This window comes from Mastigoproctus giganteus, chromosome 2 (genome assembly GCF_048544385.1).
Source record: "Mastigoproctus giganteus isolate SK-2022 chromosome 2, ASM4854438v1, whole genome shotgun sequence".
Classification (NCBI taxonomy): domain Eukaryota; kingdom Metazoa; phylum Arthropoda; class Arachnida; order Uropygi; family Thelyphonidae; genus Mastigoproctus; species Mastigoproctus giganteus.
The window spans coordinates 10389226-10965941 of record NC_143576.1 but is presented as its reverse complement, the minus strand read 5'-3'; the positions used below and the strand labels follow the sequence as shown (position 1 = coordinate 10965941).

Here is a 576716-nt window from a genome sequence, read left to right as displayed (position 1 = left end):
TTATAGAAACAAAATAAATGTTTCCTTCTTCGTTTCTTAAATATATTTTTCAGGTTATTTGATGTCCTGTCCATACAGCAGTCAAGCCTAAAAGTCCTTGTTGTGACATTAATGACCTTAAGTAATTTTTTATTAGTTTAACTTTGAATAATGTTTCTTTGGTTGCAACAGAGTATAAACTATTCTTATAGTAACTCTAGTATTGGGGAAGAGTGCTGCAGGTTCCAATAATCTTGGATGTTTCAGTAACCATAAAGAAACTTCAAAATGAAATAAATAAAGAATGGACAAGTTTGAATATCCTTGACAGAAACCGCCATGGGTTGTTGTATCAGCTTGTGTAAAAATTTACTACTACACTGAAAACCCTGCAATAGTAAACGTGGATGAGCTTTTTATAGCACGTTTTTGTTGAATAATGGCTTGTGGTGATTGGACATTGATGCAGGATCAAAGCGATAACATTTTAAAACGCTTGAATGTTAAAAACGGGAACACGCAAAGAAAATCTTTGGTGTAGCTTTTCATCCAGCGTGCTTGTTTGAAGAACCAAACCGTCCATTCGAAATTAATGTAGGTAGCGATGCCCCACCCGTAATCGCACACCACAGGGAGGGGTTGTTCGGCACACTACTGGGGCGTTTTCTCTACTTTTGATTTCTAACCTAACCTAGCCTAGTGACCTGAAATTACGACATAAAGAATCGGATCAGATTCACCAAAAAACAAATTCTTGTTTTTCAGCCACAGTTATATAAGACGCATTCCTGGAAAGGGACTGGTCAATGATTCAACACATGCACAACGTGACCAGGATACAGATTTGTGTCCATATATTACATTGGCATTTAATTTGAAAGTGTCAGCGTATTTGGGGAGGGAGAAATTAATAAGACTTAACTAGTCTCTCTTTTTTCAGTGTAAACGAAAAGCAGCCTTGAATGAATAAAGCGATCAGGATTCTTTAGTTCCAAGATTAGTGCGGCTTTATTACACAATTTTCGTAAAGATTATGGAGTTAGTAAGAATGATGGCATTTAGACTTTTTCGGTGACAACACATGACCTTCGTTAGATGTACTGTCGTCTCACCTCGGCTGTGCCTGGCTACATTTATAGGGGAATAAATACACTGTAGTAAATCTTAATACGTATTTGAACCTTTGATCTCTACAGCTTCACGATAATTTGTGAGTGGCAGGAATATTAATAAGTTACTGGTTTAACTCTGTCGATTTAAGTCATATCCGCGCAACATTCATGGAAGGTGGGCCAGTCATTTAATTTCTTCTCTGATAGAAAAAAACGTTGGTGTATGGATGCAAATTTGGGACATCTCTTCAGGAACGTAGTCTTCTATAACTAGGGTTTCTTCACTTAATTTCTCTTTCAGCTAGATGGTACGTTGTAGCAGCTATTTCCACATATCTTAAAGAGTAAAAGTAATCTTAAATTAACAGAACGTGACTTTTAAAGGCCACTTTTGCTTTGATAATGCAGGAAGTACAAGGGTGGACAAAATAATGGAAACAACTGTAATAAGAGCTACAGATATTAGCATTAGCATTAGTAGAGGCATATGATGCAAGAAAGCAAGCTTATTCAGCATCAGCCAAAAAAAAAAAAAAAAAAAACCACTTCCACTTCACCACTCCGTTCGTTCGAAATATCTGTCCAGCTGAGCCTTAAATTTATTTAAGCTATCAACTTCCACAACAAGGGATGGAAGTCTGTTCCACCAACCAACTACCTGCTGGCTAAAGGCAAATTTCCACACATCTATCCTACATCTGTCTTTCCTCAATCTGAATTTGTGCCCTCTCAGGTGATTATTCTGAGCAAGAAGATGAATCCCATCGGCATTGAGCATGCTCAAACCATTCAAGGTTTTATACATCTCTATCAGAACACCTCGCTGCTGCCTAGTCTCCAGACACTGTAATTTGCAAACCTTAAGCCTTTCTTCGTAAGAGCAACCCTTTGTTCCATTCACTAATCTTGTTTCCCTTCTCTGTACTCGTTCCAGCAGCTCTACATCCTTCTTGAAATGAGGCCTCCAGACTTGTATACAGCACTCAAGGTGTGGCCTGACCATTGCCTTATAATCATTGCCTTATGAGGGAATAATCACCTCCTTATCCCTGCTAGAAAAATTCCTGTATATCATTGACAAGACACCATGAGCTACTCTTGCAGCCTGTCTGCACTTCTCAAAGAACTTCATATCTGCCTGCACAATTACCCCCATGTCCTTTTCATTCTCTACCACTGTCAGTGTAGTACCACAGAGTTAATACGTTGCTCTGGGTTTGCTGTTTCCCATATGTAGTACTTTACATTTGTCAATGTTAAACTTCATTTGCCACTTCTCAGCCCATCTGCTCAACCTTTCCAGATCCTGTTGCAGCATCATAGCATCAGTAGTGTCCTTAACAACTCTGCCAACCTTTGTATCGTCTGCAAACCTGGACATTAAGCTTGATATACCATCATCAATATCATTTATAAATACAGAAAACAACAATGGACTCAACACTGAACCCTGAGGGACTCCACTAATAACATTAGTCCACGATGAGCAGTGTCCATTGATTACCACTCTGTCTTCTCCCCCTCAACCACCCCTTTATCCATAGCAGCAGTTTGCCTCCAATGCCACACTGCTCCAATTTGTGCAGCAGTCTTCCATGTGCAACAGTATCAAAAGCCTTTCTAAGATCCAAATATATAATATCAAAGTTATTCCTTGCATCCAGTTCTTTTGTGACTGCATCATAGTATCCAATCAAATTGGCCAGGCTAGACTTTCCCTTAACAAGGGAAAGTCTTGAGACAAGGGAAGAGTTAGCATTAGCATTAGCATTAGCATTAGCAGAGGCATATGATGCAAGAAAGCAAGCTTATTCAGCATCAGCCAAAAAAAAAAAAAACCCACTCCCATTTCACCCCTCCGTTCGTTCTAAATACCTGTCCAGTTGAGCTTTAAATTTGTTTAGGCTATCAACTTCAACAACAAGTGATGGAAGTCGGTTCCACCAACCAACCACCCGCTGGCCAAAGGCAAATTTTCGCACATCTATCCGACATCCGTCCTTCCTCAATTTGAATTTATGCCCTCTGAGGTGATTATTCTGAGAAAGATGAAGAATCCCATTGGCATTGAGCATGCTCAAACCATTCAAAGCCTTATACACCTCTATCAGATCACCTCGCCGGTGCCTAGTCTCCAAACTCTGTAATTTGCAAAACTTAAGCCTTTCTTCGTAAGAGCAACCCTTTGTTCCATTTACTAATCTTGTTGCCCTTCTCTGTACCCGTTCCAGCAGCTCTACATCCTTCTTGAAATGAGGCCTCCAGACCTGTACACAGTACTCAAGATGTGGCCTAACCATTGCCTTATACAAGGGAATAATCACCTCCTTATCCCTGCTAGAAAAATTCCTGTATATCATTGACAAGACACCATGAGCTACTCTTGCAGCTCGTCTGCACTGCTCAGAGAACTTCATATCTGCCTGCACAATTACCCCCAGGTCCTTTTCATTCTCCACCACTGTCAGTGTAGTGCCGCAGAGTTGATACGTTGCTCTGGGGTTACTGTTTCCCATATGCAGCACTTTACATTTGTCGATGTTAAACCTCATTTGCCACCTCTCAGCCCATCTGTTCAACCTTTCCAGATCCTGTTGCAGCAGCATAGCGTCAGTATTGTCCTTAACGACCCTGCCAACCTTTGTATCATCTGCAAACTTGGACATTAAACTTGATATCCCATCATCAATATCATTCATAAACACCGAAAACAACAACGGACCCAACACTGAACCTTGAGGAACTCCACTAATAACATTAGTCCACGTTGAGCAGTGTCCATTGATTACCACTCTCTGTCTTCTGCCACTCAACCATCCCCTTATCCATAGCAGCAATTTGCCTCCAATGCCACACTGCTCCAATTTGTGCAGCAGTCTTCCATGTGCAACAGTATCAAAAGCCTTTCTAAGATCCAAATATATAATATCAAAGTTATTCCCTGCATCCAGTTCTTTTGTGACTACATCATAGTATCCAATCAAATTGGTCAGGCAAGACCTGCCCTTAACAAAACCATGCTGCGTCTGAGCTATAACTGAATTCTTGTCTAGATGATCCTGCAGTGCTTCTTTAACCAGTGCCTCCATTAATTTACCTGGAACAGAAGTTAAACTAACAGGTCTATAATTACTTGTGTCAGCCTTTGATCCTCCTTTGTGAATTGGGGTTACATTTGCACATCTCCAGTCTATGGGTACCTCCCCTGAGTCCAAAGAAGCTCTCATAAGTATGGCTAGGGGTTTGCATACTTCCTTTGCTGCCTCCTTTAATATAACTGGATAGATCCCATCCACCCCAGGTGCCTTTTTTATGTTTATCCTCAACAATCTCTCCTCCACTTTCCTCTCAGTTATTACAAAATCATCCAGCTCACTGCCAATGTTTACTTTACCTACATCATTCTCCTTCCTGAATAACTCCTCATGCGTGAATGTAGATGCAAAATACTCGTTTAGATTGTTAGCCACCTGAGCAGGATCCTCAACTGTTGAACCATCAATATCCAGTGGACCAATCTGATTCATCCCTTTCCTTTTCGAGTTCAAGTATGTAAAGAACTCTTTTCTGTTTTTCTTTGCATCCTTTGCCAAGGATTTTTCATAGTCTGCCTTTGCCTGCCTAATCTCCTTTGTGACTTGGTTACAGACCAACTTATATCTATCATAGGCTTCCATGTCACCCATTAATTTGTATGTATCCCATGCATTTTTCTTCTCTGCCACATGTCTCATTAGTCCATCTGACAACCATTTAGGCCTAAACCTTGAACAATATTTCTTAGTTGGTATGTAAAGCCTGGTAGCCTCCAAGATTAGTTCCTTGAATGCTTCCCATTTTGAGTTTGCTGTTGGTAACATCATCAGTTGGTCCCACTGTATAGAATTTAAATACTGTCTCAGACCATCACAGTCGCCTTTACGAAAACAAAAACCCTTCCCTTTACCTCTGATGGTAGTTACCTCCTTGAGTAAATCCCACTTCAACACACTGTGATCACTGCCACCTAGTGGTTCATTTATCTGCAGGTTCTTAATGCATGAAGAATCACTACTGATAATCAGATCAAGAGTATTGCTCCCTCTTGTTGCCTCACGAACATGCTGATGTAGAAAACAATCATCCAATAAATCCACAAAAGCCTTGCTAGTGTGCGAGTGACCAACCCACAAATTCCAGTCAATATCTGGGAAATTAAAGTCCCCCATTATAAGACTCTCTGATTTACTGGCCCACTCTATTTCCCTGTACAATATCTTATTATACTCATCAGAGTCATTAGGCCTATAGCACACTCCTACTCTCAATTTTGATCTCCCAATGCTTATGTCACACCAAACTGACTCGACACTGCCCTGTCCATCGATGTCGACTGGCTTCACTTCCTTGGACTTTATGTGTTTCTTAATTAATAGCATAACCCCTCCTCCCCTCCTGTCCTGTCTATCCTTTCTATACACATTGTATTCCCCAAATTCCAGTTCCGCATTACTTATATCTGTGTGACACCACGTCTCTGATATCCCAACAATATCTGCCTTTGATGTTTTGAGCAATACCTCAAATTCATCAAATTTATTTACCAAACTCCTAGCATTGGTGTACACGCAGGTATACATGCACCTGTTTCTATTCTTAGCTACCCTAACACAACCCATGTGTTTACTTGTACCGCAATGACTACCAGCAGTCTCTGAAATATCCTGCATCTTGTTTTTCAGACTTCTGCTCATTTCAATAGAAGCAGTGCAAGAATCACTTCCACCTCTGCCACTGGCTACTGTTAATCTATTAGTCCTTGTATCCCCCCCCCCAACTAGCAGTTTTCCGACCCACCTAACACTGCCTCGACAGCATCAGCAAAAATTCTTGCACCCTTTCTATTTAAGAGTATCCCATCCCTGTAGAAGCAATCTCTCCTGTTAACAAGTACAGTCCAGGCTGAAAAAAATTCTACCCCTTGAGCCTTGCACAATCCCTCCAGGGCCGAATTGATCGACAAGGCTCTCATCATATACTCCCTCCTATCGTGTCTGGGCAGAATTGCAGACACTTTCAAGTTCAACCCTAATTCACGGCTTTTTTTCAACAGTGACCTGTACTTGCTAAGTAATTCCGCCGGTCTCCTACTCTTAATATCATTAGTGCCAACGTGTACAACTATATGCACTAATATGGTGTTGGGCCACATTCCTTTTAAGACAGCTTGAATTCTACATGTAATAGATTCAAACCCCTGGAGTGATGAAGGTGTAGAAAATCTGCTTCTCATCCTCCTCTCCAAATATGTCCACTTTGACTCAATAACGTTTAAATCCGATGATTGTGCAGGCTGTGGGCGATGCTTAATCTCAGTTTAGGCATTTAAACCAAGATTAGGCACATCTGGCTGTCGGTATTGGAACAGCATCATCTTGAAACATGGAATGCTCTGTAGAGAACATTGTTTGCACTATGGGATGAACTTGGTCACTCAGAAGATTAAGGATATCAGTGGCAGTAATTCACTGCTACTGATATCTTTAATCACACGGTGATGATACATATATTTTCACACGAATCATCATTCACACTTTTTCCGACATCAGGGAGACTACATTTTCGAATGTCAAAGGAAGCGCATCATCCTGATTGTCTTCTGCCAGCAGTAAAACATGAAGGAGGAGTTGTAGTGCTCCTTATACCACTACATCCTCTTTCTGGAATTACCATCAGTAACGAGTAGCTTGGCAAAAGAAGCTTCATGAAGTTCTTGCTGAGCTGTTTATCTAGAAACCGAGTTGCTGAGACTCACATTAAGTTCTGCAATTATTTTTGAGGCAGTAGTTTTATGTTTTTGGGCTACATCCTTTCAGTGTGTGGTGGTCTCTTTTGGTCAGCTTCGATTTTCTGTTACAATTCGTCTTATCAGATTTTGTTTTTCCATATTTGGTGAATACAGTCATCATTTTAGATTCAGTTTCTTTGGATACATTAACCAAATCAGAAGTTTTAGTCAATGATGTCTCTGCTAAGCGTGCGCCAACAATTTGGCCTTTGGAATTCAGACCTCTTTCCAAAAATTACTACTTTCATATCATGTGTTTCCATTATTTTTCCATCCCCCTGTATATGCCATTATAAGCTGCGTCATATTTATTTTACTTTGTATTAGCACCCATTAACAGATGACTGTGGTCACCATAACCATTATTAATGGATTTCCCATTAAAAGACGTTTGATGAATTTCAATTTGTTTCCACAGTTTGTTGCTATATTTAGAGCCATTTTATGTATGGATTATCTTCTTCTTTTCGATTTATCGACATGTCTTTAAAGGCGTTGTCATGAATCATCAGAATACCCTTGTCTGTAAATTCCGTGTATTCTGTGGTTAATTTAACTATTTTAGAGGATGAAAAACCCGCGTCTCCGGAATGGGGGGGAAGAATTGTATCTCCTTGTTTGAGCCCGACTAGTTCTAACACAGTGTAAAAAAAAAAAAATAATAAATAAAATAAAAAAAAGCCCATCAAAACCGGCCTGTCTTAAAGGGAATTTTTCTTACCCCGGAAACTCTGTTTCCAAGCAAAACAAAAACAGGCAAATCGAGTAGAGAACACAATTTATGGACAGATAAAAGTGTTCTCTGTGGACCTAATACGACAGTTTTTTCCTCATGGGAAGTAATTTGAACTTTGGCCTACAGCAGGGATCGAATTCAAGCCCTTTCACTTAACCGTTATTGATTTTTAGGCGAAACAGCAATTTAGGCCATAAATCTCTATTATGTCTACGTAAATGTGTTCACGGACTGATTTTTACGATGTGGGGGGAACCTTAATTCTTCTGCCTCAGATCAGCTAACTGCAGTCTGTATTTGGAAGTCCCAAAGGTTTTGTTTTTTATTTTTTTCCCGTACGAGATAATATCAGTTTCAAGAATGCGTTGAAAGATTTGTAATAGAAGGTCTGCTATATATACGGAACAAATTTGCACTGCAAAGAGGGTGAAGCCATCAGGTCCTACTACAGATTATAACTTTTATCAGATGATTCTTTGTGGTGATGATGATGTCATCCATCTTTGATTTAGTTGTTAGGGTTCCATTAGGAAGAACTGGAGATGCGAGGACTGTCCTGTTGGTTAAAGGACATATCGGTCCATTGTAGAAAAACCTTCTTATCCATGTCAAAATGATGGTTTCGGTTGTTGAGTATTCTCTGAGATATTCTATCCACCAGTTCATGTGTTGTACTTTTCTTTCAAAGTCTGTTATCTTTCCGGATTCCTCCCCATTCTTATATAATTTCTGTTTCAGCTTGAAAGCTTCTTTTATTTTTCCGGTTGAAACGAATGTTAGGTTCTGCTGGCAATCCTAAGTTTCTTGGAGCTCCAACTATGGCGGTGTGTCTTGGTTAATGAACAAGAGTTGCCTCCTCAATTCTTTTTGAGATAAAACTTTCTCAATTATAAGTTGAGGGGTGACGGATCACAATTCCTGGCTTGAGGAATTTAATAGAGAACATGGGGAGGGTGATTGAGAAGAAGGGAGGGAACCTCCTGATTTTTATTTTGCGTATACGCTTGGAAGGCAGGAATAATGAATATATGATTGGCGATTGATCAGAAGAGATAGAAAATGAGTTTGGTAGAGTTTATACATCCGACAGATTGTAAAAAAAGATCTAAAGATTGATTCTCTCTGTTTGGTGTCTTTTGAAATCAAGGGAACTCAAAGTTAAGGTCAAATCCAAAAGGGTCGCTCTTGGACAGGCATAGTAATATCTGCATCATTGAGAAGTTCGGTGTTGGGACCAATTGCTAACCACTTCTGGAGCTCCAGTCGTGTAGCATGATCCGGAGATAAGTATATTAAACAGAGTTTTATGCTAGCATATTGATAATTTATGATCACAGTGGTGTCTTTAAACCCAACCTGCTGACTCATTGTCACTTGGTTGGCTGCCGGTGATTAACCACAAACATTTGCGTTCTTCCACCTCTCTTACTGACCCTTGTACTTCCCATACTGTTTTTAGGTGAATTTTGTAGTAATAGACACACTTGCCTCTCATCTGTCTGTCAAAACTGAATGAGACAAAAAAAGTCGAATTCCTTTAGAAACATCACAATCTGGAGTAGATAAATTTTATTATATAGAATGCGCACATTGAGAAAAATATAGTGTATTTAGGCAGTGTTCCCGTTCTGGGCATGGGGTGCAGATTGTTGACTGAAAGACCTCCAGGTATTACGAGCGCTCCTAGGGCCCAGTATTTCAAATAAAAAACTATCAGGATATGTTTTGTCGACCTCCCACCGCTGATACCGGTGGAAGGTCGAATCTCATCAAGGGAGTACCTGAATTTTGTACCAGATCTACTGCACTCTGCAATGTTACACTTTTATCGCGAAGGCAATGGCCAGTTTATGGATGATAATGCAACAGCACATCCTGCTGGAATCGTGCAAGAATGATTCGGAGAACATGACACGGATTTTCGCCATCTTCCTTGGCCCCCACATTCAACTGATCTCAGTCCTATTGAGAATGTGTAGGATAAGCTGGAAAGAGTTATTCCTTCAACTTTTACGCAACTATACGATATATTTATCGTATAGTTGCGTAACTATACGATATATTTTGTCTTATATCGTAACTATACGATATAAGACTAAAAAGCCTTATGGAATCGATGCCTCGTCGCACATTTGCTGTTATTCAAAACAAAGGTGGCCCGATTCGATACTGAATAAAGGTTCGTATTTTTTCTGGCTACTGTGCGTATAGATTTGCGTATAAACATTAGATTTGTAGATTGGAATTTCTGTAGATTGTAATTTTCGGAAATACGTGTGAATGGAGGTTGTTCCATAAAACGTAAGTTGAAGGAAAAAACGAGGAAGAAGAAAAGTTGATTCAGCGAATTTGAAGTTGAACAGCAATTGGTTGACTGGTGTTGGGACTGGTTCGGGAGAGAGAGAGAGAGAGAGAGAGAGAGAGAGAGAGAGAGAGAGAGAGAGAGAGAGAGAGAGAGGCAATTATAGTAGACAATTCAGAAGAACAGTGCCCAATGGAAGTATCTGTAGAAAAAGCATGCAGCAAAAATGGAATGTCTATGAAACAGAAAGTAGAAAGGCTTTCTATAGAATGATCAATAATTAACCAAATTGCCCTCTTTTGAATGTAGTGTAGAAGACTTCAAATTCATAAAATTTATTTACTAAGCATTAGTATACAAGCAAGTGTACGTGTGTCTGTTTTTGCTCTCAAAAATCCTAACACAGCCGATATACTCGTACCTGCTTGTTTCATGAGGACCTCCAGTAGGGTTTGTAATTCCCTACAACTTTCTTTTCAGACTGCTGCATGTATCAGTAGAAGCAGAGAGAATCAATTTCGCCTCTACTTGTGGCTGCCGTTAAACTATTAGTCTGTGTACTTCCCAAACTGGCAGTTTCCGGCACCACCCCCCACAACACTCACTCGAAAGCATCAGCAAATATCCTTGCACTCCTTCCATTTAAACGTATCCCATCCCTGTGAAAAACAGTTTAAATTTCAGCAGTATAACGCCGCTTGCAACTGAGAAGAGCACTAGTATCATAAGCAAAACAAGGGTAAAAAATGAGGTTATCCCTAATGATGAGGGCCGTCGAATTGGACAGCTAGTAAATTAATATTTATCAATGAAGTTGAATAGGAGAAACTAAAGCGCTCGTCAGCAAGTTTTAACTTTCGTTCGTGCTGAAAAAACCTGCCCCGTTAGTCAACGAGACCTGGATAAAGAGTAGTTTCCCATTTGAAGTGCTAACGTTGACACTAATGAGAGACCGACTTCAGTCTTCGCCAAAGCCTTTACATTTACCATACAAAGAGTCGATTTGTACTGGCTGTGGGCTGCTTTTGATCTGTGAATAGCAAATAGATCACGGTGACATCTACAGTTCACTTACAAAGACAAGCGAGGACCATAAAATAACACTTCTAATTAAATCTGAAGGGCCTGTCCGGATCTTAGAAAAGGATAACGTAGATAAGTTTGTAAACCGGAGAATGATCCTCGTTTCTCTTCTCTGTTTAGAGGCAGGTCTTCAGTGACAGTTGCGTAATTCGCACGAAGCTGATGAAATAGCGAGACTTGACCCAATTTTCGCCAAATAGCCAACGCACGGGCGGACATCGTTATCTGCAGAATGTCCTCGCATCAATCACCGCTTCATTGTTGTTGGGGATGTTTGCACACCCCTGAACCTGAAGGGAGGTAAATGATTTCGCAATTATAATTATCCGTTAATAAATTTAGCGAATGAGAGCAAAAGGTAATGAATGAGGAGGTCAACTGGTTATTGTCTGGAGCAAGGCCGCACAACGTCGCGTGATAATGAATGAATGGACCGATGAGGTAACTAGGAAAATGGGAAGGCTAAGGAGATATACACAAAGGGACGAAGGAGGAGTCCAGATTGTTCCGATTACCAAAACACGATTGTGTCCTGCAACAAACTTATGTAATTTCTGTGGTTTTTAACGCTGATTTCACGCTAATGACCCTGAATTTTGATTGTCACGTGAGATGTTTGATAAATTCCAATTTATGGTCTTGAACATCAGTTTCTTGAAAAATTCAAAGTGTGCAGCACTAATCTCGAAATTTGGTTAAAAGAGTTCGAGAGAACTAACTTTCTTATTTGCAATATCATTATCACTATGAATCACGAGAGAATATGGCAATAGAAGAATCAAAGACATCGTAAGAAGTCGATTCTGCAACCTTTCATCTCTGTAGCAATGGGCAACACTGTGATCAGTTTCATCAATATTATTTTATTCGAGAGAAAAAAAGTAATATTGATGAAAACGTTCGACAAGACACGGAAGATTATGAAGACAACTGAAATGGTCGTGACCAAACAAATAATTCCCCTCCTCACCAAAAGGACACTAATGCGAATTCAAGAACGCAACCCATACAGATATTTTAAATCAAGTTTTGCTCTCTGTCCAAAGTACTTTCAAAATGTTGATCGTCCCGGTTGAGTACAGGCAGATCCCCATAATTCTGTGGATGAACACACAGACAGTTCATATCTCAGCGAGCTGAACAATGTGCTTAAAAGTGTAACAGCCGAGATTCGCCAGACTGCTCAAACCAGTTGCCTTGCAGGCTGAAGAATATGCAGAATTTAGTGAAAATTCTGCATATTCTTCACAGAATTATGACACAGAACGAGGAAAGAAAAAACGAAGTCAGTTTATTGAAAAACCAGGTGATGAACATCTTATGTTATGGGTGGAACCACTTACCAATCAATGATGTGCGTGCCTCCTCAGATCTCAAAACCGGTAGAAGGCAAACTTATTGACATTGTACTGAGAAGAAGATATTGACACTCGTGTACCCCTCTCGGCAATTTAGTTCTCAAAATGAAGAGAGCAACAGACAAAAACAGATTGGCAACCAGCAGCTAGTGACCAAAAACATCCCAAAATGTTTCCTTCCTTACATGCCTCGGCTATTTGGTCTTCTTTGCCCCAAAACCTATTTGACGAAGTTGCTGGACATAGAATCATATTCATGCACTGGTAATGGATGTTCCAGTGCATTAATATGATTTCTGGGAACTCTTTTACAATGTAATATAATGGAGTATTTTTGAGTACGTTTTCTCTCGAATCTACATTCGACTTTCTATTTTATGCCGCAACCTCAGAGACCCTTAAAATTCTGAGATTTACCGGATGAGGGAAATCTCAGATTTTAGTCTGAGTTTTACCTAATCTGAAAGTCGGATGAAGCTTTAATAAGATTGTTTAACCAATTTTTAGGGATATTGATACCCTACATATAATGTAGATACTTCACAAGAAATATCTGCAATAAAACATTAAAAAGACTGCTATTTAACACACTTGTTTGTTTCAGAAACGCTTGTAAAACACATTATCGTTGCAAGGACTATTTGTCACTCCAATGAACACTAGAATGAAATAACTTCATCGATTTTCTTCTGTTATTCAACTGATGTTCTCTTGAACTGAAGGCTTCCGACGAGCTTCCACATTCACTACTTAGAAAATTGAATTATTCTTGAAGGTTTGACATCTGTATAGTATATAGCGAAGGTATCCTCAGGTGAGATGGAGATGTTGTCATCAGGCAAAAGAGGGGGAGGGGGAGGGGAAGGGGAACAGAAGTGACAGTACAAGGGAGCACTGCGTAGGTCGGATAATGTAGATACGAATATTCTACCCGCCATTTGGCGGGTAGAATATTCGTTCCTTCTGTAGGTCAAGTCCGGGTTATTTTTCTTTGAGTCAAGTCCAGGTAATGTTTAAATTTTCAGATCCAGTGATCGATCGATTGTTAAATGGTTATGTTCTAAGGAAGGTTTTCCGCTTCTCAGACAGGTTCTGAGCGAAGCGGGTGAATGCAGTATAGTCTTCTTTGTTTTCCAGTACATGGTGCTCAAGGTTTTTTGGAAGATAGTGTATTCTTGTGAGTAGAATGCATCTTATATCCTCGTAGATTTCACAATCGTACATAAGATGGTCCCAGTTTTCAGGGGAGCCGCAACGGCACAGGGGTCATCAATGATACTCAGCGCTTCCAATTTTCCTTTGACTGATCCATAGCCAGTAACTAGGAATGAGACATACAAGCCAGGGGAGAACCACGAATGTGACCCTGGGTAGGTTCTGGAAATTTCAGGGATGAATTTTTTAGTGATATTTCCTTTAGTAGAATTAGTAATTTCAGGGATGAATTTTTTTAGTGATATTTCTTTTAGTAGAATTAGTCCATCTTGACTACCAATCTGCATTAAGTGTTGTGTCAGCCTCTTTTTCTCTGCCTTGGTATTGTTGGCAGAATCAGTTGTGAATCCAAGGCACGTGGTGGATCTCCCCTTGGAAAGACTGTACAGCAGCCCACATCTGACAACTTCGAAGTCCATCGGAAGTGCACCAGCCAGCATCTGCAGGGCATGGGTGCTGACGGTGCAACAGGCCCTTGTAATGTTAAGGTAAGAAAGATGGAACGTTGTAACAGGCCCTTGTAATGGTAAGAAAGATGGAACGTTGCATTGTTTCTAGTTTTCGCCGATTTACAGTCGTAATAGCTTTGTGAAACCAGACCCCGGATCCATAGCTGATAATGGGCACAAGGGCAGCTCCATAGAAATGAGAGAGGGCACGCTTTTTCAGGCCCCAATCTCGTGGTGAAATTTTATTTACTAGTGCAGCGTAGTTGCGAATTTTCTTTGTGAGGTAGGTCAGGTGCGGAATGAAGGAAAGATTTCTTTCCAGAATAATTCCGAGATATTTAAGTTCCGAGGACAGTCGGATAGTCCTGTTCTGTATCTTTATTTGTGGCTATCTTGTGGGATGGAGCGTCCCTTTCAGTAGTAGGCAGTTTGTTTTTCAGATGAGATCTGTAGGTGGTTATGATTAACCCATTCCTGCAAGGTGACCAGAGCCCGGTTTGCTATGTTTTCTAATTATTGTCTGGAGTCTGCTACCAGGGTAAGGACCAAATCATCTGCATATGCTTGGGAAGTAACATCTTGCATCTATATGGAGTTTTTCGTAACAATAGATGAAACTTAATCACTGTTCTAACATTTGTATGACATTCTTGGGTAGAACGGTGGCTACGATCGCTGTCCTTCCATATCGTTCGGAAAAGGCCTGGATTCGACTCCTAAGAAGAGGGACGTTCCAGCAGGGAGTTGATGTCCTGGATTAGTTTTATATTTCAAGCAGTTTGGTGTAGAATCCCAGATAATATTTCCCTTTTTTCTTATGGGAAAAGATACATGAGAATTTACTCTAAAATCCGTGTTAAAAATAAACGATTCTCTCTAAGTAAATGTTGAGTAAAATTCTTCGTTTATTGGTTAGCAATTCAATTAACTGTGCGCAATTTTGAAAACATTTTGAATCGGCTCCGGAATTCGTTTCCAAGTCAATGGAAAAGAAGAGAGAGATACTGTAATCAGATTGTGCAAGTAACATACTCGTAGACATGTTCTAACATTTGTATGACATTATATTAAAGGTAAAGGGTTCCTATTTTACATCTGTAACCCATCCATCCGCTGTGGTATCTGAAAAAGATCAGAAAGTTGTTTACCTTAACTCATTAACGTCCAATTTTTTGTTTTCAAAAACTTTTACTGCACATTTATGCTAATCGTATGTGTATAATGAAAGGAAAAAATAATATATTCTTTTTCGTTTCATTCAAAAAAATTATAAATCTTGTGGTTGAGGCAACTTTTTTCCCAGCAGAATAATGTGTTGGAGATCCATCTTGGAAAAAAAAAAACACTTCTGTCCCGGCAGTCTCTCTCGATGGGCAGTATTTGTGCAGTATCGGAGTATGTGCAGTACACTGACGTTCATCGATAATGGTACACGCTTCGGGACCACGTACTTCAGCCATAAGTGTTCCAAGGTCAAATGTCATTCGCCTCCATCCTAGCCAAACAACGTAAAGCGAAGTCGGAGCGTTGAGAATCATGAGGCATCAACGTGCAGCACGTGGATCTTGTAATGAAACCATTGTAAGAGGGATCGAAGCACTTTTCACACTGTTGTGACACCATCTTGGTACTAGCAGAAGAGCACACATTTCCTGTGGTTCCATCAGCAAGAGCAGTTTAGTTTGGAGGAAACAACAGACAGAGCACCTTTTCTTTTTTTCCCTTCATTTTCAGCAGTCCATTTGGAGAAAGAATAGAGGCTCTTAAGTTCGCAGTACTCCTGACTGGCTTGGTAAAAGAGTTTTACCAGCAGAGCGCGATCTTTAATTTTCGCTACAGTCTTGACTTTTGTTTGCCACTGTGTTTCGCATCTAAGACGTGTGTCGCTTGTCAAGTCATGAGATTTACTAGAGCACGCTGACTATATGCCAGCCAAGTGAACCCTTGTGTTACTTTTTTGGAACTGCTTTTGTGTCTTTTGTCTGTAGAAAGTTAAGATTTCAATCCAGTCAATCAATCCATATTTACAATTTCATAATGGAAATTTGGCATTTACATTTGCAATGATTATTTACATTTTGGTTTTGAACAAAAAATCTTATGAGTTTTCTGCTACATACATTATTAATGCTCATTTTCCCCTAAATTATACGTTGTTGTTGGATTTTAGGAGCATTAGCGACTAAGGCCATATTGCTCCTTGCATATTGTCAATAAATTGCTTGTGTTTTGTGGTCGATTTTCTGTTTGCTGGATGAAAAACGTGACGAGTTTATTGTCCAGAAAATTAGTCGAGTTTCCGTGAGAAAAATCCCCATTACCCACGTCTGACACCGACTAACTCAGTCACACTGTGAAAAAGGCCCATAAAAATTCCTTATGTGATCGACAGGACTGGAACTGAGGTCTTCTCCACCCGGTGTTGGAAGGATGACAGTTGTACCAATTGCGCTACCCACTAGGTCTAATTATACAGATTTGTATATGGGATTTCATATGGTTATTGCAGGCTATTGTTTGGTTAGTGAAAAGATTAACTGCTTTTTATTAATTAGGATGTATGAGTTAAAAGAATATTCGACAGCTCTCTTTTTTGGGGAGAGTTCATTTAAGTTGTAGCTGTCATGCATTATTAATGGAGTTGATGAGTGCGCTTCCCCATTTAACCAGGTGATTGCTTCTGCTACAGGAGAGGACTATTGCCGTGTAAGATTTTTAATACTTTCCCCACTTTAATAACAGATAAAATTACATAAGAATCGCCTTTTTTGCACGGCACACGGGAGACAATCATCATACTTACTCCGTTATCTCCCGCGGCCAACCCAATTAAATGTTATTCGTCTGAATGACATTATCATCGAAGACAAAGATCGCTTACACTCTAACAAAACCCGGGTCAAAGACAGATCATCCCCTTGGGGGTAACCGTTGCAACAGAGCCTTCCTCGCCCCCTACTTGGAAAATGACCGCAGACACGTTTGACATCGGAAACCACACCTCGCAGACAAGCTCTCCACCCCCTTATACCAGTCTGACCAGCTACTCCCTACACTGACCAGCCCTAGTTTGAAATCGCTGATTTTGGCAGTTAGGTGCCATCTGTACGGATAATAACGGTTGGGTGTGTCTTCACACTGACCGACATCCAGGTATGACCCGCTCGAAGGGGAAAGGTCGTATTACGAAAATATGAATTGTCCTAAATCCGCCAGAAACCCTGAGCGTTATCAAACAAAACGACACGAAGGGACTCCTGTTCGCCACACAGTGGATTCTATAGGAATTTTTTCGAGGAGACGCCCTTCTGTTGTGTAAATTGGAGCTAAAGGACAAGCAGCACCACCTGCAGGCGTAATGAGCAGCACAGGTGTATAAAAGCTGGCTCAGACTGGGTTCCCAACATCAGTTTGGAGTCTGCAGTCTATTCACCAATCAGCCAAAGATGAAAGTGGTAAGTAAGCTAGAGGGAGGGGAAGGTATGCTATGTTTTAGTCTTTGAGTAACGTGTAAGAATAATGGACCGCGTTAACCAAGTTGGGGAGGAGAATCGTTAAGATAAAGGTCCCGAATCCGAACTATTTGTCACAGAACTCAAATACCGGTAGTCATTTTAAAGCATCCTGTGCTTGCAAAGTACGTAGAATCGTGTTTTTTATTGAATATTATTTAAAATAATAATAAATTATATTTATTATGAATTACTGCACTCCTTTTTTTTATTTAGCTTTTCATATACCAACAGGGCTAATTATCACTTGCCCGGTGGCTTCCCCTGCATTCACCTCTGTGAACTTGTTAATCGGCCCGCTAGTTCTTTTTCTCTTATTTTCTAAGAGGGTGTTATATAGTTAGGGAGGGATGTTACGTGGTTGTGTTTCCGTTCAGATTGTTACTAAATATAATAACACTCTTATACCACGTGAAATTAATAATATAGTTTATTAAGCTATTCGCCTAAACTACTATACATTAAGGTAACGTTTCAGGTATCTTACCAGTACGCATCATCAGACCGTGCTGTTGGGGAAACAAAAATAGAAAGGGTTACAAATTTGAATACAATTACCAGTATTATGAATATTACAATTACGATTTGCAAATAAACAATTCTAAGTTTGTATTATTGTTACAATAGAACCAAAACCTAATTTAATATCTGGTTTTATTGTAGCAATAATACAAACTTAGAATTGTTTATTTGCTAATTGTAATCGTAATATTGATAATTGTAATTGTGTTCAAATTTGTAACCCTTTCTATTTTTCCCCCCAACAGCATGGTCTGATGATGGGTATTGATAAGATGCCTGAAACGTCATCTTCAATTGTATAGCAGTTTATGGTATTATAAACAAATATGATCTCGAAAATTGGACAAAATTTTCCTAACAACAAAAGGGGAACAATATTTTAAGAGAAAATTGAAAGGGGTGCGTCTACAAAAAAAGTTGAATGAACAATAAATGTTTTCTATTTCTCCTTTCAGTTCGTTGTGAGTTTCCTTTTCCTGGTGGCCAGCGTTCTGGCCGCTGAAGACCAGAAGGACGAAACCCTCCAGGAAAGCGAAAGTTACGTTCAGCCCGTCTACGCCCACGGAGCAGCGTACGGAAGTGGCTACGGAGCTTATGGCCAGCATAATCGGGGTTACGGAGCCGCTGGTTACGGAGCATATGGGGATCACGGTCGCTACGGGGACAAAGCCTACGGAGGATATGGACTTTACGATCAAGGAGGTTACAGGAAACGCGACGCTTACGGAGCCCATGGAGACTATTACGGACGTTATCGCAACTCGGGCGCCTACGCTCAGGACAAAGGAGCCGGCTACGAGAAGGCCTACGCCTACGACAAGCAGGCTGGACAACACGCCATCGCTGCCGACAAGGGAGCGTACGGAGCTCAGTATGGCACCAGAGGACAGCAGGCTTATTATAATCTCGGTGGACACGGCAGCTACGGACGGGATCGTTACGGTGCACATGACCGTTATGGAGGATATGGCTACGGACTCGGAGGCTACGATAAGGGTGCTTACGGAAGTTACGGAGCATCCCAAGGAGCAATGGCTGGTTTCTACGGTCCCAAGTACTAAGACCAGAGTGGCGAACTGTACAGAAAGGTGAGTTAACTTTTGCGCGTGTGTGTATATAAGCGAGTGTGGGAGAGAAAGAGAAAAATGCTTTAAGTAAAATTATTTAAATTTAAGTAGAATAGTTTATGATTTAAAAAATAAATCAGTGGGAGCGAATTTTTCTTAAAATCCATAGCTTAATTTTACTTAAGTCCATTCTATTAGATCAAGATTAGAGAGTTGGAGCCCATCTGAATTCTCATATTACTTCACAAAAAGAATGAGACTTTTAGAGAAATTTATTTAATGGACGCGCAGCGTGGAGAAATATAAAATAAATTAACGTTGAAATCATGAATTTTAATTATGGGGATGTTAACCATGAAATTAGTGGGTGATTAATAATCTATTACATAAATATGGCCCTGGGCCGATATTTAAATAAATGAATTTTCCGTTTATGGTTCACGTGGTCTAAGGCGTTCACAAATAGAAAGAATACAAGAACATCACCTTATTTAACAGACATGTTAACTGCTGCTAACTGAAATGCGTGTATTTCAGTACTCTCGCGTTTGATCACTCGACTGAAAAAATATCTACGGTTAATTTAGCGACTCTGTGGTCTAAATTGCGTGTATTCTATGATCAGTTCGCTTTTAGCTGGATGAAAAACTACACTTTTCGAAGAAAACATTCTGCGCCCCCTTGATTCGTCCTCAAGACAGAAGAACTAGGCGCCAATGTTAAGAAAGCCCAAAAAATTACTTACTGTATGGATGGAATTCAAACCCAAATCGACCTTGTGGATAGCCTATTTCAGATAATCGCTGTCCTCTCCACACTAGGTGGGTTCGAGTCCAGTTGATGACGCGAGGAATCTTTATGGGCATTTTCACAACGTGGCTGAGTTATTCGGTCTCGGGCAAGGGTAGCATGGTTTTTACTCCCGGAAACTTTGGTTTTTCGTCCAGAAAACAGACCATTGAGCACATCCAATTTACAAATAGTACATACGGAGCAATATGGCCTTAGTTGCTCTTTTTCCATTGCGAGGGCCATAATTCTTGGTGTTATTTCTTATAAGATTGCTATATTCTGCGTAGTGTCTTAAGTTCAAAGAAATTTCAAAGTATTTCCACGCTAAAATAGACCCAAAGACTTAATAATCATGTCCTTTAGTCTAAATGTTTTATCTTGCAGGTGAAGTCTTCGTGTTTTATTGTCACGATCCGGAAAAGTGTGCCTACCGTCCAATAAAGCGTACCTGTCTTCATGGACTTGTTTTGTCTCACATGTCTTTCGCTGTTATTTATTTTCATGAAAAATAAAATATTTGAAGGATAGAAGTATTTTTTATCTTTTCACATCTTATTCCTTAGATTTAGCAAAAATTATTCACGCATAATTAACGGGTATAAAAAAATGTAGTACTGAAATAAGCAGTGAACGAGTTTAAAATGTAGACTTATTTTCTGTTCAACAGATGATATTCTCAAGTGATAATCAGATCGCTGAAATAACTGATAACTTGTTTTGCTTAACGTCCACTTATTCATATAATGGAGGGTTTGCCAGCAATGTTGCTCAATCAAGATGAGGAAAATCGTAAATTTCTATAAAGCCTTCCACAAACTGCAAGGGCATCGTTAGCACCACAGATTAGGCGCCCAAAGCAACGACAAAAAAAAAAACATTTCACCCATCTATTGACTCCAAACGTTTGTCAAGTTCGACCTTGAATTTATTTAAGCTGTCAACCTCCACAACGACAGATGGAAGTTTATCAACCACCCGCCGGCTAAAGGAAAATTTCCGCACATTTATTCTACAACAGTCTTTCTTCAATTTGAATTTATTTTCCCTCAGGCGATTAATCTGGGCCAGAGGAAGAATCCCATGAACAATGAGCTTGCTCAAACCGTACAAGACCTGATACACCTCAATCAGATCACCTCACAGGTGCCTATTATCTAGACACTGCAATTTGCAAAACTTAAACCTTTCTTCGTAAGAGTAACCCTTTGTTCTCCTCAAGTCTTGTTGCCCTTCTCTGTACTCGCTCAAGCAACTCTACATCCTTCTTAAAATGAGGCCTCCAAACCTGTATGCAGTACTCAAGATGTGACCTGACCATTGCCTTATACAAGGGCATAATCACCTCCTTATCCCTGCTAGAGAAATTCCTGTATATCATTGTCACGCCACCATGAGCTACTCTTGCAGACCGTTTGCACTGCCCACAAAACTTCATATCTGACTGCAGAATTACTCCCAGGTCTTTCATTCTCCACTACCCGGAGTGTAGCACCACACAGTTGATACGTTACTCTAGGGTTACTGCCACCCATGTGCTACCTTATTTGCTACATAAGGGAGAACTATATATGCTTACTGCTTAGTTTTACAATTTATAAGAGTATTAAAGGGTCATAAGGCAAACTTTTAAACGAAATGGCACATACTGTAACTGAATTAAAGGCAGGTAGTGACTCTTAATAGATTTTACTGTAATACTCCATTACGAGACTGTGAAAGATGAAGGCAGGAAAAGGGAACTCATGCATATTGACAGTAAATTTTTAAATTACGAATGGCATCGATCATGACTCCAAGCAACATACACCTAATAGAGAAAAAAAACTATCAGAACGTTCTTAAGTATGAAACTCGCTAGCGTTTTTTCATGATCGACAGCTGAAATCACTGAGAACAAAATTTCATGAGTGCGTTTTATAGACTGTATTAACGAGATTCGACTGTACTGTGGGCAGTTGATACTAGCTGCATCTAAGGGGAGTTCGCTCAGACAAACCCCTATACGCTGGCTACCATACGAGACATTTCCAAAGGACGTGCGAAATTAGTCTCGCTGCTGCATTCTTTTCATTTTTTATAATTGTCTATTCGTGGTTATTGAAGATAAACCTGACTTAGCAGCATCTTACTTTTTTTGTAACTCTCATATCGACTACTGTACTGGTAAACAATTTTATTAAATGCTACTAATCACCACACCAACTAGACTCAATGCCTCTCGTCGTCTTCCGACAGGATATTAGAAATCTAAACGCTCTCGCTTCCAAGAGACAAGTCTTCACATTTATACTCTTGTCTGCACCAGTATTTTTCGTTTAGTTCAAAATTTTGCTCCTATCCAGTCAGTTCCTAAAAAAAAGGGTGACAAATTCCTCCCTTCTTGGTATCGGTCAGTTTTATTTCGTCTACTTTTTCCAAAGTAGTAGAGAAATCCATCGGCCACCAACTCAAACTGTCTACAAATCTTGTTGGTTAACTGTTGATACATTGGCTTATGTTACTCATCTTCAGAAAATTTTGATGAAACTCAAGTAGGTGCTCTTGACCTTTTTAAGACTTGATTGCGTTTGTCATAAAGGCCTTCTACAAAGCCTTCCGCTTAATATTATGAAATGCAGATTTTTTTCCTTCTCGCAATAGGGTAACCTCTTTTCCTTCTGCACGGGGAGTCATTAAATATGGGGGAGTCATTAAAATTGTTCAATGTGTTCCGGCTACTTTCTTTTGATGTCAGAAGAACAAATTTTTTTAAGCGTCACTGTTATAAATTCGACCTTTCAGTTGAAATAATTTTCTTGCTACGAGTTAAATATTGATAATCGACTTCTACGAAATCCATCTTAGTTTACAGGGAGTTACTTGTAAACATCTAGCTACCGAGTAGCTGTTGTCATGTTGTAGACGTCATAGATATCAAGCAAATGAAACAGGGAGGGGGAAGGTAAAAGTCGTAAGCATACCTTCTTTCGAGCTTGCTTGTTTTTTTATTTAAAATTGTAATGGTTTAAATCAATTACATGGATTCACAAGGGGAGTTTGGGAAGTAGGATTCACAAAACTTGTCTTCACTTATTGACCAGTGACACAACAGGACGCGTAATATTTGTTTCCTTATTCTAAACAGCTACAGAATCTGAGCAATTATATTCCTAAGCGCTCAGTTGTGCACCGCCTTCCTTCTGCTGATTCTGAATATCATATTAGTATTGGGAGCGATGGAGCTCCAAATATTTCGTCACTTGGTCGTTCCTATTGTATAAGGTGAGTAAGAACTAACCTCCCTTCGTAATAGTTCTTGTTTGTATTTTCTGCCATGCTTTTTACTGAGAGGGATTTATAGGCATAAATTTAAAATATGCAGCAAATCCAACATTGACCGAATATGAGTTGGTAAAGTGTTGGGTCATCTTGTAATCAATTCAGCAACTACTATATTCAGCAGTTACTGAATTTATTTCCTTAGTGAGCATTAAGTATCGTATTTGAATGAAAATTATCGTAGGGAACCATCGAATAATCCAGCTTTCCGCAAAGATTAGAATAGATGTCGTTTGCTTATTAGTTCTTACTAGCGTTAGTAATTGCGATTGGAATCTTTGAGCTTTGAAAAATATCAACTTAAGTAACATTATTCAACGCACAATTGAGACAGTAACGTCCTTTATAGTTCAAATTTCATCTGCCTGTTTTACATCGGATCATTCAACATGTACAAGTTTCTGTTAAGCCTCATGCTAATGAATAAGAAATTGTGGTTCGAGTAAAGCGAATAATTGCAAATCGAAGCACTAACCACATTTATTCACTCGCTCTCTAATTGTGAGAAGGACACGACTTGCGTGGAGTCCATTTAACCCGCCTGCTTTGTTTCAGTTATAAAAGTAATTTTTAGCTGTTTCATCGAATTAAAAACATTGTTTTGTTAAACCCAATTAAAAATATCAAACGAAAATAAGAGAAACCAATAAAAGTTTCATTTCTGTTTTTAGAATTTAAGGTCACTGACTAAGATTGAAACACAGACGCTCGCGTGGAGTCTGGTAAACTCAATGTGAACGTCTATTTTTTGTCAGCTGTTCGTGCTTAGCCAACTAAGTCAAAGCATTACGGCAAAATTAGACGCTGTTGCCTCACGGACTCGAGAATTCTCTGCTTAGAAGAAAGGTATTGTATTCTATTTAGTCTAATTACAGTCTACCATCGTTTGTTTACCAGCTATTTGTATTTTCTTTATTGGAGGCTATTCGTTCAGCAGCAACTTCTCCAGCGTTGTTCTAGAACTGACTACTGACCGTGAAGGGTCGTTTGTTGCTCGATTCATTGCCACTATAATATACAACTCTGGTTATTTTGTTATGTAAGCGTCACCATAATTGATCCACTTTGTTCCACCGGTGGACGAACCCCTGCTGGGCAGCAATTTCAATTTCATTCAAGAGTATAATTCACGCCCTCACCACCTGTAACTTTCTTTTCTGGCAGCTGCCATTTGCGGTAGCTCCAGCTTTTTTTTTTTGATACAAAAAAAAAAGCTGAACAGCACCGCAAAGAGCCACTTGAAGGCAGTCAGTGTGGTTATACATATTTACATAGAGCGAGACTGTATGTAATAAAGTAAAGAATGTTTACCGTATTACGTGTAGTAAAGTTTACTGGTTGTAGTAAGCACACTAGCTAACTTAAGATATTAATTGTTAGTTATTAATAATAATGAAACCAAGCTTACTTATAAAGCATAAGCAAAACTTCACATATCACCTGTCCTACCCCTCCAAATATTTGTCAAGTTCTTTGAATTTATTCAAATTACGTACGCCACAAAAACAGAAGTTTGTTCTAGCAATCAACCACTCGCTCACAGCAAGTTTCTCCACTCCTATCCTACAGCCATCTATTTTCAATTGGAGTTTGTCCCCTTGGGCGCATTGTTTCAGGAACAGTTAGAATACCATCATTAAATGTACTCAATCCATTTAAAGCCTTAATCACTTCAATAAAGTCCCCTAGCAAGTGTCCGATTTCCAAGTGATGCAATTTGCAGAACCCAATGCTTTTATGGTAAGAGCAACCCTTTGAGTTCTTGACTAATCTTACTCTTCTCTGCAAACGTTCTTAAAATGACATTTTCAAGCTCTAGCGAAACTACAATTCAAGACTCTCCTGAAAAACTGAAGGCTGCCACGTAATCATTAAGAGTCATGCAAAAAAAGAAAGAGCTACACAGCCTCCCAAGCGGTGGTGGACCTAAGCAGTACCCAAGGTGCAGCCTAAACATTGCTTTATATAAATAGTTTGCCGACAATTCCCGTTTTGCAAAAATCCCACTGTAATGAATAATTAAGATTTCAATATAATGGAAATATTTTTCAAGTGCCTTCCGACTTCCTATATTATAGGTGTTTTGTATAGCTTTTCAAATTTATTTCGTAAAATTCAGTAGATTATTTTTAAAGTCCATATGCTTAAATAATGAGAACTTAAGCCAGTCTAAACCCACTTACGAATAGTAAATCAATTCATTATTACATCCTTTTCTACGTCTTCCACATTCTTGAATTGTTTTTACCCTTGCTGTGTCCAAACTTGATTGTACGAAGGTTTAATTTCTCTATTAATGCGGAGAAAAGTTAAACAAAATTGGGCACTAATGTGAAAATTAATTAGTGCCTACTGTACCGTATTCTTGAATGTGTCATTTCTAATCAAAAGGAGATTCATTCTAAATGATACTATCTGATCATATATCTTCACTTTTTTGGCACACATACTGTCTTTCAACATGTTTTTTATTATGAAAATTGATATTAAACTAAAAACAGAAATTTACTTTAGAAAAGTGCAGCATGAATTATACAAACGATTCTTTTGCGATGTTCATTAGAATGAAATTTCTATACAACGCAATGATGTGCACCCCTCCTCCAAGAAGTTTGTTGCGACTGGATTTCACTATTAGTTGTTTTATTATCTGCACTGTTTTTAGAGAACTTCATGTTCGTCTACGATTATCCTTGGATTTTTATTACTCCACTACTTTGGGTGAGGCACCACCCAAATGGTATGCTATTAGCGCTATCAAGCGCAGCACGTTGCATTTATCAATGTTAAACCTCGATCGCTTGCTTCTCAGCCATTCTACCCAGATCTTGTTGGAGTAGCATACTGATTACCGTGATTAACCACATGCCAACCTTTGTATCATCAGCAAATGAACAAATTCGATGTACCTTCCTAGATATCGTTAGTAAACATTTAGCCTTTAAGTGGGCCAGCACAGAGCGCGCCAAAGGATTACAATAAATTAGTACACGAAGATTGAGGGCAGTTAATCATTGTCTCCTGCCACTCATTCATCCTTTAATCCATAGCAGTAAGTTGACACTAATGCCACATTGCACCAAGTTGTACATCAGTCCTTCCTATAGTAGAAGATCAATCAACTATTATAGGAAGCATAGATCTCATTTCAGAGGCACTTCAAATTGCCATGGTATTGCATTTTCCACAAGGCGTCAAAGAGCAGAAACTGGTTATGTCATCCTGTCTTCAATAAATGATAGTACAGTATATTTCTTTACAGCAGTGACTTGTATTTAAAGTGTATAGTGCAATACCAAGGTAACTCTTGATGTTCCTACAGCAAGATCTATTCACTTAGTAACAAACACACTTAATGTCACTTTTTTGGTCGATGCTATGTAAGTTCACTTCCTTATGCAACTGATTTCTATCATAAAGAGACTTCCTGAAGACAGTCACAGCAGAAAAGTACGTTAAGGCAAGCCATACTTACACTTTTTGGCTGTTCACGTAAACAAAATGCATTATAAAAACAGATAATTTAGTCTGAAGGAATGTCGTATATTTACATGGAACATATGTTTGATCTAGGAAATGACCAATCTCGCTGCACATTCTACAGCCTGCCGTGGAGGGTATAATAGCCTCCTACTGGATTGTAGTGTGATGGTATTTGCGCCATTAAATTTGGAAGGTGGGGTTATGTTGTGGGGCTGTTTCTCCTTTTACATATGGTCCAGGTCCTTTTGTTGTTGGGCGGGGAACCACGAATGCCGATACCCATCTTAATATTCCTGATAGTTCTCTACCCCTTACAAGGAGGCACAAATTTTGGTATACACCAATGTTTTTTAATTTAGGATTGTGGAAATGTTAGCGCAGAAATTAGATATTGATTTTAAAGCGAAATGCTGCGTTAGGTATATGATCACGGGGAACGCTCTTTTCCTTTGAAGGCATGGTCTTATGTCTAAGAGAAAATAACGCTGTCCACGGTTCAGTCCAAGCTACTTGATTTTTAAATATAGAGGATTTGTCAATTGGGTGATGCTATGCTATTTAAGAGGAAATTAAATTCGGTCGAATTTGGATAACGGTATTTGTCTCGCAGTTGAACATAAGACCAAGCTTAATCGTCGATATTTGGAGGGAATAGAAATTTTGTGTTGTACATAACACAGTAACGCTTTAAAATCAAACCCATGTTTATCAGGACAATAAAAACTGTTCCATACCACCGGTGTGGTCTGAGAATGGTTCTGGGATGTTAATGTATAAAAGTTTGAAATGCCGATGCAAAGTCCAGACATGAAATGCATGGAACGCCTGTTGGATCAACCTTAATATCGGTTGAGAAGTGGCCCTAGTACTGCTCCCTGAAGAACTCCACTTGCTTCACTGGTCCTTGAGGAATGTTCATTTATGAACATGAATCTTTTAGTCAACCCTTGATCCAACAGAACCTTATAAATAACCAGAATTTGCACCATTTTATAATAGCCTTTCATATGGAAAGTTACCAAAAGCATTGCCGATGTCTAAGTTTTCTTGCATCCAAATGTTCTAGGGCTTTGTCATTACTGGCCAGTCAAGACTTTCCCTTCACGAATCCATGCTGTGACCCATTAAGAATACCACTGCTATCAGCAATATCGTAAAAGAAGCATAATTTTACTTTGGAGAATTGTCACGAACCTAGGTCTCTTTATAAGAAAACTCAATTACGGTATTGACGCGATTTATTCTCATCTGTCCCGGACTCCTGTATCCGTTAATCATGAATTATCGAATGGTACTATTATGGTATTTTGGAGCCTTATTCTACTGGCTGATTAAGTTTGAAAAGAAATCAAGGGCGGGCCTAATGAAGCTGTTGGTGAACATTTTATTCGTAGCTTGCACCCGGGCGTTTTTTTTTTGGCGGGGGGCGCATCTATTTTAGAGATTTATATATTTTTATTCAGTAAAAGACCATAATACATCCAACTTGCCCTATATTTCAGTGCCTTGAGTCTTCTCTAAAAAAAACTGATAAGGTTGCGTATATTCTCTATCACCTGAATATTATAGTGCAGCTAAGAAGAAACTAGAAAATTTTAAAATCATTTTAAATACAACAATCAATGTTTATCTCCTTCAGAGCAGTGCCCATGCGGCGCGCCATTCGAGATTTCCATAATCTAAAATAGCAGCGTAAGTCTTCTGAAGATACCAAAGATTATTAATAAGACTTTTCTGAAATCAATGTTCCAAAATTCTACCTTAGATTAAAAAACGGTTCAAGTTATTTCCTTTGTTTTAGATACTCAAATCTGACCGTTCAATAATTAACAGATTATTGCATTTATTTCTATTTCTGCTTTAAATTTTGGTGGTTTAATTATCCGCTTTTTACTCGCATATTAGTTGTTTGTTAAATATAAAAAATTGTAAACTATTTCATAGGTGAAAGAGAAAAGAACCGAGGGAGGAGAGGCACAATTTTTGGGAGTAACACAAGCTGGATCTCTTGAAGTTTGCTTTCAGTCAACATGCTGCGGATCACCGCAATGACTGCCTCAGTTCTTGCTGCGAAGAGGTTGGTAAAGTTAAAAGAATTAGAGAGGAACTTTCTGCAATGGGAAGGGTACGAATGGATTTTTTTTGGCAGATGCAGAAGAGCCCTTCTTTTGGATTTTAGCCACACACAACGGATACTTATATAACGTATTAAGTTGAAGTTTCACAACTTCAAAGACATTGGGTAAATTTATTTTGTAAAGTCCCTTAGTTTCTTTATGTTGCTGTTATTTGTGTTGATTTTATTTACTAAGAAAAGTGAGATTGAATTCGGACGCCAGATTCAGAGTTCACCGTCGAGAAACTGTTTTAAACAACCTTGCAGTAAGATGGTTTGAATTTCTGATAATTATTTCAAAAGCAAAAAGTTGGTGGTGACTGGTGTAGTTCACATGTTTTAAGAAATAGGCAAGTATTTTTCATGACTGTGGCTATTTATTTGTTCAAGTAGAGAAGCTTACAAATTTCATAAAAAACTGTTCATCATAGAATTTGACACTTTCACTGGCTTGCAGCTTCGAATGGAGTAATAGCAAGAAATATTCAGATGGATATGAAAAACCTATCAAAGCATTGAAAAAACTTTTATACACTGCTAAAAAACATTGTATTAAAATAGCTCAATCTGCAAAATAAACTTTACCTTCAAGGTAAGTAAAAACGGAGTACCCAGTTCTTTACAAAACTGCACAGATATGTTCTCAGTACAAAAGTAAGCGTAAAAATTTGTTAGAAAAGGAACTATTTTCAACTAACCATTCTCACATGTTTCCATATTTCATTCTCTGTCGAGCAACATTAAAGCACAAGACCACAGTACAATTCACTAACATTAAACATCTTAAAGGCTTTCCTAACACGTATTACAATTAAATTAACGCACTACGGCCATGAAATTGGTAGACGTTAAGGCAGCAATTTTACCGTTAATTTTTGAAACCAACTGTGGAATTATGTCCAACTTCTGACAAATTCAATTACTATCAAAGAAATACCGCACGTTACTAATAAGCCAGGAACATTGCTGCCAATTCGTCTATTTTAATACTGAATTAAAGTATTTCTTACTGACAAAGAACGCTTGAAAAATTAAAGTTCACAACTAACCAAGCATTTCACATAAGTGCTGAAAGCAGTACGGTTAACTACAAGTTCAGGAACTTAATGCAAAATATCAACTCAGTGGAAATACAGATATTGGATGAGTGCTAAGAAATGCCGCTTTGCTCTATTCTTTGGTGTTACTTGACTGCCTAGACACACAGCAAGTTGCCATTTCTTATGAGTTTACCACGTTCTTCCAGAAAACGGAGTTTAACCAGTCAACGGAGAGAAGTGTTAGAGGAGCCACCAAGAAATGAATTTAACAAAATTCGTGTTCGATGCCATGACTTTGGCATAGAAAAAAACCATGATGAGCAAGGAGGCCTTTAACCTCCCATAATGGAGTAAAATACTGATAATGTGGATAAGATGTGATCTAGGCACAGGTCTTCTCCTGGTCAATAACTGAAAGAAAAAAAAAAAATAAGATTCAGTAAATTAAGTGCGCATAGCGTGAAAACAACCACGGGTGTCAACTTACACATACAAGGTCCAGAAGCGTTTCATTGGATGTTGCCAACAGCAATTAAATTGAAGTCAAAGTTTAATCTTGAAATTTCTCTCGTTACTTTAAACTAACGCAATCGCTGACACTTTCGAACCTTGAGTAGTATGTTCGACACCAGTGGTATAAAAAAAAAGAACACTAAAGCAAGGCAAAGATTCACTTTACAAGGGGAGGATACATAGGAACAATAAAATACGAGGGGGCGGTTTAAAAAAAAAAAAAGATTTGTTTTCATCTAGTAGTTGACAGAAAAAAGTTTAATACCTTGAAATCTCTATAGTAGCCACACAATTTTTGGGTTTCTGACGATTAATTTTTTTGTTGCGCTGACTGAAATGAAGTGTCACAATGGATAAAGTGGAATACAGATCGGTACGGTGGTTCAGCTCCTCTTTCTGAAAGGCCAATTCGCCAAGAAATGGTCGCTGTTTTTGGTGAAAAATTACAACACAGTAGGCTTCTGGTGAGGGTACTGTGCGAGATAGTGTTTACATCTTTCCTTCTCCTACAGGAGGCGAATGGAGGGGGACCCTGGAGCCCGCAACAAAGATACTAGATATCTCGTACAGGAGATGGTAATTCTAATTTATACCTAGTCTCTGGAGTCAAGGAAAATGAATCTGTTACATTGTCAGATGTCGTGATTGTCTTAAGAATCCCGATGTATTCTTATCTGGACAAAAAACCGGTGGATTTAAGAAAAATCTGGGGGAGGGAGGAAGTGTTGCAGTGGTTTGCACAGAAAGATCTGTTGTTAAACTAAAGGACGACAACAGTTGAACTCGGAGATTCAGCATATTGAATTTATTTTCATGGATAGTCCTTATCATTTCTTTCAATTAAATTCCTTCAGAGGGAGATTATTCTATGGATGGAGTGGCTAGCCATAGCTACGAAACATTACAATTGCTGGTGTCAGATACTTCAGGGAGAGTTTAACCTCTCCCTTCCAGAAGTATTTCCGCAGTAATACTTGCTTTTGTAGAAGAGTGGGACTTGTTAATGCAAGGCCTTAACTACCTGCATAAAACGTTGATTTATGCAGAGATTACATTTTGTATGAAATGCATCAAGTATGAAAGGACTGCTCTGTCAAGTAGTATTATGATCAATGCGCGAAGAGGAATTTGTTTTAAAACATTATAGCAAGCTTACAGTAACTCATTTTGAGAGAATACTCGAGTAAGTAGGCTATCAGATTTAATGGTGGTAACAACTTGACGGATAATAACTGTTTGAGTTTGATTCAATTTTAATGAAATTATTTGTTGCAGATTTTATATTATCTCACTTGTGAAAGAAACAGATGAACCAACCTTATTAATCTGATATGTAATCAGAAAACCGTCTAACAAATTTACAAAAAGGCAGTTTATTTGCATTCTTCGGCATTTCCTTAAGAATTTGGGTATGACGATTCCGAATAAGACTGGAATTTTTCTATATCAATGATCTGTACAAAAATTAAGTTAAATATGTAATACTGTAGATTTAACTTTTAATCTGTGTACATACTACAATGTTAATCTTTGTTACAAGTAAGACAAATCAAGTTAAGTAGAAACCCTTCTTCGGTTAATCAAATTTTTCTTACCAAAATGTATTTTTTAAAATTTTTTTTGGAGAGTGATCATGCAAATCAAGAATCAGATGTAGTCAAATTAATCCCACCTCCCTTAAAACTTATCTATTGATCGTGTCCTGGCGAAATCTCTCCATTAAAAAACCCCGCAGATTTGATGTGGAAAGAGCCATGTGAAGATGTAAGTGAAGTATATAGTAGCTTGACATTCTGCATCCAATTGTTCTTTTTCAAATTAGTTTGTCAACTAGTTTATCTGAATGTGTTACCAAAAACTATTTCGAGGGCGAAACGACTGTCAGGCTTTTCACTCAGCATCGATCATTGTCTGCCAGTTCTTGTACACCGAGCATCTGCTGAACTTTGACCAATTAATGAGCTTTCACTTTTGCATTGCAGATTACATATGCTTAAAAAGGTAACCTTTAGGATGATGCTTTAAATTGACCAGTGACTTGATATGTAGGTGAGTAACCAAGGGATTGTTTACTACAAAATCACTTTTTATGCGTTTATACTTATATTTTTGGGTGGCTAAAATAGGTTCTCAAAAATCGGTCCCCTACTATTAAAAAGCTTGGAAATTGTGCTTTACCAAATTGTATGCGTCGGGCTGAAAGTTTATACTAGTGATATCCTATATTTTCTCTAAGCGCTTCAGATTTCTGTAGCACTGTAATATGAACAGTGTATGAGAAGAAAGAGGAAGAAGAATAAGATTGGGAAGCAGCACAGCTTTCAAAGCTTTACATGAACTGCCTTTGGAAATATTTCACCCTTCTGGAATGGGGAAAAAAAAGAAAAAAAAAGTGGAATCATCAATACTAAATTCTTAAAGAAATTGAAATAAAGGATTCTGCAACATTTTACAAACGTGCATAATTTACTTCTCTTTCTGTATCTACCATTCTTGCAGCTGGGAATCGGTAAATTCTACTCTTACATAAGATGTAAGCAGCTGTGCACTGGATTTAGATCCAATTCCCCTCACTAAATCATTCAGTTCTTGTTCAGTGAAGTGTGGCTCTTTAACTTCAATGGGTTTCTGAGGGGTGATCCAACTACTGTTCTCCAGATTCAACCAATTTTTCTTAAGATTGGTTGATTGGCAGAATCTTGTCAATAAAGTTATTTCAAAAAGTATAGTTGGATGCTAAAAGTTTCTTAAAGATTAGTATTAACACTTGTTTCAAAAGTAGTTTTATTTGAATATTGAATGAAAGTGTTGTATAGGTACGTTCAAGGGCAATTATGCAGTATTGGGGGGGGGGGGGAAGAGAATTAACTGGACTGCTGGTAACTTTTACCACGAATTTACTTCCTGTCAGTTTTTTTTTTTGCTCGGACGAAGTGAGCGTGGGAGACAAATTTCTTTCATATGCTTAAGTAATTTTGAAAAGGATTCAAGTGATGAATTATTCAGGGTTTAAACACGGGGTCAATTATTTCCAACCAAACTTTTTTGTTGGGAATTAAATAGCTGCGCAATCATTTAAGATTGTATTGTAATTTGGATAGGATTAAATTTACCGCATTTCTGAGAACGATCCTTACCTTCTTGCGTTGGAAGGGAATTTTTTTCATTAGTCTCGGTAGGCTTTAACTGAGATGGATCGAATGATTCAATTCCTTGAAGCAACTGCTGCTGCTTTTCTTGTTCGATGGCTATAAAAAACGAAATCAGGATTAAGTTATGATTTAGAGAGAAAATCGAAAGCTGTTATTGTTAAACCAAAATATTTCAAAGTTAACCTCTTCAAAAAATATTAGTAATAGTAGTATACACATACAATCACTTCCTGATTCACTATACATTTAAATATGAAGGGCATAATCACCAGAGTTAAATACATAAGATTAGTTTGGATATTGTTTTTCTTAGGGAACGCGGGTTAAGTTATTCATGCACAGTTTTAAATTACGTGTTCCAGCTGTATTTATAGATTTATATATAAATAGTTTGCAATAATTGTTTTCTGTTCATTCTGTATAGCAATTATATTAAACCGTATTATCCTGAGGGTCGAAGGTTCATTCGGGAATCGCAGTTATAGAATGTTGTTAAGCGTGTTCCACCTAGATGTTATTCACACCATGCAGAATACAACACACTCAAGGCCCAAACCTTCTTTAGTAGGGATGCTGTTTTTCACCACTGTCTTCGTTGGCCGCAGTTTGTGCCTCTGGAATTCTGAAACTCCTTGTAGAAGTTGTTGGTGTAGCTTTTCTTGACTGACCACTGTTGTAGTTAAACATCTATATTACAAACATGCTACTTTACAGAAACTTCCTTAGAACTAGACATTCTTAAACCTACTTTACTACAAGTACGTTAATTTTATTTTTAAAAAACAATAGCTTCTTCGAAATTTATAGGCAAATTAAGTTATATTTCAGCTGGTCGCAACTAGCAAACGTTACTTGATAGGAAGTGACCCAACCTTTACATTTTAAGATATCCAAACGAGGTTAAAAGTCACTGCTCTTTAAAGCAGCACGATTAGTGCTGGCTATTGACAACTTATTCTTCCAAATAAAGGAAGATTAAAAACAGGATGTATGCGAAACCCAGTATTAGATTATTTGTGGATTAAAGTTGTTGCTTTCCACTGTATTTTTCTAATTATATTTTCTATAGCGAGATCAAAGACTAAATTTAACCATTACTAATGCTCACGTCAGGATTCAAAGCAAACTTATCTGACGAGTAAAAACAGCGTTGGAAAGACTCGTTTCCTCGATGAAAAAAAATTGTTGCATGGAAATCATGATTTGCCTGAGGTGACACATTTGCAAACGCAGGTCTAGAACAAAGTAGAAAAAAAAATTCGTTTTTTCTACTTTGAAAACGGTAATTTCGCTTTTAGCAGTTAGAATGAGCGATTATAAATCATTAATCAGGTAGCAGTAGTACTGTATTTTTGAAATATGCAGAAATACCCACGCACGATTAGTATTTATTCAGACTGTCTTTAATTTTTAAATTAATCATAAAGGCTATATATAAAAGAGCAGGATTACATTCAGTCATAAAAAAGCTCAAGAGCCATTACTTTCTTTGTGATCCAAGGCCAGTCTTTCTAGTTGAAGGAAAGGTTATTCTACGCATGGCTCAGGTTTTTGATGTTCCAAGAATAAGAATTCGAATTTCGTTCTCTTATTTTATCTCCATAGTGGATTGAAGTACAGTAAGCAGAATGCACTGCTTATCCACGATTACGACTGAAATCGCTTTCCCACGAGTTAAATAATCGAAAACTAATAAACCCAACGTAATAATAGAAAAGATAAATTATCTTCTTTCAGATAATTTAACCATGTCTTAAAATGGTTTGCTAGTTACGACTTATTCGAGATAAACAAATCTAACTTTTGTTTCAGTAAATTGTTTATTTTGATTGATATTAGCTGTATTTGAATATCTTTGTGTAAGGTACTCATTTCTGGAAAATATTAGTTTTTGTATAAATAGCTACTTTATAGATTAGATGATTTCCCCAGAAAGATGTCGAAAATTGCAAGTTTACCGCCGTTCATTAGTTACGACCAGCAATCTCTGCATTTAAATAAAAAATGCCTTTAGTAGTACAAGAATTAACAGTTAAGTTTCTGAACTGCTCTTAATCCAAGTAACTTGAGTTTAATATAAAAATTTACTACTACTTTTTAAAAGTGAAAGTATAAGTAAAGCGTATTGTAAAATTAGCTACTTTTAGAGTGCCCATCTAGAAGTATCTAATTGTCATGGTAAATACTAAAAGTAAGTTGGACATAGATCCGAACACTCGTTCAAACTTGTGTATCAGCAACGTAATCAGGTGCAACACAGAACAATGGATCCTTTAAAGCGAATTACCTACTAATTTTTAATTCACGTGGGCGTATGAATCCTGGGCTTTGGCAGCGATTCTTCTCAGTAATTGCACGCCTGATGAAGCTGTAAACCATTTATCCACTTCGTACTCGCATCGATTCATGGATATGCTAGTCTGACATTTCTCAATATTGAGCGAAAAGCAGACTGGGTTGATTTTCACATTAAAACTTCCATTTGAAAGAAATCTCAATGTCCTGTTATGCAATACGATCTCGTCATTCTAAGAGTATTGCTCAATTGACACGAGCCATATGAGCTCTTGCTATAATCAAAAAGATTACATTTTGAACAACTTTCAGTTTGGTTGTTTCATCACACTTGAATTCAAGCAGCAAGCCATTCATTTCAGCGAGACAGAATGATACCAAAGTACGGTTCTTTTCTATGTCCAAGATAAAAACACTAATACTAATTAGTAAAGTATTATTAGCTGAAACAGTCATCATGCAATAGTATTTTACCTACTCGTCAGTAGTGCTTCTGCCACTAAGGGTTACAGTTCATGATTAATTAGCGTGATCAAATACAATACAGCATTCCTCCAACCTATTAAAATATTGACGTAATATATCATAGATAGGAGGGGTACTGTAGAAATGCATTAGACCGTGATAATCCGCAGCGTGCATACTATTCTACAGCCATGGGAGATGTCCGTTTAGCTTCAATTTAATTAATTATCTTTCAATAAGTTATTTTAATCATTCTGTATTACATTGGTTTCATAGACTGAAAGAACAAACATTTGTTGACCAACGCGGATGCTCAGATTTAGTATTTAAATGAATAATTACAATATACATTGCAAGCACTAATTAATGCTGGTTTTCAGCAAAGGCAAAAGTTTCTCGAAATTAGATTTGTTCAAAATTAACCAGTTAACGTTTAATGATTGTTCAAGTTCCTAGCGCCTTCATACATTATTACTAATGTAATGTTTGGTCAATTATAGGATAGTCGAAGCTTTTTTTGGGGGAGAAGATGTCTCCCCATTATGCTTACGCAAGCAGATGAGTTTTCAGGACTGCCCCATTTGTTACACAAGGAGTAGCTTATGCAATAAATAGAACATCATGAGCTGCTCCAGTTTTTGGCAGCAGATTATGAGTATCTTTTCGCTCCTAAAAGTCCATGTCTAATATTGTTCAGATCAAGAAAAACCTAGACCGCAAAAACAGGGAAACTGCTTCATTTTACTGCCCTGTCAATCTTTTGGATTCAGTTACCCATGAAAAATAAGTTACTCATATGGCCTCACTTTCAGAGAAGCATTTATTCAGAACGTTCCTAGATTCAGGAAAGTGATATTCTCCCAATAATGTTAGTTTGGCATATTTTGCCTTCGGACCGCTAATTCTTTAGATTATTGTAATTCAAGGAGTTCAACAGTGGAAAGAAGAAACTTAGAAAACTGAAGAGGCTCCTCTCGTGTATTTTGCAGAATCCTCAACAAGGTACGAAATCGAGAAGTTAGTTTCTTAGAAAGCTGCAGACACTGATCACCCGGAGAAAGAATAAACAAATGACTTTTTCATCGTTTTAGAACGATTCCTACTATTTTGGAATTATTTCAGGCTTAAACTGCTGTGACCAATACGACCTTCTCATAAAATTGGCGAATATGGCTAACATATTATATTGAACGGATAGCTATTTTTAATATCCTTATAGTAAATCTTTATTGTATCTTAAAATTTAAGAATAAGAAAAATACCCTGATATGGCGTCCAGGGAACTAGGGAATTAATAGAAACTGAAATATTTTAAAAAGGTCACCCGTTCATTTGTAATTGAGAAGGAATATTGAAAAATATTCCAAATAAACTAAACTAGTCAGTGAAAATAAATCGCGTACTAAGTTTTTACCATGACTTCATTAAAGCAGGCTCAAAAATTAGAATGGCGCCCTTGGTTTCACTCAAATTTGCTCTTTCAGTTTTTGGAAACCAGTAATTTTTTCAAGCGAAAAAGTTATTTTCGGTATTCCCTTTGCTGCATGCTTTCTGTAACAAACATACTCCAATCTCTTACAGATTGGAAGTACATTTTTAATCAAATAGCATCAGGTACGTTAATGGAAGGCCGGTAGAGGAATTTGCTTGTGTAGCTACTTATTTTTTAGTCTGTTGTGTGAAGCAATAAGTCGAAACACCAACCCTATCGATAACCAATGGAGATTTTCTCCTGGCAATGATTTAAAGATCAAATCAAGGAAGTCTTGCTCTAATCCTTAGATCAATGATGTACCGACTCAGTTTTAAAACTTGTTACATGTAACATTTTTAACTCCTTGTGTGTAATTGACACAAGCATTTCCGAATTTACCCTCAGAGAAAGATTTTTCCCGAAAACAAACAACATTTTAATCTTAATTACTTCTTCCGACAAAATGTTAAGATGGTGTCCAGAAACCTCCCATTAAGCACATACAGCAGCAGTATTTAGATCTGGGTTCTTGAGATGCAAAGCTTTACAGTGACAAAACATTGCTTGAAGCGACTGCATACCACTATGTCTAAGCAAATATTAAGTTCTCTACTTAAAACTTACGAGTTAGAGAATTAATTTTGATTCTGTAGATCATCGAAAGGAATTCAAAGTTATTAAAAGATTCTTCCCTTCGAGGGTGAGGTGTTTGCTAAGTTAAAAGCCATCAGAACAAAAGCATTGCGAACTAAAAACAAAGATTGACTATGGTAGAGATCATGCTCTATTTCTAAATAGTTGTTTTCGTGCACATTTCCTTCTTATACGTTAGTATTTCTCCAACTGCTTGTTTTAAGAAGCAACTACTAGCCACGGTGACGTTAGGTTAGTCTTCCGAGTGGCTACAAATATTAAAGTAATCGAACCTTCTTTTGTGGGCAATTCATTTTTCTCCACTGTGTTAGAACGTTTTAGTTTGGACCTCTGGAACTTTGTCACTCCTTCCATGAGCTGCTGGTGTTGCTTTTCCTGCTTTACATCTGTGATTTAACAGTGTAACGTTTCACATTTGGAATAAGTATTAAAAAAGGTATATGCTATTGTCACAGTTAACTATAAATACAACTATTACTAACAATTTCAAAATGCAGGCGATTGTATATCAATGGTTGTCCATTAATATTTTTGGAAAGAAATAAGTACAGCAAAGTGAACAAATTAAGAAAATTTCCTTTAACAAAATAGAATCAGGAAGAAAAGATTATAAATTTAAGTGTGTGTACAACAAGGAAGATTCACAAACATTGATATACAATGAAAACAAAATATCCTTTGGCAGAATGTTATATTTGCTTTAATTTTAGATATTACTAAAAATTCAGATTAAGGTAAAAAGCGAAGACCTAACTGACAACTTATTGCTTTACTGTACAAAGTGCCACTTTGAATGGGTAATATGTTAAAATAGCTCTTTACTGTATGAGGGTTTATTTACAGTTTTCCCAAGCTATTTGTACATAGTCTTCGTCTATATCATCAGATTCATATTATAAATAGTTAAGTTTCTTTACTAAAATTTATAGCAAATTCTATTACGAATTTTTATCATAATTTCAGCATTTTGAATTCATTAAAATCTTGACATCCAAAGAAGTTCCGCTTCATCCAAATATCAATTATTGCGTAGAACCTAGAAGAGATGTGTGAGAAAGTTTGTGTTGGATCAACATGAAATCAGATTGCAATCCTGATAAACTCAGATCTGATGACATCGTACATTACAATGAAGTAATGTCCTCACTGCGCGGTATAATTAGTTTATCAGATTGAAAGAATTTCTTCGTTGAGAATTTATTGGTTTGTTTGAGGCTGGGAAATAAAATTGGCTTTGGCCACTGGAGAGGAGTAATTAGACACTTCTAGTAGGTTCCACGTTTGGATAATACAAAACACTTGTGTTGTTACTGTAAGTACCACTTGATAGGGCATGCAAAATTAGCTACAGTTCAACTCATGATCTAGCAGCTTTACTGTTCGTAGCTTAATTTCTCCTGATGCACGTTAGAATATTATGTTGACACATCACTAAATACCAGCCTGACTAGACGAGTCAAGATGAAGCTAATTAATTGATTAAACCAAGAAATTAAGTCCACAGGCATTTTCAATGCAAGACCTAAAATCGCTTAGTATTATCATTCGAATCAGATGTTGAAGATCCTGGTCTCGACCAAGCTGCTATAATTTGACTAAGATAAATTAGTTATTAGCATTGAAAGGCTACTGCTGTTCTCCCACTGAGAAGCAGTTACCTAGAGCTCATTTTACATGAAGCAACATTGTTTTAGCTGATAGCACACTTGTTAGAATATAAGGCAATCGTAATTAGCTGACAGTGCCAAGATGAATTTAATGGCTTCGAAACATTGTAATATACAAATAGGGGATGCAGTTTTATCAAAAAATTAAGACATGCTTTATTCAGTTTAATATTGAACAGCGTGTTGCCAGCAGCAATGGATTTATATCAACTAAAAATCTGTTAACTTATAAAATTTCTCAGCAAAAGAATTAGCTTCGACACATGATGGTTGATATCCTAAGTTAGGTGTTATTGAAGTTAAACTTCAAATTTTTTATTAGGAAATGAAATTAATGATGAGATGTTAAAGCTTGCACTACATGATTTTCTACCCTAATTCTTGCTGAACGATTAAGCTTTTTCAGCCGAAGCACCATGGGACATACAAATTAATAACGGATAATATTACCTTCAGCTTTTGGCAAAACCAGTTTCTCTATGGTTTTGGTAGGGGACAAGCAGCCTCTGTCAAATGATTCCACACCGGCAACAAGGTTCAGATGTAGTTTTTCTTGCATTATATCTGTTCAAGAAGTGACAGGTATGAATGGAACAGTAAAAACAGCATAAATACTCTTCTCGAAATGCAATAATCTATACGAAATGTTTGCTTCACTTAGCAGATAACGGAATAATTTGTTAGGAATGCAATTCGTGCATTAAACGTGATAATTCATTAAGTGCTGTACTGTGCGTCGAACTAAGTATTTTGTGGCACTTCTTGGGAACAATTTAAGCTTCGTTCCATCGCTGTTAGGAAATGGTAGTATTAAGCAATAGAAACGTTGTGGGCCAGTGGCAACAAATGAGAAACTTACCAATAACTAATCGTTCAAAAGCGGATTTTATTACATGCTTTTAAAAATTGACAGAATAAACAAAATGCATTTCTGTCTCACTAACGCACCATTTATATCAAAATTCGTTAGGTACGCATAGGTTCAGTCAGGTCAGTCATCTTGAACCAAAGTGGCGGTGGGAAGAAATATCGGTTGATCTTACTATTTTGCTTTCAATGACTTGATGGTAATACTCGTGAAACTTCACTATAGTAAACAAAAGTTTTTCTAAATTACTGCAGTTACGCATCAACTGAATTATTCATTTAAAGAGATTTGTCGATTTTCGTCTAATTTTCTAATTAGTCAGATATTCCCTTTAGAGTTAGTCAGTTGCACTACTGATAGAGAACAGGCTCTAGGTAGTTCCTTTAAAATAAAGTTTTAAATCTAAGTAGTCTGTGTGAGTAATCCTGTTACTCGATCTTGCAATTCAAGTAAACAAATTAAGGCGATGGACATTTGTAATGTGTACTAGATGGAACGTTTCGGAGATTCTCCTCTCTAAATTTGAGAGGAACTCTGAAACACGTCAATCCCCTTAGCATTTCATTGAGGAAATGCTTTCTCACCGGGTTGTCATCTTTTGTACCAGTGGTGTCTAGTTTTTTTTTTTTTTTTTTTTTTATGAAAACCCCAAACACGAAAGGTATCAAAACCTATAGTACTTAGTACCGTGCATGGGTTGAAGGAGAAATATGGGGAGAGGGGGATGCCGGAAACTTTGCTCTAGAGACTAAACATGGGTTTCACCACTTCAAGCCTCCAATAAGCAAAGTGGTGGTATTTCACCGGTTGATGAAAGTCATCTACCACCTGAAATTACTCGCTGATCAGGAGAATCATTGAAGCGATCCTCTGGATACTGTTTATTTGATGTGCTAGACAGACTCATGGAGACATGCTTCACGGCAATATTGCACAATATGCAAGCAGTTTGTACTTAGCTACTGTATGTAACTTAGGCTTCTACCAACTCGCATTATAACTGTCTGAAGATTTGAACCAAATTTGAGATAGTCTCAGTAACATAGCTTTGCTCTTTAAAATCTACTACCAGTAACGTAACGAACTTTGTTACAGTAGGAAGGCTTTCCGAGAAATTGCCTTAGTTTTCACAAGTTAATTCGAACGATATTTGTTAAGGTTAGATTAATTAATCCTGTCCTTAAATTCTCCAAGAGTCATTTATGTGAAAATACGGTAAATTAAACTATTCAAGGTAAAGCATGCTGCATCAAATTATACGAATGTTTACATTTGAAAATTCAATTCAAAATACAGTGCTCAAGTTAGATTTATTATAGGACATCTTCATTCAGTATTTAGAATCTAGCTTGTTATAATATATAGGTACGAGATAATCTGATAAAAAAAAAGTTTAAGTTTTGGGAAGTCATTCTGTAATTTCGTAGTCAGGTGGACAATTTTACTTCAGCAGATAGTTGAAAATGAGTAGTAAAAAAACAGGTTTACAACTGTAGGAAACACTATTTGACATGCGTTCTTTTAAATAACATTTGTCACCTGTTCAAAATCTTATTCAATTATAAAAATAAGCCACTGGCGAAAATTGATATTAAATCTGTACTAGATTTATTCAGCAATATTATTTCAACAATATTTTACTTTCACTTGGAAGAAAAAAAAGAAATAACTTTTGGTAAAAATTAGACCAAATTCATTAATGCGTACCGGTGAAAAATTTCATCGGTCAAAAAGTCATGGCAAGCAACTTCGCTGCTCTATCAGTTTCCATCGAATCTTGTTCTATCTTTGTCCATGATATTAAGCCCTTTCTGAAGTAGCAAGCTTAACCGAAGGTTTTTAAAAATTACTTCCATAAAATTCAACCCCTTCCACTATATATAAAAATGCACAATATTTTAAAAGGTTTAACCATCAACATTCGATTTATTAATTCGCTTAAAATATTCTCATATATATAGGAGGATAAACGATATCGTGAAACACCATTGCTCCTGCATCTTTAGAAATCATTCATTCAAAAACAAGTGGAATGGAAATGTTATGGTTTAATTATGTCAGATTAAAGTCTTTTCGTTCTGTCACCGTTTGACAGTCATTTGAATGTGCAATTAGTGGTAATTGCACTCCTCTCAGATTTGCAAACAGCGCATATCTGTTTAGAAACAAGATGTTAAAATGCGAATCCAAAGCGCATTTAAACTGCGAAATTACGAAAGCTGAACTGAATCTTTGAAAAATTCTCTGGCAGAATGTTGCCATGTACTTTCCTAGTCTGGAGACTAGACAACCTGCTGAGAAGCGCAGTTATTTCCGCATCAGCCTTTCACTCCTACACATCACACCAAAATAGCAACGGCACAGATAAGATTTAACTTTGTAGGCTTGGTTAGCGTCCAAGAGGTGGGAAGACTGCGTCACTGATTGCACTATGCTTGAGACACTTTCCAGAGGTCTATTGTGGCTATTCCAGAAAGAAACGAAATTTACTCATATTTCAAGTGCATTGCTCGAAGCCAGCTTCTTAGCTATTTAATATTAAAGATTACGTCATTTGCGATTTCCATCCTTTCGAGAGAACATGCTTTGTTATTTTTGATTTCAGAAGTTTCCTAAAGCGTTAGCCTTAGACAGAAGTTCAGAAATTACAGGATTAATTTTTATTTTCAGGAATATTAAATCTGCTTGTTTATTATATTTTCAAAGTAACATCGCTTTCACATCCCTAAGGTTCTGTAGGCTACGTTTATTAACTTGGATATTAAAGTTCAGATTTTTGAACTTTTAGGAACATGCTAAGATGTTAGACTGAAGCTAAAATAGTTTGCTTTAGAAACTTTCGAATCGTTGCTTAACTTAGCGTGTACACGTTAAACCACAAGTCAGTGAGATCACAGCTATAACTGGTGATAGCGTAATTTGACTTGCTAGTCTGAAAAATTTGTGGTCTGGTCTTGCAAAAAAAAAAAAAAAAACTGATGAAAAAGGCTTGCATTAAAAGAGTTAAAATCAGTAACTAAGTTATCAATGAAAGCATAAAATTGGCCAAGTCTGATATGTTTGTTGTATACAAAAATGGCCGTAAGTGAATGAATAAAACATAGAATTTATCAATGGGCGTTATTATGAACATGTAATTGGCTAAATGTGACCTAAGTGACCATTTAGGTATTACTAAATGTAATGGCTGTGTCCACTGACCCTTCAAAAAAGTAATTGTTTCTATAAACTGTACTTTGTACCTACCTCTCAGTGCTGTGATCGACGAAGGAAAAGCTCTAAGTTTACTTATTTCGAATATAACTAAAGATAAATGTTCTGATAAATCATCAGAACATTATCGTTAGAGATAAGTGTTCTAAAGGATAAAAAGGGGGAACTTCGAAGCTTTTTGAGGTACAGTATCTCAAAATACTGATTATAGCAAAAGTTTTTGCAAGTGAGGACGATTGATCTAAGTGAAAAGGAAGAGAAATACTGAATTTAGTCAATGTTGAAGGGCCACTTCATTTTCTATCCTAATATATGGGATTTAGCTAATTGCTTTAAGTTGTCATTTTAATGAGTTATATTCTGTCCTTTTACTTTACAGTGTAGGTAATACAACTTCTGCCCTTCCAACCATTGAAAGATTGATCTACATGTAAAAGACATTCGCTTCGAAAACAATGCACCAGTCGCATATTTTAAGTGCTAATTTCAAACGCTAAAGTATTCTGATCATGCGATATGAATAATATATTAGAGGCACAAAATAAAATACACCATGTACTTAGATAAGTGTCTAGTATCCTTTTTGGAGCATGACCACGAATACCTGATTTTAATTATGTAGCTCAATATTGAAGAAATTCAATTCCAAAACAGTTGAACTTTTTAGGATCAAGCACTCCTTGAGAAAGCTATCTAATTTTGGAACTCCACTCTCTGAAGCTGTGTTACATATCTTAGCAATATTTGGACGAAAGCCAAAATGCTTTCCAGTAGTGCTCTAGACTTAAGACACCAGTGAATTTTTTTTAAAAAAGAGGCAACTATTACCTTTTGTTATTACATAGGTTGAAATGCCACATTTTTCCAAGTTTAAAATCTAATTATCAATATTTATTCATTTTAAAGTAGTAAAAAATGAAACTTATTCCTACGGAATCTCTCCTACATTCATCCTACTGAAAAAAAATAATGTCAGTAAGTAGGCAGTTATTTAAAACAGACTGGAACGATGAAAGCAGAACTTATTCTTTAAGGATTTGAAAAAAGAGCAAAGTGGAAAAGTACTGCAAAAAATAAATGCATTTTTCAGTTAGCAGCGATAGTTAGATTCAGCACAATCTCCTGAAGTACCATCGTAATTCACGCTAACTTAAATAGAACCCCCCTAGTAATATTGTCCCTATGGAATTTTCTGAAAGTTATCTAAATAACTTCTTATATACGGCTAAATAAACCAATGTGACATGCGAGTGGTTATTTAGAGAACTTAATGGAAAATCACCACGTAAAGTCATTTCGGTAGTTTCCTTCTGGCCACAGGGCACATCTGGTAGGTATAGGTAGCAGTGAATAATTGTCCTAGATCATGGTAGTAGTGAATAAGTGTCCTAGATCACAGTATGAACCACAAACTATTAGTGCCAAGCTCACTAAGACCAGTTAACCCTGCCAGTGCCTGGGCCCAAGGCTCATCTGGTAGGTATAGGAAGTAGTGAATATTTGTCCCAGATCACAGTAGCACTGCAAGAACAAGAAGGAATGATTGAGGCATAGAAGACAACAAGAAGGGAGGAAAGGGAAGGAAAGAGAGTAGAAGGAATAGGGGAAGAAGAGAGACAATAAAATCAAGGGGCAGGTCACTGAATCACATTCCCAGTGCCCATGCCTCAGACATCTCACCCTGCAAGCAGTTAAGTGCCAATGAGAACAAAGCAGGTTGACTGCAACACTGACATCACAAATTACACCAAGGGCCAAAAACTTTGTACCTCACATCAACAGTTCCAGGCACAATAAGGCCAGTTAACCCTAACATTGCCAAAGCCAAAGGCACATCAAGTGAGCAGAGGTAATGGGGTGAAATTCCCAGGTCACAATAGTATGACATGGACAACAAGCAAAGATTGAGACATGAACAACAACAAAGAAGGGAAGGGGAAGAGAAGGAGAAAAGAGGAAGAAGGGAAGAGAAGGAAGAAGGGGAAAGGGAAAGAAGAAGAACAAGAGGAAAAGGGAAAGAAAAGACTAATACCAAGGGGCATAACACTGAACAACATACCCAGTGCCCATGCTTAAGACTTCATAGTATACTCACCCTACAAGCAATTAAGAGTCATTGGGAACAAAGCAGGTAGACTACAGTGCAGTTATCACAGATAATCATACCAAAGGCCATAAATTTTGCATGTGCCATAAATTAACAGCTGTTTGTTTGTTTGTTATTTGGTTTTTAGGAGCATTAGCAACTAGGGCCATATTGCTCCGTAAATTAACAGCCTTGGGCACAATAAGACCAACTAACCCTGACATTGCCTAAGCCTAAGGCACAACAAGTGAGTACAGGTAATGGTGTGTACCTATTAGATCACAACAGTAAAACATGAACCAGAAATATTGATCGTGATATGGAAGACAACAAAAATAAAATCAAGGGGCATGGTATTGAACCACACTCCCAGTGTACGTGTTCCAGGCAACAGTGCTTTTACTATAAGTAGTTAAGTAATATAAAGACACACAAAGGCCAGTTAACCCGGTCTTTACTAAGCCTAAGGCACAACAAGAAAGTATAGGTAATGGTGAGTACCTATCCTAGATCATAATAATATTGCTTAAACAAAAGGAATGATAGTAACATCAAAAATAATAAAAATGAAGTCAAGGGGCATGGTACTGAGTTAAACTCTCAGTGCCCATGTTACAGACATCACAGTACTCTCACCATACAAGAAGTTAAGTGTCATTAAAGAACTACATGTTGACCTCAGCCCAATCCTCTCAGAGTACCACTCCAATGGGCATAAACCATGGATGTACTATTATTTAACAGTGCCGGGCCCACCAAGAACAATTACCCTGTCATTGCCTAAGCCCAAGACACATCTAGTAGATATAGGTAGTGGTAAGTAACTATCCTGGACCATAGTAGTTCTGAATGAACAAAAGGAATGATGTGACAATGAAACAAAGATAATACTGAGGGACAAGATACAGACCCAAACTCTCAATGACCAGATCCCAGACATCACAGTATGCATACCTTGCAAACAATATGAGCCATAAGAAGAAGATGAAGGAGAGGAAGAGAAAGCGAAGTGAGCAGAAGAAGGAAGAAAGAGAAAAAGGAAAGAAAGAGGAGGAAAACCACCGATGAACGTGGCCAAACTACTGCACCTGTGCCAGCACACTACGGAAAAACAATGGGTGTTGGGTCACACAAGATTATGCCCAAGAGGAAGGAAGAGAAGAAAGATGGAACATGGAAGAGTGGGGAGAAGGAAGTAAAGAAGAAATGGACAATGCCGTATCCTGATAGAACAATACCGTCCAGACTCCAGCCTTCCCACTCTTGGACAGGATTAAGCCCTGTGAGTTTTTTTTTTTAGGAAAGAAAACAATGCTAATGTGTGGCCTGGTGATTCCCCGGGGGATCTTCCCCGGGGAATTGCCCGGCAACACAGAGTCTACCAATAGGACTGACAGGCCTAGTCCGCGTCCTCATAAGTTTATAAATAGAAAGTAGATCCTGGCTGCCTCCACGTGGCTAGGGATGGGAGTGGGGGGCTGGGACACAACTCTGCCCGCAGCCCCTTACTGCTAAATGCCAGGTGCCGGCTAACACACAACGCAAACACAACACTACTGCACACCTAACTCAAAATTTCATCTATTAGATGCAAAATTTTTTTTTTTCCTTCAAAATTCAAAAATTTAAAATTAATTTTTTTTTTTTCCCAAAATTCAATTTGAACCGACTTTTTTTTTTTCAGCCGGCAATTGGCGAAAAAGCCTAACAAACGGCGGATATAGGGGACACCCTGGAAGCCGCCATTAACTTACAAATACACTTTGAAACTTTGGTCCACAGTTTTATGTTAATGTTATTTACTGTTATGCCGAATATTTCTTTACTTATTTACTTCATGTACAGTTTTATACAAAGGCATGGTGTAATTCAGAAAAAATTCTGGCTTTTTTTGCATCTACGAAGGGTGGTCAATAAGTCAAGGGCCTAAAGTGAAAAATAATTGAATGACGAAGTTTATTAAGAATTAATTTTAATAGTTAGATAGGGATCCTGACTCCTCTTTGTTACTATGGAGGAAGACTGGTTCATGTCTGTTCTGAGGTGGCGGGAGGGAGGAATGAGAACATGCATATCCTCCAAAGAAGTTTCATTTGGTGGGATTCGAGATCTTCGATCATCCACTGCATTCATTATATCTGGGCTGCTAGTGACTTGTTTCGTCGATTAAGTACACAAATTCAAAACAAAAAAATGATACTGTTTTGGCGCAACCCGTAAATGAGTGGTTTCAGGGCTTTGAGAAGTTGTCTGTAAGGAAGAAATTTTGCAGCATCGTGGAGGAAAAAATGCGCTGAAATTTGTTTGTTAGCTGATTCTAGATTGGAATTAAAAGCTCGATCACCCCCAACACTTTTGTAATTTAGATTTAAAACACTTATGTCAACACATTTAATCGCATGAACAGCAGAAGTGTGAATATGATAATAATGTGGCCTAAAGTAGGAAAAAATTCTGGAAACACTTCATAACCAAGGAAAGTTTCCGATGACATCTTTCAGCAAGTACAATTTTCTATTTTTTAGTAAATGTTAATATAAGTATTAACGCGTGTTGGTTGGGGGGGGGGGGATTTCTAAATAAAAACTAAATTCAACTAAGTCGAATAATATACCTGTTGAAAAGTGGAGTGTATGGACACGTGCAAATGAGACTTGTGCTATATGCTAATTGGAAGTTGACTTTCGCATTATCACTTCAGCAAGACTTGGATAAGTATCAAGTCCTGACCTTGAGTACGACATTCGAAACGAGCTTAAGTCTAGTTAATAGAACACATTGAACCTGAGTTTTCTGCAGACTAAATTTTCACAATATACAGAGGAAAGTTGTTACAGAACAGTATAAGAAGTAAATTAATTCGTGTTTGGAGTTAGCCCTGATTGGACGCAGACTGCAGCCACTGAGCAGGATGTGCTTATATTGCAGGTAAGTTAAAATGTTAAACGCTCTTGGTAAATACTAATAGTGTTTTAGACGAATTAATCAGAATGAAAATACTTGCAGTTAATGATTTTGGTAGACATGAGTCTTTTTGTCATTTGGATTTTTAAACTCTTTCGAGCTTGAGTAAAAGTGGAATTTCAGGAATAATAAAGAGAAGCGATAAGTCTACAAAAAAGATGAATTCTGAGTTAGATTTAATTTATGAATCAAGTTTAAAATATAAATAACTGCAACCTCACAATTAAGAATTTTTCATTTGGGAAGGTTTAGAAGCTTATGGAATAGATATGGAATCAAATACTTTGGAAATAATTAAGTTTCTAAATCTGCTTAACCAAATTCTGTAGAAGGGAATTTGCCATAGGAATCGAAAAAGGTTCTTAATTCTTATAAGAAAGAGGAGATAAACAAGATCTACAGAGAAATCAAATGGTTACAATTTTTAAAGAATATCAATAGAAATTTAAAAAAATTATAGAAATCAAGCTTTACCTGAACGTCGAGGATTTTGGAAAAGAAATTAGCGTATTGATCATCTATTTGTGTTAAAACTTAATTGAGAGTAGATAAGTTCAAAAATACAGTTTACAGATTATGTGAAAGCATTCGATAAAGTTAATAGGAATAATGACCGTTCTACAAGACAAGAAGATTTATACACAGAATCCAATTATTTCAACTGAAGAAATAGCGAAGTAAGTGAAACTGGATGAAGAGATTAGACCGGAAACTAGTTTGAAGCAGAATGCAAAAGATGCAGTTTATCCATCTTTAATGTTTGTATAAAGGAAATACGGTAGTTAAGGAACGGAAAAGAATTTGGAATAGACAATGAACAAACAAATATAGAAACAATTTGCTGATGATCAGGGAAGATCTTTAAACATTTTAAAGGCGGAAACAAATTTTAGATGAATATCTTAAAGAAAAAAAATTAAATGGAATTTAAAGGTGAAGTTAGAAGTAAATCTGTATAAAAATAAAACATTAGAACGAGTGAATTGATTCTTGGCTGCACACTTTCTTGAAGATGAGGGCATTAAAATATACACGTACTTCTCAAATCTGTAGTGTTATATGGAATTGACACATGGACAATCAAAAGATACGAGAATAGGATTCCGAGGGTAGAAAAAAAAAAAGCGAAAGCCAATATCACAGTTTAAGAATATAGAAAAAATTTATGCATAGATGGAGAGATAAGTTACCAAAGCTGATAAGAGAAACAAAGAACCAGAGAGGAGATGGCATGAGACCGGAACAGACAACTTGCCTTGATCCTGGGAAGGAAGTAGTAAAAATAGAAACTGGAGTTCGTGATGAAAGCTAGTTTACCTGCGTCATGATTGTCCGAAACAAACAGTGCGTTTGTTGGAAAACTCAAGCTTCAGATAAAGAACGCAAGTTTAAAGTAACATTTTGAAAAATTGTCGTTTCACCTTAATTTTATCTCAAACCCTAAAAAACACTTATTACAGAAAATGTCTGTTGGCATTTCGAACGAATACCACAAAATGACAATCTCATATTACTGCTAAAAATCTGTCTTTGACTATCCACGATTACACATCACCACAGCTTATTTCTTAAAGAAAGCTAAGAGTTACTTCGGAGAATGATAATTACTTAGTTTACATCGATGTTACTACAGTGTCTTCAATAAACACTGCAGCATATTTCTTGATGGATTAGCTTGTAATGCTGTATACATAACCCAAAGGTCGACAACCTTTCAAACGTGAAGTGCCAGATTTTCTCTGGTGAGAGTCGTGAGCCAGTGACGAATTAAGTCTAGGATTCTATGTATTGGGGGGCATGCTTGCTGTTCTCCAAGAGTGAGTATACACAGGGAAAGCAGTAAGTTTTGGGGGTTCATTTGAGGGACTTCAGAGTAAATTAAAACGTGGCACGCCTGTCTTTGCTATTACTTTCGTATATTGAGATGGATGATGTCATGGTGGTGCTGCTCGAAGTTCTCGTGTGGCATTTTGGCACGAGTATTATCCTTTACTGACCCTTGCCCTTAACGGCTTTATAATTATAAAAAAAAAACATTTAAATATCAGACTGTACATAAGCACTAAAAAATAAGTTGTGGATGGCAGACCAAGTCAGGACAGCCCTATTTAGTTACAATATTAACATTCCAAGCTTGAATAATCTCGAAGTTCGTTTATCCAAGGGAAGTCAGGTAGAGTATCTGTTTCTTAAGTCATAAAAGTTTTACCTTCTTTGGACGGAAGAGGGTTCTTTTCTTGCACCTCTGTGTGTTTCATTTTAGAAGCGTCAAAAGAAGTCAACTCATTTTTCATGGCTGCAGGCACTTTGGGAAGTTCCTCCTTTGTTGGGCTGGACATTGTGGCTGGAATCTAGAAGAGAAAGATCGATAAGAAATCGTGAAAATTTATAACGTAAACAAGATTTTCAGATATTCATAGTTGAACGATTGGCTAGATCGACTCACTTTGAATACTCTTACATTAAATCGATTTTCATGAATTTATCGAAAGCGGATTGATTTTATAGTATGACTTTACAGTATAGGATAGTTTTCATTAAGTTGTTAATCAAAAAGTACTTCCGTCTGATACGGTGAAGCAGTTTTATGCCAAGATTGAAGAAAAGAAATATAGAATGAATTGTGCTAATTTATGCAATCAATACAAAGTAAACTGATGATCAAAATAAGTTGGTAAGATTAGATGTTGAATGTTCGAGATGGAACATTGGTAGTTTTGATAGCTACCCAAAGGATGCAGAAGTCATCTTCTGCTCGCTACGTGACTGATATAACGCATATATTTACAATACCACAGAACGACTTGAAATTGATGTATCGGCTTCCATCACAGTGTACACTTGGAACTATGCACTACAGTTTACCACGACAGGCAGTATTTAAAGAAGATTCTTAACTAAGGCGCCATCGTGTAAGAAAACGAGAGAATCAAATAATGATGATCGATGCCTATCCAATAACTTGGTTTAAATGGCATACAAGAATATCGCAAAATCTTTGCCATAGCGCATTTCCCCATTCTCTGCTGATCGCGAAGATCACTCAGACAACATTGAAATGGGCACTGAATTGATAGGTTATCCACCATTCAAATTAGATTCCTTCTAACTTCTACCAACCACTTTGGGTGGAATATTGAGCTGAATTCCTAATTATGGACGTTCTCTTTGTTGATCCCTAACTGGAGTCTAATCTGTCGTTGAAGATTATGTTAGATATTGGAATGGTGTTGCCAGTGAGTACTGTGAAGCTTATAAAGCTTTGTTTATGAAAGGAAGCTTTGCTAAACTGGAAAGATTTTATTATTTAGCAAAATTATTCGGCAAGATGGTTACTAAGCTATATGCCTCCGTAGCCGAGTGGTCAAGCGCGTGAATGCAGTAGCACACGCTCTTTGAGTAGACCGGGGTTCATGTCCCTGACTGCTGAATACGGTCGATCTGCCAACCCAAACTGGACCAGCGTGGCAGATTATGGTCCATTTCCCTCAACAATTCATGTTGAGGACTCTTCCATCCTGTAGTGGGTTGATATAATGGCTGCAGTTATACCTTTTATGTAAAACTGGGGTTTCGCTAAATTTTTACATAAATAAAAAAAAAAAAAAATTACATACCAGTTAAAGATTTTTTAGAAAAAGAACAGCAGAGACGAATTATAGGTTCTCTAATTCGTTCATGGCCGCGTTTACCAATTGACTAATAGATAAAAGTTGCTTTGTGTCCCTGTCTGAGGTATCAAGGCCATTAGCACTAATTTTATGCATATCGAATTCTTTTAAACAGAAGAAAAAGAATTAATGAATTCTTATTCTTCTATTCTATGTAAGAATATCATTTTACTTTCACATGATTGTTTTCCGTGAAGATTAACCATTAAACTTCATATAATTGAGAAAATAAGTTTCTAAATTTGAATCAAGATACTAGAATTACAAAATGCATACCCTCCTAGCTTTGAGGTGTTCAGTGAGTGAATCCCGATTTTCTTATGAAACTGATAGGAAATTCAAATATCAGTTGTAATCGGTTCAGTAATTTTATCTGTGCATAAACAGCAGTTCCCCTTAAGGTTGGACAATACTTTAGGATAATAACAATTTGTTTATTCAAAAAAAGTATCGTGTTTTAAGATTATAGAATTAAAATCTTAAAGGATTATGAACTCGCAATTCATACTAACCAATCGGTAAGAAAGTTTTCTGATCGTCTCATCTATGGTTATTTTAATGACAGTTAAAATCTTGGTTTGTTGGTCAAATAAACTGCACATTCGAAAGAAAAAGGGTTCATATGACTCAGTACCCTCACATTTCATGGAATTAAGGCATACCACTATTAAAGTTACGTGCAATATAATAATATTGATGCATTCGCACTATACTTATACATAGTTACGTGCAATTAAAACAGCATGTTTTCACTTTGGCGAAGTAAAAGTCCAGCGATTAATTTTCCAGTAAGTTGACTGTTTGGCAATTAAAATGATAATTAGGAGAAACATGCAAAAAAGACGCCATGCAAGGCTTGTCCAAGATTAACTCGGTTGTTGTGAGAAAAGTCCATACGTTCCTTTGGTCAAGGTGATTTGAACTTGGGCTTTTAGACGTGGCGTGGAAGGTTAGCGATTATAACCGTGTTAGCAGCGAGGGACCAAGTTTTAATGAAAAAGTTTGTTTTGTGGTGGTTAGAGTAACAAGATGCCGATCTAATCTACGCTAAGCGAATATCTGATTAAAGAGCGGAATGCTAATTAGTATTTAATTGCCTAATAAAGTAGGTTATGCGAAACATTGCGTATTCATCTACTGCAATAAAAATATGAGAAGCTCTGCATGTGTTTTTGATAAGCAGGCGCTAATGGTACTCAACTTCAAGTGGAATCCTTCCTACATGCTCTTTATTCCAGCTTTGCTTTCTAAATATTACGTTTTGGGGAACCGATTGTAAGCCACACGAATATCTCTCAAAGCAACACGAATGTCAGTAAGAAAACTCAGTACTTCGACAGAATATTTACATGTCAAAGGACAAAAGAAGTCACTGAAAAATGGTTAATTTCCTTCTATTGTATTTTATCGAGATATGCCACCAATTTGTGTGATGCTCCCCTGCAAAACAACGGGGAAATGGAAGCCGATTATTTTTTATCACCTTGAACTAAGGCTGGTCACTGACAGCTTCATAATGAGTTCGTTGTGCGTTTAGTAACACGTTCATCTACACATCTAAAAACGGCATGGTGAAAAAAAGCACGCGATTCCTGGTGACGATGTATCGCATGCTTAAGTTTTCGAAGTACGACTTGTGGTGTTAAGTGTCTTAGCAGTATCTCTATGGACGCTACCATTTGCAGGGTCAAGTCGGTTCGTGAGAATTTGTGAATCCGAGTATCAAGTGATTGCAGCTATGGACGAATACTTAGCAAGAAAGGCACCCTTCCAAGAATAATCATTGGCCAACAATTCAGTTAACTGAACTGCAATATCCTCGTCTGGTTTATGTTTAGGCCTTTTGAAAGATAAGTTAAGGTCATATTTATGGAACCTTCGGGAAGGTCTGCTTTGTGTCGTTTATTCTTCATAATATATTGAAAAATTGTTATATTCTAGTAAAGAGGAAGGTGTCGAGCTAGCGGCAAGCTTCCAAAGAGGAAGCTATGTGATACTGTGATTGTACGCGCACCTCGGGTTCTGCAAGTAGTTCGAAGAACAAAGGAACCTTTACATCCTTAGGAAAATATCTGTTACGCTTCTACTTATTCATGTCAGCCGCTGTAGGCACGTCATTAATTACTTGTGAGAAACAGTACTCGAGTTGGAAAAAAGCGACCAACACCGAAGTGTTGAATCTGAGAAACAAAAGTATTACTAATTGAAATGCTCCCTTTCCTATGAGTATCTTTGCCTATCTTAGGTTTTTGGCGAACGATAATTAGTTTAGGTTTTCTAATTGAGTCAGGCACAAGCTTAATGAGCTCTTAGATAATGTTTTTTTCTCGATTCAAATAGAGTGGAACCTAACATCCATAACGTGTTTATGTTCTCGAATTAACAGGGCAAGCGATCAAAACTTAGACAAAACAGAATGGGTCGAAACTAATTCAAGAGAATTTCTTGGTGTAAAGAAGAGATGAAGATTACAAACAATTGGGAGAAATTTAAGGATGACATTCGTTTCAGAAAAATACTAAAGCAGACTTCCAAGCTTAGCACATCTGTTTACAATTGCAAATAAGGGCTGCAAATGAACAGGTGATCGTTTTCTGTACTATACTGGATCCTTCACTCATGTCAGGTAATTAGGGTGTAAAGTATATGAAGTTGTAGGAGGGGAACGAACTATTAGGAAAAAATTCAGTTGAGTAAAACAATACTTTTGTTTATTTACGCTATTCCTGAACTAGAGATAGAAATTATTTCTTTAGTTTAATTTAGAACAATCAAAGCGCATGAAACCTATTTAATTTATGGGACTTTATGATAAGTTTTGGAAATGAAATAGGAGGCAGACCAAATACAACTAAATTTGGTAGCATTATGGGCAGATTTCTTTTTAGGGTAAAATATTTTAGTTTTCCGCTTCCAATTTGGATTTATAACGCTTAAATTTCAGTTTTGCTTTTTTTTTTGTGGCAGTTTTACGATTTTTTTATTGGTTCCGTTGAAATACTTTGGAAGGGCAAAGTTAATTTTCTTAGAGTAAGGTTTATTTTACTTTGGATCCTCAAATTTCCTTCAACTTGTTCATATAAGAATTAACAAAAACGGCACAAATTTAATTTAAACAAACTTGCTTTCATTTGCCATCCTAAGATGGCCACAAAGCATATCGACTTGTGCACCTCTAGCTACGGGTGCACTTCACTAAGGAATTTCGTGTGTACAGAACTGCAGTTAAGCTATCCATACAGATTGATACCAATTGTAGTATTGGTGTTAATGATTGCAATATAAATTTTACCTTCCATGATTGCCATACAAATTTCCATAGCTACTCGAGTACAAGTGGACCCCTCGTTTTAGGCTTCGGGAAGTCAAATGTATTGACCCGTGTATAAGTGACCCGTGCAAACTGATTGATCCAAAACCTTTTGACAGTAAATGAATGGAATATTTATATAAGTGTATTTCATAAAATCAAGATAGTTTAGCACTGAACTTAATATTAGATGAGCAAGTCGCTTTTGTTTTGGAAAGTGATTTTATCGGCAAAAAACCAGTATCTGAAATTCATTAGTTATTCAACTTGTTATCCATAAAAAGCGTGTTGTCATTTATCCATACTCCGCCATTCTGTAACCCGCACATCCGATTCCAGTTTAAGACTACAGCAGCGATGACGAACATTGGCATTAACAGAAGTTTTTGTTGGCACCAGTAGATAGTTGATTACAAGAGTGGTGCTTATAGTTAGGCTGAGTAAACACTAATTGGATGGCACAGTTGGAGAGCACTGCAAGATGGAGTTCCACAAACGAAAGTAGTTCCACGTAAAAAAGAAAGAATATACAAGCAAGGAATTGCTGTTTAAAATGATACAGCAGCTTGTCTCATTTTAACTGTTGAAAAGAGAATTAAGTTTTTCTCCCTCTCCAAAAAGCATTGTGCGCATGATATGTGAAAACTCCCCACTGAACATTTTCTAGATTCTTCACTGGTTGGCACCTCTTCGCACTGGTAAGAGAAGATATTAATTTGGCACCCGGCAGCAAAAGGTTCGTTAACCCTGCTCTACAATGTTCTGGCTGAAGCACAACTTTGGTATCTAGCAAGTAAACCCAGTTAGCAGTGTTTGTACACCTTTCTTCATCCTAATCTTCAGAGTACGTAATTGAGACCTCAATGTCATCCTACGCTGTGTCCACTGAATGCGTGATCTTGTGAGATTGCTGACCGATTTCATTGTGGCCACTGTTGATTTGATCCCCAACACTTGCGGGTTGTCAAATAAAAAAGTAACCTCTAATTTTGGATAAGGTTAGGTGGGTTACATGGGTCGAGATCAGTAATGGAGCTGGGGAGAGAGCTATTAGGAACAAATAAACTTAGCCCAATATTAATTCAGTAATTAAATTAGACTACATCGCTGTCACGATGATGCAGTAACTTATGATAAATACCAGAAGATTCCTGTCAAACAGTCTTTGCTTTCGATTATAATCTTTACTCAAAAATAGTATATTAAACCTCAGTGCCTGTAATCATGGAAAAAGGACAGTACGGTAACCAAATTGAGTCCACGGTATGAATGGCAGATACTCTTCGCACTGTCTATTACAATTCAAAATAATGTAGCCGAGTGCCCAAACGTGAGGGTACAGTAGTATTAGTAAGGTCAAATGTAAGGAAGATAACTGTTTTCCGCATCAACCAAAAATAAATTAATAAAAATTAAAATAAAATTGAATATTCAGAATAAACTGAACATTCATACAAGGTAAAACCATCCAGTCCTTTGAATTTAGCCGGACTAACTGCATCTACCACGTTGAGGATAAACTTACTGCAGTGTTCTACTACTCGCAAGTGAATTAACCTATTGAATCTTAAGTTTGTCCCCTTGTCCTGTCTGAGCTAAGGGAGAGCAGACCCTCATTTCAATTTACTCAACTATACATCAGATCTCGCCTTAGATGTTTGTCAAACTTTGCAGTGCACACCTAAACCATTCCTCCTATGTGCATCGCTTTGCGCTCATTACTAATTTGCTTTCCTTTCTCTGAACCCTCGCATGAAATCTTATTTTTAGGTAAGCTCTCCAGATTTGAGTACAATGTTTCAAATGCCGTCTAACCATCGTCTTGCATAGAGGAATAATGATGTCCCTCTCCTACTAGCAAAAGGTACTATAAATCATGGAAGGGACACATGAGCTTTCCTATCCGCCTGTTTACAGTCCATTGTCAGACTGAATCATAACACACCTAAGTATTTCGTCTTGAACCACTTTTAGCTCCTCTCCCCGTGCGTATACGTCACTCCAGGATTCCTGTACCCTAAATGCATAACCTTATGTTTGAAGGTTATGCATTAAAATGCACCAGTTGCAATTTTCGGACCACATATGCAACAGATCCAAGTGGTTTTTAAGCATCATGGCCTTTCTCGAATTGTTAATCACCCTTCTGTTTTCAAATTAACATCAAACTTTGACAGCTTCCTTTGGTTACTCTCGTCAATAATTTATGAAAGAATTAGTTTTGTTAACTTGAGTAAGATTTTGGGTAATTAACCTAGAGTTTGTTTTCGATATCTGGTACAATTTCTGCTTTAATTGAAAAGCTGTGTTCACCTTCAGATTTCTCCAGGCCTTGAGTAAAATCTGCCTTCTTTGAGGAGGCATATTGCACAGTGGCGTTCACCATGCCTGCTAGTAGCGTTAGTTAAACTTCACAAGGTTCCGTCCTGGAACCTTGTGAAGTTTAGCTAAAATTGGGGTTGATGACAGAAGCTAACGGTGTTTGAAAGAAATGGGCTTTGTGTAGGAATGATTAATATGGCATATTGGCGCGTGGCATGACTCAAAATGAGCCTTGAGCGCGAGTTTTCAATGATGTCGTGCGGGGGGAAACCAGTAGGCCTACATGGTTTGCTCTTCTGGCAGGCGACCATTGAATCAGACTTGAGTTTGTCAGCAAGAACTTTGTAGGCTATAAACTGGAATAGGATTGAAATCTCAGATGAAAATATGGTGGGCTAGAGGGTGCAGATGATTTTTCGCTCATTTATGGCACCAATATCGAGTATAGAAAGTGTACATAAAGCAGAAAGATTATCTGCTCATTGAGATGGCTAGGACTTCAACACGAAGAACCATTCGATTAGGTGTCCAGTTAATTGCTGCCGCCTCTTCTTTTCTGGAGGCCGCCTGCGTCGTATTGTGAAATGGGAGCTGTCATGGAATTCTGCTGATTCTCCTCAAGCCATGTTTCTGATATTTACAGGATATCACTATGGGTTGCTGATAATGACAAACGTTTTTGCCTGGTGCACTCTTCGGTAGCAGAGTTAGAATAATAACCGTCCTTCCAACACCCGTGAAAGAGGCCAGAGTTCGAATCCCATCAATGACGTGAGGAGTTATGGGCTTTTTCACAAGATGGCCGAGTTAGTCGGTAGCAGGAAAGGATAGCATAGTTTTATCCTCCCAAAGCCGAGTTTTACCTCCATGAAACCAACCACAGAACGCAATTTACAGGCATAATACATAAGGCGCAATATGGCTTAAGTTACTGATTCGCCTAAAACGCTAAGTCGGGATTTGGCCTACAACTTATTTGCTATTGGTCAGTAAAGTAGTGTTGCAAAGCGTATGAGTCCTGGCCTGAGGTCATTTACTTGGGAATCTGGTAAGAACCCCATAGTTTCTGCTTCAAGCTTTGGATATATAGAATTCAGATTTATCAGATAATTACACCAACTGGCCAGAAAGACGGATGACTGATCTTTTCGACAGATCAGTTTCCTATGTCACCTTAAACGAGGCATAATGTTTGCTCTGTACGTCGCTTTGTAACCTCCTCATTAAGTTTTTCATGGAGGATGGCGGCGACTTCATTAGACATCTGCAGCCTACATATAATTTTTAGGTGTCAGGAGGCAGTCATGGCTATGAGAATAGACGAAACGGTTGTGCAAGTGGGAAGTTTAATCCTCCTTCGTGCAGCTGTGGATGAATGATCGTGGCCGAGGCGAGAGGCTTTCTTTGCAAAAATGGCAGACCAGGTGGAATTTAAGATGTTCAGAAGGCGACATAAGAGCCTCGACCATCCTACATCAAAAAGACGAGTTCAGTTATTAATGATCTTAAAGGAAAATACATTGTCTTCTCTTTTGAAGTAGGAGAAAACAACGAATGAGAAAGTACTGCATAATTACTTCGATATTACCATTTGACACGAATGAGGAAGCTTGAAAAGCTGGGTCACTGCCTTATAAGGTGGCTATTAATTTTGAGAAATCTTTAATGACTGAATCTGTTCGAAGGATTTTCTTTTGGAATGTAATTTTAAAGACCACTGTTGATTTGTAGTGGTTAAGATTCTCTTGTATTTGTCCTTGAAGTGAATCAATGATCATTATTGAAGTTGAAGAGTAAAATTGTAACTGTCCAGCATTCAAGTGGATAAAGTTGTTGCATGAAATCAATACCAAAACTATCCCTCTCCAATGCGTAATGCATTGTCAGTGACAAATGTCTCCCCAGGGTTCGGTGTTGGGACCATTGTTTTATATTTAGCAATGATATTGATGAAAGTATATCAAGCTTAATATCCAAGTTTGCGGACGATAGGAAGATTGACAGGGTTTTTAATGACAGTAAGCTACTGCAACAGGATCTAGAAAAGTTGGGCAGATGGACTGAGAGGTGGCAACTGAAGCTTAACATTGACAAATATAAAGTACCGCATATGGGTAACAGTAACCCCACAGTAATGTACCAATTGAGGTACTACACTCGGGGTAGTAGAGAATGAAAGATCTGGGGATATTTTTATGCAGTTAGATATGAAGTTTTCTGAGCAGTGCAGTCAAGCTGCTCATGGGGGGGGGGGTCTTGTCAATGATATACAGTAATTTTGTTAGCAGGGATAAGGAGGTGATTATCCCTTTGTATAAGGCAATGGTCAGGCCACACCCGAGTACTGCGTACAGATCTGGAGGCCTCAATTTAGGAAGGATGCAGAATTGTTAGAACGAGTACAGAGAAAGGCAACGAGGTTGGTGAGGGGAACAAAGGGTTACTCTTACGAAGGAAGAGTAAAGTTCTGCAAATTGCAGCGTCTGGAGACTAGGCAACTGCGAGGTGATCTGATTGAGGTGTATAAGACCTTTGAATAGTTTGAGCAGGCTCAATGCCGATGAGATTCTTCCTCTTGCTCAGATTACGAACCTGAGGGGCATAAATTCAAACTGAGGAAAGTTTTATTACATTACGTGCGGAAATTTGTCTTTAGCCAGCGGGTGGTTAATTGCTAGAACAAACTACCGGTGTTGTGGAAGTTTATAGCTTAAATAAATTCAAGGAAGAACTGGACAAACTTTTGAAGCGATTGGATGGAAAATTTTTTTTTGGTTGATACTATATCAGCTTGTTTACCAGAGGAGTCTTTTTTAATAGACTGGATTCAAATTAAAAAAAACCTGTCGAAACGAGTGACGAAGCCTAACACACTGTAGGATGGTTTATCTGTATTAATGACAGCATGGGATGGGTGATCCTTACTGTTAATCTTGTATGCTGATTTTTATGGTGTGATTGTTCCTGTTTACAGTTTAGTGATTTTTTTGCTGACCTTCTGATGTCCAATCTCTGATTCTCGAGTAAGTAGACATCTGGCTGGGAAAGTTACAGGAGTTTTGTACGGAAGCTTCCCCTGCTGCAGCTAGAGATCAAAGTATGCTGTATTGACGCTAAGTAGTACAAGAGTTTGGATAGAGGGTACAGATGTATCAACGAAACTAAAGAATTTAAAAAAGAAAACTACCTTAAAGATTCTTCCACGAGCCAGGGGAAGCCTCCACCGATTTGCCTGCTAAAGAATCAAGTATTTAAGGATATTTTCATTATAAAAATTAACCTTGTGGGATTTTCCGGCAAATATACCAGACAGGAGCTCATTTCGTCCCAGGAATGGATGGAGATCGGAAGTAACTAAACTATTTTTAGTTTCTCATTTTTAATGGGGGGGGGGGTTCTTGCGATCAGTGTCCAGCAATAGTCTTACAGCATACTGGGCTTCCACTGCGACTGGTTAGCTCTTCACACCACGGGAGAACGCATGCTACTTTAGTTTAAGTAGCCTCTGAGACATTTTTCGCTTCTCACGGGCTGGTTAAAAAAATGTCAGTTAATGCAGCGTATACGAGAGGCCCTTGTCCTGATCACCTATTTTTTAGCCAAAATAAAGTTATTTTCTGGAGGCGTTATAGATTGAGGTTTAATTATGTAAATCACCGTACACACAAGCAAGGCAGCTGGGGAATCAACTTACTGGCGTGACATTTCAAAAGCACGTTCAACTGCAATTGAAAGAATGAAAAAATAACCAGTACAGTAATGAAACAACCTTAACTCACGCACTCATAATTCCGATTGATTGGTTTGTGTGGGAGGTTTGTTTTATATATTCGTGTGAAATGCAGGGAGAAGTCCCCGGGGACTCACATCTGGTGAGTATGGGCTTGGCACACCCAGGGTCCTGAGCTGGATATCATCAATCTTCTCTTTCTTGGTGATTCCCTTCTACTTTTGACTCTTTCTCTCTCTCAGGGTTACTCGGGAACTTTTATTTTTTTTCCTGGTGCAGCATAAGCCTCAGGCTTCCTTGCATCATATGGATATTAATAATAATAATAAGTCTCGAAACTGCCTACTGCAACTAGATCTAGAAACTGTCAGCAGTCAAACTAATATGACCAGTTAGACCAACGTCGAAAATATCTTGAATTGAGTGCAATAGCAAAAAACTGGCTGTATACACTCAACATCAGGTTTAACACACTTTTTTGAAGTAAAAAAAGCTGCATCTCTACCAAGGGCCCTAGGAAAAACATCCTCATTAGTTGGATTATCCTTACCCAGAGAAACCCCTCCACTGTACCCCGCCGATGTTTCTGAGGTGGTCTTTAAACAATAGACTCCAGTAGTAAACTGGATTGTTTTCGACGAGCTTAATTCTCGGATACGGGAATTAAATTTTAAAGATTGGATTGTCTAAAGGACAACTAGTATTCATATCTAGTAGCAGGTGTACTAACTACGAAACATTCATTCAGCTCTGTTCAAAAGAGTTGTAATACCCACGAAAGCGGGGTAACAGTAGCTGTTTTGATAATAAAATCAATTTTAAAATTTGCTACTTAAACAAAATGAAATTGAATGACAACTATCTGCCAGTCTGGCACAGGCACCAGAGGTTCGTCAAAACTGGAACTATTCCTTATTACAAATGTAAGGAGTAGTTCCGTTCCTTATTACAGTTGTCTCCATACATACTGCAACAGTATGGCCGATAATGATAGAAGAGACCTATATTATGCAATAAGTCTCATGACCCACGAAAGAATAATGCATTCTTTAAAGAAGAAAGAATAAAGAATAATAATGATACGAAGAATGCTTTTTAATATCAGAATCCACCCTGCAGCCTTATAGATAACAGTGCTGTTTATGTCAGTTGGGTGGATGAAAGCATTTCACGAAGGGGCACTCGTTTTGATAGAACAGAACAGGAAATGGGCTAGGCAGACAGGAGTGGTCGGAAAGGCACAAGATCGCCGTTCCGCGAGTAGTAGTGGGGTCTTATATGGCATCAAGTTAAGAGCCATATAGAGCAAAGTCTTTCTGTTAGAAATTGGTAGTTTGATTTAAATGATTCCAACGATGGAAAGTAGTAGAATGCTTTTAGACTTCTCCCATCTCAGTTCCTTTCCCCGTGGTTGGGGACCACATTTGAGAAGAGTATTAAGGTTAATGGACACTTTAAAAATGAACATTGTTCTTGATTTGTGTGTTGTCTTAAAATATTATTTTGACGTTGCAATGATATAACCGTTGCATTTATTAAAGATTTTTCCTTTATCAGAAAAGTTCGCGTTGAGCCATCCCACAGATAGCTGGAAATTACAATACAAGGAAATAGTTACTGCAGATAGCTTTGATGCGCTTCATTAGGGCTGCCGAAAGCTGCAGCGAAATTTGAGTCTTTAGGAATCGATAACCTCACTGATGCGACATTAAAGTAATCCGCAGAGACTGTTTCAGCATAATTTATAATATTGCTCGAAAGCTTGCTCTTAACAGGATGTCCGCCAGAGCGACAAGAGTCAATTTGATTATGCATCCAATCAACCTAAGTAACCGCACGTTCGTATATCAGAAAATCCAATGCATTCTACATAATATTGCCCGTTTACCTGTTGGGGTTGCTCCCAAAGTCCTTTCTGGAAAAGAACTTACATTTGTTGAGGAATTCTACGCATTTGACAAAAGAATTAGCTTTATAAGATGTAGTTGAGCCCTCAAAACTGAAACTATACTTACCAACTTGATTATGATCTAATCTCGTTAGAAGTTCCTTCAATTACCAACGGTCAGAAATAGCTTCTGTTGAGAGATAATAGGAGCGAGGTGGCTTATTCAACGTAAAGCCATGGAAGGAGAAAATCCAACAAAACGGAAATTGGACTTTTTCAATCAAGACACTAATTCCCATTAATTAGCATAATAGGTGATATTAGGTTTCAAATGGAAAAGGATTAAACCATACCAATAACCGCCATTAGTCGAATAAATAGCTATGTTTAGAATCCAGGAACACTAAATTCTCTTAAAAAACAAAAAGCTATTATCGACTATAACACAGCGTCCATAAAAAGAAATTCTAATACCCGAGGATTTCGAAGTTGCATATCCTCCTCCTAATATCCAATAACTGCATTCCAGAAATAGCTTTTACCGGTACGCTACCAATTTTTTTAATATAGCCTTGCGGTAATACCGCGATTGTAAGGACATTAATTTTTCACCGGAATCATAAATAAAATAAAACTTGGTTCCATGATAATAACGATAATAAGAAATATTAAAAATATTCTTTAAAAAATTGTCAAGCTGAACGCTTTATCGGCTCGGTTTATCTTTGACGTTGAATGAGAGGATTGAACAGCCATAACTCACTTTTTTGCAATTGATAGACTACAAAGTGCCATAGATACAAGATAAGAACACGATCATTGAGACCGCTAAAGAATAAAGTTACCGTTTTTCATTAAAGAAAACCAATGCTACTTGAGTTCCACTCCCAAGCAGTTCTTTTAAAGAGTATTCATTCTCTGACAAGGCATCTATTGGATATTCTTTGTAATTATACGCCTTTTCCTTTAGTGTCAACCTTGGATACCAACGGTATCCATTACTGGACTGAAGTTAGGAATAGATTTCAGTAGTTTTGTCGTAAAAAAATTCTCAGATTGACCTGGATTGGAGGAAATTTAACTGTGTGGTGGAATTAGGACTAGTTTGGATTGTAAGTTTTGATTCGAAAATAGTGTTTTATTTGCCCGAGTAAAATGAAGCATTGCTTTTCATAGAATTTCTTTTACAAGAATGTGCGCAATTTACTGAGATGTTTCTTTAACGTATACTGATGTTGAAGAAACTTTAACCATAATCAGAGAGCATAATTGGCTTTAAGTAAATGTTATGATCTCATGTGTATAACCTATAGTCAATAGCTTGCGACTTAAAATAGGGTGATCTGATCAAACCACAAGAATTATTCTATCCAATAGGACGTTCAATGCACCTATTGATAACTTTGTGCCATTTTTAGTATTCAAAACCAGTTCCCTCCTATCGCGTTTGAAATAGAAAGAGGCAGCTCGCCATCCGGGTTAAAAGTAAGTGATACGGCGCAATATCGATTGCTGCAGTACTCTTATGAAAAGCAACTCCACGATGACAGACATGAAACAGTTGCCAGAAATAGAATGTTCTATTTTATTCTAAGAGAAGCCATCTTTTCCGATAGCTTTTAAGACCATAGTTTAATTATAAGTTTTTTTTTTTTACATTCTCCAGTACAGATATTCAATCACTCTTTTCAGCCATTCAGCAAAGTTAGTGTTAGAATGCTCAAGCAATATTAAAACTGGTTTATGAACATACCAGAGTGACGTAGACAAATTAAATAAAGGTATTTTTGCTAACCAGAAAATTGTGATAATTCAAAAACACAGGTTTGATTTAAAATAAAGATTGTAGTCATAATGAATCAATGTTCTTCCTTCAAACATACTTTCGACAGCTTTTTTTTTATAATGAGTAAAAAAAGCCAAATTTGTACCATAATCTATAAAATGTAATATCGATTGAAAACATTGAAGTGTTCGTGGAAACTGCAAAAACCTCCATACGATGAAACGTATCCAAAACAAGCAACACTCGGATGACTTCTCTATGAAAATGCTAGGGCTACGAGAATACCAACTATAAACTTTTCAGTTTTGTTTATGATTGCCACACATTCGGTATAAATGTTTTAGTTGAGTTTAAGGATCATTAGCAGCTAAGGCCGTATTGCTCCCTATACTGTTTGTAAACTGGGTGTGTTCTGTGGTGGATTTTCTATTTTCTGGTAAGAAAGTTTCCGGGAGAAAAGCCATATTACCCTCGTCTGAGACCGATGAATTCAGCCACAGTGTGAAAAAGGCCCATAAAAATTCCTCATGTCATCGACGGGACTCGATTCAGGTCTCTTCCACCAGATGTGGAGAGGACGGAGATTGTACCAACTGTGCCACACGAGGGTGTTTAAAATTGTAAGGGATCGAAACAAACAAAAACAGTTACGTGTCTGTCATATGAGCTCATTTTGAGTTTCATTTTTAATTCATTTTAGTACAAACATTGCGTGACAAACAAGTCGTGTGGAAACCGTAATTATGGCCACGTGTGGCGACTACAGTTTTAATTAGAAAACTGCGAAAACAATTGCTGCAAATTTTCGAAGAACCAATTGTTCTATACACTAATTATATACTTAGGTTTCACACCAACAGGATGCGAAAGCAAAAATAGAGAATTAATACAAATTGGCAGGCTTGAGAAAATGGAAAGTAGCAAGTTCTTATGTAGAGGTGGGTTAGAAGAAATGAGTACTTAGGAATGTATATGCGAGCATTGAGTGTTCCTTCAAAACAAACTTATCTCCACTGTGCTTACAGAAGCAAGTTACTCAGGAAGTTCGAGGCGGTATCAAAGACTAGACGCACTATCGGTTCCGCTAGTAAAGTCGGTTTCCGTCCTTCTGTCAGTCATGGAGGCTGCATTCGAAAGCGATATTTCACTCCCTTATATTGGCAGCCCCACATTTAGCTTTTCCAACAGAGCTCTCGTTTGAAATAGAACCACTTTTCAGTTCTTATTTGAGGTATTCATAGCTCGTTATCAGTAATTCGAAAGAGGAATTAATTGCACTGTAATTAAGCTCCAACATATTTCATGCCTTCCTGCAGTATTGTATCTATTTCCTATATCTGCAGTTCTATAACTTTTTCAGGGGCGTTAGCATGTGCATAATGCGCTTATTAGAGTCTTCGCCATGTCTGTCTGTCCACATGTAAAAACTCGACTCTAGTAGACGGATTTTCATGAAATTTATATTGGATTTTTTAAAGGTTTGTTGAGCCTTTCCAAATTTCATTAAAATTGGACCAATAAAAATATGGTATTTTTTCCTTTGCATATCGCACAGGCTATCCATATAGCCTGTGCCATAAGCATAATATCCATGTAACTGAAGCACTGGTTGGAGGAATGGATAGGCAATATGGTGGATGCGTAGAAAAAAAAAAAACTTTTCTCGGTTCTTCCATAAAATTAGTTTTCTAATTTGTTATAAATCGCGAGTTATTAGTTTGCTAATGCGCCTGAAATGTAACACACAATGCATACATTAAATAACTTGTTTTGTTAAGTATTAATTTTTGAATTAAGTGATTATAAACTTTAATGTAGCAATTGCTTTTACAATATATTCAATTCACTTTTCATAGTAAATCTAGTACTTTTCTTTAGAACTGCAAAAAACCACCTGGATTTAGTATATCCCACTTTCTGGATCTTTGTTCCTCCTGTTTTTGTTACTTTCACCTAAATTAGCTAAACATGTCTCGATTTCATAGCCATTCATCTGAAAACTTCAGATTTTCTTTAATTTCGAACTTGGTCTATTTGTCTTTGTCCCTGTTTGTGAGACGTTGTAGCCATCAGCCAAGTCCAAATCTTTTAGTCACTGCATTATATTCTTCAGCCTATTTCATTGACTTTCTTCCTTACCTTGTAATTAATTTAGTTACATTAGGTTCATAATTTACAGACAATACAGAAACGCCTCATGGCATAATCTAAAATGCATATCCGGTAAATGGCCATTAGGATGTTTAATGAGATGAATCACCTTGTCAGAGAACTTTGAAGATGCTGGGTACTTCACAATAAGACTAGAAATATTTATCCCAAACAGCGCAGACATGCCTTTAGGCCGATTAATCTAAAAATTAACTTTGGTGGAGCTTTGAGCGTTACTGTAGTCCTGTTTGTTATTCTAGAAGTAAATGCGCTTCGAATTTTACACAACTAAAATTCGATCATGCGCTCGTATTAACTCGCATGAAACGTAATCCTGAAGGATTTCACGCCAGGTTAAAGGCACTGTTCCAGAATTTTATTTTTATTCCAGTAGAAACATTTCGGCTTGTTTAACGATGTGATCAATAACTTTTTTTGCCTTAGAAGTTAATTAACCATTTTTGAAATGGTCCCTATATCCATATAAAGAAATAAAGTATTTTGAGTGCGCCCTGGGTAAGCACTAAGAAAACAAACCGAAGTGTTACAGTTGCCTTGTTTTAGTTGTGTTCCAATGCGGTTTTGCCTGCGGAATGTAAAACGAGAGAAATCCTTGGGAAGCCATGAGACCGAGTAACTCACTTCTGCTTGGAAAGGTATACTTTTCCGACTCCAAACTGAATCTCACTGTATCGAGGAACAGATCCACTCCAAGGGATCATGTTGATACGGTCAACAAGCCTCCATCAACCATTACTTGGTAGCAATGCTATTGTTTGAGGATATTCTTTAGAGAAGATTGAAATGCAGATTAAGGCCATGACTAAGAGACTTCGGAAACATTGTTTACAATGAGCATATGGGATATATTACAATAGAACAGCCAACAGATTCAGTTCTCATATCTCAGGATAGCATTCCTTGACGTTTTACACTCCGATCGTGTAGCAAAAGTCAACAGCTTCACGAGATGGGGGCGATAGGATATTTGGAGAGTGCCGGAAGTAAAATACGCTCTACTTTCTTGCCTTGGCTGTTATTTTGAGCAGAAGAGAAGAGCTTCATTCCTGTTTCTCGCTCCGAATGTTCACTGGTGTTGTAAGATGGGGGAGGCCGGCATACTTAAGGAATCAGTGAAGGTAATTTAGGCCAGTGGATGCAACAGATATGCCCTCAAATAAGTCGTTCCGGAGTATTCTAAGATCAGCCATACATATGTAGGGAGCAGCCATTTAGAGCAGCATGCATTGAAATTTCCCCAAAAGAAATTTCAAAGGAAGTGCTTTATGGTCCACAACTAAAAATAATGCTCTGCTTTGTTCTAAATTAGACAGAGAAAATTCAAAATCGCTATGTTAAATCAGACAGGCTTCCAGTGTTCACTGAAAAGGTCTGGTTATGTTGACGTACACTTCTGAAGTTTGGATTTCCCGTGTTCGTAGAAAGATGGCTTTAGCAACATCTAAATTAATTTATTTAAATATGTGCGAGCAAATGGAAGCTGTATTTCTTAGAATTTCTTAAAATTACAAGCAAATTAAAACAAATCGATTTCGATTCGGGTTTTTAGATTAGTAAAACAACACAATCCACTAGGAGCGGTGTACTCATGTATTACAAGCCCAGGTTCCGTGAAATTAAAAAGCGAGTCTTCAATTTTAATTTTTTGTATGTACCACCACCGAAGAGGGAAATTTTATCACTTGGGTAAAAAATTTAGGCTAATCAGGAGTGTGCTGCCCATTTGTTAAAAAAGGGATTCGCTCGAGAAGAATCAGTTAAGGATCACCCTAGGTTAAATTTTATCAAACTAATCTTAACTAGAGGGAGATTTAAGTATACCCCTGCGGCTAATTACGACTCAAGTTGAAAGAGGATTGAAAGTGATATTTCGATCAGCCGTTCTCCAAACACTTTTAGCTGATATAGTCAGAGGGCGTCACAGTGTGCAAATCGCCGAAACAGGATGGACCTGAAATGCAGGCCACCCGGCCTGCATTTCAGGTCCATTCATCCCATTCTTATCAGAGCAGATTTTAAGTCATGAGAATGACGACTTTCAATTAGTCTTCCCAAAGCATCCCAGGATTTGTTTTGTAGGAGTCCGGTCGGAGGATCTCTGCTCATTTGGTTTAAATTGCTTTCCCTAAATTTAAACCAACTAAAAGGGTGTTATTGAAGATCACATGAACCCTAAAACATCCACGCATAGGGAGCGAAAGTCACCTCCAGTGCGGTCGAGCAGAGGATGCTTGCAGATATTAATAACCAATAAAGTCAACAGTGGCGTACCCAGGTATCATCGTAAGGGGAGCATGGCAACCAGGCTTGTTTTTTTAGAACGCCTCCTGCCTTCTGTTTATTTAATTTCAAATTTTTGGTTAAAAGGAGGCATATGCCCTCTCTGCCCACCCCTGAAAGTCGATACGAGTTTTTTTTTCCTACTGTTGGGTATTGGATATTCAGACTGAATCTCGACTAAACAGAATTTAAATCAATTTTTCATCGTCAATTGCTATGCTCTTATCAGTGATAAACGGATTCTGATTTTGGTGCCTTTAATCCGTAGGTTCCTTAGCATTGAGTTCCCTTTACGGCTACCTTGTTTGTACAATACGGCTTATGACAGATTGAACTGTAGTGAAATTATAGGCAGACTTCTGTTGCGTTCGCCAGATAAGGAGTGATGGGTTGTTTTCCGTGGACGACCTTCACCTTTCCTGCAGTTAAATATTAGCCACCTGGAACTGCTTCCATATCCTTGGAATTACACTGAAGAATGCCTTATCCTTTCAATGTCCTTCCATCGTTGAGTCGTCCAGGTGGTATCTCCTAGCCGTGTTGTAGTCTTATAAAAGGAAACCCATTCGAGATTCTTTCTTGTCGAGAAAAGGGATTATTTAAGCCTCCTAGAAGGGAGGCGAAAACTGCATGTTGCGGACTATTGTGAATTACGTACCCGAATTTCTAAAAATATCCTCCACTGAGTGGAACTCCTTTCACTAATGGACATGAGTGCATTTTGTAAAAATCATTCAAGAACGATTCTCTTAATTAGTTTCCAAACATGGTTTAAGTATTTATAGCTAATCTTGTTGCTAACGAAATAAGTTGGTTCATTTAGCAAGAGGCTTCTAAAAACAGACCAATATTTAAATCAACAGTCATTCTTGCTTTTATATGATCCAAATGCGTTGATTAATTTAAGTAACTTTTCTCCTTTAAATTAAAGTGATATCTTAATTGGGGAAATTTGAACTTCGTACGAAACTCAAATTAACACTTCACTGCAATGATTTATCACACTTGGCAGAACGCGACTAGAGGACGATCAAAGTACAAGTTCTGAAGTTCAGCGTGTCAAAGGTCCATAGACCTTTAGTTTAAAATGGCAGCCCTGAGATTTGGAATGGGTTCTTCCATCTCAGGTTACTTTGTGCTTTCGAGTTATGAAATGCTCTTCAGTGGTTAGGTTGTCACAAGAACATTCAACGTTTCTCGTTTGAATCGAAGCTGCAGACAGGAAGGACGATCAAGATTTTCTAAAGATGGTGGTTAAAACAGTTAAATCAGTGTTCTAAGGCATCATTAAGGTTTGATCATCATTTAACAGTAAAAAAAAAAAAAAATCTACATTTCCACTATAATGGGGGTATAGCCCCTGGCAGCAGATTATGCAATAAAATCTGCCACATGGTCTTGATTAACTATATCTTTTATCTTAAACGGTAACTTCAAAAGTCTCCTGAACAAAGGAACGTTCTGTTCAAGATCAGAACTTATTTGCGTATTAAAATACAATCTTAATGCAATCAAATTTTCTGTCGTCAAATAACTTTCTGCAAATAGAATTCTAAACATCAAATGTTCCCTTCGCCATAAATTAGAATTACAGACTGACTTAGATAGATTTTTCTCTAGTTTCGACGATCGATAATTTCTTCCGTGCAATTATTTGATACAATCAGTTTCCGCCAACATTTTCTAACAGCTCTTCGTCTAATGGAGAAACCGTTATTTTTAAGACATTTCAGTTTTCCAAAGTTCCAGTAAGTTTCTACTTCACTGGCAGTCCGTGATGGTTATTTTTAAAATATTGCTCGTGAATTCTGAATTGAATCAGTGTGCTAGAAGTCGATATTGGATCAGGGCCAGAATTTAGCATGGTTTCCCCTTCAGGTATCCAAGGGAAGTAACAACCGCCCTCGAGGGATGAGGGCTAGACCCATTTACGTAGCGGGAGGGGAGCTGGGCATAACTTGCAGACTAAGAATCATTAGGTAATTTGCGTACTAGATGATTAACAGCATTAGTATTAAACTTATTTATCCATCTATTTCGAAACAGGCACATCAGAAATATTCTGATGGTAATCCCAACACCTTTTGTATTAATATCGCACCATTTGGATTGGCTTTGATATATAGAAAGCTTACCATAAGTTTTCCAGGGGAAGATTAGTCCCAGGTTCTGCCCCTGTTTTAAGTACAATCTGAATATGAGAATATTTTAAGCAATTTTTCAAATTGCTTAAGGTACCATTTCTCATTTCAACCATTAATATTAGGTTAAAACTTCACTTAACCAAACTTCTTATTATACATAATTTGCCGGTTTAATTGCTGTCTGAAGACATGCACGGAAAAATTTGTATGCAAAGTATTCTGGAAGTTATCATAGATCAAGTAACTTTTTCATGAGGTGAAGAGTTCGTAGTAGAATCTGAAGGGTTTTCTGAATTCAGAAAGTCGGAAGTTGAGATAGTTGCCGACAGTAACCTCCATTGTGGGAGTTACCCTTGAGCATCCTGATTGCTGGCATAGTCAGCCGTAGTTTACGGGATACCAGACCGGAAAGACTACTTAAAAACGTTTCCCTTAACCTATCGCCAGAGAGCCAACTTAAAAGAAGCTTAAATAGTTATTTTATCTTTCTTTAAGATGAATTTTTTTTTGTTGAACAAGGGTACTGAACTGAAGGCTTCTTGATCATATTCAGCCTTGACCAACAATATACGTTATCCAAAACTTACAGCGCGCATTCTTCCTATAAATTTTGGCCCTTAATAGAGAGAATTATTAAATATTGTACAAAACGTGCACGATAACTCACCGTCAGAACAGGGAAAGCCAGGAATAACTCACAAAAAGATACTATCATGCACACCAGGCAACACCTTTGCTCCAACTAGCAGAATTGTTAACGGCTGTTCTGCTGTAGACCAGATGGCTGTCGGCGTTCACCAATCAGCGACCACCTCTTCGGAAGGACACCGCGCGGTAGCCGTCGAAAGTAGGAATATGCCAGTTGTGAAACTGAGGCAGCGAGAGGGCATACGAAGAGGGGAAGTAGGAGGGTGGGGTATGAGTCATGCACGGCTAGGAGATCAGACAAGAGAGAGTGAAAGTGCGAGAGGAAATGGGATGTGCTTCGGCTAGTATACGAAGGAAGAGATATTGTACAGAACGCTACGGTTTCACTTGGGATGTCTGCAGCTGTTTCGAGAATAAAGAATGGCAAAGAGCAAAAAGGTGTATTAACATACCCCAGCTCCAAGCGAATCTGTTGGCGATGTTGTTCGATGTTCATTCAAAGAGTGTCTTGACTTCTTAACAGCATTTTAACACCATAAGAAGAGCTACAGTGTTCGTAAATTTCATTACACGCCGATGGTTGAAAAAAACTGCAGCTTTTCAGGAGTGTACAAAATAAATTAGTTTGGTATAAGCCTTCTTGGTTAAAATCGTCACTGCATATATACGGGGACAAGCTCATTAGAACGTGGAGATTAAATAATAAGAGAGAAGATGGTAACGTCTACAGAATGTACGACCATTGTCCCTCTGGCCAGGGTACATTCCGAAAATATCAGCCTTATTTCTGTTTTCTAGTAACTGATTTGAAGTTGCAGGAAATAGTTGAAGAAAGGAAAAAGTTCAAGGGCGTCCGTGACTACTCTAAGCCTTGCCAGCAAAAATAGCCACCGCCTTTATACCAAGTAATTTCCCCCCTTTATCAATACTGGTCTGCTTAAAAAAGATTTCAAACATCGATTAGCGTCCTTGCATGTCCTTCAAAAGATATAACTGCGCAACGCTACTGTCCTGATTCAAATGAGAATTTTACGCTGTTTTTAATAACATATTTGCATTAGAAATAAGTAAGAAATACCAATTTGCATTTATCTTCATCCTGTAGATAAATGCAATTTGGGCATACGAATCATACTTCAGTACCTTCAAAATAAAACCCGTATGGGAGAAAGGTGATTCCAATGACATCAGTAATTCTACACGGATCTTGGTACTGTTTTGTGGGGGATGGTTTGTGGAAGTTAGATTCTGGGGGGATAATATTTTTTCTTTTATTATTTATTATTTATTTATTTCTGTAATCATAAATCTCGTTATCTCACGTTATCCTTCCAGACCCACCTCTTTTAACTTTGTATTTCTCAATTAAATTTCCCCCTTAATTTACCTCCCCTCCACGTTAACACCTGACTTGTATACTGCACAGAAGATCACAGATTCTGGGGGAATAATAGTTCGTGTATGTCTCCTCTGGACTGGCTGAGTATTCAGAATGACTCAATACTACACATGATAACCATATACAAATTTGTTTATTTCACAGTATATACATTAAAGAATTGTATCATACAACATCAATTGGTATAATGTTAATAACTGGCATTATATGTGTGTTAAGATGTAAAATTAATAGCAAATGATATAATATGTCTCTTCGTGTCTTTCTGCTTTTTCTCCTTCTGGTTTAGGTTACATCTCATAACATTATTTTTACTTTCTAACAGTTAAACTTCCCAACTGGAATTACCTCAGTGGGCTTAACACCTCTATGGATATTGTCCTAGATTTATAAATCCCCGCTATAATCTTTCATTAATTTATCCCTTCCAAAATAATTCAATCTTAATATCTTGTAACGTTTCTAGTACATAGAACACCTTTACATCTTAACTTAGAACATACCAGTCTCAAGTACATGTATCTAATTCTTCCTTGCTTTAACTTATCCTTGAGATGAAGTACATACATCTATGAACCCTTTTCTTCCTTTTATACTAATCAATACCAAATCTACTATCAACTAAATAAACATTTTTCTAAAGTCCTTCTCTTCAAATCTACTATCAACTAAATAAACATTTTTCTAAAGTCCTTCTCTTCAAATCTAGCTTAAAATTATTATCTCGTACTTACATATTAACTTAGGGAATCACTCTTTACACTACCTTTTCTCAGTTCAGGGGCGACTCATCATCGACAGCATAGGGCATCATCAGGCTCCAACTGGAATTTTTCATCGGCAAAGTACTGCTGTTCATCTACAGGGATTCTCCTACGTTCAGGAACTCGCTCTTCTTTCCATACGGCTATTAAATAAGTTGCTCCGGCCTGCTTTTTGGGCGTCTGATCAGTTCGACGAAACTGGGAAGCATAATAGGATTATCAGGACTCTTCTTACTGCTTTATTAAGAAGCCTGGCTATGTAGCTCTTCCTTATCGTTCTATGGTGAGGCTTTTCGATCCTTTTTTACTCAGCTCCAGCATAGGTGTTTCCATCTTTCAAGGATTATCTCCTTCCTATTTCAACAACTCTTAAACAGCATCTCCCACAACTCATTACTCTGGCGATTCTCCCGGCACTTCTCGGGATTTCTTTCCAGCCGCACATCACTCAGGCATCTCCACGGGAACTCTCCAAACTTCCACACTGCCAAAACTCACAACTCTCCCACAAACTCCTAACTCTCCCAATAAAACTCCTCACTTCCCTCTTGCATCTGCCTTTTGTTTCAGCCGCTCATTCTATTTTAATCCAATCGTCGTTCGTTCTCCATCATCTCATTATTCTCATTCGCTCTCTCCCACTTCTTCCGTTTTTTCTTGGCCCTCCCTCTACTGGGGTAACTTCCTGTTTACGAAATTTTCATCAACTTCGATGAACTACAGGGCGTCTAGAAATTTCTAGATATTTCCTTGTGATCATTCCCGATTCACTTACCGCCATTAGTCCACTCTGTTTCTTCTCTACCGCTCCTTGAAATTAGTAAGTGCTCAAGGAGTCGGTCTGTTTCAAATAGCGGCAGCCATTTCTACATAGTGTATATCGCATCCAGGGTTTTCTTCACCCTCCTAGTTCTTAAAATCTTCCTCTCCACAAGGGGGAGTCGGTTCCCTTGTTCTTTCCTTCCAAAGAGCTGCTCACTTTCTGTTTATGCGACCATGAACTGGCCTTGCGGTGCCCCCTTTGTACTAGTGTTCCAGTGCTCCCATTGTCTTGTGTACCGTCCTGCTACCTCCCGTTGTTACGTTAATCCTCCCCTACTTGACTGTAAGGTACAGAGCGATCGAAATCTGGTTGAAGATCATCCTATGTAAATAATATTATTTACTATTTACATCTTTTTTTTCTTGTTATGTTATAATATTTATAACATAACATTCGCTAGGATAAGTGTAAGAATTTTGTTCTTACATTCCTTCCGCCTCCCTCTAAAATTTATATCCCCATTATAAATTTTTTTCAGGTTCCCTGCTTGTGCGTCTACTTCCATGGCCTACTTATTAACAACAACTCTATATTCCCTTTTGATCTGTCTTTAAGCAAGTACATGCCAACACCTTTAATTGCCCTTCTAGATTATCCTAAATACTATAATATACATGTACACTACTTAAGTGTATATTTTGGGCTTCACTAAAACTATTCCCATCCCATGTTCTCATTAAATGCTGCTCCTAGACACATTTGTTGTAGCCTGTTTGTCTCTTTCAACTTGAGGGCCCTTTTCCCATAGGAAGTTTCAGTTATGTGGTTCCATGGCCATTCGATTCTTTTCTGCTCTGTTGATTCATTTACCAAGTTGTCATTCTTTTCACCTCCACTTTCTTCCACTTTATTTAACATTTCGCTATCTTCATGTTTCTCTTTATCTTTCTCCTTTACTTCTAATGTTCCTACGTGTAGTGTTTTGGTTCTATTCCGCCGTCTGGGTCCCTTCTTTCGCCCTTTCACATCAATTTTTTCAGTCTCTTTCCACTTCTTTTCTTTCTTTTCAATTTCCGAGCTTGATCTCTTATCGTTTCTCTCACCTACCGGACTTCCATAATTCATCTCTCTCATTTCTGGCCTATCCTTGCACTCTATTGGACCAAATATGAAGTTTCTTGAGCGCCAAGGATAAAATCGACCTGTCTTGATCTTCCATGACTTTCTGGGATCAGTATTCCCATACTTGACTCCCTGATCCACCATCTGAGTCCAGCAGAATCTGGCTATATGCCCATATCTGCTACACCTATAACACTTCACTTGCCTTGGATGATTCCATTTATGTTCTAGGGTGGCCAAAACTATTGGTTCTTTATTCATAAACTTACTTCTAAGTGTGTGTGGCATCGTCCTTGTGCTGCCTGATTTATTCCCCCCTTTTCCACAGGAATTATTTTTCCAGCGTCTAAGATGCAGAGCATTCATGCTTATATGCTGCCCTTGATTTGTGCCCCTGTCTTGGCAGTGTTTATTTCTGTCCCCGTGATATCTATCCCTGTACCAGCAGTTCTTAGTCCAGTGATTGCTTCGCCCGCATATATAGCATTTCTTTCCATATCTTTCTCGCCTAACTTCTTTGACTTCTCCTTTACACCCCCTGCTGTATCCACCTCTTGTGATCTGCCCCGTTTGAGTGTTTTCGCCCCACTGTCTATTATTTTGATCTTGAGCGTTCTTTTTTGTGTTCAATTCTCCTAATAATCTATTTAATTTAACTTCCATCCCAGCTATCTGTCTCTCTAGCCCCTCTAGCTTATTTTCGCCCCCTTTTTCTTTAGTACTGCTTGGTTTTGTCTCTTCTCCCGTTGATACTATATTTATGTCCCTTCTAATTGCCCCCTGACTTTGTAAATCTAATTTTTGCTCTTCTACGGCTAGTTCCAGGGCCTCTGCTAATGAATTTGGTTTTCTCCTCAAAATTTCTTTTTTGTATTCATCCCTGATCCCCATCAAAAACTGCTCCATCAGGATTTTGTCAAAAGCGCTACTTTCTTTTTCCGATACTTCTGTATTTAATTTTACATTTATAAATCTTTTATGATACTCTTCTACTGTTTCCCGACTTGTTTGAGAGTAGTTATTTAATATACCTATTCCTTCTAGAAAAGAGTTTTTCGGGGAAAATAGCTTTCTTAATATCTTTTCAAATTCATCTAGGGTTTCCACCTCCATCGCTTGGGTCTCCTCTAAATATTTAGTCTGGGCCCTGCCCTCTAGCTTGAATTCCGCCATCATGACTATTTCCAGTTCAGACAGGCCTTCCTTTTCTTTAATCAGTTTTAGTCTCCGTAGAAAATAGTCTATGCTTTCTGATGGCTCGCCCCTAAATGTTTTTAAAAACTTACTTAGTTTGAGTGTCCCCCTACTATCGTTCCCTACACTGGAAATAATAGTTTCTACTGATGTCTCCCGTCCATTATTATTTTCCATTTCTCTATCCCTACTGCTGTTCGCTCTCCTGGTAGCCATGACTTATCTTTGGGGGTTTAACTTAACTAACAATCTAATTCCTCTTTAATTCCAAAATTATATATATCTTAATCAATTCACAACTATATGCACATTACCTCAAATTAATCAACCTATTATACTTACTATTCTTTTTTCTGGCTCGCCAGCTGAATTTTTTCCTCAGTTTCAGCAACTGAATTACTTTTTAATCTGTCGTTCTGAACACCAGCCTTCCGTCGTGAGGATATATCCTGGCTTTGCTCGCCAATTGTGGGGGGTGGTTTGTGGAAGTTAGATTCTGGGGGGATAATATTTTTTCTTTTATTATTTATTATTTATTTATTTCTGTAATCATAAATCTCGTTATCTCACGTTATCCTTCCAGACCCACCTCTTTTAACTTTGTATTTCTCAATTAAATTTCCCCCTTAATTTACCTCCCCTCCACGTTAACACCTGACTTGTATACTGCACAGAAGATCACAGATTCTGGGGGAATAATAGTTCGTGTATGTCTCCTCTGGACTGGCTGAGTATTCAGAATGACTCAATACTACACATGATAACCATATACAAATTTGTTTATTTCACAGTATATACATTAAAGAATTGTATCATACAACATCAATTGGTATAATGTTAATAACTGGCATTATATGTGTGTTAAGATGTAAAATTAATAGCAAATGATATAATATGTCTCTTCGTGTCTTTCTGCTTTTTCTCCTTCTGGTTTAGGTTACATCTCATAACATTATTTTTACTTTCTAACAGTTAAACTTCCCAACTGGAATTACCTCAGTGGGCTTAACACCTCTATGGATATTGTCCTAGATTTATAAATCCCCGCTATAATCTTTCATTAATTTATCCCTTCCAAAATAATTCAATCTTAATATCTTGTAACGTTTCTAGTACATAGAACACCTTTACATCTTAACTTAGAACATACCAGTCTCAAGTACATGTATCTAATTCTTCCTTGCTTTAACTTATCCTTGAGATGAAGTACATACATCTATGAACCCTTTTCTTCCTTTTATACTAATCAATACCAAATCTACTATCAACTAAATAAACATTTTTCTAAAGTCCTTCTCTTCAAATCTACTATCAACTAAATAAACATTTTTCTAAAGTCCTTCTCTTCAAATCTAGCTTAAAATTATTATCTCGTACTTACATATTAACTTAGGGAATCACTCTTTACACTACCTTTTCTCAGTTCAGGGGCGACTCATCATCGACAGCATAGGGCATCATCAGGCTCCAACTGGAATTTTTCATCGGCAAAGTACTGCTGTTCATCTACAGGGATTCTCCTACGTTCAGGAACTCGCTCTTCTTTCCATACGGCTATTAAATAAGTTGCTCCGGCCTGCTTTTTGGGCGTCTGATCAGTTCGACGAAACTGGGAAGCATAATAGGATTATCAGGACTCTTCTTACTGCTTTATTAAGAAGCCTGGCTATGTAGCTCTTCCTTATCGTTCTATGGTGAGGCTTTTCGATCCTTTTTTACTCAGCTCCAGCATAGGTGTTTCCATCTTTCAAGGATTATCTCCTTCCTATTTCAACAACTCTTAAACAGCATCTCCCACAACTCATTACTCTGGCGATTCTCCCGGCACTTCTCGGGATTTCTTTCCAGCCGCACATCACTCAGGCATCTCCACGGGAACTCTCCAAACTTCCACACTGCCAAAACTCACAACTCTCCCACAAACTCCTAACTCTCCCAATAAAACTCCTCACTTCCCTCTTGCATCTGCCTTTTGTTTCAGCCGCTCATTCTATTTTAATCCAATCGTCGTTCGTTCTCCATCATCTCATTATTCTCATTCGCTCTCTCCCACTTCTTCCGTTTTTTCTTGGCCCTCCCTCTACTGGGGTAACTTCCTGTTTACGAAATTTTCATCAACTTCGATGAACTACAGGGCGTCTAGAAATTTCTAGATATTTCCTTGTGATCATTCCCGATTCACTTACCGCCATTAGTCCACTCTGTTTCTTCTCTACCGCTCCTTGAAATTAGTAAGTGCTCAAGGAGTCGGTCTGTTTCAAATAGCGGCAGCCATTTCTACATAGTGTATATCGCATCCAGGGTTTTCTTCACCCTCCTAGTTCTTAAAATCTTCCTCTCCACAAGGGGGAGTCGGTTCCCTTGTTCTTTCCTTCCAAAGAGCTGCTCACTTTCTGTTTATGCGACCATGAACTGGCCTTGCGGTGCCCCCTTTGTACTAGTGTTCCAGTGCTCCCATTGTCTTGTGTACCGTCCTGCTACCTCCCGTTGTTACGTTAATCCTCCCCTACTTGACTGTAAGGTACAGAGCGATCGAAATCTGGTTGAAGATCATCCTATGTAAATAATATTATTTACTATTTACATCTTTTTTTTCTTGTTATGTTATAATATTTATAACATAACATTCGCTAGGATAAGTGTAAGAATTTTGTTCTTACAGTTTACTCCTCTTTCCTTCTTCGTCGTCATGTCAACATTTCTTTTCCACTTGTGTCCATCCCTCGGAACTCATTGTCGGGTCTAGCCCTTCCGACTAGCACTTGATCTTTCTCTGAAAGGGTCGATTCTCGTATAGTCAGGAGGAACTTAGCTTTTTCTACATTGTGGCCACGTTTGCTGATCTCTGGTGAGGAATGGATAGTCCTTTCTCCTGGAAACTCTGTTTCAACTTGCATAGTAGGAAATGCGAATTTAGAATACTGTACAAGCATCTTCATACATACTCGTATATTTCCGAACTTCTAACCAACCATTGACGACTGGAGGATTCTCAACGTGATGGTACTCTAATTGCACGCGTTTAAATTGATCGTGGTTGGAGCTCACGCGACCTATAAACGTGACAATGTTCATGTATTCTCTATCTTATAACTCCTAGCTGATCTAGAGTATAAACAGGATTTATTTCTTTTCTTATTTAAAATTGTGAATTCTGTCTCCAACGGTGTTATCCACCGATGATATTTTACATTCCTGAGCTTCGTCTTCGATTTCATTCCACTATCTTTAACTAATACTTTCAAAACCAATTATGGTAAGTACCCACCATTATTAATGTCACCAATCATGACTTGGCCTTCGACATTCGGACGTTTAAGCAAGAGATGTCCCGTCTCTCTTCCTACTTCACATATCTCTTATAAATTGTTCTTGCCTAACTCCACCCCACCGAGGCCTTCTGTTGTTCCTGTCTACGTTTCATCAATCTCACTCTGCTGGCATTGCCGACTCCTTCCCTGATTAAATAACTACTTCTTCTCACTTTCGATTCTAATATTTCTTCTCATACGATGATATCTCTTATTCCTGTCAGAGCTTTTGGATCAATATTCGTATTCAGAAACAACACGTGGAAATGGAGTTACCATCCTGTGGAGGAAGTTATTTTGGTCTTTAGAAGCCATTCCGTGCTGCGTACGCCGAAGTATCTCCTACTTTTAGCTAATATAAATTATATCTCGCGAAATGAATGTATTAATACTTTTCAATGAAATCCATGGTCGAGTAGATTTACCACTCGCCATTCATTCGGAATGATCCAGATGGCACGTTTCAATTCTATCGGTCAATTCATTTTAGGGTAACTAAGAGTAAGAATAGGTGCATGTGTGCAGGTATACATCCTAGCATGTACACCAATGCCAGGAGTATAGTTAATAAATTTGATGAATTTGAAGTGCTGGTCAAGACATCAAAGGCTGATGTTGTTGGGATATCAGGGACATGGTGTCACTCAGAGATAAGGAATGCAGAATTGCAATTTGGGGAGTACAGAAACGGGAGGAGGGGTGATGCTGTTAGTTAAGAAACACATAAAATCTAAGGAAGTGCATCCGGTTGGCATAGGTGGACAGTGCAGTGTTGAGTCAGTTTAGTGTGACATAAGCACTGGGAAAACCGAGTTGAGAGTAGGAATGTGTTATAGGCCTAATGACTAATATGACAACGAACAATTGTGCAGAGAAACAGAGTGGGCCAGTAAATTGTAATGAGGGATTTTAACTTCCGAGATATAGACTGGAATTTGTGGATTGGTCACTCACACACTAGCAAGACTTTTGTAGATTTATTGGATGATTGTTTTCTACAGCAGCATGTTCGGGAGGCAACTAGAGGGAGTAATACTCTTGATTTGATTATCAGCAGTGATTCTTCATGCATTAAGAATCTGCAGATAAATGAACCACTAGGTGGCAGTGATCACAGTGTGCTGAAGTGGGATTTACTTAAAGAGGTAACTTACCATCAGGGGTAAAGGGAAGGGTTATTGCTTTCGTAAAGGCGACTACAGTGGTCTCAGAATTTTTTAAAATTTTATACAGTGGAACCAACTAATGATGTTACCAACAGCGCAAATTCTAAATGGGAAGCATTCAAGGAATTAATCTTGGAAGCTACTACGATTTTCATACTAACTAAGAAATGTTCAAGGTTTAGGCCTAAATGGATGTCACATGAACTAATGATGCTCGTGGCAGAGAAGAAATATGCATAGGACGCATATAAATTATCAGGAGATACCGATAATAAAGACAAAGGCAGATTACGAGAAATCTTTAGCAAAGGATGCAAAGAAAAATAGCAAAGACTTCTTTATTTATATAAACTCTAAAAGAAAGGGGATGAATCAGATTGGTCACTTGATATCAATGATTTGACTGTAGATGATCATTCTCAGATAGATGCCAAACTAAATGAGTATTTTGCATCTACATTCACACACGAGGAGTTTTTCAAGGATGAGAGGGCCAGGTGTTTATCAAACTCTAACAGGGAGTTAAATAATTTTGTAATAACTGAGAGCAAAGTGGAGGAGAAATTGTTGAAGTTAAAGGTAGCAAAGGCACCTGGGGTGGATGGGATCTATCCAGTTATATTAAAGAAGGCAGCAAAGGAAGTAACCAAACCCTTAGCCATAAATATGAGAGCTTCCTTAGACTCGGGGGAGGTCCAAGGAAGGGGGAGGGACCTTCCTTGGACCTTGACAGACCTGTTAGTGCAACTTCTGTTCCATGGAAAATAATGGAGTCACTGGTTAAGGAAGCGATTCAGGATAATCTAGACAAGACTGCAGTTATAGTTTGGACACAGAATGGGTTTGTTAAGGGGAAGTCTTGTCAGCCAAATTTGATTAGCAATTACGATGTGGTCACAAAGGAACTGGATGCAAAAAATAATTTTAATATCACACACTTGGATTTTAGGAAAGCTTTTTATACTGTGGCACATGGAAGACTGTTGTACAAATTAGAACAGTATGGCATTAAAGGCAAGTTGCAACAATGGATAAAAGGGTGGTTGAGTGGGAGAAGACAGAGTGGTTATCAATGGACAATGCTCTTCGTGGACTAATGTTATTAGTGGAGTCCCCCAGGGTTTGGTGTTGGGCCCATTGTTGTTTTCGATATTTATTAATGATATTGATGAAGGTATATGAGGTAATGTCTAAGTTTGCAGACGATACGAAAGTTGGCAGGGTTGTTAATGACAGTAATGATAGTACGCTACTGCAACAGGATCTGGAAAAGTTGAGCAGATGGGCTGAGAGGTGGCAACTGAAGTTTAACATAGACAAATGTAAAGTACTGCATATGGGTAGCAGTAACTCAAGAGTAACGTATCAACTGGGTGGTAATACACGCAGGGTAGTGGAGAATGAAAAGGACCTGGGGAGGGGGATAATTGTGCAGTCAGATATGAAGTTTTCTGACAGTGCAGACAGGCTGCAAGAGTAGCTCATGGCGTCTTGTCAGTGATATACAGGAATTTTGCTAGAAGGGATAAGGGGTGACTGTCCTGTTGTATAAAGCAATGGTCGGGCCACATCTTGTATACTGCATACAGGTCTGGAGTCTACATTTTAGGAAAGATGTAGAGCTGCTGGAACGAGTACAGAGATGGGCAACGATATTGGTGAATCGAACAAAGGGTTGGTGTTACCAAGAAAGGCTTAAGTCTGCAAATTGCAGCTTCTGGAGACTAGGCACCTGCGAGGTGATCTAATTGAGGTGTATAAAACCTTGAATGGATTGAGCAAGCTCAACGCTAATGGAGTTCTTCCTCTTGCTCAGATTGCTCATCTGAGGGGATAAATTCAAGTTGAGGAAAGACAATTGTAGAATAGATTGTTCGGAAATTTCGCCTTTATCCAGCGGATGGTTGATAGTTGGAACAAACTTTCATCTGTTGTAGTGGAGGTCATCAATTTTTAAATAAGTTCAAGGCAGAACTAGTCAAACATTTGGAGTGAATGGATGGGTAAAATGGGAGTTTTTTTGTCTGATGTTATATATGCTTGCTTGCTTTCTTGCATCATATGCCTTTACTAATGCTAATTCATAGTAGGAACTTGATGGTCTTTAGAGGAAAGCTCAATTACCCAGCTTGAAGGAATTTTCCAAGAATTTTCATCCTCAAACATTCCGGTTTTATCACCGCACTTTATAGATGTCATACATCTTAAATCTGACCTAATTCTCTAAACAGTATGAGGTGAGAGTGGTGAGATATATAATAATAGCTGCCTTCATATGGGTATTTTTGTTACCAGTATCTTTGGATAAAAAAACCTCTTCATCTTTTCGAAGACTTGCCATCATTATACTGAATATACATTCTACAATAAATTCTAATCAGTCTTACCTCTTTTCGCTATACTCATTTGAATTACTCTCTTAAAAGCCTATGCAGTTATTACTCCATTCATTTGTTCGAATTTTCAAAGATAAAATCTGATATTTATTTCCATCTTTGATATGGGCTTTCTGAAGAAGAATTTTTCTGACCCAAATGATGCATTAGTCATAAAACCTTTACTTAGTTTCAACTAGGCCATAAAGGATTTTATGTGGGAATGTCCACATATCCATGAAGACAACGGATGTAAACATGACACTCATAAACTGCTGTTAAGGGTGGTTAAAAGCAAGGAACATATTCGAATAGCCATTCTATACGCAATTGCCTATTAAAGGAATGTTGAACACCACATGAGATTTGATACAGTCGGAAAAGAGGACAAGAAATTTAAGATAAAATTCAGAAATAGTATTTCGATATGCTGAAGAATAAACTATTATGTCCGTGGTAATGTAGATTATGATTCTATGCAAATGACTCAGCAGGAGAAAGTTACTACGCTGTCTAGAAACTCTTAAGAATTTTTTCATCACACGGTGTGATTTTGGTGACTACTGGGGGTTGAAATTATTCAGAAAACAAACCAAAAAAATGCGTATTTTGATTTATGGACAATGTTATTGGATGTTGGCAAATTTAAATGAAAAAAGATGGAACTAATAGTCAGTGGGAAGTGTTTGAGTGAGAAAATTGTGACAAGAAGCAAACCATCATAGTAAAGCCATCTCATGAAATAATCCTATCAAGGGATTTGCATTTAAAGTAAATGCCAGCCATATGGCCTACGCCATTTAAATCGGCAGCTTCTTTTTTGCGATTTGAAAAATCTTTCCTTCTCTCTGCTAGATGTGACCCGCTGTCTCACTGTCAGCGAGGATGCTGCGCGACTGGTAAGATGTTTGCAATTGAAAATCGATGCGATGCTTTTCCCTGCGGCACTGTCTGGAAGCTACTGTCTGACCTAACTACCCGATGATATCGCGACTCTGGGTTCGCTGGCTTACGTAAACCTTTATATTTCTTGAAGGGAACGTTCGCAAGCAGAAAGGGGACCGCTAGATTCTTGACTGTAATGTCATCCCTCCCACCCACCCACGATTTCCGCATGACAGCCCCATCATGGATAGAATAACTACGCTTTGAAACGATGCAGCAGACGAACCGATCCCTCAGTGCTGGCGAGGGCCCAACCATTATGTACTTTTGGGGTGGATAGAACGTGGACGGAGGGAAGGCGATGATAGAAATGTTTCTTCCAATTTCTTTAATTTTTTTTACTTTAACATTTGAACAGTGATCGCAGGATTTGTGACAAAATCATTTATGAGATCTTCCTTATTTAAAAAAGCCGATATCTATATATACTTGATTAACAACCGCAGTACAGCAGTGAATGCTGTCTTCGAGGCCATACTGAAAACACTTTAATCGAATTCCTTTAACTGCTTTGTTTTCTAAGCCAGGAGAACAAACCGTGCAAGTGAAAATAGCAGGCTGTACATTTGGAGATATAATGAAGGGGTGGTTTCCTCCGAATTCTAAGCAAAATGACGCAATTTTGCTTAGAATTCAGAAGGTCGTTTTCTCCCATCATTCAGTCGCCAATGTTGCCTTATCGTAATGTACGGAAGGAGTTCGTTACCTCACGGGTTTAGAAGATAAATGCTTAAGGAGTGGGTAGTCAGGTGACTGTTTTTAAGTGACCGGTCAAGCACGCTATTTGCACTAACAGTGTTGAATCCAGGCCTGCCTCAGAGGAGAATGTGGGGTGGGTGGGATGGGGGGAGTTATTGGCGCATCGACCGTTGTACTTCGGTTATGGTGTACCAGGAGAGGTTGCTTTCACTTTTATTGTGGCAACCACGTTAAGGTAAGTTAACCTGGTTACATTACTTTAAACGTATAATTTAAAATCGATCAATACGAATACAACATCAGAACGTTAAGTAATGCAACTGTTTTTTAAATTTTGAATTTAGTGTATTAATTAAAAGAAAGAATTCATATATGTAGACAATTAATATTTAAAATATAGAACATATGCTTCTCGTTTGATTTTGGTTAGATGTAAGCCACTCGGTAAAAATCCAATTTAAATTAAGAGCATGTAAAATTTCTTTTACACAGCGTACAATTAAGGTAGATGCATGTCCAGAATACTGTTTGCTAAAACTCTACAAAGAATGTTTTCAAAATGTAGATAAAAGGACAGATATGAAGCGGTGCTTCTCTAAACGTGGGGCACAACTCACTGGTGGTGAGCGAGGACATTTCAAGTGAGGTTCAGAAGGAGAACTTTAAGAGTAATTCTAGAGTTTGTGAAAACAGATATGCTGTCATTGAACAATACTGAGGTAAACGACATCCATTGGGTTACCTCTCTCTCTCTCTTTCCATCTCCATTCTGATGAATTCGTTGAGGGAGATAACGTTCATGGATCTGCTTGGGCGAAATCAGTGGAATACAACTCAATTTAGAAAATTTATTTTCGAATGAGTTGTTTTAAAATAGTTCAGATAGGTACATAAAGGGAGTAATTTTATTAAAAATATAATCTTTGTTCTATCAGAGGACCAGGTCGAGTCTCTGGAAAACTTAAAGGTGCAGTCCAGCTCACATTGCTAATTTAGTGTTTTCTGGCTAAAGGGGAAAAGAAAAAATCAGGTGTGTTAATGATTACTTTTGCTACGTGATTCGTATTTCTATAAAACTATTAATTGGTGTCTGATTAAATGAGAAGAATTGATGAGCATTTGGGTATTAATTAATGGACCTGTGCCTGCTAAAATTTACGTAGTTTCAAAGTACGTGACTATCATTTTCTTATTTAAATTTCAGCAGTGTTTTTACATCAGGTGGGGGGCCCCTGAGGCGTTGTACGATTTTAAACACCATTTGTTGCAAAATTTTGTATTTGGTTGAATATTTCAACTTTTGGGCGTTTCCAAATTTTGGGGCACTACGCTCTCAGCGCTTATGTTTAACGCGCCACCGTTAAACGTTAAATTAGATCAAATGCTTAATTATTTCATGATATTAGTTTCAGTAATGGGAAATGATGTAAGAAAGCAAGCTTATGCAGCATCAGACAAAAAAAAAAAAAAAAAAAAATCACATCAGCTGTCCATCCCCTCCAAGAAGTTATCTAGATCCATAAAATTATTCAAACTACCCACTTCCACTACACCACATGGAAGCTTGTTCTCACAATCAACTACCAGTTGACTGAAACCAAATAACCGCAGCTAATCCTTCCTCAGTTTAAATTTATATACCCTCATATAAAGCGGCACAAAGGGAAGGATGCGCACTGAGCTTGCTCAATCCACTCAAATCTTAACCTCAATCAGTGCCTATTCTCCAGACGCTGCAGTTTACAGAACTAAAGCCTTTCTTGGTAAGAGCACCCCTTTGTTCCCCTCACCAATCTAACTACCTATTTTTGCCCACGTTCCAGCAGATCCACATCCTTCCTAAAAACGAGGGCTCCAGGCTTGTATCCGTTATTCAAGATGCTATTATTGTTGAATTTAGATTTAGAAATTTTCATGACCTCTTTCTTTACGCAGAACTATTTTTGGACATTTGCCTTAATTATATCGTGAAGTAAATTAAACGATTGGTAACCTTATTTAATAGTAAATTTATTCCACACAGCCTGTTGCTAGTTTAACTTGGACAAATTAGCTTTGTGATAACTATTTTATCAGATTCCATTAAAAATTGATAGGCCACAATACATTGAAATCAGCCTCATGATCTGATAAGAATGCGGATTACTTTGACTCTGCGAGTCCATGTATGAGAAAACCAAATGTAAAATGTGATTTTTTTTTTTTTCCCTTGGAATTCGCCTGCTGAGTGCCGTCTGTGTTAGCGTATTGTTTTACACCCACCTGTTTAGAAAGCGATTGGCCTCCTCAATCGTGGTTGAAGGATTATTAACGGCCTCCGTAGCCGAGTGGTCATGGACAAGGGTGCATAAGTATACTTGGCTTGAGTGACCGGGGTTCAAGCCCATGACTACTAAATACGGTGCTGTTTCTTGTATTCTCTCTATTATGTGAGCTCCCCTGACCTTGTGGTCGTAGCGGAGTATAAACAGAAAATTTATTTATTTTACTAGTGGATGCATTTCTGGATGTCCAAGAGAAAACTCTCTTCGCAGCTGGAATCAATGCGTTGCAACATCGGTGGCTAACGTGTATTGACACGAAAGGCGACTATGTTGAAAAGTAACATGTTACAGGACGTCTCAAATAAATCGTTCATTATGAGTCCAAAAACTTTGCAAATGTCCCTTGTATGCTGGAGAAAGAGAGGTGGGAGTAGTCTGCTATTTCCCCTCGCTTCCTTGAATGCCAATAGGCATTCAAGGAGGCGAGAGGAAATGGCAGACTACTCCCTCCTCTTAGCTATTCTTCAGTCCAGTTATTCCTTAGCTATTCTTCCTTCCACTTAAGGTATTAGCTACATATAGAAAGAGTGTATCCGAAGACTGCTGCCAGTGGAGGATTAAGGATAGTTGAGGCCCCTAGGCAAATTATATTTGTGGGCCCCCAAAAAATAATAATAAAAAAAAAGAATAAAAAATAAATAAAAGTTAGGTGGCAAATAAATGAAATTTTGTACTTTTGAATTTTTTGCTTAAATTTTCGCTTAAATTAATCAAGATTTTTATGATGTTTACTGAAAACATTAATCTATTTTAGAACACTATAGGAAAATGTCTTGGCTTGGAGGCCCCCAAAGCCTGGGGCCCCTAGGCACGTGCCTCATTGCCTTAATGGGTAATCCGCCACTGCTGACTGGGCTTGCTGGATGGTGGGAACTAAAAAATTCGGGAGAGATTTAATTTTCGATTTCAGTCTAGGGGATGACTAAAAACCGACGGGGAATACATCTGTGATTATAATTAATACTGCACTGTATATTTACATTTTCTTTCTTTGTCATTTACACGAACTAACAATCCTAACCATACAGCCAACACGCTTGATCTTTTTCTCACAAATAACTCTTCTAAGTACATAGTTGAAGTGAGTGGTCCTTCAGGCACTTCAGATCACAACTTGGTTATTGTCTCTTCTCCAATGGAGCCTTTATCTCATGGCTATTCCCAACATCGTATTGTTTGACATTACAAGAATGCAAAATGGGACGACCTGCGAGATTTCTTTTTTTTTTTCTTTTCCTTGGTCAGATTACCGTTTCAAAAGTTCTGATGTCAACGTTTGCTCAGATCGTGTCAGTGAAATTATTCTTGTAAGAATGGCATCCTTTATCCCACTCCACTTTAAAATCTTGTCCTTTATCTAAACCTTAATTTTCCAATAAATGTGCTAAGACTGTTCAAGAGAAGAATGTTGCATATCATAATTGTCTTGTTTCCAATTCTGTAGTTTCATTTTCTGCCTACACCAAAGCTAGCAACAATTGTAAAGCAGTTATTAATCAGCCCAAACTAGATTTTGAACAGGCTAAGAGTAGAAAACTTGCTTCTTGCCCTAATGGTACACAAGTATTCTGGTCTCTTGGCTGCAACTTTTGCCCATCTCTGTCAAAACCAGGTGGTTCTGTTGTCACTTCAAAGAATAAAGCTGACCTGCTAGCAGCCCATTTTGCTTCCAACTCATGTATTAATGATCTTGGTAAAACTCCTTTCACCATTCCTAACACGTTCCATTCCATGCCTCCTGTGATCTTCCGTCAAAAGGATGTCATAAGGATTTTTACGAAACTTGATTCTCAGCAAGCTCCAGGTCCTGATGGCATTTCTCCACTTGTTCTCAAAACCTGTGCTCCTGAACTTACTCCTGTTCTTTGCCGCCTTTTTTCACTTTCTTTTTCCAAAAGTGTTTTTCTTTCTGCTTGGAAATTTGCTCATATCCAGCCAGTTCCTAAAAAGGGTGACAGATCCCTTCCATCCAATTATCGTCCCATTGCAATTATTTCTACTCTTTCCAAAGTAATGGAGAAATCAATTAACCGCCAACTCTTAAACTACCTAGAAACCTTCCATCTGATGAACAATCGCCAGTATGGATTCTGTCAGTGTCGATCCACTGGTGATATTCTGGCTTATGTTACCCATTTATGGACTAATTCAGTGGAAAGGTTCAGTGAAACACAAGTAGTTGCTCTTGACATCTCAAAGGCTTTCGATCGTGTTTGGCATAAAGGTCTTCTAAACAAGCTTCCATCTTATGGTTCGCCAACTATTTTTTGTAATTGGTTATCGAGTTTTCTCTCTCTCTGATCGCTCACTGAGGGTGATGGTAGATGGCTGTCTGCCTTTTAACTTCTCCACTAATGCCGGTGTCCCCCAAGGTTCAGTTCTTTCCCCCACTCTTTTCCTCTTGTATATTAATGACCTTCTTCCATTGACTGGAAATCCTATCCATAGTTTTGCCGATGATAGCACATTGCATTCCTTTTCCATTTTGAGAAAACTTTCCCTGCTCAATCAGCTTAAACTTCTCGAAAATCTCCTACCAATTCCGTAAATGCGGATCTTCAGTTAATTCTCCAGTGGGGCAAAGACAACTTAGTTGATTTCAATCCTTCTAAAACTCAGTCTTGTCTTATATCTCGCAAAAAGGATTCTTCTGCTCCTATGCTTATCTTTGGTGACACTCTGATTTCTAGGCAAAATGATATATCTCTTTTGGGGATTAGCCTGACTTCTAATTTCTCTTGGCACAAGCACATTACTAATATTGCTGCCTCTGCATCTAAAAAAGTTGGTTTTCTCTTTCGGTCTCGGCGTTACTTTTCTTCCAAACAGTCACTCTGTACAAATCCCAAATCCGCCCTGCCATGGAATATTGTTCCCACATCTGGGGTGGTGCCCCCAAAGCATCGCTTAGGCTTCTTGATTCCATTCAGAAGAGGGCAGTTAGGTTAATTAATGATTCATCTCTAACAGAGTCTCTCCACTCACTGTCTCACAGACGTACTGTTTCTGCTGCATGCCTCTTCTAGAGATACATCCATGGGCACTGTTCTTCTGAATTGGCTTCTATAATTCCCGCTCTCTCTTTCAAAACAGGCCAAACACTGTTTTCGACTGTTTTGAAAGGGATGTTGGCTGGGGGAGGCAACATCCATTTACTGTCCAACTTCAAACTCACAGAACCAACTTTTCATCTTCCTCGTTTATTCATTCAACTGCCGTTTTCTGGAACAACCTTCCTTCATACGTATTTCCTGAAAATTACAGTCTATATATATATATATATATATATATATATATATATATATATATATATATATTAGTGTACTCCTACAGGTTAAAGAACTGTTTCTTGAAGAAAAGGTGGGAATATATAAATGAAACAAATTTAAAAGTTTTTTTTTTCTTCTTTTCAGTGCTTTCTAATTAACAGGAAATTCTTTGAACTCGCTTTAAGGCATCAAAAATATGCGTTTCCGTGTGAATAAAATTCTCACTAACAAACTGCGTCAGAAGTCTGCACGCATGGTCGCTTTATTCTCGTACGTAATTTACAAAGCACCTGCTCACCTGTCGAAAAGCACTGCTGCCTGTCATTGTCTTCGGAAACAGTTCTGCGAGTTATTTGTCACAAATGCCCTTCTTACTTCCTCTTGGCTACACTCGCGAAGAACTAAACGCATCAGAAACAGGTCCTTGGAATTTCACTGTCTGGTAAGCATCAGCTACAATCACAGAAGCAAAGAGTTACGGTTACTTCCCCGCGTAGATGGACAGATAACCAGTCGGAACGTTTCTTTGTGATATCTGAGTATAATTACAATTTGGGTTACCAGAATGTCCTCTCCAAACACAACCATGATTTCAAAATAATAATAAAAAAAGTTAATTGAACCCGATCGCTAATTCGAATTGGTAGTATTAGTTCTTTCACTTTCATCACGAAAGTTTTTTTTTTTTTTTTTTGTTTCAGTGGATGGTTTGCTCGTAGTTCAGTTCGAGACTTTAGGTTTTAAGAATCCCCCCCCCCCAAAAAAAAAAAAAAAAAAACAAATCGCAACCAGGTAAGTCTGGTGATTATGGTGGCCAATTTATGTTACCAAAAAGATATACTGCGATTCGGAAACAGTTCCTTTAAAGTGTCCTTGGAGAGTCTTGCGGTATGTGGCGTAGAGCTTTCCTGGTGAAATCACATTTCTTAAGTTGACTCCTTTTTGGTGAAGATCCTCCCTCCCTCTCTCTCTCTCTCTCTCGCTCGCAAATTCTTGCAGCATGTTTACATTTGAGCTCAGTTTACTGTGACAGCCGAACCATTAGCATTTCATAAAAGCATGGACCGAAGAAGCCGTAAGTTTTTGGCTGTGAAGTGGTTCACGAAGGTGATGTGGATTTATGGTTGTCGAATATCTAAAAATTTGTTTATTTATATATCCATTCAAAAGAACTTTCACTCGTGATTAAATGATTGATTCTGATTGTCTGATCTTCTCCAAGAACAGACTGCAGAAACTAAAACGTGCATACAAATCGCGAACAAATAATTATTGGACCATTTACGACGTACACTGTTCAATTCCCATTGATTGACGACTAACAGATGTGCGAGGACTGAGTTGGAACGTTTCTCTGATTCTATTAATGTTTTCTGGAGTACGCGCTGTACTCAACCGCGCTGGAGGTTTCACATCTGTTACAGACTTTGTTGCTCCAAACTTGCAACTCCAATGTGTTTTGGTCTTTCGATTTGAAACTCTACCAATTCCTCTGTTATTGAAGGCGTTTAAATTCATGTTGAGTATTCACACCAAAGTCGCCTCATTTAATTTAAAAAGTGTTTCGACAGCAGATGCACGATGTTTATTCGACCATCGCGCCATTTTTACTGAATGCTTTAGTGTACTCTACTCCAGGATACAAATTGCAGCGTTTTTTTCCTCACAAAAAAAAAAAACCCCTCTGAGATTTGTGTCCTGGAGTAGAGTACACTAAAACATTGAGTGCAAACCCATATTCAGAAATATCAGAGAAAATCGAGTTGCTTTGTCCCTTATCAGTACTTATCGATAAGGAACAAACGAATAAAATAATTTTTTTTCAATATTCAAAAAATATTACATGAAACTGCGTGCAGTAAAACTTGATAAAGAGCTCGACACCAGTCGTTTCCACCAAATAGGGAGTGTGTAACGGGCTCTGTTTAATAACCAAAGTTCTTACGACTTCCGAGCTGTCCATGCACGTCAAACACTCTTGGAAAGCGGGGACGAATGTACGGTTGAAAAATTCTATTTTAGGAATTTCAACATTCGAGATGTAGCGTAGGATGGGACAGACACAACAGCCTTTGACTCTTTCGTCTACTCCTTTTTTATCATTTCTGCAAGGGAAGTTCCGGAAGTTCATCTTATCATTCGATTAAGATAGAGTTGAAATGAAAAATGGAACGTCAACTCAAAGACCTCCTGTGCACTGCATATCGCTCCATAAGCAATATTTACTGCTAGTACTTTGTTCGTTCCATCTTCCATTTCACCATTCTGTAGTTTCTGGTCAAACTGAAATCCTTCGCTCGCGAAATTTCTGAGGAAGTATGCAGGTTCGCAAGCTGCTCCTTGAGAATATAAACTTTCTTCAGTTCGAGAAATCATAAAGATACATATATATATAAAAGAAAGTCCTCTTGTAGAAGAGGCTATGTTATTTTAATAGAAAATTAGAACAAAGAAATGATATGCTTTGTATTTCAGGCTTAAAATGTGTGAATTTAATCGAAGTCCAATACTAAAGTTCATTGAGTGAAATTGTTACACCCTAAAGAATTCGCAAGTTATATCTCTCATTATGGCATAAACTAAAGGGACTGCACTGCGTCTTCGCCTCCTTAAAAAAAAATAGCTTTTCAATTGGTCGTGTCATCTCCGACTATGGGGCTGTTTAGTCTTGCTGAAATAAGGAACTTGCCATACTTTAAATATCATTCTCCCTTGCAAGAAAACTAACGGATATTGCAGAGGTCATATGACAACACTTATCAGTGATTAGTCAGGAGAGAGCGTACGTTACCAGGAAAGTACACTGAGGAGAAGGAAAGACTGACATCCGTGAAATCCAGCAGAGTTTTATTTCGAAGATGTGCGATTACAGCTGCCTTGAATCACGACTTTCGTCCCCCTTGTTCAAGAACCTATCAAACTATTTTAAACATTTTTAAAGAAACAAAAATGTCCACACACGAATTTTCATATTTGTTGAGGCTTATTTTGATACGAATGGCCGAATTAAGAAATCCACTTGCTGTACAGAGGTTCAAGAATTTAAAGAATCGACCGTTTCACGACATCAAAGTGGAAAAGCTTCCTTCGATAGTTTCAATTAATGTATTTAAATTTCATATTTCTATGATTAATAAACCGAACCATATTTTATAATTAGATTAAAATTAGCGAGATCGAAGCAGAAAATGAACTGGGCGTCAGCGTGTTTAAGATCCACAAGTGATAGGACAGTAGTAACATTAACCAATCCGGTGAATGCATGTTAAATTTACATTCGAACGGATCAATATTCCTAACGATTCGCAGAATTGAGATAAATTTTATATATGTATCTTGTGATTGTGGTACTATGAATTTCAACAACGGATAAAAATCCCCCATTTCTTAAGCTTCATTATACCTAACACAGTGATTCAAAAGGCCGAAACCCATTGTACATTTTTAGTTTATTTCAATTATTATTATACGAGGGGTAATCAATAAGTAGAGCACCCTCACCTAGAAATATTTTAGTTAGGGATTTGAAACTTGGCTGGCAGTTTCGTCCTTCTCTATGTAGCTGCATTCTAGAGCTAGATTTTTTTTCCATTTGTCGATGAGTTCTTTCAAGCGTCTTGATTAGAACTCCCTTTTAGCAGAAAATCAGGCTTGTATTTCATCAATTACCTTCTCATCAGTCTGAAATCTGCAGCCCTGTAATGGCTTCATTTTAGTTAAGAGGAAGAGGTCTGATGGTAAGCTGAAGAGAATAAGGTGGGTGCTGCAAATTTTTGAAGCCACACCAGATTGCAAGGTCCACTGTGAGAGCAGCATTGCTAGCCAGATAGTTAACAGAAGCTACGAACTTGATAGCTTCTCTTAACTTTCCCAGGAGATTTCTGTAGTTATCAGTGATGTTGTTACCTTTTGGGAGGTAATCTGTAAGGATGATAAATTTGGAGTCTCAGAAGACACAACATGATCTTTTTGGCAGACAACTGAACCGTTGGCTTTTTTGGGGGGTTGGTAAAGATGGACATTTCCTTTGTTTCTGGGTTACGGTGATGTACTCAGAATTCATCTTCTGTCAAAATTTGGTCAAAAAATTCATCAACATTCTCCCTACAAAGAGTCAACAATTGTGCAGAATATTCTTTCTTGTAGAGCTTTTGAGGGGGGTATCAGCAGTCTCGATACCCATCGAACTGCCACCTTAGACACATGTAGGAATTCGAGCATTGTGGCGCAAACAGGCCTATGATTATGTTCTTTCATTGCCCATAAAATTTGTAATTACACATCTGTCTTTAAGAACTAGATGTTCCACTTTAGTCATAATAGTAGGGTCTGTAGATGGCTCTTCCTTCCCTTGGGTCATTGTCCACACTGCTTCTTCCACACCTAAGCTGTCTTTTCCAAATTTTCTGTCTCATGTGATGGGCAGTCCTCCCAGTATATAGCTTTGATATTCTATTTGTTTCGCTTCTTTGACCTTTTTAAATGAAGAAATATTGTAACGGATAGGGCTTTAATCTTTTTCGGCATGCTACTACACACACACACAATACCAATCGCTCTCATTCTTAGGTGAAGGTATATCATACTCATTGACCACCGCTTGTAAATATAACAGAGTTTACAATAAGTTTTTTATTATTATTCCAAACATAACTATAATAGTTGAGATAAATGTCAAGTGTCGTCCTTCCTGCATGTAAGTGCAAACAATCTTCACCGTGAATTTGGCATGGTGTTAAATAGTTTAAAATTCTTCCAGTATGTGAAGGTTGTCGTATAAATGTTGAATTATGACTGAATTCCAACAGATTATAACTGTTGGACAGCTGGAGATGGCCAGTCGTGCTATTATAACAGAATCAAATTCCATCAAGTTATCAAGGATAAATACTTAGTTTGGACAATATGTATTTTGGATTAACATGCTTATCTCGTATTTACTAAAGAATCATTGTGAAAATATCGCTTACTGTTGTCCAGTCACTAAAATTGGTTTGAAAATGTCCTTCTTTTTCAACCACAAAGAACAGAGCGCGTTACGCACATACAAACACACAACTTAATCACGTGGTAGGCCGCAAAACTTTGCAAAGAATTATGAAGGACTAGGTCAAAGGTGAACTCTATGTTGAAGCAAACTTATTACTAATTAGGAAGACTTAATTATTTTAAACTGCTCCTAAGGTTTTGAATTTTATTTTTTCCCCCTTTCGAAATGGAAAGCATGGCAATCAATTTTATTAAAGATTTTAATGAGATTTGGTTTTACCTTGTTTTACCTTGTAAAAGGGTCTGTTCATCTAATACACAGTTATTTAAAAATATATTAACAAAATCAACCCAATAGGTGAATACCAATTTAAAACGTTACCAAAATCTAAAAATTGCAAGAGGTCAATTTAAGAATTGTTCCAAGAGACTGATGGGGTTGCTGGTTTCAAAAATTGAGTGCCACAAGGCCAGGGTTCACATTAGGGTTATATCAACATGGCTTTAGAAGTTATTATATAATTAAGTTTTAATAAACATTTAGTTTCACTTGTAGGAATCCTGAATTCCTTTTGGATAATTTAGAATACATCGAGTTTTCTATTCATTGGAGAATTGTGCACAAATATATTTACATTAGTAACTGATTGAGAAAAAGGATTCGCAATCCTCCACACTGCTTATAGTTTGGCTTACTTCTTGGTTCGAAACGGTTTTGTTTTTAATTTATTATGAAATGTCGTTATTCCCCCTTCCCTGGGGGAATGCAGCGAACTGATTTAGGGCCACTCATAGAAAACATTTCATTAATGAAGAAATATATATCTTTCTCAGTTCTCAACCAAAGCTTTTCCCCCTGCAGATTTTAGGAAAAAGGAACCTTACCTCATTAGATGCATGCAATTACATCACACTCCAGACCTTCTTAATCTACGTAGGTTCGGGAATGTTATTTGCTGCGAAATTATGCACTGTTTTAGACACGCAAAAGTTACTTGGACACCCGACAGTAAAATTTCTCTTCTGCCTTCCTCTGTGTTCTCTCTCACTCCCATACATTTGTACTGAAGATGTCCTTTGTTCTGTAATACATGTCTCGCGTAATTATTTTCCCATTTACATAATGGTTTTCTTTCTACTCAAAACGAGTTCTAAAGCTGTCTGAAGCATGAGACAGTGATGGTCAGTTATTGTCTTCTCCAGACGCTGGGTCAGGTAATTATACTCCCCTCGAGTCAGATTACTTCATTACGTCCATTCCGAAGGTAGGGGAAAGTGACAGGTCAGTGTCCAGTAAAGGAAAAGGTGATCCTTCACATAAATACATTTTATAAGAGTGGGCGGCAACACAATCGCTGTTTGGGGAGATGACAGATTTTAGGCAAGATTTCTTTTCTTTTTGTTCAAGCCAACTTGCTTAAATGAAGTTCTTTCTATCTCCATTAAGACCATAGTTACGTATTTAGCAGCAGCGAACAGAAATTTTGTCTACCAAATCCACAGCACAGGTGGTCCTCAGTTTATTAACTGGTCTTTTAATTAAGGAGTTTTAACCCACCTTTGTTTATGTAGATAGTGCAGGCAATATTAAGTTCTCGCAACGTGGCATTGATCTCTTGGGTTGCCTAATCATTTCATGGTTGATTATGGATATAGGATGTTTAAACTTCTTTTATTGTTTGTAGTTCAAAGCAAGGCATACTACATTGTCATAAAATCTAATCAGAGATCTTGCCTTTAATTGAAACCACATTTTATATTTCAATACAGTTACATGACAATTAAGATGTTTTGTTTTCTGTTATATTTATGAAATCATGAGGGATCCGTTGCAGTGGACCCCTAAAGTCTGAGGGACCTTCTGACTGTGACACTAGCGTAGTGCCGAAGGGTTTTTTTTTTTTTGTTTATATTTCAGGACTGTTACAGAGGGTCAGGAGTTTAAAAGATAACTCAAACGCGTGTTTTTCTACATGTTTTGCTTAGAACTTCGCAGCCATTTCTTTCTGTATAGAACTTCAACGAATTTATAGCAAAGGTCTAAGGTAGCTAAAAACATTGTTCCGGTTTATTCTACTGAGCGCATCGATCTCATATGATATGAACGAGATCGATGCATTCAGTAGTAAACTTAGTTCACTCGATGCTAGGAACAGGCCTAGTCTTTGTTCTACCTGTATCGTGATGTTCTGCTTGTATCTTGATCCAAAGTGATGTGTGCGGAAATGTTTCTTAACCTCAAGGACTAAGAATCGAACAGAGTCAGAGATGACGAACAGGATGGATGAATGTCCCAGAAAGTGAGAAACCAGTTGTCTGAGCAATCAGTGAGCTTTGGGAGTGGCATTGCATGATTCAGTCCATCTTGATTGTGAACCAATGCGTTCTTCGCCTATTATACAAAGCCCTATCTCTGTTTAAACTGACCGGTGTTTGATGACGAAATCCGCATCCATTAAAGGGGCTCACCACACATTGTAGCCTATATTCTAAATGGCTATTCCTTAAGAAAACTAGATACGTTACAGTGGAATTGGTTACAACGGAAGTACGTACTTCTACTACTTCTTTTGCATATCCTGCGTAAATTGATGGGAATCGCTTTGTCGCCGCAGTAGAAAGAATAAAGAATTACTTCCCGCAGGCATGTCTCAAGGCTTCGTTGCAATGTCCTTGTTTACTGAAAAATAAGAAGAAAACTAGTTTCCTGAGAGATGCTTCGAAGGCTAGAAGAACGCACAAAATTTACGAATGCCTTCCATTTTTAAAAAGTCCATTCTTTACTTGGCAAAAGACTGCTTGAACACACAAACAACACAAAGCAGAGTGAATTTTCTCTTTCTTTCTGTGATTTATCAACGTCGTGGCCTTCTCGCCTCAGACGCGTCTGTTACTGAGGTTTCCACTGTTTCCTCGGATTTTCGTGTCTCCCTTTATAATCCGCAACCGTGAGTCTTGTGGTCACATGTCCCAACGCTTACAACTGAGTACGTGCCGCACGTGTTGAGGCAAACATCCGGACCTTGACAAACTGCTGCACGTATCTATGCTACCCCCACGCAAGATGCATTCCTGAGGCGTGAATCGCACACGCATCGGTCAAGGTCCTCAAAGAGGCTGAGAGCAGACAACGTAAAATATTTGTGATGCAGCGCGTAAGTTATGGAGTGGTTCTGGGTTAGGGCTGGGGACTGGAATGAGTACAACTCTTCCAGCAACGAGCAAATTATAGGAAACAGAAAGTGTGGGCACATGATGGCCGCTTTTTAACAGTTTGGGTTGTGAGGTGGGTGTAACAAGGTAAAGGTCTATGATAGGCCAAGAATATTGAGATGCGTAGTATCTTTCTATTTTGCGAATTTTTATTGAATACGTGTGAAGAAGACTGCCATTATGTCTTGCATAACCATTGGCCAAAAAACTATGGATTTTTAAACGAAATCCAATACAAGATCTCAAAAAATAATTTATTATTCAAATAATATTCATAATCTGTTTATGAAACGAAAGGTGGTATAAAAAATAACTTTTGAGATTATATCTGCTAAATGTGACTGTAAATTCAAATATAAAATAAATTAGAACTTAAGTAGTAGCGGCATGTGATGCAAGAAAGCAAGCTTATGTAGCAGCAGCCAAAAAAAAAAAAAAAAAAAACATTTCACACATCTATTCCCTCTAAAAGTTTGTCCAGTTCCTCCTTGAATTTATTTAAGCTATCAACTTCCACAACGACAGATGGAAGTTCGGTCTAGCAATCAACAACTCGCTGGCTAAAGGCAAATTTCTGCACATCTATTCTACAACTGTCTTTCCTCAATTTGAATTTATGCCCTCTCGGATGCGGAATCTAAGCAAGAGGAAGAATCTAATCGGCATTGAACCTCCTCAAACCATTCAAGGCCTTATACACCTCAATCAGATCACCTCGCAGGTGCCTAGTCTCCAGACGCTGCAATTTGCAGAACCTAAGCTTTTCTTAGTAAGAAACCCCCTTCGTTCCCCTCACCAATCTTGTTGCTCTTCTCTGTACTCGCTCTAGCAACTCTACATCCTTCCTAAAACGAGGCCACCAGACCTGTATACAGTACTCAAGGTGTGGCCTGACCATTGCCTTATACAAAGGGATAATCACCTCTTTTCCCTACTAGCAAAATTCCTGTATATAATATCATTGATAAGACCCTATGACCTGCTCTTGCAGCCACTGCTCAGAGAAGTATTTTTATAAATTATATTTACACACATTGGACTTTCGTTTTTAGAATACAGTACCGACTTTTAATGGCTGCCTTATCGTTGGTCTTGCTTGACTCGATTCGATGCATAAATCACCTCTGAAAATTACTGCTCAACACTGCTCAACTTCATTAGTTGATTACACCACTTTCAATTCATATTTTGATAGTTTATTTTTAGATTTTAAATATTGAAGTTCGAGAGCATTTTCAATGGTTTATTCTGCTTCTTCGATTTTAAATAGAAAAACCAGACCCTGTTTTTTTTTTTCCCCTGCAAACTCACTTGGATTACCATATTTCTTTCTTTCGTAAACACCATAAACTTCTGAATTCTCGCCTACTTCTTTCAAAGTAATCGCATCTTTTCTTACACGCAGTTCATTATGGTCTTTTTAAAAAATAGCCTCCAGGGACTGTTCTTCTATTTCCATATTTTCGAATATTATTTTTCTTAAAACTTAATTGGCTTGTGTCAACCGAATGGCGGTGGCGGGTCACTTATTAACCCGCAGGTCGCAGGTTGACGACCACTTCTTCAGCACGTGCATGCAGGGCATTTGTGTAGTCCAAACCAGTTTCCTCTTGTTAGAGGTTTCAACATCTCATTTGAACAATCCTCGCATTTATATTTAAATGTTTGGTTGTCTCTTTTATTCAGTCTCTCTCTTTCGCTTGATAGAACGAAGATAGTTGGGCTCCTTTTTTGTGCATTCAGTTATTGCTAATGGGCCTGAGTAAATAACCATAATAACACTGTACAAACAATGTTTGTTGCTGTGGTAGAGAAAGAAGAGAAAGAATGCACTTTTAATATTCGGTTAATCCTTTTTATAAAAGAACTTCGCTGTTGAGATCAAAGTTGAAAACTTCTGCTCTTTCCTATCCACAACTTATAAAAAGAAGAAAAGAATCGATATTATTAGAAAACTACCAGATTACATCAATTCTTGATTTCCAAATTAAAATTCTCATCGAAAATATATGTAATGCTGAAACGTTCTATTACAAGACATTACTCATTCAGAGGTTTTTACTCCCTTGCATTCGTTGGTTGCGCTTTACCCATTTTTTATATGTAGACTATACATATGCGTGAAAAACGATAAAATATGCATATTCAGCGACGAGCATAGAATATTATCAAGTCAGGATATGCCATTTTAATGTAACGAACACTTTTAGCGAGTGCTGTTGGATGTAATGTGTCCAGGAACATAATAGAACTGGTTCTGAATTATTTAGAACAGATGAAAAGTAAAGCCAACGTATAAAATTGATATGCTTATTTTTAGAAAGAACAGGAAACGATTCTCTTTTCCATTTCTAACGTGCCAAAACAATTTTATACCATTTTATATAATGGGTACAGACAGCTTTACTAGGAGTAAAATAAGACCGCAATTTAAAAAGGAAATGGATAAAATTACTAAAGGTGGTCTCTCTGTGCATATTTAAAAGTAATGTGATTCGAAAATGATGGAGAAACATTTCGGTTGCCAGTTTTATTAAAGGCTGTAGTGGCGTAAAATATCATCATCATTGATTATCATTGCATTGAGGATGATGGAACTCTGCCAGAGGTTAGAGCGAAAGACTGGAATGCCATTAGTAATATATCCAAGATAGACAACAAATAAGGGGATATAATCTTAAGATGAAATATTTTAAATGTAAACAAAGTTCCGCGATATATTCTGGAGATAAGAGTTGTAAGATAAGGAGCTTGCAAAGGTGAAAATAGTCAATACGACGCGTAGGCTAAGTGAGCCCGAGAACAGATTGTTCCAATAGTCAAAATGGAGAGGGAAGGTTGCATGTAAAGTAGCTGTAATAAAACTGTATTGTATTAGCATTTGATTAGACCAACGAGCTTGAAGGCGTTCAGGGATTCAGAATAGATCTGAAGGGAATCATGAAAATGAAACATATCTAATGGAGTAAAAAGGCTTCTATTGGTTTATGAATTTACCATCGATGAGGTAATGAGAACACGTTAAAGCTGCAAGAACCCTCTTCGGCCGAAAAAATTAACACGAAAGTAATGCTAATTATTACATTAGGTGCCATTCTTCATCATACAGCTATGCAGTACTAACGTCAACGCAGGGCACTGCATGTTTCTCCAGCACCATCTGCAATTAAAATTCTTTCGAAAGTGGAATTCTTTCTCCTCTGAATTCTTATTTTCTCTGAATCCTTGACTTCGGTGTCTTCTGCAGAATGAAGAAACTTCTTTGGTGCGTGTGTGTTGAAAACAGGAAGATTAACATGTATAGACTGATCTTTTGCAAGATTATTATTATGCAATAATTTTATTCATCTGATTACCACTGTACTTTCTTCCTCCATCGCAGATTACAAATCACTCTATGACATTTAGCGGATGACATTTCTAAGCAACCCGAATACTGCAGATATTTCAATAACACAAGAGCAATAAGCACTCAATAAGCAACCACCAACTCTGACTGAATTCACAACATCCTAAAAATCTGTAGTAGTAGTACCCTCATCAGTGACACTGTTGTTTCATTTCCAGAAAATTCTCAGAACACCAATTACTCCGCTTATTTGATCCTCCAACCGTGTTCATCATCATCATCAGCCATTTTCAATCCACTGCAGGATGAAGGCCTCTCCAGCAACTTTCCAGTTCCTTCTGTTTTGAGCACTGGCCATCCATTTACTACTCAAAAACTCATGAATTTCATCTATCCATCTCCGCCTTTGTCTTCCAGGTTTTCTTCTAGCTCCTCTTGGGTACCATTCTGTTATTTTCTTAGTCTATCTGTCATCATGTCTTCGAGCTATGTGTCCTGCCCAAGACCATTTTAGTTCTTTAGTTTTGATAAGAATGTCCTTTACTAGAGTTTGCTGCCTAATCCATGTGTTTCTCTTCTTATCTAACAGTCTGATTCCCAATATAATTCGTTCCATTCTTCGCTGTGTAGTTCTTAGCTTCTCTTCCATTCTTTTGGTGAGTGCCCAAGTTTCACTTCCATAAGTCATGGTGGGGAGTATACATTGATTCATTATTTTACGTTTCAGACAAACTGGGATATTGCTCTTCAGTATGTGACTATATTTCCTGAATGCTATCCATCCAAAATTTATTCTTCTCTTGACTTCCAGCCATTTATCATTATTACAACTAATAACTTGTCCCAGATAAGTATATGACTCCACCTTTTCAATTACTGCTCCTTCAATTATTATTTCCCTTTCCGTGGCATACTTGTTCATCATTACTTTTGTTTTAGCCATATTCATCTTTAGTCCAAAATCCTTACTAACTGTGCATAACTGATTAAGATTTTCCTCTAATTCTTTGGGATCGTGGCTTATGACCACAATGTCATCTGCAAATCGTAAATGGTTTAGGTACTCTCCGTTCACATTGACTCCTTTCTGCGACCAGTCTAATCTTCTGAAAGCTTCCTCAAGGGCAGCAGTAAACAGCTTCGGAGATATTGTGTCTCCTTGTCGAACTCCTTTCTCGATTTTAAATTTGCTACTGTCTTTGTCTAGTCTAATAAAGGATGTAGCACTCTCATATATTTTCTTCAAAATCATAATATATTGAGTATCTATGCCTTGTCTTTCCAGTGCCCGAAACATTGCCTTATGCTGTATGGAGTCAAAGGCCTTTTCATAATCCACAAATGCCAGGCATAATGGTGTTTTATATTCATTTGCTTTCTCCATTAGCTGTGATATTACGTGAAGGTGATCCATAGTTGAGAATCCTGTCCTAAAGCCAGCTTGCTCTTTCGGTTGATTCTCATCAAGTATTCTTTCTAATCTGTTAGTAATGACCCTTGTGAACAACTTGTAGATATGGGATAACAAGCTAATTGGTCTATAATTTCCAATTTCTGATTTATCTCCTTTCTTATGCAGCAAAACTATAATTGCATTATTCCACTGCTTAGGCATCACACCTTTTCTAATGCACTTTGTGAAGAGCCTTGCCAGTTTTTGTGTTATGTCTCTTCCTCCCAATTTTAACAACTCTACAGTAACTTCATCTTCCCCCGGGGCTTTCCGATTCTTCATTTTCTTCAATGCATGTTCTACCTCATCAGGAAGAATATCGGGTATGTCGTATATGTTGCTACTTTGCAATCCATCTTCCCCACTGCTGGTATCATTATCTCGCTCCTTGTATAATTCTCTATAGTAGTCTTCTGCTATTTGAATTATGCCTTCAGTTTCAGTATCATTTGTCTTTCTGTATTACTGCTCATGGCTGCTGATTTAAATCCTTTGTTTTCCCTTAATGCTTGTTCTACTTTTCTTGTGTTAAATCTTCTTATGTCCTCTCTGAGTCTCTTTCTAATGGCTTTGCATAACTCCGTATACTCAATTTTCTCCCTGTCAGTGTTTTTCTTGCTCTTCATTTGTCGTCTTTGGTTCATCATGACAAGTATTTCTTGACTAATTTTTTCTTCTTTGGATTTCTGTTTCCCTATAGGTTTCTTGGGCTTTATCACTTTCAGAAAGTTGTAATATTCCTCGTCGATATCTTGGTCCTGAGCAGTCTGCAGAAGCTCAAACTTGTTCTTAAGTTCCAGTACATACTGCTTTTTCTCCTCCTCTGTTATTTCAAAGACCTTTGTATTATTTACTTGAGTCAGTTTTTTCCTTTCCTTTCCTACATCTATATCAAGTGTACATCTTACCATTCTGTGATCACTTCCAACATTTACCTTATTCAGGACGGTAACATCATTCACAATATATCTTCTGTTAGTGAGGATGAAGTCGATTTCATTAGTAGTTAATCCATTTGGACTCTTCCATGTCCACTTTCTGTTCACCCTTTTCTTGAAAAAAGTGTTCATTACTGACATTCCTTGAGATTCTGCAAATTCCACAAGTCTTTCACCTCTTTTATTTTTTTCACCAATTCCAAAATTTCCTATAGTTCCTCTTCTGCGCTGTTTTGCCTTTTTCCAACCTTAGCATTGAAGTCCCCCATAATAATAGTGTAGTGGGTTTTCTGCTCATCTAGAAGACTCTCAATTTCAGTGTACATTTCTTCAACCTCTTCATCATCATGGCTCGATGTTGGTGCATAAATCATTATAATCTTCAGCTTGTACCTCTTAGAAATCTTGAATATTAGTCTTGACACCCTTGGTGATGTACTTTTGAATTCCAAAATGTTGTTTTTAAAATCTTTATGGACCAGAAACCCAACTCCACCTTCACTCCTTTCACTGTTTCCATTGGTGTACAGCAGATTTGCACTTGATAAACTTATAAGTGATTCATTTCTTCTTCTTCTTTCAGCCAAACCGATGATATTCCAATTCACATTTTCTAATTCCTTTTCCAGCTCTAATATCCTGTCTTCGCCGATGAGTGATCGTACGTTATAACAGGCCAAGTTCAATTTCCGTGCATGGCAGCTTGGTCGTACCCAGAGATTCTTAGCACCCTCTACTTCCACTCTGATCCTCTCGCTGCCGTAAGAGGGAGAGTGAAAGCTGCTGGGGACTGAGGGCCATTTGTATTGTTGTGCTTTCATTGCTGGAGGGTTTGGTCTTTTCCTCTTCACGCTGACCAGGCGTCTTGAAGAGAACCACTGTACACGTTCGTTGCCACCTAAGTGACGTAACAGGGCTTACCATCGAGAAGGTGTGCATGAGTGGATTTTAGGGAGGCAGGCCAACCGGACTTCTCCTAAATCTTCTGTAATAGAGAGATATTGGATCCATCAGTGTTTTAGGCTGAGTGTCTGATAACACACAGGATACCTGTTCCCCTCTAAGCCCCCAACCGTGTTATACTGTCCCAAAAAATAAAAATCCAATAAATTTTAAGTATTATCGTCCCGCCCTTGGCTGCTCTGAAAGATATTGAAAAAAAAAAAAAATAAATAATAAATAAATAAATAAAAATACAAGCTTTTTTTTATTGAACGTCCTTCAGCATTAATTACCTTAACTCACTCTAAGACAGGAACGATCCACTATAGCCAATCTTCTCGTTATTCGCTTTTGAATACAGAGGGTTTACATCAAGTCTCATTTCGACATAATTATTCTAGATGGAAAGGTCTGCATTTGACAGAATTTTAATCCTCTTCCATCTCAATAATCTTAGTATCCTTCAATCTCAATAAAATCTTGGTAGCTGGCCTACACGTTTCAAATTGACACGTCCTCACTTTAATATTACCCGGTTTCTCCATCAAACAGAATTTGTCTACCATCTTCGCTGCTGTTCTAGAACCTTTTTTCTCTACCAAATGTTTTCAATATCATCCGCTTAGGTTTTTAAACTTTTGGCCACTACAATCAAACCAGAATTAACTAACTTTATTCCCCAACAAGCAACCCAACTACTTCAGGAATTCCCACACCCAGTTGGGCTTGAAACAGGATATTAGTTAAGGATCCCAGCACAAGTCAAAGAAGAATTGGTTAATTATATTTCTCTCTTCCATATGGTATGGCAGCGTCAGGTGTTGGCAATTTCCTTGCTGGAGCATTCTTTAGTCAAGATACAGATACACATCTGATAAAAAGTTAGTCACTCCAGTTCATAGGCTCTCTGCTGCTTAAACTGGAGGAACACGAGAGAATGGTACTGCAATGCATCCACGAAGTATGAATGGATCGGGACCTCAATTGTTTTTCGAATGGCTAATATTGATATGAATATTTCGAAATCTGGTTCAATCCAAATTTTTTTGTCCGGTGTTTATATTATGTTTTGTAGCTAAGTCTTTTGTTTTTTTAAAGGAGACCAAATGCACGAAACCATAGTTATTAGTAAATCCATATCAGCTGAGAGCCTTTGAAGACTTGTCGTTAAACTTGTATCTGACAGTTTGGAAGAACTCGAAGTTCGAATTCAGCCAATAAGTGAGGAAATTTAGACGTTTTTGCTTATGGGTTAGTTGGTCTCAGTAAAAGGAGTAGGATTTATATTCCTTAAACCGACCTATTTAGGACACAAATACAATTTACAAGTTATACAAGAGGTGTCGTGGCCGGGGCTGTTTAATGCTAATTTGAAACGACTCAATTCATATATATATTGGACTTTGCAGGAATCTGTATCAAAGATGCAACTAGATGAATATCTAATTTGCATTATTATTTTCTTCTGTGAATTCGATCGCAGTATTACTTGAATAAAATGTGTTTTGCGAAATTTTATTTTATTTTAATTTTGAATAAATTGAATTTCTTGCGATCCGAATTTGAAATCTGAATTTGTGATTTTTAAATTAAAGTAAATATCAGAATTAACAGTAAATATGGTAGGTAGTTGGCGCGAATATTCTACCATGCTTTAAAATGTGTGTCGTGGTTCCGGGCAGATTCTAGTTCTGTTTCTCAAGGCTGCTGCTAAATTATTCAAATAAGGATAAGCATTGGTATTAAATTATGGGAATTTTGTATTTATTTATTTGAGGAACTAAAATAGCGAATTCTGCTGTAGAGGTTGACTCAAAGTACTTTCTGTATTCTACCTTCGTAAGGACTTCAGATACGGTCAATAACAAATTACTCTTTTGATAGCCGAGCAAATTGAGGAAGGTTCTAAGTGTAGTTCGCGACAGGGAGATCTAAAGTGAGGAACATAACCGGAAAATGCATGCACGTGCGCTTGTGTTTGTACAACTGAATTTAAATGTTTATCTGGAGAAATAGCTAACTTGACGTCATTCGCCCAAAAGTTTGTTTAGACTGCTTTGCGATGACAAAATATTCTATCTCGTCTGCAACTCAAGTGTTCTCATCGTTTACTCTTAGCGTTATTTACCACCATTAAAAAGAAAGAAAGAAATGGAGAGGAAGTGTAGTGTAGAAGGTATACTCTGCTCCTAGGAGATAGAGCTAGCTATAAAACTGACCACAATAACGAAGGCGCAATCAGAAAAAGGGGGAGGCGAAAGACGGAAGTGCGTAAGGCCACGCTATCGTGTCTAATCACTTCGTTTCGAGAACTGGCCGTCATTATTTCACGAATATCTTCGCCATCATTTTGGCAGCACGCGAGACTCAAAGAACCCTTTCAGAAACGGCATAATAAAGATATCGTGGCTTGGTGCCAATGTTTACTTGAAAGACTGGACGTGTTTAGACGAACATGCTCAGTTTCAAGTAGAAGCCACCGTCAATGGACCTCTGTTTATATTTTGAATGGCGATGCAGACATTTTCTGAAAATATTAAGTAACATGCTTTTACAATTACCCAATGGGTCGTGTACTTACTGTCTTAATGTAAATAATATTTCGTATCTGATTATACATACTTCAATATTAATAGTGGGACTGTTAAGGCATGCATTGCATAATTTGCTCAAGAATATTACCATACTGAATATTCGAAATACCCTACGTTTTTATATCATAACGAGTCTTCTTAATCCAAGAGTTGATTAGCATACTTGAATTTTTCCGATGGTTACAGTTGTGTTTTGCAATCGAGTCTCCTTTCTGATGAGACGTGAAAATAAGGACGCTGAGATAACATCTCCGAAAGCGAACGTTCTAATGTACGTTAACTATATTCAAATATTAAGCAACAAATGCCTTGCATTGTTCTAATTTTGATTCTCTCATCACGCTGAATCTTAAAGCATTATACACGCAAATTATCTCCAGGGATAAACATGTACCATTGCTGTGTGCGTAATCAGCCGAAACGATTCAGATATGCTTTGGGTTCACGATGCCCTCCAATGTGATCAGGGGACCAAGGGTACACGTTACACTTCCTTCAACGGCCTGTACTGTCAACGCCCAACAGGATGGTTCCAGTGCCTCGTGAGTTTTTTCATCCACATATGTGCTCTTCCATCAATGCTGAAGTGCGGAAATCGAAACTTATTGTGCCACATGACTTGTGCGGCGTCCATCCTCTCTGTTCCTCTCCCTGACGTTGTCGTATTTTTCTGTTTGGTGTCCAAATTCAGTAGCTTCAGTGAAGATCTCTTACTCCCGCTTTACATCTTTGGGTTCTTCGGACCCTGGAAAGAACCCAAAGATCATTAAATGCAGAGGTTAACTATTACGTAATTTGGCGACCTAACATTTAACCTCTTGGTATGCAACACTTCACAGTTGGCTCTAGACATCGAGCACTTCGCTCCATCGCGTTACATTTTCGGCACAGAAGCGTCTGTTCTTCTGGCTTTTTTCCAATCGTTGGACTTGAAGGGTATTGTTTGATCGCTCGACAAGTGCAGCGCCCTCTGTGCTATAGCAGGTGCCAAACATGCACTCACACTTATACCTCTTGAGAAAACTGCGAGATCCAGTTCATTCCCTATGGCTAGTGAACTGATCACTAGTCAGGTCACATGGATTTAGAGCACTTGTCTGTACACGTCGCATACCATGTGACCACTTGTTTTTTGGGTAGATTGTCTAAAATTGTATATGGTCCTGATAAAGTTGCCCCGCATCGTACATCGAATACTTAATCTTCAGGGATATCAATTAACGGCTGAGGATCTAGTAACAATATACAAAAAAAAAGTATTTTGTTTCATCTTTTGAATTTCAAGTGGGCAACTTCCCTCACTTGCTTTTCTTCCATTGGTGCAGCTTCGCTGCTGTGCAACACCATTCAGAAAAAAAGTCTTCTTTTGCGGACTCTTTCACAGCATTCACACAGTGGCCAAGTTGGTCGGTCTCTGGTGTCAGTCGCATTGGCTTTTCTACTAAAAAAATTCTGTTTCTTTTCATCCCGCGAAACAGACTAAAGAACTTTTTTTTATTTTATTTTTTTTACAGATACAATAATAGGCGTTTTTAGTGGTTGAAATTTTCTAAAATAACGCTGGTTTTTCCTGTTGACCCCTGTACCACTTCTATTACTCTACTTTGCCTAAGATTTTAAGCAGCAGTCTCATATTTTCCTCGAGCTCAGTTAATAACTGTAATGTGATCTTTCGGAATGTTCAAGGTCACGTCGCGTGCATTCTATAATATAAGAAGAAACAAAACTTTTATCGAGTTACATAGTTCACACCCCATTAACTTTTCAATGGTGTGCTAACCAAGTATTCTTTTTTAGAGAATTCTTATTAAAAACTACGTTAGCGACCTTAGAAGGAGTCATTGAACTTTTTTCTTTTTTATTTCCACGGGGAAAGTATTTTTTTTTGGGGGTGGGGATCTGCACACACTTGGACGATCTCTACGAAAGCTGCTGGTTCAGGTGGTGCGAACTCGTTTCGAAATGAGCGGTATTTGTATTCACATTCACGACTCCTTTAACAGACGTGACGGTGGTGTCACGTTTGAATTGTCTGTCTTGATTACCATGCTAATAAGAGTTCATCGCCGTGCAGAGATGAGCTCCTGCAGCCTGTGTCATCAGTACAGAATTCCAAACAAAACACTAATTCACTCATAATTCAACTTGATTTTCTTCGTTTTCCCACTTGTTAGTCTGGTTCCCTTTCTTGTTCTAAAACTTGAAAAATAAATTCAAACCTTGCTTAACTACATTTCTTTAAATATTTTTTTGATCGAATGGAATCTCACATTGTGGTAAAGTTGAAGCTAATACGCCATGATGATGATTTCAGTGAGAATCCATACCGTGGGAGAGTTGTCTTGTTCTCTTCCTCATTGTTTCATACAAAACATCATTCTGTTACATTTACAATGACTTCACACCTCGTTTGATTTCTTTTGTGGGTTTTAGTGTGGACTTGAACGACCCTAAAAATTCGGAATTAATCTAAGACATTGAGACAATATGATGCAAACTTGACTTCTGATAGGCCTCCCCGAAAATAATTATTTGCAGCACTAGCACAGTTCGTATAATCGCCGTCCACCCCACACCCGGAAATGACCTGAGTTCGAACCCCGTCAACGACATTAGGAATTTTTATGGTCCTTTTCAAAACGTGACTGAGTAAGTCGGTCTCAAGCGAGAGTTGCATGGTTTTTTCTCCTGGAAACTCGAGTTTTTCGTCCAGCAAATCGACCACAGAACACATGCAATTTACAGACTTGGCACAATAAGTCGCTGTTGTGCCTAAAACTCTACGACAACCACCAATGTTTACAAACATGGTAGTGATGTGAAAAGTACTTTGAAGATAACCATCCTGAAAGGTTAATGATGAAATATTTTCTTTCACAGAAAACTCAAAACTTTGGTCGGTTACTTTATTGTTAGACTTCGTATTCCAACAGGGGAAGTCAGTCTGATTGGCGTCGATAAGGGAGCTGACGTACACCACTTAGTGCAAAGATGTGATTCAAATCAATTGCTGGCGAAGACTGAATGGACAATTAACGATGTGTGTGTTAATCTCTCATAGATTAAAATCACCGATATTCTTGCACGACTTCCATATGCAGGAGAAAAGATCAGAATTTTGTGTGGTCCGTGGTCATTGTCCACTACTAACGTAACAGGACTTGGGGGCACTGTAAAAGCCTCTGTCAGATGTGTAGCACAAAGTAAAGTAACGCCGATCTGCTGAAGGTATTTGGGACAAAGGCGAAGTTTATTTTTACCCGTGCCTTCAATGAGCAACAGTGAAAAATTATCACATTTATACAGCTTATTACAAGATGGTCTCGTAATTAGGACTTGCCTCTCCTAAAAAGTATTCTTTTAGTGTCATAAAGTGGAATCCATAGGCCAGTACTGAAAAATTTAAATTTCTTTAGCATTTTTTCTTACAACGTCTTAGAGAACATCAAAAGGTCATGTGAAATACATTGAGTTTGTTAATTGGAAATGCTTTTCAAACATAATTGGAACAGAGAAATTTTTTTCCTCTGGTCCTAAATCACCTACAATATATGTAGGTATTATCAACAAAATGGGTGGTTTAGACTGTAAAATAAAATAAATACTTTTTATAATATGAGCGATTTATGGTTGACCGCTTATCCGTACATTTTCTTATGCGTGCTGTCAGTTCTCCATCTTTGGCTTAGACCCATTTCCTGTAGTACAATTAGCAGCATTTAAAACTGCTAATTGCACTGCAGGAAACGGGTCCGGACTGTTCGGCATTCTTTTCCAAGGTGTTCGCATTGTCACTGGTCTATTGGCAAGCACTAAACGTTACACCCTTCCCATGCCATTGTACACCCACTTTGTTTTGCACCACATCACGTGCAGTGGCTGGTTTTGCTAGGTATAAATGAATTTAAGAAGTAACTGAGGCTCAAGTTAGAAATCTCGTTAAATTACATGATTCTGATTATCAAACAAAAACATCTTGTATGCCAGTTTTGACACAGTTCCCTTTAAGTTGCCAATCCATGATGTGAATATTTCCAGGAGTGGCTCAGCTCGTTTTCCAACATGTTGGAACAGTTCATTCTCCCCCGCTGCTTGAAGCGTTATATTCCAATGGGTCGCTGGGTGTATTCAGTTTATTAAGGTGAGTATACATTTTCTGAGACACCTTATACGTAATTTCTGTGTAATTGTTGTTACACAGAATGGAAGTTGTGCTGCACGAAAACTGTTGTGCTTAAGGAGCGTCAAATTCGATGCTAACAAAGAAGCCATTTTTTATTATTCAAATAGTACGCAAAGAATATAAAGCAAGAAATGCTTCTTCTCTCAACTTTTCTGTTCAGATCTTGAGCAGCTAACCACCCTCCCTTCATCTCTTTCAACTCGATAGCAATTACTGGAAGAATGCGAAGGTTGTCAAAGGTCGAGTAAACAATTTACCACGCTATTTCGCCCTCGGCAGGGCTGTCGCCATTGTTAACGGCAAATCTGTCTTTCGTGCAGCTTTTCCAACTATCTGCTCCACCGAAACTGCTTGTTCTCGTTTCAAACGTTTTCCGCTGGGGTGTCTCCCGCTACTAAAATTCCTGCCGCGAATTATTTCTTCCTTTTAATATTTCTAAGATGTCCGCGATCAATAACAAACCGCGTTCGCAGTTTTCCAGGTCTTACGGAGTCGTTTCGTTCGCTACTGTTATCCGAAGCATTCGTATTGATAGGATTGTGCTGTTGGGGCGTTGACCCGCACCTAGCGGCGTCTGGTGAAGGACAAGTGTTGGAGCTGCCTTTTCTTAAGACTGGCATTCAGGGTCAGAGGAGATTCGCTGTGAATACGAAGGAAAAAAGGAATTGGACGAAACACTCCAGTTTCTTTTTGGCTTTCATTTTTCACGAATCTGGGTTTTCATTAAAATAGTTAAATTCACTTATCCATTTTGCTGTTCTCTGAACTTCAGCAGTAAACACGCCCAATAATTGTAAGGCTTTCTGAATCTAATTTGGCCGAATCTCAAAAGACATTCTCTTGGAATGCTTAAAGCAGCGTTTCTCAAATTGTTTGCTCTCCCGCTGTTATGGCAGACTTTCTCCCGGCTCCCCTTTTTAATTTGTTCTTTTTTATTATTTATTTCCTCCATTGTTGAAATACAGCATTTTATTTATCAAATCTGTTCGCAGCCTTTCCTTAGAAAATTTCTCCTCTTCATCTTAGGGAAACGCCGACAAAGAGGGTCTCAAAAGGAACCAGTTGGAAGTTGAAAAATAAATGTTAGCTTCCTTTTGGAAGCGTTAGACCGCCATCTTAGCACCGGTTAACGACTTCACCGATAACTTACTTCTAAATTATCTCAAGAAATCGGAATTGAGGCCGTTCAAAGGTCAAAAAATATTCTAATAGTTAAGGTGATGCCATCCGATGAAAGGTTATAATACTCCTTCAAAATCTGATTAAGAAATCTTTCTTTAATTTTTTATACGTCGCTGTATCTATCTGTGGCAAGTGGAGATCTCACTCCATTGCCTGTTTACACTCAGCAAGTAGCCGCGCATCATTGTTATTTATCTTCGGTTATGCCACTCAAAGACTATTGATATCCACCAAACGTCCTTTCTCGTACACACGCACTTCTAAAGGATGTTCGTGGAAATGTCGACTGGCAGTGGAATTTTTTGAAAATTAATTTTTTTTATGTTTTTCCACCTGGTATCCCAAATTAATCACAAATTCGAACTGCAATGGCTGGAAAATGCCTTTCCATCCACAGACATTACTTCACCTACTGCTGACGCCATTAAAAATAAATATAACGCCTCACTGTAGAGCAGTGTCACGCAAAATACCACAGTCGGGGTTCCCTTTTGATTTCTAGCTTTTACTGGCTGACACGATCATGTGACTCCATCTACCAGTCCATCACATGCCATCTATGGACGCATACATTCAGGGACTTGAAGACTTTGGCTGTCTTTTTAATAGGGTGTAACTGAATCCATATTGCAAACTTAAACTATACCCACTCCAGTCAAGTGCAAAAACTGTTAATCGTCCTTTTAATGCATATGTTTTTCTAATTATATTTTTATAATTCTATGTACATCCTTCTAGCCAACCAGCTGTACAGGGGGTAGATTCAAACTTAATAAACTGAATAATAATAATAATAGGGTGGTATCCAGTGATGAAAAGGTGTCTGAGCGCCATATAGCTTAGAAGCACAGTAAGATTTTACCATTGTTATTGTATTGTAAAATTTTCTTTTGATTTATTCTCAATTGCTTTAGACGTCAACGTGCAACTTGAATCCACAAAGACACTCCAATGCTTACGCCTTTATAACATTTTAAGTAAATTCTAAAATCGCGCCATTTTGACGTTTAAAAACTTGTTGAATCAACAAGGCGTGTAATTTTTATTTCCACCATTCACGGATATATTGGGAACGTTCCAAATTATTTCATTTAACCACAGTTGACAAAAACTATCATTAAAAATCGTTCTTAGTCTTTATCAAAGAGACGTTTATTGCCGATAAGAGCTGACTGTGACTCTGAGTATTTTTATCACTTCAGTTTTGTGTTTAAAAAAAGAAAAACTATCAGTGCCGACCTTGACTGCCCTGTTTACCACCACCGGATGTTCTACCAGACGATACCCGTCTCTGACATCAGAGTTAGACCTAAGGTCAGTAGCGGAACGCTAGCATGAAGGATAGAGATAAGTGTGACCCTCTCTATCCTTTCTTCCATCCGTTTCGAGTCTGAAAACATCTTTTCGTAGTATTGCTCGTTCTTCTGCCCCCCTCTCAACCAGCTGAACTGGAGGCAGCCAACCTTTCCGAAACGAAGGACACCCAAAGAAAGTGAGGAACCACGCCGAAGAGTCGTTTGGACAAAGATGCCAACTTGTGATTCGCGAATTTACCAGGTCATAGCAATAAGGTCATAGCGCATCAACGGAAGAGGAGCTCACAGATCGTGTGATTACGTCCAAAAGGGACGGGACTAGTCTTTTTCGGTGAAGTAAGCGGCTTCATTATTCATATCCGCTTTTTCAAGAAGCGGGGGAGGGTCAGCACTTCCGGAGAATGGAAGGTTATACTATTGGTTAAATCAATGTGATTTTATTACTGCGTGTAGACAGTTGAATAAAGTTCAAAGGCGTGGTGGTTCGCATGGTAGTGAATCCCCACATAGTCATTGAAACATCATTATCCTGAGCGCAAAATACCACCACGTATCTAGTTTATTTAGCCCTTTTCACTCAGAAATGGACGAAAATTAAATGAGCTACTAAGAACAATGCAGAAATGTCTTTAATAGGACCCCTTAAACGAGCGAATTACTTAGAAAATATCCCTTAATGAGGTCAGCAGAACAACTCGATAGCGTAACAGTCATGTGATCCCCGGATGGTGGATAGTCTGGATTGTTTACAAATACAGCGACGGTGCTACTGGCATCAGTTATGATGGGGTCGGGGGAAAGTGATGCTAGTAGGGTCGTTCAGTTAGGGATATGCAGAAGGAAGGGGACGAATGACCATGGGGGAAAGACTCCCGACTGCATCGACACTGATCGCGAAGATTGCAGATTACATCTTCAGTAAACTGATTAAATATTGTGAAGGTTGTTGATTATTTGATACAGTGTATAATACGCAGTTCCCGATTCCCCCCTTCCTCCCCACCTCGGTGTTATAGACGTTTAAGACTGCTGAATTATACGCATTCAGAAACAACGTGTTTAGTAAAAGAAACAGCAATAATTCTTAATCTAAATCCACGATTGCAGTTCTGGCTCTTACTGTCGATAAATTATAGGCCGAGGGCATAACTCGTTAAACAAGACAGTACCATTCGGGGGTTTTTGAGGTTCGTGTTTCTCAGCAGGGGAGCGAGGATAATGGTGGTGTCGGAACAAACCACGTAGTGTTTATTCTGAGAACCTCTGCGTGTAATAAAAATTTACTGGCTCGCGAGTTCTCATCTGGGGTCTTCTTTCTCTCTTTTTTTTCTTTTTCATTTTTTTTTTAAATACTTCCATGAACTGTAGATCTGAACAGTTGGTAAGGCGGGTGAAGGTTTGCTCCTGCCAGTTGCGACGTTCTTGGCTTCGCAGATCTGATTGCAACAGATGGTTCAGTCTGTACTTGATTGCGATTGCAACTTATTACTGTGAGAATAATTTTATAGTGAAGTTGACTTTCCCGATTTGCCTCATCAGAATATTTCAAATATCTGGCCCCCAGGGGTAGAAAGAAAAGGATCTAAACATTATGGGATATTCACTTGGTTCATTTATATTCGTGCGTCCAAAAATGGGATTACATTCATGAAGAATTCTGTCAAATATTTGGGGGAAGACTATTATGCACAGTTCACAACAGATTGCACGGTCTGTTGCGAACCGTGTAGCCGGAAAATTCTGGTTCCCATAATTTCATGTGTGTACAATAATTAGCATTAGTTGAGGCATATGATAATTAAGCAAGCTTATACAGCATCATCCAAAAAAAAAAAAAAAAAAAAAAACCTTCTCATTTCACCCATCCAGTCACTCCAAATGTTTGCCTAGTTCAACCTTGAATTTATTTAAGCTATCAACTGCCACAACAAAAGATGGAATTCTGTTCCAGCTATTAACTACCCGCTGGCTAAAGCCATACTTTCGCACATCTATTCTACAACTGTTTTTCCTCAATTTGAATCTATGCCCCCTCAGGTTTGTAATCTCAGCAAGAAGAAGAAGAATCCCATCAGCATCCAGCTTGCTCAACCCATTCAAGGCCTTATACACTTCAATCACATCACCTCGCAAGTGCCTAGTCTTCAGATGCTACAACTTGCAGAACTTAAGCATTTCTTCGTAAGAGCATCCCTTTGTTCCCCTCACCAGTCTTGTTGCCCTTCTCTGTAGTCATTCTAGCAAATCTACATCCTTCCTCAAATGAGGCCTCCAGACCTGTACGCAATACTCAAGGTGTGGCCTCACCATTGCCTTATACAAAGGTATAACCACCTCCTTATCCCTGCTAGCAAAATTCCTATATATCATTGACAAAACCCCATGACCTGCCCTGGCAGCCTGTCTACATTGCTCAGAGAACTTCATATCTGACTGCACAATTACTCCCAGGTCTTTTTCATTTTCTACCACCTTAAGTGTAGTACCACACAGTTGGTACGTTTCTCTGGGGTTACTTCTACCCATATGCAGTACTTTGCATTTGTCAATGTTAAACTTCAGTTGTCACTTCTAAGCCCATCTGCCTAAATTTTCTAGATCCTGTTGTAGTAGCATACCGTCTTTACTGTCATTAAAAACCTTTGTATCATCTGCAAACTTGGATTTTAAGCCTGATATACCTTCATCGATATCATTGATAAATTTACAAAACAACAATCGGCCCAGCACTGAACCCTGGGGGACTCCGCTAACAACATTAGTCCACTTAGAGCAGTGTCCATTTATTACCACTCTCTGCCGTCTCCCACTCAACCATCCTTTTATCCATTGCAGCAGCTTGCCCTTAATGCCATACCGCTCCAATTTGTACAGCAGTCTTCCATGCGCAACAGTGTAAAAAGCTTTCCTGAAATCCAAGTAATGATATCAAAATTAGTTTTTGTATCCAGTTCCTTTGTGACCATATCGTAGTATCCAACAAATTGGTCAGACAAGACGTTCCCTTAACAAACCCATGCTGTGTCTGGACTATTTCTGCAGTCTTGTCTACGTGATCCTGTATCACCTCTTTAACCAATGACTCCATTATTTTTCCTGGAACAGAAGTTAAACTAACAGGTCTATAATTATTTGTCTCACCCTTTGCACCCCCTTTGTGAATTGGGGATACATTTGCACATCTCCAGTCCATAGGGACCTCCCCTAAATCTAAAGATGCTCTTATAATTATGGCTAACGGTTTGTTAGCCATAATTAAACCAGTTTATAAGCTACTTGAGCAGGATCATCAATAGTCGAACAATTTAGGTTAAGTGGACCAATCTGATTCGTCCCTTTCCTTCTAGAATTTACATAAGTAAAGAACTCTTGTCTGTTTTTCTTTGTATTCTTCACCAAAGATTTTTCGTAATCTGCTTTCGCTAGGCTGCCTCCTTGGTGACGTGATTACAGACTAGCTTGTATCTACCATAGGCTTCTGTGTCGCCTGACAATTTATGTGCATCCCATGCATTTTTCTTCTCTGCCACGAGTCTCATTATTTCATGTGACATCCATTTGGGCCTGAACCTAAGAGCAGTATTTCTTAGGTGGAACAAAAAGCCTAGTAGCCTCCAAGATTAAGTCCCTGAATGCTCCCATTTAGAATTAACCGTTAGTAACATCGTCAGTTGATCCCGCTGTACAGAATTTTAAAAGCTGTCTGAGACCACTGCAGTCACCTTTACGAAAACAAAAACCCTTCCCTTTACCCCTGATGGTAGTTACATATTTAAGTAAATCCCACATCAGTACACTGTGATCACTGCCACCTAGTGGTGATTATTCTGCATGAATGATCACTGCTGATAATCAGATCAAGAGTGTTACCCCTTCTGGTTGTCCCTCGAACATGTTGCCGTAGAAAACATTCATGCAATAAATTCGCAAAATCTTTGCTAGCGTGTGAGTGACCAACCCACAAGTTCCAGTCTATATCTGGAAAATTAAATTCCCCATTACAAGACATTCTGATTTACTGGCCCACTCTATTTCTCCGCACAACTGTTTGTTGTACTCAGTCATTAGACCTCTAACACACTTCTACCCTCATTTTCCCTTTTCTAGTGCTTCTGCCACACCAAACAGTCGCAATAAATATGTAAAGTCTTTTTGACCTCGAAAATAAGCAGAAATTTATTTTGTTTAGACAAACCAGGAGGGGGGGGGACGTTCTGCACAATTCGGGAATTTAATAAGGAGGAAGATTACCTCCGACAGCTAAAGAAGTCTCGCAGCGAGCTTCCAGGGCTAATAATAACCTACTTGCGGTGATAAATCCCCTCATGTTTATGATTAGAGCTCAGTTAATGGAGGATTTTCATTGGATGTCACCGTGACCAAATTCGTCTTCCTAATGTTCATGACCACCAGAATGAGTAGTTGGGTTCAAGTTCAAAGATCTGTCTGGTCATTTCATCCGAAAAACAATCTCGTTTAGAAATAATTCGCTGGTCAGCTGAGTCCTATGTGAAATAACGTTATGTTCGATGAAAATGAAATCAGAGTCCATAGCACCTCTGAAGGAAATCGTACATAGAATTGGATATTGTCCCTATAATTTACCGTCAAGGTCTTTCCTTTAAAGATAAGCAGACTGATATCGTTCGTCACGATGCCCTCCCCCCCGATCCTCGCCACAATTGTAGTCCCTTTTTCTGATGTTTAGAGGGATGGAAGTGTGTTCCATTTCCCCACTCCAGATAGGTACACACCAAAAATCAATTTGAAGACTTAATTTCGACCATCTGTAAACAGAAGATCAGTCCATTAGTCTTGGTTCCACCTCGGTTCTCTCCCCAGTCGGAGGGCCATATCGCACACTGACCGCTTTCCTTACATCTTCTATACATAGTTTTCATTGTTGTCGTTGTTCTTGTGGTCCTGTAACTCAAGTGGTCAAGCGTGGGGCACAAAAGTGCACGCGCTTTGAGTGACCGTGGTTCAAGCCGCGTAATTACTAACTACGCTAGAATGCTCTTATGCAGGGCCGGTCTGTGCTACGGGACAGCCGGATGGTCGCCTGGAGCGCTGACGTTTTGGGGACGCATGACATTAGGGCTGTCGAAGGTTTGAGAGGGTGCATATGATTCGTGAAAGGGGGAAAACGATTTAATATGACAATTAAAATTTTATAAATATCTGGTTGTCTTTTTTTGTGTTTACATTTGTCTTTTTAACTTTTTTGTAGCAAAAATAAAAATATTAACCCAATAAAAACACCTTACATTTTTTTCTATCTGGAAGGGAGTGCAGGAATGTCTTCCCGCCCTGGGCGCAAATATACCTCGGGCCGACCCTGATCTTGTGAACTCCTCTGTTTTGTTTTTTTGTTGTTTTGGTTTTTTAGGAGCATTAGCAACTAAGGCCATATTGCTCCGGGATATGCGGTGGTCATTCCCTGACCTTTCCGCATCCTCCATATTTGGTGGTGACGGGCTCGAACCCCGGTCTAATCAAGAAGCGTGTGCTATGCACTGCTGCTCCTTCCCACCTGGCTACGGAGGCGCCTGTGAACTCCTCTAACCTTCTGAGGGCCTACTCTCATCTCCCTATGGTGACTTTCGGTTAGTGTGAGACAGCCCTTACCCTGGGATGTTGTTACCCTTGGCCGATCTTTAACTTAGCTTCGAGCTCCATTCTTAACACACATGAAGCGCCAGCTATCATCCTGCCAATTGGAATACATCGCACCGAATCCAGTCCGCCATGACAGCATAGAGGTTTCTCTAATTGTCTCTGCTTTGACGAGGTCTGGATTCAATTACCATCGAAGACTGGAGGAATTTCTGAAGGCCTCTTTCGATTGAGGGTGTAGTTAGCCTTAAGGAGGGAATAAAGTTAACCAATTAAAATTTTCCGAGGTTTTCAGCCCGCACAACATGCAAATGGTCTTATCAATATACACTTGTACTGTTGTAATACACAATGGAGCTGTGTAGTCGTTGATGCGCCTAAAAAGATGGGTATAAATATGGGTGCTTTTAAATAGAGGGGTTCATCCGTGAGACACTCAGTCCGATTTAGTAAAGACACAATCTGAGTAATGCTTCATGGTCCAATGGCACAGACAGTGTAGGAGATGTGATAAGAAGTGGTCCATAGCAGTAGCAGGCCAATCACAGGTGGAGGTAGCAAGGATCTTGAATGCTCATCTATGTTTACCCTGACTTTTCTGAAGACAGTTAGAGGAGAAGTACCTTGAGCAGCTATAAAAGTTGACCAAGAATCACTACACCAGCAGATGACTGATAAAATAAATAAATAAATGTACTGTCTATACGCTGGCACATCCATTTAAGTTCACAAAAATTCGTAAGATAGAATGCTATAAGAACATTACCATCATGCGAGCTTGAATCAAGGTGACTCAAAGCGAAATGGTTAAAAAGAGGGGCAGTTCTAGGATTTTATAAAGGGGGAGCTAAATAGCGTTCGGGGAAATCATTAAGCTTTAATCATCGTGCAGCTGTAAAAATTCTGCATTATGTTATCATAAGGGGCTACAGTCCCTTCGCTTATACCTGGACAGCTCTTAACTATTAATCGGCTTGGGGAGATAATAGCACAGCAAGGATGTACCAGATGGAAGCGGCTATAGGACGGAATATCTCCTTTCGAATTGATGAGAGAGACCCAAAACACATCTTTAAAGGTCATATAAAGGGTCATCTTCGTAGGAGAGGTGGTTTGTTGTTATGGGAAAATATAATCTGCAATACACATACAGACACCTGCACATCTTCGAAAGAGGAGTAATGGTTGCACTGAGAATACGGACGAAATCCTTGAACCCTATGTCAGAATTTATAGAGGTGAGGTAGACCGCAAAATTCCTTCCAATGTACTATAATTCTTCCCCCCCCCCCAAACAGAGCGCCTCTTTCACAGCAGACTTCATTTCCGGCGAATTTATATGGATTTCTGTTTGAATGGACTACCAGGACTCTACAATGCTCATTGCATGACAGTCCGTTGAGAACGTTTTTGGTTGTGAGGGGCAATCATGTTCCCCATTAAAGTATACACCCTCTCCTCCTGGATACTCGTCAATTAATTTCTATATCAGAAAAATAATATGCTTATAACGTACCACAGCGTACTACCATATCAAATTTCACTGAGCTGCATTAATCATTTTTGAAAACTTGCACTTCGGGTTCCTTATATTCTTTATATACTTTGTGATGTGGATATGTAATCAGATTCGAATGCAGTGGTCATTATTTACTATGCCCATTGATATTCAATGAAATTTTATAGAAATAATTGAAGAACTATTTGAAAATGGAGAAAGGCGCATTCATTCGCTTTGCTTCTTCTGTTATAAATGATATCGAGACCCGACCACTACGAAATCTATACCAGTCCCTCAATGCGAATTGCATACATCCGCTAATGTTTTTTTTTTTCTTTTTATTGTGAAAAAAAGAGTTATTATTAATATCGTGGTCTTTAATTGGTTTACTAGATGGATCTAACCCAGAAAAAAATATTCATTTTGTTAATTAATAAAGCTAATGGAATTTGTCCGCTTATTTACAGGTTCTTCTGGCTGTACATGGTCAGTGGAGCCTGTCCAGCAGCAGTACAAACGAACAGTTTTGCGCGCTCTCTCTCTCATTTTAAAGAAAAACGATTTACTAATACTGTACAACCTTAGACTGATTTTCACATTGAAGTTGTAAACAGGACCCAGTGCTGCCATCTAGTGAAGACATTTTGAATTATAAAAATATAATTGAATACGATCAATCAAATTGCAGCGATGATTTATCTGTTTGCTGCGCATTGCTGAATTGTTTGGTAAATGCGTAATAACTATTGCATTATGCCTCCACCAAACAAAGATTTCTTATTATTAAAACAATTCACATACATTGGTAGATCGAAACATCTGAATTAATATTTTAAAAGCTGTGGTATCACCCCCCCACAGCCAAAATTGGCCGTACAATTTTTCCTCGAATTCTATTAAACACTCCACCCTGTTCCCTCTTTCTATAACACGCTGCCCTCAGGCAAACTTCATAAGGTGTCAAGTTTACCAAAACGACCTTACACTCTAAGACTTGTTTTTGTGCCTTGTGGTTCTTGTCCCACTCATTCACCATTGAGAATATGCTTCCCTCATCCATTTTAGTAATCCCTCTGGGCATTATATGTATTGTACGTTCAATCACATCTCTTTCTATAAAATGTCTTTTTGTTAAGATCCGCAGACCACATCTTCTAAGTCATTCTTCTTAGAGATAACATTTAGCATCCTTCACTAATTAGTTCGCCCCCTTTTGTACCTTCTCCACAAGTTCTAGATCTTTCTTTAGATGCAGCTTTCAGATCTGGATACAGTGTTTCAAGTGTCGTTGCACTCTATTGTTATAGAGAGGAATAAAGTATCTCTCTCTCTCTCTCTCTCTCCTTGCAAAATCCCAATAAATCATAGCAATAACACGTGCTTTTCTTGCTACCTGATGACATTACTCGTTGAATTTAGTCTTTCTATACTGAAATCCCCAAGGTTTTTTTTCATCCTGGACATTCTTAAGTCTCCAAAACTGTAAAATACTCCCGAGTTTCTGTTCCTTAAGTGCAATATCTTGCCTTTTGTAAAGTTAAACTTTAGTTGCCAATTTTCAGCCCATCCTTGCAGTCGGCCAGACTCCTTTTGAAGCAGCATAGCTTAGTTCTTATCGTTAACCGCTCTGCTAACTTTTAAATCGCCGTTGACAGCTTTTCTTTTATTTCCTCAGCAATATTATTTAAGAAGATAAGAAACAAGAGAGGTCCGAGCACTGATCCCTGAGGGACCTCACTTGTTACTTCAGCCCAATCTGAAGAACACCCATTTATGACCACCTTCTGTCTCTTGTTCTAATTTATACGATAACTTCCCATGAGGAATTGTATAAAACTCTTACTAGAATTCAGATATATCGTGTCAAAATTGTTTTCGGGTCTAATTGTTTTATAACTGCTTCATACTAATTTAACAGGTTAATTAAGCAAGATTCCCCTTCACAAAACAACGCCGAGACACATTTAGGATGCCATTCTTGTCGAGACAGTCGTATATTTCGCCGTTAACCAAAGATATAATAATACCAACCACAAAAGTCAAGCTCACTGGTTTATAATTGGCCACGCTTTTTTGGTTCTTCCCATATGGATTGGGCAAACATCGGTACATCTACAGTTCAGTGGAATGATTCTTGAATGTGATGATCTCATCAGCATTACTAATGGTCGATTGCACGCACTTGCAGCCCCTTTAAGTGTACTGTAATTGTACGTAACAATGCCTGCGCCTGGGACTTGGCACTCTCTCAGATTTTCTGATACCATTGTCACATGTTTTTCAATGGTTCAACTCGGCTTCGCCATTGTGGTTTTAATAGGAAAGATCAACTCGGCTGTCATTTCGGATGGATTCTCGAATATATCCACACCTTGATCTTGCATCGAATTTACTTTCTGCATCTTTTCATTCATATAGGAGTAAAACTACTTTTCGCCATCCTTCGTTCTCTTCACCAACGATTTTTGGTACTCGGCTTTGCAAGTCATTAACTGTCAAATAGTTAGAAAAAACATATCTCTATGATTTTTCTTTCGATAAATTAAGTCTATCGGTTCTTATTGTCATCCATTTTGGCATCTTTACTTTGTAAGTCTTTGATCCAAGCAGTTTCAAACTTTGTAAGTTTGATACTGCTTGGATTCTTGGCGAAAAGTACGTACCTTCATTGACGTGTTGAAATAAATAGCAGAGATCCACTTGATTCAATAAACTACCCCCGCTATGTGTGCCGGTCTATAAGAGAGAAATCAAAGTCGCCCATAGTGATGCACTCGCTCTTGCTGGCCATTGCTGATGCACTTTAAAAAACTTTGTTCCTTCATATACACAGGTTGATAATTTAATTCTCGCAGGGGACTTACTTTAATTTTAATCTTCGTCGCTCTGGTATGCCAATGCGCTCTTCTTTTCGAAATAATCTTCGATTTGCACCATCGATGAAGTCATTTCAAGTCTTTGAAGAGTTCTTTGTGTCCAAAGCCGGATTTAAACTTGTTGTGATCCTAAGCTATAACATGTATGAGGCCCTTCACCAGTTCACTGTGATAATATTAAAAGAGAATTTTTAAGGTGGAACGAGGCCCCTTGTAATATGAGGCTCTAAGCTGTAGCTTGTTTAGCTTATGTGCAAATCCGGCCCTGGTTGTGGCCACAGATTCTTGATGAACTGACGTTTCTTGCACAGTCTGTGTAGGACTCATACTGTCCAGCACAAGAAAATAATAAAACTTGCTCGGTCTTCATCCTCCATTAAGTTACTTAATGGAGGATATGAAGGTCACTTTGTAACTACCAGACAACATACCAGAACTTGCACCTGTCAGTATTCTTGTAAATAAATCCCCTGCCATCTATCAGCAATTCGTCAATAGATTCAACGTATATCAATCAAATATTGACTTTATTAATATTTACTATTGGTTAAATGAAATGCTCTGTTGCATTTGGTTATGTATTTTTAATGTCTGCAATTCTGAGAGAATTTCTGTCTTTGCAAAGCCGTTAACTCTTTTGCTGAGTTTAAACATAATTCACTTACCGCGCACTCCTCAGCATATTAAAACTAAAAACTCTGTTGCTGGGTCAAGACAACTGATTAAGGTTTTTAATTAATTCGGTATCTTATCCAATATACACGTTGTCCGACCTGGTCCTAAATATCTTCATTATTTACATAAATATTTAACGCATCCTTTTTTAAAGAAAACCACATCAATTTGAAACCGAATGAGGAAAAAATTTTGTATTCCACTCTACTGACTGGGCACTCAAAAAGCGGGTCACGGTTCTCAAAGAGAACCAATTTCGAATAGCATCATCCAACAAATAATTGTAAGATTGGTTAAATTCCAGAATTTTATCTAAAATAGTTAACCACGCCTTCAGTAACATAATTACTGATTTGAACAGTGGTGTCCAACCTTTTCCCGTACAGGGGCCATATTCTCAATTCTCAATACGGTTCTTTTTAAATAATTATTTGATTTCATGCTTGAAAAAAAATCTTCAGACAGGAGAACCTTGTAGAACTCAAGTAGTTTATTTTCGAAGTCTATGTACTTATTTTTGAACCATCTTTTGACTTGTAAGCTTGATATGTCTTGCAATCTGGGATGTGTTTTTCGTGGGATCTTATATCACCAAATCGACTTTCGAATTCGTCAAAAAAGTAATTGTAATAACGAGAGGCAACGATTCTTTGGAAATATGTGTTTCTCCATTAATTCGGTACAACGTTCAAAGCGGGCTAAATTGTCTTGCTAGGTTTGGGATTTAAATACAGTGTATTTCATTGAAATGAAATTATTTTTATTAATAAAAATAATGCAGCACTACTTTTATTTATTTTACTGTACCAGTTTCGTAATCAGTTCCTGCAGTAAAGACGTTTTTAACGGCTGCCGCTGTGACATTATCAGAGACACTATCAGTCTCAGAGTAGAGGGGCAGCAACTGATTATGCACCAGAATTGCTGGTCAAGACATCAAAGGCGAATATTGTTGGGCTATCAGAGACGTGGTGTCACAAAGATATATAAGCAGTGCAGAAATGGAATTTGGGGAGTACAATGTGTACAGAAAAGATATTAAGGGAGGAGGGGTTCTGCTATTGGTTAAGAAACATAAAATCTAAGGAAGGGTATCCATTTGATAGTGGTAGACAGAGCAACGTTGAGTCTGTTTGGTGTGACACAAGATCCGCCTTGACTTAAACAAGGTGGATCTTGCGAGGTATGGCTATCCCACCAATATCCTTCACAGGTGTGACCTACAGACACATGGCTACATAGCGACCAACAAGAACATTCAAGGTAATGACTCAACCGCGAGCGCCTTTATCCCATAATACCCAAACCTATCGCAACAGATTTCTAGGGTTCTGAAATTACATAGGATAAAACGCCTATAACTCCCAGGCAGAAAGTTACGATCCCTCAACTCCAAAGGGAAAACATCGGTTCCCACCTTACTACAAAGTGGTCTAGTCTACCGCATCTCTTGCCGTGACTGTACTAGTTGCTACATTGGGGAAACTGGGAGACGGCTCAGAAAACGTCTTTTGGAACACGAAAGAGCAATCCGTTTGGCGGACATAGAACACTCGGCCATTGCCAAACACGTTTGGTCAATCCACCACGACATTGACCCACACCGCAATGTCGTGATTGTAGATAGGTCCCACCACTACCGACGACGAGCCTGGTTGAAGTCGTTGAACATCACATGCTCTAATACATCGGTCAACAGCAGCAGTGGATGTCGTGTCCACCCTATCATCGAAGCAACCATTTTGATGAATGACAAACGTTGGCAACGTCCACATGCATCACAGCACAGGCTTCAACATCCAACAATGAAATTCTAGGTGGTAGATGACGCTCATTAACCGGTGCAATACCACCACTTTGCTTATTGGAGGCTTGAAGTGGTGGAACCCATGTTTAGTCTCCACAGCTAAGTTCCGGTCAACCCTTTCCCCATCTCTTCCATCATGCAGTATGACTGATGACTTTTGAGGTTATGATGGACATCATAACTTCTCAATCTTCTTTCGTCTTCTCAACCTCCAACCCAAGCACGGTACAAAGTACTATAGGTTCTAATACCTCTCGTGTTTGGGGTTTACATAAAAAAAAAAAAAAAAAAAAATCAGGCAGTTCATGTACATGACTGGCAGTACATGCCCTCGTGTTCCACTACTGTCAGTTTGACTGAGGAAGGTTAACAAACTGACCAAAAGCTTTTGTTTATATCTAATTTAATATATGTTTTTGCTATTATTAAACCTGTCATAATTTATTCTGTCTCCATTTCGCTCAGTGTCTGCAGTAATCCAATAGTAATATGAACCCAGAGCGCACAGACCCCTTTAATCACAAATTGTATAGAGAAATATAATGGGCGAGTAAATCAGAATGTCTTGTAATGGAGGATTTTAACTTTCCGGATATTGACTGGAACTTGTGGTTTTATCGCTCGCACGCTAGAAAGACTTTTCTGGATTTATTGGAGGATTGTTTTCTACAGAAACATGTTCGAGGAACAACCAGGGGTATAATACTCTTGATCTGGTTATCAGCAGTGATATTCGTGTATTAAGAATTTGCAGATAAAGAACCACTAGGTGAGAGTGATCACAGTGTACGGATGAGGGATTTACTTAAAGATGAAAGTACCATCAAGGGTTTTTGCTTTCGTGAGGGGGGGAGACTTTTAAATTCTATACAGTGGGATCAACTGACGTTACCAACGGTGAATTTTAAATGGGAAGCCTTTGGGGATTTAATCTCGGAGGCTACTAGGTGTTTCATACCAATTAAGAAGCACTGTTCAAGGTTCAGTGCTAAATGGATGTAAGATGAATTAACAAGGCTCGTGGCAGAGAAGAAAAATGCATGGGATGCATATAATTTATCAAGCGATACAGAAGCGTACGGCAGGTATAAGCTAGTCTGTAATGAAGTCACAGAGGAGTTTAGGCAGGCAAAGGCAGATTACGAGAAATCTTTGGCAAAGGATGCAAAGAAAAACAGCAAAGAGTTCCTTACTTATGTAAACTCTAGAAGGAAGGGGATGAATCAGATTGGTCCACTTAACCTAAATTGTTCGACTATTGATGATCCTGCTCAAGTAGCTGATAAACTAAATGAGTATTTAGCATCTACATTCATACATGAGCATTTATTCAAGGAGGGGAATGCCAGAAGTTTACCAAACTCTAACAAGGAGCTAAGTGATGTTGTAATAACTGAGAGCAAAGTGAAGGAGAAATTGTTGAAATTAAACATAAAAAAGGTAACTACGGTGGATGGAATCTATCCAGTTATTTTGAAGGAGCAGCAAGGGAATTTTGCAAATCGTTAACCATAATTATGAGAGCACCCTTTGATTCCTCATAGACTGGAGATTTGAAAATGTATTTCCAATTCACAAAAGGGATTCAAAGGGTGACTCTAATAATTATAGATCTGTTAGTTTAGCTTCTGTTCGGGGAAAATAGTGGAGTCACTTGTTAAAGAGGTGATACAGGATCACCTAGACAAGACTACAGTAATAGTTCAGTCACAGCATGGCTTTGTTAAGGGGAAGTCTTGTCTGACCAATTTGATTGGATACTACTATATCCTCACAGAGGAACTTAATGCAGAAAATTATTTTGTTATCATATACTGTACTTAGATTTCAAGAAATATTTTGATACTGTTGCACATGGAAGACTGCTGTACAAATTGGAGTCATATGGCATTAAGGGTAACCTGCTGCAGTGAAATAAGGGATAGTTGAGTGGGAGACGGCAGAAATTGATAATAAATGGACACGGCTCTAAGTGGACTAATGTTATTAGTGGAGTCCCGCAGGTTTCGGTGCACGGCTCATTGTTTTTTTGTTTATTTATCTATGATATCGATGAAGGTATATCAAGCTTAATGTCCAAGTTTGCAGATGACACAAAGGTTGGCAGGGTTGTTAATGAAAGTGATGGCAGTGTGCTACTGCAACAGGATCTAGAAAAGTTGGGCAGATGGGCTGAGAAGTGGCAACTGAAGTTTTAACATTGATAAATGCAAAGTATGGGTAGTTGTAACCCAAAAGAAACGTACCAACTGTGTGATGGTACCCTCAGGGAGGTGGAAAATGAAAAAGACCTGGGGGTAATTGTGCGCTCAGATATGAAATTCCCTGAGCAGTTAAGGGGAAGTCAGATGGGCTGCCACAGCAGATAACGGGGTTTTGTCAATGATATATAGGAATTTTGCTAGCAGAGACAAGGAGGTGATTATCCCTTTGTATAAGGCAATGGTCACACTACACCTTGAGTACTGCGTACAGGCCTGGAGGCCTCATTTTAGGAAGGACGTAGAGTTGCTAGAATGAGTATAGGGAAGGGAAACAAGATTGGCGAGAGGAGGGGAGAGGCTTAAGTTCTGCAAGTTACAGGTTCTGCAAGTTACAGCATCTGGAGACTAGGCACCTGAGAGTTGTTGTGATTGAGGTGTATAAGGCCTTGAATGGTTTGAGTAGGCTCAATGCTGACGTGATACTTCCTCTTGCTCAGACTAAAAACCTGGGGGGGGGGCATAGATTGAAACTGAGGAAAGACAGTTGTAGAACAGATGTGCGGAAGTTTTCTTTTAACCAGCGGGAACAGACTTCCATCTGTTGTTGTGGAAGTTGAAAGCATAAATAAATTTAAAGCTGAACTAAATAAGCATTTGGAGTGACCGGATGGGAGGAATGGGAAGGTTTTTTTTTTTTCCTTTGGCTGACGCTGTATAAGCTTGCTTTCTTGCAGATGACACAAAGGTTGGCAGGGTTGTTAATGACAGTGATGGCAGTGTGCTACTGCAATAGGATCTAAGTCTAGAATGACCGTAACGGGAATATATTGCATAATTAAACATATCATATAAAGGTTACATGAGATAACAAACTCATACACTCATTCTGCGGTTTGCGTGTTTTCGAATACACGGCATAAAACCAAAATAGAGAGCAAAGGAATACTTTTAAATTGTTAGTTGACTGGCCTCTAGATGCGCATGCAGAGAGCAGAGGGATAATAGAAAGAGAGAGAAAGATCCACCATCTTCACGTTTACACTTTGTACAAAAATTCCTTAAAATTCCTTAAAAGTACAACTCATGGTTTTTAGCATTTACTCTTTTATTTCAACGCATAATTGAAAGGGCTGATCAATTATGTATCGGAACGTCGCATTTGACTGAATTATCTGGAAAACAATCTTCCGTACAAACCGAGATTCTGCAAATCATCTCTTTACAAGGAGTGGAAAGTTTTTCTGCGAGCCTTCTTGAAGTAAAGGTATGCAACCGTACCAGGCTCCTAAGCGTGTTACAGCGGCTACTCCCCAACGTCTAGGTTCAGTTCCTGTTGCCAAACCATTGACCGAAGTGGATGGTGAAGCCAATAGGCGGTTTATACATACACTGTGCTGCCACTTTATTAGGTACACCTACCTAGTAGCGTGTTGTGAGCCTCCTTTAGCCTTCAAAACAGCCTGAATTCGTCTAGACATGGATTGAACAAGATGCTGAAAACGTTGTGCAGGAATGGAGTACCATGCAGACATGAGTGTGTCACGCACTTCCTTGAGATTCGACGGAGGTGTGGGCCTGCAACGAACAGCCCTTTCCAGCTCATCCCAAAGATGTTCAATAGGATTGAGATCTGCGGACTGAGCGGGCCACTGTAGCAAATAAAAGTCATTGTCATGTTCCTCGAACCATTCCATAGTGATTCGGGCTTTGTGCACCGGCGAATTATCCTGCTGGAAGTAACCATCTGACTGAGGATAAACTGTCAACATGGAAGGGATGCACTTGGTCAGCAACGATGTTTAGGTACGATGTGACATTCAGACTTGAATCTATGGGCATCAATGGACCCAACGTGTGCCAAGAAGACATTCCCCACATCATAACACTGCCCCCACCACCTTGCACAGTAGTCGTCAGACATGACGGGTCCATGGATTCATGTTGTTTTCCCAAATTCCGAGTCTTCCATCAACATGATGGACCAGGAACTTCGACTCGTCAGACCAAGCAACTGTTTTCCAATCCTCGATAGTCCAGTGCTGATGTTGCTGTACCCACAGGAGGCGTGCTCTCCTGTTCTTCATTGATTACAAAGGTATGCGATGTGACCGTCGGCTGTTGTAGCCCATTCACGACAAAGTGTGACTAGTGGTCCGTTGTGATATTTTGTCCTGCGCACCGAGGTTGTATTCTAACATGATGTGCGACATTGTGGCCCATCTGTTTGCTTGCACAATTCTAGCCATCCTCCTCTGACTTCTAACTTTGACTTAGACGAATTCCTCGCCATGGATCTGGATGGTGTGGAGGCCCAGGCCTATGCAGATGACTTGGTCTTGACCATCGAGGCTGACAGCAGATCCTCCCCAGAAATTCAAGCAAATGATGACCTGCAAAAGCTGCTACACTGGACGAAGCTACACTTGCTCAAACTAGCACCCGACAAGACAAAATCGGTGCTGTTAAAAGGTACGCTAGACTAAAGGAGACCACCACAAATTAAGATTGAGAACAAAACAGTTAAGCTGTGCGAACAGATTAAATACCTAGGAATAATCCTGGACAGAAAATTAAATTTCAAGTCACACCTAAAATATATTAAACAAAAGATAAGAAGATACGCGGCCCTCGTCGCTACAGTCACTCGCAGGGACTGGGGACTCAGTCGTACTACCCTGTCCCTCTACTACAAAGCTCTCTTCATCCCTGCCATCACATATGGCTCCCCTGTCTGGTACGCGAGGGTGGGACTACAATTGAATAAACGGATCCTCGAAACCATTCAGAGGATCATTCTCCTTACCATGTCGAGAACGACTAGCACGGTTGCCCTCCAAGTCCTGGCAAGGGTTCTCCCCCTGCATCTGGAGGCTACCCGCTGTGGTCTGCTCTACCATCTTGCCAGAAACATATCGGCTACAATGTATGACCTCACCATTGACACACTAATGACCGCAACTATGAGAAGAGAAGAATCAGCGACCACCTCGTCCAGATTTGGCAGAGGAGATGGAGAAACACAGAAAAAGGTGCAGTGACCAGAAGATTCCTCCCCACTCTCACCAAGCTGTACCCTAAGGCGCCAGCGTGGTTTCACCCCTGTCGAAATACCACCTCCTTCCTTACAGGACACGGCCCGTTTAAAGCTAAACTTCACCAACTTGGCATCATAGATAACACGGACTGTCCCTGTGGCAACCCTGAGTCCTGAAGACACTTGATGTTTGAGTGCGATTTGTACGACGATCTACGACTACGCCTAATAACGGCAATCCAATATATCCCAGACAACCAAGAACCAAGACTATTAGACACTCAAAAGGACTACAAGGCACTCAGTCAATATGCCCAGGATCTATTTTCTAGAAGGAATACAATGATAGAAATACACCAAAGGCAACCAGACTAGAAAGAATGCAGGAGGTCAAACAAGTAAAAAAAAAAAAAAAAAAACTCGCGATACCACAGAAAGACACTCAAAACTGCGCTCCCTTGTTGGGCTTTTTTTTTCGAGTAGGGGGGAGGGGAGTATTTGTTCTCCTCTCCTCCCCATATTTTCACTGTGGTGAGGCATGGGCATGCCCGACTGAAAATGGTCACCTTCCTATCCGACCCATCTTTTTCCTATTTCATCCCCCCAGTCTTCACCCTCCCTCCCATCACTTTCTCTTGTACAGCGACTGCCCCACATGTCCAAATTTAAATCACATCAAATTTTGCCCGACCTTTTAGGCTCTCTAGAAATAGTTCTTTCAGCGTAAAACCCCACGCAGCGGTTTCTAAATGCAATTTTACTGAAATCAACCGCGATTGTTCCAACCTTTATTTTAGGTCCTAGTCACCGAAATCCCAGGAAAGTAAGTGGCAGGACCTGTCAGAGTATAATTAGTCTCTTGGTACACCTGGCTGGCGTCCCCGTCGCTAGGTATGGTGACGGCGGGTCCCACTAGGGACCCGGCGGCCAACAGGCCGGATGAACAATGGACACAACAAACTACATACCACATGACCCATACATTATTTTTAAACCTCTGGCATAGACAGGGTACTCTCACTCGATACATAGAACATACGCGGAGATGGGAGAAATCCACAGAGTCGTCTGACCCTCAACATACCTATACCTATCATCAAGAGGTGATTTTCTTCCACAGGAGTGCCGTTGCGAGGATGTTTTCTCTTCGTTGTGCCATTCTCGATACACCCTTAAAACTGTGGTGCGTGAAAATTTCAGGAGAACTGCCGTTTCAGGAATGCTTTGTCCAGCACGTCCTGCACCTACTACCATACCACGTTCGAAGTTCGTTAGATCACTCCTTTACCCCATTCTTGCTACGGTTTGTACGCTTAACTGATACTAGAAAGGTTGTTCTGCTGCATTTATATCCACAACTGTGGTCATGTGCAAGCCACATCTTTGTAATATCACTAGCTGCATCAGGTATTACTAGAATCTAGTTTGTAGATGTAGACTTAAATTCACACGGGAATATATTCCCATCGATTAAAAATAATTTAGAATTTTTTAATATTACTCTTTAAGCGTGGTGGGGTAAAATGTGTGAATTGTCTTCGTGTCCGTCCGCGTTAATAACTCTGTTTGTAGTGGTGGATGTGGATTTTTATAAAATTTTTTGTTTTATGAAAATCCATCCATTAGGACCGTACCAAATTTCAAAATCGAACCAATAAAAATCGGGAAATTATTGTTTTCTTAAAGCTTTCATTTTTTGTGTCCTTGCGTGCAGCACATTGGCATCACCATCATTCCTGGTTTGAATCCTGCCAATCGAGTTGGGCGTTTTTCAATCAATGGATGAGTTCATCTGTGTTTGATTTTACATTGCCAATGTATAACACACTTTGCAGCTGAATTGCTAATATATATTTTTCTCATAAACTAACAGAAGAATAGCGAATTGTTGGAAGCAGGAAAACTAGAACGAGAAGACTGAGCCGCTTCCGAAGGAGAAATACTTACCATCATAAGCTTTGTTCAGAAAACTGTAGAAGAAAGTAGTTCACAGAAATAATAGAGTATAATTTAAGATTAGTTTGATACTTAAAATTCAAAACTTCTCTTCTCCATTCGTTTATGATTCTTATGTTTAGTTTTCAACTTTGAGAAGGGCGGTTTTCCTGGAAGTACAACAAAGCAAAATTTCGATTTTTTTTATCTAAAAAATCACCGCTTTTTATAAATAATGTACAGTAATTGGGAAAATGTATACCAGGACGTTGTGATTCACCATTTTGCTGAATTAGGCGAAGGGGTGTCCCTATCCCTATTCAAGCAAGGTGGAGCGACACGCTATTTACATCGAATTGTAGAAACCCCTCCTATTGAGGAGATTTAAGTACAGTGTAAAATACATTACACTGTATTTTAATTGTCGATGTAATTACTGACACCTGGAGACCTATCCCCGTCAATCTGATAAATCACTTTAGAATCGACTACTTCGATGCCTCAACTGTGATACTGAGGTAGGTTCATGTGTTTTTGGAATTGCCCGAACTATATATTGGTTCCAAGCTGTTGGGAAACTTTTTCAATTTTGAGAATACCATTTAGGATTCCTAGAAGTGCATCTATGAAGAAAACACGCTCTTAAGGATAAATTGTGAGATCCCATCAAATCCAGCACATGATGGTGGTGGAATACTATTGATAGCCTGGATGAGCTCTCCTTTTGTAATAATGATGGATATGAAGGTATCTCGCTGACAACTGTTGTAAAGGTTCTTACGGTCTGACGCAGACTTGGGCTCAAATCTTGTAATGTAATCAAGCCATTCTATCGGATTAATTTGTTGAGGGAAATCATCATATCCTGCCTTAAACGGTTTCTTCCCTACCTTAAGTGTTTTATCAATGTAGGCTTTCATGGCTTTAGATTTACTTCTGCTAAACTGAGCACGGGTTCTTGAGTATGCTATCCTGTCTATTGGGTCTGATGTGGCTTTCCATTTTGCATGAAGCTTTTACTTATTCTGAAATTCGAGGCTGAGCTGTTGGTTCCACCATGCTTTGCTCCGTCGAGAAATTTACACGGTTTTAGACGCTGCAGATCGAGCAATGGAATTCAGTCAGCAGGTAAGAAAGTGCACCAATGCACACTAAACCAATGTCATCCGCAGCCCGAGCTGTGGATGACATTGGTTTAGGGCATCCCAAGGAAAGATGGCTGCTGCAAAGCAGAATTTCTGTGGATCGAGGAGTGAAGTACTAATCACAGTTTTCTTTACTTGCATCTAATGTTGCCATCGTGACTTGGATGCAATTAAGAGACGGAGGGCTACTGGTAAGTGGTCTGATATGAAGGCTGTTTCAGGTTGGCTGTCTAAGGTGACGGTGTCTGTTGCAAAGATTAGGTCTAACTGATTAGTGCCTCTAGTAGGGGCAAAGTTCTGGAGGGCCAGTCCTACTGCAGCCAGATTAAAGGATAACAATCTGTGAAGACTGTGTTGGTCTGAGCTAATATTGAAGTCTACACACAAGTAAAGTTGCTTTGGGGTGGCATTGATTAACGATCCAATTAGAGACCTCTTGTATAGTGTTCTTAACTGAAGGTGGGGAGATATAGACTGTGCACACGTCAAGTCTGTTGTCTTGGACACTGAGAGAGGCTCTTGCAGCTTCAAACAGTTCTGTCTTCAAAGTGGCTGAGCCATGGTGAAATATCTTGCAAGATATCATAGATATCTTGCAAGATATTTCAAAATAAAAGTGCAAGATATCTTGCACTTCATCACAACGTAAACTAACCTACTCCCTAAGATTTCTGAAGCCGCAGGTTATGTCTCGCCTGACTACTTATGATTGGCCCAGCCTAAAAAGTTTAACTACAGAAGAGGCAACTATAGAACTCTCACAACAGCTCAAACTTATTGCTACAGCTGGAGCGTCAAAAGAACTAACAATATCTGCCCATACCAAAAACTGGTTCAACAAAGACATAAAGGTTGCTTTCACAAGAATGCAGAAATCATACAGAAGGTGGCTGAAATCAAGAACCTTAGCCAACAAGGAAACGTACAAAAGGGACCGTGTTCAGTTCCTCAGATGAAAGATGTCAGCTCACAACAATCTTATCCTTGACCGCATAAAACAATCCAGAAGAATTCTTTCACGACGAGACCACTGTTTGATATGGACAACGATCTCTTTACAAAACGGGCTTTATATAATAGAAATCCCCTAGACTATTTCACATTTCACCACGGCAAAGCTACTAGTAATATAGAACTTCGTGCTGAAGTAGATCGCTTGAAAATTAATAAGCTACCGTCTCTACAGGCTGAAGTACAGGATATCATACAAAGTGGTCTATCTATATAATCAATGAACGTACAAAGTTTACGGGGCATGTTGGAGATGGACACAATCTTACAGCAATCCAAAATATTGATATTTAGCGAAACGTGGATGGCTAATGATGAACATGTATTACTTAAACCATTCCAGTGTGGGACTCAAAAGGTCGGATGTTCGTAGTGGTGGTGTTGTGCACGGGCAGCTCGTTGATAGGCACTGCGGAACTGCACCACCCCCAGGGTTTTAAATCTAAACTTACACGAAATTTTGTGAAGAACAATGCAATGCAGTGAATATTTTTATTAACAGGTCCCTCATATACTATACTCATCCTCTATTTCCAATAATCCTTTCAATAATAAACGAATAAAAACACGAGATCGTTTTCAACTTTGAAGTTTAAACGTAGATGGAACTTTGCACTACACATTTCACATTTTGACCACAGTGGTTGAGTCAATGCCGAGTTAGCAGGTTGCCAATACACATTTGTTAGAAGTGATAACACGAGTCAAAGGAACTGCGCAGCGAGCAGTACCGATTTGGACAGCGCACCAAACTTGAATGAAAAAGTTATTAATCTATTTTCAACAAATAAAAACCGAAGAATTGAATAAAATTTCGAGGTTACCCAAGTTGGTTAATGGTGAGGATCCAGTTAATGTTTTGCAGTATTTTTAACTTTATTATTATTATTACCGTCTACATGTCTTATAACCAAGGCAATTTACTGTAACTTTACGAAGCAGCACCCCCATACATCAGAGTCACGAGCCGCCACTGTTGCGATTTATCAACGTGAAGGTTCAACTGTCATCAGTGCACTACATATCTTTGCACAACATAATAGCAGCAATGCGACAGGGAAATCAGATGAAATTGGAGGAATTTGTGGATTTTGTGCAAATTCAATAGTGAATCTGTTTTCATCGTTGCCATATACTCCAAGAATGTAACATATGAATGTAACATCACTCCAAGGATGCTGTTACATTCATAAAAACAAGAATTTAATGCCGTATTTGGTTGATGGTGCAAAATTATTGGAAGAGCCATTGCATCTTTGTATACCTGGAGTTCTCGCTGGTGATTTCAATCTAGAATTAAATTCAGAGGGTGGAAAGAAAGATATGTTCTCATTGCAGCTATCTACCTTTCGCCCCCGGTCGGTCTTCTTCTTATGGAGAGGCTGTCGCAAGCACTCTGTGAGTTTGAAACGTTTTTTCACCAGTCGAATGAGGTGTACTTGTTTGGAGATTTCTATACTCAACACTCTCCACTAGACATTGAGGAGTCAACCGCTACAACTAAGCTGCTATATGACATCATGTCTGAATTGTGTCTCAAGCAGTATAACAATACTTGTACTAGAGGCAAGGCGATGCTGGATCTCATTTTTGCATCCAAGCAGATCCATAGACGCAATTTCATTTATGCTGTCTGATCACAAGGCTTTAAGCTGTCAAATAAACATATCACAGAAGAGTAGATGCACTACTCCTGTCCCAGCCAAGCTGAACTTTAGGAGAGCAGACTGGCAATTATTAGGGCGTGAACTCGATTGCATTGATTGGTTCTCCTTCCCACGGATTAATGATTTTTTGACGCAGTCACCGATCATCTTATTAGCGCAATCTCCTCTATCATTCAAGAGTTCGTACTTCTTAGTAAAAATTACAGGAATAGATTCCCTCATTGGATCACGACAGACATAATTGCGATTATACGAGCCAAAGGACAGTGCAGAAAACACTTTAGGACGACACATGATGAAGCATATATGACACTGTTCAAGGAACACAGAAGCAACATTAAAAGGATGATCAGAAATCTGTACGCTTGTTATATTCATTCAATTCAACACGGTTTCACAGTAAATGTAGACCTGAAGCCATTTTGGAACATGCTTAAGAATTCTAATAAATGCTGAACAGGAACCAGGATTATTGATTCCGATGGCAAGCCTGTAACCTGTGACAAAACTAAAACAGATCTTTTTGCAACCTTTTTCTCCTCCTTTTCCGAGAAAACTGCAGCTGCTGCTGCTTCAACTTATCAATTTCAAGTCATTAAGGATGATACACTAAATAATCTCTCGGTGGACACAGACGATATCATTCAAGCGCTTCGGAAACTAACAAAAGATTTTTCAGCAGGCCCAGATAAGATTCCAATGGATTCTTCCAATAAGATTCTTGTGGAAGAAATGCTTTCCACAACTTAAATATATAATATTGCATATATTCAATCTTTCCGTTAAGACTGGTATCTACCCCACTCACTTCAAAACTGTTAGTTATTCCTATCCAAAAGAGAAGTGCAAACCACTCACTAGAGAATTACCGTCCCATCTGCGTTATGAACTCGCTGGCAAAAATTCTGGACACTGTCATTCACCACCGATTAATGGAATATTTTCATCACTTCATCTGCGTCTGCCAACGTGTCTTCACCAGGGGCTGATCAACTACCACTAACCTTCTCACTATCTGGCAACAGGTTCTAGACACCGTCGATCGCGGAGGACAGGTTGATGTGACCTACACAGACCTTACTAAGGCTTTCGACAGTGTTCTTCACAATCAACTTGCTCAAAAACTAAGCCACTATGGAATACTTGACCCTTTACTATCCTGGTTGATGATTTATATTTCATATCGAAATCGTAGGGTGTTCATCGGACAGGAAGTCTCAAGGGAATTTTTTCCATCGAGAGGAATACTACAGGGATCATCTCTTGGGCCTCTTTTATTCGCCATCTTTATCAACGATCTACCGCAATTTGTTGAGAGAGGTGGTATTAAGATACTAATGTTTGCCGATGATGTGAAATTATTTTCACGTATCAGCAGTCAAGATGATGCAGTTAACCTTCAGGCTGCTCTCAACTCTTTTGCTGATTGGGTTGCTTTGAATGGTTTGGAGGTTAATACTAGGAAATGCAGCTCTATTTCCTTCGAGGAAAACTTAGTTAATGAATATTACATCAAGGAGATGCCGATTTCCAGAGTTTACGAAGTTAATGATCTGGGAGTTACTTTTACCGCTACATGTGGGTTTGATAAACATGTTAGAAATATTAAACCAAGTGAAAAAACAAATTGGCTTCATTAAATGGCAGACGTACAGATTTCAAGATCCTCAGTTCGCTGTGCTCCTATTCAAGACAACTATACTACCTATACTGGAGTTTGCTTCTCCTATATGGAACCCACACTATGCATACTTGATACAGCAAATAGAATCGCTCCAGATGAAATTTATCCACTATCTTTCCAGACTTAACCCCATGTTTAACCACACAGAATCTTCTACCGGAATTTCTGTTCCTACTTCAAGCTTCAATCTCTGGAAACTCGGAGAACTGTTCTTGATTTAAAACTGTTGTACCACATCTTCGCTGGTTCAACGTACCTGCCGGATCTTCTGTGCCATATTGACCTTCACGCTCCAGCGGTGGCTACTAGACAGAAGACTACATTCCACATCGGTAATTCTAGATTAGAGATATCCAGGAACTCCTTCTTCAAAAGAACATTGGCACTCATGAACAAGTTTGACTTGTTCATGAGTGCCAATGTTCTTTTTAAGAATACAATGAAAAATTCCATTTATTGTACTGTAATAACAACTTGTTCTGAAATGATTTGACGTCACAGTACAAATCAGAGACCAATTTTCCTTTTCCTTGCAGTTTTTAAATTAAGAGCATTTAAATGACTAGAAGTGTCTAGTCGTTTAAATGCTCTTCATTTAAACGTTTGTTTAAGAATTGCAAGATCAAACAGCCACTCCATATTTGATAGTTGTTTTATTGGTTTCCCTTCTTCTGTCATAAAAATATCAATTTCATGACGCAGTTTAAAGAAACGATATAACACTTTGCCAAGACTAAGCCATCTTACTGCATTACATAAAATTACATCTTCGTATTCAGCTTCAATTTCTGAAAGAAACTGTTGAAACATAAGAGTGATTAAGGCCATGTAATATTAAATTTACAGTTGAAATAACCACATTGATAACGTGTTGGAAGTCCAATATTTTCCCACAGAGAGCTTCTTGGTGTACAATGCAGCGAATTCCAATTAGAGGTTCAGCTCCGATTTGCCCCCTTTTTTGGTTATCCTACCCATAAGTATAATGTTTTTACCAATAATATTTTTTGCACCGTCAGTTGTGACTCATACCAGGTTTTTAATATTTAATCTTAACTTTTCAACAGATTAGAAAAAAATTTTCAAAAAGATTTTCACTGTAGTTTTTCCGTGCATACTCTATAGATCAGCTAAATCTTCAACTGGGACAAAATTATCATTAGTTTCCTATGAAGATAAGGAGTTGGGCTGTGTCATTTACTGAGGTACTGGATGACAGTACTGATGAGTACAAAATACTTCATTTGTTTTATGTTTTCCCAAAGTTGTACGAACAAATACTTTCCAATATCTTCTACTCTTCGCATAATTGCTCGTTTCTCCTGACAAATTCCTTCCAGTTGTGGAAGAAATTTGTCAGGAGACAATTTGTCTTTTAACAGACAACGTTTAACAAATTTACCCTCAACGGTTTACTTTCAAAAGCGATCAAATGTGCAACTTGATAACTGGCACGTACAGCAGATAAATTTCTTGACTGATACGTTTTCAGTGTTTTGTTGTTTTCTTAATTTGTTTTGTAACTTTCAACACTTTTCTTTTCGCAACACTCCTTTATATTGATCATAAGATTTATGCTTGGAATCACAGTGTTGTTTTAAATTATATTCTTTAAAAATTGACAGAGTCCTTACCCACAAAACACTGTTGTTTCGTCGTACTCAATGAAGAAATAGTCTTCAGTCCACCTTTAATTAAAAACACGACACTCCAAACATTTTTAAGGATGATTTTTTGATTCAATACAAATTAATAATTCAATACAATGAAAAAGTTATATCCAAATAGTAGAATTTCACAATATGAAAAGATTGATACGTACATAACCTTATTTAGCGTACATACGACTGCCCTGGAGTACATGTACACGTGTGATACAATCCACCTCGACTCATGCATGCCTGTACACGCAGTGGTGCGACCCTCTAAAATACCTGGCAATCATTTAAAACTAGAAAGCCATCAAGAGATAACTGCCAATTGATACTATATCACACCACGATCATTGGCTTTGTTAATCCCATCATATTCGGGAACTTCTTCCAGTCCCTTAGTCCCTTGATCACATGCACAATTCCTCTCGATGATCAAAATGTCCAAGCAAGAAAGTGTCATGATTAGAGAAGAGTCTTTGAAGAGTAGTTCTGTGTCATAACGAGTCTTTAAACTCTTTATGATATAATGTATACCACAACAGAAATAACTTTATCCTTGAAAAATTTTCAACATGAATAAGAATTGCGTTCTACGCCAACAGTTGGCTCACGCATTTATATGCGTAACGTCAACACCCATTAACTATATATAGCGTTTATTTTCGTTTTTTGAACCACACTATATGCGACTACAATCATAATGGAAGTTTGAATTTGATTAAGGGCATATTTTATTGTTGCTGGTTTTCAGACACTGAAAACACATCTGCAAGTGATGCGATTTGTACTATCTTCAGTTATGTCTGAAAACCAGATATAATTCCCTTTTTTCCAGGGGGGAACTTTTCTCCCTCGCCTGAGGTCGTCCAATTAAAACCCAGATCGAAGAGATCTGCAGAAATTCCTTCAGTCTACAATGGAACCCGAACCCGGACTTTATAAATAAGTGACAGTGGCAAAGCAATAGTGCTAGTAACTCTCGGAGGACGCATGTTTTAAATAGGAAATTCTTCAGAGAATAAAATTTTCCTGTTTGCATTAATAAATAGTCCAACTGAGGAATAATTCCCCATTTATTTAATAGCGCAACATTATCTTTTGTTTTTAATCTTAAAAATTTCCTTTAGTTTCTCTATAAAAGGTAATGATACCCCCAGTAAGATGGTAAATATAAGGTAAGCTATCACATCCGAAAACACAGAATTCGAATTTACGAAATACTACAAAATTTCTAATTCCTGTAGAAATTTTTAACTCCAATGAGTCTTGTGGTCTTGTAATCAGAAAGAGGTCTTCTTTTATTAAAGACGTTGCGTTTTCTCTCTCGCCCAATTACAGTTTTTAACGGTGTCTTTCGAGAGGCAGGGTTTATTGTAATATGGCATATATGTATTCTATCTTTACAGTAAAGAGTTATATATTTACTTGTACACGAAATGATTTATTATAGGGAAATACTCTCTCGAGAAACGGTGCTTTAACGTGGCGAGAGAGTTTTCGTACGTTAAAGAAACTGAAAGCTATACCGTCGGGAGCTATATGCTCCCAGAAGGGCCTCCCATGGCTGAAAGGTTTCAGTGGAGACGTCAGACGAAATCCGTTTCAAAAGGTCCACACACGACCTTTTCAACTAAATTGTGATCCAAGAAAGCAACGGGAAACTACTTGGATTATCCTTCCCTTGAAAACTTCAATGATAGCAAGCAAAATAAACCACGGCCCCGAGTTTCGGCGTCCCTTGAATGGGACAGGGGTGCTAAGAATCTCCGAGCTTGCGTCGAAGAATTTTCTGAAACTAGCTACATGGAACGTTAGAAGCCTACTACAACCAGGAAAACTAGCCAATGCTTTACAAGAAATGGAACGCATTAACATCAACATACTTGGGCTAAGTGAAACCAAATGGCCTGGAACAAAGAAGTTTATATCAAACGACCACCACGTCTTCTGTTCCGGAGGAGAAGAGAACACCAAGCAGACGTACGGCGTCGCTTTCGTTGTCCACAAACAACTGGCCAACAAAGTCACCAGTTTCACCCCAATATCGGAACGAATCGCACTACTACAGTTAGCAGGCAACAAGATCAACCTGAATGTGCTCCAGGTCTACGCACCAACAGCGGACAAAGACGATCAAGAAATTGAATTGTTCTACGATAAGCTAAGCAACACTTTAAAGTCGCTGAAGAAGCACGACATTACGGTCATCCTCGGTGACTTTAATGCCAAAATCAGTCAAGGAAAGCTACAAAACATAGTCGGAGACCATGGCTTGGGGACACGGAATGAATGAGGCGACAGACTCGTCCAGTTCTACCAAGAAGAAAAATTCAGCATTGCCAACACTTGGTTTAAATTACCACCTCGACGACTATACACCTGGACCTCACCACAAGACTCTGACAACAATATCGTCAGGAACCAAATTGACTACATCTTAATCAACATCAGATATAAGTCAAGTGTCCTCAAGGCAAAAACTTACCCTGGAGCTGACATATCGTCAGACCATAACCCAGTAATAGCAACACTACGTCTCAAATTACGAGCAGTCAAACGCACAAGCACAACAAAAAGAACCGACCTGGAGAAACTGAAGAACAACGCCAACAGGCGACAAATACAGCTTCATCTCAACACTACATTCAGATCGATCGAAGCAGTAACAACAGACGTGCAAGCGTTCGGGCGTTCACTCAAACAGTGCATCAATGAAACAGCAGAAACCCTGCTAGGACATCAGGCGTCGAAAAAGAAACAACGGTGGATGACCCAGCACATACTAGACCTAATGGATGAACGGAGAACATTCAAAAGCAACAACAACCGGGAAAAATACAAAGAAATACAACAAAAGATCAAACAGGAAATCCGGAAGGCGAAGGAAAAATGGATGGAAGATCAGTGTGCAGAAATCGAAGACCTAATCAAGAAAAATGACAACTATAACCTGCACAAGAAGCTTAAAGAAGCTGGAAACATCTATAAACCGGCTCCTATCCCAAGCTTATATACGAACAACAATCAACCTATACTAAGCAAACAAGCCAAACTCGACACCTGGAAGAGCTATATATACAATCTGTTCGGCACCAACGGAAAACCGGCAGAAACGCAACAACAAACACAGGAAGACAATCTCCACATATTAACATCTGAAGTGGAACATGCCATCCGAATAACAAAGCCAGGCAAGGCCTGTGGACCTGATCAGATTCATGTGGAACTGCTGAAACAACTAGACTACAGCAACATCCAACAACTAACGAAATGGTTCAATCAAATCTACAACAACAACGACATTCCATCCGAATGGTTCCAATCCATCTTCGTGGCCCTACCAAAAAAGGCTACCAGCCGGAAATGCGAAGACTTCAGGCTGATCAGTCTAATGAGCCAGGTGCTAAAAGTCTTCCTCAAGGTGATTCAGCAAAGGATAAGATGTAAGTGCGAAAGTGCACTAGGAAACACACAGTTCGGATTCTGCAGGGGACTAGGCACCAGAGAAGCAATTTTCTGTTTACAAATATTGCTACAAAGGTGCTATGAACATCAAAAAGACGTGTATATATGTTTTATTGATTACGAGAAAGCCTTCGATTCAGTAGACCACGACCGCCTAATTGACCGACTGAGAAAACTTGGGCTTGAAAACAACGATATCAACTTTATTACAACTCTCTACTGGAATCAAACAGCCCGGCTTCGCTATGACAACGACCTGACAGACCCAATTCCAATTAAAAAAGGCGTCCAGCAAGGCTGCCCATTATCTCCCATTCTTTTTAACATCTATTCGGAAATGATCTTCGACCAAACACTGGCTGACAAGAATAAAAGTTAACGGACACTACATCAATAACTTAAGATATGCCGATGACACAGCACTAATAGCGGATTCAGAACAAGATTTACAGACCATCTTGAACGAAGTGGACATAGAAAGCCAAGCATGGGGGCTACGAATCAACAAAAAGAAAACAAAGGTGATGAAGGTCAGCAGGACTGCAAGCAAAATCACGATCAAACTAAACAATGAAAAATTAGAGCAAATACACCGCTTCAAGTATCTCGGAATACTCATTGATGACCAGCTGAACCATGAGGCCGAAATCAAAAGCAGAATCGAACAAGCCAGGCAGGCATTCACCAAGTGGAAAACCCTCCTCACCGACAGAAGCTTGAACATCATGCTCAAATTACGCACATTGAAATGCTACATCTGGCCAATACTGCTCTACGGTGTAGAAACCTGGACTCTAACATCAGCCACTACAAAAAAGCTCCAGGCCTTCGAAATGTGGCTCTACCGAAGAATGCTGAAAATCCCGTGGAAAGCCAAGATAACCAACGTACAGGTCCTGCAGGACATGCACACGGAACGGGACCTGCTCAAAACCATCATCAGCAGGAAATGCAAATACCTAGGTCACATCGCTAGGAACCAACAAAAATATCACCTACTACCACTCATCCTGGAGGGAAAGATCGAAGGCAAGAAACGCCCAGGCAAACCGAAAATGGCATGGCTAGATAATATCAACACTTGGCTTCACATGACAACAGCACAAATTCTACACGCAGCGCTAGACAGAGAACAATATCAAAATGAAGTCGCAAACGCCATTCGGCAGCATTAAAGAAGAAGAAGATAGGGAAATACAGTTGGTGGCGCCATCTTTTAATAAAAGTTAAAACTACTTAAGTGTATAATGTAATATTTTTATTTCTAATCTGCATCCTGCAGATTTTTAAAGTTTAAAGCAAAACTTGAAGTTCGTTCGTTGCTCTTCATTGCAAAATTGTGACACGGAACACTGTTAAAGTTGTTGCTGAATTATGCACATCTACAATTCAGCAACAGCCATTCACTACATTGGGAAGGGATTGCGAAAACTCTGGTCATTGTGACACAATTGTCACAAGCCATAAGTGTATAGAACTGGTTCTAGGAACATGAAAATGTATCCAACCTACAGCCTTCTCAGTTACCAGATCTCAATCCAGTTGGGCACCTGTGTATGAAGTGGAACAACCATCCATGTTGCAACATAGGACGCAATTTTCAACGTGGACCAGGATTGTTGTGGTACGTTTTTGACAGCCGGTTGAGTCCATGTAAAGGAGAGGGGGGGAATGTACACATCTGTTAAATGTACCCAATAAAATGGCCACTCACTCTATATATATATATACACAGGAAAGTTCCTTTTTAATATAAGTTACAATTAAGGAAGAGCGCGTGGGCATCAACCCAAATACGAAAGTATAAAAGGAAAATCTTCAGTGTCATTGTTAATAAGTAACATCAATGAATCTAAATAGGTTTTATGTCAAAGTTTGCTGAAGATACAAAAATTGGGACGTAACCATTAATAATTAAGGTGTGCTGCTTCAACAAGATTTAGGTGAGTTATTCAGTTGGTCTGACACAACTGTTCCGATACATTGCATAACTGTTTTTACGTAATATATCCGTAATGATTAATGGGAATTGCACAACATTACCACAAATTATTGAGAACGCAGTAATTTATTGTCACTTGACGGTTTCGCAATTAATTGCATTTTTCCCTCTGAGTGATGGTTAATGTACATTATTGGGAAATGTAAGATTCTAGTTTATTTATTTAAAAATCAAATGTGTACAACAGGAGAGAAAGACAACGTATGTAACAGTATTATAAATATATGGAATCACTACTATGTAAGGACTGTGCCCAAATCGAAGAACCCAAGGATCAATAGCGCGATTACTTCATGGAAAATACAGTGCAAATCTACCAAGCCATAAGAAAGATAGACAAACAGCACTCAACCTCTACAAGGAAATCACACTGACACAGACGAAACAAAGACAAAAAGATGGGCGAAGAAGACACTCTATGGTACACACTACAATGATTTCCATCAAGACTACATAGATAAGATGGCTTTCAACGTTTTGGTTCACGAACGGAAGGCTCTTTCCCCAAGACCGAAGGATTCATGCTCGCCATCCAAAGCCAAAGTAATCGACACTGGGAACTACAGGAAATAGATTACTAAGGACTCCGGAATAACAGATGACACATGTTTACTATGCCACCTGGCCCAGGAAACAATCCAGCACATCACTGCAGCATGCAGGGTGATCACTCAGACGGATTACACTCACAGATACGACCACGTAGCCAGGATAATAGATCAGAATTCAGCGCAAAAAAGCTGATCAAAGAATGTTTACCATATTACAATACGAGCCACAGGCCAGACCTTAACCCAATCGACAAGAAGGAAATGGCTACCTACCTGACCGGCATAGCGGTGCCAATCACCAGCAACCTACAGAAAACATATGGGGAAACGATCAAGAAGTATTTAGACCTAAAGCAGGAAGTCAAAGATATGTGGCATACGGACCAAGTAATGATCATCCCGATTATCGTGTCAACCACCGGCATGGCGCCAAAGAGCCTTCATAAGAACCTAGCAACAGTAGGTCTCCCAGAGAACACTTACGTCGAACTCCAGAAAGCTGCACTCATAAACACCCATCTGTATAATTGTATAAATTTTCTGTATAATTTATTTTGTCGCAAACACTTTGTATAACTATTTGCTTAAGTTTGTTTTCTTGCAAACAGTTGAGTGGTTAACTATTTCAGGTATCTTTCTCTAAATGGTTCCCCTATTTTTAAAGAAAATCTAACTCTAAACAATTTCCTTCAAATTGAATTCCTAATTTAACCTGAAATGGTTTCCAGGGGCCGCCATTCATCAGACACATATACTATGAACACATATAGAATAGTAAGAGAGTTTCTCGACCAACAGTAACCGGAAACAACTAACCATCCCATCTACTTGGTACCAGTATTCGTCATGGGGCGGGAAAAAATTCGATGCAGGAGAAAGATTTTTTTATGTAATAATAATAATAATAATAATTACGACTCAAAATGACAACATAATTTCACATAACATTTCATTTTATTTTAAATGATCCTGTCGTCATTTTCAGAATAAACTGGATAAAGCAGTCTGCTTTCAGTTAGGGCACAGACCCCCACTGAAGGGAAGAAAAGCCAACGGCCGTTAGGTATCATATTGCAGAGGATGTGGATATTAGTAACTGCCAGGTTATCTTATTATTTGGAAGCAACAAACTTAAGATCATGGAAATGACTTAGGAGTAGGCTTAATTGTGTAATCCGATATGGAATTCCCTCAATGGTGTAGAGAGGCTGCCAGGACAGCACATGGTGACTGTGATGTACAGATATTTTATTAGTAGAAGAGAGAAAGATGTCTTGGTACTGTTACATAAAATAGTTAGGCACACTGAGGATTTTAAATGCAGGTTTATTATATGTATAAATATAGTGTAATATTATAAGTTTATTACAATTATAAATATCATTACCATTCTAATCTTCAGTTTGGCATGGGCTGAGTTCCTACTTAGATATCAACCTCCATTGTTGTCGGTCTCTTGAGTCTTTCATTATTTGTTGATAGCTCTGAAAGCCTGTGTTTTCCTTCAAGCATTGGAGCCATTCACTTATGGGTCTTTCTGGTGGTCTCTGATCCATAAGTCTCCATGTCTCTGATCCATAAGTTGCTGTGGGTATGATGACAGTTTCATATAGTTTAATTTTTAGACTGAGATTTTATTGCTCTACCATAAGTTTTTGAGTTTGTTCATGTTTGTCCATCTGATATACAGTCTGTGGTTAATTTGCTCAATGTTACTTAGGTTTCCAGGTATACAAATTTTTGTACTTTTTCTATCTGTTGATTTTGAATGTTTGTCTTCTATGCTTTTTCCGATTTCCATTACTTTGGTTTTATTTACATTAATATTAATTCTATAATTGTTGCTTACTTTATTGATGTTCGTTAATATTTCTTTTAGCTGTTCTTTGGTTTCTGTTAATATTTTTTTCATTTATCGTTGTGACTCTTCTTTAATTGATTTCATTAGTTCCTCTATGTGGATATTAAATAGATATGGGGATAAGGGATATCCCTGCATGACTCATTTCTCTATTTCAAATTTCTCTGTTTTAAGGTTGTTGAATTTTACTATTGCTCATGTATTTTTGTAGAAATTGTTTACAAACATGAATATTTCTTGATCAAGTGGGGTTTTTTTGTAGTTGCTTCATTAAATATTCTCGATGAAGTACAGATAGAGGTTTCTTCTGATTCCAATATTTTTCTGCAATGATGTTTAGTGTGAATATTTGGTCTCTTTCTGATCTGTCTTTTCTAAATACTGCTTGTTCTTCCCCTATTGTTTCTTCATAAATTTTAAGTATCCCGTTTAGTAAGATCCTTATAAATATTTTATATATATGGTTTAAAAGGGTAATGGGTCTATAATTTTGAAAATTTCTTTATCTCCTTTTTTATGTATAGGGTATCATTATTCCACTTTTCCAGTTTACTGGTATATCATCTGTAAATAAAATTAGATTAAAGAATTGCGCTAGGTGTTTTAACATTGCATCGCCTCCGAATTTCCATAGTTCTGCTTGGATATCATCACATCTGGGTGCCTTATCATTTGGCTAATTGCTTTCTGGACTTCTCTTATTACCGAGGGTGCTTTATCTCTTCAATTATCTAAGGAAAAAGCGTTTTTTCTTTCCCCTTTGAACAGGGTTTGGTAATATTCTTTCTATATATTTTTTTATCTTGCGTGTTTCCTGTTTTTATTTTTAATCGTCAGTGTTTTCGGGTTGTGTGTTTTAGAGTGTTCCTTTATAATCTGATAAGTTGTTTTAGAGTCATGGCGTTTACTTGCCTCTTTGCACAGCTTTACTTTATCTTCTAACCATTTCCTCTTAGCGGTTCTACATAGGTTGTCTATTTTGGTTTTTAGGGTTTTGTATTTTTCCCCTTTTTTTTTGTTTAGGAGATTTTTAATTTGTCTTTTTTCCGTCCATATGTCTAAAATTTCAGTTGTATTATAATATTTAATAATTTGTTCATTGCCACACAAAGTACTCAGTATGAAGTAATACAAATGATTTCTCACAACAGTCTGCACTTTTACGAAAGTAGGGGGGAAAACATGTAAAATTAGAGCACAGGGGCTAATTAATGATTTAAATTGGATGTAAGCAGAGTATGACTATATGAAAATGTCTCTGTATATAACATACAAATATTGTAGCCGATTCATCAGGTAAAGGTAGAGTAACCTACGCTCCTCGAGACTACAAGAATATTTCCCAACTCCCCCACGATAATATTCTTCTAGTTTCTATCTTGGGAGTTTCCACACCCGATCCAGCCGCCCTGGAGTATAAAGAGAAAATTTTATTTTATTTAATAATTTGTAAAAGAATAAGAGAAGTTTATCTCAATATGATTAGGAAGTGTTCTACGTATTATATTGAGGTAAACTTCTCTTATTCTTTTACAAATATTGATATCAACGTAGAACGTATTGAGCATTAGAGCTCTGGTTCATACTATTTATATAATAATATAGAAAATTATAAACGGGACTTAAATGTCCCGCCTCCTGAAAAGAAAAGATGAGTGAACATTCAAGAAAAGGAGAGAGCAACGATTTAGATGCAAGTTAAACTATCTTATAAGTTGTCAGTAAAGAGGGTCACACGGGTTCACTTCCCTTTGAGGTGTCGACGGTGTGCCCGTTTCTATCGATCCAAACATTCTTGGAATATGCGGAAGAAAAAGGTTCAAGAAAGTTAAAGGCCAATCGAAACGCGAACCTCTTTTCCTCATCTTGAGAACTGACAAATTTGTTAACTGGGATCACCCTAAATACTTCTAAACAGTATGAGTAAAATCTGTAACCACCCTTCAGTGTAATGGTAAAACATGGGCGTTTGGCGGAATGGGTTCTAACGAACAGTAACACCAACGAGGTAATCCAAAGAAATTCGTGTCTTATGCATGACAAATTGAGGAAGGTTAGCATTAGTTTTTGATAAGCTGGAGATCACAGATCCAACACTGGGATGTGTTATTTATAACAGAAATAACTTGGTAACCCAGAGGTATATCACTTTGTAAATCACCCCGACCCTGTTTGAATAAGTTTAAATCTATTTAGGAATTAAAGGAACGCTGGTAAAATACTTTTATCGTTTTTAAATACGCACTCATGTCTAAAAGCGAAGGAAGTTGCATGTTTTTTTTCACAATTTTTGAGACAATATGTATACCATATATTCATATGCTCTTTTAGAAAATTATATTTTTCACTTTTATTAGTAGCAAGGTAAAGAGAATTGTATGTGACCAATTTTATTTTACAGTTCTTCACAACTTGGAGCGATGATGATGAGTTAACTACTTGTGGAGCCTGGTAGCCTGGCTTTTCAATGGAGCCTGGTAGCCTGGTTTTTCAATGTGCACAGCTGTCAAAAAGACAACCATTATCTAGCTTTAACAGTCAAAAGCAACAGAAAAATATTTTCACTTTAACTTGTACTGGAGCTCGCTTCAACTGCAGTTTTCTCGTGGAACTTAAAGGAGTCCTATACTAAGAAACCTGCCATTTGCGATCCTAAATTAGAAGCCGGCAACCGTTTTAATCATGACTACTTTGCATACTATAAAAGGACACGAGATCGACACATCAGTTTTTTTTTTACAAGTATATCACTATTTCAAAAAATATATACTGGTTATAATTCGTTTTAATTTTTTAATTAAAATATCCTCAGGTGGGTACATAAAAATTTGAAGTAAAAACCAGAATCGGGCAAGTAATTAATGAGATTTCGAGCATTAGTACACCAGCACATCATATTATTTTTATTTCTCTGCTTTTCAGTTCGGCCTTCTGCCACATTGGCTATGGCAAATGTTTTGCAGGAGGATTGGGGGCGAATTGTGGCTGACACCTGCTGGAAGTTGGTAGAAGTTATGCCAAAGAGGATTTGTTGGGCTATTGTACTTTCCCAAAGGTGATTCTACAATGTATTAGGTTTTTGAATTAAAAGACCTTTTTTGCCAATATCTGTGTCCATATACTTTTGGTTATATATTGTGCAATTCTTCTGTAGCCACGGCTTTGTTTTGAAATCTGTGTACTCCATATGTGGTATGAAGTTTTAAGTTATTCTACCCTTGTCACCCATGTTCTACCTTTTCAGTAGTCTGAGTTTTAATCAAGATCTTGTTTCTCATCACCATCTGAAAATAATAAAATAATGTACACGCAGTTGTAGACTGCCACAAGTTATACCTTCCATGATTAAAAGCCATCCTTTTACCAAGCTTTTGCAGCACTCTGGATGGCGCCTTTGACATTAAAGTCACAGTGAAATTTTAGGAATAAAATCCCTAAAATAAATATCATTGTATTGTCAGAATTTTTTGAACAAATTCACCATTATAATGGGGCTTAATTGACTGGAGAATCCATGGTCAAGAGGATGGATTAAGGAAGTACAATGGTAAATACACATCATATTTCAATGTAACATGCAAAGAAAATACATGGGCAGTGACGTTTGCTAGTCAGACCAGAAGAGACCTTTTATTCCTCTCGCTATTTAGAGCATTATGGATAGCTGGAAACTGTATGATTGCTCCAGATGGTATATACAGTCCATCCCAGGACCCTTACTTTCTCTGGGCTCAATTTTTCCTAGTAAACAGTTCTCTGTAATTTTTCAAATTGGCGATTTTACAGTGCTCATGTTCACTAGTACTGTTTCTCATCACAGTAAAAGGACTTTAATCAGTAAAATCGATGCGAAGCCCTTATTCATTTCATGAGCTATATCAGCTGGGTTGTCAATGAATTTCTCACAACCGTTATGGAAGGGGAAAACTTGCTCTTTAATCCAGCGATTTCTCATACCTTTGTCAGGCTAACAATATCTGTGGTATTATTACAGACCAGCTTATAATTATTATATCCTTCAGTACTTTTCATCGCTCTGCACTTGTTCCATGCTATCATGGTCTTTTTCGCTCCAGGCAGGCACTTTACCCTTGCTATTCAGAACTTGAATAGCAAGGTTCTCCCCTCTCCCCACCAGAAACTCGGGTTTTTCGTCCAGCAAAGCCGACCAAAAACACATTCAATTTATGGACATAATACGCATGAGCAGAAGAGATAATTCTCGGGTGGACCTAATATGATAGTTTTTTTTTTGTTTTTTTTTAAATATATTTTTTGATAGCATGGAATAATTACATATATAAATAGGAATATATTAAACAGCATTTTTTTTTGTTAGTTGTTGGCGCATCGGCTTCTGTGGCCATATTGCAACTCCCAAGGTTTTTGTATTTTTAACTCTGATCCAAGCCCGAGGCCGGATTCGAACCCGCGACCTTTGGGTTGCCAGGCAGGCACTTTACCCTGAACAGCATTCCTTATTCATCTACCTTGTATGTGTTCTTAACGGTATGTATGCATTTCTGCTGAAACGGCCACACTAATTTTGAAAGGTAAGTACTTCTGGAAGCCGAGGTATAAACGATTTCGTATTGAACAGACTTCTTACGATCAGGTAGACATGAGAATAGATTTTAATATTTTAAACCTGCATAGTTTGAAACGTGGATGTAAAAATTTTGTAGGTGGGTTAGAAACATTTTTGGTTGTCGATTTTGATCTTTCATTAACACTCTTGCGGTTACCTTTTAACATTCTAAACAGTAGATAGAGTTTAATTGAGGAGACCAACAAACCGAATTTGAATGATTCAGATGTACAACCGACATGTACTCTTAGTAGTCAGGAACAGCAATGACTAGCATATTCATTTACAACGACAGAAAAACTTGTGGGGGCACGTGTTTTATATTTATATATATTTTTTTAACTGGAACTGGCTCTATTTTTCCACGTCAGCGCGTGTTCATAAGAGGGGTATGAATGCAGTTCCAGAAATATATATCTTATAACAACTACTGTAAAACAACTTTACCTTTAGCTGTTATATAACCTATTTTCTTTACAACAGGTTTCCTCAGTCTCTTCAATGCCCACTTCTCAGCCATCTGACTACGGTTATTTACTATCAGAATTTTTCCGGATCAGGAGGGCTATTTTCTTTTACCCCCAGGATCCACCTAAGTTCTGAAAATAGGCAGTGAATGTTCTACTGAATCAGAACACTAACAGTATTAATTCCAAATAGGACATTTATTACATATACACTATTACATGAATAATACAAAGAATATGAAAAATGAACACAACACTTTCTTTCGAAATTTCCACATAATCTTATTACAACTCCATAATCCCGATTATTTCCAACTATCCTTATTATCCAGGATTATATTTACCACTTACTTATACTCTCTAACTTCTGTGTATATACTCACCACAGTGTTTCTCACAAGATAGCAATCTCTTAATCCTCAGATGCATTAATCACAATATCATATAGACTTTTAACCCAACTACGCGTTAACGGTATTTTCTCTCTCCTTTCTGGAGAAATTTTCCAAAATCACCATACTTTGTACATATATATATATCTGTATATGACTGTACGTATACAATCTTAGCTTCTGCAACTGACATCTAGGAAAATTCCCTTTCTCAATTACAATTTTTATTTTTGTTTAGCAAATAAGAATTACAGTTAACCACTACAGTATGTCAAAACCGTATCTAATACCAACCTGTACTTCACAGAAACTCTCTTTCATCTCTCACATTCAATCTCTCTCTCTCTATGAACAATTAGGGACAACAACTTAATAAGCATCTCAGAGACTTACTTTTGTCCAGTCAGAAGGTATAGCTGCTTCTGCCAAAAGTATCTTTCTGCTCCTCTGTTTCTTCTCACGGTTATCACAGACAGTCTTCATTCTTTCTTTCTTAGCTTGAACTCCCCGAGAACGTACATTATTCCAAGGGAAGTCTCTAGCTGACGGAGCGTATTGGATACGGCGCAGTCGGCGTACTCACATAAAGCTACCTCAATGTTTCTGATCTCCTTGACTTCTGGTGTTCATGACACTTGCTCCTCATAAACTCCTCACTCGGCGAAACATTTCTAGGTACTCTTCTGCTCCAGCTGAGATTTTATACAGCTGGCGCGCATCATACTCATATTCTTAAACTATTCTGCCACTGAATTCATTTCGTCCATCTTACGCCAAGTTTCTTTGGTGGACTTCACTTCTTCCGAGTACAGCGCGCACTCGCAACTCATGCGAATTTTCACAAAAACTTTACTCTTTTTCTTCTCTCCATTACTCCCTACTGCACTATAGCCTATCTTGACTTCCCGGTCCTCACATTACTTCTCTTTTCTCACCAGTGTCCTCCACAACTCTTAAAAACAATGGTTCCCCACTGGAGACCGCTCAGTCTACCATATTTATACTCTCTCATAGTGTAGTAGGTTTTTCACGTCTTTACGTTATGATCCAGAATTGCTCGGTAACTTTCATCTCGTTCAGAGCCGACACTAAGGGTGCTCAAGTGAGCAACTTTCCACAGGCGCTGCTAGATGCTCTACTGCATGTATATGTGTTAAGATACGATATGAATTAGGCGCCTTTACAAGGTTTTGCCTCAGGCGCCACAAACGCTAGGCGCACAAACGCCAGCCCTGATCTCGTTTTTACTATTTTTCCAATGCTGCCTCCCACTTCTTTGCTTGAAGGTCCTCATATGGTACCATTTGGGCCAACGGTTATAATTCTCCTGTTTACTACATACTACGCGATTTACTCTCAAAGCGCTTGTTTACTTTCCCCTTTAACGTTGCCCCTATTACCTCTTCTCTACAGGCAGCATTTCCTCAACAACCAGAAATAAATACATTTTCTTCCATAAATTTAATTAAAATTTAAAATATAATATACAAACATAACATCAACTTTATGTAAGATTTGGATCTTATAAACTATTGTACAGAATATCTCTGATTGAGCAAGTAGCCAAATAGATGAGGAAATGAAACAAGCTGAATGTAGAAATGTAGCCAATTCTGGTCTACAGCTAACAAAGAGCAGTGACCCTCAGTCATCAGTTGCTGCCCAGCCTCAATAAAGTTAAAGTATTGTTTCTGCTAGTGATAGTAACGTCAGTATTGTGGAAAGACAAAGGTTGACTTACTAGAGACGCCATGGTGGTAGCAACAATCGTAGAGAAGCTTGCCTAAGATAAAGGACAACAGAAAAGTGCAAGAGACTAAGCTCAATCATTGGATACCGTAAAACAATTAGACAATAAAAAGATGTAAACTATAAATTAATGTGACTGTGACTACATACGTGCAACCCCATGCATCTTAATCACGTTTTAAAAACAAATGCTTATATTAAAATCAAATTACAAAGCACAAGAATTTCAAAGGAAAGAGCCCTCGTAGCTAGCACAGTGTTACAATCGAGGGTCCTTCCAGACCGTGAGAAAAAGGCCTGGGTTCAAAACTTGTCTCGACGAATAGAACTTTTATTAGCATTTTTTCCCCTTTACAATATGGTCAAGTCAATAGGTTATGCGGTTACTCAAGAGAACAAATTCGTCCATCCATCCATGGGTATTATGTCCGCAATTTTCTTGTGTTCTCTGGTCAGTGTGCTTGTTTTGCTGGACGAAAAGACACGCGGGATTTCCAGGAGGAAAAATCCTTGCGACCCATGCTGAGACCTAGTAACTTAGCTTTTCGTCAAGTAAACAGGTAAACCTATTGAAGAAGACACAAAGTTACTGACTAAAGTATTAATGCCTTAGGACCTTAATTGCACTGGGGCTTAAATTAAGCTAAAACTTTTTCGTGTATTATGCCAACCACAGGAAAAAGTTTTTTTTTTTTTTTTTGTTTTGTTTTGTTTCGTGCAGTAATGTTCAGGATGGTTAGTTACACTTTTGGAGACATTCGTGCTATACAGTTTGATTCAATTAAATTACCCGTTTTACAAGATGATTTAATTCACTTCATAATTACAGAGTTTGTAAATTATTTATACGAGTACGTCTAGTATTAATTGGGGTACTGATCGTGCTCACCTTTTCCATCTCTGTCGAGCTTTAATTAGATCACGTCTGGGCTGTGGCTCTGTCAGGAAGAGTGCACTAGCATGGCCTGAACCTATCAGCACAACGCTCTCAGAATTGTGTTTTGAGCCTTTAGAACTTATCCAGCTCAAAGCTTATGTATAGAAGCACAGGAACCACCATTACATCTTAGAAGAAAAATTTTATTAGTACACTATGGACCCAAAGTCGGAGCTGATTTGTCCATACCTCTTCCAGCCTCAGTGGATTGTCCAATGTAAAAATAAGTCGCATTTCAATAAACCTGCAAGCATTAGAGATCACTTCATACTGGAATCTACAAATTTAAAAAAAATCTATCAAGATGTGCTCCTCCCTAACCCTCCGTGGGCTACAATTATCGTAATGGGAATTAATATCTCAGCTTTCTGCAGCTCGAAGCGCTACAGACAGGACACCCTGAAAGAAGCGTATAAACTAGAATTATTGACTGTACCACCTTCACAGTTTTGAAACTTCAGTGTCTATGTTGTAAATACAATGTATTTTTTTCTTTATTTTAATTCAATCAATCCCTTGAATATTTATAATATACACCCCTCTAGCCGAACCAGGCTGTTCCGGGTGGGTGCCCACTGATGGGGAGATAAAAAGATGTTAATAATAATGTGATAATCATTTCAGTCAGTGGGGTAGGCATTCTCTGGAAAGCTTAAATATATGATAACTTCATGCTATCCACACCAAAAGTTATGCTGAATATAATAAGATATACACTGATGGTTCGAAATTAGACAGGTAGGTGCTGCAGCAGTCTTACCTGCTTTTACTGGATCTGCATCTCTACTAACAGAGTTCAGCAATTTCTTTTCAGAACATTTTGTTACCTACCTAGCTGTTAAGCCCTAGATTCTCAAAGCCGTACACAGCATAACATCTATACCGATTCTTTACTCTCTATCAACTCAATGTAGAATGAAACACACAATTACCATTCCCTGCTCAAACAAATTAGATTTATCCAGTTTCAAGATAAACAACATACAGTGATATTCTGCTACATCCCAGCTCATTGTGGAATATTTAGAAATGAAAACGCAGATCAAGCAGCAAAACAACCAGTACATTCAAATGTAATTGGTATGAAGATTCCTGTCCAAGATTACAAAACCATTATACGAAAAGCCTACTGCTGCCAATGTAAAAATATATGGCAAGAACATAGCAACAATAAGCTTATGGAAATTAAGACCTGGCCATTCTGGACTTCCAGCGCCAGGAAAGTAAGAAAAGAAGAAGTCGTTCTTGCAAGAGCACGCATTGGATACTCTCATATAACGCATCTTTACCTTCTCAAAAGCAAAGACTCTCCACGGTGTCCTCACTGCTATAATGTTCTCACATGAAGCATATTTTACTTGACTGGGCCTATTATCAGGAGAAAAGGCTAGAAACATTCATGTCTCACAGAAGTTTACAGGAGCCTATAACAGTGTACCACATCTTAGGAAATGAAGCAAACCTAGACGAATTTTGCTCGTTTCTAAAGAAAATAAGGATGTTTTTTCATCTCTAAAAACTTACAAACTTGAAACTTTATATTAATAATTTGAAAGGTACAATATAGCCGCTGTTGCCCTTGTGCCAAACCTTTCAACAACAGCCACCAGTATTACTAATTGGTATGATGAGCTCCAAGTGTGACATGAAATAACAATAAATCAAATAAAAACAAATAAAAATCAGCTAATACATTTGTTTCTAGTGTCCCGCATATGTATACATTAAAAAGCAATGTTTAATATTTTGAAAATTTTGTTTAAAATGCTTTTGTTGTAACTCAACATGATACACCCTAGGGAAGCGTTGCCTGAGAAAAACAATTGACACAATGGAAAAAAAAAAATCAATCGGGGTACTCATTAAGTACTCAGAAGCTCAACACATCATTTACATGTACTTCCATTCATCAGGCTGCAGGGACGAATTACCAGGAGCAGATGACGAAGGTAAGTCTCGAAGATTCAGTTGTTAAGGGAACAGGGAGTATTCTATAATGGGGTAGGTGGAACAAGATTAATCTGTGCTTGGCAGAGGTAAAGTTAAAATATGGCAACTGTGTAATAATATTGTTAAGTTCATAACAAGTGACATTTTTATGCATGCGCGTATTAATGTTAAGTATAGAGATATGGGGTCATGTGATAGATGTGAATTAATAATGAGAAAAACGTATATTTTAGTGATCAATATAAAAAAAGTGTCTGGAAATTTACTCTGGTATGGTAGGAGCAAATATATGAGTATGGGTCGAGCCATACCAATAAACCCACGCCTGGAAATACCGTGCAAGGCTGTGCATAATTTTTCTCAACATGGCATGTGCTTATTTAAAGAAGGGACTATTTATGTAAAGGTGGCATAAACCCGAATAGAAAGTGTGTGAGAATTTTTGATGGTGATATAGAGACAGTAAAAGTGTTTAGGAAAACAGTTCCAAATATCCACAGATAAAAAAAATTGTATTATGGATAAAGGCATAGGTAATTTTGATTCTTCAACTACTTTGAACCTCTCTATTCCAATATGCAGTAATTTCCAAAGCAGGAAGGGCGGCTTAGGACCTGTTGGGGGAAAGTGTTATGCATACTTTGGAATTATTATAAAATATAGCAAAAGAAGAGAAGAGGAACATTCGATAATCGAATGCCTCGAAAGGACATTTGGTTAGGCTTTTGGATTAAGAAAACAATGTGGCTACCGGAGGAGAATATATCAAATGTCACAAAATATCAAAACCTAAAGAGTTATCAGTGATAATCTTGGGATAATAAATTAATTCGTCAGGAGAGTAGTGGGTTTACTAAAGAAATAAAAAAAAAAACAGAACGAAAACAGTGAGGGGGTGGAAGAATCTTAAGATTAATTTCTGGAGCATTGGGATATCAATTGATCCATTAATTACTTTACATTGAAATTTACACGATAAGAATGGAACCATAGTGCAGAGTACCCCCATGCATTTCACCATTGTTGCAACCAATACTCACAAATGAGTCTTAACCATTTATATTTAAAGTATTGCAGTAAAAAGCAGGCATGGAAATAGTTATATTGAAATACCCAAAAATAGCATAATATCGATTCAATATGTTAGGTTAGTATTAACCATATAGAGTAAGGAAGCCCTAGGCTTTGGTTGCACCGGAAAAAAAAAAAAAAAAGATGGAAGTTTGTTCCACCAATCAACTACCTGCTGGCTAAAGGCAAATTTCCGCACATCTATTCAACAACTCTCTTTCCTCAATTTGAAACTGTGCTCCTTCAGATTCTTAATCTGAACAAGATGTAGAATCCCATCATCATTCACCTTGCTCAACCCATTCAAGGCCTTATACACCTCAATCAGATCACCTCGCAGGTGCCTACTCTCCAGACGCTGGAATTTGCAAAATTTAAGCCTTTCTTGATAAGAGCACCCCTTTGTTATCCTCACCAATCTTGTTGCCCTTCTTTGTACTCGTTCTAGCAACTCTACATCCTTCCTAAAATGAGGCCTCCAGACCTGTACACAGTACTCTAGGTGTGGCCTGACATTGCCTTGTATAACTGGATAATCATCTCCTTATCCCTGCTAGCAAAATTCCTATATATCATTGACAAGACTCCATGACCTGCTCTGGCAGCCCGTCTGCACTGCTCAGCGAACTTCATATTTGACTGCACAATAATCCTCAAGTCTTTTTCACTTTCCACTTCCCTGAGTGCAGTACATACCACACGGTTGGTACGTTTCTCTTCGGTTATTGCTACCCATATGCAGTACTTTGTCAATGTTAAACTACAGTTGCCGCTTCTCAGCCCATTTACCCAACTTATCTAGATACAGTTGGAGTAGCATACTGTCTTTACTGTCGTTAACAACTCTGCCAACCTTTTGTATCATTTGCAAACTTGGACATTAAACCTGATATACCTTCATCAATATCATTGATAAATATACAAAACAACAATGAGCCCAACACCGAACCCTCGGGAACTCCACTAATAACATTAGTCCACTTAGAGCAGTGTCCATTTATTATCAATTTCTGCCGTCTCCCACTTAAAGATCCCTTTATCCACTGCAGCAGGTTACCCTTAATGCCATACGACTCCAATTTGTACAGCAGTCTTCCATGTGCAACAGTATCAAATGCTTTCCTGAAATCCAAGTATATGATATCAAAATTATTTTTGGCATCCAGTTCCTTTGTGACCATATCATAGTATCCAATAAAATTGGTCAGACAAAACCGTTTAACAAACCCATGCTGTGCCTCAACTATTACTTCAGTTTTGTCTATTCGGGTGGGTAAAGTACAGAAGCCGATGCGCCAACAACTAACAAAAAAAAAAAAAAAAAACTTGTCTAGATGATCCCGCAATGCTTCTTTAGTTACTTGTGTCACATAGCTACTTTAATTGCAGCTCTATAGTTACTTGTGTTACCTTTTGAACCCCATTTGTGAATTAGTGATAAATTTGCATTAATTGCAGCTCTATAGTTACTTGTGTTACCTTTTGAACCCCATTTGTGAATTAGTGATAAATTTGCACCCTGAAATCCACGGGGACCTCCATTAAGTCCAAGGGAGCTCTCATAATTATGGCTAAGGCTTGCTTACTTCCTTTGCTGCCGCCTTTAATATAACTGGATAGATCCCACCACCCCAGGTGGCTTTCTTATGTTTATCTTCAACAATTTCTCCTGCACTTTACTCTCAGTTATTACAAGATTATCTTGCATACTGCCAGAGTTTAATACACCTCTGTCATTCCCCTCCCTGAATAACTGCTCATGCGTGAATGTAGATGCAAAATATTCATTTAGTTTGGTAGCTACCAGAGCAGGTTCATCAACTGTTGAACCATCGATATCAAGTGGACAAATCTGATTCATCCCCTTCTAGAGTTTACATAAGTAAAGAACTCTTTGCAAAAGATTTCTTGTAATCTGCCTTCGCCTGCCTAAACTCCTTTGTGACTTGATTACAGACTAGTTTATATCTGCCATAGACTTCTGTGTCACCTGATACTTAGGTTTTAGAAGTATCAGCGACTAAGGCCATATCGCGCCATATATACTGTATGTAAATTGCTTGTTTGGTAGATGAAAAACATCGTCTGTTTGCTGGTTGAAAAACACGAGTTTCCGGGAGAAAAACCATGTTATCCTCGCCTGAAAACTCAGCCGAGTTTTTCAGGCAAGGGACACGAACTCGAATTCAGGCCTTTTTCACCCAGTGTGGGGAGGACGCCGATTCTACCAACTGTGCTACCCACAAGGGCTCTCACGTAGGTGTCTATCCAGTTGACATTTGAATTCCTCCAATCTGTCAGCTTCAACTACACACAAAGGTATTAGTAATGGCCATATGGTGCAAAAAAGCCCAAGACTTATGCTGCACCAGCCCAAAAAAAAAAAAAAATCTATATATATAAATTTTAAAAAAAATAATAAATAGTAAGAGAAAAAGAAACAGCAACCTATGCATTTCCCTCTTCACGTAAGTAACTATCCAGCTGACCTATGTTCTCCAAACTGTCAGCCTTTGTCACCCATTAGGTAACTTTTCCCGTAATTTATAACTCGCTGGCCAAAATAAAACTTTCTGCAATCCAATCAACACATCTCTCCCCGTTACTTGAATTTATTGCTTCTAGTCCTAGAATCATTTATAACCTTGAAAATTTCATCATCATTCATTTTATTATTGCCTCTCAGAGCCTTAAACACGTCAATTAAGTCGCCTAGAAGGTATTTAGTTTCCAAGCTGTGCAACCCGCATATTCGAAGTTTTTCCTCATAAGGATGGCCTTTTGCCGATCTCACCAGGCGAGTTTCCCGCCTTTGGACCATTTCAAGAAGCTCGATGTCTTTTTTTAGGTGCGGTCTCCACGCTTGAAACAGTATAGCAAGTGTGGTCTGTCTAAGAATAGCCTTATATAATGGTATTGTGACGTCATTATCTTTACTGACAAATGTTCGATAAATCGTCGGTAAGACAGCATGGGCCTTCCTTGCAACCTGTCTACAACGCTCGGAGAACTTCATGTCTTATCGTATCGTAATTTCCATGTCCCTTTCTTCCACTACTGACTTTAGTTCAACTCCACCAAGTGTATAAGTTATTTTGGGGTTACTGTTTTCCCAAGTGTAAAACCTCGCACTTTGCGATATTAAAGCATAGCTGTCACTTTTCTGACCATCCCTCAAGTATTTCTAGGTTACTATGAAGAAGCTCTGCTTGGCAGTGAACATTAACTACTCTACTAATCTTTACATCGTCTGCAAATTTAGAAATCACGCCCTCTATCCGATCATCGATGTTATTTAAGAAAATCAAACACAACGGTGGTCCCAATACTGATCCCTGGAAAACCCCACTTCTTGCATTAAGCCAATCTGAGGAATAACCATTTATCACAACCCTCTGTCTCCTTCCCTGGAGTGATCCTGCTATCAATCTAAAGATTTTCCCCTTGATTCCAACTTGTTCCAGTTATAAAGTAATCGCTCATGTGGGACTGAGTCAAATGCTTTTTTGAAATCCAAATAAACAATGTTGAAATTATTCCCTAAATACAGCTCACGAGTGACCGTGTCAAAATAGCAAACGAGATTTGTTTAAACATGACTTTTCCTGTACAAAATCATGTTGGGTATCCTTCAGAATTCCATTTCTAATCAAATGATCCTAAATTTCACCCTTGATCATTGCCTCCACGATTTTCATACTAGTGAAGTTAGACTGACCGGTCGGTAATTTCCCACCACACTCTTAGAACTGGCCTTATGTATTGTAGATACATTGGCACTTTTCCAATCCAACAGAATCTCTTCGAGTACAGTGATGCTCCCATAATTAGTTTCCACGGTTCAATGCACTCACTTGCTGCCTCCCTTGAAATTACAGGGTGTATGCCATCAACTCCAGGAGCCTTACTCTCGTGTAGGCTCCAAAGTTTTTTCATTAAATAATCATGTGAAATTTCAATATCATTCATTACATATTTTTCAACTTCACTCCCATCATTTCTCATTGTAAAAATCGATGCAAAGTAACTCTTGAGTTCGTCTGTAATCTGCTGGGGTATCTAATACTATCTAAGGGTCCGATCTGGTTTGTCCTTCTCTTTGCATTTAAATACTCGAAGAATTCCTTAGCTCCACTTTCTTTGCTAGCGATATCTCATAATCTGCCTTTGCCAGCCTAACCTGTTCTGTGGCACTATTACAGATCAATTTGTAGATGTTACAGGCTTCAATACTTTTTATTGCTCTGTAACTTTTCCATGCCAGCTTTTTCTGCTCAAGTAATTTGACAACTTCATTATTCAACCAACTTGGAATCCTCCTCGTGGAGTATTTTGTTAATGGTATATACGCATTCAAGCCTTCCGTGATTAATGTTTTAAAGGTATACCATTTTCGACCTCTGTGAAACATCTATCCAGTTAAATAGAGGCCATGTAGCACCTTAAGCCGTCGTAATTTCTTTTCCTGAAATTATAACCCATTCCTCTGCCTTTAACTACTGCTCCCTCTCTCTTCATCGTCCACCGTACAACTCCGTGATAACTTCCTGCTACTGGCTGTACTGTTATACGTATTATGTCATCTGGTTCATGGGTGATGATCAGGTCTAAAATATTCTTTTCCCTGGTATGCTGATACAAATCAAAATCATCTAGTTCATTTAAAAATGTTGTCCCCCATGTGGACTTTTCTTCGCATTTGCTCCAATCAATTAGAGGCAAATTAAAATCACCCATCATAATATATTCATGCTTACTTGCCCATTTCATATGCATGTAGAGGCTCTCATCATAATCTTCACCCCGTAATTTGAATTTATCACCCTTAATTCTAAAATCATGACAATCAAAATTCCATACTCTTAAACCCATGTGTTTGCAATGCTCTCTAACCTCTGGAAACCACAATAGAAACTAGTGAAACTAATGAAGAACCTTCTGAAAACAGTTTAATGCGCTGGGACAGTAAACCTCTGATTTTGATACAGCTGAAATTAAAACAAACCATATGGTACCAAGCCTAGGATACTTTACCTTCAAAAATTTTTGGAACTTTTTTTGGAATGCCGTGTTCTTACTACTGTAAGTGGAACAATGAACTTTCTATCTCTACAAGAAAATTTTCAATAAATCATCAATAGGGCGATATAGGCTTTTCTTGCCGCAATTGTATACTGCTCGGAAACTTCATGTCCGACCGTACTGTAACTCTCAAATTCTTTCCTCTATAATCTTTAGTTCGGTCCCAAGTGTGGAAGCAGTTTTGGGATTCAGTTGCATTAAAACACAGCTGCCACTTTTCTGACCACCCTTGCTTACGGAAGTAATCACACAGTCCTTATTTTTAAGATAAAGAATATGAACGCCAAGGCAACTAATCTATGGGGGGGGCGACAGGGCATTGGGTCTGTAAATTGTGTATTGTGATCGATTTTCTTGTTTGGGTGGTTGGTCGTTGTAGAGTTTTAGCCGCAACAGCCGCTTAGACTATATTGCGCTGTACGGTACATTATATGTCTATAAATTCGACGGTTTAGTGTCAGACAATGTTAACTCCAAAATTGCATTTTTGTTTTGAGAAAACTTTAGTTTTTCTTTATACAAATAACAATGCATATCATGTCATAAAACTGTATATCTCTAGTAGTTTACAAGTTAGCTTGGACTAAAAGCACATTTTCAGTAAACCAAGTAAATGTCAAATGACTTTTTCTTGGTTAATTACAAAAACGTAATTAACCAAGAAAACGCTACCCACTAGGGAATTGTCCGCTTGCTGGATAAAAAAACCTGTACTGTGAGCAGCACTGGTTTATCGTCCAGTAATACTCCCTACACGTGTCTGTGCTGTGAGTCACATAATGTTCTCTGGTCCGTGGGTAATGATCAGATCTAGCATATTTTTAGTATTTTCTATATCATAGTCCCCCAGCATTTTCTATATCATGCTGATTAAAATGATAATAGTCATCTAATTTATTTAAGAAATTTGTCTTTTATGGTAAGAGTGCATTCCACTTAATAAGGGACAAATTGAAATCGTCCATAATAAGATATGCAACCTTGCTCGCCCATTCATTCTGCATGTTAGAGGCTCTAATTATATTTTTCACAATTTTCTTTTGTGAAGTAGTTCACAGATTCTGTGACGGCATGCATAAGTTTTGAATCGGGGAAAGCTTAAGGTCGCGCCAAATAAGAAGCATGACTCCCTCCCTGTCATTCTGTCTTCTCCTGAATACTGAAGCTCATCATCTCCCATTTCTCTTTGAACCCACGTCTACATTAGCCTATTACGTCAGGGTTAGTGTTACTAACCAGGAGTTCGATTTCATTTTTTTGACGACACTCCTGCCATTACTCTATACACAGTTGAGACTACATGTTCTTCTATTGTCTGTTACCTTGACACAGCCATTGCAGTTATTTAAGCTTGTTTTGCTACGATTAGCTTTTATTTGAAATATTGCTACCCTCAGCTGTTACATCAATAAAACAAAACTGTGAATTTTTTTTTTTTTTTTGGCCTGGTGCAGCATAAGCCTCAGGCTTCCTTGCAACATATGGCTATTAATAATAATAATAATAATAATAATAACATCAGGTAAACACCTATCTACGAGGGGTTTCCGAAAAGTAAGGTAACACATTTTTTTTTCTTTTTAATGGTGAAAGGGAAAGAGATGAAACGCGGTGGACAGATAGACCCGTTAATAACGTTCAAAAAAAGACAGATAGGACAGACAGACCCATTAATAACGTTGATGACAAAGAAGCAGGTGTGTTTTTGGTGCAATGAATTTAAAGCGGGCCGTGTTGGCATTAAAGATCCACATCATGGCCACAATATTCTGGGATCGCCAAGGCGTCCTGTTGGTGGATTTCTTGCCGAAGGGAGGAACAATCAATGCTCACCTTTACTGTGCAACGTTGGAATAACTGAAAGCCAACATTCGACGCAAACGACCAGAACTTCTGACAAGCGGCGTGATTTTTTTTGCACGACAACGCAACTGCACAAACACTGCCCACACCACTCGTGAGTGGTTGCGCCGTAATCGTTGGGAAATTCCATCCACCCCTACAGCCGAGACTTAGCGCCTTCAGACTTCCATTTGTTCGGCCCTCTGAAAAAACACCTTTCAGGAAAGCATTTCACAACGGATGAGGAAGGTCATCAGAAGGTGCGATGTTGGTTACTGCCTGTGGACACTGACTTCTTCAGTACTGGTATTGATAAACTGATCCGTCGTTGGGACAAGTGTATCAATAAAACTAGAGACTTCGTGGAGAAGTAGTGCATGTTCACTTATTTCTTGGTGTGTAATTTCAACTTCGTATAATTAAACATCATCGAGAGAAAAAAATGTGTTACCTTACTTTTCGGAAACTCCTCGCATATTATTCTTATGGAACCCCTAAACAGCTTTTTTGCAGAATCCTTAAGCTTCGATGTTATTTGGAAAACCATGGACCAACTTTGTTCAAATATATTTCGTTTCCACAAAACAGATTCCTTCTACCTATAAATGTGGCCAAGCTGATAAAAATTTACTCCTAAAATCTTTGCAGTTTCTAAAGTCTTTAGTCGATACACGAGGATTTCAGCAAATATACCTCTTCTATCATTTGCAGACATAATCTTTCTGTCCTAACTGGCAGCATTCTTTTCCATTGTGGGCGTATATTTATGTAGTAAATCGCCAGTCACGTGCTTTTAAAGTTATTAGTTCCCACACGAATCGAAAGCAGCCAGATTGTTATCACAGTCCGATCAAGCCCAGGTAAATGTAAAATCAGTGTGGCAAGTTGCATGGCGGTAACGTAAAGTGATGGCTTACGTTACGGGCCTAATGACTGTGGAGAATATGATAAAAATCAGTTTAGGCAACTTCGACGAGTAAGTAGTGGGGAACGCCTTATTAAGGTCAACTTTAGTTTACCTCATTTTGAGTGGAATTCGTGAAGTAATTGATCAATTACACAGTAGGATTAATTTTTTATACTACCTTGAGAACTGTTATTTATTTCAGCCCGTCACCAAAAGCACAAGAAACCCCTAATACCTTTGATTGTGTCTGCGTTACGGATTCAGGGATTATAAAAGATTTAACAGTGAAGAAACCACCGAAAGAGAGAGACCACAATGTTATGAAATGGGCAGTGGCCAAGGAAATTTCAGTACTCAAAGGTAAAGGAGATAGTTTCAATATTAAGAAAATTGCAACCTCCGATTTACTCATAATTGTGGGTTTCAGGGTCTTAGGCCATTTCACCTAAGCTGGTAATTTCTGGTCTCTAAATAAAAATGCTCTGTTGCAAATGTTGAATTTCTGGGAGCCATAAAAATATTTGTCCCATGCATAAAATGTCACAAGAGGAAGATGCCATAATGGATAAAAAAGAGGGTAAGCGAATCGTACACAGCGAAATGAGGAAGCCAGACAGTTGTTTATAGTGGCATTACCACATACAGGATCTATAAGCAGATATGTAACAATACTACAGGACAACCTGCGCGGGTAGCCAGAGTGGGACAAAGGTATTTCAGCGCCCTCTTACTAAGGATATATATATTTCTTGCCTCATTCTTCTTCTGTCTTTGGGGTCCCTTAAAGAATGGCGCCCCGGGCAAGGACCCTGCTAGCCCGTGCCTTAATCTAGCATCTAGCACTGCGGTAGCATAGTGGTATCGTCACCGGGTGGAAAAGCACTTGGTTCGAATCCCGTCGATGACGCGAGGAACTTTAATGGGCTTTTTTCACTCGGTGGATGAGTTAGTCGGTCTCAGGTGTAGATAGCAAGGTTCCCCCCCCCCCCCCCGATATTGGGGATTTTTCGTCCAGCAAAACAGGCAGATCGACCAGAGAACACACGCAATTTACAGACACGAACATGGGTGAATGTAATCAATTACGGATAACCCTAATATAATAATAATTTTTAAAAAAATTCAAATTATCGAACTAACCAAAAAATTGTTAGTTCCATATATCACCTCCAGATCCAGTTAGAATCTGGAGGTGATCCTATAGATCACGTCCACATTTTAATTGGTGAATTCGTAAAAAAATCCAGCCAGTGTTTGTCCATCATTCAAATGTTACGAATAAAGATATTCCTCGAAATATTGTTAGCATATCAAATACAGATCTCGGCAAGGGTCTACAACCATAGGTGCTTTCAGAAAATAATTCATTATGAGAATCAATTACAGTATTGTAAATTGCAACGAATATTTGTTAGTTCTGTAACGCTTTAACGATTCAGTATAAACATTACTATAATGTTAAAGAAAGAAAAGAAATATTCTAATGTGAGAGAATAACGTAGCGATTAGAAGCCATATATAAACCATAGAAATTACATTGTCATTTCTATGGTCATGACAAGTACCTTGTGCACAGTACAAAGGTTATGACCACTGTCCTTCCACACCGTGAAAAAGGAAATCGATTCGAAACAAAATAATCTTTCAGGGTTCTTTTCACTGTGGCAGGACCAGCTGGTCGCTGATGAGCGTTGCACAGTTCTTTCCAGAAGCAGTTTATCATCCAGCTGAACCATACAGTGGAGGACAAAAAAACTGCATCACTTGTCAATTTTGCAAATAATGTGTTTTGCACTGCATTGTGGATTGCAGAAATATTCGAAATGCATTTGTTAGATGGGATATATATCTCTGTGAATGAAATCCAATAAAAAGACTTTACCTGATATACCTAATTGCCATAAATATCTTCCCAAAAGGTAAAATGCGTAATTAATGGAAATATGAGAAATCATGCAAATGGCAATCATGACAACCTAACATACAATTTTATTGCATTTACCTGTACAAACTTAAATGACAAGCTAACATAATAGTATTATGTACTGTAAATCAGCAAAATAAGTCCTCAGTATTTTGTTCTTCCTCCTCAAGTTGCAATTACAGCCTTGCACCGGTCTGGCGTAGAGTTAATCAACTTCTGGATATACGGTTGCTCAATTTCGTGGTACCACATCCTTACAAAGCTCTCTTGCAGCTGAATCTTACTTGTTGGCTTCTTCTGAGCAATTTTAGACGACATTATGTACCAGCAATTTTCAAATATGCACTGTGGCCGGGCCAATCCAATACTGTAATGACAGTATTTCTGAGGCATGACTACACCTTAAGGGAGAAAAACGAGGGAAAACATTGGTGTAAGTATGTTTTAAGCCTTGTGAGACAAGAAGACAAATTCATTAAATTGCAAATAGCATAAAACTTATCAATTTTGCTGTGTGGCAAGGTGCTGAATCCTGTTGAAAATGAAGTTTTGGACGTCTGTGTGGTGATCCCTAATAACGAGCGGGTTTGACGCACTCCTCCAAGGCAGCAGTGTAGTTTTCTGCATTCACCGGTATGTTAAAAACTTAATTCGCCCCACCCCTTTGCTTGTTATACATCAGGTGCAGTCAAAAACGAGGGAAAACATTGGTGCAAGTATGTTTTAAGCCTTGTGAGACAAGAAGACAAACCCATCATTAAATCTAATAACATAAAACTTACAATTTTTGCTGTGGCAAGGTGCTGAGTTTGTGTTGTGATCACTAATAATGGGTTTCAGACACTTCTCCAAGATAGCAGTGTAGGTTTTCTGCATTCACTGTTCCGTTAATATACTTTGCCCCACCCCTTTGCTTGTTATGCATCCCTAGACCATCTGACCGCCGAGGAACTTTACAGTCGGTGTTATGCAGTCAGGATGGTATGCCTCCAATTTTTCTTTTCTGATATATCGCTTCCCATCCGAGCCATGCAGGTTGAATTTCGATTCGTCAGAAAAGGTGACGGTGTCCCATTGCTCTTTTGTCCATGGAACATGCGTTTTAGCCCAAGCAAGTCGCTTCTTCCTCATTTGTTGGGTCAACAAAGGCTTCTTGGGTAGATAGGCATGCAGACCACATTCCGAAAGCCGTCTTTGGATAGTTCGTGCACTTGTTTCCACACCAGAGGCCATCTCAAAGTCCAGTTTTAGATCAGGAGCACTAGCATGGCGATTACGAAGGCATAGCCGTTTCAAATATCGATCTTGGGAAGCGTAGTCACTCTCTTTCAGCCTGATCCAGGTCTTCTCTTCACATCACCGGTTTCATGCTTTAATTCCAGCACCCGGGATACTGGTAGTTGACTAGTGAGAGCCTATTTTATCAGCGATAGCACCTGTAGAAAGCCCTTCCTGGGACATTGCAACAGCTACACTTTTTTTTCTTGGTGTCAACTGAACATATGGAGTCATGCTTACATCTCCACAAAACAGGATACGAATGGCGTGTATACCCTGTCAACGCCATATTTATAGAAACGGCCGATGCAATACCTTGCGATTACTTTCTGATGCAATAGAAGCGTTTTTTTTATTGCGTCAGACAACGCTTCTATTGTTATCTAAGTTGAAATGTTACTTTTTTTAAGGTTGATGCAGTTAATTTTGTCCGCCACTATGTATGTGAAATTTAAGATCAAGTTATAAGGCTGCAAGTTATATTGCATGCTTGTTTTTTGATTTTTAGGTAGGACAACTAAGACCATGCAAAGTCAGCCCATGTGTCTGTAATTGCCTGAGTTCTATGGCCTCTTTTTTCTGGATGCAAAACATAAACCCCAAGTTTCTTAGAAAACTCGTTTACTCTTGTTGGAGTTCAACTGACACCGCCATGTTTTGAGAAAAACTAATAAAAGCTTGACAGAACTCGAACCTTAGCATTTTCCCTGGTGTGTGAAAGGTCGAGTTATACGACTTAAGAAAAATTGTTTTAAAATTAATTTTAACTTAACGATATTTAACCATTCGAGAAATTACTGAATTTATATGTAAAGAATGTCCTTTAGTTCAATGGATGTATCAAATGGATTATTTCTTTTCCTCTTTTGGTCGTCGCACGGAATTTTTTTTTCTGGGATGAAAAAAAAGACAATGAATATAGTGGTGGCACATGATACAAGGAAGCAAGCTTTTACAGTATCAGACAAAAAGTTATCCACATCATCTGTTTAATAATTTGTCTAATGCTTCCTTCAATTTATTTAAACCACAGATTAAATGGTTCTTATCTATTAAATGGTATTTAGCATTAGCATACGATGCAAGAAAGCAAGTTTATGCAGCATTAACCAAAAAAAAAAAAAAATAAATAAAAAAAAATAACCTCCCATTTCACTCATCTGCTTCCAAATGCTTATCCAGCTCAGCCTTAAATTTATTTAAGGCTGACTTCCATACCAGATGGCAGTTTATTCCAACGATAAATTACTGTCTGTTTGAAAGAAAACGTTGTCTTGCATCAGTTCTGTAACCATTCTTTTCCAGTTTAAAACTCATGTCCTTTTATGGGTGCGCCATTCGAGAGAAAGGATGCCATCATCATCATTTAGTTTACTCAATCCATTTAATGTTCTAAGCACTTGTCAAGCCTCCTTGCTGGTGCTTTGTTTTCAGACGCTGCAATTTGCAGAGTTGAAGTCTTTTTTGGTAAGATTCTTGATTCTCTTCTTTGGACCTATTTCAACTGATCGACATCCTTCCAAAAATTCAGCTACCAAACCTGTATGCAGCAGTAGACAGCTAAAAAAACTGTTACATTAGGGTTCTCGGAGAATAATCGTGTATATCTTGTCTATAAACCGTTTTGTGGTCGATTTGCCCATAAAAATCCCTTGCATCTATTACGAATTTCGAAATCGGACGCGTGCCTTTTCCACCCAGTGTGGAGACCATGATTATTGCCACTGGGCTACTATACGAAGACCTTGCTAAAAGAACTGTGGAACTTTTATTTTTATAGATACATGCAAAAACATGAAACAAAATTAAGTCACCCTGGTAAATTTATACAGTCGTGCGTAATCTGTACTTTGAGCGCACAAATTTCCTGCCATTGGCGAATTCAAGAGTAGAAAATCGTTCTTCTCTCCCTAAAGTTGGTTAAATTATAACAAATAGTGTACTTATCATGATATTAAGTTGCATGGTACGAATAACTTTTCGTGTTGTGTGCATTATACGATGGGTGATCATTTAATTCGCGGTATTGTGCAAGAATTTATGTTTACCGCGCGAACTTTCCATAATTGCCACTAGAGGCGTTCTCTGTGATTGCTATTAAGCAGACTGTGTACGCAGGTACTTGTCGAGCTAGTGTTGTGTGAAGAGAGTTTTTAGTCGCGTGTCACCGACGATCGTTTTGAAGCAAGTATCATGTCGGACATACAGATTAGACAGCGCTGATTCGTTATTGTGTCAAACGGGGATTAAATGAAGCAATTAAAGAGATGAATGAAGCGTATGGTAATTAGTGTCCTAGTAGGGCAGCCATATTCCGGCGTGATAGAACTTTCCCGTATGAAGTTTCTCCATCAAGACAATGCCATGCCTCATACGGCTAATATTGAGCAGGCAGACATTTTGGGGTAAGGTTTATACTTCGAATAATAGCTGCCGTAGCCGAGTGGTCAAGCATGAGAGTTTATAAGTACACGACTTTGAGTGACCAGGTGTCAAGCCCGTAACTACTAAATACGTGCTGTTTCTCCTATTTTTTCTATTTTGTGAACTTTAATGACTGTGTGGTTGTCCCCGAGTATAAACAAAAATTAATTTTTTTATACCTCGAATTTCTTTAAATAAAATAATAAACAAAAATGGCTTACGTAATCTTATCCTATAGTACACTGTCGTCTTTCTTGCAGAAGTTTCTTAAATTTTTATATTACAGATGTATTCTGTTTAACAAAAATGATCTAACATATTATTAACTTCTTTCTATCTGTAGAGATAGAAAATAATGCGCAGAGGATTTTAAAAATCTTCTTATCAGAGTTCATTTCAGTTAAATTTTCGAGTTTAAATCATTATAGAGGGCAGATCAACTCAAATTTACTATTACGACACTGGTGTATTAATTCTCAAATTTGTTCGACGTCACGTGATTTCCCTGCGTCAAACACTTTTAAAAGATTTTCATGGCGCCAAATCATTTCGATAATTGACATCGTTATTCGAAATGTTTATGTTTAGTATTTCATAGTGGCAATATCATTGATCGGGAAGTTAAAGAATAGTGAAAACACGCATTTCTGAAGCATAAAGCTATTGGCTATTATGTGAGGTGAGTGAATTTATGTTGAAGTACGTCAGCAGGAAAGCCCTTCCTTCCCAAGGAGCCAAGCACACGCAATTAGTGGACGTTCCAAATATGGCAGTCATACTGCACTGCAGCCGTACGATAAAATGAATCTGATTGTATTGATAATATTAGATGACGAATGATATCAGATAATTAAAACTACATTTCTTTGTGTTTAATTAAAGGATGTCTATTTTTCATACTATATTTGTGACGTTTATTAAATTTCTGTGATGGGAAAATGAACTTCATTTCTTGCTAGGGTTTGAGAGACATCTAGCGACAAGTTCAAATCAGAACGCTTACCTGTTTACGTTCGTTTTCTGCTACTGTTTGGCTTCTAAGATTATCTCGTGTCCTAGAATGGCCACTTCGGTGAAGAATTCAGTGTTGCTACATAGGCATTGTCATGTTGAGGAAGTATAAATGCACAGTAAGTAGACATAACTATAGATGATAAGAACACATTTGAGCTTATTAACTGATCCAGACTTCACTATATGTACACATTAAAAAACCTAAACACACAAACATGATTAGTTCAGATCAATACACCCTGAACTCACGCTGCTGTTGGCAGTAATACGTTTCTGCTTTTTTAAAAATCAGTCATCTGAAAATTGCCTCCAGTATTTTACGTAGTAATTGGCTAGAAGGAAAGAAATGAAATCTGAGCAGCAAGTTTTGGCGGGTAAAAATCGATTATGTTGATTAGATGATTGTTGCTTTCCCAAATGAATTTTACAGGCACATTTGAATCAGGTAAGAGTCATATATTGTTTCAAATCCCCCATGAACTTCTAGGATTTATTTATTCGTATAACACTAAGTATATACACAGGTACAAATATATGTGGGTGTAGTGGAAATGTCATGACAGTGGACTCAGTTAAGCATACATTTGAATTTAGCATGTTTACTAATTATGAACTGCTACTTTTACTGATTACTATGTAAAAACAATGAAGAGAGTTATAGATCATATAGGAATAAGTATTTTATTTTTAACTTGAAATGAGTGACAACTTTTATTACGTGAAACCATTTAAGCAGAAAATGTGGACTGAGCCCTAAAATATTAATGGGTAATGAATATTTAAATGGAAGTTTAAGGACCTGCCTGAGACAAATGACTATCTTTTTGTAATTATGAACATAATCATTATTACTACAAGAATTGGTTATTATTACTATATGACTTCATCTTACAGTAATAATGATTATGTTGCTAGCAGATGCAGTTGTGTTAGAAATAATACAACAAGGGATACAGTGCATTAGCAAGTAAAGTAGCCAGTAACACAACAAAAGTGTAGCAGGCCATTAAAATACAGAGTATTCTTTTACTGATCAGTATAGGGGTCCAGTTTATTTTCCCATTTGTTATGCAAATGGTGCATCTTACCACTTGATTATGCCATGTGCAAAAGTTAATTAGGTCTGAAAGACAGGATCCCTTGAAAGTTCAGATTTTAGAAAATAATGACAATGCAGTTATAAAGATAAATGTGGAAGACATTGGTTGCGCTTGATATTAAAATAAAGATTATTTAAAAATGATGTTTTTTAAAGTACAGAGATATGAAACTAATTCTGATTTTCAGTGGGCGACTTCATGAAACAGTTGTTAGTTATCTTACTTATTTGAATGAATCAACAAATGGTAGAAATTGAGATGTGGCAAAACTGTGGAAAGACAAGCTAGAGGGGGTTTTACATGGTTTAAGGTCAGTGTTAAAATGAGTTGAAACTGAAGCTAACATGTGTGCTGAAGTTAAAAACATTGCCATTGAAGGTGGTATTTCGAAATGTTGAAATCACTCTGATTAGTGGCATAAAACTGGATAACTTTGTATTATCACTGAGCTGTAATAGGTATTCAATTTGTTGGTACAATTGATGTTGAAATAGCAAAGCCAGAAGTCCAAGCTTTTAAATGTGTAGTTTTATATGATAAAAATATGAAAGTAGCAACCTTATTAGGTACATCTATCCTTTTTTGTGAATTGTAACAATCCTTGAATAACAGCGTAATGTGTTTGTACCATTCAATATAAAGGTGCAAAGATGTGTATGAGTGCTATATGTGTGCAACTTAGTGCAAAAATTGGCAAAACAACAAATTTAAGTGACTGAATGTGGACGGTAGTTTGGTGCAAGATGTGCCAGTAGGAATGTCTCAAACCATAGCTTTACTGGGGAGTGGTGGTTGCGTCTCGGTAGTATTAAGATTTATCCAGTAACTAAATTATGTCCATCTAACAGTGATCCTGTGGTCAAAATGCTACTTGATGCAAGATGCCTGTGGAAGCCGACAAGACTCTGGCTAATAGAAAGGCTGTAGTCAATTAAATAACCCAGTACAACAGTGGTAACCTAAGAGGCATTTCAGAATGCCAATGTACAATGAAATGCAAATGTCAACAGCAGTTTTCTATTAATGTTTAGACTAACATTGTTTTAGACTATTTGATAAGCTCTGTTTTGCGTCAGTGGTGCTGTACTTCCCACTGTGATTTATGAAAGTGAAACTTGGGCACTCACCAAAAGAATGGAGGAGAAGCTGAAAACTACACAGCAAAGAATGGAACAAATTATATTAGTAATCAGACTGTTAGATAAGAAGGGAAACATGTATTAGGCAGAACTTGAGTAAAGGACATTCTTATCAAAACTAAAGAACTGAAATGGGCTTGGGCAGGACACTTAGCTCAAAGATGTGATGACAGATGGACCAAGAAAATAACAGAATGGTACCCAAGAGGAGCTAAAAGAAAACCTGGAAGACAACAACGGAGATGGACAGATGAAATTCAAGAGTTCGTGGGCAGTAAATGGATAGCCATTGCACAAAACAGAAGGAACTGGAAAGTTACTGGAGAAGCCCTCATCCTGCAGTGGATTGATTATACCATTATTTTATTATTTATTTTTTTTGGAGCACACTTTTCCAGGAATACATTGGACAATGTATTCTTGGATGTTTGACAAAATGTGTTTTATGCATGATGATGATGCTCTATCCCATTCCAGTGGCATCATCAGAAATTACTTTGACACTGTCTATCCTGGTTGATGGGCAGGAAGGCAGTGACCAGTATCCTGGCCAATTTGTTCATTGGACTCGGATCCTCTGATTATTTTCTTTGGTGGGCTTTGAACTTCTATCATTTTTCAGGACTTATCATTTTGGGCATTGTCTTACCTCTCTAATCAATACTTTAACTAACTTCTGCTCCACTGCATTCACTCCCATCTTTCAAATATCAGGAAATTTGTATGAACTATATTTTCATCATGCCAGTGCAAGGTCTTATATATTAGATATGATGACAGGTTTCCTTCATAAAAATGTTGATTACCACTTGTCAAATTGTTTTATTTTCTGATGGCTGTGGATACTGATATAACTCTTATTCTGCTGGAATGTAGGAATTGAAATGGTAATGGAAAAAACAAGTTGACCTGACCCAATATACCATTGGGTAAGATTTAAAGTGATGCCTGGCATATGAATTTTTTTGAAGAGAATACTAAACATAAATATAGCATTATGTGACATTTCATCCCATATAGTTGAAACTTTGGTTTGGTGGTAGACACGCAGAGTATAGAGTTTTTGGACAAAAATTCTACCATGGTCAGAGCATAGTTATCAGACATGTTATTGTGATGGAGAAACTAATTTCCAGTGTATCAGAACACTTTGGCATGATCCAAATGAGATTACCACCTTTTTTATCCAAATTACAGATGGAGAAACACATGAATTTTGGTGAATAGATTTCTTAATTATTATCACATTTTCATCTGTTTTGATTGAGGTTGGTTATCCTGAATGATTATAATTGTAAACAGAAGTCATTCCAATTTGGTTAAAACATCCAGTTGTCTGAGGTTTGCCCTTTGTTTCTTCTCCAGCAGCAAGTTTTAACATGTTTTAATATTTTCTTGCAGTTTTTTTTCTAGCACGATGAAGGCATGCTGTTCTTTTAAGTCAGTGAATAACTGTTTGTAGAAAACAGTGTTACACGGCTGACCGGGCTAGCCAGGTAGGTAAAGTGCCTGCCTGGCAACCCAAAGGTCGCGGGTTCGATTCCCACCTCGGGCTTGGATCACAGTAAAATGCAAAAACTTTGGGAGGTGCATTATAGACATAGAAGCTGATGCGCCAACAACTAACAAGGTCATCATCAGTGCTACACGCAGCTTTAATGTTACCGTAGCTGCACCTCTAAAGGAACAAAACAACTACTCACATAGTGTCTTTTAGACTCTGTTTTTATTATAAAAAGTAATTTTTAGCTTGTTTTGCAAGTTGAGAATGGTCTGCTGTTAATTATGGTTTACATAATTTATTCCATGTCTTGCTGCTTACATGTTTTTTTCACTTGTCTTTATTTTATACTACTGCTATTAGTTTTTCTCGTTTTTCATCTGGCAGATGTGCATTACAGTGGTCTCAGACAGTTTTTAAATTCTGTACAGTGGGATCAACTGACAACGTTACCAACAGTAAATTCTAAGTGGGAAGCATTCAAGGAATTAATTGTGGATGCTACTAAAAAGTTTCATACCTATTAAGAAATATTGTTCAAGGTTTAGGCCTAAATAGTTATCAAATGAACTAATGAGACTCATGACAGAGAAGAAAAATGTGTGGGATGCATATAAATTATCAAGTGACTCAGAAGCCTATGGCAGATATAAGCTAGTCTGTAATCAGGTCACAAAGGAGGTTAGGCAGGTGAAGGCAGATTACGAGAAATCTTTGGCAAAAGATGCTAAGAAAAACAGCAAGGATTTCTTTACTTATATAAGCTCTAAGAGGAAGGGGATGAATCTGATTGGTCCACTTGATATCGATGGTTCGACTGTTGATGATCCTGCTCAGATAGCAAACAAACTAAATGAGTATTTTTCATCTATTTTCACACATGAGGAGTTATTAAGGTTTGAAAATGGCAGAAGGTTATCAAATTGTAGCAGGGTGCTTAATGATTTTGTAATAACTGAGAGCAAAGTGGATACTTTGCTCTCAGTGAGGAGAAATTGTTGAAATTAAACATAAGAAAGGCACCTGGGGTGGATGGGATCTATCCAGTTATATTAAAGGAGGTGGCAAAGCAACTAAGCAAACCCTTAGCCATAATTATGAGAGCATCATTGGACTCAGGGGAGGTCCCCACGGACTGGAGATGTGCAAATGTATCCCCAATTCACAAAGGGGGATCGAAAGGTGACATGAGTAATTACAGACCAGTTAGTTTAACTTCTGTTCTGGGTAAAATAATGGAGTCACTGGTTAAAGATGCATTGCAGGATCATCTAGACAAGACTGCAGCAATAATTCAGACACAGCATGGGTTTGTTAAGGGAAAGTCTTGTCTGACAAATTTGATAGGATATTATGATGTGGTTACAAAGGAACTGGATGCAAAAAATAATTTTGATATCATATATTTGGATTTCAGGAAAGCTTTTGACACTGTTGCACGTGGAAGACTATTGTACAAATTGGAGCAGAATGGTATTAAGGGTAAGTTGCTGCAATGGATAAAAGGCTGGTTGAGTGGGAGAAGACAGAGAGTGGTAATCAGTGGGTGCTGCTCTTTGTGGACTAATATTAGTGGAGTCCCACATGGTTTGGTTTTGGGTCCTCTGTTGTTTTCTATATTTATCAATGATATTGATGAAGGTATATCAGGCTTAGTGTCAAAGTTTGCAGATGATACAAAGGTTGGCAGGGTTGTTAATGACAGTAATGGTAGTGTGCTACTGCAACAGGATCTAGATAATTTGGGCAGATGGGCTAAGAAGTGGCAACTGAAGTTTAACCTTGAAAAATGCAAAGTACTGTATGGGTAGAAGTAACCCCAGAGAAATATACCAACTGTGTGGTACTACACTTAAGGTGGTAGAAAATGAAAAAGACCTGGGAGTAATTGTGCAGTCAGATATGAAGTTTTCTGAGCAATGCAGACAGGCAGGTCATGGGGTTTTGTCAATGATATATAGGAATTTTGCTAGCAGGGAAAAGGAGGTGATTGTCCTTCTGTATAAGGCAATGGTCAGGCCACACCTTGAGTACTTCGTACAGGTCTGGAGGCCTCATTTTAGGAAGGATGTAGATTTGCTTGAGCATATACAGAGAAGGGCAACAAGATTGGTGAGGGGAATGAAGGGATCCTCTTATCAAGAGAGGCTTAAGTTCTGCAAATTGCAGTGGCTGGAGACTAGGCGCCTGTGCGGTGATCTGATTGAGGTGTATAAGGCCTTGAATGGATTGAGCACACTGAATTCTGATGGGATCCTTCCACTTGTTCAGATTACGAACCTAAGGGGGCAGAAATTCAAATTAAGAAAAGACAGATGTAGAACAGATGTGCGGAAATTTGCCTTTAGCCAGTGGGTGGTTAATAGCTGGAACAAATTTCGATCTGTCGATGTGGAAGTTGATAGGTTGAATAAATTTGAGGAGGAACTGGACAGGCATTTGGAGGGAATGGTGTGATTTTTTTAAAAATTTATTTTTATTTTTTTGGCTGATGCTGCATAAACTCATATACTTGCTTTCTTGCATCACGTGCCACTACTACTACTACAATTGTGTACAATGAGCCATATTCTAGAGTGCATTTGTGTAGAGAAAACATTATCTTTTTTGGTGCAGAGATATATTGTGTATTTATCTCTGCACCAATTACAGTATATGCTGCTTATTGTAATCATGGATAATGTTATTGTTGTGTAATATTATCACCTTATGAAGTCCTGATTAGACATATATTAATATGTAGAAGAAATGATGATTTATTGTAATCAGCACTTAATGTTTTTTTTTAATTACCTTTTTGCCTTATTGCGATTTATGCGTATGCAGCGGAAGTGATTATATAACATCTCAATTTGTTCACGAACTCTTGACATTTGTCTAGTTACTGATGTTGTTTCATGTGGCTGTCAGTGGAAAGGGTGGCTATGGTTGATCTTAAAAGCTTTTCAGATTTTTTTTTCCAGCTTTTCTTAAAAGCTTTCCAAAGCACTCCAGGGTTGCTGCAATATATGCTGAAACTGTTACATCAGTAAAACTTTTTGTTATGAAGCAATGTCTAATCATCTGATAACATATTTCCATTACAAGTTAGGTAATGTACACGGTACATTACAACTCAGATGCATTCTATTTTTTTCATTTAATCACAACCAAAGAGAAAAGTAAATATAATTATCTTCATATCAATTAAATACTAAAATTACAACTTCCTAGAACACTTAATAAAACTCTATAGTTTTACATTCTTGAAACTTAGCCATTCAGTTTAATTTACAGTTGTATAATATTTATTGCTCGTCTTCCTTTTAAGTCTTGTTTCTTCTGTATCTCTTCACAAGCAACACCACAACTTCATGAGTCTTGCATAACAATGTACTCAAAGCATGCATGGACTGTGTAAAGCTAATGGTACTGCATTAAGATTATACAGTAGAATTTCAGAATAACGGCAACTTTGGGGATTCAAGTTGCCTTTATTTCAATTTTACCGTTATCTAGAAAGTTTTATTTTTAATATATTTTATGCAGAAATAATGAGGCTAAATAAGAAATAGAGAATAAGAATACAATTTTATTAACTGCACATAAAAAACATAAATATGTTGATGATCCAGTGTTATATTCTGCCATTAATACACTCCTGCTTATGCCCCATTTTATTTTCTTTATTATATCGTGTTTTGTCTGTGCGAGTAACACAGTGGTATCTTCACCGCCCTCCCCACACTTGGTGGAAGAGGCCCCGGTTTTGAATCCCGTCAGTGACATGAAGAACTGTTATGGGCGTTTTTTTCACTCTGTGGCCGAGTTAATCAGTCTCATGCGTAAATAGCAAGGTCCCCCCCCAGAAACTGGGATTTTTCATCCAGCAAAAGTGGCAAATCGATCAGAGAACACATGCAATTTACAGACACAATACATACACATGAGTGTATGAATTAGCTTTCCAGATGACCCTAATGTAATAGTTTGTCACTAAGCATTAATGTTGTTCTTCTGTGTATGAGGTTTATTAACTTTAGGCGCTGTAATGAGCGGTTTTTAATTTAAAATAAATGTAAAACAGCGGTGTAATCTGTGATATCAGTACAGAATTCACTTTAATAATGGTGAACATAAACAAATAAAGTAATCATGTGACTTGCCATTTTCTTTTTTCGGCACTGCAAGGCATCTGTGATGTATGCAAACATATGATCTCAATGTGCCGTTATTTCAACTGTCTACTGTATTTAATCTGAATTTCTATTTTCTATACAACTTGTATGGAAAAAAAAAAAAGAAATAACTGCTGGATTTGTATTCATTTTATTTTAATAAAATTTGGGATGGCTTCACAACTGTTTCTATATGAATTAAATTTAAAATTTTGTTCAGTAGGAGTCAAGTTGTTATGGACAGAGACACAGACAGACTGATGAGTATGGTGAAGATAATAGGCACTTACATATATATATGTTAATACACCTAAAAAGATAGGTGACATAGGTCTTGTGCTGTTGTCGTTAGCACAATTGTTATAATTACCATCCTCTTTACAATGGGTGAAAAAGGCCTGTGCTTGAATCTTATCAATGATGCAAGGAACGGGTATTTTGGCAATCTCAGATAAGGATTGCATAGCTTTTCTTACTAGAAACTGGATTTTGTCCAGCAAATAGTACACTGACAAAATAATTTATTTAATTATACAGTACAGTGATGGCTCATGGCCTTAGTTGTTGTTGTTATTTGGTTTTTAGGAGAATTAGCAACTAAGGCCATATTGCTCCGGGGATATGCGGTGGTCATTCCCTGACCTTTCCACATTCTCCATATTTGGTGGTCACAGGCTCGAACCCCGGTCTAATCAAGAAGCGTGTACTACGCACTGCTGCTCCTGGCTACGGAGGCGCCTAGGCCTTAGTTGCTTTGGTGCTTAGCAACACTCTTCTTAACTGGCCTAAGTGATTCCCATCATATTTATTAAATGCTAAACTTAAATTCCCTAATTGCAACTTTAAAATGTGGTCATTGTGGTGTATTAATTGGTAGTTATCTCTTAAAGCTGAACATCATTTATAAAGAAACTTTGTGGGGAAAGGTGCACGTGAGGATATGATTCCATTTTAAATTTGAAAAAAAAAAAAAAAAAAACTGAAACTTTTTGCATCTGCAAGGTGCTACTTGATACTGATGAATGGTAAAAATGCCTCAATTGACATATACATTGATTTTGAAGTAAACAGCAGATTGAATTCTGATGCCATTATAGTGGTGTCATGCTTATTATAGTGGTGTCATTGTGCAACCAGTTTGGTGTCATACCTTATATAGCTTTTACCTTTAAAATAAATCCATTCATTTTAAAGTTTGACTGTGAGCAAGCTAATACATACGTGCTCTAATACAAATTGCTGTTATTTGCTAATAAATGTATTTTTTATTCTCATTAAAGTCACCCATTTCTAGGAAAGTGTTTTGATATTCATTTAATTTAATTTGTGTACACATACGGTGAAACTTCCTTTAATATCTCTCTAAAGCGAACACTTGTTGTTATGATCACTCAGCCTCGGGTCCCAGCAAATACCATAAGTATTTGCATCTTTGTGACCTCTTCAAAGTGGACAGATGTGAACACTTTGATAGCTGTCCTTTCTGAGTTTTCAACCTCCCTAGGCAGATACTTAGATTTTTTCAAGGGTAACATTTTGGATGAACACGTTCATTGCTGGTGACACGTGCGCACCCACACACACTACACCAGACATGGGAACCTTTTTTTGTTCAGCGGGCCACACTACTAAAAGAATGGCAAATTTACCTAATAGTCGTAACTGATAACATAAAATAATGAAATTGCAACTGTTTTATTATAAACAAATGATAAAAAATTATGAATTAAGAAATGATGTAGTTGAAGCAATAATATTTTCATATATCTAATCGCCATTCATCAAATTCCAAAAATATATATTGTAATTTGATAATTGTATAATTATAGAAACAAAGTTTATTAGGGAAAAAAAAATGTAACCAATTTACTTACAGTTAGTGAGATACTTGTGCTTGAGAATCTTTTACCAAATTTCCAAGGTTATCAGGAATAGAAGTTGTTGCTACTCTCAAGTTGCTTTCTAAATGCGAGTTTGTCAATCTTGATCTTGTTTTAGACTTGATGAATTTCATTCTTGAAAATAGCTGTTCACATTTATAGGTACTGCCAAAAATTGAGACATGTTTTCTAGCAAATTTTATCATTCTTGGACAGTAATCTAACAAAAGAGAGGGATAGAATTCCAATAGAGAAACATCTTGAAATTTCTGTTGAAGAAGATCATTGCTTCTAAGTTCATTTAGTTCCATTTGCAGCTCTTTTTCTCACCTGATAAATATCTGCATTAAAAGGATTTGAAAATAATGTGAAATCTGCATCTTTTGATTTGAAATCTTGAAAACTAACACCGAATTCTGTGTTAATGGCTACTAACTCTTTAGCATATGAAATATACTCAGAACTATTGTGATTAGCTAAAGTTGGAAAGTGGTAAGAGTCACCATCTCTAAGTTGTCTTTCTCAAAGGTGAAGTTTGGTTTGAAAAGCTTTTATATAAACATAAAGTTCATGAACTAACTGATTTTGTACTTGTATTTTCTGATTTAGCTCATTTAATGAGATGTGATATCAACAAGAAATGCAAGATCACATGTCCATTCAATATTTTCTAGTTCTGGAACAGATTTGCCTTTCCATAAAGATAGACTTCTGTAAGATTATAAAAGCACTGAAGCATTTTTCCTTTGCTTAACCAATGAACTTTTGCAGTAATAGACCAATATTCTGTATTCATTCTTCAGTTCTTCAAGGAAAGCTTGAATTGGCGATGGTTGAGCCCCTTTGATTTTATAAAATTAATGGTTGAGACCACAACTTTCATCACATTTACAAATTTAAGAGAATTAGCGCACAAGTTCTCCTGGTGTATCAAACAGTGAAAAGGAGTAAAATCTCTCTCTTCCAAGTTGAGGAAAACATATTTCTGATTTTATTTTGGAAATTAGACCCACTTTATTTCTGATCATTTCCGGAGCCCCATCAGTTGTCACACTTTCGAGCTTATCAAACGAAAGGTTATCTTCATGGATGCTTTTAGTTTGTAAAATATCATCACCTGTGGTAGTATCATTCATACTTCGAAGGCAAAGCATTTCTTCAGTAATAGAAAAAGCACCATCAATCCCAAAAATAAAAATTGCTAGCTGGGCCATATCTGATATATCGGTGCTTTCATCAAGAGCCAACAGAAAAAGACTCAAATTTAGAAGCCAGCATTGCTAAGCTTTTTTTTCTATATCTGCAGAAATTTCCTCAATATGTCTCGTAACCGTTCTTCAGGACAAGCTATGGCATCCAACTCTTCATTCTTTTCTGGATACAAAATAATAACAACAGAGGTTAAGCACTCCTTGACAAATTCACTATCAAAGTAACTTTTTGAGTGCTTGGCAATTTTCTCTGATACAATATAACTCGCAAGCAAAATGTCAGAAAATTTCTGCTTTTTCAAAACCAATGTAGTCATGGCCTTAGTCTGTTTCATTAAATTTTTCTAGCTTTATCTTTTTAATTTGAAGTTTATGATATTCACTGTTTCGTATTGTAATGATGCCTAATATCCTTGAAGACAGAAACAGTTTCAGAACAGATTAAACATAGGGGTTTGTTTTTTAATTCAATAAAAAAATAATCATTTGTCCACTGTTCTTGAAACTCTTTCTCGTAAAATAGCTTTCTTTTGTTTGACAAAGACATTGTAAGGGTTATTACAATTATTATTCATATTATTCATCAAAAATCAATGATCAGACTTATGAAGTAAACGCACAAACATAGTAAGAACTATGTACCACAAAAGAAAATATTATGACTGCAGGAGTCAACTGGACTGCACTTGCCAGTCTAAACACGTATCTCATTTACCCGAGTTTCTGATTAGTTCAAGTTTGCAAGAAAACATGAAATGCCACAAACTGCCATCTGCGAAAGTGAAATACGTTCCTGTAACCTAGTTAAGTTAATTACTTAAAAATAGTTCAGCGCAAAGACCTTTTGCATTCTGCAAAAATTTGGGTAAAAAAAAAAAAAAAAAAAAAAAAGGCAAAAATATGAACACAGTAAAATTTTTCTGGCGCAACTGAATCAGTTGTCAGGAGAAAAGTAGAAAACGTGTCAGCTATTTAATGGAAATAAGAGAAAATGGCTGAGGGAAAGGATATCAGGGTAAACTTATCTAAAACAACAATGTGGACTTATACATGTTAAAATTGCATCAAGTAGAATGGAGTCAATTTTTCCTAAATAGCTAACTTAATTTTATTTCATTTTAGGCATATATATGAATTAACATTTATGTTATTTGTTTTACGTCTACAAATTATAAAATTATCTTTCATAGCAGAGTTTACACTTTACAGTATTTTAAATATATCGTATGTATTGGTTACGGGCCGCATGAAAGATTGCCATGGGCCACATCTGGTCCGCTGGCCCAAGGTATGGGCACTACAGACACAAACAGTTTTCGTAGGTCTTCATTTAGCCACGAAGGCAAGTGGATATCAAGGTTGTTACAGTAACACTAATTAGACTTCTGATAGCCATGGATTACTTATGGAGTAGATTGCACAATATGTTGTTAATATGCTCACCCCTGTTTATATAGAATTTACAAACTTCATTCTGACCTGAAGCATTTCCACTGATGTGTGCATCACTTAGCAAGGCAATAAAATTGTAAATATGAGAGATGCTGTTGCTGAGAGAGAAAGGGAGGGGAGTTTTAGTGTGAATGGGAGAATACAATACTATACAAAAAATTTCTATGAATTTACAAATGGACTCTAATACATTTACATTAGTCCTCTAGAAATGCATGCTACACTAATACAACTGTCAGTCAAACTTAATCGGACACTGATTGAAACTGCTCCGTAGTCTGTTGCCACTAAACATTTTTTTTGGTAGTTGTTGGTGCATCAGCTTCTGTGGCCATAATGCACCTCCAAAGGTTTTGCAGTACTTTGATCCAAGCCCGAGGTGGGATTCGAACCCGCGACCTTTGGGTTGCTAGGCAGGCACTTTACCCACCCGGCTAGCCCGGTCGGCACTAAACATATGGTATGTCTAGATCTTCAGTGTAAATAAACCGACTTGCATATCTGGCACTACTAGCTACCTGTTCTTTAAGGCTCAGTTTTGTTTCCTCAGAGTGTGTGGTTGTTACAGTACTGTAGTAAGTTTCAAGTGGACATAATCTAGATGATTGTGAAATTTTGTGTAGAATTCCAGGCCCAAGTAAGAATTTACAGTTACATAGCTCATACTTTTGATAATAGAGAGCTATTAAGTGCTCGATAATTCCTATATTCTATTATATTATGAAACAACAGGGATTACCTTTTATTTTAGATATAGGAAGCTTTTTTTCCAACCAACTCTCATAGTCCAATGCGCTAATAATTCTTTGGGAAGGCGATATCAATTTTACAAAACATGTGGGACATCTTTCCCACTGTCAGAACTGTAGTGTTCAGACCCCTTGGTCTCAACATTGAGCACTCAAGACTTCTGTCTTCAAACACCATACCTCTGGCAGCAAGGAAACCATTACGTGGATTGACATAAAATTAAATTTTGAAGGTCTAAACCGCTTAATAAATATGGACCGATTATTTTCTTCGGTCCTGTAGCTTGACATTAGAGTTAAATTTAGGGGTCTAAAAAGTTTAATGGATATGGGGGGATTATTCTCTACATTCCTTAAGTCGGACTAGAACTTTTTGGGGCGTCATGTTCACAGGAATAGAGCAACTCCTTGTTGAGACCGAGGTGTCTGAACACTATGGTTCTGACAGTGGGGAAGATGTCCCACATGTTTTGTAAAATTGATATCGCCTTCCCAAAGAATTATTAGCGCATTGGACTAGGAGAGTTGGTTGGAAAAGAAGCTTCCTATATCTAAAATAAAGGTAATCCCTGTTGTTTCATAATAATAATAGCTCATACTGTACGTTGGTATGTCTTGAAAGAAGTTAACTTAGAAAGAAAAAATAGAAGTGATAGAATATTCTAGAAAAGAAAACAAGTGTGGACTTCATAAGTTAGCTGATCATTTCAAAATTGGAAAGACTTCAGCAGCAATAATTAAAAATCAAGAAACTTTGTTAAAACAATGGCATGGAAATGGAAGCAGTACCATACATTTTCTCATGGAAAAGGTTCTTTGTTAGATAAATTGACATTTGAGTGGTTTAGTAGTCCAGTACGCAGCCAAAACATTCCCATCTCTGGGCTCGTGATTCGAACCAAAGTTTTGAAATTGGTACCATTGACTTTAAAGCATCTAATGGCTGGTCCATAGTTCCATAGACATAACAATATTTCCTTCCAAGCAATTTGTGTTTGGTCTGCTGATATTAATTTGGAAACTGTTGCTGAGTGGAAAATAAAGCTGCCATCTTATTTGTTTCATATTTGCCAGAAAATGTATCGAATGCAGATGAAAGGTATTTTTTTTTTTTTTTTTTTTTTTTTTTTTGCGCAGTTCTGGATAATGCAATGTGTCTTAGAGGGAAAATGTGCTGAAGATAAAATGGCAAAGGAGCATCTAACTGTATTTCTGTGTACAAGTATGATGGCACTCGTGAAATACCGCTTAATGAACTTAAGCAGTATTTCACTGTAGTTCGCTTAAGCGAACTCAATGTGCATTGGAAATCAAACAATAAGGCTTGGATTACTAGGTAGGTAATGACAGAATGGCTGATCCATTTGGATAAAATAATGATTTGCCAGATTAGAAAAGTTATCTTATTTGGGGCACAAAAGGTGATATAGTTGTACACGTTGGCACTAATGATATTAAGAGTAGGAGACCGGCGGAATTACTTAACAAGTACAGGTCACTGATGAAAAAAAGGCACTAATGATATTAAGAGTAGGAGACCGGCGGAATTACTTAACAAGTACAGGTCACTGATGAAAAAAAGCCGTGAATTAGGGTTGAATTTGAAAGTGTCTGCAATTCTGCCCAGACACGATAGGAGGGAGTATATGATGAGAGCCCTGTCGATCAATTCGGCCCTGGAAAGATTGTGCAGGGCTCAAGGGGTAGAATTTTTTTCAGCCTGGTCTGTACTTGTTAACAGGAGAGACTGCTTCTACAGGGATGGGATACACTTAAATAGAAAGGGTGCAAGAATGTTTGCTGATGCTATCGAGGCAGTGTTAGGAGGGTCGGAAAACTGCTAGATTGGGGGGATACAAGGACTAATAGATTAACAGGTGCCACTGGCAGAGGAGAAAGTGATTCTTGCACTGCTTCTATTGGAATGAGCAGCAGCCTGGAAAATAAGATGCAGGATATTTCAGAGACTACTGGGAATCATTGGGGTACAAGTAAACACATGGGTTGTGTTAGGGTGGCTAAGAGGAAGAGCAGGTGCATGTATACTTGCGTGTACACCAATGCTAGGGGTCTAGTAAATGAATTTGAGGTATTGCTCAAAACATCAAAGGCAGAATTGTTGGGATTTCAGAGACGTGGTGTCACACAGATATAAGGAATGCAGTACTGGAATTTGGGGAGTACAATGTCTACAGAAAGGATAGACAGGATAGGAAGGGAGGAGGGGCTATGCTATTAGTTAAGAAACACATAAAATCCAAGGAAGTGAAGCAGTCAACATCGCTGGACAGTGCAGTGTCAAGTCAGTTTGGTGTGACATAAGCATTGGGAGATCAAAATTGAGAGTAGGAGTGTGCTATAGGCCTAATGACTCTGATGAGTATAATAAGAAACTGTACAGAGAAATAGTGGGCCAGTAAATCAGAGAGTCTTATTATGGGGGATTTTAATTTCCCAGATATTGACTGGAATTTGGGGGCTGGTCACTCACACACTAGCAAGGCTTTTGTGGATTTATTGGATGATTGTTTTCTATATCAGCATGTTTGGGAGGCAACTAGAGGGAGTAATACTCTTGATTTGATTATCAGTAGTGATTCTTCATGCATTAAGAATCTGCAGATAAATGAACCACTAGGTGGCAGTGATCACAGTGTTCTGAAGTGGAATTTACTCAAAGGAGTAACTACCATTAGGGGTAAAGGGAAGGGTTATTGCTTTCGTAAAGGTGACTACGATGGACTGAGACAGTATTTAAATTCTATACAGTGGGATCAACTGATGATGTTACCAACAGCAAATTCAAAATGGGAAGCATTCAAAGAACTTATCTTGGAAGCTACTAGGCTTTACATACCAACTAAGAAATATTGTTCAAGGTTTAGGCCTAAATGGATGTCAGATGAACTAATGAGGCATATGGCAGAGAAGAAAAATGCATGGGATACATACAAATTAACATGTGACACAGAAGCCTATGATAGATACAAGTTGATCTGTAACCAAGTTACAAAGGAGGTTAGGCAGGCAAAGGCAGATTACGAGAAATCCTTGGCAAAGGATGCGAAGAAAAACAGCAGAGTTCTTTACTTATGTAAACTCTAGAAGGAAGGGGATGAATCAGATTGGTCCACTTGATATTGATGGGTCAACTGTTGATGATCCTGCTCAGGTAGCTAACAAACTAAATGAATATTTTGCATCGACATTCACACATGAGGAGTTATTCAGCGAGGGGAATGCCAGAGGTGTATTCAACTCTGGCAGTAAGCTAGAGAATCTTGTAATAACTGAGAGTAAAGTGGAGGAGAAATTGTTGAAGATAAACACATGAAAGGCACCTGGGGTGGATGGAATCTATCCAGTTACATTAAAGGAGGCAGCAATGGAAGTAAGCAAACCCTTAGCCATAATTATGAGAGCTTCCTTGGACTCAGGGGAGGTACTCATGGACTGGAGATGTGCAAATGTGACCCCAATTCACAAAGGAGGATCAAAGGCTGACACAAGTAATTATAGACCTGTGAGTTTAACTTCTGTTCCCGGAAAATTAATGGAGGCACTGGTTAAAGAAGCACTGCAGGATCATCTAGACAAGACTTCAGTTATAGCTCAGACACAGCATGGTTTTGTTAAGGGGAAGTCTTGCCTGACCAATTTGATTGGATACTATGATGCAGTCACAAAAGAACTGGATGCAGGGAATAACTTTGATATTATATACTGGGATCTTAGAAAGGCTTTTGATACTGTTGCACATGGAAGACTGCTGCACAAATTGGAGCAGTGTGGCATTGGAGGCAAATTGCTGCTATGGATAAAGGGGTGGTTGAGGGGGAGAAGACAGAGAGTGGTAATCAATGGACACTGCTCATCGTGGACTATTGTTATTAGTGGAGTCCCTCAGGGTTCAGTATTGGGTCCTTTATTGTTTTCTGTATTTATAAATGATATTGATGATGGTATATCAAGCTTAATGTCCAAGTTTGCAGACGATACAAAGGTTGGCAGGGTTGTCAAGGACACTACTGACACTATGCTGCTGCAACAGGATCTGGAAAGGTTGAGCAGATGGGCTGAGAGGTGGCAAATGAAGTTTAACATTGACAAATGTAAAGTACTACATATGGGAAACAGCAACCCCAGAGCAACGTATCAACTCTGCGGTACTACACTGACAGTGGTAGAGAATGAAAGGGACCTGGGGGTGGTTGTGCAGGCAGATATGAAGTTCTCTGAGCAGTGCAGACGGGCTGCAAGAGTAGCTCATGGTGTATTGTCAATGATATATAGGAATTTTTCTAGCAGGGATAAGGAGGTGATTATTCCCTTGTATAAGGCAATGGTCAGGCCACACCTAGAGTACTGTATACAGGCCTGGAGACCTCATTTCAAGAAGGATGTAGAGCTGCTGGAACGAGTACAGAGAAGGGCAACAAGATTAGTGAATGGAACAAAGGGGTACTCTTACGAAGAAAGGCTTAAGTTTTGCGAATTACAGTCTGGAGACTAGACACCAGCGAGGTGAACTGATAGAGGTGTACAAAGCCTTGAATGGTTTGAGCATGCTCAATGCTGATGGGATTCTTCCTCTTGCTCAGAATAATCACTTGAGAGGGCATAAATTCAAATTGAGGAAAGACAGATGTAGGATAGATGTGCGGAAATTTGCCTTTAGCCAGCGGGTGGTTGGTAGGTGGAACAGACTTCCATCCCTTGTCGTGGAAGTTGATAGCCTAAATAAGTTTAAGGCTCGGCTGGACAGGTATTTCGAACGAACAGAGGGGTGAAGTGGAAGTGGATATTTTTTATTTATTTATTTTACTTTAATTTTTTTGGCTGATGCTGCATAAGCTTGCTTTCTTGCATCAAATGCCTCTACTAATGCTTATGTCACATCTCACCCACACATTACACTGGATAATGTTGAAATAGTGTTTTTTCTTCCAACATTACATCTGAGTCTTAACCGCTAGATTATCATTAGCATTAGCAGAGGTACAGCATCAGCCAAAGAAAGAAACTTCCTATTTCACCCATCCATTCGCTCCAAAAGTTTGTCCACTTCTTCCGTAAATTTATTTACGCTATCAACTTCCACAACAACAGATGGAAGTTTGTTCCAGCAATCAACTACCCACTGGCTAATGGCAGATTTCCACACATCTATTCTACAACTGTTTCCTCATTTTGAGTTTAAGCCCCCTCAGGTTTGTAATCTAAGCAAGAGGAAGTATCCCATCAGCATTGAGCCATCTCAATTAGATTACCTCAGGTGCCTAGTCTCCAGATGCTACAATTTGCATCATCAGTTGGTCCCACTGTATAGAATTTAAAAAATGTCTGAGACCACTGTAGTCACCTTGACGAAAGCAAAAACCGTTCCCTTTATCCCTAATGGTAGTTACATCTTTAAGTAAACTCCACATCAGTACACTGTGTTCACTGTGACCTAGTGGTTTTCCTTTATCTGCAAATTCTTAATGCATGAATAATCACTGCTGGTAATCAGATCAAGAGTATTACTCACACTGGTTGCCTCTCGAACATGCTGCTGTAGAAAACAATCATCTAGTAAATCCACAAAAGTCTTGCTAGAGTTTGATTGACCAACCAACACATTCCAACCAATATTTGACATTCTGATTTACTGGCCCACTCTATTTCTCTGTACAGTTTGTTGTACTCATCAGAATCATTAGGTCTATTTATTACACACTCATACCTTCATTTTTGCTTTCCCAGTGTTCGTGTCGCACTAAACTGTCTCAACATTGCACTGTCCATACATGTCAACTGGATGCACTGCCTTAGATTTTGTGTTTCGTAACTAACAGCATAACCATTCCTCCCTTTCTCTACACATTGTATACTCCCCAAATTCCAATTCTGCATTCTTTTTTCTGTGTGACACCACATCTCTGATATCCCAACAATATCCACCTTTGATGTCTTTACCAGCAGATCAAATTTATTTACTATACTCCTAGCATTGGTGTACATGCAAATATACATGTGCCTGTTCTTACTCTTAGTTGCTCTAACACAGCCCATGTATTTACTTGTTTCATGATGATCCCCAGCAGTTTGCTTTGCACACTGCTGCTCATTCCATTAGAAGCAGTACAAGATTCATTTCTACCTGTGCCTGCGGCTACTGTTAATCTATTAGTCTGTGAATCTTCCCAAGCTAGCAGTTTTCTCACCCACCTGACATTGCCTCCTCGAATGACCTTACACTATCAAGTTCGAGCTATACATGCTATTCTGATTGAGGTGTATAAAGCCTTGAATGGTTTGAGCATGCTCAATGTGGATGGGATTCTTCCTCTTGCTCAGAATAATCGCCCGAAAGGGCATAAATTCAAATTGAGGAAAGGCGGTTGTAGGATAGATGTGCGGAAGTTTGCCTTTAACCAGTGGGTGTTTGATTGCTGGAACAAACTTCCATCTGTCGTTGTAGAAGTTGATAGCTTAAATAGATTCAAGGCAGAACTTGACAAACATTTGGAGCGAGTGGATGTGTGAAATAAGGTTTTTTTTTTTTTTTTTTTTTGGCTGACGCTATATAAGCTTACTTTCTTGCCTCATCTTCCTTTGCTAATGCTATTCTGTATCGATCTTATATACTACAAGAATGGCAGAAATTTTCATATGGTACAATGTTCAGTGGATACTAAGTAGTAACCTACAAAATCTCTGTCTAAATTCAAAATAAACTAAGGAGCATGACTAGGACTATAAAGCTACTTCTCGAAAAAAAATAATGTGACAGTTTAGTCAATAAAACGGAGAAATTTATCTAAAACTTATCTGTTTGCTGGAGCTGTTAAATCTTCTCCCACAATTATTCCATTCAAGATGAAGGAATAATTGCAGACTTTATAAAGTGAAATATCGACAAGTGGTTTGTAAACATTAATTTAAAAACTTGAAGAAAAAAGTTGTTCAAAACTTTGCAAAAGTATAAATGATTAGTGCTGAATGGATTGCAGTGAATCTGGATTATTGCTGAATGGATTGCATGAACTGCACTACAAATAAAAACTACTTCTGCAAAGCAGGATTTGATTTGAGTGTTAGTCAGTGTGACTTTGCAGATACAGCTGATCCGTGTGTACTTATACGCTCCAGACACTAGGAAATTCTTCATTGAACGGTGATGAATATGTTTCTGTAGACTCTAACGTTGTGGTGGAAGGCATAAACACCGAAGTAAAGGACAGTGTAAGTGAATTCATGAACAATGAAGAACTCGTGGAGGAAGAACCTAAAAAGGATAAACAGCAGTGTGACCTCAAATTAAAAAAAAAAAAAAAAAAAAAGGCTGATGCATTAGATTACCTAAACCCATTAAAAGAATTCTGTGTGAACAAAAATGATGAATATGGAGTAAAAGTTGTGATTGATATTATTATCCACAATGAAAGCAAAATTGAAAAAAAATGAAATAATCTAAGCAAAGCAATTAATATTCATTTTATACTAAAAGTAATGATGTTTTATAATAATTAATATCCACAATTTTAATAAATAACAAATAAAAGTTTATTTATTAAAAATTAATTATGCATTACCTGTTACAAGTTAATTGGAAGATAGATGTATAATGATGAGCAATAAAAAAATCTGTGTGTTAAGTAACCAGTTACAGTGAATTTAATTTTTTGGAATTATTATAATTGACCACAAATACACTGACCTCGGCACAGCAGACACTTTCTTCTTCTGCCCCACTGATGTCCACTATAGAGAGGTTTCACTGTATTAGTTTTTAAAGATGTTGGGGTTCTAAAAATTAGGATTTAAAAATAGCTCTATAGTCTAGAAAAGGTTGCAGATGACTTGTGACGATCAGCATTTCTCAACCTGTGGTCACAAAATTTGGTAAAACATGGATCACATTAAAAATAAAATATATGTAATAGTAATTACTTTTTCTGTAAATTATATTTATAATTTGGATATGAAAATTAAGCGATTAAACAAATTATAAGTGTTAATGTATTATGTATTATGCCATGTATTACGAAGTACTTTTTTGTTAATTTTATTTAGATGGGTGCATTGGATATGAATAATTGAGAGAATTCAAAACAGTGAAGTAGTATTACTATAAATAAATATCCATTTATTAGTCAGTAGAAAGTTGTCTTAACTAGCTATTAAACCTACCCTTTACAGCCATGGCCTGTAGGGTTTATACGGGCAAGAAACAGTATCATATAACAATAAATGTAAGAAAGTAAATGAAAATTTAGCATGCATTGGTCACTTGCCCTTAAATGAAAATAAATTTACAGACACATGTACAGAAATTATATATAAAAATAAATTATAAAAGAAGAATAATAACTTAAAGCATATTATTATCAGTGTTAGCAAATGATGCAACGACGCAAGCTTATACAGTATCAGCCAAAACAACATCATCTGTTCATTCCCTCTAATAATTTGTGTAATGCTTTCTTAAATTTATTGAAACTACTCACTTAGACTTGTACATTAGATGAAATTTTATTTCAACAGTCAATTGGAACAAAATTATCTGACCCTCAACCATCCATTTTCAGTTTAAATTTATGTTCACATAAGTGCATTATCTGAAATTAGCATTTATATAGCATATAAATGCTAATTTCTGCATTTATATGCTATATAATGCTGCAATTTGTAGACCTGAAGGCTTTCTTGATAAAACTATACGTTTATGTCCTCTAATCTTGTTTCACAAATCTACATCCTAAAATGAGGCTTCCAGATCTGCATGAAGTGATAAAAGGTGTAGCCTAACCATTCCCTTATATAACAGGATAAACACTTCCTTTTTCTGCTGACAAAATTACTGTATATCATTGACAGACCCCCCCCCCCACAAGCTGCCTGTCTGCACTGCTCAAAGAACTTCGTGTTGAACTGTACAATTACCCTTAGATCTTTTTCATTCTCTACTACCTTGACTGTGCTACTACCCATTTGGTATGTTATTCTGGAATTATTGCTATCCATGTGTTTGTCATTGTTTAACTTCAGTTGTCACTTTTCAATCCATCTGCTTAATTTTTCTGTTCTTAGTACTGGTTAATGATAATAATCGGGGTAGTAGCATACCCCGATTATTGTTGTTAACCATTAACAGTAATTGGGGTAGGCTATTACCCCGATTACTGTTATTAACCACCTACCAACCTTTGTATTATCAGAAAAAACTTAGATATCAAACTTGATATGTCTCCAGTGTTAATTCATCAATATTAATCTTTTATAAATATTTAAAACAATAAGGGGCTCAGCATTGAACCCTGAGCAATTCCACTGATAACATTAGTTCAAGAAGAAAGCAGTCCTCATAAGTGCTCTGTCTCCTATCACTCAACCATTCATCCCTCTATCCACTGCCCAATTTGCACAATTGTCTTTTATGTGGAACAGTATTGAAGGCTTTACCAAAATCTAAATATATGATGTCAGAATTATTTTTTACATCCAGATCTTTTGTTACTGCATCATAGTAATTAATCAGATTGGTCAGACAAGATCTTTCTCTAATAGATCATGCTGTGATTGCTAGATTGCCATGCAACTTCATTCTTGTCAAGATGTTCCTGTATTACTTCTTTAACCATTGACTATTATTTTCCCTTGGAACAGGTCAAGCTTGTAGGTCTGTAATTACTCACTTCTCCCTTTGACCCGTTTTCTGATTATGGGGAGACATTTGCATATCTCCAATCTCTAGGAACCTTCCTCAAACCCAAGGATACTCTCATAATGACAGCTAAAGGTTTGTTGCTTCTTTTAATATAATTGGATAGATCCCATTAGCCCTGTGTGCTTTATTTACTTTTAGCCTCAACAATTTCCCTTCCACTTTGTTCTCAGTTATCACAAAATTGCCCTCAATTATAACTTGGTATATTTCTTGTATCCCCTCCTTAAAAAACTTAACATGTGAATGTAGATGCAAAATGTTGATTTGGTTTGTCAGCAACCTGAACAGGATCATCGATAGTTATGTCATTCGTATCTGCTAGACCAATTTAGTTCATCATTTTCCTTCTATAGTGTTAACATAAGCAGAGAATCATTTTTTACTTTTCTTTACATTCTTAGAAAAAGAATTTTCTTAATCTGCTTTTAGCTTGCCTAATTCTCTGAGTGACTTGATTGCAGAGTAGATTGCAATTGCCGAAAACAGCTGTCACTTTGTCCATCCATATCTTCAAATCTAAAAACACCAGAAAAATGGTATTAGGTGTATTAAGGGGGAATTGGTAGTTCAACAAGTGTACATCATAAATTCCTCCCTCTTTCTTGTGTATTACTTATTGATCTGCTGTTGTGTCTCTGTGTGTACAAATTCCAGTGCTTTTTCATTTTCTGGAAGCATTCTTAATAGTTCCTGTACTGCATTCTGTAATTTTTTTCAGTCATTGCAGATCTGTGACCTTTTAATGCAGATTTAGCATTGTATTAGCTGTACAGTGCAGTGAAGCAACAGGCTTCTGTATAGCCAAGAAAAATAAAATAAAGAAAATTAATAATTATTCATGGTTTCTCTTCAGATTAAACAATCTGAAAAGCAACCATTAATTACAACCTTCTGCTTCCTGCCCAGCAGCCATCCTACAATCCATTGTAGGATCTTACCCATGATCCCAACATGTTCCAGCTTATACGGTGTAACCTCATGAGGGACTGAGTGAAATTCCCTACTGAAATCCAAATAAATAGTGTTGATATTATGAACAACATTTAGCTTATGAGTAACTGTGTCAAAATAGCTGGGTTAGTTACCAGGGCCGGCCAAAAGCATTTATGTGCCCTGGGCCAAAAGACTCATGTGCCTTTCTCCCTATGAAATTCACAAGGAATTTTAATTGAATTTATTTTTAAGCTTCCAAACTGCAATAACATAATGAACTGTAATTGAACAATATGCTACTTTCAAGGCTATACTATATCTTAACCATTATTTAGTTGATGGTCAGAATGCGATTATAAAAATATCAGTAATATTATAATAACATACTCTAATACATACAATCTAATTATTTCCAACAAGAGAATACAGTAAAATACACACAATTCAGTACACTTATTAAAACTATCGATTATTGATCTCATAATTTACATGAACATGAAATTTTAATACAACACAATTGAAATGTTAATTAGTCTTTCCATTAATTAATGCTTTAATCAACTGCAAGCAATAGCATTTCTCTTAATGTATCATCTTCCTAAATTTCATGTCACCAAAGTTAATTAATAATTTTCTGACAAATCCAATTTTGCTACTATATCATTTTTGATAGATAGAATTTGCCAGCGAATTCAATTAGTGACACAGTATGCCAGACTTCACAGACCTTCACTGAAGCAAGATTGCAGGCAGCTGGATCGAGAAACAATTCTAGTGGCAACACTGCCTTAAACAATAGACTTTCCAGCAGACAGGGCATGCTCGCTCGTGGATTAATGTTTAGACGATGAATCAGTTAGTTACAGTACTGTTAGTTACACATTGTTTTTCCTTTACGAAACTGTGTTTGTATCCTCCATAATTTTATTTTTATCGAAACATCGCCATATTACACTCTTTACCATTGATTTTTCCTACTGCTGAGGTCAGAATGACTGGTCTGTAATTACCCACTTTACTTATAGAACCATATGCTTGGTGGTGATGCAGCATCACTTCTCCAATCCAAAGCAGTCTCTCAGAGTCCATTGTACCCTTATAATTAACCTTAATGGTTCATGCACTTTTTTGATGCTGCCCTCAAAACTGATTGAGGTGTTTAAGGCCTTGAATGGATTGAGCAGGCTCAATGCTGATGGGATTCTTCCTCTTGCTCAGATTATAAACCTGAGGGGTCATAGATTCAAACTGAGGAAAGAGTTGTAAAATAGATGTGTGGAAGTTTGCCTTTAGCCAGCAGGTAGTTGATTGCTGGAACAAATTTCCATGTGTTGTTGTGGAAGTTGATAGCTTAAATAAATTCAAGGCAGAACTAGAGAAACATTTGGAATGAAGGGATCAGTGAAATGGGAAGGTTTTTTTTTTTTTTTTTTTTTTTTGGCTGATGCTGTATAAGCTTGCTTTCTTGCATCATGTATCTTTACTAATGCTAACTCGTGAAGGTATTCACAATATGAGATATAATTAAATGATGCATGCATACTACCTGGGTAGTAGAAATGACGGAAGTGCATTACCCATGCATAAACAACCTTTTTCATACTCTTAAACATTTAGTCAAGAAATATTTTTAGATTAAACCACGCGCACCATCAGGCATCTCTCATATTTTGGAGTTATACTTCGTAACTGGGTTGTCACTATTGCAACAACAACAGGGTACCAGCCTACCCTCCAATGAGTAAGCCAACAAGCTTCGAAAAGGTGCTGTCTGGGTGGTGGTATCTGCCGAGAATAAGTAACATTAGTCCTCTACGGGTGAAGAATTACTTATTCAAAGCAGTGCAATATCTCGGCAACTCATTGCGAAGGTATTCACAATATGAGATATAATTAAACAATGCATGCATACTACTTGGGTAGTATAAATGATGGAAGTACATTACCCATGCATAAACAACCTTTTTCATACTCTTAAACATTTAGTCAAGAAATATTTTTAGATGAACAAGAGTGATTGAATTATTTGTTTTTGACGTTTAATGGCAGACAACTAGCCCTCTTCAAATTTTGCAACCCATTGTAAAGTCTTTGAACAACATATATTATCTTCTCTGAAAGCTGTTTTTCGCATTTTGCAGGTTTCTGTTCAATGTTTCCATAATTTGAAATAAAATTAGATGCAGATTTGTGCTCAGTAAAATCACTCCTTTTAAAATGCAGAAAAACACATTAAGCAGTGTATGCTAATTCAAATGGACTGCAGATAAATGACAATTCATGCATTAATATACCTGGATGAGTGACCAAACAGGTAACAATTTGCAGCTCACTGGATGCCACAATTACAAGATACAAAGTTAATCTCTGGACTTTTAGAAGCCTCTACATGTTGTGATCACAGGTAAGGTGCTTAGTAGATTGCACAATGGAAGCAGAGGTTGTGATTAATGATTACTTTAATGTCAGAAGCACATTTCCTTGGAAAGTGGTGTTGGGACCAATTGTTTTGTCTCAATATCTTAAATGACATCAATGAAGGGATATTAGTGCCATGCAGTGCACCTATACAATTCATATAGGTTTTATAGGTAGTCAGAAAAGTAGCAACTGTGCTTTAATATGGCAAAGTACTTCTTCTCAAAATACATGAGATGGCTGAACAGGATCTTGACTCACCCATCCATTTACTATCTCTAGAGCCATCCTACTTTCCAATTTCAGTATTCCTCCCTGGAAACAGACAGTTAACACAAACATTTTCACATTAGCCCAACAGGAAGATTAGATACTCCCAGTATTGATGGGTTGTTTCACTCGCATCGAGAAGTCACCAGGAATGCTGAAACAAGACATCCTCTTCAAAGCAACTTAAAAAACCTGGACAGCTTAAGTCACTTTTTTCCAGCAAACACATTAGAACTCTTCAATCAACTAAGAATTGAACCGGAAAAGCTCTGCAGTGAAAAAGCCCACAGATTGCAAGTCTTTGCCGACTCCTATCGTCTCGTGCAACTGTAGTGCACAGCCACTCGGCTCAAAACTGCATTTAATTTTGATCCCTTTTAACTTTGACCCCTTAATATTTTTTTTTTTTTTTGGCCGATGCTGCATAAGCTTGCTTTCTTGCATCAAATGCCTCTACTAATGCTAATGCTAACTATATCCTCTCATTATTCTAGGTGTCAAAATTTTAAATATTCTATTATAAAATCATAATTACTCATGTATTTCAAAATTTTGTATTCAGCCTTTCGGGACGAACGTCCCATGGACTTTGTAACCTTTTGCTCATGGGGTCCGCTTCACACCTTAGAATGTAACTCGCACCCTTCTAGCCAATGGCTGTTCCGGGGTGTCTCCTCAACAGAGAAATAAATTGATAATAATAATAATCTTAAACTTGGGAAATAGCAACCAATAACTTATAAACTTGGCAAAATAGAATTAAAAATTGTAGAGGAAGAAAATAAATGAAATTCTCTGTGCAGTGTTGACAGGTAGTAAGGCAGGCCTGTTGTGTTTTATTGATGATTTATCAAATATATGCTTGTGAAAGAGATATCATAATCTCATTGTTTAAGATACTTGTAATACCACACTTCCAATACTGTTTTTTCCTGGTGCATTAAAACCTTAGTTATTTTTATGTCATTGAAATCTAAATCCATCCAGGTTTACCCAAGTAAAGATACTTCATCTAAAAAAGATGTTGAGCTTCTTGAAAAGGTTCATTAGTTGGTCTGATTGAGGTTTATAAGGCTCTGAGAAGGGATAGCAAAATGAATGAAAGCAAAACTTTTGCAGTTATTAGTGATATTAGAACTAGAGGCCATATATTCAAATTATAGAGGCAGAGATATAGACAGCATTATAAGAACCAAAAACATGACAGTTTCATTTTATGAATGGTCAACCAGTGAGTTATTAATTGCTGAAATAAGTTCTTAATAAGGATTCAGGTAAAGTGATGGAACAAGAATTTGGCTGTACAGTGTTGTTTATTGTTGCAGTGTGGATACATACTTAAAATGGTGAGGTTTTCAGAAAGAAAACATTAAAATCAAGCAGTATAAAATACTTTAATTTGACTGTCCACTATTTCTTCAAGAAAGCTATTCATAAAATGAAACTGTCATAATGTTTTTGGAAATCCATACAAACCATTAAAAACAAATAAAGAAAATATTAAAATCAAGAAAGAGAAAAGGATTAATGTTCTACTGTAAAACAGTGATTGGTAGGAGTACAGATACAGTGCTTTCTTTCATGGATTAACACCATTGTCAGTCACGTGAACTGTACAAAGAAAAATCAATAACTAGCCACACAACTTGTAGGAGTTCAACAACAAATCAGAATGTTATGTGATCACTTCCACTGCATGTACATAACTGGCAATATGGCAAAAAAGCAATAACATAAACCAAAGCCTGATTACAATAAACAGTGTTTTTCCTATGTATTTGTATATGTCAGGTTGGAACTTCATAAAAGTGATAACATTATCCATCATTATGCTCAGAATAATCATCCGAGAGGGCATAAATTCAAATTGAGGAAAGACAGATGTAGGATAGATGTGCGGAAATTTGCCTTTAGCCAGCGGGTAGTTGGTTGGTGGAACAGACTTCCATCCCTTGTTGTGGAAGTTGATAGCCTAAATAAATTTAAGGCTCAGCTGGACAGGTATTTCGAACAAACGGAGGGGCGAAGTGGAAGGTTTTTTTTTTGGCTGATGCTGCATAAGCTTGCTTTCTTGCATCATATGCCTCTACTAATACTAATGCTAATTATAATAGTGGTGTGCACTGCATTTTTTGGCTGGTACAGCAAAACCCTGAAGCCTAATTGTATCATATAGCTAATGCTAAAGCTGGATCTCTATTACAAGTCTTCCATTTTTAAATTTCTGAAAGTTGGCAGGTATTAGTTCATTGGCTGATTAGCATGTTGTGTGGGCTGAAAAATCCAGAATAACACACTGTCGGTAGGGGCCCTTCTTCCTCCTGAGATTGGTTGATTTCAGCCCTCCATGTCAGCTTATTTGGCATGGTATGTCTCTGTCAGTCATTTTCAAGCCTTGATTGAAGATTAATAATCTGAGGTGAAGGGAATAGAGTTTTTCAGCCTGTGAACACATACTTCTGACAAAGGTATGAATATAAGGCCTGTGACAGACTTTGCTGTTAATATAATTTAAAATGGCTACAGCTCTGATTAAAGAGGACTTTCAGAATTCCTTTAGAATGCGATGGGATTTGAACTCTATGTGATAAGTGGTGAACTCACTGTATTGTTTAAAGTATGATATAATTTATATTACATGGTAAAATGGATGGAGAGAGAGAGAGAAGCCAGAAATTTACTGCAGTCAAAAGACACTTTCAGCTACTGGAAACCTCCTGTTGCAGGGTGGAATTGTATTAAGTAATGAGGTATTAAGTATTAATATTGTATCAATAATAGGTCTACAACCTATTATTGCCTGATATCATAGAGTTATCAGGAATTATTTTGTGGCAAGAGCACTGCACATTGATTTCATACCTCTCATGGTTTGCATTTATGTAGTCACTTTCAGTATATTTGGCATCTAATAGTAACTCTTTTTCATATACATCCAGGTTACTAATAGTTCTTCCAGTGTGAAGATGTAAGTAGAGAAATTGGTTTCTGCAAAGTGACCAAACACTGTTAAATTTGAGCGCACACACACACACACACACACACACTTGACCCGAATATCAGTGTTTTAAACTTTTGAGAAGGGATAGCCTGATTTTTAATTCCTACACTTCTATAGGAAGATGAATCTTCATGACTAACTATCCAGGCCATATGCTTCCTGCTTACCATCAAGGTGCAGTGTTTGCTTGGTGTGTTTCCATATCTTTATCCTTCATTTTGAAATGAATTTCACCTGGATTTATGAGGATGATGTTGAAATTGATCATGTTAGAAAACAAGGGAGTGTGTACATATGTGCTTCGTGATGTTCCCATCATGGTTCTGAAATGAAAATAAACAGCCTTTATTAAATTACACACCCCTAACATAAGTATTTGTATTATCCCATTAGTCATATTTAGTAACATTTAGTAATAAATGTTTTTTTTTTTTATTGCCTCTGATATACCATCAGCAATAGAAAATAGCGGGCATACCCTTTTTGTGGTGATATTATTAGCTTGATCTCACAGTGTGCATACCATTGCCCATATACACTACACCACTACCACTGCTGGCTCCATAAATAAATTTATTTTTATACTCAATATGGCCACTACAGCCACAGGAGTTTACAACTTCATTGTAACTGTTTTATTGCATTTGAAATAGCAGATTACACTGAGTTGTGCATTTTTACAGCATCATGTACATTTAATCTCACAGTATCCATGTATGTTACCTTTGGACCACAGCTATTATATAACAAAATCCCATGGTGAATTGTAGATCGTTTGCATCCCTGATGATGACAGTTTTCCTCTCCGCCTTCCTCTCTCTATCTTTGGATTATTATTATTTTTTATTTTTTTAATATAAAATTAGGATTATGCTACTTCACACAATTTATATTCACTTTCCCACAACGTGTGATACGTGTGATTAAAATTTATTCTCATTCATGAGATTCAGTATTTTATTAATATATTTTTATTTGAATATTATGATTTATAGTCTTTGACAAATACAAATTAATATGCATTTATTGAAATTTACTGGTACACCAAGTGTAACATGAAATTTAAATTTCAGGTCAGTTACATGAAAACTGAAGAAGATGACTGATCCTCCGTTGTAAGTGATTGCAGCATTTATTTTATTTAAAAGAACTAAGTTAATACTGTATTTCATAAATTCAAATAAAGGTTATTATGTGGATGAATGATACTAATTAAACAAAATACCATAGCAGTATTGTGAATTTGCCAATGACAAGTCAATTGCACATTACCGAAATGTTTCTTTTTACATTTTCAAAACTGTCTATGAAATAATTATAAGACTGATTTTGTCTGAATAAAAATTTCATACACCAAGTAAAATAATTAGGTAGACTTGTACAGTGCTGAATTATATTGGGGGAAAATTGGTACAAATCCAAAGTTGTAGTGGAACATTATTACTGGAAGTCATCCAGCAGTAATTACTGCTGGATGACTTCCAGCAGTAATGTGACACATCCCTGTGGTGATTCATCTCTTGCCAGGTGTGTGCTGTAATGTGGTTGGTAACTGTATTAATCACTGCAGTGGGCCTTCTTTATTCACATCAGTTAGCAAAGGCTTGAATGTATCATTGTTAACATAAATATACAAAATGAAGCCCAGTGGTGTGGAGTCTGGTGAGGTAGGTACTGGCTATTGAACCTGCATGTCCAGTGAATCAGCCGTTATTCTTTCTGAAGAAAATGGGTTGTATACCTTGCAGCATAAAACGTTAACTTTCGGGCTATCATGGAAGTGTTCCAAAATAATGTTGGTTTTTTTTTTATGTGTAAACATCTTTGCCGGCACCTACTAAATTTCAGACGGTAGTAAAATCAATTTGTCACGATTTTGCAATGTGGAAATGACATCATTTGACGTCATTTCCATCTCATAACAAAGAAAAACAGTCAGGAGAGGAGATTGAGCAAAGGATCATGGGAGGTTATCTTGGATGTGCTCAGAGCTGGCATAAACCAGCTGGTTGCAAAAAAAAGTTTTATGATTCGGGGCATACCACTTAGGTGGCTTTGGGCTAACCATTGCCACCCATGGCAGAAACCTTGTGGTAACTAGAAAAATGGATATCTTGAGTGCAGTGATCTTGGATGTGCTCAGAGCTGGTTTATGCCAGCTATGAGCACATCCAAGATCATTACATACACTTCAGCCGTATGGGTGCTGTACTGTAGGAGTTACAGTACAGTACCTGTCTGTATTACTGAAATGGTTGTATATTTCCAATGAGGCGAATCATAAATTTTTTTGTGCAACCAGCTGGGCTGGTCAAGAATATATGAATCGGTTCGCGATTGGGAGATAACAGACTCCAAATTACACATATAAGTAGAATCTTTTGCCTATTATTGGCCATTCTCATTAAGTTGCAGAAGTCCTCGTTGGTCATCAAGTTTTCATGTTTCTTTGCAATTGTGCTGAGTCAATTGAGCTTGGTGAGCTTTAGATCCTCATTCATCTCACTCTTTAGACGATTGTAAAAGTTTCAAAAGGGGTCTTCTTCTCGCAGTCGTGTTACAAGGCTGTGCAGGTCATTACCGCATGCTTCATCAGGGTCACTGTCATTGTTTTGACAGATCATATTTAAATCATTTTGTGAATGTCCAAGTCCGATTCATACAATTTACGATCTAGTATGAGCTCTTCATTGTTGTCATAGACATTGACATATTTCATCTCTGACAGTATCTGTTTCCTCATTGCGAAATGGAATGTGCAGCTTTACCATATTGCACTTGTTAAGATCCTGAGCCAGGTCCTAGTTTCGATAGCGTATTATGTGTGGATACTGTCATTTCTTGCAGATCTCGTAGCTCTACATGTGTAATTTGTGACAAAGCATGACAGAGTAACATGATCCAACATAATAGTATGATTGTAATAATACAATACTTGTATTGTTGCAGTCATACTAGGCACCTCCGTGGGCAGGAGCAGCAGTGCGTAGCACACGCTTCTTGATTAGACCGGGGTTCGAGCCCATGACCACCAAATATGAAGGATGCGGAAAGGTCAGGGAATGACCACTGCATATCCCCGGAGCAATATGGCCTTAGTTGCTGATGCTCCTAAAAACCAAATAACAACAACAACAGTCATACTATTCAACAAATGGCTACAATCAAATGTGTAATTAGTTTATTGGCCTAACCTCTTCCAAACGTTGATTCGGTAGAGTAAGCAGTGGACTTGCGTATCTTATTTATCACTAACATTGATTCAGTAGAGTAAGTAGCTGGCATGAGCATAAATTGTTTCTGATTTTGGTTTCTAGCTGTTTGAAACTTAGTAGGTGTCATCAAAGATGTTTACACAAAACATCTTTTGTGCATACGGGCTACACATGCAATTTTTTTTTCACTTTTCCTCACTATTTGTTCATCTTGTTGCCTGTGACTTGGAATAATCTGAACACAAAACATTTCAGCAGCTTTTCATCATCTTCCATCTTAGTAAACATTGTCCATATATTGTGTCTGACCTTGCATTAGCTGTAAGGGCCTGTTTTATCTGCAACTTATATAGTTTGAGATGTAGCTGCTTATGTGACATTCTCCACGCTGTATTTGCATTACATGTAAATTCTGTGTGGGTCCAACATGTTGATTTTTTTTTTTTTTTTTTTTTGGACTATTGGATGAGTCTCTAATTCCTCAAAGGCTTCCTCACTTAGAGTAAGCCTATCTTCTTACCATGGTACACAGAACTTCTGGTGACTAAAGCCTTATTCTAGTTTCAGATCGAATATCTGCTGGGCGAAGTTTTCCCAGGCCTTGTATGAAATTTCTGCTAATGTGTGTTGTAGACTACATTTCTTCTATTCAAGAAATGCATTGGGCACTTCTTGAATAAAAGAATCCCATCAGAAGCTACTTCAGAAATCAGTAACAAATGAGCACGAACTTTTAATCCATTTTCACAACTGTCAGCACATGTTACCTGTGGTGAAAATGTTTATAAACTTTTAAAGTCATGGAGCTGCTTTGACTTGAGCTATATTATCTACTGTTTAATCTTACCATTGGCAATTATGTGGGGGGGTCATTTTGTACCTCCACTGTTTTATTTTATGTTTTTTTTTGCTGTTTCTCTAACTTTATCGAAAAAACCATTCTGTTTGCTGAGTCACTCCCAGTGCCATAGTATTTATATTAAAATTTTAGAATACTAGATAGGATGAAAATGTTTGGCAAAAGTTGTGGCATCTTATATAGGATTTCACGTGGTTGCCAGCAGGTTTTGCTGCATAAATACTGCAATACGCAACAGCAACCCATATCGTCACATTATGCAGCCTGTGGCCATATGGGTAGCTTTAAGTGCGTGCATATTCTGTGTTTCAAATTAACACTTCATAATTTTAGTATGACATTGACTTTTGAAAATATCCATACTTGGTAATATTTGATTTTTCGTATTGCTTATGATATTTTATTTAAATAAACTAAATGCAACAAGGCATAATATTTTAAGACTTTAAGATTCTATATCTATATAATATCGGTGTAGATACACCATACACAACTCTTAAAGAAAAACTGTGATAGTGTGAAAGGCTTTATTTCATCTTTATCGCATATTGTGCTCATCCTTCGCAATAAGTTTCCATGTATTGCACTACCTCAAATAAGTAACTCTTCACTAATAGACAAGACTATTGTTACTTATTCTCAGTGGGCACCACCACCTAGATGGCACCGTTTCAAAGCTAGTTTACTTTTCATTTGTGGATGGGCAGGTACCCACCTGATATTACATAGATATGATATTTTATGTATCATATTATTAGCATTAATAGTGGCAAATGATACAAGAAAGCAAGCTTATATAGCATCAGTCAAAAAAAAAAAAAAAAAAAAAAAAAACCTCCTATTCTATCTATCCATCCCCACCAATATTTTGTGTAGTACTTCCTTGAATTTATTCAGACCATCCACTTTCACAACAACAGATGGATGCATGTTCTGGCAATCAACCATACATTGGCTGAAGCCAAACTTTCATTCATCTCTTCTGCAACCATCCTTCATCACTTTGAATTTATGCTCCCTTCATATGCATAGTCTAAGCAAGAGGAAGAATTCCATCAAAATTCAGTTTGTTCAAGTCATTCAAAGCTTTAAATCAGATTGTCTCATAGGTGCTTAGTCTCCAGACTTTGCAATTTGCAGAACTAAAGCCTTGGCTTTAGTTCTGCAGACACCCCTTTGTTTCTCTCACCATTCTCATTGCCCTTCTCTATACTCATTCCAGCAGCTCTGTATCTTTCCTAAAATGAGGCATCCAGACCTGCATGCAGTAATCAAAATATGGTGTGGCCACTGCCTTATACAATTGAATAATCACCTCTTTATCTTTGCTAGCAGAATTCCTGTATATAATTGACAGAACCCTCACAAGCTGACCTGGAAGCCTGTCTACACTGCTTGGAGAACCTCATATCAGACTGCACAATTACCCCAGGTCCTTTTAATTTTCCACTACCCTGAGTGTAGTGCAACCCATTTGCAGTACCTTGCATATGTCAATGCTAAACTTTAATTACCATTACTCAGCTCATCTGCTTAATTTTTCTACATCTTGTTGCAGCAGCATACCGTCATTATTGTCATTAATCACCTTGTCAACTTTTCTATCATCTGCAAAACTTAGACATTAAGCTTGATATACCCTCATCGATATCATTGATAAATACAGAAAAGAATAATGGGTGATACTGAACCTTGTAGGACTCCATAAAGGACAGTGTCCATTGATAACCACTCTGTTTTTCTCCCACTCAACCATCTCTTTATCCATAGCAGATACTTCTTTTAATGCCACACTGCTCTAATTTGTACAGCAATCTCTTGTGCAACAGTATCAAAAACGTTCCTGAAATCCAAATATATCATATCAAAATTATTTTTTGCATCCAGTTTTTTTTTTTATGAAAGCCCCAAACATGAGAGGTATTAGAACCTGTAGTACTTAGAACCATGCATGGGTTTGAAGGTTGAGAAGATGAAAGAAGATATTTGTTGACATTATACTTGAACTTCTGTAGATTGTAATTTTCCAGAAATATGTATGAAGGAAGATTATTCCAGAGAATGGAAGTTGAATGAATAAATGAAGAAGAAAAGGTAGTTTTGTGAGTTCAAAGTTGGACAACAAAAGGATGTTGACTGGTTGTGGCATGTGTTTGGACAACTTTGGAAGAGGGAATGGGAATTATAGAAGTCAATTCAGAAGAACAGTGCCCATGGAAGTATCTATATGAAAGGCATGCAGCAGAAACAGAATGTCTATGAGACAGAGAGTGGACAGACTCTGCTAGAATTAAGTCATTAATTAACCAACTGCCTCCTTTTGAATGGAATCCTAGAAGCGTGAGAGAGCTGTTGGGCCACTGCCCCAAATATGGGAACAATATTCCATAGTAGGGAGGATTTGCAATTTGTACAGAGCGAACAGCTGTTTCAAAGAAAAGTAATGCTGAGAACGAAAGAGAAAACCCAATTTTTTATTGAGGCAGAGGAAGCAATATTTGTAATGTGCTTATGCCAAGTAAGATTAGAAGTCAGGGCGATCCGCAGTAGAGACATATGACCTTACCTAGAAATCGGAGTGTCATTGAAGGTAAGCATAGGAGCAGAAGAATCATTTTTGCAAGATATAAGACAGGACTGAGTTTTAGAAGGATTGATATTAACTAAGTTATCTTTTCCCCACTGGAAAATTACCTGAAGAGCAGCATTTAAGGAATTGGTAGTGGATATTCAAGAAGTTGAAGCTGTTTGTGCAGGGCAAGGTTTCTCAAACTGGAAGATGGAATGCAATGTGCTATTATCAACAAAACTATAGATAGCATTTCTTGTCAATGGAAGAAGGTCATTAATATATAAGAGGAAAAGAGTGGGAGAAATAACTTAACTTTGGGGAACACCAGCATTAGTGGAGAAGTTAGAAAAGCAGAGATCCATCTGCCATCACCCGCAATGAGTAGTCAGAGAGTTAACTGGATAGCCAATTGCAAAAAACAGTTCACAAACCATAAGGTGGAAGCTTATTTAGAAGACCTTTATGCCAAACATGGTCAATAACCTTTGAAATGTTAAAAGAGCAATTGCTTGAGTTTCATCAAACATTTCCATTGAATTTGGCCATAGATGGGTAACATAAGTGAGACTGTTACCAGTGGATCGACACTCTGAAAGAATCCATATTGGAGATCATTGATCAGATGGAAGGTTTCTAGATAGTTTGAGTTGGTGGTTAATTGATTTCTCCATTACTTTAGAAAGAGTAGAAGTAAGTGCAATGGAGCGATAATTGGATTGTCGGGATTTTTCACCCATTTTAGGAACTGGCTGGATATGAGCAAATTTCCAAGCAGAAGGAAAAACACCTTTGGAATAAGAAAGTGAAAAAAGGCAACACAGAACAGTAGTAAGTTCAGGAGCACAGGTTTTGAGAACAAATGGAGAAATACCATCAAGACTTGGAGCTTTCTTGGCATCAAGATTGATCAAAATCCTTTTGACATCATTTTGATGTAAGACCACAGGAATCATTGAATTGGCATTACTGGGAATTAGACACATGGTTTACCGAGGTCATCAACACACGAGTAGGAAGAAAAATAAGATGCTAGCAGGTCAGCTTTAACTTTCACTGAAGTGGCAATAAACCCATCTGGTTTTGACAGAGGTGAGAACAGTGATTGGCAAAAGTTGCAGCCAATAGCTTTCTCAAGTGCTCAGACTGCTCGGCTATCATATGGACAAGAAGCATGTTTTCTAATCTTAGCCTGTTTGAAATCTAGTTTGGACTGATTAATAACTGCTTTACAATTGTTGCGAGCTTTGGTTTAAGCAGAAAATGAACCTGGAGATTTGGAAACAAACCAGTTATGATATGCAACATGAACAGCCTTACCACATTTATTGGATAACCAAGGTATAGATAAAGGACAAGATTTTAATGGATTGTGGAATAAAGGATTTCTTCCTTTCAAGAATAATTTCACTGACATGATCTGAGCACACACATTGATCAGCTGCTTTGAAACAATAATGTGACTAAGGAAAAGAAGAAAAGAAATTTCGCAAATCATCCCATTTTGCATTCTTGTAAATCCAAACAACATGAAGCTGAGAATGGCCATAAGAGAAGGGCTCCATTGGAAAAGAGACCATCACTGAGTTGTGATCTGAGGTGCCTAGAGGACTACTCACCTTGACCTTGTACCCATAAGGATTGTTTCTGATAAAAAGATCAAGCCTGTTGGCTGCATGGTTAGGATTGTCTGATATTCTGGTATGTAAATGAACAATCAGTGTGAGGTCATTAGTAATTGTAAAAACCTCAGCATCTCAAACAGCTGATTCTGTGTAACTAGAAAACAAGCCATCTGGAGTTGTGAACATTAAAATCAGCAAGGAAATTTACCTCTCTGATATTTAGGAATGTTGCACTGGAGAAAGTCAGGTTTCAAGAAGAGAAAGTCAGAGTTCCAAGTGATTAGTGGAGTTGGGAGAAAGATAGAGGCAACAGATGAGTTTGACAGAATGTAGTAAAGAGATTTTAAGCCAGAGAAAATCAAAAAGAGGAGATTCCAAGTTACTAAGTCTCTGACAGGGAATATCAGAATGGGGACATATGCACAAGTACCATTTTTGAAGTGAAAGCAGTCATACAGTGAATAATTTGGACAATTGAGACGAGTGGTGGTTGAATCAACCGATAACTGGGATTCTGTCAGAAAAGGTACATGGGGTTTGGCAGACTGTAAGAGGAAATGAACATCATTGAGATTAGAACTAAGATCACATATATTTGTGAAACGAATGAGGAGGTGTGTGGAAGGTTTAGATCTTTTTGCAGATAAGTTTGTTCTGTTAGTTTGAGAATTAGAAGAAGACTCCAGTTAGCAGGAAAGACTTCAAATTGTTTTCTACAGGGATACACTACACCTAAATAAAAAGGATTCAAGAATATTTGTTAATGCCATCGAGGCAGTGTTAGGCAGGTTGGAAAACTGCTAGCTTGGGGGGGGGAGATTCACAGACAAAAAGATTAACAGTAGCTGCAGGCAGAGGTGAAAGTGATTCATGCACTGCTTCTATTGGAATGAGCAGTATCCTGGAAAGAGAGTTGCTGGGAATTTTAAGAACTGCTGGGAGTCATCACGGAAAAAGTAAATACATGGGCTGTGTTAGGGTAACTAAGAGTAAAAACAGGTGCATATATACTTGCATGTACACCAATAATTTGATGAATTTGAAGTGCTGTTCAAGCCATCAAAGGTGGATATTGTTGGGATATCAGAGATGTGGTGTCACACAGATATAAGGAAAGCAGAATTGGAATTTGGGGAGTACAACGTGTACAGAAAGGAGAGACAGAATATGAAGGGAGGAGGGGTTATGCTGTTAGTTAAGAAATACATAAAATCTAAGGCAGTTCATCCACTTGACATGTGTGGACAGTCCAACATTGAGACAGTTTAGTGTGACGTGAGCACTGGGAAAGCAAAAATGAGAGTATGAGTGTGTTATAGGCCTAATGACTCTGATGAGTACAACGAACTGTACAGAGGAATAGTGGGCCAGTAAATCAGAATGTATTATAATGGGGGATTTTAACTTCTCAGATATTGACTGAAACTTGTGGATTGGTCACTCACACACTAGCAAGACTTTTGTGGAGTTATTGGATGATTGTTTTCTATAGCAGCATGTTTGAGAAGCAACCAGAAGGGGTAATACTCTTGATCTGATTATTAGCAATGATTTTTCATGCACCAAGAATCTGCAGATAAAGGAACCACTTGGTGGCAGTGATCATAGAATACTAATGTGGGATTTATTTTAAGATGAAACTATCATCAGGGGTAAAGGGAAGTGTTTTTACTTTTGTAAAAATGACTACAGTGGTCTCAGACAGTTTTTAAATTCTATACAGTGGGACTGACTGATGATGTTACCAACAGCAAATTCTAAATGGGAAGTATTCAAGGAATTAATCTTGGAAGCTACTAGGCTGTCCATGCCATCTAAGAAATACTGTTCAAGGCTTAGACCCAAATGGATGTCAGATGAACTAATGAAACTCGTGACAGAGAAGAAAAATGCATGGGATGCATATAAATTATTAGGCATCACAGAAGCCTATGGTAGATATGTTAGTCTGTAATCAAGTAATGAAGAAGATTAGGCAGGTGAAGGCAGATTGTGAGAAATCTTTGTTAAAGGATGCATAGAAAAACAGCAAAGAGTTCTTTACTTATGTAAACTCTAGAACGAAGGGGATGAATCAGATTGCTCCACTTGATGTCGGTGGTTCGACTGTTGATGATCCTGCTCATATAGCCAACAAATGAATGAGTATTATTTTGTCCCTACATTCACACATGAGGAATTCTATACTAGAGGGAAGTGAAGAACAGAAACTTATTAAATTCTAACAGAGAGCTAGATGATTTTGTTATATCTCAGAACAAAGTGGAGGAGAAATTGTTGAAGTTAAACATAAGAAAGACACCTGGGGTGGATGGAATCTGTCAAGTTATATTAAAGGAGGATGCAAAGGAAGTAAGAAAACTCTTAACCATAATTATGAGAGCTTCCTTGAACTCAGGGGAGGTCCCCATGGACTGGAGTTGTGCAAATGTATCCCTAATTTACAAAGGGGGATCAACGGTGACAAGAGTAATTGCAGATCTGTTAGTTTAAGTTCTGTTCCAGGGAAAATAATGAAGTCACTGGTTAAAGAAGCATTGCAGGATCATCTAGACAAAACTGCAGTTATAGTTTAGTTCAGACACACCATTGGTTTGTTAAGGGGTAGTCTTGTGTGACTAATTTGATTCATACTTCGATGTGGTCTTAGTATAGAATCAGAGTTGATTCATGAAGGAACTGAATGCAAAAAATAATTTTGATATGATATACTTGGATTTCAGGAAATTTTTTGATACTGTTGCACATGGAAGACTGCTATACAGATTGGAGCAGTATGGCATTAAGGGAAAGTTGCTGCTATGGATAAAGGGATGGTTGAATGGGAGAAGACAGCGTGGTAATCAATGGACACTATTCTTCCTCAACTAATGTTATTAGTGGAACCCCTCAGGGTTCAGTGTTGGGTCCATTGTTGTTTTCTATATTTATCAATGATATTGGTAAAGGTATTTCAGGCTTAAATGTCCAAGTTTGGAGATAATATGAATGTTGACAGGGTTGTTAATGACAGTAATAACAGTATGCTGCTGCAACAGGATCTGCAAAAGTTGGGCTGAGAGGTGACAACTGAAATTTAACATTGAAAAATGCAAAGTAGTGTATATGGGTAGCAGTAACCCCAGAGAAATGCACTGTGTGATACTACACTCAGGGTAGTGGTGAATGAAAAAGACCTGGGGGTAATTGAGCTGTAGGATATGAAGTTTTCTGATCAGTGTAGACATGGTGCGATTTTAGCTCATGGGATCTTGTCAATGATATAAGGAATAGCAGGTATAAGGAAGTGATTATACCCTTGTATACTTCAGTGGTCAGGCCACACCTTGAGGATTGCATACAGGTTTGGAGGACTGATTTTAGGAAACGTGGAGCTGCTAGAGCGAGTACAGAGAAGGACAACAAGCTTGGTGAGGGAAATGAAGGGATCCTCTTACCAAGAAAGGCTTAATTTCTGTAAATTGCAGCATCTGGAGACTAGACACCTGCCAGGTGATCTGCTTGAGGTGTATAAGGCCTTGAATGGGTTGAGCAAGTTCAATGCTAATGGGATTATTGCTCTGATTATGCTCTTGAGAGGGCATAAATTCAAATTGAGGAAAGACAGGTGTAGAAAAGATGTGTGATTAGCCATTGGATGGTTGATTGCTGGAACAAACTCCCATCAGTTGTTGTGGATGTTGATAGCTTAAATAAATTTTAGGAAGAACTGTGCAAGCTTTTAAAGCGAGTGGATGAGCGGAATGGGAATTTTTTTGGCTGATGCTGTATAAGCTTGTTTTCTTGCATCATATGCCTCTACTAATGTTAATGCTAATTAATGGTGTATTCAGTAATAAGGAAAGGGAGAGGTTCATGCTGTATGAAATTTTTGGTTATGGCGTACACATGTTAAGAATATACCCAGCTCCTTGACATAGCATGGTCTCGACAATGACCCACCACTCGCATTCCCTCCAGTCACTATCTGGCACAGTAGAAGCAGCGAGATTATACGCCAGCTAATCCAGAAGCCTAGATAATTACCAATAGGTTTGGTCTTGCGGACTCTCCGGCGACCAGCCTGCGAACACCATTTTAGAGCTGTACCCTTGAAATAGGAAGAGTAGATCTCGCCATGATGTCCATCATAACCTCAAAAGATATCAGTTATACTGCATGATGGAAGAGATGAAGAGGCTGCTGGAGCTTTGTTCTGCAGACTGAACATGTCTCATGATTTCAAGCCTTGAATAGGCAAAGTGTTGATGAGTCATCTAACATCTAACACCTATATTGCCTGATAACAGAGATGCATGGCATTTATCTGTGTAGTGTGGAAGCCACACCTTGACCCCTGCTTATGTTGTTTCACACCACACAGGTCATCTAGCACACTGTAGGTGACTTGTGTGGCCACCTAACGTGTGCTAGGTGCTGTATTTCAGGACTTGCACATGGGGATTATACCAAGGGCTACTAATGGTCCCACTATTGTTAATCTGCAAGCAGAGGATTTGGTTCTCACAGACCAACTCGACTTTGCCAAAATTAGGTCCAATTCACTTGAGTTTTTCTTAAATATTAGTTCCATTAGTGCGTTAAGACTCCCAGGTAGCAAAACCAGCTTGATATACCTGAGAGAATGCCTGAAGGACCAGTTCTTTTCACTGCATAGTACCCAATCAGATTAGTTAGACAAAATCTTCTCTTCACAAATCCCTACTGTGACTGAAGTATAGCTTCACTCCTGTCTAGATGGTCTTTCATTACTTCTTTAACTAGTGACTCCATTATTTTCTCTTGGAACAGACGTTAAGCTAACAGGTCTGTAATTACCGATGTCTCCTTTTGATCCCCCCCCCCCTCTGTGAGTTGGAAATACATTTGCTCTCCACTTCACAGGGACCTCCCCTGACTCAGTTACCACAAATTTGTTTAGCCCCATGTTAGAGTTTGATAACATTCTGGAATTCTCTCCCTAAAGAATTCCTTGTTTGAATACAGATGCAAAATACTCGTTCAGCCTCTCAGCAATCTGAGCAGGTTAATCCACAGTTAAACTGTCGACATCAAGTGGACCAGCGTGATTTAGCATCTTCCTTCTACTGTTAATATAAGTAAAAAAGTCTTTGCTGCGGCATTCTTTGCCAGTAATTTCTTGTAATCTGTTTTGGCTTGCCTAACCTTCGTTACGATTTGATTGCTTGCAGACTAGTTTATATCTATTATAGACTTCTATATCACCTGATAATTTACATGTCTCAATTGTTCATCTGACATCCATTTAGGTCTAAGCCTTAAAATGTATTTTTAAGGTATGAAAAGCCTTATTTTAGATTTTATTATTATTTACCTGAATGCTTCCCATTTAGAATTTGCTGATGGTAACAACATTAGTTGTTCCCACAGTATACAATTTAAAACTATCTTAAATGCTATAGTTTCCTTTATGAAAACAAAACCCTTTCCCTTACCCTTGCTGGTAGTTACTTTTTTAAGTAAACCCCAGATTAAAAATTCATTAAAGGTGAATGTATGCCCTTTAGTGATCATATCAGAGTTATTGTTGTTTTGCGAGTATCACTAACTGAAAAACTTTCTAAAGAATATTGCTAAATTGAGATATAATATTGCTTTGTAGACTGTATGCAGTATTTCATTATACCTAGAACATAGTGCATTTCTCTTGTATTATTTTTAAGTAAAACTTTTTTTTCTTTTTTCTGTTTTTTCCTCCCATGTGTTTAGCCAGGTTTTTATGAAGATGGATTTTTTGATAAAACCCACTAAGTTTTATTGGACCAGATTAATTCTAAATAGGAAGTTGGGCAATCTGGGAAGTGGATCAGCAAGAAAAGACTATAAGAGAAGCTGTAAAAGAATGTGAAATACTTCTGTTTTCTTTATATTCTTAAAGAACATTCAAACTTCTCCAATTATATGGTCAAGTGCTCTCCTCTCATTGCTAGCCAACAGGTAATTATTATACAGAAGCCTTAACTTTTGTATTAGTTGACACTGGATAGTGAACTATTATGCATTGGCTTGACTAGTCATGCATTTTAGTTTTTATCCCAATTTAGGTTTTCTTTATGAATATGTAATAACTAATTACTATATATATTCATAAAATTATTTGATAATTATAGGTAGACATATGACACCATTGTTCTTACTTAAGCATATTTTCAGTTCACACAAACATACAAGTGTGTGTTCACAAGCTGATTTGCAATTTATCAAAAAAAAAAAAAAAAAAAAAACAGACTTATTTATGGCCTGATGCACTGTGATGGAAACAATATGACAAAATCACTGAAACAACCAATCAGCAAACATTTATATATATATATATATATATTTATATATATATAGTCTATCCTCAGTGGACTGTTTATTAAGAACACAACTCTTGTATTGCTCATGGACTTCTCCAGAAATTCACATCTATGACCCGTTTTCCCATTTTCTTTATATATTTAGCCATGTCTCTTATTTGTTACTGGGTTGAAATGTAGTGATTAGGCAGACAGGGAAGCAGGGAAAGCCCTCTGTCATTCCCCCAGAACCATTTATTTTAATCTGCTCTGGCTTCAGATCTCTCTACCCCATTCTGCCAAATTCATCCATTGTCTTTATTGTTCTGTCAACTCTACTAATCACTTGGAGGTCCATGACTTCTTTATTTTAAACTTGACTTTCTCCAGTCCAATATTCCTAACAGTGAAGTAATTTTATTTGGTGATTTTAATGTTCAAAACTGAAGCCAGTTTCAGTTTTGAACATTAACATTTTGAACATTTCCAGCTTCAGTTTTGAACATTAAAATCACCAAATAAAATTACTTCACTGTTAGGAATATTGGACTGGAGAAAGTCAAGTTTAAAATAAAGAAGTCATGGACCTCCAAGTGATTAGTAGAGTTGACAGAACAATAAAGACAATGGATGAATTTGGCAGAATGGGGTAGAGAGATCTGAAGCCAGAGCAGATTAAAATAAATGGTTCTGGGGGAATGACAGAGGGCTTTCCCTGCTTCCCTGTCTGCCTAATCACTACATTTCAACCCAGTAACAAATAAGAGACATGGCTAAATATATAAAGAAAATGGGAAAACGGGTCATAGATGTGAATTTCTGGAGAAGTCCATGAGCAATACAAGAGTTGTGTTCTTAATAAACAGTCCACTGAGGATAGACTTATATATATATATATATAAATGTTTGCTGATTGGTTGTTTCAGTGATTTTGTCATATTGTTTCAATCACAGTGCATCAGGCCATAAATAAGTCTGGTTTTTTTTTTGATAAATTGCAAATCAGCTTGTGAACACACACTTGTATGTTTGTGTGAACTGAAAATATGCTTAAGTAAAAACATTATTTTTTTTTTAAATAAAAAGGGATTAAATTCTTGGCTTGAGAAATATTTTTGTACAAATATATTTTAGTTCTGTATTAATATTTGCACTTATTGACTAGTCATTTATTCGTTCAGGTGCACACCATGTAGAAATTTAATGATTATCTGACTGAATAGTTTGTGCAACAAACAGTGTCACCAATGAAAGTTATACAGTGTGCTTATTTGATAGCACACTGTATAACTAAGATCGAAGTTTGACTAATGGCCATAGGTGACATCCCATATATAGGAATAAATTTAAATTTGTGAGTGAACCTAGAAGTATTTTCATCATATTAGTGGGATAGCTCCTTGAACCATTATCATGTCATAATTTGTCAGTGTGAATGTCAATGTGAATCACATTGTCAATTGGCAAAAGGCAATCATGGTCAACTATGGCTTTTGATTTTAGAAGTAAATTTAAAAAAACAATTCCAATGATAGCTAATGTTAGTTTTTCAGTAATTTTTACATTGATTTGTGATGTTTATTAACAGAATACAGAAATTACATTTGACCTACAGTGTGTGTAATGTAAATTTTGAACATTAAAATAGTATAGGAGCTTGATAATGTTGAATTGATTGATTGCAAGTGGGCTTATTTGGTAATAATCACTAGTGAAAGTAATTAATTGCAAGTGCTTCCAGTCAACTGCATTCATAGCTGTGGTAGTTTCTTAAGGTTCATATAGCTAATGATTGCCAAACAAGGTTAGAAGCACTTGACTCATGATAGGTGAACTGTGATCAAAGTAAAAATTACAGCAGAGTATCTAAAGCAACTGTTTGCAATTTAGAAAACAATTTTTCAAAAATGTAACTGAATAAGTAGTTAAATCTGGTGACACTGCTTTGCTGTTCACTGCAAAGCTGCAGCCAGATTTTTCTATATTTTATTAGTACTTTAAGTGAATTTCATTGTTTCTATATATAAGTTATACAACCTTATGTAAATTAATGTGAAGTGAGAGATATTTTCTCAAAAAAGATGCATTCATTTCATAATTCCAGTACAAAAACCGAAAAAATACACTTTTTAATATTTAATACGACCTACTTTGGCCTTTTTCTCAATCTTTACTTGTTTTTTGCATGAAATCAAGTTTTTTTACAAGTTTCATTTATTTTTAGTTCATGGAATCCATACCTTTATCACAGCATAAATCAAAATCATCTTATCTTTCATTGTACAGTCCATTTTTTTTGAGCCTCTCCGTATGGATAGCCTACAGATTTTCGGTGGGATTGAGGTCAGGGAAATATTCAGTCCATTCCACGCACTTTATATCGTTTATCTGAAAAACTGCATAACATTTTTAGATGAACGGTAGGGGGTGGGGTCCTTCTGAAAAATAGCATTTCCAGTTTCATCTAGTTTATTCAGTTCTGTCAACACTTTTGTTGCTAAAATTGGTGTATATTTGCCACTATTCATCATCCCTATTGGTTGTTTCTTATATCCAGTATTTGATAAAAAAAAAAAAAAAAAAATCCAAAACATTTTTTTACATATGCTTAGCAGATACACTTTCTCCATCTAACCTTCTTACATGTGTAAGTATCATTCTCTGCACCTAAAAATGTCTTTCATCAGAAAAGAGAACTCTTTTCCTTCATTATCGAAAAGAGTAAGTTTTTCATCTATCCTTGAGGTCAAAAGTTGCTTTTCACCTCTCAAGTTATGAAGAAACTGAAGTTATCAACTTATGAAAAACAACAAGAAAGCAGTGGATAGTTGAATCACGTATTTTCACACAAATTTCAGCCAAATCCTTTTGTTAGTCAGAAGTTGTCATATGACAGTCTTTTGCTTCTTTTGAATGTATAGGCATCAGTTTTGGTCATGGTTTTTCTTTCATATCCATGTTGGCCTTTTCTTTGATGCAAATTCAACTTTTTTCACATTTCAGCTTGATTATTTAGTTACAGCGCCTGAACTAACTTTACACTGTTCTTCCATTTCCCTCTAAGTAAGCAAAATATGTTCATATAGGGCTACAGTCTTAGACCACTTTCTAGGGGTCAGATCCATTTCTGTAATGAAAATCTATGACACTAAAACTAAAACACTTCTCAGGATTTCTGTTTAAAAGCACAGCTCCCTGTATAAATCATTCACTTCTTTCTTAAAACACATTTATGATGATGTCAAACAATCCTGTAAAGAAACAAATGAAAGCACAGTTAAAAATAGCGGTTAATAAGTTGGTAAAAGATAAGTTGGTATAGCAAAATTGCCTTCCTTCATTCCTTCATAGGTAAAGTTGGTATAGCAAAATTCCAGTTTTGTTCACATTAATTTGCACAAGACTGTACTTCATATATTTATTTTTATTATCTGGCACTTTTTTGTATGTACACATTTTAACATTTGATATGGAAAATGACATAAATTTAAACACGTTTTCTCTGTTAAAAGCTTGTGATTGCTGAAGTTATCACTCAGAAAAAACGTTACAAACCACTGCTCCAAGATTCTACAAACCTTATAGGTAGGTTAGTAAGAAATATATATATATCAAAACTTACCTTAATAAATAATTTTTCCCTTCATTATTGTTGTCTGATCATCTGATGATTCCAATACTGTTTACAAAACAAATATATTTCATAAAAGAGAAATTAATGTTAGAGGACTATTATTTATATTGGAATAATAAGTGTATGGGGCAGGTTATAAAGGAAACTATAATAAAATGTTACTGTGCTGAGACATTGCTTACATATAAATTGGTAATTTTTGATTGAATTAAATTGAATTGAATGGTAATTTTGCCTTCCCCTCTCTACTTTCAAATAATGAGGTATTCCATTATACTGTGTATTGCACTTCATCTTCTTACCATTACTATTTCATTGTGGAATTTATTCAAAAATGATGTTGAGTGTTCATTATTTTGCTTAAAGTAAATTTTTGATATTTTCAATGGGAATTAAGACTTCCAATGAGCAGTTTTTATAGCTATGTCTTATTTGCTTTTATATTATTTAGTCAGATTGCAAAGTATATGTATTGTTTTATGTAACAGGGATATACATTTTAGGATGATAAAGTTGCAAGACTCAGTATCTGTTTAAAAAAAATATAATACAGTGGATTCCGGTTATTTGGTCCACCGGTTAATTGGGGCAGCTGTTTATTTGGGGCAAATCTTAAAAAACAAAAACCAATCGAGAAAATAGCCAGGGAATTACTTCGCTTAATTGGGACAGCATGCCATTTAATCGGGGCAGGAGACCGCAGCACTGGAGATTACCCTATGGTTGTCTCTGATGGTACCACGTGGTTCAGTTGAAATTCTGGAGGTCACAACCATAAAATAATAAAAACAATTAGCAGTCACCTGTTTATTTGGCTTTTCTGTTAGTGAAATCTATCATAAATGGCAGTAAACTTGATCTTATTGAATTTGCGATAATACCGACAGCTGGAATTCTGTGGGTTATGATGATGAAGTGTGTTTACACTTCCATGAAATCTTCAATCATATAAAATAATTAATTTTCAGATCTTCTCTTCATTCCTATTTTTAAAGCTTTGTAACTCGTTACTCCATTCTCAATTGCACGTATTGTGTTACTTGCAATTTGTGTGTGCCGTGTTCTTTGTTATTGATTGCTTATCTTTTTACTGTTTTAAATTTTAATCCCCCGCCCACAAATGTCAGTGAACAGAAATGTCAACTAGTTCGTATGTACATATTACAGTACGTATTAATTATTCCGATTATAACATATATTCTTCTGATTTTCACGTATCATTTAATTGGTAAGGTAATAAAGGGTAAATTTGTGCTTAATATATCTTTGCTTTTATAGCCTGTGGATAATATTCCTCCTTTTTTCACTAATTAGAATTGCTGTTTAATAGAATTAAAATTCAATTCACAAGCGTGATCACAATGACCGGCACTTACTGCACATCGTACAGTGAACTGTACTTTACATGTTGAGTTCGTCGTAATGTGATTTGATTGTACAGTGAACCAATTGTAAAAAGGAGGGTGGTACATTGTATTTTTAACTATTTATGAAACTTCGGATAATTAGGGCAGTCGTTTAATCGGGCCAAAATGCACTAGCCCTGATGCGTCCCAAATAACCGGAATGGACTGTATTTATAAAATTTTTTTCCAGTAATTACATGTTGAATTTTTCAAAATATTGACCTTGGTTGTTTATATATTTTTTCAATTGGTTATGAATACTTGCAATCTCTTCCAGTTTTCTTGACATTTCTAAGGCTTTTTATTGGGTTTGGACACATGCTGTTTTTTGCAATTGGGCTTTCTTTTTTTCTCTGATCACTCACTGCCAGTGATGATACTTGGCTGTCTTTGAACTTTCCCACTAATTCTAGTGTTCATCAAGGTTTAGTTTTTTTCTCTCGCGCTTTTCCTCTTGTATATTAATGACCTTCTTCCACTGACTGGAAATATTGTCCATAGTTTTGCACGTTACATTCCACCTTCCAGTTTGAGAAACCTTCCCCTGCAAAAACTGCTTCATCATCTCAAATAACCACCAGTTTCTTAAATGCTGATCTCCAGGCAATTCTCCAATGGGCAAAAATAACTCAGTTAATTTTAATACTTTTAAAACTCAGTCCTGTCTTATATCTCACAAAAGGAGTCTACTGCACCTATGCTTATGTATGATGACTCGCAGGTTTCTAGACAAGATTATATGTCTCTATTGTAGATTACCCTGACTTCTAATGTCTCTTGGCATAGGCACATCATGAATATTGGTTTCTCTGCATCTAAAAAATTCGGTTTTTTCTTTTACTCTTAGTGTTACTCTACTAAGCAACTTCTCATTATGTACAAACCTCAAACCTTCCCTACCATGGAATATTGTTTCCACATCTGGTGTGGCACACCCAAAATCTTTCAGGCTTCTAGACTCTATTCACATGAGGGCAGTTAGGTTAATTAATAACCCATCTCCTACAAAGTCTGTCCACTATCTGTGTCATTGACTTTCCTTTTCTGCTGCATGCCTTTTCTATAGATGCTTCTATGGGCACTCTTTTTCTGAATTGGCATCTATAATTTATCCCTCTCTTTCAAATCAGTTCAAACATTTGGTGCAACCAGTCAGTATCCATTTACTGTCCAGCTTCAGAATCAACTTTCTCTCTTTCTCATTTTCCCTTCAACTTCTGTTTTCTGGAACAGTTCTTCTTCATATGTGGTCCAAGGCAATTCATTATATGGCAGTTTGGTGCATGACAATTTAGTGAAAATCAATTGGTATCTACAGCAATTCAGTGAGTATAACAACTGGTGGCTAACACAGTTTGGTGAATGCAACAATGTGGTATATCACACAGAGAACAAAAATTAACAAAATCAGTTAAGTAATAGGTTTAGGAAACACGAGAAATTTTGGTAACTTAGAAAGGAGGAATGCGGTAATTTAGAAAAAATGAAATATATTTTTTATCCATCTATTTTGTATAAATGGATTCATGTTGATCCTTCTAATAGGCAGGTTGAAAAGTGAGCACGTGCCTATTTCAGCATGACTCTGTTTATATTGTAGTGCCTTTAATCCAGTTAAGATTATTTATTAATTTTTTAGGCAGCCTTACTGTTTTTTTTTTTAGATAAACTTACCCACTTATTTGTGGTACTAGCATACCACTAACTTTTTGTAATAAAAACAATAGTGCAGGTTGCAAACTGAATGACAGAAGATGCGCATTACCCAGCCATCATCTGTTCATGATCTATACTTTTTGGTCACTGGAACAACTTCCCCCCCCATTGTGTATTTCCTAAAAACTGCAACTTGCAGAATGAAATTGAAGTGCAAACAAGGTTCTCTTGTATCCCATATTTAACCTGCCTGTGGCACTCTTTTAATGAATCTGCTATTAAAAAACAAAGGTGGATAGTATGCTCCATCAAAAATATAAAATATCAAGAACTGCATCAGGATCACTAACTTCACCATTTACAGCATAGCATGTTAAAAGTTTTATTTTTTTTGTCTTGATTTGCTGTACCCCAAATTCTCCCAAAGAATTCACTGAATTGTACTCGCCAAATTGTAGACACTAGTTGTCTTTCACCAGTTTGTCACATATGGTGAAATGTCATTCACCAAATTGTCTTTTACACCAAAATGTCATGCACTCAATTGTCACATGCAGCAGATGTCATGCACTAAACTTTGTATAACAAATTGTCTTGTAATGAATTGACATTATCCCCTTCATATGTATTTTCTCAAAATTACAGTCTACAAAAATTCAAATTTAAGAAATTTTAAATTTAAGAAAAAAATTTAAGAAAACAAGTATCTTTTGTTTTCTCGACCTTCAACCCACACAGAATGCTGAGTACTACAGGTTGTAATACCTTCTGTGTTTGGGATTTTCATAAAATTTCATAAAAAAATATTTTAGAAAGAAATAATTTTACAATCTGGAAATATACAGAAAGTAATCCGTTACTCAGCTACTACTACATTTATCTGTAAAAATCCATGCAAAAAAGAGTGACATTTCTTTATTTTAGTGCTGTTATGTATTTAGTGAACTTTGTAACTTAGCTAATTTGAACTTTGTGGCTTGTCATGCAGTGCTTGCATTGCTGGTAATCAGCCTAGACATCATTTCAGAACAATTGAGAGCAAAGAAAGAAAATTTACAGTGTGGAAAAAACTGGAAAAATGTATCCTGAGTAAATCTATAGTTGATTTCTTCCATAAACAGCAATTTACTGATGCACTCACACACACATGTGCAACAGATTTATTCCACACAATGAATGTAGAATTTCACAGCTGTAATCTCTTTCTCTCTCAGCTATTCTGAAGCAATGTCAAGCTGGTAACTGGCAAGAGCAGTGCTCACTAGGTTACAAAATTTATTGAATAGGTCTTAATGCTAAGAGAAAGAAATGTCTTTTTGTGTGAATTACAATAGTAAATAATATCCAAAGAAATGGAATGTTGTTGTTGTTATTTGATTTTTAGGAGCATTAGCAACTAAGGCCATATTGCTCCGGGGATATGCGGTGATCATTCCCTGACCTTTCTGCATCCTCCATATTTGGTGGTCACGGGCTCGAACCCCGGTCTAATCAAGAAGTGTGTGTGCTACGCACTGCCGCTCCTGCCCACCTGGCTACGGAGGTGCCAAGAAATGGAATCTTTTCTTTTAGTGGTTATGCACAATTATATATAATGAACAATATAGACTTACAGTCAGTTCTGCTATAATGTGAATTTGCTCCCATTTGACTGATATATTAGGGAACAATGTGGGTATAATACGATTTTTGTGTTGGCTCATGTGCAATTTCGTCTGTGAGTAATATCAGGTGAACGCAAAACCCTTCACCAAGCTGAACATAGCGACCTATGCAGCAATACATACAAGTTTACAAAGCTTAAAAAATGTCTGAGAGCTATATTTCCCATTTATTGTAGTTGTATTGGTCGGAGACACACTGTTGTCATTCGCTGTATTCCCAAGATATTGTAGGCCGACACACATTTTCAGGAGCTCACATTTTTCAGTTCAAACAAAAATTTCGGGAGGCATGATAGTGTGAGCAGAGGATACATTTATGGAGGTCATTTCCATAAAACAATACAAACAATTTGCAGTTCCTGGTTTATTGGACTTTTCTGTTAGTGCAATCTAATTATAAACTCGATCTTATTGCATTTGTGATAATACCGATAGCTGGAATTCTGTGGTGAACGCAAAACCCTTCACCAAGCTGAACATAGCGACCTATGCAGCAATACATACAAGTTTACAAAGCTTAAAAAATGTCTGAGAGCTATATTTCCCATTTATTGTAGTTGTATTGGTCGGAGACACACTGTTGTCATTCGCTGTATTCCCAAGATATTGTAGGCCGACACACATTTTCAGGAGCTCACATTTTTCAGTTCAAACAAAAATTTCGGGAGGCATGATAGTGTGAGCAGAGGATACATTTATGGAGGTCATTTCCATAAAACAATACAAACAATTTGCAGTTCCTGGTTTATTGGACTTTTCTGTTAGTGCAATCTAATTATAAACTCGATCTTATTGCATTTGTGATAATACCGATAGCTGGAATTCTGTGGGTTTTTACATTATTATGGAGAAATGCATTTTCCCTTCCATGAAATCTTCAATCATATAAAAAACATAAATAAATTTTCAGAATATTCTATTCATTCCTATTTTAAATGCTTGAAATTGTTACTGTATATCTCACTTGTGTAATTTGTGTGTGCCGTGTTCTTCGTTATTGATTGCATATCTTTTTTACTGTTTTAAATCTTAAAATTCAAAACAAAATGTTAGTGAACAGAAATATTAATTAGTATGTATATATTACAGTGCCATACAGAGTGGAAGCAGAGGGTGCTAAGAATCTCTGGGTATGAACAGGCTGCCATGCACGGAAACTGAACTTGGCCTGTTACAAACACTCATCAGTGAAGACAGGATATTAGAGCTGGAAAAGGAATTAGAAAATGTGAATTAGAATATCATCGGTTTAGCTGAAACAAGAAGAAGAATTGAATCACTTATAAGTTTATCAAGTGGAAATCTGCTGTACACCAATGGAAACAGTGAAAGAAGTGAAGGTGGATTTGGCTTTCTGGTCCATACAGATATAAAAAAACAACATGTTGCAATTCAAAAGTACATCACCAAGGGTGTCAAGACTACTACTACTTAGAATTTCTAAGAGGTATAAGCTAAAGGTTATAATGATTTATGCACCAACATCGAGCCATGATGATAGGTTGAAGAAATGTACACCGAATTTGAGAGTCTTCTAGATGAACAGAAATCTCAATACACTATCATTATGGGGGATTTCAATACTGAGGTTGGAAAGAGACAAAACAGCACAGAAAGGGGAATAGAAAATTTTGGAATTGGTGAAAGAAATGAAAGAGGTGAAAGACTTGTGGAATTTGCAGAATCTCGAGGATTGTCAGTAATGACAATTAATTTCTTTTTTCAAGAAAAGGGCGAACAGAAAGCAGACACGGAATAGCCCAAATGGTTAACAACTAATGAAATTGACTTCATCCTCACTAACAGAAGATATATCATGAATGATGTTACTGTCTTGAACAAAGTAAATGTTGGAAGTGATCACAGAATGGTAAGATGCACACTTGATATAGATGTAAGAAAAGAAAGGAAAAAACTGACTCGAGTAAATAATACAAAGGTCTTTGAGATAACAGAAGAGGAGAAAAAGCAGTATGTACTGGAACTTAAGAACAAGTTTGAGCTTCTGCAGACTGCTCAGGACCAAGGTATCGAAGAGGAATATTACAACTTTCTGAAAGTGATTAAGCCCAAGAAACCTATAGGTAAAAAGAAATCCAAAGAATAAAAAATTAATCAAGAAACACTTGTCATGATGAACTGAAGACAACAAATGAAGAGCAAGAAAAACACTGACATGGAGAAAATTTAGTATACTGAGTTATGCAAAGCCATTAGAAAGAGACTCTGAGAGGACATAAGAATATTTAACACGTGAAAAGTAGAACAAGCATTAAGGGAAGACAAAGGATTTAAATCAGCAGCCATGAGCAGTAATACAGAAAGACAATTGATACTGAAAGAGAATAGTGATGGTGTACTTATAAATAGCAGAGAAGGCATAATTCAAATAGCAGAAGACTACTATAAAGAGTTATACAAGGAGCGGAGGAATGATGCCAACAGTGAGGAAGATGGATCGCAAATTAGTAACACATACAACATACGTGATATCCTTCCTGATGAGGTAGAACATGCATTGAAGAAAATGAAGAATCAGAAAGCCTCGGGGGAAGATGGAGTTATCGTAGAGTTGTTAAAATTGGGAGGAAGAGACATGACACAAAAACTGCCAAGACTCTTCACAAAATGCATTAGAAAAGATGTGACACCTAAGCAGTGGAATAATACAATCATAGTTTTGCTGCATAAGAAAGGAGAGAAATTGGAAATTATAGACCAATTAGCTTGTTATCTCACATCTACAAGTTTTTCAGAAGGGTCATTACTAACAGATTAGAAAGAATACTTGATGAGAATCAACTGAAAGAGCTAGCTGGCTTTAGGACAGGATTCTCAACTATGTATCACCTTCACGTAATATCACAGCTATTGACAGAGGACCACGAGGCCAATTCCACGACCATTATTGGCCTCGTGGTCCTCTGTCGATATGGGGTATAATGGTCAGTCTATTTTATTTTATTTTGATTTTGTTATCTTTTTAGTAGTTTCATTAACCCTTTTTGGTGATATTTCACGTCTTTCGGAACTGGTACCTCTTGGGGGGTACCGCTAAATTATTATGTAATTGGCATTATTTTAAATTTTATATTGGTTATAATTGGATTTAAAGTGCGAAATTATATAAGGGTTTTTTGACTGCTGTTTATGTCTTATCTTTACACTCCCTTTTTCGTTGGTTCATTTTATTTTAGGTTATTATTATTTTAATTTTCGCTCTACAGTTTTTGCCTTACTACTGGCTTATGTTTTATTTATTTATTTTATTTTAAAATTTAAAATATTGGATATATCTGGCTTCATATGGAGGATTTGCATGTCGCTGCCTCTAATGAAAGCTCAATATTTATTTATTTATTTTATTTTAAATTAACTTTTGTCATTATTTAAATATATATATATATATATATATATATATATATATATATATATATATATATATATAGTGTGTGAAATATTCATTATTTCAGTATTGAATATTTCACACACACACACACACACACTATATATATATATATGTGTGAGAGAGAGAATGAATGTTTTCACATATTTGTTTCATATTGTGTACGTCCTCAGGGAGACTTTCAAAATCTAAGGAGTAATAAGCTTCACTTAAATTTGTACAACCTTGATTAATATTTGTGTAACCATTTTGAACATTCATATATGATGTAGTGTAGATGGACCATAACCTAATATAAATGTAAGTTAAGTCTTTACTTGTTTTTGTAGAAGTAATTAAGATACTTGACAAATATTAAAGTGGATATTATCATAAAATTGAAAATTGGTTTGGATTATACTGAAAATATTAAAAAGTCAAATGAAAAATTTTGGGTGGAAATCAGTGAAAAACATTAAGAATGGTTATACATTACTAAAATTTTAATATAAAATGTTATTAAATTGTTCAAATCTCTTGGGGGAAACAATAGCATTCCATGTTGTTAAGAGTTATATGACCTTTGTTTTCAGACGTACTTCTGTATAGCAGTGTGTTAAAAGAATTGGTTACATTTATTAAGCAAAGAATTAATTAGTATATTTTTGCCAGAAAACTGAAATGTAATAAAGCACATTTTTTTTATCTTTTATAGCTGATCACCAAAGATAAGATTTACATCCAGGGATTGTGTTACTGATGGAAGTATTTGGACTATATGTTTTCTTTTCATGTGAAAACACAACTGCACTTCACCTCAAGAATTTCCTGATAATTCAGGAAATCCATCAGGACACACAGGAAACGGCAGGTATTTTTTACCCATTTTTGACTTGTATTTTCAGTAAATTTAAATAATCGCAAAAAAGATTATTGTTTGTATCAGGGATCTCCATCCTTACTTTTTTTTACCAGTGGATCACATTGATGATTAACTCAGGATTCATTTGCTGCATTCATTACTTCATAGACTTCTTTTTGTATTAAAGCTTTTATAGTAAAATTTTATTATTTTTAGCTCCCTGGGACCTTAATGAGGCCTAAAAATACAAATAAAATCTGGATAATAAGGACAGTCTACCTAAGGACTGCTCCAAGTAAAAATAAATCACGTTTAAATCTTTAAACAAAAAAAAAAAACTACATAAACACTATATTATGCTCAAAAAATGCAACAGGCACTCGGTTAGTAGTTATCACATGGCCCTAAGAATCTGAAACTAAGTGTCATGCTAATGATTAGGGCTGAATTTATACTTAGAAAACTTAGGGCCATGTGATAACTACTAATTAGCATGATACATGGAACAGCACTTGTGCTCTGTGAATGCTGTTCCACATCACTTTTGGAACACCCTTAACATGAATATAATGAGATGCACATTGGATAGGTGCTATCGTAGCCAGGTGGGCAGGAGCAACAGTGTATAGCACACGCTTCTTGATTAGACAGGGGTTCGAGCCTGTGACCACCAAAAAACGTAGGATGCGGAAAGGTCACGGAATGACCACCGCATATCCCCGGAACAATATGGCCTTAGTTGCTAATGCTCCTAAAAACCAAATAACAAACAAGCACATTGGATAAAATGATATTTAAATATTTATACATATTTTGGATAAGCAAAATGTTTATCCATATTAAAAATAAATTGGATATTATCCACACTGGACATGGGACAGTTGGATATATGAAAGTTTATTGCAATATGGATTAAGTTGGCAAGCCTAGATTTCAAGAAATGCATAATTGATAACTCAGATTTTTTCGGTTGATGAGAATCAACTGAAAGAGCAAGCTGGCTTTAGGACAGGATTCTCAACTATGGATCACCTTCATGTAATATCACAGCTAATGGAGAAAGCAAATGAATATAAAACACCATTATGCCTGGCATTTGTGGATTATGAAAAGGCATTTGACTCCATACAGCATAAGGCAATGTTTCGGGCACTGGAAAGACAAGGCATAGATACCCCATATATTATGATTTTGAAGAAAATATATGAGAACGCTACCTCCTTTATTAGATTAGATAAAGACAGTAGAAAATTAAAATTGAAAAAGGAGTTTGACAAGGAGACACAATATCTCCGAAGTTGTTTACAGCTGCCCTTGAGATAGCTTTCAGAAGATTAGACTGGTTGCAGAAAGGAGTCAATGTGAATGGAGACTACCTAAACCATTTACGATTTGCAGATGACATTGTGGTCATAAGCCACAATCTCAAAGAATTAGAGGAAAATCTTAAGCAGTTATGCAGAGTTAGTAAGGATTTTGGGCTAAAGATGAATATGACTAAAACAAAAGTAATGATGAACAAGTATGCCACAGAAAAGGATATAATGATTGAAGGAGCAGTAATTTAGAAGGTGGAGTCATATACTTATCTGGGACAAGTCATTGGCTGTGATAATGATAAATGGCTGGAAGTCAAGAGAAGAATAAATTTTGGATGGATAGCATTCAGAAAATATAGTCACATACTGAGAAGCAATATCCCAATTTGTCTGAAATGTAAAATAATGAACCATTGTATACTCTTCACCATGATTTATGGAAGTGAAACTTGGGTACTCACCAAAAGAATGGAAGAGAAGCTGAGAACGACACAGCGAAGAATGGAACGAATTATATTGGGAATCAGACTGTTTGATAAGAAGAGAACCACATGGATTAGGCAGCAAACTCAAGTAAAGGACATTCTTATCAAAATTAAAGAACCAAAATGGTCTTGGGCAGGACACAGCTTGAAGACAGGATGACAGATGGACTAAGAAAATAACAGAATGGTACCCAAGAGGAGCTAGAAGAAAACCTGGAAGACAACGATGGAGATGGACAGATGAAATTCATGAGTTTGTGGGTAGTAAATGGATGGCCATTGCACAAAACAGAAGGAACTGGAAAGTTGCTGGAGAGGCCTTCATCTTGCAGTGGATTGAAAATGGCTGATGATGATGAAATATATTTGTACAGGATTTATCATTTTAATCCTTTGCAGTCCAGCGTTATTTTTGATGTCTTTCCCATGCAGTGTAGCCCTAAAAGTAATAAACCCCTACAAATTAATTTACTCCTGGATTTTTTTTTTCCAGTCACATAGTTCCCCGAGGAGCTGTTGTGGCCACCAACAAATTCCTCCAACTGCATTAATCATGTGCTGTATGAGCGGTATCGCAAAATGGTCAAGCCCAAAAGTTCACTGATCCCATCCTCCCATCTAGTTGCAGATGTTCCTTTAACAGCAGTTTTTGGAGTTTTTGTTATGGTGTCTGTGGCATCAGATAATGTGGTGGTATGCCATTGCCTACTACATGGCCGATTTTGAAAGGGGCTGCCTTTTATCATAGGAAGAGTTATCATGTATCCCACAAGATGCTTTTGAAGAGGAAAAGGTGACTACAGCAGAGTCCCACTTAGTGCAGAAGGATACAACTGGCTTTTGCCCGGTTTCCAGAGGTTGTCTATACAGGGTGTTTCAGTTAAACATTTCAGAACTTCTGAGAGGGGTAGGGTACATCCTGACAACTCGAAATCATATAGCAATGTGGGGTCGGAAATGCTTTCCTGAAGCGGTGTTGTACACAGAAGCACCATAAAAAGAAAAGAGACCGTAAGTGAGAAATCGTTTTAATAATACATGAAAAGAAGCAAAAGGTACATGGATTAAAGTAAGTGTTCGAAGTTTCTTCAACCTCGTATTGCTTTCGCACAGTGGTACCTTGGAAAATGTGCTACAAATCCCCTTTTTCCTGCTGAAGTGTTGTTTTCCGATGAGGCATCCTTCAAAAGGGAAGGAATTTTCAACACGCATAACGACCATATCTCTGCGGTCGAGAACCCGCATGCAATACGATGTCGTGCAGCACAGATTCGATTTTCGGTCAATGTATGGGCCGGTATTATGGGAGATCACCTCATCGGACCTTACCTGTTACCGTGTCGTCTAACCGGACCTATCTACTTGATCTTTCTGCAGCAAGTATTGCCACAACTTTTGAGAGATGAACAGATTTCTGCATCGACGCAACAGACAATGTGGTTCCAACACGATGGAGCCCCTGCCCATTATAGCGGAGATGTTCGTAACTACCTGGATGTCACATTTGGTCAACAGTGGATCGGACGTGGTGGTGCCGTGCGTTGGCCTGCTCGGTCACCCGACCTATCATGTCTTGATTTTTATTTCTGGGGTCATATGAAATCGCTAGTTTATGACACCCCTGTTGACAATGCTGAGGAGCTGGTTGCAAGAATCGCAGTAGCTGCCAAAGAAATTTGAAATTCGCCTGGAGTATTCCAGAATGTTCGGATGTCCATGCGTCGGAGATGTGAGGCGTGCATTGTAGCCCGTGGAAGAAACTTCGAACACTTACTTTAATCCATGTACCTTTTGCTTCTTTTCATGTATTATTAAAACGATTTCTCACTTACGGTCTCTTTTCTTTATGGTGCTTCTGTGTACGACACCGCTTCAGGAAATCATTTCCGACCCCACATTGCTATATGATTTCGAGTTGTCAGGATGTACCCTACCCCTCTTAGAAGTTCTGAAACGTTTAACTGAAACATCCTGTATACATAAACGGATATATATTATTCATTAGATTCGCACAAGTCATTATTATATCTTCAGTCAATGAATTTATTCATAAGGTGATCCTATTATCCCTTATTCTGGATTTACACAAGTTTATATCAAAAAACAGCATGACAAACATTTTAATTGCTCTAATGCAGTATTTTCAAAAATATTTTTTACTTTAGAGCACCTACTGTAAATTCCTTTTGTGAGTGGGCTGAGATACTGTGTCCAAAATATCTGCAGAAATCCCTTCCTGATGAATACATTCTTCAGAAATTGAATTCTGTCCATCCATTCTTTAGACCAATATTCCTTTATATCAGTTTTTTTTTTTATTCCCATCTTGACAGTTGCATCATAAAAGTCTTTTAGTTTATTTATTGAAACCAAAATCTAGCCAAATCATATAAAACAGTTGGAACTATTTGTAAGACTTTCCTTTTCCCTCCCTCAGTTTCTGCAGAAATGTCTAACAATTCTCAGTTTTGCCAATGGCAAGGCATTTATGAGAACTTGACGGCATGGTTAGACTTCTTTCTAACACAGAGTATAAGTTACCTTGTGATTTCTACCACAAAAAATGCCACCTGCCATTAACAACTGAATATAAACATCAATAAACATTGACTTAGTTTTTCAGATTATTTATATGAAATATAAATGGATGACAGTAAAGCAAGAAAACAAATTTTATAATTGGAAACGCTGCATTTCCAATTATAAGAGGAAGTGGGTGGAAACATCATTAAATTTAATCCTGTCGGTCTTGGGGAAGAGCCTTCCATTCATGATTTTAATTATTATTATTATTGTTATTGGTCAAGGAACTCTGACTATCCTAGAGGTGTTCAGGATCGTGGCTTTTTGGACTTCCATGTAAGTATTATCTGGAAAGCCTATTGCTGCTAGGTTCTTTGGCACAGTTCCTGTGGTTGACACGGTGACCGGGATGGTTATTACTTGTCTCATATACCACATTTCTCTGACTTCCTCTCTTAGGTCTGTACTTTATGTTTAATACACAGGCTTTCTGGAGGTTGGTAGTGTTTGGCATCGCTATGTGTTGATCAGGTAGGTAGCCATTTCCTTCTTGTGCATGAGTGTTATGTCTTGGCTATTGTGTGTGATCATCGTGTCCGTTATGATGGTGCCATCCCAGTATAGTCTGCGAGTAGGGATCCAGTATGGCCTGGGGTTTATACTTGTAATACTTTACACTTTCTTTTTCAACTGGTGACCCGGTCATATCTACAAGTGTTTTCTGTCTGGATGAACACCTACAGTGATATGTTCGATTGTTTTTGGGGCCAGGTGGTGTCATCTCTCATTCCTGGCTCCTTGGCAATGTATTTCCTGTGGTTTCTGGCGTTGATTACCCGGTCTTTGATAGCAAGCATGAATCCTTTAGTTTCGGAGAAAAGCCTCCCATGCGTGAGCCATTTGTTTGATGCCATCTTATCTAATTATTCTTGATGGAGGCAATTGTAGTGTCTCTCATGAACTATGCTCTTTGTCCATATATTTCTCTCTCTCCCCCTCCTGTCTGTGTGAGTGGGGATCTCCTTGTTGAGTGCTGTATTTCTTGTCTTCTTTATGGCTTGATAGGTTGCCACTGTGTTTTCCTGCAAGTAATCTGTTAGATTTGCATTATGTTTTCCTGGAAAATAATCTGGTAGATAGGCTTTGTTTTTCTGGAAGTAATCCATCAGGTCTTTAATTGTCTTCTGTTTTTCAGTGAGGTCTGACAAACCCCACCCTCCTTGTTTCTAGGCTATGGTCTCTTAATGGCCAACTTCAGGTGGTGTTGGTCATCATTATTCTCGTTAATCTCATAATCTCCTTCAGCTCAGTGTTGAAGGAGATTATGATCTGTGATCCCAAAGGAGTATGTTAGTAATGGGACTGCATAGGTGTTTATGGCTCTGATTATATTTCTTCATTCAGCTTTGTTTTTAGCAGGCTCCTCGGTCTCTGATTGTATTTCTAAGTCAGGTGGGCCTTGATCTTCCTGTGTTCTAACTGGTGAGCCTGCATCATCCCCAGATATTTGTGTCTCTTCCTCCGTCATGGCTTCTCTCTTCATTGGTCTTCAGCTGGTAGCTTTGGCCAAATGGGTGTCCTTAATGCAGTCCGTGGGTCCTGCATTTGTCTAGTCTAAATTGCATCCTGATGTTAGTGCTGAACTCTTCAGTGATCTGGAATAGCTGTTGGAATTGTTTGTTTGTTGCAGTATAGAGTTTGATTTCATCCATGCATATCAGGTGGGGAGAGAGAGTGTACAGGTTCTTCCTCCATTCTCTAAGAGTATATCCATACTTTCTCTTGTTGAGTGTGGTGTACAGTGTGTTGAGTGCTAGACAGAACCATAATGGACTTAGGGAAACTCTCTGGAAGATTGCTTTTCTGATGTGGGATAGTTCTGGCTCTGATGTACTTGACCTTGATGGTGTTCCTGTCCTCTATTTAGTCATGTTTGCTTCTAGGAAGTGTGTCAGTTTCGGTTGGCCGACCAGGCTAGCTGGGTGGGTAAAGTGCCTGCCTGGCAACCCAAAGGTCGCAGGTTCGAATCCCGCCTCGGGCTTGGATCAGAGTAGTACAAAAACTTTGGGAGGTGCATTATGGCCACAGAAGCTGATGCGCCAACAACTAACAACAACAACAACAAAAAAAAAGTTTCTGGTTGACTTTATAGATCTTTTGTGTTTTGGTCAGTCAGCTAAGGGTCACTGAGTTGAAGAAGTTGTAGTAGTCAATGTAGGCCATGTACAGCTTGTGGTGCTTCTTGTCAGCTTGCTCCATAACTACTGCACATGTCAGTGGTCAGTTGCTCCTTATATCCTTTGCTCATCTACATATACATTCCTTCTGCTGCTCGGCTATGATGTTCCGACTCCAAGTGGTCTGATATTTTCTTAGTTATGCAGCTTTTCAGGATCTTGTACATTGTTGGGAGATAGCTGATTAGTCTGTATTTTGCTGGGTTTGTGGTGTCTTTGTCCTTAACCTTCAAGTAGGTGATTCTTTGAGTCAGAGACTCTGGGATTGTGTCAGGATGCCTTATTATCTGGGTAAACTGCTCTGCTATGTGCTTGTTTGTACAGCTGAACGTCTTGTACCAGTAGTTGTAGATGTTATTTATCCCTGGGGTTCACCAGTTGTTGGATTTCATGATCGACTGTTGTACTTTTTCTTCTTCCTCAATCTCTTCTATTCCAGGGGTGGCCAACGAGTCGATCATGATCTACCGGTCAATCGCGGATTTAATTTCGGTCGATCACAACGAATTTTAAATATACAATCATCCCTCGATTTGTGCAATGTAATTTTTGAGATGGTAGATCGCGGCACATTTTGAAGGAAAAAAGTAGATCACATCACAATTTAAGTAGGCCACTCCTGTTCTATTCTCTCATGTCTTTTACCTCTTTGGTTCCTTCTTTTCTAGATTTATCCAGGGAGGGAGGGGGGAGAGAGAGAGAGAGAGAGAGAGAGAGAGAGACCATTCCCTGATTCTCTTCTCTGATTTTTTTGATCTCTGGTTTTCATCAAGTATCCTGTTTGTTTTACTCTGGTCACTCTTCCTGTAATGGCAAAGTCTCTTCCTGAGTGCCAGTCTTTTCTGCTTGAGAGTGTCAAGGTATTCTTCGATACTCTGTTTATAGGTCTTGTGTTTGCTGTTGATAATGGCTTTCACTTTTCTACTCAGCTTCTTCTCTTACCCTTAAGAACTCTTAAGAAAGAGTTCTTTACTTATGTAAACTCTAGAAGGAAGGAGATGAATCAGATTGGTCCACTTGATATTGATGGTTCAACTGTTGATGATTCTGCTCAGGTAGCTAACAAACTAAATGAATATTTTGCATCTACATTCACACATGAGGAGTTATTCAGAGAGGGGAATGCCAGAGGTGTATTCAACTTTGGCAGTAAGCTAGATAATCTTGTAATAACTGAGAGTAAAGTGGAGGAGAAATTGTTGAAGATAAACATAAGAAAGGCACCTGGGATGGATGGAATCTATCCAGTTATATTAAAGGAGGCAGCAAAGGAAGTAAACAAACCCCTTAGCCATAATTATGAGAGCTTCCCTGGACTCAGGGGAAGTACCCATGGACTGGAGATGTGCAAATGTGACCTCAATCCACAAAGGAGGATCAAAGGGAGACACAGGTAGTTACAGACCTGTTAGTTTAACTTCTGTTCCAGGGAAATTAATGGAGGCACGGGTTAAAGAAGCATTGCAGGATCATCTAGACAAGACTTCAGTTATAGCTCGGACACATCATGGGTTTGTTAAGGAGAAGTCTTGTCTGACCAATTTAATTGGATACTATGATGTAGTCACAAAGGAACTGGATGCAAAGAATAACCTTGATATATATTTGGATTTTAGAAAGGCCTTTGATACTGTTGCATATGGAAAACTGCTACACAAATTGGAGCAGTGTGGCATTGGAGGCAAATTGCTGCTATGGATAAAGGGATGGTTGAGTGGGAGAAGAAAGAGAGTAGTAATCAGTGGACACTGCTTTCATGGACTGATGTTATTAGTAAAGTCCTTTCTTCTCAGGGTTCAGTGTTGGGTTCATTGTTGTTTTCTGTATTTATAAATGATATTGATGACGGTATATCAGGCTTAATGTCCAAGTTTGCAGACTATACGAAGGTTGGTAGGGTTGTTAATGACACTGATGACAGTACGTTGCTGCAACAGGATCTAGAAAAGTTGAGCAGATTGGCTGAGAGGTGGCAAATGAAGTTTAACATTGACAAATGTAAAGTACTACATGTGGAAAGCAGTAACCCCAGAGTAACGTATCAACTCTGTGGTTACTACACTGACAGTGGTAGAGAATGAAAAGGACCTGGGGGTAATTGTGCAGGCAGATATGAAGTTTTCTGAGCAGTGCAGACAGTCTGCAAGAGTAGCTCATGGTGTCTTGTCAATGATATACAGGAATTTTTCTAGCAGGGATAAGGAGGTGATTATCCCCTTGTATAAGGCAATGATCAGGCCACACCTTGAGTACTATACAGGTCTGGAGGCCTCATTTTAAGAAGGATGTAGAGCAGTTGGAACAAGTACAGAGAAGGGCAACAAGATTAGTGAATGGAACAAAGGGTTGCTCTTATGAGGAAAGGCTTCATTTTTGCAAATTAGTGTCTGGAGACTGAACACCAGTGAGGTGATCTGATAGAGGTGTATAAAGCCTTGAATGGTTTGAGCCTGCTCAATGCTGATGGGATTATTCCTCTTGCTCAGAATATTCGCCTGAGAGGGCATAAATTCAAATTGAGTAAAGACAGTTGTAGGCTAGATGTGTGGAAGTTTGCCTCTAGCCAGCAGGTGGTTGATTGCTGGAAAGAATTTCCATCTGTGGTAGTAGAAGTTGATAGCTTAAATAGATTCAAGGCAGAACTTGACAAACATTTGGAGCGAGTGGATTGGTGAAATAAGGGTTTTTTTTTTTTTTTTTGGCTTCTATATAAGCTTGCTTTCTTGCATCATGTGCCTTTGCTAATGCCCCATTGATATTGGTTTAGTTGAACTACATTCACTCTTATCTCCTCTATCTTCTGATGTAGCGTTCTTTCCCAGGTTGATGGTTCTTGGCCTTTGTGTTATGTTGGTCTCTGGTTTCCCTTCTGTTAATCCTGTTGACTCTTATGGTGGTAAAATAAATGGCTGTGCAGACGGTGTCTAGTGTTACATCATTGTTGTTCAGATAATCTGATATTATTTGCTTATTGAGGTGGTCTGTGACTTGCTATAGGATTCTGTTGTGTCTCTGCTTTGGTATGGTTTGAGTTTTTGTGGGTTCCTTTCCCTGATTTTGCGAGTGCCTTTTTCCACTCCTATTCTGGATATCATGATCTCACATTTCCACTTCGGCTGCTCTGTGTTGTACTTGTGCTTGCTGTTTCTCCTCTCATTCTAGTTTGGTTGTGTCTGTGTTCTTTGTAGTTGGTCACTCACATTCTGCTGGATTTTTCCAAGGTTGCTGAAGCTATCAGGTTCTTCATGACGCTACTCCATCTCTGGTCTGCTATTCGTTAGCCTGAACAGTCGAGAACTCTTCCAACTATTTGGTGTGTAGTTTTGTCTTGTATATTGTCATGTCTCTCTTTCTCTCTAGCTTCACTACTTTGTAGTATGCTCGCATGATGAACGTATTTATTCTCCACTTCATATGTTGGCTTTTTCTTCCTTCCTTCCTGGGTGGTCACTAGTTCATTTATACATTTTGTCATTTGTCAAGCTATCCAAAAATGCCTCCTGGGCTTTCACCCATATGCCTCTTTTATCATAATTATTGTACTTTACAAATCCATTGTAAGTCAAAAACATCACAACAATTATAATAGTCTAACTCGACTAATAACATAACAAAACTGAACAGCACAACCTTTAGCATCGTAGGGGGACAGCATCTCCGTCCCACCACGAGGAGGCAGGTTGCCCTATCCAGGAAACCAGTCTGTACCTCGCCAGACAAATAATACAAAAATTGATCAACTGTCTTATGCATATAGTAATTTCAACACAATTCTACCATTCTTATCATTATACACACATACCCACTACCGGCTGGTCCCTATAAACTCCAAACACAAATGTTGGTCTGCGACCAGTGACCCCCAGCCACCACCGGGAGAAGCCATCCACTTCTATTACTGGGAAAGCCCACTTCGGCACAGCAACCAAGTTCAATCTAATTCGGTGTGCCTTTTTAAGATGTCAACTGCTCGCATATAATCAGGACAAATCCTGTCATTTGCAGCATGCGCCAAGAGGGATTTCCTTCTCCAGAAATTCACACATTTTGGTATATCAGCATGCTTGGTGCAAGACTTGTATGTATGGCCTCTCCCGGCACAGTGACTGCAGAATTCATCCAAATCACAGTACCAGGCCACATGGCCATACGCCATACACTTAAAATATTGTGTCGGAGTCCACAAGTCCTGGACATGGTGTAAGCTCCAGTTCAAGAAAACCTTTGAACATTTGTACATCATCATATGTTAATGTATATATGGTGGCACCTGGGCAAGCATCCATCTCCACCCAATATTATATATTCAAAAGAGAACTACTACTAAAAAAAAAAAAAAAAAAAGCCTCATCGCCACCAGGACGCATACACTCAAGTGTGACTGCCCCTGGTGCTCGTCCCTTGGTACCTGTAGCCAGATCTGGATCATCTCTGTCGGTATTATGTACCATCTCCACGCCCATTGAATGGTAATGCAATTCCAATGGGCATCATCTTCCCCACCTCCAAGGGGCCTAACCCAGTAGGTCCTAAAAAAAAAAAAACAATAATAATATCAACAGCAAAATTAATACTATTAAGAGCAGAACAAAAACTTAAAAGCGTCAGACTACATTAAGTGGCAACAATCAACAACATCAATCATTATACAGAATGCCTAAAAAACATCCAACACTTGTAACCTTCTTCTCTTCCGAAATACTAACTCCCAAAAAAATTAAACTTGTTAAAATTAGACTTAAGAGTCTATGTAATGAGGCTCAGATCCTCTTCCAAAACGTAATAATTCCGTAATAATTGGCGATATTCCTCATACATTAAACAGTCGTACAATACATGATCCCAACTTTCGTTATTATAACCACAATTACAATTTGGCTGGGTTTCCAGACCAAGATCATATAACTTACTCCTTAAGGATCCATGTCTCATTAATATATAGGATGTCAGCATATTAGGAAAAAATCACTGCTTATTTTGGTATGCAAAATGAACTCTTGGAATAAATAATCTGGTAACCGTCCCTGTTACACTTACATCCTATTTGTCCTGCCATATTTCCAGGAGTTTACCAAAAATCTCCTTTTTTCCCTCTTTAACTCCCACTGTCACATCATTAGTTATTCCAAGACATGATATCTGCGTTCTTTTCCTTAAATAGTAACAAAAGGCTGTATGTAACAGCTGACAATCTAACGGTACTCCTGCAGTGACTTGCAGAGCATTTGTTGACACTTTCAACAAATGCTCTGCAAGTCATTGCAGAGTATTTGTTGCTCTGCTGAACAACAACATTGATCTTTGAATTGACATCAACTTATTTCTAAATTTGACATTGGATATTCTCCCATACACTATCGAAGCCACATAGTTTACAATTGGAATAAAAATAACTTTATAATATAGCCCTAGAACTCTCTTATTTAATCCCCACTCAGTTCTTGTCAACCTTACAATAGATGCAGTTTAATTCTTAACTTGACTTCTTAAATAATCCAAGTGTGGAAAAAAAAGATAATTTATCATCTAACAGAACTCCTAAATATCTATTTTGTGATACCAATGGTACCTGCTTTCCATTAATAAGCAGCCTGGGTGGGGGGGGGGGGGGTCATCTGTAATCAAGTTTCCCTTTGAGCAACATCATTACAGTCTTGCTCGAGGAAACCACCAATTTATTATTTGTAGACCAATACACCAGGCTATAAATTATATCCTTAATTTTTAGTTCCAACTCATTTCTGGAATTTCTCTGCACTGCCAAAGCCACATTGTCCGCAAAAGCTACTTTGTGGCAATCCTTGTGATTCATTGACAACCAGTAATTAATTACCAAATTCCAAAATATTGGGCCTAATACCGATCCCTGGGGACAACCCCTACTCAAGCTGTCTTGATATCTTAAATGTTGAGATCTGACAATTACCTGCCTTCTGCTTAGATAATTTTGAATTGTCCTATATAACCTATTAGGACATGCCAGTCTCCTTAAAGCCTCGAGGACGGTCTCGTACCAAACAGTATTGAAAGTGCCCTCAAAGGAAGGCACATTTTTAATAAACACAGCTAACACATTTTTTTTTTATCTGCCAGTCTGTTATAATCCAACAGATCATGTATTGCATCCTCAGTTGAAAATTTCTTCTTAAAACTGTTTTGGTGAGGAAACAATAAATTGTTGTTTTCAAATAAAGATTGCAGTCTAATTAGTAAAAGTCGCTCAAATACCTTCCCCAAATTCGCTAATAACGAGATTGGGCGAAAGGCTTTTGGGTCATTCTTATTTTTCCCAGGCTTAAGCAACAATTTCAGTAAAGCTATTTTCCAAGGACCCGGAAACACACCTTCCAAAAGACATTTGTTAAACATGTTCAAAAATATGGCAGGAAATTTCTCTATAGCTTTCACAATACAATTGTTTTCAATTAAGTCCATTCCTGGACTCTTATTAAAATTTAATTTCGAGCAGACTTGAACAAGTTCATCAGTATTAAACAACATAACTCCCCCCCCCCCCCCCAACATACTTTTCATTCAGCCTTCTAACCTCTTTTTGCCATTCATTATCATCCTCTGGACAGTCCCTCCTAAAAAGCTTCTGTACAATTGCCTTTACTGTTGTTACCCTATCAGAGGATTCCGCTCCGTTTACCACCACAGTATACATCAAGTTACTTATATTGAACTTATTCCTAGTTAGCTTGAAAATGAGGCCCCAAGGATCGCTATTTTTCACATCATGCACAAGATCTTGCCACGCTTTAACCTTATATTTTAAAATCTGCTGATGGTAATACTTCCTTTTCAGCTTATAAAGATCCCTATTCCTCTCTTCTTCTCCCCATCCCTAGCTCTAGATCTTTGATATACTTTCCGTAGATTAAAAACCTCCCTTCTAATCAATGTCAGTTCAGCTGACCATCATGGAACAGTTTTACCCCTCTCCCTTTTCTTCCTGGCAGAGAAACTAAGAGCATTAGCTAAACAACTCTGCACATAAAATACCAACTCTTTTGCTGACATACTATTTAATTCCCTCATGGTATAATCAAAGCTAACAGACAACGACCCTCTAAACTTCTTCCAATCTATCCTTTTATAATTATACCTTTTACAATCATTAAAAGCAAAGGAAGCATTTCCATCACAGGTGTACAATAACTTAAAATCAATAACTCTGTGATCGCTGTTTGTCAGTTACATTTTAACATCCCAATCAACAATTTTCCTGCTTAAGTTAACTGACGTCATCGTCACATCTATATTAGAGGAACCATGTACATTATCAAATTTACTTGGCTTCCCTCCCTCATTCAACACCTGTAAACTATAACTGTTCACAAATTCTTCTAATAACAAACCCCTTCTATCAGTAGTACCACTATACCATAGATCTGATTTGGCATTTGCATCCATAGTAAAAACCACACTCTTACCTTGTACAAAACTCATTACATTTTCCATATATTGGATTGATATCTCCATCTCCAAAGAGGGAGGACAGTATAATGACACTAAATAAAAAGAAATCTGCAGGGTTGACACAGAAATACATACACCCCACTGATTACATAGACTAGTTATAACTGTTACATTTAAATTCCTATTCAGTACCAAAAGAACTGCCTTAGGTTTGGCATCTAACCCCTGTATAATCTGGGCTGACACTGGAAACCCCGTCACTTTATAATTTTCACCGAAAGTAGCCACATAAGGTTCTTGAATACACACTATATCATAGTTATCATGTACCCCAGCTAGTCTGACCTCTTCATTTACAGCTTTGGCTCTCTGGCAGTTTATCTGCATAATCTTAACATATTTCCGATTTATACTGTTTTCAACGTTACTGCTTAAAAAACTGTCTTGTACCCTACTACAATCCTGTATTTAGTACTACTACTTCCACCAGACATATTTATATTAGCTGTATTATTCATGATATGTCCTACTACTAGCTAGATCCAAAGCTCTGATGTACTCCGGGCAGTTGCTGTATCTAACCGAGTTGTCACATTGCGTCCCTTTCCGCTTACAATTCACACATTTTGGGTCTTGATCTTTACTAGGACAATCAACAAGGATGTGGCCACCCTGGGCACAGTGCCCACACGCTACAGCTTTATGGGTACAATGAATAGCTGAATAACCGTATCTCAGGCAGCAAAAACACTTACTCACAACAACAAAAAGCACGAAACTTATGAGATGTAAATCCCAAATATACCCTGTCCTTGTCAAATAAATGCTTGTACAACTTTGGGCTTAATCCCACAATCCAGTTTGTCATTTTAGGCTTAGCCCCTCTGCTAAACCTAAATATCACCCCGTCAGTAACCTCCTTCTCAGAAAAACCATAATCACTAAAATTCTTAGCATATAAGTCATGCAATATTTCCTCCTTGGTAAGTTCCTTACTAACATATATCAAAATGGACGGGTCAATTAGCTTCAACCTATCAGGGACTATCCCCTTACTTGATAGTTCCCCAGATCCTATTACTTTATTCAAATCCTCACTACTTTCTGTCTCCAAAATAACCCCCTTATTATCATATGCAAATTCCTTACTCTAATATCCTTACATTCCTTATTCAATGCAGCAACCACTACATCTTTAACCTCATGACTAGCAACATAGCTAGACTCTTTATCAGCCCTCAAAATAATAGTTGTATCAAATTTCTCCTTAAATTTCCTGTTCTTACCTTCACCCTCATCACCCCCTTCTACTCTTTGGTTAGCTGTACCATCATTACTACTTTTTCTCTGACTAGCATAGTTGCCAACTATACCAGCATATGACTGATGCGGACTCTGCTCAACTACTTTTCCCATTCCTGAATATCCTCTCAACACGTCGTCAAGAAAACTCTTGACGACGTGTTGTTTGTAACTCCTGTTTGTAACTCCTCATTCTTTACCTTCAGCTTCTCGTTATTTATTAACAATGCAGTTGTCACAGTCTCCATATCCAACCATTTGTCTAATATGAAGTTTGACTTAGCCTTAGTCACTTTATTAGAATCGTGAGTAGTATAATCTACCACGATTTTCTTTAATTTAACCATCAGTTCATAAATGGTGGTTACGTCACCATAACCAACTTGCTGCTCACTAATATTTGAAATAATTATCTCACTCTCCCTGACATTTGTAGCTACACTCTTCCGACCACAATCTCCAAAGAAGTTGGGCGCCTCCGTAGCCAGGTGGGAAGGAGCAGCAGTGTGTAGCCCACGCTTCTTGATTAGACCGGGGTTCGAGTCCGTCACCACCAAATATGGAGGATGCGGGAAGGTCAGGGAATGACCACCGCATATCCCCGGAGCAATATGGCCTTAGTTGCTAATGCTCCTAAAAAAAAATCCAAAGAAGCTGTCAAAACTCCCCGAAGGAAAATCTGTCAGTTCAACCATTTTAGGATCATCACTCATTTGTAGCTCCTCAATCCCCTCAGTGATATTCTCAATCAGGGCTCTAGGATCCATACTCGGCCCTGAGCCTTCACTAACCACAGGGCTTCCTACACTCACTGACACAGTTTTCTCCCCTGTATCACCAATCACTAGATTTCCCACACTTTCTGATGTATTAATCACACCATTATCTTTGCTTACTTGGGGGGGGGGGGTTGAAACAGCACTTCTAGCTTTAGCAACTTTTGACTTCAAATACTTAGCCTCCAACACTTTTTGCACTGAATCAGCAGGTAATCTAGGTAACCTTGAAGAAGAAGTTAGGGGGGAAGAACTGTAATCCTCCTCCCTTCCACCCCTCCATGTTACGGCTTCCTACTATAAGATTTACCTTCCATTATCCAGAATCACCGTAGCAAATTAACCAAATCAAACAATATCTCTGTACTTCACCTGCTATTTCGAATCCATTTCTAATACTCGGACTTTACACTGTACTTGTCAGTAGAAAGAAAATGCTTAAAACACTTATTCACTGACTATATTAACTTGATACTGTAATTATGCAATTTCACCAGGTTAAAGAAATAACTATTTGATTAGTAAATAACTCTGATTAAATATTAATATAACTTTGAAAACACAATTTAACACAAAATAAACGATGGTGATGGGATTAAATTCACTAAATTAGCACAGTAATCAACTTCCTGCAGAGCTAAGGCAAACACGTCCGACCAGCTAGCCTCCAACCCAACGACCTGTGTTGGAGACAGTGTCCACAGCACAGTAGTTTACCGGCGCAATTCGTTAACCTCAAAAATGGAAAGAATGGCATAAATAATGTGAACGTTGTACAGGAAGCACTTTCATTTGGTTGTGCTGGATGGTGTTGTCCTCATGTGGTTACTCTTCCTATACAGCAAGGGACATTGTCCTCTGTAGCCATACATGGACCACCATTTGCTCCACTGTCTTCCTTGGGTAACTGTCTCTAAATTTTTTTGAACCAACCCCTCTGCCTAAGGTCTAAATGTGAGTGACTTTATCGTGTGCTGCACTCACAGTATTTTCAATATTTCTGCTTGTCATCTCTGTCCAGCTATGGTGGTGGACCTGTTTTAGCTTTGTCTTTTGTATCCACTAATGGGCGGATAAAAATAGTTACTTCTACTGCTGATAAGAATATTTCGACCATTTACTATTGTAAAACATTGCAACTTCAATAATAAAAGTATTTGCTATTATGGAATTAAAATTTGCTGATGGCATGTTGATCACATAATCCCCACTCATTTCAATGTCATCATATATTATAATAATATGCATATAAATTTCAGAAAAAAAAAAGTGTCTAAAATGTTTATTGCTTAGAAATTAGAACAAGTATTTGTCATTACGCTCCTGTATTACATGACTATTTGGTCACACAATCCCCACTTATTTGAATGGCATTATATACTAGCATTAGCATTAGTAGAGGCATATGATGCAAGAAAGCAAGCTTATACAGCATAAGCCAAAAAAAATTCTTCACACATCCACCTGCTCTAAAAGTTTGTCCAGTTCTTCCATGAATTTATTTTAACTATCAACTTCCACAACGACAAATGGAAGTTTGTTCCTTGTCCTAACCAGTTCAATGCAGCAATTTTATTGACAACAGTTCTGACATTACTGTAGACGCATTTGAGACTAAGTAATCCTCTATAATTTACTATCCTGACATCCCTTGAAGTTATTTCGATTTTTACCCTAAGTTTTATCTTCCCTCCCATTTGATACATTGCTACCCTCAGAACATCTTATCATCATCGGCTAAAAATTATTTCATCTGTAGAAAATGATTTCAAATTAGAGACCATCCACCTAGCCTTAGTACGAGTATTCTAATAATTTGCACATCGTTCCTTAAATTTGTTCACACTACCTACTTCCACAGTTCCTGATGGAGGTTTGATCCAACAATCAAACTGGCTGAAAGCCAATTTTCAGGAAAGTTTTATTAATGTAAACATAGGAAACTCCATTCATCTAGCATCTGTAACTTATATTTCATGAAGAGGAGAGAATCACAGTTGCTGGGTGATCAGTATTTGTACACTCCACCTAATTCAGGAGAAAAAAAAAAATTTCTTCCCAGATCTGACTGCCCACAGAACTATCACACTGTAATTCACTCTGAGATTTAAACTTTTGGACACAAAGCCCTCTTTTGGGAGTTTCTTCATTTCAGATCTGAATTTTAAACAGTATGTATATAAATTTCAGAAAAAAAAAGTGTCTGAAATATTTATTGCTCAGAAATAAAACAAGTATATGTTATTACACTCATATTACATAGCAAGTGTGTCTATTTAATAAATTAATTTATAATATTAACAATGTTAAGCCCCTTTAAGTTATTTTTTTTACAGCTTGATTAATTTTTCTTTATTTTTGGCAAACTAGATTAATTTTTATTCTACTTTTGTTTTTAAATCAACATAATCAGTATTTATTGATGCCAGAAAATTATCTTCTTTTGTGATTTCTCTTTCTTCATCAGGCAAAGATTCCTCTTCACTTATTCCTAACTATATAGCAGAATTTTCTATCCTTTCACTAGTAAGCAGCTGTTGATCCATATATGTCTTTTCAATCTCAATAACATATTATAAAATGCTGTTGTTGTTGTTGTTTTGGTTTTTAGAAGCATTAGCAACTAAGGCCATATTGCTTCGGGGATATGCGGTGGTCATTCCCTGACCTTTCCGCATCCTCCGTATTTGGTGGTGACTGGCTCGAACCCCGGTCTAATCAAGAAGTGTGTGCTACGCACTGCTGCTCCTTCCCACCTGGCTACGGAGGCGCTAGCCTTATAAAATGTAACATACTGCTTAATCTGTCACCAAATTAACTCATTTGGGTTCAGGTTTGCCTGGTGGGGATAAACAAAGTACAAACGTCATATTATTTCTAATACTTATTAAGTTTATATGCTTTAGTAGATCGCTTAGTTTGTTTAATTAGATTGTATAGTTCAACTTTCAGTGTATTCTGATTCATATACAGCTTCTTTGCAACTATTGTTGCCCATCATATTTTCTGTTGCTATGTGTTGGAATCTTTCCTTACAACTCATTGTGATAAAGGGCATTATCTATGACACCTTTTAGGGGTATAGTTGGGATTAATCTGTTATCATTTGAAATTTGACCAGAAACAGTAAGAAACTGTTTTCTCAATGTTTCACTTGGGCTCCATCTTACATTTTCTTGCATCTGTATGAGTGCTAGTCAACAATTTTGTCCATATTATAGGTTATTGCTCTTCATTGGTCTGTTAAACTGGATAGTTCATTATTCATCCATGTGCTATGTTTTCTTAATTTTATATATGCATCCATGGCTTCTGTGAAAGTGACTATTGCTTTAAAGGTATTTTCATAGTTCTAATGTATTTGCCCGCTCAGTTGTATCTTGTTACTTGATAGAGGACATGCAGCTCCTTAAGCTGTCATAGTTTCCTTTCCTGAACTCCACTTAACACATTAGCCAGCCCTCAATTAATGAAGGATTTTACCAGTAATCCCAGTTTGCCCAAGTTTATATAATAGCCTTTCGTGAAGGAAACAGTATCAGAAAAGTAACCGAGATTGTGGTGGATAACACTTAATCTATTTCTTTCATTCAGTTGCTTTATGAAGTCTTCATAATAATTTATCTTAATGAATCCATGCTCTGGTACATTAAGTAATTATACAGCTAGTAAATGGCCACTGTAGCCGAGTGGTCAGGTGCGAGGGTACATAAGTACTTGTACGTTGAGTAACTGGGATACGGTGCTGTTTCTTGTATTCTTTTGATCTTGTGAACTATTCTGACCGTGTGGTTGTCCCGGAGTATAAACAGCAAATTTATTTATTATAAGGAATTTCAAGTTCAATCTCCCACGTATTTATTTTTGTTTATGTATATTACCCCACAACCACCAAGATAACATACATGGACACTCATTACAGTACATTACTGTATCAGTCGTCCTGTATTGTATCTTTGGCTGGCTGTGGTCTTAAATATAAAAATACATGTGAGATTTAATCTGTACACTTCCACAAAAAGAGCACAGCCCACTGATATTTTTGGTATTAGCATACTGGTTGCTAAAAATACTATTTATCTTACAGCTCATTAGATTTTTGTGTACTTAATATCATTTATCCCCACACAAATGGGCGCCTCCGTAGCCAGGTGGGCAGGAGCAGCAGTTCGTAGCACATGCTTCTTGATTAGACCGGGGTTTGAGCCCATGCCCACCAAATACGGAGGATGCGGAAAGGTCAGGGAATGACCACTGCATATCCCCAGAGCAATATGGCCTTAGTTGCTAATGCTCCTAAAAACCAAATAACAACAACAACACCCCACACAAATACTAATACTTTCTTTACCCCCTCATACAAAAGTCTGACAGTCTGTTGATTACATCATCACTTGTTGCTCTTTGATAGATGCACCCTGTTTCTAGTCCTACTATCCTTATTATAAAGAAGTTACCTGTTTTCTTGACAATGGAATTGCCCAATAAAACTAAATCCTCTTGAACCAGAGCATATGCACTTTTTGTTCTAGGGTCCAAATCGATAAACTCCTTTGATTACCTTATGTCTGTGTTGGAGTATAACAAAAAAGAAATGGGATCCTTAACTGTAGCCTCCATGATCTGTGCCATGGAAGTCAAACTTGCTGGTTTATAGTTTCTCATCACCTCTTTTCGTCTTCTTTGTGGCTTTGAGGGGCATTAGCATTTCTTCAGTCCAAAGGGATCATTCTAAAATCTGATGATGACCTCATTAACATTCTCAAAGCATTGATGCACTCACATGTAGCCTTTATTAGTGTAATAGGATTTATAAAGTGCTTCATAAAGTACAGATTTGCATCACTTAATGACATTTCATTATAACAAAACTCAAATTACCACTACCATTCACATTACCACTAGCAGTCATCCAAACTGATATTAGAAATAAATCACTATTGCAACATTTACCCCCAAACCAAGCATCGTTTAGTAAGTTGAAGACACTCTATATGCTATTTTCACTTGTTTTGCTTTAATAATTGCCCTTTTAAAATTGTCCGAACACTTATGAAAAAAAGAAGCAGCATAGAAAGAAGTGAAATCATTAAACATGACTGAAATTCCAAAGTTAGCTTTGATTGTGAGAACTAGTTCCAGATATACAAAGAAATATAGTGAAAACTTCAAAAAAAAAGTTGGCTTTGATAATGTTGAGAAGGCTGATGTGGTCATTTACCCAATTCAAATGGTGAATATTTGACTATCAAAGAATTATATTTAGAAGTAGTAATAGCAGTCGTTGCTGAAAAATATGGACATGCAAGAGATCAGCAGAGTTAACAGGGGCATAAAAGGCATATGAATGTTACCAACTGAAATTTACTATATTATTATTATTTTATTATTTTATTTTTTCAAGTATTGGATTTCTCATTATAACATGGGAATATATGAATATTAGCTATTCACTTAATAACATTTCTCTTAACAACTCAGAGTTGTGTTACTCAAGAGAGAGAATATAAGACAACCAGCTTACTAAATACAGCTAGCATAACTTCACCAGCCGACCGGGCTAGCCGAGTGGGTAAAGTACCTGCCCGGCAACCCAAAGGTCGCGGGTTCGATTCCTGCCTCGGGCTTGGATCACTGTACTGCAAAAACCTTTGGAGGTGCAATATGGCCACAGAAGCCGATGCGCCAACAACTACCAAATCAAAAAAAAAAAAAAAAAATAACTTCACCATTAGCTTGGACGTATTCTGCTGTGTAAAGTTGTAGTTATGATCAGACCTCTTGGGAACTGTGGAAGGGTTTGGGATCAAGGCAGCTCTTTCCTCTCTGTTATCACAAAATTGTTCAGCTTCCTCTTAGATTTTGATAAACTTGTGGCATCCCCTCCCTAAAGAATTCTTCATGTGTGTAAATGTAGATGTAAAATACCTATTCAGCTTCTCGGCAACCTGAGCAGGGTCATCAATAGTTAACCCATTAATATCAAGTAGCCCAACGTGATTCAACCTCTTCTTTCTACTGTTAATACATCCATAGATGTCTTTACTGCTTTTCCTTGCATTCTTTGCCAGAGACTTCTAATAATATGCTTTAACTTGCCTAACTTCCTTTTGTAACTTAATTTCAGGCTAATTTATATATACACCTTAGTCTTCTCTATCACCTGATAATTTATATGCATTCCATGCACTTTTCTTCTCTGCCAGATATCTCAGTAGTTCATATGACATCTATTTAGGTCTTGAACAGTATTTCTTAGTTGGCATGAAAAGCCCACTAGCTTCCTATTTAGAATATGTTGTTGGTAACATCATCAGTTGGTCTTGCTGCATAGAATTTAAAATCTTGCTAAGACCACTGTAGTCACCCTTACGAAAGCAAAAGCTTTTCCCTTTACTCTTGACAGTAGTTGTCTTTAAAGTAAATTCCACATTGGTACACTGTGATCACTGTCACCCAGTGGGTCTTTTACCCTCAGATTGTTAATGGAGAGTACTGCTTCCTCTTGTTGCCTCTCTTAACATGCTGTTGTAGAAAACAGTCATCCAATAAATCCACAAAAGTCTTGCTTGTATGTATGAGTGACCAATGCATTCAACTAATTTCAGTCAAACATCTGGAAAGTTACAATCCCACATAAGTTATCCTAGCATCATTCAATGCTCTTCTTTTCTTTGATAATTTGTACCATATTCCATTTGTATACTTTTAGTGCCATAATTAATTTTATTATTTTTATTGACTACATAATTTGTCTTTCAGATCTTAAACAGACATTGTCGTTTAAAATATATAATTAATGTGTGAGATGGCCTCTACCGCCAAAACCAGAAAGGCACCATTACCTTTATTAATGGAGGATAATAAAGGTTAGATTTCATATTTATTCCAAACATAGCACTGTAATTGAAAATGATAACATTTGTATAAAGTGCAGAGTAAATCACATAGTTATACTTTTAAACATACAAATGAGAAGAATTTCTGAATTAAAGTGTTTTTCCTTTTTAGTTTTGTTTTAGCAATTATTAGTAGTAAGCAAGGTTGGACATAACAGTTTACGTCTATATTTTAGGAAAATTTGGATGATAAAGGTAAACTTAAAAATAACGGTAGAAAGTTACTAGAATTTGTATTTGTGTAAAAAAAAAGATTTAATTCCACACAGCCAAAGTAAAATTTCACAACTGTAATGAAAACTTTTCCCCTTCTATTCAGACACTTGGCATTGTCTCTTCACTCTCAGCTGTTTTAAAGTGAATTCACACCGGTCACTGGCTCATTTTTTTTTTTTTTTTTTTCATTTTTTTTTTTAATGGAAACCCTAAACATGAAAAGCAGAATTTTCATTATTTTTAAATATAAACAGTACCATGCATGGATTGAAGATTGAAAATACAGACAATACTTCTTCACATTAGATTTGAATTACTGTCGGATGTAATTTTTGGGAGTTCACATAAAGGAAAGTTGTTTCTAGAAGGGATAAATGAAGAAGAGGAAAAGTTGGTTCTGTGAGTTTGGAATTGGGCAGGTGGTGGCTGATTGTATCATAGGCCCATATTGAGTGGGAGAATTATAGATGCCAATTAAAGAGTGGTGCCCATGCAAATATCTATAGAAGAGGCAAGAAGCACAAATTGAATATCTGTGAGACAGAGAATAGAGTAGCTTTTTAAGAGACGAGTCATTAATTAATGTGACTGCTCCCTCTTTTGAATAGAATGTAGAAGCTTTAAAGCAGTTTTGGGGATACCACTCCAGATGTGGGTACAACATTCCATGGTAGGGTGGATTTGAGATTTGTACAGTGTGAGCAAGGCACCTCTGTAGCCAGGTGGGAAGGAGCAGCAGTGCGTAGCACACGCTTCTTGATTAGACCGGGGTTTGAGCCCGTCACCACCAAATACGGAGGATGCGGAAAGGTCAGGGAATGACCACTGCATATCCTGGAGCAATATGGCCTTAGTTGCTAATGCTCCTAAAAACCAAATAATAACAACAACAGTGTGAGTAGTTGTTCACAGTAAAAGTAATGCTGAGAATGAAAAAGAAAACCCAGTTTTTTTTTTATGCAGAGGAAGCAGCATTTACGATGTGGTTATGCCGAGAGAGAGAGAGAGAGTGCACCACTTCCTTATTTCAGCAGCCATTTGAGAAGAACTGTGAATTGGACAGCTGTTGCTGTCAACTGAAAGGAAACAACAGTCTAATATGGTTTTGGAAAGGGGAATATATAATATCCTTATGGCAGTAAGAAACATTGCTGCATCCTGGAAAGATATTAAGCAATCTACTATGACAGGTTTTTGCATAATGTTTGTTCATGACTAATGAAGATTTCCAATAAACACAAAGTAAATTTTAGCACCTTTAACTTATTCACATGTTATTAAAATAGAATTTTAAAAAAGATATATATTAAAATTAACCAAAGTATATCTTGAGTATTATGAACATGATAAACGTAATATTAACATATAATGCTGTCATTTATACAACATATAAATTTGTGCAAATGCAGCATATTAGTACGCAGCAATTCTAAAAATAGCTAAAAATGGCATTGTTTTAATTATATCTCATATCTATAATTTGAGATATAATTAAAACGTTGCCGTTTTTAGCTCTTTTTAGAATTGCTGCATACTAATATGCTGCTTTTGCATAAACTTGTATGTTGTCTAATTCTTTTTCAGGCTGAGGCTTGAGCCTTTAAAGTGCTTTATTCTGCTGTCATTTATGAAATTAATCAGCAAATTTTCTGCCAAAAGTGACTTCTGAATGTTTTTTATTGATGCCTTATTGAAAACACACGCAAAAAGACATTGATTACTGCACCAGCATGGAAAGCAGAGAACACTGTTAATTTTTTAAAAAAGCTAAGGTTACTGTGCAACTCTCAATGATAAATGGCTAAAGACTGAATTTTAAGGGGATGGCATTTCTTCCTTCAAAGCTTCGAGTTGACAATACACTATGAAATAAAAAAAACTAGAATTTATTCTCTATTATTCCTTTGCCAAAACTAAAGTCAAGAGGAGGGAGAGTTATATTTAGGTTTATTTCTTGGAATCTTGGAATCTTCTTGGAAATATACTTGATCTTCATAGAACTGACCATTAGTTCCGAAGAAAAAGAATGTTAAAAGTGGATTGCTATAAGCAGAAGTGTTAAGATAGGAGTTTACTGTATTTATTTTGCACACCAATGTCTTGCTCACAGAGTTTGACTAGCTGCATAGGACTAAAAAATTAGAGGTAATTAGTCTTGACTGTTAATTGATATCCTTGTTCTTTTCAGCATGAGTTGATTGTGGGTGTGTATGACTTTGAGGAGAGATAATACTTAATATTTGATTCTCTTAATATTGATCGCTGTTCTCTGACTTCTAATTTCTTAGTAAATTATTGGCATTTTTTGTGCAAATTTTTATTTCATGTCCGATCTCATCTCTTCCAAAATATTTTTTAAAATAGTGTATTTTGAAAATATTCAGTTTTTTTTTTTTGTTTGTTAAATATTGTGTGTCAAAATATTTAAGATTGCTATGGAATCAAGTTGTATTATTTATTTACAAATATATTAATAAGATTTATTGTATTTATATCTAGGAGCTACAGCAACAAAAAGGCGACGAAAAGTTAGTGCAAGTGATGATGAAGAAAGTAGAGGTAAATATTTTATTCAGAAATATTTATCATGATCTTTATAGTTTAATATTCTTTGAAAGTAATTCCTTCTGTTTTTTACCCAAGTATTATAATTTTGTTTAGAATGATTTTTACAGGGAAACAAATTTAGGCTGTTTCCTCATGTTGCCCTCCCCACAGCAGCTGATTACTTTTTCTCTTTGAACTATGCTCTGAAAAACTCCTTAGCATGACATTAGAGCAAGTCACAAACTTTCTTTGGATCATTGTCATACCCAAAATGTTACCTGCATAAGCTTTCCTTTAGCAAGTTGGAGAAAATGAATTATGTGAGCAATAAGAGAAATTCCATGGAGGAAGTGTTGCAGGATCATATGAACAGAATTAAGGGAATCATTGTGGTTTCCTAAATTCAAAATTTGATTTATTTGGTTTATTTTCACTTTGCTAATGCTTTTGATACAGTCTCATAATAACATTGTATCATTTGGAGCAGTTTGTTTGAGGTAAGGAACATTGGTGGATAAAAAAAAGTTAAGTGATGGAAGAAAATGATTAGTTATGAACAGTAATTTTGATTGGACTGGTGTCTTTTAGAGTTTAGTACCAGATTCTACTTTGTCTGTGCTGTAAATTATTGAATACCAGAGACACTATGGAATCTGCCAATTAATTTTCAATTCACATTAAAATTAATTAATTGCCATTAATTGACATTGTTAATTAATAACAAATTATGTTGCTTCGGCAGGACTTAGAAAATTATTCATATAGTCTGAGAAATTGTTTTTTATTAAAGTAAGAATAAATTGTAATTTAATTTGTTACCTATATTAATTATTATATAAATTATTAGACTTGAGAGTTGAAGATAATAATATTGTCCAGCTTGTTAGCTGGTTGTAATTGGTGAGTGGGTGGGCTACATGTTTTTCCTGTGATACAACTCTTGCATGGTACTATTGCTGTGACCAGTGTGAGTTTTTGTCTTTAGAATTTTACTGGCTAAAGAGCACTGAATCCCAATCAAAGCAACCCTATAAGAGTGAATGGGCCTGTTGTACTGGAATCTATAGAGATACAAATAATAGTGCATATATCCAGTGAAATAATTTAATTGACTTTGGAACTTTCGAGGCAGAATGTGCTTCTTTATCAACAAATGGAAACTTTACAGATAAAATTATTTAACAGACACAGAGTTTTGCGTGCAATGAGATGTGCGAGGGCACAAGGTAGGCCATTCAATCATTAAACTGGTGATCATTGTTACTGCATGGACGTGCGTAGTTTTGCCTCCAGTGTTTATCTAGACTTAAAACAGTTGCCTCTAAGATGGGGATAGTTGTAAGTTCAATTCCAGTTTCATAGCATTCCTTTCCTAGTTTCCTGTACAGAAATATTACTATAAATTTGGAAGAGGCACTCTAATCCCTTTCAAAATCCCTTTGAGACTACACCCCAAAATACCTGTATTTTAGGTATTTTGGGGTGTAGTCTCATGCCTTTGTTGCGGTTCATGGCTCCCGCATTACATAATATATTGAGTGACTCTAACCAGAGACGGTGACAAAAGTGTCAGGACTGGTCAATTACTTCACAGTCCCGCTTGGGATTGAGGTCGTGATGGGTTGACCAGTAGTGCCTGCGATTGCGGACTGGTCGGTCTCAGCAAGGCGAGTCGATCTGTAGTGTTCCGCGAGGCAGTCTTGAAGATGTCTCGAGGTCTCTCCTATGTAGCAGCTGTTACAATCTTTGCAGGCTATGCGGTATACCACACCATTGCATAAGAGAGGGGTGACTGGAATCTTTACATTGGAAACTAGAGAACGTAAGTTTCTACCAGGCAACTGCACGCATTTTATGTGGTATTCACGGAGGATTTTTGAGATCCTGCCTGACATGCCTGGATAGTAGGGAATATAGGCGGTAGGATTACCCATCTCCATTATGAAATCAAGAGAGCTGACTACAATAAATCCAGACCCTTGCAGGAACTACAAGAAGGTAGAATCTCACCTATAATATTTTCTAACCTTATCCATACCATCTGTCACCAAACTAATCATATCTCTGATGCTTACCATTCGCGACAACAACAGAAATTTGTTAATTTAAGTAGAGAAGCCCACTCCTCAAGAATGAACACCTGTTCAACTAATACCGCTTCCTTCGTTCTAAATTTGAACAGAAAGCAATTAACCACCGAGAAGCTCAATGTTTTGACTGCTGGTATGAAGTTCGCTGTCGAAGTCACCGATCACACAGCTTGCTATGGGAGTAGAAGCAAGCATTACCAACCTCCCTGAAGAAGCTGCTAATGAAATCCACTTCAAAATGACCTCCATCCTCCCATGCACACGGCCAACCCGCTCCAACCTTAATCACCAACAGCACGCCGCTCTTTCCTCTATAAGAAAGGACAACTCCATCGTCGTACTTCCCACTGACAACGGACGTCATACTAGACCAGTCGGGCTACCTAGAGAAAGCCCTGGTCCTCCTACAAGACCCCAACGTCTATGAGCCTGTAATGGATCTGCCCATCAAAGTCTTAGGACGTCTGAAGTCATACGTTAATAAACTTGTCTATGTATGGTTTAAAGCTAAGAAAATTTCTACTCCGACTCGGCGGCTTCTTCATGCTACAGGCTGCCAACTATCCCAGTTTTATAGCCTACCTAAAATCCATAAGCCAGGTGTTCCTCTCCATATGTCCTGCTGCAATGCACCTACATATGAACTATCCAAATATATTGCAATACTTTTTATTCTTGTAGGAAATACCACTCACACTGTCACTAACAGCCAAGTCAGATCAAGGACAAATTTTAAACCTACATCCTCTTGATCCTTGGGGAAATTTCAGGCCCAGTTACAGTTTTATAGCCCTCATTCCCTCTCGTTCCCTACAAAAATTGGCATTCATGAAAGTATGTTTTCGCATTAATTGACTAGAAAAATGTTGATTGCTACCAAATTTTCAATATATCCTGTTGGCCCCTGGGATAGTTGTAAGTTCAATTCCAGTTTCATAGCATTCCTTTCCTAGTTTCCTGTACAGAAATATTACTATAAATTTGGAAGAGACACTCTAATCCCTTTCAAAATTTCAAATTCTTACTTTGTATTTTAGGAATCTTTGTAACAAATTTTCATGTAGATAGGTTGACTTATTTTTTTATAAATCACGAATTATTACTATTTTCTAATGCATCTGAAATGTTATACACCGAATACATTAACTAACTTGTTTGTATTTATCTAAATAGTTAAAAAGTTATTTGTTTAATTTACAGGATATCCCATAAGTCCAACATCATAGGGAAAAAATAAAATTTATTTTATTTTTTAAAATTAAGAATTTTGTGAATGGGCTTTGCTGTTAAGCCCATTCACAAAATTCCATCTGTTGGTTGGGATCATCTTTGCTTAATTTCTGTAGGAGCTGAAGTTTATATGGATACCATTTGTGAATCTTAAGAATGCGATGGATGCTACTTTTTTACACTCTGGTGGATTATCAGCAAAGGACTTTTTGGGACTTCTGTTAAAATGAGCAAGGATAACAGTTGCTATATCATCATCATCAGTTGATCTCCTCAAAGGGTTCTTTGAGGAGATCAACTGTATGGATTCTGTTTCCTTAAACTTTGCAACAAGTCTGCTAATGCAACTCTGTGTTATTGACTTGGGGTCTGAATGCAGTCTTTTAAATTCAGCAGCTGTTTCTCTTTGACTTCAATTTCCTATGAGTAGAATTATTTGGATCCGTTATTCCTTGCTCTGATACATCATGGTCTGTTAAAATATACATTAACCCTATAATGCTGGACTTATGGGACATCTTGTACAATGAGCCATTGTTATTGTTAATTTTATAAGTATAAGTTTCTAAATAGTATTGTGGATAAATATCATTGTTGAATATTTTCTTTTGTAATTCTTAATATATATAGTTTTAAATAATGCATAATGTTTTGGATACACTAGCCATTTTTTCAGTTTGAGACAAATAAGGCATTGTGTTTGGCATTCTCTTTCAGCAAAACCTGTTTCATTGGTGTTAAACACCTGATCTGGAGTGTGACAATCCTCTAATTATTTCAGCCAGCTTCTGTTAGCATTAGCAGAGGCATATGATGCAAGAAAGCAAGCTTATATAGCATCAGCCAAAAAAAAAAATCCTTCCCATTTCACCCATCCATTCACTCCAGAAGTTTGTCTAGTTCAGCCTTGAATTAATTTAAGCTGTCAACTTCTACGATAGATGGAAGTTTGTTCCAGCACTCAACCACTTGCTGGCTAAAGGCAAATTTCCTCCCATCTATTCTACAACTGTCTTTCCTCAATTTCAATTTATGCCCCCTCAGGTGTGGAATCTGAGCACGAGGAAGAATCCCATCAGCGTTGAGCTTGCTCAAACCATTCACAGCCTTATACCCCTCAATCAGATCACCTTGCAAGTGCCTCTTCTCCAGACTCTGCAGTTTGCAGAACTTAATCCTTTCTTGGTAACAGCAACCCTTTGTTCCACTTACTAATCTCATTGCCCTTTTCTGTACTTGTTCGAGGAGCTCTACATCATTTCCTAAAATGAGGCCTCAAAATCTGTATGCAGTATTCAAGGTTTGGCCTGACCATTGCAATGGGATAATCACCTCCTTGTCCCTGCTAGAAAAATTCATGTACAGGCATACCTCACTAATACGGCAGATTAGGTTTCAGACCACTGCCATAAAGTGAATATTGCTTTAAAATCAGGGTCCCCAAACTTTTAGAGAAGTGGGCCACGTATGAATTTTTGAAATATTTGGGAGGCTGGAGAAAATTCCTAATTACTGAAAACTACATTCTCTGCATAACTTTAATGTTATGCAGAGAAACAAATTTTATACATTTCCACATCTACAGATTCAAAAATAAATCGATGAATATATAATATAAAATATACCAGTTTGTTTATATCAAATTTTTATTATTACTTATTTATTATATTAATCACAAAAATATAGTCAGTAATACAAAAAAATTATAATTAATGTGATGAATGTGGTTGTAGAGTGTGACTGAGTTTCGTAATATCTGGTTTTAAAGTACTAGTTCCAATTCTTAAAAAGTCATGTAAATGCAGGTCAATTAGACGTGATCATATTTTTGATTTTAGATATTTCATTTTTGAAAAGGTCTGCTCACATATATATGTACTTCAGAAAATTGATGTACCCTTTCTTGCAAAGTTTAAATTTTTGGATAATCTGACTCAGATAATGTTGAATAAAATAGAATTAGATTTTCATTTTTAAATATTTTGTTCAGTGCGTCATTAGATTGATGATCTACCAGCTCTAATTGTAAATTCTCATCAACATCATTGATGGGTTTTGAAAAACCCATCAATGATGTTGATGGGTTTTTCAAAACGGATTTTGAAAAAGTCAAACACCTGAATTATTTTTAAAATCAGAAAATCTAGCTGCAAAATTTTCCTGCAACAAACTAACGTTTTAAACAAAATTTTCAGTGGAAAAATTACAACTACAGTGGCAGACAAAAAAACTGCATCACCTTAAAAAAAGTAAGATCTGTAGTGAAACATTTAAGATGTTGTTTGATTATAGTCATTTTGTTTGTCATAAAGCAAAGGTAGTGCATCAGATAACGCTTCTATTGCATCAGACAGTATCTATATATACGGCATTGAGGAGGTGTAAGCATGGCTCCATATGTTCAGTTGACACCAAGAAAAAAAAAGTGTAGCTGTTGTTCTGTCCCAGGAAGGGCTTTCTACGCATGCTATTGCTGATAAAATAGGCTGCCACCAGTCAACCACCAGTATCCTGGGTGCGGAAATTAAAGCGTGAAACTGGTGATGTGAGAAGACCTGGATCAGGCCATAAAAGTGCGACTATGCCTTCCCAAGATCGATATTTGAAACAGCTATGCCTTCATAATCACCATGCTAGTGCTCTGGATCTAAAGCTGGACTTTGAGATGTCCTCTGGTGTTGAAACAAGTGCACGAATTATCCAAAGACGGCTTTCGGAATGTGGTCTGCATGCCTATCTGCCCAAGAAGAAGCCTTTATTGACCCAACAAATGAGGAACTGAAGTGACTTGCTTGAGCTAAAATGCATGTTTCATGGACAAAAGAGCAATGGGACACCTCATCTTTTCTGACGAATCGAAATTCAACCTGCATGGTTCGGATGAGAAGCGATATATCAGAAGACAAAAATCGGGGGCACACCATCCTAACTGCATAACCCAGACTGTAATGTTCCTCGGCTGTCAGATGGTCTGGGGATGCATAACAATAAAGGGATGGGGCGAAGTTTATTAACGGAACAGTGAATGCAGAATGGTGACATTTCAAATTATATTCCTTGAACGTTGACAAGGCTTCGTTGCAAATAAGACACATGCAAGTATCATTGAGGAGTGCAAAAAAGTAATTAATTGGCCATTGCTCAATACAAACGCGACACTCAGCAGCAACTTTAATTTTTTTCGACACCAACGTCAACATGATTTTTATGGGGTTACTGGAATAAAAAAAAATACTCTTGAATATTGAAGTAAACACTAACGTGTCTTAAAATTTTATGAAATATTTTAACATAAAGGTTACTATTATATTCATATCACTCTTATATCACTATGAAAATAATAATATAGTTTATTAGGCTGTTTGCCTAATATACTACATTATTATAATATAAAACTATATAATAAAGTGAAGTTTCAGGTATCTTACAGATACCATCATCAGACCGTGCTGTGGAGAGAACAGCAAGGGCTACAAATTTGAATATTTTAGGATATTGCAGTTACAATTGCAATATTACATTTTGCAAATTGCGATTCTAAAGTATTAAGTTTTGAATTGCTGTTACAATAGAAAACAGGAAATCTAAGGTAATACAAAGAGATTAAATTCATACCGGGCGACATCCTCCTCTTGCCGATGCTACCAGAAACTTTATGTGCATACATGCTGCCAGCAGTTAATATATGGCAGAGGGATTAACTCCATTAACCAATAGGATAGTGCCATGTTTTTATCCTGGATCTGGGATTCTTGTATAGTAGAAGCCAAGGGTGACCTTTGCTCCCATACTCCGAACATCAGGGTTTGTGCCATCACCACCAAACACGGAGGATGCGGAAAGGTCAGGGAATGACCACCTCAAATCCCGGAGCAATATGGCCTTAGTTGCTAATGCTCCAAATAACAAACAAACAATCAGGGTTTGTGCAGGTTGGTTCAGAATCTTACTGATACCAATCATCAGACCATGCTGCTGGTGCCAGGTTTTATCTTGTATCCAGGATTCTTGTGTAGTTGAAGCCTACTGTGACCTTTGCTCCCATGCTCTGGACATCAGGGTTGGTGTGCAGGCTGGCAGGGGATTGGGAAATCCTTAATTACTGTCTCTAACTCCTATTGTTATTTAATGACAGGGTCAAGATTAATTGATTATTTTAACAATGTTTCAAAGAATAGCTTTGATTAGAAATAACAGAATTAATATCTAACAAGACTAAGCTGATGACATGGAGGTGTCAACACTATTAATCAACCGACGAATGTTAAAATCTGTAAAATGCATTTTTCATAAATTTTAACGATCTGATTGAAATATCTGCAGGCTGGATAAAATTCTTTTGTGGGCTGTAGTTTGGGGACCCCTGCCTTAAAGCGAATCACGGCCCTTTTTTCACTTGCTAGTGCATATAAAAGCTTAAAAACATATTTACACTATCGTTTATTATGTGTGGAATAGTGCTATGCCAAAAAAAAAACAATGTAAAAGTAATAAATAAAAAATAATGCTACAGTACTGTATTGCTAACCTTAAAATATTTTTGTCCTTTGCTTATGGTGACTGACAAATGAACATTTTAGAAGAAGTAATTATGGAAGAAGGCTGAAGTAGATAGTGGAGCTTTATTATCTGAGTAATGGAGGAAACAGTCTTAGTGTACGATACAGTCAGACATGAAGTTCTCCGAGCATTGTAGACAGGTTGCAAGGAAGTCTCATGGTGTCCTATCGATGATTTATCGAACAGTTGCTAGTAGAGATAAGGATGTCGTAATCCAATTATATAAGACTATTACTAGACCACACTTGGAATACTGTGTTCAAGTATGGAGACCGCATTTAAAGAAAGACATTGTGCTTCTTGAAAGAGTCCAAAGATGGGTAACTCGCCTAGTGAGATCAGCAAAAGGGCGTCCATATGAGGAAAGACTTTGAATATGTGGGTTGCAGAGTTTGGAAACTAGGCACCTTAGAGGAGACTTGATTGAAGTGTTTAAGGCTCTGAAAGGCATAAGTAAAATGAATGAGGACGAAATTTTCATGGTTATAAATGATTCTAGAACTAGGGGCCATAATTTCAAGTTAAGGTAGGAGATATTCAGACTGGATTGTCGGAAGTTTTATTTTAGCCAGCGAGTTGTAAATTACTGGAATAAGTTACCTACATGGGTGGTAGAGTAGATTGTCTACTCTACCACCCATGTAGGTAAATGAGTAGATTGTCTATTTCTTTTTCTTTTATTAATTATTTATTTTTTAAAATTTTCTTATTATTTTATTTATTTATTATTATTATTATTTTTTTTGGATTGTGCAGCATAAGCCATAGGCTTCCTTGCACTATGTGGCCATTGCCAATACTTATACTAACTCTAGCAGTCCCTTTGCCATTTAACTCCCATTCCATCATTTAAGCATAAAATGGATAAGCAGTCACTTAGATCCTCAAAATTTAGGGGAGTGGGCAAATTCATTGTATAGTTGGCGCCTCTGTAGCCAGGTGGGAAGGAGCAGCGGTGCGTAGCACACGCTTCTTGATTAGACCGGGGGTTCGAGCCCGTCACCACCAAATACAGAGGATCCGGAAAGGTCAAGGAATGACCACCGCATATCCCGGAGCAATATGGTCTTAGTTGCTAATGCTCCTAAAAACCAAATAACAAACAAACAACATTGTATAGTCGAACACTATTGTAGTATCATTGGGGAAAATCACAATATTCTTGATATTATTACTGGTAACTCCAACATTGTGTTTCCATCGTGAGGTTATTTTTAATTTAGAAAAGAAGTTATAAAGCATAGTGATATCATGTTCTTATTTAAATAAAACATATGGAGGAGCAGCTACTTAGTTAATTGAAGAAATAGTAATGAAGTTTTTGGCAAATTAGTAACTCTAAACTGTTCCTACAAACTAAAGACCTACATCTACACATAAAATATAAAAAGCTAGAGCAGAAGTCAGAAAACTAACCAGAAGAATCCGACGAGATGACTAGGATAAATTTGTTAAATCTTTAGAACGTGATATCACGGGCCCACAGAGAAGAGGTTTTAAAATTTTTAAGAAATTACAACTAGACACAAATGATCAAATAAAAACCAACTCCATCTCCCAAGCGGAATGGTAGCAACACTATTCCAGACCGTGGTATAACCCAGGCACTAGGGAATTGGAAGATGAATCTGTGGTAACCAAAGATGAAGAAAATATAACAATGGAAGAACTAGAGTTAATATTACAAAAATTAGCCTTTAACTACAAACCTACTGGCAAGAGAGATGTTGGTCGACCAAGACAATGATGGCGAGATCAAGACCACCTTCAAGAGCTACAACAGAACAGGCCTTAAAAGACCTAAGCCGGACCAAGTTCATGATGGAGATGATGATAATTTGCCAAAAACGTTAGGAGCGATATCGAAGAATAAAAAGCAGCAATTGAAATTGTTGAATTAACAGCTGAATGTGAAAACTCAAGAGAAAAGGTAAATTGTTAATGTCATTGAGGAAGCTACCAAAATGAATTGGTATTACTGATTGTTGACAGTCTGTGCATATCAATTTTGTGAAATTAGTGATAGAATAAGCATAGGAATAAGAATAACCATCTTTACTTATTATGTAATGAAGGTCCTGTTATAAATTGTAAATTGCTTTCTAACGACAGTAATTTACTTGTGTTAGTGCACTAAATTATGCATGCTCTAGTGCAGTGGTTTCCAACCTTTTCCAATACGGGGGCTGTATTCAAAGTTTGATTTATTTCGCGGGCCGCACAGATTGATCTGAGAAAAAATCGTCACATTTTCTATATCATGTTACTCGTAAAAGGAAGTTTATATTTTCATGTTACCGTTTTTTTTTTACAAGCTATATATAAAAAAATGCAAATTCCCAGCACTTTTATGTGCAACAAATCTATGTCAGTGATTTATTTTTTAGATTTTATTAAAATTATAAAAATATGACTTACTTTTGTTTGTTATTTTTTTAAATACTTTACTTTTGTTTCTGTTTGAAATACTTAACCGCCAACTCTTAAACTATCTAGAAATCTTCCATCTGATCAATGATTGTCAGTATGGATTCCGTCAGTGTCAATCCACAGGTGATATTCTGGCCTGTTACCAATTTATGGACAAATTCAATGGAAAGGTTCAGTGAAACACAAGCAGTCGCTCTTGACATCTCAAAGGCTTTCGATCGTGTTTGGCATAAAGATCTTCTAAACAAGCTTCCATCTTATGGTTTGCCAACTGTTCTTTGTAATTGGTTATCCAGTTTTCTCTCTGACCGCTCACGGAGAGTGATGGTAGATGGCTTTCTGTCTTCTAACTTCACTACTAATGCTGGTTCCCCCAAGGTTTAGTTTTTTTCCTAATTTTTTTTCCTCTTGTATATTAATGACCTTCTTTCATTGACTCGAAATCCTATCCATAGTTTTGCCGATGATAGAACATTACATTCCACTTTCCAGTTTGAGAAACCTTGTCCTGCTCAATCAGCTTCAACTTCTTGAATATCCACTACCAATTCCTTAAATTCCGATCTCCAGGTAATTCTCCAGTGGGGCAAAGACAACTTAGAAGGTTTCAATCCTTCTAAAACTCAGTCCTGTCTTACATCTCGCCAAAAGGATTATTCTGCTCCTATGCTTATCTTTGGTGACACTCCGATTTCTAAGCAAGATGATTTATCTCTTTTGGGGATTACCCTGACTTGTAATCCCTCTTGGCACAAGCACATTACAAATATTGCTTCCTCTGCATCTAAAAAACTTGGTTTGTTTTCTCTTTCGCTCTCGCCTACACTTTTATTTCAAACAGCTGTTCACTCTGTACAAATCGCAAATCTGCCCTACCATGGAATATCGTTCCCACATGTGGGGCGTTGCCCTCAAAACCTCTCTCAGGCTTGTAGATTCCATTCAGAAGAGGGCAATTAGGTTAATTAATGACTCATCTCTAACAGAGTCTCTCCACTCTCTGTCTCATAGACGTACTGTTTCTGCAGCATGCCTTTTCTATAGATACTTCCATGGGCACTGTTCATGTGAATTGGCTTCTATAATTCCGCTCTCTCTTTCAAAACAGTCCGAACACATGCCGCCACCAGCCAACATCCATTTACTGTCCAACTTAACTCACAGAACCAACTTTTCATCTTCCTCGTTTATTCATTCAACTGCCCTTTTCTAGAACAACCTTCCTTCATATGTGTTTCCTGACAATTACAGTGTACAGAAGTTCAAGTCTGGCCCCTCCGTAGCCAGGTCGGCAGGAGCAGCAGTGCATAGCACACGCGTCTTGATTAGACTGGTGTTCGAGCCTGTGACCACCAAATACGGAGAATGCGGAAAGGTCAGGGAATGACTACCGCATATCCCCGGAGCAATATGGCCTTAGTTGCTAATGCTCCTAAAAACTAAATAACAAAAGTTCATGTCTAATGTCAACAAATATCTTATTTCGTGTTCTCAACCTCCAACTCATGCACTATAGGTTCTAATACCTCTCGTGTTTGGGGTTCTCATAAAAAAAAAATGCTCATCTGTTATTCTGTTCCTTTTCAAATATTTATTTGATTTTACGAGTGAAAAAAATCTGCTTGCAAACATATGTTGATCCGAACAAAGTAGCCATTTTCATGGCATTTTCTTTTATTAGCCGAAAATCTTCAGATGGCAAAGCCTTGTAGAATTCAAATAGTTCATTTTTGCAGTCTATATACTTATTTTTGAATCACATTTTGGCTTGAAGATGAATAATTTCAAGTTGCAATCTGGGATTGTAGTTTTCATCCATAGAAGTAAATGGGTTCTCAAACAAAAGCTTATGTTTTTTCATGGGATTTTATATGAGAAAATCGACTTTCAAGCTTGTCAAAAAAGTTAATTGTAATAACGAAAGGCAACAATTCTTTGGAAATCTGTTGCTCCTTTAGCTCAGTACAACATTCAAACTAAACTAAATTGTCTTGCTCAACTGGGATTTAAATAATAAAAGCTTATTCTGAAATGATTTGATGTTTCCAAACAAATCAGACCAATTTTCCTTTCCCTTTTAGTTTTAAATTAAGAGTATTTAAATGACTAGAAATGTTTGTATGAATTGCAAGATCAAACAGCCACTCCATATTTGATAGTTGTTTTATCGGTTTCTCTTTTTCTGTGTTGAAACATTCGGTGATGTTTCAACAGACACATTAAGGCCATGTGATCTTGTAAAATTTACAGTTGAAATAACCACATTCATAACGAGTTGGAGATCCAATACTTTCCCATAAAGAGCTTCTTGGTGCACAATGCAGTGAATTCCAATTGGAGTTTGAGCTCCGATATCTTCCATTTTCTTGGTTAATTCTACCCATAAGCCCAGTGTTTTTACCAATCATATTTTTTGCACCGCCAGTTGTGACTCCTACCACGTTTTTAATATTTAATCCTAACTTTTCGATAGATTTGTTAAAGATTTTCACCTGTAGTTGTTCTGTGCATACTCTGTAGATCAGCTAAATCATCAACTGGTACAAAATTATCATTCATTCCACGTATGAAGATAAGGAGTTGAGCTGTGTCCTTTACATCAGTATTGTCACCCAGTGATACACTAAATATTTTGTTTGTTTTATGTTTTCCAAAAGTTGTTCGAAATTCTTTCCAATATCTTCTACTCTTCGCATAATTGTTTGTTGAGACAAACTAATGTATTGTATCATTGTTCCTCTCTCTGGAAAAATTTATTTCACAACTTTTAACAAACAACGCTTAACAAATTCACCATCATTGAACATTTTACTTTCAAAAGCGATCAAATGTGCAACTTGATAACTGACACGTACAACAGATAAATTTCTTGACTGATACGTTTTCAGTATGTTTTATTTTCTTAATTTGTTTTGTAACTTTCAACACTTTTCTTTTCGCAGCACTCCTTTATGTTGATCATAAGATTTATGATTGGAATCAGTGTTATATTCTTTAAAAACTCACACAGTCTCCTGACACACCAAACACTGCTTTTCGTGGTAATCAATAAAGAAATAGTCTTCAGTCTACCTTGGATCAAAAACACGACACTCCAAATCGATTTTCCCCTTTTGGAACATTTTTAATAATGATTTTTTAAAATTCAATACAAATTAATAATTAATTCAACGCAATGAACAAGCTATATCAAAATACATAACTGTATTTAGTGTGCATATGACTGCACCGAACCACATGCACATGTTTGATACAGTCAAGCTGGATGCTTGCATGCCTGTACATGCAGTGGAGATCGATGCTATTTTAGTTCACTTTCCGCTTGAGCCGTAGGTTGGACACCACTGCTCTAGTGCATCATTTACTGTGTGCTCTTGGCATTTTATGTTATAGTAACCTCCTTTTTGTGTTTGGGGGTTGCAATGGGGGAAAAAACAGATAGTTCTGCTATAATGCGAATTTGCTTCAGCGCGACTGATATATTAGAGAACAATGCGAGTATAATGTGATTTTCGCATTGGCTCACGCGCAATTTTGTTTGCAGGTAACACCAGGTGAATGCGAAACTTGGCACCAACTGAACGTAGTGACCTATGCAGCAATACATACAAGTTTACGAAGCTTAAAAAAATGTCAAATGTGTGAGAGCTATATTTCCAATTTACTGTAGTTCTATTGGTTGGAGACACTGTTGTCCTGTCATTTGCTGTATTCACAAGATAACAGGTGATACTGTAGGCCGACTTGCATTTTCAGGGGCTTACATTTTTCTGTTCAAACAGAAATTTTGTGAGATTGGACAGCTTGAACAGAGGAGAACATTTCTGGAAGTCATTTCCATAAAACAATTTGCAGTACCCGGTTTATTGGACTTTTCTGTTAGTGCATTCTAATTATAAATGTGTAGTAAACTCTATCTTATTGCATTTGTGGTAATACCGATAGCTGTAATTCCGTGGGTTTTTATTATGGTGAAATGTGTATCCCCATCCATGAAATCTTCAATCATGTAAAAATCTTAAATAAATTTTCAGAATCTTCTCTACATTCCTATTTTTCAAACTTCGTAAACTTGTTACTGCATATCTCACTTGTGCAATTTGTGCATGCTGGTTTTGTCGTTATTGATTGCTTATGTTTTTTACTATATTAAATTTTATAATCAAAAAAAAAAAAAAAGTTAGTGAACAGAAATATCAATTAGACTGTATATATTACAGTGCTGTATTTACTGTAATATTTATTTATTTGATAATAAGAACCAGAGCTATAATACTCAATATGTTCTATGTTGATACCAATATTTGTAAAAGAACAAGAGAAGTTTATCTCAATATGATATGTAGAACACTTGCTTTCTCCAGAAATTAAAACGAAAACAATTAAAAAATCGAAAATCTTACATTACAATTTTATAATTGTAATGTAAGATTTTCGTATCATATTGAGGTAAACTTCTCTTATTATTTTGCAAATAATTAACAATAATTAAAAGTCAATTTAACGCAATTAAAAATTAAGTAAAAAATTAATTTAACGATAAAATTACAAAACGATTTTCCTTCCTGAAGCTGACAATGCTTTTTGACCATATGTCGTGATCACAGGAATGAAAATTACCGAATAGGGATGAGCATGGAACTTTCGGTAATTTTCATTCCTGTGATCACGAAATATATGGTTGAAAAGCATTGTCAGCTTCACGACAATGCTTTTCATACGAATGCACGAAATACCATAATGTGGAAAGAAAATTGTTTTGCAATTTTTTTTGTTAAGTTAATTTTTAATTGCGTTAAATTGATTTTTAATTGTGTTCACTCGATTGAATTATTGTTAATTATTTCTTACTGTAATGTAAGATCTTAGATTTTTTAATTGTTTTCCTTTTAATTTCTGGAGAGTATCATACGGAAGTGTTCTATATATCATATTGAGGTAAACTTCTCTTATTCTTTTACAAATTATTTATTTATTAGAAATTTAAGATGGTTAAACATGTGTTAGCAATTTTAATGCTAACACAGGTTTAAATATCTAACTTTTTTAGTGTTTTACTTATTAAACGGAACCTTTTTTTAGATTGCTCTGCCCTTATCCCTATTTTTCCCATAAGTCCTGTTGTTTTTAATGCACGAAATACCATAACGTGGAGATTTTTAGGAACACATGTACCGTGTTATAGCAGAACTGACTGTATCCGAGACATAGAGTAGATTATCTGTACATTAGGTTATCATTCGAAATGCAGCATGATGGATTCTGAATGAATATTTTTACACATTCTAAAATATATTGTTGGTCAGTTCTTCAGAAAGGTGACATTACAGCAGAGGTATGCAGTTTGAAATGGCATTATAACCAAGGTAAATATGGCACACTTCTTTATATGGAGTTTTCTTTTTATTAACTGTCTTAATCGTGGTGTTATTTCTGAGTTTTAATTATTTCCAAGGTTGTTTTAAACAAATTTGACAGTATTTAATTAAGGTATGGAAATTTTAAGATGTTTGTTAAATTAAATAATTGTTTTATTTGTTGCATTCTGTATTTGTTTTATAAAAAAAAAAAATTATGCATATTTTATTTACTAAGTACATGTCTGGCATCCTAAAAATAAATTTGCAGTTAGTTAACTCTTTCCGCACACGCGTGTGTGTTAGTTGTTCCTTTTTCCTTCTTTAGTAGGAATGACTGAAGTGAGAAAGCTTAATTATTTCCAAGGTTATTTTAAACAAGTTTGAGTGTATTTAAGGTACTGAAAATTTTAAGATGTTTGTTAAATAATAAAAAAAAAAAAAAAAAAAAAAACAGTTGTTTTATTTGTTGCTTTCTGTATTTGTTTTTTTAAAAAAAATTCATGCATATTTAATTTACTGAATACATGGTCGGCACAAATAAAATTACAGTTAGTTAATTCTTTCCATGTATGTATCATTTCCTTCCTTCTATAGTAGGAATGACTGAAATGAGAAAGCTTAATGCACTTCCCTTCTTATATATCATACAGTGACAATAGAATTCAAGACATTGGTAAAAGATATTTGTAATATGAAAAAAAAATTGCTTGCAGAAAAAGTTTAAAATGAATGATTTTTCCCTCTAGTCATAAACCATGAACCACATTAACTATAAAGAGAACTAAGTCTGCAAATCCCCCCAAGCTTCACCCTAAATCTTTCTACACTTGCAACAAGATCATTGTTAAAGTTTCACTGTAGCACTGAAACAATTTGGAATAAATGTACAGCAGGCCCCCGTTATAATGCGGTTCGCTTTACGGTGATTCGCTATAATGCGGTTTTTTACAGATTGCATCTTTGGCATATTTAATGAAATTGTTTCATTTGATGGAGTCGATAGCTTGAAAATGAATACCAAAGCAGCATTAAAACATTTCCCATGCCGACTTGAGAAATTTTCCCACGCTCAGTGAAATTTTCTTGCACGCTAAATTAATTACAGTACAGTGACTTGTTACGTAGTTCCAAGATCAACATTTTAAAAAATGATCAAGTATATTGCTTGTAATTGCCTTATATGCATTTATCCGAAGTCTAGTCTCACTCAGTACAGTATTAGACATCATGCGTAACGGACAGTCTACTTGAACATTGTATTGTAATTAATGCAACCAACGCAGTTACATTTTCGAAGAGTTAATAATGGCCGATAAGAATGAAAAAGCAACACCATCTGGGCACAGTACGAAGACTATAAATGTAAGAAAAAGACTGAATTCAAAAATTAAATTAGACGTTTTGAAGCGAATCGATTCCGGTCAATGACAAGCGGATGTGTGCGATAATTTAGGACTTGCAAGTTTAACGATAAGAACAATTATAAAAAAATAAAGAATTAATTTTAGCACCGGGAAAGATAACTGTTCCACTGCGACTATTAGGATTGAAATGGAAAGACTTTTTAACTAATTTTATTGAAGATAATATCCAATGCAGAATTCAGTTAAGTTAAATATTATAAGAGAGAGAGAGAGAGAGATTAGCTAATATGATGATCTGAAAAAACTCACCTAAAAAAAAAAAGAAAGTGGAACCATTTAAAACAGGTAAGGGCTGGTTGAATAGATTTAAAATCCATGGAGAAGCTGCAAGTGCAGATAAAGGAGCCGAAACTTTCAAAAAAGGACTTTTTAAAATTATTGAAGAGGGGTATTATGTGTTATACATCTCAACAAGTTTTTAACATAGATGAAGCAGGACTTTTGTGGAAACGAATACCTAAAAGAAGTTTCATATTGAAAGAAAAAAAAAAAAAAACATGCCAGGTTTCAAAGCGGGGAAGGATCGGTTGACTTTATTGTTAGGTGGTAACGCTGCGGGGGATTTAAAATTAATACCTCGTTTATTTGGAAGAGGGCCAAAGTTCAACCCAAAATTGACACATTTTTCATGATTAAATTTATCAATTAAATTAAATCAATTTAGATCAATTAAATTAATGATTTTAATTGGAATTTTAAGTTTATTTTGATACGTATGTAATGTAGAATATTTTATATGTACAAATATTTGAATATTAAATATTTTGACCGACATTTGTGCATCTTTTCATTACTGTTTATTATTGATTAGGAAATATCCTATGGAACCGACCGCAACTTACAGATACATATGTTACCTTATGGGAATGCAGCGCTCGCTTAGTGCAGATTCACTTAGTGCTCTGTTTTTCCGGAATGAATTATCAGCGTTAAGTGTGGGTTACCTGTAATTGGTGAGGCAGAGTTTTTGGAGTGACCCTTGTACAATGATTATTCTATGAAGATCACTTGTAGAATAACTATTGGTTATATTTTAACTGTAGAGATTCGTGAAATATTTGATTGTCTTTGTGTGAAAACACAAAATTCTTAAATAAAAAACATTTTGTTTTAGGACCCTTGTCTTCTACACCAAAGAATTATTCATCTCCACCAATGTCAAAAATATATAATAGTTCTTACAGAAATAATAAACCAGCTGAGGTAAGTAGCATTGTTAATTCTTGCCATACAGCTTATCTAATTTTTTATCCTTTTTTTTTTTTTTTTTTTTTTGTTGTTGTTTGGTTTAATATAGGGGTTGGATATAATCTAGGCTGTAAAAATATGAAAAACAAAACAAGGAATAGGACCAGGGTATGCCTGCCAAGAGCAAAAGTTGATGATGTTGTAAAGAAGATATCATCTTTTAAAGACACAAAAGGTTATATTGTTGTACACATTAAGAGTAGGAGACCTGCTTATTTCACAAGTACAGGGCAGGTTAAAAAAAGTTTAATTGGGTTAAATTCAAAATTGTCAGCAATTGTGCCAAGACACGATAGTAGGGAGTATATGATAAGAACCTTGCCAATCAATCCAGCCATGGAGAAATTGTGTGAGGCTCATGGGGTAGAATTTTTCTCAACATGGCCATTGCTTGTTAACAGGAGAGACTGCTTCTACAAGGATGGGATAAACTAAAATAGAAAAAGTGCAAGAATGTTTGCTGATGCTACGAGGCAGTGTTAGGTATGTCGGTAAACTGCTAGCTTGGGGGCGGGTGATACGTAGACTTCGTACTTAGTAGTAGGTTTCACACTACTACCGTAGTGTTTCTTTAAGAGTTGTCTATGGCTTATCTACACCGATATTATATACTTGTACATAGTAAAAAAAATGGATGAAGGAACCGAAAAATGGGATCCTCGTTATCTGAGGATAATTGGTTCCAGAAAATTCCACTTTTTAAAATGAATCCACTTAAAATGGGGACCCAAATTTTTGTAATGTTTATTATTTAAATAAATGAAACTAGGCATAATATTTTAAGAGTTTAAGATTATATATCTATATAATATCGGTATAGATACACCACAGACAACTCTTAAAGAAAAACTACAGAAGTAGTGTGAAAGGCATCATTTCATCTGTATCTCATATTGTGCTCATCCTTCACAATGAGTTGCCCATGTATTGCACTACCTCGAATAAGTAACACTTCACTAATAGAGAAGACTGTTGTTCTTATTCTCAGTGGATACCCACCAAGACGGCACCGTTTCAAAGTTAGTTGGCTTTTCATTGGTGGGTGAAAAGCTAACTAGCTTTGAGATACAGATGAAATGATGCCTTTCGCACTACTACCATAGTTTTTCTTTAAGAGTTGTCTATGGTGTATCTACACCGATATTATATAGTAATGTTTATTATGTACTTTACATGGTAAAAAAATGGATGAAGGAACTGAAAAATGAGAAAATTATTTTATTAGACATTTTTTATTATAATATGTTGCACAATGTAAGGTTAAGTAAAGTTTATTGAAGTTGTACGAATAAAGAATGAATCCAAAGTTGTCGTTTTTTTTTTTTTTTTTGCCGTATTTTTTCAGATAAAATTTCATTTTAGCATTTTGTGTTGTAGTCTTTAACTTCGCGCTTAACTTTTGTTGCATGATCATGAAGAAGATCATTCTTACAAAAAATATTCAAGTGATTGGTCAATTTTCTCAAGGGAAAAAGCTTTAATTCTTTAATTTTCAAATCCTCGTAACTGCGAGGACTTGGATACTGGGTATCCCCTGTATTAACAATAGGCAAAGGTGAAAGTGAGTCTTGCACTGCTTCTACTGGAATGAGCAGCACTGTGTTCAAAGCAAGGTGCTGGGGATTTCAAGAACTGCTGGGAGTAATCATGGAACAAATTAGGGTAACTAAGAGTAAGAACAGGTGCATGTATACTTGCATGTGCACCAGTGCTAGAGGTATAGTAAATAAATTTGAAGTGATGGTTAAGACGTCAAAGGTGGGTTGTTGGGATATCAGCGACATGATGTAACATAGATATAAGGAATGCAGAATTGGAATTTGGAGAGTATAGTGTGTTCAGACAATAGTGTGGGCCTGTAAATGTAGAATGTCTTATAATAAGGGAATTTTAACTTTCCTGGTATTGACTGGAACTTTTGGGTTGTTCACTCGGATACTAGCAAGACTTTTGAGAATTTATTAGATAATTGTTTTCTACAGCAGCATGTTCTATAGGCAATGAGAGGGAGTAATACTTGATCTGATTATCAGCAATATTTCATCATCATCATCAGCCATTTTCAATCCACTGCAGGATGAAGGCCTCTCCAGCAACTTTCCAGTTACTTCGGTTTTGTGCAATGGCCAATCCATTTACAACTCACAAATTTCATCTGTCCATTTCTGTTGTTGTCTTCCAGGTTTTCTTCTAGCTCCTCTTGGGTACCATTCTATTATTTTCTTAGTCCATCTGTCATCATGTCTTCGAGCTATGTGTCCTGCCCATGTCCATTTTATTTCTTTAGTTTTGATAAGAATGTCCTTTATTTGAGTTTTCTACCTAATCCATGTGTTTCTCTTCTTATCTGACAGCCTGATTCCCAATATAATTTGTTCCATTCTTCACTGTGTAGTTTTCAGCTTCTCTTCCATTCTTTTGGTAAGTGCCCAAGTTTCACTTCCATAAGTCATGGTGAGGAGTTTCATTATTGGTTCATTATTTTTCATTTCAAACAAATTGGGATATTGCTCCTGAGTATGTGACTATATTTCCTGAATGCTATCCATCCAAAATTTATTCTTCTCTTGACTTCCAGCCATTTATCATTATTACAGCTAATGACTTGTCCCAGATAAGTATATGACTCCACCTTTTCAATTACTGCTCCTTCAATCATTATTTCCCTTTCTGTGGCATACTTGTTCATCATTACTTTTGTTTTAGCCATATTCATCTTTAGTCCAAAATCCTTACTAACTCTGCAAAACTGTTTAAGATTTTCCTCTAATTCTTTGGCTTATGACCACAATGTCATCTGCAAATCGTAAATGGTTTAGGTGCTCTCCATTCACATTGACGACCATTCTAACCTTCTGAAAGCTTTCTCAAGGGCAGCAGTAAACAACTTCAGAGATATTGTGTTTCCTTGTCAAATTCCTTTCTCAATTTTAAATTTGCTACTGGAGGTAGCGTTCTCATATATTTCTAATAAAGGAGGTAGCGTTCTCATATATTTTCTTCAAAATCATAATATATGGGGTATCTGTGCCTTGTCTTTCCAGTGCCCGAAACATTTCCTTATGAATAAAAAGGCATTTGAATCCATGAGGATTCAAATGCCTTTTCATAATCCACAAATGCCAAGCATAATGATGTTTTATATTTATTTGCTTACTCCATTAGCTGTGATATTACGTGAAGGTGATCCATAGTTCCTGTCCTAAAGCCAACTTGCTCTTTCGGTTGATTCTCATCAAGTATTCTTTTTAATCTGTTAGTAATGACCCTTGTGAACAACTTGTAGATGTGGGATAACAAGCTAATTGGTCTATAATTTCCAATTTCTGATTTATCTCCTTTCCTATACAGCAAAACCATGATTGCATTATTCCACTCCTTAGGCTTTTCTAATGCATTTTGTGAAGAGTCTTGCCAGTTTTTGTGTCATGTCCCTTCCTCCCAATTTTAACAACTCTACGATAACTTCATATTCCCCAACACATGTTCTACCTCATCAGGAAGGATATCGGATATGTCGTGTATGTTACTAATTTGCTATCCATGTTCCCCACTGCTGGCATAATTCCTTCGCTTCTTGTATAATTCTCTGTATTAGTCTTCTACTATTTGAATTATGTCTTCTCTGCCATTTATAACTACACCATTGTTATTCTTCAGTTTCACTATCATTTGTCTTTCTGTATTACTGCTCATGACTGCTGATTTAAGTCCTTTGTTTTTACTTAATTCTTGTTCTACTTTTCTTGTGTTAAATCTTCTTCTTATGTCCTCTCTGAGTCTCTTTCTAATGGCTTTGCATAACTCAGTATACTCAATTTTCTCCTTGTGAGTGTTTATCTTACTCTTCTATTTAATTGGTCAATAATTTCCAATTTCTGATTTATCTCCTTTCTTATGCATCAAAACTGTGATTGCATTATTCCACTCCTAAGGCATCACACCTTTTCTAATGCATTTTTTGAAGAATCTTGCCAGTTTTTGTGTCATGTCTCTTCCTTCCAATTTTAACAACTCTATAGTAACTTCATTTTCCCACGAGGCTTTCTGATTCTTCATTTTCTTCAACACATATGCTACCTCATCAGGAAGGATATCGGGTATGTCGTATATGTTACTAATTTGCTATCCATGTTCCCCACTGCTGGCGTCATTCCTTCACTCCTTGTATAATTCTCTGTAGTAGTCTTCTACTATTTGAATTATGCTTTCTCTGCTATTTATAAGAATACCATTGCTATTCTTCAGTTTCAGTATCATTTGTCTTTCTGTATTTGTCCTCTCTGAGTCTCATGGCTGCCGATTTAAGTCCTTTGTTTTCTCTTAATGCTTGTTCTACTTTTCTTGTGTTAAATCTTCTTATGTCCTCTGAATCTCTTTCTAGTGGCTTTGCATAACTCAGTATACTCAATTTTCTCCTTGTCAGTGTTTATCTTGCTCTTCATTTGTCTTCTTCGGTTCATCACAACAAGTGTTTCTTAACTAATTTTTTCTTCTTTGGATTTCTTGGGCTTTCACTTTTAGAAAGTTGTAATATTCCTCATCGATATCTCGGTCCTGAGCAGTCTGCAGAAACTCAAACTTGTTCTTAAGTTCCAGTACATACTGCTTTTTCTCCTCTTCTGTTATCTCAAAGACCTTCATATTATTTATGAAGGTCTTTGAGTGAAGGTCTTTTAGGATGGTAACATCATTCACAATATATCTTCTGTTAGTGAGGATGAAGTCAATTTCATTAGTTGTTAATCCATTTTGGCTCTTCCGTGTCCACTTTCTGTTCACCCTTTTCTTGAGAAAAAGTGTTCATTGCTGATAATCCTTGAGATTCTGAAAATTCCACAAGTCTTTCATTTCTTTCACCAATTCCAAAATTTCCTATAGTTCTCCTTTCTGCACAGTTTTGTCTCTTTCCAATCTTAGCATTGAACTCCCCCATAATGATAGTGAAATGGATTTTCTGCTCATCTAGAAGATTCTCAATTTCGGTGTACATTTTTCTTCAACCTCTTCATCATCATGGCTCGATGGTGCATAAATCATTATAACCTTTAGCTTGTATCTCTTAGAAATCCTGAGTTGTAGTCTTGACACTCTTGTTGATGTACTTTTGAATTCCAAAATGTTGTTTTTTATATCTTTATGAATCAGAAAGCCAACTCCACCTTTGCTCCTTTCATTGTTTTCATTGGTGTACAACAGATTTCCACTTGATAAACTTATAAGTGATTCATTTCTTCTTGTTTCAGCCAAATCGATGATATTCCAATTCACATTTTCTAATTCCTTTTCCAGCTCTAATATCCTGTCTTCTCTGATGAGCGATCTTACGTTGTGTAACAGGCCAAGTTTAGTTTCCGTGCATGGCAGCCTGGTCGTACCCAGAGATTCTTAGCACCCTCTGCTTCCACTCTGATCCTCTCGCTGCCATAAGAGAGGGAGTGAAAGCCACTGGGGATTGAGGGCCATTTCTTTTGTCGTGCTGTCATGTGCTGGTCTTTTCCTTTTCACACTGACCAGGTGCCTTAAAGAGAACTACTCTACATGTTCGTTGCCAACTAAGAAACGTAACAGGGCTTACCATCGAGAAGGTGTGCATGAGTGGATTTTATGGAGGCAGGCCAACCGGACTTCTCCTAAATCTTTTGAAATAGAAAGATATTAGATCCATCAGTGTTTTAGACCGTGTGTCTGATAACACACAGAATGCCTGTTCCCCCTCTAAGCCCCAGCAATGTTTATTCATGCATAAAGAATCTGCAGATAAAGGAACCACTGAACACAGTGTAATGATGTGGGATTTACTTAAAGATGTAACTACCATAATGGGTAAAGGGAAGGGTTTTGTTTTCATAAACGTACTACATTGGTCTCAGACAGTTTTTAAATTCTATACAGTAGGACCAACTGATGATGTTACCAACAGCAAATTCTAAATGGGAAGCATTCAAGGAATTCGAGCATTCCTTGAATTCCTTGAATGCTTCCAACTAAGAAATGCTCTTTAAGGCCTAAATGGATGTGAGATGAACTAATGAGACTCATGGCAGAGGAGAAAAATGCATTGGATGCAAATAAACTATCAGGCGACACAAGCCCATGGTATGTATAAATTAGTCTGTAATCAAGTCACAAAGGAGGTTAGACAAGTGAAGGCAGATTAAGAGAAGTCTTTGGCAAAGGATGCAAAGAAAAACAGCAAAGACTTTTTTTACTTAGGTAAACTCTGAAAGGATTGGGATGAATCAGATTGGTCCACTTGATATCAGTGGTTTGACTGTTTATGATCCTGTTCAGGTAGTTGACAAACTGAATGAGTATTTTGCATATACATTTGCACAGGGGGAATTCTCTAGGAAAGTAGAAGTCAGAGGTTTATCAAACTGTAACAGGGAGCTAAATGATTTTGTAATAACTGGGCAAAGTGGAGGAGAAATTGTTGAAGTTAAACATAAGAAAGGCACCTCGAGTGGATGGGATCTATCCAGTTATATTAAAGGAGGTGGCAAAGGAAGTAAGCAAACCCTTAGCCATAATTATGAGAGCATCCTTGGATTCGGGGAGGTCCTCAGTTCACAAGGGGGGGGGGATCAAAGGGTGACACAAGAAATTACAGGCCTTTTAGATTAATTTCTGTTTCGGGGAAAGTAATGCAGTCACTGGCTAAAGAAACGTTGCAGAATCATTCGGACAAGACTGCAGTTATAGTTCAGACACAGCATCAGTTTTTTATTTTTTAAGGAGGAAGTCTTGTCTGACCAATTTGATTGGATATTATGATGTGGTTACAAAGGAAATGGATACAAAAAAATAATTTTGATATCACATACTTGGATTTTAGGAAAGCTTTTGTTACTGTTGCACACGGGAGACTACTGTACAAATTGGAGCAGTGGCATTAAGGGTGAGTTGCTGCTATGGATAAAAGGATTGTTGAGTGGAGAAGACAGGAGTGTGGTAATCAATGGACACTGCTCCTCGTGGACTAATGTTATTAGTGCAGTTTCCCACAGTTCGGTGTTGGCCCATTGTTGTTTTGTATATTTATCAATGATATTGATGAAGGTATATATCAGGCTTAATGTCCAAGTTTGCAGACGATGATATGATATGGTAGTATGCTACTGCAAAGGGATTTAGAAAAGTTGAGTAGATGGGCTAGAGAGGTGTCAACTGAAGTTTAATATTGGCAAATGCAAAATACTGCATGTGGGTAGCTGTAACTCTAGAGTAACCTACCAACTGTGTGGTACTACATTCAGGGTAGTGGAGAATGAAAAGGACCTGGCGATAGGCTTTGGAAAAATAAATTACACAGTATTATGGAAAAGCGTTGCAGTTTTATTTTATCATAATCAAGGTGGGAATAAGATGTTTATAGGAATTTGTAAATTTTAAATTGTACTAGCAGTTCACAAGATATAGAAATTGATTCTATAATATAACATCTAAAATTAAAAATTTATTTTCTAGCTGTTTCGTAAAGATCTCATAAGTGCAATGAAGCTTCCAGATAGTGACCAATTAGACCCTGAAGATTTTTGGTATGTCACAGATTCATGGAAACAAGAATGGGAAAAAGGAGTTCAAGTACCTGTTAATCCTGATGGATTAGGGCTACCCCGAACTGGAATGAGGTAAGTTCTCTCCTCCACCTTGGTTGATAATATACTCATAATTTGATATTAAAAAGAAGGTTCATATTAGTGTATAATGTTATAAAGTTCTGTTTGAAGTATAAAATTTGGTTTCTGTCATGTCATGAAAATTGGCAGGTGTAATGTAATCTCCAGATTTTTTGCACCTAGGTTTTGAAGTTTGGTTAGGATTGATTTTCAGATCCAAAAGTAATGGGGGTGGGACTTTTGTTGTAACAAAACTGTAAATAATAAAATAAAAATGTCACTTACAACCTTGTATTTTATTTAAATAATGCCGTTCTTTACATTGAAATTAACAGTAAAACGTATAATAGTAAAGCAGTGGAATTAACTTAAATTAAAAGTAATTATAAGCATTATATGCATGGATCATTTAAAAAAAAGAAGGTTTATATTAGTGTATAATGTTATAAAGTTTTGTTTGAGGTATAAAGTTTGGTTTCTGTCATGAAAATTGGTAGGTGTAATGTATTCTCCAGATTTGTTGCACATAGGTTTTGAAGTTTGGTTATGTATCTGTAACTCCAGTATGTGTGTGTAAAACTTCCTAATGAACCTCATCAAGAAGTTTATTAAAGTACAGCAGCTGTGCTGCATGCTGTTGCAGAAAAGAGAATGGCTTCTTCATTGTTCTGGTTGGTGATGGGCTACGCTATGATTGGTCATTAGGAAGAAAACATGTTTTGGAGTTTATTTGAGATTTAAAGGATAATTACTGGGAAACTCCATATCTCAAATCAAATGATCTGTGCAGAGCCCTACCAGAACAAATGCAGGACCAGTTCTTTATTGTATATAATGTCTTTTAATGTAAGTTCAATAATTTAGTATTAAATTAAATTAAATCCAGTGAGGTTTGATGAAATCATTGAATTAAAACTAATAATTAAAGTTGGTGCTAAGATGCAAAAAGATAAATAAAATATATAATGGAATATAGGATTTTATCTGCCAGGCCTAATCTAATCAAGATTCACAAGGCATTGGCATCAGAAAAAAAATAAAGGAACACAGCATTTCAATAACCTCTAGCTCTGCCATAGGGCTCTTTATACAGGATGTCTGAAACGTTTTAGGACTGATTTTTAATGATACAGGGGATCCTCATTATCCGAGGATAATTGTTTCCAGAAAATTCCACTTAAAACGGGGACCAAATTTTTGTAATGTTTATTATTTAAATAAATGAAACTAGGCATAATATTTTAAGTGTTTAAGATTCTGTATCTATATAATATCGGTGTAGATACACCACAGACAACTCTTAAAGAAAACTACGGTAGTAGTATGAAAGGCATCATTTCATCTGTATCGCATATTGTGTTCATCCTTCATGAGTTGCCCATATATTGCACTACCTCAAATAAGTAACGCTTCACTCATAGAGAAGACTACTGTTGCTTTTTCTCGGTGGGCGCCACCATCCAGATGGTACCGTTTCAAAGCTAGTTGGCTTTTCATCGGTGGGTGGGCAGGTACCCTGGAACAGACTTCCATCCCTTGTCGTGGAAGTTGATAGCCTAAATAAGTTTAAGGCTCAGCTGGACAGGTATTTCGAACGAACAGAGGGATGAAGTGGAAGTGGTTATTTTTTTTATTTTTTTATTTATTTATTTTATTTTTTATTTTTTATTTTTTTTTGGCTGATTCTGCATAAGCTTGCTTTCTTGCATCAAATGCCTCCACTAATGTTAATGCTATCATAAGTGAAGCGTTTCTTATTCGAGATAGTGCAATACATGGACAACTCTTTGTGAAGGATGAGTAGATATGGTGTATCTACACTGATATTATATAGTAATGGTTAGGTTAGTTAACTGTTTAGTAGTTAGCTGCGAGCAGATCTGATGCATATGCGCTAACTTGTAAGCATGTTAACTCAGTATGCAACTTGAGGCTTTTGCCCTAAAATGCGATGTAATAGTAATGGTTATTATGTACAGTACTTGTACATAGTAAAAAATGGATGAAGGAACTGAAAAATGGGAAAATCATTTTATTAGACATTTTTTATTATAAAAGAAGATCATTCTCGCAAAAAAATATTCAAGTGCTTGGTCAATTTTCTCAAGAGAAAATTGACTTTAATTTTCTTTAAAAAAAGCTTTAATTTTTCAATTTTCAAATCCTCGCAACTGCGGGGACTTGGATAATGAATACTCAGATACCGGGGACCCCCTGTACTACTATTGCTATACACTGAAAGGACAGACTTAATGGATTACCTGGTTCCTGGACAACATGATGCTGTCACCCCTCTCGCTAGTGGACGAACTCACCGCTTGGCAGGTATATATGTACAGTGCATTCACAACGGTAATTCAATGTCAGTATGGATAAACCTCATGAATTAACTGACTTTGAGAGAGGGATGATAGTGGGTGTCTGATGTATACATCGCTCTATCCTGGAGATGGTACAGAAATTGCACTATCCCCATTCAACAGTATCAAGAGTTTATTGGGAATACGGCATTTCTGGAATAACATCTGATTATGGACAGTGGTGTGGACATAGAAAGATGGTGGATGAATGTGGCCATCGACATCTTTATCTCACTGTTTTAGCCAACCGGAAAGCAACAGTGGCACAGATCACCGCCGACTTCAACGAGGGAGGTGCCAGAAACGTCTCCACCAAGACCATCAGGCAATCATTAACCGCAGTAGGTTACGGGAGTTGCTGACCCACCAGAGTCCCATTGCTAACACCATGCCACAGGACTCTATGCCTCAACTGAGCAAAAGAACATCAGTACTGGACCTTGGATGATTGGAGATGGGTCTCCTGGTCAGGTGAATCCCATTTTCAGTTTTTTCGAGCGGATGGAAGGGTGCTTATCTGGCAGAAACCACACGAAACTATGCACCCGTCATGTCAACAAGGAACTGTTCAGGCAGGTGGACGGTCGGTAATGGTCTGGGGCGTGTTCAGTTGGCACATGTTGGGACCTGTGGTACGTCTAGATGCATAGTTCCACACTGTGGAACTATGCATATATGCTCCTTGAACCCTAGTGAGTAATCCAATTACTGCAAGATCACCAAGACATTCCAAGTAAAGTCATGGTACTTTATTGCACTCAGGATCTTGGACAAATTTCTGTATATTTCTTTCAAAGCCGGAAGTAGATGAATTGATGGAAATGTATTTCCATTATGCATCAAACTTTTAAACTTAATTTTGAAGCATCAGTAAATATATGCCATTGATTTGGACTGTGTAGTGCCCAGTTTGCTCAGAAGACCACTAATACCTTTACAGAAACACACTGTCTTCCATAAAAAAATATTTTAAGAACACTTTGTGACAGTTTTTGACATAACATAATTTTAGTTCCTGCTTCAAGCAAATTCCACTGTTGAAACCTAGCTAGAACCAAAGAGTTCTACTTGTTCTTTATATAAGTTTAACTGACAAACTGCATCATTCAACACTTCTTGCTTAATTAAGTGTAGCACATTATGCCATATGTGTTTATGGATGGTCCAGTAAAGTCTGCAACACAAGAATCATTATTTTACATTGTGCCCTTTATTCCAAGGTTTTTTGAGGATCTGTTGTCAGTAGGTCTTCATTATGTGGAAAAGGCCTTATTGCAGATGATATATTAGGATATTTGATGCTGTGCTTGCTTTTTTCTGGACATCCCTGATGTTTTTGTCATGCACAAATAGCAAACATTAATGTGGTGATGCAGCTCTCACCACACCATAGGAACCGCAAAAGGCGTGCTTTTAATTTTACTAGTTAACCACATCCTTAGATTTCTGACACAGGGTAGTACAGTGAGTTTTGTTCTGATCATCAGTCTTACAGTCAAATTACAAAGAATGTGCATATTTAGTAACACTGTAGAATTTATTCCTCTTGAGTTATTGTTGTAAATTGACCACACGAAGCGGGAAAAATTTTCAGTGTGGTTCAGACACGTCCTTTGCTTTTGCTTAAACAGTTTAATAATGGAGTGCCACACTGAGCAAAATATAGAATATAGAAAAAAAATATATGTAACCACTACACCCATCTTTCCTTTACTGAAAGCAAAAAGTGGAGGCAGACATAAGGTTGAACATGTTAACATATTACTGCCATCTCTGAGCAGATAAAAACATTTGAAGGTAATGTAATAGATCAGTGGAATCTACTTCCCTGAATGTTAGTAATATATACATATGGGTAAACACAAAAAGTTGTACACGTAGAGACTGTGATATGGTGACCAGGGAAATTTTAAGAATTATTTTTGAAATCTTCACATGAAAATTGACTACAAACATCTGATATATTAGTGGAGGTAAAAACCACATTGGTCGGGTTTTATCATTGAATCCCTAATGTTTTTTTATGATTAGCAGTGTACCCTCCCTTAACTTTTTATCTTTTGGTGGACCAGTCATTTAGCATTAGTAGAGGCATATGACGCAAGAAAGCAAACTTATATAGTATCAGCCAAAAAAAAAAAAAAAAAACTCTTTCCATTTCACCTATCGATCATTCACACCAAAAGTTTGTATAGTTCAGCCTTGAATTTATTTAAGCTGTCAACTTCCATGACGGAAACTTGTTCCAGCGACAACCACCTGCTGACTAAAGTCAAATTTCCACATATCTGTTCTATAACTGTCTTTCCTCAATTTGAATTTATGTCCCCTCAGGTGCAGACTCTTAGCAAGAGGAAGAATTTCATCAATGTTGAGCTTGCTCAAACCATTCAAGGCCTTATACACCTCAATCAGGTAACCATGCAGGTGCCTCATCTCCAAACTCTGCAATTTGCAAAACTTAAGCCTTTTTTGATAACAGCAACTCTTTGTTCCACTCACTAATCACGTTGCCCTTCTCTGTACTTTTTCCATCATTTCCTAAAATGAGGCCTCCAGACCTGTATGCAGTACTCAAGGTACGATCTGACCATTGCCTTATACAAGGGGATAATCACCTCCTTATCCCTGCTAGAAAAATTCCTGTATATCATTGACAAGACACCATATGCTATTCTTGTAGACTGTCTGCACTGTACAGAAAACTTCATATGTAATTGCACAATTACCCCTCCAGGACTTTTTCATTCTCTATCACCCTGAGTTTAGTACTACACCAGTTGACACATTAATCTGGAATAACTGCTACTCATATGCAGTACTTTACATTTGCCAATGTTAAACTTCAGTTGCCACCTCTCAGCTAATCTGCTCAACTTTTCTAGATCCTGTTGCAGTAGCGTACGGTCATTGGTGTCATTAACAACCCTGCCAACCTTCATATTATCTGCAAACCTGGACATTAAGCCTGAATACCTTCATCAATATCATTAATAAATACAGAAAACAACAATGGACCCAACACTGAATCCTGGGGGTCTCCACGAAGAACAGTGTCCATCGATTACCACTCTGTCTTCTCTCACTCAACCATCCCTTTATCCATAACAGCAACTTGCCCTTAATGCTGTACTGCTCCAATTTGTACGGTAGTTTTCCATGTGCAACAGTATCGGAGGCATTCCTAAAATCCAAGTATATAATATCAAAATTATTTTTTGCATCCAGTTCCTTTATGACAACATTGTATTATCCAATCAGATTTTTCAGAAAAAAATTCCCCTTAACAAACCCCTGTTGTGTGTGAACTATAACTTTATATTTGGCATGTTTTGCTGGCAGGAACTAGGATCCCTGTGCATATGGACCAGCATTTTGCTGGTGAAGTCTACCTGTAGCTCTTAGGAGATCATATGCACCTGCCATGTTGCATTTTTTCCCAGACAGAAACTGGATCTTCCAAGACTGTAATGTGCCATGTCATCGGGCCTGCACTGTGCATAAATGGTTCAAGGAACACTGAAGATATCATTCACCTCGATTGGCCTTTAAGTTCCTAACCTCGACCCAATTGAACACCCATTGGGTGTTTTGGAATGGGAAATGAGACTTAAGGACACATAACTGTCATCTGTTCTGACACTGTGGAAAGCCTTGCAGGCAAGCATGGCTGTAGATGCCTACGGACATCTTCAGACATCTAGTGGTGTCATTGCTTTGGCAAATAGTGGCTGTTATCCATGCGAACGGTGGTCCAGCACAGTATTAGGTAGGGTTATAATAATTCAATGATTACTCATTGTATATGGTAACATGAAAATCTCCTTTTCTGTAAATGAGTTACCTTGTTGATTTTTTATTCACATCATATATATTAATTAATATGTAATAACTTTGTGTCTTGATTTTTTGTTATTGAAGTTCTAGTAAAGAGCTTTAATAATCTAATTTTTAAATTGTTAGCCTCAAAAACAGGAAAAAAAAAAAAGAAATTTAAACTGGCATAAACTGTGCATCAGTTGAGTGAGACTTGATAATTTTAATTTTTAATAAAAAATTGCACCACTTGCTTTGATAGATTATTCATAACATAATTTGTTCTCCTTCATGTCACTAACATATTTTTTGTTCATGATTAATTTATTTATATGAAATTAACAGTGTTTTTGATTAAATGGTTCTCTTATTTCTCATTAGAATTTTGAGAAAAAAGGATAAAGGCCCATTTAAACTGTAAGTTTTTGTTATTCTTTCATTAAATAATTTAAAACAAATTCTTTTAGCATTTTAGAGAAATATTTTAAGTATTTTATATCTATATAATTGTAGTTGGTTTATCTATATCTATTTAAGTATTTTAGAAATAATTATATGTGCACATTCATTGCCCAAAAAATTAGAAACTTTTTGCAGTTAGCATCAACATATATTTAAATGTAGTTCCTTGTTCTCAGATAAATACTGTGTACTTTTCTGGGGCTTCTTAGTAGAGCTAGTCATGGGGAACAGGTGACCCTTCAGATTTTCAGAAAGGTGTTATTGTTGGAGAATGTTTAGGAGCCACAATTGAGAGAACAGGGTAACTGTTAAACTTTTAAACTGTTAGCCTCAAAAACAGGGAAAAAAAGAAATTTAAACTGGCATAAACTGTGCATCAGTTCAGTGAGACTTCATATAATTTTAATTTTTAATAAAAAATTATACCACTTGCTTTGATAGATTATTCATAACATAATTTGTTCTCCTTCATGTCACTAACATATTTTTTGTTCATGATTAATTTATTTATATGAAATTAACTTAAACAGTGTTTCTGGTTAAACGGCTCTCTTATTTCTCATTAGAATTTTGAGAAAAAAGGATAGAGGCCCATTTAAACTGTAAGTTTTTGTTATTCTTTCATTAAAAAATTTTAAACAAATGCCAAGACTGGACTGAAAAAGAAATGCAGTAGTCAGTTGGTACTCCAAGAACAAGACTGGAGGAATTTAAAACAAATCTTGCATTAGAATAAAAGGTTCCAGTGTGCAGCAAATGACTGAAAAATTCAATTAAGGCAAAGAAAGACCCATTTCAGAAGGAGTTGAAGAACATGGAATTCGGTAGCTGTGTGCTTATATGAAGGCAAGACTGGACTGTGAATTTTTATTTATACTTTTTTGACACTACTAGTAGGGTGATAGTGTAGCTTGAAGGACCTCATGAAGTCATGCATCCAGAATGTCTTGAGTGATTGTCTACCACTCAAGCAACTGGAGATTATATCATGGTATGAGTATGCTGTTTATATGGACTGGATCAATTTGTACTGTTAGTTCTTCTTACTTCCGATGAATATTTATATTGGACCAACTGCATACTGCAGTGCTTCATTTTACTTTAATTGTGGAGGATTCTTTGAACATGACAGTGCAACTAGCCACCATGCAAAAATTGTATCTAAACGGTTTGAGGAACATTCCAAAGATTTTTATCATCTACCCTGGCTGCCCAGTACTACAGATCTCAATCTAATGCTGATATCTAGGATATGTTGGAAAGGTCAGTTCGACTTTGCATTTCTCTACCAACTACAATACAGCAGCTGATGAACATCCTGATGGAAGAATGGTCAGATCTCTCAGATATCTAGTGTAATCCATGCACACGATATGTGCAGCAGGCTGTAATTTGGGCTAAAGGTAGTATTACTAGATATTAAATAAAGGTTTCTAATTTTTTGGCAAGTGAGTATATATACATGTATATTTATCATGTTTTTTATTGATAATCTACTGAATTACAATTTATAAAACCTGTCTCTTCAGTTGTTAATTTGATTGTGGCATGAATCATGTTAATTATTATATTTTTTGTAATATAAGATGCTTGCTGTTTAAAATTTGGCATTCGGTAAAAGTAATATTAATAATAATAAAAAAAAAAAAAAAAATTTTTTGAAATTCAAGATATTCATTTTTTGTAGGATATCTTTGGCAAACTTTTTTTTTTGCATGCTATAGAAAAAATACCGACAAGACTTAGTAATAGTTTTTATAGAATGGTAACAAATCTTGAAGATGAGCACTTCCTTGATATATAACGTTGCTCACAATTACCCTTGGATTTTTGTTGATAGACCATAACATGTAGACATGTGTTGTATGTTATGTAGGGCATCTCCTGTATGGTAGTTCCACTTCACCATGGTACACTGGTGATACAGAACTCTTAAAATGGGTGCATAGTACTATACCCAGAAATGAGTGTAGTACTGTGTTTGGGCATTGTGTGTGTGTGTTATTTAGTTGGTCCTGGCCACTTTGCTACCAGGGTGCACAGATCACCGGGGGGCTACTCCCCATACCATGAAGAAGCAGGCCACAACTATACATGTGCTGCCCTAAATAGACCAAATTGACCATCCACAGACAGTAGTACAAGTCATATGGGTGCCAGCATATCCCTCATCAGCAGGAGAAGCAAACAAGAGCTCAACCCAGAGATTCCAGTGTCCCACCTTCTCTGAGAATGGTAGTACATCCTTGTGCATTAGTAGAGGCATATGATGCAAGAAAGCAAGCTTATGCAGCATCAAGAAAAAAAAAAAAAAAACCTTCCCATTTCACCTATCCATTCGCTTGAAAGGTTTGTCCAATTCTTCCTTAAATTTATTTATGCTATCAGCCTCTGCAATGACGGAAGTTTGTTCCAGCAATCAGCAAATGCATGCGCACACACACACACCCACACACATAAAATCATACCCATTCAATTTCATGCAAGGATAGAAGAAATTGAAAAGGAAGAACTAGAAGTGTAAAGAAAAGACAAAACAACATAAAATGATCCTGCACCTAATGGTTGTTTAGTAGCAGTGTACCTGCTAGCACCACTAATTTGGTGCTAGCAGGTACAGAGGGAGGTCAGAAGACATTTTAATCATAAGTTACTCGTGAAGATATGAACCTGAGTGATACACTTGAAGAAAACGAGTGGTGAACCTTGATTTCATCAGTAGGGATCTAAGTAGATCCAAGACATGAAGAATGTAGACTTAGAAGGTTGTGGGCGCCTCCGTAGCCAGGTGGGAAGGAGCAGCAGTGCGTAGCACATGTTTCTTGATTAGACCGGGGTTCGAGCCCGTCACCACCAAATACGGAGGATGCGGAAAGGTCAGGAAATGACCACCGCATATCCCGGAGCAATATGGCCTTAGTTGCTAATGCTCCTAAAAACCAAATAACAACATAGAAGGTTGTGTATAATTGTTGGTATAGTTTAAATAGTTTAAATTTCAGAAGGATTGGCTAGCCACAGTGATAGTAGTGTCTGTCCTGAGAAAGTTTTAGAAGGTTATAAAACTTTGGTTTGAAATAAGGTCATGTTCTTTTCCAGGAGAGAAATCATGTTAAGGCTTATATTTCTTGATGGAGATCTTGATAGAGGTTGCAACAAAACAAAACATGATGCCAGTCCTCCACAGAATTACAGACACAAACATTAATAGCTGAAAGATTAATCCTGGGTAATTTTGCATTTAGTTAGTTAGTTTTTTGGTTTTTAGGAGCATTAGCAACTAAGGCCATATTGCTTCGGGGATATGCGGTGGTCATTCCCTGACCTTTCCGCATCCTCCGTATTTGGTGGTCACGGGCTCGAAACCCAGTCTAATCAAGAAGCGTGTGCTACGCATTGCTGCTCCTGCCCACCTGGCTACGGAGGCCCTTTGCATTTAGTAAATCATGACCAGTTAAAAGGTGATGAGATAAATAAATTTCAGGGGAAAACCACTTTTGTATATTCTTTTCAGATATTAGGGATAAAAGATTTGCTTGTTTTTTGGAAAGAGGACTTCCTAGATTGCCATCTTGGTAATATAATATTCCAGCATTTATTCTTTTCATTTTAAGGAAGATGTGTAACATCTAAGGAAATATCTGCAAAATTTAATGTTTTTCTTTTTCTGATATAATAATTAATTTATTTAAATATTATGTGAAGGTTAAGAGTTGGAGTTCTTGCTAAAACTTGTAAAGACAGAAGTACATACATACTATTCTGCAGGTTCCTAACATTGCCCAAAGAAAATATTGTTGTTCTATGCTCGGGGTAGTGGAAAATGAAAAAGACATGGGGATAATAATTGTGCAGTCAGATATGAAGTTGTCTGAGCAGAGCAGACAGTCTGCAAGGGCAGCCTGTCTGCTGGAGTTAGTCAATGATATACAGGAATTTTGCTTGTAAGGATGATAAAGGTGATTATCCCATTGTACAAAGCAGTGTTAGGCCACATCTTGAGGAAAGATGTAGAGCTGGTGTAATAGGTACAGAGAAGGGAAATGAGATTGGTGAGGGATACAAAAGAGTGCTCTTACCAAGAAAGGCTTCAATTCTGCAAATTGCAGCATCTGGAGACTAGGCACCTGCAAAGTGATCTAATTGAGGTGTTTAAGACTTTGGATGTCCTGAGAAACTCAGGACATCCAAAGTCTTAAACATTAATCTTGCTCAGACTGTGCATGTGAGGAGGCATATATTCAAATTTAGGAAGGATGGTTGCAGAAAAGATGTGTGGAAATTTCCCTTCAGCCAACGGGTGGTTTATTGCTGGAACAGGCTTCCATCTGTTGTGTAAGTGGATAGTTTGAATAAATACAAGAAAGAACTAGACAAACTATTGGAAGAAAGAACTAGGCAAACTTGGAGAGGGGCCTGTTAGGTCCCATTCAAGATACTTCCATGGGCACTGTTCTTCTGAATTGGCTTCTATAATTCCCGCTCTCTCTTTCAAAACAGTCCAAACACGTGCCGCCACCAGCCAACATCCATTTACTGTCCAACTTCAAACTCACAGAACTAACTTTTCATCTTCCTCGTTTATTCATTCAACTGCCGTTTTCTGGAACAACCTTACTTCATACGTATTTCCTGAAAATTACAGTCTACAGAAGTTCAAGTCCAATGTCAATAAATATCTTCTTTCGTCTTCTGAACCTCCAACCTAAGCACGGTACTAAGTACTGTAGGTTCGTATACCTCTCGTGTTTGGGGTTTACATTAAAAAAAAAAAAAAAAAAAACGTGCCTTTTTCATTTTTTGTGTGAGGAGGGGGCATCTTAGAACGACGGGCTACAAGTCCATTTTTGAAAGGCATCTTCTGACTGTTACTGCACTTGCTACTACTCCTGTATGTTCTTCCCATTCTCTTTTCAGCTCAGACAAAGAAGCTTTATGGTTTTTAAGCACAAGCGCTTCAAAACGCGATCCTGTTTTGGCGTAGAGACTCGTTTGCATCCGATTCCTTTTTTCCTATCAGCATAACCGGTATTCTTGAGTTTGAAAAGAAATCTACTCACTGTCGACTGATTACAAGACACTCGATAAGCAATATGATGGGAAGAACATCCTTCCTCGTGTAAAGCAACAATAACAGTCTTTCTTCATGGTGTCAACTGCACGTAACTTGCCATCCTGACACAAGCAAGGAATGACTGCAAGAAATGAACTCTGGCAGAGCATGCTTATACAGGGTGTTTCAGTTAAACGTTTCAGAACTTCTAAGAGGGGTAGGGTACATCCTGACAACTCGAAATCATATAGCAATGTGGGGTCGGAAATGCTTTCCTGAAGCGGTGTCGTACACAGAAGCACCATAAAGAAAAGAGACCGTAAGTGAGAAATCGTTTTAATAATACATGAAAAGAAGCAAAAGGTACATGGATTAAAGTAAGTGTTCGAAGTTTCTTCCACGGGCTACAATGCACGCCTCACATCTCCGACGCATGGACATCCGAACATTCTGGAATACTCCAGGCGAATTTCAAATTTCTTCGGCAGCTACTGCGATTCTTGCAACCAGCTCCTCAGCATTGTCAACAGGGGTGTCATAAACTAGCGATTTCATATGACCCCAGAAATAAAAATCAAGACATGATAGGTCGGGTGACCGAGCAGGCCAACGCACGGCACCACCACGTCCGATCCACTGTTGACCAAATGTGACATCCAGGTAGTTACGAACATCTCCGCTATAATGGGCAGGGGCTCCATCGTGTTGGAACCACATTGTCTGGTGCGTCGATGCAGAAATCTGTTCATCTCTCAAAAGTTGTGGCAATACTTGCTGCAGAAAGATCAAGTAGATAGGTCCGGTTAGACGACACGGTAACAGGTAAGGTCCGATGAGGTGATCTCCCATAATACCGGCCCATACATTGACCGAAAATCGAATCTGTGCTGCATGACGTCGTATTGCATGCGGGTTCTCGACCGCCCAGATATGGTCGTTATGCGTGTTGAAAATTCCTTCCCTTTTGAAGGATGCCTCATCGGAAAACAACACTTCAGCAGGAAAAGGGGGATTTGTAGCACATTTTCCAAGGTACCACTGTGCGAAAGCAATACGAGGTGCATAATCCTCCGGTTGCTGTGTCTGGACACGCTGCCTGGAGTATTCCAGAATGTTCGGATGTCCATGCATGGGAGATGTGAGGCGTGCATTGTAGCCCGTGGAAGAAACTTCGAACACTTACTTTAATCCATGTACCTTTTGCTTCTTTTCATGTATTATTAAAACGATTTCTCACTTACGGTCTCTTTTCTTTATGGTGCTTCTGTGTACAACACCGCTTCAGGAAAGCATTTCCGACCCCACATTGCTATATGATTTCGAGTTGTCAGGATGTACCCTACCCCTCTTAGAAGTTCTGAAACGTTTAACTGAAACACCCTGTATAAGCATGCTCTGCCAGAGTTCATTTCTTGCAGTCATTCCTTGCTTGTGTCAGGATGGCAAGTTACGTGCAGTTGACACCATGAAGAAAGACTGTTATTGTTGCTTTACACGAGGAAGGATGTTCTTCCCATCATATTGCTTATCGAGTGTCTTGTAATCAGTCGACAGTGAGTAGATTTCTTTTCAAACTCAAGAATACCGGTTATGCTGATAGGAAAAAAGGAATCGGATGCAAACGAGTCTCTACGCCAAAACAGGATCGCGTTTTGAAGCGCTTGTGCTTAAAAACCATAAAGCTTCTTTGTCTGAGCTGAAAAGAGAATGGGAAGAACATACAGGAGTAGTAGCAAGTGCAGTAACAGTCAGAAGATGCCTTTCAAAAATGGACTTGTAGCCCGTCGTCCTAAGATGCCCCCTCCTCACACAAAAAATGAAAAAGGCACGTTTTTTTTTTTTTTTTTTTAATGTAAACCCCAAACACGAGAGGTATACGAACCTATAGTACTTAGTACCGTGCTTAGGTTGGAGGTTCAGAAGACGAAAGAAGATATTTATTGACATTGGACTTGAACTTCTGTAGACTGTAATTTTCAGGAAATACGTATGAAGTAAGGTTGTTCCAGAAAACGGCAGTTGAATGAATAAACGAGGAAGATGAAAAGTTAGTTCTGTGAGTTTGAAGTTGGACAGTAAATGGATGTTGGCTGGTGGCGGCACGTGTTTGGACTGTTTTGAAAGAGAGAGCGGGAATTATAGAAGCCAATTCAGAAGAACAGTGCCCATGGAAGTATCTGTAGAAGAGGCATGCTGCAGAAACAGTACGTCTATGAGACAGCGAGTGGAGAGACTCTGTTAGAGATGAATCATTAATTAACCTAACTGCCCTCTTCTGAATGGAATCAAGAAGCCTGAGAGAGGTTTTGGGGGCACCACCCCAGATGTGGGAACAATATTCCATGGCAGGGCGGATTTGCGATTTATACAGAGTGAGCAGCTGTTTGGAAGAAAAGTAACGCCGAGAGCGAAAGAGAAAACCAAGTTTTTTAGATGCAGAGGAAGCAATATTTGTAATGTGCTTGTACCAAGAGAGATTAGAAGTAAGGCTAATCCCCAAAAGAGATATCATTTTGCCTAGAAATCGGAGTGTCACCAAAGATAAGCATAGGAGCAGAAGAATCTTTTTTCCGAGATATAAGACAAGACTAAGTTTTAGAAGGGTTGAAACCAACTACGTTGTCTTTGCCCAACTTTTTTTTTTTTTATGAGAACCCCAAACACGAGAGGTATTATAACCTATAGTACTTAGTACCGTGCTTGGGTTGGAGGTTGAGAAGACGAAAGAAGATATTTGTTGATATTGGACTTGAACTTCTGTAGATTGTAATTTTCAGGAAATACGTATGAAGGAAGGTTGTTCCAGAAAACGGCAGTTGAATGAATAAATGAGGAAGATGAAAAGTTGGTTCTGTGGGTTTGAAGTTGGACAGTAAATGGATGTTGGCTGGTGGCGGCACGTGTTCGGACTGTTTTGAAAGAGAGAGCGGGAATTATAGAAGCCAATTCAGAAGAACAGTGCCCATGGAAGTATCTGTAGAAGAGGCATGCAGCAGAAACAGTGCGTCTATGAGACAGCGAGTGGAGAGACTCTGTTAGAGATGAATCATTAATTAACCTAACTGCCCTCTTCTGAATGGAATCAAGAAGCCTGAGAGAGGTTTTGGGGGCACCACCCCAGATGTGGGAACAATATTCCATGGCAGGGCGGATTTGCGATTTATACAGAGTGAGCAGCTGTTTGGAAGAAAAGTAACGCCGAGAGCGAAAGAGAAAACCAAGTTTTTTAGATGCAGAGGAAGCAATATTTGTAATGTGCTTGTGCCAAGAGAGATTAGAAGTCAGGGTAACCCCCAAAAGAGATATATCATTTTGCCTAGAAATTGGAGTGTCACTAAAGATAAGCATAGGAGCAGAAGAATCCTTTTTGCGAGATATAAGACAAGATTGAGTTTTAGAAGGGTTGAAATCAACTAAGTTGTCTTTGCCCCACTGGAGAATTACCCGAAGATCGGCATTTAAGGAATTGGTAACAGATTTTCGAGAAGTTGAAACTGATTGAACAGGGCAACGTTTCTCAAAATGGAAAGTGGAATGCAATGTGCTATCATCATAAATACTATGGATAGGATTTACAGTCAATGGAAGAAGGTCATTGATATACAAGAGGAAAAGAGTGGGGGAGGGAAAGAACTGAACCTTGGGGGACACCTACATTAGTGGAGAAGTTAGAAGACAGAGAGCCATCAACTATCACCCTCAGTGAGCGATCAGAGAGAAAACTGGATAACCAATTACTAAAAACAGTTGGCAAACCATAAGATGGAAGCTTGTTTAGAAGACCTTTATGCCAAACACAATCGAAAGCCTTCGAGATGTCAAGAGCGACTACTTGTGTTTCACCGAACCTTTCCATTGAATTAGTCCATAAATGGGTAACATAAGCCAGAACATCACAAGTGGATTGACACTGACGGAATCCATACTGGCGATTGTTGATCAGATGGAAGGTTTCTAGGTAGTTTAAGAGTTGGTGGTTAATTGATTTCTTCATTACTGTAGAAAGAGTAGAAGTAATTGCAATGGGATGATAATGGGATTGGAGGGATTTGTCACCCTTTTTAGGAACTGGCTGGATATGAGCAAATTTCCAAGCAGAAGGAAAAACACCTTTGGAATAAGAAAGTGAAAAAAGGCAGCAAAGAATAGGAGTAAGTTCAGGAGCACAGGTTTTGAGTACAAGTGAAGAAATACCATCGGGACCTGGAGCTTTCTTAGCAGCAAGATTCGTCAAAATCCTTCTGACATCCCTTTCATGGAAGACCACAGGAGGCATTGAATGGAGCGTGTTGGGAATGGCGGGAGGTGTTTTACCAAGGTCATTAATACATGAGTTGGAAGAAATATGGGATGCTAGCAAGTCAGCTTTATCCTTGGCTGAAGTGACAACAGAACCATCTGGTTTAGACAGAGATGGGCAGAAGTTGCAGCCAATAGCTTTGGCAAGGGACCAGAATGCTTGGCTACCATTAGGGCAAGAAGCAAGTTTTCTACTCTTAGCCTATTCAAACTTTAGTTTAGACTGATTAATAACTGCTTTACAATTGTTGCGAGCTTTGGTGTAGGCAGAAAATGAAACTGAAGAAATAGAAACAAGGAAATTACGATATGCAACATTCTTCTCATGAACAGCCTTAGCATATTTATTGGAAAATCAAGGTTTAGATAAAGGACAAGATTTTAAAGTGGAGTGTGGGATGAAGGATTCCGTTCCTGCAAGAATAATTTCACTGACACGGTCTGAAGAAACGTTGACATCAGAAGTTTTGAAACAGTAATCCGACCAAGGAAAAGAAGAAAAGAAATCTCGCAGGTCATCCCATTTTGCATTCAGCAACACGAGGTAGTAGTAGTAGTAGTGACATGTGATGCAAGAAAGCAAATGTATCAGCTTATGCAGCATCAGCCAAAAAAAAAAAAAACGCACCATTCCCTCCAAATGCCTGTCCAGTTCCTCCTTAAATTTATTCAACCTATCAACTTCCCCAGCGACAGATGGAAGTTTGTTCCAGCAATTAACCAACCGCTGGCTAAAGGCAAATTTCCGCACATCTATTCTACATCTGTCCTTTCTTAATTTGAATTTATGCCCCCTTAGGTTCGTAATCTGAACAAGTGGAAGGATCGCATCAGAATTCAGCATGCTGAACCCATTCAAGGCCTTATACACCTCAATCAGATCACCACGCAGGTGCCTAGTCTCCAGCCACTGCAATTTGCAGAACTTAAGCCTCTCTTGATAAGAGGATCCCTTCATACCCCTCACCAATCTTGTTGCCCTTCTCTGTACACGTTCAAGTAAATCTACATCCTTCCTAAAATGAGGCCTCCAGACCTGTACGCAGTACTCAAGGCGTGGCCTGACCATTGCCTTATACAGAGGGATAATCACCTCCTTTTCCCTGCTAGCAAAATTCCTATATATCATTGACAAAACCCCTGCCCTGGCGGTCTGTCTGCATTGCTCAGACCTATCATTGACCTGCCCTGGCGGCCTGTCTGCATTGCTCAGAAAACTTCATATCTACCTGCACAATTACTCCCAGGTCTTTTTCATTTTCTACCACCTTAAGTGTAGCACCACACAGTTGGTACGTTTCTCAGTTGCCACTTCTTAGCCCATCTGCCCAAATTATCTAGATCCTGTTGCAGTAGCACACTGCCATTACTGTCATTAACAACCCTGCCAACCTTTGTATCATCTGCAAACTTCGACACTAAGCCTGATATACCTTCATCAGGTTGGGAATAGCCATGAGATAAAGGCTCCATTGGAGAAGAGACAATCACCAAGTTGTGATTTGAAGTGCCTAAAGGACCTCTCACTTCGACCGTGTACTTAGAAGGGTTGTTTGTGAGAAAAAGATCAAGCGTGTTGGCTGTATGATTAAGATTTTCCAGTATTCTTGTAGGTAAATGAACAATCTGTGCAAGGTCATTAGTAATTGCAAAAGCCTCAGCATCTTGTCCAGCTGGGTCGGTGTGACTAGAAAACGGAAGCCAGCTGGAGTTGTAAACATTAAAATCACCAAGGAAAATTACCTCACTGTGAGGAAAGTTGGACTGGAGAAAGTCAAGTTGCAAAGAGAGGAAGTCAAAGACTTCAAGTGATTAGTGGAGTTGGGAGAACGGTAGAGACAACAGATGAATTTTACCTAATGAGGTAGAGAGATTTTAAGCCAGAGAAGATCAAAGAGAGGAGATTCCAAATTGCCAAGTCTCTGACAGGGAATATCAGAACGGACATATGCACAAGTACCACCTTTGAGGCGAAAGGAATCATAGAGCGAATAATTTGGGCATCTGAGATGAGCAGTAGTTGAATCAACCGATAACTGAGATTCTGTCAGAAAAAGTACATGGGGTTTGGCAGACTGCAAGTGGAAATGGACATCGTTAAGATTAGAATTGAGACCACGTATATTTGTGAAATGAATTAGGAAGTGCTTGGGGGGTTTAGATCTTTTCGCAGATAAGCTTGCTCTATTAGTTTGACAATTCATGGTGTATTTAATAGTTAGAAAAAGTGGGTGGGACATGCTGTATGAAGTAATGAAATTTTTGGATATGGCATACACATGGTAAGAATATACCCAAATCCTTGACATAACGTGGCCTCGACAATGCTCCCCGCATACACACTACTCGTACTCCCTCCAGTCACTATCTGGCAGAGTAGAGGTAGCAAGATTATACACTAGCTGATCTGGAAGCCTCCTAGAGGTTCGGTCCGGTGTACTAACTTGCGGCTGGCCTGCGAACAACGCTTTAGAGCTGTACCCTCGAAATAGAAGGAATATTGGATCTCACCATGATGTTCATCATAACCTCACAAGTAATCAATCATACTACGTGATGGAAGAGATAGGAAAGCCTCCAATAAGCAAAGTGGTGGTATTGCACCGGTTGATGAGAGTCATCTACCACCTAGTACTGCCTGGTAACATAGAGGGCTGGCATTCCTCCATGTGGTGTGGGCACCACACCTTGACCCCTGCTTACGTTGGTTCACACCTTGGTGGTCACCCCCATGTACTTGTGCATGGAGGTTATATCCAGGATTACTACAGTCCCACCATTGTGAAGGTGCAAGCAGAGGATTTGGTTGTCACAGACCGTCCGGACTTCTGCTGAAATTGGGTCCACTTGACTTGAGTGTCTCCCGAATATCAGTTTCATCAGTGTTTTAGACTTCCAGGTAGCAAGTGCAGCTTGTCTGGCATATCTGAGAGAATGTCTGTGACAACCTCAAGGACCTAATTTGGTGTAAGGAGCATGTCAAGTGGATTCCCAAGCAGTGGAAGTCAGCTTTTTTCTTGGATGAGAAGAAATTCAACCTGCATGACTCTGATGAGAGACAAACGATTCGCCATAGACGTGGTGAAGAATACTATCCAGACTGTATGATGTCTACAGTGAAATTCCCTACCAGTAAAATGGTATCAGGCTGCATTTCATATCGCAGAGTAGGTCACCTGCAGTTTATAAAAGGTTCCGTAAATGCCAATGGATAACTGGCTATATTGGAAGGCAAATTGCTGCCAACCATTAGAGACCATTTCAACCTGCCAAGTAACTGAATCTTTCAGGACGATTCTGCTCCTTGTTATCAGGCAAAAAGTGTAAGTAGGCATTTCTGTAGTTACTTTAGCTTCATTTCTGCATTAGAAGTTAGACAGTAATGTGTTTACATTTGTTACAGGTGAAAAAATGGTTGGAAGAACAGTGGTCCATTACAACTCTTAGCTGGCTAGGAAACAGCCTGGACCTGAATCCTATAGAGAACTGTTGGCATCGTGTGGAATCTGCAGTTGCTAGAAAGAAACCAAAGACACTTTGTGAACTTCAGAAAGCCATTATTTGTGTTTGGAACCACAAACTATCAATTGATTATCTTCAGAAATTGATCTTGTTGTCAATGCTTCGAAGGTGTACTGCTGTCATCAGGGCCAGAGGTGGTTCAACTAAATATTAGTTTGCACCTGGTGAACTTTTCATTTTGTTTTCCATTTAAAATGATAAACTGAATCAAATTGAGGGCTTCTGAATTATGACAATTCAGCCATAATTGTCATGTTTACCAAAACTGTTGTATAAAGGTTGCAAATGCTCATTTTGGAATATTTTGAGAGCACCTGTCAAATATTACTTAACATACCATCGCGAAAAAGGGTTAGAAATGTGAAATTCCTAGGTGATGCACTTTCTTTGAACACTACTGTTCAAAGAAATATATATATATATATATATATATATATATATATATATATATACATGAGTTAGAAAAGTTCAGAATTCTTTGTCTTCTGATCATGGAAAACTGGTAGCTGTTGGAATGGTTTTGCAGTTTCGAGAGAGAGTGAATAAAATATATAGTATAAAATACAAAAATTTCGCTGTCAGTCTGTCTGTTTTGCATGCTGTAAATCTTTAAAGTGATCTCTAATGCCATCATTGAACATTATGCAATTTTTAATTAATGATGTGGTCATAAATATGTTTTGATTATATATGGAACTATATATGGAATTATATATATATCCATGATTAACAGTTGATTATACAGTAGACTCTAGATTTTCCGGGATAGATGGTAAAAAAAATATTCCCGGATAATTGATTTCCCGGTTAATCCAAAAATACAGTAAGTCCCCGACATACATAAGAGATATATTCCAGGACTTCTTACCCAAGTCGAGTTTCACGTAACTCGGGAATGACTAATAAAATATTGCTACTAAATCCCCAATCTGCCAAAATTACAAAAACCACAAAATATTCTCAGAAGAATGAAGAAAAATAGTTATATATTTTTAATTAGTTCAATTAAAAACTTTGTGGGGGACAGTGGTGAAGTAGCTGGAATGGCACATAAGAAAAGAAAGCAAAGAAGGAAGAAAAAACACGTTATTGAACTGTAAAAACTGATATGTATTTCGTAGCATTGGTTATTATACTTGACTTTCATTGGTGCCGACTGCTTCTCGTATTCTGTCTTTCTCGTTTATTGTGTTCACCGTTGCCGCTGACAAATCTGAATTCCACACGATACTTGTTGTTTGTCCATTTTTATACATCCTTATTATTTTAATTTTCTGATCCAAATCGATCGCTTTCCTTTTCTTTGATAGACTTACTAGTACCGCTGTCACTTATTCTCTTAGTCGGTAATATGATAACAGTCAAAATTAAATTTTGTGAAAAGAACTTCACAGGGTTAAGGTGAAAACTCACTATTACCACCCCACACATTTTACTAAAGCACATTTCTGGAGGTCACTGCCATAAAACAATAAAAACAATTTGCACTTTCCGGGTTACTGGACTTCTCTGTTACTGCAATTCATTATAAACAGTAGTAAACTCGATCTTATTGCATTTGCATTAATACTGATAGCTGGAATTCTGTGAGTTTTTACGTTATTATGGTGAAATGTGTGTCCCCTTCACTGAAATCTTCAGTCATATAAAAAAAATATGTAAATAACGTAACGTAAGTCGGGGACTTACTGTATCGAAAAATGTTCAGTAACCTACGTGAAAAGTATGGCAATAGATGAAAAACGAAAAACTTACCACCCACTACTTGCGTGTCCAGTATGATGCATCCGTTTATTTTTTACAATGTCATGTATGGTTTGGTCACCAACATTATAAGGGTTCTTTAGAGATTTAACAGATGCACCGTTTTCAAACTTTTTGTATGAAAGCACAACTCTTGCGTTTGCCCATCATTTTTGCAATTTCTAAACAAAAAAAAAAAATTCAGAATCCTTGACATAAATAATGAAACAAAATTTGCCCTTTTAGGTGCAACGGAACACAACAATCAACGCGACACACTAAAACAAACTAAACATTTGGTCTCCTTTTTTTTTTTTTTTTTTATAGCAGCGGGTGTGAAGACAGTGGGGGGTTGCAAGATAATAGGTACACTAATATCCCAGTAACGATTTATAATGTCGCTTATTTACTTACAACTTGCAAAACATCTGTTTATACCTCTTCTAGTTATTATTTGAATTTTATGATTTTTTTATTTTTTTTTATTTTTAATTTGGAATCTTGAAGTGTCCCGGTAAATGGAGAGTCTGCTGTATATGATCACAATATTTAGAACTACCGCGTGCGTGTGTGTGTGTGTGTGTAAGATAGTTATATGTGGTATTAGGAGGAAAGGAACTGAATAAGTTTGTACATACCAACAAAGAAAGAAATATATGTAAAAACATCTGTAGTAAATTAATTACTAAATGTTTTTGAGACAGGAGATGATATTCAGTTTACAGCATAGAAATATGAAGTCAAAATTCACCTTCATAAAAATAGTCTGAGGTCTTAATTATAATTGTTCTTTATATAATTATCCTATAGCTACATTTACACAATATCAGGCATAATAAAGAAAATTTTAGAACTAATGATTAATGTTATTAATTTTAATCTTCTTTGTTTTTATTGTTGCAGTCCTAAGAAATACATAAGATGTACACATGACAAGTTCTTTTCCAATGACATTCACATTCTTACTAATGTTGCAACACAAGCAGAAAAAGTGTGTCGGTATGATATGGATGATTTAGATGTCCAGTGGTTAAATGTGTTGAATGAGGAAAGAAGTGCATTAGGTAAGTTAATATTGCCATGAATTTTGGTGTTTAGATGATAATTTCAGTTCATTACAGCAGCTGGGATTTTGACTGCCATCAGCCTTTCGAGGGTGTTAGTAATTTGTGCAGTACTTGCACATCATCAAGAGCAAACTTTTGAAAATGTCCATAATTTTTTCATGTGGATGCTTGTCATTATAATTTTTTGCACAGCATGTATCAATTTTAATTTTTTATTTTTTTATTATTATTATTTTATTTATTATTTTGTCATTATTAATTTTTGTCATTATAATTTTTTGCACAGCATGTATCAATTTCAAATTTTTTATTTTTTTATTATTATTATTTTATTTATTATTTTTTTGCTGTTACAATAATTTATTGTTTATGTTCAATAGCTGAGAATTCATAAATTGCAAAACATTACCAAAATTGATAGTAGGTATTCATTGTTTTATTTAATATATGTGTATCATTTTAAACTGCGTGTACATAGTTGTGAAGGCTTCCTGTTTTTAGAAGCTGCAAAATTTCAGTTAATTCTTACTTTGTGGTACTTATGTATCTTGGTGGAATATCACTATTAGCATTAGTAAGGCCGAATGAAACAAGGAAGCAAACTTTCTGCATCAGCCAAAAAAAAAAAAAAAAAAAAAAAAAAAACTCTTAAAAAAAAAAACAGAACATTTACATTCCCACGAGGTAGTCATCCTCTTTTGCTTTAAACTTAGTCAGATTAACTGTCTCCACCACATTGGTAAGCAATTTATTCCAGTATTTGACAACCCACTGCCCATACGTGAACTTCATGAGATCCAGTCTTTTGTTATTCCCTGAGATTTTTAGATGCAGTCTCCAGACCTGAATGAAGTATTCCAAGTACATCTAACCAATGTCTAATAAAGAAAGATAATGATGTCCTTCACCCCAATAACAAAGGTCATATAAATTATAGACAGGACACCCTGTGTCTTCCTAATCCCCTGCAAGAAATGTATTGTTTATGTTATGCAAGTATTATGTTGAAGCAGAAGATAAAATAGTTACTCCAGTAGTTGTGCTACACCTGACAGATCCTTTGCATATATAATTTCAAATAAACAAATTTTCACTTCCAAAACTGTTTTTATAAAGGTTTATCTGTATTTTTGAAGGTACTGAAATTTCAAACATCAGCATTAAACTGACAATTAATATGCAGTAGTTATTTTGGAGAGTTACCTGCATGGGACCTGTCAGGTCCCATGCAAGCATAATGATTTTGTGTATTCCATGCTTCTTGGACAGTACATGAAGGAGACTATGTATTAGAATACATAGTAACTAGAGATAAAGCTGGGCACATTGTTACACACCAGAAGGCAAATGCAAGTTCAGACTGGTTCCATACCTCAACCAAGGAAAGTCTGTACCCACTCATCAGCTCGGAAAGGTTAATCACAGTATTGCTGGATCATGAAGGAATAATTCTGCAGAGAGAGATGAAGTAGCATTTAAAAATATGGAGCATCCTATAGCTTTCCACTGTATGCTGTATATTTAAATACTCTGTTTTTCATTAATAATAATTATATAATTTTATATAATATATAGGTTGACCTCGATTAATGTGATTAATTCGTCCTGCGAGTGCATCGCACAAAACGGAAATGCATTAATTGAATATAATAATCAATAGGAAAAATTATAATTGGCCCATGACCTTCAAGAATGTCCATAAAGAATTTTAAAAATATCTATTAAATAACTTTTTAACTGTATACCATGTAAAAGATAATAAAAATAATTATAGAATTAAATGTTTATTGCATAAAATACATAATGAAGAAACTAACTATTTGCTATGGAAATATTTGAACACAGTCATTTGACTTTTTTTTTTTCATCATACAATTTCTGATAGCCGACAACAAGCTTCTCTAGGCCCTGGTGAAATAACATGCTTCTTTCAATGTTAGGATCAATATTCATTACCTTTTGTTTAAGGTTCTCTCCGATACGAAGGATTTTGCCTAGTTCTTTTACCGTTATCTCCTTTGCAGTAACATTTTCATCTGGCTCACATTCTTTTTCTTCAGCTTCTTCATACGCATGCTGTTTCTGTATTGGAAGGAGATCGTTGTCACAGCTGTTCTGAATGCGAATTCAGTGATTCTCGAATGTTAACCATATCCAAGCCATTGAAACCAAGGTCATTACCGATATTAGTTGTCTTCGATAACTTTTTGAACTGCGTCTTTGAAGCCAGTAAAATCGGGTGCACAATGGGGTAAAAGATGCTTCTAAACTTCTCTCACTTCTTTCCGCGCTGCATGAATGTTTTCAACGGCCACTTGTATGTTATATTTTTTCAAAAATTCTGGTACAGAAATTGCATTTCTCCTGTTGTAGCTTCAAGTGCCTGTGCAAATATTCTATGGAGCTAGTAAGCCTTGAAAGTTGTAATCGTCCCTTGGTCCGTGGGTTGCGATAATGAAGTCATATTTGCCAATAAAAAAACAACTTTCACGTTTTCATTTAAGTCACCAAGTGCAGAAGGATGTCCAGGTGCATTATCTAAAAGTAACAGAGCTTTAAAAGTAAGATTATTTTTCTTGCAATAGGCTTCAGCTGTTGGACAGAAATATGACGTAAACCAGTCTTCAAATAGGGCTTTGGTCATCCATGCTTTTTTATTTGAATGCAAAATGACTGGAAGAGTTCGATGGCTGTATCCTTTTAAAGCCCTAGGATTTTGTGTATGGTACACAAGCACAGGCTTCAATTTAAAATCACCTTCAGCATTACCTTCTAAGACGCCTCTGTAGCCAGGTGGGCAGGAGCAGCAAGTGTGTAGCACACGCTTCTTGATTAGACCGGGGTTCAAGCCTGTGACCACCAAATGTGGAGGATGCAGAAAGGTCAGGGAATGACCACTGCGTATCCTTGGGGCAATATGGCCTTAGTTGCAAATGTTCCTAAAAACCAAATAACATAACAAACATTACCTCCTAATAAAAACATTAGTCGATCTTTTGAGACTTTATACCCAGGTTGTGATGCTTCATTTGCAGCCAAATAAGTTTTAGTTGGCATCCCTTTCCAAAATAGGCCCATTTCGTCTACATTAAATATTTACCGATCATCGTATTCACCATCCTGAGTGATTTTTTTGCAATTTTGTTGGAAATTTGGCTGCAGCAGCTTCCCCTGTTACTTTAACATTATGCAGTCCTGCTCGATTTTTGAAATGTTCAAACCACCCTGAACGAGCAACAAAAGTTTCAGTCTCCCCTTGATATTTTGTTTTTTTGAGCTTAGTGAAAATGTTAATAGCTTTACTCTGAATATTGTCCTTAGATAATAGAATTCTTTTTTTATTACAATCTTCTATCCAAATTGATAAAAGACTTTCCATTTCAATCATTATTGGAGTTCTGTTTTTGGTATTTTGTAAAACAAAAAAGTTGATGAAACTTTACCTTTCTCTTTATATTCTTCCTTACGCCTCAAGATAGTTCACACTTCATACTCACTATATCCTAGATCTCTTACGATTTTCGCATGGTTTGCACCACTTTCATGATTTTTAATAACTTCAAGTTTTTCAGCTAAACTAATAACTTTTTTTTTTTTTTATTGCTATCACATTGTTTTTCACTCTATCTTTTATCCTTAACAGGGGTAAAAAATTCGAATTTTTAAATGCTTCTGCAGGAGACAAACAAATAACACTTTCACTTCCGATGGTTGATGGAACACACTAAGGCGGGCAGTGGGCAAATGCTTATTTATTGGCGCCTCTGTAGCCAGGTGGGCAGGAGCAGCTGTGCGTAGCACACGCTTCTTGATTAGACCGGGGTTCGAACCCATGCCCACCAAATACGGAGGATGCGGAAAGGTCAGGGAATGATCACCGCATATCCCCGGAGCAATATGGCCTTAGTTGCTAATGCTTCTAAAAACCAAATAACAACAACAAGCTTATTTATTGACCGTCAGATGCTCAGTGCATGATTCAAATCTTTTTTAACTATCACATAAAAAAGATCGCGTTAACTGGAAATTTGCATCGCGTAAAGTAAAAAGTGGTATAATTTTTTTAAATCGCGGTAACTGAAAAATGTGTTAATCAAACTTGCGTTATGCGAGGCCTGGCTGTAGTTAAATAAAACAGTATTTAAATATATAATAATCATAATCATAAAAAATATTAGCACTTTCACTTATATGATTACTAAAAACATTATCATATATTCTTAACTTAGAATTTTATTGTGAGAAAATGCTGTAATTATTCTTAAAACTTTGTAAAAATCTTGGAAAACCTATATATTTTGTGACTTTTTGAGTGGTGCTGGAAATTACCAGTAATGGTACAGCCATAGGTGAACACACTTGGTTCACAATGCTACTTTAGGAAAAATATGTAAAGACCAAGTTGAATTAGTTCATTGTGCTGTTGTATCAAGACATTTAGTGTAAAATATTAGCAAAAAGTTGCCAACATTAAATTTTTGTGCAATTGTGAACATGCCATGATCAGCATTGTAAATCAATGTTCACTATCTTTCTGCCGTTCACTATCTTTCTCTCTTTCCAATGCTCACTATCTTTCTGCCGACCGGGCTAGCCGAGTGGGTAAAGTGCCTGCCTGGCAACCTAAAGGGTTGAAGGTTCGAATCCCGCCTCTGGCTTGGATCAAAGTACTGCAAAAACCTTGGGAGGTGCATTATGGCCACAGAAGCTGATGCGCCAACAACTACCAAACAAAAAAAAAAAAAAAAAAAAAACACTATCTTTCTATATACAATTGGATATAGTAGACATCTAGTAGCCGTCACATGGCTCAAGAATGGCCACAGGCAGTTGGCAAAAGCATACCATCATCAGTTTGATACAAAAACTATGTTTAGAAAAATAAACATTTTAAAGTTACAGATAAGTCAAATGATGAATGGCAGTCGCAGTTAATTTGGAGTAATGAGCCTCATTCTGAATTAATCAAAAAACAATGTCTGCATGGAAGAAATAGTACGAGGAAAATTGTTCATTCACTTTTAGCAATCACCTCGAAAGCAGTGGAAGACAAATCAGTACAATGGATCATCCAAGTCCATTTGTTTTCTGTGAAAGCCACTTAAATACCGATGTTTATTGTTTACTTATAAGCAAGCATTTCATTTCATTATTAGTATGTATTGTTAGTACAAGAGTCAGACCATGAGTAATGCCTCTTTGGCCATAAAAGTATAAAACAAAATATACACATACAAAGTTAAAATTTATATCATTTATTAAATAAACACTGAGAGTATGTATACATTATTGTGTATCTGCTTTGTTTATTAATACATTTTTGCCATTCTTTCCAACTCACATATGCACTGTGGTAAGAGGATGGACACAGCCTTGAAGCCAGCCAGCTGTCATCTTTTTCAGTTCCTCATCACCAAAGAAGTGTTAACCATAAAGATATCTCTTTGTATGTCGAAATAGGAAAAAAAATCAGATGGTGCCAAGTCCAGGTTATATGGAGGATGAGGCAAAACTCTCCACCTTAGTTATGTAATTTTTTTCTGAGCTACATGGGCTGTGTGACTTGGCATTATCATTGTGTAATGTGATTTGGAGTTCTGGTATATCCTTCCCTTTTTATATGTTATAGTCCTGTTAAGCGTATAAGTATTTGAAGCTAACTTTCCTTATTTATAACTTTATAACATAACTTACTTATACTTTCTTTAAAAAATCAAAATTGAGCCTTCTCTGTCACCAAACACAGTAGCCATAAGTTTTGGTGATGTTTTTTCTTCACTGGAGATGACAGTTGTGTCCATTCCATAGACTGACGTTTAGAATAAGTGTCATAATGGAAAATCCAGGTCTTAGCAGATCTCCTACCTGGAGAATTTAATTTCACTTGTTAACAGCTTGGATGTCCACTTGCAGCATATTTTCCTATAATCTAATGTGCCTAAAATGGTTAATATACTTCTCTTTGAACATCCTAGTATGTGCATCATTGCATATATGGTTATTGTTCTGTCTTTTTACACTTAAGATTTCATCTAAAATCTTAAATGTTTTCTCACTGCGCACAAATGTTAGCCTCCTGCACCTTGGCTAGTCACATATGGGGTGTTGAGAATCATACTGGTGTAAGTCAGCAATTTTATAAATGTGAGCTGTTCGTATTTCCCGCCTTCTGTAGGTGTCCACTGTTTAGTTTCGTGGCAAAGTAAGTCAAAGTTACAGTTCTAACCAAGAGCAGTCAGCTCTTATTTTGAATAGTTAACAATATGAGCAAAATTGCTCATATTGTTAAAGGTTTAGAATCATAGTGAAGTAAGTCTGACTTACACCATTCTGTTCCTAAACAGCTTGTATGATGGAGGCTATGTTTCAAGTTTGTATTGTTGTAGCAAGGTGTCTTTTCATGTTTTATATTTCATATTTCATGTTTTCTTATAGCAAGATGTCTTTTAAGTTGAAATCTCAATAAATGAAGGATTTTAAGTTGTCTTTTAAGTTGAAATCTCAAGAAATGAAGCACATCAAGAGGCCAACCAAGTAGAAGAAGCATGCCAGGAAACTTCCTTCAGACCTAGAAAACGAAAAAGGAAAGAGTCAAAAAGAGCTATAGCCAGAAGACTTCGCAATTCAGGTCAGTTGTATGTAAACTCAAAAGGAACACAAGTTGAGTGTAAGCAGTTTGAAAAACTTAGATCGTGGTTGTAAAAAAAGATGCATAGATTCCTTAACAGAAGAGGAAAGGAGAAAGCAATCTGATAATTTTATATCCATGGCCAATTTTTCTCGACAGAATGCATATTTATGCAGTCTTATACATCATGAACCTATAAAGCAAAGGTGGCCTCGGAATGGCAGTTAGGGAGGAAAGCAATGTACAAATCTGTCTGACATTCAAAAGGAAAATACCACAGTATGTGTTTGTAAAAAATTCTTTCTTGATACTTTTATTGTATCTGATGGAAGGGTGACAAGAGCTTTAGAAAAAGTAAGTAAGGGGAAGTCTGCAGAAGATTTAAGGGTAAACATGTAATGGCACAAAAGATGACTGACAAACAAAAACAGTTACTTAAGAATCATTAATATTTTCTCAGCATTTCAAAGTCATTACACTCAAAAAGAAAATCCAAACAGGAAGTTCCTTAGCCCTGACTTGAACGTAAGAAAAATGTATGTGCTTTATTGTGAATGGTGTGAGCAAAGAGAGACGAATCTCTTAACGAGTATTATTATAGATGTGTTCAACACAGAATTTAATTCACATTTTCATGATCCTCGAAACGACACTTGCACGGCCTGTGGCAAGTATAAATAGTCGATTGATGTAGAAAAGGACAAAGGAAGGACAGGTGATTTGGAGGGGCAACATGTTTTGCATTTGTCAAAAGCAGAGAAAGCAAGAGATCAAAACTAAAGGGTTGATGGGGAAAAGGCCAGAGGAAATTCTGACGTCTATACAATCACGATAGATTTACAAAAATTCCCAAAATTAACTGTTTCTGAGGCCTACTATAGGTGCAATATGTACTGCAATTTAGGTTTGCATGATGTCACAAATAACCTTGGCTACATGTATGTTTGGGATGAGACCATTGCATCCAGAGGTTCACAAGAGATTGCTTCTTGCCTGACTGAGCATATTAAGGTGAACAAAAAAAAAAAAAAAAAAAAACCCATGTGATGGTATACAGCAACACATGTACTGTCCAAAATCAGAACATCAAAGTATCCTTATCGTTAATGAAACTGATTCAAGAAACTTCAGTTGAAATCGCAGACCACAAATTCATGGTTTTTGGCACTCTTACTTTCCAAATGACTCAGACTTTGAACTGATTGAGCAAGCTGGAAAAAACAAGATTATCTATGTTCCAGATGGATGCTATGGTACTATGAAGTCTGCCAGAAGACACAACAGGTATATGGTTGTAAAGATGCAACAAGATGACTTTTTGAAAACAGAAGCCTTTGAAAAAGGCTTAACAAAATGGAAGAAGAATGTTGAAGGCAAAAATGTAAACTGGTTGAAGATACAGTTGTTCCATTATGAAAAAAGGGAAACTCATTCACGATTTTCTACAAGTGTATGTTGGATGAAGACATCCCTTTCAGGTAACTGAATGTCAAACCCAATAAGGAGGGTCGACATAAAAGCTTGAAAAGTACCGAACAAGAAAAGTTGTATGATGATCCTAGAGTGCTGAACTTTCTAAAGAAGACAGACATGCTATACCTTCTCAAATACATCCCTCCAGTTCACTATGCCTTCTTTAAAGATATTAGAAGCTCAATAAAAGTTGATCTAGGCCCGTTATCTGGCTACGAGGAAGAAGAAGATGAAGCATAAACAGTAGTTTGTTTGTGATGACAAGTGTTTTATGATTATCAAATTAGTGATGATGACTTTTTAATTGCTTTTTTTAAAAAATGAGAACATCAACAAAAAGCAAATATATATATTTTTTTAATTTTGCAACCATCTTTTACATTATAATTAAATTTATTATGCTCATCTTAGCTTTTTTATGATCATTCTGCAACAACTAAGACAATCTTAACTATTTTATATTTTTTTAAAATTTGTGTACATAAATGTTTCTTTCAATCAATGCTGTTTAAACTGTTTAGCTAAAAAATTTTTAAATATAGTTTAGTGCTTAGAAAAGTAAATTATTAAAAATACAAAATAAAAAAAAAATAACTGAAAGATAAAAAATGAAATATCTAATATCTAGTTCATGAACTACTTCAGAAGTTCATGATCTATATATCATACATTGGAGATAACAGCATTATTGTGATAATCCTGTATCAACAACAGCAAGCAAGCAAACTGTGCAAAGGTTGAACAGAATAAAATGCAGGCAGGAAGTTCCAAAAATAGTGCACACTGCATGTATGAAGCCACACAGGTGCAGTGTACAGTACTAATTATACTAGTTGCTGCAATTTGGGAGCCAGTAACAGATGGATTTTGCCAGAGGGAAGTACTTCCACACATTCTACTTCCACTTCAACATTTCTACCATAATCTCTTTTTTTGCCAAAGAGTTTTAAAATGGATGAATCCAAGATGTCAGTTCAAGAAATGCATGAGGATCAACACTCATGTCAAAATAACTGTTAAAAGACACGAAACCTTACATGGTAATAACCAAATAAAGTTTAAGACGTTTAAGCTGTTCTCCATCTTTTATAGCACAGGAGAACAGCATAATAAATTGTCCTGCTGTTCTCCTGCCCTATAAAAGGTGCTAGCCAAGATAATACAGTCGGATCTCTATATAACGAAATTGATCGTTCCCTTGAAAAAATTCATTATACAGAAATTTTGTTATAAAGAAATATGATCTTTTCAATAATGAAAAATACTGTAAATTCAGAAATATAGTAAAAGATGGGAAAGAAGTGGGAATGAATAAATTTTCTAACATTTTAAAACAATTTATCAATATGTACATATTAAGAAATGACTACTTACATGATGCCCACAATTTATTAGTACACTTTTAAGAATTGTCGTAAAATATTTGGTTATTTTTTGTTGTACACCGTTCATAAAAACTGTTCGCATTTGTTTAAACTATAAACACTCGGATATATTTTGTGTTACATTTTCTTCTTACTGAAGGCCTCGATGCAAAGTTTCAAATGCTGCCAACATTTGTTTGGAAGGTTTAATATTGCCCTCATTTTCATCCAGCTCATCTCGATATTGTCACTAGTTCTTTAAATATGCTCCAAAATGTTGACGTCACTCGGATATTTAGCTACTATGACATCATTATCAACTCCTAAAAATTCATCAAGAACAATTTCTCCAATGATCAAACCTCGCTTGGAACTCTTCCTAAGATTGCTCAATATCTTCTAGTAGTTAATCCTCTCTGTTAATTAGCATTTTAGCAAAACCTGATTTTGCGAAACAATTGTTAATCATTGTTTCCATCACATCTTGACTCCACACTTTTGCCAACTGTGATATGCACATCCACAAATCTATAACAGAATCTATAGGTTGGTTGGTTGGTTTCTATTGTCAGTATAATTTTTTTCAGTATGTCTTCAGTAGTGCATTTTCAAATTCTTGACAATGCCTTGGTCCATTGGCTGCCGTTAAGATGAATTATTCAGAAGGAAGAAAACAAGCTTCACACTTGAAAGTTTCGAAATTACCAAGTGAAGGTGGGCAGGGCAGTTGTCAACAATCAATGCGATTTTTCTGTTTTCTTTCATCATCTTTCTATCGAAATTCAAAATCCACTGCTCAAAAATTTCACTTGTCATTTAAGATTTTTTTTTGTAGTTGTAGTCCAACTCTAACAACTTTATTCCTTTGAAACATCGGGGTTATTTACTTTTTCCAATTACCAAAAGTTTCAGTTTTTCATTACTAGCCACATTTGCAACCAAGAGTGAAATTGTCTCCTTACTATTTTTACCACCTAAACATTTGTCACCTTTAAAAGTCGGGGTCTTGTTCAGAAAACATTTAAAAAATAGACATTTCATCAACGTTGAATATGTCTTTGGACTCGTAGCAAATTTGGACTTGCAGAATTTGCAGTATGGCATTAAGGGCAAGTTGCTGCGATGGATGGAGGGATGGTTGGGTGGGAGATGGCAGGGAGTGGTAATAAATAGATACTGCTCTATGTGGACTAATGTTATTAGTGGAATTTCCGAGAGTTTGGTGCTGGGCCCATTGTTGTTTTGTGTGTTTATCAATGTTGGTTGGCAGAGTTGTTAATGGCAGTATGCTACTGCAGCAGAATCTGGAAAGGTTGGACAGATGGGCTGAGAAGTGGCAACTGAAGTTTAACATTGAAAAATGCAAAGTACTGCATATGGGTAGAAGTAACCCAAGAGAACCGTACCAACTGTGTGGAACTATACTCAACTCAGGGAGATGGAGAATGAAAAAGACCTGGGGATAATGCAGTCAGATATGAAGTTCTCTGAGCAGTGCAGACATGCTGCCAGAGCAGGTCATGGAGTTTTGTCAATGATATATAGAAATTATTAGCAGAGACAAGGTGATTATCCCTTTGTACAAGACAATGGTCAGGCCACAACTTGAATACTGTGTAGAGGTCTGGAGGCCTCATTTTAGGAAGGATGTAAAGTTGCTAGAACGAGTACAGAGAACGGCAACATTGGTGAGAGGAACAAAGGGGTGGGTACGCTTATGAAGAAAGGCTTGAGTTCTGCAAGTTGCAGCGTCTGGAGACTGGGCACCCGCGAGGTGATTTGATTGAGGTCTATAAGGCCTTGAATGGTTTGAGCAGGCTCAATGTTGACAGGATAGTTCTGTTTGATCAGTCTAAGAACCTGAGGGGGCATAAATTCGAATTGAGGAAAGACAGTTGTAGAGTGGATGTGCGGAAGTTTGCCTTTAGCCAGCGGGTGGCTGATTGCTGGAACGGACTTCCATTTGTTGTTGTGGAAGTTGATAGCTTATATATATTTAAGGCTGAACCAGACAAACATTTTGAGTGACTGGGTGGGCGAAATGGGAAGGGTTTTTTTTTTTTTTTTGTCTGATGCTGTATAAGCTTGCTTTCTTGCATCATATGCCTCAACTAATACTATTTTGACAAAAAAGTCCCAATGTACCTATTGCTCAGGTTTTTTAAAATTTTGTTGAAGTGTACTTTTTACAGGGAAAAAATATAATCTCTTTTGTATGAAATCATAGTTTTGATAACACAGTCATCTCCTTACAGTAATTTACCAATAAAATAGGTAAACTACTTAGAAACATAATGATGTAAGTCAATTATACAAACACTGCTGACCAAAAAATGGAATATTAACAAAAATTGTCAAGCTCAAGTAAATTTTTAAAGTTTTTATAACCTCCAGGTGTATCACAATTGATTAAATTAAATGTTTTGATTTTTTTATGAATGCAATCACAAAAACACCTTATTCTCAAAAATCATAATAGACTGACTTACACCACTATGAATCTCAACCCTCCATATGTCAGTGACTCCTCCTTTAAAATGTGTAAGTCATCTATGAATATTGCTTTTATCATTAGTGTCATGTTGGTGTACTTTCTTCAATTTTTCATGAATCTGGAGAGATGAGTTCTTCTCTTTATTTGAAAGGGAACTCTGTTGTCGACCATTGTCAGAAACAGGCATCAGTTTGATAATTCGTACTTCAGATCTGTAATAGACAGAAACTTTTATTTTAGCATATTTATGTCTTTATGTCTATGCCAGCAATATATAAATCTTCATAATGCTAACCCAAAATTACATAAAATTTTATTGTCCAAGAGACATTACTTATGAACTGATCCTGTTACATTTCACCTGTCCAGTCAAAACTTTATGACACTACTTAACAGTGGATATGTCTTCCCTCTTGCTGCCATACAGTGAGGTATGGACTCCATAAGGCCCCTGAATGTTGCAATGGTGTGTTGTATGTCATTATGATTGCATCCTGTAGATCTGCAATAGTCCATGTTGGAGAATCCAAATGCCTGGATTTGTTGATCTGCCAGATCCCAGAGATTTTCTGTGGAATTCTTATCTGGCAAATTTAGTGGTCAAGGTGGTCAACTGGAAGTCACTATTGTGTTTGGTGAACCACTCTTGAACAGTACCAGCAGCATTGCCAGATGCATTATCCTGTTGGAACACCCGTGCTTGGGAGACAGTCACCATATAGGGTGTACCTGATCAGCTGCAATGGATACATAGTTTTTAGCATTCTGAGTGTGGTCTAGTGGTATGAGGGCTCCAAGAGATTCACAGGAAAACATTCCCACAGTAACCAGGACATTGGAATAATTCCCCTCCATTTTTTTTTTTTTTTTTTTCTTGTTACTGTACCTTCCACCAGTCATGCACACAGCATAGCAGGAAACATGATTTATCTGAAAAGGCAACTTTTTTCCAGTCAGTGGTCCAATGATGCTGTTCAGATTCAAACTTTGGGCATCATTGGAATTGGACAGTGTAAGCATGGGTACCTTGACTGATGCCTATGCCTGTGGCCCATATGAAGAAGAGTTCATTGGATTGTGGTCTTGAAAACACCACTGGTCATCCCCTGGTCAAATCCATGGCTAGCTGTTCCACTGTTTTCTGTTTATCAACATGCACAAGGTGGAACAACCTACATTCAACTCTATCATCAGCGAGGCATGGGTGCCTGCCGTTGGCCCAGTGACTGCTGCCCTGCCCTGTCCATTATCCATCCACTTGCTGAACACCTTAACTATAGCATTCCAAGAACAACCCTCAGGATTTGCAGTTTCTGTAATATTGCCACCTTTCAATTGGTATTCAACAGTCATACCCTTTTTTTTTTTTTTTTTTTTTCAAATCTGTCAGATCACATTCCTTTCCCAAGCTGATCAGATGCTTTGTATTGGCCACATGCCACAAACCTGCAGTACACATTTACTGGTTCTCACCACAACATGTGCCACCAGGAGAGGAGGAGTCTCTGATAGCTAAACCACCGGGGGGGGGGGGTCATAATGTTTTGACTGGACAGTGTATATTATATTAGAATGGTTAAGAACATTCTGTCATCCTTCAATGCTGAAAAACAAAGACTGGCGATTGGCTGTGTGACAATCACCAGTCACCACGTTATCAGCCTGGTGACTTGCTGTTTGAATAAGGAAAGTGCTGTAAGAGAAAGCAAAAAAAAAAATTTTTTTTTTATTTATAAAATTATATGTATGGAATTGTTGGCTACATCACTAGACCTCATTTCAGTTCATTCATCTATTGATTGGGAATTATTTAAATCACCTGTGCAGGAAAATATTAAGTTTTTATGGGTTAAGCAGATAAATGTTCCTGTAAAACGTAGCTAGAAAGAATTTGTGATATCAGTATTGAAGGTTCTAAGCATTATTATTGTTTCTTGTTGTAGTTCTATAATGTTCAGTTGCAGTAGAATGATATTTTCGCAATTCACAAATTTTTTATGTAACTATATGAATGAAGCGTTTGCTATTATAAATAAGGCAGGGTGGCAGTAATCAAAGTATACTGCAGCAAGACTTGAAAAATTAAGCAGATGGATTGAGAAGTGGCAGTTGAGGTTTAACCTTATTAAACGTAAGATACTATGTATTGGCAGCAGTAAACCCAGAAAAATGTACCACACTCAAAGTGGTTGAGAACAGAAGGGACCTAGGGATAATTATATCGTCAAACATGAAGTTCTTTGAGCAGTGCAGACATGCTGCTAGAACAGCTCATGGGGTTCTGCCAATGACATATAAGAATTTTGTCAACAGGGATAACAATGTGACTATCCCATTGTATAAAGCAATGATTAGGCCATATCTTGAGTTCTGCATACAGGTCTGAAGTTCCGTTTTAAGAAAGATGTGGATATTTTGGAACAGGTGTAGAAAAGAGCAACCAGATTAGTCAAGAACGTGATGGGGTACACTTAAAAAAGCAAAAGCAGGTTACAGCTTGGATATTAGACACTTGCCACTAGACCTGATCGAAGTGTTTAAGGCTTTAAATCGATTGAGTAAATGTAATGCCGATGACTTCACACACACACACACACGGCATAAACTTAAATTTGAAAAGGATGGCTGCAGGATAGAAGTGTCCAAATCTTCTTTCAACCAGAGAGTAATTGATTGCTGGAACAAACTATAATCTGGTGTTATACAAGTGAATAATTTAAACATATTATTAAAGGATGGACAAATGTTTTTTTTTTTTTTTGTTGTTTCGATAGATGCTTTATAAGCTGGCTTCCTTGCATAATTTATCACTTCCTACTGCTAATAATAATAAGTCAACTGTATACCATGTATACTAGAAGTTTGAGGAGTAGTTGTATCTAAAATGACATCTAATTACCTCTAATCTCTAAAATATTAACAAAATGAAAGTCATTTAGTTACTCCTGTGAAAGAAAAATGTCTGACTTGAACAGAATATAGAATAAGATATTTTTTATAATTTTGGATTTATAAAACATCTCTTTATTAAATATATAATGATGTAATTTAATTAGTGTATATGGCAAATTACTCCTTATACTTTTGTACTGAAATTGAAATTTTATTAAAATTCAATCAAAGTCATGACTCAGACCAGAGCAGCAAAGCAAAAGGCTCAAGCTAATGGGAGTGCTGTGACTCAGAGGAGAACTGAGGGGGGCAGTTGCCCTCTGAATCACAGCCTTTTAAAACGCACAGCTTGCATGATGTTTGTGGAGCAATCGGGTACGGGACATGATATTGTCATGGGGGATGTCTTTGTGTGTGTGTGTGTGTGTGTGTGTGTGTGTGTGTGTGTGTGTGTGTGCGCGGTGCAGGGAGTGTAACGAAATCAGGCGACAACTCAGCGTTGTTATGGGCCTATATGAGAGCTTGAAGGACACGGTGGGTGCCCTCGAAGGAACTAAATTGAGGGGCCCATCAACCTCTCAGCTGCACACATCAATGCCAGAGCTTGCACTTGGTCATCATGCAACACAGCGGCAATCCCCAAGGCAGAATGCGCTGGTCCCACAGGAACTAGTAGTTGTTGGTGACTCTATTGTCAGGGAAACGGGGATATGCTTTGTAAAAAGGATAGGTGGAACAGGACCAGGGTATGTCTGCCAGGGACAAAGGTTGATGACGTTGTAGAGCAGATATCATCTTTTTAGGACACAAAAGGTGATATAGTTGTACACCTTAGCACTAATGATATTAAGAGTAGGAGACCGGCAGAATTACTTAACAAGTACAGGTCACTGTTGAAAAAAAGCCGTGAATTAGTGTTGAATTTGAAAGTGTCTGCAATTCTGCCCAGGCACGATAGGAGGGAGTATATGATGAGAGCCTTGTCGATCAATTCGGCCCTGGAAAGATTGTGCAAGGCTCAAGGGGTAGATTTTTTTTCCAGCCTGGTCTGTACTTGTTAACAGGAGAGACTGCTTCTACAGGGATGGGATACATTTAAATAGAAAGGGTGCAAGAATATTTGCTGATGCAATCGAGGCAGTGTTAGGTGGGTCGGAAAACTGCTAGCTTGGGGGGGGATACAAGGACTAATAGATTAACAGTAGCCACTGGCAGAGGTGGAAGTGACTCTTGTACTGCTTCTATTGGAATGAGCAGAAGCCTAGAAAAGAAGATGCAGGATGTTTCAGAGACTGCTGGGAGTCATTGCGGTACAAGTAAACACATGGGTTGTGTTAGGGTAGCTAAGAATAGGAACAGGCGCATGTATACTTGCGTGTACACCAATGCTAGGAGTTTGGTAAATAAATTTGATGAATTTGAGATATTGCTGAAAGCATCAAAGGCAGATAGTGTTGGGATATCAGAGACGTGGTGTCACACATATATAAGGAATGCAGAACTGGAATTTGGGGAGTATAACGTCTACAGAAAGGATAGACAGGATAGGAAGGGAGGAGGGTTTATGCTATTAGTTAAGAAACACATAAAGTCCAAGTAAGTGAAGCCAGTTGACATCGCTGGACAGTGCAGTGTCGAGTCAGTTTGGTGTGACATAAACATCGGGAGATCAAAATTGAGAGTAGTAGTGTGATATAGGCCTAATGACTCTGATCAGTATAATAAGAAAATGTACAGGGAGATAGTGGGCCAGTAAATCAGAGAGTCTTATAATGGGGGATTTTAATTTCCCAGATATTGACTGGAATTTGTGGGTTGGTCACTCACACACTAGCAAGGCTTTTGTGGATTTATTGGATGATTGTTTTCTACATCAGCATGTACGGGAGGCAACTACGGGAGTAATAGTCTTGATTTGATTATCAGTAGTGATTCTTCGTGCGTTAAGAATCTGCAGATAAAGGAACCACTAGGTGGCAGTGATCACAGTGTGCTGAAGTGGGATTTACTCAAAGAGGTAACTACCATCAGGGGTAAAGCGAAGGGTTATTGCTTTCGAAACGGCGACTACGATGGTCTGAGACAGTATTTAAATTCCATACAGTGGGACCAACTGATGATGCTACCAAGAGCAAATTCAAAATGGGAAGCATTCAGGGAACTTGTCTTGGAAGCTACTAGGCTTTACATACCAACTAAGAAATATTGTTCAAGGTTTAGGCATAAATGGGTGTCAGATGAACTAATGAGACACATGGCAGAGAAGAAAAATGCATGGGATACATATAAATTAACACGTGACACAGAAGCCTATGATAACTATAACCTGGTCTGTAACCAAGTCACAAAGGAGGTTAGGCAGGCAAAGGCAGATTATTAGAAATCTTTGGCAAAGGATGCAAAGAAAAACAGCAAAGAGTTCTTAACTTATGTAAACTCTAGAAGGAAGGGGATGAATCAGATTGGTCCACTTGATATCGATGGTTCAGCTGTTGATGATCCTGCTCAGGTAGCTAACAAACTAAATGAATATTTTGCATCGACATTCACACATGAGGAGTTATTCAGCGAGGGGAATGCCAGAGGTGTATTCAACTCTGGCAGTAAGCTAGATAATCTTGTAATAACTGAGAGTAAAGTGGAGGAGAAATTGTTGAAGATAAACACAAGAAAGGCACCTGGGGTGAATGGGATCTATCCAGTTATATTAAAGGAGGCAGCAAGGGAAGTAAGCAAACCCTTAGCCATACTTATGAGAGCTTCCTTGGACTCGGGGAGGTACCCATAGACTGGAGATGTGCAAATGTGACCTCAATTCAGAAAGGAGGATCAAAGGCTGACACAAGTAATTATAGACCTGTTAGTTTAACTTCTGTTCCTGGAAAATTAATGGAGGCACTAGTTAAAGAAGCACTGCAGGATCATCTAGACAAGACTTCAGTTATAGCTCGGACACAGCATGGTTTTGTTAAGGGGATGGCTTGCCTGACCAATTTGATTGGATACTATGATGCAGTCACAAAAGAGCTGGATGCAGGGAATAACTTTGATATTATATACTTGGATCTTAGAAAGGCTTTTGATACTGTTGCACATGGAAGACTGCTGCACAAATTGGAGCAGTGTGGCATTGGAGGCAAATTGCTGTTATGGATAAAGGGGTGGTTGAGGGGGAGAAGGCAGAGAGTGATAATCAATGGACACTGCTCATCATGGACTAATGTTATTAGCAGAGTCCCTCAGGGTTCAGTTGGGTCCATTATTGTTTTCTGTATTTATAAATAATATCGATGATGTTATATCAAGCTTAATGTCCAAGTTTGCAGACGATACAAAGGTTGGCAGGGTTGTTAAGGACACTACTGACACTATGCTGCTGCAACAGGATCTGGAAAGGTTGAGCAGATCTGCTGAGAGGTGACAAATGAAGTTTAACATTGACAAATGTAAAGTACTACATATGGGAAACAGCAACCCCAGAGCAACGTATCAACTCTGTGGTACTACACTGACAGTGGTAGAGAATGAAAAGGACCTGGGGGTAATTGTGCAGGCAGATATGAAGTTCTCTGAGCAGTGCAGACTGGCTGCAAGAGTAGCTCATGGTGTCTTGTCAATGATATACAGGAATGTTTCTAGCAGGGATAAGGATGTGATTATTCCCTTGTATAAGGCAATGGTCAGGCCACACCGTGAGTACTGTATACAGGTCTGGAGGCCTCATTTCAAGAAGGATGTAGAGCTGCTGGAATGAGTACAGAGAAGGGCAACAAGATTAGTGAATGGAACAAAGGGTTGCTCTTATGAAGAAAGGCTTAAATTTTGCTAATTACAGTGTCTGGAGACTAGGCACCGGCGAGGTGATCTGATAGAGGTGTATAAAGCGTTGAATGGTTTGAGCATGCTGAATGCTGATGGGATTCTTCCTCTTTCTCAGAATAATCACCTGAGAGGGCATAAATTCAAATTGAGGAAAGACAGATGTAGGATAGATGTGCGGAAATTTGCCTTTAGCCAGCGGGTAGTTGGTTGGTGGAACAGACTTCTATCCCTTGTTGTGGAAGTTGATAGCCTAAATAAGTTTAAGGCTCAGCTGGACAGGTATTTTGAACGAACAGAGGGGTGAAGTGGAAGTGGTTTTTTTTTTTTTTAACTAATGGCTTCACTGAAGAGCAAGCTGGATCACTTATAAAAATTCCGCTTACACTCCACTACAGTCCCAATGTGAATCAGAGGAATTCCCAACTTAACTGCATTATTACAGCCATAATAGTGCACAAGCTGAATCCCGAATGATGACCACATACCTTACCCTAGTTCATCTAAAATAATTAGCTATCATTTGGGCTCTGATTACTTCTCTAATCTAAAGCTACTCTAAAAACAGAAATTCTTTCTAGGACTATTTTGATATGTAAAGAGTCTATTAAAAGTTACTCTGATAAACTGTTATGTGGGTTTGGAGAAGGAAAAAAAACATCCAAGAGAAAGCACATGGTTGATTTTATATACCATTTAGGTTTTTTCAGATAAAATACAAGAAATAGCTGAAAATAGTGTTCGTTAATAATTTTATTCTTTGTTCTGACACTACATTGGATATATATACTTCTATACTTATTACGTTACTAATAAGTGCTCGATCATAAGCCACACAACCAAAATCATAAAATGGCCTTGAAATGAAAAAAAAGTACTTTACGTACGTGTATCGTTTTTGTTATAAAATAATATGCACAAGTGCAATCTAACCTATGTAACTTTTGTGTGAAAGTTAACTTAACTTTCACATGAAGACTGCACTAAATGTGAAACCTATAAATGTAGAATACTTGAATGTAAGCTAATTGAAAAATAAATTAGTTTGGAGACAAAACTACAAATATCACATTCTTAGGACCACTGACTCTTGGAATGTAGGAATATGACTCCCTTGCAATACAGTGTATTGCCAATATTGTTGTATAACAATATCAGTGTGTCATTTGAAATTCTGCCATCTGGCAATTTTATCAGAGCAACTCAAAGCAAGGTGCTCCCATGAAGTACTATATATTAATTTGAATTTTTGGCTGAACAAGAGATTTTAATAACATCAAAAAAATTAGGTATGATGCATTTCCATTAGGTCTGCACTAGTTGACAACTGATTTTTTGAATAAAATTAGCATAAATGTATCATTTAATTGAAATCAAAACAATTTCCTGGTAAAGGTAGATTCTCTTAAATCCAGCTGTCTAAAAAAGCCAGACATTTTAAGATTTGTGGTTTCTAATCTCAAGAAACCTCAGGAATGGTAAAAGATTACATATACTGGTGATTCACAAAACCATGGCATAACATCTGGAGGTAATTTCTGAGGTTATTTTGAGTAAAAAAAAAAAGTTCATACAAACACAGGTCTGATTCTGAATAATTACGGAGTTATATAATGTTCATATATATTTTTTTTTCTTGTAGTTGTTGGCACATCAGCTTCTATGGCCATAATGCACCTCCCAAAGTTTTTGCATTTTACTGTGATCCAAGCCTGAGGTGGGATTCGAACCCACGACCTTCGGGTTGCCAGGCAGGCACTTTACCCACCTGGCTAGCCTGGTCGCCAAATGTCCATAGATCCTCAGCAAAGCAACACTGTGAATTGCACTTGTAACTTGTGTGCCTGCACAACCTTGATTGAATATAGCCTAACAAAATATATGCAGCATGCAAAGCAGTGTCATGTTTTTTTGGAAGTTTTTTAGTGCTTCTGAAATAGAGAAGTTTTTTCTCTTTTATTAGCTATTAGGATAAGGAGGTGATTATTTCCTTGTATAAGGCAATGGTCAGGCCACACCGTGAGTACTGTATACAGGTCTGGAGGCCTCATTTCAAGAAGGATGTAGAGCTGCTGGAACAAGTACAGAGAAGGGCAACAAGATTAGTGAATGGAACAAAGGGTTGCTCTTACGAAGAAAGGCTTAAATTTTGCAAATTACAGTGTCTGGAGACTAGGCACCGGCAAGGTGATCTGATAGAGGTGTATAAAGCCTTGAATGGTTTGAGCATGCTCAATGTCGATGGGATTCTTCCTCTTGCTCAGAATAATCACCTGAGAGGGCATAAATTCAAATTGAGGAAAGACAGATGTAGGATAGATGTGCAGAAATTTGACTTTAGCCAGTGGGTAGTTGGTTGGTGGAACAGACTTCCATCCCTTGTTGTGGAAGTTGATAGCTTAAATAAATTTAAGGCTCAGCTGGACAGGTATTTCGAACAACCGGAAGGGTGAAATGGTTTTTTTTTTTTTTTTTTTGCTGATGATGCATAAGCTTGCTTTCTTGCATCATATGCATCTACTAATGCTAATGTACAGTTTTGTGTTCCACTGTTATTTCAAGGTGCATTTTATACTTAGAAATGTTAAGTATGTTTATACAGTGCATGTCTATGGATTTTGTGATGTAAATGCTGTTGCTTCTGTCACTAAATACCAGTGAAACCTGTTGAATTGCAGGGTTCTGAATCAACAAGTCATTAGCGAAGTTTTCGAAACACAGCAAAACACCAACTCGCTTTCCAGCATTCAGATCCCATATGAGTAAGTAGTATGACAAGATGTGGCTAGGTAAGAGAAATAATTGAGGTGGTGCAATGTAGTCCTCGTGCTAGCATGCAAAGGATGTCCCTGTGTCTTTGGTGTTTCCTAAAAAGTATGGAGAATGCTGCACCCATACCACAGGTTAAACACCTTGAACCTGGGAATCTTGCCTATCATCTGGAATTTTGTAAATGCCTAAATGCCAATCATCATTTAGAAGCTATGTCCTATTCAGTGAAACTCAATTCGCCCAACAATATGCGTGCACACACACACGTTTAGTCGCAAATGAATCCCCATGCAACTGTGGAGAGTAATTTTCAACACCAATTCAGTGCTAATGTGCAGTGTGGAATCCTCTATAATCAGTTGATTGGTCTATTTATTTTCGAGGGTCATCTTATTGGACAGGTCAAGCTACAATTTCTGCAAAGCAAATTGCCAAAACAATTAGATGTCATCATCATCGTCAGCCATTTTCAATCCACTTCAGGATGAAAGCCTCTTCAGCAACTTTCCAGTTCCTTCTGTTTTGTGCAATGGCCATCCATTTACTACCCACAAACTCATGAATTTCATCTGTTATTCTCTTAGTCCATCTGCTATCATGTCTTCGAGCTATGTGTCCTGCCCATGTCCATTTTATTTCTTTAGTTTTGATAAAGTGATATCAGATATCAGTTTTGATATCAGAGTGTCTTATAATGGGAGATTTTAATTTCCCAGATATTGACTGGATTTTGGGGGCTGGTTACTCACACACTAGCAGGGCTTTTGTGGATTTATTGGATGATTGTTTTCTACATCAGTTCGGGAGGCAACTAGAGGGAGTAATACTCTTGATTTGATTATCAGCAGTGATTCTTCATGCATTAAGAATCTGCAAATAAATGAACCACTAGGTGGCAGTGATCACAGTGTGCTGTGATCACTGATTTTTCCAGTTTTTTTTCCAGTTTAGCCATTTGCCCCCCCCCAATCTGCTCCATTGACAATTTGTACAGTTCACTGTATCAGTTTTTCAACCCCAGAAATTTTTTATGTTGAATGTTGCTTTACACTGCCATGGCCGAATGGTCAGGGGTGCATAAGTGCAAGTGACTTGAGTGACCAGGATTTAAGTCCTTGAATTAATCCTGGTCTCTTGACTTAAACAGAAAATTTATTTATTTATTATTGTTCCTTTGCAGTGTACCGCTTACTGTGTCCATTTTCTATATCAGTTTGAAAGTCAAATTTTCTAATTTTACTCCTTTGTTGAATGAGATTTCATCAAAATATATGAAATTGGTCACTTAAACCATGTATCTGTCTTAAATGGTAATGAAAATTAACAATAACATTCAATCTTTATTTAAATAACTTTCACTCTTCTGAATTGTTCCACAATGGTGGTTCAGCTGACTGGTTAAAATACAAGAAAGTGAAATTGCTCCTCTGCTAAACTAAATTTTGTTTGTTAATGGATTTAATATTTCTACAGTTCTTGGATATTGGTCATCTTGAAATATCTCTGAAATTGTGAACAATATTACAAATACATTGAAATTGTTGAGAACAATTAGAACAGTTTGACATCACCATTTCTTTCTCAATATAATGAAGATTGATCTAGCCATGGAAGGATCACTGTTGTTTTGCTATAAAGATGGGATAGAATCGGTTATCATATATGATCAGCCTGTACCAGCAGCATGGGTTTATTAAGTGATCCTTTGTTCATTTTTGATTGTATTTTCCTGAAGTAGATATAAATATTAAAAACAGTCTTCCTAGTCCAACTACCAATAGGTATGCTGTTTTTAAATGACTTGTGTTTATTTGTTGATGCCATTACCAGTGGTTTTTAAAGATGAAATGCATCATGGTTATGCCTGACTGATATTGCAATTGATAAGTGATAAACCATTTTGGTGCCAGTGTCTGAAAAGTGCTCAGTTTATGTGGTGTTATTGTCATATGATTAGATGAGTATTTAAATATATAATCATTTGATCAATTAATTCTAATGTATTTACAGCCTAAAGCGGAGTGGTATGGGATGTTCCATATTTTTGGAACAGCCAGTACCTCTCAGCTTTATGCTGAACTACTTAATAGTATGAACTACTTAAAATATGTTGTTGTTTAAATAATTTTAGGGCAGTCACCTGTGGCAGAAACAACTGTGGAACTAGTAATCGAGGAACTTGAAAGTCAGGTAATTTTTTTTGAGAATTTACATCAGCAATGGACTTAATTTAAAAAAAAATAATAAAAAAAATAAAAGTACCATGTGTTCTGCATGATAAGACCACACTAGCCCATATAATGCACTTATATTTTAGAAGGCAAATTTGATGGGGAGAGGGGAATATATATATATATTAGTGCATATAATTGAGGTAAATTCAGAAGTGCTTACCAAAAAAATGATTGGTAGAACGAAACTTTTACTCCTTGTAGAACCCCAAAAACTCGTCATTACTGATACTTTGATTAGAATTTTCACTTTCCTCAAAAGGTACATCTTCATTTCCATCAATGGCAGTGAAGATGGTGGTGCAATTGTCTTATTTTTCAATGCATGAGCTTTAGTTAATGTGCCAGTTGCACGAAATTTCCAGATGGATGAATGTCGGATAGATGCGCCAGATAATGGTTTGACCTAGCCAAGTGGTCAATCACATAAGTGCAGAAGTACATGCTATTCATCTATAATGCGACTAAAACACTGATTCAAATCAATAAAATACCTTTATTAAGAAGAAGTACATGCTTTTGAGTTGACCCTTGTTAGTGTTCCATTTTGACCACACTTTCTTTAGCCACAGGAGTTTTAGGCAACATTTTTCAGGAGAAAAAGTGCATCTTATAGTCCAGGGAATTAAGGTATATATTATATTTAAGTGAATTTCAGATGACCTGAAGATGTCCTCCCAAATAGCCAAGTTTAGGAAACAGCCATAACATAGTGTATTTTCACAAAGAGATGAAGTGTGAAAATTCTTTTGTCCAGAATTAAGTGTTGTCATCCTGCTAATGGCAAACCAGCTTTAGAATACACTATGCAGTTGTATCACACTAAAGTTACATTACTGCAGTCACAGCATGGATTGTTTTTTTGTCGTCTCCGTAGCCAGGTGGGAAGGAGCAGCAGTGAGTAGCACATGCTTCTTGATTAGACCGGGGTTCGAGCCCGTCACCACCAAATATGGAGGATGCGGAAAAGTCAGAGAATGACCACCGCATATCCCGGAGCAGTATGGCCTTAGTTGCTAATGCTCCTAAAATCCAAATAACAACAACAACATGGATTGTTTGATCTTGTCTGACCAATCTGATTTGATGCTGTGATGCAGTAACAAAGAAACTGGATGTAAAAAATAATTTTGATATTATATACTTGGATTTCAGGAACATTTTTGATACTGTTGCATGTAAAAGACTGCTGTACAAAGTGGAGCAGTGTGATATTAAGATCAAGTTATTGCCATGGATAAAGGCATGATGAGAGGGAGAAGACAGTAGTTATCAGTGGGCACTGCTCTTCGTGGACTAATGTTAGTGGAGTCCCCCCAGGTTCAGTGCTAGGCCTATTTTTGTTTTCAGTATTCATTAATGATATTGATGAAGATATATTAGGCTTAATATCTAAGTTTGCAGATGATATAAAGGTTGGCAGGGTGGTTAATGACAGTAATCAAGGTAAGCTACTGCAACAAGATCTAGAAAAATTAGGCTGATTGGCTGAAATGGCAGTTGAAGTTAAACATTGACAATTGCAAGGTACTGTGTATGGGTAGCAGTAATCCCATATTAACATACCAACTGTGTTGTACTACACTAAATGTAGTGGAAAAAGACCTAGGGGTAATTGTGCAGGCAGATATGAAGTTTTTTGAGCAGTGCAGACAGGCTGCCTGAAGTTGGTGGAGTTTTGTCAATGATATATAGCAACTTTGCTAGCAGGAATAAGTGATTATTCCCTTGCACAAGGCTGTGGTTAGGCCACATCTTGAGTAATGTATACAGGTCTGGAATCCTCATTTTTGGAGGGATGTAGGTCTGCTGGAACAGGTGCAGTGAAGGGCAGTGAGATTGATGAAGGGAACAAAAGGGTGCTTTTACCAAGAAAAGCTTCAGTTCTGCAAATTCTAGTAACTGGTGACCAGTCACATGCGAGGAGATCTGATGGAGTTGTTTAACTCCTTGAATGGTTTGAGTAAACTAAATGTGGATGACATCTTCTTGCTGAGACTATACACATGAGGGAGCATAAATTCATATTGAGGAAGGATGGTTGCAGGATAGATATGTAGAAGGTTGTCTTCAGCCAGCATGTTGTGGATTACTAGAACAAGCTTCCATCTGTTGAAGTGGATAGTTTGAATTATCTCAAGGAAGAACTAGATAAATTCTTGGATGGGTGAGGTGGGTCATTTTTTTTTTTTTTTTTTTTTTTTTTGTGACTAATTAAGAAATATACCAGTCCAGTGAGTCCTGACTTTTTTTAGAATTTGATCAATATTCTTAATTCATTAATTTTCATGTTGCGATGGGTGAGGCGGGTCAGGTATTTTAATTTTTTTTTGGCTTGCTAATTAAGAAATATACTAGCCCAGTGACAACTGACTTTTTTTAGAATTTGATCCATATTCCTAATTCACTAACAATTTGCCTTACAATTTGCCTCAACACATATGCATACACCTAATAATACCCAAGATAATAAAAATCCTATGAAGTGACATATGATTTTTATTATCTTGGGTAATGCTGAAAAATGTAATACACCTCATTTAAATGTTTACTATAAAAATTCTTTTATTCATTGATTTTTACAAATTTTATAAATTTTTCAGGTTCTTGAAAAAATATTCTTATTTTACCACGTATTGGATTAGATTTTGCAGCTCCAGCGAACACTAAGTTTTTTTTTTTATATTTAGCCATTTTATTGACTTAATTGTCATATTAAATTATTTTCTATAAGTAGCTTTATAGTCCTTGTCAAGCTCCTTGGTTTATTTGGAATTTGGATAGCGATTTTGAAAGTTAATACTTAAGAGTCTGTAGATTCTACCATTTGTAACTTGCCGCCGTTGTCATACGATACGGAATAGCTTAACATATATCCTGAACTTGATATCATAAGGTTTAACATAAAACTAGATAGCAAGATACGTAACACTGTATTAGAAATCTGTTAGCTTAGTAGAGTATTATCAATTAATCAGTAAAATTTATTAATCTTTTTAAATTTCATTGTTAATTAAATTGTACTTAAACGAAATCGTGACCATGACTAGAGCAGCAAAGCATCATGCACAGATTACCGGGAGTGCTGTGGCCCAGGGGAGAACCGAAGGGGGTGATTCTCCAACACATCACAGTCTAAAAAAATGTGCGAAATGTGAAATGTTTGCAGACCTTTCTAGAACAGGACATGATGTAGCCAAGGAGGATGTCTTTGTGTATGCTAGGTACAGAGTGTATCAAGGAATTAGGCACCAACTCAGGTTCTGATGGGTGGGGGTGTCTATGCGAGTTTGAAGAGTAGGGTATATGCCCTCGAAGGAATTGAAATGGGAGGCCCATCAAACTCTCAGCTGCCCAACTCAGTGCCAGAGCTCACTCTTGTGCATCAGGCAACACAGTTGCAACCTTCAGGGCAGAATGTGCTGGTCCCACAGGAGATAGTTATTGTCAGGGAGATGGAAAATATATTGTGTAAAAAGGAGGATAGGTTGAATAGGACCAGAGTATGTCAACCAGGAGCAAAACTTGATGACATTGTAGAGGAGATATCATCTTTTAAGGGCACAAAGGGTGATATTGTTGTACACTTTTGCACTGATGACATTAAGATAGGAGATCTGTGGACTTACTTAACAAGTACACATCAATGTTGAGAAAAAGTTGCGAGTTAGGATTAAATTTAAAAGTGTCTGCAATTCTGCCCAGACACGACAGGAGGAAGTATATAATGAGAGCCCTGTGAATCAATTCAGCATGGAGAGATTGTGCAAGGCTTACTGCGTAAAAGTTTTCTTAGCATGGACTGTGCTTGTTAACAGGAGAGATTGTTTCTACAAGAACGGGATACACTTAAATAGGAAGGGTGCAAGAATATTTGCTGATGCTATCGAGGCATTGTTAGGTGGGTCTAAAAACTGCTAGCTTGGAGGGATTAACAGTAGCCACAGCCAGAGGTGAATGGGATTCTAGTACTGCTTTTATTGGAATGAGCAGCAGCCTAGAAAGTGAGGTGCTGTGGATTTCAAGGACTGCTGGGAGACATGGAACAAGTAAATACATGGGTTGTGTTAGGGTAACTAAGAGTAAGAATAGGTGTATGTACACCAATGCTAGGAGTATAGTAAATAAATTTGATAAATTGAAGATGTTGGGATATCAGAGACATGGTGTCTCATAGATATAAGGAATGCAGAAATGGAATTTAGGGAGTACAATATGTACAGAAATGATAGATAGGATAGGAAGGGAGGAGGGGTTATGCTGTTAGTTATGAAACACATAAAATCTAAGAAAGTGCATCCTGTTGACATGCGTGGACAGTGCAATGCTGAGTTTGGTGTGACATAAGTACTGGGAAAGCAAAATTTGAGAGTAGGAGTGTGTTATAGGCCTAATGGTCCTGATGAGTACAAAGAACAACTGTACACAGAAATAGAATTGGCCAGGAAATCAGATAGTCTTATAATGGGGAATTTTAACTTCTCAGATATAGATTGGAACTTGTAGATTGGTCACTCACACACTAGCAAGACTTTTGTGGATTTATTGGATGCTTGTTTTCCACTGCAGCATGTTCGAGAGGCAACCAGAGGGAGTAATACTGTTGATTTGATTATTAGCAATGATTATTCGTACATTAAGAATTTGCAGATAAAGAAACCACTAGCCTTTGGGGAAAATATATAGATCCAGTATCAGTTAGTGTGGCGTTTACCTTTATGAGGCCATAAACAGTATTTCAAGCAAATGAAATTGCTGGATACAGAGTTTACGTATTGCCCAATATTTTTTTAATTAGTACTGCAACATCTACTTTGATGTTGCTTCTAGATCATATAACAGCTTCAGCATAGGCATTTGCTTTTTGTTTCTGTTCAAACCAGGTTTCTATAATGCAAATGTCATCTTCATTCTGGGTGAGGAGTTGTGCAAGCACATCTTATTATGGATACTGTGGGCATTCTAATAGAATACTTTTAGCTATTTATAAAATAGCATTGTCAAGAGTTAATGCAGTCATTTCATAATATTGGGTAGTATGAAGCTAATTAGCAATGTCTTCAAGTAAGATGCAAAAGAAATGTGATGTAAAATTTAAAAACAACATATACTTAAAGTTTTTGTTTGTTTCCCACTACTTGAAATGTGAGAAAAAGTACGGTATGTAGATATGAATTTTTAGTTTCAAGCAGTGAAAAATGCAGCATAATCAGACATTTGCAAATAAATAAGCATAAAGACTGCATGCAGTGCATAGAAAGAAATGCAGAAATAGATGTAGCATTTTTCATGGTGACAATGATGTCATGCATGCTGAATGTTTATTTGCATCTTTTATTGTGGAATATAATTTTCCTCTAAGTTATGCAGATCATGCAGGTGACTTATTCAGAAATGTGTCCTGATGGTGAAATAGCAAAAAAATACAATGGTGGTAGAAGAAAATTACAGGCATGGTTAGGAAATTGCACAGATAGGGAAAGAAGAGGTAGTTATGTCTCTGAAAAATGGCAATCTTCAGTTGTTGCATGTAGGAGTAATTGGAGCAATTCCAAGATATTGCCATTGTGGTGAACTTTTATAAAAAGAAGAAAAGAGAGAAAAAAAAAAAAAAAATCAAAACCAGTTTTCTGTCAGTACCAGCATTGGAAGGTGGCTCTACAGGGTACAGCATTGAACATCATCTTTTGAACAACCTGACAACACGTGGAATTCTCTCGAAAAACTGTCTGGCATTTAGGGCTGATAATGTGCCTGTTATTGGTAGACTTAAAAACTGGAATAGCAAGGCTATTAAAAGAGGAGATTGAGTGCTTAGTGGTAACATGCTTTCTGTATCATTTTATTAATTTGTGTGCTCAAAGGGAGCTGCATGCCTTCCTGTGGAAGTAGATGAATAATTAATAGACATCCTCTTCTATCTAGAGTGAAGTACTAAAAGGAAAGATACATTTAAATAATTTTAACTAATGCATGCCACTGAAGTAAAAAAAGATTCTGAAATGTGTGTATATCCGCAATTGTCTTAGATTAAATGTGGAACTAGACTGGCAGAACACAGGGAAACATTGACAGGTCTACTCAAAGAAGTTAGAAGTGGTCAGAAAAGCAAAAAGAGCACTTTTCAGAGTAATCAATTTGTATCACTAGTGAGTTCCACTGACTCAAATGAAATTTGTGATCCAAAAGAAGACAGTGTATTCCTAAGAACAAGAATGTCCAAATTGCAAACTTCTAGTGAAAGCAGCCCTAAACAGCAATAAGCCAATTGTAGGCATCTTATCCCAACTCATGCAGAAAGTGTTTTCTTGTTTTTCTCTCTTCTGGCTTAAATATTTGCTTGTTTCTTTGAAATATTATGCCAACAACTGAAAATCCAAACATAGCACTTTATATGGTAAATATCAAATTTTATAATAGACACTGGCAAAAGTGAACTTTATACCCCACAGAGGGGAACAAACTACTGCACTATTGAATTATTGTATTTTGCTTGGTAGTATATTCCCTCAATTAGACAATTAAATTTTTATAAACAGTACTTATCCAAGAGTACTGTACATATTTCCCTATCCAAGATTACTCTTGGATAACTCATTAAAAAATATATTACACAAAGGTGTTAATTGCATCCAGGACACTTGCAAAACTAAACATTTGTTCTTTGAAACCATGTGAGCAGAAAACTAACTGTAATATTTGTCATTTGTGATATTTAGTTATAAATTTTTATGAACAGCACTTGACATTCTTTACAAGAATGAAATCACATTTAGAAGATAACAAAAACTGCCAAAGGACAATTCATGCACAATTTGAATAATTCAAAATGCACATGAATTGATGAATAATGTGTATATTTTTATAGTTTCTAGTGCTGACTGTAGTTAGTGTTCTCCTTAATTATACTGCAAAACTGTAAAATTTTATGTTCTTTTTTTTTTAGGCCAAAGAATTATATCCTTGAAGAGAGGGGGGGGGGAAGTTCCATAGTCTTGAGATTGTAACCACTTGCTGTATTACAGTATTTTCTGTGGAAAATGATTTCTGATATGTTGGTTTTTTTCCTGTGTGAAAATTTCCAGGAATACCTTAAGCATGTAACTCAAGGGATACCTGTTGTTGGTGGGGGGGAGAGGTCCCCCTGTAATCTTGATATATTTTATTCTAATTAGCTTTGTTACTTTGTGGCATCGAATTGAGGTTGGAAGGGGAGATTTGTTTGTTTGTTATTAAACATGAACAACTCATTTGCCACATAAATTAGAATACTACTCTTTTATAAAATAGTAGTAAGTGTAATGAAGTTGCCATACTTCCTTATGAAGCTTGTGGAATCCAAAACTTACAGACCCCCAGCTATATGACATTACATTTGCAAGTATGAAGCCATGATTATGTAGTGGAGTCTTTTTAATTTATTTATTTACTATACTGTAAATTGATTCTTTTAAACTTGTCTCCTTTGGGGGTATGGGTTTATTATAAGAAGCTGACAGCTTTTCTGATAGTTTCTGTTCAATATTTTAAAAAGAATTATGGTAGTAGTTATCATTTATCCATTTATTCCAGTTATCATTTAATCCATTTCATCCACTGGCAGCAAAATGCTAAAATTGAGAATAAAAAAATAAGTAATAAAAAAAAAACATGAAATGAAATTTGCTTCTATAAAAGTACCTACTTAATGCCATCTTTTAGTCATTGTGTACTAATGTTGAAAAAACTGGGTAAATTTTTTTTAGCTATTATGCAATTAACTTGTATTGCAGATCTTAAAATTGATTCCCAGCACTCATTATATTGAAGGTGCATTATATTTTCCCATGTGAGTGTTTTTTCTAGATATTTTTATATTATTAGGTCCTGCAAATGATTTAAGCAGTTAATACTACAGTTTTCTTCATCTACTATAGTGTACTTAAGTTAAATTAAATGTATTGAACAATTTGTCAGCGTCTGCATGCTTTGCAGTAATTAGGATGTCATTAGCAAATCAAATAAATACTCTGGATTCTGGTGAATGTGTGTTAGAATGCTTCTTTAATATGTGCTAGATACTGCTTAGCTAGAAAGGCTTAAAGAACAGAGACGTGTAGAATTTGCATCAGTGATGTGTGCAGTGAAGAGATAGCCTATGAAAAAACAAGCTCTGATAGGCCTAATGTGTTTGTTATACAGCAGAAAGCATCCTGTGTATTTAATCCTAAAACTTGAAATTTAACAAGCAGTAAATTAATTTAATGAAGTATTAGTATTGGCAAATAATGCAAGAAAGCAAGCTTATAGAGCATCAGCCAAAAAAAAAACCCTGTCCACTCATCTGTGCATCCCCTCCAAGAATTTTTCTAGTTCTTCTTTGAATTCATTCAAACTATTCCCTTCTACAACATGAGATGGAAGTTTTTTTGCAAGGATCAACTACCCTCTGGCTAAAAGTGAATTTTCACACATCTGTCGTGCAACCATCCTTTCTCAATATGTATGCTATAATATGTATGTTATCTGAGCAAGATTAAGGATGACATCAATATTTATCGTGTTTAATCTATTCAAAGCTTTAATTAAAAAAAAAAAAAAAAAAAGCATTTTCACTAACTGATATGTCTAAAATTTCTTGCAGTCTGAGATTTTTTCCCCGAATTTTTATTAAGTGTTAAACTGCCAAACATGATTTTGGCATCTCTCGTGTTGTGAACTTAACTTAAAACCAGGTTGCCAGCTTTTATACCATCAAGGTACCTACCTACCCACCGATGAAGGGCCAAATAGTCCTGAGATGGCCATCTGGGTAGTGGTATCATCCCTTGTGGTGGAGGTTGATAGCCTAAATAAGTTTAAGGCTCAGCTGGACAGGTATTTTGAACGAACAGAGGGGTGAAGTGGAAGTGGGTTTTTTTTTTTTTTTTTTTTGGCTGATGCTGCATAAGCTTGCTTTCTTGCATCAAATGCCTCTACTAATGCTAATGCTAAAATAAAAAAATCACACAATTCCAGCTATTGGTATTTTAGCAAATGCAAGAAGATCGAGTTTAGTACCCATTTATAATTGCTTGCAGTAACAGAAATGTCCAATAAACTGGAAAGTGCAAATTGTTTTTATTGTGTTATGGTCGTGACCTCCAGAAATGTTCTTTAGAAAAATATCACAAGGGCATTCAAAATTGGTTCTTATAACAGAACATATGGTAACGATGGAAGTGTAGTGCATTTTAATGATTTGAATTGGTAACTACTACAACTTACAAATCATGCTCATGACCTTTTATATGGCCTTAAGGTCATGCTCGTGACCTTAAAAATTACATTTTAGAGAGATAAATAGCTTAGTTATACAGCAAAAATTTCAACTTCCGAGATCTTGAAACGAATTACCAAAAAACAATGTGTTATTGGGTTCACATATTTTAACGATACGATGATGTCTCTGGAACTGATTAATATCATAAAGCGGAGTACACTGTATTGTATAGCCATGCGCGTGGTTTGAAATATGGTATTTATAAATGTTTAACATTCATTTTTTGCAATTAATGTTCATATTTTCGATTTTGTTGATACTTGATACTTGGGGGAAAAAACTCATAAACCCGGGAACTCGTAAAGCAAAAACTCCCTGTATACTGCATCTGCATTTAGCAGGGATTCTTTCAGCCCAGTACCTGATGAGTGCAGTGCAGTGCAGTGCAGGCATCTCATATGAAGTACTGAATTTATCATAAGTAGCACTTCACTAAGCAGTTCTTTAATCAAAATTCAATCATTTGTATGAATTTAAAGTGGATGATACTTGTGGGTGGGATGTTATAATAAAATTTGTCATTTTTTGAATGTACCTTTGTATGTTTTTATAATTATGTTGCTGATTTGGTGTATGAATGAGAATGAGCCATTAGTTATGGCTCATACAAAAGTTATTTAGTGATTTTTAATAAGGTACTTATCAATGTATGTTCTCTGTGCTACATATGGTACAGAAACATGGACATTGAATGTCAAAGCTCTACAAAGACTGAGGGCCACACAGAGAAGTATGGAGCACCTAATTTTGAATATAACTAAAAGAGACCGAAAACATGTGAACAGATTTGCCAAAAAACCGATATCTGTCACATCATTGAAAGAACAAAGCACTTAAAATGGAAATGGGCAGGTCACGTATCAATAAGAACTGACTATAGCTGGACCAAATGAATTTTGAAATGGATACTGCATGAAAAAACCAAAGATTAGGTGAATCGATGAAATTTAGAAATTTGGTGATGTACAATGGCAGCAGAAAGCATAAGACCAGCAGTTGTTGGAAACCTGTTGAGGAGGCCTTTATCATGCAATGGATCAACAATTGATGATGATGAATAAAGTATTATCTTGCCTTAATGATTTTTTTTTTATTATCATAATTTAATGCAATTTTGTAAGACTATGGTATCAATTACAGTCACTTCCAGGAGTCCTTTACTCATTTGGTTAGTAATATATTTGTAGAAACAGAGCTTTATAAGGCTCCTTACACAGATATTTTGTAACTGGGATTCTGATGTTATTTTATTTCTTTAATTTTGTCAGTATCAAGTCAACTTTCTCCTTGTTTGGTTAATATTAAAGTCATTACATGCTCTCTATATGTTTGAACCCTTCCAAAATTTTTTCTTATTTCACTTTGTTAAGAATGAAAATGTTTTTTTTCCCCTGGTCAGAATTCAGTGGCTCCAGGGTAATGTATTTATCATTTTATTTGATTTTAAGACTTTTCTTGATTTAGGATTTGGTAACCACTAAGTTTCCTTTATTAGCTTTATTGACTCACTGCTAATGACTAGATTCAGCACGTCACTTTTAAAATATAATGATTGATTTAGTATCTGTTGAATCACATTTTATTATATGAATTGTAGTAATATGATAATTTTTAGTATTGTATATTAATATTACTTTTGTAACATAATGTGTTATTTAATATTTCATTTGCAGTGTTTTGATAACTTCCAAGAAGCTCTTAAGACTCAAGAAGGTTTGGGTATAGAATATGATGAAGATGTTATCTGTGATGTGTGTCGTTCAGTAAGAGCTCATTTCTAAATGTTTTTTTTTTTTTTTTTTAAATAAATGTAATTTTTCAGCATAAAATTGTGACTGTAGTTCCATTTCACTATTTCATTATTATAATACAGATCCAAGCCATCACAACTTTGCTAGTGCATTATAGTATTTATAACATCTTCCAGGCGGGCTTAAATACGATTGTTTTTTTTTTTTTTTTCCTACAGGAGTTGCTTTTTGCTATAGGGATCATTTTTGATATTCTTTGTATTTGTCATTCAGTATAGAATATGATGCACAACTCAAAATATGCATTTTCAAGTTTTGTTATTACTGCACTTTTTTATTCTGATTGATTAATTTCATTATTATAATACATAAAAAAAAATAAGGGACTTTACCTCAATGCTCTTTTGTAGAATGCTTCAGCATGCCGAACTCCTGAATTCAATCAAACATAAAATTATTTAATGACTTCTCTCCCCCAAAGATGCATGAATGGCTCGACACATCCACATGCTAAGGACCCCCAACTCTATTGCCAACACATCAAACCACCACCACCACATAACCCTGGATGACAGAAGGAATTATGTCTAATAAAATCAATAAAAGGGTTGTGGAAAGTAATATTTAAAAAATAAATTAGTTAAAATAATTTAGAAACAAATTTGAATAATTTCTTCCTAAAGCGGATTGGGGCTTTTTAATTTTGTCTTGCTATATAATAAGATATATATAAAAAATTATTATAATACAGATCCAAGTCATCACAACTTTGCTAGTGCATTGTAATAATTTAAGAATATGAATTCTTAAATTTTGTTACTGCAGCACCTTTTTTATTCAGCTTGTGTTGTATGTTTTTAAACCCTGCACTTTGAGGTCCAGAGGTTTGTGTCGATATTTTTCTGTAATATATTTTTTTTCTAATAATTCTAGTGATATTTTTGTGAGACTAGAGCATTTTGGCAAGATCTGGTTGTTCAAAGAGAATGATCCATCATTCTCTCTGATGGATCCTTCACATTGGTGGTATTTTTAATAACCCTGTGTATATCGCCATATTAGAGGTCTAAAAATACTATGCCGTGTGTGTGTGTAAATTAATTTAAGCATGGTTTGAAGTGTGTCCATACTACCCAGAGGAGTTGGCTGAGTCTCTGTGACACTATTAGGCATTACTACACTTGCAAATTAGTGTGAACCAAGAGGTATTTTTTCAAAAAGATACATTTATTTCATAATTCAAGTACAAAGAAAGAAAAAAAAAAAAAAAATGTAGTAGTAGTGGCATGTGATACGATAAAGCAAGTGTATGAGCTTATGCAGCATCACCCAAAAAAAAAAAAAAAAAAAATTACAAAACAATCCCTTCTAAATATTTGTCCAGTTCCTCCTTAAATTTATTTAACCTATCAACTTCCACAATGACAGATGGAAGTTTGTTCCAACAGTTAACCACCAGCTGGCTAAAGGCAAATTTCCACACATGTATTCTACATCAGTCCTTCCTCAATTTCAATTTAGGCCCCCCTTAGGTTCATAATCTGAACAAGTGGAAGAATCCCATCAGAATTCAGCGTGCTCAACCCATTCAAGGCCTTATACACCTCAATCAGATCACCTCGCATGTGCCTGGTCTCCAACTGCTGCAGTTTGCAGAACTTAAGCCTCTCCTGGTAAGAGGATCCCTTCATTCCCCTCACCAATCTTGTTGCCCTTCTCTGTACACACTCAAGCAAATCTACATCCTTCCTAAAATGAGTCATCCAGACCTGCACACAGTACTCAAGGCGTGGCCTGACCATTACCTTATACAGAGAGATAATCACCTCCTTTTCCCTGCTAACAAAATCCTGTATATCATTGACAACACCCCACCTCCTTAAGTGTAGTAACACACAGTTGGTACATTTCTCATTTCTCCGGGGTTACTTCTACCCATATGCAGTACTTTGTGCATTTTTCAATGTTAAACTTCAGTTGCCACTTCTCAGCCCATCTGTCCAAATTTTCTAGATCCTGTTGCAGTAACACACTGCCATTACTGTTATTAACAATCCTGCCAACCTTTGTATCATCTGCAAACTTCCATACTAAGCCTGATATACCTTCATCAATATCATTGATAAATATGCAAAACAAGAGAGGACCCAACACTGAACCCTGTGGGGCTCCGCTAATAACATTAGTCCACGAAGAGCAGCACCCATTGATTACCACCCTCTGTCTTCTCCCACTCAACCATCCTTTTATCCATTATAGGAACTTACCCTTAATACCATTTTGCTCCAATTTGTACAGTTTTCCAGATTTCAGGAAAGCTTTTGACACAAGTGTCAAAAGCTTTCCTGAAATCCAAGTATATGATATCAAAATTATTTTTTGCATCCAGTTCCTTTGTAACCACATCATAATAACCAATCAGATTTGTCAGACAAGACTTTCCCTTAACAAACCCATGCTGTGGCTGAATTTTTGCTGATCTGGAATCATTGCAGGATCATCTTGTCTAGATGATCCTGCAATGCATCTTTAACCAGTGACTCCATTATTTTACATGGAACAGATGTTAAACTAACTGGTCTGTAAGTACTCACGTCACCCTTCGATCCCCCTTTGTGAATTGGGGATACATTTGCACATCCCCAGTCCGTGGGGACCTCCCCTGAGTCCAAGGATGCTCTCATAATTATGGCTGAGGGTTTGCTTACTTCCTTTGCCGCCTCCTTTAATATAACTGGTTAGAGCCCATCCACCCCAGGTGCCTTTCTTATGTTTAACTTCAACAATTTTTGCTCCACTTTGTTCTCAGTTATTACAAAATCATTAAGCATCCTGCTACAATTTGATAACCTTCTTCCATTTTCAAACCTTAATAACTCCTCATGTGTGAATGTAGATGCAAAATACTCATTCAGTTTGTTTGCTGTCTGAGCAGGATCATCAACAGTTGAACCATCGATGTCAAGTGGACCAATCAGATTCATCCCCTTCCTTTTAGAGTTTATATAAGTAAAGAAATCCTTGCTGTTTTTCTTAGCATCCTTTGCCAAAGATTTCTTGTAATCTGCCTTTGCCTGTCTAACCTCCTTTGTGACTTGATTACAGCTAGCTTATATATATCATAGGCTTCTGTGTCGCCTGATAATTTATATGCAAGCCATGCATTTTTCTTCTCTGCCACGAATCTCATTAGTTCATTTGGCAACCATTTAGGCCTAAACCATATTTTGAAATGTTGAACAATATTTCTTAATAGGTATGAAATGTTTAGTAGCTTCCACTATTAATTCCTTGAATGCTTCCCACACTTAGAATTTGCTATTGGTAACATCATCAGTTGGTCCCACTGTACAGAATTTAAAAACTGTCTGAGACCACTATAGTCACCTTTACGGAAGCAAAAACCCCTTCCTTTACCCCTGATTGTAATTATATCTTTAAGTAAATCCCACATCAGTACACTGTGATCACTGCCACCTAATGGTTCCTTTATCTGCAAATTCTTAATACACGAATGATCACGGCTAATAACCAGATCAAGAGTATTTATTATCTTCTCTGGTTGCCTCTCGAACATGCTGCTGCAGAAAACAATCATCCAATAAATCCATGAAAGAGTCTTACCAGTGTGTGAGTGACCAACCCATAAGTTCTAGTCTATATCTGGGAAGTTAAAATCCCCCATTATAAGACATTCTGATTTACTAGCCCACTCTATTTCTCTGTACAATTGTTCATTGTACTCATTCGAGTCATTAGGCCTATAACACACTCCTACTCTTATTTTTTAGAATTTATTTAAATATAAAATTTTATTTAAATATAAAAATATTTAATATATATGTTTTAGATATATCTTATTTTTTTAGATTTTATTAAAGTTATAAAAATATTTTCTCTCTCCCTGTTTACATGGTCACAGTAGCTGAATATCCGAGTGATAACGACATTTTGGACAATTAAAAAAAAAAAAAAAATTTAAATTTAAGAACTAGTGACAATATCGATGACGAAAGAAGGAAAATGGGGACAATTAAGGTATTAAACCTTCTAAACATGAATTGTCACCGTTTGGTGAAAATGAAGTTAGAAAATTGTCAATTAGGTTACACTTAAATGAACCGATATAATTCGTGGATTTCGGGAATACCTAATTGAAAAGATTGTTTCGGAAGAATTGAAGCATTGATGGACGCACTGAGTACGATACCAATTTCATCGAGTGAATGTGAACGAGGATTTTCACAAATGAATCTCATCATCAGCCGAACCAGAGCTTTGTTGATGATAAAAACAGTTTTTTCACTAGTTTTTTAAAACTGTGGTCCACCGCTGACCCGCCTCGATCAAGCAAATATGTCGATTCGTGGCTGCTTTAGAAACGTCATTCAGCAAAAGATGCACAAAGAGGAAGAAAAGAAGTCGGCATAGGGTGTTGGATGAAAACTTAATAAAAATTTAGAATATGCTACAAAAGCTTTATTATGAAATTATTTTTACTTGTTATTTTTAGGCTTCGTAGTCTAACGAAAGACCCTTATAATGTCACTCGGTTGTCTGTCTGTCCATTTGTCATTTTTTTTTTTTTTTTTTTTTTTCTAATTTAGTTGTTGGTGCATCGACTTCTGTGGCCATATTGCACATCCCAAAGTTTTTGAATTTTCTACTCTGCTCCCACAACCTTTGGGTTGCCAGGCAGGCACTTTACCCACCCAGCTAGCCTGGTCGGCCCGTTTGTCACAGCATTATATATCTGGAACCACTCAACCTATTGACTCAAAATTTTGCATGGATTGTACATCACAAATGTGGGCCACCATAACACCATATTGATCGTTGTTGACAAAAATTTGTCTGAGAAATGGGGGGAGGTAAAATGTCGGGGGACAAAAATGTTGTTGACAACCTATAGCTTATTATACACCGTTGGAAAGCACTCAACTAGTAGGTTTAAAATATATTTTTAAAATTAAAAGTGGCTGTGCCAGACAGGAAAATGTGAGTAATTTGTGTTCCCCCCTCTATTTCCGTCACTATAGCTAATGTGATTTTAAATTTTTAATTTAAAAATCATATTAGCTATGCATTATTCGATGCTTATCAAGAGAAAACTATTCCGATTGAAATCTATTGTTTACTTTTTGTGTTAAAATTAAAAAAAAAAACAATTTTTGTATTGCACTACAATAGCGTGCTTCTTTGTAATAAGTAACTCTCCTTTTGGTGACAGAAGGTTGCTAAATAGGTAGTTAATAATTCTATAAAGGTCATTTATAAATTTTGTGACGAGAAGTATCATTTAACAATTTTCAAAGCTGGAGTTGTCCTGGCAAGGAGGTACTTAGAGAGCCAGTGTTGAGGAGGCTGTGGTGGGGAGGCATCTGCACAGTCTTGCACAGCCCTCACCTGCCAGTCGCTTCTTCCCCCAAGACTTTAATCGCTTCTCCAGGAAGAAGTCAGAGTCGCTTCTCCCCACATTCACAACAACAACTCGAAAGACTCAAATAGACAATGTTTTCGTTGGTTCCTCAGTTTTAGGCCAAGCCAGGGTACTAGAAACTTTTTTCAGTTACCATAAAGCTCTCTATTTGAGATACTACACTAACAACCATTCTTGACTGCGGACCCTTCATCCCGAGTGTCCTGCACTCAGCATTTGACAGAGTTATTTACTTATTTTACTTATATTTTACTTATTTTTTTATATACAGTACTTGAATAATAAATTTATGCTTAATAAACTGTATTAATGTAGTAAATTTGTTGTTCTTATATCAGAAACATTATTGCTAAAGTAACAATATCAGGGAAAAAAAATTTTTAGAGTTCTTTTCATATCCTTTTAATTTTCAATTTTTCCTGATAGCAAAGAATGAGTACCGGCCCCTATTTTTTTACAAAATAGGTGCTGGTACTCATTGCCGGTACACTGTGTGTATATATATATATACAGTCGATTCCGGTTATTTGGGACACATCGGGACTAGTGCATTTTGGCCCTATTAAGCAGCTGCCCCAATTATCCGAAGTTTCACATAAATAGTTAAAAATACAATGGACCCTCGCTTTACAATTGGTTCACTGTACAATCAAATCACGTTACGTTGGAGTCACCATAGTAAAATACTGTTCACTATACAATGTGTAGTAAGCGCCGGTCATTGTGATCACGCTTGTGAATTGAATTTTAATTTTATTAAACAGCGATTCTAATTAGTGAAAATAGGAGGAATATTATCCACAGGCTATAAAAGTAAAGATATATTAAGCACAAATTTACCCTTTATTACCTTACCAATTAAAAAATTAAATGATAAGTGAAAATCGAAAGAATATACGTGATAATTGGAATAATTAATACTTGCTGTAATATGTACATACTAACTAGTTGACATTTCTGTTCACTGACATTTGTGGGTGGAGGTTAAAATTTAAAACAGTAAGAAGATAAGCAATCAATAACAAAAAACATGGCACACACACAAATTGCAAGTAACACGATACGCGCAAGTGAGAACAGAGTAACAAATTACAAAGCTTTAAAAATAGGAATGAAGAGAAGATTCTGAAAATTATTATTTTTATATGATTGAAGATTCCATTGAATTGTAAACACATTTTACCATAATAACCCACAGAATTCCAGCTGTCTGTATTATCACAAATTCAAAAGATCGAATTTACTATCAGTTTATGATAGATTTCACTAACACAAAAGCCCAATAAACAGGTGATTGCTAATTGTTTTTATTGTTTTATGGTTGTGATCTCCAGAAATCTGACGATAATAATCTATGATTATTATCGTAGAAAATCTACGATAATAGAAATCTACGATAATAATTACCTATTTCCATTATTGTTTTTATAATTGGCTACTTTTATTTTTATAATCAAATTCAGGAAATTGTTTTTTATTCTTTCTGAAAATGTGTTCAAATAGCTGTTTTCCCAGATTACAGATAAGAGCAGGCAGTGACTTGCGAGCTGAACGTGACTCGGGATACTAAACTGCAGGTCTGCCAACTCACTTTGTTTCGGTCTCAGTCTGCCTCAAGCTATTGTGCAGTCAGGTTGTATACGGAGTGTTTCTGTGATTTCTGAATTGTGACTTTATTTATTAAATAATTTTGCAATCCTTACAATTTAAAATGGCATCAAGTAATAGAGGAGTTAAAAGAAAGCGTGTGAACTTAAATGTGGCACCGTAATTATCTCAATAGCAAGTGTTTGTGAAATTTACGGCGTAAAAAAACAAACAGTTTCTGATATCCGTAAATCAAAGGCCATTGTACAGTACTGTGTATTGAATTAAATCTTTTCTTTTACATTAAGAACAATAAAAAATGCCCAAGGTTACAATCGATTTAACAGACTTTCAGCATTAACAGACACCCCCTTCTCCCCTATTAGTCCGTTAAATCGAGGGTTTACTATATATATACATTTTAATATTTGATATGATCTCCTTTAGTCCTTTTAACCATTTTTATTACTTTTGGCATGGAATCAATCAGTTTTTTGCAAGTTTTGTTTCTTTTTGAATCATGGAACCACTTTTATCATGGTATAACTCACCTTCTCTTTTGTTGTATAGTCAGTGTTTTTTTTTTTAAGCCTCTCCTTACAGATATTCCATAGATTTTCAATGGGATTGAGGTCAGGGGAGTTTCCAGACAATTTCAAGCACTTTGTATTGCTTCCTCAAAAAGTATGTGTTTTTACGGATGAAAATATTGTATGAGTTTTTGCAAGCAGGGTCATGCTGAAATATGGAATTCCTAGTTGTATCTAGGTTATTTAATTCTGACACTTTTCTTGTTAAAAATGTGTATTTGTTACTATTCATCATCCCATCTTTAGGTACAAGGAATCCAGTACCTTTATATGAAAAACAACCCCAAAAACATTTTTGATAGGCTATTTAGTATGCTGCCTGTGCTCAGCAGATACACTTTCTACATCTGGCCCTAAATGTATCATTCCTTGCAAAATGGCTTTCATCAGAAACGAGAACATTTCGCCAATCTTCTTTAGCCCAGCTTTTATGCCTGTTGGCCCAGTTCATTATTATTTATTTTTTATTTTTAACTCTAGGTCAGAAGTTACTTTTTGATTGGCATATGAACTTTCAAACTCATAAAAGCTTGCAACATACTGTATAATCATGTAGTTTCATATTAGTTCTAGCCAAATCCTTTTGTGTCAGAACTAGTCAAATGACTGGCTATTTTTCTTATTCTGGTTATGTAGGCTTCAGTTTTGGTTGTTGTTGTTTTCCTTTTTCATCTGCATTGATATTTTCTTTGAGGTGAAATTGAACTTGTGTCATTGAAAACCTGAAGAATGAGAGGTATTAGATAGATCATATAATACTTAGTGCTGTGCACATTTTTTTTTTTTTTTTCAGGTTAAGTGGGTTCATTTTCCACTCAGCACGTGACACACATTAACATATACATCCATAACATGCATACCTACATTCACTCACATATATACTAACTCTCTCTTGCTCTCTCGCTCTCTCTCTCGCTCTCTCTCTCTCTCTCTCTCTCTCTCTCTCTCTCTCTCTCTCTCTCTCTCTCTCTCTCTCTCTCTCTCTCTCTCTCACACACACACACACACACACACACACATGTACACACAGTATAGCACAGCAGACACTCATGCACCCAAAAACATATACACGTGATCACATTTAGACCTATTTTACTTGTATACTCAAACTCATGTATCTACTTTTATTTATGATTTGTGTACTCAGGATAATAATAGTAGACATAACTTTTATATATATATATATATATATATATATATATATATATATATATATATATATATCTGGAAAAGTGTTACAAAAGAAAAAAAATGTTATAAATCATACTTTTGCAAGCTCTCAACCACATCTGACAGTTTGGATGCAATTGAGATCTTGTATCAATATGATTTATAATATTAGTTCTATTAGTTTCACAGAGAGCTGCAAAAGAGCATAAACTGCCATACATGCTATCATTCAATGATCTTACATATTCCAAGAATGAAAAACTGGGCAAGAGCTCTCCATCCAACCAGCAATCCAGAAGTTGGACAGTAAAAGGATGTTGACTGGTTACGGCAAGTGTTCGGACTGGTTTGGAAGAAAGAGAGAGTGGGAATTGTAGAAGCCAATTCAGAAAAGTGGTGGTGGAAGTATCTATAGAAAAGGTATGCAGAGGAAGCAGAATGTCTGTGAGACAGAGTGGAGAGACTTTGTTAGAGATGAGTCATTAAATAACCTAACCGCCCTCTTTTGAATGGAATTTAGAATCCTGAGAGAGGTTTTTAGGGGCACCGACCAGGATGTGAGAACAGTATTCCACAGTAGGGCACATTTGTGATTTTTACAAAGTGAACAGATATTCGGAAGAAAAGTAATGCAGAGAGTGAAAGCGAAAACCCAGATTTTTTAGATGCAGAGGAAGCGATATTTGTAATGTGCTTATGCCAAGAGAGAGAAAAATTAGAAGGCAGGGTAATCCCCATTAGAGATATATGATCTTACTTACAAATCAGTGTCATTGAAGCTAAACATAGGAGCAGAAGAATCCTTTTTGTGAGATATAAGTTAGGACTGAGTTTTAGAAGGATAGAAATCAACTAAGTTATCTTTACCTCACTTGAGAATTACCTGTAGATCAGCATTTAAGGAATTGGTAGTGGATATTAGAGAAGGAACGATAATTGGATTGGAGGGATTTGTCACACCTTTTAGGAACTGGCTGGATATGAGCAAATTTCTAAGCAGAAGGAAAAACACCTTTGGAATAAGAAAGTGAAAAATGCAACACAGAACAGGAGTAAGTTCAGGAGCACAGGTTTTGAGAACAAGTAGAGAAATAACATCAGGATGTGGAGCTTTCTTAGCATCAAGATTGTTCAGAATACATCTGGGATCCTTTTGACAGAACACCACAGGAGGCATTAAATGGAATGTACTGGAAATAGGAGGTGGTTTACCAAGATCATCAATACATGAGTTAGAAGAAAAGTAGGATGCTACCAGGTTAGCTTTATCTTTTGCTGAAGTGGCAGTAGAACCATCTGATTTGACAGAATTGGGAATAGAGATGGGCAAAAGTTATGGCCAATAGCTTTGGCAAGAGACCGGAATACTCATCAATCATTTGACAAGAAGCAGGTTTCCTACTCTTAGCCCGTTCAAAATCTAGTTTGGACTGATTAATAACTGCTTTACAATTGTTGTGTGCTTTGATCTAGGCAGAAAGTCAACTTGGAGATTTGGATACAAGCCAGTTATGATATGCAACATTCTATTCTAGGGCTGTTCTCTTGAATAGCCCTAGCACATTTATTGGAAAACCAAGGTTTAGATAAAGGATAAGATTTTAAGGTGGAGTGTGGAATAAAGAATTTTTATCCCTACAAGAATAATTTCACTGACATGATTTGAGCAAACGTTGATATGAGAAATTTGATAGAGTAATCCGACCAAGGAAAAAAAAAAAGGAAATCTCGCAGATCATTCCCATTTTGCATTCTTGTAATGCCAAACAACACGAGGCTGCGAATAGCCACTAGTGAAAGGCTTCATTTGAGAAGAGACCATTACCAAGTTGTGATCTGAGGTGTCTAGAGGACCACGTACTTAAAAGGGTTGTTTGTGAGAAAAAGATCAAGCATGTTGGCTGTATAGTTAAGATTGTCTGATATTCTGATAGGTAAATGAACAATCTGTGCAAGGTTGTTAATAATTTCAAAAGCCTCAGCATCTCGACCAGCTGCGTCTTTGTGACTAGAAAACGGAAGCCAGCTGTAGTTGTGAACATTAAAATCACCAAGGAAATTTACCTCTCTGATATTTAGGAAAGTTGGACTGGAGAAAGTCATATTTCAAAGAGAGGAAGAGATCCAAATGAGAGTGGAGTTGGGAGAACAATAGAAGCAACAGATGAATTTGACAATGTGCTAGAGAGATTTCAAGCCAGAGAAGATTGAAAAGAGGACATTCCAAATTTCTAAGTCTCTGACAGAGAATGTCAGAGTGGACACAAGCGCAAGTACTACCTTTGAAGTGAAAGGAATCATACAGTGAATAATTCAGACAACTGAGATGAACTGAGGTTAGCAGTCGTCAAATCAAACCGATAATTGTGATTCTGTCAGAAAACGTACATGGGGTTGGCAGACTGTAAGTGGAAATAGACGTCATTGAGATCGGTATTGAGACCAACCATTTAAATTTATGAAATGAACGAGGAAAAGTTTGGGAGTTTAGATGTTTTCGTAGATAAGTTTGTTCTATTAGTTTGACAATTCATGATGTATTCTGTAGCAAGAAAAGATAGGGAGGATATACTGTATGAAGCAATGAAATTTTTGGATATGGCATACATGGCAAGAATATACTCAGTTTCTTGATATATTGTGTCTTCAATAATGTCCCTCCACATACACACTATTTGGACTCCTCAAGTTACTATCTGGTGGAATATTAAATTATACACTAGCTGATCCGGAAGCTTCCTAGAGAGTTACCAATAGGTTTAGCCCAGTGGAGTATCTAGCAGCCAGCCTGCAAACACTGTTTAAAAGCTGTACCCTTGAAATGTAAGGAAGATTGGATCTTGCCATGATGTTCATCATAACCTCAAAAGACATCAGTCATACTGCACGGTGGAATAGATGTGGTGGGGAGTTTGCTGGAATTTTGCTCTGGAGACTAAACATAGGTCCCACCCCTTCAAGCACCCAATAAGCAATGTGGTGCATCTGTTGATCAGAGTCATCTACCACCTGGTAACACAGGCAGCATTTGTCTGTGTGGTGTGGGTACCACACCTCAAACCCTGTTTACGTTGTTTCACACCTGGGTGGTCACGTTCTGTATACTAAGTGCCACATTTCAGGACTTGCGTGTGGGGGTTATACTCGGGGTTACATGCCGACCGGGCTAGCCGGGTGGGTAAAGTCCCTACCGAGCAACCCAAAGGTCACAGGTTTGAATTCCACCTTGGGGTTGGATCAAAGTACTGCAAAAACCTTGGGAGGTGCATTATGGCCACTGAAGCCGATGCGCCAACAACTACTACCAAACTCGGGGTTACACTCAGTTCCACCATCGCGAAACTCACTATTGCAACATTTTAGGGGTTTTTTTTTTTTTTTTTGAAATACAACACTTTTTCAAAACATTACAGCTTTGGTGAATATATGTATTTTTTAGAATTAAAGATGTTCATATTTAGTATACAGGCATAACCTCCAACAATTCATTAAATAAAGATTTTACTATTTAGTCACACTTTATTTTAGCATTAGCATTAGTTGACCAATACAATGCAAGAAAGCAAGCTTATGTGGCATCAGCCAAAAAAAACTCTCCCATTTTATACATCCATTCACTCCGAATGCCTGTCTAGCACAGTCTTAAATTTATTTAAGCTGTCAACTTCCACAACAACAGATGGAGATCCTGGGGATCTGTTCCAGCAATCAACTACCCGCTGGCTAAAGGCAAATTTCTGCACATCTGTCCACAACTGTCTTTCCTCAGTTTGAATCTATAACCCCTCAGGTTCGTAATCTGAGCAAGAGGAAGAATCCCATCAGCATTGATCTTTCTCAACCCGTTCAAGGCCTTATACACCTCAATCAGATCAACTCATAGGTGCCTAGTCTCTGGGCACTACATTTTGCAGACTTAAAGCCTTTCTTTGTAGGAGCACCCCTTTCTTCCCCTCATCAATCTTGTTGCTCTTCTTTGTACCATTTCTAGCAACTCTACATCCTTCCTAAAATGAGGCCTCCCGACCTGTATACAGTACTCAAGGTGTGGCCCAACCTTTGCTTGTACAACGGGATAATCACCTCCTTGTTCCTGCTGGCAAAATTCCTATATATCATTGACAAGACTCCATGACCTGCTGTGGCAGCCCATCTGCACTGCTCAGTGAACTTCATATCTGACTGCACAATTACCCCCAAGTCTTTATCATTCTCTGCTTCTCTGAGTGTATTACCATGAGCTTGGTACGTTTCTCATGGGTTACTGCTACCCATATGCTGATGTTGTTGTAGGTTTTACGGCACAATGCCAGCTGAAGGCCATTACGCGGCACATTCATATGCAGTAATTTGCATTTGTCAATATTAAACTTCAGTTGCCACTTCTCAACCCATCTGCCCAACGTTTCCAGATACTGTTGCAGCAGCATACTGTCATTACTCTTATTATCAACCCTGCCAGCCTTTGTATCATCTGCAAACTTGGACATTAAGCCTAATATACCTTCATCAATATCATTGATGAATACACAAAACAAAAATGGGTCCAGCCCAAACCCTGGGGATCTCCACTAATATCATTAGTCCACTTCTCAGCCCATTTGCCCAACTTACCTAGATCCTGTTGCAGTAGCATAATGTATTTACTGTCGTTAACAACCCTGCCAACCTTTGTTTCATCTGCAAATTTCAACATTAAGCCTGATGTACCTACATCAGTATCACTGATGAAAACACAAAACAACAATAGGCCCAGCACCGAAACGTGGGTAATTCCACTAATAATGTTAGTCCACAAATGCGCAGTGTCCATTGATTACCACTTTCTGTCGTCTCCCACTTAATGCCATACCGCTCCAATTTGTACAGCAGTCTTTCATGTGAAACAGTATCAAAAGCTTTCCTGAAATCCAAGTACATGATATCAAAATCATTTTTTGCATCCAGGTCTGTTGTGACTACTTCATAATACCCAATGAAATTGGCCATTGGACAATAATTTGCCTTAGCAAACCCATACTGTGTTTCAACTATTACTGCAGTCTTGTCTAGATGATTCTACAATGCTCCTTTAACCTGTGGCTCCATTATTTTCCCTGGAACACAAGTTAAACTAACAGCTCCGTAATTACTCATGTCACTCTTCGAACCCTCTTTTTGAATTGGGGATACATACGCACACTGCCAGTCCATGGGGATCTCCCCTGAGTCCAAGGAAGTTCTCATAATTATGGCCAAGGGTTTGCTTATTTCCTTTGCTTCCTTCTTTTAATATAACTGAATAGATCCCCTCCACCCCTGGTGCCTTCCTTATGTTTAACTTCAACAATTTATTCTCCACTTTGCTCTCTGTTATTACAAAATCACTTAGCTCCCTGTCAGAGTTTGATAAATTTCTGGCATTCCCCTCCTATAATTTCTTCATGTGTGAATGTAGTTTCAAAATACTAATTCAGTTTATCAGCTACCTCATCAATGAGGTATCTGACAAACCCTTTCCTTCTAGAGTCTTTTGCCAAGGATTTCTCGTAATCTGTTTGCGCTTGCCTAATCTCCTTTGTGACTTGATTACAGACTAGCTTATATCTGTCATAGGCTTCTGTGTTACCTGTTAATTTATATGCATCCGATGCTTTTTTTCTTCTCTGCCACGAGCCTCATTAATTCATCTGATATTCATTTAGATTCATCTAAATCTTGAACAGTATTTCTTAGTTGGTATCAAAAGCCTAATAGCCTCCAAGATTAAGTCCTTGAATGCTTCCCATTTAGGTAACATCATCAGTTAATCACACTGTATAGAATTTAAAAACTGTCTCAGACTAATATAGTCACCTTTACACAAGCAAAACCCTTCACTTTACCCTTGATGGTAGTTACATCTTTAAGTTAATCCCGCATCAGTACACTGTGATTGCTGTTACCCAGTGGTTCCTTTATGTGCAAATTCTTAATGCATGAATAATCACCGCTGATAATCAGGTCAAGAATATTACTCCCTCTGGTTGCCTCTTGAACATGTTGATGTAGAAAACAGTCATCCAATAAATCCAAAAAATTCTTGGAAGTGTACGAGTGTCCAATCCACAAATTCCAGTCACTATCTGGAAAGTTAAAATCTCCCATTACAAGATATTCTGATTTACTGGCCCACTCTGTTTCTCTGCACAATTGTTCATTATACTGATCAGAGTCATTAGGCCTGTAACACACACACTCTCGTTTTCCCTTTCCCAGTGCTTATGTCACACCACACTGACTCAACATTGCATTGTCCATCAATGTCAATTGGATGCACTTCCTTATATTTTGTGTTTCTTAACTAACAGCATAACTCCTCTTCCCTTCCTGTCTTTTCTATCCTTTCTGTACACATTGTACTTCCCAAATTCCAATTCTGCACTGCTTGTATCTGTGTGACACCACGTCTCTGATGATATCTCAATGATATCCACCTTTGATGTCTTGACCAGCACTTCAAATTCATCACATTTATTAACTATACTTCTAGCATTGGTGTACATGCAAGTATATTTGCATTTGTTCCTATTCTTAGTTACCCTAACACAACCCATGTATTTACTAGTTCCATGATGACTCCCAGTTGTCCTGGAAATCCCCAGCACTTTGCTTTCCATGCAGCTGCTTTTTCTAATAGAAATAGTGCAAGGATCACTTTTGCATCTGCCTGCAGCACCTGTTAATCTTTTACTCTGGGAACCCCCAAAGCTAGGAGTTTTCAACCCCACCTAACACTGCCTGAATAGCATCAGCAGATATTCTTGCACCGTTTTTATTTACGTGTAACCCATCCCTCTAGAAGCAGTCTCTCCTGTTAACAAGCAGAAACTACGCTGAAAAAAATCCCATGAGGCTTGCACAATCTCGAGAGCTGTATTGATTGACAAGGCTCTCATCATATACTCTGTCCTATCATGTCTGGGCAGAATTGCAGACGCTTTCAAATTTAACCCTAACTCGCAACTTTTTTCCAACATTGACCTGTACCTGTTAAGTACATTTGATATCTCCTACTCTTAATATCATTAGTGCTAATGTGTACAACAATATCACTTTTTGTGCCCTTAAAAGATATCTGTTCAAAAAAGTCATCATCTTTTGTCCCTGTCAGACATACCTTGGTCCTGTTCCACCTGTTTTTGCAAAATATATTCCCAGTCTCCCTGACAATAGAGTTAACGACAATAACTAGCTGCTGTGGGACCAGTGCATTCTGCCCTGAAGATTGCAGCTCTGTTGCCTGATGCACAGGAGTGAGCTCTGACATTGAGTTTGGCAGCTGAGAGCTTGATGGTCCCCTCATATTAATTTCTTCAAGGGCATCTACCCTACACCTCACTCTCATAGACGCCCATCAGAACATTGAGTTGGCACCTAATTTCTTGATATTCTAGACACCTAGCACACACACAAAGACATCTTCTTTGGCTAGATCATATCCTGTTCCAGAAAGGTCCCCAAACATTCCACATTTCGCACATTTTTTGAGACTGTGATCTTTTGGAGAATCGCCCCCTTTGTTTCTCCTCCAAGCTGCAGCGCTCCTGGTAATCTGTGCACGTTGCTTCACATCTCTTGTCTGGATCATGATTTCCATTTAAATACAATTTAATTAACAATGAAATTTAATAAGATTAATAAATTTTATTGATTAATTCATAATACTGTACTAAGCTAACAGATTCCTAATACAGTGCTACATATTACACTATCTAGTTTTATGTTTTACCTTACACTATCAGTTCAAGATATATGTTACATTATTTCGTATCGATCTTAGTATACCAAAACAATGGTGGCAAGTTCAACAATATTGGCAGAAACACCGGTACAAGTGGTGTCTTAACTTACAAAAATCACTAGTTAATTTTAAAAAATAAGCTAACGAATGCTACTAAGCCTATTTAATATCTTTGCAGAACACAATGTAATAAGTTAATTAATGAAGAATACAGTAAAAATTAACATATTATACAATGTAATATGTTAATTAAAGAAGGATACAGTAAAAATATCAAAACTACTTATCCGTTTTCAGCAGCTGTAAATTTGTTCACCTCCACGACCCTAGTGCCCTCTATCTATCTTATTTAGCCTTTTGTAAAGGCTAAGAGTAGGAAACTTACTTCTTGCCCAAATGGGTTGAGCCTTTTGGTCTCTTATGAATGCTATTGGCTGCAGTTTCTGCCCATCCATACTTCCTCCTCTGTTGCATCATGTTGGTCTTACTCCACCTTCATTTAAAGGTAAACTTAACTATTAGCATCTTACTTTTTCTGAAAGTCTTACATCGTTGATCATGCTACATCTCCTCCTGTCATGCTGAACACATTCCATTCATTTGCCTTTCCCTGGTCTTCAAACAGAAAAACAGAAGAATCCTGAAAGGTCTTAATGCCAAGTGTCCAGGTCCTGTTGGCATTTAGCCACTTTTTCTTAAAAATCTGTTTCAGAATTACTCCTGTTTTGTTTTGCATTTTTACACTCGCTTAGTATTTTTCTTTCTGCATGGAAATTTGCATATATCCAATCAGTTCCTAAAAAGATCAACAGTCCTTCCCTTCACATTGCACTTGCCACTCTTTCCAAAGTAATGGAGAATCCACCAACTCTTACAATCTGTTGAGAGTGATTGACAGTTGGCTGTCTGGATTATTCCATTAGTGTTGACCCACTGGGGATATCTTGGCCCATGTTATATTTTGTTTTCTAAGGCTTTTAATTGTAACTGGCATAAAGGTATTTTAAAATTATTTTTGCCTTATGAGTCTCCTTTCTGATTTCTGCTATTGGATAATTAGTTTTGTCTCTGACCACCCACTGCATTTGTGGTAGATGAATCTTTATCTTTTAATATCTCAACTAATTCTGGGACTCCCTCTGGACTGTTCTTTTATATTAATGACCTTCTTTCATTGATATGAAATCCTATCCATACTTTTGCTGATGGCAATAGACTGAATTTCACTTTCCAGTCTGACAATTCTGCTCTGCACAAAACACCACAACTTCTTGAATATGCATCACCATTTCCTTAAATACCAATTTCTGTGTAATCTTCCAGGGGAAACAAAAATTTAGTTAACTTCAATCCTTATTAAACCCCAGCCTTCTCTTATTTTTTACAGAAGAATCTGCTCTCCTGTGCTGTCTTCAGCAACACTGATGTTTAACCAGATTTTTATCAGGCGTGTATTAACATTTTTGGAATGAATGAGCATAAAACCAATTATAACCAAAGAGGTGCCTCTGCTCCTCAGATTTTTTTTGTTTGAAAAAAATTTTATATTTTATTTATATCCAAAAGTAGTTTAGCAATTTATCTGTTTGGAAAGCAGTTTTCTGCAACATTGCAGTTGGCATTCAAAAATTGAATTTTATTTCATTTTGTTTTGATTTAGACTTCTTTTTTTTTTTTTTTTTTGGGATCAGCAATTTTTTTTCTGAAAATGGAACAGAACAAAATAAATTTAGTTTTTTAGCAGAAGAAAAGGATTCTTCTGCTCCTATGCTTATCTTTGGTGACACTCCGATTTCTAGGCAAAATGATATATCTCTTTTGGCGATTACCCTGACTTCTAATCCCTCTTGGCACAAGCACATTACAAATATTGCTTTCTCTGCATCTAAAAAACTTGGTTTTCTCTTTCACTCTCGGCGTTACTTTTCTTCCAAACAGCTGTTCACTCTGTACAAATCGTAAATCTGCCCTGCCATGGAATATTATTCCCACATCTGGGGCGGTGCCCCCTAAACCTCTCTCAGGTTTCTAGATTCCATTCAGAAGAGGGCAGTTAGGTTACCTAATGAATCCTCTCTAACAGTACTGTTAGAGAGGATTCATAGACGTACTGTTTCTGCTGCATGCCTTTTCTACAGATACTTCCATGGGCACTATTCTTGTGAATTGGCTTCTGTAATCCCTGCTTTCTCCTTCAAAACAGTCCAAACATGTGCCTCCCCCAGCCAACATCCATTTACTGTCCAACTTCAAACTCACAGAACCAACTTTTCATCTTCCTCGTTTATTCATTCAACTGCTGTTTTCTGGAACAATCTTCATTCAAACGTACTTCCTGAAAATTACAGTCTTCAGAAGTTCAAGTCTAATGTCAACAAATATCTTCTTTCATCTTCTCAACCTCCAACCCAAGCACAGTACTAAGTACTATAGGTTCTAATACCTCTTGTGTTTGGGGTTTTCATTAAAAGAAAAAATAATAAAACCAGTTATAACCAAAGAATGCATTTTTGTGATCAAAAATCGCTTAGTTAATATAGTCTCTGCTTTCATTAATTATAATTTTATACTATCTGAAGAAGTATATGTCCAACAGTTAAATATATATTTTATTTTATTTTTATTTTTTTTTGTTGTTTTTGGTGGGGTAGTACTAGTGCAAATTATTTTACCCAGCTTTTTAAGAATTCTGTCTTTATTCAGATCCAAAGATAAACATGGTTGACCTATTTGTTGACAGATTCCGTGTCATTTACTAGACAAACTTGCATCTGTAAAGACATTTTATGCCAAATTACTTTCAGTTTTCTTGATAATTTTGGACCAAATTTGCCTCCCATTTCTAGAAAGAGAATTAAATTTTCTTTCCTGCTTCACTCTTTAAAGCAGCATAAAACTATTATACAGGGTGGGGTAGGATTGGATGTTTTTTGCTGAATTATTTTTAAAAGATGAAATGCAAATTGAAAATCTTTATATAAAGGAATAATAGCATTAATGAAAACAGTTCAGTATTCGAATGTTAGGTGTTAAAAATAACATGTACCAAATGATCCCCAGTGCAGTCAATACAATTGTTGCAGTCTTCGCCTAAAATTGTACAATACTCACTGTAACAAATTTAAGTTAATTCTTCCAGTTTCTTCTGTAATCCGGTCCTTTAGTCCTTGAATTGAGAGTAGTCTGGTTTCATGAACTGGTTCCGCCTTTAGATGTCGCCAAAGAAAAAAGTTGGGAGATCTTGACGGCCATTGGATGTTGCCAAACCTTGAAGCCAAGAGCCCAGGAAACATTCTCCTCAAAATGGCTATACTTTGTCTTGAAGCATGCAGTGTTGCTCTGTCTTGTTGAAACCAGACATTTTGTCTGAAATTGTGTAGCTCCTCAACCAAATATGCTTCCAGTATTGTACTGTGCCAATCAGCAATCACTGTTATAGCCTGATTTTTCTCTTCAAAGTATGGTCCGATTACTCCAAATGCAGATACACCACACCAGATAGTTACCTTCTCACTATGTAGAAGCTGTTGGGGTGGAGCTCCATTGGGTTAGTCCCCAACCAGTAGTGAAAGTTCTGCTTGTTAACAAATCTAGAAAGGAGATGGGCCTTGTCTGACATAATTAAAACATTCAAAACATTTGCATCATTTTCCAAAATATCTATAAATTGTCTACAGAACTGTACTCGAGCAATTTTATCCAGATTTGTACCTCATGGACAATTGAATTTTGTATGGGTGGAACTGAACATCATTATTCAAAATTAATCTTAGACTTCTGTTTGACATTCTCAAAGGCAACCACTTGTTTCCTTGCTATGGACTTCTCACTCTCTCAACATTCTCAGGTGTGTGAGCGGTATCTGTAATCCCAACAAATTGATTGTTTACTCTACCACTAGCGTGAAAAGCTTCAACCCACCTTAATATTGTGTCCCGAGAAGGAATTTGGCTATGTCTCAGCACATAAAACTGAAGTCAAAACCTTCTTTGTGTCTACACAATAGATTTTGTTGTAAAATAAGTTTCTACTGCAAACTCGTGATGGTTCATTATCCATGGTTAGCGAACTCTACAAATACAAAACTCCAGTCACGTAGCTCTCATTTCCCCATTACCACAATGTTTCCTCTGCAAGGTACTGAAAAACATTCAGTCTACTACTCCACCCACTATAAGAATAGATTGTAGAATAGACTGCCATTGACTGATTGATTGCATAAAAGTCCTTTTCTCCACAGAAGTATAAGCTTCTAGAAGTCATTTCATATTCAAATCTGCTTTGATCTGTGTTCCAAATGCTGACACTAGACTGAGAAAGTTCAGTTCACAGTGAAGAGGAACTTGACATTTCTTGCAACCATGTTAATCTTAATTTTTGTTGTTGTTAATAAGTTAGATAAAAACATTAAATAATTGGAAGAGGAGTAAACAAATCCCTTCTTTTTATGGACATCAGAATTTACATTAACAACAACAGCTCAGTACCTTTGTATTCAGGAAACTTATAGACATGTTATCTGTTTTAAATTACCACTCTAATTGTTGCTCATTAAGACAGTTACAAAGGCATAATCTTTAGATATCTAAGAGTGATAATCTCACATATAATAATTATTATTATTAACTATTAGTATATTATCATATTTTATTTTATTTATTTATTTATTCATTATTAACTCAATTTCGAATAGCAAAGCTTAATAAACGGTACTCACCTTAGATAATCTGCTGTTGTTACATGAAGTAGGATGGATGAATAATTTTGAGGTTTAAAAGGTTTTGAATAATTTAGGGTTTAAAAAATAAGTTAATTAGTAAGGATATGGAATTAAAAGTTAAAAATGAAATTAAAATATGCTCAAGGAAGTAGAAGTGCACAACTTCGTCCCTGGTTGTCATTGAAGAATTAATTAAAAACTTTAAAATATGAAACCGGTGAAGTCAAAAGTCATAAACGACTGACTTTCATTTTTTAACGTCATCAGTTGGCAATACTAAAGTGAGAAGAGAACGCATGTTTTAAAGACTTCTATGTTCCCGTGATGCTCTTTGTGACATGCGGGAACCTTAAGTGCGTGAGATTCCAGACCGGGGAAAGGTTGGAGGGTAGTTTCACATTTATGATATTTAGTTTGTTCAACCTAAATGTCATAAATGTGAAACTACCCTCCAACCTTTCCCCGGTCTGGAATCTCACGCACTTAAGGTTCCCGCATGTCACAAAGAGCATCACGGGAACATAGAAGTCTTTAAAACATGCGTTCTCTTCTCACTTTAGTATTGCCAACTGATGACGTTAAAAAATGAAAGTCAGTCGTTTATGACTTTTGACTTCACCGGTTTCATATTTTAAAGTTTTTAATTAATTCTTCAATGACAACTAGGGACGAAGTTGTGCACTTCTACTTCCTTGAGCATATTTTAATTCCGTATCCTTACTAATTAACTTATTTTTTAACCTCTAAATTATTCAAAACCTCTTAAACCTCAAAATTATTCATCCATCCTACTTCATGTAACAACAGCAGATTATCTAAGGTGAGTACCGTTTATTAAGCTTTGCTATTCGAAATTGAGTCCAGCATATCGGTACTTTAAGAAATTCTATAACTTATCTAATTATTCATTATTATTATTATTATTTTTTGGTTGGTCAGTCAAAGAGAAAACCAGCTGACTTCTCAGCTGTTCTCAGTGTCCAGTTCAAAATGTGTCTTTGATCTCTCTTGTGCCCAGAAATGTGTGAATGTTGGTGATTGCCGAATTATGAGTAGCCATTAAATCATGTGACTGATACCACAAAAACTCTTTATTGAAAAAATTATTAAAAAATAATTGTAGAACTTATTCTCTTCAGAGCATATCATAGTGCATTGAGTGCTTTTGTATCTGGAAGTCATTTTTTGCAAGCCTTTTAAGAAACAGTGCCATTTGTTTGTGGATGTTCGCAGTTGACTGGAATGGTGTGACTTAAGGCATTACCCAAAGATGATCAGATATACTAACATTTGTGGATGATATGAAAATTCCTACACCCATCAAAACAAAACAAAAAAAAAAAAAAACCTTTGTGATCACAATTAATATCAACAAATATACTTCTTTTACTTCCACTTACCTCAAAATCAATATCAACCCAACTATATTCCCTGAAAAATGACCTGGCTGCTATCTCACCCATTCTTGAAGACAGCCTTATTCACTCACAGCGCTTTAGAGGTTGTCTTTGATACCAAAGTGAGATTCAGCTGTCAGACTGACAAACTCCTTAATCACACTGCGTGCCTCAGGTGGAAAGTAAAATAACGCATTACATTATGTCTCATAGCCCACAACACTGAAATATGTAAAGTCTTTTGTATGCATCTACTATTTTATGCAGCGATATGATAATTGGAAAATGACAGATTTTTGAAGCAGAATTCTGGCTCTTCAAGTTTAAAAATCTACAAATATAGGATTTCCTGTGCTCTCCTCACTTATAGATGAAAGGAAACCCTCATTAAAATAAAATTGTTAGCCAGACTCATTTCATCTTCCTTATTCTGGGATTTCTGGCTTGTTTTGCTTCCTTGGTTTAGAGCAGACTAAGACAGAAGGGAGCATGGAATCTGCTCTCTGCTGTCATATCTGCATATATCAGATTAATTTGACTAGCATCAGGTGCTTATAGTACAGGAAATTGATGCTGATCTCAAAATAATTATTAACCACCCTTACAGGAAGTACATCCTGAGGCCTGCTGCCTTTTAACTTCATTAAAAATTTTGTTTTGCACGTTACTGAATTTTTGCACGTAGCATTGTTATGACATTCATGCAGAACTTTCAAGCACAAAAAAGTCACTAAAGGTTTGACAGGCAAAGGCAGTTTATGAGAAATCACTAGCAAACAGAGCAAAGAGGGGAGATAAAGAATTCTTCACATATATAAATGCCAAGAAGAGCAGGACAAACCAGATCGGACCTTTACGTAAGGAAAAGGGGATAGTAATAAATACACCAGCTGCCGTTGCAGATGAACTCAACAGTTATTTTGCATCGATATTTACAAAAGTGGCAATGGGAAATTGTGGGAGCGAAGTTAAAAAATATGTAACTAATGATATTGAAATTTCGCAAGATTATTTAATGAAAAAACGTTCGAGCCTATAGACCAGTAAGGCTCCTGGAGTTGATGGAATATACCCTATAATCTTAAGAGAGGCGGCAAGCGAGTGCATTGAACCATTGAGGCTAATTATGCGAGCATCACTAGACTCTGGGGAGATTCCCTTGGATTGGAAAAGTGCAAATGTATCTCCCATACATAAGGGTGGCTCTAAAAAGTGAAAAGTGAAGTTGGAAATTATCGACCTGTCAGTCTGACTTCAGTAGTAGGGAAAATCATGGAGGCAATGATCAAGGTTGGAATTCAGGATCATTTGGATCGAATTGAAATTCTCAAGGATACTCAGCATGGTTTTGTAAAGGGAAAATCATGTTTAACAAATCTGGTTCGCTATTTCGAAAGGGTCACTCACGAGCTGGATTTTGGGAATAATTGACATTGTTTATTTAGATTTCAGCAAAGCTTTTGACTCAGTTCCACATGAGCGTTTTTGCTTTATAAGCTGGAACAGATTGGAATCACTGGGAAAATCCTTAGATGGATAGAAGGATGGCTTCAGGGCAGGAGGCAGAGGGTTGTGAGAAATGGCTATTCCTCAGATTGGGTTGATGTAAGAAGCGGGGTTCCCCAAGGATCAGTATTAGGACCACTGTTGTTTTTAATTTTCATAAATGACATTGATGAAGGGATAGAGGGCGTGATGTCTAAATTTGCAGATGATGTTAAAATTGGTAGAGTAGTTAATGATCACTGTCAAGCTGAGCTTCTTCAGAGAGACCTAGATAGACTTCAGGAATGGTCAGAAAAATGGCAGCTATGCTTTATTCTAACAAAGTGTAAGGTATTACACCTGGGAAACAGTAATCCCAAAAAAACTTATTCACTTGGTGGAGTTCAACTAAACCCAGTACTGGAGGAAAGGGACTTGGGTGTTACGATACGGTCAGACATGAAATTCTTTGAGCATTGTAAACAGGTTGCAAGGAAGGCCCATGGTGTCCTATCGATGATCTATCGAACTTTTGCAAGTAGAGATAGGGACGTGATAATCCCATTATATAAGGCTTATGTTAGACCACACATGGAATACTGTGTTCAAGTATGGAGACCGCACCTGAAGAAAGACATCGAGCTTCTTGAAAGGGTGCAAAGCAGGGTAACTCGCCTGGTGAAATCGGCAAAAGGGCGTCCTTATGAAGAAAGACTTCGAATATGTGGGTTGCAGAGTTTGGAAACTAGACACCTTAGAGGAGATTTGATTGAGATGTTTAAGGCTCTGAGAGGCATCAGTAAAATGAATGAGGACGAAATTTTCAAGATTATAAATGATGCTAGAACTAGGGGACATAAATTCAAGTTACGGGGGGGGGAATGTTTAGATTGGACTGCAGGAAGTTTTATTTTAGCCAGCGAGTTATAAATTACTGGAATAAGTTGCCTTCATGGGTGGTAGAGGCCGACAGTTTGGGGAAATTCAAAGGTCATCTGGATAGTACTTTCGGGTAAGGGAAGCACATAGGATGATAGGTTTAATTTTTTTTTTTTTTATTTTTTATTAATTATTATTATTTAGTTTTTTTTTTTTTTTTATCATTGTTTTGTTCGGATTTTTTTTTTTTTTTTTGGCTGGTGCAGCATAAGCCATAGGCTTTCTTGCATCATGCGGGCTTTACTAATACTAATACTAATAATTTCAGAGAAATAAAAATAAAGAGTGTAGGACAGCTTAAAGACAATACAAGATATAAGTTGTGGCTCGGGTATGCCCGAGATCACAAACCTGTTCCTATAGTAGGACCCTGAGCTGAATTTGCATGTTACCTCAGCGTGAACTTAAGTAAACTTAAATGAATTTAACTATGTATTTTAAAAAAAAAAAAAAAAAAAAAAATGATACAGTGTAATTTGCAAGCCGGTGGGTACAAGTTTTCTACGCTGTAAGACACCAAGAAAGCAAAGTGTATCCTATGTACATATATACATGGCACTGAATATGACAATTATATTGAACCAATGGGTTCAGAAAACAAATTTTTGAAATTAATTATGCTTATCACTTTTCTGAAGTGGTATTTCAGGTAAGCGATGGGGAAATTATTATTAATCAACTTGTTGTACAATGCTATTATGTTTGCTGAACAGTTTTTATTATTATTGCAAATGTAAGCAATCCTCAGACATTGGGATAAAATGATATTAGCATGCACTGATTTTGATATATTAGATCTCCAGTTTGTAAGGCCGACTACATTGTAATTAAATGCATCTCTTTTATTATATACGTTTACGTCTATATTATTATGGAATATTTCTATATGAAGATCCAGGTAATTTGCTATAGTATCAGAACTATTAGTTTTTTCTAATACAAGTCCTTCTGGATATAGTTTACTGTAATCCTGAACAAAATGTGGACAATTAAACACACATAGATCATCTACGTATCTGAATATAAGTAGGTTATCTTGGAATGCTCTTTCTGTATAATATAGAAAGGTTTGCGATTATGCTTGATGCTGGACTTCCCATAGGGGTGCCATTCACTTGCAAGTATAACGATGTTCCGTCATATACATAATTATTAAAGATGCATAAATTTATTAGAGTATCCCAATAGGTTAAATCAACCTTTATAGCATTTTTATTTTCCAAATATAGTTTCTGGAGAAGGGCTTTTAAATTATCAAGGTTAATACTGGTAAATAAACAAACTGTTAAAGTCAAATGTTTGTATTTGTTGAATATTGTTATTTTTTATTGCATTTATAATCGGTAAGTTATTATTTATTATGATAGTTTTATTTACGTTATTTAATATAATTTTAAGTAACTTTTCTAACGTTTTTCCTTTTTTTTTTTTTTTTTAATCCTTAGTGTTTTCCTAAATCCCTGTATTATTTGATTGATTTACCTTTTCTATTATTTTCCTCAATAATTTATATATATATGTGTGTGTGTGTTTGTGTTTGTTATGTGTTATATAAATAATAATAATAATGATAATAGATTGTAGTGATAAAATGGAACACCTGAAAAAAAAAAAAATATATATATATATATTAATTTTAATGGATTATGGCAGAAATGCCCAGCAACCATAATGAAATATAGGCAGATAGATTAGATAAGTGAATGGGTAGGGGTGCTGACCTGTCAGGTGTAGTAACAATGAAAAAAATTAAAAGTGCCTGAAAAATAAAATCATATTGTATAAAAATTTTAAATAAAATTATGTAAATGGTACTTAATACTGTAGGTCCTAAGCTTTTAACTATGTCATCAAGGGCCAGCAGCCAAAACCAGAGGAAACACAGCAATAAGCAAGGCCTCTGTTTCTGTTATGATGTATACGTAGCAAACAAACAAAACAAAAAAAAAAAAAAAAAAGAACAGATTTATACATCATACAGAGATGTATAAATCTGTTCCCAACAGAGACCAAAAAAGAAAAGGAATAATAAAAAACAAAACCAATATAATACTAAAATAAATAAAAAATAAAAATCTAAATTATGCTAAAATTAAAACCAAATGATTCCAGATAACGAAAAACGAATGAATAGCAACCAGTCCTACCTGAATTTTAACAAAGCAAAATTTCTTGACAAAAGAATATAGTCAGGATATGACAACTAACTGTCAAGCCGAAAGAAGTGAACATGACAGGGCTGAAATGGAGACCAAATAAGTCAGCCGATAGTTCCTACCAAATTTATAACAGCTGTAAGTAACCCCAAGTACAGGCGGGAAGAAGTTGTATATTGGTTCAAGTGAACTGTACCCGTGTGACGGGGAAGTCGGCAATTAAACAAATGAGGCAAATGGACCAGAAAAGGAGAGAAATCTAGACTAACAAAGTAGTGTTGAAAAGACTAAACTTTGTTGTAGAGAAAAAAAGGAGTGATAGCAAAAAAATAATATCTGGAATATTGCTTTTTCGCCACTGTTTAAGAAAAGCAAAAAGTAAACGGAAGAAGGGGAATATAGTGGTGCTCTGGCAGTCCAGGATTGCGTAACCTGGACCAAAAGTAGGTTCCTGGATATAGGACTGGACATATGCCTTGTGTTTAATTCAGTAATGGTATTGTTTTTGCAAATATGAGACTGAACAATGTATAAAAAGAAGAAGAAAAAACAAAATGGCAAGACAAAATATAATACCCCCGTAGTTAGCCAATCTGTGGGCACAGGCTTTCTACACTGAGACACGACAGAGAGGCTAGGGGATATATGACTGTACATTATGGAGCAATATGGCCTTAGTTGCTAATGCTCCTAAAAACCAAATAACAAACAAACAAACAAACAAACAAACTATACATTATGTACAAGCCTGAATGTAAAAACGGTGTAGAAACCTGTGCCCACGGATTGGCTAACTACAGGGTATTATGTTTTGTCTTACTAACTGTTTTGTCATCTTTATTTTTATTTTTACACATTGTTCAGTCTCATATTTGTAAAAACAATACCATTACTGACTTAAATTCATGAGGCATATGTCGAGGGACCTACTTTTGGTACGGGTTATGAAACCCTGGACTGCCCGAGCACCTCTATGTTCCCCTTCATTCATTTACTTTTTGCTTTTCTTAAACATTACATTTTATATCTCGTGTGCAATTAGGCTGGCCGAAAGCAATATTCGAGATACTATTTTTCTGCTATCACTCCTTTTTTCCTCTACAACAAAGTTTAGTCTTTTCAACACTACTTTGTTGGTCTAGATTTCTCTCCTTTTCTGGTCCATTTGCCTCATTTGTTTAATTGCCGACTTCCCCCATCACACGGGTACAGTTCACTTGAACCAATATGCAACTTCTTCCCACCTGTACTCAGGGTTACTTACAGCTGTTATAAATTCGGTGGGAACTATCAGCTGACTTCTTTGGTTTCCATTGCAGCCCTGTCATGTTCACTTCCCTCGGCTCGACAGTTAGTTGTCATATCCTAACTATATTCTTTTGTCAAGAAATTTTGCTTTGTTAAAATTCAGGTAGGACTGGTTGCTATTCATTCATTTTTCATTATCTGGAATCATTTGGTTTTAATTTTAGCGTAATTTAGATTTTTATTTTTTATTTATTTTAGTATTATATTGGTTTTGGTTTTGTTTTTTATTATTCCTTTTCTTTTTTGGTCTCTGTCGGGTTGGCTATGATGTATATATCTGCTCGTTTTTTTTTTTTTTTTTTGTTTATTTGCTACGTATACATCATAACAGAAACAGAGGCCTTCCTTATTGCTGTTTCGTTTGGTTTTGGCTGCTAGCCCTTGGTGATGTAGTTAAAATCTTAGGACCTACAGCATTAAGTACCATTTATATAATTTCATTTAATTTTATTTAGAATTTTTACGTAATCTGCTTTTATTTTTCAGGCACTTTTAATTTTTTCCTTTGTTACTTCACCTGACAGGTCAGCACCCCTACCCATACACTTATCTAATATATTTGTCTGTACTTTATATATATATATATATATATATATATATATATGATGTGGAATTAAAACTGGCTAAAATCGGTGTGATGCAATAATATGAATTGCACTGTATTTATTTGAAATTTAAAAATAAAAAAACAAATAAATACAGTGCAATTCATATTATTGCATCACACCGATTTTAGCCAGTTTTAATTCCACATCATATATATATATATATATATATATATATATATATATATATATATATATGATGTGGAATTAAAACTGGCTAAAATCGGTGTGATGCAATAATATGAATTGCACTGTATTTATTTGTTTTTTTATTTTTAAATTGGGATTTATGTATGTAACTTTATACCTATACTTTCGAATAGCCTGATTCTGAAGAGGGAAATGAAATGGTTTTCTGTGATTCATGCAACATTTGTGTTCATCAAGCTTGTTATGGAATTACAACCATTCCTGAAGGAAGTTGGGTATGCCGTACTTGTGCCTTGAGTATCCATCCTCCCTGCATCCTTTGTCCCAACCTTGGTGGTGCAATGAAAAGTACAAGGTGAATATAAATTTTTTTCTTTCTTTCTTATACAAGGGTTATTCCGAAAGTAATACACAAAAGTGGTTAATTTAAAATGAATTTATTTTATAGCATAATTTACATTAAAAACTCCATTGTAGTCTCCTTCATGCCCATGACTGCTTCTTAGCATCAGGTAATTTTTTTAACTGTCTGCTGAAGTTAAGCAGTTTGATGTATTGGGTCATGGCTGTGCTCAGCACTTCTGAAGATGGAAATCTTTGTCCACGCAATGGTTCCTTGAGCTTTGGAAATAGATTATAATTACAATGACTCAAATCATGCTTTGGAAATAGGTTATAATTACAATGACTCAAATCATGACTGTAAGGGTTGAGGTAGTGCTTCCCACTTGTAATCGGTGAAAACATATACAGACTATGTTGAGGCCTTGCATCATCATGGAATACAAGCAACTAGTTCCAGCATCTGTAACTACTTATGACAGATATTTGGGTATATTTCTGACAAAGAAATGTTGAAATGTTGCAAAGTAGTCTTGCTGACCTTCCAAGTGGCAAGTGATTAACAGCAGTAATGCCCTCATAATCATAGACCATGATTACCGTTTGTTTTGCCTTTGATTGTTGCCAGCAATATTTAGAGGGATATGGTGAAGATGGATGCTTTCACTGGGCTGATTGTAACTTCATTTCAGTTTCAAAGTCATTCGTCCATGTCTCATCAATAGTAACAGTGCATTTAAAAAGTTCTTCAGTATGCTTCAATATCCATTTCTGTATGTGTTGCTCATTCATCTGACAAATGTTGGACCCATCAGGCCTCAGTTAAAATTTGGTGAACAAATGATTTGAATATTCCAGACTTGTTTGCTCTTTCTTCACAGGTCATATATCATGTCTTCCTCCAGAATGGTGGTTATAATGACTGCCAGTGCATTGTCCATAGATGTTCTCAGTCTTCCTGTGCATTGCTTGTCTTTAACACTGTTTTGAACTTGGCAAAACCTTTTTGAGATCAATGTGAAATCATGCTGTGATATGCTGTTGATTCCACATATTTCCCACAACAATTCCTTAATTTGTGTTGGTGTTTGACCTATTAAAGTTTCAATTTTGATGAAAGATCTTTGATCTGAAAGTGTAATCTGATCTGAAGCAATATAACCACCCATTTTTAAAAGCCTCTACACAAATATTCAATGCAGGAACTCATAGGTTGTTCTTATCTTTCATTTTTTTTATTCAAGCCATTAGTATACTTACATTTATTAGGCAATTTCAAATAGTAGCTTTATTTAAAAGAGAATAAACTTTTGTTCATTAATAAAATATTATGTTCTTACATTAAATAGAAATATTAAAACAAAAATATAAAATTGGTTAAAGATTCAGTAAAATGAAATAATATTTTCTTACATACACAGACACACAGTTCACATTCCATTTGTAAAGCCAGAAATAGTCGTCCATCATGGCATAATCTGCCTATCCTTTATGGCATTGTTCCATTAAACTTTATTATGATAGAACCTTTTGCCTTGTTCATTATCAACAGCATTCAAATTGTGGGGTAAAAAATTGAGATGCAAACATAAAAAGTGTATTTTAAGAGACATCTGGCAACTTATATTTTTATAGTTAATAGCGGTTCTTTTTTCAGTTTTTATAGCCTTTTTTCCACTTTTTTATTACCTAAAAACAAGTGAACCAAGGATTAAAAAGACTGTTCTGTAGTTATAACTGAATGGAGTTGAGTTTTTGTTGGAAACTACTGTTGTGCAATAGTTTTCTGCTGCAGTCCAACAAACATTTCTTCTTTGTATTTGCATCAATTAATAGTTTTTTTTTTTTTTTCTTTCTCTAAGGTTTAAGCATAACATTTTCAGTATCCTGGTTTTGTTGTAATTTCTTCAGGCAGTAGAATGATAGGAAAAAAAAAATAATAATAAAATAAAATTTCCATTCTTTTGAGACAAATCTGACATTATTTCTTGTCAGTATATACTTTTTCAGAATCTGCTTACTTAAATACTGTTAACCTGGCAGTAGTATTGCCTAGTTTCATAACAAGATATGTAGTCTATGTTATGTAGTCTAATAGTCACCAAACTTCAACCTTAATATTTTTTAAAAAAGGAATTAAGTGTTTTAAATTGTGTTTCTGTTATTTTTATATGCTTGATCTTTTTCCAGGAGATTACAAAACTTTCTAAGTTTATATTTCTATTTTTTAATAATAATTTATAATTTTCTAAATGCTTTGTTTCTTGTCCACTAGAAATATTGATTAGTTTTAATGAAACAGAAAGTTCATTAATTTTGCTAAAAATTTGAAAAATATGGTACCATTAAATAGAAACATGAAAAAAAATTAAGCTTTCAAATTTAAATTAGTGTAGGTATTTATTGCACAAAACTTGAGCATTATTCCAGAACAACAAATTTATAAAGTGTTTAAGAAAACACTTTAAATTAACATTTTTCAATGAAAAAATAATAATAAAATGTTATTTTACTGTATATGAAATAATAGCATTATTTATCTTCATTTTTGTGTAGGCTCTTATGACATTGTGTTTACTATGTGGAAATTCATCAGACACAGAAATTGATGGCAGTATTTACAGAAATGTATTTTTTTTTTTTTTTTTTTTTTTTTTTACACAATTGCATTAACATACTAATAAATAGTGGTGCCTCCGTAGCCAGGTGGGCAGGAGCAGCAGTGCGTTGCACATGCTTCTTGATTAGACCGGGGTTCGAGCCCATGACCACCAAATACGGAGGATGCAGAAAGGTCAGGGAATGACCACCGCATATCCCCAGAGCAATATGGCCTTAGTTGCTAATGCTCCTAAAAACCAAATAACAAACAAACAAACTAATAAATAGTAATTTCATATATGGTAAATAATAGTAGCAGTACAATACAGTACAGTACAGTATTTGCATGAGTAATGCTAATACTGTGCTGCATAGGATTCAAGGAAGCAAACTTCAATAATAGCAGCAATATAATGCAGTACAGTATTATCGTTAGTTATGACAGAGGAAGGCGCCTCCGTAGCCAGGTGGGTAGGAGCAGCAGTGCATAGCACACGCTTCTTGATTAGACCGGGTTTCAAGCCCGTGACCACCAAATACGGAGGATGCGGAAAGGTTAGGGAATGACCACCGCATATCCCCGGAGCAATATGGCCTTAGTTGCTAATGCTCCTAAAAAAAAAAAAAAAAACTTGTCAAGCTGCCTATCCATCCTCTCTGATAATTTGTCTTATTCTATCTTAAATTTATTCCAACTATGCACTTCCACAACAGATTGAAGTTTGTTCGAATGATCAACTTCCCACCTGCTTAAGGGAAACTTCCGCACATCTATCCTACAGTCATTGCTCTTCAATTTATATTTATGCTTTCTCATGTGTGTAGTCTGAGCAACAGGAAGAATGCTATAGCATCGAGCTCACATAATACTGGTAGTATTCTCCAATCAATTTATTATTCAACAAGATACTCATCTTCAACTTATTATTCAACAAGTCACTCAGGTCTCCTATCAGGTACTTAGTTTCATGACACTGCAGTTGGCAGAACGAAACTTGATTAGACCGGGGTTCGAGCCCGTCACCACCAAATACGGAGAATGCGGAAAGGTCAGGGAATGACCACCGCATATCCCGGAGCAATATGGCCTTAGTTGCTAATGCTCCTAAAAACCAAATAACAAACAACATAACAAACAGAACGAAACTCTTTCTTTATAAGAGTGCCCCTCTTACTAACAATTGGATAATAACAGTTCAGTATTATAATATTCAGTATTATGATAATATAATATTCAATTCACTAACATTAGTAATAATAATGATGAGATAAAAGCCATTTCATTATAATAGTTCAAACATAAAATTGAAATATATGACTTCTGGCTTGATGAAAAGTGTTCCACTACACTAACTGAACCAAATCAGTCAAAATGCATTAATGGAAACGATACTGCCTCAGACTTTTATGTAAACTTTTAAACTTTTACAGTTTATACAAAGTGAACAATATAAGTTGGATCAAATAGTAGCATACATATAAGAATAGCCAATAAGAAGGTACAAAAAAAGTTCAACTATGAGAGCTTTTCAATAAAGAATGATCATAATTATTTTCACAACATCCATTTATTAACCATCCTTATTTTGATGGCCCTTTTCAATGTAGTCCCCATTTGTTGAAGTGCCAACATTTCTGCTATTCTTCAAGAACACCGTGGAAGCCATTTTTTGACATGTGTTTGAAAATCACTTCCATTGTCTTTACAACTTCTTTAGATGACTGGAAACGTTTTCCTCACAGCTCCTCCTTTATCTTTGGAAATTAAAAAAAAATAATAAAACATAAAAATGTAGGATGCAAGGTCAGGGCTGTAGGGCAGATGAGGAACACATTTGACATTTCTTTGTTTGTTTGTTATTTGGTTTTTAGGAGCATTAGCAACTAAGGCCATATTGCTCCGGTAATATGTGGTGGTCATTCCCTGACCTTTCTGCATCCTCCATATTTGGTGGTCACGGGTTCGAACCCCAGTCTAATCAAGAAGCGTGCTACGCACTGCTGCTCCTTCCCACCTGGCTACGGAGGTGCCTATACATTTGACATTAATGATGGCTATGTACTTGATTACAGTATGAGGAGTGTGAGGTCCTGCAGTGTCGAGATGCTGCATCCACCTGCCTGCATGCAGTTGTGGTCATTTGCAATGAATGTAATCTGCAACGTGTGCAGTACAGTTCTGTAGTAATGTCCTGTAACAGTTGTATGATATGGCACAACATGCTGGTAAACCATTCCTTGAATGTCAAAAAAAAGAGATGACCATAATTTTTCCTCTAGAAGCCACAACTTATGTTTTTTTGGTGTTGTGATGACATAGACTTCCAAATACAGTTCGTTTGCTTACTCTCTGGGTTGAAATGATGGAGTCATATTTCATCCACCGTTATCACACTGTGCAGAACCTCACCATCTTCAGTAACTATCAATTTGAGCTCCTGACAAACCTCCATGTGAACTTGCTGTTGCTCAGGTGCGAGTAGTCTTGGAACCCAGTGTGCACAAACACATGTCATGTGCAAATAGTCATGGAGAATACTGTGCATGCATCCTGCTAATATTCTCAACATCTTTGCCAGTTGCCTTACTTTCATGTGACTATCTGCTTTCACGATTACAGAAGTAGTGTTTATGGTTTCTGTGGTGACGGTAGTGGTTGGAGCTCCAGGACTGCCAATTTTTGTGATTGAATCATGTCCATCTTCAAACGTTCTAAACCACCTGCGAACTGTGCTATATGGAAGCGTTGATTGACCATAAGCCTCTTTTAACATTTCATACACTTCAGCTGATGTTTTCTTGAGACAGAAACAATTTGAGAGCAGCATACTGTTCCTCACATACCTTTCCCATTTTTACCATTGTTACATATGTGAAACTGACAGGCATAAACTTAACTGACTGTTCAACAAGTCAGTTGCACAGTTGCTATGTATGTAACTTGCTTTGTTCTTAAATTTCACAGCTCAGCTAGAAAGAGCAAGCAGTACAGTCGTTCATGAAAAATTATCATTCTTTATTGAACAGCCCTTGTAATAAATAATCTCCAACCAATGTCACCAGCAATAAATATTATCCTTTTTTTAAATTCAGGTGCAATCTTTCTGCAGTGTATGTAAAAATAAACAAGGTCATGAGATTGAGCTATCACAATTTTTTATAAGTGTATTTCTATTTTAAATTAAATGTTAGTTGTAGAATTAATATAATTTTTTATTACAAGAAACACATTAGATAAGTAGTTGCATAAAATTTGAAGTAAATGTAAGAAATAAATCAGCAAGTAATTAATGAAATTTCTGGCATGGTCTCTCCAGAAAATCATATTATTTTTATTTCCATGCACTACGATGGAACAATTGTTGACCTCTGTTTTAAACTTTGGTATCTACACAAGTAAATAGTTATCATTAAAAATCTTTTTAATAATAACTTTTTTTGCCTGATAAATAATTATTAAATGTTATTTATTAGGAAAATCTAATTAAAATTAAAAAAAAAATTTCAGTTAGAAAGTAATCTAAAAATTGATTATTTTAGTTGAAAGACTTTAAAGATTCCTTTCACTAAGGCTCCCACCTCCTGCCCTCCCAGTAATATCTGGGTCAAAGATTTTGAAAGGTTTACTATGAAACTCACTAGGTTTACTACAGCTGCCACTCTAGGGAACTGTAATATTTGGGAAATCCACCCAAATAAGAGTGTTTTGGCCAGTGTCCTTAAATTTTTAGTGTTGGTGACACTGCTTTAAATTGGAACGGAATGCAGTCATGCACCGGGTTTCAAATCCACCAAAGACAGTCTTGTGCTTATGCTAGTTGGTAATGCTTCAAAAGATTTCAAACTAAAACCAATGCTTGTCTACTGTTCATAGATACTTACTACTTACATGCGATGAGTTGGTTTACCAAAGTACATTTGATTGTTATCCAGAGATCAAATCCAAAAGCATGAATGAAAAAAGGACATTTTTAAAGAACATTTCATTCATAAATAAATTTTGTATGGAAATAAAATGCTACTGTGAGAATAATAGATTGGAGCCCATTTCATTGTTTCTGATTGACACACCCTTTTCACCCAATTTAAAACTTTGAATGTACAAATTTGCTGTGACATAACAGTCCATTGGTTGAATAAGGGATGTAATATTTGCCAGATTTTAAGCTTTGTTACCTGAGACTGCACCTGGAAAGAACTGATTGAGGCTTGTGGGAGTCAAAAATCAATGGTCATTTAAGTAGTTTTTGGAGTTTTACCATGCGGTGAGCAATTGGGAATATTGGTGTGGCTTCACTTAAAGAGCATGCTAGTTGCGTGAAAAGGTTGAAGAATGAATACAAGAACTTTGTTATGATTCAGACAGTTCAGAAAGTAGTAATGTACAAACTCTATAGATTATGACATCTGTTTTCCTAATCTACTGGGGGATGGATGTCATAAATATTGAAAACATGCAAGAATTATTTCAGATGTAAGACCGGATTGACTAACAAATGAAATTGGAACTGAAAATTACACTGTTGAGTGGGAATGAGGACTCTACAAATGAAGGCATGGAAACACTTTAATGACAAGTTTATTGAAGATTTTATTAATAATATTGATGATACCTTGAATATCATTAACTGAAAATGATCTGCATTTTGTGAAGAACTTCACAAAATGTGAAGCATTTTGTGAAAAATATAAGCTAGTCTGTAATCAAGTCACAAAGGAGGTTAGGTAGGCGAAGGCAGATTACAAGAAATCTTTCGCAAAGGATGTAAAGAAAAACAGCAAGGAGTTCTTTACTTATGTAAACTCTAGAAGGAAGGAGATGAATCAGGTTAGTCTACTTGATATCAATGGTTTGACTGTAGATAATCATTCTCAGATAGCTGCCAGACTAAATGAGTATTTTGCATCTACATTCACACATGAGGAGTTATTCAAGGAGAAGAGGGCCAGATGTTTATTAAACTCTAACAGGGAGTTAAATGATTTTGCAATAACTGAGAGCAAACTGGAGGAGAAATTGTTGAAGTTAAACATAAAAAAGGCACCCGGGGTGGATGGGATTTATCTAGTTATATTAAAGGAGGCAGCAAAAGAAGTAAGCAAACCCTTAGCCTTAATTATGAGAGCTTCCTTGGACTCAGGGGAGGTCCCCATGGACTGGAGATGTCAAAATGTTGACCCCAATTCACAGAGGAGGATCAAAGGGTAAAAAAAAAAAAAAAAAAAGGTAAAGTGCAGCCATTATCAACCCACTGCAGGATGGAAGCCTCCTCAACAATTCATACTGAGGGAAATGGACCATAATCTGCCACGCTGGTCTAGTAGGATTGGCAGATCAACCGTATTCAGCAGTCAGGGGCTTGAACCCCGGTCTACTCAAAGAGCGTGTGCTACTGCACTCCCGCTCCTGACCACTCGGCTACGCAAGTGTAACACAAGTAATTAATTACAGACCTGTTAGTTTAACTTCTGTTCTGGGGAAATTAATGGAGGTACTGCTTAAAGAAGCACTGCAAGATCATCTAGACAAGACTGCAGTTATAGTTCAGACAAAGCATGGGTTTGTTAAGGGGAAGTCTTGTCTGACCAATGTGATTGGATACTGTGATGTGGTCACAAAGGAACTGGATGCAAAACATAATTTTCATATCATATGCTTGGATTTTGGGAAAGCCTTTGATACTGTTGCACATGGAAAACTGCTGTACAAATTTGAGGTGTATGGCATTAAGATCAGATTGTTGCTATGGCTAAAGGCATGGTTGAGTGGTAATCAGTGGAAATTGCTCTTCGTGGACTAATGTTATTAGTGTAGTCCCCTAGGGTTCAGTGCTGGGTCCATTGTTGTTTTCTGTATTTATCAGTGATGTTGATGAAGGTATATCAAGCATAATGTCCAAGTTTGCAGACGATACAGAGGTTGGCAGGGTTAATGACACCAGTGATAGTATGCTACTGCAAAGGATCCTGAAAAGTTGAGCAGATCGGGTGAGAGGTGGTAGCTGAAGTTTAACATTGACAAATGTAAAGTACTGAATATGGAAAGCACTAATCCCAGAGTAATGTATGAACTGTGTGGTACTACACTCAGTGTGGTAGAGAATGAAAACGACCTGGGGGTAATTGTGTAGTCAGATATGAAGTTTTTTTGAGCAGTGCAGACAGTCTGCAAGAGTAGCTCATGGTGTCTTGCCAATGATATACAGGAATTTTTCTAGCAGGCATAAGGAGGTGATTATCTTCTTGTATAAGGCAGTGGTCAGGCCAAACCTTAAGTACTGTATACAGGCCTGGAGGCCTTAATTTAGAAAGGATGTAGAGCTGTTGCAACAAGAATAGAGAAGGGCAACGTGATTGGTTAATGGAATAAAGGGTTACTCTTATGAAGAAAGGCTTAAGTACTGCAAATTGCAGTGTCTGGAGACTAGGCACCTGTGAGATGATCTGATTGAGATGCACAAGGCCTTGAATGGTTTGAGCAAGCTCAATGCTGGTGGGATACTTCCTCTTGCTCAAATTAATCACCTGAGGGGACATAAATTCAAATTGAGGAAAGATAGTTTTAGAAAAATGTGCGGAAATTTGCCTTTAGAAGTTGACTGCTTAAATGAATTCAACACAGAACCAGACAAACATTTGGAGTGAATGGGAAAGTTTTTTTTTTTTTTTTTTGGCTGATGTTTATAATCTTGCTTTCTTGGGCTCTACTTGCTTGATTTGGGCCTGAAATTGAACATATTCTCTGGAATTCAGATGAAGAAGTTGATAAAATAGAATGCAGTGATAAATAGATATCTTTGCACCCCAACAAAAAAAAAAAAAAAAAAAAATTATTATTGACAGTAATTTCATTCTAATATTGGGCATGTCAACATAAGAACAAATTAATATTTAATATGCAAAGTTTTCATTTTTTATGAACACACTCCAGTTTTCCTCTGTGAAAAAAATCACTGTCCTAGGTAAATAAACTTTTAGCAGATATACTTCTGAACAGGTTAAACATGTATATTCCATGTATTTTGTAATACATTATCTAATTAGTTAGTCAGAAAGAGCTTTTTTACTAATACATTACAAAATAATGTATTATAAAAATATACCATCCACATATGTAGCATCCATTTCTGAATTGATTTTTTTATTTATACAATTTCCCAGGTAATTTTCTCAATTCACCATTCAGAATCAATCTGTGGGTACAGCTTTTTTTTGTCCAACATCAATTCATTGTTCTCTGATTTCCTTCCAGCAGTGAATAGTATTTTTAACTGTTTTTAGGATGAACTGTTCTTCTCAGTAGACTTTCAGGGTTAGTTATAGTTTCATCTACATCCAAAGCTGCAATAGTAAGATATAAATAAAACGTTCTGAAGGTTGTAATTGCTATCTGATCTGTTAGTTGCAGTAAGCAAGTAGCATTGAGAGGCAAGAGAACTACTTGCATCTCAATACAAGTTGTCCTCTTAATGCCAATTTAATCATTTTAAATGCCAAATTTAAAATTTTATTGATCCTTTTACTTTCCTCTATAATAAATTTTGACCATTGGAAGAAAAGTGATCCACCGACCACTCCTGGAACATTTTGAATGTTATCCATGCTTTCTTATTCAAAGCCAGAAGTAGTGTTACCTTGAAATTGTCCTTAAGTCAATGAATTTTTAGAGTGATAAAAAAAGAAAAAAAAAAAGCAGCTTCATTTTAAAGTCTCCTGTTACATTCCTTCCCCATCAACAGGATTAGACAATCCTTTAAAACTTGGAATAAATAATAATAATACGATTCTTTATTAACATAAATTTTATACAATAGTGATTCCTTACACAGAAAGCCAGAGGAATCTTACAATTTGTTGTTTATACAAGTGATTTTGTTTTATAAAAAAAAAAAATAATAAATAATAATAATAACTAAATAATAATTAATAGATCAAAGCAAAGATGATAATCAAAATGTAAAAATGAAGTAATAATTACAGCGAAAAAGGACTTCAAGTTGAGCAGAACATGAAATAACATCGGTTAACTAACTAAGATCGGCACTTACATAAATGTCCTTTACAAACAGCAAGCTAGGACAAGATGCCATTGCGATATGCCTTGTCTATAGTCCACAGGTTGATGTCGATGTTGAGCGAGTTGAGAGTGTCCAGAGTCACATTAGGGAAGTGTCTCTTGAAATTCTGTAACCGCTGGAGCCTTTAGCACAGGGGGGGGTATTACGGAGATGTCTGCCTGGCAAATGCCAGCCAACCGTGTTCCAGATCCTGCTTAGCTGAGCACAGATGAAGGAATGATTTTATTTTTAGCACATGGGCTCTGTGGACTATGGGCGTATATTGCAGGTTGCAGCAGAGAGTAGATTTAGATGTTGTAGATCTGGTGCGACCACAAGTTGGCTCACTTCAGCACCCAGAATTCGAGGCCCTGTAGTTTCCTGAGGCTAGTGGGTGGTGCCGCCGACCAAACTTCCACGGCATAGGAGAGTACACTACAGAAGTAAGTTGCAAGGTATTTCTTGATTATTTGCTTATTGTGCGTTTTGCACAGATCAATTTTGATTCCCCAGAACACTCAGGGCTTTGGAATACTGAGCTTGGATTTGTTTTTTGTAGGTGAGGTTGGCATCAAGGATTATGCCTAGGAATTTGACACTGTCTGTGGGAGTCAGAACATTTCCTGCCAATTCCGGAAGTAGAGAATTTGCAGTATCAGTAGAAGTCATCCGACTTGGCGTAAAGATGAGATAGTTTGACTTCTAGATTGACTTAGAGGCCAAAAAATTTAGCATACTTACAGAATGTATTTAGGTGCTGTTTACAGATTCAGAGGTGGTTTGTCTTTCTTGTGAATCACCAACATGGCGTTTGCATGGCAAGTAGCAAACAATATCACCAGCATACTATAGGAAAGCTGGAATTTGATCCATTAGTGGAACGAATATTGCTGTAAATAACAAGGCTGAGAGAGAACCACCTTGTGGGATCCCTACTTTGACGCTTTTAGTGACTGTAATGCCATCGCCTTTGAAGAGAAGCATTCTCCTATCTAGCAAATTATTGAGGATCTCGATCATATTTCCGGATATCCCATGGAATCTCTCAAGTAAGGCAAGAAGGGGTGTTATTTGGACTGAGTCGAAAGCAGATTTCATGTCCAGAAAAATGGTGTGAAGATCTTTGTTGTCATTCCAGGCACGAAGTATTTTCTGTGATAATCACTGTAGGCAGGTTACAGTAGATCTATTAGGTATGGCATAATGGGTATGTTCTGGCCTATATGCAAAGATTACGAGTGCTGCATCATTATAGATGCACTTCTCGAGGCATTTCAGGAAGGGAGAGGCAATTGATATTGGCCTGAAGTCAGCCGGTCTTTTCGCATGAGGCTTTTTCGGAACTGCCATGACTCTGTATGATAACCAGCTTGAAGGCACCTGTGCAAATTTGAGTACTTTGTTGTAGAATTGAGTGAGCTCTTTGCTGATGAAATAAGAAGCAATTTTTAGACTAAAAAGAGGTATTGCGTCAATTCCTATGGTGGACTTGTCAGGTAGTGAATTTATTATTTTTATTAGTTGTTCTTTGGAAATTTCTGTATTACTAGAAAGTGAAGAAACGTTAAACGCTTCGTTCCAAGGATATGCTTCGGACACACGGTGATCTCGCTTAAAACACAGCACATGCTCACACCATTCCTGGACATCTAAAGATAGAGGGGTGCAAGTATGACTAGTGGACCACACACGTTTTCCCCTGCGCCTCCGTAGCCAGGTGGGAAGGAGCAGCAGTGCGTAGCACATGCTACTTGATTAGACCGGGGTTCGAGCCCGTCACCACCAAATACGGAGGATGCGGAAAGGTCAGGGAATGACCACCGCATATTCCCGGAGCAATATGGCCTTAGTTGCTAATGCTCCTAAAATAAAAACCAAATAAACAATGAACAGTAAACGTTTTCCCCTGGATAGCCGGCCATTCATGAAATTGTCAATAGCAAATTGTTTACTCTTCTGGAAATCCATCCTTGCTTTGGAAAATTTGGCGTATGACTCTTGTGAAGGCGACTTCTTGTAAGAGGCATAGGCTGCCTGCTTTTCCCTAAAGGCCTTGGTCAGGAGGTCATTCCACCATGACTTTGAGTGGGGACTAAGGATGCAAGTTTTGGACATTCCATCATGAATTCGATCCATCTCGAAAGCCAGTAGGCAGCCTCATTTATGTTAAGCTCAGCCAGTATATTCCATGGGTAAAGTTGGAAAAGGGTAGTAACTTTTCCAATGTTGATGTATTTTGGATTGTATACTCTCCTGACAGTGTTTATAGTTTGTATTTGTGTACGTTCATCCTTAGGTGCCTGCAGAGATATCATTGCAGCAATCAGAACGTGATTGGACGGGAGGACGTTCTCAGTTATGGTCAGGGTTTCCTTTACTAAACAGTTTGAGAAGATGCGTGCAGGGTGGCATCGCCGTGTGAGGGAGGAACATGAATAAGACCATTGCCCATTTCCGACATGTTCAATGACAGAGTATCTAGGAGCTTCTTTGTGGCTGGCAGTGGAAGGTTAAAGTCTCCGAGGATGATGAGCTTTTGCCGATGATTGATTGTGGATGACAGCCATGCTGTCAGATTAAGGACAGAATCCTCAGAAACTGGTGGAGGGAAATAAACGGCACACACAGAGAGATCGACAAACCAGCAATTCGGTTGATTCCAAGAACAGCTTCTATGTCACCTCCTGGATAAGTGGATGCCTTAATCAGGGGGAGTGAACTCCTTTGACAGTTTGCTATACTGCCACCTTGTCTCCCAATTCTATTAGCAGCCAGCATGTGATAGCCAAGATTTCAGGTGAAGCAGCAATTTCCATTTCATCTCTGAGCCAGGTTTCAATCAGAATGACGAAGTCATACTCTGCACAGGAAAGCAAATCAAGCAGGCCATCTAGTTTGTTTTTGACACTCCTGATGTTTTGTAGGAAACATCGAATTTTTACTTCGACAGAAGGTTGTACTATGATGAGATTACTCTTGGAACATTATTTGCTTTTCACATAATGATCTGAAATCTCGTCCCGGGATCGATGTCACGTTCGGTGTGCCTTCTTACTGGATATTCTAACTGGAATGCAACCGGTCCGATGTTCGCTTGTCATCTCCACATTAGACATCCATAAGTTGCACCCACTCTCGGATATAATTTGGGCGACTCCACTAGAGAGGACAGGTATCTATGCTGGTGTAGTTATGCATTGTTGTGGAATGGGGTTCAGGCTTGATAAGTTCTTGGTCTTTGGTGTCCTATAGGATGGCATTACCAACAGACCTCTGGGCCAGTATCCGGCATTTGAGGTGTTGTTAGTAATTAGGCCCATCAATCTGAATCCTAAAGGAATTGTATTGGTATTGATTTTGAAAGGCTTATCGGGTATGCCTAGTTCCATCAACAGTGCCTGAATTTCTTCAACTTTTGTCAATGGATCCAGCCTGCTAATGAATATATTTGCACGAGTATTGCTGGTGGCTTGGTGATCTCATATTCTGAGTCTAGTATTAACTACTCTCGTGCCATTCAAGGTGGTTTTGCTGTTTCTGGAATACTGTTGCCGTGGGGATGTTTGCGCCGGTTGAGGTCCGGGCATCTGGCCTTGCCGTGCTCCATTCGTGCCTGCAATGTCAGAGTTCCGTTTCATTGATTTTAGCAGGCACTATAGGCCTTGTCTTTAGAGAGTGTAACTATATCTATTTCAGGTAGTAGCGATGACTCAGGTGTGGGAGATGGGCATTCCAGTGGGCTACACAAGGGAGCCTAGTGTTCACGGGCAAGAGACCTTGTAGTAGGCTCAAGGACTTTCGTTGATAATCTTCAAGCTGGTTCAGACATTCCCTTAGCGAGCTATTTTCTGAATACAGTTTTCTTAGAATGCCTTCAATAGTTTCAAGTTTCTCAGTGTTACACCTGCAAAAAGCGCAGCTGACTTGAGCATGTGATTCCGCTTGAGAACAATTATCAGGAACCCCAGGGAAAAACTTGCTGTTCGTAGCCGGTTCACTGAGAGTGGAATTGATGTGTGTGGTGACGTCATTAAGAACATTCAGCATTCTAGAGGGAGAGACTGTGGGGGGGGGGAGGCAAGTGCACTAAGGGAGTAGCTAATATGTCAGCTGTATCTGACGAATCCCTATTTTGCTTGCAGAGTGCACATCTCGATTTTGATTTCCTAAGTTGCGCAGTCCATTTTAGATCTTTAATGCCACTACAAAAATTGCAAAAAAGAAGCTGGAATGATAATGATGAACATTTTATTAGGCAGTCGGAAAGTTTTTCGCAGCTCGAGCAGGGTTGCATATTTTTCGACGGCATTGTACCCAAAATTCACTAAACACTACAGGGAGAGATATGGCAAGGTTGCTGACAAAGTAAAAGCAGAGTACTTACTGATCAAGGAATGTTGCTTCAGGCTAGGATTAAGTAGGGTGGTGAAGAGCTGACTGCTTACTTTTTGCAGCATGTGGGCTCCAGCGGGTAAATGAATACACACTGTACTCACAATGGCAAACAACAAGGTCCGATTCAACTTTAACAATTCTGCCAGGAAATCCGAAATTACTGGACGAAATAGTAGCAAAAAGCACTTCGATACTCACTCCTCACGAACTGTGAATATAGATCTAAGACATTAGATGAAAATTAAGATGGTTACACTAGTTTAAGAAACTAAAACAATTGAAGTAAGCGGAGCGTGTAAATAACCCGACCCGAACAATCATGCACACGCGCACTTATGAATGCGTGTATTTGTTATTTTTTCTCTCTAAATAATTCATGAATTGAATATCCACTTCACGTGCAGTAAAAGTCTTTGAATGCATCTTTATTCCAGAAATCATCTTAATCTTGAATGCATCTTAATCAAGACCTTGAACAAGTTGTTTTCTTTGTGGGGTTTATCCACGAAGATCAGTACTGATTACTTGCATTCTTTAGGCCACAATAAAATCACTTATTATTTGACAATACAGGCACACCTCGATTAACGTTACCTCTGATAACGAAGCTTCGATATAACGAAGTCGGCAATTTCAAGCCCCATTTAACATAAAAAAAATATTCCAGTTTAATCACCTGAAATCTAAACAAACTGAAGAAATTACGGAAACCTTTGGGGCTTCTTGTGGTTGGTTCGAGAAATTTAAAAAACGGGCCAGGATTCATAGTGTAAAATTAACAGGAGAAGCTGCAAATAAGTTTCCAGTAAAACTAAAGGAAATAATTGAACGTGAAAATTTTCCAAATTTGGTGTTCAATGTTGACGAAAGCGGTTTGTTCTGGAAACGGCTACCAACAAAAAGCTTCATTTCTATTGAAGAAAAATCAGCTGCTGGGTTCAAAGCAGCCAAAGACCATTTAACGTTACTCGTTGGATCAAATGCCTCTGGCGATTATAAATTAAAATTGTTATTAGTTTACCATTCAGAAAATCCGAGGGCGTTAAAAGGTAGCATAAAAATGAATTTACCTGTAATATGGAAAGCAAATAGAAAAGCGTGGGTTACCAATGAGTTATTTACTGATTGGTTTGTTAACCACTTTTGTCCTGAAGTAAAATGGTATTGTCAAAAAAAAAACAACTTTGAAGAAAAAGCTCTTTTGTTGTTAGACAATGCTCCGGGACATCCTACTGATCTTAACACGTTGGACACATGCATTCCTGTCAAAGTTGTGTTTCTTCCAGCAAACACAACTTCCCTGATTCAACCATTGGATCAGGGAGTAATAGCATCATTTAAAGCTTATTATCTGTGTCGAACATTAAGCAGTTTAACTGAACTAGAGAATAAAGAGGAAATGACAGTTAAATAACAGTTAAAACTTTTTGGAAAAACTACACCATTGAAAACATTGATAGTCCTTGGAAAGAAGTCACTAAGAAATGCTTAAATGGAGTTTGGCGCAAAATATGGCCAGAAGTTGTACTAGAAGAAGAAAATAACATCCAAGAAATTAGAAATGAAGTTATCCAGATGGCTCAATCAATAGGTTTCGAAAATGTAGATGAAGAGGATGTTAGAAATTTATTGAATGCAGAAGATGATGGTTTTTCGATGGAAGATTTAGAAAACCTTGTTAGCAACGAAGACAAAGATAATGAAGACGAGGTTAAAGAAGTTCCTGCCGAAAAAGTGTTAACAACCAAAGATTTAAAAAGATGCTTAAATGACATTGAAAACGTTTTAAATTTTTTTAGTGAAAATGATCCTGATTTAGGAAGAAGTGTTATTGTTAAGCGATCAGTGTTAAATGCAATAACTCCGTATAGGCAATTGTTAAATGAAAGAGAAAAAGAGCATAAGCAATTAACTTTAGACTCATATTTTAAAATATGATTTCACTTTGTATGTAAGTTGACTGTTTATTTAATAAAACTTTTCTTTGTTCGAAAAAAAAAGCTTTTCATTTTCTTTACGTAGGAACGTATCCCTATTCTGGCCATAGTATTTTTACCTCTGAAAACGAAGTTTCGCTTAACGAAGTAATTTCGTGGAACGCATCCTATTCGTTATTCGAGGTATGCCTGTACATTACAGGACTTTTACTGAAGCCTTGATCACTTGCAAACCAGACTAAATCATGATAAATATAATTCCCAGAGACCTCTGACATGAACAATGGCAAACAAGTGTAAATTTTTCTCTCTTTATTTAAAACAAGCATTATAATTTAAATAATTGCCTCTATAGCCTCAAATTTGTTATACACTAATGTAAAATTATTATTTTTTTTGTACCAGGCAGTCCCTTCCAAATTTAGGCAGCACAGCCATATATTTACAATACCATACATACAGTATTACAGATTACAGCACCGTAGAGAGAATTAGATGCATCCATTCAAAGTAGGCATCCAAAGTCAATCCACACAAGAACCCTCCAAGATGTACTTCTCTCTGAAATGATTTGAGCATCATTACCTACACAGGGTATGTTCCTACCTATAATTAGAAGAGTACCACACATCCTGAACCTACCCTGTTTGAAATACTGATTTCCATTCTGATGATCAGCCAACCTGGTTGTTTTCCAGTCAGCCACAAGACCTTATTACATGATGCAACAATTAATTTCCTTGCTCCTCTATTGGTAACTAGATTAACCACCTTTGAAATACCTGGATGGCAAACTCTTGTAAGGATTTGAAATCTGGCTCTGTTTCTACCCGAAGTCGTTTAAATCGAGGATTCAACACTCGTAGATTTGGCAACCCTGCTATTAATTCCGCCTTAATAGATATAATATCAGAGTTCTCATAAGTCATATAATATACGCCTCATAAGTTTCATCTTTCCCACAGACACAAGCAGAACAATCCACAATGCCTAATTCAAGTAACTTTGCAAAAAATGATCCACGTCCTCTCAAGACCTTCTTGAGAGGACTATCTAAGCCGTCTGGACCAAGGTTTACCATTAATATTTACATGTGGAAAGAATTTATTTGTAATGCAATCCTTAGTACCATCAGTCCATCTCTCCTATAATTGATTGTGTTTTTTATTGAGAAGAAAATAAATTAAAGAAAACTATTTAGACATTTATTTACAATAATTACAGAAATACACTGCAGGCCATATGAATGCCCTTTCATTGTGTCCAATGTTGGAAATTAATGAATTGTGTACATTGCTAAGAAACAAAAATGTTAACTTCCAAAAGGAAGAATTTAATTTTTTTAGCATTAGCATTAGTACAGGCATATGATGCAAGAAAGCAAGCTTATGCAGCATCAGCCAAAAAAAAAAAAAAAACCCCCTTTCACTTCATCCCTCCGTTCGTTCGAAATACCTGTCCAGCTGAGCCTTAAATTTATTTAGGCTATCAACTTCCACAACAAGGGATGGAAGTCTGTTCCACCAACCAATTACCCGCTGGCTAAAGGCAAATTTCCGCACAGCTATCCTACATCATTTTTTATGCTTTCAACATTCCAAGTTACATTTTGATAAATATGTAATAAACAAAATGCTTCTTGTTAAGGTTATGATGGTCAAATAGAATTGTTACATTTTTATTCTCTTGTCTGGCATATTGTATTATTATATTATCTTATCTGTATCTTGTTATATCTTATTATCTTGTCTGTGGCTGTAGGAGAAATCTGATGCTCTGGAAGTATGGAAATAATCCTTCTACCCAAATTTTTGGTTGCATTTCTTTAGAAATAAATTGTGCAGCATGTTTGAGAAAGTACAGTTTATGTTAGCATTCTAGTATATTTTCAGATGCACAGAGGAACTGGAGAGTCATAAGTTACAGCAGGAGAAATAAAGTATTAGATGTTCTATCAAGTCGATACATTTGTAAATGCAGACACTGTTTCTTAACATGTTTGCAATGAGTGTCCTTTCTCTGCATCTTGGAGCTCTGGAACAAATAGGCACTGCTTTTTAGTAAATGGAAGGCATTCCATCTGTGAAGAATCATTACTCCAAGTAACACTGACATGTGCTAGTTGGGGATACAAGGACTAATAGATTAACAGAAGCCACGCAGAGGTGAAAGTGATTCTTGCACTGCTTCTATTGGAATGAGCAGAAGCCTGGAAAACAAGATGTAGGATATGTCAGAGACTGCTGGGAGTCATTGCAGTACAAGTAAACACATGGGTTGTATTAGGGTAGCTAAGAATAGGAACAGGCGCATGTATACTTGCGTGTACACCAATGCTAGGAGTTTGGTAAATAAATTTCATGAATTTGAGGTATTGCTCAAAGCATCAAAGGCGGATATTGTTGAGATATCAGAGACGTGGTGTCACACAGATATAAAGAATGTAGAACTGGAATTTGGGGAGTACAATGTCTACAGAAAGGATAGACAGGATAGGAAGGGAGGAGGGTTTATGCTATTAGTTAAGAAACACATAAAGTCCAAGGAAGTGAAGCCAGTCGACATCGCTGGACAGTGCAGTGTCAAGTCAGTTTGGTGTGACATAAGCATTGGGAGATCAAAATTGAGAGTAGGAGTGTGCTATAGGCCTAATGACTCTGATCAGTATAATAAGAAACTGTACAGGGAAATAGAGTGCACCAGTAAATAAGAGACCTTATAATGGGGGAATTTTAATTTCCCAGATATTGACTGGAATTTGTGGGTTGGTCACTCACACACTGGCAAGGCTTTTGTGGATTTATTGGATGATTGTTTTCTACATCAGCATGTTCGGGAAGCAACTAAAGGGAGTAATACTCTTGATTTGATTATCAGTAGTGATTCTTCATGCATTAAGAATCTGCAGATAGAGGAACCACGAGGTGGCAGTGATCACAGTGTGCTGAAGTGGGATTTACTGAAGAGGTAACTGCCATCAGGGGTAAAGGGAAGGGTTATTGCTTTCGTAAAGGCGACTATAATGGTCTGAGACAGTATTTAAATTCTATACAGTGGGACCAACTGATGATGTTACCAACAGCAAATTCAAAATGGGAAGCATTCAAAGAACTTATCTTGGAAGCTACTAGGCCTTACATACCAACTAAGAAATATTGTTCAAGGTTTAGGCCTAAATGGATGTCAGATGAACTAATGAGCCATATGGCAGAGAAGAAAAATGCATGGGATACATATAAATTAACACATGACACAGAAGCCTATGATAGATATAAGTTGATCTGTAACCAAGTTACAAAGGAGGTTAGGCAGGCGAAGGCAGATTACGAGAAATCTTTGGCAAGAGATGCAAAGAAAAACAGCAAAGAGTTCTTTACTTATGTAAACTCTAGAAGGAAGGGGATGAATCAGAGTGGTCCACTTGATATTGATGGGTCAACTGTTGATGATCCTGCTCAGGTAGCTAACAAACTAAATGAATATTTTGCATCGACATTCACACATGAGGAGTTATTCAGCGAGGGGAATGCGAGAGGTGTATTCAACTCTGGCAGTAAGCTAGATAATCTTGTAATAACTGAGAGTAAAGTGGAGGAGAAATTGTTGAAGATAAACACAAGAAAGGCACCTGGGGTGGATGGGGTCTATCCAGTTATATTAAAGGAGGCAGCAAGGGAAGTAAGCAAACCCTTAGCCATAATTATGAGAGCTTCCTTGGACTCAGGGGAGGTACCCATAGACTGGAGATGTGCAAATGTGACCCCAATTCACAAAGGAGGATCAAAAGCTGACACAAGTAATTATAGACCTGTGAGTGTAACTTCTGTTCCAGGAAAATTAATGGAGGCATTGGTTAAAGAAGCACTGCAGGATCATCTAGACAAGACTTCAGTTATAGCTGGGACACAGCATGGTTTGTTAAGGGGAAGTCTTGCCTGACCAATTTGATTGGATACTATGATGCAGTCACAAAAGAACTGGATGCAGGGAATAACTTTGATATTATATACTTGGATCTTAGAAAGGCTTTTGATACTGTTGCACATGGAAGACTGCTGCACAAATTGGAGCAGTGTGGCATTGGAGGCAAATTGCTGCTATAGATAAAGGGATGGTTGAGGGGAAGAAGACAGAGAGTGGTAATCAATGGACACTGCTCATCGTGGACTAATGTTATTAGTGGAGTCCCTCAGGGTTCAGTATTGGGTCCGTTGTTGTTTTCTGTATTTATAAATGATATTGAGGATGGTATATCAGGCTTAATGTCCAAGTTTGCAGACAATACAAAGGTTGGTAGGGTTGTTAAGGACACTACTGACACTATGCTGCTGCAACAGGATCCGGAAAGGCTGAGCAGATGGGCTGAGAGGTGGCAAATGAAGTTTAACATTGACCAATGTAAAGTACTTCATATGGGAAACAGCAACCCCAGAGCAACGTATCAACTCTGTGGTACTACACTGACAGTGGTAGAGAATGAAAAGGACTTGGGGATAATTGTGCAGGCAGATATGAAGTTCTCTGAGCAGTGCAGACGGGCTGCAAGAGTAGCTCATGGTGTCTTGTCAATGATATACAGGAATTTTTCTAGCAGGGATAAGGATGTGATTATTCCCTTGTATAAGGCAATGGTCAGGCCTCACCTTGAGTACTGTATACAGGTCTGGACGCCTCATTTCAAGAAGGATGTAGAGCTGCTGGAACGAGTACAGAGAAGGGCAACAAGATTAGTGAATGGAACAAAGGGTTGCTCTTAAGAAGAAAGGCTTAAGTTTTGCAAATTATAGTGTCTGGAGACTAGGCACTGGTGAGGTGATCTGATAGAAGTGTATAAAGTGTTGAATGGTTTGAGCATGCTCAATGCTGATGGGATTCTTCCTCTTGCTCAGAATAATCATCTGAGAGGGCATAAATTCAAATTGAGGAAAGACAGATGTAGGATAGAAGTGCGGAAATTTGCCTTTAGCCAGCGGGTAGTTGATTGGTGGAACAGGCTTCCATCCCTGGTTGTGGAAGTTGATAGCCTAAATAAATTTAAGGTTCAGCTGGACAGGTATTTCGAACGAATGGAGGGGTGAAGTGGAAGTGTTGTTTTTTTTGGTTGATGCTGCATAAGCTTGCTTTCTTGCATCATATGCTACTGCTACTAATGCTAATGTGTTTAAGAGTAGCATTAGCATCATATGCTAATGCTACTCTGCTAATGTGTTTGCATTCTAATATCAATAGATGCATTCAAATGAGATTCAGAATCAGCATCATTTGAATAGAATTCTATTTCAGTATCAGATGACATATTATAAAGAACTGATTCAATGTTATCTTGCAGTCTTGATGTTCCAGGCTATGGATACATTATAACAACCCTTTAGGGTAATATTTTACAGGATAATACTTTTTACAAAAAATGTTATCAGTAAGCACACACCAAGGATGTTTTGTTTTTCACAAACTATTGAATTCAAATTCAGTGAGCATAATCTTCAAAAAAATTTTACCCTTTTTTCTTGTAGGAAATAAAGATAACGTAAGTTCAAGTAGATAAAATAACTTCAACATAAGCAAAGAACATATGAAACTGTGAACCAAGTTTACAGTTTTTTTTACTTTCTAGACTGATACCAACTGTGTGATTGATACCAAGCAGTATTCCAGCTGTAATGCAAACAGCTCGGTGCCTCCATAGCCAGGTGGGCAGGAGCACGTGTGCATAGCACACGCTTCTTGATTAGACCGGGGTTCGAGCCCATGACCACCAAATATGGAGGATGCAGAAAGGTCAGGGAATGACCACCTCATATTCCTGGAGCAATATGGCCTTAGTTGCTAATGCTCCTAAAAACTAAATAACAACAACAGCAAATAGCCCATGGTTCACTCAGTGTGCTGCTATTGAGCAGTTGTTCACATCATGTGCCTCTCCTTTTACAGCACTCATTTATTGACTACAGTTGAAGGGACACAAAGGCACAAAAACTGCCATTTGTTTTGATGCCAGATTTGTGCAGAGAATTTGTTAATGGAATAGGAAACCACAACTAATTACATGAACACTCATGAGTATGTTTGTAAGATGAGAACTCTGTAGGAACTTAAGCAGAGAATGAATATTAATTTTATAAAAATAGTTAAAAAAAAATAGTATGAAAAATAGTTGTTAACGATTGAAGACTGTTCATGACTCATATTCAGGACTAGAATATGAATCCATATCAAAAACATAACAGTAATGATAATAAATTAAAAAAATTTTAAAAATTACCAAATTTTTGTTCCACATTAATTAATCTATTGCTACTTTTCATTTAATAGGAGTGGTCAGAAATGGGCCCATGTTAGTTGTTCCCTCTGGATTCCCGAAGTCAGCATTGGTTGTGCTGAAAAAATGGAACCAATTACAAAAATATCCCAGATTCCAGTAAGTATTGTGTCTTATTGATTTGTCAGAAATTATAGAAATTAAATGTTAAATTTTGTTCAGTAGTGATTCTGAATTATTTATTCTCCTAATTTAAGCAGGTTACTTAAGTATTAGAATAACTAAATGATGCAAGGCAGTGGACTTTTTCTACATGTGTGGTGCGTGTACAAAATTAATTTCCAGAAAACTCATACTTTTCTGTTGCCAACCAGTTCTGATTTGAGGTTCACCAAACTCTGTCACCTTTGTGGGCAATTTTTCCAGTTATCTGCAGTGACCACCTGAGGTAAACTCTGATCCAAATTGCTGTTACTTTGAAATTTTGTATTGGTACCCCATGGTTTTTTCCTCTCCTATCAGTGAGAATATATCTCATTTATACATTTTACTGACCCCTTATAAGCCTTATACACCTCATGGCTTTTAAGTTCACCAAATTCATTTGCATTGTTTTGTCTTCGATAATATGAACCAGAGTTGTAATGCTCAATACATTCTACTTTGATATCAATATTTATAAAATAATAAGAGAAGTTTACCTCAATATAGTACGTAGAACACTTCGGAAGTGGAAGTGTTCTACGTACTATATTGAGGTAAACTTCTCTTATTATTTTATAAATATTGTTTTGTCTTCGTAAGATCCAGCTTATTGTTACTTCCTAATATTTTATATTTGTGTACCCTGGTTCTTTTCTTTTTTACTACATTTGGAATATCGTGTTCTTGCCGTCTTACACAGATGTACAATGGCATCCTTCTCCCTACTTGTAAAGGCCCTATAAATCATAGAGAGGGAACTATGTGCTTTTCTACCCTACTGTTTACACTGCAGGGTAATTTTCATACCTGAGTGAATAATAATTTTTTTTTTTTATAAGAAATAAAAAAAAATATTTTTATATTTGAATCATTAAACTTTTAATTACCATTTTTTCATACCATATCTGCAAACCAGCCCAAGTAGTTCTAAAGTTTTTAGTTTAAATTGAAATTGAATCATAATCATGATTCAGAGCAGCAAAGCAAAGGGCTCAAGCTAATAGGAGTGCTGTGGCTCAGGGAAGAACTGAGGTGGGGGGGGGGGGTCCTCTGAATCACAGCCTTTTGAAATGTACTGCTTATTTGATATTTGTAGAGCAATCAAGAATGGGACATGATGTTGCCAAGAGGAATGTCTTTGTGTGTGCATAATGTAAGGATTGTGAGGAAATCGGGTGCCAACTCAGCATTGTTCTGGGCCCATATGACAGCTTGAAGGACAGGGTACATGCCCTTGGCGGATTTAAATTGAGGGGCCCATCAAGATACGAGCTGCCCACATAAACGCCAGAGCTTGCACTTGAACATCACGTAACACAGCGACAATCCCCAAGGCAGAATGCGCTGGTCCCACAGGAACTAGTTGTCGGTGGCTCTATTGTCAGGAAAACGAGGAATATATTGTGCAAAAAGGATAGGTGGAACAGGACCAGGGTATGTATGCCATGGGCAAAGGTTGATGACGTTGTAGAGCAGATATTATCTTTTCAAGGCACAAAAGGTGATATTGTTGTACACGTTGGCACTAATGATATTAAGAGTAGGAGACCGGCAGAATTACTTAACAAGTACAGGTCACTGTTGAAAAAAAAAGCTGTGAATTAGTGTTGAATTTAAAAGTGTTTGTAATTCTGCCCAGACATAATATGAGGGAGTATATGATAAGAGCATTCATCAATCAATTTGGCCATGAAGATATTGTGCAAGGCTCAAGTGGTAGAATTTTTCCCAGCATGGTCTGTGATTGTTAACATGAGTAACTGCTTCTACAGGGATGGGATACACTTAAATAGAAAGGGTGGAAGAATATTTGCTGGTGCTGTTGAGGTAGTATTAGGTGGGTTGGAAAACTGATAGCTTGGGGGATATGTGGACTAATATGTTAAAAGTAGCTGCTGGCAGACGTGAAAGTGATTCTTGCACTGCTTTTGTTGGAATCAGCAGCAGCCTGGAAAACACGATGCAGGGACTGCTGGGAGTCATTGCAGAACAAGTAAATACATGGGCTGTGTTAGGGTACCTAAGAATAGGAAGATGCATGTGTACTTGCATGTACACCGATGCGAGAAGTATAATAAATAAATTTGATGAATTTGAGGTGTTGGTCAAACCATCAAAGGCAGTATTGTTGGGGAATTTGGTGAGTACAATTTGTACAGGAAGTATAGGAAAGGAGGAGGGGTTATGCTATTAGTTAAGAAATACATAAAATCCAAGGAAGTACAGCCAGTCGACATGCGTGGACAGAGCAGTGTCGAGAGTTTGGTGTGACATACGCACTGGGAAAGCAAAATTGAGAGTAGGAGTGTGTTATAGGCCTAATGACTCTGATGAATATAATAAACAACTGTACAGAGAAATAGAGTGGGCCAGTAAATCAAATTGTGTAATGGAGGATTTTAATTTCCCAGATATTGACTGAAATTTGTAGGTTAGTCACTCAACACTAGCAAGGCTTTTGTGGATTTATTGGATCATTATTTTCTACCGCAGCATGTTCGGGAGGCAACGAGACGGAGTAATACTCTTGATCTGATTATCAGTAATGATTCTTCATGCATTAAAAATCTGCAGATAAAGGAACCACTGGGTGGCAATGATCACAGTGTGATGAAGTGGGATTTACTCAAAGAGGTAACTACCATCAGGGGTGAAGGGAAGGGTTTTTGCTTTTGAAAAGGTGACCATAGTAGTCTAAGACAGTTTTTAAATTCTGTACAGTGGGATTAACTGATGATGTTACCGACAGTGATTTCTAAATGGGAAGCCTTCAGGGACTTAATCTTGGAGGCTACTAGGCTTTTGATACCAACTAAGAAATACTGTTCAAGATTTAGGCCTAAATGGATGTCAGATGAACTAATGAGATGTGGCAGAGAAGAAAAATACATGAGATACATATAAAGTAACAGATAATACGGAAGCCTATGATAGCTATAAGCTGGTCTGTGACCAAGTCACAAAGGAGGTTAGGCAGGCAAATGCAGATTATAGGAAATCTTTGGCAAATGATGCAAAGAAAAACAGCAAAGAGTTCTTTACTTATGTAAAATCTAGAAGGAAGTGGATGAATCAGATTGGTCCACTTGAAATCGATGGTTCTACGGTTGATGATCCTGCTCAGGTAGCTAGCTAACCAACTAAATGAGTATTTTGCATCTACATTAACGCATGAGGAATTCTGTACAGAAGTGGTGAACAGAGACTTATTAATCTCTGACAGGGAGATAAATGATTTTGTAATAACTGAGAGAAAAGTGGAGGAGAAATTGTTGAAGATAAACATAAGAAAGGCACCTGGGGTGGATAGGATCTATCCAGTTATATTAAAGGAGGCAGCAAAGGAAGTAAACAAACTATTAGTCATAATTATGAGAGCTTATGATTATGACTCGGGGGAGGTCCCCATGGACTGGAGATGTGCAATTGTGATCCCAATTCACAAAGGAGGATCAAAGGGTGACACAAGTAATTACAGACCTTTTAGTTTAACTTCTGTTCCAGTGAAATTAATGGAGGCGCTGGTTAAAGAAGCACGATAATCTAGACAAGACTTCATTTATAGCTCAGGCACAACATCGGTTTGTTAAGTTGAAGTCTTGTCTGACCAATTTGATTGGATACCATGATGTGGTCACAAAGGAACTGGATGCAAAGAATAATTTTGATATCATATATTTAGATCTTAGAATGGCTTTTAATACTGTTGCACATGGAAGACTGCTGCACAAATTGGAGTAGTGTGATGTTGGTATGGATACATGGATGATTGAGTGGAAAAAGACAAAGAGTGGTAATCAATGGACACTGCTCTTAGTGGACTATTGTTATTAGTGGAGTCCCCCAGCGTTCGATGTTGGGTCCATTTTTGTCTTCTCTATTTATTAATGATATTGATGATAGTATATCAGTCTTAATGTCTAAGTTTGCAGATGATACAAAGGTTGGCAGAGTTGTTAATGATACTAATTACAGTACGCTACTGCAACAGGATCCAGAAAAGTTGAGCAGATGGGCTGAGAAGTGGCAACTGAAGTTTCCTATTGACAAATGTAAAATACTGCATATGTGAAGCAGTAACCCCAGAGTAACGAACAACCATGTGGTACTACACTGACAGTGGTAGAGAACGAAAAGTACCTGGGGAAATTTTGCAGTCAGCTATGAAGTTTTCTGAGCAGTGCACACGGTCTGCAAGAGTAGCTCATTGTGTCTTGTCAATGATATACAGGAACTTTTCTAGGAGGGATAAGGAGGTGATTATCCCTTTGTTTAAGGCAATGGTCAGGCCACACCTTGAGTGCTGTATACAGGTCTGGAGACCTCATTTTAAGAAGGATGTAGAGCTGTTGGAACGAGTACAGAGAAGAGCAACAAGATTAGTGAACGGAACAAAAGGTTGCTCTTATGAAGAAAGGCTAAATTTTGCAAATTACAGTATCTGGAGACTAGGCACCTGCGAGGTGATCTGATTGAGGTATATAAGGCCTCAATGCTGATGGGATTCTTCCTATTGCTCAGAATAATCGCCTGAGAGGGCATAAATTCAAACCGAGGAAAGACTGTTGTAGAATAGATATGTGGAAGTTTGCCTTTAGCCAGTGGGTGGTTGATTGTTGGAACAAATTTCCATCTGTCATTGTAGAAGTTGATAGCTTTAATAGATTCAAGGCAGAACTAGACAAGCATTTGGAGTGAGTGGATGGGTGAAATGAGTTCCCCCCCCTTTTATTTGATGTTGTATAAGCTTGCTTTCTTGCATCATATGCCTATGCTAATGCAGCATGAAATAGGATAATAGGACAGGTGATTATCAGTTTTGTTGATAATCACCCTTCCTACCTGCAGATCATAATACACTCATGCAGACATGTATAGTAGCTTATCTAGGGCAGCCTCTGTACCTTAGTTTAACTTTTCTGTGGTACACCTTGATGATACAAAACTGTAAATGATCAGAAATGTGAGTAATTTTATTTTTGTACAGCGTGCTGTCTGGTTATTTTTGGCCATATTCTGCACCTTGATGATAAAAACTCTGTAAATGACTAGAAATGTGAGATATTTTATGTTTGTACAGCATCCTGTCTGGTTATTTTTGGCCACCACCTTGATGATACAAAACTCTAAATGACCAGAAATGTGAGAAATTTTGTCTGTACACTGCTGTCTGGTGATTTCTGGCCACTTTGCCACCTGGTTAAAGGCTTACCTGGTTAATGACCAGGTAAGCCTTTTTACTGCCCATCACTAGGATGTGGGCCCCAACTGTGGAATAACCCCAAGGGCTCACATCTGGTATGAGCTTGGCACACCCAGGGTCCTGAGCTGGATATCATCATTTCTCTCTCTCTCTCTCTCTCTCTCTCTCTCTCTCTCTCTCTCTCTCTCTCTCTCTCTCTCTCCCTCCTCTCTCTCTCTCTCTCTCTCTCTCTCTCTCTCTCTCTCTCTCTCTCTCTCTCTCTCGGTAACTCAGAAATTTTTTATTCAAAAAAAAAAAAAAAAAAAAAAACAACTTGCATTGCATTGTTCGGACTGCTGGCATAGATGCCAGCAGTCCGAACCCAGGAAACACAATCCTGGGTACCACCAGAAAAGTCCTGCCTCTAGCACAGCAAAGGGGGAGGGGTAGAGAGAAAGGAAAGGGGGGAAAGAGCATAGTTCAGTGGAGATTAAAGAGGAGGCAAATCCCACACTGCCCTGCATTATCAGCAATGGCATCATTAGGAAGGCAAGGCAGAGGTCACAGGAGAAGCCAGAAGTAGTCAGAAAATTTCTTTTGCTATCTAGTTTTTCTCTCCTAGGACAAAAGGATTGTTTATTAGGGATGAAAGATATGATGTACTTAGATGTGTGTCCATCCAAAAAATGGATTTCAGATGGAGTCCATTCTAAACTTGTCAGCATTTGATGGTATTTAAGTTGGTACATGTGATGTAGCCGATTGGTCAGGAGTGAGAGTTCAGTAGCATGTGCTCTTTGAGTACCTGGTCTTGGCGCATTATAGCCTTAGTTGCTAATGCACCAATAAAATCCAAACGAAACCAAACCAAGCTCTTTGAGTGAACCAGGGTTCAAGCCTGTGACTACTAAATATGATTATTGTTTGTATTGATAATTTACTGTAAACTAATATGGGTATGTTAAGGGGAAGCCTTGTCTGACCAATTTGATTGGATCTATGATATGGTCACAAAGGAACTCAGAGAGAGAGAGAGAGGGGGAGAGAGAGAGAGAGAGAGAGAGAGAGAGAGTTATGTTATTTGGTTTTTTTAGGAACATTAGCAACTAAGGCCATATTGTTCCGGGAATATGCGGTGGTCATTCCCTGACCTTTCCGTATTTGGTGGTGACGGGCTCGAACCCGGGTCTAATCAAGAAGCGTGTGCTACGCACTGCTGCTCCTTCCCACCTGGCTACGGAGGCGCAGAGAGAGAGAGAGAGAGAGACCATTGTTATTTTCTGCATTTATTAGTGATGAAGGTATATCAGGGTTATTGTCAAAGTTTGCAGACTATTTGATGGTTGGCAGGGTTGTTAATGACATTAATGACAGTACACTACTACAACAGGATCTAGAAAAGTTGAGCAGATGGGCTGAGAATTGGGCAACCGAAGTTTAATATTGACAAATGTAAAATACTGCATATGAGTAGCATTAACCCCAGAGTGATGTACCTGTGTGGTACTACACTCAGGGAAGTGGAGAATGAAAAAGACCTGGGGGTAATTGTGCAGTCAGATATGAAGTTTTCTGAGTGCAGACAGGCTGCAAGAGTAGCTCATGGTGTCTTGTCAATGAAATACAGGAATTTTTCTAGCAGGGATAAGGAGGTGATTATTCCCTTGTATAAGGCAGTGGTCAGGCTACACCTTGAGTACTGTCTGTAGGCCTCATTTTAGGAACGATGTAGAGCTGCTGGAATGAGCACAGAGATTGGTGATTGGAACAAAGGGTTGTTGTTACCAAGAAAGGCTTAAGTTCTGCGAATTACAGCATCTGGAGACTAGGCACCTTCAAGGTGATCTGATTGAGGTGTATACAGCCTTGAATGGTTTGAGCAAGCTCAGTTCTGATGGTATTCTTCCTCTTGCTCAGATTGCAACAGTCTTTCCTCAATTTCTGAGGGAACATAAATTTAAATTGAGGAAAGACAGTTGTAGAATAGATGCAATCATTCTTGGAAATTTGCCTTTACCCAGCGAGTGGTTGATTGCTGGAACAAACTTCCATGTCGTAGTGGAGGTCGACAACTTAAATAAGTTCAAGGCAGAATTATACAAACATTTCAAGTGAAATGGGAAGGGTGTTTTTTTTTTTTTTTTGGCTGATGCTATCTTGCAAGATAGCATCAGCTTGCTTTCTTGCATCATATGCCTCTACTAATGCTAACTGCGAATGGTCAATTCGCTTAGATTTTTGTAATTTCATTTGAAATTTTACATCAATTAATTATAAAAAAGCAATTTATTTTTGCAACACAAAGTAAAAATGAACACAACTTTTAAACACCAGTAATTACCAGTGGACTAATTCATTTCATGCATGAATGTTTCTAATGCACACAGAAAGATGGCTGAACTGCCATGGCAAAACATTTTTCATATTTTGGTTATTCTATAAAACTACCCAATAATATATTGGGTAGTTTTATATCTGCACCTTATAGCATATTTATCATAAGATATAGATTTTCGAATAGAAAGATTGAATATACCTAAATTGATACTGTTTATTTTACTAGGCAAGCAGATGGGCCTTGGTATGTTCAGTATGCCGGGAGCGAGTTGGTGCCTGTATTCAGTGTTCTGTAAGAAATATTTTTGTTATCTTCACTTTTTTAATTAGCTAGCAGTTATGCATGATGCCCCACAAGTTATGCACTGTAGATGAAATTAATTTCTTGACAAATAATGTTTACATATCAGTTAAGTTCATGTTCAGAAAATAATTTATCATGCTATATTGCAGATATTTTCAAATATTCTGTCATTAACTTCTAAGCACTTCCTGGAAAAACCATCAGTAGCATGTTTTTATGGATCTTCACGTTCGGCTATGATTTTCTACTGAAGTACTGCAATCATTCTTGGATAATACTTGATATACAACAGATTTCAGATTTCTCTGAGGGAAAAATCAAGTGGTTTCAGATCTGACAATTGAGGTATCCATTCAGTTGTTCTTCCAATACATTTATCAGGAACTTTTCATTTGGGAGGGGTGCAGTATAACCGTAGTTGTTTTTGTGCCAATAAAATCAAAATCAGTCAGTCATTTGGGAGTCATTTGTGAGTCACTCCACTTACTAAATGTGGAGTGTGCCAGTGCACATCTTTCTGAAAGAGCATAGTCATGTGATTCAATAATGCAATATCATAAAAAATAGTCAATGGAGAATTCTCAAAACAAGTCAGATATGTTTTGCTTGTCACAGTATTGTTGAACAAGTAGGGGTTCACTCACTATGTGTCACATATCCCTCCCCACACTATTACTTATAGGTCACAGAAGTATACTTTGTGTCAGTGCCTATTGGCTGTTTTAGTCAAGTATCTCAAGTTATATCTGTTGATTGAGATAAAACTAAGCCTCATTTAAAAAATATTGAACAATATTTATCTTGCAGAAACCTTTATTGCAAAATTGTGCCCTGATCAATGCCATTACCTGAGGCTCTTGGAAAAGGTGACTCCTTTATGGATGGAATTTGTTATAGCTAATTATTTAGAATGTAATGGACATTACTGATCATTGAACCATTGTTGTGACAAATTATTTATGAACTTCTTTGGACTCATTTCAATTTTTCCAAGCAGTTGGTGCATTATGGTTCATTTCTGATGTGCTGTTAAAACCCAAAACAACCACCAACAATTTGTGCCACATAAATGTTGCATTTTCTTCATTAGTAGCACTTTACTGTTACAGTGACAGTTACATGGACAGTTCTATTTCTTTTAAATGATCAACTGATCTCTTGATGGTTGTGACTGAAGGGCATCTCCAGGTGTAGCTATTTAAATTTCTCTGCAATCATTCTGGGTGGTCCTTGTACCTCTCTGAACATAAATATTATGGAACTCTTTCTTCCATTGTTAGTTTTCCCTCATCCTATCAAAATAAACTTGCAATATGGAAAAACAACAATTATAAACATTTCATTATTTTCTCCTATGTTTCATGATTTTTGAGACACCCTCCCTGTATTGTACATAAATAAATTTATAGCAAGCTAGACTTTAAATTTCTTTTATCCAGTGCATTTTTTGTGACGGTACGCAACGGTACGGCATACCGGCACCTTTATTAACAGTGACGTGTGACATTTGGATGCTACACTACGAAATTCATGATATTCCGTAAATTTTTTCACATGTTATTCAAATAAGCTTAAAATATTTTAACTAAATATGTCTATTGTTAAGATATTTTCTGTATAAAACTGTGGGGGGGGGTGGAATTAGAGTACTTTTCATATCCTTTTAATTTTCAATTTTTCCCGATAGCAAAGAATGAGTACTGGCACCTATTTTTTTTACAAAAAAAGCACTGCTTTTATCAAACTAATGATTACTTTAAAAAGGTGGGTTTTGTGAAATGGTAATGAAGCTTTGATTATTTATATTCATGTACATAATGTTATCACATTGTATTGGAACAACATCCAAATATGGAAATTGGGTAATTCCTATGTTGCATTTCACTGTTGCATGTTGGTAGTAGTTGGAAAATAGATAATAGTTGGAATCAGAATTTTAGATTTATTTCTGTGTAAAATTCTACTTTACACTATGTACAGTAGAACCCTATTAAGAAGTTTTCCAAGGGAGTGGAGGTTTAGAATTTCTTATGAGGGGAAACTCCCTAGAAGGGAAATTGACCTAAGGGTATGAAATATTAACTACAGAAATAAAAATTAAAAAATACACATACATAAGTTAAAGATATTTTTAAGTACTATTTCAAAACTTATAGATATTTTACTCTCTCTATGGGAAACATTTTTAAACTGGCGAATTTCTAATTGCTTAACATTCTGTTCATTAAATTCATTACCAAATACGTTAGACAAGCATAAACATATACTGTAAACCCCGAATTACTCTGTGGGAAATGCCATTCATCAAAAGGGAATCCCTTCATGTTCTTCATCACTTTCAACACTATCAACATTTTCTTCTATATCATTATAGAACCCAGCCTTCTCAAAGGACTTAATTATGATAGTAGGACTCACTGTATACCATGATGCTGCTAAATAATGCATTACATTTAAGAAAAAAAATTTGAACTTTTCAGTTTTTCCATACAAGGGTAAGCAATTTATGTACAGGGTACTTACAAAAATGCAACCCTAAAATGTTGATCACTCCCTGATTCATTGGTTGCGAAACTAATTTGGAATCCCCAGGGAAAACTCCGCGTGGACATTAAGGGCTCGTTGTTTTTTGGATGAGCAGGGCAGTTATTGACAAATAAAAGAATTTTTCTATTCTTTCTTGCCATCTTTAAATCTAAAACTCTTAAATACTCTTCAAAAAGAGAATGGCAGATGCTTCACTGTGCTTTATATGGTTGACACTATCCAGTTATGGATATTGATGAAAACATTTGCAATGTGTCACTTCTGTTATATCAAAATGTTTATATTATTTATTTGTTTTAATATAAAAATGAAGGATTCTATATCGAACAGGTTAGTGCATAGCATCATTTTAGTTTGTAGTAAATTATTGAAGTTGGTGAAATGCCATTGCTGTTGTTATATCTCATGTTATGAATGTCTTCACGAGTTGGCCTAATATTGGTCTACCTCAAATAAGTAATTCGTTGCCAAAGGGGAAGACTAATGTTACTTATTCTTGGTGGATACCACCACCCAGACGGCACTGTTTCAAGGCATGTTGCCCTCTTGTCAGTGGGTAGGTTGGTACAATAGCTGATACAATAAGCGAGAACCCAATGAAGTATAACTCCACAATATAAGAGATGCTAGGTGGTGTGTGACATAAAGTTAATAAAGGTGGCACTGTTTCAAGTCCAACAAGACTTGAATCTGGGTGGTGGTATCTTTTTTTTTTTTTTTTTTTTTTTTTTTGAAAAAGCATTAGCAACTAAGGCCATATTGCTCCAGGGACATGCGGTGGTCATTCCCTGACCTTTCTGCATCCTCCGTATTTGGTGGTCATGGGCTCGAACCTCGGTCTAATCAAGAAGAGTGTGCTACGCACTGCCGCTCCTGCCCACCTGGCTATGGAGGTGCCTGTGGTGGTATCTGTGGAGAAGACTAATAAGTAACATTAGTCTTCTCCATTGGTGAAGCATTACTTATTTGAGGTAGTGCAGTATCAGGGCAACTCATTGTGAAGGCATTTACAATAATATAAGATAAAACAAAAATGATTCCATTTCACCTACTTCGGTGATTTACTACGAACTTCCTAGTTCATTTCACAAATATATGTGGTCTCAATTCTAATCTCAACGATGTCCATTTTCACTTGCAGTCTGCCAAGCCACCTGTACTTTTTCTGACAGAATCTCAGTTATCGGTTGATTCAACTACTGCTCATCTCATTTGCCCAAATTATTCACTGTATAATTCCTTTCACCTCAAAGGTGGTACTTGTGCATATGTCTGTTCCAATATTCCCTGTCAGAGACTTGGTAATTTGGAATCTCTTTTTGATCTTCTCTGGCTTAAAATTTCTCTACCTCATTGTCTCTACCGTTCTGCTAACTCCACTAATCACTTGGAGCTCTTTGACTTCCTCTCTTTGCAACTTGACTTTCTCCAGTCCAACTTTCCTAACAGTGAGGTAATTAGCATTAGTAGAGGCATTTGATGCAAGAAAGCAAGCTTATGCAGCATCAGCCAAAAAAAAAAAAAAAACCCACTTCCACTTCACCCCTCTGTTCGTTCAAAATACCTGTCCAGCTGAGCCTTAAACTTATTTAGGCTATCAGCTTCCACCACAAGGGATGGAAGTCTGTTCCACCAACCAACCACCGGCTGGCTAAAGACAAATTTCCGCACGTCTATCCTACATCTGTCTTTCCTCAATTTGAATTTATGCCCTCTCAGGTGATTATTCTGAGCTAGAGGAAGAATCCCATCAGCATTGAGCATGCTTAAACCATTCAAGGCTTTATACACCTCTATCAGATCACCTCGCTGGTGCCTAGTCTCCAGACACTGTAATTTGCAAAACTTAAGCCTTTCTTCGTAAGAGCACCCCTTTGTTCCATTCACTAATCTTGTTGCCCTTCTCTGTACTCGTTCCAGCAGCTCTACATCCTTCTTGAAATGAGGCCTCCAGACCTGTATACAGTACTCTAGGTGTGGCCTGACCATCGCCTTATACAATGGAATAATCACCTCCTTATCCCTGCTGGAAAAATTCCTGTATATCATTGACAATACTCCATGAGCTACTCTTGCAGCCCGTCTGCACTGCTCAGAGAACTTCATATCTGCCTGCACAACCACCCCCAAGTCCCTTTCATTCTCTACCACTGTCAGTGTTGTACCACAGAGTTGATACGTTGCTCTGGGGTTGCTGTTTCCCATGTGTAGTACTTTACATTTGTCAATGTTAAACTTCATTTGCCACCTCTCAGCCCATCTGCTCAACCTTTCCAGATCCTGTTGCAGCAGCATAGTGTCAGTAGTGTCCTTGACAACCCTGCCAACCTTTGTATCGTCTGCAAACTTGGACATTAATCCCGATATACCATCATCAATATCATTAATAAATACAGAAAACAATAATGGACCCAACACTGAGCCCTGAGGGACTCCACTAATAACATCAGTCCACGATGAGCAGTGTCCATTGATTACCACTCTCTGTCTTCTCCCCCTCAACCACCCCTTTATCCATAGCAGCAATTTGCCTCCAATGTCACACTGCTCCAATTTGTGTAGCAGTCTTCCATGTGCAACAGTATCAAAAGCCTTTCTAAGATCCAAGTATATAATATCAAAGTTATTCCCTGCATCCAGTTCTTTTGTGACTGCATCATAGTATCCAATCAAGTTGGTCAGGCAAGACTTCCCCTTAACAAAACCATGCTGTGTCTGAGCTATAACTGAAGTCTTGTCTAAATGATCCTGCAGTGCGTCTTTAACCAGTGCCTCCATTAATTTTCCTGGAACAGAAGTTAAGCTCACAGGTCTATAATTACTTGTGTCAGCCTTTGATCCTCCTTTGTGAATTGGGGTCACATTTGCACATTTCCAGTCTATGGGTACCTCCCCTGAGTCCAAGGAAGCTCTCATAATTATGGCTAAGGGTTTGCTTACTTCCTTTGCTGCCTCCTTTAATATAACTGGATAGATCCCATCCACCCCGGGTGCCTTTCTTGTGTTTATCTTCAACAGTTTCTCCTCCACTTTACTCCCAGTTATTTCAAGATTCTGTAACTTACTGCTAGAGTTGAATACACCTCTGGCATTCCCCTCGCTGAATAACTCCTCATGTGTGAATGTCGATGCAAAATATTCATTTAGTTTGTTAGCCACCTGAGCAGGATCATCAACACTTGACCCATCAATATCAAGTGGACCAATCTGATTCATCCCTTTCCTTCTAGAGTTTACATAAGTAAAGAACTCTTTGCTGTTTTTCTTTGCATCCCTTGCCAAGGATTTCTCGTAATCTGCCTTGGCCTGCCTAACCTCCTTTGTAACTTGGTTGCATATCAACTTGTATCTATCATAGGCTTCTGTGTCATGTGTTAATTTGTAAGTATCCCATGCATTTTTCTTCTCTGCCATATGCCTCATTAGTTCATCTGACATCCATTTTGGCCTAAACCTTGAACAATATTTCTTAGTTGGTATGTAAAGCCTAGTAGCTTCCAAGATAAGTTCTTTGAATGCTTCCCATTTTGAATTTGCTGTTGGTAACATCATCAGTTGGTCCCACTGTATAGAATTTAAATAGTGTCTCAGTCCATCGTAGTCGCCTTTACGGAAGCAATAACCCTTCCCTTTACCCCTAATGGTAGTTACCTCTGAGTAAATCCCACTTCAGCACACTGTGATCACTGCCACCTAGTGGTTCATTTATCTGCAGATTCTTAATGCATGAAGAATCACTGCTGATAATCAAATCAAGAGTATTACTCCCTCTAGTTGCCTCCCGAACATGCTGATGTAGAAAACAATCATCCAATAAATCCACAAAAGCCCTGCTAGTGTGTGAGTATCCAGCCCCCAAATTCCAGTCAATATCTGGGAAATTAAAATCTCCCATTATAAGACACTCTGATTTACTGGCCCACTCTATTTCCCTGTACAGTTCCTTATTATACTCATCAGAGTCATTAGGCCTATAGCACACTCCTACTCTCAATTTTGATCTCCCAATGTTTATGTCACACCAAACTGACTCCACACTGCACTGTCCAGCGATGTCGACTGGCTTCACTTCCTTGGTTTTTATGTGTTTCTTAACTAATAGCATAACACCTCCCCCCTTCCTATCCTGTCTATCCTTTCTGTAGACGTTGTACTCCCCAAATTGCAGTTCCGCATCCCTTATATCTGTGTGACACCACGTCTCTGATATCCCAACAATATCTGCCTTCGATGTTTTGAGCAATACCTCAAATTCATCAAATTTATTTACTAAACTCCTAGCATTGGTGTACACGCAAGTATACCTGCACCTGTTTCTATTCTTAGCTACCCTAACACAACCCATGTGTTTACTTGTACCACAATGGCTCCCAGCAGTCTCTGAAATACCATGCATCTTGTTTTTCAGGCTTCTGCTCATGCTTCAGGCTTCTGCTAAAATTTCTCTACCTCATTGTCTCTACCGTTCTGCTAACTCCACTAATCACTTGGAGCTCTTTGACTTCCTCTCTTTGCAACTTGACTTTCTCCAGTCCAACTTTCCTAATAGTGAGGTAATTTTCCTTGGTGATTTTAATGTTCATAAGCTCCAGCTGGCTTCCGGTTTCTAGTCGCACCAACCCAGCTTGTCGAGATGCTGAGGCTTTTGCAACTACTAATGACCTTGCACAGATTGTTCATTTACCTACAAGAATACCGAACAATCCTAACCATACAGCCAACACGCTTGATCTCTTCACACAAACAACCTTTCTAAGTACACGGTCGAAGTCAGTGGTCCTTTAGGCACCTCAGATCACAACTTGGTGATTGTCTTCTCCAGTGGAGACTTTATCTCATGGTTATTCCCAACCTCGTATGGTTTGGCATTACAAGAATGCAAAATAGGAATAACCTGCAATATTTCTTTTCTTCTTTTCCTTGGTCGGACTACTGTTTCAAACCTTCTGATGTCAATGTTTGTTCAAATTGTGTCAGTGAAATTATTCTTGTAGGAATGGAATCCTTTATTCCACACTCCACTCTGAAATCTCATCCTTTATCTAAACCTTGGTTTTCCAATAAATGTGCTAAGGCTGTTCAAGAGAAGAACGGTGCATATCGTAATTGGCTTGTTTCAAATTCTTCAGTTCATTTTCTGCCTACACCAAAGCTTGCAATAATTGTAAAGCAGTTATTAATCAGTCCAAACTATATTTTGAACAAGCTGAGAGTAAAAAACTTGCTTCTTGCCCTAATGGTAGCCGAGCATTCTGGTCTCTTGCCAAAGCTATTGGCTGCAACTTTTGCCCATTTCTGCTCACACCTCTGTGAAAACCAGATGGTTCTGTTTTCACTTCAGCCAAGGATAAAACTGACCTGGTAGCATCCCATTTTTCTATCAACTCTTATTATTGATCTTGGTAAAACACCTCCCACCATTCCCAACATGCTCCATTCAATGCCTCCTGTGGTCTACCGTGAAAAGGAAGTCAGAAGCATTTTGACAAATCTTTATGCTAAGAAAGCTCCAGATCCTGATGATATTTCTCCACTTGTTCTCAAAACCTGTGCTCCTGAACTTACTCCTGTTCTTTGCTGCATTTTTTCACTTTCTTATTCCAAAGGTGTTTTACCTTCTGCTTGGAAATTTGCTCATATCCAGCCAGTTCCTAAAAAGGGTGACAAATCCCTCCCATCCAATTATCATCCTATTGCAATTACTTCTACTCTTTCTAAAGTAATGGAGACATCAATTAACTGCCAACTCTTAAACTACCTGGAAACCTTCCGTCTGATCAACGATCACCAGTGTGGATTCCGTCAGTGTCGATCCACTGGTGATATTCTGGCTTATGTTACCCATTTATGGACAAATTCAGTGGAAAAGTACGGTGAAACACAAGCAGTTGCTCTTGGCATTTCAAACACTTTCGATGGTGTTTGGCCTAAAGGTCTTCTAAACAAGCTTCCATTTTATGGTTTGACAACTGTTTTTTTGTAATTGGTTATCCAGTTTTCTCTCTTATCGCTCACTGAGGGTGATGGTAGCTGGCTCTCTGTCCTCTTAACTTCTCCACTAATGCTGGTGTCCCCCAAGATTCAGTTCTTTCCCCCACCCTTTTCCTCTTGTATATTAATAACCTGCTTCCATTGACTGTAAATCCTATCCATAGTATTTATGATGATAACACATTGCATTCCACTTTCCATTTTGAGAAACCTTGCCCTGCTCAATCAGCTTCAACTTCTCGAATATCCGCTACCATTTCCTTAAATGCCGATCTCCGGGTAATTCTCCAGTGGGGCAAAGACAACTTAGTTGTTTTCAATCTTTCTAAAACTCAGTCTTGTCTTATATCTCGCAAAAAGGATTGTTAGCATTAGCATTAGCATTAGTAGAGGCATTTGATGCAAGAAAGCAAGCTTATGCAGCATCAGCCAAAAAAAAATGTTCTGCTGCTATGCTTATCTTTGGTGACACTCCGATTTCTAGACAAAATGATATATCTCTTTTGGGGATTACCCTGACTTCTAATCTCTTTTGGCATAAGCACATTACAAATATTGCTTCCTCTGCATCTAAAAAACTTGAATTTCTCTTTTGCTCTCAGTGTTACTTTTCTTCCAAACAGCTGTTCACTCTGTACAAATCGCAAATCTGCCCTACCATGGAATAGTGTTCCCACATCTGGGGCGGTGCCCCCTAAACCTCTCTCAGGCTTCTAGATTCTATTCAGAAGAAGGCAGTTAGGTTAATTAATGACTCCTCTCTAACAGAGTCTCTCCACTTGCTGTCTTATAAACATCGTCTTCTGAATTGGCTTCTATAATTCCCGCTTTCTCTCTTTCAAAATAGTCCGGACATGTGCTGCCACCAGCCAACATCCATATTCTGTCCAATTTCAAACTCACAGAACGAACTTTCTATCTTCCTCGTTTATTCATTCAACTGCCGTTTTCTGGAACAACCTTCCTTCATACGTACTTCCTGAAAATTACAGTCTACAGAAGTTCAAGTCTAATGTCAACAAATATCTTCTTTCGTCTTCTCAACCTTCAACCCATGCACGGTACTAAGTACTATAGGTTCTAATACCTCTCGTGTTCGGGGTTTTCATAAAAAAAAAACAAACTTAAAATGATGCTGTGCACAAACTTGTTCAATGTGTGAATTCTCCATAGTCTGAGGCTTTCAGCTCTAAAAGCTTTTTAGAATTTCTATGTTTAAAAAATATATTAAATAGGAAAACGTGATTATAATCATACACTCTGTATTCTTTATCACATACTTTTTATGTGGGAATGCTTTTTACTTGGCATACTTCTTATGTGGGAAAATAATACATTACAATATATAGATTTGAAATTGGGAATTAAGAAACCAAACCTAATGCGGGGGAAACTTCTTATGCAGGAATTTCTTATCCAGGTTCTACTGTAATGCATTTTCAAAAAGGTTCTGTTTATCTGCATTTGTACATGTTTCTTTGTGAGTTTGAGTATGCTGATTCTAAATGATATGACCTTATTTTTTGAATATTATTAATGGTTTGCCCAGAAATGAAAGAAAACTAAATATGCAATAAGAGTACATCAGATCTATTAACAGTTTTTAAAATCTAAGCTTCCTCTGCATCTAAAAAATTTGGTTTTCTCTTTCTCTCTCAGCGTTACTTTTCTTCCAGCAGCTTTCGCTCTGTACAAATCACAAATCCGTCCTACCATGGAATATTGTTCCCACATCTGGGGTAGTGTCCCCAAAACCTCTTTCAGGCTTCTAGATTCTATTCAGAAGAGGGCAGTTAGGTTAATTAATGACTCCTCTCTAAAGTCTCTCCACTCGCTGTCTCATAGATGTACTGTTTCTGCTGCATGCCAGATACTTCCATGGGCACTGTTCTTCTGAATTGGCTTCTATTATTCCCACTCTCTCTTTCAAAACCGTCCGAACACGTGCTGCCACCAGCCAACATCCATTTACTGTCCAACTTCAAACTCACAGAACCAACTTTTCATCTTCCTCATTTATTCATTCAACTGCTGTTTTCTGGGACAACCTTCCTTCATACGTATTTCCTGAAAATTACAGTCTACTGAAGTTCAAGTCTAATGTCAACAAATATCTTCTTTCGTTTTCTCAACCTCCAACCCAAGCATGGTACCAAGTACTATAGGTTCTGATAGCTCTCGTGTTTGGAGTTTTCATTAAAAAAAAAAAAACAAAAAAAAAAAACTGCCTATTGCCACCCATGTGGTTCGGACTCTTCGCTAGCTATCTATGCCAAATCACCGCTTCTAAAAGCTCTACGAATATTACTGTCTTACGTTACAATTAAGTGACAAGTTAAATTATTAAATCGTGTAAGTAGTGCTATAATTTATGATTTACAATACTCTGCTGATACTGGTTACACTGCTACAAGTTACGTAGAAACTACCAGTATTTGTTGTATTGATATGAAAACAATCGCGGTAGATTAGAATGCTACTATCAATACAAAGCCGACAGAAATCGTCTGTGGTTTTCTACGCAATTACAAAGCCGACAGAAATCGACTGTGGTTTTCTACGCAATTACAAACCCGAGTAATATAATGACTAAATACATATAATGACTTAGATTTTACAAACATAATATTATAAATTGATAAATTGATACATATAACTTGATGGGAGATACGAAATTCATATATTCATAACTTCGAGATAATACTCAATATATAATCCAAAATTAAATAGAGAGATAAAAAGTAATCAAAATATATATTAAAAATGAGAAATATATATTAAAATAAATAAGAGAAAATAGTAGAAATACTAAAAAATAGTAAATTCTGTAAAGTTAACTTGTCACTTAGATCGTAACGAAGACAGTAATATTCATAGAGCTTTTAGAATCAGTGATTTTCCATAGATAGCTAGCGAAGAGTTGGACATAGAAGTAATAGAATACTCCTATGTCCAACGTCTATGTAATAGTAATAGAAAATAGAAGTAATAGAAATAGTAAAAATAGTGTGTGTGTGTGTGTGTGTGTGTGTGTGTGTGTGTGTGTGTGTGTGTGTATTGAAATTGAATCGAAATAGACTCAGACCAGAGCAGCAAAGCAAAAGGCTCAAGCTAATGGGAGTGCTATGGCTCAGGGGAGAACTGAGGGAAATGGTTGTCCTCTGAATCACAGCCTTTTGAAATGTACTGCTTATTTGATGTTTGTGAAGCAATCAGGAACGGGACATGATATTGCCAAGGGGAGTGTGTGTGTGTGATGTAAGGAGTGTGAGGAAATCAGGCACCAACTCAGCGTTATTATTGGCCTATGTGAGAGCTTAAAGGACAGGGTAGATGCCCTTGAAGGATTTAAATTGAGGGCCCATCAAGCTCTCAGCTGCCCACATCAATGCCAGAGCTTGCACTCGAACATCATGCAACACTGCGGAAACTCCCAAGGCAGAATGTGCTGGTCCCACAGGAACTAGTTGTTGTCGGTGACTCCATTGTCAGGGAAACAGGGAATATATTGTGCAAAAAGGATAGGTGGAACAGGACCAGGGTATGTCTGCTAGGGGCAAAGGTTGATGACATTGTAGAGCAGATATCATCTTTTAAGGGCACAAAAGGTTATATTGTTGTACACGTTGGCACTAATGATATTAAGAGTAGGAGACTGGCAGAATTACTTAACAATTGCAGGTCACTGTTGAAAAAAAGCCATGAATTAGGGTTGAATTTGAAATTGTCTGCAATTCTGCCCCAGACACAATAGAAGGGAGCATATGATGAGAACCTTGTCAATAAATTCAGCCATGAAGATATTGTGCAGGTCTCAAGGGGTAGAATTTTTCTCAGCCTGATCTGTGCTTTTTAACAGGAGAGGCTGCTTCTACGGGGATGGGATACTTAAATAGAAAGGGTGCAAGAATATTTGCTGATACTATTGAGGCAGTATTAGGTGGGTTGGAAAACTACTAGCTTAGCGGGGGGATACATGGATTAATAGATTAACAGTAGCCGCTGGCGGAGGTGAAAATCATTCTTGCACTGCTTCTATTGGAATGAGCAGAAGCCTAGAAAACAAGGTGCATGGGATTTCAGGGATGGCTGAGAGTCATTGCAGAACAAGTAAATACATGGACTGTGTTAGGGTAGCTAAGAATAGGAACAGGTGCATGTATACTTGCGTGTACAACAATGCTAGGAGTTTGGTAAATAAATTTTATGAATTTGAGATGGTCAAAATATCAAAAGCAGATATTGTTGGGATATCAGAGACATGGTGTCACACAGATATAAGGAATGCAGAAATGAAATTTGGGGAGTACAATGTGTACATAAGGGATAGGAAGGGAGGAGGGGTTATGCCGTTAGTTAAGAAACACAAAATCAAATCCACAAAATCCAAAATCCAAGACATGGGTGGACAGAGCAGTGTCGAGTCAGTTTGGTGTGACATAGGCACTGGTAAAGCAAAATTCAGAGTAGGAATGTGTTATAAGCCTAACGTCTCCGATGAGTATAATAAACAACTGTACAGAGAAATAGAGTGGGCCAGTAAATCAAATTGGTAATGGAGAATTTTAATTTCCCAGATATTGACTGGAATTTGTGGGTTGGTTACTCAAACACTAGCAAGGCTTATGTGGATTTATTGGATGAGTGTTTTCTGCAGCAGCATATTCGGAAGACAACGAGAGGGAGTAATACTCTTGATCTGATTATCAGTAGTGATTCTTCATGCATTAACAATCTGCAGATAAAGGAACCACAACGTGGTAGTGATCACAATGTGCTGAAGTGGGATTTACTCATAGAGGTAACTACCATCAGGGGTAAAGGGAAGGGTATTTGCATTCATTCATAAAGGTGACTACAGTGGTCTTAGACAGTATTTAAATTCTATACGGTGGGACTTGCTGATGATGTTACCAACAAAAAATTCAATATGGGAAGTATTCAAATAATTAATCTTGGAAGCTAAAACGCTTTTCATACCATCTAAGAAATATTGTTCAAGGTTTAGGCCTAAATGGATATCAGATGTACTAATGAGCTATGTGGCAGAGAAGAAAAATGCATGGGATACATATAAATTAACAGGTGACATGGAAGCCTATGATAGATATAAGCTGGTCTATAACCAACAATATTTGGCAAAGGATGCAAAGAAAAACAGCAGAGATTTTTTCACTTATGTAAACTCTAGAAGGAAGGAGTGAATCAGATTGGTCCACTTAATATCGATGGTTCAACTGTTGATAATCCTGCTCAGGTAGCTAACAACCTAAAAGAGTATTTTGCATCTACATTCACACATGATGAGTTATTGAGGGAGGGGAATGCCAGTAGTGAATTAAACTCTGTCAGGGAGCTAGATGATTTTGTAATAACTGAGAGCAAAGTGGAGGAGAAATTGTTGAAGATAAACATAAGAAAGGCACCTGGGGTGGATGGGATCTATCCAGTTATATTAAAGAAAGCAGCAAAGGAAGTAAGCAAACCCTTAGCCATAATTATGAGAACTTCCTTGGACTCAGCAGAGGTACCTATGGATTGGAAATGTGATCCTAGTTCACAAAAGAGGATCAAATGGTGACACAAGCAATTACAGACATGTTAGTTTAATGTCTGTTCCAGAGAAATTACTGGAGGCACTGGTTAAAGAAGCATTGCAGGATTATCTAGACAAGACTTCAGTTATAGCTTGGACACAGCATGGGTTTGTTAAGGGGAAGTCTTGTCTGACCAATTTGATTGGATACTATGATGTGGTCACAAAGGAACTGGATGCAAAGAATAATTTTGATATCATATATTTAGATCTTAGAATGGCTTTTGATACTGTTTCACATGGAAGACTGCTGCACAAATTAGAGCAGTGTGGCATTAGAAGCAAATTTCTGCTATGGATAAAGGGATGGTTCAGTGGGGGAAGACAGAGAATGGTAATGAATGGTCACTGCTCTTCATGAACTAATGTTATTAGTAGGTTCCCTCAGGGTTCATTGTTGGGTCCATTTTTGTTTTCCGTATTTATTAATGATATTGATGATGGTCTATCAGGCTTAATATCTAAGTTTGCAGATGATACAAAGCTCGGCAGGGTTGTTAATGACACAACAGTACATTACTGCAGCAGGATCTAGAAAAGTTGAGCAGATGGGCTGAGAGTTGGGAACAGAAGTTTACCATTGAGAAATGTAAAGTACTGCATATGGGAAGCAGGAACTCCAGAATAAGATATCGACTGTGTGGTACTACACTGACAGGGGTAGAGAATGAAAAGGACCTGGGAGTAATTTTGCAGTCAGATATGAAGTTTTCTAAGCAGTGCACACAGTCTACTAGAGTAGCTCATTGTGTCTTGTCAGTGATATACAGGAATTTTTCTAGCAAGGATAAGGAGGTGATTATCCCCTTGTATAAGACAATGGTCAGGCCACACCTTGAGTACTGTATACTGGTCTGGAGGCCTGATTTTAATAAGGATGTAGAGCTGCTGGAACGAGTACAGAGAAGGGCAACAAGATTAGTGAATGGAACCAAGGGTTGCTCTTATGGAGAAAGGCTAAAAGTTTTGCAAACTACAGTGTCTGGAGACTAGGCACCCGCGAGTTGATCTCATTGAGATGTATAAGGCTTTGAATGGTTTGAGCATGCTCAATGCTGATGGGATTCTTCCTCTTGCTCAGAATAATCGCCTGAGAGGACATAAATTCAAATTGAGGAAAGACAGTTGTAGGATAGATGTGCGGAAGTTTGCCTTTAGCCAGTGGGTGGCTAAAGGCAAACTTTAGCGGGTGGTTTTCTACATTCAACCACTCACTTTAGCCAGTGGGTGGTTGAATGTAGGAACAAACATCCATCTGCTGTTTTAGAAGTTGTTGGTTTCATCATCATCATCAGCCATTTTCAATCCACTGCAGGATGAAGGCCTCTCCAGCAACTTTCCAGTTCCTTCTGTTTTGAGCACTGGCCATCCATTTACTACCCAAAAACTCATGAATTTCATCTATCCATCTCCGCCTTTGTCTTCCAGGTTTTCTTCTAGCTCCTCTTGGGTATCATTCTGTTATTTTCTTAGTCCATCTGTCATCATGTCTTCGAGCTATGTGTCCTGCCCAAGACCATTTTAGTTCTTTAGTTTTTGATAAAAATGTCCTTTACTTGAGTTTGCTGCCTAATCCATGTGTTTCTCTTCTTATCTAACAGTCTTGATTCCCAATATAATTCGTTCCATTCTTCGCTGTGTAGTTCTCAGCTTCTCTTCCATTCTTTTGGTGAGTGCCCAAGTTTCACTTCCATAAGTCATGGTGGGGAGTATACATTGGTTCATTATTTTATTGGGATATTGCTCTTCAGTATGTAACCATATTTCCTGAGTGCTATCCATCCAAAATTTACTCTTCTCTTGACTTCCAGCCATTTATCATTATTACATCTAATAACTTGTCCCAGATAAGTATATGACTCCACCTTTTCAATTACTGCTCCTTCAATCATTATGTCCCTTTCTGTGGCATACTTGTTCATCATCACTTTTGTTTTAGCCAAATTCATCTTTAGTCCAAAATCCTTACTAGCTGTGCATAACTGATTAAGATTTTCCTTTAATTCTTTGGAATCGTGGCTTATGACCACAGTGTCATCTGCAAATTGTAAATGGTTTAGGTCCTCTCCATTCACATTGAATCCTTTCTGCGACCAGTCTAATTTTCTGAAAGCTTCCTCAAGGGCAGCAGTAAACAGCTTCGGAGATATTGTGTCTCCTTGTGGAACTCCTTTCTCGATTTTAAATTTGCTACTGTCTTTGTCTAGTCTAATGAAGGAGGTAGCGCTCTCATATATTTTCTTCAAAATCATAATATATGGGGGTATCTATGCCTTGTCTTTCCAGTACCCGAAACATTGCCTTGTGCTGTATGGAGTCAAATGCCTTTTCATAATCCACAAATGCCAGGCATAATGGTGTTTTATATTCATTTGCTTTCTCCATTAGCTGTAATATTACGTGAAGGTGATCCATAGTTGAGAATCCTGTCCTAAAGCCAGCTTGCTCTTTCGGTTGATTCTCATCAATTTTTCTTTCTAATCTGTTAGTAATGACCCTTGTGAACAACTTGTAGATGTGGGATAACAAGCTAATTGGGCTATAATTTCCAATTTCTGATTTATCTCCTTTCTTCTTCTTCTTATGCAGCAAAACTATGATTGCATTATTCCACTGCTTAGGCGTCACACCTTTTCTAATGCACTTTGTGAAGAGCCTTGCCAGTTTTTGTGTTATGTCTCTTCCTCCCAATTTTAACAACTCTACAGTAACTTCGTCTTCCCCCGGGGCTTTCCAATTCTTCATTTTCTTCAATGCATGTTCTACCTCATCAGGAAGAATATCGGGTATGTCGTATGTGTTGCTACTTTGCAATCCATCTTCCCCACTGCTGGCATCATTCACCTGCTCCTTGTATAATTCTCTATAGTAGTCTTCTGCTATTTGAATTATGCCTTCTCTGCTGTTTATAAGTACACCATCGCTATTCTTCAGTTTCAGTATCATTTGTCTTTCTGTATTACTGCTCATGGCTGCTGATTTAAATCCTTTGTTTTCCCTTAATGCTTGTTCTACTTTTCTTGTGTTAAATCTTCTTATGTCCTCTCTGAGTCTCTTTCTAATGGCTTTGCATAACTCAGTATGCTCAATTTTCTTCCTGTCAGTGTTTTTCTTGCTCTTCATTTGTCGTCTTCGGTTCATCATGACAAGTGTTTCTTGACTAATTTTTTTCTTCTTTGGATTTCTGTTTCCCTATAGGTTTCTTGGGCTTTATCACTTTCAGAAAGTTGTAATATTCCTCGTCGATATCTTGGTCCTGAGCAGTCTGCAGAAGCTCAAACTTGTTCTTAAGTTCCAGTACATACTGCTTTTTCTCCTCCTCTGTTATCTCAAAGACCTTTGTATTATTTACTTGAGTCAGTTTTTTCCTTTCCTTTCCTATATCTATATCAAGTGTACATCTTACCATTCTGTGATCACTTCCAACATTTACCTTATTCAGGGCGGTAACATCATTCACAATATATCTTCTGTTAGTGAGGATGAAGTTGATTTCATTAGTTGTTAATCCATTTGGAGTTTTCCATGTCCACTTTCTGTTCACCCTTTTCTTGAAAAAAGTGTTCATTACTGACAGTCCTTGAGATTCTGCAAATTCCACAAGTCTTTCACCTCTTTTATTTCTTTCACCAATTACAAAATTTCCTATAGTTCCTCTTTCTGCGCTGTTTTGCCTTTTTCCAACCTTAGCATTGAAGTTCCCCATAATAATAGTGTAGTGGGTTTTCTGCTCATCTAGAAGACTCAATTTCGGTGTACATTTCTTCAACCTCTTCATCATCATGGCTCGATGTTGGTGCATAAATCGTTATAATCTTTAGCTTGTACCTTTTAGAAATCTTGAGTATTAGTCTTGACACCCTTGGTGATGTACTTTTGAATTCCAAAATGTTGTTTTTAAAATCTTTATTGACCAGAAACCCAACTCAACCTTCACTCCTTTCACTGTTTCCATTGGTGTACAGCAGATTTCCACTTGATAAACTTATAAGTGATTCATTTCTTCTTCTTGTTTCAGCCAAACCGATGATATTCCAATTCACATTTTCTAATTCCTTTTCCAGCTCTAATATCCTGTCTTCACCGATGAGTGATCATACGTTATAACAGGCCAAGTTCAGTTTCCGTGCATGGCAGCCTGGTCGTACCCAGAGATTCTTAGCACCCTCTGTTTCCACTCTGATCCTCTCGCTGCCGTAAGAGGGAGAGTGAAAGCTGCTGGGGACTGAGGGCCATTTGTATTGTTGTGCTCTCATATGCTGGTGGGTTTGGTCTTTTCCTCTTCACGCTGACCAGCCGCCTTGAAGAGAACCACTCTACACGTTCGTTGCCACCTAAGTGACGTAACAGGGCTTACTATCGAGAAGGTGTGCATGAGTGGATTTTAGGGAGGCAGGCCAACCGGACTTCTCCTAAATCTTCTATAATAGAGAGAGATATTGGATCCATCAGTGTTTTAGGCTGCATGTCTGATAACACACAGGATACCTGTTCCCCCCTAAGCCCCCTTAGAGGGGAACAGGTATCCTGTTGTTGGCTTAAATAGATTCAAAGCAGAACTAGACAATCATCATTTGGAGTGAGTGGATGGGTGAAATGAGGTTTTTTTTTTTTTTTGGCTGATGCTATATAAGCTTCCTTTCTTGCATCATATGCCTTTACTAATGCTAATAGAGTTTGGCAATCCATGTTGATATAAATGCAGTTTTTTTTAATTTCCTAAAAAAGATTCAGTGCTATGACAGAATTTGGTGCTAAATTCTATGTAATGCACATATCTGACTTTTAATGGCCCGTTATTTTCTACCATTGTTTGGATCATGATGGCAGTGAGCTAGATAATTTTGTAATAACTGAGAGCAAAGTGGAGGAGAAATTGATGAAGATAAACATAAGAAACGAACCTGGGGTGATTTGGCTGCTGTTGTGCTGTAAAATCTGCAATACTTACAAAAACTATAGTTACCTGTCATGTCTTTTTTGCCTGTTTTTTTGTGGATTGGAGAGATTTTAGCACTTCTCCAGTCCAGGGGGTCCTCCCTAAGTTTAATGATGATCTCATTAACTTCTTCATTAACTTTTTCTATGCACTCATAGAAGCAGCCTTTTTTTTAGTAATACAGGATGTTTACCATCCACTCCTGGAGCCTCTCTCAGCTTTAGTAGTTCCCCCATATATCTTTTCCTGAGATTGATATATCACTTAATTCTCAGCATTCTAACTCCTTATCACTGATTCCTCATAGTATGAATGGTCTCATCTTTTAAGATCACTGCAAAATGCCTATTCAACTTGTCTACCACTTAGACTTTTTATGACTTTTCCAGTTTGATGAAATAAGGGACTTATATGATTCACCCTCTTCCTATTTGTACTGACATGAAAAGAACTCCATCTCCATTTTTAGTGTTCTTTGCTAGTGATTTTTTGTACTCAGCTTTTGTTTGTCTTATGTCAAACAAAAGCTGAGTACAAAGTACACTTATAGTACTCCTAAATCAGTATCTCACAATAATCTGTAACTGTCATTCAGTTAAAATAAACTGGTTAAAAGCATTAAAAATATATCACAAATAAATCTGATAAAGACACAAAATTGGTGGCAGCTTTCAGCTTCTACATGGAGCTTTTCTCTCCTGGAGAAAACATAAGTATATACTGTACACCAGTGGCCAGGAAATAACTGCTATCAGTGGAGCATTTACCTGTTCATGGAGGAGGAGAGTGGGAGACAACATTGTTTATGGCTCATTGCAGAAACAGGGGAGTTGTCTATGTATGGAGGCGTGGTAATTGGTAGGGGTCTTCCCACCCCATTCAACACTAATGATTCCAAAATGGGTGGTATACGTGTGCCATTAGTTATATTAATTTTAGATCTGGTGCTATGGTTGTTAAACTTTCCATTTGAATTTAATGAATAATCTGTTACAATATCATTTGGCAGGAAGTTAGGTCCTTCTTGCCAGTAATGAATTGCCACTACTGATTGGATGAAGTCATCTGTCTCGGTAGCTTTCTGATGATCTTTTAGGCAGTGAGGGACTTGTTGTTCATGTTTATTTTTTAAAGGGCAGGAGTGTATAGTCTGCAACTTTCTTCTAGGTACCTGTATTTGTACAGGTGATGTACCTTCTCAGGATCCTAGCTATACCTTTCAATACCCTTGGATAAAAACCCATCACACCACTGATTTGGCAAGGGGGGGGGTTGTGGTGTCTGGTGGACATGCTGCAGTATACCCTCTTTTCCATGTTCTTGAATCAAAAACTTCTAAACAATTCAAGTTGGACAGTAAAAGTGTGTTGACCAGTTGCGGCATGTGCTCTGACTGCTTTGGAAGAAAGAGAGAAAGAGAGTGAGAATTACGGAAGCCAATTCAGAAGAACAGTGCCCATGGAAGTATTTATAGAAAAGGCATGCAGCAGAAACAGAATGTTTATGAGACAGAGAGTGGGGAGATTATGTTAGAGACGAGTCATTAATTAACCTAACTGCTTTCTTTTGAACAGAATCTAAAAGCCTGAGAGAGTTTTTAGGGGCACCGCCCCAGAAGTGGGAACAATATTCCATGGTAGGGCAGTTTTGAGATTTGTACAGAGTGAATAGCTGTTTGGAAGAAAAGTAACGCCAAGAGCAAAAGAGAAAACTAAATTTTTTAGATGCAGAGGAAGCAATATTTGTAATATGTTTATGCCAGTAGAGATATGATCTTACCTAGAAATCAGTGTGTCATCAAAGGTAAGCATAGGAGCAAAAGAATCCTTTTTGTGAGATCTAAGACAGGATTGAGTTTTAGAAGGATTGAAATAAATGAAGTTATCATTGTCCCACTGGAGAATTACCTGGAGATCAGCATTTAAGGAATTGGTAGTGGATATTAGAGAAGTTGAAGCTGTTTGAGCAGGGCAAGGCTTCTCAAACTGGAAGATGGAATGCAATGTGCTGTCATCAGCAAAACTCTGGATAGGAATTTTATTCAATGGAAGAAGGTTATTAATATGCAAGAAGAAAAGAGTGGGAGAAAGAAATGTAAGGAAGATTGGATCTCACCATGACGTCTATCATAACTTCAAAAGACATCAATCATACTGCATGATGGAAAAGATAGGGGAGGGTTTACCAGAGCTTTGCTCTGGAGACTAAACATGGGTTCAACCACTTCAAGCCTCCAATAAGCAAACTGGTGGTATTGCACTGATCTCTAATGGGGAAGCATTACTTATTTTAAGTATATAAGAGGGGAACTTGTGAAGTTTTTGCAAAATGAACTGTTACAATAGTGATGCTAATGTACGAACTTTGGTTTGTCTAAAATTTTCGATTATGTAAAGTAATGATGCAAATGCACTAATGTCATAGGCAACGTTCCCTCTAATTTTTCTTATAGCTGCACGGTGCAGAAATGCACCTGAGTAAAATATTTTCAGACAAGATTAAATATGTGCAATATTTTTACAAATTGTTTTAATTATAAGTAGGGACATACATAATAATAAAAAAAAATGTTAACAATAAATTTACACTTTACAGTTAGTTATTTATTTTTCTTGGAATTTTTCTCTTCTGTTTTTTGTAGAAGTCCACTTAAATGATCTTCATGTATTCTATTTCGATTTTTTGTTTTAATTGAATTCATAGTGCTAAATCCTCGCTTACAGTCTGCACTTGATGCTTGAAATATTTCCATAATATTATACAGAATGGATATGTTACAAAACTCTAAATTTGTAAGTTCGAAATTTAAAGTGTCACTGAAAGTTTTAAATGTTCCAGTTTTAGTTTTTTCGGCAATTATAAATTTTAATTCCGAATATTCTTCTGATATTTTAGAAATAACGTCACTTTCGTTATTTGTAATAAATCGTGAATATTTTTTTGCAAGGCATATCATGTTAAGTTTTCCAAGTCAAAATTATTGCTTTCATTTGTGATAGCATTAATATCCAATACTTTCCAATTGTTTAATTCATCAGGAAATCTATTATCTAAGTGATCACATAACACGTTTGATAAAGCGAATTATAGCTGCAGTGTCAACATCACTTAGAATTTTTGATAATACTTTTTTTTACATTTTCACTCCAGAAAATATTTTTTCCAAGATATTGGCTTCTTAATTTGTTTATTTTAGCTTTAACATATTGATGTGCATCAGTAATGTTTAAACAACTTTTTTGTAGATATTTGCAAAGCGATGCAAGCTCTCCTAATACATCATTGAGTGCAGTTAATGCCCACATGATATTGTGAATTTGTCAAAATTTGTAAACAGTATTTACTAATAGGATCATTACATTTGTTAACCTGCTCATTGTAATGTTCTATTAATATTTCATAATTTTTTACTAAAGCATCAACTGCAAAATGTCTGGATAACCATCTGACTTAATTTAATGGTCTAAAAGATACAACATCGTGTTCTGTAACCTGGGCTAGTTCTTCTAATTTTTCTTTTTTTATGCTAGACCTGCTAATCATTGTGTATACAGTTCTAAGCAACGTCTCTATATCTTGAATAATAGATACATTTTTCCATGCGTTGTCCAATCTTAAATCTTCTTGGTGTGCAACACAACGTTGTTCAGATAGATGTAATATTTCCTTTTTGAGAATTGCTGCTATTCCATTTTTCCTTCCAAGCATAACACTTGCTTCATCTGACATGAACATTACCATCTTTTGAATATCAATATTATATTCGTTGTAAAAAAATTTTATTTTTTCTAAACTGGACATATTTTCACAGTTTGTAAGCTTCAAAATACCTCCAAATACTGTTTTGTAATATGTTTCATTTTTCGAAATTTAAAATACAAAATTAATACTTTTTGTACTGAAATATCAGTACTTTTGTCTACAATTAATGTGTGGAAAGTAGATTTTCTTATTTTGTTCAGGATATTTTTTATGAGAACAAAATTTATACATTCAACAAATTCAAATGAATAATTTTTGCTTCTCTGATTTTTAGGTATATCAATAAATTTTTCCGTGCATTCATGAATGTCTTGTACAAAGTTCATTGATGCATTAATTTTTATGGAAAATGTCACATTATTAATTAAAACCTTAACCAAATCGAAATTTGATTTCAATCGTTCACTTCTTTCCTTTTTTATGTTACGTACTTCTAGTTTCTGTCAAAATACTTAAAATTCCACCTTTTTTCAGATTATGTTTTTTTTTTTTTTTTTTCCTCTCCTTGTTAGTTGTTGTCGCATCAGCTTCTATGGCCATAATGCACCTCCCAAAGTTTTTTCATTTTACTGTGATCCAAGCCCGAGGCGGGAATCGAACCCCCAGCCTTTGGGTTGCCAGGCATGCACTTTACCTACCTGGCGATCCCGGTCGGCTTCAGATTATGTAATTTGGTAACTGTGTCTATACGTATCTTCTGACTTAGATGCAGTTTTAAATAATCTAGTTTCCATTCTTCCCATTTTCTTCCTGTACTAAATTCTCCTGCAACTTTTGCTTCTGCACAAAAAGCACACAAGATGACACCATTTTCTTCATTGTATTGAAAAATATCTCCTAGTTTTACGCATCGCTTTTTGTTTGATGATGGAATTTCAGCATCAATTTGTTTTAAAAGCCAATCCTTTTTAGATTTTTTGCAAGTTTTTTTTATTTACAGTATTTACATCTTCAGTTTTTCTTTTGGACATTTTTTTCCGAAAAATTTTAAAATTAAAGAATTTTATTAATTCTCTGTATTTTCTAAATGAAATTGTTATAAAATATTAGGAAAAATCACAAATTTTTAACCCATTATTAAAATAGTTTATAAAAATTTAAAAAAAAAAGTTGAATTTTTCATATTTTACCTTCTTTAATAAAATATTAAGTAATACTAAACGTTTTTGGTTATACATAGAAAAATATCTGGATCAGTAGATCCGCCAACATTCTTTTTTTTTAGAGATACCCACATATTTTTAGGTATTAATTAGTAAAAATTAATACGTAAAAAACTGGACTTCGAAAATTTTCACGATCACAATATGTTCCTTATACACTCTACCCCAACACATACTGTGTATGTGTGTGGTTGAGTGGACAGAATATAAAAATTCTGACCTTCCCTATTATGGTATTTTTATAACAATAAACTCACCTTAAAAGCATACAATATAAACTACAACCACCCCGAGGACTCACAACTGGTGAGTATGAGCTTGGTACACCCAGGGTCCTGAGCTGGATATCATCATTCTTCTCTTTCTTAGTGATTCCCTTCTACTTTTGACTCTCTCTCACTCTCAGGATTACTCGGTACTTTTTTTTTTTTCCTGGTGCAGCATAAGCCTCAGGCTTCCTTGCATCATATGGATATTAATAATAATAATAATATTCGTAATGTAATAATTTTTTTCATATAAATAAAAATCAGCGCATATATCTTTTCACTATGCACTATGTATTTGCAATTCACTATGTATTTGTAAATAAAAGATGTGGGAACATGTCATGCAATAGCGAATCTTATGGCATGAGCTATCCCCCCTTCCTATGCCCATTCTTCCACTAATACTCCGGCCTCCATCTAGTATGTTGGCTCTATGCGTGGGAAGTAAAAGCACCTGTACAACTTCATAGAAATCAGTGCACGGCCGCGCATGCACACAGCTTAGAGGGAACCGTGTACATAGGTAGATTCATATATTTCTAGCTTATTAGTTGTGGAAAGTTTTAAAATAAGCTTAACATCATTTAGTATTAGTAGTTCCAAGTGATTCAAGGAAGCAAGCTTATACAGCACCGCAAAAAAAAAAAAACAGAACAAAAAAACACTTCCCATACCACTTGTCCATTCTGTCCAATAGTTTTCTAGTTCTTCCTTGAATTTATTTAAACTACCGCTTCCACAGCAACAGATGGAAGTTTGATCCAACCACCTGCTGTTGGAGGGAAAACATCTGCACGTCTATCCTGCAGCCATCCTTCCTCAATTTGAATTTATGCCTACTTATGCATGTAAGCATATACTAAGTGGACGGTAATAACTTTTGCAGTGCATGCGTAATTCTGTCTTGGAATAATTCTAAGAAAGACTATTGTTATTGTAGTAGTATGCTGTCTTATAAATTGTCAGTCATTAGTACTTTGCATTGGCAGTCTTGACAATTCTCTTGGCACAGTATTATTTAATTTGTGTGTTTAGAATGTATCTGCTGAGTTAGACCACATCACTTTTTGTGTGAGGAACCATAAATTATCATATAATACCAATGTTAATGTTATGTTTGCAGTTAGAAATATTTCCTTAAGACTTAAGGAAATATTTCAAACGGCTTAAGTCAGCAAGAAATTGGATATGAAAGGGTAAGGTTAGAAGTTTTATGAAAATTAAAATGTAGCTTAAACACAGTGTGATCAAATAACAATTTTTGAAATTAAACACAATGTACCAGGTTAGAGAAATTTTTCACTGCAACATGTAATGGTGAAGAGGTATTAGTCTTCATGCCAGCAAAACTGAAAAATTATACTACCAAATAAAAAATGAATACAGAATACATAAGCAGGGAGTGGGCTGCAGTCATCCAAACAAGTACAGATGTACATTCTCCTGCATAAAGAATGGTGAACTGCCATAAGAAGGAAGTAAAATCCCTCCCCCCTTTCACTAAACCCGTTGAGCTGATAATGATACTCACTTAAGAAGAAAAACAGAAGTTTTGGGAAAATATTGGTCCTGTGGAAATTCCCAAAGTGCTAATTTTCCTGTAATCATCTGCTAGCAGCAAAAGAACCATGGGTGTCCTTGTGCAAGTGATTGAGACAAGTATAACATGGAATAAGTCTTAAGTAGCGTTAGTATTAGTAGTCGCAAATGATGCAATAAAGCATCAGCTGGGAAAAAAAAAACCTACGTACTTCACCCATCCATAGCCTCTAAGAATTTGTCAAGTTCTTCCTTGAATTTGTTCAAACCACCCACATCCACGACAACAGAAGTTTGTTCAAACAATTAGCCACCCACTGACTGAAGGCAAACTTCTGCACATCTATCCTGCAACCACCCTTCCTCAACTTGAATTTATTGCCCTCGTGTCGTCAATAGCAATGCAACTGGCTGTTCAACGTTCGACTATTTGGAGAGTGTTGTGAGAACACCAACTGTATCCTTACCATCTGTAGCGGGTACAGGCCTTGTCATCAGCAGATTACCCTGTGCGAGTAATGTTCTGCCAGTGGTTCTTGCAGCAGTGTGGTACAACCCTTCACCTTCCTGCCTTAGTGATATTCACAGATGAAGTTCAGAAGCTCATTCACAGAAGTTCACACGAGACGGAATCCAAAACTTTCACAATCAGCATGTATGGGCTGAGGAAAACGCACATGCAATACTTCCATCACATCACCAACAGCGGTTCAGCCTCAACATCTGGGCGGGTGTTTTTGGTGATAAGTTATTTGGGCCCCATGTACTTCCAAACAAACTCACAGGGCAGGCATACAGAAACTTTCTGGAAAACAACATGCCTGATTTCTTGGACGACACGCCACTGATCATTCGTCAGCAAGCGCACGATGGCACTCCTGCACATTTCAGCCGCCTAGCCCCCAATTATCTGAATCGAAGGTTTCCTGGTCGGTGGGTAAGTAGAGATGGACTGCCTGGCCTCCATGCTCATCTGATTTAAACCCACTGGATTTCTTCTTGTGGGGCCATTTAAAGTCATTGGTGTATTTGACTCCGGCTGATGTGGAAACTCCAAAATCGAATTGTGGCAGGTTGTGATGCAATACGAAACATGCCAGAAATCTGGCATCGACTTCGCAAGTCCATGAGATGTCGATGTGAGGCCTGTATTCAGGCAGAAGGTGGACATTTTGAACAATTACTATAAGGTGATGCGAACAGTTGAGTGTCATAGACAGACCTTCAAAACTCTGAAACCATGCATTTCCGGAACTATGTTGATATAAAATATTTTTATTGTCTACATATGAGGAACTCATTCCTGAAGTTATGCTGTGTATTTTTGAGACACCCTGTATATTCAGCATCACTTATGTCTGAGTGATATCATGTCACTACTATCCCTACAATGTCTTCATTTGATGACTTAATCCACACTTCAAGTTCATCATATTTATTTACAATGCTCCTATCATTAGTGCATATGGAAGTATACATGCACATGTTCTTACTCTTAGTTACCATAACACAGCCCATGTATTTACTTGTTTCATGATGACCTACAGCAGGGCTTGAAATTCATGCCTCCTTGCTTTCCCTCCTGCTACATGTTCTGATAGAAGCAGTGCAAGAATCAAGTTTACCTCTGTCTGAGGCTTTAGTTAATCTATTAGACTGTATCACTGCAAGCTAGCAGTTTTGTGATCCACCTATCACTGCCTTGATAGCATCAGCAAATATTCTTTCACCCCTTCTGTTTAACTGTATCCCATCCCTGTAAAAACAGTCTCTCCTGTTAACAAGCACAGACAATGCTGAGAAAAATTCTACTCCGTGAGTCTTGCACAATCTCTAAATATGGTTAACATGACTAGGAAGCAACCCAAACAAATTGAAAATAGAAAATGTAAATTTTCATGTTGATCAAAGCTGGTAATATGCAACGTAACATTTACTAACTAAAATAACAAAGCAAGACAACAAACTAAAAGCAAATTATAAAATTTTAAAATTTCGAAACTAAAATTTTTTTTCTTTTCCTTTTTTTTTTTTTTTTTTTTTTTCAACCTGTATATTTCGCATTTACTGAACATGTGCTGAACATTTCTTTGAAATGTTTAAAGAAATGTACTGATATTATCAGTATATATCAAAGTGCTGATATACACTGATAAATATCAGCATATATAAGCTTATCAGTATATATACAAGACACCTCATTTCAGTAACATTGTAACCTGAGAAAACAGCTTCTTTGTAACAAGGCTTAGCTAGGTTTTATGAAATTTTAATTACAAAATCTCTATGCTAAATTAAATTTCAGTACGTTATATAGCTATTTGCAATGTGATATAGAAATTAGAATTTTCGTGCTTTCTTTATTTAAACCTTTAAGGTTTATATAAAGAAAGCATGTTGTACATTACTTTATTTTTAATTTTTAGGTAAAGCAGTGCAAAACAGCATATCATGTCACATGTGCCTTTAAGCATGGCCTAGAAATGAAAGCAATATTTGATGAAGATGATGAAGAGGATGGTGTTAAGCTACGGGTAAGAATAAAAAAAAAATAATAAACTTCATAATGTACGATTGAGTTCATGCATCATGCAATCCTATGCACACATGCCACCATGTGGCACACACAAGATTTTCTGCTGCATGCTGTTGGTATTATACATTATAAATTTTCCACTGTATCCAAAATGAAAATTTTCGATTTTTCATTTTGGATACACTTGTACAAGTGGCACCTGGAGATTTTTATAGTTGATGATTAAAAATGGTCTTTACAATGAAAATTGTTGCCAGCCCCTGATCTGATTTTTGCAATGCTTTACTCACTGCTGCTCGACTAATTTCTGTTAAACAATCTTCATGATGAAGTTATAATGTTTTTGGTCCGTTGAAGTTGTAGTTCTACGAGTAATTGTTGATAATTTTTAAATACATCTGATTGATTAACTTTATTAATTATATGCCATAAATAATCTGTGGAGGCAGTCTTAAAGGTAATTTTTAGAAATTGTTACACTTGCACATCTATTTCAGGTCATAAAATATTACAGAATAAAATATTTTAACTAAATTAATAATATATACTAGGGGGCTTTGCCCCCTGCTTGCTACGCTCACTTCTTTTAATAAAATAAAATAAAATAAAATACTTACAGAAGCTTTTGACACTGTGTGTCTGTTCCTCAGCGTAATACGTTTCCATATGTAACGTAATACGTACGTTACATATGGAAATCGAGAATGGTACCACGTGGTCATTCTAGATAAACAAAGTGCATGCATGAGGTTTATCTAGCATGATCTTGCTAAAACAGAAGCTTGTTTTATAACATTAAAGCAAGCTTCTGTTATGTATTTTAGTATTTGTTATGTATTACCACGTAACCCACATCCCTCTTCTCCCATTAGCTGAATAAATATCATTAGGAGGAATTTTATTTGAATGTATAGAAAGATAACAAAATCAAACTGTGTATGATCATATTCAATCTTTTCATTCTCATTTTCATAAATGACATCGACGAAGGGATAGAAAGTGTGATGTCAAAATTTGCAGATGATGTAAAGATTGGCAGAGTCATTAATGATCAGTGCCGAGCAGTGCTCCTTCAAGATGACTTGAATAGTCTTACATTTGGGGAATAAAAAGTAAAGTGCAGCCATTATCAACCCACTGCAGGATGGAAGCCTCCTCAACAATTCATGCTGAGGGAAATGGACCATAATCTGCCACGCTGGTCCAGTGCGGGTTGGCAGATCGACCGTATTCAGCAGTCAGGGGCTTGAACCCCGGTCTACTCAGAGAGCGTGTGCTACTGCACTCCCGTTCCTGCCCACTCGGCTACGGAGGAATAGCAACCCGCAAATAAATTATACACTTGGTGAGGTTGAATTAAAAACAGTAGAGGAAAGGGATCTGAGAGTTACAATACAGGCAGATATGAAGTTTTCTGAACAGTGAAAGCCCACGGTCTTGTCGATGATTTATCGAACATTATCCTGTAGAGATAGGGAGATCATAATCCCACTGTATAAGGTATTGTAAGACCACATTTGGAATACTGTGTTCAAATATGGTGACCTCCTCTGAAAAAAATACATTGAACTTCTTGAAAGGGTCCAAAGACAAGCAACTTGAATGGTGAGTTCGGCAGAAGGACAACCATATGAGGAAAGACTGATTATGTAGGCTACAGAGCTTGGCAACCAGGCACCTCAGAGGTGACCTGATTGAGGTTTATAAGGCTCTGAGAGGGATTAGTAAAATGAATGAAGGTGGATTTCTCACTGTTATAAAGAATTCTAGAACTAGGGGTCATTAATTCAAATTACGGAAGTTAAGGTTTATATTAGATTGTATGAGGGTTTCTTGTAGCCAACGAGTTATTGATTTCAGTATATTTCTTGACGATATGTCAGAGTATGATAAAGGCTATTTAGGCATGGGTAATGCATCTCCATCATTTCTACTACCCAGGTAGTATGCATGCATCATTTTATTATACAGTAGACTCTTCAATTTTCCGGGATAGATAGTAAAAAGAAATTCACGGATAATCAATTTCCTGGTTAATACAAAAATACAGTAAGTCCCCAGCATATGTAAGAGATATGTTCCAGTACTTCTTACGTAAGTTGAGTTTTACGTAACTTTGTTATGACTAATAAAATATTGCTACTATATCCCTGATATGCCAAAATTACAAAAACCACATCGTATCCTCAGAAGAATGAAGAAAAATAGTTATATATTTTTAATTATTTCGCTCTCGGTGTTAGTTTTTTTCCAAACAGCTGTTCACTCTGTACAAATCGCAAATCTGCCCTCCATGGAATATTGTTCCCACATCTGGGGTAGTGCCCCCAAAACCTCTCTCAGGCTTCTAGATTCCATTCAGAAGAGGGCAGTTAGGTTAATTAATGACTTCTCTCTAACAGAGTCTCTCCACTCTCTGTCTCATAGACGTACTGTTTCTGCTGCATGCCTTTTCTACAGATACTTCCATGGGCACTATTCTTGTGAATTGGCTTCTGTAATCCCTGCTTTCTCCTTCAAAACAGTCCAAACACGTGCAGCCACCAGTCAACATCCATTTACTGTCCAACTTCAAACCCACAGAACCAACTTTTCATCTTCTTTGTTTATTCATTCAACTGCCGTTTTCTGTAGCAACCTTCCTTCATACGTATTTCCTGAAAATTAAAGTCTAATATCAACAAATATCTTCTTTCGTCTTCTCAACCTCCAACCCAAGCACAGCAGTAAGTATTATAGGTTCTAATACCTCTCACGTTTGGAGTTATAAAAAAAAAAAATTAAAAACTTTGTCTGGAGACAGCGGTGAAGTAGCTGGAGTGATACATAAGAAAAGAAAACATAAAAGGAAGAAAAAACGCATGTTATTGTACTGTAAAAACTGATTTGTATTTCATAGCCTTTGTTATTATAGTTGACTTCAGCGGTGCCGATCGCTTCACCGCTTCTTGTATTCGATCTTTCTCCTTTATTGTGTTCACCGTTGCCACTGACAAATCTGAATTCCATGCAATACTTGTTGATGTTTGGCCATTTTCATACATCCTTATTATTTTAATTTTCTGATCCAACTCAATCGCTTTCCTTTTCTTGATAGATTTACTAGTACCGCTGTCAATTATTCGACACCACAATAACAGTCAAAATTAAATTTTCTGAAAGAACTTCACTGGGTTAAGGCGAAAACTCACTATTATCACCTCACGCAAGATTGCATTTTACTAAAACACATTTCTGGAGGTCACTGCCATAAAACAATTTGCACTTTCTGGTTTATTGAGGTGCCTCCGTAGCCAGGTGGGAAGGAGCAGCAGTGCATAGCACACGCTTCTTGATTAGACCGGGGTTCGAGCCCGTCACCACCAAATATGGAGGATGCGGAAAGGTCAGGGAATGACCACCGCATATCCCGGAGCAATATGGCCTTAGTTGCTAATGCTCCTAAAAATCAAATAACAAAACTGGTTTATTGGGCTTTTCTGTTAGTGTATCTAATTATAAATAGGTAGTAAACTCGATCGTATTGCATTTGCGATAATACCGATAGCTGGAATTTTCTGTGTTTTTATGTTATTATGGTGAAATGTGTTTCTTCTTCACTGCAATCTTCAGTCAAATAAAAAAAATATAAATAATGTAGCGTAAGTCCGAAGCTGCATAAATTGGGGACTTACTGTATCGAAAAATGTTCAGCAACCTACATAAAAAGTATGGTGATAGATAAAAAATGAAAAACTTACCACGCATTGCTTCCATGTCCAATAAATGAGTAATGTGTATTGGACACGCATTTATTTTTTACGATGTCGATTTCAAATCTAATAGCTTCCCCTCATTTTTTACAATGTCGCATGTTTTGGTCACCAACATTATAATGGTTCTTTAGACATTTAATTAACGGCTGCACCATTTTCAAACTTTTGAATAATTTGAAGTTTTTGGTTAATTGAAAGCACAACTCTTGCATTTGCATTTGCCCACCATTTTTGCGATTTCTAAAAAAAAAAAATTCCAACATTTCTGACAAATAATGAAACAAAATTTGTCCTTTTGCGGTGCAACGGAACACAATCGACGCGACACACTAAAACAAACTAAACATTTGGTTTTTTTTTTTTTTTTTTTTTTTGAGTAGCGGATGTGAAGACAGTGAGTACATTAATTTCCCAGTGACAACTTATAACGCTGCTTCTTATTGCTTATTTATGACTTGCAAAACATCTGTTTATACCTATTCTGGTTATTACTTGAATTTTATGATTTCTGGTTGATTTTTTATTTTTTTTATTTTGGAGTCTTGAAGTGTCCCAGTTAATCCGATCCTGGTAAGTCGAGAGTCTGCTGTATCTCATATTGTGAATACTTTCACAGCGAACTGCCTAGGTATTATGCTACTTTGAATAAGTAATACTTCTCTGGTAGAGAAGACTACAGTTACTTATTCTCAGTTGGGCACTGCCATCCACGGGGCGGTGACCATCCAGAGAAGTGTTCTTATGCATACTACCTGGGTAGTAGAAATGATGGAAATGCATTACCCATGCTTAAACAGCCTTTTCAAGTCTAATCATCTTCTTACTGAGGCTAATGCATACATTAAAAGCAGCGGTGAACAAAGGATTTCTCCTTTGTTAGCAAGCCTAAGATCATGTACTGTACCTCTTTGAATGAGTATCAGAGCATTGTAAAGCACATCAAATAAAGATAAACTAAATTAGCCAAAACATAAAAACAATGTTTTAACAGTGCACACATTACCAAAAAAGCACAATTATTATACAACTACAACAAGGTGGGGTTTGAAAAGTTTGTGGCTTGAGTACAAAAGGATACTACAGTATTAAAATTTTCTGTACTTAATGTGTGACACTTTAAATAGTAACATACCAAGTTTCATGCAGTTTCAGTAACCTGTTATTCATGAGGATATAGTTACAACAGTGGTGGAAGGATGCTCCCTTTTATTTCATAGTTAAGAAGTGGGCAGTAGAATTTAAACAAGGGAGGGAGATACTGGAAGGTGCTGTAGAAGACCTGCAACCTGTAGAAGACCTGAACAAAGGATTTCTCCTTTGTTAGCAAGCCTAAGATCATGTACTGTACCTCTTTGAATGAGTATCAGAGCATTGTAAAGCACATCAAATAAAGATAAACTAAATTAGCCAAAACATAAAAACAATGTTTTAACAGTGCACACATTACCAAAAAAGCACAATTATTATACAACTACAACAAGGTGGGGTTTGAAAAGTTCGTGGCTTGAGTACAAAAGGATACTACAGTATTAAAATTTTCTGTACTTAATGTGTGACACTTTAAATAGTAACATACAGTCTGTCCTCGTATAGCACGATAGTTGCGTTCCTAGAAATCCTCGTGCAATGCGAAATCGTGCAATATAAACAACAGGCCCTATGGGAAAAGTAGGGTTAGGTGCCGACCACCCAAGATTGAACACACATTTGGAACCAAAACATTACCAAACAATAAATAATCGGGTAATTTTAATCGTTATAAAATACGTAAGCATTTTATAACGATTAAAATACGTAATAAAAATATTATAATAAAGTATTTTTAGTATTTTTAATACTAAAAAAGTATTTTTTACGAATAAAATACGTATTTTATTCGTAAAAAAATTATTATATTAAATAAAATAGTCGTAATAAAATACTTACGTATTTTATAATACGTAAGTATAGATTTTCTATCCAAACAGATGACAGCCGTTCCATCTCTTCCAATTCTTGTGTCTTAATCTAATGGATTTTAATTACACTGAGTTGTTCCTGCTATGAAAGTTGTTTTTATTTTCTCTGCATTCTTTGTAATTCTCGGCGTTACCTGATTTAGGTCTATAGCACATGCAATGTCACATGGCCTTTCATTTCGCTCAAAGCGTTTCACAATTTCATATTTTTTCTCTATCGACAGAGGCGGACTGGTCATAAGTCTTACCCGGGAAATCCCGGTGGGCCGGAGGCCAGTGTGATTTTGGCCATAAACCATAGTATGAGGCCACTATAAATTTTCCCGGTTAAGAATTTTTGATCCAGTCCGCCTCTGTTTATCGATATTGCTTTTTTTTTTCTCTGAATCTGCAGTGTCTTAGCCAGAACGCTTCCTTTTCACACCTTTTAAGTATTTTACTCATTTTTAGGGAACAAAGCACAATTACAAAACGAGGAGGCACGCTTGATACACATAAACAAAGCTGCGCGCGTGTAGCAAATGAATAAACAACACCGTAAAGGCCGAGATACACTATTAATTAACACCCCACATTTTACTAAAGCACATTTCTCGGGGTTACTACCATAAAACAATAAAAACAATTTCCAGTTGCGTTTCTGCTAGTGGAATCTGTTATAAACTGGTAGTAAACTCCATCTAATTGCATTTGCTATTATATCGATAGCTGGAATTGTGTTGGTTTTTACGTTATTATGGTGAAATGTGTTTCCCCTTCACTTATATAAAACACATAAATACATTTTCAGAATCTTCTTCATTCCTATCGTGTTGCGTTCAGTTGGGGTGATTCCGCGTTCGACTGCCATTTCTTGTAAACACAAAGGCGAATCGTGCATAAGCGAATTCGGTTCGTGTTATATAAGATAACGTTCCCCTATTTATAAATCGTGTATGATCGAATTCGTGTAATGTAAACACGTGTTATACGAGGACCGACTGTACCAAGTTTCATGCAGTTTCAGTAACCTGTTATTCATGAGGATATAGTTACAACAGTGGTGGAAGGATGCTCCCTTTTATTTCATAGTTAAGAAGTGGGCAGTAGAATTTAAACAAGGGAGGGAGATACTGGAAGGTGCTGTAGAAGACCTGCAACTTCCATTACTCTAGAAGTTGTTAACAGTGTGTATGATCTGATGATGAGTGGTCAATGAGTGACAGTTCGGTACATTGCCATTGTCTTGAGCATCTTATCTGAATGTGTACATAATAACAAAGGTTCTCACTGTGAAAAAGGTGTCAGCACAATGGTTCCCAAAGTTGTTACCAGCAAATCAAAAATGCACAAGTATTGTGAAGTCAAGTGAACATTTGCATAAATTTTGAGCAGATCCAGAAAATTTCCTTGCAAGGTTTGTGGCCATGGATGAGACCTGTGTCTATCGCTTTCAGCCAGAGACAAAGGAGCAATCCAAACAGTGAAAACACAACTCTTCTCCCCTCCAAAGAAAACAAAGTGAATTCTTTCTGTTGGAAAAGTGATGGTATCGTGTTTTTGGGATGCTGTAGTGTTGCTAGGAGATTACCTTCAGGAAGACCAGTCAGTCAGAGATGCGTGTTATGCAGACCTTAAGGCTTTTGCCATTAACCATATCAGTGGTGCAGCGGAAGCATAAGGCTTATGCTGCACCAGCCAAAAAAAATTCCCATGTTACCCTGAGAGAGAGAGAGAGAGAGAGAGAGAGAGAGAGAGAGAGAGAGAGAGAGAGAGAGAGAGAGAGAGAGAGAGAGAGAGAAGTAGAAGGGAATCACCAAGAAAGAGAATAATGATGATTGATGATATCCAGCTCAGGACCCTTGGTGTGCCAAGCCCATACTCACCAGATGTTGACCCCCTGGGGTAGTTTCGTCCACTTTTGTCAAAAGCATAATCTTCACCCCGAACCAGAACTAAAGTTCAGACAAAATGTAATCCCAGTAGCAACTAAAACAAAATTTCTCACCCTTATATTCGATAAAAATTTGACATTCTTACATCATATCCATCAATGTTGAACAATTTTCACAAAGAGCCTGTACATGTTATGGGCTACATCTTTCAACAAGTGGGATGCAGATCGTTGCACATTACTTCAAATTTATTGTGCACTCGTTCGTTCTAAATTAGATTATGGGTCCCAAGTGTATGCATCTGCATACACTTGGGCCAGAAACAGCCTACACACTCTGGCTAGAAACAGCCTACTGCAATAGCTTGATCCAGTCCACCTGGATTAAGCCATTGCAGTAGGCTGTTTCTGGCCTACTGCAATGTTTCTGAACAACCTCATTGCTACTGAAATGTTCCAAACAACTCCTGTCCAGAGCCTGTATGTCAAAGCCACCGAACCATCCTTGTTTCTTCGATGAAAGCAGTTGTCATTACACTACGCCTTTAAACTAAAATCCCTGCCAGACATACCCACGTGGGCATCTGTTTTTGAGCCATGTTGGGTAAACCTCTGTAACAGCCATAAGACTGCCAACAGTCCCTTGGTATCTGTATCCAAGATTTTCTAAGAGAATTGAACATGACGGTAGATAATGTGGTTGAGTCGCCAAGCCCAAATACCATTATGCAACTTCTCCATTCATAATGAGGGAAAGACCACCATGCCCAAATCTGTCTACGAATGACTCTATACTGCCCACCAAGCTGAACACTCTGACTTTCTGCCTGTCTTCACTGATGGCTTGAAGTCAGAATCATCTGTTGGGTCTGCAGCCATCTTCTCAGATATCATTATATCTGAGAAGATTCCTGATGAATGCAGCATATATTCCTCAGAGTTGTATGCTATAGAATTTGTCTTAGGCCACATTAAAATCCACAATTACCAAAGGTGTATGGTCTATACAGACTCATTAAGTATACTCCAGGCTTTATCGGGGATGAGATATAATCCTCATCCATACCTGACTTGGGTCCAGCAGATGCTGCACTCCCTTTCTGAGAGCTTCTTTGACATTCTCTTCTGCTAGGTCCCAAGCCACATTGGGATTAAGGGTAACGAACTGGCTGATGCTGCAGCCAGGTCACCACAAGCCCAGAACAACCGTAACCTGTTAGTCCCCTATACAGACTGCAGGCAAATAAAATGCAAGAGATTACTCTCCCAACACTGAAAGTTGAGTCTGTGCAGGAACCACAGAGAGAAAGTTGTTCTTGCTCACCTCCACATTGAACACAGTCATCTTGCTCGTGCATTTCTGCTGAGGGCAGATTGCTCCCCTATGCGTGAGAATTGTGACACCTTTTTAACTATTCTACATGTTTTATCTGAATGTCCATGATATAGACACCAGCATCTTATATTTTACTGCTTTTAGTGATCTGACTGAGCCTTATACACTCAGATTTTATCTGACAGTGACCATGTGTCAGTCATATTTAGTTATTTAAAATTGTTAAACCTTTTTAGTCATATTTAAAAGTCACATTTTTATACCCTTTTACTTAAAATAAATAAATGCACAAGGCGTAATACTTTAAGAGTTTGGTATCTATATAATATCGGTGTTTAGATACACCATAGATAACTCTTAATAAACTACAAAGTAGTTGTTGTAGGCATCATTTGCTGTTTCTCATATTGTGCTCTGCCTTCACGACGAGTTGCCATGATATTGCACTACTTCGAATAAGTAACTCTTCACTAATAGAGAAGACTATTGTTACTTATTCTCAGTTGAGTACCACCACCCAGACAGCACTGTTTCACGGCTATTGGCCGATCATCAGTGGGTGGGCAGGTACCCTGGTGATGCAGACATGACGACCCAGTTGTGAAGTTAATCACACAATATGAGAGATGCCAAGAGGTGTAGATGTCAATATTTAAAATAAATAAATGCACAATAAATAAACAGCAAATGATGCCTACAACAACTACTTTGTAGTTTATTAAGAGTTATCTATGGTGTATCTAAACACCGATATTATATAGATACCAAACTCTTAAAGTATTATGCCTTGTGCATTTATTTATTTTAAATATTGACATCTACACCTCTTGGCATCTCTCATATTGTGTGATTAACTTCACAACTGGGTCGTCATGTCTGCATTACCAGGGTACCTGCCCACCCACTGATGATCGGCCAATAGCCGTGAAACAGTGCTGTCTGGGTGGTGGTACTCAACTGAGAATAAGTAACAATAGTCTTCTCTATTAGTGAAGAGTTACTTATTCGAAGTAGTGCAATATCATGGCAACTCGTCGTGAAGGCAGAGCACAATATGAGAAACAGCTCGTGCATTTCTGCTGAGGGCAGATTGCTCCCCTATGCGTGAGAATTGTGACACCTTTTTAACTATTCTACATGTTTTATCTGAATGTCCATGATATAGACACCAGCATCTTATATTAAGATAACTCTTAATAAACTACTTTGTAGTTTATTAAGAGTTATCTATGGTGTATCTAAACACCGATATTATATAGATACCCTTTTACATATGTTTATACATTTGGGCATAGTGATTTCATCAGGTCACTGAATTCTTAACTGTTATATTTTATATAACCTGGTTTTGGTGCATTATAACCTCAGTTGCTAATGAACCAAACCAAACCAAAAATCTCTCTCTCTCATCTGTAATAGTAACAATTTAAATTTCATTTATCCTCTCGTGGACAACATATATATAACATCTTAATGTCTGTTATCTTTTTAGTCATATTGCTTAAAGCATAGCCAAAAAGAAGGGGCTTTTTCATCTGACTCTGAGGCAGAAGGAAAGCAAAAACAAGTAAAAAAGAAAAGAACCAAGAAAACTCGAAAAGAAAAAGAAGCAGATCTATCAAATGAAGAGAGAGCAAATGCAAGAGCATTAAAGTGAGTATTACCATGTTATACAATACTATTTACAGTAAGGTTTTTATTTTGAAAAATATTTGCATAATAAATTTTTTTTTTATTATGCAAGGAAATCTGGTTGGTTTTTAATTCGAATGCTTCTAATTTCTGAAACTCTCAGTGCTTAGTGCAAGAAAGTCTTTATCTCATCTGTCTGACCACTGTATTGAAGACAGTTGATTTTTGTGAAAATAACTGATTAACACAACATTTACATGTGGCTAACTGGTGCCTCCGTATCCAAGTGGGAAGGAGCGGCAGTGCATAGCACATGCTTCTTGATTAGACCGTGGTTCGAGCCTGTCACCACCAAATACGGAGTTGGTTAGTTGCTAATGCTCCTAAAAACCAAATAACAAACAAACAACAACAAACATGTGGCCAATGTTCACATTGTGTGTATATTACACTACCAAAAAAATATAGAATTTAATATTATCTAGGATTACATTTAGCAGCAATAATGGTATCAATCCTGCATGCCATGGCTTGAAATAGGTGTGAATTAACATCCAAGTATATTTCTATTGATGTTATTCCATTCCTGTTCGATGATTCTTCAGATCCATCAGATTTGTTGATTGGTAAGATCTATTAGACATATCACTGCAGATGATCCCATAGATTCTTGATTGGATTCTTATCCAGTTACTGTTTAGGCCAAGGCAGATGCTACTTATAACTGCAGTGTTTTTCATACTCTTCCTTCATTTCATGCATTGTGGCACTGTAACCTTTTAACAGTCTGGCCATCCAAGTATATGAGCATTTTGGGATGAATCTTTTCCACAACAATGGCCTTGAGGGCATTCACATGCACACTCCAGAATAACGAGGGCATATGTGCCTTACTATGAAAAGGCTCCTCACATAAGAGCACCACATTTACCACTGACAGACAGCATGTTGTGGCCACCAAGTAGCAAAACTTATAATCTGCTTTTCGGGATCCATTGCTCTGTGTGATTTCCTTAACATACTCATTCATCTCTCAGTTCTAAACAGTGTACCACATCTATCTACCATATAACATGTTCCCAGAACTTTTCCAGCCATTATTGTCATTGCTGATATCACTGAAAATGGATTTGTCCGTGCACAAGAAGATTGTTAATTGCTATACAGCTGTATAGTTCTATTATTCTGAATTCCCTGAATACTGTTGGGGTGGAAATGGATCCCTGCTGTCTAGTATTGAAGGGTGTGGGGATTGTCTGCAACCTTGTTTTCCAGTTTTTGACATCCATACATCTGCAGTGCTAGTCATGGGGTATCTTTTGGCTGGCTTATTTTCTTCATTGCTGGTTCATCATCATCATCAGCCATTTTCAATCCACTGCTGGATGATGTGGCGCCTCCGTAGCCGGGTGGGAAGGAGTGGCAGTGCGTAGCACACGCTTCTTGATTAGACCGGGGTTCGAGCCCGTCACCACCAAATACGGAGGATGCGGAAAGGTCAGGGAATGACCACCACATATCCCGTAGCAATATGGCCTTAGTTGCTAATGCTCCAAAAAACAAACAAACAAACACTGCTGGATGAAGGCCTCTCCAGCAACTTTACAGTTTCTTCTGTTTTGTGCAATGGCCATCCATTTACTACCCACAAACTCATGAATTTCATCTATCCTTCTCCGCCATTGTCCTCCAGTTTTCTTCTAGCTCCTCTTGGGTACCATTCTGTTATTTTCTTAGTCCATCTGTCATCATGTCTTTCAGCTATGTGTCCTGCCCAAGACCATTTTAGTTCTTTAGTTTTTGATAAAAATGTCCTTTACTTGAGTTTGCTGCCTAATCCATGTGTTTCTCTTCTTATCTAACAGTCTTGATTCCCAATATAATTCGTTCCATTCTTCGCTGTGTAGTTCTCAGCTTCTCTTCCATTCTTTTGGTGAGTGCCCAAGTTTCACTTCCATAAGTCATGGTGGGGAGTATACATTGGTTCATTATTTTATTGGGATATTGCTCTTCAGTATGTAACCATATTTCCTGAGTGCTATCCATCCAAAATTTACTCTTCTCTTGACTTCCAGCCATTTATCATTATTACATCTAATAACTTGTCCCAGATAAGTATATGACTCCACCTTTTCAATTACTGCTCCTTCAATCATTATGTCCCTTTCTGTGGCATACTTGTTCATCATCACTTTTGTTTTAGCCAAATTCATCTTTAGTCCAAAATCCTTACTAGCTGTGCATAACTGATTAAGATTTTCCTTTAATTCTTTGGAATCGTGGCTTATGACCACAGTGTCATCTGCAAATTGTAAATGGTTTAGGTCCTCTCCATTCACATTGAATCCTTTCTGCGACCAGTCTAATTTTCTGAAAGCTTCCTCAAGGGCAGCAGTAAACAGCTTCGGAGATATTGTGTCTCCTTGTGGAACTCCTTTCTCGATTTTAAATTTGCTACTGTCTTTGTCTAGTCTAATGAAGGAGGTAGCGCTCTCATATATTTTCTTCAAAATCATAATATATGGGGGTATCTATGCCTTGTCTTTCCAGTACCCGAAACATTGCCTTGTGCTGTATGGAGTCAAATGCCTTTTCATAATCCACAAATTCCAGGCATAATGGTGTTTTATATTCATTTTCTTTCTCCATTAGCTGTGATATTACGTGAAGGTGATCCATAGTTGAGAATCCTGTCCTAAAGCCAGCTAGCTCTTTCGGTTGATTCTCATCAAGTATTCTTTCTAATCTGTTGGTAATGACCCTTCTGAATAACTTGTAGATGTGGAATAACAAGCTAATTGGTCTATAATTTCCAATTTCTGATTTATCTCCTTTCTTATGCAGCAAAACTATGATTGCATTATTCCACTGCTTAGGCATCACACTTTTTCTAATGCATTTTGTGAAGAGCCTTGCCAGTTTTTGTGTTATGTCTCTTCCTCCCAATTTTAACAACTGTACAGTAACTTCATCTTCCCCCGGGGCTTTCTGATTCTTCATTTTCTTCAACGCATGTTCTACCTCATCAGAAGATTATCGGGTATGTCGTATGTTTTGCTAATTTGCGATCCATCTTCCCCACTGCTGACATCATTCCCTCGCTCGTTGCCAACTGGGCTAGCCGGGTGGGTAACGTGCCTGCCTGACAACCTAAAGGTCACGGGTTGAAATCCCTCCTCGGGCTTGGATTAAAGTACTGCAAAAACCTTGGGACGTGCATTATAGCCACAGAAGCTGATGCGCCAACAACTACCTCGCTCGTTGTATAATTCTATATACCAGTCTTCTGCTATTTAAATTATACCTTCTCTACTATTTATAAGTACACCATCGCTATTCTTTTTCAGTATCATTTGTCTTTATGTATTACAGCTCATGGCTGCTGATTTAAGTCCTTTTTTTTTCCCTTAATGCTTGTTCTACTTTTCTTGTGTTAATCTTCTTATGTCCTCTCTGAGTCTCTTTCTAATGGCTTTGCATAACTCAGTATACTCAATTTTCTCCTTGTCGGTGTTTATCTTGCTCTTCATTTGTCATCTTTGGTTCATCATGACAAGTGTTTCTTGACCAATTTTTTTTCCCTCTGGATTTCTTTTTACCTATAGGTTTCTTGGGCTTTATCACTTTCAGAAAGTTGTAATATTCTTCATCAATATCTTGGTCCTGAGCTATCTGCAGAAGCCCAAACTTGTTCTTAAGTTCCAGTACATCTGCTTTTTCTTCTCTTCTGTTATCTCAAAGACCTTCGTATTATTTACTCGAGTCAGTTTTTTCCTCTCTTTTCTTACATCTATATCAAGTGTGCATCCTTCCATTCTGTGATCACTTCCAACATTTACCTTATTCAGGATGGTTACATCATTCACAATATATATTCTGTTTAGTGAGGATGAAGTCGATTTCATTAGTTGTTTATCCATGTGGACTCTTCCATGTCCACTTTCTGTTCACCCTTTTCTTGAAAAAAGTGTTCATTACTGACAATCCTTGAGATTCTGCAAATTCCACAAGTCTTTCACCTCTTTCATTTTTTTCACCAATTCCAAAATTTCCTATAGTTCCCCTTTCTGCGCTGTTTTCTCTTTTTCCAACCTTAGCATCGAAGTCCCCCATAATAATAGTGTAGTGGGTTTTCTGCTCATCTAGAAGACTCAATTTCTTCAACCTCTTCATCATCATGGCTCGATGTTGGTGCATAAATCATTATAACCTTTAGCGTGTACCTCTTAGAAATCTTGAGTGATGTACTTTTGTACCTCTTAGAAATGACACCCTTGGTGATGTACTTTTGAATTCCAAAATGTTGTTTTTTATATCTTTATGGACCAGAAACCCAACTCCACCTTCACTTCTTTCACTGTTTCCATTGGTGTACAACAGATTTCCACTTGATAAACTTACAAGTGATTCATTTCCTCGTCTTGTTTCAGCAAAACTGATGATATTCCAGTTTACATTTCCTAGTTCATTTTCCAGCCCTAATATCCCGTCTTCACCAATGAACGATCTTACGTTGTAACAGGCCAGGTTCAGTTTCCGTGCAGGCAGCCTGGTCGTACCCAGAGACTCTTAGCACCCTCTGCTTCCACTCTGATCCTCTTGCTGCCGTAAGAGAGGGAGTGAAAGCCGCTGGGGATTGAGGGCCGTTTGTTTCGTCGTGCTGTCATGTGCTGAAGGGTTTGGTCTTTTCCTTTTCACACTGACCAGGTGTCTTGAAGAGAACCACTCTACACGTTCATTGCCACCTGAGAGATGTAACAGGGCTTACCATCGAGAAGGTGTGCATGACTGGATTTTATGGAGGCAGGCCAACTGGACTTCTCCTAAATCTTTTGAAATAGAAAAATATTGGATCCATCAGTGTTTTAGACTGAGTGTCTGATAACACACAGAATACCTGTTCCCCTCTAAGCCCCCCTCTAACCATTGCTGGTTATTGTCCCACAATAACCAATGAATAAAACCCCCGAACACTGCCTATGTGGGTGAACTTTGCTATTGTCCATAATGATGCTTCTATGGCATAAGCACTAATGTTATGCCACTTGTGAGATTGCATTTGTCTCCTGCCTTTCCACTGATGCACCTCTAATGAATCCTTTGAAGCATTCAGCTCATCTTATAAGTAATGTCATTTGACCCAGGTCATATGCTATTTCTTTGATCTTCAGTAGCTGGCATGCAGGTTTTGGAATGCTGGATAAATTGTTAGAGCAGTGAATGTTAGAGTTGCATGGTAGCAGTGGCTCAGAGTCTGAAGGATGGAAACACACACAATCAAAATAAAGGAGCAAAAGCTTTCGTGGGAAATTATAATTTATATATTTATATCGACTAAAATAAAAAATAAAGTATGATTCAAAATTAATGTTAAAATTGGTTTAAATGTTACTGTTTGCATTTTATGTTTTCTAAATTTAAATTTTGACTAGTCACCTGCTTTTTTATCGTTGGTAAGGTCCTCTTCACAATTACACCAAACACAGTTTATCTAAAAATGTGTTTGGTGTAATTGTGAAATGAATGTAAGCTAGTTTTATTTGAAGATTTAAAAAAAAAAAAAAAAATACAAGCACTTTTGGGTTTCATCACTGAGGAAGGACAGCATGAGTGGATGGCTTAATGATCCACTGATGAGAAATATCCACATGTGAGATGCAAATGTTTCATATCGTGTGTGTGTGTGTGTATGGCTGATGTAGAAAATTGTTGTTATATCCTAAATTTAATATACAAAAATATATAACATGAATTTGTTCATATTAAATAAACTAAAATTTAAATAATAAACTAAAAAATATAGAACTAATTGCTGTCTTTGCACATTAATGAGCACTTCAACAGGGACCAACATTTTATAAATGCATAAATAATAAGTAATTAGTAGAATTGCTGTTTGTGTTCCTCATACTAACATTAACGTTGACCTAAATGTGAAATGCTCAGAATAACTGCTTATATAAATGTCACTAATCAGAAATAAAATTTTAAACATATTTTAAATAGGGAGGGGCAAAGTTTTCCTTAATTTGGTATAAAGGAGCCATTGGTCCAATAGATAGTAACCTAATTTTTAACAAAGAAATAATTTATACAAAAGGCTCTACAATGTACATTACAGTTACATATTTATAAAATAAATGGCCAAGTGTGTGGTTGAAACTCTGCTGTGCAAGCACTCATGTTCCTCTATGCATTCTGTTAAAAAAAAAAAAAGGTGAAAAAGATTAGCTCTGCATTATGAATAAAAAAAATTGATAAAAGTATTTCAGAAAATTTTGAGTAAACTTACCATAAAAATAGTTTACATAATTTAAATAATTTATAATTTTTCCATAAAAATATGAAAGCCAATAAATTTAATAATAATAACTAGGGGACTTCGCCACCTGCTCGCTTTGCTCGCCCACCCCCGCGCACACTTTTTGACGTAAAATGTAGAGGTATACGAAGTAAGTCAAATCTTTTCTACGTAAAAGACACACCTGCCGATATGAACTGATTGATATCTAATCAGGAAATGACCTATTTAATTATTTACCTGTCCATTTGTAGTGCTCAGCATTCTCAAGGTCGAATAAATATCACTAGGTAATTATTTACCTGCCTTTACATAGGTCACTTAGGAAAAGGCCTTTTGCTTCAGGTTCCATAATGCATGAGGAATATTGTTGCACCTGAAAGAGCAGGACGAAAATATTTAACTGAAATATGTACAAACTATACAAATACTGTATACAGTATTCATTAATATACAAAAAAAAACATTACAATGGAACATCAAATGTTAGATAGGGAAGCACGTGCACGAGATTGGCAAACGTCATGGAGGCAGTTGTCAATAATTAATTGCATTTGTAGTGACGTATTTGCCTTGTCCTCTTCTCCCATTGGCTCAAATAAATATCACTAGGAGGAAAACTTTTTTTTAACGTATAGAGATATAATCGAAGTGGCCATGGTATGACCTATATTAATTTGATTATAAAGTTTTGGTGATAGTTATAATGATTAATTTTTACTTTAGTAGCTGATAAGAATATGAGCAAATAACAATAAGAAAGTTAAAATATGTTGAGAGCATTCAAATTAAATTTAAAATAAGAATAACGACTGGGAATGACCATAGCAATATGGTATAGCATTTCTGTAGCTGTAAGATGTATATAATAGCCATTGGTATGACCAGCTATTCATATATACATAACCCCCATGTAACATATTATTCTGATAGATACTAGATAAACTAACACTTACCCACCTAGCATACCCCTACCCCCATTTTTGTCATTCTGTAGCCCATGTGCAGTCAATGGCTAAGTTGGGTAGGCAGTTCTCAGGATATGTAACCATGTGTAATGTTCTATTCATGTGGAATTTAATCAGTTATATAGGCAGCACGAAAACAATTAGATACGAGAATCCAAAAGCACAAAAGCAGTTTAAAAGTAGCTTCAAATAATAAAACAAAAATAGACCAAGCTGTTCTAAATATCTAAATTTTTAAATTCCAAAACTATTAGCGAAATATGAGGGGACAGGAATTTTCCTTCTATCCTCCTCTTCCTTTTGTCTACTGAAACCCCCATCCCCATGCTTTTGAAATACTACAATGGAATGTGCTTGCCATATAAATACGGCCTTTGACACGTGTTCACTCCATCTTTGAAGATGGTATAAGCGAAGAAAAGCCCTCATCAAGCTTTGGATATTTATCTCCTTTTATACCTCAGTTATTTGGCATGCATGGATTTAGGGTCAAAGCTTATTCATTCCTTTGTCCTATTACAAGTTCATCCATCTTTAGGCAGGTTTTTCAATACTATTTCCATCTATTCTAATTATACCTTACCTGGATGCAGTTATTCCTGAGAAACTTGAAAAAAAATCTCAGGTGGGAGGATTCCTGACTTAAAATTTCTAAAATATAATATTTCTACAATATATCTTAATATGTTATATGTTTTATTTAATATGTTATCTTTTATTTGATTTGAATTCAAATCTTTTTATTTATTAATGGCTATTATTTAATTTTATTAATTCAAAATGACACAGATCCTCTACAAGAGAACATCACATTAAATTAGCATTTGTCCGATTTTACAAAAATTATCAGGTCTTGATTACACAAGTTGTGCATCCAACATATCATGTATAGGTGCAGTGATTTTTTTTTATGATTATTATAAACAAATCTTCAGTTATGTCCTTTTTATGTGTGTTCCCAACTGTGGCCAGATCTTCATTTTCGTGAGGCCATGTTCTTGGAGATGCTGTAATTTTATTTTGTTATCGAATTTTGAATTTTTACCCTGAGTTTTACTTTTATACAACTTGATTTGAGATCTATGTAAGTTTATTTTAACGTATAGTTCATTGCCTGTTTGCCCATTGCACTTTGCCCAGTGTTCCCCACGCACACACGCACGCACGCGCGCGCGCGCGCACACACACACACACACACACACACACACACACACACACACACACACACACACACACACACACACACACACAGTGAACCCCCGCTTTACGATATTAATCCATTCCAGAGATACCATTGTATCATGAAAATATCGCAATGTTGAACCCAATAACATACTGTTTTTTGGTAATTCGTTCCAAGACCTCGGAAGTTGAAATTTTTGCTATATAACTAAGATATTAATCATTCTAAAAGGTGATTTTTATAATGGAAATTGTATATATTGATTAAAAAAATTTATTAAGACTAATATATTGATTAAAGCACAACACAAAAAATCACTTCAACTAAAGGATGCAAAAACAAAACGTGGCCAACACATTATAAAGGTTGCTATTGGCTGAGAGGACCATGTGATCTGGTTTGAGACAATCGTCCCAGCATAAAGTGAAATAAAACCAGCATAAAGTAATAAAAACCAATTCAAATCATTAAAATGCACCACACTTTCATCATTATCATATGTTTGGTTATAAGAATCAATTTTGGATGCCTTTATGATATTTTTCCAAAGCATATTTCTGGAAGTCACAACCAAAAAACAATAAAAATAATTTGCAGTTTCCAGTTTATTGAGCTTTTCTGTTAGTGCAGTCTATTATAAACAGGCAGTAAAGTCGTGATAATACCAATAACTGGAATTCTGTGGTAATACCAATAATTTATGATAATACCAATAACTGGAATTCTGTGGGATTTTACATTATTATGGTGAAATTTGTTTTCCCTTCCATGGGCTCTTCAATCATATAAAAAACATAAATAAATTTTCATAATCTTCTCTTCATTTCTATTTTTTAATTTTCCTAAACTTGTTACTCCATATCTCACTTGTGTGTATTGCTTATTTTTTGCTTATTTTTGATTTCTTATTTTTTTTTTTTACTGTTTTAAATTTTACGTCCCCCAATAAAAAATGTCAGTGAACAGAAATATCAATTAGCTAGCATAAATCGAAAGAATATTTTCCATAGCTATCAATTAGCTATGGAAAATATTCTTCCGATTTTCACTTTTCATTTATTTTTTTAATTGGCAAGGTAATAAAAGTGTAAATTTGTGCTTTAAATCTTTAATTTTATAGCATGTGGCTAATATTCCTCCTATTTTCGCTTATCAGAATCATCGTTTAATAGAATTAAAATTCAGTTCGTAATCGGAATCACAATAACTGATTCTTACCACATATTGTATAGTGAACAGAGAGACCATCGTAAAGTGAACCAATCGTAAAGCGGGTGTCCACTGTATATTGTGCTGCTAACATGGTAAAAAATTGGTTCATTCAAATCATCAGTTCAATATTTCAGGTGCGTAGATGAATAAGTTTTGTAGCTTTTTCCCCCATGTCTATCAAACATGTTTTGTTAGTGTTAATCTAAATTTTATTCTATTAATTAATGTATGGAATAAAATTTACTTTGATATCTCATCAGACTCTAAAGCAGACCTGTGTACAGAAGGTCAAATTAAATTTTAGATGCTAATAGAATATGAAGAATTTTATGAAATTATTACATTGAAAGCAACCACTTAACGTCCTTCCCTAACTATAATAGGTTATGATTATCATTTATCATGGCTGAAGTAAAATCTATAGTGCTAGTAAAATCGTGTGATGTTGATGCAGTATCTTTATTGTTCCATTTATTCATAAGACTAATTTATAAGAAAGCAATAAAGATTAATAAAAGAATGTAGTTTATTTAAAACTAATATCATTAAAGATTTATTTTCAAAGAAATTAAAAGAATTGAATGAAAACTCCTTTAACTTTCACTGCCAATAGAGTCTGGAATAAGAGCCAAAACACCCGTCTATAAATGAATAAAGGCTGCCTTCCTTTATCATTCATTCACAATTATAAAAGATCAGTGAGAGACAATGTCATGAACGTCAAAACACTGATGGTGAACTGATTTACCACAACATTCACAGAAAACTTTTCCATGTTTTATACATACAACGTGTGGATATTAAATAATAAGTCCATTGTAATAAAATAAATATAATTAAATATTTTGTACTTTACAAGTTATCTCCTTAAAAATAATTGCCTTTGGTTTGCCCATGCTGTTCCATACAGTTCTTCCAAGCACAGAAACATTATTGGAAGTCATCTTCTGTAAGCCCATTTAACACTGGTTGTTTTTTTATGAATCTCTTCAGTGCACTGGAAATGGGTCCCCTTAAGTACACTTTTCAGTTTAGGGAAAAGAAAAAAAAGTTGCAAGGAGTTAGGTCTGGCAAGTAGGGCGCATGTTCACACAGGAATTTGTGTTTTGGCCAGAAATTGGTGAACAGATAGCTCATTGTGTGCTGGAGCATTGTCTTGATAGAGCATCTAACCATCCTTCCACAAATGCTAAAGTCAGTTCTCTTCCTTTGAATTTTTTCACACAGCCTTGTCAGAACTTCATTGTAGTATGTTTGATTGTTAGTCTGATTTGGCAGGATGTATTTGGCCATAATAATTCCTTTAATATCAAAGAAAACAAAAAAGCATGGTTTTCATTTTTGATTTTGACATTCTTGCTTTTTTTTTTGGTCTGGGGGATTTTGTCTTCCATAATCTTTTTTCTTCTAGATCATACTGGAACAGCCTACTTTTATCACAAGTAATTATAGTATTCAGACAGTCCTGATCTTCTTCAGTATTTTATTTTATTTTTTTTCCCTTTCAAAATATCTTTATAAACTTGGAACCTTCTCATTCTTTGATCTTCATTCAAAATTTTTGGTACCATCTTGATGCACACTTTTCTCACTCCTTAATTTTCAATTAAAATTTGTCTGTTTCTTTGTCCATATTGAGTTCTGATGGAACCATTTTAATGCTTAAACGATGATTACTGCTAATCATTCCTTACCTGGTCCACATTTTCATCAGTTTTCATGGACACTGGATGGCCCAGTCATTCACTGTCTGCCACATTTTTTTTCTCTCTCTCTCTCTCTCTCTCTCTCTCTCTCTCTCTCTCTCTCTCTCTCTCTCTCTCTCTCTCTCTCTCTCTTCCTTCTAAAAATCCTCTATACCATTCAAACATGCAAGCTCTTGATGTAGTACTTTCTCGATAAACTTGACATAACAACTCATAACTTTCAGTTAGTGTTTTGTAAATTTGAGGTTGATTCGTTGTTCAATTCTCTTGTCTGTCATTTTTCTGGCAAACCACAAGAACACAGTAATGAAAACTTGCCTCACTGCAAAGTGAATGAGCATTTTTAATGTGACTTGGTAGACAACTAGGGGAAGGTTCAAAGTCAACTGCTGTTCCTTTGTTTTGCAAGTGGTGGTTGGTGTGTAGTGGCTGTGTGCACAGTCTCGTTATTTAGTAGTCATACCCTGTATAATATAAAAAAAGAATGAAAGAAAAACTCTTAGTGCAGTTCTACCAATGTTGTGCCATCAAGACGATATGTATCCTGATACAGTTCATTGAAGCATACAACTTCAGATACTTAATACATGCATAGTAGAAGCTGTAGGCTTATTTGGCGGTCAGCAGACTTTCTTTTGTGAATTCCTAAGACTGAAGTGTTCCCTTGCAGCCATCTTCTGGGTTAAAAGTCTGCCACCTCTAAACAGAATTTATAGATAGCAAGTTGCTACTTAAGTTTTCAGAAGTAAGTTAACTGTTATTTAAATATAATTGTATTTAGAGAACCAGTTTGTCATACAATAGTGATGTTTGGAAAACGGGTTTTTTGAACCAAATTGAAAAGAATGATTTTGTATCGAAGAGAGAAATAGACATTTTGTGATATCAGTTTCTGTGAGACCTATCAGATGTTATTATGAAAGAAGAAAGAATTGGTATACAGTTGCCCTTACTTGAGGAACTCACAGGAAGCTTATTATCCCAATTCATGCTTGGCATTTTATCAACTCCTCATAGCAGTGCTGAATGGGAGAGATTATTCAGCCAGTTAAAAAAAAAAAAAAAACTTGAGAGTTCAGATTTATTTCTGGTGAAGCAATTATCATCACAAAATTCTACAGGCAGAAAAATCCTAGGTAAGCAGATGTTTGAAAGCATACTGTACTGGTCCTGTGCACAATCCTCTGTCTGTATTTCAATTTAAAATTGTATGTTGAGAGTGAAATTTAATTTCTAGTGCAGTGTGGACTTTAAAAAACCTCCTGCTTTTTCCAAAAATTTTTGTGTTTTACTGTTTTCATTAAAAGTCTTTTTTCCTGCTTACAGTTGCCCAATCTCCAGCTTTTCAAAAGTTGGCAGCTATGGGAGAGGAGCTCCATCGGAGAAGAGACTATCACCAAGTTATGATCTGAGGTACCTAGAGGACTACTAACATTAAATATATACTCTGAAAAATTGTTAATGAGAAAAAGATTGTGAAAAAGATATGTGTTGGGTGTATAGTTAAGATTTTCTGGTATTCTAATAAGTAAATGGAGAAATTGTGTAAGGTGATTAATAGGTATGAAAACCTTAGCACATCTGTCAGCCAGAGTTGTAAACATTGCAATCATTGAGGAAAATTACTTCACCATTGAGAGAGTGGACTTTCTAAGAGGAAGTCTAAAAGTTCTAGTTTGTAGAGTTGGGAAGGTGATAGAGACAACAGATAAATATGATGGATTACAGTAAAGAGATTCCAGATTTGAAAGTCTCTGTCAAAGGATATCAGAGAGGATGTATGTACAGGCCATCAAGTGAATGAAATCACAGAGCAAATAATTAGAGCAGCTGAGTAGGTTATGGCATCCAGCAGTTGAGTTATAGAAATAAGTGATGGTTAGCAGATTGGAAGTGGACATTATTAAGATTGTAATTTTGAATGTGTATATTTGTAAAATGAATATGGAAATTTTTCAGATATTTAGATATTTTTGCAGATAAGTTTGTTCTGTTACTTTTGATATTAATGATGCATTAATCAGATAACATAATGAGTTGATGAAACTTTTGGATATGGTATAATCCTTAATCCTCAGCACGGCAGGGGACCCATGCCCAGTCATGAGCTGGCAGAGTAGAGGGCACTGAGATCCAGATCAGCACTGAGATGATGATCTGGATACCTCATAGAGAGTTACAAGTAGTTTTGGTCTAGTAGACTGTCTAACTGGTCAAGCTGCAAAAACTGTTTTAAAGCTGTTCTGATAATGTAGGGACCCTGGAACACATCACAATGTCCATCATAATCTCATATGATGGGGCCTCCCATACTGCATGATAGAAGAGAAGAGGAGATTCCAGAGCTTTGTTCTGGAGACTAAACATGATTTTCACAACCTTTAAGTCGCCAGTAAGAAAAGTGGCAGTATTTCGTCAGGTGACAAGTCATCTACCACCTAGTATTGTGTGATGGCACAGAGGGTTGGCCATTTCTCTTTGTGATATGGATGCCACACATTGACTCATGCTTACATTAGTTTCATGCCTAGGTGATAACCTCCACTATACTGCAGTGTTTTGACTTTGAATATGATTTACCCAGGTTGCTGGCAGTCCCACCATTTTGTGTTTTGACTTTGAATATGATTTACCCAGGTTGCTGGCAATCCCTCCATTTTGAATTTGCAACCTTTGGATTGGTCATTGTACAACTGGACTTCACTGAGATTTAACTTACTTGACTCACATTTGAGTCCTGAATAAATACATAAACTATCTTTATTGTTGCTAAGTATGGTACAGGTTGTAGACAGTACTAGTAACAATATTACTCATCATGGCAACATTGCCAGGAGTATTACATTTAGTAAAATATGATAGATGTGATTAAATAAAACTGGGAAAAAGTATAGCAGTATCTATTGCCAGGAATAAAACACAAGAGAGAAAGGCCAAGAATTCTTGTGTAGCCAAGCTACACAAGAATAATTAGTTATACAATGATTAAAATGCATATAAAATAAAAAGAAAATTATCAGAAGAAAAAATACTTGCATTGTTGTACATTACAACTGCAAAATATGGCAAGGAAAGTAAATTAAAATCCAAACCAAGAATTTTTATCTGACAAACATCAAATGAGATAACAGTTCATGTTGCAGCTCAAAATTACAATACACTTCGAACAGGCAGTGTGGATGACTAATTTCATCATTTGGTAATCTGGCACAATTTATACAGCAGAATTTAGAAAAGATTTATTCCAGTTGTACTAATTATCCACTTTAAGACAATGCAACGGTATCAGAAGTCATCTTCAATAGGCCAGTTCCAAGTCACAGGAGGGCCTGTATTTTTGGAAGTGTCTGAGCAGGTAAGAAACGATCACATAGTTTCAGAATAAGTGTGGGTTTGTACTTTAGGGATGGCTGATTGTTATGCTACTGTCAGAAATCCCAGATGTTCAGGGCATTTATCACTCCTGTGAAACAATTTTACAGTAGTAATTAAGTGTCTGATGTCAGCTAACTTTGGGAGCCTGGTTACATTTAGCTGCTCAGCCATTTCACTGGTTTTCAGTTGAGGAGGTTGGTGATGCTTATGAGTGGCCCATTTCAGGGTCTGCTATTCTGTGTATACTGGTTTCTGTAGGGAGGGTGATGCAGATGCCCAAATTTCAGCAGCGTATAATATCAATGGATAAACTCTGGTCTGTAGATATTTGATAGTGGTTGCAGCTTCATTGATATGGAGTAAGTGCTGTTTCACTTTCCAGCGTAAGGTGATAAATCGCTTACAGAGGTATTCTGTGTGGACATTAAATCTCATCTTCAGATCAAAATAGATGGTGAGGTCCTTATGGCTAGTAAAAACTGGGATGCGAGTGCCTCAAACTGATGGTTGAATAATTATAGGTTGCTGTTGGAATAAATAAGTCATTATTGCAGATTTATTTGGGATAAGATTTAACCTGAAATTCTGTATGTAAGCTGAAAATATGGTCAAACTCTGTGATTGAAGAAGCTATTACCATTGGATTTGTTGAAGGTGGGATTAAGGTAAGAAAATTTATATCATCAGCATATATTATTGCATAATCATGGAAAACACATAAAAGGGATAAGGATGGCTGAGAATAGGAGGCCAGAAAGGACTCCACCTTGCGGTACCCATCATGATCTTCCAGATATATGGAACTTCTTCGTTGTAAAATCTACACTTCTATTCTTCAATAAAGATGTGAGAAAAATCAGCAGATTGCCATTAATCCTGAAGAGAGTTCAGAAGGTTGAGAAGGGCTGTGATATCTAGGCTGTCAAAAGCAGATTCAGTATCAGTGTATGCAAGTGCTGATTCAGATTTAGTTTTGAAGGCCTGAAGAATGGATGGATGTCTGTGCTACCATGTTTATTATGGTTGATCTATTTCTGACTGAAGTGGAACTGTTTTGATTTCTGAGGCACGAGATGCTGGTTTAATGATGGAAGGAGTATCTTTCCTAGGAGTTTGAGGAGGGTGAAAGAAGTTGAAATAGCCCTGAAATTTTTTGGACTTGTTGGCACTTGAACTTTTGGCAATGGGATTGCAAAGTATTCATTCCATCGGGCAGGGAATACTTGTGTGTAGAGGACTGAGCTGTAGATTGAGAACAATACATCTAGGATGTAGGGGCTGGGGCATTTAATGATAAAATGAGGTATCTTATCTTGGCCTGCCATACTCGATGGGCAGAGGGAATATATTGCATTTATAATTTGCTATCTGGTGATAGAAACCATAGAATGTCGGAGAGATAGTTCTAAAAGAGTAGTATTGGTTTGGGATCTGGCAATGTGGTCCATCCAATTATCTGTATCAAGATTTGAATTAAACATGCTGTTTGGTAGAGTATGGCTCTTTTCCCTTAGATAAGGTAGCTTCTGTGTATCTCTTTATTTTTTTATTATTTTTTTTTTGGTAGTTGTTGGCACATAGGCTTCTGTGGCCATAATGCACCTCCCAAGGTTTTTGCAGTACTTTGATCCAAGCCCGAGGTGGGAATCGAACCCACGACCTTTGGGTTGCCAGGCAGGCACTTTACCCACCCGGCTAGTCCTGTCGGCGTATCTCTTTATGGCCGATGCCTTGTGTCAGTTGAAAATATCTCTTGCTCCGGAATACAGGATCCTATCTTGGGTGGTGTCAGAGATTTTACACTACCTGTGAAGGGACTTCTTATTTTCAAAGCTGCCTGATAAATTTTTGGTCCACCAAACCAAACCCTGGTGAACCAAAAATTTATCAGGCAAAAATTTATTGGGGAAAATGCGAACAATTTTAGATGATGCATAGAGGGTGATTGTATATATCCACCTCGTGATGAGATCAACTGCAAGGATTGGGTCACATCCTTCTAGCACTTGCCATGGAATACCCTATGCTACCTTTAAACACTTATTGGGATCGAGAAAAGTTGGAGAAATTATGACCTTCTCCACAGTGTTATGGATATTGTAAGTTAGGTATAGGCAGTTAAAAGAAGTAATGCAACTGGGTCATGATCTGATATGAAGGAGGTTTTTGGTGGAATATCAACTCTGCAAACATCTGAACAAAGAATCAGGTCAAGATGATTAGTGCCTGTAGTTGGCTAATTAACTATTGTAATATTTACTGGGAAGAGATTGTTCATTAGTCATTGTAGGAGAGTGCTCAGATGTTGTGGCAGGTTAAATCTCTGCATCGTAGATGAGTAGCAGGAGAATCTAATTTACTCATTATCCAGCCTGTAGCTTCCTTGTGGCAAATCTATGGCAATAATATCTAGCTGGGGGAATGTAAATTGCTGCAATATCAGTTAAACAGGCATTCAGTTTCACTGTCACAAGTACTGCTTCATAGAATAAGGAGTTACTAGACATGGTGTGAACAAATTTAAGGTTGGTATCTTTAATGAAGATAGCAACTTCACCACTTCTGGAATTAGATCTTGATGTATAGAAGGATGAATATCCAGCAATAGCAGCACAGGCTATTGACTCGAATTCAGATTCAAGCCACATTTCAGATAGGCAAATTATATATGCATTATTGAACAAAAGGATTTGTTCAAGGGGTCTCAAGTTTATTTCGGATGCCCTGAACATTTTGGTAGAAAACTGTAAGGGTTAGATAGGGAATTTTTATAAGTGCTGATCTGTCTGTTGTCAATTTTGAGTAACTTTGCTGTTTTTGCCTTTCGGAAATTATACTCTGGATTGGTAACGATCGAAAGGCAGGGTTATGTGGTGTCATATCAGGTTGATTAGCAATTACTGGGGCAAGAGTAACTGGAGTTGAATGTGTGATGCTATGGCTTTTGACAGTCGACAGTTGTGCAGGTTCACAATTTGTCAGTCATGCAGAGGCTAGGAATATCACTCATTGGTGGTTTTGGAGTTGTAGTGGATGGTTTTTGGCCTTTTGGTTCATAATATAGCCAGATTAGGGTGTCATGACAGAAAAATGTAATTTTGTGCAAAAAAAAATTTACATGATGGCCACATATAGGTGCAACTGATCTGAAGTATCAAAAATGACATTTTCTTAAGAAAATGAGTGGATACTTTAGTTTGCATCTCTTGATCCATTGCTGATTCAGTATCTTCAGCTGTTGTCAGTGGCCGAAGTCAGGTAATAAAGAGGCTGCTGTGGTGAGAGGTTGAGGGGGGCCTGTTCATTGGTCTTTCTGAGACCAATGAACAGGCCTCCCATCACAGAACAAGATTATGGAGTGAAAAGATACAGGGTAAATGAAATAAGGTATTGATGGCATTTGAAAAGGAAGTCATATGATGACCACAAAAGGCACAAATTCATCCATAGGAAAAGAAAAATAGTAAAAAGTTGCAAATTACTAAATAAAGTATTGATTTAGAGAGATGTCTGAATACCTTTGTACATTACCACATGTTCTTTGTACTCAGTACTGAAAACTGTTCACTGACTATTCAAAATACATTATATTTTGCTATTGGTACATTTTTTATGTAAAGGAATTTGGCCATATTTCAATTCAAATGTTAGAATAATTTGATAATAAACACTTCTCTGCATTATAATTTTGTCTTGAGGACTTATTTCCTTCAGTGGTTAAATTCTCACTTTTGAAATGACATTATCTGCAAGTCAACCTAACATTACTAATATCATTTTTAATTGAATGCTATCACCAGAAGAGGCAAATCTGCTATTTGTTAAAAATTTAAGGCAACTCAAGTGTAATATGAAGAAGTGTTTTTTTAAAATTATTTCAACACCTGCATTGAAACATAACCTGTTCCTTCACTTAATTGCTGCAGTGGGCCAGTACAACTCACTGCTAGGGGAGTCACATTTCCAGTCAGAAGTTTTGTTTCCTTGCACTGAATTGGCTATTTATTTAGACTTTATATGTTATTCAGCATTCAACACAAAGTTGCTAATTCTAATGATGACCCACTATTAGTGGGACCTTTCAGTGCTGTAGTCATAAAATTAGCAGAAGGTATACTCTATGAATGTTACAAAAAGCAGAGAGTATACTGTGCATATTAATCGAATTCTGGAGGGTATACGGCGTATAACCTGTATACGCCATATTTCAGTCTTTCAAAAACCAGAAGGTATACGCTATTCACCTTAAAAAATCCAGAGGGTATATGGTGTATACCCACATACATCCTCCAGTACAGCCCTGGGACCGTTATAAATAACAGATTTGCTTCTTTTGGTGATGTGAGTCTTTTAAAAACAATATTAGTAATTTTAGATTTACTCATAGATACAATGTCATATCTAAATAATGAGCATGATATGAAACCAGTGATTAGAAGAAACAAAAAGTTAAGCAAGACAGAAAAATGTAATTTTGTGCAAAAAAAAAATTGACATGATGCAGAACATCACCTAAAAATTGTACTACTTGACTGTTTATATTTTAAAAAATTAAAGAAAAATGTTAAATGTATACTGCTGTAATTTGACTTTTTTATGAGTGATTTCCTGGAACATGTATGATTTATTTGTAGAATTTAAGGTCTGTGAAAATGAATATTTGTGCATAAATTTTTTTAATGTTAATATTTTCTTATTTTGGCTTGATTAGAATGAAATTATTGTCGAAAATCAAACCAGAATTTAAAAAAAAAGTGGCAAGAAATCTTGAAAAAATAAATAAACCCATTGCTACTTTTCATTTTTTTTTATGCAGTAATATTTTCTACATTTATCATGTAGATTAGAATTTGAGAATTTATTCAGTTTTGGCTTGTGTTTACCTAAATTGGACAACTGCTGTTAACAGGTATACAAGTTTTTTCTTTTGATTTTCAAAGCTGTTTTTTTACTACCATATTTTATAAACTGCTTCTATAATTTCTTGGAAACATAGATATGATATTGCAACACATATATACTTTTATAGATACTTCATATGCATGTATATATGAAGTATCTAGAAAACTTCATAACTTCATTCATCTTCATACAACATGTTTCTTCCAATGTAGTGACTGTGTTACTCTGTTTTAAGGTTAAAAAGAATATAACACAATCACTACATGGGTAGAAGATTACTCTTGTCAGGATACACTAGCAGATTTAATCTTTCAAATCTTGAGCAAGTTGCAGCTAGTTCATTTATGAAACAGTGTTAGCCATTGTGAAAATTCCATAAATGGAGAAGTGACTTGTTTGAAAATCTGCTTTAAAGAGATAATGTTACTAAGTAATTTATTAGAATTGCCTACAGATCCCTCCAACAGAACTTTCATTAGAAATTATAGATATTTTTTAAACATGACAGTTTATTGTATTAAAAATGTTTAAACAGTAGTTTAAAACTATTAAAATGTTCATTTATTTATCAAAGATGGTGTTTGTTTATATTTAACTGTTTATTATGTGTATTTTGTGTTCTGAATCCAAGTCTCTATCTTTAATTTTGGAACCATCATTGATATTTTGGTGTAATTGAAAAAAAGTACTGTGAACTTACAGTATGTCTCCAAAGACTTATTCCTGAGATATTAAACAATGATAAATTACAGAACCATGTAAAATGGCAAAACATTTTTATGTTTATTATGTAATAAAAATATGATTGTATAAAATGGGCTTTAAACAGTTAAAACATATGTACCAGCTGACATGAATAGTGTTGTTCTCCCACACGAACCATACCATTTATTCAATTATGAGTAACCAGTGTGGCAGAGTATATAACAGTGTCAGCATGTGTCTGTTATTTGAGTTTCAGGTTTCACGACAACTGCCTTATTTGTTTACAGAACAGTATTTGTTAGACTGATATTATGGGAGATGCTAAAAATTAATTTAATTTTACTGAATCAACTGATATGATTTTAATTTATGGTGCAGTTCATAAGAATTTTGAAGGTGCAGTTTGCAAATATAGCTAAAACTTTAACCTGACAAGTACCAAATCATAAAACATTTGTTGCTGTAGAGAGGTGACATGGAGAAACAGATATGCTGAAACTATTATAAGTAAATGCTGGTAGAGAGAGTTCAACTGCAAATGCTGAAGAGCAAATACCTCATGCTGTACAAGTACCAGGATGTAAGATTGTATAAATGTTTCATCTGTGAACATGTAGAGGACATTATGTGAATCTATACTGAAGAGCAATTTCCGAATTTTTGGCGCATGGCAATTGTTCTTGCCTTTGCGAAGCCAAGAAAGGATCCTAAAATCCCTACTAATTATTGTCCTATTGCTCTGACTAGCTGTCTGTGCAAAATCGTGGAGAGAATGGTTAATTTTTGTTTAATATGATATTTAGAATCAAACAACCTTCTCTCCAGTATCCAGTGCAGCTTCCGGAGAGAAGGTTGTTATCCTGGATAGGGATGAACGTTTCAAGGTTGTACAGCCCCGTGCCATTTCCGGTGCTAACATATGGGAAATGGAGTATGTGCAGGTACCATATTACATCCTGGGTCTGCTGGAAAGGCTTAGTGCTTTATAATGAATTGTTGATGCAGCACTACTTATGTTCAGGAAGGCAGCAGATGCTGCCGAAAGCTTCAGTTTTATAGTAGTATAGGTTTAATGATTTTAATCTATACTTTTCAGTTGATTTTACTTATTTATTTTATTTTATTTGTAACTTTATTTCATTATTTTTATAAAGTTATAATTGGTCAGAGTTGGCGGCATCAATTATGGATAGATTTCCTGACCACAGAGGCCATTTTAGTGAATCAGTGGAGTTTACAATAAATCAATCAATACAAATGTTAACCGTCTTTAGCAGTCACAAGCTTGCACCCCAGTCCACTCAAAGAGCATGTGCTACTGCACTTGCGCTCCTGACCACTCAGCTACATCAGTATATGTTGTTTTTTATTATTATTATTGCAATCAGTGAATAGAAATAAATGGATTACACATAGGAATAATGCAATCCCCATAACATCAATAATGGTAGGGGTTTAACATATAATACTATAATATCTAGGGATTTCACATATCATTATATTTAAAAAATAGTTATTAATATAATTGTTCATTAATTTAATTTTTTTATGCAGCTCCGTGGCTTCTGCTTTAAATATAAAAGTAGTCTCTATCTAAAAAAAGGTTCTGAAATGCTGTTCTAGACTGTTGTTGAAATGCTATTCTAGAATGCAAAAAAGGTTGACAGTTGAATTTGAGCAAATAATAATTTGCTCCAGAAGAGAATATATGATAATGAACAGCAAAACAAAATTGGAATGATAGAGAAGAAAAATTTTAGTATCCACTTTATCAACGTTATTAAACAGTGAAAATCAGTTTGAAAGACAGTTTTGAGTTGATCATAAAGCATAACAGTCAATTCCAGTATGCATTTTGAAATTCTGTGTGCAGGTTTATCAGAAGGTTATCTCAATAATTCATTTATATGAAGAATTAAATTGTTTGCAGAGCCATTTCAAAGACAGTTATTCTCACTGAAAATCTTGCAATTCGTGTGCCCAAACAATTTGATGGAATCGCTAGCAGATCTTTTCATTGTCCTTATGATTCATGTAGTGCTGAAGGAAGTTTTTTCAGAGATGAAGTTAATCGCAATTTATCTCCGTTCATGATGACAGAATATACATTGGATGAGTTATCTACCTTATCAATTGAATATACCATTGCCAAGAATTTAGATCTGGATGAAATAAAGTTATATTTTTATTTTAAGATTTCAGTAAATTGAATTGAATGAAATAAACAATAAAATTATCAAAAATTTTATATTTTATTTTTGAATTGATAAATGTTTTTTAGCTTACGAATGGGATGGGATGCAGTTGCCACACCAAATCTTGCTCTGGGCACCATAGCCCTTTTGAGCTGGTGCAATTTGTACTGATGAACATGAATACATATGAAATGCTCTACTGGAAATTCCTGAATATACTGTTACTCCCCTTGTGTTACATACAGCCATGCTTTCTATTTATACTGAAATTTCTGTTTAGATCTTAATTTATAGACACTATTTTTGTTAAATGATATTCATTATTACATGATATAATAAATATTTTATTTCATCATTGACTTATTTTTTTAATCATAAAATCAAATAATTTTAAATTTCACACAAAGTAAAAATGATGTATAATGTGTACTGATGATTGTATTTATAGAATACAACAGATGCATGCAGAGTTTTATAAATATATAAGCCTGAAAGATGCTGGAGAAGTTCTTCAAATTGACCGTGATACTATAGATTTCATTTTCCAGTACTGGAAATTAAAAAGAAAGGTAAATTAAATTATACTTGTTTCTTATTCTGGAGAATAACTTTTGTTGCTTTGTCTGTCTTTATTGAAAATAAAGTATAATTCTGACATTTAGTTTTGAAACAAAATTAAACTTAAAATCACAAACAGATTATTAGAAATACTTTTTCTTTTGACACTGTCATGTTGCTATAGATAATGTAATATTTGATTTCTTAAGATTGATTTTTTTTTTTTTTTTTAGAAGTAATTGTCTTGTCCTTTTCTAAGCAAATACCAAAGACTAAAGTGTATTTTCAGGGAAATAATGCCAGTTTAAAGTATAATATTAAATTCATGGGCTTATATTTTGCTAGTAGTAGTTCTGGGGAATTAAAAAACTCAGGATAGTTGAAGATGAAAAAGATTTAAGCATAATGACAAAGTTCTTTTAGAAATGCAAACTGACTGTAAGACAGTTACTGTTATTCTAACAGTGATAAGCACAAACCTTCAAACATTCTAACAGTGATCAGCACAAAGCAAGGATAAAATAGTAGGGGTTTTTATATATATGTACATAAACAATAATGGACACACCTTGGGTACATAAAGCTGTATAAGCATATATACCAGGGGTGGCAAACCTTTTTAAGGGTGCATGCCAAAATTGGCTGAATCTTTTAAAAAACTACCCTTGCGTGCCCCTCAGAAGGTGATATTCAAGACATTTAATCACACAATTTCGTCAGTATATCTCATCACTCTGACTTCAAACAAATCAATGCACAAATACAGCTATTTACTGAATGGTGTGTTATCACTACGTCTTGCAGAGAGAATGGGCATGCACAATTCACAACTCAAGATGGATTCCTGGAGTGATGTTGTTTTGAAGTTTGAAATTTTTTGAGACTCTGATTTCCATGTGCCCAAAAAATTTGTATGCGTGCCACAGGTTTGCCTGACATATACATTTTAGGAAGCATGTGGAGCTGGTGGACAGATACACAGAAGGGCAACAAGATTTGTTCTAGGTATAACGGACACATTCTAACATACCCACACTCACATATATAGGGGGGACTAATAAGCCATACCTAATCTTATGAAATGGGAATGATTGCATATATTTTGAGAGAGAGATGATAAATAACACCACTCTGCATGGTTTTTGACATTTGTAAACTAATAGTGTTTTTAACTTAGTTTTTTTGTGCTGACTTCAGAAATGGTATTTTTTTTTTTTTTTTTCTGTCACACCATTTTTTTCACAAATCACTTAAGTTGATGTAATGAGTTGCATTACTGAATGTATTAAGTTAGGACTAAATGCTGGTAATTTGTAACCTAAATCTTCACATATTGGTAACACTGCTTTCAGTCATTTGTTTCTTGACTTTGAGAGCTCCATGCAGTTTATTTTTGAGGTTATCATGTCAGACTTGCGCCGCTTAAAAGTGAGTAAAATGTCATCATGCAAGCAATTGAACATTCTCAACTTTTGTTATATTTGTGTAAGTTTTGTAGTCCTCAAACAAATACAAGATATAGAATTTGGAAAAAATGCGTATTGTGCTTATTTTGGAGCAAAACTTTATGCTCAAGATAAACAATGGGCTCCACATAAAAGTTTGCTGAATCTGTGTTGAAGCATTGAGATTGTGGAAAAATGGTAAAAAGATGGCTGTGCCATTTGCAATTCCTATGATTTGGCAGCAATCTACAAATGTTGCAGCCCAGCTTAAAGTTGCTGTCAAGGTACATTTATTACATTCCCACATTGACTACTCTCCAGAAAATCTAGAAAGAGTTAGTGAAGAACAGGATGAGAGGCTTCACCAGGACAGTAAAGACATGGAGATGAGGTACCAGGGGAGGCAGAATGTCAAGATGATGGCTGACTATTGCTGGATGCTGAAATGGGACTGTAAAATAGAAGGATTTGCAAAAAAATGAAAATTTGACCCATCATAGATTAGTTTTTAAAATGAGAGGTGAGTGTTTAGTGAACTTTTTATCACACTGCCCTTCTTAATGTTTTCGATACATATTTAATTATGAAAGTCTGGTAAAGTAGCATTTTCTTATAATTTCAGTGTGCAAATTCTGCCAAAATTAATAAAAATTTGTGAAAAATCAAATTTTCTTCAGTGATTTTTTTTGAACAAGTAATTTTTGAAATCAGCATTAGAAAATGATTAAGAAACCCCCTCTTCTGAGAAAACATTAATGAATTTTTTCAAAATGTAGAGTAATTAGATGAAATAGATTAAAGAAATGAATAAATGAATTAGTCTTCTATTATTAAACATATGCTGAAAATAACAATACCACAAAACTGAATAATGAAAGTAATGTAAACTAACAGTTAACCATGAAAATCAAGTACAATGGATTTCGGTTATTTGGGCCACCAGTTAATCGGGGCAGCTGTTTATTTGGGACAAACCTTAGACAGAACCTTAATTGAGAAAATAGCCAGGGCTTACTTTGCTTAATTGGGACAACATGCTGTTTAATCGGGGCAGGAGACCACAGCACTCAAGATTACCCTGCAATTGTTTCCGACCATACCACGTGATTTGGGCAGATTTCTGGAGGTCACAACCATAAAACAATTAGCAGTCCTCTGTTTATTGAGCTTTTCTGTTAGTGCAATCTGTTATAAATGGATAGTAAACTCCATCTTATTAAATTTGTGATAATACCGACAGCTGGAATTCTCGGGGTTATTATGGTGAAATGTGTTCACACTTCCATGAAATCTTCAATCATATAAAAAAATTGATTTTTAGATCTTCTCTTCATTCCTATTTTTTAAGCTTCGTAACTTGTTACTCCATAGTATGTACATATTACAGTATGTGTTAATTAAGCTATGTGCGTAAGCGTAAATTTATTTTTATTTTGCTAACCAGTGGAAAATATTCTTCCAGTTGTCACTTATCATTTAATTGGTAAGGTAATAAATTGTAAATTTGTACTCAATATATCTTTACTTTTATAGCCTGTGGATAATATTCCTCCTATTTTTGCTAATTAGAATCGCTGTTTAATAGAATTAAAATTCAATTCACAAACGTGATCACAATGACTGCAGCTTACTACATATCGTATAGTGAACGGTACTTTACTATGGTAAGTCCATCATAATGTGATTTGATCGTACAGAAAATCAGTCATAAAGCTATATTTTTAACTATTTACGTGAAACTTCGCATAATTGGGGCAGCCACTTAATCGAACCAAAATGCGCTATCCCGATGTGTCCCAGATAACCAGAATCGGCTGTATATGCTATATTTGAATTTTATGTTCAACATATACATGATTCTTTTCACAAACAACACAAATGACAAGCCGACCGGGCTAGCCGAGTGGGTAAAGTACCTGCCCGGCAACCCAAAGGTCGCGGGTTCGATTCCCGCCTCGGGCTTGGATCAAAGTACTGCAAAAACCTTGGGAGGTGCAATATGGCCACAGAAGCCGATGCGCCAACAACTACCAAATCAAAAAAAAACAAAAAAAAAAAAAAAAAACAAATGACAATGTTTATCTGTAATAAAATCTTTTCTGTGATTGATGAGCCACAATTCCATGAAGCTTAGTAGTAGATTTGATTTTCAGCATTTTGATTGAAAGCTCCAACTGCCTGTTTTGTAAAGTTTTTATAACAAAACTGAATAGTTATGATACGCCTACAAAAAAGTTCTTTTATTCATCTGATGGCATGAAAATTAAAGCAAAACACTATTAACATGTTTTTACATGCTACCTGAAATGTTTTTTTATGCTTAACTTTAGTGTAACATTTTGATGTTTTTATGACTGAAATCATGTTTCCAATTGGAATGTCTGAAAAACTGATCACATTTCAACAAAATATGCAGCACTACTAGTAATATTTGTGTTAAATGCATTTGCATATACACATATGCAAATAATAATAATAAAATTCTTTATTAATAGAAATGTACAGGGACACTATTCCCACTACAGGCAACCAGAGGAATCTAACAATTAATGACACATTACATTGAGTACATAGTAAATACATAGAATGCATAGAAAAAGCTAACATAATCAGATTGAATTTAAGTTAATTACAATTTGAGCTGGTCCTGAAATAGTGATTATAGAGGGCTTATATTATATTATATAGATTATATAGTTATTATATAATGTGATACAAAATATTGAGACAAATCTTGAAATCTTTCACTGGGAGTTATAACTAGTTCTGCTGACAATTGCAGGAATGTTGACGGCGTGTGAATATGGATTTGCACTTTTCTCCTCTGTAGGCCAAATCTCTGGACCACAGATCTAAATTAATGTTGGCAGAGTTCGGCGTGCTGATTATGCTATTCAGAAAGTGCTGCTTTAAGGTCAAGAGCTTCTGCAGGTTAGAGGGTTTCTGAGGGCTCTACCCGGCATTTTCCAGCCTATGATGCCGACCGAGCTAGCCACGTGGGTAAAGTGCCTGCCTGGCAACCCAAAGGTCACGGGTTCGAATCCCGCCTCAGGCTTGGATCAAAGTACTGCAAAAACCTTGGGAGGTGCATTATGGCCACAGAAGCCGATGCGCCAACAACTACCAAAAAAAAAAACAAAAACCAGCATATGATTTCCCAGATGTTGATGGGATGTATCTGAGATTATGCAGAGTTGTGATTTTGATGTTGTGTAGGGTAGGTGAGCCCGTTGTGAGCTTCCTCACATATGCCAAGTGCTTGGCTGGGATGTATCTGAGATTATGCAGAGGTGTGGTTTTGATGTTGTGTAGGGTAGGTGAGCCCAATTGTTGGCCCACTTTAGGACTTAGAATTCTAGGCCCCAGAGCATCTTCAGACTGGACATAGGAGCAGCGGACCACACTTTTTTTTTTTTTTTTGATTTGGTAGTTGTTGGCGCATCGGCTTCTGTGGCCATATTGCACCTCCCAAGATTTTTGCAGTACTTTGATCCAAGCCCGAGGTGGGAATCGAACCCGCGACCTTTGGGTTGCCGGGCAGGTACTTTACCCACTCGGCTAGCCCGGTCGGCGGACCACACTTCAATGCCATAACTGATGATAGAACTGAAGTAGTAGAATAGAAATTTTCTGACTGTTTCTCTGTGTACACTCTACAGAGATCAAGTTTCATACCATAAAAAACCTGTAATGCTCTAGAATGCAGTTGCTGGATTTGTTCCTTATATGTTAGGGTTTCATCCATTACCACCCCTAAGAATTTTACGGAATGAGTGACAACGAGAACATGCCCCGCAATGGAGGGCTGCAGAGAGGCTGCTGGATTGAGGTCTGTTTGTGGTCTAGGTGAGATGATGATACATTTGGAATTTTCAGGGTTTAGTTTAAGCCTAAAATAGCATTAGCATCAGTAGAGGCATCGATGCAAGAAAGTAAGCTTATGCAGCATCAGCCAAAAAAAAAAAAAAAAAACCACTCCCATTTCACCCCTCCATTTGTTCCAAATACCTGTCCAGCACAGCTTTAAATTTATTTAGGCTATCAACTTCCACAACAAAAGATCCGTTCCACCAATCAACTACCCGCTGGCTAAAGGAAAATTTCCGCATATCTATCGGGGTTCGAGCCCATCACCACCAAATATGGAGGATGCGGAAAGATCAGGGAATGACCACCGCATATCCCAGAGCAATATGGCCTTAGTTGCTAATGCTCCTAAAAACCAAATAACAACAATAAACCTCGCAGATGCCTAGTCTCCAGACACTGTAATCTGCAAAACTTAAGCCTTTCTTCATAAGAGCAACCCTTCATTCCATTCACTAATCTTGTTGCCCTTCTCTGTACTCGTTCCAACAGTTCTACATCCTTCTTAAAATGAGGCCTCCAGACCTGTATACAGTACTCAAGGTGTGGCCTGACCATTGCCTTATACAAGGGGATAATTACCTCCTTATCCCTGCTAGAAAAATTCCTGTATATCATTGACAAGACACCATGAGCTACTCTTGCAGACCGTGTGCACTGCTCAGAAAACTTCATATCTGCCTGAACAATTACCCCCAGGTCCTTTTCATTCTGTCACTGTAGTACCACAGAGTTGATACGTTACTCTGGGGCTACTGCTTCCTGTATGTAGTACTTTACATTTGTCAATGTTAAACTTCATTTGCCACCTCTCAGCCCATCTGCTCAACTTTTCTAGATCCTTTTGCAACAGCGTACTGTTATTAGTGTCATTAACAACTATGCCAACCTTCGTATCATCTGCAAACTTGGACATTAAGCCTGATATACCATCCTCAATATCATTTATAAATACAGAAAACAACAACGGACCCAATACTGAACCCTGAGGGACTCCACTAATAACATCAGTCCATGAAGAACAGTGTCCATTGATTACCACTCTGTCTTCTCCCACTCAACTTATCCTTTATCCATAGCATAAATTTGCCTCCAATGCCACACTGCTCCAATTTGTGTAGCAGTTTTCCATGTGCAACAGTATCAAAGGCCTTTCTAAGATCCAAATATATGATATCAAGGTTATTCGTTGCATCCAGTTCCTTTGTGACTACATCATAGTATCCAATCAAATTGGTCAGACAAGACTTCCCCTTAACAAAACCATGCTGTGTCCGAGCTATAACTGAAGTCTTGTTTAGATGAACCTGCAGTGCTTCTTTAACCATTGCCTCCATTAATTTCCCTGGAACAGAAGTTAAACTAACAGGTCTATAATTACTTGTGTCGCCCTTTGATCCTCCTTTGTGAATTGAGGTCACATTTGCACATCTCCAGTCTATGGGTACCTCCCCTGAGTCCAAAGAAGCTCTCATAATTATGGTTAAGGGTTTGCTGCCTCCTTTAATATAACTGGATATATAACTGGATGTACAGTAATACCCCGAAGTTACGCGATAGGTGGGTCCGACGAAAATCGCGTAAGTCGAATTCGCGTAAGTCGGGGTTCAACTTTGCATATAAATACATATAAATTTTGCTTAATTGGGACCAAGGACTAACAAAAACACTAGTTTAGAAGAAAAATATTAATAAAATTGCAGTTCTTTATACATATTAATACAAAATATGTATTAAAAAAACAAATGACTTACGTAAAAAAGTTATTTCGATGTCGATGGCTTCATAAAATCTAACAAATTCGTCTGACGACCCAGCGCGTTCTTTTCTTCACGCAGAATTTCTTCGTAGCAAGCTAATGATTTTTTTATTCCTTGCTTTGTAGCTATAACGCGTTCTTCGTTGGAGTCTGTTTTCTAAAATTTTTAAGCCCTTTACAATTGAGCCCTTTTCAATTTTCAACCTGTCAAGTTTGCAATTGTCATGTGCTTTTCGCCGTTGCTTCATTTAGGCCTGTAGCACGTGCAATATCACATGGTCTTTCATTTCGCTCAAAGCGTTTCACAATTTCATATTTTTTCTCTATCGACAGAGGTGGACTGGCCATAAGCCTTACCGGGGAAACCCCGGTGGGCCAGTGTGATTTTGGCCATAAACCATAGTATGACGCCACTATAAATTTTCCCGGGTAAGAATTTTTGACTCAGTCCGCCTCTGTTTATCGATAATTGCTTTTCTTTTTCTCTCTGAATCTGCAGTGTCTTCACCAGGACGCTTCCTTTTCACACCTTTTAATTAAGTATTTTACTCATTTTTAGGGAATAAAGCACAATTACAAAACGAGGAGGCACGCTTGATACGCATAAACAAAGCTTCGCGCATGTAGCAACTGAATAAACAACACCATAAAGGCAGAGATACACTATTAACACCTCACATTTCTAGGGGTTACTACCATAAAACAATAAAAATCCAGTTGCGTTTCTGCTAGTGAAATCTGTTATAAACTGGTAGTAAACTCGATCTAATTGCATTTGCGATTATACCGATAGCTGGAATTGTGTTGCTTTTTACCTTATTATGGTGAAATGTGTTTCCCCTTCACTGATATAAAAAACATAAAAGCAGCAAAGTTGAATTTTGTTCATCTTTCGCTCTCATTCTCCGCCGTCGCACCGTATATCGATAACATATGAAAAACGACCTTGAAGATAGTGGGCGGCAGCGTTGCCAAACGAAAAAAATCAAGAACCGCGTAACTCCGAGTTCGCGTAAGTCGGGGTAGCGTAAGTCGGGGTATTACTGTATATATATTTAATATAACTGGATATAGGCAGCGTATTCACAGAAAGAGGACAGATATCTGTTTAGGATAACAGAATTTGATAATTCCTTTGCCTGGCCAGCCACACACTTAGCAGGACTTGAGAGGTAACATACAATATCATTGGCGTAGGCCATAAATGCAGGTATCTCATTCATTAGCGGAATAAATATCGCTGAAAATAGCAGTGCTGACAGCAATCTGCCTTGGGTTGTACTGACTTCCATCTGTTTTGTGATGCAGTTATTCTCTTGCTAGAAGGTAAGAAACCTCTTGATTAATACATTTCTGAGAAGCTTCGAGACATTTACCTGTGAAACTGTAGTAGTTCTCGAGGAGGCACATAAGAGGCTTAACTTGCAGTGAGTCAAAGGCTGCTGTCAGATCCAGAAAAACAGCATGAAGAACATAACCTTGATCCCAGGCTTGAAGGGTTTTCAAATTCAGAGCCTGTATGCATGTTATTGGGGATCTTTGTGAGAGTGCGTAATGTGTATATATGCTGAGGTCTCTGGGAAAGGATCTGATTGGCAACCACTTTGAACATGCACTTCTCTAAGCATTTGAGAAAGGGGGAGGAGATTGAAATAGGCCTATAGTCAGCAGTTGAGGTCTGATTTTACGGCGCATTATAGCCTTAGTCGCTAATGCGCCAATAAAACCTAAGCAACAACAACTGATTTTGCACCTTTGGAACATGGATGACTATAATTCAGCCAAGCAGTTGGGACGACTCCCTGTTGTAAAATTGTGTTATACGGCTTCGTCAGCTCATCGCTGATGAAGTAGGAGGTGATTTTAGGCAAAAAGGTGGGAATAGAGTCACTTTCCATCGTTTTCTTGTCGGACAGGGCGTTGATGGCCTTGATTAGCTCCTCTTTGCCAAGCATCATGTTAGTGAGATTAGTTATGTCATAGTGGGCACTGTTCCAGGGTAAGTCCACAGCATATAATGCAAATGCATATAATATTTTTCTTCTGCCTTGGAATTTCAATCTTCAACTCTCCTTTCTTAACGGAACACATTTTCATACATCTGTTCTTCAACCATCCTTCCTAATAAATTCAAATTGAGGAAGGATGGTTGCAGGATAGACATGAAAATTTGTCTGCAGCCAGCAAGTAGTTGATTGTTGGAACACACTTCCGTTTGGTGTTGTTCATGTGGGTAGTTTGAATAAATTCAAGGAAGAAATAGGCAAACTGTTAAAGGGATTGGGCAGGTGAGTTAATGTTTTTTTTTTTTTTTTGCCATTGCTTTATAAGCTTTCTTTCTTGCATCATTTGTTAATACTAACCCTTTACAGTTCATTGATATAGCAGCCTTGATCATCGGTGCTGACCATTATGAAATTTATTTTTCTGCTGTGCTGCTGGCTTAATTATTCTACTGCCATCTAATTATGCTTCATATAAGTAATCTGAAAAACTATACTGATGTTTTATTTTCAATTGTTAACAGCTAGCAGCATTTGTTTTTCTTCATTTTAGAAGTTACAAGATATCTTATACTTGTAAGAAGTGTAGTGTTTAGACATGGCATCACAGTCTATTAAAGTCTTGATTATTAGCCATACGGTGCAAGGAAGCCTGAGGCTTATGCTGCACCAGCCAAAAAAAAAAAAAATTCCTGATTGATGATGAAGAAATTATTACCATTAACATTAGCAGGACATATGATGCAAGAAAGCAAGCTTATATAGCATCAGCCAAAAAAAAAAAACACCCTTCCCATTTCACCCATCCGTCCATTCACTCCAAATGTTTGTTTAGTTCTGCCTTGAACTTATTTAAGTTAACTGTTTTTATTTCAGAATTTGAATGAGATAAACTCATTTTTGTGTTAACATAGGACTGAATAGAGAAATATAATAAACTAATACTGGTGTGAAGAATGAACAGACAGAATTCCATTTTATCAAGGTTGTATTTAATAGGAAGAAATTTCTGCCAGTATTTTGGATGTTGCATCTCTGCTCAAGTAAATAGAAAACAAAAGAAATTTGAAGTAGGGATACTAAAGTAAAATATATTCTTGATTATTTGAATGAAACATTTCAGGAATATGTTGTTCTAGGAAGAAATATTTCATTAGACAAAACTGCTCTTGGTTTTAAGGGTAGAATTTCATTCAAACATTATAACCCTTAAAAGCCCACGAAGTGGGATTTTATTTATTTATTTTAGCTGACTTAGAAACAAGTTACACATCAGCTTTTGTGCCATATTTTGACTGACAGACTTACAAATAATACCAGACTTAACTTTTGTCTCTCAAGGATTGTGCTTTGTCTTGTCCAAAAACTGTACCACTGTATTGAGTATAGTAGATTTCATTTATTCACTGACTAATTTTACACTAGTATTCAACTAGCAGAAGAACTCCGTAAACTAAATGTACACCTAAGAGTCACTGCTATGAGATACATGATGGGATTACCATCAGAGATGAGGACTCAGAAAAAATTAAAGCACAGGATTGTTAATTTTCGAAAAGAGGATAAAATGTTAGCAAAGAAAGACAAAAGAACTGTAATTATGTGTCCTTTGATACTGAAATAATAATAAGAAAGTAAACGGAGATGCAAACTTTAAAATTGAAAGGCCAACCACACACTAATTGTAGATCTTTTAGCTTAACGTTTGGTCCAGGGAAAACAATGGAATCACTGGTTGAGGAAGTAATGCAGGACCATCTGGACTGGCTTGCAATTATACTGCAATCACAGCATGGATTTGTAAAGGGGTGGTCTTGTCTAACCAATCTGATAGGTTACTGTGATAGTGACAAAGGAACCTGATACGAAGAGTAATTTTGACTTCATATACTGTAAGCGCCAGTTATAGTGATCACTGGTTATTGGAATTAGCCGCTTGCTGAGACTACACACATGAGGGGGCATAAATTCAAGTTGATTGTTGTTATTGTTATTTGGTTTTTAGGAGCATTAACAACTAAGGCCATATTGCTCCGGGGATATGCGGTGGTTATTTCCTGACCCTTCCACATCCTCCGTATATGGTGGTCATGGGCTCGAACCCTGGTCTAATCAAGAAGCGTGTGCTATGCACTGCTGCTCCTTCCCACCTGGCTACGGAGGTGCCAATTCATTCAAGTTGAAGGATGATTGCAGGATAGATGTATGGAAGTTTGACTATAACAACTTTAGTGAATAAAGGATACTTGTACTGCCAAGTAAAGCCATACAGCCCCAGTCCTATAATATATATATATATAAAATGCTTAGGTATGCTGCCCACTGTTTGAGACTACTCTGTTACAAAAGCTGTTTGCAGGGGATACATGTGAAGCAAATAACTACAGAGAACATATATGAGAGTACAACTCAGCAATGGCTTTCGTATCAATGGGTGCACAGATTAAATCACCGCCTAGAAATGGTCCATACTGTTTTAGAATATACAGCCAGATTTACCATTTGGTCTCACCGCTCTATCCAAATGAGGCAAATAAGCCAGGATATGGACACTTTTTATTTTCGATTGTGCTGAAGCAACAACAAAACGGCTTGAAAAGCAATCAAACCGAGGGGTATGGCCGAAGTAATGCAATAATTGGACGAGATGGTTAAGAGACGATATAATGCACCTACATCCAAAACGGAGGTTGCTACAATATTTGTTGGAGAAGAAGAAGAACCACCTGCAAATAGAGACATATGCATATATCCCACAGGTGACTGCTATAGAATTATGTCGCTGCTTAACAAGAATGGTGAAGACTGAATGATCTAGATTATTTACATCATAATCAGAAAGATGACAGATGACATATGTTACGCTGGGTACATTTAGTATGCTTTAATTGTCAAAAGTTTGGCCACTCTCAAGAAGTATACAGAAAGATGGCTTTTCATTCAAGTGAACACCTGGTTATGATAAGTCTTGACATTGAGAAGGCTTTTAATACCACCTGGAGGTAGAATAGAATACTCTGTGATTTGCACAAACTAGGAATTTGAGGCTATCTTCCAAAATTCAACCAGAACTTGTGCAAATGAATTTTCAAGCCATCATATTATTTCAGATATGTGATCAAGAAGGGAAGAGCACCTCTAGATTCAGCGAAACTGTATTTTCACTCTAAATCAACTGGTCAGAAGATATTCCAGAAACAGTTGAAACATACTTATATGCAGGCCACCTTACCATTTCATGTCATTCATGGAATATGCACACAGAGAGACAGCTGCAAGTTGTTACAAATAAAATAGTCACAGACTATCTATAATTGATATTGGATCTCATTACAAAAGATAGCAACAATACACTTCTGCAGAAAACAAAACATACATTATGAACTATGATTAAGCAATGAACAGATCCCACTCAAACATAGTATATAAATTTTCGAATCAGTCATGATAGTGAACCGAATTTCCTAGAATGCATGAATTCCATTCTAGAATTCCTAGAATCAACATGTGTCTTTTTAAAAAAAATTAAACATTCACAGTCTATGGCAGATTCCAGCAAATGTCTCACCAACTCACAAAAGGCTGCCTGCAAAGCTCCTCCATGCTGGGCCCAAATTTATGGAATATTGTCCTGAATGAGTGAATGCATAGAGCTTCCAAAGTTACAGCCATCACCTCGACAGGTAACATGGTCCTTGTAATATATGCTCATCCAGAGCAGACCTTTAGGTCTGCTTTGGATGAGATTTGTATTAAGAGACAAAACAAGCTGACCTTATTTTTCCACTGACCTTCCTGACTCTTCCATCACCAATAAGCTTGCAATCTCTGTGGAGAAGACTAGAATGATGCTATGAAAAAATACCTAAATCTGCTGCCCTACAGTTAGGCCCCAGGATCAACTCCACTTATACCATAACTCATGAGCTGAAGTGAGTTACTGTAATATTTTGTAAATTTAATTCTTACCTTTTCTAAAATTAATTCTGTTAAGGTACATTAGGTTTTGTATCTTGTAAATATAATTTTTTAAGGTCAGTAGCAGATAGAAACACTTTCATAATTACTTATTTACTGTGATATTTTGTTGATTTAAATTTTATGAAGTTAATTCGGCAATATTTTGTTAGCTTAATTCCTACCTCTTAATGGTTTTTACAAGCTCTATTTCAAACACTTTGTCCAAGGATATTGTGACTTAGACAGAAATGACCATAGACGATTTTCATGTGAGTCACAAGTTCATCATCTACATGCAACATACCTGTGGCATGTAGCATTAGCATTAATAGTGGCAAATGATGCAAGAAAGCATGCTTATGCAGCATAACAAAAATAAAACCCTTCCTTTCACTAAGGCGCCTCCGTAGCCAGGTGGGCAGGAGCAGCAGTGTGTAACACACACTTCTTGATTAGACCAGGGTTTGAGCCCGTGACCACCAAATACAGAGGATGCAAAAAGGTCAGGGAATGACCACCGCATATCCCTGGAGCAATATGGCCTTAGTTGCTAATGCTCCAAATAACAAAACAAAAACAACAACCTTCCTTTCACCGATTCATTCCCTCCAATAGTTTGTCTAGTTCTTGCTTTAATTTATTTAAACTATCAATTTCCACAACAACAGATGGAAGTTTGTTCCAGCAATCAACCACCTGCTGGCTAAAGGCAAACTTCTGCATAACGATTCTGCAACCATCCTTTCTCAATTTGGATGTGTGTTCCCTCATGTGGTAGTTTGAGCAAGAGGAAGAATCCTATTAGCATTGTATCCCTCAATCCATTCAAACCCATAAACACCCCAATCAGATTACCTCACAGGCCTAGTCTCCAGAGCTGCAATTTGCAAAACTGAAGCCTTTCTTGGTAAGAGCACTCCTTCATTCTACTGACAAATTCTTGTTTCCCTTCTCTATACTCATTCCAACAGCTCAACATCCTTCCTAAAATGAGGCCTCCAGACCTGTATACAGTACTCAGGATGTGACCTGACGATTGCCAAATACAAAGGGATAATCACCTCCTTATTCCTACTGGCAAAATTCCTGTATATCATTGACAAGACCTCATGAGCTACTCTTGCAGCTGTTTGCACTGCTCAGAAAACCTCATATCTGACTGCACAATTACCTCCAGGTCTTTTTCATTCACCACTACCCCAAGTGTTGTACCACACAGTTGGTATGTTACTCTGGGGTTACTGCTACCCATATGCAGCACTCCACATTTGTCAATATTAAATTTCAGTTGCCACCTCTCAGCCCATCTGCTCAACTTTTCCGGATCGTGTTGCAGTAGCATACTGTCATTAACAATCCCTACCAACCTTCGTATTGTCTGGAAACTTGGACATTAAGCCTGATATACCTTTACATACAGAAAATAGCAATGGGCCCAACACAGACCCATGGTCATCTACAAGATGACAAGACTTCCCCTTAACAAACCCATTCTTTGTCTAAACTATAACTGCAGTCTTGTCTAGATTCCTGCAGTGCTTCTTTAACAAGTGACTCCATTATTTTCCCTAGAACAGAAGTTTAACTAACAGGCCTGTAATTACTTGTGTCACCTTTCGATCCCCCCTTTGTGAATTGGGGATACATTTGCACATCTCCAGTTCGTGGATACTGGACATTCAGTACACCAAACCAAGCCCAAGCCATTACAGGGCCATCCTGCATTCTTCCTGCTCACAGACTCTGTTGAGCACCTACTTCTCTTATTTTCTTGTTAAGATCCTCCCCAAGCATTATAGTCTTTATTAAATGTCTTTCCTGATTTTGGGTCCTTTGAGACAGTATAGTGATTTTGCCCATTTACTACCCATTTGTAGAGGTCTATATTTAAATATTTAGACTGGAAGAAATCTGAATGGGCTCTTCAGTTGAGGTTATAGTTATTTAGTTTTCCAGCTACATAACACGCAAATATGCCTCTGAATACATGCTCACTTGTAAAGAAAAAGTACTCTGACCAAAGTAGTTGATATTCCCAAGCAAACCTATTTCCACATTATGCTTAAATATTTAACTTTAATTACAGTGAGCCTGCATACCATAGTGCTCTTAGGATAGCATATATTAGAACACTTGTTGCTTACAAGGTTTGATCAAAAATTTCACTGAATGCTTCAAAAATTAATTTTATTCAATAATAAATGTTTTTTGTTGTTCATATTCTAAAATATCTCTTCTTCAACCATACACTTGTTCCATTGTGTATGTCACTGATCAAAACATTTTTAGAAGTCATCTTTAGTAAAAATGATGAATTTTAGCTAGTCTGTTATGTTTGATTGGATTTCTTCAGTCAACTGAAATTGCTTTTCTTTCATGTCATGTTGTAATTTTGGGAATAGCCAAAAATGTTTGACAAAAGACGTGACATGGTGCCAAAATCAGGAAAATAATAATAGGTTTGTCAATCAGAAATTATTTGTCTGCCATCTTGTTCAGATTTCATTACAAATGAAAAAAAACTATTGTTTACTCAAATCTTTCCACTGAACTGGGTGTATAATAAGTGCACTCCATTCTTTAAGCTACCACTGTGCAATTAAGAATTATAATAACATTCACTGAAGCTTTTGATCAGACCATGTGTGTATACACTGTATTGTCAAAAGTAATTGGAAAGTGCATATTTAAAAGAAACTTTCAATGATACAATAATCTGTTGGCCCCTAGACTTTAATTGCATACAATAACTGTCAGTAGACTCTGAGTTAGTTTTTGATAATGGGAAGTGGATATTTTGGTTTATTCTTTTTTCAGCTTCAAATTCATCTACTGATTATAACACATTGGCCTGATCTGGAGCTGTTGTTCTAGTTCATCTAATCATAAAATGTCACGTTGAAACAAAGGGTCTTCCCCATGATGCTGCCACAATGTACGAAGCATGGAGTTGTCAGAGTGTCAGTGTACTGCATGGCATCAATTGTTTCAGGAAAGACAATCCAAGCCCAAACCATGAAAAACCCCAGATGGTGATAGCACACCTGAGCTGTCTCAACTGTGAATAATGCTCTCTGGGCATTTGCCAAACTCTATCTTAACTGCTTTCAGATTAGAAAACTGGGCACTATCATCATTACTCTTTAACACATATTTCCACATTCCAGGGATCAGTTATGATGAGGTTGTGCACTAGGGAAGTTTATGCTTTGCATTGCATGCTGTGATGTTTTGTTTATGTGCTACAGCTGTTCCGTAAAAATACAGTGCTATTCAGTTCCTTATATATTGTCCTTTAACAAATATCAGTTTCAGTGGCCTCCATGAACTCCTGGCTGACATTTACTGAGGACAGAAGGGAGTATTATTTGTTAAACTTCATTTGTCACTTCTCCCATCTGCCTAATTTCTCTAGGTCTTGTTACAGTAGTATACCCTGATTACAGACAATAAGCAGCCTGCCAACCTTTGTATATCATTTTCAAACTTAGAATTTAAGCCTCATATATGCCTGCATCAGTATCATTAATAAATATTGAAAACAACAATGGGCCCAACACGGAACCCTTGGGGGCTAAACTAATAACATTAGTCCATGAAGAGCAGTTCCCATTGATGAGTATTCTCTGCCTTCTCCCACTTATCCATAGTAGTAACTTGCCCTTAATGCCACAATGCTCCAGTTTGTATAGTAGTTTTATGTGGAACAGTATCAAAAGCTGTTCTGAAATGTATTTGATGTCAAAATTATTTTTTTGCATCCAGCTCTTTTGTTACCATATCGTAGTATCCAATCAGATTGGTCAGGCAAGATAGCCCCTTAAGAAATCCATGCTGTGACTGCCATATAACTACATTCCTGTCTTACTTCTTTAATCAGTTGTTTTATCCATTTAATCCATTATTTTATCAGGAACAGAAGTCAGGCTTACAGGGTTTAATTACCCACTTCCCATTTTGGTCCCCACACCTTGTGAATTTGGGGAGCGATTCACACATCATTTGGGGACCTCCCCCAAATTCAAGGATGCTTTCATAATTATGACTAAAGGTTTGCTAACCTCTTTTGCTGCTTCTCTTAAAATAATTGGATAGATCCCACTGCACTAGTTGGATATTTGCAATTAGCTTCAACAGTTTCTTTTTCACTTTCATCTCACTTATCACAAAATCATTTAGTGCTCATTAATTTGATATACTTCTGGCATCCCCATGCATAAGAAGTTCCACATTTGTAAATGTTGATGCAGTATATCTATTCAGTTTGTTAACAACCTGAGCAAGGACAGTTGTTACCAGTCATATCTAGTGAATCAATGTGATTGTTTTTTATCCCCTTCCTTCTATTGTTTACATTAGAACAATAGAAGGAAGGGGATACATAAGTAAACAATAAAAGGAAGTCTTCTACTTTTGTTTTCATTCTTTGCTGTAGATTTCTCATAATCTGCCTTAGCTTGTCTAACCCGCCTTGTGATTTGATTGCAGACTAGTTGTAGGTTTCTGTATCTCCAGATAATTTATATTTCTATTTCTGCATGTTGAGACCACTGTTATTGTTACAAAAATAATAATAAATTTAAAATAATTCCTTAAAATATTTCAGAATTGTCTTGATTCATTTGTGAAAAATGAATTCTAAATGGTGTACTGCTATTAGTGTATGAGACAAGAAACTTTTACTGAGTTAGGCATTTCTTTATAACTTGCTTTGAAGATAAAGTGGGGGGTATGGGAATTTTAATGTGAAATATCAGCTTGGTTAAAATTTTTTTAAAGTATTAGGTATTTTAAAAAAAAATTTAAACAATAGTGCTACAATGATTTTACTAACATTAGATAAATGAAAATATGATCTTTATTTTCCATGTTGTGTCATGATTTAACAGGTGAATAACATATACTATATTTTAGGCAAACTGTAACAAACCTTTGCTGACACCCAAAACAGAAGAATCAGATATTCTTGGTAAGCAGCAAGAGGACAGCCTCTATGCTAGGATGAAGATGTTTGTACATTTAAGACAAGATTTGGAAAGGGTAAATTGGATTTATCTATATATTTATATTATCAAGAACTGTATCCACGTTGTTTTCCATACCATTTTCTTTTACATCATTGGCCACTATAACTCGATGTTGTTAATTTGGTTGTGCATTATAGATTTAAACACTGTATAGCAGCGATTTCCAAACTGAGAGGCGTGGACTAGTACAAAAGGAGGCGCAAAAGGTTTAACAGAAATGTAATTTTCATAACATAACATTAAATTTTATAACCTATTTTTTAAAGCATTTGCTGCCACCTATCTCACTCTAACTTCGATATAAACATGAGATAAACATTTATTTGGAAAAAATATATATTATATTTTGCTGAAATGGATTGACAAATTATGATGTAGTGTAATATATATAATTTAGTGCGGTACTATGTATGACATATGTAGGTAGATTGCATAGCATTAGCTGCATGGTTGAAAATATGGTTTCAGCAGTGTGCGATTGTGTTTTTTATTGTTTTGGCGTGATTACTTACTGATAATAACCATTAATAATTTAGAAGTTGTAATTTTTAAGAATATAAATTTAATCCTAATATTTTAGACGAATGGATGAATTTGACTGGTTACAAGAAAAAATCCACTAATAATGAAGATACTGATACTGATGCTGATGCAAGTAAAGGTAGTGGGAATACAAGCAACAAGGAACAAGGAGGTAGAACTCCCAAGACAAGAAAATAAATTCATCCTATATATCATTAGGATTCACAAGTGTTATTATAGATGGCTTGGAAAAACCAATGTGTTTGTTTTGTACGAAAGTTTTGGCTGCAGATAGTATGAGACCAGGCAAATTAAAACGGCACCTTAAAACTATGCATTCTGATTACCCATAGAATAGAATACCCATAGAATACCCATAGTAAGCCCATAAAATTTTTTCAAAGAAAATTAGATGGGTTTAATAAACAAAAGCAAACGTTCAAAAAAATAGTTTATGTTCCATCAAATTCATTGCTAGCGTTGTACCAAGTTTCTTACAGAATCGCGAAATGTAAAAACCACACACAATAAGAGAAACTCTAGTTTTGCCAGCAGCTATTGGTATGGTTAAAATAATGTTCAGCGAATCATATGCAAAACAGTTGCGACAAATACCGCTTGCTGATAATACAGTTGACAGAAGAATCGACGATATATCTGAAGATCTTTGCGATCGGTTAGTTTCTCGACTGTGTACTTCAAAATTCGCCATACAAGTAGATGAGGCAACTGATGTAGCTAAAGATGCTCATTTAATTGCATATGTTTGATATGTTGCAGAAACTAATATAATGGAAGATATATTATTTTGCAACCCCATTCCTGGAAAGGCCACATCCAATGAAATTTTTAATATAATTGACACTTTTTTTTGATGAGAACGACATAAAGTGGAATAACTGCATTGGACTCTGTACTGACGGAGCACAGTCAATGTCAGGACACAAGGCAGGTCTTCAAGCATTAGTTAAAAAGAAAGCACCCAAAGTTATCTGGACGCACTGCATGCTTCACAGAGCATCTCTTGTGTCAAAAAATATGAGCGAGGAACTTAACAACATTTTTACGAAAGTTACGAAACTACATAAAAAACAGTCCTTTAAAAGTTAGGTTGTTTGCAAAGCTGTGTGAAGATATGGAAGCTAATTATACCTCACTTCTATAGTATTGTGAAGTGCGCTGGCTTATCTTGTGCAAAAGTGATTCAAAGGGTGTTTGAACTCAAAGAAGAGATTGCAATTTTTCTTGATGAAAATCATAATGAAGAGGCAAATTTATTTAGGAATGATAACTTTATTGTTAAACTTGCCTATTTGGTTGAAATTTTTGGAAAATTGAGTGTTTTGAATAAATCAGTGCAAGGACCACAAATGCATTCACTGATTCAAAAAGACAAAGTGAAAGCATTCATAAAAAAATTGGAGCTATGGAAATCAAATTTACAAAAAAATAAGTTCGACATGTTTCCACTTTTAAATGATTTCTGCGCCAGAGTTAATATTGAAGCAAACAAAAATCTATTTACTGAACACTTGGACGGTTTGCTAATGCACTTTTCACATTATTTCGAAGCTCTTGATTTTACAAAGTTCACATGGATACAGAATCCATTTGTTGATGAACAAGATGATGAATTTGGATTGACAACTATTGAAAAGAAAAAATTGATAGAATTATCATGCGATATTTCATTGAAACAAAAATTTCAGAGTGAAACCCTAGTTCCGTTTTGGTTGCATCGAAGTGAAGAATATAATACTTTGTCAAGCAAAGCAATGCAGGTGCTGCTGCCATTCGTAACATCATATTTATGCGAAACGGGATTTTCTGCATTAGCTGCAATGAAATCCAAATATTGAGCCCGTTTAGTAGTAGAAAAAGAGCTATGAGTAGCACTCTCGTCAATGACACCTAGATTTGATAAACTTTGTGCTAATAAACAAGCACATCCATTGCATTAAAAACAAATTAATTTAAAAATGAATATATATATTCTGTCAATTACGTTTTTTTCATTTTTTGTATTAATTTATTTTTTACCATTTAAAAATGTGTCTGTATTATTTTATGAAATAAAGGGAGGGAGGGAGGTGCCAAGATTAGATTGTTTTTAAAAGGGGGCATAGTAACATAAAGTTTGGAAACTACTGCTGTATAGTATAACTTTAATATTATGGTTTAAGAATTGTAAATAGTGAATTTATGTTATTGTATACCTTAGGATAAAACCAAAAGCAGCTTAAAAAGTAATAAATAAAAAACCAGGAAATAAATTCAGAAATTTAAAATACAGGTACCAGTTACTTATATGGAAATCCTAGGACTTAAGCCAGGTTACTGATCCTAGGCCTAACACAAGATAAGAAAAGTATGAAAAATCAAAGTGAATTTATTTACGAATTATTTATTTTTATTATTTAATTATTGAATTATGTATATATTAAGTGTTATAGCATCATTAATACACAGTCATTTCTGAATAAACAGAATATTTATAAGGCGGCATTATTTTAAGTTATATCTCATATTGTGAATACCTTCACAACGAGTTGCCATGATATTGCACTACTTTGAATAAGTAACGCTTTACCTAAGGAGAAGACTAATGTTACTTATTCTCAGATAGGTACCACCACCCATACGGCACCGTTTCAGGGCTATTTGGCCCTTCTTCGGTGGGTGGGTAAGTACCCAAGTGATGCAATGATGGCAAAACAGTTGTGAAGTATAACTCCACACTATGAGAGGTGCCTGATGGTGTATGATGTATTTAGACTAAGACGTATTTAGGGCTAAAGCCTCAAGCTGCGAGCAAATTTTTGGTACCTATCTTTAGCTCTAAATGCGTCTTAGTATAAATACCATATTTCCCCATGTATAAGACGCACCTTAATTTTGGGGCCCAAAATTTGAAAAAAAAAAAAAAAGTATTACATAAAGTTATTGAACTCAAGTTTTATTAATCATAAAATTCATACAATTCATCACTGTCAAAACTCCCATCCATTAGCTTGTCCTCATCCATGTCTGATGACGAATCACTGTCTTCATATATTGCCTCGTCCTCAGTTCCATCTATGGCATTTGAAATGCCACACTTCTTAAATGACTTGACAACGATCTCAATTTTGATATTATCCCAGGATCTTTTCACCCAGCTACAAACTTCTTCCATAGTTGGTTTCTTCACTGTTCCTGCCGGTGTCAATTTGTCCCCAGAAGACTTCATCCATTGGTTCCATTCGTTTTTTTTTAGTTTAGTTTTTTTTTTTTTTTTTTTTTTAGTTGTTTGGGGTTTAATGGCGCAAAAGCAACTTCGGCTATATTGCGCCTGTTCAAGTTTTGTTATTTCCTGGTTCCATTCGTCTCTCATGGCAGCTTTGAAGGGTTTGTTAATGCTGACATCAAGTGGTTGGAGCTGGGATGTCAAGCCTCCAGGTATGACGGCAAGTTTTGTTTTTTGCTCTGCAGCAATCTTCTATGTATTTTTTGTTATGTGTGTCCTGAACTGATCAAGCACCAATAGGGCAGGTTTGCGTAAGAGCCCACCTGGTCTCCTGCTCTAAACTTTCTCAAACCAGATCTTCATCCAATCCTGATCCATCCAACCCTTGTCATGAATGTGGACAATCACTCCTCGAAGAATGTCTTCTTTTGGCATTGTTTTGTGTTTGAAAATCAGCATAGGAGGCAGCTTGGTTCCGTCGGGACAACAAGCTAGAACAACTGTATAATGCCTCTTTTCATGTCCACTTGTCTTCACAGTTACAGTTTTCACCCCCTTCCTATCAACACTTCTGTTACTTGGGACATCAAATTGAAGGGGGACTGTGTCCATATTTGCAATCTGTCCCAACTCAAACTCATGTGTCTTCTGACATTGAATGACAAAACGATGACATTCAAGGACCTTCTGCTCATAGCTTTCAGGCATCTTTTGGGCAAGTCTGGTGCATGTACGCATGCTTAGTCCATTCTGTTTCATGAACCTGAAGCACCAGTTGTATCCTCCTTTGAAATCAGTAGTTTCTTTTTCATCAGCAATTCTTCTTGCCTCATGCTGAACCATCTTTGTGGACACAGGAATTCCAATTGCCCTTTGCTCCTCAATCCATATCTTCAATTCCCTCTCTAAATCAGGCCATTTTGCTGACTTGCCTCTAATGGCCTTCTTCTGCCATGGCGTTTTCAGTAGGGTTTCTTCTTCCCGTAGCCAGTCTCGGATTGTTTTCTCAGTTGGAGGAGGACCAAACTTACATTCAGCAGCACGATTTCCATTCACTTTTGCAAACTGGATCACTTTTAACTTGAATTCAGCACTGTACAAAAATCTTTTCTGAGCCATTTCTGGGCAGAACGTGGCAAAACGTAACCTAATATACCGGTAATGGGTGCGAAACAATGAGCGCAAAGACAACAAGCGCGAAAAAGCGGGAAATGCAAGTAAAAAAAATCTACAACCACTGTATAAGACGCACCCAGTTTTTAGACCCCAAATTTTTTGAAAAAAGGTGCATCTTATACATGGGGAAATACGGTACATCATACACCATCAGGCACCTCTCATATTGTGGAGTTATACTTCATAACTGTTTTGCCATCATTGCATCACTTGGGTACCTACCCACCCACCGAAGAAGGGCCAAATAGCCCTGAAATGGTGCCGTCTAGGTGGTGGTACCTATCTGAGAATAAGTAACATTAGTCTTCTCCTTAGGTGAAGCGTTACTTATTCGAAGTAGTGCAATATCATGACATCTCGTTGTGAAGGTATTCACAATATGAGATATAACTTAAAATAATGCCGCCTTTTAAATATTCTGTTTATTCAGAAATGACTGTGTATTAATGATGCTATTGCACTTAATATATACATAGTCTAAATTTTCTCGAAGCTCGAGGCTTTAGTCCTAAATGCGTCTTATTGAATTATTTATTTATGAATTTATTTTTATTACTTACTAAATCATCATCCATAATTCCACTTTTAAAGCGAAGCCTGCTTATTTTAGCTAACTCATTACAATTGCCGGTGAATGAAAACTTTTCACTCAGATGCTGTCTAATCCATTCTCAAGCAAGCAACACTTTGTCTATATCAGGAGTCCTTGCTTTTTGTAAAATTAATTTTATATTAATCTAGATACAGTAGTCTCATTAATGCAAACTCTTATACAAAGTACATATTCTCCTGCTAAAGGATATGCTTTTATTACTTTATTTTTAATTCACTTTTACAAAATTTGGCTAACACTTATTTGGAAAGTTTGTTTATATTCTTTGAGAAATAAATTAGGTTATTTTGTTCGGTTAGTACTAATCTTAGAACAGCCTTGATTAATAAAAGTTTCTTCATTGCATCCACTTGTAATTGGAAAATTTTCTAAGTCAAGATTTTTTAAAGTGTTTAACAACTTCTGTGAAATTATGAGGCCATTAGAAATGCTTGGCATTCAGTATTAATTATTCAGATGGACAAAAGAATGGATTCAGAATATGTTAATGTTTTGATTGTTCCAGATTGTTGATACTGCTGATACACTTAAGCTGTTGGATATGCTTCCAATTTCCATTAATATTAATACTGATTCTACTTTTACTCATTTTACGTTGATGTTAATTATAAACCATCCAAAGTGTTATTGTTATAATTGTTAGGCAAAGCTACGTTAATGTTGAAAGATATGTACCAAGAAAATTGTCAGGTTTTGAAATTTTTTTTGCAACCTTATTATTACAGGGCCTAAAAATTTAGGGCCCTGAATTATATATTAATGGGATCTGCTGTATATTTGTCATTGTAAAATTTAAGCAACTGTTCCTTCTGCTTCTTAAGATTATATACAATAGATGTACTTGCCTTCATTCTTCAGTTAATCATTTCATGGAAGCTGTTTATTGCAATTGCTTAAGTAACTTCACTTTCTTTGTAGTTAATCCAGAATGCTTCTATAACTTTTGCAGTCCACTGTCACAGCAGCCACAGCATTGTAAAATACCACATCCTGTCCAATGTTGCAGTGGTTGGATTGGTCTGTGTTGCTAATTACGAAATTTTTGTTGCTGTGCTAGCATAATTAATGTAATGCCATCTGTTTGATTAATATTTACATAAACAATGCGAAAACTAAGCTAAACTAATGTTTAATTTTTGCATTGTTTATGTAAATATTTAAATATTTTATATCCAGTTGTTGAGAGCAGCTGGCAGTTGTTTTTCTTCATTTTAGAAATAACAGCGTATCTTATACTTTGAAGTGAAGTATTTAGACATGCCATCAACAACTCGTACAGCCCTTCTGATGAAGAAATTGTTAGAACTTTCTGAATCAGAATTTTTGTGGACTAATAGTGCTTTTTGGTGTTAAAATAGGATTAAATTTTAAAAAATTAATATAAAGGAATACTCGTCTGAAGAATGGATAGACAGAATTACATTTTTCATGAATTTAAGTAAGACTAAATGCAACTGGGCATAATATTTTTAAGAGTTATAATTATCTATATAATATCAGTGTAAAAACACCATAGACAACTCTTAAAGGAAAAACTATGATAGTAGTGTAAAGGGCATCATTTCAACTGTATCTCATATTGTGCTCATCCTTCTCAATGTACCAAATATGAATTTTAGAAATTGCAAATTAATTCAAATTTAGCAGCCCGCCCATGGCACCAGGTCAAAATTACGTGAAATATCACACTATAAACAGAGGCAAAAACAAACAACAACATGACCAAAAGTTATCATCATAATAATAATAATAATAATAATAATAACAAGGTGACACAAAAATAAAATAAAATGGACTGACCATTCCTCCCAACTCGTCAGGAGGCCACAAGGTCAACAATGGCTGGGGAATCACTGCATTTTGAACATTAAACAAATCAATGCATCGCTGACCTGACAGAACCCCCAATGCAACAGATTTGAATAATAGTGGCCCTTATGCAGTGAAAGCTTATACTAGAATGGATCAGAGCATTCACAACGCGCCGACCGGGTAAAGTGCCTGCCTGGCAACCCAAAGGTCACGGGTTCGATTCCTGCCTCGGGCTTGGATCAAAGTACTGCAAAAACCTTGGGAGGTGCATTATGGCCACAGAAGCCTATGCGCCAACAACTACCAAAAAAAAAAAAAATTCACAAGGCAACACCAAACCACTGACAGATTAAGAGTTAAATAAGTATATTCAAAAGAAGCTGAACAAAGCATATGACACTACAAGTGGCATAATAGCATATGCTTATGCACCACTCATTAGTAAGTTCACCAGTTAGTGAAAGGGCTTAACCCTTTACAACTCAGAATGATTTTTTACTGACTTCCCAAGGCAGTACATTTTATAAGCAAAACACAAAACATTTTATAAGCTCATTAGATATTTTAAATATTAATTATTTATATGCTTTTAGCATGCCATTTCTTGAAACTCTCAAAAAATTCCTGCAATTCTCGTTTTTGGAAGCATGTCTCACAATATCAAAGTGTTTATTTTCTCTCACTTAATATCATTTCTGTTGCTACACACAGTAAAGTCTTTCTTCTAATTTGGATTTTCATCTGTCATTACAAAATGAGGATGGACATTCAATCTGTCTTCTGCATCTGAACTCAGTAGCCTTTTTCTAGAAAGAATAAACATCTCCTACTAATTGGACATGAAACTTTTCTTGAAACTGCTAGTGATGAAAGTTCTTTTGAGATGGAATACACCATCTATTAAGATGAATCTGTTTGCAACTGAGACTTCTATAAAATCTAGAAAAACAACTTCCTCCACCGTCTCATCAAAAAACTGCTTCACAATACCTCTAGAATACTGAATACTGTAAAGCAGTTTTTGGATGAGATGAAGGATGACTGGTTTTATTAAGTCAGAATAGACTCACCAAAATAGGCATGAAATTTGACATGTATCCTGTTTAGAGTTGGCTAAAATAAATACAAATAGTGTAAAATTCCAAGGGTGAGCCTTGCTAATAAACAATGGAACACTAGCTAAAATAAATACACACCAAACCAACTTCACTAGCTTTTGAGCATTATAACATTTGAATGAAATTATTCACTTAAAACTAAAAGTAGTTTTGTTCAATGCAGTCATTTTTTGTAAAACAAAATATCCAAAACTTCTCATTGAGATGAACAAAAATATTTTTTAATTTAGATCCCAGTGTTTTAATTCTTCTTGTTTTTTTATTTTGTTGGTGGAACAAGATGCAACAACAAAAATAGCTGAAGAAATCTGTTCCTGCTAAATACACTCATGTAAAATATCTATATAATATCAGTGTAAAAACACCATAGACAATTCTTAAAGGAAAAACTACGATAGTAGTGTAAAGGGCATCATTTCAACTGTATCTCATATTGGGCTCATCCATCACGAGTTACCATGTATTGCACTACATTGAATAAGTAATGCTTCACTAATAGAGAAGACTTACTTATTCTCAATGGGCACTACCACCCAGACGGCACTGTTCCATGGCTTGTTGGCCTTTCATTGGTGTGGGTGGGCAGGAACCCTGGTATTGCAAACATGACAACCCAGTTGTGAAGATAATCCCACCATATGAGAGAAGGCAAAAGGTGTACATGGTAACATTTAAGTAAGACTAAATGCAACTGGGCGTAATATTTTTAAGAGTTATAATTATATATATATAATATCAGTGTAAAAACACCATAGACAATTCTTAAAGGAAAAACTTACAATACCAAGGTGCCTCCCCACCCACCGATGAAAGGCCAACAAGCCTTGAAACAGTGCCATCTGGGTGGTGGTGGTGGTGGTGCCCACTGAGAATAAGTAACAGTAGTCTTCTCTATTAGTGAAACGTTACTTATTCGAGGTAGTGCAATAAATGGTAACTCATTGTGATGGATGAGCACAATATGAGATACAGTTGAAATGATGCCATTTACACTACTATCGCAGTTTTTCCTTTAAGAGTTATCTATGGTGTTTTTATACCAATATTATATAGATATTTTTCATGAGTGTATTTAGCAGGAACAGATTTCTTTAGCTATTTTTGGTGTTGCATCTTGTTCCACCAACAAAATAAAAAAAACAAGGAGAATTAAAATACTGGGATCTAAAGTAAAAAATATTTTTTGTGATCTCAATGTGAAGTTTTGACTATTTTGTTTTACAAAAAATGATTGCATTGAACGAAACTACTGTTAGTTTTAAGTGAATAATTTCTTTCAAATGTTATAATGCTCAAAAGCTATGAAGTTAGTTGGCTTGGCTTATTTATTTTAGCTAGTGTTGCATTGTTTATTAGCAAGGCTCACACTTGGAATTTCAGTACACTATTTGTATTTATTTTAGCCAACTCTAAACAGGGTACGTATCAAATGTCATGCCTATTTTGGTGAGTCTATTCTGACTTAATAAAACCAGTCATCCTTCATCTCATCCAAAAACTGCTTTACAGTATTCAGTACTCTAGAGGTATTTTGAAGCAGTTTTTGGATGAGACGGTGGATGAAGTTGTTTTTCTGGATTTTATAGAAGTCTCAGTTGCAAACAGTTTCATCTTAATAGGTGGTGTATTCCATCTCAAAAGAACTTTCATCACTAGCAGTTTCAAGAAAAGTTTCATGTCCAATTAGTAGGAGATGTTTATTCTTTCTAGAAAAAGGCTATTGAGTTCAGATGCAGAAGACAGATTGAATGTCCATCCTCATTTTGTAATGACAGATGAGAATCCAAATTAGAAGAAAGACTGTGCTGTGTGTAGCAACAGAAATGATATTAAGTGAGAGAAAATAAACACTTTGATATTGTGAGACATGCTTCCAAAAACTAGAATTGCAGGATTTTTTTGAAAGTTTCAAGAAATGGCATGCTAAAAGCATATAAATAATTAATATTTAAAATATCTAATGAACTTATAAAAAGTTGTGTTTTGCTTATAAAATGTACTGCCTTGGGAAGTCAGTAAAAAATCATTCTGGGTTGTAAAGGGTTAAGCCCTTTCACTAACCGGTGTACTTACTAATGAGTGGTGCATATGCTATTATGCCACTTGTAGTGTCATATGCTTAGTTCAGTTTCTTTTGAATATACTTATTTAACTGTTACTCTGTCATTGGTTTGGTGTTGCCTTGTGCTCTGATCTATTCTAGTATAAGTTTTCACTGCATAAGGGCCACTATTATTCAAATCTGTTGCATTGGGGCTTCTCTCAGGTCAGCAATGCATTGATTTGTTTAATGTTCAAAATGCAGTGCTTCCCCAGCCATTGTTGACCTTGTGGCCTCCTGACGAGTTGGGAGGAATGTTCAGTCCATTTTATTTTATTTTTGTGTCACCTTGTTATTATTATTATTATTATTATAATAACTTTTGGTCATGTTGTTTGTTTTTGCCTCTGTTTATAGTGTGATATTTCACATAATTTGGACCTGGTGCCACGGGCGGGCTGCTAAATTTGAATTAATTTTCAATTTCCAAAATTCATATTTGGAATTTTTATTAATTGGCAATTTTTCTAAATTATTTTAGGAGCGCATTCCTTCTATAACCCACTTTATCATGATTTATTCTCCTTCCCCCTTCATTTGTTGCTATAATTCGGGCTAGTCTACTTTCTGTTCACCATTTACTTGGTTTGCCTTACATTGGCATATTCTTCATGTATTTTTAAATTGTTTCGCAACATTTGGTAGGTCGTGTTTTGCAGCTACCACTGTTTGCTATATTGATTTTTTCTTCTTATCTTTTTTTTTTTTTTTATTTTTTTATTCTTGTTTTTTATATGGAGAACTAGATAATTAAGGGGGGGGTGTTGGTTGTAGAGAGAGGAGTGTAAACCAAGAATGCCAATAAAAGAAGTTGGAATCCAGCATGTATTAATACTCTAGAAGGAGCAAAAGAAATAGGCTAGTTAATTAAACAGTGGGGAAATGGTAAGAGTGCCATAACCTAAAACAAAAAAGAAAGCCCTAAAAAAAAAAAAAAAAAATGTTATATATACAGGGTATCTCAAAAATATACGACATAACTTCAGGAATGAGTTCTTCATATGTTGAAAATAAAAATGTTTTATATCAACATAGTTCCGGAAATGCTTGGTTTCCGAGTTTTGAAGGTCTGTCTATGACACTTAACTGTTCACATCACCTTATAGTAATTGTTCAAAATGTCCACCTTCTGCCTGAATACAGGCCTCACATCGACGTCTCATGGACTCGTGAATACGATGCCAAATTCCTGGCATGTTTCGTATTGTCTCACAACCTGCCACAATTCAATTGTGGAGAATTTCCACATGAGCTACCGGAGTCGAATACACCAATGACTTTAAATGGCCCCACAAGAAGAAATCTAATGGGTTTAAATCGGGTGAGCCTGGAGGCCAGGCAGTTGGTCCACCCCTCTACTTCAGGAGTTGTAGATCTTGGTCATCCTCTATTGACAGCACGAGGTGTAAGGTCCCATGTTCACAAAGGCGGCGATGGATACCTTCAAACGTTTTCCTGCCTGGACATCTTCGTTCTGGGAACCTTTCGTGGTACAAACGACGAGCCTCCAGAGCATTGCCATCTGCCAAGCCAATGTGCATATTCGCTTGCTCCTGATTTGAGTACATGATCGGAACGGAAAACCACTAGATTCTGTCAGTACCTTGTGATGAAGGAAATCACCTGCGGGAGTAAGACATTCCGGTTAATAACTCGGGAATCAAGCATTTCCAGAACCATGTTGATATAAAATATTTTTATTGTCTACATGTGAGGAACTCATTCCTGAAGTTATGCCGTGTATTTTTTAAAGACACCCTGTATACATAAAGCCAATAAAATTATTGCTAATTTTTAGTAAAAGGATATATTAAATCGCACATTATCAAAGTCACCATCAATCCATCTAAATAATAATTAGCAGAAGCTGTCTATTTATGATTGCCATCTTGTTAGTAACTAGTGTATCTAAAAATAAGCGAAAAGGCCATATTGTGAAAAAAGGTAATACTTTATCAATGGTTTTGTAGCCTACTGGCAGAAGTAGGCTACAAAATATAGCCTACTTACAGCTAGCCCAATGGATAGCAAACAATGATGATACACAAGTTATGTACATATAACAAAGCAGGGGGTTATTATAGGGTATGCAGTAAGATAGGGTATAGTAAATAAATTTGATGAATTTGAGGTATTGCTCAAAACATCGAAGGCAGATATTGTTGGGATATCAGAGACGTGGTGTCACACAGATATAAGGGATGCGGAACTGCAATTTGGGGAGTACAACGTCTACAGAAAGGACAGACAGGATAGGAAGGGGGGAGGTGTTATGCTATTAGTTAAGAAACACATAAAAACCAAGGAAGTGAAGCCAGCCGACATCGCTGAACAGTGCAGTGTGGAGTCAGTTTGGTGTGACATAAACATTGGGAGATCAAAATTGAGAGTAGGAGTGTGCTATAGGCCTAATGACTCTGATGAGTATAATAAGGAACTGTACAGGGAAATAGAGTGGGCCAGTAAATCAGAGTGTCTTATAATGGGAGATTTTAATTTCCCAGATATTGACTGGAATTTGGAGGCTGGATACTCACACACTAGCAGGGCTTTTGTGGATTTATTGGATGATTGTTTTCTACATCAGCATGTTCGGGAGGCAACTAGAGGGAGTAATACTCTTGATTTGATTATCAGCAGTGATTCTTCATGCATTAAGAATCTGCAGATAAATGAACCACTAGGTGGCAGTGATCACAGTGTGCTGAAGTGGGATTTACTCAAAGAGGTAACTACCATTAGGGGTAAAGGGAAGGGTTATTGCTTCCGTAAAGGCGACTACGATGGACTGAGACAGTATTTAAATTCTATACAGTGGGACCAACTGATGATGTTACCAACAGCAAATTCAAAATGGGAAGCATTCAAAGAACTTATCTTGGAAGCTACTAGGCTTTACATACCAACTAAGAAATATTGTTCAAGGTTTAGGCCAAAATGGATGTCAGATGAACTAATGAGACATATGGCAGAGAAGAAAAATGCATGGGATACTTACAAATTAACACATGACACAGAAGCCTATGATAGATACAAGTTGATATGCAACCAAGTTACAAAGGAGGTTAGGCAGGCGAAGGCAGATTACGAGAAATCCTTGGCAAGGGATGCAAAGAAAAACAGCAAAGAGTTCTTTACTTATGTAAACTCTAGAAGGAAAGGGATGAATCAGATTGGTCCACTTGATATTGATGGGTCAAGTGTTGATGATCCTGCTCAGGTGGCTAACAAACTAAATGAATATTTTGCATCGACATTCACACATGAGGAGTTATTCAGCGAGGGGAATGCCAGAGGTGTATTCAACTCTAGCAGTAAGTTACAGAATCTTGAAATAACTGGGAGTAAAGTGGAGGAGAAACTGTTGAAGATAAACACAAGAAAGGCACCCGGGGTGGATGGGATCTATCCAGTTATATTAAAGGAGGCAGCAAAGGAAGTAAGCAAACCCTTAGCCATAATTATGAGAGCTTCCTTGGACTCAGGGGAGGTACCCATAGACTGGAAATGTGCAAATGTGACCCCAATTCACAAAGGAGGATCAAAGGCTGACACAAGTAATTATAGACCTGTGAGCTTGACTTCTGTTCCAGGAAAATTAATGGAGGCACTGGTTAAAGACGCACTGCAGGATCATTTAGACAAGACTTCAGTTATAGCTCAGACACAGCATGGTTTTGTTAAGGGGAAGTCTTGCCTGACCAACTTGATTGGATACTATGATGCAGTCACAAAAGAACTGGATGCAGGGAATAACTTTGATATTATATACTTGGATCTTAGAAAGGCTTTTGATACTGTTGCACATGGAAGACTGCTCCACAAATTGGAGCAGTGTGACATTGGAGGCAAATTGCTGCTATGGATAAAGGGGTGGTTGAGGGGGAGAAGACAGAGAGTGGTAATCAATGGACACTGCTCATCGTGGACTGATGTTATTAGTGGAGTCCCTCAGGGCTCAGTGTTGGGTCCATTATTGTTTTCTGTATTTATAAATGATATTGATGATGGTATATCGGGATTAATGTCCAAGTTTGCAGACGATACAAAGGTTGGCAGGGTTGTCAAGGACACTACTGACACTATGCTTCTGCAACAGGATCTGGAAAGGTTGAGCAGATGGGCTGAGAGGTGGCAAATGAAGTTTAACATTGACAAATGTAAAGTACTACACATGGGAAACAGCAACCCCAGAGCAACGTATCAACTCTATGGTACAACACTGACAGTGGTAGAGAATGAAAGGGACTTGGGGGTGGTTGTGCAGGCAGATATGAAGTTCTCTGAGCAGTGCAGACGGGCTGCAAGAGTAGCTCATGGAGTATTGTCAATGATATACAGGAATTTTTCCAGCAGGGATAAGGAGGTGATTATTCCATTGTATAAGGCGATGGTCAGGCCACACCTAGAGTACTGTATACAGGTCTGGAGGCCTCATTTCAAGAAGGATGTAGAGCTGCTGGAACGAGTACAGAGAAGGGCAACAAGATTAGTGAATGGAACAAAGGGGTGCTCTTACGAAGAAAGGCTTAAGTTTTGCAAATTACAGTGTCTGGAGACTAGGCACCAGCGAGGTGATCTGATAGAGGTGTATAAAGCCTTGAATGGTTTAAGCATGCTCAATGCTGATGGGATTCTTCCTCTAGCTCAGAATAATCACCTGAGAGGGCATAAATTCAAATTGAGGAAAGACAGATGTAGGATAGACGTGCGGAAATTTGCCTTTAGCCAGCGGGTGGTTGGTTGGTGGAACAGACTTCCATCCCTTGTGGTGGAGGTTGATAGCCTAAATAAGTTTAAGGCTCAGCTGGACAGGTATTTTGAACGAACAGAGGGGTGAAGTGGAAGTGGTTTTTTTTTTTTTTTTTTTGGCTGATGCTGCATAAGCTTGCTTTCTTGCATCAAATGCCTCTACTAATGCTAATGCTAAAGATGAGGCTAGATCTTACTGTATCATCATCAGTTTTTTTCCCATCAGAAGGGAAGAAATAGGATAGTAATAGTACCCCAGTCAACCTCAAATTGCTATAAAAACTCATGGAGTGAGTTTTTAAAGCAATTTGCTGTATTTGGTTTTCAATTTTTGTTTTATTATATATACACTGAGTGGACAGAAATCATGGGATAGTCACATGGCAAGGCATTGAGTCCACTAGTTCACAAACATGTTCCACAAGGTGTTTCAATCCATGCTTGCTGTACTGCTGTCCATAATTCCATCGCATTCCTGGGTGAAGGATCCAAAGCTTGAACAGACCTTTCCACAGCATCCCAAAGATGCTCCACAGGGTACATGGAGGGGGAGGCCATTCCATGGTGGTAGGCATGTCCGTAGCCAGGTGGGAAGGAGCAGAAGTGCGTAGCACATGCTTCTTGATTAGATCGGGGTTCGAGCCCATCACCACCAAATACGGAGGATGCGGAAAGGTCAGGGAATGACCACCGCATATCCCGGAGCAATATGGCCTTAGTTGCTAATGCTCCTTAAAACCACAACAACCACCATCGTGGTAAAATCTGCAGAATGCTCTTCGAACCAAGTTCTAGTCACCACAGATCTGTGTAGAGGTGCATTGTCCTGCTGGAAGAGTCCATTGCCCTGTGGGTGCACGATGACCATGAAGGGATGCAGATGGTCTGCAAGGATGTACATGTAACCTGGACCATTCAGAGATGCTTCTAGACGAACCAGAGGTTCCAATATGTGCCAGTTGAACATGCCCTAGACCATTACTGAACCATCCACTTGCCTGAACAGTTTCTTGTTGACATGATGGGTGCATAGCTATGTGCAGTTTCTGCCAGATATGCACCCTGCCATCCACTCAAAATAATTGGAAATGGGACTCATTGGACCAAAAGACCCATCTCCAACCATCCAAGGTTCAGTGCCAGTGTTCTCTTGCCCAGTTGAGGTGTAGTGTCCTGTGTCGTGGTGTTAGCAATGGGACTCTGGTGGATCGGCAGCTCCCATAACCTATTGCAGCTAATGATCACCTGATGGTCTTGGTGGAGACATTTCTGACACCTCTCTCATTGAAGTCAACGGTGATTTGTGCCACTGTTGCTCTCTGATTGGCTGAAACAATGCAGAGCAGACATCAGCAGCCACGTTCATCCACCACCTTTCTCCACCCACAGTGCTGTCTACAATGAGATGTTATTCCGGAAGTGGCATATTCCCAATACACTCTTGATATTGTTGAATGGGGATACTGCAATTTCTGTACCACCTCCACGATAGAGTGACCTATGCATCGAGCACCTACTACCATCCCTCTTTCAAAGTCGGTTAACTCACGAAGTTTATCCATACTGACACCTAATTACCGTCTACGTGAATGCAGTATACCTATTTACCTGCCAAGCTTTGGGTTTGTCCACTAGCAAGAGAAGTGACAGCATTGTGTTGTTGTCCGGAACCAGGTATCCCACGAATTCTGTCTTTTCACTGTATATTTATGTTATATAACTTCATTATTGAACGAGAATGATTTCTTTTAAGATACACATATTTTTAATGTGCTATTACAGCAAAGCCTGACTTCCTTAAGTTAGTGTTACAATATTACAATTTTCTGCTGAAATAAGCCAAAAATTGTAATATAATATATAAGCAGGGATATCAAGTTATATTAATTATATTAGTAGTCATAATATAAATATAACAAGTTATCTCAATGTCTTAACCTATTGGTGGTGGTTCTACCTTCGACAGTTTTAGCTCAAAAATAACAATTCTGCATTACTCTTTAATTAATGATTAAGCTGAAAAATTTTCTAGCTCACTAAATATAGACAGACTTTACCATGATAGTTTCTGAAATGGTTTGTATGACTTATGCAGAACATTAAATGCATGCACCTGTCAAGTGTAGCACCAGCATCTTTGCAACTATTTGAGTGAAGGATGATATGACACTTGATAGGCACCAACATCATTACAAAGTTTCAGATTGCGTATTTGTTTATAGTTCAAGGGTTACTCCCTTTTTCTCTCCCAAATTATGTAAACATGTACAATCTCACAAGACTTTTTTTTTTTTTTTTTAGATTTTTTTGTTTTTGTAAATAAACATGGAATTTCTATAGTCATCTTCAGTTCAGGCTGTAGTTAGCCAATCTTAGGGAAAAAGAGTAGGATTTCGTCTGTGAATTATTCCAGGTTTTTCAGCCTGCATGGAGATTGGCCTGTGAACACACACTTCTACAGATTTTGATAATGTGTGGACACTGTTAAAATAATAATAATAATAATAATAATAATAATAATTATTATTATTATTATTGTTACTTTTGTTGCTCTTATATTATTTCTCCCTGATTGGGGGTTTCCACCCTGTAATGGTACTTCTACCAAGTACAGGGTGGATGTTATGTCTGGTGTTTACTGTTGGTCGAGGAACTCACTGACTACCCCACAGGTGTTCAGGATTGCGACTTTCTGAAGTTCTTTGGGAGACCTATTTGCCCCCATGCTGTTATATAGGGTCTGTGGCACCATACATTTGATTTGATTTGGTAGTTGTTGGCGCATCGGCTTCTGTGGCCATATTGCACTTCCCAAGGTTTTTGCAGTACTTTGATCCAAGCCCGAGGCGGGAATCGAACCCGCGACCTTTGGGTTGCCGGGCAGGTACTTTACCCACTCGGCTAGCCCGGTCGGCCGCCCCATACCGGTGATTGGTCAGGATGGTTGTTACTTGTTGCATATGCCACATCTCTTTGATCCCCTGTCTTAGGTTTGTGTACTTCCTGATCTTTTCCTTATGGGTTTTCTGGAGGTTGCCAGTGTTGGGCACTTCTTTGTCAATCAGATAGGTAGCCTTTTCCTTCTTGTTGATAAGGATTATGTCCAGTCTGTCATGCTGAATTGTCTTGTCCGTTATTATCGCACTGTCCTTGTACAGCTTGTGGGTTAGGATCGCTAGTAATGTCTGAGGTCATACTTGTAATACAGTACACTTTCTTTTATCAGGTGGTATTTCCTCGCTAGCTTCTGATGTATTATCCTGGCTACCAGGTCATGTCTGTGAGTGTACTCAGTCTGGGTGATCACCTTGCATCCTACAGTGATGTATTGGATCATTTCTGAGGCCAGGTGTCATTTGATACTCCAAGTGCCTTGACAATCTATTTTCCGATACACTCTTGATAGTGTTGAAACGGGATACTGCAATTTCTGTACGACCTCCACGATAGAGTGACCTATGTATCAAGCTCCTACTATCATCCCTCTTTCAGTCGGTTAACTCACGAAGTTTATCTATAGTGACATCTAATTACCATCTATGTAAATACGGTGTACCTCCTGATCTTGGATGGCGAGCATGATTCCTTCAGTCTCAGGGAAGAGCGTCCCACTCGTGAACCATGCATTGGAAGCCATTTTATCTATATGATCTTAATGGAGGTCATTATTATTACCTCAGCCAATAAAGTACTCCCTTTTCAGACAGCAACTTTGTTGGTTGGTTGGTTGTTTGTTATATAGGATATTCAGGCCACTATTTCTATGCTGTATTATTGCATGGTGTACACTTTGTTTCACACTGTTTTTTGTAACATTGATGTTGGTGTTGCCCCACAGTTCTGTGAGGAATGTAAATATCAGTTAGCAGAGTTATGTATATCTTGTAATTTCAAAATTATAAAGTAATGCAACTATGAATAATATACTCTTCTCACACTACTGATGAAGTCCCCAAGATAAAGGTGCATGATGTGTAGTCTTTACTTGAAAACAATATATATTTTTCAGTCTGATCATGCAGATTAATTACATGAATGTTTTATCATTATGCAGAGTTGTAAACTTCTGTGACCTGTGTGGTTGTTCCCAAGTGTAAACAAGTGTATCAGTCCTAAATCTGCAAATCCTTGTTTTTAGGGAATAAATTTACCACTGTATTGGACTTTCCAATACATATTGCAATCACAAACAGGCATGGATGCTGCAGCACACATTCACTGAATGACTAGTGAAATTTGAGTGTGAAATGGGCGCAGAATAAAGAAAAGTTTCGCTGATATTTGGCATCTGTACAGCCCGCTGTTCTCCTTGTATTTTTATGGTTAATTAAAAAATAAGTTTGAACTTACCAGTTATGTTAAATTGACTGACACTTGCCATTTTTAAAAAAAAATTTATACATAATACCCTCCTATATGTCATCCAGTTTGTTGAAGTTTCTTTTATAATGAATTTACAAATATAACAAGGTTTTCATCAATCTACTTAAAATCTATTATAAACAAGTTAAACTGTATTTCTGAGTATCTTCTGACTGCTTAAAGAATATAAAAATGCATTATATTTCATTTTTTATAGTCAGTACAATATACATGTACAATATCCTCTAGGAAATACATTTAGAGACATTATTCCTTATCTGTATTTTTCTATTTCCCTTTTACAGGTTAGGAATTTGTGCTACATGGTTAGCAGAAGGGAGAAACTTTTCCGATCTTGGTTTAAAGTTAAGGAAGATATCTTTCAAAAGCAGGTGGATCTTATTAGTGATTCTTCGGTACATCTAAGTGAAGGAGAGATTGAAGCTATACTGCAAGCAAACCATGGTGATACTGTCTATGATATCATTTATTCTTCTGAAAAAGATTCGGTATCTTCTGTTTCAGCAATATTGGCTGTTTTAGAGGGGTGTGAAATCACAAAAAGGGAAGTGAACAATTTTATCAAAAATTCAAAAAAGTTGGAAAAGTCAACTCCTCAAAGGTTGCCAAACCCATATGCAAAGCAGTATCTTAATGGTTTACATTCTAGATCTCGAAGGAGGCTTCCTTCCACACAGGATTTGAACTCCGATAAACTTAGTAATTCCTCAAAAGCGGAAAATATTACAAAGAACATTGACCAGAAGAACATAAACTGTCTCAATAAAACTTCTCTGAAATGGTCTGAGGGAAAATTCGAAAAAGATATTGATGTAAAACCTAGTTTATCTCCTCTGACAGATACGTCTGCTGTAAGTGGACAGCATCATGAATCGCATGATTTTCCTCCCACATCATCATCATCCCCAGTGCCTGTAGAGATTAAAAGTGAGAATGCAATTCCTGCCCAAACAGTAGATCTAGAATGTGGTAACTCAAAGGAGTTACATAAAGAAGAAAAAGCAGAATCCCCTATTTTTTATCCTGTTAGATACCATACTAGGACTCGTAGTCACAGCAGTGAATTTCACCCTGTAAATAGTGAACTTTTGCATCATCATTCTTCAGCACAGCCTAACACTAGGCAAAAAGTTATAAAACCTAAGTCATCATCAAACTGTGGAAAGTCAGATTGCCCTTTAGACAACTGTGATAAGCATGTTTCATCTAAAGTTCCGAATTTTAAGACATCTAATTCTGAATCACATTCAAAGCCAACATTAAGGAAAGAGAAATCTCTTACGAAGCAATCAGAGAAGGATGTTATAAATGGAAAACTACTTAATGATGAGAAATCAGAAGGTAAACTTCAGAGTGAGAATAAGGAATATGTTAGGCATGATGAAACTTTGTTGACAGATGCAGCACCCACTGAAGTTCTATCAAAGAATTGTGAAACTGAAAAAGAAAAACTTATAAATGCCAGCCAGGAAGATTTGGAAAACAATAATGCATTGATTCCTTTGGAAAATGAGTCTCCAAAAGAAATAGTAGATAGCATGTGCATTGAGCACAAAAATTCAAAATGTTTTAGGAACTGGAGCAAAGGAGTTGGTTCAGGACATGTTGTAAATGGTGAGGACCAAATTCAATCTCCAAGGCTAGTCATCAGGTTAAGAAAAGATCCTGAGTACAAACTTTGGCAGAGAGACTCAGATTTTACAGGAAACACAGAAGCATTTAGGGTAGTACAAAATGACTGGGATACAAAAGTACTAAAATCAGATCGAAGCCTGCGTTCTGATAAACTTTCTCAGCAAACAAGGACTCTGCCTCCTGATTCTGAAAGTAAGGAAAATGGACAAAGGTATTCAATGAGAATGCGACCATCCACTCAGAAAACTTCAAAGCGTGATTTTGGTGTTAGCTAGTAATTAAATTTATGATTAGGAAAATTTGTTAAATTTTTAATGAATTTTAACAAGCACACTATCCGAAATTTTCAAACTAGAGCTTGTTTCTGGATAATAGCCACTTATATTCCAGATTACTGTTGGAACCTATAAGTGGTATAAAATTAAAGTGAGATTTTTCATAAGATTAGGATATATAAATAAACATTTTATTCTGCTTTTAACTAAACCAGAGCTCATCTCTAGTTTGTTGTAATAATTACAGTAAAATGTTAGTTCCTTGGTTCGTGTCAGAAGTAAATCATTATTTAGATGAAATTCTTAAGAGGTTCTCATGTGAATTAACATTTTACCGTAATTTTCTTTGTAACTTTTATGAAGTTTAAATTCAGAAGTTTATCTGGGTGTAATTGGTTTCTTGTTGGTATGTGTGTGAATCTTTTTTTCTCCCCCCACCTTGAAACTTGCCTACCAAAATTTGAAACTTTTTTAAATTGTATTTTTGGAATTATAAAATCATAAATGGGAGATCTGTGGTTTAAATTTGTTTATTTTAAATTTTGTTAAATTTTGTAAATATTAAAATATTTTTCAGAAGGAAAAAAAAAAAAAAAACTTGCTATAGTAATTGAGTTTGAATATGTACAAAATGCTTACATACTGAACTCATACATTGAGTTTAATGTGTAGTTCCTAATGTTCTATATATAAATTAGGTACTAGAAATACCTAATTTTGATATAAAGAAATATATGTTTAATTACAGTGAATCGTAATGGTTTGTAATCTGTATCTTTAACCACTTCTGCTTTTGTAAAAATGATTAATTTATAGCATTTTGTATTCATATATAAAGGTGTCTCCACACCTGCAAGTTTGTTAATTATTTTACTTTAAGGGGAGGGTAAATTTAAAATACTCTGAATGAAAACCTTTTCATTCCTTAGATCAGGGATCAACAACCGGTAGCTAGTAGGCTGAATGTGGCCTGCTGGCCTTTTTTGTATAACTCGCAATATTTGACTTATATGTTTTAAAAAAATAATGTGGCCTATAAACAAATTTTGATAAACTAGAAATTCGAAAACATACAGAAACAAGCAACAAAGGAAAGTTAATGGTATTTGGCATGGCTTTAACCATACTAATGATTGATGACTGGACTGGAATGGAGTGAAGTGGGAATTTTTTTAATTTTTTTTTTTATTTTAATCGTCTAGTCGATTTTTTCCCCCCTCTCTTTTTGAATATTGAAAATGATGGACTGACACCTATTGATGTCAAAAGGTTACTCACCCTTGCCTTTAAATGATTGTAACTAAATTCTCAGTTTTTAATATAAAATTTCTCTATTCAGTATTTTTCAGTTAAAAATTGCTACTAAATATTCTTCAAAATGAATTGTGAATTTGCATAATATATCAATGTTTAAATTCATAAGGATTTTATCCTACTAAAACTACAAATATCATTTAGATTTTAAATTAATGGCAGCCACTATTTATTGCATACATACAGATTTAAAATTTTAATGTGGTTATGATTAGAGCTTGAAAATATAAATGCATGCTTTTTATTTCGTGTAGTTAGTTTTGAATGTGTACAAATTATGCAATACTTTTAAATGTTTTATTCGGGTTTTGCAAAATTTTTACCATAATTTATAAGAACTGTAGTATTACTGTTGAATTAAAAGCTTCTCCAAGGTATTACTGCAGAAATTTAATGCCAGATAACGATGTGTAAAGCTTTTTTTTAACATGACCTCCCTAATATTTATATTAATTGATTTTAATAATGTTGTTAATCTCACAATAATTTCTTGTGAATAGTTATTTGATATTCAAATTTAATTTAATTCCATTAAATTTGGTTTTTTCACTTATTTGTGTTTATGCATGGTATTGTACCTTTTTTCTTTTTTTTTTAACAAGTGAAGTGGAAGATTATTAAATCTTTCTTTGTTATTGAAGGTTATATGCTACACTGAGAGGGGTTTTTTTTTTTTTTTTTGTTATTATTGTTTTAAAAGAAATTTTGGCTGCATTTATTGTTGACATTATTTTTGGCTGATACATTTTATTTTATTATTATTATTTTTTTTATATATCAAGTTTTTAGCGATAAAGAAACGTCTAAAAACATCATTGCTGTTCAGTTTAAAACCTCGGTAGAAAGATGCTCTGAGGGATTGGTTGATTCATTCTTTTCTTAAACCTTTTATTTGTTTTCATTAATCTCCTTTACCTGGTTCTCCCTAAATTGAATGCAGCTGTTGGTGTGGCATCCATATCAGACAAGTGTTTTTGTTTTTATTATAAAATTTAATTTTTAGATATTTTTGTTGAATTGGAAATGGCCTATTAATTATGATATAGATAATTTATCTCATTCATCATCATTTGAAATTTTTTATGCTGTATTTTTTAATTTTTTTTTGTTTTTCACTTCTAATATATTAGGATGTCCACTGAAATATGAAACTCAATTTCCTTGACATCCCATGCCTTAAAGTTTCCTGCTTTTCTTTAAAATGATTTATTCAGATGATCATTCAGATTTGAATAATAAAAACGTTAATATATTTCACTCTATTCTCCTCCATTCTCATAGTCAACAATATGCTCTATGCAATCATCATTGTTTAATAGACATTAATTATTCATATATTCACAATTGCTTTTTATAAAACTCTGGAATTACATGCATGTGTGTACATAACCAAAAGTAACTAGACTGCAATTTTCAAAGAACCTTTTAGTAATTACAGTATTTAATAATATGTTATCTCATCTTTGGCCTTAATTACACGCCGTATCCTCATTGATAGACTCCAAAACAATTTTTAATAACAGAAAGGTGGTATTTTGATCTATTTCTCCTTCAGTGGAACAGTCAATTCAGCTACTGATTGCAAGCATGTTGGCCTAGCCCAAAGCCACTGTTCCACTTCACCCAAAAAGTGTTCAGTGAGGTTAAGGTTGGGGCTCTGGGCAGGTCAGCAAAGTGTCTGTATTCTCCTGAGTTCAAACCAAGCCACTACAATCTGTGCAGTGTAAACTGCTGCATTGTCATGTTGCAGCAGAAATGGGCCATCCCTCAAACTTCTGTCACAATGTAGGTAGAACAGAACTGTCTAGAATGATGATATACTTCATGGCATGGAATGAAAACCAACGTTCAAAGTTCAAACTATGAGAAACAACTCTAGAGAGGACAATGCCCCACCAAACTTCACTTGGGATTGCAATGTTCTTATTTCTATTTCTGACATGTGGGCATTAGATATGATTCATTTCTTCCAAATTCCAATGTGTCTGGATACTTTTCAGAATACTGTATGTATGTATGTGCATATTTAAAAAATCTGAAAGACTTCTTTTATTTTATTTCTCATGATACTACTTATGATAAGAATAAAATTAAATGATAAACAAAATTATGAATTTTTGATCCTTGTAATCAAATATCATGTGTCCCCCTTTTTCCACAGAAAAAATGAATGGCCACTCTCACAGCTTCAGATAGCGCATGGCAAAAATCTCCACCTAGCCCAAAGTCAAAAATGCTGTTTTCTTAAAATTTTCATATATATACAGGGTGTCTCAGAAATACACGGCATAACTTCAGGAATGAGTTCCTCATATGTAGAAAATAAAAATGTTTTATATCAACATAGTTCCGGAAATGCTTGGTTTCCAAGTTTTGAAGATCTGTCTATGACACTTAACTGTTCACATCACCTTATAGTAATTGTTCAAAATGTCCACCTTCTGCCTGAATACAGGCCTCACATCGACGTCTCATGGACTCGTGAAGATGATGCCCAATTCCTGGCATGTTTCGTATTGTCTCACAACCTGCCACAGTTCGATTGCGGAGAGTTTCTACATCATGGTCGGAATGGAAAACCACCTTGTGATGAAGAAAGTCACCTGCGGGAGATAAGACATTCCGGTTAATAACTCGGGAACCAAGCATTTCCGGAACTATGTTGGTATAAAATATTTTTATTATCTACATATGAGGAACTCATTCCTGAAGTGATGTGCAGTTTTGAGACACCCTGTGTGTGTGTATGTGTATATATATATGTATATATATATATATATATGTATATATATATATATATATGTATATATATATATATATATATATGTATATGTATATATATATATATATATATATATATATATATTTTTTTTTTTTTTTATTATTATTATCTAGGCTGTCACCAAAAGAATAATTTTTCTAGTGATGATTACATGCTCCACAACCCATGTATTCTGGATTGCATTATAGACTGTTCATGACAACATATGTTCAGTGTTATTCCCTCACCTGCTATCACACAAATTTAAAACTTATTAATTAATTTAACACTTTTAAAACTTACTTCCTCTTGCCTGAGGTTGAAATTGATTTCATCAAAAAAGCCTGTGTCTGATTTCAGGCTAGGTGGTGATTTTTAAATTGGACTAGTCTTTTGGCATCTCAGATTCTTTTAGTAAAGATTCTTACATTGTATGTCTTTTGTTCTGCTATTTGAAAACAAGAGGAGTGTACCTATTTATTTTTTAAATTGTTGAAATGGGGGGGGGCACAATATTTTATTATGAAGTCAAAATTCATAAGTTTTTTAAAATTGTTTATCATAAGCAGTACCTTGAGAAATAAAAGAAAGTTAAGTCTTGCAGATTTTTAAAATAATTGTCAACTCAAAATGTATTGGACATTCATTAGTCGTTTTATCAAGCATGTATTTATGTAAACAAACATGATAGTCATATTCATGCTTTACCTTGTATGGAAAATCTCCAAACAAAATTAAACAGAATTCTGAGATTAAAATTAATTTGAACTCAGAATGTGACTACTCAGTACACTACTGTATCACTGTTTTCTTGGAAAAATTTTTGTTTTTTTTAAACATTTGTGATACATGTTTACTGTACAGCAAAAAGTATAATGATTTTCTTACTTTGTGGCTGATATATTTATCCAAGATGCTGATTCTTCCAACTGATGTTCAGTCCTAAACTTCTTTCTCTTTTCTTCCATTTCTCTAACATATGGTCAGTTTTCTCTAAGTTTCTTCTCTTCCTCACTTTTTAACCTTTTCTTTTCAAGATTTATTCTTGAGGCTCTTGCCAGAGAAATTGTTTTTCTAGTGATGATCATATGCCCTGCATTCTGGATTGCATCATAGACTATTCTCTCCAAAGTTTTCGACAAAAATAAATTGTTGATGAAGGAACCACTTTCCACAGATGTATTCAACTGTAACAAAATTAAGCAAATTTTCATATATCCCAAAGTTCCTTAAATTATTTGTCACCTCCACTTGTAAAATTATAAAATGTCAGCTAAGTCATTAGAAATGCTATTTGAATTATATAGTATTTCAGAGCAATTTCAGTTCTCTTCTGTCCCACACTTCATTGTTGAACAATGTGGTCTAAACAAGTTACTCCACAGGCAAAGTGATATTTTACTGGACTTTCTGCTGGTTTTCAATGAAGCTAACAATCAGTTGACAATATACAAGCTTAATTTACACCTCTTCTCTGTCTGAACACTTAACTTCCATCAGAAGACTCTTACTATTGAAACCAACTCCTGAAACAAAATTTACTTTATTCTGAACATCTAAGGATGAGTTTTAAAGTAATAACAGCTGCTTTTAAAATGCTTACTATCACATTTTGCCATGAAACCCTTTATGAGGTATACTAAACGAGTATATAAGGATGTCACTAGGGATTTTGAACCTTCTTAGAAAATATTCATTATCAGTAGCAGCAGTTGTAAATGCAGCCAATTTCAGTTTCACCATTTATTGTATGGTGGTTGTTATTCCAGAATGTATTTCTTTACATGATCAAGAAAATAATGCCTGATTTAAGCAATCACCAGTCTTGAATCATCCAGTGGTAAAAAATTTCAGAAGAAAAACTGAAATAATGCTATCCTTGAAAAGATTATACATATCAGGCCGTACCTGGTGCACAATCCAATTTGCAGTTCAAAGAACTGTCTCCATAGTTCCATTAGCCACACTGTCAATCAATGATTTTCCATCTGGGTTATTATTTCTCAATTTATCTTTCAATTTTTCAAAAAACTCAACATTTGCCCCATCTGTTGAAACAAATAAGCAAATATCCAAAGGGATCTCCTCCATCAGCTTTCCCTAGAATTTGAGCAGTTGCTTGCCTAAAAAAAAAAAAAAAAAAAAAAAGCGCATTATAGCCATAGTAGCTTATGCGCCATTAAATGCCCATAACAGCTTGTCTAAAAAAAACATTTTACACTTCAAGTAGTGGGTAGAAATGAAATTTTTGTTTATTTTTATGTTAATATTGAATGAGTGGTGAAATGTTATCTATTCATTCATCAAAGGAAATCACACAGTTGTTGCATTATTTCATATCATCCATTAAACACTTTTGAAAATGAGGAGCCATTCCATAATTTATTATATAAGAAGCCTTTGATTTTCCAAATGTGAATTTAGATGAACTGGCATCAGTTGGAAAATCTTGAATAATTATAAAAGAGTTAAGGAAAATTTTCTTTATACAACTTTCATAGCACATATTATATCTGATTTTGTAACTCAGCACAGAACTTTTTGCAGAACTTGTTGTCCAGCTTATGGCTGGCAAGTAACATCAGATTTAATTTTTCAGAGACCATGAAAAACAGAAATTACACTGAGTTTTGAGTTCTTTAAATGACTTGGGACTTTTTGCATATGATAAGACTACCTGTTGTCCCATACTATGCTTAAGCACTATACAATATTATGTCAGATAAAATGCTCAGTTATAATCCCTAGAACAATAGCTATCGACCTAACAACATTCAGCTGTTTGTACAACCATTGCATGCATGCATGCACACACACTATGAATATTATCCTTGCTATCATCTGAAAATTGAACTGGAATTAAAAAATAATAGCTATATTAATGAGGTATTGCACTGATGTGGGATTAGATTCCATATTAACAAAAAAAAAAAAAAAAAAAAATCTGCATTCACATCTACAAAAAAAAAAAAAAAAAGAAAATTTATTTACTCAAGTATTTATTTCCTAAACAAAGCTTTAATTTAATCAGATAGGATAGACAGAGAAATTTTGAAAGCCACAGAAGAATAGAGCGAGAATAATTGGCCTTTAAACTATGGTCTAAACTATGGTCAGCATGTTAGTAAATGCTGTTTAGCCAAATACAGTCAAACATTTGAAATCCACCAACCTGTCGCCCTTGGGAAACAAAAAAACATGAAATATAGTTCAGATATCTCCAGGATCATCAACCCATACTTACCAAATATTGAACTCCTGAGAGCCAATAGAGAAAATGTTCATGAATGTGTCTTAAAGGAGGCTGACATTTTTCATGCCCAAGCACTTCCTTAAGGGTGGGTGGATGGATTATGATTATTTGATGAGGGAACATTTATACACTCAAACTAATTAAAAAAATATGGATGCCATTGCTACCATAATTTATTAGAGTTTACATCAGTTAACTCTCCTAGTTTATATTAAATCAAGACAGAAAATACTGCAACATCATTTTTAGAAAATCTGTGGAGAAAGGTGGAACACACAATCCCACTCTCAAATTCAAAAAAGAAAAATAATGGGGATGGGATATACATTGTGTCATAGTCTCAGATAGCATATCAGTAATTGAGAATTTACTTGCAGTTAAGAAAATTCAGAAATATTTTTATTAGTATAATACCTCAGAGCTCAGTAAGTAGTTGCTGTTTAAATCCATTTCACAAACAGTTGTATACAAAACTGATAAGTAATTTTCATTATTTTGCATTTCATTTTTTTTACCACTCAGTTACTGTGAATATACAACTTTTTATAAGGATCCCTTGAGATGGTTTTACACTCTGTACCCTCAGTGTAAAAGTACTGGAGTATGATAAATAATAATAACCTGTACTCACAAATAATACAAAATAATTATCCCAGAACATTTTTGCAAAAAAAAAAGTATCATAAATTTGTTAAACATAAAATTAATTATGCAAAGAACAAATCATATACTTGCAGATAGTATTACAATATTTTGAGATTTTCATACTGTGCAACTCTGTGGTAATGAGTTTCAATATGAAAGCTGTCATTATAACAAATGCTTGTGGTAGCTGAATAAATATTGCACCAAGAATTAAATGCATGTTTTAACTAATATGTTATTATAGCATGTTAGTAAAAATTTATAAAACTTCCACAGTACAATGTGGAAATCTGTAAAGGAGTTATGAGCTGTTGTGCAAGACCACATTGCAAGTAGATCATATTGGTAAATTAGAGATCATTTATGGGGAAAAACTACTGTATGGGAATAATAATGATAGGAATTCTTGTGTTAAGCCATAAACTTGATATTTTAAATTAGCATGACATCTCATCTATATATATATATATGCATCTATATATATGCTATTGAACAAAAATGTATGATTGTATCAAACCATATCAATTGATTGTATTTAATAAGTATTATTGCTTGCAGTTTTTGCATCCTTTGCCAGTTGTCCTTTCAAAATATCTTGAAATGATGAATGTTTTGCCACAATATATGAAAAGGGGGGGGTGAGAGAGAGAGAGAGAGAGAGAGAGAGAGAGAGAGAGAGAGAGAGAGAGAGAGAGAGAGAGAGAGAGAGAGAGAGAATATAAAACATATGGAATGAACACAGTATGCTATTTTAGTTGTATTATTGACTATGGCTGTCTCAAGGGTTTCATATCATTTAACAAGATCTTTCCATCAAAAAGACTGTGTGCACTTATTTATTTATTTAATATTTTTTTAAGAATCGAGGATAGTTTGTCTCAGCGAGAAACTCAACTCACTGGTAAGCCATGAGGTCATCTACTGAGCATTTATTAGTATAGCAATGGCCAAATGGTGCAAGGAAGTCTATGGCTTCTGCTGTGTCAGCCAAAAATAATAATAAATAAATAAAATAATAATAATAAGAAGAAGAAAATAAAAAATAATTAATAAGAGAAAAGGAAATAGACAGCCTATGCTTTTCCTTCCTCCCATAGGTAATTATCCAGCTGACCTTTGAATTTCCCCAAGCTGTCAGCCTCTGCCACCATTGTAGGTTGTTGTTATGGGAGTTTAATGGCACATAAGCTACTATGGCTATAATGCAACCGTTGTAGGTAATTTATTCCAGTAATTTATAACTTGCTGGCTAAAATAAAACTTCCTGCAATCCAGTTTAAACATCCTCCCCCCTATAACTTGAAGTTATGGTCCCTAGTTTTAGAATCATTTATAACTTTGAAAATTTTGTCCTCATTCATTTTACTTATGCCTCGCAGAGCCTTAAACACCTCAGTCAAGTCACCTCTAAGGTACCTAGTTTCCAGGCTCTGCAACCCACATATTCGAAGTATTTCCTCATATGGATGCCTTTTGCTGATCTCACCAGGTGAGTTACCCATCTTTGGACCCTTTCAAGAAGCACAATGTCTTTCTTTAGGTGCGATCTCCATACTTGAACACAGTATTCCAAGTGTGGTCTAACAATAGCCTTATATAATGGGATTATGATGTCCTTATCTTTACTAGCAATTGTTCGATAAATCATTGATAGGACACCATGGAGCTTCCTTGCAAGCTGTTACAATGCTCGGAGATCTTCATGTCCGACTGTATTGTAACACCCAATCAGAACAACCATATATCGTAATACCTTCTATCATAACTTGATAGAAGCTGTTAATTAGTAAATTCAGGGCCTCCATTAGAGTAACTTGCATTGGTGCCTTTCTGTCATCCTTCACTTCATGTTGCTCATTTTTGGATCCTACATGTTCATTAAACAAATTCTGCAAGTCCCAGTGTCTGTAATTTTGACACATTCTAAAACAGTTTTGTCTGCTATGACATAATCAACAAATGGACATTTTATTCTCAATTTCTTTGAGACTAATCTCCATTCTGGCTCTTCCAGTTCCGTTCCTCATGTTTGTTTTCTTCCTCTTCCCAAATGTTTGAGTCATTGGAATGAAAGCCAATGTGTCTGAAACATGCAGCAATAACTTCTGGTGAGATTCTGTCTCATAACATATAGCTGTGTATTGAGACGGAACTTCATCATTCTCAATTGATGCTATTCATGGCACCAGTAGCATCAAGAATGTTCTGTTTAATCATCTCCCTTTTTTCCAGCCTCCTCAACAGAGAATGCACAAGCATGGTTTGAGAGTATTGCTTATATGTCAACATGCTTTGATCCAGTGATTATAACATATTTGGCCAATTTATAGGCAAAATGGTAAGTTCAGTATTCCATAGTGTAATGGTAAGTTCAGTGTTCCATAGTGTAATGTATTGCATTGGTTCACTAATACAGTTTTTCAGTTTTTAAAGTCCATTTTGGTGCCAAAGGATTTGCTGCTTAAATAGCTATGATGTCATCCACACCTTTTTATTTGGTAAGTGCATGGGATGTTATGCATGCCATGAACTTACGAAGTTGTTGCCTCAAAAGGCCAAATGTCTGGCAGATCTAATTATGATGACTTAATTTTATCACTGCTTTTCATGTTTTCTCAGAGGAGAAGGATGAGACATGTTTCCCACCATACTTAATCCTTAACTGCTAGGGTTTTATCTGGAAACAGATTATCAACCCAGTTCATTGTCATCATATATATACCTCTGGATATATCATTTCAGTATTGCTGCAAGAACTGATGTCATTCATGGAATCTTTGTTACAGATTCACCTAATATTTTGGGTGGTGATATTTCTCTTGCTTCGGACTGCTTTTAGCAAGCCATCATTATGCATGAAAGCTCCAGGGTTTGCTGCTTTTGCTTTTAAAAAACTCATGTATGAGAATATGTGGAAGTGTTTCAGGGTAAGCCATCAAAAAGCACAGATTCCAGTTTACTGATGATAGTACCTACTTTTTGCTTCTCCCAGGAATGTCATCTTTCAGAACAGTAGTTTGAACTTTATCTTTGTTTTTTAATATTGTAAAAAATGGTTGAAGGAATTAAAATTTAGCACCTCTCAATTATTCATTCTTGTTGACTTTTTTTTTTTTTTTCAGGACTTGATTTATAGCTTTATAACAACAACAGAAGCTTTACTCACTGTGAGTTTTGAACACTAGAAACATTTAAACACAGATATTACTGTGTTAAAGTATGGAGACCGCACTTAAAGAAAGACATCGAGCTTCTTGAAAGGGTGCAAAGATGGGTAACTCGCCTGGTGAGATCGGCAAAAGGGCGTCCTTATGAAGAAAGACTTCGAATATGTGGGTAGAGTTTGCAAACTAGACACCTTAGAGGAGATTTGATTGAGGTGTTTAAGGCTCTGAGAGGCATCAGTAAAATGAATGAGGACGAAATTTTCAAGATTATAAATGCTGCTAGAACTAGGGGACATAAATTCAAGTTACGGGGGGAAATGTTTAGATTGGACTGCAGGAAGTTTTATTTTAGCCAGCGAGTTATAAATTACTGGAATAAGTTGCCTTCATGGGTGGTAGAGGCCGACAGTTTGGGGAAATTCAAAGGTCATCTGGATAGTACTTTCAGGTAAGGGAAGCGCATAGGATGATAGGTTTAATTTCCTTTTTTTTTTATTAATTATTATTATTTATTTATTTTTATTTATTTTTTTTTATCATTGTTTTTTTTGGATTTTTTTTTTTTTTTTTTTGGCTGGTGCACCATAAGCCATAGGCTTTCTTGCACCATGAGGCCGTTAGTAATACTAATACTATTACTGTATAATACCTCACTATCAAGTGTCAGTTTATAACAGTATTTAAATTATACTGTTGATATCCACTCACTCAGTGATTATTACAAGGCCACTGTGCTTTTCTCATGAAAAATGAGAAGTGGTTTTACTCAAAATAGAGTTGCATACATTATGCTGCATTTCCAGCAATACCCTGACCCACAATGAAAAGAAAATTTATTATTATGTAGTTCCAGAGATGGTACAAAGGAATTATTATAGCAAAGAGTTTTTAGGTAAAACTTATGTAGATTGAAGAACATTGCTATATTTAGTGTAGCTTAATTTTCGGTGCATAAAAAATACTTGTAATGAACTTCTCATGAGTTTAAAAAAAAAAAAAAAAAGTTAAGTGAAACAGTCTGTGATATGTAGGACATAACTTGTGAATTCTCGTGTTTACTTACATAAGTGAATTAGCTCAAAGAAAAGGCTTTGTGACTGTTGAAGCCAAATATCTGAATAATCATTTTGACCACAGAGACATAAGTGTTACAATCAATTAAAAATGAAAAATAATTGCAATTTAGGAAAATCCTTACTCAAATTTTTACTTGAACTTTTTTTTTTTTTTTTTTTTTGTGTGAATCATTGGGTTCAGTATTTTAGCAAAAACAAAGGTTTTATAGCAGCTAAATAAACCAAAGTCTAAATAAAAGACACCATTTCAAGTCTATAAAGCATAACCAATTATGATTTATAAAGCAATTCGTGTCCCAAGGGCATCTGAAAATCAAAGGAAATTTTAACTGAAGAAATAGTAATGAGCAACTTAAGATTATTGACAGACTAAACCAGTTATTGAATTTATGAAACAGAACTGTATAAGAGAAAAAAAAATTATTGGTTAGAACATTTCCTGTTATTAGAATAAGAAAAGAAGCTTTCCAATTTTATTATAATACAGAATAGTAAAAAATATAACACTGGAAAAAAAAAAAGATTATATATAATATTATTAGTATTAGTAATGGCCATATGATGCAAGGAAGCCTATGGCTTATGCTGCACCAGCCAAAAAAAAAAAATAATAATAATAATAAAAAAGAATAATAAGAATAAAAACAAATGAATAATAATAATAAGAAAATTAACCACCCATGTAGGTAACTTATTCCAGTAATTTATAACTTGCTGGCTAAAATAAAACTTCCTGCAATTCAGTCTAAACAACTTCCACCCCCCCCCCCCCCAACTCGAAATTATATGACCCCTTGTTCTAGAATCATTTATAACCATGAAAATTTCGTCCTTATTCATTTTGCTTATGCCTCTCAGAGCCTTAAACACCTGAATCAAGTTTCCTCTAAGGTGCCTAGTTTCCAAGCTCTGCAACCCACATATTCGAAGTCTTTCCCCACATGGACACCCCTTTTGCTGATCTCACCAGGCAGGTTACCCATCTTTGGACCCTTTCAAGAAGCACAATGTCTTTCTTTAGGTTCGGTCTCCATACTTGAACACAGTATTCCAAGTGTGGTCTAACAGTAGCCTTATATAATATATAATATTATATAATATAATGGGATTATGACATACTTATCTTTACTAGCAATTGTTTGATAAATCATCGATAGAACACCATGGGCCTTCCTTGCAACCATTCTACAATGCTCAGAGAATTTCATATTGGACCGTATTGTAATACCCAAGTCCCTTTCCTCCACTACCAGCTTTAGTTCAACTCCGCCAAGTGTATAAGTTATTTTGAGTTACTGTTCCCCAGGTGCAATACCTTACACTTTGCTTGATTAAAGCATAGCTGCCATTTTTTTCACCATCCCTTAAGCCTATCTAGGTCATTCTGAAGACTCTCTGCTTGATGGGAATCATTAACTACTCTGCCAATCTTTTCAACATCTGCAAATTTAGACATCACGCCCTCTATCCCTTCATCGATGTCATTTATGAAAATCAAAAACAACAGTGGTCCTATACTGATCTTGGGGAACCCCGCTTTTTCTTACATCAACCCAATCCGAGAAATAACAATTTATCATAACCTCTGCCTCCTGCCCTGAAGCCATCCAGCTATCCATCTAAGGATTTTCCCTGTGATTCCAACCTGTTCCAGCTTATAAAGTAACCGCTCATGTGGAACTGAGTCAAATGCATTAATGAGATCCAAATAAACAACGTTGAAATTATTCCCTAAGTCCAGCTCTTGAGTGACCCTGTCAAAATAGCTAACCAGATTAGTTAAATATAATTTTCCCTTTACAAAAACCATGCTGAGTATCCTTCAGAATTCCATTTCTATCTAAGTGATTCTGAATTCCATCCTTGATCATAGTCTCCATGATTTTCCCTACTACTGAAGTTAGACTATCCGGCCGGTAATTTCCCACTTCACTCTTAGAACCGCCCTTATGTATTGGAGATACATTGGCACTTTTCCAATCCAACGGAATCACTCCCAAGTTGAGTGATGCTCTCATAATTAGCCTCAGTGGTTCAATGTACCTACTTCTCACTTGTGCCCCCCCCCCCCCCTTAATATTACAGAGTGAATGCCATCAACCCCTGGAGCCTTATTGGCTTATAGGCTTGAAAGTTTTTTCATTAAATAAACGAAAATGTAATTAAATAAATTAATTACATTTTTTTCAACTTCACTCCCATAATTTCTCATTGACATAAAGGGTTTTCTGTAAATGTCGATGCAAAGTAACTGTTGAGTTCATCTGCAACATCAGTTGGGGTATCTAATACTATCCCACATCCATTACATAAGGGTCTGATCTGGTTTGTCCTTCTCTTCTTTGCATTTATATATATATGAAGAATTCCTTATCCACTCCCTCTTTGCCAGCGATTTCTCATAATCTGCCTTTGCCAGCTTAACCCTTTCAGTGGCATTATTACAGATCAATTTGTAGCTGTTATATGCTTCAGTACTTTTTATTGCTCTGTAACTTGTCCATGCCATATTTTTCTGCTCAAGTAATTTGGCAACTTCCTTATTCATCCAACTTGGAATCCTCCTCGTGGAGTATTTTTTTTAATGGTATATAAGCATTGAAGGCTTCTGTGATTAATGTTTTAAACGTATACCATAATTCAATTGTATTCACTCTCTGTGAGATATCTACTCAGTTAATAGAGGCCATGTAGCACCTTAAGGCATCATAATTTGCTTTCTTGAAATTATAACCCATTCCTTTGCCTTTAACTATTGCTACCTCTCTCTCTCTCTCTCTCTCTCTCTCTCTCTCTCTCTCTCTCTCGTCCACCGCAGAACTCCATGATCACTTCCTGCTACTGGTTCCTGAACTGTCAGTCCTGTTATGTCATCTGATCCATGGGTGATGATGAGGTCTAGAATATTCTTTTCCCTAGTACTTTCCCTGACATGTTGATACAAATAGCAATCATTTAGTTGATTTAAAAATTTTGTCCCGCACGTGGAGTTTCCTTCCCATTTGCTCCAATCATTTAGAGGCAAATTAAAATCACTCATAATAAGACATTCATGATTACTTGCCCATTCCATTTTCATGTAGAGACTCTCATCATAATCTTCACAATCACCTGGCCTTTAGATTACTCCCATTCTCATTATACCTTTGCTTCCAACTATCTCACACCATACAGATTCTATACTAGCATGCGGAATGTCTGAATCTGGGAAAGCTTTCATTGCACTCAGGCTGGTTTTGATAAGAAGCTCCCATTTTTAGAATAAGAAATGAAGCTTTCCAGTTTCATTACAATAAAGTATAGTAAATAATATAACCCTGTAAAATACCTGTCAGTAAAATAGATGTGGAAATGTGTGATTTAAAAATAAGTCTATCATCCTCCTGCAGCAAATAACCAATAAAAACTCCAGTAGTAGACCTAAAATCTGAAAAAAAAAAAAAAAAAAAAATCTATATAATTCTAAAAATTCTGAAATTTAAATGAATCAAAGCCGATTTTGAATCTATAAAAAACGTCCTCCCTTTTGCCAAGTATGGTTAATTGTGAGAAAGGTCAAGGAGACTAAAACATATTTCTGTGGAACAACCTTTTAATGCCTAATAAATACAGGAATCTTCAGTGTGTTCAGGAACTAGGAGATCATTGCAAATGATAAATACTTAAAACAATAGAAAAGTGAGGTAGAATTAATTCTTTCCACAAGTTGGAATATACTGAATTCTGTGTAATAATTTCACCTTCTTATATATACAATAGACATAATGTCTCAGAATGAACATCTCAATTTTAACCTGCCTTATGTATGTAACAAGTATTTTATTCAATAATAATGGAAACCCTGCTTCACCCATTACTTAATTAATGAAATAATTTTTTCTTCTAATGTCATATCCACATTATTTTAATGAGTAAAAATTAAACTCAAAAATGCTGATAGTCAAACATTATTGTACCATTTTTTTTTACAAAGGACACATAAAATATAATACATTATTGGACAGTTATGTTATTATTTTAACATTCTTATAGTACAGTACTTTTTTATGATATTTTTCTATTTATATGCTAAACAATTTTGTATACATGCAGAATCTATCGATTATCTGTATTCATGGTACCTTTTTTAAATACTAAACATGAATAATTCGTTAAATGCAGTTGTATTGTTTACAGAAAGTATAAGATAATAATTTTATTTTTAATAATTTGTTTTCTCTCAGCTCTTCAAATAACTTAGTGAACATCAACCCACCTGAAATCAATAAAACCTGGTTGTGAATGGCCGGACTGTGGGAAATAAAATTAAAACAAGAAAATGAGCATAAATCATGTTGTGGGAGATGGGGGAGAGAATTGTGATTGGTATATATGTGAAAATTGGTCTGTTTCAGGACATTGGCATGGAATGATTGAATAGGCAACTATGACAACTATAGACAACTATGCAATACACACAGCAGCGTGTATTGCATAGTTGTCATAGTCAAACTTTTTTTTTTTTTTTTTTTCTCAAGTAGTAAATTTTTGTACTACAACTATTCTACATTACATCAGCAGTAAGTTTTGGAGGAAAGGTGTTTCCAGCATTAATTAAATTCTGATTTTGAAAAGTAATAGGAGAAAGACTCTCTTTCTGAAGCAGAGTTTAAAATTTATTCATCCTATTAACTTTTTCACAGTTAAAGCAAGTCTATTTAATTCTTTTTTTTTTTTTTTTGTGTTTTGTTTTTTTTGTTCCCATGACCCTTTCTGAGTTAAGAAGGCATCACAACAGTGAAACTTGGAAAAGCCCTCTTTTATCTTTGTCATCTGTGATAGTAACATATTTGGTTACTGCCATTTTTTTAGCTGGATTAAATAATTTCCCAGTGCTTGTTAAGGTTATTTAATTTGTTTTCTTTTATAGAGTTTACAGCATTTTTTACCCTAAAAAGAGATAAATGGGAATTCCATCAACATTTATAGAAACTGTAGTAGAATTACCGATGTTGACATTGCTAGTTAATAATTAAAGCAAACCAGCTAATACGTATCATTTGTAATATGTGTGTTATATAAAATAACCCATGGAAATAAAGTGAATAAAAAATTTTATTAATATATTTCACATAAAAATTGAAGTAGTAAAAAAAAAAGTTCTCTCTCGCTTACAAATTAAGTTGAATATATTTCACTTAGTAAGCTAATGGATTATAGGCCAATTGAACTTAAGTTATGGAATATGTTTTAATCCAATAGAAGATATCTGAAAATATCTCTGGACTTTTGTACTTGACTCCTCATTACAGGTGAATTAATAATTGAAGTTTTGCTTTGAGGAGAATTAAACAAGTAATTGAAGTCACTAGTCAACACATCATACTTCTAATGAATTATAATCCAGTTGAACACATTAAATCTTTATTTAATCTGAAAAATATGATTGAAAAAATGAAGTCTGCTTTTTGGACTTCATGTGCTGAAGGTGAATTAATAGCATAAAGATATATTTGAAGAAAAGCATTTTACCAAAATAATATTTCCAAGAAGTGTGGGAAAATTAATATGACCAGTTCACATCGTACTTTTTCAAATGATGCCATTCAAGTTTTTGATTTGTTAATGAATGAGGCATTATATTTGTTAATGTATTTGAATGTACCAAATAAGAAGTGCTTATTATTACTTTGACATTATTGACATTTGAATTCTTAACAGCTTGAAATAATTTCTATAAGAAATTATCCCACCACCACCACCTTGCTTGCTTTTATTTGAATTAAAGCAGTGCTTGAAACTGTTCACTTTGTATAGTGGAAATGCTTCTTGGAATGGTATAATATTTACCTATATTTTATTCTGAGGACTTGTTAGCCAGAATAATTTCTGTGCGTAACCATATATTTAAACAGAATATTTTAATGTAAAATCTTGCTAATTTAAACAGGTGTGGAAAGTGAAATTCTGAAAATTTAAGTGTAGGTACCCTTTGTACTGTTACCAAGGTACATGTGCAGTGAAATCTCAGAGCTACTCATCGCCAATAACTGATAACATAAGTGTGCTATGGATTCACTGTAGCAGAGACAGTTCAATGAATCTTTTCAAATCAGTCATTTCAAGGGAGAGAGTAAGAATGATAGTGCTTCAAAGATGAACAAAATGTTCTGCTTTTGATAGTGCTTCGAAGCACTATCATTCTTACACCAATACACCATTCTAAGAATTTATTTAATTCTTATAATAGCGTAAACCCACGTGCATAGTACATTTAAAATTAATATACCCCCCCACTGTTCATTTCAGAAAATCACATGAATATTTTTCTTAATCCTTAGAAAACGTCTTACTGGTATAATAACATTTGAAACATATTTTGTAGCATTATAATACAGAATTAGAGAATTTCTGTGGTAATTGATTCTTTGCTTTGCTTTTACCAATAAGAACTGAATGGCTGCTGCATAGTTGCCAACTCTCCAAATTTACAATGCAGAATTAGTCTTTTTAGCTCAATTTGACCCCTTCGTCTCACTGTTGTACTAGAATTGGTAACTATAGTTTCTCCATTTTTTTTTTTTTTTTTGCAAAAAATTGTAAATCAGCATTAAAAGTCACCATTTTAAAATTCTGTGAATTTATTTCTTAATTTAGTTAATGAATATTGCTATTTTTCACAGCAATATTCATTAACAAAATTAATGAAAAATTAGAATAGTGAAACAGCTTGAGAATAGTTTTCCATAATTGTTTAGTTAGCCATTAAAAAAGAAAATTAAAAAAAATAATAATAAATAACTTTATTATGCAGATTTTCAATGCACCACATACATTATGGCCCAAGGATAATACTCACAATTTAGAAAGCAAAAAAGATTAATAGAACTTAAAGTTTATTAAAATCTAATATAAGATAATATTTATATTCAGTAAAGGACACCTTCCTTGTCAGTCACATTTACAATGGACCAATGAGAGAAGTTCAAAAACAAAGTGTTAATTAAATTAAATGTCAAAACTGGTTGACTTTAATTTGGTTGGTGCAGTAAAACTTCACCTTAAGGTGTTGTTTATATAAAGGGAAAAAAATCATTAGTGCAAAGTTTATTATATTTACTGAAGTGCATTGTGCTGTCAAGGTGATTTGTATACTTACACAATCCAATGAAGTGCTACAACTTCAAATATTTAATACACTTATGGCTTTTTAAATAAATTTTCTACATTACTTGTTACTTTTTTGCAGACTTTTACAGTTTGGTGCCCACCAACTTTATGTTACAAATTCCTAAGATTAATGCATGTTTTCCTAGAGTAGTTGAAATTCTGCTAGTATCAAACACAATTCATATATAGCAAGTTGTCTAAATGGGTTATCAGAAGCATTGAGTTAAATATTAACTTTAACGGCTGCTGTAACCAAGTGGTCAGGTGCAAGGGTGTATATGTACATGTGTTTTGAGTGACTGGGGTTAAAGCCTGTGACCACTAAATATTTAGTGGTCACAATAGTGTGTGTGTGCTCATCATCATAGTTTATTCATATCCACATGGTGAAGTGCAGCAAAATAGTAAGCCTGGTTCCTGCAAATGAGTGGAGGGAAGCAAGTTACTTGTATTTTCTGCCTACCTTGTGAACTCCTCTGGCTGTGGTTGTCCTGGAGTGTAAACAGAAAATTTATTTATTTATTATATATAAATGTATTAGAAGAACAAATTTATAATCCAATAATGCTATTCAGAGAATGAGTTTTTTCAACCAAATTGAGGCAAACTGATTTCAAAAAAGAAAGACGTTTGCAATACTTTTCCTCCTAATGAAATTATATTTTGCAGATCAGTTGTACTAATTTTAATGTGATAGCCTGCTAGACACTATTATGAAAGAAGAGAGAATTGATGTTCTTGGATGGAGAAACTGTTAGGTGCCCAAAAAAGCATGAAATATTGATAAGTTACTCAAAGTCATTCTTGGCATTTTAATAATTCCTCATAGCAATGCTGAATGTCAGAGGATATTCAACCAGGTGAAGCAAAAACCAAATTAAAATTCTTTCTGGTGCAGTTTTGGAAATGCTTGTGATAGCCAAATCTGAACAGCAGTGCTCTTGTTATAAACAAAACATTTTGAAGATGTGAAGAGTCTGCTGCAGTATGTTTCCTGAAGCAATCATAATTAGTCAATGTCTAATAGATGGTCCAAACAGAAATCCAGAGACACAAATGTTATCTGTAATAGCATACTGTACTGGCAAAGAATCCTGTGGTTTATTTCATTTATATTTATATCAAATGTGTATTTTGTTAGTGAAATTTAATTTTTAATGCAATGTGGACTTTAAGAAGACCTGTTTTTCCCCAAGATTCTCCTGCTTTTTGCACATGTATTTTTTGGGGTGGGAGTACCTCTGTAGTTTTTCCTGGTGTCTACAAAACCTAATCAGCTTTTTGAAAATTGGCAACTATGCAGAGGCTGTTTAGGTTCTTAGAACCTCATCAGCACTGCAATGCAAATGACTACCTTGCATCTCTCTCTCTCTCTATCAGGTAAGATGTTCAGTATAATTTGGCCTTCTCTTTTCTCACCTTTTCAGCTAATAGTGTGAGCTACTCTGGCATTGATATCTTCTACAGTAATAGCCTCATTCATTATAATTTGGCATTCTGTAGCTCCTACATATTGTTCTAACCCATCCATTCATCTTTCTGAATACCCCAATGACTTCAAAGGAAGCAAGAGACCCTGTTGGCTGATGATGCCCCTGTCAAAATTTTTCACCTTATTTAGGAATTTGTGGTTTTATTTTTGTATCTTTCTTCAGAACAGGAAGACCTTTTCCAGAACAGGATGATCTGTCTTATCTCTTTTACAATTGATTTTGATGTGGCACTTTTGTTCATTTATTAAAGTCTTCATTTTACTTTTTTCTCCTTACTCATTGCTGATTTAGTCTCATTCAAAATATGGAAAACAAACAAATGTTTAAAACATCTATAATTGAAAACAGGATACTCCAATGCATGCCCAAGTTGGGTGTAATTTTATCCATAATTTATTTCATCCATCTGTTTCTGAATGGTTACTGTCAGTGAGACTATTTTGCCTTTTTTGCTACATCCATTGCTGTACTAATTGATATAAAGATTACTCATGTTAATTCTTTCACCAGCCTGCATCAAGTCATTGGAGCCATAAATTGAAAATCCATTTTTGATAGTACTAAATTTATGTGCAGTTGACCTGTGGTTGCTTGAGTTTCACAATCACTTATGCTTAATCTTTGCACCATTACTGCATTATTGAATAAAATGTCTATTGTACGGTCACCTATCTTTAACTGATTTAGTAAATCCATATTTCTGTAATTCATATAAATTTTTTTCTAATTGAAGTGTTTATAGAGGTGGTGAAACCTGCTTTCTCCACCTCTGCAAACACTTAATTGTTTCCCCTTGACATAATATCAAGGAAAACAAACACTTCCTTTGTTTTCCTTGATATAATGTCATCATGTGACTTATCAGTAGATCCAAATATGTCACTTTTATGAGAACATCCGTCAGCAACACTTTATTTTGAATCACTGTGCAAATCCACTACCAAAAAGTCATTAGTTTTAGGAACATTTTTGGTTTCTATTGCTGTTTCTTTGGCTTCATTGCTCCCCTTTAAATGTTATTTTTTTATTTATTTTTTTATTTATTTTTATTTTTGATATGAAATGAACAAGCACTACTGAAAACACAAACAAGCAAACAATAGTGTGCTCATCGTAGTTGATTCATTTACACATGGTGAAGGGAGAAGCGTGGCAAAGCAGTAAGCCTGGCTCCTATAGATGAGTGGAGAGAGAGGCAAGTAGGCTGTAACAACTTTAGTTGGGTACTTGGAGGGAGTAACCTGCTACTTTTCAGTAGACAAAGTATTTTTTCCCAATCTTTTTAAGTGAGAGCCATGCAGGTACTCCAGAGGGCCTGTAATTGCGATTGGCCCTATTGGTAAAGTTATTTGTGCATGTAGCCAGGTTTTTAATTTTCTTGTGATTTGCTGCATATTTCAAACTACTTAATATTTTAGTTTCATCAGGACTGATTTCCTTAGAATGCTTTACATTTCCTTGTGAGCAGCATATTTTATACACCTGAGTAGGTTTGTAATAAAAGAACAAAAAGATACAGCCACTAATATAAATTTTAAGAGTTTTTGTGTATAATTAGAAAAATAAATTCCCTTTTTATTTACAGTTTAGGCTTTTAATTTAAAGCAGAATGAGGTTGTAGAAATAGTTGGCCTCCTTATTTGTATCATAAGAAATCATTAACTTTTTATTTCAAAAATTGTTTATTTCAGAAATTGATAAACTAAACCACACAATGATTGTTATAGTGTAAATCATAGGACTGATAAGAAAATTAAAAATTAATCTAGTAAAGTTTCTTTATAATTTTTTTTTTATTATTTTCCTTTTTAATCATCTTATTTTATGTTGACTGACTCTGTAGTGGTCTCTTTGGGAAGATAAAAATGAGAGCATCAAGTTGGTCGAGAAGTATATTTAGAATCCAAGCCATTATTATGAAGTTAGTGAAAAAAAATTGCAGGAATGAAAACAGTTTATTTTGATACTAAAAAAATCATATTACAAAAGCAAGAGGTGTTTAACTATATAGCTATTTAGTGGTTAAAGAGAAATTTAACAATATGATTGTGGTCTGTGTGTTTGTGCAGGACTTGACAAATAGATTCTATCACCTGTCTGCTAAGCATAAAATGTAAAAATATAATTACATATTTGCATTATACAGGTAGTCCTCTGTTTACAGTAGGGTTGTGCCTTTATAAAGTATGAACAAATTCTAAATGAGAAAATAAAACACTTTTTAATTTAAAAAAAATTGCTATATTAAGGGGATGCATTCTTGTTGAAATACTGCCTGCCCATAATTTATGTATTGCCAATCATTGTTACCATCTTCAGGGACTCACAGGCTTATGATACCCTAGTGGTTTCTGATAGCAAAAACACAACCTGAATAGTATCAGGTAATTCATCCAGTTAACTAGCTGTATAAAAAATGAGAGCATCAAGTTGGTCGAGAAGTATATTTAGAATCCAAGCCATTATTATGAAGTTAGTGAAAAAAAATTGCAGGAATGAAAACAGTTTATTTTGATACTAAAAAAATCATATTACAAAAGCAAGAGGTGTTTAACTATATAGCTATTTAGTGGTTAAAGAGAAATTTAACAATATGATTGTGGTCTGTGTGTTTGTGCAGGACTTGACAAATAGATTCTATCACCTGTCTGCTAAGCATAAAATGTAAAAATATAATTACATATTTGCATTATACAGGTAGTCCTCTGTTTACAGTAGGGTTGTGCCTTTATAAAGTATGAACAAATTCTAAATGAGAAAATAAAACACTTTTTAATTTAAAAAAAATTGCTATATTAAGGGGATGCATTCTTGTTGAAATACTGCCTGCCCATAATTTATGTATTGCCAATCATTGTTACCATCTTCAGGGACTCACAGGCTTATGATACCCTAGTGGTTTCTGATAGCAAAAACACAACCTGAATAGTATCAGGTAATTCATCCAGTTAACTAGCTGTATAGATGCATTACATGGTATGACTAAAGTTTTCCTGCTATAGTTCTTTGCATAGTAATTCTCAACAAATGTGGAATTATCTAATCCTGGGATAAAGTCTATTGGCTAGGGTTCAATCCTTAATACATAAGTTAACCAGTCTCTCAATAATGTCCATAATCTGAGTTTTTTGCATTTATAAATCAGCAGCATTTGATATTATACATGGGCAGATCCATTAGTTTTGTCGGCATTTTCACAAATTGCCATTCCTGTGAATCAAGTAAGCTAAATGCTCAAATTAGTATCGATCACATTGAGTTGTTTTAATGCTTCTGATTTCAATGCTAAGGATATTTCTGTGACCATTTTTGCCATTCTACATAACAGCTCTACTTGCTGACCATTTTTCAGATACATTGTAGATTTTGGAGTGATTTGGATACCATTTGTATACTGATTTTCACAATAGGTAACAAATTGACTGAGAATTGATGCACAGTTACTTCAAGTGGTACTATACAATAAACAATATGCTGTCCTGATGCACATAGAAAAAATAATGTTGACAGATCTTAATTTTTATTTTAAAGGGAAAATTTGCAGCTCACATTGAAAACATTGATGTCATAATGAAACATTGCAAATAGGGTACTACCAGTATACCAATTCAGTTAAAATAAAATTTAACAAATAGGCAAAATTTTGAGTTGTCATGAACAAAGTACTATTAATATAATGGTATTTTTTAAAAATGAAATCTGTATTTTTTTTTTCTGTAATGATCCTTTTACTTTCTCCAAAGGACTCATCCTTTTCACCTTACCTTTATGTCATGCGAAAAGAATGAACAGAAATTTCAACTCTAATGTGAGTTATCGTCTAGAAGAGAGAGGTTCGCAGACTTTTTTTTTGCCTTGCATGCTCCTTAATATTTCATAAAATTCACTTGCCCCCCCAATCTTCCAGAACAGGTGCAAATAAACAGATTTGACATAAAATTTAGCTATGAGTATATATATATACCTTTATAAATTAATATATACTTCATAATACCTGGATTAGTAGGGTGGTTTGTCCATACTTTGTTTTAAAAGTCCTTCATAAAAACATGTACCCCTTCCCCTTCAAAAAAACAGTATTCCCCACATTTTGGGAACCTGTGTCTGGTCTAGGAAAAGACACTTATTTCTTGTTAACTTGCTTAAATCTAGGAATGTGAATATTATATTATTATTATTAGCTACATGGTATGTGGCATATGTCTGCATAATAAAATATATACCTTATTGTGTATTTTTAACTCTTTAATAAGATGATATTTTTCAAGTCCTGCAGTGTTTCAAGGATGCTTCAGATAATTTTAGGATAAATTTCAGTGATCCAAAATTTAAAAAAAGTTACACGAAGATGCAACTTTTTTTTTTTTATGGAGCTGTCTTTTATTTTTCTTCTTATTTTTATTTTATTATTATTTTTTTTGAAAATGGCTATGGAGTTTCTATTGGTAAAAAAAAAAAAAAGTAAGAATAAGAAGACACATGCCTAATAAAATCTTTGTTTATACTAGATGCATGCTGCTTCTTTATTATTATTTTTTACCATACTACTCTCCATAGCCATTTTTTTTTTAAAGTTCAAACAGGCATATCTCCATAACAGTTATGAAAATGTGAGATGTATTTCACTTTTGTATGATTTTTTCCCCCTTATTTTGGAACCTAGAATATAATGCAGAATTTTTCATACATACTTTAGGAACACCTTGTATGCATATCTGTGTTTGTTGTGTATATATATATATATATAGCTGATTTTGATTTTTAATTGTTTTAGTTATAGGAACTGTAAATCACATTATCCATGAAAATGTTTTAAACATTTGTGCTCAAATGTTCTTTTATCAGTATTATGAAACAATGAATAAACCACAGGTCTCCCTTGTTTTTTAATTGGTTTTACTTGAAGATACTCATATCAAGTACAAACCATTATTGTATATCTGTACAGAGGTAAAAATGTAAAGTGTTGTTCACGAAGTTGAACATTTCTTAAAAAAAAATAAAAGAAAACTTGGTGCCTATGACAACTTACTTGACTCTTTATGTTTAATTCTTGCTTATTTTTACTGACACAGTCATATTCATTTGCTGTATCAGACCTTAATGAATGATTAATAATTTTATCTTAACACATGTTTATATATGGAAGTGACTTATTAATTAGATTCATAAACTACCTTATTTTTTAAATTTCATTATAAAATTTATAGACATAACAGTTAGTCATTTTAATCCCCCCAACACACAGTGTAAAACAGCTTTACTGGGTCAACATTACTTTTTAAGAGTGTATAATCTTGTCTATTCAAAGTAAATGTGGACAAACTTTTATTAACTGGCAAATACAATATAAGTAGGTTGCCAGTTGTCCTTTTCTTGATCTCTCCTATTCATTCTAAAATAAAATGTTTTCCCTCCATTTTTTAAAAAATAATTTTATCTTAAAATCATGTTTCTGATTTTAAGATAACAAATCAGAATGAGTTGGTGTGTTTTTTAAATGATCCTTATGTACAGCCACCAGAAAAAAAATTAGTGACCTGAGTAATTTGTCAATTAATAATGTGTAATCCCCTCTTTAAGCACAAACCACTTCATGAATTATCACTGGTAAGGATTCAACTAAATCCTTATATTAATATTAAGCCATTGAGCCCATAATTCATTCTGGTTTTGTAGATGCTGTTGTCTTCTCACTTTACATGCAAGATAGTCTCATATGTTTTCTATAGGATTTAAATCTAGTGACTTTACTGGCCAGTTTAAATGCTGTACCATTCTCCATGTTCCTTGTGCCAGTTTAAAACAGTAGAGACCCTGTGAACCAAACAGTTGTCATTCTGGAATATAGGAGTATCAAATGCACACACACAGGGGCCTGAGCTGGATATCATCATTCTTCTCTTTCTTGGTGATTTCCTTCTACTTACTCTTGTTTTCTCCCTCTCTCAGGATAAATCAGATTTTTTTTTTTTTTTTTTTGGCTGGTGCAGCATAAGTTTCAGGCTTCCTTGCACCATAAGGCTAATAATAATGTGTCTGTCAGATGTTCAGCAAAAGGCACAACCTGATCATCCAGAATATCATTTTTTTTTTCCATAATAGACATGATATTCATTGCTGATTACAATCAATAAAGAGAAATTTGGACAACAGGTACAATAAAGAATGCGCTTGCCATTTATTGGAAAAAAGTTACAAAATTTGTCACTGTATGGCACGTAACTATCTTAGTTACGATTATGCAAATAACTTGAGTTATTTGCATAATCATAAGTTATTGCCACAGTGCCACTACTCAGCTCTACTGTACTGTATAAAAGCAAAGCAGTCTTCAAAATCATACCATAGATGTTTGCCTGCACTACTGCAGCAATGCCAACAACATTGCAGGAAAAGGTGCTATTAGTGAAGCTGTACTATCAGAACAGCAATAATGTAGCTGCAGCTATCAAAAATTCCGGCGTCAGAAGCACATAAGGCACAGGTGGACCTATGACTGCTGTCTGCAAAATGATTGAGAAATTTGAAGGGACAGGACATCTTGGTGTTCAACCAGGTAAAGGTCGAAAACAAGTAGACTCCTCTCGTGTTGAAGATGTGGCTATGGCTGTCGTCGATTTATCGAGTCAATAGGAGGGAGTATATGATGAGAGCCCTGTCAATCAATTCGGCCCTGGAAAGATTGTGCAGGGCTCAAGGGGTAGAATTTTTTTCAGCCTGGTCTGTACTTGTTAACAGGAGAGACTGCTTCTACAGGGATGGGATACACTTAAATAGAAAGGGTGCAAGAATGTTTGCTGATGCTATCGAGGCAATGTTAGGTGGGTCGGAAAACTGCTAGATTGGGGGGATACAAGGACTAATAGATTAACAGTAGCCACTGGCAGAGGTGAAAGTGATTCTTGCACTGCTTCTATTGGAATGAGCCGCAGCCTGGAAAATAAGATGCAGGATATTTCAGAGACTGCTGGGAATCATTGGGGTACAAGTAAACACATGGGTTGTGTTAGGGTAGCTAAGAAAAAGAACAGGTGCATGTATACTTGTGTGTACACCAATGCTAGGAGTTTAGTAAATAAATTTGATGAATTTGAGGTGTTGCTCAAAACATCAAAGGCAGATATTGTGGGGATTTCAGAGACGTGGTGTCACACAGATATAAGAAATGCAGAACTGGAATTTGGGGAGTACAATGTCTACAGAAAGGATAGACAGGATAGGAAGGGAGGAGGGGTTATGCTATTAGTTAAAAAACACATAAAATCCAAGGAAGTGAAGCCAGTCGACATCGCTGGACAGTGCAGTGTCGAGTCAGTTTGGTGTGACATAAGCATTGGGAGATCAAAATTGAGAGTAGGAGTGTGCTATAGGCCTAATGACTCTGATGAGTATAATAAGAAACTGTTCGGAGAAATAGAGTGGGCCAGTAAATCAGAGAGTCTTATAATGGGGGATTTTAATTTCCCAGATATTGACTGGAATTTGGGGGCTGGTCACTCACACAGTAGCAAGGCTTTTGTGGATTTATTGGATGATTGTTTTCTACATCAGCATGTTCGGGAGGCAACTAGAGGGAGTAATACTCTTGATTTGATTATCAGTAGTGATTCTTCATGCATTAAGAATCTGCAGATAAATGAACCACTTGGTGGCAGTGATCACAGTGTGCTGAAGTGGGAGTTACTCAAAGAGGTAACTACCATTAGGGGTAAAGGGAAGGGGTATTGCTTTCGTAAAGGGGACTACAATGGACTGAGACAGTATTTAAATTCTATACAGTGGGATCAACTGATGATATTGCCAACAGCAAATTCAAAATGGGAAGCATTCAAAGAACTTATCGTGGAAGCTACTAGGCTTTACATACCAACTAAGAAATATTGTTCAAGGTTTAGGCCTAAATGGTTGTCAGATGAACTAATGAGGCATATGGCAGAGAAGAAAAATGCATGGGATACATACAAATTAACACGTGACACGGACGCCTATGATAGATACAAGTTGATCTGTAACCAAGTTACAAAGGAGGTTAGGCAGGCGAAGGCAGATTACGAGAGATCCTTGGCAAGGGATGCGAAGAAAAACAGCAAAGAGTTCTTTACTTATGTAAACTCTAGAAGGAAGGGGATGAATCAGATTGGTCCACTTGAGATCGATGGGTCAACTGTTGATGACCCTGCTCGGGTAGCTAACAAACTAAATGAATATTTTGCATCGACATTCACACATGAGGAGTTATTCAGCGAGGGGAATGCCAGAGGTGTATTCAACTCTAGCAGTAAGCTAGAGAATCTTGTAATAACTGAGAGCAAAGTGGAGGAGAAATTGTTGAAGATAAACACAAGAAAGGCACCTGGGGTGGATGGGATCTATCCAGTTATATTAAAGGAGGCAGCAAAGGAGGTAAGCAAACCCTTAGCCATAATTATGAGAGCTTCCTTGGACTCAGGGGAGGTACCCATTGACTGGAGATGTGCAAATGTGACCCCAATTCACAAAGGGGGATCAAAGGCTGACACAAGTAATTATAGACCTGTGAGTTTAACTTCTGTTCCCGGAAAATTAATGGAGGCACTGGTGAAAGAAGCACTGCAGGATCATCTAGACAAGACTTCAGTTATAGCTAGGACACAGCATGGTTTTGTTAAGGGGAAGTCTTGCCTGACCAATTTGATTGGATACTATGATGCAGTCACAAAAGAACTGGATGCAGGGAATAACTTTGATATTATATACTTGGATCTTAGAAAGGCTTTTGATACTGTTGCACATGGAAGACTGCTGCACAAATTGGAGCAGTGTGGCATTGGAGGCAAGTTGCTGCTATGGATAAAGGGGTGGTTGAGGGGGAGAAGACAGAGAGTGGTAATCAATGGACACTGCTCATCGTGGACTAATGTTATTAGTGGAGTCCCTCAGGGTTCAGTATTGGGGCCTTTATTGTTTTCTGTATTTATAAATGATATTGATGATGGTATATCAGGCTTAATGTCCAAGTTTGCAGACGATACGAAGGTTGGCAGGGTTGTCAAGGACACTACTGACACTATGCTGCTGCAACAGGATTTGGAAAGGTTGAGCAGATGGGCTTCGAGGTGGCAAATGAAGTTTAACATTGACAAATGTAAAGTACTACATATGGGAAACAGCAACCCCAGAGCAACGTATCAACTCTGTGGTACTACACTGACAGTGGTAGAGAATGAAAGGGACGTGGGGGTGGTGGTGCAGGCAGATATGAAGTTCTCTGAGCAGTGCAGACGAGCTGCAAGAGTAGCTCATGGTGTATTGTCAATGATATATAGGAATTTTTCTAGCAGGGATAAGGAGGTGATTATTCCCTTGTATAAGGCAATGGTCAGGCCACACCTAGAGTACTGTATACAGGCCTGGAGGCCTCATTTCAGGAAGGATGTAGAGCTGCTGGAACGAGTACAGAGAAGGGCAACTAGATTGGTAAATGGGACAAAGGGGTTCTCTTACGAAGAAAGGCTTAAGTTTTGCAAATTACAGTGTCTGGAAACTAGGCACCAGCGGGGTGATCTGATAGAGGTGTACAAAGCCTTGCATGGTTTGAGCATGCTCAATGCTGATGGGATTCTTCCTCTAGCTCAGAAAAATCACCTGAGAGGGCATAAATTCAAATTGAGGAAAGACAGATGTAGGATAGATGTGCGGAAATTTGCCTTTAGCCAGCGGGTGGTTGGTGGGTGGAACAGACTTCCATCCCTTGTCGTGGAAGTTGATAGCCTAAATAAGTTTAAGGCTCAGCTGGACAGGTATTTCGAACGAACAGAGGGGTGAAGTGGAAGTGGTTATTTTTATTTATTTATGTTACTTTTTTTTTTTTTTTTTTTTGGCTGATGCTGCATAAGCTTGCTTTCTTGCATCAAATGCCTCTACTAATGCTAATCTCCATCTGGTAGCGCAAGTGTTTTTCATGAAGTGGACATGCTGTATTCCACTGTAAAGCTAGTAATGCGTCAGGTGCGGTACTATCCTTACAAACATGCACATGCTACAGCAGCTAAAGCATGGTGATGCAGATATTCGTTTCACATACGCACTTCAATTTCTGGCGTGAATGACAGTGGATATCACTTGGCCATGGAACATCCTTTGAAGTGATGAAGCCCACTTCTGCTTAAATGGACAGGTGAATATGCACAACTGTTGCATTTAGGCAACAGAAAACCCTTGAGTTATCCAAGAGGCCCCGTTGCATTCTCCAAAAGACAGTGGTGTGGATTTACGGCCACATTCATGATTGGGCCATATTTTTTTGAATGGGTAACACCGACTGGACTCCAGACCTGTTCCGTCAATGGACAGCAATATTATGAAATGTTGGCAAATTTCACAATACCAGAACTGCAACAAAATGGGTGCCTTCAGGATAATATTTTCATGCAAGATGGTGCACCATCCCACATCCACTGTTGCATCCAAAGATTGCTAAGGCAACACTTTACAGACGAATGGGTCAGCTGTTTCCAGACATCTTGGCCACCCCGACCACTGGACCTCATCCAATGCGACTTCTGGTTGTGGGGTTTTTTGGAGAACCAGGTGTATCGGGAAGGATGTGAAACTTTGGCAGATCTGAAGGACAGCATTAGACGACATGTTACTTTCTGCTGTAGAAAATGTTCTTCGAATGGAAACAGTTGACCAAAATGGAGGACACATTGAACAATTGTAGCATTGTTCAAGTGATTTGTGTTGCCACAGCGCCATATAGTGACAAATTTTGTAACTTTTTTTTCCAATAAATGGCGAGCGCATTCTTTATTGTACTTTTTGTCCAAATTTCTCTTCAGTACAAACCTTATAGCTCACTTGAGGGCCCTCTACATAGGGATACTTTAATTTTAACAACCCTGTATATATAGCATTCACAAGGCTTATATAAGAATACATGCAAAATGTGTCAAGCTAAGTGCATTAAAACTACCTTTAATCTATGATTTTTTTTTTACAAATTGTATGGAAAACAATTTTAGGACTACTATTTTAATGAAATTTTTGATGCCTGACAAATATTTCTAAAAGAAAATATAAAATTTCATAAAAATCTGTCCCGTGGGAGTTGAGTTAAATGCCGACAGATGGATGTGAAGACAAGCGTTAGGTGTGTGTAAAAGGTGTAAGTATTAAATGAGATTGTCACAATAAAATAAATTAAATATTCCATACCTTACAAGTTACCACGGTGAAAATAATTGCTTTGGGTTTGCACAATCTGTTTTCCATACGTTTTTTCAAGCACAGAAACATTACTGGAAGCCAGTAATGTTTCTGTGCCAGTAATGTCTCAATGGACTGGAAATGAGTTCCCTTAAGTACACTCACTATTTTCAGTTTAGAGAAGAGGTAAAAAGTCACGATTGGCTAGGTCTGGCGAGTAGGGTGCATGTTCACACATGGATTAAATTTTTGGCCAGATGTGCTGGAGCATTGTCTTTATAGAGCATCCACCCATTCACAATTTAGGTCCTTTCCTTCGAATTTTTCACTCAGTTTTGTCAGAACTTCAATGATTTGGCGAGGCATATTCAGCCATAATTCTCTGGATATCGAAGGAAAGCATTGTTTCATTTTTTACGTTGACTTTTTTTCCTTGACTTCCTTCAGCGTCGAGAAGCGCTTCGCAGTTTTCTTTAATTAGCGCCATGACATTGATTCTTAGGGCAATCACTTTGCTCGCCCCTCTAATATCACCCATGCACAAAATACAGGAGTGATAAAAGGGACTCTCCAAACTCGATGTCCTAACAAAGACTATTGCAGCCATTAATTAATAACTTCGTATCATACAATCTATAGATATTCCGTCCTAAACATGCCAAGTATCACGGAGTGGTATCACGAAGAGCAGTGTAAATTGCCTATATCCGCACTGTTTTTCTTTAATGATTTTTAACCATCTGCTAAGAGTCTTCGAACCTTAGGAGATGGTTAAAATGATATCCAGCTCAGGACCCTGGGTGTGCCAAGCCCATACTCACCAGATGTGAGCCCTCATTCTTCTTCTTGGTGATTCCCCTCTCTCTCGGGGTAACTCGGAAATTTTTTTTTTTTTTTTTTGCCCCGTACAGCATAAGCCTCAGGCTTCCTTTCACCATATGGCTGATAATAATAATAATAAACTGGCTTAATGGATGTTTACCATAAATTCCAAATAACTCTCTTTGCTGATGGGGCTATTTGGAGGAGTGGTTTTCTGGGGAACCACTAAGTGGAACTTCCTTTATTGCTTAAAATTATCTTTTTGTAACTTTTGACTTAAAATTTGTAGCAAGATTATTATTTGTGATTCTCTAACAAATTTGGTGAATTTGTTCGTTATTTGACCTTTGAAATTACTTAAGAAACCGCAGCCTTCGGCCGCCATTATCTTGCATAGAATAAGGACTCGAATTTTGCCGTCATTGTTCTGTATTGACAAACGTTGAATTTATAGCAATACAAAAGTGTCTTAATTACACAACTTTATCATTTAATACATATGTAATCTAAAGGAAAAGTAAAAATGAGGGTAGCATTGTGTCATAGGCCTGATGACTGTTGACTACAATGAACAACTGTAAAGAGAAGTAGAGTGGGATGGTAAATCAAAATGTAATATGGGAGGATTTTAACTTTCCAGATATTGACTGCAACTTGTGAATTGGTCACTGGCACACTACCAAGAGTTTTGTGGATTTATTGGATGACTGTTTTCTGCGACAACACGTTAGAGAGACAAAAAAGGGAGTAATACTCATGAGCTGATCATAAGTAGCGATTATTCATGCATTAAAAATCTGCAGATAAAAGAACCACTAGGTGGCAGGGATCACAGTTTACAGTATTAATGTGGGATTTACTTAATGGTGTAACCACTATCAAGGGTAAAGGGAAAGGTTTATGCTTTCGTAAAGATGACTGCAGTGGTCTCAGACTGTTTTTACATTCTGTACAGCAGAACTGTATGATGTTACTTACCATCAACAAATTCTAAATGGGAAGCATTCAAGAAATTAATCATAGAAGCTACCAGGCTTTTCATACCAACTGAGAAATATTCTTCAAGGTTTAGCCTAAAACCACAGGGGCTCACATCTGGTGAGTATGGGCTTGGCAAACCCAGGATCCTGAGATGGATATCATCATTCTTCTCTTTCTTGGTGATTCCTTTCTACTTCACTCTCTCTGAGGAAATTTTTTTTTTTTTTTTTTTGGATGGTGCAAAATAAGCCTCAGGCTTCCTTGTACCATATGGCTAATAATAATAATGGAACTAATGAGATTCGTGACAGAAGAAAATGCAAGGAATGCATATAAATTATCACGCTACACAGAAGACTGGTAGATGTAAAGCAGTCTGTAATCAAGCCACAGAGGAGGTTAGGTAAGCGAAAGCAGATTACGAGAAATCTTTGGCATAGAAAAACAACAAAGACTTCTTTACTTAAGTAAACACTAGAAGGAATGGGCGAATCAAATTGATCCACTTGTTATTATGGTTTGACTGTTGGTGATACTGCTCAGATTGCAGACAAGATGAATGAATATTTCGCATCTACATTCACACAAGAGAAATTCTTTAGGGAAGTAGATGTTGTTTGTTTAGGGATTTATTACGTGCATCGGCAACTATGGCCATAGTACGCAACAGGGAAGTAGATGCCAGAAGTTTATCAAATTCTAACAGGGAGCTAAATGATTTTGTGATATCTTAAAGGAAATTAGAAGAGAAATTGAAGCAGAGTATGGTGCTTGTAGATGGGATCTATCCAATTATATTAAGGGTCGGACCAAGGTATTTCTCGGTGCCCTTTACTAAGGATGTATATTTTCCCCCTCACTGTTCTGCTGTTGGCACCCCTTAAAGAATAGCACCACCGGCAAGAGCCCTGCTAGCCCATACCTTAATCCGACACTGATTATATTAAGAGAGGTAGTAACTGGGATAAGCAAACCCTGAATCATAATTCCAGAGCTTTTTTTGGATTCAGAGGCGGTTCTAGTTGACTGGAGATGTGCAACTGTGTCCCCAATTCACAAAGGGGAGATCAAAAGGTGACACAAATAATTACAGACCTCTTAACTTCTGTTCCAGTGACTCTGGCACAGAAGTGTGGAGTCACTGCTAAAAGAAGTAATGCAGGATCATCTAGAGAATGCTACACTTATTCTTCAGACACAGCATGGTTTTTTTAAGGGAAAATCTTGTCTCATCACTTTAATTGGATATTACGATGTGGTCACAAAGGAACTGAATGCAAAAAATAATTTTGATATCAAGAAAGCTTTTGATTCTGTAGCACATAAAAGACTTCTGTACAAGTTGGAGCAGTATGACATAAAGGGCAAGTTGCTGCTAAGGATAAAGGGATGGTTGAGTGGGTGAAGACAAAGCGGTAATCAATTGATATTGCACTTCGTGGATGTTATTAGTGGAGTCCCTGAGGGTTCAGTGTTGGGCCAATTGTGTTTTTTTTTTATATTTATCAATGATATTAATGAATCAGTATCAGGTTTAATATCCAAGTTTGCAGATGATAGAAAGGTTAGCAGTGTTGCTGTTGACAGCAATTATTGTATTCTACCCAACAGATGGGCTGAAAAATGGCAATTGAAGTTTCACATTGACAAATGCAAAGTACTCCATATGGGTAGCATTAACCCCAGAAAAATGTACCAACTGTCTGGTATTACAATCAGCATAGCAGAAAATTAAAAATACTTGTGGTTAATTGTGCAGTCGGCTATGATTTCTCTAGGAAATGTAGACAGGCTGCCAGGACAGCTCACTGGGTTTTGGCAATGATATACAGGAATTTTGCTAGCAGGGATAAGGAGATAATTATCCTATTGTACAGGGTGATTCACTACCAGTGCGACAAACTTGCAGGAGGTGTAGGGGGCACAAAGACGGATCGGAATCACATAGCATTGCAGAGTCGGAAATGCCTTCGTCATGATGTAGAGGACGTTGAACGGGAGGTCGCGTGAACAGCGATCTCGCTGGAAGTCAGCATTTGCGAACCGTTTCTGTTGAAGAAACCAAGTAGCAAAAGTCCTCCGGAGTGGATAATCCGCAGGCTCCAATGATTGGACGCGTTGCAGATGGTATGAACTCATTTGGTTTGTTGACAGTATCCTCCATACAGTGGATTGGGAAATACTCAATCGTTGGCCTATCGCTCGAGTACTCGTACTCGGATTGCCTTCTGCAAGACGTATGACATTCTCCTCATTATCTGGCGTCGTCGTCGTTCGCTCTCGATTCATGGTACCTCTCGTGAAACAACCAGTCTCACGTAACCTTCTGTGCACACGTGCGAAAATCGTATGATGAGCAGCACGCCTGTGCGGGAAACGTTCCTGGTACAAGCGTAGAGCGGCGCGCCCGTTACAGTCCGCAGCTCCATACGCGAGGTGCATGTCGGCCAGTTCAACGTTTGAATACTCGTCCATCCTACTGCCTCGGGAACCGGTTCGAAAATGCTGACTTCCAGCGGGATCGCTGTTCACGCGACCTCCCGTTCAACGTCCTCTACCGCATGATGAAGGCATTTCGGACCTTGCGATGCTATATGATTCCGATTAGTCTTTGTTCCCCCTACACCTCCTGCAAGTTTGTCGCACTGGTAGTGGATCACCCTGTATATGGCAATGGTCACGCCACATCTTGAGTACTACATACAGGTCTGAAGGCCTCATTTTAGGAAGGATGTGAGCTAATGGAACGAGTAGGGAGAAGGGCAATGAGATTGTTGAGGGGAGGGGAAATGGGGTGCTCTTACCAGGAAAGGATTCCCATTAGCAGTGAGCTTGCTCACTGCTGATGGGATTCTTTCTCTAGCTCAGACCACATTTATGTCGCTCATATGGCAATTGAAAGTTTAATATTGACAAATGCAAGTTGCTTCATATGGTGAGCAGTAATCCCAGATTAATATACCAGATGTGTGGTACCACACTCAGGGCAATGGATAATGAAAAGAGCTAGGGCTAATTGTGCAGTCGCTTATGAAGCTCTCCTGTCAGTCTGCTCAGCAATGCAGACAGACTGACAGGAGAGCTCATGGGGTTTTGTTAAGGATATAAAGCCCTCATGGACAGTACAGTCGGTAGAATCGCTGTCCTCCTCACACCAGGTGGAAATGACCTGAGTTTGAATCTCATCAGTGGCGTGAGAAATTTTTATGGACCTTTTTCACAAGGTGGCTGTATAAGCCGATCTCAGGTGAAGGGATCGTGGTTTTTTCTCCCAGAAACGTTGGATTTTTTTCCAGTAAACAGCAAGTCGACCACAGAACACACGTAATTTACAAACATATTATATTACAGCGCAATATGGACTAAGTTGCTGATGCACATAAAACTCCACAGCCACCAATCCTATTACTGCACAAATAGGAAGGTGATTATTCCTTTTTATAAGGAAATGGTTAGGCTATATGTTGAATATGTATGCAGGTCTGGAAGCCTGATTTAAGGGAGACTTGGATCTATTGGAATGGGTGTAGAGAAGGGGAGACTTGGATCTATTGGAATGGGTGTAGAGAAGAGTAACAAGATCGTGAGGGAGGAAAAGGGTGCTCTTAATAGTTTCGTATTAAGTTTTGCAAGTTGCAGCATCTGGAGACTTGGCACATGCGAGGAGATCTGACTGAGGTGTTAAAGCCTTGAATGTCATTATTTCTCTTACTCAGACTACACATACGAGGGAACATAAATTCAAATTGAGGAAGGATGGTTGCAGAACAGATGCACGGAGGTATGCCTTCTGCCAAAGGGTGGTTAATTGTTGAAACAAACTCCCATGTGGTGTGAATAAATTTAAGGAAGAACTAGATAACCCTGGGGGCTCACATCTGGTGAGTATGGGCTTGGCGCACTCAGGGTTCTGAGCTGGATATCATCATTCTTCTCTTTCTTGGTGATTCCCTTCTCTCTCTCTCTCTCTCTCTCTCTCTCTCTCTCTCTCTGGGTAACTCGGATATTTTTTTTGGCTGGTGAACATAAGCCCCAGGCTTCTTTGCACTATATGGCTAATAATAATAAATTGTTAGAGAGAATGTAAAGTGAAATAGGAGGTGCAGGCTTTTTTTTTTTTTGGTTGATGCTGTATAAGCTTGCTTTCTTGCATCATTTACCACTACTAATACTATTACTACTGATAATAATAATAGTAATAATAATAGTTATTGTATTGATAATAATATCAGATAAAGCTGGTTCTGTGGTGCCTGATGCCTGCCACAGAAATCTCCTAGCGTTAATATCCTAATAAATGTGCAGTCCCTAAACAACGTCACTCTTCGGCTATTTCATGCAAGTTTAGATTTAATTATCTTTTATAATATATATATTATTTATTTATTTTTTCCCAGTCTGTCCTGGATCCCTGGCCGTTTGATTGTGATGGACTGATTGCAACGTCACTCTATATAGCAAATCTTATAACTCCATAAAAATCAGAGAATATAATAAAAATAATATTAAAAATTATATATAAAAATTATATCATGTATACAGGGTGTTTCAGTTAAACGTTTCAGAACTTCTAAGAGGGGTAGGGTACATCCTGACAACTCGAAATCATATAGCAATGTGGGGTCGGAAATGCTTTCCTGAAGCGGTATTGTACACAGAAGTCGTCGTGCGACGTCGTGCAGCACAGATTCGATTTTCGGTCAATGAATGGGCCGGTATTATGGGAGATCACCTCATCGGACCTTACCTGTTACCGTGTCGTCTAACCGGACCTATCTACTTGATCTTTCTGCAGCAAGTATTGCCACAACTTTTGAGAGATGAACAGATTTCTACATCGACGCAACAGACAATGTGGTTCCAACACGATGGAGCCCCTGCCCATTATAGCGGAGATGTTCGTAACTACCTGGATGTCACATTTTGTCAACAGTGGATCGGACGTGGTGGTCCCGTGCGTTGGCCTGCTCGGTCACCCGACCTATCATGTCTTGATTTTTATTTCTGGGGTCATATGAAATCGCTAGTTTATGACACCCCCTGTTGACAATGCTGAGGAGCTGGTTGCAAGAATCGCAGTAGCTGCCGAAGAAATTCGAAATTCGCCTGGAGTATTCCAGAATGTTCGGATGTCCATGCGTCGGAGATGTGAGGCGTGCATTGTAGCCCGTGGAAGAAACTTCGAACACTTACTTTAATCCATGTACCTTTTGCTTCTTTTCATGTATTATTAAAACGATTTCTCACTTACGGTCTCTTTTCTTTATGGTGCTTCTGTGTACAACACCGCTTCAGGAAAGCATTTCCGACCCCACATTGCTATATGATTTCGAGTTGTCAGGATGTACCCTACCCCTCTTAGAAGTTCTGAAACGTTTAACTGAAACACCCTGTATAAGAGATTAAGCCTTTTTTGTAAACAATTATTTAAAACATGCAAATAAAATATGCCAACCCCCAACAGCGTCAGAAGTAAGAGCACGCGTAATAAATAATTGTTGTAGAAAATGTTTTATTCAGTTTGTCAATGAAGGAACTTAGATAATGTACACCACTTCTCAGAGTGGCTTGCTTTCATATTTCACATGCTAGCATGTCGTTGTTTGGACTAAACCACATCAAGTTTTGTGTGCGTTTGGTGACATTTCTGATGACAAAAGTCTTTCTAAAAGACATAAAACTAATTAATTGTTCAATTTGCTGAACGAAAGCAACCCACTCTGATGGACAGCTCCCATGTTACTTTACCGGGCCTGCACAAAATAACTCCAAGTTCCAGTTCAGATTATTATTTAGGCACCACAGCTTTTCACTCATATCCTTATGGTGTATGGCATTAGAAACTAGTTGAACAGCTACTCAGTCCTTGAATGGAAGGCTCTGCTTTATGTGCGAGTGCCAGTTTCTTTTGTTGCGGTAACTAAAAGAAGCAACCTGCTCCATTCACATATGGGTGAGTACGTGTACTCTTGTACATTCACGTACACTGTTGGTAAAACAGCTGTTCGCTGCCTATTGTGGTGTTTTAACACAAACCTATATACAATCGTATTTACAAGCTATTTTGAATCACCACAGTAATAGCAAAAAATTTTATATTTTTAAAAAAAAATTCAATTTTATATACTTTTTTAAAATTTGTTTCGGGCATACAAAAATATACAATCGTATTTACAAGTACTCTTGGAATAATATACACTATATTAAAATTAACACAGTAATAAAATCCCTTTCTAGGCATATTTTACAGTGAACAGCAGTGATTTCACTGATTTTAAGAAATCATTATATGATGAAAACAGATTCATAGTATTAGTGGCTAATAAATTTTAAAATTCGTAGATAGACCTAGTCGGTTCGAAAAGTGAGGTGAAGTAATTTGTTTTTAAAGACGTGTTGTAAGAAATGCAAGTTCTTTGTTTTAAACAGTATTATTTAAAAAAAAAATTAAAACTTTATACATGAATCTTAAATCCATCGTAATTGTTCACTGTGCTCAGGTATTTAGATTTAAATCTTCTAATTATAATAATTTTATCTGTGATATTTTGAAGTATTATCTATTAGAGTAATTAAGTTTTTTATTGTATGTAAAACAGGCTCAAATTGGGGTTCGAAATTTTGCTACTCAAATATTGTCAAGCTTTACAATGAACTTGAAGTATTTAAATATTACATCAGTGTTTCAAAATGATTTTATTTCTCTTTAAATTTCTCTCACATTTTCTAAACTATTTTTAAAATAAAACGCCATTTCAGGTTCAAAGCCACGCAATTGAAGGGGGGGGGGGTAAAGTCCCCAAACTGCGACCTTAATTATGCCACTAGCATAAAATATTTGCATATTATTATTAAAAGCATGTTTTCCCTCCTCTAGAAGTCGATAAAATCTCTGTTTCTCCTTCTACACACACTAGACATTAATGCTGATTTAGTATTCATCTAATGTGGGCTGATCCACTAAGGGACAGGGGTAATTGAGATAATTGTCGCTCTATGGTTCCCATTATCAAATCATATAGTGTCAGCACTTTTAATATGTTATTCCATGTTCTGGTTTCGCTGTTTGAAAAATACTTGACCCTTGTATTTGATCCAGAGTATATTGAAGTCCAATTAATGGTCCAATTTGTAAAATAATCAAATCTCAAGCAAAGGCAGATTTCATTCACGACATGGCCACCATGTGGAGCCACCAGGTATCAACAAATGGACACGCTTAACATTTCGTTTGGGTGGTATCGTATCGACTCCGTATGATAGCAGCAGTGCACTCTAAGGATGGCGACTGCAGTGCGGTAACAGAAGGGCGATATTGCTAACCCAGTAGGATTGAAAGTAAAAACATGCAACCGCCTCCTAGAAAGGTGAGAATTTATTTTCTGTATTAAGGAGTGTATACTTAATGAAATGTTATGGCAAAGAATTAAGAATTCTCTTGACTGCAGCTGCAAGAAGTTTTTTTTTTTATGTCCTCAAAGCAACCACTGCAGCGATGACTTATTAGCATTATCTTTTTCGGTGTTTGTACGGTTACTAAATGATAGTTAAATTTGAACGCCTTTTCTTGTAGTATTTCCTTATTCTTTCCATTAATATGTCCAATCCTTCCTTAAATTTATTCAAGAATTTTTTTTCTCCGAACAATTGATTACTCTTTGGCTAAATGAATTTTCACACATTTATTTTGCAACCATCCTTTTCCAATTTTCACATTTAAATTTGAAACTTGTGTTTCATCACTTCGCTGATGCTTAATTTCCATTGACTGCAATTTACAGAACCCGAGTTTTCAGCTAAAAATATCCCTCTGTCCCAAACTAATCTTGGTACTCTTCTCTGTACCCTTTCAAACAGATCCTTGTCCTTCCTAAAACGAGATTTCCAAACCTGTATATAGTACGGTATTCAGATGTTGCCCAACTATTGACCTACAACTGGACAATCACCTTTCTCTGCTTGTAAAGTCCCTACATATTATCCCAATGTCATATCGGACTGTTCAATTACTCTTAGATCTTTTTTTTTATTCTACTTGAGTTCAGTGCCATCTAAATATACCATTAAAAAATATTGCATTTAACATAGTGTATTTATCTTTAAATCATACGTGTTTAGATTGTACATGGGGCGCCACTCAATATTTGAGAATTTATTTATTTAAAACAAAGATTCAATTAAATTACCTAATTTTGCATCATGTCTCTTCAAAGTAGTTTCCTTGGGACTTAATATACTTCAATGATTCGACCTGTTAATATCTCCTACGATTTTTATTGAATTCTCAAAGAAATCTTAAATTTCTTTCCTATGAATTTCAGCTGCATTCACCATGGGCATTTAATCCTTTGCAGAAACTGTCGGACTGACTAGCTCTCTTTGAACCTTGAAACCGCCTGAATTTGATAAAGCGCGTCTTCTCTAAGGTATAACGTGTCCAGTGAAGGTTTACGCAGAGTGTGCCAAAGGGCCCACAACTTTTGTAATTCCCAAAAAATCGAATTTTTTTCTAGAATTTTATTGATACATCGCTAATAATAATGGATCGAATTTTTTAAAAAGGCAGACTGTCACAACCTACTAAAATTGCAGAGTGTCTGATCGATTTGGTTTCTTTTAGCAGTGCCAGAGTGGAAAGGATATTTTGAATTATGAAAAATTTGTGGACTGATGAATGGAAACCGGCAAAATGTGTAGTCCGTAAAAGTGGAACTACAAATTGGAATGAATTGCGAATTTGTATATTTTGTTAGAACGCAGCCGAAATTAGTGGCTGCAAAGACAAACAAATAATTTAATATTCACTTAAATTTAAAACTTGAACCCAGCAATATGTAATTTGTGAATGGTCCCTCAGATGGGAATATTCTATAGGAGGGGGAGGACTGAAAGGTTTTTAGATAGCAATATAGATCGCAAAGGTTTTCGTGAAAGACGATATTGCTAATCTGCCGTGACTCTTGAGAGTTCACGGAAATTTTCAGGTTTGCAACTACATTCTTCTCCTTTTACAGAGGGCGATGAAGTGTGGAATGCGAACGAAGGACTGTTGAATCGAGCATCGTGCAGTCACTGAGTACCTTCATTTAAAGGGAATGTCGCAGAAATTAATTCATGAAGACATGCAGCAAATATTAGGGGAATCTTGTGTTTCATACTCCACGGTCAAAAACTGGGTTGCAGAATTTAAGCTTGGACGAGAGGGTATTGAAGATGCCCGTCACAGTCAGTGGGAGGCCTGTTACTATGTCGACACCCGCAAATGTGAATGTCATTCATGACCCTGATAATTCAAGGCCATAGAATAACATTGAAGCACGTTCAGACAACATTCAATATCTCCCATGAGCGAGCTCACGGTATTGTGGTGAAGGTTTCTTCGAGGTAGGTTCTTAAAGCACTGAATGAAGTTCATAAGCGGAAAGGAATGAGATGTTGTCATGAGACTGAAGATTTTAAAGCTAATGAAGCTCAGTTTTGGAGGCGATATGTCATTATGGACGAAATATGGTGCACCACTTCGACCTTGAAACAAAACTAACAATCGGAACAGTGGAAGCATCGGTCTTCTCCCCATCCTAAAAAGTTTGAGTGCACAAGTCGTCAGGGAAAGCCATGGCATCCGTCTTCTGTGATCATAATTGATGTCCTGGAACGACTTGCCACTATCAATGCGTGTAAGTCTAACCTACTGAGATGCTTCCGCGGGAATTAAAGCTCAAGGGACGGGGAAATTGGCCCCATTGGACTATTATCAATTTCTAAATCTCAAAAAGGACTTGAAAGGACAGAAATTCGACATTATTAACGGCATCCATAACAATTCTGTCATGGATGCTGTTAACAACGGTTTGAGTCAAAATCTGAATTTTATTTGGGCGGGTTGCGAAACTAGTGGATCGTGCCAAAAATTGTTGACTTAAAGGGAGAGAAGGGACTGTGTTGAAAAATAAATGGATTTTCACAACTTTCTAGCATTTCTCCTAAGAGAGATTAGAAACTTTTCACTTTACCCTTGTAGATGATCAAAATGTTCCCAGACTGAATTTTCAGGATGGTTGTTTATTTATTAGTATTAAAAGATGAAATGCACAAGGCATAATTATATATGGGTTTTAAGTAATTAATTACATAATATTGGTGTATATACACCATAGTTTACCCATAAATTTAACACAAATTTGTACACTAAATACGTAGTGTACAAATGTCCCTATTAAAACGATGCCTTTTACAATACATACATAGTTTAAATTTATGGGTAAACTATGGTGTATCTACACCAATATATAGTTAATTAGTTATTTATTAGGGTAACATGGGAAACTCGTGGCGCGAGCTTCACAGTTTGAGAGATTAGTGCCTTACTCAGACGAACGTAAGTCTTAAATGTTATATTAATTATCTGCCTCGGTTATCTTTTATTTAAAGGTTATTCCCTAATTTCTCACTTATTCGGGTTTTAAAGTTCCGTGTATATACAGCACTCATGCCTGTACATACCACGTAACCTTCACTTGTGAATCATGCCGAAAGATCTGAACTTTGGGTTTTCTGGACGTCTCAATGTATTGCTTCCAACGGCAAGGTGGCCCCTGAAGAGTGTAATATAGGAACATTTATATATAAATGGAAATCGGAAGGCTGGCAATACGGTTTTGTGTTCTGTGGTCGATTTGCTGTTTTCTGGTGAAAAAACCATCCTAGAAAGACTAACCCAGCCGCGCTTTGAAAAAAGCTCATAAAAATTCCTCACGTCATTGACGAGATTCTAATTTGGGTCTTTTCCACCCGATGTGGGAAGGACGGTGATTATACCTATTGTACTACCCACGAGGGCGGATCATGTGTAAACATGAGCAAGATTCTGAGATGGATCGCAGAGTAGGAGGCAGAGGATTGTGATTAATGGTTACGCTTAATTTTTTTTAATGTTAGAAGTGGGGTGCCACAAGGATCAGTATCACTATCATTTCTGATTTTCATGACCGACATCGACGAAAGGACAGAGCGGGTGATGTCAATTTGAAGATGTAAAGATTGGGAGAATCGATAATGATCAGTCCCAAGCAGCGCCACTTGAGGATAACTTGAACAAACTTCAAGGATGGCCTTTTAATTCAAAATGCAAGGCACTTGGAGATGAAGAAATGTTCGATGAAAATGATTTAGCAAAAACATGACTCAGTTCCTCATGGGTGCTTACTATATAAGCTGGAACCTATGTACTGCTGCTGTTGTAGCGTTTTAGGCGCATCAGCAACTATCGAAAATTGCTTGTAGGGCTTTAATCTTACTGTATGATTTTCCAGAACTAGGGATTATAAATTCAGATTATACGGAAAGAGGTTCGGACTGGATTATAGGTTGTTATTGCAGGGTTTTATGCGCATCAGCGGTATATTACGTCTGCAGAAGTGTATGGTCATGGGTGACTTTCATGCCCTGTGGGCGGAAAAACCCGGAATAATTCACTGAGAAAGCCCTACTCCCTCATCTTAGATTGGCTAACTACATCCTCGATTGAAAAGAACTTCAGAAAATTCCTCCAGTCATAGATGGGAATCGAACCTAGAACTCTCCAAATGAATGATTACTGGCGAACCCACTATAATCTCACGGAGTCGGTTACATTTTATTATTGTTTATTTATCTATTTCATTTATTTATTATTTTTTTTGGGCCGATGCAGCAAAATTTCAGAACTTTCTTGGGGCGCCTCCGTAGCCAGGTGGGAAGGAGCAGCGGTGCGTAGCACACGCTTCTTGATTAGACCGGGGTTCGAGCCCGTCACCACCAAATACGGAAGATGCGGAAAGGTCAGGAAATGACCACCGCATCTCCCGGAGCAATATGGCCTTAGTTGCTAATGCTCCTAAAAACCAAATAACAAACAAACAGAACTTTCTTGCATCATACAGCTAATACTAAAAAATTGGATAGTGACTTCATCCTAATGATAATTCACTTTCGATCCACCTCGATTACTTTTCTATTAAGTGTTTGAAAATGCATCTTCTAGGATCTGCCACATTAAATTTTCGTAAAGACCATATCACACGCATTATGCAACTGAAAGAGATTCGTGTGTCAAACCTCGATTAACCCAAAGAACTTACATGCTGGAGTTGCGAACAAGTTATGTATGCAGGACTCGACATCCACATCTGACAGTCACAGCCACATCTATTATAATAAAGGTTACAGTAAGCGTTGAATCTGGATGCAAGCACGAGCTCTTTTCACCATATTTAATGAGACTTGACATGGCGTTTGAACAGTTATCTTTGAAATTGCTGATTCAGTACCGGAACTTAATTCTTACAACGTAAAGGTTGCTAATGGTAACACTGTTCATTCCTTTCATTGGGTGGCCAAGTTTTAAGTGACTGAACATCTTGTGATATTAAAGAAACCTAACAAGTTTATGAAAACGATCTGTTTTTCTGTGTACACTGGAAGTGGAGTTAACTTGTAACGCAGAAAAGAACACGATGAATAAAACGAAAAAATAAAATAAAAATATATGAATAGAGAAGATGTATTCCTCGCCCGCGCAAACAACAAATCCCAACGTTGTGCTCAATTGTGCTTCCTCTAAAATATGAGATGTAATGCCCGCTCATGCATTACAACATCTCAAACTGTCTTCAGGAAAAGGTTGAAGTTAACTGATATTGATTACTCTCTCTCTCTCTCTCTCTCTCTCTCTCTCCTCTTAATTAGATTAAGAAAGAGGGAGGCACTCTCTCTTTTCATTAATCATGAAATTGTTCAGTTCCGAAAATGCTGTCTGGACCAGCAGTACTGTAGCAATGAAAAATCACTCCCATATGTGAATATTTATTCAAATAAAAATAAAAAAACAGCAAACTCTCATGAACCATCTGTTTAGAATTGTCAGCCTAAACAGATGTTGTGGAAGTTATTCTATAGCGGATCCATCATTTCTCCCTCCTTCCTTCTGGTGTTTAAATCTACGAACTACTCTGCGTTCCTGTTCTTATTCTTCTTGTCCATAGTCTGATTTCGTGAAATTTATCTTTATTCCAAACCAATTATTCATGGCGTTCAGTCCCCACTCCCTGGTAATTTATAATTGTCGTGTGCGACTTTCTTTTCCTCACTAATTTCATCAATCCATCAGCTTCTTTCACTCTAAAATATTTGGCAGTTACTTCCATTAAAATAATCTCCAGCCTCCTGTACAATTTGATCCCAAACTGGGGAAGCGTTTGGAATGGAAGAATGGTCTCGTTGAAGAATAGCAAGGACGTGATCCAATCTTCTGCTCTCAATATGTCTTGTGCGATCTTAAAGAGTTCCTCTTCTTGTGGAACAAATAAGTTGCAGAGTCTCGTGTCCGGAGACTAAGAGGCAGAACGGTGTTAAAGGATTTCCCGTTTCCATCTTTCATAATACGCTGATCAGTACTCATATGGCATGCTGCTAATGAAGTTCCAGCAAGCACCGATACAGTCTCGGAGTGGTATCGTGTTACTACTAAGTAACGTTACTCGTGGTGGCAGTCTTACAATTTGATCAATGTCTTTCATTAGCTAACGTTTTTCTTTTTCTACCTGTACTCTTAAATATTGATGTAAGCCATAGCTATGCTGTATTATATACAGACTTTGAACATATATTGTGTTTTTTCTTTGAAAATTAACAGTTCAGGTAAAACCTAGCCAACACATCAGGACGCATGATCTGATTACATGTAATAATTCTGTTGGGTTTCCTGAAATAGATTAAAGGAACTTTTATTGATAGTAAGAAGAGAAAATTGAACGTAAAGAATCGCTTCAGGTGGTGAGATTAAACATGAGAAAAATATATAACGTGCCAATCACGCAACATGTTGAATTAAATTCCTTGAGAGGAGTTAAGGTTTGCCATTCGTTTTAGAAAATGTACACCATGCTCATCCAATCTTTTCCTCTTCACTCAGTGTTGAAGTGATGCGTGTAACTGTTTGAGGTATCCCTGACTATGAGTGAAGCACTCATTTCCTCTCCGTTTCTTTCCACCAAGATAGGAACTTTTGCGGAAATTCATAGAAATGCCAGTTTGCCGTTCTTTCCATTACGTGAACTGAAATTCTGTCAAACTTCCCCTGAAGGCCTAAGATTTTTTTTGAAGTACATTCTTTTGCGAGATGGAAGCCACTATTGACATTATATGCTGCAATGAATAAGACAATTGGGTCCTACGTTAAACTTGTCTCTTGTCATCCCTCTACATAGTTTGAGATAACAGATGTGGCTGTGACTTTAAATTGAGATATGAAAAAGGCTCAACAGATGAGCCTTTTTCATATCTCAATTTAAAATTTTTCCCTCCTTATAAATTGATGCTTGTCAAGTTAATTATTTTAGCTTATGAAGCTGATACTGAAATTTATGGTTCCAGGTGGTGGAACCATAAAAAACAGCTTAAAAGTTAATATTTATCTATTTAGAGAACACATTGCGTATAGTATGGTAAACCACTCCATTAGAAATCTTAAATTAAATTGTACGCAATATTATTATAATAAAATAGCTACATAATTTTTATTTATTTATAAAATAAACTTGGAGTGCAGTAAAAGGAAACTCATTCTGATGGCGAATATCTATTAAAATCAACTTAACTATGTACTGCATTGATTGAAGTAAATTTTCGTGTATATAAAGTATTGCAAATCTAAATTTTATGAATATAAAAAATTAATTTTCTAAGTAATTTTATACCATCTACAGTAAGATCCGTCTTTCAAGCCTTTGTGTATCCCCTGATTAAATACCAGTCTCAGGCATTGTTTATCGGGGAAGTTGCAAAGGATTATGAAAACCGGTGGTATCCGGATATTTTGGGGATGTGTTCTTGAACCGGGGTAGCGCCCAGCATAAGCCCAACCCCACCTTGGATGCCTGTGATAGTTTAAAGTGCGTTTAGGGTCAAACGGCACCAGGAGTTTCCCCCATATCCGCGTTGTTTTCATTGTGGGTGAACCAGTTTGCTGGGAAATGCCAGAGATTTAAAAGTGTATGGATATTCCCCTGCTGAGGCCCAATGTTTCCCCACTTTCGGCCCGTGGAGGCAGACCGGGAAACACCAGTAGACTTAGATTTACTCTGGCAGGTCCTGAGACAGACGTTAAACAAAAAAAAAAAAAAAAAAGAGAGAGAGAAGAGAGAATTTATTTTGGTGAATTCGATGAGGAATAACGCTAAATTTTTGAAAGGCCGAGTGTATGGGCGAAAAACGTAATTTGAAGATGATTACATCAATTCCGACGTGTAGGGCATTCGTTTGTGTATGTGCAGGTAGAGTGGGTGGGGAGACTGAAGTTTGGGGGCAAAAGGCAGAAGTATGGAGTCGAAAGAGGCGACCCCAAGTCACAGTGGGGAATGCCCTACCAGAAGGGAAAGTGGGAGCGGCGAGGAGGGGAGAAGACAGTAAGACTGTCTCCTCCCCACCGCCTGGGATAGGGGTATTAAAGATGGAGGCTAGGGTGCCCTCTTCAAGTCGCCAAATGGCGTTTGGCAGCTGCGCTGTGTTAAGTCTCTTTTCTTCAGTGTCGAGTCGATTTCAGTCCAGTCGCTCATGGGGTAAGCCCCGTCCTTGTGTTTTCACTTTCTTGTCTCAGGGTTTTTCTCTGTAGTAACTCCATTGGATAGTATTTTATGGTCTTGTACAGTTTAACTTGTAGTGGTCTTTCGTCAGACACGATTTATGGTAATTAGCAGTTTTCTCCTCTAGAAGAGGTCCTGCACATGTCGAGAAAGTGCTTTGTGTTCCTATTCTGTGTCAATGAACTGGGATTCCAGTCCTTTCGGAAGGTAGTGTATCTTTGTGATCAGGATGCTTCTGAGATCTTCATATTCTGGGCAGTCGTAGACCAAGTAGTTCCGGTTCTCGACCTCCCCACACGTGCAGTTGGGGTCCTCAACAAGTCTGAACCCGAGCAGCTTCTCGTTAAAGGGACCATGACCAGTAAGCAGCAAAGTCAAGTGCATCCCCGTAAAGTACCAGGCCGGTTGCTTGGAGTATATTTTGCTGGGGTATGGGGAGGAATTTTAGTGTGATTTCTCCTTTTGTTGTATCGGTCCATCTTTGTTGCCACTCTCGGAGTAGGTAAGCCTGTAATCGGACTTTTTCTGTTTTTGTATCGCTGGGTCAATTATGAAATCCTGGAAGGTGGCAGCGATCTCCCCCCCCACCAGCGTGCAGGAAAAGCAAGCCAGTTTTATAGCCTCCGAATAGAGGGGAAGCGCTCCAGCAAGCTACTTTTACTTTCCTGCAACGCTGGTGTGCTTACTGTTCTGCATACTCGTGTGGTTGTTAATAAAATGGTCCATTGTATTATATCCAGAATTCTCCTATTAACTGCAAAACGTCGTTTTGCTGTACCACACTGTCGCAGCATAAGTTATCGCAGGGATGAAAGTTGCCTTATAATACAACATCAGTGTTGTTTTTTTTATCCCAGTATTTTCTCGTAGCCCTTGCCACCAGTGCCGAGTAACGTCTTATCTTGGTCCTTATATATTGTAGGTGAGGTTGAAAGGATAAGTTTTTGTCTAGGAAAGTCAATTTTGCGAGTTTAATGGTCACACCTATTTTAATTTGGGGTGGACGCCGTATTTGCAGGGTTCCTTTTAGTAGAATAGATGTGGTTTTCTTCGGTGAAATTTTTAACTGGTTTCTTGTAGCCCAGTGTTGTAGTTTCTGTACCTTTTTTTTTTTTTTCTGTACTGGTTTCCAGTTGGGCTCTAGATTCAGCCTCAATGGTAAGAATAAGGTCTTCCGGGAAGGCCTGGGCCCCGACCATCTCCAGGTTCAGGAGCTTGTCGAGGACTATTTTCCAAGGAGTGGCCTCAAGACAGACCCCTGTGTACAGATCTTGTGACTTTTTGGTAGTTAGCATTTATTTCTACTTTCCTGCAAGATAGGTAGTCCTCCTATTACCTTGTATAGGTTGATAGGGACTGCAGCCTCCCTTAGTCTGCCCAGGATGCTCGGCCACCATAGTGAGTCGAACGCCCCGGCAAAATCAATTGAAATGACTAGTAAGTTTTTTTTTTTTTTTTTTCTGCATTCCTGCGCCTTCCGAAACAGGTTTCCAAGTGCATCCACTAGGGAGGAACCCGGCTTAAATCGGAACTGATTCCTAGCCGCCAGGTGCCCTCTAATAATAAAAAGTTTGCGAATTAATGAAGTTAGATGTTAACTATATATTCCCAAAACAACTCGTCGTCTTCCAATGTGGCCCAGGGAAGCTAAATGGTTGGATGGATACCCCTAGCGTAGAGATTTCATAAATAAATAAATAAATAAATAAATATTCATTTATTGCAAATACAGCAAGCCCATCACAGCACATGGCTAGGGGCAGATAAGAATACAAAGGAAACGATATAAAGTATATGTACATAGCAAATTTTATATAGATATTAACAATGGCTAGGAATTTTAGTTATGAATTTAGAAAATTGCAGAACAGGGCATTTAGCTTTCAGTTGCAATTACTGGGTTGGATTGTTTTTCTTCATTTCATCGGGGATCTGACTCATGTAGGCTTCAGAGTTGATTAACCTGTTGCAATCAATGTTGTGATGATTTATGAGATGAAGAGATGCATTGGGAAACATTCTGTCCATTTGTTTGAGCCTGGAGAGATTGGATTTGAATCGCTGGTTTCTTGCATTTTCCCTGTTGGGGGCAGCTATTATATTGGCTAAGTTTGGTGAATCGCATGCAGAGGTGATTAACTTTGCAAGAAGCATGACTCCAGACTCGATCATCTGTTGCAGAGGCTTTATTTTTAGGTTTTTATAAAGCTGTTGCCTGGGTATTGTATGGGGAAAACGAAGCTTATTATTGAGCCATCTAAGAACCCAGTATTCTAGGGCAAGGAATTTCTTGACGGTTACTTGAGGAGCACCAGACCAGGTTTCGGAAGCATAGGACAGAATGGGCAAGATGCATCTTTGAACATGCTTAATGACTGTTTTTCTGTCTTGAATCGCTGCTGTTTCTTGTTTGATTAACCATTTTGCTTTTTGAATTTTTTGAGCAACATATAAATAGTGGGCATTAAAGGAGCGATTTTTATCAAAAACAACTCCAAGGCCTTTGTGAGCGTAAACATTTGGGATTGGGACATCTGCAATTTTTATTTCTGTCTTGAATCGCTGCTGTTTCTTGTTTGATTAACCATTTTGCTTTTTGAATTTTTTGAGCAACATATAAATAGTGGGCATTAAAGGAGCGATTTTTATCAAAAACAACTCCAAGGCCTTTGTGAGCGTAAACATTTGGGATTGGGACATCTGCAATTTTTATTTCTATGTGGTTGTGTTGTTTCTGAAGGGAATAAGTAATTTGAGCAGATTTGCTTGCATTTATATTCAGATTGAGATCTTTCAGGTACTTTATGATTTCACAAATATGTGAATTCGCATCATTGATAACTTTGCGAATATCATCACTGGCTTTGGAGGTTATAAATAACTTTAAATCATCAGCATATGCCAGTAGATTTGGATTTTCTTGTAGAAGTGGGTGAAGAGATGCTGGAAATATAGTACTGGAGAGAACGGCTCCTTGGGGAATGTCTGTTGAGGTTGTAACGAGAGAATATCGTCAGTACTAGTGGGGAAGAGGAGAAGTCTGCAATTCAGGCTGTATTGAAGATAGGAAATAATCATTGTGTCAACGAGAAAGTGATTTTTTAGTATTTGAAAAGCTTTTTTGAGATCTATGTTGTCGAAAGCACCTCTGATGTCAAAATAAAATACATCGCATTGTGCCTTATCTTGAAACGCAGTTTGGATGCGTACAATGGTGTCAGCTAGGCTTGTTGTTGTGGAGCGCCCTCTGGGACCAAAATGCATATTGACAGGTGCATTGGCGAAGATTGCATGTTGAAGATATGGGAGCACGATTTTTTCAATAATTTTAGTGATTATTGACGAGACAGCAATTGGTCGATGGCCGGGATGGTTATTTCTGCAAGCTTTTTTAGGAACCAGCGTATCCTGAAAGTTTTCCACTGTCTTGGAAGGAATGGCTCGCAGATGCACCTGCAAATGATATGCACTAACGAATCAATGATGTATACGCAGGACAATCTAATAATAAAACCAGGGATGCCGTCAGGACCTTCACTACTATCAGGGCGTATTTGGTTTAACTGCACGCTGAACTGTATTTTTGTTCACAAGTTGGTTAATTAGCAGGGCTTGATTCGGAGACACATCATGTTGCACTTTGTCCGCTTGTTCATAGGAATTAAATGCTATAAATCTGTTTTGTATACCTTCAGTGAAAATGTCAGATCTGCTTGTTTCCATATTGCATCTTATCCATTCAAAAAATAGATCATGCTGTAAGGTAGCTGTTGTTTTTGTAGAAAGTGCTCTTTTATTGTGCTTTAGCGTGGACATAACATAATTTTTGTATGACTGAATTTTTTTGAATTGAAACAAAGCTCTGCTCTTTTTATATTTTATGTGTGCTGATGAAGTGCCGTATTTCTTCCACTGTCTGTGGTACTTTTGCTTACTTTTAAAGTATGGTTTCAGGTGGGATTTGAACCAAGGTTCGGAGTGAGAAGATATTCTAACAAGTTTGGATGCCGACTCTGTTTTCAGTTGATTCAGCCATTTTATAAGAAGAAAGGTGGCGTCCTGTATAGGAATATTTTTGAGAGCATCCCACGGGTAGTATTTCAAGAGTTTCAAAAACTTTTCTTTCTGAAGGAATTTAATTGATGATATTCCTTTAGTGATTTCCAGAGGGGGGGGGGGCGAGAATTCCCGCAGCAAACTGTTGCTTGCAGTTCTATACTTTTGTCAGATTTAAATGTAATGTTCGTACTAAGTTTTTCATGCAGTGAAAAGTTAGAGTACACAAGATCAAGCGCTTGATTACCGCTTGTAACAGGGACGTTGAATTTTTTTGCTCCTAGAACTAAAAATGAGTCGGACAGCAGCTTCATTTGTAGATTATATTTGGGCAGGGGAAGGTTAAAGTCGCCCATTATAATGATTAGCGTGAGGCTTAAGAACAGTGGTGATCCAGGATATTACTTCATTAATGATGTCATCAGTAGGTCCAGGCGGAATATAAATATTATAAATTTGAAGCAGAGAATCCTTAACTTGGATTAGTAGGGAAATTCCTTCAGAGTTGAAAGTATTAGAGTTGTACGTGTTCAAAACTTTAAAATTGGATTTTAAAATTATTGCTGTCCCACCACCTCTACGATTAATTCTTGATGTCATCAATGGCGTGTAGCTGAGATTCTTCGGCAGTAGAAAAACATCTTGTAAAGATTCCTGCATCCACGTTTCAACTAAACATATGATGTCATGCGATTCTTCAACCATTAATGAAATAAGCGTAGATAGTTTATTTTTTATGCTTCTTACATTTTGAAGAAAAATGCTGAGATGGACATTTGTGTTAGAAGGATGTTTGCAAACAGATGTATTAGATGGCAAGTTAAATGATGGATTAGGATGAGAATTAGGAATATTATTCTCTAGCTATGCAGAGAATTCAGCAGACTGAGAATTAGTTGGTAACTTTTCACTAGAGTTGTTGACCGATCCTCCAATAGCTCCATAAAATGGCATCACGAGTAGACCATTTGGCCAGAAAGCAGGATTTAGATAGTGTTGTAGATCACAATCCTTTAGCTCAATTCTAAATGAAGAATACGTGGGATGTTTCGTTCTTATTTTGAACGCTCTACCTGAAATTTCTAGCTCTAATAGAAGCTGGTTCATCTTTCGCCTCAAAGGTGGTACTTGTGCATATGTCCATTCTGATATTCTCTGTCAGAGACTTGGCAATTTGGAATCTCCTCTCTTTCATCTTCTCTGGCTTAACATCTCTCTACCTCATTGTGTCAAATTCATCTGTTGACTCTACCGTTCTCCCAAATCCACTAATCACTTGGAGCTCTTTGATTTCCTCTCTTTGCAACTTGACTTTCTCCAGTCCAACTTTCCTAACAGTGAGGTAATTTTCCTTGGTGATTTTAATGTTCACAACTTCAGCTGGTTTCCGTTTTCTAGTCACATCGGCCCAGCTAGTCGAGATGCTGAGGCTCTTGTAATTACTAATGACGTTGCACAGGTTTTTCATTTACCTACAAGAATAACGGACAATCCTAATCATACAGCCAATAAGCTTGATATTTTTCTCACAAACAACCCTTCTAAGTACACGGTCGAAGTGAGAGGTCCTTCAGGCACCTCAGATCACAACTTGGTGATTCTCTTCTCCAATGGAACCTTTATCTCATGGCATTTCACAACGTCCTGCTGTTTGGCATTACAAAAATGCAAAACGGGATGACCTGCGAGACTTCTTTTATTCTTTTCCTTGGTTGGATTATTATTTCAATACTTCTGATGTCAACGTTTGCTCAGATAGCGTCAGTGAAATTATTCTTGCAGGAATGGAATCCTTTATCCCACACGCCACTTTAAAATCTCGTCCTTTATCTAAACCTTGGTTTTCCAATAAATGTGCTAAGGCTCTTCAAGAGAAGAATATTGCATATCGTAATTGGCTTGTTTCTAATTCTCCACTTTCATTTTCTGCGTACACCAAAGCTCGCAACAATTGTAAAGCAGTTATTAATCAATCCAAACCAGAGTTTGAACAGGCTAAGAGTAGAAAACTTGCTTCTTGCCCTAATGGTAGCCGAGCATTCTGGTCTCTTGCCAAAGCTATTGGCCGCAACTTTTGCCCATCTCTGCTCCCACCTCTGTCCAAACCAGATGGTTCTGTTATCACTTCAGCCAAGAATAAAGCTGACCTGCTGGCATCTCATTTTTCTTCCAACTCATGTATTAATGATCTTGGTAAAACACCTCCCACCATTCCCAACACGCTCCATTCAATGCCCCCTGTGGTCTTCCGTCAAAAGGATGTCAGAAGGATTTTTACGAATCTTGATGTTAAGAAAGCTCCAGGTCCCGATGGTATTTCTCCACTAGTCCTCAAAACCTGTGCTCCTGAACTTACTCCTATTCTTTGCCGCCTTTTTTCACTTTCTTATTCCAAAGGTGTTTTTCTTTCTGCTTGGAAATTTGCTCATATCTAGCCAGTTCCTAAAAAGGGAGGGTGACAAACCCCTCCCATCCAATTTATCGTCCCATTGCAATTACTTCTACTCTTTCTAAATAATGGAGAAATCAATTAACCGCCTACTCTAAAACTACCTACAAACCTTCCGTCTGATCAACGGTCGCCAGTATGGATTCCACCAGTGTCGATCCACTGGTGATATACTCGCTTATGTTACCCATTTATGCACTAATTCAATGGAAAGGCTCGGTGAAACACAAGTAGTTGCTCTTGACATCTCAAAGGCTTTCCATCGTGTTTGGCATAAAGGTCTTCTAAACAAGCTTCCATCTTATGGTTTGTCAACTGTTTTTAGTAATTGGTTATCCAGTTTTCTCTCTGATCGCTCACTGAGGGTGATGGTTGATGGCACTCTGTCTTCTAACTTCTCCACTAATGCCGGTCCGCACCCCAAGGTTCAGTTCTTTTCCCCACTCTTTTCCTCTTGTATATTAATGACCTTCTCCCATTGACTGGAAATCCTATACATAGTTTTACCGATGATAGCACATTGCATTCCACTTTCCATTTTGAAAAACCTTGCCCTGCTCAATCAGCTTTAACTTCTAGAAATTTTGCTACCAATTCCTTAAATGCCGATCTTCAGATACAGGGGCAAAGACAACTTAGTTAATTTCAAACCTTCTACAACTCAGTCTTGTCTTATATCTCTCAAAAAGAAACCTTCTGCTCCTATGCTTATCATTAGTGACACTCCGATTTCTAGACAAAAATGATACATCTCTTTGGGGAATTACCCTGACTTCTAATCACTCTTGGCACAAGCACATAACAAACATTGCTTCCTCTGCATCTAAAAAACTTGGTTTTCTCTTTCGCTCTCGGCGTTACTTTCCTTCCAAACAACTGCTCACTCTGTATAAATCGCAAATCCGCCCACCCTAGATGTTCCCACATCTAGGGTGGTGCCTCCAAAACCTCTCTCAGGCTTCTTGATTCCATTCAGAAGAAGGCAGTTAGGTTAATTAATGATTCATCTTTAACAAAGTCTCTCCACTCGCTGGCTCCTAGACGTACTGTTTCTGCTGCATGTCTCTTCTACAGATACTTCCATGGGCACTGTTCTTCTGAATTGGCTTCTATAATTCCAGCTCTCTCTTTGAAAACAGTCCGAACACGGGCCGCCACCAGCCAACATCAATTTACCGTCCAACTCCAAACTCACAGAACCAACTTTTCATCTTCCTCGTTTATTCATTCAACTGCCGTTTTCTGGAACAACCTTCCTTCATACGTATTTCCTGAAAATTACAGTCTACTGAAGTTCAAGTCCAATGTCAACAAATAACTTCTTTCGTCTTCTCAACCTCCAACTCAAGCACGGTACAAACAAGTACTATAGGTTCTAGTAACTGCCGTGTTTGGGGTTTACATAAAAAAAAAAAACTCTAAAAGGAATCAGATTGGTCCACTTGATATCGATGGGTCAACTGTTGATGATCCTGCGCAGGTAGCTAACAAACTAAATGAATATTTTGCATCGACATTCACACATGAGGTGTTATCAGCAAGGGGAATGCCAGAGGTGTATTCAACTCTGGCAGTAAGCTAGAGAATCTTGTGATAACTGAGAGTAAAATGGAGGAGAAATTGTTGAAGATAAACAGAAGAACGGCTCTTGGGGTGAATGGGATCTATACAGTTATATAAAACGAGGCAGAAAAGGAAGCAAGCAAACCCTTTGCCATAATTATGAGAGCTTCCTTGGACTCAGGGGAGTTACCCACGGACTGCAGATGTGCAAATGTGACTCCAATTCACAAAGGAGGATCAAAGGCTGATACAAGTAATTATAGACCTGTGAGTTTAACTTCTGTTCCAGGAAAATTAATGGAGGCACTGGTTAAAGAAGCACTGCAGGATCATGTAGACTAAACTTCAGTTATAGCTCGGACACAGCATGGTTTTATTAAGGCGAAGTCTTGCCTGACCAATATGATTGGATACTATGATGCAGTCACAAAAGAAATGGATGCACGGAATAACTTTGATATTATATACTTGGATCTTAGAAAGGCTTTCGATACTGTTGCACATGGAACACTGCTGCACAAGTTGGAGCAGTGCGGCTTTGGAGGCAAATTGCTGCTATGGATAAACGGTTGATTGAGCGGGAGAAGGCAGAGAGTGGTAATCAATGGATACTGCTCATCGTGGACTATCGTTATGAGTGGAGTCCCTCAGGGTTCAGTGTTGGGTCCATAATTGTTTTCTGTACTTATAAATGATATTGATGTCCAAGTTTCCAGACGATACAAAGGTTGGCTGGGTTCTCAAGGACACTGCTGACACCATGCTGCTGCAACAGGATCTGGAAAGGTTGAGCAGATGGGCTAAGAGGTGGCAAATGAGGTTTAACATTGACAAATGTAAAGTACTACGTATGGGGGAAACAGCAACCCCAGAGCAACGTATCAACTCTGAAGTACTACACTGATAGTGCTAGAGAATGGAAAGGACCTGGGGGTAATTGTGCAGGCAGATATAAAGTTCTCTGAGCAGTGTAGACGGGCTAAAATGTAGGTCATGGTGTCTTGTCAATGATATACAGTAATTTTCTAGCAGGGATAAGGAGGTGGTTATTCCCTTGTATAAGGCAATGGTCGGGCCACACGTATAGTACTGTATACAAGTCTGGATGCCTCATTTCAAGAAGGATGTAGAGCTGCTGGAACGAGTACAGAGAAGGACAACAAGATTAGTGAATGGAACAAAGGGGTGCTCTTACGAAGAAAGGCTTAAGTTTTGCAAATTACAGTGTCTGGAGACTAGGCACCGGCGAGGTGATCTGATAGAGGTGTATAAATCCTTGAATGGTTTGAGCATGCTCAATGCTGATGGGATTCTTCCTCTTGCTCAGAATAATCACCTGAGAGGGCATAAATTCAAATTGAGGAAAGACGGATGTAGGATAGACGTACGGAAATTTACCTTTAGCCAGCGGGTGGTTGGTTGGTGGAACAGACTTCCACCCCTTGTCGTGGGAGTTGAGAGCCTAAATAAATTTAAGGCTCAGCTGACAGGTATTTTGAAAGAACACACGGGTGAAGTGGGTTTTTTTTTTATTGGCTGATGCTCCATAAGCTTGCTTTCTTGCATCATATGCCTCTACTAATGCTAATATAAAGTGCTGAGGCGCTTGTAATCGTCTTTATCAGTAATACTATAGTCAATACTGGTCAAACAACTGGTCAAAGTCAGTAGGTATTCCAAGGACGTCTGCGATGTCTCAGGAAAGAATGTACCATTTCATATTTAATGGGCAACTTGCCACAGATAGTAAAGAGGGCTGCAGTAGAAATCGTCCGGGAGGCCCTGGACGAAGCAAGTAAATAGATTCTTTGCGCTTGTTGAAAAAGTCTGCTAACAACGCAATGACGAATGCAAGGAGCCGAAGCTCCAGCAGCGTAACATACTGTGGGGAGAAAAAGGCATTTATAATGAATAGAGTAGAAGATTTAATACTCCAATTTTTCCTTACAACCCTTTGGAGTTTACCTGTTAGCACTCTAATCTGGTCTCGGACGTATCTGGCGTGTTGAATGAAATTTAGTTTTTCATCCAAGACAACACCCAGGTATTTATGAGTTTTCAAATTTAACATTCGCTGTTCCAGAGGGAAAGATTATATTGACTCGCAATATGACAATTCACACGGGGAAAGGTTTTTGTGCAACGCTCTTCAATCTATTAAAGATCCAATGTTTTATGTCCACGGATACGATGTGGCCAGTGCCAAGGGTTGTTCGTGTTCTGTTAGGCACAGTATTTTAACTTACGATCAAATTTTGGAGAAAAGTAAACAGTAGATGTGACTTACAATGAGAATCTGTTGCCTTTGAACACTAATAAGTGATTTGGTTGAATTGTTCAGTTAACAATGGAATGTATATCTGACATAATACGTACGTCACTGCTGTAATGTATATATACTGTGGGTGTATCCTTGCCTTGCTACCCGATATTCTGATTAGAATATCGAGGCTGCAAGTGATATCCAGTGGAGTGAAAGAGGTGACGCGAGAAACTTTACTGGGCTTTTTTCATACCGTGGCTGAATTAGTCGGTCTCGGGGATAGATAGCAACGTTTCCCCCCCCCCCCCCACAGAAACTGGAGTTTTTCGTCCAGCAAAACAGAGAAATCGACCATAGAACACACTCATTTCACAGACATAAGACACAGAGCGCGGCGGACAAATTTTATTATTTCGGTTGGCCCAAAAATAAGTTGTTTTTTTTTTTTTTTTGGAGTTAAACAGGTGATGAAATTTGGTCAAATAATGTAAATCTGCTTGTTTTTCATACTACATCTGTGTGCAAAACTTAAGGACCAACACCATTTTTAAAGGTTACAACCACAAAAATCTTTACTTAAAATACTCTTTGCCGGTGAGAGTGGATTCAGTCTCAGCAGCGATTCTGGACGTCAGCTAAACTGGAGAGAGGTTGGCACACGGTATCACCCCGCAAACATCACTGAAAGGCATCGATATGGCGGTTATTGTCTGGGGAGGCTTTATCTTGGATGGACGTACACACCAGCAGATACTGGAAGGCGGTACTGTAAACGGTGCACGCTATTGTTCTGTGGTAAGCCTTCCCGACGTGCGTCTGTTCCGAGTTGCCACAGGAATCTGATCGGTCCTTAAGATTTGTATATCGTTGTATTTGTAGGCGTACATTCAAAATTAGAAGTTTTATGAGTGGAATCACCTTCTAATCTTAGTACGTTTCAGGTGATTTATTATAACAATATCATGGGGAGGGTGGAGCAGAACTCCGTTGAGGACTTAGCCGACGAAATTCTGCAGTTTGGCTTCAGCTGTTCAATTTTGTCGTCTGTGGCGGGTGAGGTATATTGGAGTAGGAGGAGTGGCGAGGGTTTTCTGCGTGTGGTAATTAGTGGCGAGGAAGTGGTGGGTAGTTAATTTGCGCATTTCAAATTTCACAACTCTTTCTGTGTCAGTCTTTTATCTGCAGGATATTTGTGTATGGCGAAGATGTATTTGAAGGTGTACTTGGGAATAAGCGGTTCTTCGAAATCACCTGTGCTGTGCACGTTTGCAAGCAACCATCGCGATTCTTGAATGGAGTGCTGGATTTCTCAGCACGATAGTAGTACAATCCTATTTCCGTTACACAGTCGAATGTCGTTAATACAAAGTTCAAGGGACCTAAATTTTCGCGTTTTGTAATAACGAGGTTTGTAGTAAGGAGGTTTCCCAAAAGTGGAAAGACAAAAAAAATGTTTTTTATTATTTTTTTTTTTTTTTTACATACTGTATATCTAAGAATAAAAAATCGAAAATTAATTTAGATTAAAAATTAAAACGATGAAAATAAAATAAATAAAATTTATGTAACAAGTAGAATAGTACACTGGTGTGCAAAATATTAGGACCAGTCACGTTTTCACCTGTAACTTCTCACAGGAATGATCTGGAAATGCGAACCAAAGGAGCCTCGCGAGGTACGGAAATGATGAAGGCAATAACAACGGAAACAAAACGTTACAGAGGGCCTTTGTTCAAAAACGGCAACATAGCACTGGCTGCCATGATTGAGATGAATCACTGCCAAAGATGGAACAAACGGAAGCGGTGGTCCTCAGTAGGAGTTGTGGCCACCCCTAATGTCGATGCAAGCTTTGCACCGCCCGTTAATACTTAGAACAATGCTGTCGAGAAGTCCTTGCGATAACATCGTCCATTCCTCTGTCAGCGTTCGCACACAGCAGGCTTGTCCAACCCGCGGCCCAGGGCGGCTATGGATGCGGACCAACAAAAAATTGTAAACTTACAAACTTTGAGACTAAAAATACAATTAATAATACTACAAATACAATTTTAACACGCTATTAATTTATAAGGCATGAATTTTTGAATTTAACACGTTCTTTAGCAATGAGAGATTCATAAAATCATTCTCAAATTTATTCAAAATTTTATCTATTTATAAAAATTTTATTTAAATAATATTCTGGATGCTTTGGCGATAGACGAAAGTATTGATGCTACTAATACAGCTCAATTGGAAATTTTTATTAGAAGTATTCATGACGAATATAACATCACTGAAGAAACGGCTTCTTTCGTGCCATTAAAAGTCACAACTTAATACGAATACCTTAAAGCGATTTTCTTATCTGGTATAGTTACTGACGGTGCCCCGGCGAGCGATGATAGGTAAAAGAGATGGAATTGTAAAATTAACAGAAGACGATGCAATTGCCTCCCAAAATTTACGTATGATGAAATATCACTGCATTGTATACCAAGAAAATTTATGCGCAAAAACTTTAAAGATGGATAACGTCTGATGCAGATTGTCATCATCAAGCTGTAAATTTTATAATGGTCATCGCCAATTCCAGGAATTCCTTAAATTTATGAATGCTGACCATGGGGACATCATTTACTTTTCAGAAGTAAGATGGCTAAGTCGAGTCGTTGATGGAAAGATTTTACGATTTGCGCAATCAAATAAGGTCGTTTATGGAATCAAAAACAAAATTTGTGCCAGAACTGATCAGAGAGAAAACTGGACAGCCAATTACTAAAAACAGTAGACAAACCACAAGATGAAAGCTTGTTTAGAAGACCTTTATGCCAAACACGATCGCCTTTGAGATGTCAAGAGCAACTACTTGTGTTTCACCGAAACTTTCCCTTGACTTAGTCCACAAATGGGTAACATAAGCCTAGTCAGAAGTCTCGAAAGTGGATCGACACTGACGGAATCTATACTGGCGATCGTTGGTGAGTGGAGAAGAGTTGGCGGTTAATTGATTTCTCCATTACTTTAGCAAGAGTAGAAGTAATTGCAATGGGACGATAATTGGATGGGAGGGATTTGTCACCCTCCCTTTTGAGGAACTGGCTGGATATGAGCAAATTTCCAAGCAGAAGGAAAAACACTTTTGGAAAAAGAAAGTGAAAAAAGGCGGCAAAGAATAGGAGTAAGTTCCGGAGCACAGGTTTTGAGAACAAGTGGAGAAATACCATCGGGACCTGGAGCTTTCGAAGCATCAAGATTCGTCAAAATCCTTCTGACATCCTTTTCACGGAAGACCACAGGAGACATTGAATGGAGCGTGTTTGGGAACGGTGGGAGGTGTTTTACCAAGATCATTAATACATGATTTGGAAGAAAAATGGGTTGCTAGCAGGTCAGCTTTATCCTTGGCTGAAGTGACAACAGAACAATCTGGTTTGGACAGAGTTGGGAGCAGAGCTTTGGCAAGAGACCAGAATGCTCGGCTACCATTAGGGCAAGAAGCAAGTTTTCTACTCTTAGCCTGTTCAAACTCCGGTTTGGATTGATTAATAACTGCTTTACAATTGTTGCGAGCTTTAGTGTACGCAGAAAATGAAAGTGGAGAATTAGAAACAAGCCAATTACGATATGCAATATTCTTCTCTTGAACAGCCTTAGCACATTTATTGGAAAACCAAGGTTTAGATGAAGGACGAGATTTTAAAGTGGAGTGTGGGATAAAGGATTCCATTCCTGCAAGAATAATTTCACTGACACGATCTGAGCAAAGGTTGACATCAGAAGTTTCGAAACAGTAATCCGACCAAGGAAAAGAAGAAAAGAAGTCTCGCAGATCATCCCATTTTGCATTCTTGTAATGCCAAACAACACGAGGTTGGAAATAGCCATGAGATAAATGTTCAATTGGAGAAGAGACAATCACCAAGTTGTGATCTGAAGTGCCTAAAGGACCTCTCATTTCAACCGTGTACTTAGAAGGGTTGTTTGTGAGAAAAAGATCAAGCATATTGGCTGTATGATTAGAATTGTCCGGTATTCTCATATAATTTGCTGATAACTCAGAGCAGTGCGATGGTTCTATATGACTCTGGGCAGTCCGGTTTTTTGTTAGGATTTTTAAGTATTAATTTGGCGTTTGCCGTTTTCCATGCTGTGGGGAATTTGCCTGTTTCTAGGCATCTGTTGTATAGAGTAAGTAGTAAGCGAGGTGCAAATTCTGTTGTTTTTCTTCAAAGATCTCTGGTTCAATCATGTCCAGTCCTGGGCATTTGCGATTTCTAATCTTGGTGGCAGCCTCACTGAGCTCAACAGTGAAGGGGGGGGGGGGGTTCGATTTCTGAGGTGATGCGTTGTCCTTGCAAATTTCGTGATGTTCATGCATGGTTATTGCAGGTTCCTTGAGGATTTTGTCCAGTATGTTGCCAATCGACTGCTCCCAGGTGGTCGTTAGGTTTCCCTCCTGTGTCCTGGTAGTACTAATGACCTCGCCCCTGTGGAGCTTATTGGTTATCACCTTTTAGACTATGCCCCAGGGGATCGGTGTTTCCTGAAGTAGGCGCTTCCAGGAACGCTTCTTACGTTTTTTATGGTGTCCATGTAACGGTTCCTAGCTTCTCTGTAATGTTGTCTCAGGACCTCCACCTCATTTTCGGGCCAGGTTCTGCGAGCTCTCTAGAAGTCTTTTCTTGTGTTTTGCATCTGTCGCCGTAGTACAGCAATTTCTGGTGTCCTCCAGGATATTGCGCCAGGTTTTGGATTTTTTTCTTTTTTTTTCGCTCGATTACTGATGTTCAGTAATAATTTTGTAGTTTCCCTCTGAAGGTCATCCGGGTCGCTCCGGGGGTTTGTTTTCCGGATTGTGTCTAATTGCCGTGGTGAGCAGCTCTCTATATCCAGAACCAAGAAAGAGAAGAATGGTGATATGCTGTAATTCTAGGAAAAGCGCGCTTTTGAGGTTGAAAACTAAACATACGAATCACAAACGAATGGAAAAGAGAAATTCGTAAAGTGGGTGGCGAAATTTTGTCCCTAGTAAAATGAGATGAAATGTTGAATTTTAAGTATCAAACTAATGTTAAAATTATACGAAATTATTTCTCTGTGTACTATTTTTTTCCAGTTTCCTGATCAAAGCTTATAACGGTAAGTAATTCTCTTTCGGAAGCTTCTCGTTCTAGTTTTCCTACTTCCAAGAATTCGCTATTCTTCCGTTGGTTTATGAGAAAAATATATATTAGCACTTATTATTAGCTGCATGGAGTAAGGAAGTCTGAAGCTTATGATGCACCAGGCAAAAAAAAATTCCCGAGTTACCCTAAGAGAGAGACAGTGTGTGTGGCAGAAGTAGAAGGGAATCACCAAGAAAGAGAGACTGATGATATCCTCAGTTGCAAAGTAGAAAGTCTGATATACATTGACAAGGTATAAAATAAAATCAAACACAGATCAACTCATCCATGGAGTGAAACAAACCCATAAAAGTTATGCTCGTTATTGACAGGATTCAGACCCGGAGTGATGGTGATGCGAATCTGCTGCGCGCGAGGACACGATATTTGGAAAGCTTTAAAAAAATAATTTCATGATTTTTATTGGTTCGATTTTAATGAAATTTGGTACGGTCCTAATGGATGGATTTTCATAAAACAAAATTTTATAAAAACCCATCCACTACAAACAGTTATTAACGCGGACGGACATGAAGACAATACACGCTTTATACACAAACCCCACCACACTTAAAGACTAATATTAAAAAATACTAAATTATTTTTAATCGATGGGAATATATTCCCGTGTGAATTAAAGTGAATTAGAATCTACAAACTAGATTCTAGTAATACCGGATGCAGCTAGTGATATTACAAAGATGCCCCCCCACCGTGCTGAGTTTCATCACCGAATCATCAGCACGGAAAACCCCCCCTCATCTAAGAGGTCAGGGGTTTTGCCCTCCCCCACGTTTTCTCTTGTTCTTCAATGAACATAGCGTGGTAAACTAGTAAAACCTTCTGTGATTATAAAGGAATGTTCTCATCCTTGAACGAAGGTTTATAAACTCCATCCGGAGCACTGCACTAAAATAAATCAATTTAATATCTAATATAGTTACTAACGAAGAGAAACTTGTCTTCATTTTGGAAACGCAATTTCCCAGATATTGTGAGAAAGTCCCCGATTATATAGAAATTTGACAGCGTGACGTCACAGTGTTTAAATTGGATGTTTCCTGTTCGGATGTGTGCAGCTTCAAATATTCTGTTGCGTGTTTCTTCTCGTTGTTGCGTCACATTGCAAATGTGGGTTGTACTGTCGTCTCTTATTTTTGATTCTTAGTTCGGATGGACATGGTGAATCCATTAGACGCTTTATACGTATTTCCTAAAGCGGTGAAGAGCAGACCTGGACACTAGATGCACACGGGAATATGCTTCCATCGGTTCAAGGTAATTTAATTTTTTTTTAAAGTGCTCTTTAGGAGCGTTAGGATATATCTATAAAGCGCCTATTTCATCACCATTCACTGCGGTCAATGGTTTGGCAACAGGACCTAAGCCTAAACATTTTCAAAAGGGAGTAGCCGCTATAACACGCTGAGGGACCTGTTACGGTTGCATACCTTTATTTCAGGAAGGCTCGCGGAAAAACTTTCCACTCTTTGTAAACCGAAGATGTGCAGAATCACGGTTCTTACGGAAGATTGTTTTCCAGGTAATTCAGTGAAATCCGACGTTCCGATACATAATTGATCAGCCCTTTCAAGCGAGCAATGTCGAAATCAGCGTCGTTGCCCGTAAGCAACCACCATTGCAATAAAAGAGTAAACGGTAAAAACCATGAATTGTACTTTTAAAAAATTTTTGTACAAAGTGTAAACGGGAAGGAGATGGTGGATCTTTCTGTCTTTCTATTATCGCTTTGCTCTCTGCGTAATCATCTTTAGGCCAGTTAACTAACTATTTAATGGTATTCCTTTGCTCTCTACGTTTCTTTTATGCCGTGCATTCCAAAACAAGCAAACCGGCCTGAGAAACGGAATTTATCCATATAATACACATGCGTGTATGAGTTTGTTCTCTCATGTAACCTTTCTATGAAATATTTAATTATGCAGTATATTCCCATTATGGTCATTCTAGACAGATTCTATTCGCAAATATTTACAGATGCTGTTTAAACATCTCTACTGTCAGGGTCGATTTCTTTTTGCTTTTTTTTTTCTCGTTCTTCATCCCTTTCTATCCTATTTAGAGCGCATTAGCATTACATTAGTTGGAGCATATGATGCAGGAAAGGAAGCTTATACAGCATCAGTAAAACACAAAACCTTCCTATTTCGCCCATCCGGTCATTACAAATGCTTATCTAGTTCAGCCTTAAATTTATTTAAGCTACCAACTTCCACAACAACAGATGGAAGTCTATTCCAGCAATCAACTACCCTTTGGCTAAAGGCAAACTACCGCACATCTGTTCTACAACTGTCTTTCTTCAATTTGAATCTAAGCCCCTTCCGATTCTTAGTCTGAGCAAGGGGAAGTATCCCGTCACCATTGAGCTTACTCAAACCATTGAAAACCTTAAACACCTCAATCAGATCAACTCGCAGGTGCCTAGTCTCCAGATGCTGCAACTTGCAGAACTTAAGCCTTTCTTCGTAAGCGCACCCCTCTGTTCCTCTCACCAATCTTGTTGCCCATCTCTGTACTCGTTTTAGCAACTCCTCATCCTTCCTAAAACGAGGCCTCCGATCTGTACGCAATACTCAAAGTGTGGCCTGACCATTTCCTTATACAAAGGGATAATGATCTCATTGTCTCTGCTAGCAAAATTCCTATATATCATTGACAAAACTCCATCACCTGGTCTGATAGCCCGTCTGCACTGATCAGCAAACTTCATATCTGACTGCACAATTACCCAAAGGTCGTTTTCATTCTCCACCTCCCTGAGTGTAATACCACACAGTTGGTACGTGTGTCTTGGGTTACTGTTACCCATATATAGTACTTTGCATTTGTCAATGTTAAACTTCAGTTGCCACTTCTCAGCACATCTGCCTAACTTTTCTAGATTCTGTTGCAGTAGCATACTGTCTTTAGTGTCATAAACAACCCTGCCAACCTTTGTATCATCTGCAAAATTAGACATTAAGCCTGATATACCTTCATCGATATCATTGATAAATACACAAAATAACAATCGGCCCAGCAGCGAACCCAGGGTCAAACATCCGTTTATCCAGAGCATGCTTTACGGTGAGCACCCACGCTCTCCAGGTCCTTGCGGCATGTCTCCCTCTGGACTTGGAGATTGTGGGCCATGGGCTGCTGCACCAACACGCCAAAGGAAGGGTAATCACACATTTTGGATACACTACGACTCGACACTGACTAGACCACAGGAAAAAAGACGTCTTACAGACCACATGAGAACAGTGTGGCAGAATTGGTGGAATGACTCCACTAAAGACAGCATAACTAGAAGCTTCATACCAGACATTGGACGTGTTTATCCTATTTCCCCGACCTGGTACTCTCCTGGACTTCATACCACGTACCTGCTGACATTGCTCCTTCAGGAAGAAGCTACACGATTTTGGAACCTTAGACATAGCGCACTGTAGATGCGGACAAGAAGAAATTTGGGAGCATTGCATAGTGTCCAGTCTGTATTTGTGACTGCATATCTGTTTTGTGGTTGGTTTGTTTGAGTTATTCTTGTTAGTTGTCTTTCTATTGAAAAGGTTGCCCGGTGGTCTGAGGTGATCCATGTGTCCTCCACCCCCCAGTCAGTCACATGTCGGGCCATATCCTGGTGGCCACGGAGACATCAATTGTGGTTTCCCACAGGATGTATCCTTAGAAATCAGGAGGACATACTGCTGCAGGAAGAAGAAAACTAAGGCCTTCACGCTTTTCGTTCAAAATCTCTTCGCGAGGCAAAGAGCGCTTCCACCACCCTGAAACAAATTTGAGAATTTGAACCACCGAATAAACACGAAGAACACAATTGGCTATTAATGACCAGCTGAGTGACTACAGGACTTGAGCAGAAGAGGCTGTGACAACCTACAGCAACTTAAACACAACGGAGTCCTTACTGGATGCGACAAAACACTGGGACCTAGATGTAGCTGGCCTGTCATGTGGGTGACGCATCCTGCCCTCTGCCGAGACTAACTCCACCACCTGGAGAGTCAAAGTGAATGATTTAGATGGCTGCGAACTAGCCAAATGGCGATGCAGATCCGTCATCTTGCCGGGCCTGCTTTATCTCCTTTTCTCAGCGGAGGGAGAGATACCCCTGTGGCCTCCCCTCTCTGCCAAATCCACTTTACCTCTGGTGTGGCATGGGCATTCCTATTGAACTTTTAGGGGCCACCTTCTCTATCGGTACCTTTCTTCTTCTACTCTCCAGCCTTCCATCGCCTCACCCAAATCTGTCTACCTTCAAAGCACACAGCCCCACATGCTAAAATTTGTTTCTACACCAAAATTGCTTTCCCGACTCTTTTCGGCCAAAAATAAAACTCATTCAGCGTACAATACCTTATCGCTCTTAAAGCAAATCTCTAGGACCAAACAAAAGCATAGCATCAACAACTCTTTGAACCCCTTTTGTGAATTGGGGATACATTTGCACATCTCCAGTCTATCGGGATCTCTCCTGAATCTAAGGATGCTCTCATAATTATGACTAAGGGTTTGCTAACTTCCCTGGCTGCCTCTTTCAATATAACTGGATAGATTCCATCCACCACAAATGCCTTTTTTAAGTTTAACTTCGACAATTTCTCCTCCACTTTGCTCTCAGTTATTACAAAATCACTTAGATCCCTGTTAGAGTTTGATAAACTTTTGCAACTCCCCTCATTGAATAACTCCTCATGTGTGGATGCAAAATACTCATTCAGTTTATCAGCTATCTGAGCATGATCAACAATAGTCGAACCATCTATGTTAAGTGGACCAATCTGATTCATCTCCTTCTAGAGTTTACATAAGTAAAAAAACTCTTTGCCAAAGATTTCTCGTAATCTGCCTTCGCTTGCATAACCTCCTCCTTAGTGACTTGATTACAGACTAGCTTATATCTGTCGTAGGCTTCTGTGTCACCTGATAATACACCTAATATAATTTAGGTATTATATTAAATTATACCATGTCTGAATCTTGTACACTCGCATAGCCAAAGGTTATTCAGAGATTAAACTGATTTAATTATAGATATTAATTCAAGTACACAACTGGATTACGAAATTATAAATTTCAATTTTATACAGCGAAAAACTAAATTGTAATGCGTTTTCAAATTCTGACCAACCTATTAATTGCTCATCATTTCATCTGGACACGTATTGGTAGTTTAACAGATTACAGTTTGTGTATACAGAACTTTGTCTTGCCCTATATAAAACTGACCTTTACCTCGATGATTTATTGTTATTGGATTCCCAGAATTTTGAAAAAGGACACCAGAAAATTTTTCACGCCTTCTGTAGACCATGTTTACAATCGTTTGATGTAAGAGTAAAAATGATTTCTGTTGTAAAAGGACACCAGACTTTTAGTGATCTGCCTTTGCATGTCATTGCAAAATAGACTTATGGGAAATTGGAGACTCCTAACTCAAAGTTCATTCACTAGGAATCTCAGAGATACGTGGTATAAAATGCTGCGAAGAAAAGCTTGAATTTATTTCCCTTCAGCGATTATCAGAAAGCTATCGATATGCAAAATTTGAATTCCAATCATCTATATCAAAGGGAGTAGTTCAGAAGAATTTAACCGGCGAAATGCATGACTTGGACTACCTATGTAGAAGCAAGCAGGGTACTGCTTTTGTCCTCGAAGTGAGGTGCATTCTACTATAAAGTGGTATTATTTCAGTCAATCGCTTCTTAGAAGAAGGTTGCTTCAATCTGTTTTTAGACGCTGAATCCACTTACTGGCCAAAAAATTAGAAACATTTTTGTACGTTTAATTAGCTGTTAACAGATAATTAAAAGTGTGGTATACAAATGTAAATTGTCACATGGTCTAATGATTATAAGTTATCAGAAAAATAACGTACTTTCCAGGGGATTGTTAGTCGATTCAGTCATGAGAAGACAAGGTGATATTTCTGATTTTCAGAAAGGCGTTACTGTTGGAGCATATTTAGCAGGAGCTCCAATTGAAGAAATAAAGGAAATCACTGGTGTGTCGAAGCAACCATCTCAAGAGTACACAATGAGGGGAAGATGAAAGGAAAATGTAGCTCTAAAAGGAAAAAAGCGGTACCACTTTTTTCGGTTAAAAATCAATAGATTCGACTGGAGTAGTGCCGCTGGCGCCAAGACTGAACTGGACTGTGGAATTGTAGAAGATCATGTGATCTGATGAGGTCACATGATGTAGCGTGAACCTCATGCGGCCCTGCATTCAATTTGTCTCGTGTCTACTATTCAAGCGGCATTATGGTATTGAGTTTTTTTTTTTTTTTTTTTGTACTGACTGGGGGTCTGTTCATACTGTTAGAAGGTCGTGTTACCTCCACTGAATATACTTCTGTCGTATCCTGCCAACTTCCTGCTATGCTCCAGTTCTACGCGGATTGCGAAGGATTCTTCCAGGACAACAGTGTAGCATCCACTGTGCAAATATTGTACCTGAATGAAGAAGAAAGAAGAAGAAGAAATCTTTATTGCATACAAAATGCATATGCCGTACACAATACCCTTCACGGCTACAAGCCAGGGGTTTACAGTAAAGGTAATGTTTGAGAATGGTTTGAATGGTTCGAGAAATGTAGCTGAGATTTCCAGCATCTATCCTGACGGCCTCATTTTCTAGATCTGAATCCAATCGAGGATATCTGGGATGTCTGAAAAGGGC

The 576716-nt window shown here is 37.1% G+C and overlaps 3 protein-coding genes across 4 annotated transcripts in view; 2 read left to right on the top strand and 1 right to left on the bottom strand.

The window, feature by feature from the left end:
* Positions 1-29234: 29234 nt before the first annotated feature.
* On the bottom strand, positions 29235-73399 carry LOC150089157 (uncharacterized). 2 transcript variants are annotated; one of them, XM_090388151.1, is made up of 7 exons: positions 73233-73399; positions 51472-51613; positions 40582-40695; positions 38737-38850; positions 34133-34246; positions 33562-33672; positions 29235-30322 (listed from the first exon to the last, which is right to left on the bottom strand). In XM_090388151.1, exons 1-7 carry the CDS (start codon positions 73278-73280, stop codon positions 30294-30296), a joined length of 672 nt encoding a protein of 223 aa, XP_090244277.1. In that variant the 5' UTR covers positions 73281-73399; the 3' UTR covers positions 29235-30293. The 2 variants fall into 2 exon arrangements, with proteins under 2 accessions (XP_090244277.1, XP_090244284.1); XM_090388158.1 differs by lacking the exon at positions 40582-40695 and having other exon boundaries at positions 73233-73393.
* Positions 73400-177077: 103678 nt separating this feature from the next.
* LOC150089156 (PHD finger protein rhinoceros-like) lies at positions 177078-505053 on the top strand. Its single transcript, XM_090389568.1, has 23 exons — positions 177078-177133; positions 207614-207655; positions 220539-220766; positions 224620-224692; positions 233568-233723; positions 256541-256647; positions 259393-259452; positions 277649-277737; positions 285253-285416; positions 301098-301108; positions 301761-301785; positions 307563-307723; positions 331300-331358; positions 342374-342463; positions 371934-372115; positions 395405-395510; positions 403301-403366; positions 431611-431718; positions 442135-442295; positions 454971-455057; positions 465270-465390; positions 483328-483453; positions 503428-505053. Exons 6-23 carry the CDS (start codon positions 256578-256580, stop codon positions 505051-505053), a joined length of 3312 nt encoding a protein of 1103 aa, XP_090245694.1. The 5' UTR covers positions 177078-177133; positions 207614-207655; positions 220539-220766; positions 224620-224692; positions 233568-233723; positions 256541-256577.
* Positions 505054-546153: 41100 nt separating this feature from the next.
* The window catches only part of nwk (FCH and double SH3 domains nervous wreck), a 505896-nt gene continuing 475333 nt past the window's right edge, over positions 546154-576716 (top strand). The window contains exon 1 of the mRNA XM_090389564.1: positions 546154-546271. Within this exon, the coding sequence (XP_090245690.1) occupies positions 546251-546271 (21 nt within the window). The 5' untranslated portion in view covers positions 546154-546250. The remainder of the gene's footprint in view (positions 546272-576716) is intronic.

Bases quoted from the DNA above. Each gene is read 5' to 3' on its own strand.
- LOC150089157 (XM_090388151.1), bottom strand. From the start codon at position 73,280: ATGATAGTATCTTTTTGTGAGTTATTCCTGGCTTTCCCTGTTCTGACG. The intron at 40,696-51,471 runs GTAAAACTTTTA...CTTCTTGAACAG, and splicing joins CCCTCTTCCGTCCAAAGAAG to ATATAATGCAAGAAAAACTA. The intron at 33,673-34,132 runs GTTTGGGCCTTG...CGTTTTTTATAG, and splicing joins CAGCATCCCTACTAAAGAAG to CCATCGAACAAGAAAAGCAG.
- LOC150089156 (XM_090389568.1), top strand. From the start codon at position 256,578: ATGTGTGAGATGGCCTCTACCGCCAAAACCAGAAAGGCACCATTACCT. The intron at 431,719-442,134 runs GTAAGAATAAAA...TTATCTTTTTAG, and splicing joins AGGATGGTGTTAAGCTACGG to TCATATTGCTTAAAGCATAG. The intron at 483,454-503,427 runs GTAAATTGGATT...TCCCTTTTACAG, and splicing joins TAAGACAAGATTTGGAAAGG to GTTAGGAATTTGTGCTACAT.